Genomic DNA, 510737 nt, shown 5'->3' with positions numbered 1-510737 from the left:
GTGTGAACCTGCTGTTGCCAAAAACAAAAGAAGCAAACGAACAAAAACCAACCAAGAAAGCAAGGCAAGGGTTGGCCAAGCAGCAAGGGGGCAGGAGGCAGGATGCTGCCTTCTGCCCTTAGCTGTGTAAATATTATATATATATATATATACATATATAGATATGTATGGATACAGCACTTGTTTTGTAAGGGGTTTTTTAAGATGCAGTCAGGGAAAACTTTTATGCAGCCATGTAAATACCAGCACTGGGTTTTACCTCTGCCAGTGCCAGCAGCAGGGCGGGGAGAAGCAGAAGATTTTCCCATCAAAACAATACCCAATGCTTTAAGAGACTCTGAAATCCCTACCTGGGCTCCTGCTGGGGTTAGGAAGAGCAGTTCCTCTACCATACCCCAAGCTGCTTTCTTCCCATCGTTCCCTAAGACTGGAAGGCTGAAGGTTAAGGAGCTTGAGGGGCCAGGATGAAGCAGCAGCTCCGTGTCCAGCCCAATGCCCTACTCACTTTGCATCCCCTGAAGAGGGGCTGAGGAGCAGAGGCTGGAAGCATCACGCCTGAAGCAGAGGGAAAGGGCTGAATTTTGTCCGTTATTGCTGCAAACCCTCAGCTGTGGTCTCCAGAGCTCCTGCCACCCCAAGCCACAGCCCTCAGCTCCTGCCTGCTGTTTGCTTTGCCCGTCCAAAGACCTTCTGCCTGAGCTGGCAGCGCTGCGGCTCCTCCTGGATGAAAGTGGGGAAAGCACAGGAGCAGCTTTTCCCACCGGAGCATGAAGGAGCCAGGCACTGGGAAGGTGGAAGAGATTCGTGTGGGGGAACAGCAGCCCCAGCAGGTCCCATCGTGGGGAATGCACTCGGCTCTCGTGGCAGTGCCAGGAAAGGGGGAAGCAAACTGCTGGGCTCCATAGGACCACTCCTGGAGCTGAGAGGAGGACCTGTGCCCAGCGCGAAGAGCCTGGGGTGTGCGCCTAGTGGGGAGGATCTCGTGCCAAGCAGGACCATGTGCTCCCCTGGCCTTGTCCCATGGCTGATCTCTGCTGGAAATTCACCTGGAGACTTGGGAACAGCACCCAGCTCTTCTCACGCCTCTGGGTGAGGCCTGGTGGTGGCACCAAGCTGCCGAGATGGATGCTGGTAGGCAGCCAGGATGTGTAGGTTGTGGGTAGCGTGGGAGAGAGTGAACTTCTGCTGCTCCTCCTCGGCAAGGAGAGCAGCCAGTGCAGCGCTGCCATCTTCCTGCTGCTCTTCAAGGCCCGGGCATGCTTCTGTGCCCCCTCCCCAAGAGCAGCTTGTTGCATTGCATGGGCAGAATGAAGCCGCCGCTGCGGCTGACGGGCCCTGCTTTGTGCAGGCACATCCCTCCCTCCTTCCACCTGCTCCTCAGCCAACCTGGGAGCCGGAGGAGCTGTCCCCCTCCCCGCAGGACACGGGGTGGCTCAGGGGTGTGTCTCTTGGCTCATCCCCTGCATGCTTTATCAGCCGGCTCAAATGAGCAAGGAGAGAATTCCACCGCAGGCAGATGGAGGGCAGGGAGAAGAATCCTTTGTAGTGCTGGCTTGGCTGAAGAGCAAAGGCGCGGCCCAGCTCAGCGCCAAGGCCGGGGGGATTTGGAGAACCTGTCTGGGCTGCCTGGCACCTGTTCCCCATCACTTAACAGGCAGCAGAAGACAATCGCTGGCTCAGCAGTCCCGGGGATATACAGCCAACAGGTGATGGGCACCGCGGAAGGCAAAGACTTCTCCTGGCAGACTCCAGCCGGGCACCGCGGGGCCCCTCTGCCAGGCTGCGTGGGCTGAGGAGGGATGGAGGCTCCCTGCCCGAGCCCATGGAGCTGCTGCATTGGCTGGAGGAACTCCTCGTACCTCTGCCTGGGTTGACATGGCCACCTGAGACACCTCTCTTTGCCCTTCTCCCCTATGCCTGGGTTGGGTTTCGCTCTGGAAGGTCTCGGTGGTGTGCAGTGAGGGTGGAAGATTGACCTGGAGCCATTGCTCAGCAAAGCAAAGGAGCCACCACAGAACCACTTTTTTAATAGTTTATTTTACATTATTTAAAAAGAAAAGAGTCTTGCATCTGATGTCAACACTACTCTGTAGCTGCTCTCCAACACTTGGGCCATTCCTGCGTTGGTTGGTTGCTTGGTCGGGTTGGGCTCTTGTTGTCGTTGTTGCTGTCGTCGGTTTGGTTTGGTTTGGTTTGGTTTTGGACTCTCCTTTTATTTTTGTATTCCCTTGTACAGTCAACATTGTTCAACTGATTCTCCATGGGTTTGTTTTTGTATAAATTAAAACCTCTTTTTTGTCGTCGTTGTTGCTGTTTTGAACTGCCACTGGAAAGCTGCAGAAGCTGTCTTCTGTTTTCCTGTGGGCTGGGGATAAATAGGAGTTTTGCCCCAAAATGTTCACTAGTGGTTCAAGGCACCAGTCCAGGCTGGGTACAGAGGAGGTTGAGAATAGCCCTGAAGAAAGAGCAGTGGGAGTGTTGGGTGCTGAGCATCTCCCCAGGAGACAGCAGTGCCCTGATGCAGCCCAGCAGGAGGCTGTGTGCTGGGCAGCAACTGGAGGAGGATGGGCAGAGGGCAAGAGAGGGGATTGTGCCCCTGGACTCTGCTCTGCTCAGACCTCACCTCCAATCCTGCCTCAAGTGCTGCTGTCCCCAGCAGGAGGAGGACACAAAGGTGATGGAGTGAGGCCAGAGCAGACCACAAAGATGATCCCAGGGCTGGAGCAGCTCTGCTGTGAGCACAGGCTGAGGGAGCTGGGGGAGTGCAGCCTGGAGAGGAGAAGGCTCCAGGGGGGGCCCTCAGAGCTGCCTGCCAGTGCCTGCAGGGATCCTGCAGGAAAGCTACAGAGGACTTTTGCTGAGGGTGCCTGAGACCAAGTTTGGAGCTGAGGCAGAAGTTGAGTGTGAGGGTGCTGAGAGTCTGACACAGGCTGCCCAGGGAGGCTGTGGCTGCCTCTTCTCTAGGGCTGTTCAAGGCCAGGTTGAATGAGACCTTGTGCAGCCTGGGCTAGTTGAGAGGTGTCCCTGCCTGTGGGGGTTGCAGTAGATGCCTTGAACTGCCACTTTGTGTCCAGGTGGTCCTTGGGGAGTGAGGAGCGAGAGCTGCAGCAGTATTCACCCAGCCTGGAACAAGCTCATAGACAGCCTGAGATAGATGTGACTTTGACATGGAGAAGATCACAGAATGCCAGGGTGGAAGGGGCCCCAGGAACCACCTGGCCCAACCTCTCCAGGTCACAGTGCAGTTGAATAGAGCCTGCCCAGCAGCCTGCCAAACTGAGTCTTCACCCAATGCAGGGCACTCCTCTGCTGCTTCTGAGAGCTGATTCCAGTGTCTGGCTGTGCTTGTGAGGAAGCATTTTCTCCTGGAGTCCAATGGGAGTCTCCCCAGCAGGAACTTGTCCCCATCACCCCTTGTCTTTGCTACGGGACATCATACAAAGGGAGTCTCCATCCATAGCAGCCACTTTAGATGTCCTGGTCCATGCCATTCAGGAATGCCCTGAGCCTTCTCCAGGCTAAACAGACTCAGCTCTCCCAGCCTGTCCTGACACGGGCCGCAGGGAGCATCCCTGGCACTGAGATGGCATTTGGAGACACTGACTGGGGCTGGGAGCCCCAAAGAATGGGAGTTGGCTCCTGGGGTGTAGGGGAACTTCTTGCCTGACCTTTTTCTCTCCCGCTCCCAGCCCACCTCCCCATGACCTCCCTTTTCCCCTGCCTGCTGGCTTCCCTGGGATCAGATTTTCCACTTCGTACCAGACTGGCCACGCTTGTTTTAACAGCTTAAGGAGTAATTGGCAGGGCTGGGAGGGGGCAGGGGGGAAATGAGATAGTGTCTGCAGCCGGGAAAACCCTGGAGCTAAGGTGAAAGCCTGATCAGGGAAGAGTCACGGAGCCTTTTTATTTTTTTTTCCTTTTCAGGGGGGTTCTGGAAGTGTCTGGCCCGGCAGAGCCAAAACAAAGGCTGTGTGTGGTTTCAGGTGGGGTAGGGGCCAGCCAGAGCCCATCCTGCTGGAGCAGCCTGGTCTGCAGCTGTCTACTGCCAGCAGCAGGGCAGGAGAACACCCGGAGCGTCGGAGAGAGGCTGGGGGAGGTCCAGCGATCCCTGTTCCCTGGAGAAAGCAGAGGGAACAGGTTGCCCTGGGCTGCTTCAGGTCCTCCCTGGCTGAGTGCGTTTCTCTGAACCCCTGGGGGGTTGAACCACGCAGGCTGTGAAGAAACAGCGACCTTCATCCATTTGATGGCACCTGAGCTGCTTGTGAACGTAAGGATGCAGTCCCCTGTGAGTGCCCTGTGGAGGCAGGAGCCCTGCCAGGGTGCAGGGTAAGGGCTGCACGCTGCTGTGCCTGTCCCTGAGGTGTGGGGTGCTGAGCTGCTTCCTCTGCTCCCTGGGCTCAAGGGGAGGAAGGTTGGACCGTCGTGTCTGGAGCTTCACAAGTGACCCCCAAAAATGCCTGTTTTGGGGATTGGGGAGTTGCTTGGATGGGTGGAAGGGAGCAGTTTGGAGAGACTGAAGTTAGGGCTGCTTTGAGTCTTCGATGGTGGAAGGCTCTCATGGCCTTGGTCCGCTATAGGGTAGGTCACTTTTTCTTCAGCTGCTGCTAGTGAAGAAACACTGGAAGAGGCTCCAGGGCTGTCCCCAGGCATGGGTGAGGGTCTTCAGTTGTCAGGAGCTGCATTTCCAACCATGCTGCACCCAGGCAGGCTCCAGCACAGAGGTCAGCACTTGTCCCAGCCTCACCGCTTTTGATCTGGGTGACATGGGGATGAGACATCTCAGGCTCTGGTGTGAAACACGGGCCAGGGACAGCCCTCAGAGGCTGCTCCCCAGCTCCAGCGGCAGAAATGGGCCAGCTCCCAGCTCTGGAGAGCAGATACAGGGCAGGAACCCACCCAAACCCCAGTGCCAGCATCTTGGCATCTCCTCAGGCTTTGTTGCTGTGACCACGTGGAGCCTAGCGTGGGGTGGGACAACCTGAGCTCCAGGTTTTCTCTTCCCCCTCTTGCCTTCCCTCCTGCACCAGCACCCTTGGAAGGCCTTCTAGGGTGTCCCAAAGTGGCTCTATGCTCCGAGGCTGCCTCCCTAGGGAGCGAGGTGCCATGGCAGCCCACCACTCCCAGCCAGAGTGAGCTGGGTTTGGGGATCAAGGATCTCCATGTGCAGTGCTGCTGCTGGCAGCTGGTGTCTGGGATTGTCTGGGTGGGTCCAGGAGGCTTGGGCCTGCCAAGGCAGGCAGGGTACAGGCCCCGGCAGCTCCCGGGCTGGGTTGTCCTGATGCAATTCCCTGTTTGCAAAACACCTCATCGGCCTCCCCAGCCGGAGTCCCCGGGCGGCGTAACCTCCCCTCCGCCGCCAGGGCTGGCCAGCGCCTTGGGCGGCTGCTTAGCACCACGGGTGCAGCCCCGGGCCGAGCTCCATGCTTTCGAGGCGAGCTGATGTGAGCCTGACCGTGCCATGGGGCTTCACGGGCACGGAGCCCGTGTGCCAGCCCTGGGGGATGCTCAGGCAGGGCAGCGCCAGCGGCCGGAGGTTGCGGTGCTGTGCCAGCAGCACCGGTGGGAGGTCAGAGCGCTGGGGCACGGTGGCTGTGTCCTGCTCATGCCACCACGAAGGGTATCGCTCCCGGAATGCCTGGCCTGGTGCAGTGGGGATCCTCCCCCACCCCGGGAGCTGCGGGATGGGGAGAGCACCTTTTGGTGCCTGCAGCTCCCGGGGGGGAGGACCCCCACTGCACCAGGCCAAGGGGTGCAGGTGGGTTGGCTACCCCCAAAAGAAGTACTCGAGAAAGGCTCTCCACACTTTTTTGTCCCCTTCACCACCTGCCCCCGGACCTGGTTTGCAGCCCCACAGAGGGGAAGCTGGAGGTAACTGAGCTGTTACCCCCCACCCCCCTCCGGGACAAACCCCCCTCGGGTGCGTTTGCTGCTTCCCAGTAGCTGAGGCGGTGGGCGAGGAGGGCTCTGAGCAGGGCCCGAAGGGTTAACGCTCTCGCAGTGCCGTGAAATGCTCCTGCTGCAGGTCAGTCTCCAGCGGGGATTAGGGAAATCTGGCCGGGGAGTCCGGGCCGGCTCCTGGCAGCTTAGGGCCGGCTGCGGGACGTGCTCGGGGAGGCAGTGGCTGCAATGAAGCCCTGGCACAGTGTGCCTAAGCAGTGCCACCGGGAACGGCCAGGCGCTGTCCTCCAACCTAAGGAATGCCAGCCAGGCCCTACATCAGCGGGGAGGGAGGGCTGGGGGCTGCCAAGGTCTGGGTGAACCCCTCCGGGGTGACTGGGTGGCATCCACCCTTTCAGGCGAGCCAGAGTCCCGTGCTGGGCAGTGGCGTGTGGTACCGGTGGGCTGCCGGCTGGAGACTGGGATGAGCAGCAGGGACACAGACTCCTGGGCTGCTGGTGGGTGCCCAGAGGTGAGGTGCGGGGTGAGGGGCTCCCAGGCCAGCCCACTGCTCACATGCCCGCAGAGAGGGCTCCGCGGGTATCCCCATCAGTAGCTCTGCCCGAGTGGGCCACAGGCTCTGGCTGTTTTCTCATCCTGCTGGAATTCGTCTCCATGGGCCGGGCGGGTTCTTTTGTGTCCCCCCACACCCCTCCTTTCACTATCCCTCTTTGCAGGCTTTCCGCATTCTGCCTTTGATCTCCCCCCGTGTTTGCCCAGCCGATCGCCGGGCTCGCCGGGGTTAGAGGCTGAGGTCAGCGCCTTTCCCATTCCAAACACCCAGAAACATCAGTGGGAAGGGAGGGGATTCAGATTACAACCTTCCCGTCCTCCCCTTCCACCCCACTCCCTGAGCAGCGGGGAGCCGGGGATGGACTGAGCCCCCCTCACCAAGGGGACATCGCGGCCACCGCGTCCCCGGCACCCCGACAGCCGAGCGGCGACGATGGATAGAGGTGGCGGACGGCATCGCCGGTGGTCCAGCAGGCGCTGGGCGTGCTGAAGGGCAGAGGTTTGGTCCTCTCCTCCTCCTCTTTGTCCCCCTGCCCGCCCGCCTTCTCCCTCATCCCCTCCATCCTTGATGTGATTTATCCCGAGCGAGCCAGACTGGCGGCGTGGGGCGGCCAGATGCCTCCTCTTGGGAACTGCGACCACCCGGGCTGGGGCCAGCGAGCGGGTGGATGGCAGCGTGTCCCCATGGGCATCGCGCTCCTGCTCTTGCTGGCAGCGGCGGCAGCCGGGCTGAGCCTGCAATCGGGCAGGATGAGGCACCTGGGGGTCTGCCCCAACCAGCTGAACCCCAATCTGTGGGTGGACGCACAGAGCACCTGCGAGCGGGAGTGCCAGACCGACCAGGTGAGTGAAGCTGCGCAGGCTGGGAGGCTCTGGGGACCAGGATGGGTTCGGGACAGCATCCCAGATCCCCCACGGAGAGGCTTTGGGGTGCAGGTCCTGAGCACAGGAGTGCAGCTGGCTCAGTTATTTTGGTGCAAAGGGCTCATCCTGGCTGCATCTTTATCTCCCGGAGCCCCTGCTGTCAGATGGCATCAGGGGTTCCCAGGGGCTGCAGGCAAAGAATGCTCACTGCTCCCCTGCTCGGGCCATGCACACCCCCTCATTGCATCTCCAGGCTGCTCCCTGGAGCTGAGAGGGGCTGGGATCAGGGGAATGAACAGGGCACTGCCACGGAGCATGCACAGCCACCCCCATCCCCCCCCACCCCCCCCCATTTATTCCCTGGGGGCTGAAGCCCACCCACAAGCTATCTGCCCATCCTGGAGTGACCCAGATCCAGGTTTCACAGTAGTGAGCTGGAGCACCAGCAGCTCCCTGGGGTCAGTCAGGGTGGACGCAGAAGGAGACTACTCTCTGTGTCTTGAGCACTGCTTCCCCTTAGCCAGCAAAGGCTGAGGTGTGAGATGCTATCTGCTGGGGAGGGGAAGTGTCTCATCACTACAGTGCACCCCCGAGCATCCTTGGGGTGCCTGGGGGCTCCAAGGGTGGGCTGTTGCCACCCTGGGAGGTCTGGCTCTTGTCCGGAGCCCAGCAGTGCCAAGGGTGCACAAGGCTGGGAGACGGACACCCGAAACCCCACGGTGGGGGTGGGGGGCAACACCCACAGCTGGTTCACCTCCGTGTCATCGCCCCCCCCTCTCCAATCTCCTCTCTCCAACCGCGGGCAGGACTGCGAAGACTTTGAGAAATGCTGCACCAACGTGTGCGGGCTGCGGAGCTGCGTGGCCGCTCGCTTCGCCGACGGCAGCGCCCCGGCGCCGGCCCTGGCAGCGGCGGCATCCTGCGAGAGCTTCGTGTGCGCGCAGCAGGGCTCCGACTGCGACATCTGGGACGGGCAGCCCGTCTGCAAGTGCAAGGACCGCTGCGAGAAGGAGCCCAACTTCACCTGCGCCTCCGACGGCCTCACCTACTACAACAAGTGCTACATGGACGCCGAGGCCTGCCTGCGCGGCACCCGCCTCACCACCGTGCCCTGCAAGCACATCTTCACCTGGCCCGACACCAGCCCCGTGCCGCAGGAGACCACGGCTCAGCCCACGCCGGGGGCGGGCCCCGAGGTGCCGGTGCCCCCCGCCCTCTACAGCAACCCCTTCCACCAGTCGGTGCGCGCCGGCGGCACCGTCAGCTTCCGCTGCGACGTCAGCGGCCGTCCGCGGCCGGACATCACCTGGGAGAAGCAGAGCGAGCGGGAGGAGAACTTCATCATGCGGCCCGACCAGATGTACGGCAACGTGGTGGTCACCAACATCGGGCAGCTGGTCATCTACAACGCCCGCCACGAGGACGCCGGCATCTACACCTGCACGGCCAGGAACGCCGCCGGGCTGCTGCGGGCCGACTTCCCGCTGTCGGTGGTCAAGCGGGAGTCCGGGGGAACCCTGCGGGCTGGCAGCAACCAGCCCTTCCCCAGCGCCGACTGCCTGAAGGAGCCCGACCGGCGGCGCTGCGAGGCGCTGGAGGTGCGCTGGCACTTCGATGCCAAGCAAGCCGCCTGCCTCACCTTCCGCTACGGCGGCTGCGGGGCCAACAGGAACCACTTTGAGACCTACGAGGAGTGCCGGGCCGCCTGCCTAGGCAGCGCCCGCCCCACCTGCCTGCTGCCCATGGTGCAGGGCCCCTGCCAGAACTGGGAGCCCCGCTGGGCGTACAACCACCTGCTGAAGCAGTGCCACTCCTTCGTCTACGGGGGCTGCGAGGGCAACACCAACAACTTCGAGAGCAAGGAGACCTGCGAGGACGTCTGCCCCTTCCCCAAGAGCCTGCAGTGCAAGGCGTGCCGCCTGAAGAGCAAAATGGTGCTGAGCCTCTGCCGCAGCGACTTCGCCATCGTGGGCCGGCTGATGGAGATCGTGGAGGACCAGGACACCGGCATCGCCCGCTTCGCCCTGGAGGACGTCCTCAAGGATGAGAAGATGGGCCTCAAGTTCTTCAACATCAAGTACCTGGAGGTGACCTTGACCGACATGGACTGGAGCTGCCCGTGCCCCAACATGACGGCGGAGGACGGGCCGCTCATCATCATGGGCGAGGTGCACGACGGCATGGCCACGCTGGACCCCAGCAGCTACGTCCGGGCAGCCAACGACAAGAGGGTGAAGAAGATCTATGAGCTGATGGAGAAGAAAACCTGCGACCTCCTGAACCGCTTCCAGGACTAGGGGAGAGCTGGGACGTGCCGGGGGTGTGGGGAGGGAGGAGGGGCACAGACTCATCGTGGGGTGGGGCAGTCCCCACACCAGCGCCTGTATCTAGGAGATAACCACTGTTGGGCAGCTCTCTCCAAGCCCATGGTGAGCCGCAGCCCAGCTCCCACCTTCCCTGTAATTTATCTGCTGTGTGTCCCCCTCCTTGTACTCCTCACAGCCTGGCCAACAGCAATAAAACTCTGGGCTGGGTTGTCGGGCAGTGGGAGGACCCTCACCCACAAAAGCCTTCCCACTACCCCAAAGCCTCCAGGCCCAGTGTAGCACTCCTGTGCACTCCTGCTGCAGTATCTGACCCCTCACTGGCACTGCTGGAGGGGTAATGGGGATGTCTGTCCCCCAGTGTCAGTGCTGAAAGCATCAGGGATCCACTGGGAGTGTAGAGTGAAGGTCTGGAGTTTATTGGGGGGAGCAGCAGCACAGTCTTGGGGAAGGGCAATAGGTCCCCCAGCCATTGGCACAGTGTTGTTCAGGGAAACTGGCATCAAGTAAGAAGTGTCCCCCATGCCTGGGAATGCTGTACCCCCCACTGCCCACCCCCAAAGCCCACCCCCTGCCATGGCAGCTGTGGTGGATTCCCTGGGTCAGGCTGGGGCACCCCATTGCAAAGGGAGTCCTGAAGAGGCAGGGGCAGATGGAACTGCCCCCAGGCCACCAGTCAAGCCCAGTCCAGGCTGGAGCAAGTGGGGCACCATGCTGCCCCCAGGGTTCCTAGACCCGTCTGGCACTGGCATGGGGACAGTGTGGCCCCTCGAGGCGGCACAAATGGGGCAGGGGCTCCCGTGCTGGCAAGATGCTGGGAGGCTGCGGGAGGCACCAGCGGGGCGGGTTACAGCTTGCGGAAGATGAGACTCTTGTTGTTGGCTGGCATGTCCACCTGCAAGCAGAGAGCCGAGGGGCAGAGGCGTGCCCGCGGGGTGAGGGCTGACCCCCGCTGCAGCGCCCAGCACCTACCATCCTCTCCAGGCACAGCCCGTTGGCCTGGGCCAGCTGCCGCAGCAGCGCCGTGTCCCGGAGGCCCCACGTGGGATTTCTGCCGGGAAGGGAGGTCTGGGTCAGACACAGGACATCTCCCCAATGCTGCTTCCCCATGCCCCGGGGTCAGGGGCTCCCTGCCTGCCGTTTGACATCTTGTTGTGAAGGATCACACTGAGAGGGGGCTTCTCTGTGCCCCCCAACCTACCTCTGCCTCAGGCTGCAGTCGAAGTCCACATTGCTCTGGGGGCTGATGTGGCCCTCCACGGCGTAGGGCTGTGGGACACAGAGCCAGAGCTGTAGCTATGAGCCCCCTGTGTGACCCTCCCCAGTCCCCCCACCACACATAGAAGGCAAGCAAGAAGAAACATAGATCCCAAGAAGGACCACAGGTTCTGTCACCCACCACAGGCACCCCCTGACCTTGGCCTAGATGGGGCAAAAGAGAACAGGATCCCTCCCATCCTTAGGGTGAGCAGCCAGAGCCTTGGGGTGAGCATCCAGAGCTCAGCACATGTCCCCAAAGGCTGAGATGCCCTCAGATCCATGTCCCTTCCTTTCCCAGCCTCCCCACTCTCTGAGCCATGCCTGGAGCTGCCTATCCTTCTCTGACCCCCCGGCATCCCCAGACATCCCCAGCACGCACCCCATAGGTGAAGAGCACACCTCCGGGCTTCAGCAGCACCCCAGCACCCTTGAACAGGCCCTGGGGAGAAAGGGAGAAAGTGACATGGTCAGAGGGCTGGGGACACCTCCCCAGGAGCCCCTTCCTCGGTCCTGGGATCCCTGGAGCAGTGGGTAGGGGATGTGGATGTGGCTCTGGCCCTGCCCTGCTCACCTTGGTGCAGCACAGCTCGGTGATGTGCATCATGTTGATGCTGACAAGGAGGTCGAGGGTGGCAGGTTGGGCACCTCCCCAGGTCTCCCAACCCTGTGCCACGTCCAGCAGGATGGGGGGCAGCAAATTGGGCACACGTGTGGCCTCCACGTAGGCAGAGATGCTGCAGGTACCAAACCCCATGTCAACCCTGGCTGGGCCATTGCCAGTCTGCACTGCAGGCAGACCCCAAACCTGCCTCAGTAGCATGGCACTGGTAGAGTCTCTGGTGTCTGCTAACAGGGTTGTGCTTGTAACACAGCCTGAGGGGTCTGCAGAGGGCCAGGGCTCTGCTACTGCCAGGTCTTCGTTTGGTACCAGGCAGCTGGAGAAACAGCAGCAGGCAAACAATCAGTGGTACGTGGACCAAGAGGCACCTAAACTATCCCAGCTCAGCAGTGCCTCCCAGCAGGGCAGCTGGAGCATGCTGCCCTCCCAGCTGCCTGCCTGCATGCTGCCTGTACTCATGGGCCTGCTCAACCTGCCAGCTGCACTGCCAGTGCCCATGTGCCCAGGCTGCCCACATCCACACACTCAAAGCTGCAATTTGCCTGCAGTTCTGCCCTCATGCTGCCTGCACCCACGTGCCTGAACACTGCCCCGTGGCATCCACATGCCCACCCTGTCTGCAGCACTGCCTGCACCCATGTGCCAGCTCACCCTGTCTGCAGTACTGGCAGCACCCATGGGCCCAGGCTGCCTGCACTCACACACAGCCCCTGCCCACACACTGCCTGCACACACACACTTGTCTTGCCTGCAACACTGCCTGCATCCACACATTTGCCCTGACTAAAGTAATGCCTGTGCCCATGAGCTCAAGCTGCCTGTACCCACAGCCCTGTGCCACCCGCATGCTGTCTGCACTCACAAGCCTGAGCTGCCCACGGCCCTGCCTGCACCCCTGCTGCCCACACACTTCAGGTACTGCTACACTGAGTGATTTTGGTGTGGTTCACCTCCTTTTTGGCCCATCCACGGGCCAGGTCTTGGTGAACCAACCTCCTGGCATGGGGATTATTTTCAATCAGGCTGGTGCCATTGCCAGGGAGGCTACGGGTGGGCAGCACAGTAGCTGCCAGCCCCCTGGCTGGGCAGTGCTTTTGGCCCCTTCCCAGCAGGTTTGTTTCTCTTCTGGGGGGGGATTCCTCCCCATGTTGCAGGGCTGGGTTTATTTTTGTTTCCCGAGTGGAAGCTGAGCCTGCTAAGCAGGGCACTGCAATGTCTGGAATGGGCACCTGGCAACGGCCAGACCCGCGCATGCCAACACAGAGCAAACGAACATGATCCAGTGTGGGTCACTGGGGTGGCACGGTGCCGGGAGTGGGTGTGAGCCACCCGCCGCTGGCATCCTAGTGAGTTGGGCATCAGGCCTGGCATCGCTGTGGGTAATGGGTGCCATCAGCAGCTGGGCACTCTGCAGACAGGACCTGCTCTGCAGCGGGCACACAGGCGGGGAGCTGGATGCAGCAGACATGCTGAGTAGGGGAGTCTGAGGTGCTTGGGAGAGGAATTTGGGGGGGGTTTATGGAGAAAGAAAACCAGCAAGCATGGGCCTGGGGAGCCAGGGCTGTCTGGGAGTTGAATATTATGTTTTCCCTGGATAAAAAACCAAAGGATCCAGCTGGGAAGCCTGGGCCAACGGAGGGTGCGAGGTTGGGGCTTTGCTGGGCACAAAGAGAGCAGCAAGCTGGGGAGCCTGGGGCTGAGAGTTCAATATTGGGGCACTCCTGGCTGAAAACAAGCACTCAGCTGGGGACTCCAGGCTGTGTGAGAGCTGGATCCTGGGGCTGCCCAGCTGGGGAGCCCTGCCAGTATTGTCACTGCTCTGCTGGCCAGGGAGAGGTACAGGCTGTGGGAGAGGGCTCAGGCTTTGGGAAGGGGTGCAGGCTATGGGAAGGAGCTAAGGCTTTGGGAAGGGGTGCAGGCTATGGGAGGGGGCTCAGGCTTTGGGAAGGGGTGCAAGCTGTGGGAGGGGAGGGAGCTAAGGCTTTGGGAAGGGGTGCAGGCTATGGGAGGGAGCTAAGGCTTTGGGAAGGGGTACAGACTATGGGTGGGAGCTAAGGCTTTGGGAAGGGGTGCAGACTATGGGAGGGGGCTCAGGCTTTGCAGAGGGGTGCAAGCTGTGGGAGGGGAGGGAGCTAAGGCTTTGGGAAGGGGTGCAGGCTATGGGAGGGGGCTCAGGCTTTGCAGAGGGGTGCAGGCTATGGCAGGGAGCTAAGGCTTTGGGAAGGAGTGCAGGCTGTGGGAGGGAGCTAAGGCTTTGGGAAGGGGTGCAGACTATGGGAGGGGAGGGGGTACCGACCATGGGAAGGTGCTCAGTCCGTGGGAGGGGAAGGGGCTCAGGCAGTGGGGAGGGGTGAAGGCTAGGGGAGGGGAGTGAGCTCAGACTCTGGGGACAGGTGGAGCCTGTAGGAGCAGAGGGGGCACCGACTACGGGAAGGTGCTCAGTCCGTGGGAGGGCAGGGGGGTCAGGCCGTGGGGAGGGGGGGAGGCTATGGGAGGGGAGGAGCCTATGGGAGGGCAGGGGGCTCAGGCCGTGGGGAGGGGAGAGAACGCAGTCTGGGGCTCGGACCGTGCCCCAGCACGGCCCCGCTACCTGCTCACCTGCGGAGCGCCCGCGGGTCGACGTCGGAGGGCTGCCAGCGGGTCTGCGGCAGGGCCCGGGCGAAGTGCGCGGCGTGGAGCCCTGCGCCCGCCCCCACCTCTAGCACCCGCAGGCTGCCGGGCGCCGCCTGCGCTCCGCTCACCGCGTACTGCCGCAGCACCTCCAGGATCGGGCCCTTGTTGCGCTCCGCCGCCGCCGGCACTTGCATGGTTGCAGCGGGCCAAGAACGGGACTACAGCTCCCAGCCGGCCCCGCGGGGAGAGATCCGCCTGCCGTGACGCGAGTGGGGCCGCCCACGGGGAGGGGAACAAAAAAACCCCAATCAAGCAAAAAAAAAATCCCCAAATCAACCAACCAAAGAAAACCCAAACTCAAAACAGACACCTCTCCCCCCACTCCCGCGATGAAAAAAATCAAACGCAAAATGAACCCCAAACAAGCCAATTAGACCCCCCCCAAATACACCAAACCGCAAAGCAAACACGAAAATACCCCCAAACCAACTAAACAGTAAAAAATAAAGCAGAAACCAAGTTACAAAAAAAAGCCCACCCCAAACCAGAACAGCCAAAAACACCCCTGGGGAAAAAAAAATACCCACAAAAGCAACAACAGATAAAGCCCTCCCCAAAAATCCAAACCAAAAGAAGTGAAAAGAAGGAAGAAAATCCCCCCAAAAAAAAAAAAAAAAAGGAAAAGAAAAAAAAAAAGAAAGGAGGAAAAAGCTTCAAAACATCACCACCAGAAAAAAAGAAAAACGCCCCGCAAGAAAAGAGGCTGCGCCGCCCGGGAATCGAACCCGGGTCGCAAGAATGGGAATCTTGCATGATACCACTACACCAGCGGCGCTGTGACTGTTTGGTTTGCAAAGGCAGAGCATGAACCAATTCCTACACCGCCATGAAGCTTGCCTTACGTGTTACTGCTGCTCTGCAGACCGCAGGGTCGCGGACCACGGGCTCTTCGCCTCCCCATCCCCCCCAAGGCGCTGCAAGACGGTGAGCGATGCTGCTCCCCCGCCATGGGCCTTCCCCACCCTATTCTCAGCACTCCAAGCAGGAGCGGGTTAAGGGGCTGCAGGCACACCCGAGGATAGTGCATGCCCTGACTGCAGGGACCGGGCAGTAGGGTCACCCTGTGGTCTGGCTGTGACCCCACCTAGCTGCTCCCAGACCTCCGATCAGAGTGGCAACATGGAAGGGTCCAACTAGAGCCTGAGGACCTGAGGCTCAGGACTTCCCTAGATGCTGTACCCACCAGTGCTGTACAAACCCTGGGCAGGCCTCGAGTGGGAAAAGTGAGGCACAGCTTCTTGGGGGACAGCTGTGTGACAAGGCAGGGGACGGCTGTGTGACAAAGCAGTGGCAGGTACCTGTGCATCATAGTTGTGTTTAAAGCCACTAACAAACATCACATCCTGCAGGGCTGGAGGGACAATGGGGCTGACAGCTGCAGGTGCCCCCTGTGAGGTGCCCAGCATGCTGCAGGACCAGGCCCTCCTTTGCAGGATGCTAACCTGGCGGGGTCAGGCACCCCCAGCAGGGCTGTGCCACCATGGCCACATGGCATGCTCACGGTGCACGGCCAAGGTCACCCATGTGATATGACTTTGGTGCCCTCAGAGCAAGCCTGAAGTGTCTCCAAAGCTCTCACTGAGTTTGTCTCATGGCCTGTGCTCCACAGCCTGGGTGCCATCCATCTGTGGGTGATGCTGTGGGGTGACAGGGGATTGTCTCGGGGTCACCTCCCAGGGCTGAACGTCCCACCACGTGGGGACACCTCGGCGCACCTTCCCCACTCCAAAGGTCACCACAGTGGCTGGGACGTGGCTGCCTGCCCCAGCTTCATGCACTGCAGGGTGGCCTGTGGGTGAAAGAGAGGGCTCATGAGGTTTGTCCCAGCATTGTCCTCACGACGGTGGCACCTGAGTGTCTCCTCACAGCTCCCTGCATGTTGCTTGCCTATGTCCTACATGTCCCAGGAGTGACTCCTATGTGTCCCATGACTGCAGTATTCCATGTCCTGAATGTCACCGAGTCTGTCCCCTGACTGGGTTCTGTGTCCCCTGCGTGCATGTGCCATCTTGTGTCCCACGACTCCTGTGCCCTCTGTCCTATTTGACCTCTGCATGTCCCCACATCCCTTTATGTGTCCCGTGGGTGTCCTGAGCCTCCAGCATGTCCTACATGTACCCTGTGTCCTGAATATGTTCCCCTGTGTGTCCCACTCATGTTCCATGTGTGCTCCGTGTCTTCCATCCTGTGTGTGTCCCTAATGCATCCCACATGTGTCCCTATGTCCCCTGTGTCCCTGTGCATTTCCTGTGTGCCCTGTGGCTGTCTCAGGTGTTCCCTCAGATGTCCTTTGTGTGTCCCTTGTGCATGTGTCCTGTGTCTCCTACATGTCACATGTCTACTCTCGGTGTCCTAAGCATGTCTCCTGCACATGCTCCCCCAACCTGTGTACCCCTGAGGTGTCCTGCATCCTACGCATCTCCCTTTCCCACGTGCTCCAAATATGCCCCAGTGTCCCATGTGTGTCTCCATGTCCCGTGTGCATCCCCCTCCTGTATCCCCTTGTTTCCTGCATAGCTCCCCAATGTGCTCTGCATGTCCTGTGTCTGCCATATATCCCCTCTGAGTGTCCTACATGTGTCACATGTGTCCCCGTGGCCCATGCATGCTCCCCCTATGTGCCCCATGTGTGCCCCCGTGTCCTCTGTGTGCTCCCATGCTCCATGTGTCCCTTACGTGCTCTACATGCGCCCTGCCACACTTCCCACGTGTCCCCAATGTGCCTCACCAGTGTCTGCTGTGTGTCCCTACATCCCATGTACATTTCCCATGTTCCCTCTGCTTCCCAGGTGTCCCCACGTCCCATGCACTCCCCTGTGTGTCCCTATGTCCCATGCGCTCCCCTGTGTCCCCTGTGTGTCCTCATGTTCTAAGTGTATCCCTGTGTGTCCCTATGTCCCACGTACTCCTGTGTGTGTGCGTCCCGTGTTTCCCTGTCTGTCCCTAGCGTGTCCCGTGTGCCCCACTCTGTGTCCTGCATGTCCTTGTGTGTCCTGCGTGTGTCCTCATGTCCCATATGTTTCGCTGTGCCCCACGTTTACCCTTGCGTCCCGCATGTGTCCCTCTATGCGTTCCCACGTCCCCTCCGCGGCTCCCCTCCGCGTCCTGCGTGTCCCGCATGTGCCCCCCCGCGTGTCCCGCATGTGCCCCCCCGCGTGTCCCGCATGTGCCCCCCCGCGTGTCCCGCCTTGGTCGCTGCGTGTCCCCACGCGTCCGCCCGAGCGCGTCCCCGCGCCGGTGCCGGTGCCGCTGCCCCGCAGCCCGCGCACGTGCTCCTGCCGCTGTCGCCGCGGCCCCGCTCGGTCCCTTTAAGGGCGGGGGGGGGCGTGTCGCGGCCGCGGCCCCGGCCCCGGCCCGGCCCGTTAAAGGCCCGGCGAGGGGCACGCGCCGCACTCGGGAAGGGGCGGTGGGGCCGGTGGCGGGCCCGGGGCGGGCCCGGAGCCGCAGGGATGTACACGCTGACGCGAGGCCCCAGCAAACTGGCCACGCAGCGTCGCACAGGTACCGGGCACCGCGGGCTGGGGAGGACAGGCATGCTCGTAAGGGGAACTGGCACAGCGGGCACCGGCCCGTTCCGCTCCCCCCCTCCTCTCGGGGCCGTCCTGACGCCGCTCCCAACCCCCCTCCCCCGCAGGTCCGACGCAGCAGGCGGTGGAGAGCAGCAAACTGGGCGAGCTGCGGGGCCGGCTGCAGCCCGGTGCCTGGCCCCCCGCCAGGTGAGCCCCGCGCAGCCCGCCGTGACCTTGGGGAAAGGTTACCGGGCCTCGCCGCCGGGGGAGGGGCCCGCGTGGGGAGCGGGGAGGTGACCGGCAGCCGCCGCTCGGTGCCCGCAGGCCGGACAGTGGAGGGAGGTGCAGCCCTGCTGGTGTCCGCCCGCATCCCACCGGGACTGTGCCCCCGTGGTGCGGGGAGGACGGGAGGATGCACCGGAGCCGCTGTGTCCCACCCCCAGGGGGGCGGTTCGGGCAGAGGTTGCTTCGTAACAGCGCCGGGGAACGGGAGTTGTGAGCGGGGGAGCGGGCACGGTGTGGGCTGCAGGGGGCTGGCAGCCCCTGCTCGGCAGTCGGCTGGGGGATCCCCCGCTGCCCTGGGGGTCCCCGCTGCCAGAGGCGCCGCCCGGGACAGCCGGGCCAGGTCAAGCTTCTCGCTGCCCGAGGCCCCGCTGGTGCCGAGAGAAGCGGTGCGAGGACGGGGGCTCCGTTGCCCTGAGGCGTCCTGCAGCCGGTGCCGGGGAGAGTCCGGACCAGGCCGAGCGGGGATTGTGCAACGTCCCTGAGCCAGCCCCGGGGGAGGCACCGATTGCACAAACTCGTTACCGAACCGGCGCTGAGCCCCTGGTGCGCGACCTGGCAGGCCCGGCTGCAGCCCCGCACACCGCCAGGTGGCCCGCGGCAGGGCTTGGAGCTTGTCCCTTGTCCACAAAGCGGGGACAGTGCAGCTCCCCGCTTCCAGCAGAGCTAACAGGGGCTGCTGGGCAGCTGCGGGGGTTATGGTGGCCTCTGTCGAGGAGCTGCTTTCTCGGTCAGAGAGCTGGGTGCAAACCCAGCCTGCACAGTTGGCAGCTTCCTTCCGTAGGGGGCAGCTCTGCCCATCCCCTTCCAGACATGGGTGACAAAAGCTCTCCTTCCGGCCCCCCTGCAGCTCCCCTCCTTCCTGGGCTCTCATTGACTGCTGCTACTGCATCACTCGCTTCAGGGCCCGCTCCTGGCTTCTGCCCTACCCGGTGCCCCCCAGCCCCGTGGTGTTTGGGGTGTGCTGAGCTGCGGGCAGGGGCTGCCTATTGGCAGTCCTGCCTGCTCTCTAAACTGCAACCCATCCAGGTTCCCTGGGCCCCTTAGACTTTGTCCCCTGAGGAACGTGGCCGTTGCAGATGTGTCCTGCCCCGAAGCTGGGCAGAAAAGCCAAAATGCTGAAGTTCTGCATCAAACATGCCCAGGTCTCAGAGCCTTCTCCTTTTCTCTGCCTGCTTTTGCTGTTGCCAATCTGAGGCAGAAGTGCCCTGCACCCAGGAGGGGGTCCCGGCTCTGAGGAGGCCTGATGTGCTCCCAGTTTTGTTCCAGTCCAGTGACACCCTGGGCATGTGCTGGGGGGTCAGGACTGCTCCAGCAAGCCTTGGGTGCTTGACCACGGTGCATTCTCCTGCCCAGCGCCCAGCTGCATTTCACTCCATTTTCCTGACGCCAGCGGTTTCAGGGGAAGACCTTCTTGTAAGGACTCTGCTTGGGGCTGGGGCTGGAGGGTGGCCGGGAGCTGGGCAGCTCCTACTTTTCTCTTTTCTTGAGTGACTGGGTTCTTTTTGGTCCCCTCCCCTGGGGGCAGGGCTGAGCAGGTCTACAGCTCTGCCCCTGGCCTGACTGGGGTTATGGGTGAGCATGCATGCTGTGGGGCAACCTGGGGTAGCAGGGCAGCCCCTGGCCTCGCTTGGGACTGTGGTGGGAAGAGCCACCTGCCCCCTCCCTCACTCTCACTCTGCTTCTCTGGCCAGCCCAGCCCAGAAGCTCGTCTTCAACAGAGTGAATGGCAAGAGGCCGCAGGTGCTGCTGCCGCAGATCTCTGCCCCCGAGGAGTGCTACACATTGGCCCACGAGGAGAATGTTCGCTTCGTCTATGAGGGTGAGGGCAGGGGACCCTGGGCACAGGAGCCTGCTGCTTGCTGTCACATCCTGGGTGGGGAGGCTGGAACATGTGGGGCCCCTCTGAGACAGCTACATCATGCTGTGAGAACCTTGGTGGCAGGGATGGGGTCTCCAGACTGGGTGGTGGTGCCCTCCTTTGCACCACCTGCTCCTCTCCTGCAGCCTTCCTGGGCTGGGAAATTACCCTCCCAAACCCACTCACTGCCTGTTTCTGCCCCTTCTCCAGCCTGGCAGCAGGTAGAGCAGCAGTTGGACGGCATCCGGAGCGGAGAGAGCGCCTGTGGGCCTGTGCAGTATGTGGAGAAAACTCCCAACCCCGGACTGAAAAGTAAGTGGCAGCAGGCAGGGCACTCAGGTGTGCAATGAGTTGGTGTGGACTCAGCCGAGCACCTCAGCAGGGCTGCAGTGGGAGGAGGAGGAGCATTCCAGTGGGTTCAGCTGGGCACCTCAGCAGGGCTGCAATGGGAGGAGGAGGAGCATTCCAGTGGGTTCAGCTGGGCACCTGAGCAGGGCTGCAGTGGGAGGAGGAGGAGCATTCCAGTACTAGATGGGTCAGGTTGTGTCTGAGGCTGCTCAGGGGGTGCTGGTTCCCAGCACTGCAGTGGGGATATCCCACTGCTGAAGGAGACCAGATGAGAGGAGGACATCTTGTTGATGGCACTTGTGTTGATGGCACCAAGGTGGTGCCAACATGATGCTCTTCCCAGGTCCTGCCACGAGGACCTCCCTGTCCCCAGGCCAAGCAGGCCCAAGCTGGAGTGTATCAAGGATGGGGCCAAGGGACTTCTCAGCATCTGGAGCAAGGGCTGTGAATGCAGCCCTGGGGGATCCCACAGCAGCTGAGGTGGTCCCCAAGGACAGCAGGTCCCTGTTAAACCTTTCTGGGGACAGGGCACAGAGGTGGGTGGGGGAAACTTGGGGGTGTCTTTTCCTGCTTACAAATGGTGTGACTCAAGGGGAGCTCTCCTTGTTCTCCCAACTGCTCTGCCAGGCTCTTCTCCCTCCCTGCCCTCTCTTTCAGACTTTGTTCCCATTGACCTGGAGGAATGGTGGGCACAGCAATTCCTGGCCAAGATCCAAAACTCTTCATAAAAGGGAAGAAAGGTTTGGCTTTGGGTTTTGGTGAAGGAAGAAACAACACTGAGAGTGTTCTGGTCAGAACCCAGAATTGGTGGCATTTGTAGAACCACCTTTTGAAAAGGTGACTGAAATGAAGCAACCTCTGCGCTGCCAGCCCGGCCAGGTCAGCGGGCACCGGACCACAGCCATGCCTGGCATGGAGGAGCAGTGGGTGGCCCCAGCCAGGATTCCTTAAGTGCCAGTTCTCGGACTGCTGCAGCTCCTGCAGCCTCTCCAGCTCCCAGGGACACTGCAGTGCCGTGCTGGGGACAAGGGAGCGAATCCCCCACCCCCCTGTGGCTGTGCCCATGGGGAGAGGGCCCTGGGGTGCTGTAGCAGGACCCCCAGACAATAAAGAGCTGAAACTGCCTGTGGAGAGGTGCCCATGGGAGGGGCAAGATGTTTGCAGGAGGTGCAGCATTGTGCCCTGGGTTGCTATGGAGTGGGTGATGCTCATGGCGGAGTCCCTGGCAGAGTGGGTGCCATGCTCTGGGTGGGGGCAAAGAGCTTGGAATCCTTCCACACCTTCCTTGGATCTGCATCCTTGCCTTCAGTACTGCTTAGTCTCCCTGGGCTCAGCCAGGGGCTGATGTTGCCTTGGGTGTGTGCTTGTGATTGGAGTGGGGGCTGAGCATCTTGGCAGTGTTTTGGAGCGAGGCCTGCAGTGTGTTGGAGGGGCAGAGCAGCAGCAGTGAGGGTGCCAGGGCCAGCCCCTTGGCATTTCTCTGACAAATATCTTGTCAAAGATCAGGCATTTCTCTTTGAACCTCAAGGTCTTCTCTCCTATAGCGTGTGGGGTGAGGCTGAGAGGTGATGGTGGATGGGATGAGGATCTCCACTTCTGCTCTTGGAGGTACCTGGTACAGCAGAATTCCATGGCCTGTGGGCTCCTCGAGGCTGGGCTCAGCCTTTCCATGCCAGGTTTTGAAGGACAATTTCCATTTCTCCATGCCCCAGTGCAGGAGATCTGAGCAGCAGTCCAGGCTCATGAGGGCTGGAGCTGCTTTGACTCCCAAGGAAGCCAGGTGGGAAAATGCCCACTAAAAAAAATTCTCTCTTATTATCCCTCTGCTGGAACCAAATGGGGGGGAGCAGCAGCTGCCTGGCACCTGTGGTGCTTCTACCACACCTGGCCACTGCAGCATGGGTGGCCAGAAGGTTGCCACAGCAGCTGTGACCTTGCCAGTGCAAAACCTGGCTGAGCTGGAGAGGCAGTGCCCATCCTGTGAGCAGTCCTGGCTCTGGTGCTGACTGGGCACTGTGGTAGCTGAAATGGAGGGAGCAGCACCGCACCCAGCTGGCAGCTGCTCCTTCCAGGAGGGGAGGGGTGCTGCAGCACTGTGTGACCAAGAGGTTGCTTCACTAAGACTTTGCTTTGCCCAGGATGACCTGTGGGCTGGTGCCTGGAAATGCCATCCTCGCCAATGTCTCCTCTACCACCAGCTCTGCCAGAAAACACCATGGGTGCTGTGGGTTACACTGCCTCAGTGTCGCCTGCTCCAGGACCAAGCTTTGCAGGGGGTCACCAGCATGCCATGGTCTGGGATGGGCTGGGTGTGCATCTCAGCTGTCCTGCCTGTTGCTGCTGCGCTCAGGGTGCTGCCAGCCTATGGTAATTTGGCATCTTGCCCTCTTGCAGCTTCCCACTGCTCCCCATCCCAGGCAAAGCTTTGCAGGTCCTGCTGTGTCCTGCAGGAGCTGCCCTTCCCCAGTGACTAGCAGCCCCAGCAGGTTCCTGGTGGCTTCAGAGGGCTCTGAGGTGCTCCAGGGATGCTCCTGAGGAGCAAACCCTCCATGCTTGCACCTCCAGAGGGCCGTGAGGTACTCCTAGGGAGGATTATATTCATACCAGCAGCTCCAGAGAGCTCTGAGGTGCTCCAGGGATGCTCCTGAGGAGCAAACCCTCCATGCCTGCACCTCCAGAGGGCTGTGAGGTACTCCTAGGGAAGATTATATTCATACCAGCAGCTCCAGAGAGCTCTGAGGTGCTCCAGGGATGCTCCTGAGGAGCAAACCCTCCATGCCTGCACCTCCAGAGGGCTGTGAGGTATTCCTAGGGAGGAATATATTCATACCAGCAGCTCCAGAGAGCTCTGAGGTGCTCCAGGGATGCTCCTGAGGAGCAAACCTTCCATGTCAACAGCTCAAAGAGGGCTCTTTAAATGCTCCTAGGGAGCAAACCCTCCACACCAGCACCTCCAGAGAGCTCTGTGGTGCTCCATGGATGTTTCTAGGGCCATGCCAGCAGCTCAAGAGGGCTCTGAGGCACTTCAAGGATGCTCCTGGAGAGCAAACCCTCCATGCTAGCAGCTCGGGGGAGTGATGCTATTCACTTGGCTGCTTGCTAATCAAAAGCACACAGTGTTAGGATCCAGGGCAGTTCTTAGTAACGTGCTGCACCATCGTTCTGAACAACAACATGAGGCAAAGGCTGGGGGGAAGGGAGGGGGAAGAAAAACTGGATCAGGAAAGGATGAATCAGTCACAGGAACAAACGAAACCTCCCCACCCCCCCCCAAAAAAAATCACCCAACCCCTGCCATTGCAAATCACTGGGAGGGATCCAGCAACCCTCCCCATAAATAGTAATTAATTTTATGTGCAATTATGTGTTTGACTATAGTGCAAATTGCTCTGCATTGATCACAGGGCAGCCAGCCCCCAGGGGACTGCCCCAGGTGATACAGGGACCAGTTCAGGACAGACAAGAATCGACATGGATTTAAAACAAAGGAACAAAAAAGAACCACCACCACCACCCAAAAGACTCCAGAACCAACACAGCCACTGGGGAGCACCATCATAAAAGAGTCCCAGTTGGTACCTCCAGGTAGGCATGGGCCCGGATGGTCCTTAACATGCTGTGCAGCTGGGCCCAGGGCAAGACCCTGCCTTGGCTCCTGCCTGCTGCTGGAGCAGCCCAGTGTGGTGTGGAGGGGATGGGCACAAGGATGGGACACACACATGAGATTGGTGTGCTCTGCTCAGAGCAGTGTGGAGTGTAAGGGGAGAGTACCTCTGGCCTTCAGATCTGGTCCTGTCACTGCACAGCTGCTGGGTGAACTTATCATGCCCCTAACGGTGAGGCCAGCAGTGGTCCTAAGCACCCTGCAACACCTCTCACCCATCCCACTGTGCCTGGCTGTGGCCTCAATCCCTCTCTGATACCTCTTACCCATCCCACTGGCAGTCCCAAGCACCTCTGACCCATCACACTGTGCCCGTCTGCGGGCTCAAGCCCTCTCCAATCCCTCTCGCCCATCCCATCTGCAGTCCCAAGCATGCTGTGATACCTCTCACCTATCCCACTGTGCCTGTCAGTGACCCCAGGCCCCCTCTCATATCTCTCACCTATCCTGTCTGCAGTCCCAAGCATGCTGTGATGCCTCTCACCCATCTGTCTGATCCCAGCAGTGCCCCCTGGCACCGTGCCACACTTCTTGCCCATCTCAGCAGTGTCCCCAGCACCTTGTACCACCTCTCCCCACGCCACTGCCTCCAGCCCCGTGCTGGCTGTCCCCTGTGCTCATCACATGCTGTACCATGGGGCTGAGCTCTGGGCACTTCTCCATGAACATGTCCTTCCTCTCACCAGTGCCAGCTCCCTCTGCCCTGCTGGGGCTGGTGCCAGCTCTGCAGGCAGGGAGGCAGAGGGAACAATGTTTCGGGAGCGGTTAAAGGGGCTGGAGCCTCCTCTGTGCCAGGGACAGGAGGGAAGCTTTCTTGTGCCCTCCAGCTAGGCACAATCAGCAGCAAAGAGTCTGGCTCTGAGCCATCTGGCAGCCTCCTGCTAAACAGCACTGAACCACCCAACACATCCACAGAGGGGACAACAGCAAGCATGCAGCACTGTCCCAACGGGTGCAGGGATGAGGGGGCATGATGCCAACCCACCCCCACCACCCATCCAGGCTTCTCCCTTTTTTGGGGGGGCTGTTTGGGGTGGGGTTGTTTGGTTTTTTTGCTGTATGGATGGGATGAAGGCTGAAGGGCGGAGGTGCCCGGAGGGCTGCACAGCACCGTGTGCCCCTGACGGTGGCAGGTCGGTGGCCATCCTCTGTCCCCTCCCTGGTGAGCAGGTCCTTACACGTTGATACATGACTGAAGACACGCTGATATATAAATTACTGTCTCTATAGATACTATGTATAGGTGGCAGGGCCAGTCTGTGATGGAGGGCCACCAGCTGGGGCTCCTGCTCACTTCCCCCTGTCCTCTGTGTAGTGCTGGAAGCGAGTGAAGCTCATGAAGACCTGCTCCAGGGAGATCTGGCTCACCGAGTAGTCTTCCAAGTGGTACTTCTCTTTGGCTTTCTCCAAGGCCCCAAAGACCTGCATGGGATGGGATTGGGGGGGGGGGTGGTTACTGCAGGGACAACCCCTAGGTGGAAAGCAGAGGGAGCTTTGGGGAGGGCAGAGTTGGACAGAGAGAAGCCTTCCTGGGTAGGAGGGCAAGGAGAAGCCAGGGGGTGGACTGGCAGCAGAGAACCTGAGCCTTTTTGTGTATAGAGAGGCTTTACATCTAGATCTACATGGGATAGAGAGAGGCTTTACAGCTAGATGGGATAGAGAGAGGCTTTACATCTACATCTAGATGGGACAGAGAGAGGCTTTACATCTACATCTAGATGGGACAGAGAGAGGTTTTACATCTACATCTAGATGGGATAGAGAGAGGTTTTACACCTGGATCTAGATTGGATAGAGAGAGGCTTTACATCTAGATGGGATAGAGAGATTGGCTTTACATCTATGTGTTTTATACAGAGCTATATCCCTAGGCTGAATTTCCAGCCTAAGGTTTGATCTCAATACATGATCTGTATTTAAATCTATACAGAACACATATAAGTAAAACTCCACAGTGTATTATATGTGCTGTGCACAAGTGTCTGCATGTAGTCTGCAGAGTGTTTTTCTGTCTAGTTATGTAAGAGATACACTGTTAATATCACCTGTACACTCTGTAATACTCTGTAATATATACTGTATACTACACAGAGTGTATAGACCAGATACTGCAGTGTCTATAGACAGTACCTATGCAGACTACATGCTGTACCCTGTCTTTACAGACACCTATATTCTATATACAGTGATTATATAGACTCTACATACCAGATACAGTCTATATAGACAACATACTATGTACACTGTCTATACAGACATCTGCATACCATATACAGTGTCTACACAGACCAAATACAGTCCATAGAGACACTTATATGCTATATACACTGTCTACATAAACACCTGCACACTATTTACAGTGTCTACATAGACTATATACTAAGTATAGTCTGTGGAGACACTCTATACACAATATAGGGTCTACAGACTATATATTAGATACAGCCTATATAGACACCTATATACAGTCTATACAGACACTCTTTATGCTATATGCAGTGTCTACAGACTATATATTAGGAACAATCTATATAGACAGAGTCTGTATGGTATATACAGTCTATATAGACACCTATATGCTACATACAGGGTCCACAGAGTCTGTGTGGTATATACAGTCTATGTAGACACCTATATACTACATACAGTGTCCACAGAGTCTGTGTGGTATATACAGTCTATGTAGACACCTATATACAGTCTATATAGACACCTATATGCTACATACAGTGTCCACAGAGCCTGTGTGGTATATACAGTCTATGTGGACACCTATATACAGTCTATATAGACACCTATATGCTACATACAGGGTCCACAGAGTCTGTGTGGTATGTACAGTCTATGTGGACACCTATATACAGTCTATATAGACACCTATATGCTACATACAGGGTCCACAGAGTCTGTGTGGTATATACAGTCTATGTAGACACCTATATACAGTCTATATAGACACCTATATGCTACATACAGTGTCCACAGAGTCTATGTGGTATATACAGTGTATGTAGACACCTATATACAGTCTATATAGACACCTATATGCTACATACAGTGTCCACAGAGTCTATGTGGTATATACAGTGTATGTAGACACCTATATACAGTCTATATAGACACCTGTATGCTACATACAGTGTCCACAGAGTCTGTGTGGTATATACAGTGTATGTAGACACCTATATACAGTCTATATAGACACCTGTATGCTACATACAGTGTCCACAGAGTCTGTGTGGTATATACAGTCTATACAGACACCTATATACAGTCTATATAGACACCTGTATGCTACATACAGTGTCCACAGAGTCTGTGTGGTATATACAGTCTATACAGACACCTATATACAGTCTATATAGACACCTGTATGCTACATACAGTGTCCACAGAGTCTGTGTGGTATATACAGTCTATACAGACACCTATATACAGTCTATATAGACACCTATATGCTACATACAGTGTCCACAGAGTCTGTGTGGTATATACAGTCTATGTAGACACCTATATACAGTCTATATAGACACCTATATGCTACATACAGTGTCCACAGAGTCTGTGTGGTATATACAGTCTATACAGACACTCTATATGCTATATACGGTGTCTACAGAGTCTATCTGGTATGTACAGTCTACACAGACACATACATGCTATATGCAGTGCCTACAGAGTCTGTATGTTATACAGTGGCCATTCTATGGTTCTAATCATCTGCATTTTGGTCAGAGAGTGGCTCTGGGAGAAGAGGAAGATGAGGATGAAGGCAAAGCATTCAGAACACGTGAAGGGGCAGGAATGGGGCTGCCCCTCCAGCCTCCCCCCACGCAGGGGTGGGACATACTCCAGCACCCCCTTACCTGTGCCCAGCTGAGGTTCTTGTTGGTCAAGTGATAATGCACCATGCCCTGGTGCTCGTGTTTCAGGACACTGCCTGGGAGAGACCAGCAAGGAGAGGATCTGAGTTAGGAAACTGGTTGAAGGTCATGCCCAGCATCCTGCCCTCCCCACCCGGCTCCAGCCGCTCACAGTACCTGGGAAAGTCTTCTCCACAAAGGCCTTGAAGGCCTGCAGCTCTCCCTCCTCCTCGCTCCGTGTCTTGGCCAGCAAGGTGTAGCCACTGCCAAACTTGCTTTTGAGGTGCTGGGGGCTGCCCAGGCACTTGAACTGCCCGTTCACCATGATGGCCAGCCGTGTGCACAGGGCCTCGCACTCCTCCATGCTGCAGGACAGCAGAGGACTTGTTTAGCAGGGCAGGAGCACCAAGACAGAACAGGAGGAGCTTCTGGGAAAGGGTTGGAGGTGGATTCCCTCCTCTCTGTGGCTTTCGGAAGAGGGATATTTGGGTCAAGCCAGCTGCAGTGGGCTGCAGGAGTGCCCACTCACCAGTTTCTGGAGGTGGGTCCTATCCGTGTGACCACAACACCCCTCTACCCTCTCCCCAAGTGTCACCTGTGGGAGGTGAAGATGATGGATTTGCCACACTCCCGCGTCCGTGTCACTGCGTCCCAGAGCAAACGCCGGGCCACAGGGTCCATGCCAGTGGAGGGCTCATCCAGGAAGATCACAGGGGGACCACCAATGAGGGCAATGCCAGCGCTCAGCTTCCGCTTGTTCCCACCACTGTGGAAGGAGACGGAGGCAGAGAGCCAATAAAAGAGGATACAAAGAGACTTGATAGGAAGGTGATGGAACTGCTAGAGCAGGTCCAGTGGAGAGCCTCCCCTGTGGGGACAGGCTGGGAGAGCTGGGGCTGTTGAGCCTGGAGAAGAGAAGGCTCCAGGCAGACCTCAGAGCAGCCTTCCAGTAGCTGAAGGGGCTGCAGGAGAGCTGGGGAGGGACTTTGGACAAGGGCTGGGAGTGCCAGGGCAATGGTTCGAAACTGGAGCAAGGCAGATTTAGGTTGGACATCAGGAGGAAGTTCTGCAGCGTGAGGGTGGGGAGACACGGGCACAGGTTGCCCAGGGAGGTTGTGGTTCACAGAATCACAGAATGTGACACCTGGAGGTGTCCAAGTCCAGAGCTGGATGAGACCCTGAGCAACCCGGGCTGGTGAGAGATGTCCCCACCCAGGGCAGAGGCAGTTGGCACTGGATGATCTCGGCAGGCCCTTCCAACCCACCCCATTCCACAAGCCTCTGCCGTGAGCACAGCTGAGCCCCAGGAGGCCAGGTGTTCCGCAGCTCTCTCCTCGCTCACCTGTAGGTCCTGACCAGCTTGTCGGCGTGGGGCTCCAGCAGCAGCCCCCTCAGCATGTTCTCCACGCAGCTGCCGCTGTAGCGCTCGGGGATGCCGCGCAGCCGCGCGTACATGCTCAGCGTCTCCCGGCCCGTCATGTGCTCCAGCAGGGCATCGAACTGCGGGCAGTACCCGATCCGCTGCTGCACCTGCGGGGGCGGCGACAGCAACCCAGCGGGCATCAGCTCACCCGCAGGGCTCTGCAAGGCGTGCCCAAGCCAGGAGCAGCCCGCGGGGACGTGGGGGGTGTTTTACTGCACCTCTCAGGGGTCTCACAGAATCAACTAGCAGGGTTGGAAGGAGGTTGCCAGGCACCCAGCGACAGAACAAGAGGACACAGCCTCAAGCTGTGCCAGGACAGGTTCAGGCTGGATGTTAGCAAGAAATTCTTCACTGAAAGAGTGATTGGCATTGGAATGGGCTGCTGGGGAGGTGGTGGAGTCACCGTCCCTGGAGGTGTTTAAGAAGAGGCTGGATGAAACACTTAGTGCCATGGGTTAGCTAATTAGAAGGTGGTGTGGACTCGATGGACTTTAGAGGTCTTTTCCGACCCGGTTAATTCTGTGACTCTGTGACCTCGAGGATCATCCAGTTCCAACCCCCCTGCCATGGGCAGAGACACCTCACATTAGATCAGGTTGCTCACAGTCACATCCAGCCTAGCCTTAAAAACATCCAGGGATGAGGCTTCCACCACTCTGGGCAACCTGTGCCAGAGTTTCACCACCCTCATGGTGAAGAACTTCTTCCTAAGATCTAATCTAAATCTCTTCTCCTCTAGTTTTGCTCCATTCCCCCCAGTCCTATCACTACCCAACATCCTACAAAGTCCTTCAGCAGCTTTCTTGTAGCCCCCTTCAGATACTGGAAGGCCTCAGTGCCTTCTCCAAACTGAGTAGCCCCAACTCTCTCAGCCTCTCCTCACAGGAGATGAGCTCCATCCCTCTGCTCATCCTCATGGCCCTTCTCTGGGCACACTCCAGCATGTCTAGGTCTGCTCCAAGCCATGAGGACTGAGCTACAGCTCCACTGGGCTGGGGGAGATGAACACACACAGAATGTGCCTTGGGACAGCAGCTGCATGGGCTCCTGTTGTGTTCCCCAAGCTGGTTCCTCATTGTAAGGTGCCATTTCAGCTGGCTCAAGTTCTCAGAAGAAGGAAAGCACTGAAGGGGATGAGACCTTCCCCATATCCTGGTGTCTTCTGGGGAAAAGAGCCCAAGTGAAGGCCAAGTCCCAGGGGATGAAGCAAGCAGGGCCAGGCTCTCAGGGCACATTCTCCTTGCCTGGGGCTCAGAGTGGCAGAGGAACTGGTCCCTGCTGACCTCTTGCTTTTCCACAGGGAGTGGACAATTGCCAGCAAGGAGACCTCTAGCAAGGGGCTCAAAAGGTTTGACCTGCTTGTTTGAGAGTGACCATCACCCTGAACCCTTGGATGAAGGGTGTGCCACCCTCCCAAAGGTTGGCTTCCACTTGTTTCACATCTGCCATCCCGCTGGAGCGGGGATTGATTCCACCTGGCCAGATAACAGACAGCTGGGCCACAGGAGCACCAAGCATCCCCAAGATCCCACCTTCAACCCTGGCAACTGTGCCCTCTTTAGAGGCACTGGCATGGTGGCCCAGGCCAGCTGGACACAGGAGTGCTTGTAACACCACCATCTGCCCCTGCAGCCCTCGGTACCTTCTTGATGTTGGCCAGGATGCTGTGGCCATCCACAAAGGCGTCCCCTGAGGTGATGCTTTCGTCACCGGTCAGCATCTTGAAGGTGGTGGTTTTGCCTGCTCCGTTGAAGCCAAGGAGGCCAAAGCATTCCCCTTTGCTCACTGCCAAGGAGATCCTGTCCACTGCCAGCAGGGACTCCCTGCTGTCGTACACCTGGTGGGCACCAACATACAAACCATGCTGGGCACCACCCAAAGACACCCTAAGGCAAGTGGTGGCTTTCCCAGCCCTGTGAGGAGCACAGCAGAGCTGGCAGCAGGATGCTCAGGATGGGACACGCTTTCCTCACCTTGGTGAGCTCCTTGATGACCAGAGGGCTGCTGAGAGATGACAGCAGTTCAGGGGGTGACTCCAAAACCTTCTTCCTCTCATCTGCCACGTCCCGGTCCTCTGGCAGCACAGACACCCTGTTCAGCAGTGCCACCTAAACACGGGGCAGAAACAACACTGCCACCTTGCTGCTGTGGGCAAATGACTTCCTCCAGCACACCCAACCCAGGCAGGATCCAGCCCTTTGATCAGCCACCTCTGGGGGCAATCCTTTGCCAATCCATGTGCTCCACAGGATTGGCCCCTCCAAGCTACCTGCTCCAGAGGTGCTCCCTGAGAAGATGATTTAGGAGTCTCCATCCCAAAGGGACACCTGTTTTTGGAAGGCACCTTCCTTTTCCCCCTGACATGCTTCAGCTCACCCATTTCCACCTTCCTTCTCCCCTCCACATGCTTCAGCTCTCCATTTCCACCTTCCTTCTCCCCTCCACATGCTTCAGCTCTCCATTTCCACCTTCCTTCTCCCCTCCACGTGCTTCAGCTTACCCATTTCCGCCGCCTGCAGATGCCACAGACCAAAGTTCTCAGTCTCCAGAGCAGGTTTGTCTCAATGAGGAAAAGGAGGAAGAGGAAGCAGAAGCCCTGGATGGTCAAGGAGGTCAGGTAGCACCCGATCCCAGGCGTCTCCCAGGAGAAGTAGTTCATCTGATAACTGATATCTGAGCAGGGATGGAATAAAATCAAGATTTGGATGGATCCACACTCTGAGGTGGAAGCAGATGAGTTCACAGTATCACAGTATCAACAAGGTTGGAAAAGACCTCACAGATCATCAAGTCCAACCCTTTACCACAATTCTCAAGGCTAGACCATGGCACCAAGTGCCATGTCCAATCTTGCCGTGGCAGAGAAAGCTGTGAGCCCAAAGCTTTGCCAAGCTCATCTCCAGCCCATGCTGGCTCCCTGCCCGCAGCTCTATCCAATGCTTCCCACAGGAGGATTCAGCTCTGGAAGTGATCTGTCAGAAGATGCCAGCTGGGGATCCTCTCCCTGTTGGGACTGAGATTTCTTAACTTGTCTGTGAAACCCTGGCCCACATTTTCTTCCAGGTCATCCAGATCCTCATTCCTCCAGATCCTCCAGCAAGGAGAGGCTTCCTTAACTGGATCACCCAGAAGTGTCAACACTGCCCAGTTTTGCTTCAAATTGGTACCTGGGGCTACTGCTCAGGCTAGGAACAAGGCCTCATGGTACTGCCCAGCTCCACAGAGACACCCCCCGTTGTGGCTGTGGTGGGATGGGCAGGATGGGTAAGGTGAGGACCAACACAGGGACTCACTGAAAGCCTTGCAGATGAAGATGGCTTCAACGGAGGAGGTACAGAACTGAATGAACTCATAGTTCTGGTAGAAGTCACTGATGCATTGGCCCAAGCAGTAGTTGGGTAAGACAAGGAAGACCTTATCCAAGGTTTTGGAGAGGTCCACCAAGCCCAGCTCTGAAAGAGGACAGGAGGAGCAACAGGTGAGAGTTAGCTGGGCTTAGAGAAAGACCTTGAGACTTCCAGCTTGGGAAGGACACCCAAACAAAGTCATCACCTTTAGTGGGTAAGAAAGGATGGCATCTGGCTTGCCTGCCAGCATGGGGTGAAAGAGTGCCCTTGGGGTTGGACCTTCTTGGTGATGGCAGGCAGGGAGGGCAGCGACCCACCTGGGATGCTCATGATGGTGACGGCGAGGAAGGTGGCAGTGCCCGAGAGGATGTTGAAGATGGTGAGGCGGGTGTAGGCTGTGGCTGCCACCGAGAAGAAGAAGCTGAGGAGGTACATGAGGGGGATGATGGCCCAACCATAAAGGAGGAAGATCAGCATCACGTCAACCAGGTGGCTGTCTTGGGTGAAGGCCTGGACGTCAAAGGCTTGGAATATCACCTGGGGCACAGCAAGGTGAGGAGAATACAGGTTTGTCTCGCCCTAAAGCTGTGTCTCCTTGTGCCTGGGACCAGGGCAACACAGCACTGACCCAGCTAATGCCTCACAGATGGCTCCTACCAGCAGACTACCGCTGTCCCAGAGAGAAGACCTCTTTCTACAGACTTGGGATGAAGAAAGGCAGATCTGGAGAACTCCTCTGCATGCTCCCACGGTTTTGAGACTTTCTAGCACCCACCCAAGTGTTCAGGTGCCAAAGGCTGCAGTCAACTGCCCCAACTGGTTGCTCACAGACCAGCTCCCAGCAGGACCAAGGGACCTGTGCGACTTGTGCTGGTAGGAGGGCTCTGGCAGAGAGCTTGGGCTCGATGACCGACAGAGTCCCTTCCAACCCCTAACATCCTGTGAGCCTGTGACAGCTTTCTTGCTGCTCCTTTCTGAGGCAGTGCCAGTGGCCTCAGCATCTTCCCTGTGACCACACAGATCCCAGCTCTCTCAGAGTAGCAGAGCTGGAAGCCTCAAACCCAGGGGAGCCCAGAGTCGAGTCTCAAATCCAGGGGGACCCAGAGCCTCCTCAAACCCATGGGAGCCTAGAGTCAAGTCTCAAACCCACGGGAGCCTAGAATCAAGTCTCGAACCCATGGAAGCAAGAAGGGCATCAAGGTGGCACAGGTGACTCACCAGCATGAGAGCACAAGGGATGAGGAAGTTGATGATGTCCCAGAGCAGGGCAGAGAGCCAGAAGTTGGCCACGTAGACCCCACTGACGAACTGGACGTGCTTGGCCTTGGTGGCTCTCTCACCGACCAGCAGCAGCGCGAAGGTGCTGGCGAGCGAGGCCATGCCGTAGAGCAGGTTGATGGCGATGGCAAAGCCAGTCTGGCCTCTGTGGGCACAGTAGTGGGGCAGCTTAGCACAGGCACAGCTCAGCCAACCAGTGCCAAGGCTATGTGGGGATGGCACAGCCATGCCAAACTTCCCCTGGAGGCAGTGCTCACCCAGTGTGCCAGCGGGCAGAAGAGACCTCCCCACAACAAGAGGGCACCTCAGAAGCAGGAGCTCCTCCCACACACAGCCCACCCAGCACACATCAGACCTCCAGTCTGCCTTTGGCACTGGAGGTGGGGATGGAATTCCTTAGAGTGGGCATGGGGAGGCACTGGCACAGGTTGTGCAGGGAGGTTGTGCAGCACAGAATCACAGAATGTCACTGCAGATGCAGAGGGCCATGGCAGGGGAGTGGCAGGCCTGGCTGTTGAAGAGCTCAGTGACCACCCCCCAGAATGTGACTGCAGATCACATTCTGTGATTCTGTGCTCCACAACCTCCCTGGAGGTGTTCAAGGCCAGGCTGGATGAGGCCTTGAGCAACCTGGGCTGGTGGGAGGTGTCCCTGCCCATGGCAGGGGTTGGGACTGGATGATCTTGAAGGTCCCTCTCAACCTTTAAGATCCCTTCCAACCTTTAAGGTCCTTTCCAATCCTTAAGGTCCCTTCCAATCCTTAATATCTCTTCCAACCTTTAAGGTCCCTCCCAACCCTTGAGGTCCCTCCCAGGCCAGGCCATGCCACAATTTTATGACTGTTTGGAGTCTCTGCTCCGAGCTCCAACTCCAACCAGCATCTTGAGGGGCACATCCAACCACTGAGACGTGGGCACAGAGTGACAGGGATGCCAGGCTGGGGTAGGAAAGCCATCTACACAGCTTTGCTCTCCCGATCTCCTGAGTACAGCTACAGCTCTATTTGGGGCTGAGAAGCCACAGCCCGTTTCCTCCGGTGCCACCAGTGCCACCCAGCCCATCTGTGCCCGCGGACGTACTCCATCAGCTGGTCCTTGGCCTTCTCGGTGATGTTGCGGGGCTGAGGGTAGTTGGTGACGGTGATGGAGGCGTTGGGGCCCACCAGTGCCCTCAGGACAGCGTTGTCAGCCAGCATGAGGGCCGTGGCAGGGGAGTGGTAGGCCTGGTTGTTGAAGAGCGCAGTGACCACCGTGCGGTTGGCACCCCCCCGGAAGGAGGCGGCGGCGATGTAGTGCTCGTTGAAGGCTCCCCCTTCCTTGGAAGCTCTGGAGATGAGGTACTCCTCCAGCCCACCTGCCAAACACCACCGCTGCCATCACAGCAGGCCTGCCTGGCACCCAGCTGGCCCACCAAGCCCCCACGGCGGTCACGGAGAACGCAACTCTGCCCGGGTAAGGAGGGGTCCTGCCAACTGTGCAGCAGGGCACAGACAGGGGCATATCGGCTAGGCTGCAGCTGGCACCTGAGCCACCCGCACCAAGGGCTCCTGCAAACCCCGCCAGGGGTGGCCTGCTGCCTCACCCAGCACCTCCAGCGGCGACTGGCGCTGGGCGCCCAGCAGCTCCTCGTACTGCTCCGCCAGCTCCTGCACCAGCCCCGAGGCAGCCAAGGCGGAGAAAGGCACAACGGTCTGGCCGTAGGGCTCCAGGGTCAGCCGCAGCCGGGAGGAGTCCCTGGGGCCTGGGAAGGTCTTGGCCACGATGAGGGCAAAGGCGGTGAAGATGAGAGGCACGAGGAACTGCGCCGCCACCATCTTCCAGTTGCGCCAGCTGTACATGGCTCGCTTCATGAACATGGCGTAGAACTGCTGGCAGCACAGGTAGAACTGGCGGGGGAGAGGTCAGGTCAGTGCCAGCCATGCCAGCTGCAGGCAGCCCTACCAGCCACCCCACCCTGCGCAAGATGATGAGGGGCAATGACCCCCAAACCACTTCCCTGTCCTGCCCACAGCAGAGCCTGCTCTCCAGCCACACTGGTGAGGGTATGAGCAGAGCAGCTGCTCCAGGACAGCAGGGCACAGAATTCCAGACTGGTCAGGGTTGGAAGGGACCTTTAAAGCTCATCCAGCCCAACCCCTGCACTCAGCAGGGACATCTCCACCCAGAGCAGGCTGCTTACAGCCCCACACAACCTGAGCTGCAGTGCTGCCAGCCATGGGGCAGCTCCCACCTCTCTGGGCAGCCTGGGACAGGCTCTCCCCACCCTCAGTGCCAAACATTTCTCCCTTCTCTCCATTCTCAATCTCCCTCTTGCAGCTCAAACCATCCCCCCTTGGCCTGCCACCACAGGCCCTGCTCAAAACTCTGTCCCCATCTCTCTCCTGGCCCCTTGAAGACCTGCGAGGCCACCAGGAGGTCTCCCTGCAGCCTTCTCCTCTCCAGGCTGATCACCCTGAACTCTCCCAGCCTGGCCTGACAGCAGAGCTTCCACCCTGCCAGCACTGCTGTGGCCTCCTCTGGCCCTGCTGCAGCAGGTCCCTGTCTGTGCTGAGCACTGCAGAGCTGTCCCAGTTTCAGTCTTTCTCTGCCATTCCTGACCATGCTCCCACACAGCTCTCAGTCACTGAGGGAAGCAACTCTGGATTTTCCTGAAGTCCTGGGATGGGAAATACAGACAAGACAGGAAAGCAAGAGGAAAAAAACAGCTGACATCCCTAGTCTGTGGAAAACTAGCCCAAACTGACCCAGCTGGGGCAGCCCAGCACACTTCATGGCTTCCCAACAGGATGCAGTCACTGTGGGATCTCAGGTGTTAAAAGCAGCTTCAGCCACGACCTTTACCCCTTTACCTTCCTCCACCTCTCAGCATCTGAGGTCGACAAAGAGGATTACTGCAGCACAGCTGCCTGCCAACACCAGTGGGCTGAGACATCCAGGAGCTCCCAGCCCAGCTCTGCAAGCACCTGCTTGGCTTTTGAAACCCAGAACCATCCTTCTCTCCTCCTGCCCTGGAGCCATGCCCTTGGGAAGTGGAGGAATTCCACCCCAGGAGTGCAGGCAGCAGGCTGTGGAGGGCTGCCAGGGCTGTGGAAGACAAGGGCAGTGGGGGAAGGAAGATGGTTTTGCACATCTCCCTGCTGCAAATCTCAAGGGATACACCAAGACCTGCAAACCACTTTAGGTCATCTGGGATACAGTCAAGAGAAGCCTCATCCCTGGAGGCCAGGCTGGATGCGGCTCTGAGCAACCTGCTCTAGTGTGAGGTGTTCCTGCCCATGGCAGGGGGGTTGGAACTGGATGATCCTCGAGTTGCCTTCCATCCCTGGCAGTTCTGTGATTCAAGAGCACCTCTGCAGACCTCAAACTCAAGACTTGGAGGATGGCAACGACCAGCCCTAAACAGAACTTGCCCTGAAGATGTGGTTCCCAAATTGATCTTCCAGTTTGACCTTCCAAACCACATGCAATGGAAGCCACTGTGGGAGAGATTCCACCTGGCAGCCCTGCTCCCACAGTCCCCCTGCAGATGCCCTCTCCCTGCCCCTCCCTCCCCAGCACAAACCCCGGTGTTGAGCTTGATGCTGGAACAGTCCTCTGTGATGAGTGCCCCACTGTCATCTGTCATATCTGTCATGCCACTCAGGCTGCTGGAGTCATCCATGGCCCAGTCATTGGAGCGCCTCTCGTGCTGGTACTGGAGAGCAGGCAGCTGGATGGCCTGGATATCCATGCTGGAGTCCACCAGCTTCCCAACCCTGCCGCGGGAGGGAAAGGAGGTGATGAAGCACATCAATCTGGGTCAGGCCAACCCCAGGCATCAACCCAGGCTGGGTGCAGAGTGGGTTGAGAGCAGCCCTGAAGAAAGAGCCTGGCTGTCACCAGCTGTGACCCCAGCAAGGCCAGACTGCCTGCTGCCTACCTCAGGAAGACTTCCTCCATGGTGGTGACCGAGGCTCCATAGCTGGCGATGCCCAGCTCCTCGCGCCTCTGCTCCAGCTCTGTGAACAGGGCCTCGAACCTGGGTGCAGAGTGAGATGTTAGGCACTGCCACGCCTGAGATGGGCAGCCACAGGCAGAGGTACTGCCCCTGCAGCCAGCTCCGAGGCTGCCTGAAGCACTAAGCACTCCAACAGCAGCTTTTGTCTTCCATCCTCTCCATGCCACAGCTGTCAGCAGCTGTCAGCTAAGAGACCTTCCAAAGGCCTTTCAGGGAGCCTGCCAGAAAGCTGGGGACAGACTTCTGAGCAGGACCTGTGGTGGCAGGCCAAGGAGGGATGGTTTGAACTCACAGAGGGAGATTGAGAGTGGAGAGAAGGGAGAAATGTTTGACAGTGAGGGTGGGGAGAGCCTGGCCCAGGCTGCCCAGAGAGGTGGGACCTGCCCCATGGCTGGCAGCACTGCAGCTCAGGTTGTGTGGGGCTGTGAGCAGCCTGCTCTGGTTGGGGATGTCCCTGCTGAGTGCAGGGGTTGGACTGGATGAGCTTTGAAGGTCCTTTCAAACCCAACTCAGTCTGGAATTCTACAATCAGCAACAAGTGCTGAGCCATGCAGCTGCTAACAGGCAGGGCCACGGTGGGCATGGGGGCATGAGAGTGATGTGCCAACAGACGCAGGGGAGGACAGGGGTGACAGGAGGAACCAAATCCAACTTTCCAAAGCCATCACTCACACCGAGGGCAGCTCCACTTGTCTGATCCAGGTGTGCAAATGAGGGGACCCAGCTGGGGGGACAATGCTGTTACCTGTGAGTGCTCTCCTTGGGCAGGATGAAGGAGAGCTCTGCCCCTGCATTGCTCTCCATGGTGGCATTGGGCACGTAGTGACAGATGAGGCGAGAGATCTCCCCCAGGTTACAGTAGGGCTCCTTCACCATCACCATATGGTAGCCTGCCCCTGGGCACAGCCACAAGAGAAGAGACAGGAGGGTCAGTAGCAGCCCAGGCTGGGCAGAGCAGGGTGCTGGAGCTGAGAGGGATGGACTCTGAGGCACCACAGAAAGGTCAGAGGCAGCCCAGGCTGCCAGGGATGGATGCTGAGGCACCACAGAAGGGTCAGTGGCAGCTCAGGATGGACAGCCCTGGGGTGCTGGAGCAGAGGGTGGATGCTGAGCCACTGCAGAGCATCCACAGCTTTGCCTGGGCTCTGGCCAGGACCATCAGCAGAGGCAAACCAGTACGACAGCCCCTGCCAGGCGGCAGGCAAGGAGCAAGGGGTGCCCTTCCCTTCCCCGCACCCCTAGGCCACTGCTGCCTGGCACGGAGCGGGCAGGGAGGCTGCCTGCCCGCCGCTGCCTTACCGTACTTGCGCTTGAGGAAGAGCGAGGAGCCGCAGCACTGCAGCTCGCCCTTGGCCATGATGGCGATGCGGTCGCCCAGCAGGTCGGCCTCGTCCATGAAGTGCGTGGTCAGCAGGATGGTTCGGTGGCTCCTCTGCTGCTGCAGCAGGTCCCAGGTGGCCCTGCGGGAGGCTGGGTCCATCCCTGACGTTGGCTCATCCAGCATCACCACCTGCGGGCAGGCAGGGCCCCGGTCAGCAAGTGCTGGCAGAGCAGCACCGAAGAGGCCAAGCCCAGGGGTCAGAAGGAGCCTGGAGCTGGCAGCATGCAGGGGGAGCAGCTGCCAGGCAGCAGAGCTGCTCTGCAGCCTCACAGCATTGCCCTCATAGCTCTCTTGCTTTGTGGGGATGCTCCTGCCCCCTCCTTCACAGGCTTACAGGATGTTAGGGGTTGGAAGGGACCTCTGGAGATCTTCCAGCCCAACCTCTGCCAGAGCAGGACCAGAGAATCTAGCACAGGTCACACAGGAACACAGCCAGACAGGGCTGGAAAAGCTCTAGGAAATGAGACTCCACAGCCTCTCTGGGCAGCCTGTGCCAGGGCTCTGGGACCCTCACAGCAAAGAAGTTCTTCCTCATGTTGAGGTGAAGCGTCCTGTGCTGCAGCCTACACCCACTGCCCCTTGCCCTATCCCAGGGCACAAGTGATGCTGTCCCTGCATCTTGCACTGGTTCTCCACTGGTGAACCTCAGAGGCTCTAGAAGGACCTCTGCTACCCCAGGGAGAAAGGCTGAAGGTGAAGCCCATCAGGAGCTTGCCTTGGAGTCCCCTATGAGAGCAATGCCAATGGAGAGCTTGCGCTTCATGCCACCAGAGAGGGCCTTGGTCAGGGAGCGGCGCTTGTCCTCCAGGTTGAGGATCCTTAGGATGTGGTTGATCTCCTCGGGGCACTTGGAGGCTGGGTATCCCTTCAGCTGCCAGGCAGGGAGAAGGCAGAGTTAAGCCTGCCTGCAGGGCCTGGCAGAGATCCTTCCCAATGCATCAGCCACTGCCTGCTGAACCTCACTGTGCTCTCTCCTCCAAAGCCAGGCAGCAGCATGGGCAAGCACAGAGATGCACACCTGCCCAAGCCTGAAGGAGCTGGCACAGCTGGTGGAGGGGTTTCTACAGAGCCATGCTGCACACCACCCCTCCAGTCCTGCACCAGCCAAGCAGGGAGCTCCTGCTGCCCATGAGGTGGAATGCAGAGGCAAGGGCTGTGCTGCTTGTTATAGATCAGGCTGGACTGGAAGGGACCTTCAAAGCTCATCCAATCCAATCCCCTGCAGCCAGCAGGGACAGCTGCAGCCACATCAGGCTGCTCACAGCCCCATACAACCAGACCTACAGTGCTGCCAGCCATGGGGCAGCTCCCACCTCCCTGGGCAGCCTGGGACAGGCTCTCCCCACCCTCACTGTCAAACATTTCTCCCTTCTCCACTCTCAATCTCCCTGTTGCAGTTCAAACCATCCCCCCTCGGCCTGCCACCACAGGCCCTGCTCAAAACTCTGTGCCCAGCTCTCTTCTGGCCCCTGGAAGCACTGCAAGGCCACCAGGAGGTCTCTCTGGAGCCTTCTCCTATCCAGGCTGAGCACCCCCAGCTCTGCCAGCAGAGCTTCCACCCATCAGTTCATCGCTGGCTCCCACCACCCTCTCCCAGGCCCAGGAAGCCAGGGGGTGGCTGCAGGGTGCCTCCCCCTCCCTGTGCTCACCCCTGCATAGAAGTGGAGATGCTCTTCCACCGTCATGTTGTCGAAGAGGACATCGTGCTGGGGGCAGAGGCCCAGGCTGTGGCGGATCAGGACCATGTCCCGCGAGATCTCGTAGCCGTTGATGTAGGCTTGGCCGCTGCTCGGGGAGTGCAGCCCTGGCAGCAGCCAGACACAGCCTCCTCAGCACAGGGCTCACCACAAGCCCCGGGAGGGGGCAGAGGGGCTGCTGGCAGGCTGCGAGGAGGGGGTTCTGCCGAGCACCCCCACAGTGCGCAGCGTCTGGCCAAAAGCTGGAGCGAGCCAGCAAAGATGGGGCACAGCAGCTTTGTCCTTGCCAGCCCTGAAGGGAGGTAGCCCTGGCAGTGCTGCTGGAGTGGGCAGGCAAGCTTGGCATTCAGCCTGGCTCTCGCCTAGCAGAGGTTCCAGGGAGGCCAGGGCAGCCTGCCAGGGAAGGTCCCATGAGAACCCTGAGCTGGCAGGAGCAGCACAGTGGCAGAGAACCGGGCAGAAAGAACCAGCAAAGGTCATCCTCATGTCCACCATGCCAGAACAGGCTGCCTACAGCTCAGCAGCTCAAGAACCAAGGCCAGCCCTTGGTGCAAGCCCTCTCTGACTCACGACAAAGCCTACACAGACCCATCCTGTGTGGGCTTCTTTCTCTTCTGAGGGCTCTCCAGCTGCCATTTCTCCCACCAGCTCATTCTCTTGCACAGGGCCAAGTAGGGACCTCCACTCTCCCTCCACCTCCCCAACCAGCACCCCTGGCCAATGGCTTGGTGAACCCAAAGTGCTCCAGGGAAGAGAAAAACCCTTCCCAAAGCTCAGAGTTGGGGTTCAGCCCTTCCCCTCCACATGCCAGCCCCCACAGCTGGACTTGGCCTATACCTGTAAGCATGGAGAGAGTGGTGGTCTTCCCAGCACCGTTGTGGCCCAGCAGGACGGTGATCTGCCCCTCGTACATGTTCACTGTCAGGTCCTTGACTGCCTCTTTTGTCTTGTTGCCCACTTTGAAGACCTGTGGAGATCCCAGGGATGAGCTGATGCTGCACTCAAGACACTGTGCCCTCCACTTCACCTGGCAGTTGAAGCCCAGGGTGATCAAGTGGTGTGGGTGTCTAATTCGACTTCAGTTTGCATGTCAACAGGTTCAATACAGATGTGACCACATCTGTAAGTACCCAAAGCTTCAGCCCAGCTCTGGAGAAGAGCCTCAGGTGTCCCACACAGCCCTGGGCACAGAGGGCAGTGGGATGTTAAGGAAGGTGTTCGCAGGCAGCGGCTCTGTCCCCAACCAACCCTCTGCTGTGTTTGTGCTGGGCTGGGCTGTGGGTACCTTGGAAAGGTGCTTGATTTTGATCCCTGACACCAGGTCTGCAGGTTCCTCCTCAATGTATTGGCTTTTCAGAGCTTTCTCAGGGTCCTCCTCCTCTTCCTTCTCTTTCCCCACAACAGTCCTGGGGCGTCCACACCAGTACGAGGGCTGAGGGAAGAAGGGAGAGAGAATCTCAGACACAGCACCACTTTGCCTCTTCTCCCCAGCCTTGCCCGCTCTCCTCTCACAGAGAGGGATTCCCCCATGGCCTGGGAATTGTCAGCCAGCACATCTCCAACAGGCAGCTAGGTCACACAGGACAAAGCTGCTTCTCCTGCCTTGCTGCCTTCTCCCTCAGAGCAGGATTGCCTCCTGCAGTTTTCCCCACCTCTGTTCCCATGGAAAAGCTCAGTAACTGCTGAAGGTTGCTGCCCAGGAAAGCCCAAGCAGTGGTTGCCCACTGCTCCAAAAACCCACAGACAAAGAGCCTGAGGTCCAGCCTGTGCAATGTCCTGGCCCTCTGGGAATCACAGAGTGGCTCCAGTGGGAAAGATCATCCAGTTCCAACCCCCTGCCATGGGCAGGGACATCTCCCACTAGAACAGGCTGCTCAAGGCCTCATCCAGCCTGGCCTTCAACACCTCTAGGAAAGGGCATCCAAGCCCTCCCTGGGCAACCTGCCCTAGCGAGCACTCTTGTGCAGGAGCAGCCTCCCCAACCTGCCACCCAGAGCAGGATGGAAATAGAAGTTTGGGACCTCAAACAGCAATTGGAAACAGCAATTGAACCACTCCTGGACACAAGCCCAGCATCCTGCTGCAACGTTTGCCTTTTAGCTGGATTTCCATTTCCACCATTGTGGTCTAGCTGCAAGAGGGAACCACAGCAGGGGAAGGAGTTTAGAGGGGAGAAGGACAAAAAGCTCCTGATGAAACAGGGAGACACACATCAAAACCACGACTAAACAAACTCTCAGCAGCCAACTGAGCTGCAGCAAGCAGCTGCTGAAGATGGTGCCAAGCATCTGAGCTGGCAGAGCAAGGGCAGCTCAGCTGACAGGGCGACAGTTGTCACCCAGCTCCTGGCAGGAGCAAGGAAGTGGGGGGGGGTACAGATCCCCCAGGTCCACCTTGAGCAGGCAGCACTCAGGGAGTTTCAAATTACTGGATCTGGTTGCTGGGGCTCCTCTCAAGTGCCTTCACGTGGGCATGGAGACACCTAACAACAGCCTGTGTGCCAAGGAGGGCTGGGACAAAGATGTCAAAGCCAAGACGACCTCCACGCCCAGCTCAAAAATGCAGCTGCAGCAGACATGCTGCAGAGCCCTGGAGGTTGGAGGCCATATCCATGGATTCATAGGTTCCTAAGTTCACAGATTCATGGAACAGTCTGGGTTGGAAGGGACCTTGCAGGTCATCCAGTTCCAACCCTCCTGCCATGGGCACCTCCCACCAGACCAGCTTGCTCAAGGCCTCATCCAACCTGGCTTTGAACACCTCTAGGTTGGTGTTCCATGGCCTCCTGTCCCAGTTTACTTGAGGCAAGTCTCCAAAGTCACAGCAGACCAAATGTTATTGTACTAATCTCTAGGAGCAATACCCAGCATGGTTGGGTTGGTGGGTGAAGGAACCAAGGTCTGGAGAAAAATCAGGTCCAGGACAAGTCAATGTCCAAAATTCATGGATTCAGAGATCACATCAGGATGGAAGGGACCCTCAAAGCTCATCCTGTCCAGCCCCCCTGTACTCAGCACAGACACCTCCAGCTACATCAGGCTGCCCAGGGCCTCACTGAGTCTGATCTTGAGTGCCTCCAGGGAAGAAGCCCCAACCACTGCCCTGGGCATCCTGTGCCAGTGTCTCACCACTCTCATGCTGCCCTTTCCATTGGGCTCTGCTGCTTCTGGAGGTGGCCAGCAAAAACACACAGCAATATCACCCTGCCTGCCACTGCTGCCCTTCCCCCGGGGGGTACAAATGCCTTAAAACATCCCTAATTAAGGGTAGGTAACCCTGGGAGGGCTCAAGGCACAGCTCAGGAAGAGGCTGTCACCCTTATACGTTAGGTACAGAGGTGCACAGGCAGCACAGAAGTGAGGCAAGCCCCAGGCAATCCCAGAATAACAGAATGAGGGTTGTAAGGGACCTCGAAGATTATCCAACTCCCCTGCCAGAGCAGGATCACCCAGGGCAGGTCACACAGGAGCACAATCAGATGGGTTTGGAAAGTGTCCAGAGAAGGAGACTCCACAAACTCTCTGGGCAGCTCCAGGGCTCTGTCACCCTCCCAGTGAAAAAAATCTTTCCTCATGTTTCCAGGGAACTTCCTGTGCCTCAGCTTCTACTGCTGGCATTGGGCATCACCCAGCAGGGCCTGGCTCCATCCTCTTGGATATCTATAAACAGCCGGCAGAGCCTGGCTCCATCCTCCTGGCACTCTCCCTTTGCATACCTAGAAACATGAATGAGGGCAGCCCTCAGGCTCTTCCTCCCAAGCTCGCAGCTTCAGCTCCCGCAGGCTCTCCTCATAAGGAGATGCTCCACTGCCTGCAGCAGCTTTGGGGCTCTGGGCTGCACTCTCACAAGCAGTTCCCTGAGGTCCTTCTTGACCTGAGAGGCCCAGAACTGGACAGATGTGGCCCCAGCAGGGCAGAGTGAGAGGAGAACCTCTCTGACCTACTCACCACAGCCCTTCTAATCCACCCCAGGATGCCCTTAGCCTTTTTGGCCACAGGGGCACATTCTGGCCACCGGAACCCTCAGGTTCCCTCTCCTCTGTGATGCTCTCCTCATAAGAGCTGCTCTCCAAACCTCTCAACAGCATCACTGCCCTACAACTTTGCAGCCTTACTTTCCTCTTTCAAGCCTGTTCAATTGTGGCTGTGAAACTCCTAGCCCGTGGGCATCCTTCCAGCCACCAGGACCTCCAGGTCCTTTTCCCCTTCGCTGCTCTCCAGCAGGTACTGATCCCTGGGGCTGCTGCCCATGTCTCCCAGGGCCCCTGGCAGGGCTGTGCCTGCAGTGCTCACCGTCAGGAAGAAGTAGCAGGGCTGAGGCACTCCGTACTCCCCCGGGAACACAGCCTCCACGTACCAGGTCACCACCCCGTACAGCACCGAGTCCAGCAGCAGCATCCCCAGCACCTGGGCCAGGGTGAAGTTGTCATCCACGCTGATGGGCTTCATCAGGTCCCTCCACTGGATGCCAGTCCCTGCAACACACTGCCTACCTCAGCATCCCCAAGATTGTTAGATGGCATCCCCCATGCACGACTTGGTAGTGAGGAGCATGTAGAATCATGGAATTCCAGGTTGGAAGGGCCTCAAGGATCATCTGGTCCTACCTCTCTTGGCCAAAGCAAGGTCTGGGCAAGCTGGTCCAGCACCTGTCCAGCTGAACCTTAACAGTGTCCCATGATGGGGACTCCACCACTTCCCTGGCCAATGGCTGACTGGTCTCAGGGCAGAGAATTGTCCTCTTGTGTCTAATCAGAGTCTCTCCACCATCCCTCACCCTCTCCATGAGGTTCTTTGTCCAAAGGGAGTCTCCAGCTTCTTTGTAGCCACCCTTTGAATACTGGAACATGGGGCAGAAGATGTGCCCTGAGCCTTCTTTCACCCAGCCTGACCAAAGCCAGCTCTCAGCCTTTCCTCACATATCAGCTGCCAAGTCCTTGCATCATCCTGTTGCCCCTTCTCTGGACCTTCTCCAGCCTGTCCATGTCTGTTTTGGTACAGCAGGGACCAAAAGTACACACGGTATTCCAGAGGTGGCCTGACCAGTGCTGAGCAGGGTGGGATAATGACTCTTCATCCCTGCTGGGCATCTCTCAAACCAGAGCTGGTTTGGCAGCCACAGCAGTGATGGCATCTTGCACAGCCCAGGGGCAGAGGGTTGGAGGAGCAGAGCCCTGGTGCTGGTAGAAGCTGCATGAAGCACCAGCAATGAGCCTCTTGCTCTCAGCAGCAGCAGGAAAGGGCTTCTCCCGGCCTTCCTCCCACCCTTCACACCATGCAGGAGCCACTCCCAACCCACCACGCAAATGAAGCTGCCTCCTCCCCTGAGGAGGGACAGGAGCTGCTTGCTCACCTTTTCCTTCAAACATGCCTATCAGCTGTGCCCCCATGGCCATGGCCACGTTGGAGATGAGGCAAGAGGCCAGCTTCTGGCTGTGGGACATCAGGTCGTAGCGTGGCGAGATGAAGAAGTAAGGGATGTAGGAGAAGAAGTAGAGGAAGCCACCAGCAGCAGCTGCCACGTTTGCTGCCAGCACGGAGAGAAAGCAGGAGGCAAAACATCAACAGTGCAATGATGACACAAAGTCTGTCCCACCAGAATGCCACTCAGGTTGATCACAGAATGGGTTGGGTTGGAAGGGACCCTCAAGATCAGCCCATGCCAACTCCCTGCCATGGGCAGTGACACCTCCCACCAGCACAGGATGCTCAAGGCCTCATCCAGCCTGGCCTTCAACACCTCTGTGAGCAACCTATTCCAGTCTCTCCCCACCCTCACTGCAAACAATTTCTTCCTCATCTCCACCCTCAGTCTCCCCTCTCCCAGCCCAAAGCCATTGCCCCTTGTGCTGTCACTCCCAGCCCTTGTCCACAGTCCCTCCCCAGCTCTCCTGGAAGCCCTTCAGGTACCAGAAGGCTTCCCTGAGGTCTCCCTGAAGCCTTCTGTTCTCTGAACCTTCAACACAAAGCATGGCCACAGAGGAGCAGGACAAGTACATGTCCATGTCTCATGGTAAGGCAGGAGCAGGGCTGGCCCCTGAGAACCAAGGTGGGCAGCTGCGGGACTCTACCTACCCCATTCCACCCCAAGACTACCACATCCAGCTAAGTCCCTAACACAGGAGCTTGTCTGCTCATGCACCATGGAGGAAATGCAGCCAGAAGAGGGAAGAAAGCCCCAACTCTGCCTGGTGAAGCAACTTCTGCAACCCAGAGCTCTGTGCAGCCTCTGCAGCTGGCCCTGCTTTGAGCGGTATGAGATCAATGCCCTCCAGAGCTGCCTCCCAACCAAAAGACTTCCCAACACCAAACCCAAAACACCCCCTTCACCCTCCTGGGGTCAGCAAGGCAAGGAGGGACTCACCTCTGGAGAAGAAGGTGCTCACCATGAAGTTGAAGGAGATGGAGGAGATGGAGAAGATGGTGAGGAAGGTGAAGACCAGTGTGGGGTCACTGTTGGTGAGCACTGCTCCCTGCTCACTCACCTACCAAGAAAACCTGGTTACAGGCAGGGCTGTGTCTCTGGCCAGAGCTGCAGGGACACCTGATGTTCTCCACAGCTTGAGGACAAACTGATACATGACTGGCAATGACCAGACTCTCCTAGACCACTCTAGAGGTTGCCCATGCGTGACACAGAGTCACAGAACCTTAGAGGCTGGAAGGGACCTCCAGAGATCATCCAGTCCAACCCCCCTGCCAAGCAGGATCCCCCAGGGTAGTCTGCACAGGAATGCATCCAGATGGGTTTGGGAAGCCTCCAGAGAAGGAGACTCCACAACCTCTCTGGGCAGCCTGCTCCAGGTCTCTGTCACCCTCACAGTGAAGAAGTTTCTCCTCATATGGAGCTGAAACCTTCTCTGTTCCAGTTTGCAGCTGCTGCTCCTTGGCTTATTGCTGTGCACCACCCAAAGGAGCTTGGCCCCAGCCACTTGCCCCCCACCCCTCAGGTGTTTGTACACATGGATCAGATCTCCTCCCAGCCTTCTCTTCTCCGGACTAAGCAGCCCCAGGGCTCTCAGTCTCTCTCCATGGGGGAGATGCTCAAGTCCCCCACTCATCCTCCTGGCTCTCTGCTGGACTCTCACCAGCAGGTCTGTGTCTCTCCCTGAACTGGGGAGCCCCAAACTGGGCACAGTATTGCAGGTGTGGTCTCAGCAGGGCAGAGCAGAGGGGCAGGAGAATCTCCCTAGTCCTGCTGGACACACTTCTGATGCCCCCCAGGATGCCATCTGCTCTCTTGGCTATAGGACATGGTGTCTAAGAGGCAGGAGACACCTTGCTCAGCATCCCAGCAGCCATCTCCTGCTTCTCCTGCTGTGGAGACATGGGCAGAAGGGAGCAGGAGTCCCTTCAAGGGCACACATGGCTGAGGGAGCAGGGTGGTCCTGCTGTGCACAGAGTGTCTGTGGCTTCCCAGTAGTGCTCAAGTTGCCCCAGGGGAGGTTTAGGTTGGACACAAAACCCCAATTTCTTCTCCAAAGGAAAGCCTAGCCCAGGCTGCACAGGGCAGTGGTGGAGGCTCTGTCCCTGGAGGGGTTTAAAGTCCTTGTAGCTGTGGTGTTGAGGGCCATGGTTCAGTGGTGACCTGGCAGAGCTGGGTTAAGGGTTGGACTCCATGATCTGAAGGGTCTCCTCCAGGCAGAACCAGTCTGTGCCTCTATGCCAAGAAGCTGAGGCACAGCAAAGGCAATCATCACACCTCTCTGGCCATGCAGCAGCTCACAGCAGAGGACAGGTGGCCTCACCTGGTGTCCCCCCATCTGCAAACTTGGCCTCTCTGGGCCCAGGCAGCTGGGAGAGGGGGAAGAAGTAGCTGGTGTGCCAGTCCCGGTCCAGGTTGGGGTTCAGCCCTGTCTGCTTGCTCTGGGGTGTGTTCCTGGGGCTCCCCAGTAGTGCTCATGAGGCTCCCACCCCCAGCCTGCTCCTGTGCAGGTCAGCCTGGCCCTGAGATGTAGCTGTGGGCAGCAGTGTTTCCTGCTCAGCTCTGGAGAAGGCCAACTGCAGCCTCTGTTCCCCAGGTGGAGGAATGGTGAGATACCAGGATGGTCCAGCCCATGGCAGAAGGGCCTTGTCACTCCTGTGCCTTGCCACTGCCATGCCCTGGCAGCTGAGAGCTGCTGGCCTGCAGCAGGTGCTCACCTTGACACAGAAGAGCAGGGTGACGAAAAACACAGACACCAGGAGGAAGAGGAAGAACATCAGGAACCAGGCGCTCCAGTGCAGCCAGTTGCTGAGGCCCATCATGTGCATGTACTCCTGCAGGGAGGTCACACTGTCACCACGCTTCCCAGGGGGGAGCTGAAGGCTCTGGTCACGGTGGTGGTGGTGGCTTTGCCCCCAGGTGCTGCGAGGGAGGCAGCAAGCCCAGGTGCCGCCACTCGTGCGGCCAGCAGCATCACCCAGTGTCCCCCAGCACCTCCCCAGGGAGCTGAGCTGAGCCCCAACCCAAGCCCACAGCAGCTGAGGGCAGCAGGGGCACCATGGCCACCCAGCAGCAGGACAGCCCAAGGGGCAGCCAAGCCCTGGCACGCTCAACCCTGCTGCTGCAAGCAGGGCATGAGCCCAGCCCCGCCCGCCCCCGCGCCCAGCTCCGCCGCTCGGCTTTGCGCAGGGAGGTGACACACATCCCCACGGGATCAGCTGCTGAGCCCACGGACCTCCCGAACCCACAGCGCTGCCCTCTTCCCAACTGCCCTCCAGCCCAAGAGCAGCGCCTGGCAGCCTTGGCAGAGCCCCATCCCGGCGGCAGGATCGGCCACATTCCTGCCTGGGGCTCGCTAATCCGCTGCCATCCGCAGCTCCTGCTGCCTGGCTCCACACCCCACGGGGGGGTGTGCGTGGGCGTGGGCGTGTGGGGCGGTGTGAGGCTCACTGGAACAGTCTAACGAGCGACATGAGACCACTGGTTGTAGAAAGAAAACGACGACCACGTTTGCTAACAGGGATCAAAAGCCAAAGTGCAAACACTTTGTCCCTCTTTTGCCCTCCCAGCTCCTGAGCTCTGCTCTCTAATCTCTCCCACTAAGCCCAGGTAACAAAGCAAGCTTTGCAGCTCGGTTTGTTTCTTTCCTGTGTGGGAAAGGAGAGGGGGAGAGGGTATCAAAAGAGAGGGGGAGAGGGTATCAAAAGAGAGGGGGAGAGGATATCAAAAGAGAGGGAGAGAGGGAATCAAAAGAGAGGGGAGAGGGTATCAAAAGAGAGGGGGAGAGGGTATCAAAAGAGAGGGGAGAGGGTATCAAAAGAGAGGGGAGAGGGTATCAAAAGAGAGGGGAGAGGGTATCAAAAGAGAGGGGAGAGGGTATCAAAAGAGAGGGGGAGAGGGTATCAAAAGAGAGGGGGAGAGGGTATCTTTGAGCCCCTTCTGGGCAGTTTGTCTGCCCCAGAGGCAACCTGGATTTCTGTATCATTCCCAGCACGTCCCGTGCAGGTGCTGGCAAAGGGAGCTTTGCTGTACACACAGCTTTAGCTTACTCCCAGTAAGCTAAATTTCAATAGTGGAGGGTGGGGGCAAAGTTCCTCAACCCACCACAGCGTGTGGGGTGGGATCTGCTTCCCAACTGAAAGGCAGCATCCCTTGGGAAAGGCCACAGAGGGAGGGGAGCCGCAGGCTGTGCCTGAGCCGACCTTACCTTCAGCTTCTTCTCCTTCTCGTGCACCACGGCGCGGACGATGTTGAGGGAGGTGTAGGTGAAGCTGAGCATGAGCAGCAGGGGCAGCTGGTTCTGGATGGCCAGCAGGAAGAGGTCGTTGACGTAGGCCGGGTATGGGAAGCGCTGCACCAGCACGGTGATGTTGCTCAGCAGGCTGGCGCGGCTGGCACCGGCGTGGTACTGCACGATGGCTCTGTCCACAGCGTGCTGCACCGCCAGGAAGCCCTCTCGGATGTAGCCTGCGTGGCAAGAAGGACACAGGGGAGCAGAGGTGGGGCTGGGCTGCGAGGAGAGGTGCTGGAGTGGCTGGCCCCGGAACCGTGCGAGCAAAGCGTGGCCGTGGCACTTGGCTACCAGAGCAGCAGGGTTTAGTACAGTGAGGATGGTGCCCCTGTGCTGGGCACTGGGGAGGCCACAGCTTGAATCCTGGGGTCAAGTTTGGGCCTCTCTCTTGAAGAAGGACACTGAGGGGCTGGGGAAGGGTCTGGAGAAGTGGGCTGGGGAGGAGCAGCTGAGGGAGCTGGGGGTGTGCAGCCTGGAGAAGAGGAGGCTGAGGGCAGAGCTCATTGCTCTCTACAGCTCCCTGAGAGGAGGCTGCAGCCAGATGAGGTTGGGCTCTGCTCCCTAGGCTCAGGTGATAGGAGAAGCAATGTCCTGAAACTGTGCTAGGGGAGGGGTAGATTGGAGAGGAGGAAAAATGTCTTTGCTGCCAGAGTGGTCAGGGACTGTCCCAGGCTGCCCAGGGGGGTGGTGGAGTCCCCATCCCTGGAGGGGTTGAAGCAACCTGTAGTCATGGCACTTGGGAACAAGGTTTGATGGCCATGGTGGTGGCCATGGGAGAGAGAGGCCCAAACCTGACCCCAGGACTCAAGGTGTGGCCTCTCCAGTGCCCAGTCCCTGCTCCACCTGTTTCTTTCTGTGGGGGATTTCTGCCACGTGTCACTGCCATGGCCACTCAAACCCTGCTTGCAAAGCCCCAAAGGAGCAGCTGGAAAGTTTGCTGCTCAGTGTGGCCTTGAGAGAGAAGGAGAAAGTCAGAACCTGAGCTCATGAGCCCTGGTTTGTGCTAACTAATCTACTAAACAAACACAGTGCTGAGGGAACTGATCCCAGCTCCTGCTCAGCCTGCCCAGCAGAGCTTCTGCACCAGCAGACACCATCCCCTTGGGCAGAGGTCTACTTACACTGCCTGAGCAAAACCTGCTCACCTGTTTCTTCAGCCTCTCAGCCCCTGACATCGCTGTAGAATCCCAGAACAGCTTTGGGCTCACAACCCAGCATTGCTGCTCAGCCACTGCCACTGCACCACCTCCCTCAGCACCACATTACGATGGCTTTAAACACCTCCAGGGATGAGAACTGCACCACCTGGGCAGCCTGGGCCACTGCCTGAGAACCCCTGATGGGAAGAACTGTTCCTCATGTCCAATCTGAATCTGCCCTGGTGAATCTTGAGGCTGTCCCTTCTTCTCCTGTCACTTGGTGCACGTAAGTCCAACCCCCACCTGGCTGCAGCCTCCTTTCAGGGAGCTGTAGAGAGCAATGAGCTCTATCCTCAGCCTCCTTTCTCCAGCTTCAACACCCTCATCTCCTTCAGCTGCTCCTCCCCAGCCCTCTTCTCCAGACCCTTCCCCAGCTCTGTTGTCCTTCTCTAGTTGTGCTCCAGTCCCTCAATGTCCTTCCCAGAGTGAGTGGCCAAACCTGACCCCAGGATTCCAGATGTGGCCTCAGCAGTGCTGAGCACAGAGGCACAACCCCTACCCTGCTCCCCACACCATTGCTGCTCCAGATGAGGTTGCTGGTGCCCTTCTTGGCCACCCGAGCCCACTGCTGGCCATCAATCAACACCCTTCTGGGGTGGCAGAAGGAGAAACCCAACCCCCGAAGGGATTATCCCTTTGCAGCCAGAGGACACTCCCAGAAAGCAGATCCTGGGCCAGAGCCAGCCCCTTCCCTGCTGCCTCTGGCTCGCTGGGTGGGTTGGCATCTCCTCACAAACCACAGAGTGGCTCTGGTTAGCCTTCCAGCAGCACCACAAAAGCTGAGCACTTTGAGCCCTGAGAAAGATTTTCCATTAAAAAGCCTAGAAAAGGGCACGAAATTAATTGAGGTTTTAGAAGCTTGAAGGAAACAAAACTGATTCTTCTCCAAACCTGCCCAGAAGACCTGTCCAGAAGCCAGCAGTGCCCAGGAAGTCACATGGTGGAAATGGAATTATATGAGATAACTAATAAATAAATAGTAAGAAATAGCTGCACTTAATTGATTAATTAAAAAAGAATTGAATGAAATTCCTTTAGAAGAGTTAATTTAGTTACTAAACCTACAGTTTTTATTTGAAAGCTCAGTGAATCCCTTTTGGTCTGAATCAGGAGGACCAGGGCAAGGATTGTCCTCCTGTGCTTAGCACTGGTGAGGTCACATCTTGAATCCTGGCTCAGCTTTGGGAACCTCACTCCCAGAAGGACATTGAGGGGCTGGAGCAGGGACAGAGAAGGGCAACAGAGCTGGGGAAGGGTCTGGAGAAGAGGGCTGAGAAGGAGCAGCTGAGGGAGCTGGGGGTGTTGAGGCTGGAGGAGACTGAGGGCAGAGCTCATTGCTCTCTACAGCTCCCTGAGAGGAGGCTGGAGTGAGGTGGGCTTGGGCTCTTCTCCCAGGAAGTGGCAGGGTAACATGAAATGGCCACAAGTTGCCCCAGGGAAGGTTTAGGTTGGACATGAGGAGCAATTTCTTCCCCTTGAGGGTTGTCAAGGCCTGGCCCAGGCTGCCCAGGGCAGAGGCGGAGTCCCCATCCCTGGAGAGGTTTCAGAGGTGAGGGCCAGCCTCAGCTGGTGCTCAGGGCCATGGTTCAGTGGTGCCCTGGCAGTGCTGGGGTAATGTTGGACTCAGTGAGCTTCAAGGTCTCTTCCAACCCACAGGATCCTGTTGTGCCAGGATGCTGTGGGGGTTCACTCTGTGGGGGCAGAGTGCTCCATGGGCTTGCTCCTGTCTCACCCACGGCCATGTGTGTCTCACCAGCTCCTTCCCCAGCCACCAATCTGCCTGCTCTGGGTGGGCAGTGCCTCCTGGCCAATCCCCCAGCCTCCCACAGGAGCCACGGTTCAGTGGTGACCTGGCAGAGCTGGGTTAAGGGTTGGACTCCATGATCTGAAGGGTCTCTTCCAGGCAGAACCAGTCTGTATCTTTACGCTAAGAAGCTGAGGCACAGCAAAGGCAATCATCACACCTCTCTGGCCATGCAGCAGCTCACAGCAGAGGACAGGTGGCCTCACCTGGTGTCCCCCCATCTGCAAACTTGGCCTCTCTGGGCCCAGGCAGCTGGAAGAGGGGGAAGAGGTAGCTGGTGTGCCAGTCCCGGTCCAGGTTGGGGTTCAGCCCTGTCTGCTCGCTCCGGGGTGCGTTCCTGGGGCTGTACTTGAAGCGTAGCTCATAGTCAACCTGCAAGGAGAAGACACAGGGGGTGAGAGGACGGTGGTCCAGGCTGCCCAGGGATGTGATATTCGAGATCAGACCTGATGTGACCCTGAGCAGCCTGCTCTAGTTGGAGATGCTCACAGAGATGACCAAGTTGACACAGCATGCTATGGTTTGGAAGGGAACTCCAAAGCTCATCCAGCTTTCTTGTAGTCAGCAGGGACTTTGTCAGCTAAATCAGATTGCCCAGAGCCCTGTCTAGCCTCACCTTGAATATGTGAAGGCATGGGGCCTCAGCCACCTCCCTGGGCAACCTGCTGCAGTGTTCCAGCACCCTTCCTCCCATCCAATCTAAACCTGCTCCTCTCATGGTGCTGACTGCAGGGTTGTTGGACAAGATGACCTTGGAGGGTCCCTTCCAAGTCGATGCAATCTGTGAAGCTGTGAGGCGTGGGCAGGAGGGTGCTGTCTGTGCCTCCCTGCACCGTAGCCCTGCAGTCCTGCTCACCTGGAGGGGCAGAGGGGCTGAGCTCTGCTGGAAGTGGTGCCTGAAGACGACGGCCGCCAGCACGCTGCCCGAGCGGTTGTCTGTCCTGACGTACTCCTCAAAGTCCCGCTCCGAGGCGAAGCCCTGAGCTGCACAGAGGGGAAGGAAGGCAGATGTGGGCATGAGCATGGCAGCTCTCCAACCACCACCAAAACCAGCAGGACGAGGGAGGTTCTCCTCCCTCTCTCTTCTCCCACAGCTGGAGTCCTGGGATCCAGTCCTTGAACTAGGGTTCAAGACAGGGAAGTGCTGGAGAGAGTCCAGGGCAGGCTGCAGAGCTGCTGAGGGGCCTGGAGCAGCTCTGGGAGGAGCAAAGGCTGAGAGCCCTGGGGCTGAGAGCCTGCAGAAGAGCAGCCCCAGAGGGCATCTGAGCAATGCTCAGCAAGAGCTAAAGGAGCTGTGGGGGGCAAGAGGCTGCGGCCAGACTCTTGTCAGTGGTGCACAGGGACAGCACAAGGGGCAATGGGCACAAAGTGGCAGCCAGGAGATTCCAGCTGAGCAGCAGGATAAAGCTGCTTGTTGTGAGGGTGCTGGAGGCCTGGAGCAGGCTGCCCAGAGAGGCTGTGGAGTGTCCTTGTGTGGAGAGCTTCCAAGGCCAGCTGGGCACTGTGCTGCTGGGCAAGCTGCTGTGGGTGCCCTGCTTGAGCAGGCAGTTGGGCTGGATGATCTCCAGAGTCACTTTCAGCCCCTTCCTGCTGGGATTCTGGTGCAGGACATGAGGGAAGAGCTCCAGGCAGAGCTGGAAGATGCTGCTGCCAGACTCTGGGGATGTATTTGGATGCTGCTGCACCCATCACAGCACACACAGACGATTGCTTCTCCTAGAGTGCAGGAAGGAGCTCCCCTGCCAGAGAAAACCCTGGTGTCACTGGCAGTTTGGAGCATGAGGAGCTAAAATGTTCAGTGCAACAAGACCTCCAGACATATTTTCTGCTTGGGGAAATGACAACCAAGATCTTTAAAGTACTTTAAGGGACATTTTTCTAGAGGCAAACTGCAACAAAACAGGTCCAAAAAATCTGCAACCAAAAGCTGCAGTTTCAGGGGAACAAAATCATTGCCTGAAGTTCAGAAGAAAAGGAGAGGTGCCAGAAGCACAGCAGCAGGGTTTAGTACAGGAAGAATAGAGAAGTGATGATGCCCCTGTACTGGGCACTGGGCTCAGCTTTAGTCCTTTCTCTTGAAGAAGAAGGACACTGAGAGGCTGGAGCAGGGACAGAGAAGGGCAACAGAGCTGGGGAAGGGTCTGGAGAAGAGGGCTGAGGAGGAGCAGCTGAGGGAGCTGGGGGTGTGCAGCCTGGAGATGAGGAGGCTGAGGGCAGAGCTCATTGTTCTCTACAGCTCCCTTAGAGGAGGCTGCAGCCAGCTGAGGTTTGGCTCTGCTCCCAAGTCTCAGGTGATGGAAGGAGAGGAACTGGCCTGAAATTGTGCCAGGGGAGGCTTAGGTTAGAGAGAAGGACGAATTTCTTTGCTGCCAGAGTGGTCAGGGACTGTCCCAGGCTGCCCAGGGGGTGGTGGAGTGCCCATGCCTGGAGGTGCTCAAGAAACCTGTGGCCACAGTATGTGGGGATAGGGTTTGGTGGCCACGGTGGTGCTGGTGGATGGTTGGACTGGGTGATCTCAGAGGGTTCTTCCAACCCAAAGAATTCCATGGCTCCACAATTCCCTAACAACTGGAATTGGTTCCTCCGGTGCAGTGGCAGCCCTGGCCCCGGCTCACCTCGGATGTTGATGGGCAAAGCCCTCTCCACCGCCTCGGCGATGCTCCTGACGGCGCTGCTGTTGGACGGGACATAAGCCAGCTCCCAGGGATTGCCGGGGGGGCGGCGGTAGAAGAAGCCTGGGAGATCATCCAGGGCCTGGGGCGGGTAGCTGGTGCCGTTGGGGTGGCTGACAGAGTGCACTCGGTGCCGCAGGGCGATCAGGATGGCGGCGAACAGCAGCGGCAAGCAGAGCTCAATCAGCGTCACCAGGATCTGTCGCTTCTGCAGGGAGGAGAAAGGAGCCCAAGGTGAGATGGAAACACTGGAGCTGGAGCAAACCCAGCCCGGGGCTTCGGCAGGGCAGACCTCGAGCAGCAGAAGCTTTGCTGCAGTTCAGAAGGTTTCACAACCTGAGCTTTTCGGCAGCCCGGGAATGATGCTGCCTCCTGCACTGCCCCAGGGAGGCCACACCTGCACTGCTGGGTCCAGTTCTGAGCTCCCTAGTTCAAGATAGGGAACTGCTGGAGAGAGTCCAGGGCAGGCTCCAGAGATGCTGAGGGGCCTGGAGCAGCTCTGGGAGCAGCAAAGGCTGAGAGCCTGCAGAACAGCAGCCCCAGAAGGCATCTGAGCAGTGCTCAGCAAGAGATAAAGGAACTGCAGGGAGCAAGAGGCTGGGGCCAGGTTCTTGTCAGTGGTGCCCAGGGACAGCACAAGGGGCAGAAAGTGGCAGCCAGGAGGTTGCATCTGAGCAGGAGGAGAAAGTTGTTTGTTGTGAGGGTGCTGGAGGCCTGGAGCAGGCTGCCCAGAGAGGCTGTGGAGTGTCCTTGTGTGGAGAGCTTCCAAGGCCAGCTGGGCACTGTGCTGCTGGGCAAGCTGCTGTGGGTGCCCTGCTTGAGCAGGCAGTTGGGCTGGATGATCTCCAGAGGTCCCTTCCAACCCCACTCTGATGGGATTTTGAGATGCTCCATTGGTTCCTGCATCCTGCAGGACTCTCCAGCCATCCATCCCTGGCCCTATTCCAACCTGGTTGATTCTATGATTCTATGATTCCTTCAGAACCTTCCCTGTGCAGTGCTGGGTTTGAATGAGCTCAGCTGGTCCCTGGCCCTTTCCCAATGCCCTGCCTGGCAGCAGGCATTGAGGTGGGACCAGGCAGTAAGATGGGGACAGCCACAAGAACAGACCTCACCAAAGCAGGTCAACTTTGTCCAGGGCTCACAAGGCTGGGAGCTGGAGATACTGTCACTTGAAGGCACAGCTGGGATGGGCATGCAGCAGGAACACAGCTGCTACACCCCAGTCTGGGATGGGACCTGGCAGCCTCCAGCTGCTCCCACTGCTGTCCTTGCACAGCAGTGAGAATGCAGGCACCAGCTCAGCCTCCACCCCAAGCCCTGCCCACACTGCATGTGGAGGTTCTTTGGCTTTTTTAATTGAGGATCAAGCAGCTGGGCAATGGATTTGAGGCTGGGAATGCTCTGGTCCTGATCCCCTGTAGCCATACTTTGTGCTGAAGGCCTGGAGAGAAAAAGGCTGCAGGGAGATCTCAGAGCATCCTTCCAGTAGCTGAAGGGGCTGCAGGAGAGCTGGAGAGGAACTTTGGACAAGGGCTGGGAAGTGCCAGGACGAGGGACAATGGCTTTGAGCTGGGAGAGGGGAGACTGAGAGTGGAGAGGAGGAGGAAATTGTTTGCAGCAAGGATGGGGAGAGACTGGCACAGGTTGCCCAGGGAGGCTGTGGATCACAGAATGTGATCACATTTGGTGGTTCTGTGCTCCACAACCTCCCTGGAGGTATTGAAGGCCAGGCTGGATGAGGCCCAGAGCAACCTGTGCTGGTCAGAGGTGTTGCTGCCCCATGGCAGGGCGTTGGAGCTTAATGACCTTTGAGGTCCCTTCCAACCCAACCCAGTCTATTTTACCCTCCAGCCCACAGTGGTTTCCCCCAGGGCTGCCTTTCCTGCAAACCTCTCACCAGCAGGGAGCAGCTCTGGGTGCAAGGATTCAGGATGCCAGATGCCCATCCCTGCAGTGACAGCTCCTGAGGTGCCCTTAGCAGCAGGGAGCAGCTCTGGGAGCAGGGATGTAGGGCTGCTCTCTCAGAAGTTAGCAGCATTAACCTCTGGTGAGGGCTCTAAGACAGGGGGCTTGCCACCCTCCCCTCTGCCAGGCTGGAAAGAGGAAGAACACCAGGCAGGAGAAGCACCAAGAGGTTTATTGCCACCATTTTTCCAACTCAGCAGCTGGATTGGATCTGCCAGCACAGCCCCTCCCTGGCATCTCTGCAGACTCAGTGTGACTACAGCACCGCTTGCCCAGCTGGAGGTGCTGTAGACGTCTGGCACCCATCCAAGATAAGCATGCTGCAGGCAGGGCATGGCATGGGCCTCTGGCCACCAGGGTTCCTCGCTGCTCTGCTATCCTGCCTGCACCAGCCAAGAGCTGCAGGCAGCTGCCACCAAAGCCCCTTCTGCTCTCAAATGCCACCTGTGGAGCTGTGCTGACCCTGGAGCTGCATCTCTCACCCCTTTGCAGAGTGGAATCATAAACCTGTCAGGAATTCTAAGTGGGAAGGGACCTTTTAAACTCATCAAGTCCAGCAACCAGAGCAGGTTGCTCACAGCCCCAAACACCCTGATCTGCAGTGGTGCCAGCCGTGGGGCAGCTCCCACCTCTCTGAGCAGCCTGGGCCAGGCTCTCCCCACCCTCAGTGTCAAACGTTTCTCCCTTCTCTCCACTCTCAATCTCCCTCTTTGAGCTCAAACTATCAGCCCTTCTCTTGTCACCACAGGCCCTGCTCAAAAGTCCTTCTCCCTCAGGTTTTGTTCTGTGAATGGAGGGGGGAGAAGCAGCAAGTGTGGTCACACCAAGGTGGGCAGAGTCTCAGTGGGGTAAGACCAGAGCCCTGAGTACAGAGCAGCTCAGCCCTCAGGCAGGGAGTCAGGCTGCTTAGTCAGGAGGGGGCACAGGGGTTGTGTGCAGGCACTCCCCACATCACCCCAGCTCTCAGCACCCACTGCCAAAGCCAAACTCCCCTCTTTGGGCTTGCCTGAGAGGAGCTGCCCACTCCGTCCCTGCCACCAGGGCTGGTAGCGTGGCTGGGAGGTGGCAGCTGCAGGGAGGGGCAGGGCAAGGGGAACCTTTCCAAAGGCCACCCTCATAAAAGCCAAGGCTGCAGATGTCTGATGGGGTTTTTAATGCAGCTCTGGAGGAGCAGCTGCCTGCTGCTGATTTACTACCGAGCTCCCCCCCGGCAGCCTGCTGGGCTGTCTCCAGAGCGGCTGCCTGGCTCCCTGAAGGCTGCTGCAGAAGCCATTTAAGCTGCCCTGCTGCAGAGGTGACAGGGACACTCATCCATAATCGCCACCTCCGCCTGGCCAGGGCTGCCCCAGCGTGGAGCCAGCCACGTGTGCCACATCCATCCCCACTGCGGAGGGGGACCATGGCCTGGGAGCTCTGCGGCTTCAGCGGCAGCCTGGGCCTGGGGGAGGGTTACAGCAGGGAGGTTGTGTTCCTCGAGAGGAAATGGGAGTCAGCTTGTGTCCTTGGAAAACACAGTGAGAGGGGTGTCTGGCCCCAGAGCACACCCAGACAAGGATGCTGCTGTCCCTGCAGAGAATCAGAACTAATCAGCTTGGAAAAGACCTCTAAGATCATCGAGTCCAACCTGTCACCTAACCCTTCTAATCAACTAGCCCATGGCACCAAGTGCCTCATCCAGCCTCCCTTTAAACACCTCCAGGGGTAGGGACTCCAGCACCTCCCCGGGCAGCCCTTTCCAGTGCCAATCACTCTTGCTGTGAAGAGCTTCTTCCTAATATCCAGTCTGAACCTGCCCTGGCACAGCTTGAGGCTGTGTCCTCTTGTCCTGTCACTGGGTGCCTTGCAGAAGAGCCCAATCCCACCTGGCTACAACCTCCCTTCAAGTAGTTGTAGACAGCAATGAGCTCTGCCCTGAGCCTCCTCTGCTGCAGGCTGCACACCCCCAGCTCCCTCAGCCTCTCCTCACAGGGCTGTGCTCCAGGGCAACAGAGCTGGGGAGAGTCTGGAGACCAGAGATGGGGAGGAGCAGCTGAGGGAGCTGGGGGTGTGCAGCCTGGAGAAGAGGAGGCTGAGGGCAGAGCTCATTGCTCTCTACAGCTCCCTGATGGGAAGGACACCAAGAGAGCAGGCAGCCCAGGCAGCAGCCAGCCCTCTTCCTTTTGTTTATTTTTAAAGCAAAGATCAGCAGCAGGGTGACTGAAAGTGCCAAGCCAGGCTGCGGTGAGCTCTGCTCCCTCCTCTTCCGCCAGCCTCTGCCAGGGCTGGCTCCAGATCCCAGCAGAGCCGCAGTGGCCGCCCACAGGCTGCCCAGAGGTGTAAAAGCCTCATCCAGCAGCAGCCAGACGCTGCCAGGCAGAAGGCAAGGAGCCCCTTGAGGACTCAAAATCCTTCAGCATTAGCCCAGCTGCCAGACGGGGCCTGGGAGAGATGCCAGGATGAGGGCAGTTTGATTTTGTTAAGCCCCCCAAAAGGTGCTTTAGTGGGAGGTGGAAAGTGATGTAGGATAGAAAAACCTGGGCCCTGTGGGTTTGGAGGCACTGTGCAGAGAACCATCCACTGGGCTGGGGTTGGAATGGACCTTCAAGATCATCTAGTTGCAACCCCTTGTCACAGGCATGGACCCCCTACTAAACCAGGATGCTCAAGGCCCCATCTGACCTCACTCTGAGGTGCAGCAGAGGAGCTGAAGAACCCCTCCGTGGCCCAGGAGGTTGCCTGGCTTCATGCTGCCCTGCGAGAAGGGGCAGCTGAGCTCACAGCTGGGTTGCAAAAGCAGGGAACGGCACAGTGTGTGCCAGAGGGGACAGCAGAACACACAGCCTTGCCCGCCTCTCCCTGGCACGAGAGACAGCAGGGTGACAACACAGGCACAAATAAACCAGCTTGCCTCCAGGAGAAGCCCAGGGCCCTGGTGAAGGTTTGCTGAAGAATCAAGCTGTGCTGTGCCCAGGCAGCCCCGCAAGCGTTCAGTGCCAGCCTACCTGCAGGATGTAGTTCTTCCAGAGCAGCAGCCCAAACTGCCTGAGAACAACCATTCTCCCATCAGAAGGGGACCAACGCTGCTCCTCAGGACCCTGGAAGAGAGGAGAGTGGTGAATGCCAGGTGCTCAGAGGAGGGCAGCATCCCACCTCCCAGCCCCAGCAACCCCTGGGCAGCTCTCTGCCTCCAGCCTCGCGTTGCAACAGCTGCCTCGGCCCCAAAAGGGAGAACAAAACCTGTTGTGTTCGCTCCCCAAGTGTCACTGCTCACCCGCGGGGGCCTGAGCTTGCAGTTTCTGCTGCAAGCCACCAGAGTGACCGCAGCTGCAGGAGGGAGGCTGCTGCTCAGGGCCCAGCCTGCCCGGCTCGGGGATCCTCCCACCCAGCCCCAGCAGCAGGCAGGCTACAGCTCTCCTTACACATGTGGGAGCACAGCATCGCAGAACAGCAGACACCATCCTGGAGAAGCCACCAAAGCCCTTGCAGGTCAGGAGTTTGGGCCTGGGGAAGATGTCAAGCTGTGCCTCCTTCTGCAGCACAAAGGGTGGGTCTTGAAATGCTGAGAGCACTTTGCAAGCAGAAACCCTCCTCGGACGAGCAAAGGGCAGGGAAGGTTGGTGCTGGAGGCGACGCGCTGGCGTCCTCCCCCCTTTGGGACGCATCTGCCAGCCCTCCAAGCTAGCTTTTGTCTCCATTTGCAGTAACGTCCTGACAAAGCACTGCTGTCCTACCAGGAGACAGGGCTGTGACTGCACACTCACACTGACTCACCCAGCAGAGTGGCACAGAGTCAGAGCAGCCCTGGCACAAGCAGAGCCACCTGCCCGCACTGCCCAGCCGAGCAGCCCCCCGAGGGCAAACCCTCTCTTCCCGCAGCGGCGGGGCCAAACTGGGTCACAGCAGCACCCAGCAGCCTGGCTGCACCCTCCCTGAGTGGGCAGCTACCAGGCTCATCCTGAGAACCTGTGCTCCAAAGCCTGGCAGCACCAAAATAGTTGGAATTGATCTCCAGAGGTCTTCTCCAGACTAAATGAGTTCATGGTTCCATGAAAGCTCTTGCAGAGACAAGGATGGACACATCATGGACCAGCAACGCTCCATAGAAGCTCAAGAGCATCTTTGACAGCCTCAGTCAGGATGGTCATCAGCTCCTTAGACCCAGGCAGGTCCCAGGGAGCTGAGGGTGCCCCAGCAAGACGAGAAGGGAGGCTGACAACCCAACCTGCCCCAGTTTGGCTGCCAGCAGGCTGTGGGCAGAGCACCAGCAGCTGGGAGCGACCCAGCTGCAGCCACAGCAAGCTACAAGCCACATAGGTCTGCGTACAAAGCAGCCATCATCCATCCACCCATCCTGCCCTATTCCACCAGCTCCTCATGCCCTCCAGAAGCCTTCTTCTGGCTCGGTGAGCACTTCATCCCCAACTCAAACCGCGGGTGTGTTCTCAGACCCAAGACCCCCCTTCCGTCTGTCTCTGCACGCACGGGAGGCAGATTGCCACAACAGCAAGGGCTGCCTGTGCTGGGCAGCAGGACAGGTCCACTCCTGCAGCCCAGAAGAGCCTGTCAGACACCCAGCGAGCCGGGAAGGGACAGCAAAGGGGGGGCCTTGCAGAGGCAGCTGCTGCTAGATCCCAGCTTAAACACCTCCAAGCTCAGCACAAAGCACTGTGTCTCCAGCAAGTTCACACATGCCCCGGGGCAGAAATGCCACTGGGACCCCTGCAGCAGGTCCCCCAGCCCCACACCCCCAACATACCACACCCAGTAGGATCTGACACACCTCCCAGTGAATCCCCAGGAACAGAAACCTTCCTTCTGTGCTCGCTCAAAGGGAATCCACAGAAAATCAAGGGGATTAAGACTTTTCCGCTCCTTTCAAAGAGGACAAACGGGACAGGACTGGCTGGCAAAGGCTGCTGTCCCCACAGAGATCCCTCCTCCTGCCCCCACATCTCTCCTGGCTGCATGCCCCACCACACCCTCAAACACGAAGCTGACCCCTCCCTCCCCCCCAAATGCCTGCCCCGGGGCATTCATCGCTGAGAAAATGTCAAGCAGCTCTTGGCTAACACAAGCACTATACAAATACTACTCAGATGCTACACAAACACTACACAAACACTACGCAAAGGCAGCAAACTTCATTAATGCCAGTAAATTGCTTGCAAGCGTCTAAGTGCTCCAAGAAAACCTGGGCTGGACCTTGCACTGGAAGAGAAGGAAGAGGCTCCGTTGCAACAGAGCTACTCTCACCAGATTTGGAGAGCGAAAATGGCTTTCCAGGCCCTGGGCAGCCACAGAAATGATTTGTTTTTCAACCCAAAGGGGAAAACACTTTTTGGAAGGTGTCGTTTGGATCAGCCCTGAGATGCCTGTGACCACAGGCAGGGTCTTCAGCCACCCCTCTGCCTGCATCCAGGACCAGCGTCTGGCAAGAAGGGAGAGCTGGGCACAGATGGCCTCAGAGGTGCTGCTCACACCTTGCAGGACAGCTCATGATGAACAGCTCTGCTCATGCAGCAGCAGGTCGCGTTGCCCCCTCCGGGCATGCTCTCCTGTTTTGACCTCACCATTATGTGCTGCGAGATAGGAGTGACCTTCTCAGCAAGAGGCACATGGAGCAATGCATTTCCTTCTCCTCCCTGCTGGAAACATCCTGCTCTCCAAGCCAGAGAATGCCGGGGGAAGATCATCAAGAAACAGAGGATTTTTAAGGTTCCTTCCAACCCAAACAGAACGGTTTGCGTTGGAAGAGGGACCTTAAAGATCATCTAGTTCCAGACCCCCAGCCACGGGCAGGGACATCCTCCTGAACAGACAAGGGTGGGTTTGCCTTCACTGTCCCCAGGGGGCCAGCGAGGAAGGAAAACTCCTGCCTGCCTATCTGCCCACAACCTGGGCAGGTGGAAGCCAGATTTGTCCTCGCTGCTTGTGGCAGCACCACAAGCCTCTGCCACAGGACCACAGGATCACAAGATGTTGGGGGTTGGAAGGAACCTCTAGAGATCATTGAGCCCAACCCCCCTGCCACGGCAGGACCATAATCTAGTGCAGGTGACAGAGGAGCACATCCAGATGTTGCAGAGTCTCCTTCTCTGGAGACTCTCAAGACCCATCTCTGTGGAGCCTGTTCCAGTGCTCTGTGGTCCTTACAGTAAAGAAGTTCCTCCTCATGTTGAGGCAGAGGAATTCTCTCAGCCCGCCCTCAAAGGAGAGGTGTCCTGGCCCTTCAATAATTTTTATGTCTCTCCTCTGGACCTGGTCCAACAGGTCCATATCCTTCTTGTACTGAAGGCTCCAGAGTTCCACTGAAGGGATTCATCCAGCTCCTTCAGGTGCACCCTCCCTCAGCTGCACAGAGCCACGCTGTGCCAGCTGCCAGCTTGGGCAGGAGCTCTCCTGCCGAGGGGTTGAGACGAGGATGGGGCAGGGATCGAGACCACAGCATCCCAGGTGTGGGCAGCGAGGGCCAGGCGAGGCGAGCGGAGGCCACGTGCCGCTGGCAGCTATTTTGGAGCCCTCGCTGCAGCTCTGCTCCTCTGCTGTCCTGTTCCCATAGAAACCAGGCCTGCGAATGGCAGACACTGCTGCTTTTTCTTTTTTTTTTTTGATCTAAAATCAGCATTTCTCCCCACCGACTGGCACAGGCACCGTGCCAGCCCTACGAGACCGACTGCGGACCTCGCCGGGTGCCTCCAGCCCCGCCGGCACGGCGGCCCCTACAGCTGGTACCCCAGCGCTCTGCACGCTGCGGCTGAAGCAGGAAACCTCTCCCTGCAGGGCCTGAGCTGGAAACTCAAAGCCCCCGCGGCAGGAGGAAGGATTTGGCTTGGCCAGCATCGTCAGGAAGAGCGAGGGACTTCCCACGCCTGCACGCCCTCGAGGTCCCACCTCCTGCCGCCAGGTCCTGCAAAAAGCCACCAGGGCTGGTGGCCACTTGGACCAGCCACAGGTGTCCACTGACAGGCAGCTCTCTCCGCTGCTGTTTTCTTCCCCCTTGCTGAGAGTCACAACACAGACCATAAAAACCACCTCCTGCGGTGCGGGAGGTTGTGCAAACAGCCATAAAACTTTCCGGGCACCAGCGAGCAGGGTGGGGTGAGAGCTGGGTGGGTAAGCTGGCATCCCCCTGCCAAACCAGGTGGTTCCCCACTGCGTCTGTTTGCTTCCCAGACAGGAACTTCAGACCTCGAAACAGAGAACCAAACACAAACAGCACTGGCGCTGAGCCCTCTGTCCAGAACTGGGGGCAGGTTAAGTCTGGGGGGTTCAGCTGTGCCCCAGAGCAAGGTGAGGAGGGGGCTGGTGGGCCTGGGGAGCTGGGCAGGCTCCTGGGTGATTGGATTATGTCCAGAATCCCACGCACGGACAGCAGCAGGAGAGGAGGGAAGAAGCTGCTGCATGACCACCATCACTGGTGCACCCAGGGCCAGGTGAAGAGCCGAGCTCTGCGAATCCGGTGCTTTCCTGCATCCCACAAAGGAACGAGGTCTGGAGCCCAGATCGGATTTCTTGCAAGCCAACCCCCGCTCGCAGCCGCCCAGGACATGCCATCCGGGCATGCTGCAAGCCCACGGCAAACCCACCCGGGCAAGCTGCCCTTCGCCGCGGCTGCCGGTGTCCGGACCGTGTTTGCCGTGGGCTAAGCGGAGCAGAAACAGCCTCCTGGAGCAGGGGCTCGGACCTCCGAGCCGCGAGTGCGGCCGGGCTGGACCCGTGGGAAGAGCCGGCGGTGCCCGACGGCGGCACCCCCGCGGTGCGGCGGCTGCGCTCGGTCACCGGCAGCCGCACGGAGCGGCGGGGAGCGGTGGCACGGGCAGGTGCGGGTGCCGGCCGGGCCACCGCCAGCCCGCGGCCCTTCTCCCGGCTGGCAGGGGCTGCGCAGGCCGGGCGGGCATCCCCGGCGGGGGCCAGCCGGGGCGCGGCGCTGCCCGCCGGGGAGCCGAGCGTGCGGACACCTCCTGCCCCCGCTCCATCGCGCTCCCGGCCCAGCATCCCAGGCCCGCGCCGCTCCTCCGGGGCTGGGGGACACTCACTGGGGCCCGAGCCGGAGCGCGGCGCCCGCAGCGGGCGGAGCCGGGCGAAGGGCCCCGGCGGATGCCGCAGCCCCGGGCGGGGCCGCCCCGAAGCGACCGCCGAAAAGCCGCCGCCCCCCGCGAAGGGCCCAGCCGGTACTCACCCGCCGCTCCCGCTCCTCGCTCAGCCGCTGACCGGGCCGGGAGGCTCCGGCTGCGGACCCGGTCCCGGCTCCGGCCCCGGATCGGTCCCGCGGCCCCGCCCGCCCCGCAGCGGGACCCGCCCCGCACGCGCAGGCGCCGCACGGCGGGAGGGGCCCGGGGGAGCCGGGCGGGTGCGTCACGGCGGCGGGCGGCGGCGCCGGGTCGGTGGCGGTGAGGGTGGCACTGCCAGCGTGCGTGAGCGCCAGGGTCACTGACTGCAGCAGCGGCAGTGACAGACAGTGTGAGTGACAGAGTGACAGGGCTAGTGACAGTGTGACAGTGACAGTGTGACAGTGACAGTGTGACAGTGATAGTGTGACAGGGCTAGTGACAGTGCCAGAGTGGCAGTGTGACAGTGTGACAGGGCTAGTGACAGTGCCAGAGTGGCAGTGTGACAGTGACAGTGTGAGTGACAGAGTGACAGGGCTAGTGACAGTGTGACAGTGACAGTGTGACAGTGACAGTGTGACAGTGATAGTGTGACAGGGCTAGTGACAGTGCCAGAGTGGCAGTGTGACAGTGTGACAGGGCTAGTGACAGTGTGACAGTGACAGTGTGACAGTGATAGTGTGACAGGGCTAGTGACAGTGCCAGAGTGGCAGTGTGACAGTGTGACAGGGCTAGTGACAGTGTGACAGTGACAGTGTGACAGGCCTAGTGACAGTGCCAGAGTGGCAGTGTGACAGTGACAGTGCGAGTGACAGTGTAACAGGGCTAGTGACAGTGTGACAGTGTGACAGTGACAGTGTGAGTGACAGTGTGACATGGTGAGTGACAGTGCCAGAGTGACAGTGTGACAGGTGTGACAGTGTGAAAGGGTTAGTGACAGTGCCAGAGTGACAGTGTGACAGTGACAGTGTGAGTGACAGTGTGACAGGGTTAGTGACAGTGCCAGAGTGACAGTGTGACAGTGGCAGTGTGACAGTGTGCTCCAGTGTGAGTGTGAGTGGCAGTGGCGGTGCCAGTGAGTGTGGCAGAGTGTGTGTGTGTGTGAGTGACACGGTGTGGGAGTGAGGGGTAAGTGTGTGTGTGTGGAGAGTGTGCCAGGGGCCGTGTGTGTGCCCATGGCAAGGACTCACAGCTGCATTCCAAGGGCTGCTGGGCTGAACCCTGCCCGCTGCTCGCTGCAGGGCCTATGCCAGTGTGTCTGTCCGTCCATCCCAGTGTTGCACACCATGGCCCGCCCTGGTTTTAGGTGCCCACTCCAGGTCCATGCCTGTCCCAGCTGGGCAGTGTGTGTGGGAACGCTGCTCTCCCTGCCTGCTCCATCTGGGCAGCCTGGATGGGAGCCCCACACTTGTGCCCACTCTGCTTACTGCCGAGTGCCACCTTCCAGATAAGGATGAAAGTGCCGGCAGAGGAGCTTGGTGGACTCCAGCCCTGCCTGCTCCTGCTGCCAGCTGCCAAGTTGGCAGGCATAGGGGCTGGAAGAGCCAGGCTGGCTGCTCCTGCCAGGAACACCAACATGGGGAAAGTTTACAGAAGAAGAGGGTGGGGAGGTAGGACTGGGACAAGGACAACCAGGACTTGGCACAGTGCTGCTACATGGCCAGGGGCATGATGTCCCCCTTGGGCAGCTGCTTTGAGTGTATGGGGCTATTTGGGGTGCCACAGTGACCCTCACCCTGCCTGGGTGATGGCAGGCAAAGGGGAAGGGCAGCCTCAAGCCACTGTCTGTCTCCACATGACAAAGGAGCAATTCTGGGAGGTCTCCATTTAGATGAATGCTACAGTGCCCACTGTGGAGATGGTGTTCCCCTACCACCTGTTAGTCTGGAGGGTCTGTGCCCATCTGCTGTGCCCCAAAGAGGAAAAAAAAAGCCAGGAGCAAAGTCAGGCTGTAAAACCAGCCATGGGTGGATGGAGGGGCACCAGTGACTGCACTGTTGGAGACTGCAGAGCTGGGACCATAGGATTGTTTAGGTTGGAAAAGACCTCCAAGCTCAGCCAGCCCAGCCAGCAACCCAGCACCACCATGGCCACCAAACCCTGGCCCCAGTGCCATGGCCACAGGTTTCTCAAACCTCTCCAGGGGTGTGGACTCCACCACCTCCCTGGGCAGCCTGGGACAGTCCCTGACCACTCTTGAAGCAAAGACATTTTTCCTCCTCTCCAACCTAACCCTCCCCTGGCACAATTTCAGGCCAGTTCCTCTCCTCCTATCACCTGAGACTAGGGAGCAGAGTCCAACTTCCACTTGGCTCCAGCCTCCTCTGAGGGAGCTGCAGAGAGCAATGAGCTCTGCCCTCAGCCTCCTCTTCTCCAGGCTAAACAACCTCAGTTGCCAGTTCAGTCACTTTGCTCCTGTCGCTGGCATAAGCCATTGTGGCTTCCTAGGGCACCCAGAGTGAGCCACAACCACGGGACTGGACCCACAGCATTCACCTGAAGGGCTTCTCCCTGCTGGCTCTGCTCTGCTGGGAGGCTGCTTCCATAGGCACCAGTGGAGCTGAAGCTGTCTGGCAGGGACAACTGAGAGAGCACTGCTGCTGGCACACATCTGCTCAGCAGCATCCAGCACAGCTCACTGCAGAGCTTGGGGCCAGGAAGGAGCTGGCCTGGCTCAGGAGTTGATGCCTCTCAGCAAGGCACAAGAGCTTGTGTTCTGCAAGGTGACCAAGGCAGCTTGGCTGGGTCTTCCCACCCACTGTGGCCTGCCTGTGTGCGTTTGTCACCTCTGTTTGCATTCCCCAGGGGCTTCCCTATGTTGCTTCCTGCAACCTTCAGCAAAGGCAAGTGTGGAGTCCTGCAGCTGAGGAGGACCAACCCCCTGCATCAGTACAAGTGAGAGGGGACCTGCTGGGAAGCAGCTCCATGGAGAAGGACCTGGGAGTGCTGGGGGACAAGTTTCCCAGGAGCCAGCAGTGTGCCTTTGGAGCCCAGAAAGCAAGTGGTGTGAGCAAGAGTGTTGCCAGCAGGTTGAGGGAGGTTCTCTTGCCCCTCTACTCTGCCCTAGCAAGTCCTGGGTCCAGCTCTGGGCTCCCCAGTTCAGGAGAGACAGGAAACTGCTGGAGAGAGTCCAAAGCAGGCTGCAAAGCTGCTGAGGGGCCTGGAGCAGCTCTGGCAGGAGCAAAGGCTGAGAGCCCTGGGGCTGAGAGCCTGCAGAAGAGCAGCCCCAGAGGGGAGCTGAGCCATGCTCAGCAAGAGCTAAAGGAGCTGTGGGGAGCAAGAGGCTGAGGCCAGGCTCTTGTCAGTGGTGCCCAGGGACAGGAAAAAGGGCAATGGGCACAAAGTGGCAGCCAGGAGGTTCCATCTGAGCAGGAGGAGAAAGTTGTTTGTTGTGAGGGTGCTGGAGGCCTGGAGCAGGCTGCCCAGAGAGGCTGTGGAGTGTCCTTGTGTGAGGAGCTTCCAAGGGCAGCTGGGCACTGTGCTTCTGGGCAAGCTTCTGTGGGTGCCCTGTTTGAGCAGGCAGTTGGGCTGGATGATCTCCAGAGGTCCCTTCCAACCCCACCCTGCTGGCATTCTGGGGTGAAGGTCTCACCCTGGGTCTTCACCCCAGCATGTACCACAGTCTGGGGACTCTGTCCCTGTCTCAGCTGGCACCTGCAGCCTATTGCTTTGTCACAGGTGATTCTGATCCTGGGGAGGATCTAGGGCAGGCAGTGCCCGTGGTGACACGCTGGAGCCTCACGTTGGCTCGGGCTGAGCCACTCATCCACACCCTTGCTTGAGCCTGAACGTGATCCTCCCCAATTAGAGCCACCTCACCTCTCTTCTTGACCTTCCCTGTTGCCTAACACAGTTCCTCTCTGTGTCCTCCTTTGAAGGAAGCTGAGTGATGAGATCCAAGCAAAGCCTTGCCAAAGAAAGTATTGACATGCTCCTCATGGCTCCTGCAGCCAGAGGCAGGAGATGTAAGGACGCTCTGGCATCGCTGTGACTCAGCTCACACCTGGGCCAGGGACACGGATTGAGCAGAGACTGATCCACAAGACACTGCCAGGAAAGGGCTGAGGGGCATCAGGCAGCTGGGGACGGCTTGTGTGGGGGCTGTTTCTCACCAAGATATTCCATCAGCATCTGGAAGGAGAATCAGCCCCTCTAAGCCTGCCAACCTGCTCCTGCTTCCCAATCCCTGCTCTCCTGGAAGGCTAATTCTCCTGGCAGTGCTCTGTCCCTGTCCACACCAGTGTCTCCAGGGAATTCCTGCCCTATCCCTGTGTCCCCACTGGGGTTACAGACCTCAGTGCCCAGCATGGAGATGTGGCTGCAAACATCTGCGGCCGCTGCTCTTGGGCGAGGCTCTGACTGTGAGCAGAGAGGTGGTGGACAGAGCTGGGGAGGCAGCACAGCCTGGGACATGTGTGGGCAGGTTCTGCCTGCAATGCCCACTGCCCCCAGGGCAAGCAGGTTGCTTCTCAGCCCAGAGAAGCAGCTGGTGTCCTCATGGCCACCTCCCATGGGTGTGCAGTCAGCCCTCCTGTGCCAACAGCCAGGACCTCTTGGGGCTGCTGGATTGCAACTGGCAGCTTGGAGCTGAGAAGCTCTCAAAGGCTCTCCAGCCCTGCACAAGTGGCATCGCTGCACTGTGGGATCAAAGGGGTGTGTAAATGCAAGGGAACGGCCTCGCTGCATCAAGAGCCACTGAAGAACTGGCACTTTGGCACTCTGCAAGCTCAGAGCTCTCTGCCAGCACCTACACTCCATAAGTCATGTGCCCAGGCTGCTGGCAGCCCTGCTGAGAAGCCAGGGTTGAGATGAAGGAGGCACAACCCCATGGATCAGCACAGGCTGGGGACTGAGCTGTTGCAAAGTAGCTCTGGGGAAAAGGACCTGGGAGTGCAGGCAGACAGCAGGATGCCTGCGAGTCGGCAGTGTGCCCTCATGGCCAAGAAGGCCAATGGCATCCTGGGGTGCATGAGGAGGAGTGTGGCCAGCAGGGCAAAGGAGGTTCTCTTCCCCCTCTACTCTACCCTAGGGAGGCCACAGCTGGAGCCCTGGGTCCAGTTCTGGGCTCCTCAGCTCAAAAAGGACAAAGAACTACAGCACAGGGCCACTGAGGTGCTGAGGGCACTGCAACAGCTCTCACCTGAAGAGAGGCTGAGGGAGCTGGGGCTGGGCAGCCTGGAGAAGAGGAGGCTGAGGGGGGGTCTTGTGAATGCTTAGAAATACCTAAGGGGTGGGTGTTAGGAGGGTAGGGGCAGACTCTTCTCAGTGCTCCCCAGTGACAGGACGAGAGTCAATGAGCACAAACTTGACCACAGGAAGTTCCATCTGAACACGAGGAGGAACTTCTGTAGTGTGAGGGTGGCAGAGCCCTGGAGCAGGCTGCCCAGAGAGGTTGTGGAGCCTTCTTCTCTGGAGACTTTCAAGCCCCACCTGGATGTGTTCCTGTGTGAGCTGCCCTGGGTGCCTCTGCTCTGGCAGGGGGGTTGGACTGGATGATTTTAGGAGGTCCTTTCCAACCCCTCCCACGCTGTGATTCTGAGAGCCCTGAAGAGTCCTCACAGGTGGTTTACCTGTGTGCTGTGTGTTGATAACCCAGGGAAAAGGGCACCAGGGAGCAACTGCTGGGATGTGTGAGCATGGGTTGCAGGGGACAGGCAGAGGAGCAGCAGAGCAGGGAGATGGAACAGCTCCCACCCACGGAGAGAACTGGTGCAAGATGCAGCCTGGCAGGGCCACAGGAAAGAATCTGATAAGGATCACTGAGTATTTTGATCATCCTGTGATGGTCAGGAGCAAGGAACTGGGGTTGTCTGACCTGCAGAAAAAGAGGTTCAGGGGAGACCTTCTGAGTGTCTACAACTCCCTGAAAGGAGGCTGGAGGCAGGTGGGGTTTGGGCTCTGCTCCCAAAGAATAGCTGACAGGGTTAGAAGATATGGCCTCAAATTGTGCCCTAGGAGAGGTTTGGGTTGGACACGAGGAACAATTTCTTCCCCCAAAAGGTTGTCAAGGCCTGGCCCAGGCTGCCCAGGGCCATGGTGGAGCCCCCATCCCTGGAGGGGTTTCAGAGCTGTGTAGTTGTGGTGATGAGGGCCATGGCTCAGTGGTGACCTGGCAGGGCCAGGTTAAGGGCTGGACTGGATGGTCTGAAAGGTCTTGTGGCTCTGGGGAAGCATTTCCCAAGCTGTGCACATCCATGCTGAGGGAGGCTGCCTCTGCCATGGACGTCAGATGTGCCAATGGATTCTGAAGGGACCTGAAGAGTGCAAGAGGGATGGACCACCAGGGCTGCAGCAAGTCCAGGATGCTCCCAAGCCACCCCTGGCTGATGAGGACAAGGAGCACATCCCTGTTGCTTGCTCTGCCTCACCCTTTGAACGTTCCCAGGTCTCCCCACCACAACCAGTGACACTTTGCCAGTATTCAGAGCCTGGCACCTCTCAGCCCCAGGCGCCCCCCAGATCCTCTTCCCACTCCTGTGTGCCCTTTGGGTCACCAGCAGCACCTCTAGGCTGGGGTCTCCCTTACTCATCCACGGTGCTTGAGAGCCTGAAAATTCAAAGCAGCAAAGCTCAACCTCAGAGCTTTGCCCTGCTCTCCAAAGACTCTCCCTCTCTGCAGCCCCAAATCCAGGCTGGTTTCCAGTGTCCAAAGCAGGAAGGAGGGAAGCCAATTGCTGCTGAGCTCAGGCAGAAGGTGCAATGCCCAGGGACACCATCCCCTGCTGCAGGCTCTCAGCTCACTCTGCCATTCAAAGCACCAGTGAGGAAGTGGGGAAAATGACTCTTCCTGCTTTCAGTCGTTAATTAGAGCTTTCTTTTTACTGCTAATTATTCCTTTCAACACATGAGTGCAGGGGGGCGGGGACTCTTCTCTGAGCTGCAAGCTTTGGGTAATATGATGTGGCTCCTGTGATGGCGGCTCTTGGAAATAAACCTTCAAGAATTGCCCTTTCCCCCATGTTCTTTCCTTCTTTCTCTCTGGCTTTAACATGTCTTGGTGGAATTTGACCCTTTACATCACCAGGTCTTTTAGTTTCCTGCATGTTTCCTTCTCCTTCAGCCAAAGTGAACACAAGCTGGTGGTGGTCGTTGTTTCCCAGGCAACCAGCAATGAAATCCCAAGGCTGTAGTCATCAGCAATTAGCACTGCTTTAAAAAGTTGAGACAAACCCAGAACTGCTCACTGGGAGGTTTAATCAATTATTGCTGGAATCAGACTCACACAATTCCAGCATGGCTGGGGTTGGAAGTGACCTCCAGAGACCACCCAGTCTAGCTCTTCTGCTCAAGCAGGGCACACACAGCAGCTTGCCCAGCAGCACAGTGCCCAGCTGCCCTTGGAAGCTCTCCACACAAGGACACTCCACAGCCTCTCTGGGCAGCCTGCCCCAGGCCTCCAGCACCCTCACAGTGGCAAAATCCCAGCAACAAGCTGCATCTGAACATGTCAAGCTCCCCAGTGTCATTTGCTGGGACTCTTCCCTTTGCTTACTGAACATTAGGAGCACATTTTGGGGTTTGGAGGCATTGGAAAGGGGCAACTGGCAGGGTGAGGGCTGTGCAGAATACAGACCTTGTTTGGAGATGCCTCTCCAAGCCCCAAAACTCTGTGCTGGGTTCAGCAAGGGCACTGCTGCTCTTTTGTTGCACTTTTCCACTGCTGCTCCCCTCATCAGCCACACCCCAAGCTCACACCTCCATTCCCACTAAGCCTTCACAAGAGCCTCTGGGCTCTTCATCACTTCAGCTGTCCCCTTCCAGTCCCCTTTGCTCCTCTGTATGCCATGGTGTTTAAGTGACTCCCTGGGACAGGGTTTTAACAGCCACATCATGACCTAGGGGATGTTCTGTGGAACAAGAATCACCGGCTCCTTACTCACCCTTTTCTCCCCTGAGCCACCAGGCTGGCGTGCAGGACACCTTCCCCAGACAAACCGAGGGACTCACCTTGCCAGGAGGCAAAGCTCAAGGCGCACCAAGCTTTTCTTAGGGTAAATCTTGGTGCGTGCCCGTGGTCTGTAGGTGCCCAATGCATGCCACTGTATTCACATGCAACATGGTTACTCGTCCCTGCCCTATGCCGCTGGTTAGCACTCGCTGACTTGCAAGAACCTCTTCTGCAATCCTAAGGTCTTTTTTTAAGCAGTCGGCTTAAGTAACTCCAGAGGCAAGCACAGGAGGCACCACTTGCTCCAGCCGAGGGGATGCCCCGAGGGGAGCCCCGAGGTGGCCGCGGCACCCACAGGGGCAGCTCCATCCCCTTGCACCAGCCTGGGCTCCCGCACAGCAGCCTGCCCCTGCTGCGGCCCGGGCTCCCCGAGGGCAGCCCGCCCCTTCTGCCGCCCGGGCTCCCCGCACGGCAGCCCGCCCCCCCTGCCGCCCGGGCTCCCCGCACGGCAGCCCGCCCCTCCTGCCGCCCGAGCTCCCCGCACGGCAGCCCGCCCCTTCTGCCGCCCGGGCTCCCCGCACGGCAGCCCGCCCCCCCTGCCGCCCGGGCTCCCCGCACGGCAGCCCGCCCCTCCTGCCGCCCGAGCTCCCCGCACGGCAGCCTGCCCCTTCTGCCGCCCGGGCTCCCCGCACGGCAGCCCGCCCCTCCTGCCGCCCGAGCTCCCCGCACGGCAGCCCGCCCCTCCTGCCGCCCGAGCTCCCCGCACGGCAGCCTGCCCCAGCAGCGTCTCTTGCCGCTTCCCCGCCGCCGTTTCCGGTTGCGGTCCCGGCGCATGCGCGGCCGCCCCGGGCAGGCGGGGCCGGCGCAGGGTAACGGCTGGCAGGGCAATGCGCGGCCGTGGCCGCGGTCGGCGAGGCCGTGGCCGGCCGGGGCCGGCGGGAGCAGCGGGGGAGCAGCAGCCGCCGCCAGAGCCCGAGGTGGCCTGCACCTCGCCGAGGTGGTGGAGGTGGCAGTGGCGGGGCGGGGGAGCGGAGCGGGGCGGGGGAACGGGGCGGACGGGCGAGCGCTGACGGCTGTCCGCCTGTGCCCGCAGGGTGAACCGGTTCTGCCCGCAGTGCGGGTGCAGCGTGGAGCCTGCCTTCCGCTTCTGCCCGAGCTGCGGAGAGAGGCTGCCCCCGCCGCCGCAGCAGGAGGACGCGGAGCGGGCAGCGCCAGCCCCGCCGCCGCCGCCGCCGCAGCCCCGGTCCCCCGCCGCCTCCCCGCGGGCTTCCCCGGCCCGGTCCCCGGTGGCAGGGGGGCCCAGTTGCCGCTCACCCCGCAAGGCGCGACCCGGCCTGGCGGTGCCGCTCCCGGCCGAGGCCGTCCTAACCGATCAGAGCGGGCGGCAGTGGAGGCTGCTCCGGCTCCTGGAGCAGGGCGGCTGCGGGCTGCTGTACGAAGGTGCTGCGGGAGGGCGAGGGTCCTGGGTGGGCAGCGGGAGGGCAGGGGCAGGCTGCGGGCAGGGGGCAGGAGGGGACCCTGCGGTAGGCTGTCGGTGCTCGGTGAAGGCTGTCCGGATGTCCCTGAGCCGCTGTGGTCCGGCGGTGCGTGGGCGATGATGGCCTGCGGGAATCCTCCAGGGTCCCGTTCCCCCCCCATTACCCACCCTGCCAGCAGCGTGAGGCGAGCAGAGGCTGGGCCGCACTGATGGGTGTCATGCAGGGCGTTCAGGGCATCGTTTCCTCTTGCTGGTCCTTAGGTTCGGAACCTAAAAGCTGGCAGCACCGTGCAGGAGTTCCAGGTTGTTGGTGGTCTCAGTATCGACTGAATGTTAATTCTGGGTTCTCAGCCTAGCTCGGGGCCAAAAGGAAGCAGCCAAATCATCTGGGCTGCTTCTCTGCTGCTCAGTGACTGCTGATGTGTGCTCTCCAGTCCAGATGTAAACGTTCCTAGGAAAGGTTTCAGTCTGAGTTCCTGTTTTTAACTTGAAACACTATTCAGGAGGGTTGTTTTTTTTCCTCCATTCCTAAACTTTGGCTGATGCTTGGCGTTAGTTTCTTTTTCATTACTTATGGCGTTGTATAATAAAGTCATAGGTTCATAGAATGGTTTAGGTTGGAAGGGACCTTCAAGATCACTCAGTTCCAACCCCCTGCCATGGGCAGCAGCACCTGCTGCCAGCCCAGGCTGCTCAAAGGCCTCATCCAGCCTGGCCTTGAACACCTCCAGGCTGGGCCATCCATCTTTAAAGAGATGTGCTGTTAGAAAAAGAGATAATAAATGGCATGTTCCAGTGGAGGCTGCTTTTACAGAGGCACTTTCTGGATGATCAGCACCAGATAACCTGTGTCTGAGAGCAGGAGAAGAGGAACTACCCAAGGCCACGTAATGGTGCAAAGCTCTCTGGAGAGGGAAGGCTACCTGCAGTTCTGACATCTGTGCAGAGCAGAAGGGCATCTCTCCTGCTGGCATCTCCTACAGGCCTGAAAAAGTACCAAGGGAGCTGGAGAGAATGCTCAGCAAATTAAATGAGGGGTTGGCTTTGAGGTTCTGCTGCTACTGATGTGTTCTTTGCATGCCACCTCCAAAGCACCTCACTCCTGCAGCCGTGCCTGTGCGCTTCTGTGACTTCAGCAGAGCTGCACTTGGGTGCGTGGGCAGAGTGCAGTGCTTGGAGGTCTCTTCCAACCTGGTTGATTCTATGATTCTGGAGCAGGTAAGGATGATGATTCTGTAGTGGTCTGGGAAGAGGCCAGGAGAAAGCAGCAGGGGAAGAGTTATAATGAGGTTTTGATGCTGTGTTTGCATTGCAGCTGATGCTGAGGTGCCTCTTTCCTGTGCTCCTGTAACATCTCTGCCTCCTCCTTCCACAGCGCAGTCAGCATCTGGAGCCTGTCCTCAAAAGCAAAGATACATCCTCAAACTTGTGAGTTTTGATCTGCTTGGGTAAGGAATAGTGCATAGTGTGCTGCATCCAGGGCCTGGCTCCTGTGGCTTGCATGGCTAAAAATGTCCAAGGAGTCCAGAAGAAGTGGTCCTAGGGGCCCCTTCTCGCTGGGGAGATGGATGCCACTCCCTGAGAGTCATGCTTGGCTTTAGTAGAAGTTGGCCCTTTCACTAAAGGTGTGAAGAAAATAGATGTTAAGAGTCACACTGAATGGCAGGGGTTGGAAGGGACCTCTGGAGATCAGCCAGTCCAACTCCCCTGCCAAGGCAGCTTTGCCTAGAGAAGGATCACACAGAAACATGTCCCCAGGCAGGCTGGAATCTCTAGAGATAGAGACTCCACAGCCTCTCTGGGCAGCCTGCTCCAGGGCTCCAGCACCCTTAAATTAAAGAAGTTCCTCTTCACGTTCAGGGAGAGCTTCTGATGTTTAAGTTTGCACCTGTAACTTGCCCCTTGTCCTGTCACTGGGCACCACTGAACAAAGCCTGGTCCCATCCTCCTGATGCTACTTGAAGTATTGCTGAGCATTGGTGAGATCCCCCTCAGTCTGCCCTTTTCCAGACTAAAAGGACCTAGTCCTCTCAGCCTTTACCCTTTACTAGAGAGATGTTCCAGTGCCCCCAGCATCATAAGGAGTAAAACACCAGAAGGCCTCCATCACAGATGGTTCCCACTTTGGTCCACCAGACTCAGTAACTCTGCAGAACTGAATGTTGTGGAATCACTTTCTGACAGCTGGACTGAAATGTGACAGCTCTTAGACTCTGGCCTGTTGGCAGGAGTTCTCTATGGAGAGAACAGCTTTTGGAGCTTGCTCTGGACAGGGACACCTCCCACCAGCCCAGGATGCTCAAGGCCTCATGCAACCTGGCCTTCAACACCTCCAGTGAGGTTGTGGATCACAGAATGTGATGCCTACATGGGCAGCCTGTGCCAGTCTCTCCCTACCCTCACTGCAAACAATTTCTTCCTCCACTCTCAGTCTTCCCTCTCCCAGCTCATAGCCATTGCCTCTTGTGCTGTCACCCCTAGCCCTTGTCAGAAGGCCCTCTCTAGCTTTTTCATGTCCAGGGTGAGGCAGCCACTGCCTCTTTCTGTGCTGATGCTCAGACTTTGTGTGGTTGTTAGATGCAGCATTAAATAAAACCCAGAGACCTGAGCAATCTTCTCAGCTCTGTTATTTTTGGGGTGTTTATTTCATAGAATCACAGAATGCTGTGGCTTGGAAGTGACCTCCAAAGCTCATCCAGTCCAACCCCCTCTGCAGTCACTGGGACATCCTCCACTAGATCAGATTGCCCAAAGCCCTGTGCAGCCTCACCTTGAGTATCTTCATGGATGGGGCCTCAGCCACCTCCCTGGGCAGCCTGTTGCAATGTTCCATTACCCTCTGAAGTGAGTGAAGTAGGATTGGAGCAGTCTTGGGCATGTTTCCCTCTCTCTGAGGTGCTGTTTGTCCTTCCTGTTGCCTCTAGGATGTCAAGGAGGGCAGGATCTACAACGAGCAGAACTTCTTCCAGCGAGCTGCCAAGACAGCCACAGGTTGGTGCTTTTCTGGGAGGGCAGGGGGTAGGTTTCTTTTTAGGAAAACCAGCAGCCCTCTCTCATCACTTCTGGGAGGCTTTTGGGGGGCCAGGCTAGCAAACTAAGGCGCTGCTTGTTTGGTGTCACAGTGCTGTGAGAGGTTTCAGCCAGGAGCTCCTTAGGGGACCTCGGTATTGGCACTTTGAAGCTTTCTGGCTTTACCCAGTGCTTTGTCTTGATCTCACGGCCTGACCTGCTGTGGCTCCCTCTCTCTTCTCTTTCCCTTCTGTGGGTGTTTGTCAGCTGCTGGTTGATATTTACTCCACTGGCCCCAAAAACCCGAGCAAAAACGGAGAGCATGGCGGGGAGGCGATGGATGAGTTCCTGTCATACCTGCACTGCTTGGAGAGCTGTCAAGGTCTCCTTCTCCATCCCTCCCTCTCTCCCCTCTTCCTGTTTCACTGAGCCCTGTCACAACCTACCCTGCTCTGTGCTCCCAGCACCCCTCCTGCTCACTCTTGCTCTGTGGTGCTCTGGACATGGATACCAATCTGGTGCCAACACCCCGGCTCATCAGGCTGGCATTTCTGCTGAGGAATCGCTATGAGAGAGGCCTCCAGCTGCCCAGGGCAGAGCAGGCAGCCCTGACTGAGCTCCTTAGCAGAGTCTGTTGCATCCTGTCCTCTTCTCTCCCCTTCTAGTGGAGAAGTGGAAGAAGGGGCACTCAGTGCCCTTGCTGGGAATCCCCACCTGTGTTGGCTTTGGACTGCATGCAGATAGCTACAGGTGAGCTGCCTGCAAAGGCCACAGCTGAGCTCTTCTGTCCCACAGCTGCCACCTTCTTGGGCTTTTCCTCCTCTCCTTGCTGTCTGCTGTGCCTTGGCTTGTTGTCCTCTGGGCTCCTAACCTTGTGCACTGCTCCCGACTCCCTCCACTGCCAATGGCTTGCCTCTCTTCAGCCCTCTTGTCGCTGCTGAAGTCACTGCTTGTGCTGCCTCTGCCCCCCAGCTCAGGGGACAGCTTATTCCTGCCTTTAAAAGGGCAGGCTCAGGCTGTGTATCTGCAGCATGCCTCTTCCTTTTCAAGAAGCTTTCTCTATCCAAAAGTTGAGGAAGCCTTTTTTGAGGTCAACCTGGACCTGGAAGAGGGCTCTAATCCAGGTGAATGGCTTTGTGGAGTGTCTGTTGCAGGGCTTCCAAACCAGGTAGGTGCTGCTAGGTGCTTAGCCTTCATCTCTTCTAGGTTTTTGGTGTTCTCTGACTTGGGGAGGACCCTTCAGTCAGTGCTGAGTGATGGCTTACACCTCCTGAAGGAGAAGGCAGCTTTCCAGCTTGCAGTCCGTCTGGTATGTACACAACCAGTGCTTCCACAGGCTCCTGCTAGGAGAGGCCTTTAAGGCCATCCAGCCCAACTCTTAACCCAGCACTGCCAGCTCACCTCTGAACCATGGCCCTCACCTCCACATCTCTGTGGCTTTATATCCTCTCCAGTGATGGGGACTGCCCTGGGCAGCCTGGGCCAGGCCTGGGCAACCCTTCTGGGGAAGAAATTGTTCTTCGTGTCCAACCTGAACCTCTTCTGAGGCAACTTGAGGCCATTTCCTCTTGTCCTTTCTAAAAGACTTTGCCACAGAAGATCTAAAACCCTCTCCTAGATTTTTCAGGGGTGTTCTAAAGGTGATACAGGGTGTGGCTGGGGTCTCTTCAGTAGCACCTCAAGCCTGTTGTAAAATTGAGCAGTGTCTTTGGAGAATAATGTCACCATGAAGGAATTTGACAGAATCACAGCATGTCTGGGGCTCAGCCAGTCCATCCCCCCTGCCAGAGCAGGTCACACTGGAACACATCCAGGTGGGTTTTGAGTATCTTCAGGGTTCTGTCACCCCCACAGGTTAAAAACTTCTCCTCATGTTTAAATGAAAGTCCCTATGCCTCAGCTTCCACCATTGCCCCTTGTTCTGGCATTGGGCATCACCCAGCAGAGCTGGCTCCAGCCTCCTGGCACTCACCTTTACATACTTGTAACCACTGATGAGGTCACCTCTCAGTCTCCTCTCCTCTCCTCCAAGCAGCACAGCCCCAGCTCCCTCAGGCTCTCCTTGTAACAGAGATGTTCCATTCCCTTCATCATCTTTGTGGGTCTGAGCTGCATTTGGGGTCAGGAGAATGAGAGAAACCTGACCCCTGAAAACTGGAGGCTGTGAGAGGTGCTGCTTTTTGTGCTTCCCCCCCCCCACAGCTGTGTGGAGCTGGGGAAGGTCCAGCTCAGCAATAGGCAGGGTGCTGTAGGGGAATCTGCATGGCTCTGATAAGCTCTTCTGCTCTGCCCACTGCTAGCTAGACTGCCTGGAGTACATTCATGAGAAGGAGTATGTGCATGGGGACATCACTGCTGACAACATCTACCTGAACCCAGCTGACCTGGCACAGGTGGGGAGCAGCAGCAGTGCTGGCAGGAGGTGGCAGTGAAGCGGGGGTTGGTGACATGGGAGAGAGCAACACCCCAGCTCCAGCTGCTGGGCAGGAAGCAGTGCAGCCCAGGCTACACTGCAGGATCACAGAACTGTTTGGGTTGGAAAAGGCCTCCAAGCTCAGCCAGTCCAACCAGCAACCCAGCACCACCATGGCCACCAAACCATGGCCCCTTGTGCCATGGCCACACCGTTCCTGAACACCTCCAGGTGTGGACACTCCACCATCTCCCTGGGCAGCCTGTGCCAGTCTCTGACCACTCTGGCAGCAAAGAATTTTTTCCTCCCCTCCATCCTAACACTCCCCTGGCACAATTTCAGGCCAGTTCCTCTCCTCCTATCCCCTGAGCCTAGGGAGCAGAACCCAATGCCACCCTGGCTGCAGCCTCCTCTCAGGGAGCTGTAGAGAGCAATGAGCTCTGCCCTCAGCCTCCTCTTCTCCAGGCTGCACACCCCCAGCTCCCTCAGCTGCCCCTGCAAGCAGAGGTGAGTGCAGAGGGGCTCAGCTGTGTGGTGGATGTCTCTTAGGTGACCCTGGCAGGCTACCACTCCGCCTTCCGCTACTGCCCGGGAGGGAAGCATGTGGCACAGCGGGAAGGCAGCAGGACCCCCCATGAGGGCACGCTGGAGTTCATCAGCTTGGACAGCCACAAGGGAGCAGGTGAGGCTCACCTCAGAGCTCAGCTGCAGCTCAGGCTTTGGCTGCATCTCCTTGCTCGTGTTTTTGCTGTTGCCGCTCTCCAGGCATTTGTCAGCCCTGGCCCCAAGCAGCAGCCCAAGGAGAGGAGGTTGAGGCCAGCTGCATGCAGATTGGGCTGCTGTGGTGAGGCTTGTTCAGGTCACTTAGGGGCTGCAGCAGGAGGTGCAGGGATGTTGCTGCTCCATCTGGAGCCTTGGCTGCTGCAGGGCTGTGATGGATAGCAAATGGAGCTGCTTCCTGCTGGCTTAGCAGGGATCTGTTTGGAGCCAGGCTGGATCCCTGCCTGAAACTGATTTGCATCAGGCTCTGCTCTGACCTTGAAGCAATGAGAGCTGGAAAGGCATTTAAATTAGCCAGTTCTGCTCCTGGTTGGAGTGTGACTGTTCTTTCCCAGTGTTCACACTGGCCAAATCTTCTCTCAGCAGCTGGGAGGTGATTCCTCAGCCATGTGAGTTAGCAGCCTGCTGGGAGGGTTGATGTCCTAGAGCACATCCTTATGAAGCCCTTTTAACTCTGCTCTTCAGAGCTGCCTGTTTCCCAGGAGGGGCACTTCAATTAGAGACTTGCAAGGTTGTGCAGAGTGCTGGAGTCCTTTGAAGGAGAGGCAGGGTCCTGGGTGCCTTGTGACTCTTTTCTCAGGTGTGGTTGTCTCTTCCTTCCCATCAGGACCATCTCGCCGGAGCGACTTGGAATCCCTGGGCTACTGCCTTCTGAAATGGCTCTGTGGCTTCTTGCCTTGGTCTGATGAGCTGGACAAAGTACAAAGTGTGGTGGAGAAGAAGGAAAAGTAGGAGAAATCATCTTAGTCTTTTGGGAACTGCTCAGCAGGAAGCAGTGAGGGAGGTTTTGTGACTGAAGAGTAGTTGCTGGCTCACAGCTGGGATGTGGGCAGGCCCCACTGTAAAGGCTGAGCCTGGCCTGAGGGGGTTTGGTGGACCTCCCATTTCTGCTCCATCCAGAAGGTAGCCTTCTCAGTGCAACCTGCTTGGTCAAAGGCAGGCTGCTGAGTGCCTGCTCCATTGCTGCTCACCTGACAGCACTCTGCACTGGTTGTTCCAGGTACAGAAAGGATGTGAGAGGCCTTCTCCAGCTGTGCTTCAGGCAGAGAGCAATTCCAGGTATGGATGTGGGACCTGGGGAAGGAGGAGCTCCAGCTCTGGAGCCCTCAGTACGAGAAGGATGGGGACCTGCTGCAGCAGGACCAGAGGAGGCCACAGCAGTGCTGGCAGGGTGGAAGCTCTGCTGTCAGGCCAGGCTGGGAGAGTTGGGTGTGTTCAGCCTGGAGAGGAGAAGGCTCCAAGGAGAAGGCTCCAAGGAGAACTCCTGGTGGCCTTGCAGTGCTTCAAGGTGCTAGAAGACAGCTGGGGACAGAGTTTTGTTCAAGGTCTGTTGTGGCAGGCCGAGGGGGGTTGGTTTGAACTGCAAGAAGGAGATTGAGAGTGGGAAGAAGGGAGAAATGTTTGGCATTGAGGGTGGGGAGAGCCTGTCCCAGGCTGCCCAGAGAGGTGGGAGCTGCCCCATGGCTGGCAGCACTGCAGGTCAGGCTGTGTGGGGCTGTGAGCAGCCTGCTCTGGTTGGGGATTTCCCTGCTGAGTGCAGGGGGTTGGACTGGATGAGCTTTGGTGGTCCCTTCCAACCCAAACCAGTCTGGGATTCTGTGATTGACTGTACCTGGAGCTAGAACCTTCTTTGCTTTCAGATGCCCTGCAGGGCTACCTGCAGCAGGTCATGGCCCTAGAGTATGAGGAGAAGCCTGACTATGAGCCCCTGAGGCAGCTCTTCAAGAAAGCACTGGAAAAGATGAAAGCTTCTGCTTATGACTCTGTGGATCTCAAAATGGTGCCCTAAGTAAGTGCCCCTATCACAAAACATAAGCAGGGTTGGAGAGGACCTCTGGAGACAGAGTCCAGCTGCCTGCCAGGGCAGGGTCACCCAGGGCAGGTCACACAGGAGCACATCCAGGTGGGGCTTGAAAGTCTGCAGAGAAGGAGACTCCACAGCTTCTCTGGGCAGCCTGCACCAGGGCTTTGCCACCCTCATACCAAACATTTTTCTCCTCATGTTGAGGTGGAACTTCCTGAGTTGCAGTTTGTGTCCATTGCTCCTTGTCCCATCAGAGGACACCACTGGAAAGAGCCTGGCCCCTCAGATGGAACCTGCAGAGCTCAGTCATTGGAAGTGCAGCAGCAGAAAGCCCTTGAGGAGAGCAGCTGGTGCCTGCAGAGCTGTGGCAGGAGATGGTCCCTGTGCAGAGCAAAGGCAGGCTGAGCCTGTGAGACCCCCACACATGCTAAAGATCTGGCCCTGGAGGAGCACAGGGCTTAAAGTGAAGGCTGGAGAGGGTCTGCAGGGGCCTGTGTGTGTTAACAAAATGCAGACTGCTGGAAGCTGCTCATTTGCCAGTGTTTTAAAGAGAGATGAAGCTCTGGACTGTAGCTTTGGTTTGTCCTCCGCAGAAAGCAGCCTGTGGAGATGGCTTTAGTGCCTCAGGGCCTGTGGCTCAGCAGGCCTAGCTGCTGTTTTAGCCCTGAGGCACCTCCAAGACTGAGGCTTGCTGCAGACACAGAGTTGGCTGTACTGCAAGGCTGCTGCATGAAGCTGCAAGCCTCTGGAACATGGAGCTGGCTCCTCCTCACCTGTGTGAGAGCAGAGCTGGAGAACGATGCCCAGTGCTGGGATCCCCAGTTCAACAGGGACAGGGATACAGCAGAGAGTGTCCAAGGGAGGCTGTGGGCATGATGGAGGGACTGGAAGAGCAAAGGCTGAGAGCCTTGGGGCTGGTTAGCCTGGAGAAGAGCAGCCCCAGAGGGGATCTGAGCAGTGATCTAAAGGAGCTGTTGGGGGGCAAGAGGCTGGGGCCAAACTCTTGTCAGTGGTGTCCAGGGCTGGGACAAGGAGCACAAAGTGGCACCCAGGAGGTCCAGCTGAGCAGGAGGAGAAAGTTGTTTGTTGTGAGGGTGTTGGAGGCCTGGAACAAGCTGCCCAGAGAGGTTGTGGAGTCTCTGGAGACTTTCAAGCTCCACCTGGGTGCGTTCCTGTGTGATCCACTCTGGCAAGGGGTTGAACTGGATGATCTCCAGAGGACCCTTCCACCTATTCTGTGCTTCTGCTTTCCTCTTGCTGGGAAGGAATGGATCTGCTCAGTGGTTCCCATTTTGTGCCTTTCAGGTCAAGAGAACTTGCACTGGAAGAGTCAGAAGCTTTCTGCAGCCTGAGGCCTTTCCCACAGCTGTTTCACTTTCCCCCGTGTGTTTTTAGAAGTGGGTTTCCCCCTCCCCCCCAGGTTTTAATGTGACACCACTGCTGAATTTTGGTGCAGCTTCTGTTACAACTTAATGTGAAGACAGCTCCTGCATGGAGAGGCTTCAGCATAGCCTCCAGCAGAAGGGTGAAGCTTGGCAGGGAAAAACTAAATCAGGAATTTATTTTTTTTACCTAGTTGGCAAGACCTAGTTTTGTAATAAACTTTGTGGACAAGCATCAAGGCTGCTGCTGCCTCTTGGATATTTGGGGTCTTCAAGGCTTTTCTGAAGGCTTTCTTGAGCTGCTGTGAAGTTGTATCACAGTATCCTCAGGGTTGGAAGAGACCTCACAGATCATCAAGTCCAACCCTTTACCACAGAGCTCAAGGCTAAACCTTGTGGTGTGAGCCCCATGTTAACCTTGAGCCAGCTCCCAGCTGCTCAGGACTCTGCACATTGAGGGGCTGCAGTGGGTTCTGAGAAGGGCAGTGAAGCTGGTGAAGGGACTGAAGAGCAGCTGAGGGACTTGAGGTTGGTTCAGGCTGGAAAAGAGGAGGCTGAGGGGAGACCTCATTGCTCTCTACAGCTCCTTCAGAGGAGGCTGCAGCCAGGGGCGGTTGGGCTCTGCACTCAAGGAATAAGTGACAGGATGAGGGGAAATGTCCTCAGGTTGCCCCAGGGGAGGTTTGGGTTGGACATGAACAATTTCTCCCTTAAAAGCATTATCATGGCCTGGAACAGGCTGCCCAGGGCCGTGGTGGAGTCCCCATCCCCGGAGGGGTTTTAAAGCTGTGGTGCTGTGTGCCATGGGTCAGTGGTGGTCTGGCAGTGCTGGGGTAAGGCTTGGGCTGGATGATGTTAAAGGTCTCTTCCAACCAAATCGACCACAAAAGATTCTGTGTCAGGAAGCTAAATCCCCTCCAGGCAGGCCCAGCCCTAACTTCATCATCGGAGCTTGGCTCAGAGAGCTAAGCTCTGCCCAGTCACCTAGGCTGGTGGCTGCCAGTGGCTGCAGCAACACATGGAGGCAGCTGTGTTACAAAACCTGCTTTTAGAAAGACTTCACCTGCCACAGGAGCTCCAGGGCAGTCCAGTTCCAGTGTTCCAGGCAGTGCTGGGGTGGAGTTGAGGATTTGGAGTTGGGTGTGTTGGGGTGAGTTTGGAGTTGGGTTTGTTGGGTTTTGCAGTGGGGTTAGGTTTGTTTGGGTTAGGGTAGTGAGGTTGAGGTAGGGGTTTGTTGGGGTTGAGGCATTTGGTGGTGTGGTTGGGGTTTGGTGGGGTTGTGTTTGTTGAAGAGTTTTAAGGTTGTCTTTTTCCCTTTTCTATCACTTCTCTACCTGCTAACTCTGAGGGTTTGTGAAGTTCTTTCAGAGCTTTGTGGACACTGTTTTGACTTTTGTCCCCTGCTCTGCTTTCCTTCCTGCATGGCTCTAGGTTGGTGACCAGCTCAGGTGTGACCCTGCTCTGCTGTGCACAGGCAGTGTAGGCAGTAGTCACAAGTTGGTTGGTGCTGGTCAGGTAGGAACAGTCTGGTGGGGCACAGGATGGCAGCAGCTGGCAACCTGAGCTTCTGCCTGGGGCAGCAGCCTGAGAAGGGCTGGAATCTACATGGGGAAAGTCAGGGAAGAGCTGGGATCTGAACTGGGCAGCTGGCCAGGGGTGGCCAGGAGGATGGAGGTGTTGGGAATGTGCTGCCAAGCCTCTGGAGAAAGGGGATGCAGGAGGAAGGTGAGAGAAGAGCTTGGAACTGCCAGGGCACAGCTTCACAGAGAAGTTTATTGGGCATGCAGAGGGCTCAGGGCCAGCACTCGGGGCCAGCACAGCTCAGCTCCCTGGGTGCTGTCCGGGCTGGCTGTAAGGATCTGAGCTCTGACGCCACAAGCCACAGTTTGGAGCTGCTGCTCCATGTCTGAGCACTGCAGAGCACCACAGGAGCTGTGCCCCCTCCACTTGGCACCCACTCCTCAGCTATTCATAGACACTGGTGAGATCTCCTCTCAGCCTTCTCTTCTGCAGGCTGAACAGCCCCAGGGCTCTCAGTCTCCCTCCAGAGGGGAGATGCTCGAGTCCTGCTTGAGCTGCTGCTTGGTGTCACTTGCAGAGCATCAACTTGGTGCAAGCAGGTTCAGTAAGAAGAGCAAATCTCTTCTGCAGGGGCACCTGAGGGGCTTCAGTGGCTCTTGGGGTGCCAGGCCTGCCACCCTGGGGAGGAATTTGTCTGCGCTGCTCTCCAGCTCCTGAGTCCTGCTTGGGAAGCTGGCAGGAGGACAGGCAGCTCTCAGCGTCCTGCCTTGTGCAAGGCTGAGGGGACTGGTCGAGGGACAGAGCAGTCTGATGGCAGCAGTCTGGCTGCCTCTGGCACTGCCTGGTGGTCTGCAGCCTTCGACTCCCTCCCTCAGCTCAGCCCCTGGGCCGAGAAGGACCTTGAGCTGCTGGCAGCAGACTCAGGCGCAGTCCCTGCAGGCTGTGCTGAGAAGAGAGAGGCTGCAGCACTGCCCAGAGCCAGGACCCTGCAGCCCTGCCTGTGTGTGTTGGAGCCCTGCCCAGGTGGGCACAGCTCTGCTGGAGACAGCTCCAGGCCACGCTGCAGCCACCGCTGGAAAGGCTTTGTCCCTGCACAGCATGCACTGGGAGGCTGAGGAGCCTGCACACAGAGTGTGGCCCTGCAGGACAAAGAGCAGCAGCATGAGGGAGGCCCTGGCCCTGCTAAGCCAGCCTGGGCACTGAGGGCCAGGAGAGCAGCCCAGGGGCACCCGAGGGCTGTGCTTCTTACCAGTGCTGGAGCCAGCACAGCCTTGGCACTCCCAGCTCTTTGTGCTGCTGATGGTGCTGGAGCAGCTCCTGTGGGTGCCTTTGGCTGGAGCTACCCTTCCTCCTCTGCCTGCTCCCTGCCTGCTGGGCACAGGCACTCGGTGGCATCACAGCGCCCGTGCCATGCCATCAGGCCTTCTAAGTCCTCCAGGGTATCCCACGCTGGTGGTCTGATGGAGAAGGGAAAGTTGCTGAGCCTTTGCTGCCGCAGCATGGGGCAGGTGCAGGGTGTCTGTCCCTGCCTCCCCCCTGCCCTCTTTCCCTCTGCCCCCTGCAGCTGAAGCCCAGGCTCAGGGGACAGCAGAGGGCCAGGAGTGCAGAGACAGCCTCTGTCCTGGCACAGCCCTGGCACCCTGCTGTCTTGTGAGCTGTCAAGAAAAGCTACCAACCTAGCGGGGATGTGGATGCCCATCTTTGTCCCTGCACAGCATGTGCTGGAAGGCTGAGGAGCCTGCACGCAGAGCGTGGCCCTGCAGGACAAAGAGCAGCAGCATGAGGGAGGCTCTGGTGCTGCTGAGCCCCTGCCGTGCCCCTGGCCTCAGGCAACAGCTCCTACCTGGATGCAGCTCCTGCAGAACCAGGCATGCTGGCAGGGTGGGCACCCTATGGTCCTAAGGGACCTCCTCTTGCCTACAGGCTCCAGGCAGAGCAGGCACTCGGTGATGGGCTCCGAGTCCCTGCGCACTGCCTGCCGCGGGTGGTGCTGAGAGCAGAATGCCCTGCGGGGAAGAGCAAAGGCATGGGCGAGGTGTGTGGTGCTGTGCCCTGCCCTGCTGCTGAGCAGGTGCCAGGGAAGGAGGAGGGAAGGCGCTGGAGAGCTCCCCCGGCCCTGCCTGTGCCTGTGCCCGGTCGGGGCAGAGTCACAGCGCCCGGGGGCAGCCTCAGCCCTCCCAGAGGAGCTCTGCCCCCACCTCGTTTCTGCGGCTGGCAGCAGGGGACGGCAGGTGAGGAGCAGCCCCGGGCAGGGGCATCTGCCCTTACCTCTAGCAGCCGGAGCGGTGCGTGAGGCATCGCCGCCGCAGGGCGCAGGGCAGCTGCAGGCTGCGCTCACTGCCGGCTCGCAGCAGGCGCTGGAGCTGCAGGCCGAGCTGCAGCCGGGGCTGCTCCTGCCCCCGCTCTAGCGGCGCCTCCGCGCCCGGCTGTAGGGGCTCTGCTCGGCGCGGCGCTGCAGGCGGGAGCCCACCCGCTGCCAGACGGGCCCGGGGGCAGCCGCTGGGCTGCTGCCCTCGGGCTCTGCGGAGCCCTGCTCAGGCCCCGCTGCTGCCTGCCTGGCACTGGCAGCTGCCGAGAGAAAGAGGAGGGTGAGGGCTGCGGCAGCAGCACAGGCCCCGGCAGTGCCCCGGCAGTGCCTCCTGGAGCAGAGGGGCTCTGCCAAGCCAGCCTGGGCACTCGGGGCCAGGGGGGCAGCCCAGGGGCACCCGAGGGCTGTGCTTCTTACCAGCGCCGGGGCCGGCACAGCCTTGGCACTCCCAGCTAGCTGCGCTGTCGCTGAGGCTGGAGCAGCTCCTGTGGGTGCCTTCGGCTGCACAGGAGCTGCACAGCAGCAGCTGCCAGGGGCTGGGGAAGCAAAGGGGGTGCTGCCTGTGAGGGCACCGTGGCAGCAGCAGGGCACTGCCCAGCAGAGATCTCCGTCGGGGACCTTCTGCTTTCAGCCCTCGGCCAGGCACAGCCCCGAGGGGCAGCTTTGCCAACTCACCCTTCCTCCTCTGCCTGCTCCCTGCCTGCTGGGCACAGGCACTCGGTGGCATCACAGCGCCCGTGCCGTGCCATCAGGCCTTCTAAGTCCTCCAGGGTATCCCACGCTGGTGGTCTGATGGAGAAGGGAAAGTTGCTGAGCCTTTGCTGCCGCAGCATGGGGCAGGTGCAGGGTGTGTGTCCCTGCCTCCCCCCTGCAGCTGAAGCCCAGGCTCAGGGGACAGCGCAGGTCCAGGGACAGCTCCTGTCGTGGCACAGCCCTGGCACCCTGCTGTCTGTGAGCTGCGAGGAAAAGCCACCAACCTAGCGGGGATGCGGATGCCCATGTAGAGCATTTCCGCCTGGAAATCCTCCTTGTCCCTGCACAGCATGCACTGGAATGCTGAGGAGCCTGCACGCAGAGCGTGGCCCTGCAGGACAAAGAGCAGCAGCATGAGGGAGGCTCTGGTGCCGCTGAGCCCCTGCCGTGCCCCTGGCGTCAGGCAACAGCTCCTACCTGGATGCAGCTCCTGTGGAACCAGGCATGCTGGCAGGTTGGGCATCCCATGGTCCTGAAGGACTTTCTCCGGCCCACCTCCTCCAGGCACAGCAGGCATTCAGTGCCGGGCTCCGGGTCCCTGCCCATCGCCTGCCGCGGGCGGTGGCGTGAGCAGTATGCCCTGCGGGGAAGAGCAAAGGCATGGGCGAGGTGTGTGGTGCTGTGCCCTGCCCTGCTGCTGAGCAGGTGCCAGGGGAGGAGGAGGGAAGGCGCTGGAGAGCTCCCCCGGCCCTGCCTCTGCCTCTGCCTCTGCCCCTGCCTCTGCCTGGCTTCTGCGGCTGGCAGCAGGGGGCGGCAGGTGAGGAGCAGCCCCGGGCAGGGGCATCTGCCCTCACCTGTAGCTGCCGTAGTACTGCGTGAGGCAGCGCCCCCGCACGGCACAGGGCAGGTGGAACCTCCGCTCACACCTGCGTTCGCGGCAGACGATGGCAGCTCCTCGCCGGCCGCAGACGTGGCATCTCTGCAGAGAGCACAGCAGCCTCCTTCGGCACCTGCTCGGCACCTCCGCTGCCAGCCCTGCGCCCCGTGGCAGGGGGCAGGATGTGCCCCCCGCTGCGGGCACCCCCACAGCTCGGCCTGGCAGATGAGGCTCCTGTGCTGGGGCCTCTGTCTGTGCAGCTGCCGCCAGCAGCACCTCTGCCCCAGGGCTGCTTGCCAGGGCTGGGCTTGCTTTGCCGGGGGCTCGGCTAAGCTGCTGCAAGCCTCCCCCGGCACAAAGCCGCCTGTGCTTGCCAGCTCCTCACCTTCTCTGCCGCCTCCTCGATGACTCTTCGGACATCAGACGGGGAGTAGCTCACCCAGTCTGATGCGGAGGCGACAGGAGAAATGCCACTGGCAAAGAACTGCAGGAGAGAGAGCAGGGAAGGAGCTGCTGAGCAGAGGGCGGCAGGGCCAGGCTGTGGGGAAGCAGGAGGGACCCCCCGGGGCACTCACCACGCAGAAGTTGTGCACGCACATCCCGTCTTGCTCCAGCCTGACCCCATAGATGTCTGGGTCCAGCTGCACCTTACGGCACAGCTGGCAGGCTGCAGGGGCAGAGTGGAAGGCAGTGCGGTGAGCTCCTGCGTGGGGCCGGGGAAAGGCTCCCGAGGGCTGCCCCCAGGCGGCTCTCTGCCGGGCTGCGGGAGGGCAGCTTTGCTCCCACCTGGCTCCACGGGGGCGCTGCCCATCTCGCTGATTCGGCTCGCAGAGCTCTGGAGGTTGTCTCCCACCACGGCGCTGGGGTTCTCCAAAGCTCTCTGATGCTGAGGGAGAAGCAGCACAGGGCTGAGGGAGCAGCAGCACACGGCGGGGCCGCAGCACAGGCCCCCAGCTCCCAGCCCTGCTGCCCACTCCTCCCTCGGCACCCCCACGCCAGCCCCCGGCACTCTGCTGCCCTCTCCTCACCTCGCCAGGTTCAGTGGACCAACGCCCCTAGCCCAGCGCCCCCTTTTATAGGGCAGCTGCCCTGTGCCCACTGTGACATCGGCACCGTTGCCATGCACACAGCCCAGCTCCGGGCACCGACGCCCTCGCCCAGTGCCCCTCAGCTGGTCCTGCATCCAGGAGTGCAAGAGAAAGGACCAAGGGCCCTTGCTGGGCTCAGGTGCCAGGGAAAAGTGGCCATGGCACAGCCCTGCCTGCCCCTGCTGGGCTCAGGTGCCAGGGAAAAGTGGCCATGGCACAGCCCTGCCTGCCACTGCTGGGCTCACTCCTTAGTGCAGCACTGCTCAGGTCTCTTCAGCTTTCCCTTCTGGGTCACCTCTGGGCACTGCAGGCCTCTGCCTCTCACACATCAGAGACTCCTGAATGGTTTAGCTTGGCAGGGACCACAGACATCATCCAGTGCCAACCCCCTGCCATGGGCAGGGACCTCTCCCACCAGCACAGCTTGCTCAAGGCCTCATTCCACCTGGCCTTCAACACCTCCAGGCAGGGGGCATCCACAGCCTCCCTGGGCAACCTGTGCCAGTGTCTCCTCACCCTCACTGCAAAGAGTTTCTTGCTTGTACCCATGCCAGCTCTACCCTCCTGGGTCAGTCTGGGCACTAAATTCATCAATGCATTTCAGGTGGCTCCTGTGGCCTTTCTGTGTCTCAGTGTTTAGGATTGCATCTGGCCACACAGAGGCCCTGGGCAGTGCCCTCCTTAGCAGCCCAGTGCAGTGTGCCCAGCTCTAACTCCAGCACCTTAAAGCAACTCCTTTAAGACTCTGCTGGTGTGAGGCTAATTGGAACATCCTAATAAGAGAAACCTGATTCTTGGCTGTAAAAGCAGAAGAGTGACAAAGTCTGGATCAGCCTTTGGGTTGCTAACAGGGATCAAACGCCAAAGCACAACCAATTTGTCCCTCTTTGCTCCTAAGCACTGCAGCTCTTCACCTCTGTCTGCTCTCTTCCACTGACCTTGGCTAACAGAGAACTCCTGATGCTTGCTGCTTGGTGCTGTCTGGGAGAGGCAGAGGCTGGCGTTGGCCCCTCCTGGCCTTCCCTCTTTGCCAGGAGGGCAGTTTGGATGCCTGCATTATGGCTAAACTGTCTCTAGTGCTGAACAGATGTGGATGTTTTGTGTGCAGGTGTTTGTCAGTGTAGCTTTGCTGCCAACACAGATTTCTCTCCTTTCCCAGCCCTCTGAGCTGGGCTGGTAAATTTCAGCTGTGGCAGGGGGGAGCTTCCCAACCCATAGCAAAGGCTTGTCCGAGGCTCCTAGGTACCACTGCTAGTCCCAGCACCGTTCACTTCCTCTTCACCCTCATGCTTGGGGCAGGGAAGCAGGAGGCTAACCAAGGGTCTGCTGCAAACTCCCCCACCTGTGCCTCTGACCCTCCTGCAGTGTCTTTGTTAGCTCCCACAGCATGTTCAGAGCAGCAGACACTGCCTTGCTCTGCTGCACAGCCTCCCCTGGGCATGCACCCCGCTGCCTTTGGCGAGGATCCCATAGCCAGCACCACCTTCTTCTGCAAAGCCTTCCTCCCTCCCTGCAGAACCTCTCCCTGTCCCCTCTGGGCTGCATCCATGGCTGCATTTTCAGCGATTCCCAGAGGAGCAGATACATCCCCTGCAGCCTTCTCTAACTGCCCCTTAGCTGTGGTAGGAACTGTCAGGGAGCTCTGTGGCCTCCAGCTGGCCTGGCTAGGAAAGGCTTTCCCCACTTCTGCCTCCTCATCGAGGCCTTCACCCAAACACAGTCCCTGCCCAGGCCACTCCTGACTGCACTGCTGGGCTCTCCCCAGCCCTGCTGCTCCGCTCAGGCAAGCCACTGCCCCTGCTGCTGTTGGGAGAGCTCCTCTGCCACAGGCTCAGCCTGGCTCCCTTTCTCTGACCATTTTCTCATCCCATGCTGCCTGTCCTGCCGAAAAGGCAGCTGAGGCCCACAGGTGCTCCCAGGGCATCTCGCTGGAGCGGGCACTGCTGTCAGGGGCATTCCCTGAGCAGTGTGCTGAGGGAGATGGGCACAGAACAGACTCTTGAGGGCAAGAGTGGCAGCTGGCCAGGGGCGGCCAGGCACAGGCAGGAGGTGCTGGGAAGGTGCTGCCAGGCCCTGAGAGAAGAGGAACGTGGCAGTGTGAGGGGTCCCAGGTCCCCCTCAAACAAAGCCACAGGGACAGAGGCCCATGCCAGGGGAAGGACCTGCTTGTCCCAGGGTACTGTAATATCCTCCTGCTGTTCCCTTTGCAGTGTCACGGCTGAAAAGATGGTGCCTGGCTGCACTTGTGCCCCTTCTGCTCCATGCCTCTCTCCCCTCCTCCTCTCCGAGCAGCTCGCTCGGGTCGCATGCCCCTGGCAGCCTGCAGGCCCAGCTGGGGGGGCTCAGCCAGCCGTACAGGCCGCCTGGGGGGCGGAAGGTTCCAGAAGCCCAGCTTGGGCGCAGCGGGTTTGGCAGCAATGCCAGCCGAGTGCCCCCCACACACACATGCTCTCATGAACAGAGTTCCTCCCTCAGCCCGGCCGGGGGGCAGCGCCCTCGGCCCCTGCCACGGGCAGCAGCGGGCTCCGAGCTGCAGGGCAGGGCGAGCTGGGGGCGCAGCCCGGAGCCCAGGCGGGGCCGAGGCCTCAGGCACAGCTCTGGACTCGCTGTCTTCTGGGCACGCAGCTCGGTGCCCCCCGCGGAGCGAGCGGGCAGAGCGCTGCTCCTTCCCCGGGGCGCTCCGGGGCGGCTGCCGCCTCCCGCTGCGGCTGAGGCCACCACGGAGCGCAAGGCTCCCCCGCTCCTCCCGAGGCCAAGGCCCCGCTCTCGGCTGCCCGGGCAGCGGCGGGGCCCCCGTGCCCGGAGGGCTGCCAAAGCTGCGCAGATGCGGTGCTGCGGGGCGCGGCTTGCTGGCAGCTGGCAGCGCAGGGGGCACGGTTGGACCCCAAGATCTCAAAGGTCTCTTCCAGCCACACCGACTCCACGAGTCTGTCACAAATAACAGGCATAAACTGGTGCTCATGCAAGTTAAGGCTTTAATAGTGTGAGAAATATATATTGGATCCGATCAATTCGCGGCAGGAGGCCCAGGACAGGGAGGAAGGGGAGGGTTTGAATGGAGCTGCACTCCTCCTTGCACAGCCCTCACAAAAGCATACACTTGGCTTAAGATAACAGCAATAAATCATTAGAAGCTAGAAAGCTTGGTGGAGGAGTGGGGCAGGTGGAAGAGACAGCCTTTGTGCATGAGCAAACAGAGGACTACTTTGGAGTTCACGGAGCGGACACTTGAAGAAGACCCCTTACTTCATCCCTGAAGATCCCTTACTTAATCCCTGAAGACCCCTTACTTCATCCCTGAAGATCCCTTACTTCATCCCTGAAGACCCCTTATTTCATCCCTGAAGATCCCTTACTTCAACCCTGAAGACCCCTTACTTCATCCCTTACTTCATCCCTGAAGATCCCTTACTTCATCCCTTACCTCATCCCTGAAGATCCCTTACTTCATCCCTGAAGACCCCTTATTTCATCCCTGAAGATCCCTTACTTCATCCCTTACTTCATCCCTGAAGACCCCTTACTTCATCCCTTACTTCATCCCTGAAGATCCCTTACTTCATCCCTTACTTCATCCCTGAAGACCCCTTACTTCATCCCTGAAGATCCCTTACTTCATCCCTGAAGACCCCTTACTTCATCCCTGAAGACCCCTTACTTCATCCCTTACTTCATCCCTGAAGATCCCTTACTTCATCCCTGAAGACCCCTTACTTCATCCCTGAAGATCCCTTACTTCATCCCTGAAGATCCCTTACTTCATCCCTGAAGATCCCTTACTTCAACCCTGAAGACCCCTTACTTCATCCCTGAAGACCCCTTACTTCATCCCTGAAGACCTCTTACTTCATCCCTGAAGACCCCTTACTTCATCCCTGAAGATCCCTTACTTCATCCCTGAAGACCCCTGATTTCATCCCTGAAGATCCCTTACTTCATCCCTGAAGACCCCTTACTTCATCCCTGAAGATCCCTTACTTCATCCTTGAAGATCCCTTGCTTCATCCCTGAAGATCCCTTACTTCATCCCTGAAGACCCCTTACTTCATCCCTGAAGATCCCTTACTTCATCCCTGAAGACCCCTTATTTCATCCCTGAAGATCCCTTACTTCATCCCTTACTTCATCCCTGAAGACCCCTTACTTCATCCCTTATTTCATCCCTGAAGATCCCTTACTTCATCCCTTACTTCATCCCTGAAGACCCCTTACTTCATCCCTTACTTCATCCCTGAAGATCCCTTACTTCATCCCTTACTTCATCCCTGAAGACCCCTTACTTCATCCCTGAAGATCCCTTACTTCATCCCTGAAGACCCCTTACTTCATCCCTGAAGATCCCTTACTTCATCCCTTACTTCATCCCTGAAGATCCCTTACTTCATCCCTGAAGACCCCTTACTTCATCCCTGAAGATCCCTTACTTCATCCCTGAAGATCCCTTACTTCATCCCTGAAGATCCCTTACTTCAACCCTGAAGACCCCTTACTTCATCCCTGAAGATCCCTTACTTCATCCCTGAAGACCTCTTACTTCATCCCTGAAGACCCCTTACTTCATCCCTGAAGATCCCTTACTTCATCCCTGAAGACCCCTGATTTCATCCCTGAAGATCCCTTACTTCATCCCTGAAGACCCCTTACTTCATCCCTGAAGATCCCTTACTTCATCCTTGAAGATCCCTTGCTTCATCCCTGAAGATCCCTTACTTCATCCCTGAAGACCCCTTACTTCATCCCTGAAGATCCCTTACTTCATCCCTGAAGACCCCTTACTTCATCCCTTACTTCATCCCTGAAGATCCCTTACTTCATCCCTTACTTCATCCCTGAAGACCCCTTACTTCATCCCTTACTTCATCCCTGAAGATCCCTTACTTCATCCCTTACTTCATCCCTGAAGACCCCTTACTTCATCCCTGAAGATCCCTTACTTCATCCCTTACTTCATCCCTGAAGACCCCTTACTTCATCCCTTACTTCATCCCTGAAGATCCCTTACTTCATCCCTTACTTCATCCCTGAAGACCCCTTACTTCATCCCTGAAGATCCCTTACTTCATCCCTGAAGACCCCTTACTTCATCCCTGAAGATCCCTTACTTCATCCCTTACTTCATCCCTGAAGACCCCTTACTTCATCCCTGAAGATCCCTTACTTCATCCCTGAAGATCCCTTACTTCATCCCTGAAGATCCCTTACTTCAACCCTGAAGACCCCTTACTTCATCCCTGAAGATCCCTTACTTCATCCCTGAAGACCTCTTACTTCATCCCTGAAGATCCCTTACTTCATCCCTGAAGACCCCTTACTTCATCCCTGAAGATCCCTTACTTCATCCCTGAAGATCCCTTACTTCATCCCTGAAGACCCCTTACTTCATCCCTGAAGATCCCTTACTTCATCCCTGAAGACCTCTTACTTCATCCCTGAAGATCCCTTACTTCATCCCTGAAGACCCCTTACTTCATCCCTGAAGATCCCTTACTTCATCCCTTACTTCATCCCTGAAGACCCCTTACTTCATCCCTGAAGATCCCTTACTTCATCCCTGAAGATCCCTTACTTCATCCCTGAAGATCCCTTACTTCAACCCTGAAGACCCCTTACTTCATCCCTGAAGATCCCTTACTTCAACCCTGAAGACCCCTTACTTCATCCCTGAAGATCCCTTACTTCATCCCTGAAGACCCCTTACTTCATCCCTGAAGATCCCTTACTTCATCCCTGAAGACCCCTGATTTCATCCCTGAAGATCCCTTACTTCATCCCTGAAGACCCCTTACTTCATCCCTGAAGATCCCTTACTTCATCCTTGAAGATCCCTTGCTTCATCCCTGAAGATCCCTTACTTCATCCCTGAAGACCCCTTACTTCATCCCTGAAGATCCCTTCATCCCTGAAGATCCCTTACTTCATCCCTTACTTCATCCCTGAAGACCCCTTACTTCATCCCTGAAGATCCCTTACTTCATCCCTTACTTCATCCCTGAAGACCCCTTACTTCATCCCTGAAGACCACCAGAGGGACCACCGAGTAAAAAGAGACGCGCGTGGAAGAGACACCTCCCATTCTTAGAGCTGATAAGCAAACCCCAACCTTTTGTTAGAACTAGTAACGAATCTGTAATAGAAGAGGCTATAAAAAGGGAACACTAAACCCAAAAGGTGTGCGTTAGGGCAGAGCAGAGCCTCCCTGTGCATTGCTTGATTCCTACGACTCTGTTAAAGCCTTATTTTGCATGAACGCCAGTTTAATGCCTGGTACTTATAACAACAGAGTTGCAGGAATCAAGCAATCAGGCTCGGGTGCGAGGGGAGACTCTGATCCACCCCCAACGCACCCCCTTTGCCTCCAGTTTTCTCTTTTTATACCCTGTTCTATTACATATTCATTGCTAAGTTCTAAGGAAAGGTTGGGTTTTCTCTGTCAGTTCTTAGGAATGTGAGATGTCCCTTCCACACAGGTCTCCTTTTTATCTGGTGGTCCCTCTGGTAATTTTGGATGAAGTAAGGGGTCTTGCTTAAGTGTCCTCATGAACGTCAAAGTCTTGGTTCTTCTGTTTGCTCATGCACAAAAAAAAAGGTGGCACCAGGAGGAATGCATTTCCATTTAAATAGGCAAAAGACTATCCCTTCCACGTGCCTCCCTCCTTCGCCAGTCTAATTACTCTTATCTTTAAGCTTATTGAGATGGTGGTGCAAGCAGGAATGCAGTTTCATTCAACCCCCCCCTTCCTCCTTGTCTGTGACCTCTTGCCACGAATGGATCGGATCAAACATATGATTCTATCTATTTCTCACACGTCTATGACTCCGTGCCTGGAGAAGAGCCACAGCTGCAGGGTGGCTGCCTCTCGCCTTCAGCTCCTGCTAAAGCTGCGGTCGCCTGGCGGAGAGAGAACTCAAGAGCTCGGCGGCTGCGGGTGGCCGCCAGCCGCGGCGGGGCGCAGGCATCGCCGCCTCCCCGGGCGAGCTGCGCCGGCCGCTCCCCGCTCCGTCCCTGCGGACCGTCCCCGCCCTGCCCGCGGCGCAGGAGCCGCAGGAGCAGCCCCGGTAGATGGCACTCGACCCTCAGCGGTCACCGGTCGGGACCGCGCGGGTCCGGTAGCGCCGTGGCTCCGGAGGAAACGCGTCCGCGGCTCTCCGCGGGCAGCCAACCGGCGCAAGAGGACTCTATCCGCAGAGACCAGCAGATGTGTTTCTTTAGCGGGAAGCTCCTGCCAGCTGTGCCACAGAGTTGTCCGACGGTGACCCCCTGGCCCTGCGCCAGGAGCTGCTGGAGGAGCCTCCTGCCAGGGATCCTCTGGCCCTGGCACACCCTGTGGTGCTGGGACAGTCCTGCCCTTGTCGCCCCGGGGCCAGCCCAGCCTCTGCTTCCTGCTGCAGCTCGGGGGCGTGCCGGGAAGCCTGAGCCCCCTCCCCACCCCCAGCATCCCTGCGAGACAGCAGAGCTGCAGAGTGGGGGGCCTGAGCTGGGCCACGAGAGAGAGCTGCCTAGCAGAGAAAGACCTGCAGGTCCTGGAGGTGAGCCAGGGGGTGCCCAGGCGGCCACCAGCACCCTGGCATGGATCAGCAGTGGTGTGGCCAGCAGGAGCAGGGCAGTGATGGGGACTCCACCACCTCCCTGGGCAGCCTGTGCCAATCCCTGCAGCAAAGACTTTTTTGCTCATTTCCAACCTAAGCCTCCCCTGGCACAATTTCAGGTCATTTCCTCCCCTGGAGCTGGAACAGGTTCAGAGAAAAGAAAGCAGCAGAAGGGTCTGGAGAACAGGGCTGGGGAGGAGCAGCTGAGGGAGCTGGGGGTGTGCTGAGGGAGACCTCATTGCTCTCTACAGCTCCCTGAGAGGAGGCTGCAGCCAGCTGGGGGCTGGGTTCTGCCCCCGAGGAACAAGTGACAGGAGGAGAGGAAATGGCCTCAAGTTGACCCAGGGTAGGTTCATGTTGGATATGAGAAGAAACTTCTTCCCTGAAAGGGTGCTCAAGCCCTGGACCAGGCTGCCCAGGGAGGTGGTTGAATGTTCATCCTTGGAGGTGTTTCCGAGAGGCAGAGCTGTGGTGCTGAGTGCCATAGAATCATAGAACCAACCAGGTTGGAAGAGACCTCCAGCCCTGAGCCCCAGCCTGGACAGAGGTAGGGAGTAGTTGGCCTGGATGAGCTGAGAGGGCTTGTGCAGCCTGAGTCACTTCATGACTAGTGCTGCTGACCTGGGGAGGTTAGCTCTTAGCCAGAGTGAGTTGTCCATGTCTTCTGCAGGCTTAGTCTTAGCTGGCACTCAACACTCACTGCAAGTCTTTCATACAAGAGATGAAAATCAGTATCCTCTGCTCTGGCTTTTGTTTTTTCATCCCATTGCACTGGAGTTCAGTTCTTGCAGCTGCTGTTTGGCTTCCCGGGGAGCTTTCAGGCAGAGCAGGGGTTGGGTTCATGATAGAATTACGGAGTAGCTCAGGTTGAAAGGCACCTCAGAGAGCACCTGCTCCAACTCCCCTGCCACGGGCAGGAGCACCTCTCAACTAGACTCATCCAGCCTGGCCTTCAACACCTCCAGGCAGGAGGCATCCAAACCCTCTCTGACCAGCCTGTGCCAGACTCTCAGCAGCCTCACACTCAACAAGTTCTTCCTCAGCTCCACTCTAACCCTGCTCTGCCTCAGTTCCAAACCATTCCCCCTTGGCCTGGCTCAGACACCCTCAGCAAAAGTCCTCTGCAGCCTTCCTGCAGGATCCCTTCAGGCACTGGCAGGCAGCTCTGAGGTCCCCCTGGAGCCTTCTCGTCTCCAGACTGCACACCCCCAGCTCCCTCAGCCTGTGCTCACAGCAGAGCTGCTGCAGCCCTGGGATCATCTTTGTGGTCTGCTCTGGCCTCACTCCATCACCTTTGTGTCCTCCTTCTGCTGGGGACAGCAGCACTGGAGGCAGGATTGGAGGTGAGGTCTGAGCAGAGCAGAGTCCAGGGGCACAATCCCCTCTCTTGCCCTCTGCCCACCCTGCTCTGGCTGCAGCCAGCACACAGCTGCCTGCTGGGCTGCATGAGGGCACTGCTGGCTCCTGGGGAGCTGCTCAGCAACCAGCACCCCCACGGCTCTTTCTTCGGGGCTGTTCTCAACCTACTCTGCACCCAGCCTGGATCTGTGCTGGGGACTGGCCTGACCCAGCTGCAGGACCTTGCACTGTGACTTGTAACCACATCCAGTGACCTACCTCACTGCAGCATGCAGGGGATTCCTGTGCTCAACAGCACTGGAGGCTGCTCTCAGGAGCAGATGCTGCCTCCTAAGTGGACCTGGTGATATGGCATGGGCATGAACATCTGCAGGTTTGGGTGGCAGGGCTGGCATTTGGGGTTGTTAATTATCCCAGTGTTATGGATCATTTGTGCCTGCCAGCCCTGCCTGACTCATGGAGCATCTGCTTCTTGCTGCAGAGCCCTTCAGTGCACCATGGCACTGACTCCACTGCCACAGCAAGGACAGCAGCAGAGGTGGGAGAGGACTGAAAAGGAACTTGAGCCAAAAAAATGGGTTGTCAGGGGCTGGCAGAGGGGTCTGGAGAGAGTCCAGTGGAGGGCTACAAGGGTGACTACAAGGATGGACCTGAACATCTGTGAGGAAAGGCTGAGAGCCCTGGGGCTGGTTAGTCTGGAGAAGAGCAGGCTGAGAGGGGACCTGATCAATGTCTATAAATATCTGAGGGGTGGGGGGCAAGATGAGGTGCCAGTCTCTGAGGTGGGGCCCAGGACAATGAACAAATGGCACAAAGTGGCAGCCAGGAGGTTCCATCTGAGCAGGAGGAGAAAGTTGTTTGATGTGAGGGTGCTGGAGGCCTGGAGCAGGCTTCCCAGAGAGGCTGTGGAGTGTCCTTGTGTGGAGAGCTTCCAAGACCTGTCTGGAAATGTTCCTGTGTGCCCTGCCATGGGTGCCCCTGCTCTGTCAGGAGGTTTGGACTGGATGACCTCTGGAGGTCCCTTCCAAGCCCTCCCATTCTGTGACTGTGTGATTGAGGGGTGCAGAGGTGGGCACAGCTGGCAGCAGGGTGAGTGCAGGTAGCTGGGCTGGTTCGTGCCCGGGAGTGCAGCTTGGCATTATTGCTCTTCCTACACCCTGCGAGGGATGTTGTATCATTTCCATCACCCTGGAAGGCTCTAAATCACTGCTATGACTCACTCGTTCAGATGACTCCTGTGCTTCAGCAGGGAGAAAGATCCAACAGCAACTGATCTAGGTGGGTGGGGGGGATCTTTGTCAGCATGAAATCACAGCATCACAGAATGGCAGGGGCTGGAAGGGACCTCCAAAGCTCATCCAGTCCAGCCCCCCTGCCAGAGCAGGATCACTCAGAGCAGGTCACACAGGAACACATCCAGGTGGGTTTTGAATATCTCCAGAGAGGGAGACTCCACAGCCCCCCTGGGCAGCCTTCTCCAGGGCTCTGTCACCCTCACAGGGAAAAAATTCCTCTTCATGTTTAAATGAAAGTTCCTGTGCCTCAGCTTCCAGCATTGCCCCTTGTGCTGCCACTGGGCATCACCCAGCAGAGCTGGCTCCTGCCTCCTGGCACTCACCCAGCACATACTGATAAACACTGATGAGGTCACCTCTCAGTCTCCTCCTCTCCAAGCCTCAAGCCCCAGCTCCCTCAGGCTCTCCTCATAACAGAGATGTTCCATTCCCTTCAGCATCTCTGTGGCTCTGTGCTGGACACTCTCAAGCAGTTCCATGTCCCTCTTGAACTGGGGAGCCCAGAACTGAACACAGTACTTCAGATGCAGCCTCAGCAGGGCCGAGCAGAGAGGCAGGAGAAACTCTACCTACCTACTAACCACAGCCCTTCTAAGGCACCCCAGAATGGCACTGGCCCTCCTGGCCACCTGAGCACACTGCTGGCTCATGGTCACCCTCCCAGTTGACATGTGGCATTCCTCTGGAAGGGGCTTGTGCTGGCCCCTCAGACTGAGCTGGGGAGCAGAGAAAGGCAGAGGAGTGTGTGTGATGGCAGGGGCTGGCACTGCAAACAGGCAGGAGGAGAGCAGTGCCTTTGGGCCAGGGAGAAGTGCTAGCAGTGTGGTGAGGACATGAGGTGAGCCAAAGCCCAGAGGGCATCAGCAGCTCTCCTTCCTTCCTTGTCTCCTGCAGTAGAGTCTCAAGGTTTGTGTTTTTTTCACTGCTGATGGATATGAAGCTGGATGCCTGGGAGAATCCCAGAGGAAGTGACCTCTGGAGGTCAACCAGTCCCACCCCCCCACCAGAGCAGGATCACCCAGGGCAGGTCACCTAGGAACACATCCAGGTGGGTTTGGAAAGGCTCCAGAGAAGAAACAAGGTATCCCAAGGAACAAGTGGCAGGATGAAAGGAAATGGCCTCAGATTGCCTCAGGGAAGGTTTAGGTTGGACATGGGAAGACATTTCTTCACTGCAAGGGTTCTCAAGCCCTGGCCCAGGCTGCCCAGGGAGGTGGCTGAATGCCTATCCTGGCCATGGGTTGGCACCAGACTTGGCAGAGCTAGAGAATGCTTGAACTTGATGATCTGAAAGGTCTTTTCCAGCCTAAACAAGTCAATGATGCTATGAGGCTAAAACAGAAAGAAGCTGAGCCTTGGTTAGAAGGAAGGAAAATGTCACCAGGAGCAGTGCAAGGACAGGTCCTGCCATTTCCAGCCTCCTGGAGAGGCCTGGCAGTGCCTGGGCAGTGCTGGAGCACCACTGCCTGTGTTCTGCTGAAGTGACTGCACACAGAGCATGAGCTGCAGGACACAGCCCTGGGGTCAGGGCAGCCACAACTCCCCGGGGGCCTGGGCCAGGGGCACAGCTTGCAGTCTGGAGAGGCCAAGCCCAGAAGAACTCTGAGGGATGAGAGAATGCCATGAAGAGGCAGCTGGAGGTGGTAACAGTTGAACTGGGAAGAAAGCTCTGAGCCCTTGCTGGGGATGACAAATCTGTTGTTCTGCTAATGAGCCTTCTGTGAGCTCTAGAGAGGATCTTAATTAAAACATTCTCCTTAGTCAAGTCTGAAGCACTAACACCTGATTCAGCAACTGGTGGTGTGTGCATTCCATTGCACCCCTACAGATCTGGGCAGACCCCTGCAGACCGCTGGAGAAGTCTGCAGACCTCTACTACCCCTACAGACCTCCCCAGACCCCTCCAGATACAGGCAGACCTCTACAGACCTCTGCAGAAGTCTGCAGACCCCAACAGAGCCCTACAGACCTTAATCAGGCACCTCCAGACCCCTCTAGATTCCTGTAGACCTTTTTGAGACCCCTGCAGATGTCTACAAACCCCTACTGACACATACAGACCTGCACAGACTTCTGCAGACCCCTGGAGCCCTCTGTAGAACCCTGCAGATGTCTGCAGACCCCTACTGACACATACAGACCTGCACAGACTTCTGCAGACCCCTGGAGCCCTCTGTGGAACCCTGCAGATGTCTGCAGACCCCTACTGACACATACAGACCTGCACAGACTTCTGCAGACCCCTGGAGCCCTCTGTAGAACCCTTCAAACACCTACAGGCTACCCCTGAAGAACCTTATAGACCTCTACAGACCTTTAATAGAACCCTAATGACATCTACAGACCCCCACAGACCTGTACAGACTGCTACAGACCCATGCAGACCACTACAGACCTCCACAGGACCCCTCTAGACTGCTACAGACCCATGCAGATGGCTTTGGACACCTACGGAGCCCTACAGACCCCTGCAGATGTTTAAGAGGCCCCTGCAGACCCCAACAGACGCACAGAGACCTGTTTAGTGTGGAGGAGGGGAGGCTGGCCACTCTGGCAGCAAAGACATTTGTCCTTCTCACCAACCTAACCCTCTCCTGGCACAATTTCAGGCCAGTTCCTCTCCTTCTATCACCTTCTATCTGCCTAGGGAGCAGAGCCCAACCCCTGCTTGGCTGCAGCCTCCTCTCAGAGAGCTGTAGAGAGCAATGAGCTCTGCCCTCAGCTGTTCCTCCCCAGCCCTGTTGTCCAGAGCCTTCCCCAACTCTGTTGCCTTTCTCTGGCCCTGCTCAATCTCCTCAGTGTCCTTCTGGGAGTGAGTGGCACAAAAGTGAATACAGAATTCAAGCTGTGGCCTCCCCAGTGCCCAATTCAGAGGCACAATCCCTGCCCTGCTCCTGATGGCCTCAGCAGTGCTGATCCAGGCCAAGCTGCTGGTTCTATCTGGTGAGGTGTTTAAAAGCTTAGTGGATGTGATGCTGAGGGATGTGGTTCAGTGGCAGTGGCTCAGCAGCAGGGGTGGGGTGGCAAGCAGGTGGAGATGATGGTCCTAATGGTCTCTTCCAACCTCAACAGTTCCATGGTTCTATTCTGAAGACTGTGTCAAGGATCTGCTGTGGTAATCTGCTGAGGGTGACAGGGGAGGGGCAGCAGAAGATGTGAAGTGAGGTCCTGTAGGTGCTTATCCTGCACCAGCATTGCCCAGCGTAGGGGGAGGGACATGCCCAGCAGCACACAGGTGACAGGATGACTCTCTTCAGATGATTCATCTGCTCCAGGCTGTATTTGAGCCCCCAGGAAAGTGTCCTTCTTGCAATACTTGTGAAGCTCTGGTTTCAGAAGCCCTTCCTGGTTCGGAAGTGCCTTTGGCAGGCTGCTGCTGCTGCTCCCCACCTGTGCCGAGCAGTTGGTGCCTGCAGTGCTGTGCCCAGGAAGGACAGGGACCTGCTAGAGAGATCTGGAGGAGGCCACCAAGATGATCCAAGGGCTACAGCACCTCTGCTGTGAGCTGGAGTTGTTCAGCCTGGAGAGAAGGCTCCAGGGGGCCCTCAGAGCTGCCTGCCAGTGCCTGAAGGGATCCTGCAGGAAGGCTGCAGAGGACTTTTGCTGAGGGTGTCTGAGCCAGGCCAAGGGGCAATGGTTTGGAGCTGAGGCAGAGCAGGGTTAGAGTGGAACATAGAATGAAGCTCATCAGTGTGAGGGTGGTGAGAATCTGGACTGGCAGAGCTCTGTGGCTGCCTCCTCCCTGGGAGTGTTCAAGGCCAGGTTGGATGAGACCTTTGAGCTGCATTTCAGTATCTGAAGAGGACCTCCAGGCAGGCTGGGAAGGGACTGTTCAGAAGGGTCTGTGGAGATAGGACGAGAGGCAATGGCTTGGAAATGGAGCAGGGCAGAGTTAGGTTGGACACCAGGAGGAAGCTCTGCACAGTGAGGGTGGGGAGGCACTGGCACAGGCTGCCCAGTTCAGGGGAGACAGAGACCTGCTGGAGAGAGTGCAGGGGAGGCTGCAGAGCTGCTGAGGGGCCTGGAGCAGCTCTGGGAGGAGCAAAGGCTGAGAGCACTGGGGCTGAGAGCCTGCAGAAGTGCAGCCCCAGAGGGCATCTGAGCAATGCTCAGCAAGAACTAAAGGAGCTGTGGGGGGCAAAAGTGACACCCAGGAGGTTGCAGCTGAGCAGGAGGATGGGCTGGATGAGGCTGTGGCCAGCCTGATCTAGGGTACGGTGTCCCTGCCCATGGCAGGGGGTTGGAACTAGATGTTCTTTGTGATCCATTCCAACCCTGACTAATTGTATCATTCTGTGAGGGTGCTGGAGGCCTGGAGCAGGCTGTCCAGGGAGGCTGTGGAGTGTCCTTGTGTGGAGAGCTTCCAAGGCCAGCTGGGCACTGTGCTGCTGGGCAAGCTGCTGTGGGTGCCTTGCTGGAGCAGGTCAGACACTGGAACAAGTTGCCCAGTAGGTGGTTGAGGCCCAATCCTCAGAGACATTCAAGGTCAGATTGGATGTGACTCTGGGCAGCCTGCTCTAGTTGGAGGTGTCCCTGCTGCCTGCAGGGGGTTTGGTCGAGATGCCCTTGGAGGGTCCCTTCCAAGCTGATGCAATCTGTGAAGCTGAGATGCTCTGGCCTGGCCAGCCCAGAATAGCAGGGCGATGTCACCTAGCAACTCCTCACTGCCACAGAAGGCTTTGTTGGGGTGGATCAAGGTGACACTTTGCTGCTATTTCCAGACCCACACTTCCTGGTGGCTCTTTCCATTTTTTCCCCACACACCCTGCCCCACCCCCCCCCATCCCAGCTTTGTTTCTTTGTTTATTTATTTGGTTTCCTTCTGCTGAATCATCCACCTGGAAAATACTTCTGAGGTCACTTAAAGCCAGGATTTGGCTTCCTGAATTCTTTTGCTGCTTGGCTTCCAGTTTTAGGTGGCCTACAGCAACCTGAACCATCAGAAGCCAACTGCTCCTCCTCATTGAAGCTTTGCTGCTGCCTGAGCAAGTTTCTTCCCTGCTTTTGATTTGGAAATAACTGGAGAAGCTCAAAGCCTTGGCCAGGGTTGGTTCCAAAGCCATGGTGTGCTGGCAGGGGCTCAGCCAGCGTGTGCCCACGTGGGCAAGAAGGGCACCAGAGTCATGGCCTGGATCAGGAATAGTGTGGCCAGCACAGCAGGGATTGTCCTCTTGTATTCAACACTGGGGAGCTCACAGCTCAAATTCTGGCATCAGTTTTGGGCCCTTCAGCCCAAGGGGGACACTGAGGGGCAGGAGCACTTGTCTGGACTGGATGCTCTTGTTTCCAAGCCCAAACACTTCCATGATTGTATAATCCCATGAGTGTGACAGGGCTCAGATTCTACACCTTGCACTGCTGCTGCTTCCACCAAATGCAGATCTCACCACCTCATCTCCTATGTCCTTCCCCCCTCCATCTGGCTTTGCAGCACTCAAGAGCCACCCTCCTGTGCTTGGGCAGTTTCTGCAGCCCCTGGAATGGGTAAGTCAATGGCTGCATGTAATGGTTGCATTAAAACACTTGGAGCTGCAGTGGAGAGCTCTGACAAAGCTCAGCCCCGGGGTGTAGCTGCTGTTTGGACCTTCTGTGGCCACATGTGGTTGAGAGCTGATGCCATGTTCTTATTCTCTCCTTTTGCTGTCATTTCTCATTGCAGTTTGGGTTTCATGGGGAATAGCTGTGCAATGAACAGTTACCAAGCTTCCACCTTGTGAGGCCACAGCTGGGGGCCTGGGTCCAGTCTTGGGCTCCCCAGCTCAGGAGAGACAGAGACCTGCTGGAGAGAGTCCAGGGGAGGCTGCAAAGCTGCTGAGGGGCCTGGAGCAGCTCTGGGAGGAGCAAAGGCTGAGAGCCCTGGGGCTGAGAGCCTGCAGAAGAGCAGCCTCAGAGGGCATCTGAGCAATGCCCAGCAAGAGCTAAAGGATCTGGAGGAGGGGCAAGGGCTGGGGCCAGGCTCTTGTCAGTGGTGCCCAGGCTCAGGCCAAGGGGCAATGGGCACAAAGTGGCAGCCAGGGTGTTCATCTGAGCAGGAGGAGAAAGTTGTTTGTTGTGAGGGTGCTGGAGGCCTGGAGCAGGCTGCCCAGAGAGGCTGTGGAGTGTCCTTGTGTGGAGAGCTTCCAAGGGCAGCTGGGCACTGTGCTGCTGGGCAAGCTGCTGTGGGTGCCTTGCTGGTGCAGGTCAGACACTGGCACAGGCTGCCCAGGATGTGGTTCAGGCCCCATTCCTGGAGACATTCAAGATCTGCCTTGATGTGGCCCTGGGCAGCCTGCTCTAGTCGGAGGTGTCCCTGCAGCCTGCAGGGGGTTGGACGAGATGCCTTTGGAGGCTTCCTTCCAAGCACATGCAAGCTGTGAAGCTGTGGTGGTGGTGGAGCTGCAAGCAGAGCACTCGGGAGTGGGTGGCTGCATCCTGACCTTGCCTCCTTTGTTTCCTCACTTCCTGATGGTCTCCAAATCATTTCAGCTCCAAGTTCTCCTTTGAGAAGTCGATGCTGGTGTCTCTGGTTTCCTATCTAATTATAAACCTCCACCTCCAAACTCCTTCCTCCCATCCCAGCACTGGGCACCATGCATGGGAGTATTTGGGTTGCCTCCCACACCTTGCTCCTCCTGGTTGTGGTCAGCACCGTCGTTGGGCTTCCTTACAGCAAAAATGGAGTTGTTCATCTGGTTTAGGGGGACCCTGGGCTCTCCATCCCTTCTCACTTCTATTCCCCTCCAAGGTCACTTAGTCCAAACACAACTTTTCCATTGCCCACCAAAGCCATCAGCTGGTCAGGCACTGGCACAGGCTGCCCAAGGAGGTGGTGGAGTCCCCAGCCCTGGAGGTGTTCAAGAAACACCGAGGGGCTGGAGCAGTTCCAGAGAAGGGCAACAGAGCTGGGGAGGGGTCTGGAGAATAGGCTGGAGAGGAGCAGCTGAGGGAGCTAAGGGTGTTTGAGCTGGAGAAGATGAGGCTGAGGCAGAGCTCATTGCTCTCTGCAGCTCCCTGAGAGGAGGCTGCAGCCAGGTGGGGGTTGGGCTCTGCTCCCTAGTCTCAGGCGCTAGAAGGAGAGGAATTGGCCTGAAATTGTGCCAGGGGAGGGTTAGGTTGGAGAGGAGGAAATATTTCTTTGCTGCCAGAGTGGTCAGGGACTGGCACAGGCTGCCCAGGGAGGTGGTGGAGTCCCCATCCCCAGAGGTGTTCAGGAATGGTGTGGCCATGGCACTGGGGCCAGAGTTTGGTGGCCATGGCAGTGCTGGGTTGCTGGCTGGACTGGGTGACCTCAGAAGGCTTTTCCAACCCAAACAATTACATGATTAACCCTCTGTCAGTATTCTCTTCTTTATCTTCAATGAAGCTCTCTTCCCAGGTTTTCCTTCCCCTGCCCCCAGGCTCCCTGCTGCAGCCCTGAGAGCCAGACCCCAGAGCCTCTCTCTGTTGCCTCCAGGGATGGCTTCTGCTGTCCATCCATCACCTGGAGAGGGCTGCAGAGTCATGCTGGATGGGTTTGAGGCTGTGTGTAGGGGGCTGCCATTCATCTCAGCTCCTGCAACGTGACTCATCCCAGTCCCAGCTGCACTCTTCCCTCCTCCTGTGGAAGGAGGGAGGAGGACACAAATGAGTCTCTATTTCTGCTGTGGAAATTACACCACAGCAGGAGGGTGGAGGAACTCCTCAGCCTCACCAAGGAGGCAAGATTTGGTGCCCCCAGAAACGAGGTGACAGTGAGCAGCCCAATCTGGAGCCTCTTCCTCTGTCTCTTACCACATTTGTGAGTCTACAGAAACCCACTGCAAGAGCAGAGAGAGGTTTGCCTGACTTCAGGCCTCTCTGAATGGAGGGGAAGTGTCCAGCTGCTTTCTCCACAGAGTTACAGAACCACAAAATGGGCTGGAAGGCACCTCCAAGATCATCCAGTTCCAACCCTGTGTGCCCTGGGCTGGGGCAGCTCCCACCAGTCCAGGCTGCTCAACCTCATCTCTGGAGGTTTAGAGGCTCCTCGGTCAGACATGGAGACAGCAGTGCCAGCTGCTGCTTTGGAAACAAGGAGCCACGTCCCAGTGCTGGTGTGGAGGAGCTGGATGTGTGCACTCACACACAGCTGGACCTGTGCAGACAGACATTTCACTCCTGCCTCGCTTGAAGCAGCTGCCAAGGCTGGCGTGGGTGCCCTCATTTGTCTCCTCCCCTGCAAGGAGATGCACAGGGCTGCTCCAGCAGGGTCACCTCAGCCCTGCTGACTCAGACATTCAAGTTCCTCACGGCTCAGGCCTCGAGAGGCACGAGAACATCTTTTCCTCACCAGCTGGAGATCTTTTCTGTCAACTGCTGCTTTGTCAGGGCCAGGCACTGCTCTTCAGCTCAGCTGCCAGTCCACTAAAGCTTCCATCCTCGCTTTCAGGGGAAGCCATGAGTCCCTGGAGAGCAGTCCAGTGGGGGTGGGAGGTGTGGGGATGCTGTGGTGGGGGTAGGACCAGGCAGAGGTGGCAGCAGCATCCTTTTGAGGGGCTAGAGCTGTACTGAGGGATGTCACCTCATCTGCCTTCACAGAGGGCATTGGCCCAGAAGGGACCCTGCAAGGTCATCTTGTCCAAACCCCCTGCAGTCAGCAAGGACACCTCCAACTTAATCAGTCTCAAGCACATCCCTGGGCAACCTGTTCCAGTATCCCCTGACCCTCATTGTGCAGAACTTCCTCCTGATGCCCACCCTTCTCCAGTTTCAAAATGTTGCCTCTTGTCCTATCATCACAGCCCCTTCCAAACAGTCCCTTCCTATAGGTCTTCTGCAGGCACTGGAAGGCTGCTCTGATCTCCCTGGAGCCTTCTCTTCCTCAGGCTCAAGAGCCCCAACTCCCAGCCTGTCCTCATAACAGAGATTCTCCAGCCCTATGATCATCTTTGTGACCTCTTCTGGACCCTCTCCATCATCTCCAGGCCCATCTTGTGCTGAGGGTCACACAGCTGGCCTCAGCCCTGCAGGTGAGGCATCCCCAGAGCAGAGCAAGGGGGCAGGATCCCCTCTCTCCATCTCTGCCCTGGATGCCCTTCACCTTCTGTGCTGCCAGTGTCGTTTGCTGGCTCCTGTCCAGCTCCTTCCCCACCAGCACCTCCAAGCCCTTCTCTGCAGGGCTCTGCTCTCCATCTCCTCACTTCCCAGCCTGTATTGGTATGGAGGGTTGCAGGACCTTGCACTTGGCCTTGCTGAACCTCAGGCATGCCGTCCAGGTCCCTCTGGATGCTCTCATCCCATCCTTCAGCCTTGAGAAGCGGTTTGGGAAGTGGCGCATGGCCAGCCTTGTTGCCAGGAGCTTTTCTTGCTGACCTTGCTCTGCTGAACTATTCCAGCTGAGCTTTTCCTGAAGGGTTCAGCTCAGGGGAACCACTCAGCACAGAAGTTTTAAGCCCGAGCAGTTTCATGTTTGAGAAAGCTTCATGAAGCTGAAGCTGGAGCTTTTAATGGGAAGATGCAGCAGGGTCTGGGCCCCCCTGCTCAGAGGGCTTTGACTGATAGGGTTGTGCCGCTGCACTTCCCCTCCAACGAGCCATCAGGAGAATAAACAAGACAGCTCCCCAGCCTGCAGCCAGCCTGTTCTGCACAGCTGACCCAGCTGGGGTTATTTCCCCACTGCTGCTTGTTTGTACATCCAGAGCCTTCGTGCTCAGCTCCCCTGAGTCCTTCTGCTGGCAGCACTGGAAGCTGAGAGATCAGCTGACACCTGAGTCCCCTCCACTAGAAACTAGAGGTGAGGAGAGACCCCCTAGGCTCCTACGGACCCAGCCACTTCCCTTTTCATGTTGACAGGTCTCACACAGCTTTCCAGAGCAAGCCTGGAGAGGGGCAAAGGCTGATTCAGACCAACCCTGGTCTCTCCCTCCCCTGGAGTGAGGGGACTCCTCCAGAGATGATGTGGGCAAGAGTAATGCCCGCAAAAAAAGGGAGGAGATTGTGTACCATCTCCAGACCAGTGCCCAAACTTCCCTTCTCCTGAGTCAGTCCCATCTGCTTCTCTATTTTCTCCCCTCCCTTCAAAGCTGCTCTCTCTGCACAACTCCCTTCTTGCTCCAGTTTGAATTCTCTTCCTTCTTTTTGGCTTCCTCTCAGCTGATGCAGAAAAACAGCTGGGCCCCATCAGCTTGGGGGAAGCTCTGACCTGGGAAAGGCTCCAGGTCCCTTGGTCTGCTGTAACAGCTCATTCCTTTCCTCTCTCCTCCAGGAAAACCAACTTAGAAAAATAATAATTAAAAAAATGAGTGCAGGAGAAGTGAGCAGGGATGGGAATGGTTGGAGTCAGCTCCACCCTCCTCGTTTCCCCGACCCACTCATGGAAGAGATGGTACAAAAAGGGTTTGTGCACAAAAATAAGTCTCTTCTCATTCTCAGGGCTGGGCATGAGGACTTGAGAGCTCAAGTTCAACCTTCTCCAGGCTGTTTGTCTCTCCATGCCTTCCTCCTCCTTCCTGCCCAGGAGCCCCAGACAGCATCGATGGGCTGGGCTGTGCTGTGCTTTGCCACGGGCTGACGGGGTAGCTGCTGGGGTATGATGTGATGCTGCACTGGGGCAAGCTGCAGAGGCAGATTTGGGTGCTGCAGGGAAAGGCAGCAGAGAGCATTGGACCTGAGGGGCACTTGTGGGTCCAGTGCTGGTTCCCAAAGCCTCAGCAGGAAGGAATCCCACTGTGGCTTTGCTGGTTCCCTACTGCTGGTCCCTTCAGTGTCCTGCTCTGCCAGATCCTGCCCTGCCTCGCCTCGGCAGTGATCATTCCAAACTCCTCAGCTCCAACCCCCTTCCTTCCAGCTCCCTGTCTATGTCCCACCTTTTGTCACCCCCAGCAGTGTCCCACCCCTGCAGTGAGTCTCAGCCTTGAGCCTTCTCCAGTCCAACCAACAGCAACCAGTCCATGGACTCTCAGTGAGGGTCCTGTGCCAGAGGATGAAGTTGGCAGAGGGTGACACAGGGAAAAGAGCAGCTTGGAAGAGGTGATGGCATTTACAGGAGCAAGGAAGAGGCAAGTAGGCTCTGAGGAGGTTGCTTTGGGGTTTCGCTGCCCTCGGGGCTGCCTGAAGTAGTGTCTTCAGCAATGTGGCCCCGGATGGGCTGTGGGGGGTGCTGGGGACGGTGGGCAGCTGGGGGCTGGGCTGGCAAAACCCCCATGAGAACTGCAAAACCAGATCCGAGAGCGCTCTCAGCTGGGCTGCAGGCAGCTGCCTGGTCAGAGCCCGAAACGGTTAACAGCGAGGACCTGCCTGGTCCTCCCCCAGCATGAGATCACTGCTGCCACCACCAATCCCCGACCCAGCCCCGGCTCTGGCTGGCAGCAAAAGAGCGGAGAGCCAAAGCTGGGAGCGGAGCAGCAGCAGGGCGATCGCAGCCCAGACCCCAGCCCGCGCCGAGGACCCCCGCACAGCCGCCCGGACGAAGCCAACCATGTAGGGATCATCTTCCCTCCATCGGCAGCAGCTCCTGGCGGGACGGCGACCTGCGCCGGCGCTGGAGCACCCCCGGGCTTTGTCGCCAACATGATGGGCTGCAAGTCCAACTCACTCACTTGCCTGCAGGGGGGCAAACCGGGCTTGCCGCTGGCCGCGACCACCGACTCCACCGCCACGCTCAACAAGCTGGCGCTGGCCACCGGCGGCACCGAGAAATCCTGGTACCGCTGCATCTTCCCCTTCGGCATAGTCTCGGTGGTCATCGGCGTGGCGGCGACCTGCATCACCTTCACCATCAATGGCCCGCAAATGGACATCGCTAAGGTGGTCTCGGTGGCCACCTTGATCTTCGGGGTGGGCCTGCTGGTGGCCGCCTACGTCTGCTGGAGAGCGAAGAGGGAGAGGCAGCGCAAGAGGCAGCGCCAGGAGCCTGTGGCCGTGGAGCAGGGAGCCCAATGACCCGGGCTGGGGCAGAAGCTCAGCTCCGCCCGGAGCCCCCCTGCTCGCACCCCCCTGCCCGGCGGCAGAGCGGGCACAGCACCGGCTTCGTCGCACCCGAGGAGGTCCGGACCCTGCCCGAGGTCAGCTTGCCACCGTCCTCCGCCACGCCAGCGCCTGGCCATCCCCTCTCCCATCGCGGGCTACTGGCAGCCCCCGGCCACACGGGAGGCTCCAGCCACCTGCCTGCTCGGGACCGGCATGGAAAGACCCCGGAGAGTGGCCCGAGGAGTGCCACCAGGCATGGACCCGCTGCCCATCCCACCACGCAGCACCCTAGCGCTGGCGGCCGCTGCCAGTCCTGCTCTGTGGCAGGGGTGCCAGGACAGCCCAGCAGCCCTGCCGGGGTTCAGGAGAGACCGGTGTCACTCCGGTGCTCTTGTGGCTTCTCCCAGCTGCAAGGGGCCTCGTGGCTCAGGACAAAAGGAGTTTGGGAAGAAGCTCGCCGGGTGCTGGGAGTGCCTGGAGAAATGTGGGGCAGGCTGGGCATGGGGGCAGGGGCAGAGGAGGGCTGGCGGCGAGCACCGGTGTGTGAGAGTGGCTGGTTCGGCACTCGAGCCTCTGGGGACAGCGTGGGTGTCACGGGGAAGTCGGGACCCGAGCGCAGTGGGGAGCGACAGACCTTGGCACCGGCTGGGGGGACATGGAGAGCGAGTGCCCGAGGCTGGGTGGCTCCCCATGGGCAGCAGCTGTTGGGTATTTGCTGCTCGTGGCGTGGCAAGCAGAGGAGGAAGCCAGGCGCTTTCCACGGTGAGGCAGCCTGGTGACATCCAGGGCGTAAGTCCCCTCTGCAGGGGCGGGGGAGGGTCCATCTGCCTGGGACTCCTGAGAAGGGCTTTGTGCTGTGAGCTCCCAGCAACATCTCCCAGCTGTGGGAGCCTGAAGCCGTTCTGTGGCTGGAGGAGGAACTGGAGTTGCATTAAAAAGCAGCAAATACATTTTTATCACTTTTTTGGGTAACCAAGTGCCTGTTCCCCTTCTCTGAACTCCAGCTTGCAGCTCTTTACCCTGACAAACAAGCATGAGACGTGGGCACAGGAGCCCCTCTCCTGGAAGTTCTCAGGGCAGCAACTCTGCTCCGTGCCTGGCATGGAGGCTGCAGCAGAGCCAGGGCTGCGTCCCTGCCCCAGGCTGGCCCTGCATCCAGAAAGGCCTCCCAAAACCAGCCCTTCTCTGGGCTCAGGCACGGCAGGAAGCTGTGCCAAGAGCTACAGAGAGCAGGCAGGCTGCTGGCTGCTGCGTGGCTGGAGGCTGCCCCTGCACAGCAGAAGGGACTCAGTAAGGCCAAAAGCTGCAAGCAGGGACAGGCGGAGGCAATGCCAAGCTCACAGTGAGCACATGTGAGGAGCTGGAGGCCTGGCACCCTCCTGAGCATGCTGTGCCACACAGAGTCACACAATGGTTTCAGTTGGAAGGGGCCCTCAAGATCAGCCAGTTCCAACCCCCTAGCATGGCCAGGGGCACCTCCCACCAGCACAGGTTGCTCAAGGCCTCTTCCAGCCTGGCCTCAAATACCTCCCTGGGCAACCTGTGCCAGTCTCTCCCCACCCTCACTGTAAACAATTTCTTCCTCATCTCCACTCTCAGTCTCTCCTCTCCCATCTCAAAGCCATTGTCCCTTGTCCTGGCACTCCCAGCCTTCTCCAGGATGAACATCTCCAGGTCTCCTGCCCTGTCCCCACAGGTGAGGTTCTCCAGCCTCTGATAATCCTCACAGCCTCCTCTGGACCCTCTCCATCAGCTCCAGGTTCTTCTTATGCTGGAGACACCAGAGCCAGTGGCAGGGGTGCAGGTGAGGTCTGAGCAGAGCAGAGGGGCAGAATCTCCTCACCTGTCCTGCTGGTCTCATGCCATCCCAGCAGCTCTGCCCCCAGGACTCAATCCTGCTGCACAGCCCTGAGAAAGCCTCAGATGCTGCTGCCTGCTGCAGCGTGCACGGCCTGGAGCTGCCGTGGCCAGGACACTGTGGTACCAGGACTCACAGTCCCAGTCCTGCAAAGCCACGTTCAGACCTCCACGGAATTGGGGTGCTTTGGAGACAATTCCAGCCCCAGCTCTGGCCAAAGCTTTGCTCTCACTTGTGGTGAGGAGCCAGGCAGTGGCAGAGGGGCCAGCCCTGCTCGCAGCGGGTGAGCAGTGGGCAGGTGTCCAGCTCAGGCTGCTCCTCAGAAGCCTGAGGGTTGCTTCAAGATGCATCTGAAACTCAGTTTCAACCTGTCTCAGGGTAACTGAGCCAGTGGCCTGTGCCTGGCTGGGGGGGATGCTCAGCAGAGCTCTCAGTGTTGAGAGCTTGGGGTGCTGACTCAGTTTTGGTAGCTTTATTGCATCCTAATTTTAATTTCCTTCTCCTTGCTGTGATACTTCAGCAAACAGGCTTGCAGCTGCCTGCAGATTCCTCTGCTCTCACCTTGCTCATCACCAGTGCCTGATGCTTGGCTGGGGCCAGCAGCTTACCCCCCCACACCCGCCAAGCCCTGCCTGTCAAAGCGCTCAGATCCTCCTCCCCCGCCTCAGCACTGCAAAGCAAAAACCCGAGGAGGACGCGGGGAGGGCTTGTTTGGGTGCAACTAAGGAAAGCTCTGCCAGCCAGCCTGGCATCACTGGCATCAGGCCATGGCATCGCAGTTGTCTTGATCTTCAGATCTCCTCTGCCAGAGCTGAATTGCTCCTCTCTTCCCACTCCCACAGTTTGCTTGGGGCAGCTCTTGGCAGGGTGGGGTGAAGCCCGTGGCAGAGGCGAGCTGGAGCACTGACCCTGCCCAGCCCTGGGCTGAAATGTCACCCACGGACTGCTGCTTGCCAGAAGCTCCGCTGAGGTTATTTCTGCAGTCAGATGCACACAGACGCAGATTCCTGCTGCTGCCTGCAAGGGTTTGGCTTCCCCGGGCAGGCTCCAGGCAGCTCCCCGCGGGACCGTGGCCGCTGCAAGCCCTGGCTGAAGGGCAGCTCCTGCAGGAATCCTGCTGCTGAAGCAGCCCCACGCGGTGGGGGTTCGGCTGCAGGGATAGGTGGGTGGGAAAGTTACACCTTGCGCAGCGGAGGGAGCGGGAGGGAGGACATTAGAGGACCCACATGGGTCAGACCTCGCTCACAGAGCACCCAGGGAGCCCAGGTTTGCTGGCACCAGCCCGTGTTGGTCACCGTCCCTGGAGCTGTTCAAGGCAAGGTTGGACGTGGCACTTGGTGCCATGGTCTGGCCTTGAGCTCTGTGGTAAAGGGTTGGACTTGATGATCTGTGAGGTCTCTTCCAACCCTGATGATACTGTGATACTGTGATACTGTGGGTGCAGCTGGTTTGCTGACAGACCCCCACCTCTCCTCAGGGCCCCACGTGTGGAATTGCAGGCGTGTGGGACCCTCCTAGCCAGAGCCATTCCCTTCTCTGGGCAAGCTGGAGAGGCTCCAGAGGGAATCCCACCCGAGCATCCCACCCGTACCTCCCACCCGGGCACCCCACTGCACACCGTGATGCTGCTCCATGCCCAGCAGTCACCCTCCTCCTGGCTCCTTGGCCCTGGGCACTCATGGCAGAGCAGAAGGGCAGGTCTCCCACCCAAGCTCTGTGGGCATGGGAAGGTTGCTCCCTTGGACGCCTTACTGTCCAAATTACCCACTGCATGCAGGGGGTTGGGGGTGGCTCTGCACCACAGGGTGGGCACAGCACACTCAGGTGGGGCAGCCATCTGCTGGCTCAACACAGCCTCCCTGCCCTCCTTTTTTTTTTGCAAAGCAGGGACTTGCAAGGTGAGATCCCACCTGAAATCTTGTGTCCAGAACTGTTAGACCTGGTCTAGAGTGGGGCATGAAGATAATCAGAGGGCTGGAGAACCTCCCCTGTGGGGACAGGCTTGGGGAATTGGAGCTGTTCAGTTTGAAGAAGAGAAGGCTCCAGGAAGACCTGAGAGCAGCCTTCCAGGTTGCCCAGGGAGGTTTGTGATCTTTGATCACATTCTGTGATTCTGTGCTTCACAGCCTCCCTGGAGGTGTTCAGGGCCAGGGTGGATGAGGCCCTGAGCGACCTGGGCTGGTGGGAGGAGTCCCTGCCCATGGCAGGGGGGTTGGCACTGGCTGATCTTGAGGGTCCCTTCCAACCCAAGCCATTCTGTGATTCTGTGAGATGTTGGTGCAGTAGCCCTTGGTGCAGAGCTGTGCCATGGCTACTACAACACATCTGTGCCCTGGAGGAGGGAAGCACCCTGGCAAGGCACCTCCGTGGCTGTGTGGCCACAAGAGCACCTCCTTTACCTCTTCTAGGTGAACAGAAATGGACCTCTGTGGCTCACCCCAGCATCAGTCTCCTCCTGCATTGCTCCCACCATGCCAACCAGGAGCTCAGCCTGGCCCGGCCATGCCATCCCCACGCAGCTCTGCATGCTGCACTCTTGCCAAGCCCTCTGCTCCCCTGGCAGACGTAATCTGGGGAGGAAAGATGGCACAAAGCCTGTGCCAAGGCGCCTGCTTCCCCACGTCATGCCTCAATATAACCTGCCCTTCCTGTTGCACCAGCACCCCCGTCACAGGCTGCTTTTCCAGCGCCATGGGAACCCCAAAACCTGCCCCCCCGCCCCGGGAACAGCCTTCCCTGCCCTTTCTCCATAGCACTTCCCCCCCCACACCCGTTAATGTATTCAGCTCATGCCCTATTTCTGCCAGAGCCACCCAAAGCCCCTTTCAACCCTAAGCAGGCTTCAAAAAAGGGGAAGCTGAAGGTTTGCTGCATGGAAGTTGAGGAGCTGGGAAGGGGAACGGCTCCGGAGCGGAAACTTAAAGCTAAAGCTCCCCACCCGACACGACATGAGCTCCTCCTCCCGGCTGGCACCTGGGGGGTCCTGCCGCCGCCCCCGGCTGCGCCCGCCCCAGCCGCAGCTCCCAGCCCCCTCCCGGGCCACCCCGGCTCCGGTCCTCACTGGGCTGCTGCAAACCCTCCTCTCCCACGCCCTGTCGAAGGGACCGGAGTCCTGAGCCTGCCAGAGGTGCGGCGACAGCAGGGCAGGCAGAGAGGGATGTTTCTCCTGGCTGCTGGAGCACCCCGACGCGTCTGGTGGAGGAATGAAGCCACAACGTCGGAGGTGTCCCTGGTGACAAGATGACCTTTGAGGGTCCCTTCCAACCCGATGCAAGCTGTGAATGGCACCGTGGTGGCTGGTGGCAGAGCTGGGCTGGGGCCTGTGATGGGACATTCCCTGCCTTCATGTGGCAGCTGTGGGTGCTGGGGTGACATTCCCTTTGCCCATGGGGAACAGGACCTGCAGCTCTGCCCCATCTGCTGTCCCACCCGGCTGGCATAGCCAGGAAGAACCTGGCCAGGTGGCTCTCAGATAGATAAAGGGACAAGATTTGGGGCTGAGGCATGCACCAGAGCTCCCCACACATGGCACTGCTCGGGGATGTGCTCTGACCTTTGGTCCTGCTGAGCCGTGGTGCTGGGGACCCAGAGGAAGAGGTGACCCTGCCCATGTGTGGCTGTGCTGCACCTGGGCACCTGAACAAATCCCTCCAGCCCAGACTCCTGACCCCAGAACACCTCCATTTGTGCTGCTGGGCTTGGACATTGCTGGCTAGAAGTGAAGCTGCCATCCCAGTTGGAAGTGGAGGTTCAGGCAAGCCACAGTCCTGCTCCAGCCCAGGCTGACACACGGGTGAGGGTCTGGCTGCCCCAGCAAGGAGCAGAGAAGCCTCCATCCCCAACCTGAGGCACTCATCCCTACCAAACCCAGCACGGCCAAACAGTGCCTGGCTCCACTCCCTGCGCTTCTCAAACAGGGCCAAGGGAGGACTAAGCTCAGCTCCCTGGCTCCAGGCCAGAGCTGCCCGCAGGAGGATGAGTAAGTGGCAGGCAGCTGGGCTGCAGCCAGGGCTCACAGACTGGTTTCTTGACCCCCCCTGCAGTGATGGCTCCTGCAGGGGTGCAGATTGTTCCCTGGCTGTGTGTGTGGAAAGCTCTGTCTTCCCGGGGTGAGGACGTGGGGCTGAGTGCCAGGCACCTTCTGAGGAGCAGCTGAGGGCTTGTTCAGCCTGGAGAACACCTCATTGCTCTCTACAGCTCCCTGAGAGGAGCCTGGAGCCAGGTGGAGGTTGGACTCTTCTCCCTAGTCCCAGGGGATATGAGAGGAAGTGGCCTGAAATTGTGCCAGAGGAGGGTTAGGTTGGAGAGCAGGAAACATTTCTTTGCTGGGGAAGGGTCTGGAGAACAGGGCTGGGGAGGAGCAGCTGAGGGTGTTGAGCCTGGAGAAAAGGAGGTTGAAGGGAGACCTCCTTGCTCTCTGCAGCTCCCTGAGAGGAAGCTGGAGCCAGGTGGGGGGTGGAGAGGAGCGGTCAGGGACTGGCACAGGCTACCCAAGGAGATGGCAGAGGTGTTCCAGAAACCTGTGGCCATGGCACTTGGAGACAGGGTTTGATGGCCATGGTGGTGGAAGGTGTCCCTGCCCATGGCAAGGGAGTTGGAACTTTGTCACCTTAAGCCATCCCATGATGACTGTGTCGAATTTAGTTTCTCCTTGACACCTCCCACTGCTCCCTGGGCAGTCCCTGCCATAGGTGTCCGACACCCAGGTGAAGTGGTGGCAGAATCATGGGATGGTGGCAGCCCCATGGAGTAGTGGCAGTCTCACGGAGTGGTGGCAGCCCCATGGGATGGTGGCAGCCCCATGGAGTAGTGGCAGTCTCACGGAGTGGTGGCAGCCCCATGGGATGGTGGCAGCCCCATGGAGTGGTGGCAGCCCCATGCTGCTCAGCCCTGCTGCAGTCTCCAGCAGGCCCAGCTTTGCTGTGTGCCTCTGTGAGCCCCCTCTGCCTGGACTGGACAACCCTTGACTACCTTCTCCTGCCCTCTGGGTGCTTGGATGGCAATCTGAGAGCTTCCTCATTCTCCTTTCCATCCCTTGGGTGAAGCTGCTGCTTAGGAAGGCCTGAGGGCAACTGCAGGTCACCAGCAGAGCCACCACTGCTCCATTTCATGCCCCCACTTCGGGTACTGGGCTGTCCCAGCAGATGTGCCAGCAATGCCCCACTACCCCGGTTCATGTTCAAGGTGCCCTGACCATCTGGGCTCCAACTGAAGTTCATCTGCCAATGCTGATCTCTCCCTGTATCAGGGCTGGGGGAGAGCAGCTTCTGCCTGTGCCACCCTGTGCAAGAGGCTGCTGCAGAGACATGGCAAGGGCCAGTGTGCAGCTGGCTCCAGGAGAGCTCCTCTACCAGCCTGGTCTCTAATAACCTTGTTTGTCTCCATGACATCAGAGCACATCTTAAATGAGAGACTGAAAAGGAGCAGCTGAGGGAGCTGGGAGCATTCAGCCTTCAGAAAGGAGGCTGAGAGGAGGCCTCAGTGATCTCTACAGCTCCCTAAGAGGAGGCTGCAGCCACGTGGGGGTTGGGCTCTTCTCACATGCAGCAAGTGACAGCACAAGAGGAAACAGCCTCAAGCTGTGCCAGGGGAAGTTCAGGCTGGACATGAGGAAGAATTTCTGCCCCTTGAGGGTTGTCAAGGCCTGTCCCAGGCTGCCCAGGGAGGTGGTGCAGTTCCTTTCCCTGGAGGTGTTTAAAGCCACCTGGATGTGGTGCTGAGGGAGGTGGTGCAGTAGCAGTGGCTCAGCAGCAGTGGCTGGGGCTGTGAGCAGTGGGTGAGTGCTTGGGCTTGATGAGCTCCAAGGCCTCTTCCAGCCTCATCAGTTTTCTGGTTCTACAATTATCCTTCTTTCAAAGCACTGTGACAACACTTGGCATCTTCTGTCAGCTCTCACCTGTGCTGGCACTGCCTGGCAGGTGCCCTAAACAGGGATTCAGAGTAATGTAGGTTCTAGGCCAGTGCTGACAACCCCCACTACAAATGTCCCTGCTGGCAGCCAGGTCACTGGGCCTGTGCCCAGGGCCTCAGTCAGCCTTGGGCATCCCTTGTGCAAGGTTCCCATGCAAAGAAGGGCACAAGGGGGGACATTTGGGCATTTTCTTCCCTTGGCAGAAGGGAGATGAGCCACAGAAGCCTGACGATTTGGTGACCCTCTCAGTGTGCTGTTTGCCAAGCTGTGAGCTACAGATTCACCAAATACATCAGGTTGGAGGGGACCCTCCAAGGGCATCCTGTCCAACCCCCCTGCAGCCAGCAGACATCTCCAACTAGAGCAGGCTGCCCAGGGCCACAGCAAGGCTGACCCTGAGTATCTCCAGGGACTCCACCACATCCCTGGGCAACCTGTTCCAGGATTTTACTACTCTGACTGCAAAGAACTTCCCCCCCCGATGTCCAACCTCCACCTGCCCTGATGGGGGCCAGCAGAGGAGCAGAGAGGCCAAGTGCTGTCCATGCAGGTGGTGGATGTGAGTGTATCTGTCCCTGGGGTGTGCTGGAAGCTGGCCTGAGTCAAGGCAGAGAGTGTGGGCAGAGGGCTTGCAGTGTTTGGCAGCTACAGCTCCCACCTGGCAGCATCCCCACAGCGATGCCCAGACAGAGCCCCCCTGCTTGTAGGAGACAGGGGGGGCAAACTTCTCCCTCCTTTAGTGGGGCTGGAGGAGAGGGCAGCCCTCACCATACTGTGATGGCCTCAGTCCTGCCAGCAGCCAGGAGCAGATGGGCTGGAGTGGGCAGCAGCGTGTGTGCCAGCAGGGCATGGCCCTTAGACCAGGTGGCTCCTTAGACCAGGCTGGGATCTGCTCCTGCAAGAGCCTGGGAGGTGGCCAGGAGGCACTGCCCACCCAGAGCAGGCAGATTGGTGGCTGGGGAAGGAGCTGGTGAGACACACATGGCCGTGGGTGAGACATGGCCTGAGAGGAGGCTGCAGCCAGCTGGGGTTTGGGCTCTGCTCCCACTGACAGACAGGAGGAGAGGAAATGGCCTCAAGCTGCACCAGGAGAGGGTTAGGTTGGAGAGGAGGAAAAATTTCTTTGCTGCCAGAGTGGTCAGGGACTGGCACAGGCTGCCCAGGGAGGTGGTGGAGTCCCCATGCCTGGAGGTGTTCCAGAAATGAGCAGATGTGGCACTTCAGGACATGGTCTGGCAGTCCTGGAGGCTCTGGGTAGAAGATTGGATGGGATGAGCTCAGAGGTCTGTTCCAGCCTTAACGATTCCATCATTCTGTGACTCACCTGAGGGTTCCATAGCTCCAGCTCCTGCACGTGGGTCAGATTTTGCTGCCTGCTTTGGCTCTTGATTATTTTTCATCTGCTTCTGGTGGGCTTCCAGAAGAGCCCAGCCGAGGCAGAGCTTGCAGGCTGCAGGGCATGGCTGCTGCTGGTGCCCCAGCCTGGCAAAGCCCTGCAGTGGGGTTTATTTTCAGCTTGTGTTCGAGACCATCTGCTGAGCTGTTCTGCAGCAGCTAAGAATGGAGCTGGAGCTGTTGAGAGTTTTACACCTTCTGAAGCCGTTCCCTGAACCAACCCTCAACTGAGTTAGCTCTCAGCCTCCTCCGCCCTGGAGCCAGGCTCAGACCCTGCTGGGGTGGAGGAGACAAGAAATGTAGCAAGGTCCATTCTTCTTTACCCCGGAGTGGTGACTGCTCAGAATTCCAAACTGCTCAGGGTCACCAAAACTTTCCACTTCCAGTTTGGCCAAAACTGGTGAGCATGCAGCAGGGGAGCAGAGAGAGAGAGGAGCAGAAAGTCCACAGCATCAGCTCATCACACCGCTGCTGTCCCTGTGTCCAGCCTCTCCCAGAGAGCTGGGCTGGGCTGGCTGCTGGGATTGCATCTGCCCTGATGCTTCACACAAGCTACACTGGCCTGAGCTGCAGGACTCTGCCCCTTCTGCCTTTGGTTCTGACCCAGGAGCTCCTGAATCCAGTCCCTGAATCCAGCTCCTGCTGATTAAGGTACTGGAGCAGCTCTGGGAGGAGCAAAGGCTGAGAGCCCTGGGGCTGAGAGCCTGCAGAAAAGCAGCCCCAGAGGGCATCTGAGCAGTGCTCAGCAAGAGCTAAAGGAGCTGTGGGGGGCAAGAGGCTGGGGCCAGGCTCTTGTCAGTGGTGCCCAGGGCCAGGCCAAGAGGCAAGGGGCACAAAGTGGCATCCAGGAGGTTGCATCTGCACGGGAGGAGAAAGCTGTTCGTTGTGAGGTGCTGGAGTCTGGAGCAGGCTGCCCAGAGAGGCTGCGGAGCCCCCCCGGAGGCTGTGAGGGTGGCAGCGAGCTCTGCGCTGCCTGCCCTGCGCGCTGCCCCCGCGGCGCCTGCAGTCCGGAGCAGGTTGCAGACTCCTCAGCCAGCCCCGGCTGTGGCCTGGGGCCCGTAAGGAGGAGCAGAGCTTCCCCTCCCCGCCCTCAGCCATACTGCCCGGCCCTGGCCTCGTCTCACGGCTGCCTGCCCCCGCCCGGCTCTGGTCCGTGCCCCCGGGCCGGCAGGCAGGAGCTGCTCGTAAGCTGTGAGCCGTGCCCGTGGCCCGGCAGTGCTGGCTGCAGAGCCCTCTGCACGGCCCGGCCGGGCTGCGGCTGCGGCTGTGTCACACGCAGCTGAGTCACTCCAGGTGCTGTGACTCACCGCCGTGCCCGGCTCAGCCGCCCGCTGCTGCCCGGCGCCCCGCAGCGCTGCAGCTGCCCTCGCAGCCCCGGGCACACAGACGCCACCTCTTGGTGCCTGTCCTTGCAGCTGGCTTCAGCTTGCAGCTGGGGAGACGCTGGGCTGCACTCAGCACCCACATGCACAGGATCACAGCTCACAGCATGTCAGGGCTTGGAAGGGACTCAAAGAGATCATCGAGTCCAACCCCCTGCCAGAGCAGGACCATGCAGTTCAGCTCAGGTTGCACAGGAACACATCCACACAGGCCTTGAAAGTCCCCAGAGAAGGAGACTCCACAGCCTCTCTGGGGAGCCTGTTCAGTGCTCTGGGACTCTTACAGTAAAGAAGTTCCCCCTTGTGTTCAGGTGGAACCTCCTGTGCTGCAGCTTCCATCCACTGCTCCTTGTCCTGTCCCAGGAGCAAGTGAGCAGAGCCTGTCCCCCCTCCTGACCCCCAGCCCTCAGATATTTATAGACATTTATTAGATCCCCTCTCAGTCTTCTCCTCTCCAGACTCAACAGCCCCAGGGCCCTCAGCCTCTCCTCATCAGGCAGTTCCAGTCCCCTCATCATCCTCCTAGCCCTCTGCTGGACCCTCTCCAGCAGATCCCTGTCCCTCTTCAACTGGGGAGTCCAAAACTGAAGGCAGTACTCAGGATGAGGTCTCACCAGGGCAGAGTAGAGGCGGAGGAGAACCTCCCTTGATCTGCTGGACACACTCCTCCTAATGCACCCCAGGGTCCCGTTGGCCTTCTTGGCCACAAGGGCACATTGCTGTCCCATGGATGTTATCCACCAGCACTCCCAGGTCCCTCTCCACAGAGCTGCTCTCCAGCAGATCATCTCCCAGGGCAGCCCTGCCCATGACTGACAGTTCTGTGCTCAGCAGCCTCAGCACCACCAGTGATGCTCTTCTGTTCCCCAACAATTTTTCTTTCTGTTCCTCCACCACTGACACAGAATTTCAGATCTGCAGGAATCCAGCAGGGTGGAGATAAAGGGACCTCTGGAGATCATCCAACCCAAGCCCCTGCCAAAGCAGGGCAGCCACAGCAGCCTGCCCAGCAGCACAGTGCCCAGCTGCCCTTGGAAGCTCTCCACACAAGGACACTCCACAGCCTCTCTGGGCAGCCTGCTCCAGGCCTCCAGCACCCTCACAACAAACAACTTTCTCCTCCTGCTCAGCTGTAACCTCCTGGCTGCCACTCTGTGCTCATTGCCCCTTGGCCTGGCCCGGGGCACCACTGACAAGAGTCTGGCCACAGCCTCTTGCTCCCCACAGCTCCTTTATCTCTTGCTGAGCACTGCTCAGATGCCCTCTGGGGCTGCTCTTCTGCAGGCTCTCAGCCTTAACTTCTCCTAGAGCTGCTCCAGGCCCCTCAGCAGCTCTGCAGCCTGCCCTGGGCTCTCTGGAGTAGTTCCTGGCTGAAGCTTTTCCTGTCAAACCTCTTCTGCTAAGAACAGCCCTGGGTGAGGCTGCCGTGCCCGCAGGGACTGGAGGAGGTGCTGACCAGGAATGCTTTAAGCTCATTAGCAGCCACTGGAATGGGTTATTAGGTTGATCTGTGCAGGAGGCACGGTGGGAGCAGGATTTCTTCCGTAGGCAACACCAAGAGAGAAGGGAGGACTCCTCTCACATCCCTAGAGCTGAATTAAAGAGAAGGATTGAGGAAGAGGAATCATCTGGATGCCAGGTCTGCTGAGGAGAGCACAGGCACACTCCAGAGCTTTCCATGAGATAGGAAGGGGCAGAAGAGAAGCACAAAAGCCTGGCTCTGAGTGGTTTCCAGGTCCACACCAGGAGGGTAGGTGAACAAGAACAATATTCAGCAGGAGTTGGATGGGGATTGTGCCTCTATTCTGGGCACTGGTGAGGCTACAGCTTGAATCCTGGGTTCAGTTCTGGGCCACTCACTCCCAGAAGCACATTGAGGGGCTGGAGCAGGGCCAGAGAAGAGCAAGGAAGCTGGGGAAGGGTTTGGAGAACAGAGCTGGGGAGCAGCAGCTGAGGGAGCTGGAAGTGTGCAGCCTGGAGAAGAGGAGGCTGAGGGCAGAGCTCATTGCTCTCTGCAGCTCCCTGAGAGGAGGCTGCAGCCAGCTGGGGATAGGACTCTCAGCATCTGCTTTCTAACAGGCACTTAGTGGTCTCTGAGCCTCCCCAGATGGGACCAGACCCTAAACCCCATCCTCTGCTCTCTCCAAGTCTCCCCTGGTAGGACCAGACCCCAAACCCTACCCTCTGCTGTGCCTGAGTCTCCCAGGTGGTACCAGACCCCAGCCCTTGCTTTTCTCTCCAGTGAAGATCATGCAACTGGTTCAGCCAAAGCTGGACTCAGAAAGTGGACCTCTGGAACTGCTCCGTGGTTCCGTGGCTGCTTTCCTGCCTCTGACGGGCTGCTTCCCTCCCTCTGTCGGGCTGCTTCCCTCCCTGCCTCTGTCGGGCTGCTTCCCTGCCTCCCTCTGACGGGATGCTTCCCTGCCTCCCTCTGACGGGCTGCTTCCCTGCCTCTGACGGGCTGTTTCCCTGCCTCTGTCGGGATGCTTCCCTGCCTCTGTCGGGATGCTTCCCTGCCTCTGACGGGATGCTTCCCTGCCGCTGTCGGGATGCTTCCCTGCCTCTGACGGGGCGCGACACGCCGCGGCGCTGGGAGCTGCTAGCGAGGGCTGGCGAGGGAGGGCTGTCTCCTGCCTTCTGACCACCGCTGCGACTGTGCCCCTGCCTGGGTGGGTGCCCCCGGGCTGAGTCTCGGTAGCGTTTGTCCAGCAGTGCCCGCAGGCAGGCAGGGGCTGAGCAGCCCGCGCAGGGAATGCTGCCCCGGGCTGAGTCTCGGCAGCGTTTGTTAACTTTCCTCCCCTAGGCGCCCCAGGCAGGCGCTGGGAGCTGTTAGCGAGGGCTGCAAGGGAACAGGGTGCAGTAATTGGGAGAGATGAGGCTCGTCTGCTGGGTCCCTTGCGGAAGGGGAGTGAAGAAGAGGAGAGAAGATGTGCTGCTAAATTGGCCATCAGGGCTGCTATAGTAACACGGCTTCAAAAATTGCCTGCTCGGCCTCCCCGGGGCTGTATCCAGCTCTTCAGATTGTTCTGTAGTTTTCCACTTTCTCCCGGCGCAGCCTGCCCAGGGCTGTCTCCTGCTTTCTGACCACCGCCGTGACCGTGGCCCTGCCCGCGTGGGTGCCCACCAGTGCCTGCAGCCGGGCACAGGCTGAGCTTCTCGCTGCTCCTGGGCTGCCTCAGGAGTGTTTAACTCTCCTCCCGTACAAGCCCTCGGATAGCTCCAGGGTAGCAGCTCTGCTCGCACACAACCAGAGAATTGTTTGTGCTGGGAAAGCTCTCCAAGCTCAGCCAGGCCAGCCAGCAACCCAGCACCACCATGGACACCAAACCCTGGTCCCAGGCGCCAGTCACAGGTTGCTTCAACACCTCCAGGGATGGGGACTCCATCACCTCCCTCGGCAGCCTGTGCCAGTCCCTGACCCACTCTGGCAGCAAAGAAATTTGTTCTCTCTAACCTAAGCCTCCCCTAGCACAATTCCAGGCCAGTTCCTCACCTTCTCTCACCTGAGACTAGGGAGCAGAGCTCAAGCCCCAGCTGGCTGCAGCCTCCTCTCAGGGAGCTGCAGAGAGCAATGAGCTCTGCCCTCAGCCTCCTCTTCTCCAGGCTGCACACCCCCAGCTCCCTCAGCTGCTGCTCCCTAGCCCTGTTGTCCAGACCCTTCCCCAGCTCTGTTGCCCTTCTCTGGCCCTGCTCCAGCCCCTCAATGTGCTTCTGGGAGTGAGGGGCCCAGAACTGAACCCAGAATTCAAGCTGTGTTCTCATCAGTGCCCAGTGTAGGGGGGACAACCCCTGCCCTTCTCCTGCTGCCCACACCATTGCTGCTCCAGGCCAGGCTCCCTACCCTCCAGCAGATCAACACTGCCACCCAGTTTGGTGCCATCTGCACACTGCCTGAGGGAGCCTCCATTCCCTCACCCCGATTTTTGATAAAGACATTAAAGTGAACTGGGCCCAGTGCTGAGCCCTGGGGAACACCACTGGAGAGTGGCCATCAAACCCCTCTTAGCTGAGAGGCTCTGAAGAAACAAAACTGGTGAAGTTGTTCACTTCTTAGCATAAGCTCCAGAACAGTTCTGAGCTGTTCTCTGAAGGTGGCCATGCTGGAACTAAGCAGCCTCTGCAGGTGGGGCCCTGCTGGCAGCTGTGCCCCAAGATGGCCCAGATCTGCTTTTGGGAACACACACACAAATCTGCTGTGGTCTGCAGCCTGGGAAAGCAAGGAGCTGGGAAACTGGGAGGAGAGCTCCATTTACACCTTTCCTGTGCTGCTGGTGTTGAGTGCTGCAACACACCAGAATAAAAACATCACCTGGTGTTTGTCAGACCCAGATGGCCCAGCCTCATCCAGGACAACACCATCACTGAGGGATGGCTCCAGAATGCATCAAACCCAAGCACAGCATCATGGCAGTGAGTCTGGGGAACATCAACTCTACCCCTGCCCAGTCCAGCACTCATCCTGGACTACAGCATCACAGTGGGATGGCTCCAGAAGGCATCAAACCCAAGCACAGCATCATGGCAACGAGTATGGAGAATATCAACTCTACCCCATCTCTGGGATGGCTCCAGTGCCTTGGACTGTTCATACAGTCACAGACTGCCAAGGGTCATCTGGTCCAGCCTTTCCAGGTCATAGCCTAGCTGAAATGAGCTGGCCCAGCACTCTGGCCAGCTGTGTCTGAAGAGAATCCTCTTTGGAGTGGAGCCTTGCCCAGCCTGGGTTCCCGAGGACATGGCTTCTCCTCGGGGTGCAGACCACGAGCAGGACAGACAGGCCTCAGAAAGAGGACATTCCTACCCCTAGCACACTGCACTGTTGCTTCCCTTCATGTTTTCATGAGAGGATGCAGTGCTCAGAAGGTTCCTCTGCACCCGCTGTGAAGTGGCTTGGAGTTCAGCAGGACGTGGCCATCACTCACTCGATGCAGGCACATGGGCTGAAGGGCAAACTGTTTGTTATTCATGGCCTCTCAGATGGAAGGGCTCAGCCTTGGGGTGCCCTAGGCATTTCACACTCCATGCTCGACTTGCAGAGATGCTCCTCTGGATGTTTCATTTGCTTTCTCTGTGAGAACAGGAATCTTCCTATCCTCTTGCTTAAGCATTGTGCAATACTTCAGTGAATGCCATGTGGAAAAGCAGCCTTTGGCTAAGAGAAGGAGAGAGCTGAGGACCTGACGTGGAAGTCTTGCTCTAACAAACTAGGCTGCTGTCCCTTAGCAGCTTGTGAAGGGTCCAATTTCTCCATAGTCATCAGGAATTGTTCCTATTGGAGGCAAAAGATAGCCTGAAAGGTTGCTGCTTTGCCTCCAGAACTGGACATCTGAAACTGGTTCCCATTTTCCCTCTAGGTCCTATATGTGACCTAGCCAAAGGCTCTGCTTTCATCCCACCACTCCTTGCTGAAGCTCTGAGCTCTGGGGCAGCATCTGGACTGCCTGGTGTCAGCAGATGATGACTTAAAAGGCACAGCAGCCCTTTCAGAAGCTCTTCTGCTCTCCCAGCCTCTGCAGGGAGCCAGGCAGGAGTGGCACAGAGCAGGCTTTTGTGGCACGACCCTCCCTGGCAATTTGGGAAGCTTCTCAGTGGGCTGGGAAAGGCTAAAAATAGCTCTCTAAAAGCTTCCCACTGTTGCTTTATCACTCTTCCTTGTGGTGCTCTTCAGCTGGAGGAAGGACAGGGCAGCTAGATCAGGCTGGCCAGAGCCTCATCCTCCTGCTCAGCTGCAACCTCCTGGGTGTCGCTTTGTGCCCCTTGTCCCTTGTGCTGTCCTTGGGCACCACTGACAAGAGTCTGGCTCCAGCCTTTTGCCCTCCACAGCTCCTTTAGCTCTTGTTGAGCACTGCTCAGATGCCCTCTGGGGCTGCTCTTCTGCAGGCTCTCAGCCCCAGGGCTCTCAGCCTTTGCTCCTCCCAGAGCTGCTCCAGGCCCTTGCAGCCTCTCTGGACTCTCTCCAGCAGTTCTCTGTCTCCTGAACCAGACAGCCCAGGACTGACCCCAGTGGCCTTGCTAGGGCAGAGTAGAGGGGAGGAGAACTTCCCCTGGTCTGCTGGCCACACTTCTCTTCATGCCTCCCAGCACCCCGTTGGCCTTCTTGGCCACAAGGGCACATTGGTGGCTCCTGGAGGACTTGAGGTGAGGGCATCAAAACTGGAGAAGTGAAGCTCCCTCTGCTTGAGCCATTCCTGGGATCTTCTAATGAGCTGCTGGGCTCCCATGTGCCAAGGCACCTCTGGACTCCTGCCTCTTCCCAGCTCCTTGGGCTCCACTTGCACTGAAACCCAAATCCTGAAACACTCTTAAGGAAAATTATGTGCTGAGCACCTGGCAACAATCCCGGGAAGTCAATCTGTGCCCTTCACCCCAGTGCCATCCATGGCTTTGTCCTTCTCCTTCCACACAGGTCCTGTGCTCATCCATGGCACTGTGCCTACTTCTGCCCTACTTTAATGGCATGTAGGAATCCTTCCTAGGAGAGGAGAGCTGTGGAAATGGAGCAGCTTGCTGCAGCAATTGGAGCAGGGATCCTCTGGGATGGGGCTGATCTGATTACAGAAAGCCTTGAAGTGTAAGACAGCATCAGCAAGGAGCCTGGCTGAGGAAGGATGAGGCAGGAGAAAAACAATCTGTCTGCTGTCTGGGAAAACAAAGCTCTGCTGGGGCTGGGAAGATGCAGAGCACTGCAGAGAGCTTAGGAAGGACCAAATCAAGCCTCATCTCCTCATGGAAACACACAAACACATGCAAAGACCTTGTGGTCTTCAGCAGGGAAGAGTGGCAGGGTCTGAGCAGATACTGCTCCTGTATAACAGGTTCCTGAGAACGACAGTATGGGTTGGTTTGGAAGGGATCTTGAAGGTCAGCCAGTTCCAACCCCCTGCCATGGGCAGGGACACCTCCCACCAGCCCAGGTTGCTCAAGGCCTCATCCAACCTGGCCTGGAACACCTCCAGGGAGGTTGTGGATCACAGAATCACATTCACAGAGTCACACTCATAAATGTTATTCTGTGATTCTGTGATCCACAACCTCCCTGGGCAACTTGTGCCAGTCTCTCCCCACCCTCTTGCAAACAACTCTTTTGCTTGCAAGAAGTTGCAAACAATTTCTTCCTCCTCTCCACTCTCAGTCTCCCCTCTCCCAGCTCAAAGCCATTGTCCCTCAGCCTGGCACTCCCAGACCCTTGTCCAAAGTCCCTCCCCAGCTCTTCTGCAGCCCCTTTAGGCACTGGAAGGCTGCTCTGAGGTCTCCCTGGAGCCTTCTCTTCTCCAGGCTCAACTCTGCCAGCCTGTCCCCATAGGGAAGGTTCTGGCTCTAAAGCTGAGGGACCCCTGGGGACTGCAGCTCCTCACAACCACTTTGGCCAGCCAAGGAGATGTGAACTGCAGCTGGGACAGTCAACCAAGGGAGAGCCAAGGGTGTCTCCTGTGGGTGGGAGCTCAGGTGGGGCCTAGAGGAGAGCAGATGCCAGTTTGCATTTCTGCATGGGTTTAGAAAGACAGAATCACAGAGTCATGGACTGGCTTGGGTTGGAAGGGACCTTTCAAGCTCATCCAGTCCAAGCCCCTGCAGCCGGCAGGGACAGCTGCAGGCACAGCAGGCTGGTCACAGCCCCACACAACCTGAACTGCAGTGCTGCCAGCCATGGGGCAGCTCCCACCTCTCTGGGCAGCCCGGGACAGGCTCTCCCCACCCCCACAGGGGAGGTTCTCCAGCCCTTTGATCATCTTTGTGGCCTCCTCTGGACCCTCTCCAGCAGCTCCAGGTCCTTCTTGCGCTGGGTGCCCCAGAGCTGGAGGCAGTGCTGCAGGTGAGGTCTGAGCAGAGCAGAGGGGCAGAATCCCCTCCCTGTGCTGCTGCTCTCCCTGCTCTGGCTGCAGCCAGCACACAGCTGGCTCTGGGCCGCAAGAAGGGAAAAGCAGAGGATGAAATCAGTTCCTCACAACTGCAGGAGCAGACAAATTTCTTGACAGCAAATTGAAGCCCTTCCTGCATGCTCTGCGGGCACACAGCCTGCACGGTCCACCAAGTCTGACAGAGTGCAGTGCTGGGCACTGATGGAGAGGAAATTGCTGGTTAACCACCAAGGGATGGGTAACTTCCTCACCCAATCTTCTGCTGATGACTTTAACAAGCTCCTCCGAATGCTGAGGTGATCGTGGAGAGAGTGCTCAGCCGAGCAAAAAGCTGCTTAATAGAGTTGCTGCTCCCTGTGTGTATCCAAACGAGGTTTGGAAGCACTTTGCAGGAGGTCCAAGCCACTGAAGCCAACTTGTTTGGGTACTATGTCATGGCCAGGTGAAGGCTCCTGTGGTGTTCCTGGCTGGCTGGTCCTTGCAGCCTGGGATGGAGGCCAGCGCTGCTGTACCAGGCTGCTACACCACAGCTGTACCACTGCTGCATCCACTGCAAACTCTGCTTCCAGCAACACCTCCTCCAATTCTGGGCCCCCCAGCACAAGAAGGACCTGGAGCTGTTGGAGAGGGTCCAGAGGAAGCCACAAAGAGGGGATTGAGACTATCCACTGTGGGGACAGGTTGGGAGAGTTGAGGCTGTTGAGCCTGGAGCAGAGAAAGCTTCAGGGAGACCTCAGAGCAGCCTTCCAGTGCCTAAAGGGGCTGCAGGAGAGCTGGAGAGGGACTGTGGACAAGGGCTGGAGTGCCAGGCTGAGGGACAGTGGCTTTGAGCTGGGAGAGAGGAGACTGAGAGTGGAGAGGAGGAAGTAGTAGGGAGATTCTGGCACAGGTTGCCCGGGGAGGTTGTGGATCACAGAATCCTATGATTCTATGAATGGCACAGAAGCATATTCAGAGGTTTTGGCTGACTCTTCACCCTCCTTGGTGCCATCAGGGTCTAGGCTCTGAGAAGAACTCTGAGTCACAGATTCTTAGATTCATAGAAGGGTTTGGGTTGGAAGGGTCCTTCAATATCATTTGGTTCCAATCCCTCTGCCACTAGCAGGGACACCTCACATTGAAAAATGAGCTTGAGCTTATTTTCTATCTCCTTCCCACTCTGCTCCTGCCTCTTCCTCCAAAGAATCACAGCATGGTAGAGGTTGAAGGGACCTCTGTAGATCATCCAGTCCAGGTCCCCTGCCCACACAGGTCACACAGGAAGGCATCCAGGCAGGTTTGGAAAGTCTCCAGAGACGGGGACTCCACAGCCTCTCTGGGCAGCCTGCTCCAGGGCTCTCACACCTCAAAGTAAAGAATTTTCTCCTCACGTTGAGGCAGAACATTCTTGGTTCCAGCTTGTACCTACTGCCCCTTGTCTTATCACTGGGCACTACTTCAGAGCCTAGCACCCCACCCCTGGGCTATTTATGGCTATTGATAAGGTCCCCTCTCAGCTTCCTCCTCTCTAGACTGAACAGCCCCAGGTCATCTCTGCCTTTTTCCTCAGGAGAGCTGTTCAGGTTCCCCAAGCCATCCTTGTAGCTTCCGTTGGGCTCTCTCCAGCTGATCCCTGTCTCTCCTGAATGGGGGACCCCCAAAACTCTCTCACTTCCTTTGCTGTCCTTCAGCTGCCCCTTCTCCACCCTGTGGGCCACTCATCCCCTATCTTGCCAAGCCCTCCACTAACTTCTTCACTTCCACAACCACGTTCATTGCTCTTCTCTTCCTTCCTCTTCCAGATGCACTCCCCTTCCTCCCCAGCCACCTCCTGGCTCTGCTGGTGTTGGGCTGCAGGTTCCTTGGCAGAGGCAGGGAGCTGGCAGTGTGCTCAGCGTGCACTGCCCAGCTGCCTGTGACATGTTACACAGGCTGAGCCCAAGGCAGCTCCTGGACTGCATTCCCATGCCTGTCTGCTTGGCTCTGCTTACCCAAGCTGCTTCCGCTGCACCCTCGCCCCCCTGCAGCAGTCACTTCTCATTTAGTTCTTTATAAAGCCAGAAAGCACAGAATGGCACAGCTTGGAAGAGACCTCAGAGATCATCCAGCTCCACCCCCTGCCGTGGGCAGGGACAGCTCCCACCAGCCCAGGTTGCTCAAGGCTTCATCCAACCTGGCCTGGCACACCTCACAGAAAGTGATTCTATGATCCACAACCTCCCTGGGCAACCTGTGCCAGTCTCTCCCCACCCTCACTGCAAACAATTTCCTCCTCCTCTCCACTCTCAGTCTCCTCTCTCCCAGCTATTTCTCAGATTTGTCACCAATGCTCAGTGAGAATTAAAGGGTGAAGGACAAGAGGACAGGGACAGACTGTTGTCAGTGGTGCCCAGGGACACGCCAATGAGGACAAAGTGGCAGCCAGGAGGTTACAGCTAGGCAGGAGGAGAAAGTTGTTTGTTGTGAGGGTGCTGGAGGCCTGGAGCAGGCTGCCCAGAGAGGCTGTGGAGTGTCCTTGTGTGGAGAGCTTCCAAGGGCAGCTGGGCACTGTGCTGCTGGGCAAGCTGCTGTGGATGCCCTGCTTTGGCAGGGGTTTGGGCTGGATGATCTCCAGAGGTCACTTCCAACCCCATCCTGCTGGGATTCTGAATGATATCAACCATCAGCTACACCAGCTGAGGGCTGAGCTGCTTAAGTACTGCCCCAGTAGGACCACGGAGCTGTTCCTAAGAGCAAGAATGTGCTGGAAACGCCAGAGCAGCAGCCAGACATCCTCAGTGCCTTTTCCTTTGCAGCTGAGCATTCATCTGCTCCTAAAGATCCTGCCTGTGCTGGAAGGAACCTGGAGTTGTGCCAGGTCTTCAGAGGGCAGGGAAGCAGCCCAGCTCCCCAGGGAGTGCCACTGGCAGCCGGAACTCACACACAGCCACTTCAGCCCTCAAGGCATGCACCCTCTGCAGAGAGGTTACTCATGTGTCAGGCTGAGAGGCTGGTGCCTGTGCCAGGCAGGAACTTCCAAGCACATTCCACTTCTGGTCGTGGTTTTGATTTGCTGCAAAGAGAAGGCTCAGGGCAGACCTCATTGCTGTCTGCAACTACATGAAGGGAGGCTGTAGCCAGATGGGGTTGAGCTCTTCTGCCAGGCAACCAGGGACAGAACAAGAGGACACAGCATCAAGCTGTGCCAGGGCAGGTTCAGGCTGGATGTTAGGAAGAAGCTCTCACAGCAAGAGTGATTGGCATTGGAATGGGCTGCCTGGGGAGGTGGTGGAGTCCCCATCCCTGGAGGTGTTTAAAAGGAAGCTGGATGAGGCACTCAGTGCCAGGGTTTAGTTAATTAGAAGGGTTAGGTGATAGGTTGGGCTCTGTGATCTCAGAGGTCTTTTCCAACCTGGTGAATTCTGTGATTCTGTGATTCACTCAGGCAGGATGGATCCAGAGCTTCCTCTGTGACTAGGCAGGCACCAAAGAGATGGAGTGAAAGAGATGCCATCACAGCAGGCAGCTCAGCACTTCATGTGCCAACAAGCCCACAAGGCACAAGTACATAGGGCTCCTGCTGCACCTCTTGGCATGGAGGGTAGTTGTAGTAGTAAGGTGGCTGCCAGGAGGATGCAGACTCCCTTTGCCCAAGGAGTGCCGTGGAGAAGACAAATTACTGCTGAGGAGATTTCCACTGGACTCCAGAAGGAAATGTTTCCCCATGGGCACAGCCAAACACTGAAATCCTCTGCCAGGGGCAGAAGGGAAGTGCCCTGCACTGGGCAGCTGGAAGACTCAGCTTGGCAGGCTGCTGGGCAGGCTCATTTCAACTGCACTGTGACCTGGAGAGGCTGGAGCAGGCGCTCCTTGGGGGCCCTTCTGTGTGATTCTGCAGGTGAAATCGTCAGCCCTGCAGCCCCCTCCTCAGCTGATGGAGCTCAGCATCCGTACGGAAGGCTGGGCAAACGTTGGTGGGCATATGCCACGTGGGAAGCTTGGGAAGCTTCCACTGCAGAAGCCTAAGAAATGCCAACTGAAGAAGGAACCAGCTCCAGGCAGGCTGAGAGTTGTCAGGGGGAAAGTGAATGAAAGCCAGCAAGGGCAAGGGGAGCGGCTGGCATGTGGGGAAGAACAACCCCATGGAGCAGTACAGGCTGGGGATGACCTGTTGGAGAGCAGCTCTGGGGAATAGCACCCATGGGTCCTGCTGGCCAGCAGGATGCCCATGAGCCAGCAGGGTGCCCTTGTGGCCAAGGAGGCCAGAGGCATCCCGGGGTGGATTAGAAAGGCTGTGCTGAGTAGGTCCGAGAGGTTCTCCTCCCCTCTGCTCTGCCCTGCTGAGGCCAGTTCTGGGCTCCCCCTCAGGTCAAGCAGGAGCTCAGGGAACTGCATGAGAGAGTCCATCCCAGAGGCTGAGGGAGCTGGGAACAGAGGAGCCTGAGGGCTGCCCTCATTGCTGTGACAAAGATGTGCAGGGCTGGAGCAGGCTCTGCTCAGGAATGGCCAAAGACAGCACGAGGGGCACTGAGTGCCAGCTGGAGAAGAGGAGTTGCCACAGGAACAGGAGGGGAAACTTTGTCACTGAACCAAATACTCAGCATGTGCCCAGTCCAGGGGCACACTGCCTGCCCTGCTCCTGCTGCCCACACCATTGCTGATCCAGGCCAGGCTGCTGGTGCCCTTCTTGCCCACCTGGGCACACCCTGGCTCATTTTCAGCTGCTACCAACCAGCACCTCCAGGCCCTTTTCTGCTGGGCACTTTCCAGCCACTCTGCCCCAAGCCTGGAGACTTCCTGGGGTTGCTGTGCCTCAAGGGCAGGGCCCAGCAGTTGGCCTTGTTGAATCTCATCTCATTGACCTCAGCCCATGCTGCAGCCTGGCCAGAGCCCTCTGCAGAGCCTCCAGCAGATCTTCACTGCCACACAACCTAGTGCCATCTTCAAACTGCCTGAGGCAGCCTCCACCCCCTTACCCAGATCATTGATGAAGACACCAAAGAGAACTGGCCCAGTGCTGAGCCTTGGGAACACCACGGGTCAGTTGTCACCAGCTGGAGCTAACTCCATTCCCCACCACTCTTTGGGAACAGCCATCAGCCAGTACTGGTGGCCTTACAGCTTGCTTCTGTTTGTTGTCCTTGTTAGAAATGCACTAATGATTTGTTCCCCTTGCAGCCAAAGGCCTCAGCTGGGCTCCTTGCTTCACTCCTGCAAAGTCTGCTGTGAAGAAGGGCGAAGCAAACCCAGAAGAGAGAAGCATCCTGAGATCCACAGAGGAAATCAATGGCAGTTAGCTGGCAACATGCATCTGGGGGTGAAGAGCTGTGGTTAATGTATGTCATTATCCACTGCAGGGGACAAAAGGGCACAAGGGAAAAGCAGCTCCCTTCCGTCTGCAAAGAGCTCAGAAGATCTCCTTCAGCCTTTCATCCTCCACTTCTCTTTGGCAGTAAAGTTCCAGGTCTCTAAAGATCCACCTGGGGAAATTGCCTCTGAAGCACAATGGGAGGCACCACAAAATCTGGGTTCTATTAGATGCAGGGAAATTAACTTCCTTTGTGCCTGAAAGGAGTTGGGGTGAGGCTGGTGTTTGTCTCGGCTCTCAAGTAGCTGGCAACAGGACAAGAGGGAATGGCCTCAAGCTGCACCAGGGGAGGGTGAGGTTGGATATTAGGAAGGCTTTCTTCATTGCAAGAGTGGTCAGGGATAGGAGGTCACCAGGGATGGGGAGAAGCAGCTGAGGGAGCTGGGGACATTCAGCCCAGAGAAGAGGAGGCTGAGGGCAGAGCTCATTGCTCTGTACAGCCAGGTGAGGGTTGGGCTCTGCTCCCTAGTCCCTAGGGATAGAAGGAGAGCAAATGTCCTGAAATTGTACCAGGGGAGGGTTAGGTTAGAGAGAATAAAAATATTCAGTGCTGCCAGAGTGGTCAGGGACTGGCACAGGCTGCCCAGGGAGGTGGTGGAGTCTCCAGCCCAGGAGGTGCTCAAAAGATGAGTAAACCTGGCACTCTAGAACAAGATCTAGTGGTCATGGAGGTGTTTGGTAGAAGGTTGGACTGGATGATCTCAGAAGGCTTTTACAGCTTTAATGACTGGTGGAACACTGGAATTGGCTGCCCAGGGAGGTGGCTGAGGCTCCATCCCTGGAGATACTCAAGATGAGGCTCAAGAGGGCTGTGGGCAACCTGGTCTAGTGGTGGATGTCCTGGCTGGCTGCAGATGGATTTGGACTGGATAAGCTTTGGAGGTCCCTTCCAACCCAAACCATTCTCTGAGCATGGTTGGAAATAAATTTGTGTTTGCTGTAGTGGATCCTGAGAAGTGGCTGATGTTTGTCTGCCTTGTGTTTGCCAGGCTTTGGGGTTTGTGTTTCACAAGAGGTGCAGAGGCACCGCTCATAGCTCCTTGGGAGCTGCTGTGGTTACAAGGCTCAGGCTGCCCAGGCTGTGTTCAATCCAAGTACAGCCACAGAAGATTGAGTTCCAGCCTTCTCAGCACTGCCCAAATGATATTCTGACATATGCTTCTGCAGAGAAAACATTTCCTCTTTGGGAGGGAAGGGCACAGCAGCTTTAATCCAGCAGGACTGGGGCTGAGGGCAAGCCAAGAAGTCAAGTCAGCAGGTCCTGGTGCAGCCCAGAGAGGGATGTGTTCCTGCAAGGCCATTGCTAAAATGTAGCTTCTGCAGTAGCCTCAGGAACAGTAGTCTAAGCTTAAAGGCAGCTCTGGAGAACCCTTCTCACTTCTCTGTCCCACACAGCACCCTGCCCAGGGCCTCTGTGTGGCCAGATGCAATCCTAAACACTGAGGTACAGCAAGGCCACAGGAGCCACCTGAAATGCACTGATGCATTCAGGGCCCAGACTGACCCAGGAGGGTAGAGCTGGCATGGGTACAAGCAAGAAACTCTTTGCAGTGAGGGTGAGGAGGCACTGGCACTTGCACTCCTGGATGCAGGACCAGCTGAGGGGCACTGGGCGAGCCCGGAGCTGGGCTGTGTGCTTGGCAACGGTGCCGATGTCACAGTGGGCACAGGGCAGCTGCCCTATAAAAGGGGGCGCTGGGCTAGGGGCGTTGGTCCACTGAACCTGGCGAGGTGAGGAGAGGGCAGCAGAGTGCCGGGGGCTGGCGTGGGGGTGCCGAGGGAGGAGTGGGCAGCAGGGCTGGGAGCTGGGGGCCTGTGCTGCGGCCCCGCCGTGTGCTGCTGCTCCCTCAGCCCTGTGCTGCTTCTCCCTCAGCATCAGAGAGCTTTGGAGAACCCCAGCGCCGTGGTGGGAGACAACCTCCAGAGCTCTGCGAGCCGAATCAGCGAGATGGGCAGCGCCCCCGTGGAGCCAGGTGGGAGCAAAGCTGCCCTCCCGCAGCCCGGCAGAGAGCCGCCTGGGGGCAGCCCTCGGGAGCCTTTCCCCGGCCCCACGCAGGAGCTCACCGCACTGCCTTCCACTCTGCCCCTGCAGCCTGCCAGCTGTGCCGTAAGGTGCAGCTGGACCCAGACATCTATGGGGTCAGGCTGGAGCAAGACGGGATGTGCGTGCACAACTTCTGCGTGGTGAGTGCCCCGGGGGGTCCCTCCTGCTTCCCCACAGCCTGGCCCTGCCGCCCTCTGCTCAGCAGCTCCTTCCCTGCTCTCTCTCCTGCAGTTCTTTGCCAGTGGCATTTCTCCTGTCGCCTCCGCATCAGACTGGGTGAGCTACTCCCCGTCTGATGTCCGAAGAGTCATCGAGGAGGCGGCAGAGAAGGTGAGGAGCTGGCAAGCACAGGCGGCTTTGTGCCGGGGGAGGCTTGCAGCAGCTTAGCCGAGCCCCCGGCAAAGCAAGCCCAGCCCTGGCAAGCAGCCCTGGGGCAGAGGTGCTGCTGGCGGCAGCTGCACAGACAGAGGCCCCAGCACAGGAGCCTCATCTGCCAGGCCGAGCTGTGGGGGTGCCCGCGGCGGGGGGGCACATCCTGCCCCCTGCCACGGGGCGCGGGGCTGGCAGCGGAGGTGCCGAGCAGGTGCCGAAGGAGGCTGCTGTGCTCTCTGCAGAGATGCCACGTCTGCGGCCGGCGAGGAGCTGCCATCGTCTGCCGCGAACGCAGGTGTGAGCGGAGGTTCCACCTGCCCTGTGCCGTGCGGGGGCGCTGCCTCACGCAGTACTACGGCAGCTACAGGTGAGGGCAGATGCCCCTGCCCGGGGCTGCTCCTCACCTGCCGCCCCCTGCTGCCAGCCGCAGAAGCCAGGCAGAGGCAGGGGCAGAGGCAGAGGCAGAGGCAGGGCCGGGGGAGCTCTCCAGCGCCTTCCCTCCTCCTCCCCTGGCACCTGCTCAGCAGCAGGGCAGGGCACAGCACCACACACCTCGCCCATGCCTTTGCTCTTCCCCGCAGGGCATACTGCTCACGCCACCGCCCGCGGCAGGCGATGGGCAGGGACCCGGAGCCCGGCACTGAATGCCTGCTGTGCCTGGAGGAGGTGGGCCGGAGAAAGTCCTTCAGGACCATGGGATGCCCAACCTGCCAGCATGCCTGGTTCCACAGGAGCTGCATCCAGGTAGGAGCTGTTGCCAGAGGCCAGGGGCACGGCAGGGGCTCAGCGGCACCAGAGCCTCCCTCATGCTGCTGCTCTTTGTCCTGCAGGGCCACGCTCTGCGTGCAGGCTCCTCAGCATTCCAGTGCATGCTGTGCAGGGACAAGGAGGATTTCCAGGCGGAAATGCTCTACATGGGCATCCGCATCCCCGCTAGGTTGGTGGCTTTTCCTCGCAGCTCACAGACAGCAGGGTGCCAGGGCTGTGCCAAGACAGGAGCTGTCCCTGGACCTGCGCTGTCCCCTGAGCCTGGGCTTCAGCTGCAGGGGGGAGGCAGGGACACACACCCTGCACCTGCCCCATGCTGGGGCGGCAAAGGCTCAGCAACTTTCCCTTCTCCATCAGACCACCAGCGTGGGATACCCTGGAGGACTTAGAAGGCCTGATGGCACGGCACGGGCGCTGTGATGCCACCGAGTGCCTGTGCCCAGCAGGCAGGGAGCAGGCAGAGGAGGAAGGGTGAGTTGGCAAAGCTGCCCCTCGGGGCTGTGCCTGGCCGAGGGCTGAAAGCAGAAGGTCCCCGACGGAGATCTCTGCTGGGCAGTGCCCTGCTGCTGCCACGGTGCCCTCACAGGCAGCAACCCCTTTGCTTCCCCAGCCCCTGGCAGCTGCTGCTGTGCAGCTCCTGTGCAGCCGAAGGCACCCACAGGAGCTGCTCCAGCCTCAGCGACAGCGCAGCTAGCTGGGAGTGCCAAGGCTGTGCCGGCCCCGGCGCTGGTAAGAAGCACAGCCCTCGGGTGCCCCTGGGCTGCCCCCCTGGCCCCGAGTGCCCAGGCTGGCTTGGCAGAGCCCCTCTGCTCCAGGAGGCACTGCCGGGGCACTGCCGGGGCCTGTGCTGCTGCCGCAGCCCTCACCCTCCTCTTTCTCTCGGCAGCTGCCAGTGCCAGGCAGGCAGCAGCGGGGCCTGAGCAGGGCTCCGCAGAGCCCGAGGGCAGCAGCCCAGCGGCTGCCCCCGGGCCCGTCTGGCAGCGGGTGGGCTCCCGCCTGCAGCGCCGCGCCGAGCAGAGCCCCTACAGCCGGGCGCGGAGGCGCCGCTAGAGCGGGGGCAGGAGCAGCCCCGGCTGCAGCTCGGCCTGCAGCTCCAGCGCCTGCTGCGAGCCGGCAGTGAGCGCAGCCTGCAGCTGCCCTGCGCCCTGCGGCGGCGATGCCTCACGCACCGCTCCGGCTGCTAGAGGTAAGGGCAGATGCCCCTGCCCGGGGCTGCTCCTCACCTGCCGTCCCCTGCTGCCAGCCGCAGAAACGAGGTGGGGGCAGAGCTCCTCGGGGAGGGCTGAGGCTGCCCCCGGGCGCTGTGACTCTGCCCCGACCGGGCACAGGCACAGGCAGGGCCGGGGGAGCTCTCCAGCGCCTTCCCTCCTCCTCCCCTGGCACCTGCTCAGCAGCAGGGCAGGGCACAGCACCACACACCTCGCCCATGCCTTTGCTCTTCCCCGCAGGGCATTCTGCTCTCAGCACCACCCGCGGCAGGCAGTGCGCAGGGACTCGGAGCCCATCACCGAGTGCCTGCTCTGCCTGGAGCCTGTAGGCAAGAGGAGGTCCCTTAGGACCATAGGGTGCCCACCCTGCCAGCATGCCTGGTTCTGCAGGAGCTGCATCCAGGTAGGAGCTGTTGCCTGAGGCCAGGGGCACGGCAGGGGCTCAGCAGCACCAGAGCCTCCCTCATGCTGCTGCTCTTTGTCCTGCAGGGCCACGCTCTGCGTGCAGGCTCCTCAGCCTTCCAGCACATGCTGTGCAGGGACAAAGATGGGCATCCACATCCCCGCTAGGTTGGTAGCTTTTCTTGGCAGCTCACAAGACAGCAGGGTGCCAGGGCTGTGCCAGGACAGAGGCTGTCTCTGCACTCCTGGCCCTCTGCTGTCCCCTGAGCCTGGGCTTCAGCTGCAGGGGGCAGTGGGAAAGAGGGCAGGGGGGAGGCAGGAACAGACACCCTGCACCTGCCCATGCTGGGGCAGCAAAGGCTCAGCAACTTTCCCTTCTCCATCAGACCACCAGCGTGGGATACCCTGGAGGACTTAGAAGGCCTGATGGCACGGCACGGGTGCTGTGATGCCACTGAGTGCCTGTGCCCAGCAGGCAGGGAGCAGGCAGAGGAGGAAGGGTAGCCCCAGCCAAAGGCACCCACAGGAGCTGCTCCAGCACCATCAGCAGCACAGAGAGCTGGGAGTGCCAAGGCTGTGCTGGCTCCAGCACTGGTAAGAAGCACAGCCCTCGGGTGCCCCTGGGCTGCCCTCCTGGCCCTCAGTGCCCAGGCTGGCTTGGCAGGGCCAGGGCCTCCCTCATGCTGCTGCTGTTTGTCCTGCAGGGCCACACTCTGCGTGCAGGCTCCTCAGCCTCCCAGTGCATGCTGTGCAGGGACAAAGCCTTTCCAGCGGTGGCTGCAGCATGGCCTGGAGCTGTCTCTAGCAGTGCTGTGCCCACCCGGGCAGGGCTCCAACACACAGAGGCAGGGCTGCAGGCTCCTGGCTCTGGGCAGTGCTGCAGCCTCTCTCTTCTCAGCACAGCCTGCAGGGACTGCGCCTGAGTCTGTTGCCAGCAGCTCAAGGTCCTTCTCGGCCCAGGGGCTGAGCTGAGGGAGGGAGTCGAAGGCTGCAGACCACCAGGCAGTGCCAGAGGCAGCCAGACTGCTGCCATCAGACTGCACTGTCCCTCGAGCAGTCCCCTCAGCCTTGCACAAGGCAGGACGCTGAGAGCTGCCTGCCCTCCTGCCAGCTTCCCAAGCAGGAGGACTCAGGAGCTGGAGAGCAGCGCAGACAAATTCCTCCCCAGGGTGGCAGGCCTGGCACCCCAAGAGCCACTGAAGCCCCTCAGGTGCCCCTGCAGAAGAGATTTGCTCTTCTTACTGAACCTGCTTGCACCAAGTTGATGCTCTGCAAGTGACACCAAGCAGCAGCTCAAGCAGGACTCGAGCATCTCCCCTCTGGAGGGAGACTGAGAGCCCTGGGGCTGTTCAGCCTGCAGAAGAGAAGGCCGAGAGGAGATCTCACCAGTGTCTATGAATAGCTGAGGAGTTGGTGCCAAATGGAGGGGGCACAGCTCCTGTGGTGCTCTGCAGTGCTCAGACAAGGAGCAGCAGCTCCAAACTGTGCCTTGTGGCATCAGAGCTCAGATCCTTACAGCCAGCCCGGACAGCACCCAGGGAGCTGAGCTGTGCTGGCCCCGAGTGCTGGCCCTGAGCCCTCTGCATGCCCAATAAACTTCTCTGTGAAGCTGTACCCTGGCAGTTCCAAGCTCTTCTCTCACCTTCCTCCTGCATCCCCTTTCTCCAGGGGCAGTGGCACAGTTTGGGCCCAGAGTGTCCTCTTCTCCCAGGGCTTGGCAGCACCTTCCCAACACCTCCATCCTCCTGGCCAGCCCTGGCCAGCTGCCCAGTGCAGATCCCCACCCTTCCCAGGCTGCTGCCCCAGGCACAAGCAGCAGCTAGGGTGGGGTGGCAGAAATGTGACACTTTTAGGACAGCTCCATGTTCTTACAAGGAGCCTGGTAGGTGGAGAAGCTGCCTGAAGAGGCCCTGAGCTGAGCAGTGCTGGCACTGACAGAGGGAATGAGCCCTATGAGGCGAGGCTGAGACAGTTGGGCTTGTTCAGCCTGGAGAAGAGAATGCTCCAGAAAGACCTTCTGGTGGCCTTCCAGGACCTAAAGTGGCCAGCAGATGAAAGCTGGGGATAGACTTCTGAGCAGAGCCTGTTGGGATAGGCCAAGTGAGGATGGTTTGAACTCAAAGAGTGAGATTCATAGTGGAGGGAAGGGAGAAAGGTCTGACATCGAGGCTGGGAGAGCACCAGAGAGGTGGGAGATGACTCATGCCTGCCCCATGCCCCACCAGACTGTGCCTACCTGACCAGCACCAACCAACCTTTATCTGCTGGCTGCACTGCCTGTGCACAGCAGAGCAGGGTCACACCTGAGCTGGTCACCAGCCAAGAGCCATGCAGGGAGGGAGACAGAGCAGGGGACAAAAGTCAAAACAGTGTCCAGGAAGCTCTGAAAGAGCTTCACAAACCCTCAGAGTTAGCAGGTAGAGAAGTGATACAAAAGGGAAAAATACAACCTTAAAACTCTTCAACAAACACAACCCCACCAAACCCCAACCACACCACCAAAAGCCCCAACCCCAACCTCAACCTCACTACCAAAATGCCCTAACCTCAAAACCCTGCAACCCTAAACAAACCCCAACCTCAAAGATCCCCAACACCACCACCAAGACCCCTCAAGCCCAACAAACCCAGCCTCAACAAAACCCAATACCAGCTCCGAACCCCAGCCCACCCCAGACCCAGAACTAACCCCTCAGGAAAGAATCATAGAAGGCTCTGGCTTGGAAGGCACCTCCAAAGCTCATCCAATCCAACCCCTCTGCACTCAGCAGGGACATCCTCCACTAGAGCAGGTTGCCCAGAGCCCTGCCAGCCTCACCTTGAGTATCTCCAGGCATGAGGTCTCAACCACCTCCCTGGGCAACCTGCTGCAGTGTTCTAGCAGCTTCCTGCTGCAGAACTTGTTCCTCACATCCAATCTTTATCTGCTTTGCTCTAGTTTGAAGCCATTGCCCCTGGTCCTGACCCTGCATGCCTTTGGGAGCAGTCCCTCTGCAGCCTTTTAGTAGCCCCTTCGGATACTGGTCCCTTTAGGGAGCTCTAAGGTCCTCCTGGGCCTCCTCTTCTCCAGGCTGAACATCCTCAGCTCCCTCAGCCTGTCCTAGCAGAGCTGTTCCAGCCCCCTGATCATTTTTGTGGCCCTTCTGTGGCCCCCCTCCGTCAGGTCCATGTCCTTCCTGTGTTGAGGGCTCCATAGCTGGATACAGCATAGCAGGGGAGGTCTCAGCAGAGCACAGAGAAGTGCTCACACAGACAGGAGCCTCCTCGCTGCTCACCTTCTCCAGTCACAGCAGTGCCCTCAGCTGTCCTGGGGCCTGTGCCACAGCCTCACCCTGGCACCTCAACCTCCTCAGGCTGAGGAGCTGCAGAAACAGATATTCTGGTCATGAGAAGGGCCTTTGCCTTACTGCCAGGACACCAAAGCTTGTCTGGCAGATAAAGCCCTGCTCTGTCTGCCTGCCTTGGGCAATGGCTTCTTCTGGCTCCACTCCAGCACTTCCCTGCCTTCCTCCCACACAAGGATGCTCGTGCAAGACATGATCCTCCCCAGGGCTTTCAAAGGCCATCAACCATTGCTCAAGAAGAGCTTGGCCAAGTGCCCTGCTTGCTGCTGGGCTGCTGAGAAGTCCTGGTTGGAATGGTGTGGGGGTAAAAGCTGTCCCACTGAGGGTCCTCAAAGGGAATTTCTGCAATCAGCCAGGGGGTGGGAAAGGCATAGGCTGACTCTGAGCCTGTCCCTGGAACCTCGGGAGATCCATCACAGCTGTGTGGCCTTTCCTGAGGCTGAGCAGCATGGGAGAGGGCTGGTTACAGGACCCTAGCTGAGCCAGTGCACTCCCTTCACACACACTCCCACGGGACACAGAGCTGTCAGCTCCCAGGAGCCATGAGCAGCACTCCTGGTGGCTTCCTTTTCCATGGATTCCCTGCAGCACCACTGTGCCTTTCCCACCCCATGGGGCCCACCACTGCTCGTGGCTGCTGAGAGTCTCTGTGCTGAACAGTGTGGCCCCTGGCTTCTGCAGCCCTTCAGGAACCCCTCCTAAATTCATAGAATGGTGCAGGTTGAAAGAGACCTTCAGGATCTTCCAGTGCCAACCCCCAGACATGGGCAGGGACACCTCCCACCAGCCCAGGTTGCTCAAGGCCTCATCCAACCTGGCCTGGAACACCTCCAGGGTGGTGGTGGATCACAGAATTGCATTATGTGATTCTGTGATCCACCACCTCCCTGGGCAACCTGTTGCAATCTCTCTCCACCCTCACTGCAAGCTCTCAGGAAGGGATGTGCAGCTCTGGGATCACAGGATGTGGGCATCATCTGGCTGCAGTGTGCCAGATCCCACCCTCACCCCCTTGTGCCACCCTCTCCCTGGAGGGGACACGGCAGAGGTGATTAGTTGCCATCCTGGATGTGGCTTCAGTGCCCTCAACCCCACACTGCCTTTACTGCCTTTACTTGGGCAGCCACTGGGAGATGTTGAGGTTGTTGATCTCAAAGATGATCTTCCTGCGCCTCAGCTTGGTGACATTAATGGACATCAGGTCTTGGGGCAGAGAAGGAGGTCGGTGCCACTCTGCCTCCCTCACTGTGGCAGTGGCCAGCCCCACAAAAGGGTTCTCAGGCACTGTCCCGGAGGTGTTTAAAGCCAGCTGGATGTGGTGCTGAGGGAGGTGGTGCAGTGGCAGTGGCTCAGCAGCAGTGCTGGGGTAGTGAGCTCTGGGTGAGTACTCGAACCTGATGAGCTCAATGGTCTCTTCCAACCTCAGCACTTCCAGGATTCTCTGGTTCTGTTTCATGTTCATCTACTACCTACTACTCGTAGAAGGGTGAGAAATTACACACAGCAGTACTAAGCATGAAGATTGACGAAGTCAGACCTTTTGCTTCCAAATATCAGTGCACTCCGTCTGGGCGAGGACTTCTGCCCTGAGGTGTCCTCAGCATGGCAGGCAAACCCCCAAGGTTGAAGGTTTGATGCCACCTCGTGGTACCTTCCTGTGCTGCTTTGCAAGGGAAGGTTTCCTCTGAGGATGTTCCCCAACGCTGTTCTTTATGACAGAGGAAGAGAACTTGGAGAAAAGGATCACAGAACCACAGAAGGGACCTCTGGAGATCATCCAGTCCAAACCCCCTGCCAGGGCAGGGCACACAGGAACACATCCAAGGGGGTTTGGAAAGTCTCCAGAGAAGGAGACTCCACAGCCTCTCTCACCAGCCTGCTCCAGGCTCCAGCACCCTCACAGGGATAAAGTTTCCCCTCCTGTTCCTGTGGCAACTCCTCTGCTCCAGCTGGCACTCAGTGCCCCTCTTCTTGTCCTTGCCCACCCCTGAGCAGAGCCTGCTCCAGCCCTGCACATCTTTGTCACAGCACTGATGGCAGCCCTCAGGCTCCTCTGCTCCCAGCTCCCTCAGCCTCTGGGATGGACTCCCTCACGCAGTTCCCTGAGCTCCTGCTTGACCTGAGGGGGAGCCCAGAACAGGACACAATCTTCCAGAGGTGGCCTCAGCAGGGCAGAGCAGAGGGGAGGAGAACCTCTCGGACCTACTCAGCACAGCCTTTCTAATCCACCCCAGGATGCCTCTGGCCTCCTTGGCCACAAGGGCACCCTGCTGGCTCATGGGCATCCTGCTGGCCAGCAGGACCCATGGGTGCTGTTCCCCAGAGCTGCTCTCCAACAGGTCATCCCCAGCCTGTACTGCTCCATGTGGTTGTTCTTCCCCACATGCCAGCCGCTCCCCCTGCCCTTGCTGGCTTTCATTCACTTTCCCCCTGCCAACTCTCAGCCTGCCTGGAGCTGGTTCCTTCTTCAGTTGGCATTTCTTAGGCTTCTGCAGTGGAAGCTTCCCAAGCTTCCCACGTGGCACATGCAGAGCAGCAGTGGCTATGCCCACCAACATTTGCCCAGCCTTCCGTAAGGATGCTGAGCTCCATCAGCTGAGGAGGGGGCTGCAGGGCTGACGATTTCACCTGCAGAATCACACAGAAGGGCCCCCAAGGAGCGCCTGCTCCAGCCTCTCCAGGTCACAGTGCAGTTGAAATGAGCCTGCCCAGCAGCCTGCCAAGCTGAGTCTTCCAACTGCCCAGTGCAGGGCACTCCCCTGCTGCCCCTGGCAGAGGATTTCAGTGTGATGGACTCTTTCAAGCAGTTCCCTGATGTCCTTCCTGAGCTGAGGGGCCCAGAACTGGACATAATATTCCAGATGTGGCCTCAGCATGGCAGAGTAGAGGGAAATGAAAGTGTTAAAGATGTAGTAAGAGACTGAGTGTTGACAGCATAATGAAGGGTTTAGTTATATCAGACTTTCAACAGTGGGACAGGAGAAGATACAAAGATTGGAACCCCACTGCTTCAGTGGAGAACTGCCAGGACAAGCTTTGCTTTTCTGCACTCTCACTATTTTGGCTTTATGAGAGCAGAGGATATTTGTACCCTGCACTCCAGGGACATTGAAGGGCTGGAGCAGGGCCAGGGAAGGGCAACAGAGCTGAGGAAGGGTCTGGAGAACAGGGCTGGGGAGGAGCAGCTGAGGGAGCTGGCGGTGTGCAGCCTGGACAAGGCTGAGGGCAGAGCTCATTGCTCTCTACAGCTCCCTGAGAGGAGGCTGCAGCCAAGTGGGGGTTGGACTCTGCTCCCTAGGCTCAGGTGATAGGAGAGGAGCTGGCCTGAAATTGTGCCAGGGGAGGCTTAGATTGGAATGAAGGAAAAAATTCTTTGCTGCCAGAGTGGTCAGGGACTGCCCAGGGAGGTGGTGGAGTCCCCATACCTGGAACTGTTGAAGAAACCTATGGCTGTGGCACCTGGGGCCAGGGTTTGGTGGCCATGGTGGTGCTGGGTTGGTGGTTAGACTGGTGGTTGGACAGAATTGTCTTGGAGGGCTTTTCCAACCCAAACAGCTCCATGACTTTGTGATTTGGCAGGAAAACTCAGCGTGTTTCAGCTTTTCATCCAGTAATCTCCCTGGATTGCTTTTGTTTGCCCTTTGAACTGTGGCAAAGAGATGACTTTAGAACTGCCTGGAGGCCTTCCTCATCTCTCTCAACATAAAAGCCTAATTTTTGGATTGAATAACCCCAGAGTTTGTAAAAATGGCAGCAAAACTGCTCCCTGCTGAATGCTCTTTTTCTAGCCTCAGGCATTCTCATATTGGCCGTGGCAAGGATCAGACCCTCCAGGCAGCTGAGGAGGCAGCAGAGCTGGGAGGTTGCTGCAGCTGAGCTAATTACTGCTGGGTTCCAGCCTGGCAAATTAACCTCCCTGTAGCTCTACAATATCACAGGCTTTGGGTTTCAGTTTTGGAGCTGGCTTGGGCAGTGCCTGCAAACCACACTGCAGGCATCAGCTGGCAGGTTAGCAGCTGACACCAAGCTGAGTGGTGTGTTTGGTGTGCCAGAAGGATGAAGGATAGCATCCAAAAGGACATGGACTGGCTGGAAATGTGATCCCAGGGGAACAAGGTCAAATAAGCCCAGGAACAATGAGGTGCAATATGACCTGCACCTGCCTCAGGGCAAGCCCTCAGCACAAGAGAGACCTGGACCTGGTCCAGAGGAGGCCACAAAGATGGTCAGAGGGCTGGAGAACCTCCTCTAAGTGGACAGGCTGGGAGAGTTGGGGCTGTTGAGCTTGGAGAAGAGAAGGCTCCAGGCAGACCTCAGAGCAGCCCTCCAGTGCCTGAAGGGGCTGCAGGAGAGCTGGGGAGGGACTTTGGACAAGGGCTGGGAATGCCAGGCCGAGGGACAATGGCTTTGAGCTGGGAGAGGAGAGACTGAGAGTGGAGAGGAGGAAGAAATTGATTGCAGAAAAGGTGGGGAGAGACTGGCACAGGTTGCCCAGGGAAGCTGAGGATGTTGCCTCCCTGGAGGTGCTGAAGGCCAGGCTGGAAGAGGCCTTCAGCAACCTGTGCTGGTGGGAGGTGTCTGTGCCCATGGCAGGGGGCTGGAGTAGATGATCTTGAGGTCCCTTCCAACCTGAGCCATTCTATGACTCAAGGAGCATCTCCTGCTGCTATTTTAGCTTGCCTGGAGCTGATTCTCAGTGTTCTGTTTGCTGCTTAATCTTATTTTTAGTTGACAGAAACAGCTGTGAGGGGGAGAAGGAATCAGGGACAAAAGCTGACAGCAGGATTGCAACTTCCTAACTCCAAACACGTCTGGGCTTAAAGAGCAACTAAATATCCCCTGGCTCCTGCTGCTCTTCCATGCCAGCAGCTGCTGTGCCCCCCAGGAACACTTTGGTGGATGGAGGTGCTGCTGGAGCTGCCTGTCCACAGCAGCTTGTCCCCTGTGCTCATTGCACAGCACTGAGGGCCACCCATGGAACTCAACCCCAGAATGGCTCAGGTTGGAAGGGACTTCAGAGATCATCTACTCCAACCTCCCCAGCACGGGCAAGGACACCTCTCGGCCAGACTTGCCTGCTCCAGACCTCATCCAGCCTGTCCTTGAGCACCCCCAGGGAGGACGCAGCCACAGCCCCCTCAGGTGACCTGTCCCAGAGTCTCAGCACGGCGGGAGGCTGCCAGCCCCGGCACAACCAGCGTGGTGTCAGCTCAGAAAAGCCACTCAGCCAGCCGAGCTCAGCCTCCCAGCCATCCCCGGTGAGGTTCTCAAGCAGTCCCAACCCTTTCTGCAGCAGAGAAGGAGCAGAGGAGCACCCAGAAGTCCATGTTCTACCCAGACAAAGCTGGGCCGTGCCCCAACACAACTCTTACACACACTACCAGGAGGCAGCCTCGACTCTCTTGTGTCTGCTGATGTTTGCTGAGGGTAACACAACGCTGGGGCAGCTTCCAGCCAGCACAGTCTGTGACACAGCCACCTGACCTCCTGCGAGCGGAGCAGAGCCCAGCTGCAGCCCTGGAGCTAGTGGTGCTCCCCAGGGGTCACCGCTGGGGCCAGTCGTGCTCCATGTGCTCATCACGGGCCTAGATGAAGGCTGAGTGTCCTCGGCCAGATTGCTGACAGTCCCAAATGGGGAGGGGTGGCTGAAGCCCCCCAGGCTGTGCTGCCTCCCAGTGAGCCCTGGGCAGGCTGCAGAGCTGGGCAGAGATCAACCCAATGAAGCTCAAGACGGGTACTGTAGAGTCCTGCAGCTGGAGAGGAGCAACCTCCTGCACCGGGACAGGTGAGGGGCCCCTGCTGGAGAGCAGCTCTGCAGAGGAGGATCTTGGGGTGCTGGTGACAGTAAATCATCCATGGGACAGAAATGTGCCCTGGAGGCCAATGGCATCCTGAGGTGTGTGAAGAAGAGTGTGGCCAGCAGGGCAAGGGAGGTTCTCCTGCCCCTCTACTCTGCCCTAGGAAGGCTACATCTGGAGTGTTGTGTCCAGGTCTGGGCTCCCCAGTTAAAGAGGGACAGGAAATTGCTACAGAGAGTCCAACGGGGACTATGAGGATGATGAGGGGACAGAACAGCTGTGTGATGAGGAAAGGCTGAGAGCCCTGGGGCTGTTTAGAAGGCTGAGAGGGGACCTGATCAATGCCTGCAAACCCCTTCAGGGTGGCTGTCAGCAGGATGGGACCAGGCTCGTGGCAGTGATACCAGGGACAGGACAAGGGGTAGCAGATCTGAACTTAATCACAGGAGGTTCCATCTGAACAGGAGAAGCTTGCTTGGTGTGAGGGTGCTGGAGGTCTGGAGCAGGCTGCCCAGAGAGGTTGTGGGGTCTCTTTCTCTGGAGACTTTCAAGCCCCACCTGGATGTGTTCCTGTGTGAGCTGCCCTGGGTCACCCTGCTTTGCAGGGGGGGTTGGAATGGGTGATCTCTGGAGGTCCCTTCCAACACCTAACACTCTGCAATGCTGTGAAACAACAACAGCTCCTCTCCTTGCTGCTCTTTTCTAAGAGGCTCACAGAAGCCTTCAGGTGAGCTAAAGCAGTCACTGATCTTCCCTGCACTGCTTTGTTTGCCACCCGTTTTGATGGCTCCCTGCCCTCTGAGGGTCAGAGCTTCCCTCTGAATCCTTGACTCAGCATTGAACTTTGACTCCAAATTGTCTTCCTAATTCCCTCTGACCTTCACACAAGGCCATGAAGGGGCCAGAGCAGGGCTCTGTGCTGTGGGGGGATAGAGATGCTGTTCAGGATGAGGCCTTCCTGCTCCTCTTACTCCAGCGCTGATACAGTCAGGCTCTGGCTACTCAGGGTGGCACTAAATAAGGTGGCAATCAGGTGTTCAGAAAGCTGGAAGCCTTCTGCTGTGAGACCAGCTGGCAGAGTTGGGGGTGTTCAGCCTGGAGAGGGCTCCAGGGAGACCTTCTGGAGGCCTTGCAGTGCTTCAAGGGGCCAGAAGAGAGTGGGGACAGACTTCGGAGCACGGCCCAAAGTTACTGTGCCAGGACAAAGGGGTGATGGTTTGAGCTCAAAGAGGGAGATTCAGAACAGAGAGAAGGGAGAAATGTTTGGCACTGAGGGTGAGGAGAGCCTGTCCCAGGCTGCCCAGAGAGGGGGGAGCTGCCCCGTGGCTGGTACCACTGCAGCTCAGGTTGTGTGGGGCTGTGAGCAGCCTGCTTGAGTTGCACATGCCCCTGCTGGACGAGCTTTGAAGGCTCCTTCCAACACACCCCAGTCTGTGATTCTATGATTAAACAAGCCCGAAGCACTCCCTCGGCAGCTGCCTGGAGCCACTCCTACGGCCGGCCAAGCTGGTGGGTGGCAGTGCCAGCGCAGGTGGCCGCGGGTGAGCAGCACGGCAGAGGCCGGCCAGGCTGCAGCCATGGGGTCTACAGTCACTGGCCACGGCGGTATCCGGGCCACGCCGTGCCCGAGCCGCCGCCGCCGCCGCCGCGGGGCTCCGCTCAGCGCCGGATGGAGGCGACCCCGGCGGGGGCAGGGCGGCGGGCGGGGCCGGGCCGGGGCGGGCTGGCTGCGCGCATGCGCCGTGCCCCGGCAGCCGCCAACTGCCCCGATTCGAATTCGCATCTTGGGCGGCCAATCGCAGCTCGCGGTTCCAAAAGGGCTCCCGCCCCCCCTCGCCCGTCCCGGCCAATCAGAGCGCAGGCTGGGTTTAAAAAAAAAGTGCGCGCGGCGGGGGGGCGTGGCCCGGGCGCGCCTGGCCAATGGCGAGCGGGGGGCGTGCCCGCGGGTGGGCGGGCCTTGGGCGGGGGCGCGCGGCCTGCGCCTTCCCTGTGACCCGCGCCGGGCGCCGCGGGGGCGTGGTCGGCGCAGGGGGCGTGCCCAGCGTGCCAAGCCACGCCCCGCGCCGGCCGGTGCGGGCCCACCCCCTGGCGGTGCCGCTCATTCAGAGCCGCTGCGGGCGCGGTGCGGGTCGCTCTCGCTGGCTGGCTGCTGCGCGCCGCGATGAAAGCGGGAGGTGAGTGCGGGCTTGTCCACGGGGCTCTATGGGGGCCTGCTCCTTTTTTTGGCTTCCTCCCTCCCCTCAGCCCTAAGGAGTGCCAGCGGCTTCTAGGCGGCCTCTGCCCTCAGCCCCACTCCGAAACCCTCCTGACTAGGCTTTGGCGGTGTCATGGAGCCTCGCACCGGTGGAGCGAGACTCTGCCGGGCTAGCCCCGACGGGGACATCTCAGCTGCGGGACTCTGCGGCTTCTTGGCGGGGCGCTGGCGGCTGCGCGCCGAAATTCAAACGGCGGCGGCCGCGGGTGGCGGTGGAGCCGCGGCCTGAGCCGAGGTAGGGGCTGCCTGGGGAGGAGGTACGGGGAGTCGGAGTGGAGGCTTCCTGGGGCTTCCCAACCGCCCGCGGGGTGCTGCCTGCAGCCCCGGCGGCGGTCGGTGCCTCGGTGCCATGCTTCTAGGCCGTGCTTTACCTTTTCTCTGCCCTGACGATCCATGGCTGGGTCTGGGCACTCCTTGCTTCTCCCTTGGAAGCCAGGCGTTAGTAATCCTCGCCTGTGGCCACAGCAACCCCTTGCAGCGCTGCAGGCTAGGGACAGAGTGGCTGAAGAGCAGCCAGGCAGAGAGGGACCTGGGGGGTCAACAGGCGACTGAAGATGAGGCAGCAGTGTGCCCAGGTGGCAAAAGGCCAACGGCAGCCTGGCCTGTATCAGGAATAGTGTGGCCAGCAGGACCAGGGCAGTCCTTCTGCCCTTGTACTCAGCACTGGTTAGGCCACACTTTGAGCCCTGTGTCCAGTTCTGGGCCCCTCAGTTTAAGAAAGATGTTGAGGTGCTTGAATATGCCCAGAGAAGGGCAGCAAGGCTGGGGAGGGGGCTGGGGCACAGCCCTGTGAGGAGAGGCTGAGGCAGCTGGGGGTGTGCAGCCTGCAGAAGAGGATGCTCAGGGCAGACCTCATTGCTCTCTACAGCTACCTGAAAGGAGGTTGTGGCCAGGTGGGGTTGGGCTCTTCTGCCAGGAATTCAGTGACAGAAGAAGAGAACACAGCTTCAAGCTGTGCCAGGGCAGGTTTAGGTTGGACACTAGGAAGAAATTCTTCATGGAAAGAGTGATTGCCATTGGAATGGGCTGCCCAGAGAGGTGGTGGAGTCCCCATCCCTGGAGGTGTTTAAAGGGAGGCTGGATGAGGCACTTAGTGCTATGGGTTAGTTAATTAGAAGGGTTAGGTGATAGGTTGGATTCAGTCTTAGAGGCCTTTTCCAACATGGTTAATTCTGTGATTAACCTTTAGGCCACCTTCACTTTCTCTAGGTGCACACTGATGTATGGGAGACTCCTTTCAACAGGAGAAGTGGATTTGGCTCTAAGGATGGCTGGCACAGGTTGCTCAGAGCAGCTGTGGGCTCTCCATCCTCACAGACCCAAACCGACTGGACGTGGTCCTGCTGCAGCTGTCCCCACTGGGGCCGCTGAGGAGGGTGGCCTGGCTGATCTCCTGAGGTCTCTTCCAGCCCAAACCACTCTGCTTTTGTGAAGCATCGAATTGCTTCACAACTGTGATTTCCTGTCTTCTAAAGTTGGATTTTCCCTTCCCTGTGCTGCTAGGTCAGTCAGGTCTTCATACTGGTTTAACTGGTGTGCCAGCACAGGAGGCTGCTGCTATCTTTTTGATGGCAATGCTAATGCTGAAGAGCTCCAGAAGTGCCCATGGTGGGGAGGAGGATGCAGAGGACAGCTGTGTTCTGCTCTGTGCATGACAAAAAGGTTTTACTTTTGTGGGGATAGGGTTTCTCCTGGGATAGGTAGCAGGTAGATGCTACTGGCGAGATGCTGATTGCTGTTAGCTTGTGATGAGGATAATGAAGGGACTGCAACATCTGATAAGGAAAGGCCGAGAGCCTTGGAGCAGGATAATGAAGGGACTGTAACATCTGATAAGGAAAGGCTGAGAGCCTTGGAGCTATGTAGTCTGGAGAAGACAAGGCTGAGGGGGGAACCTGGAAAAAGCTGAGGGGTGGAGGGCAAGAAGCAGGGGCCAGTCTCTTTCTGGTGATGCCCAGTGGCAGGACAAGGAGAAGTGGATACAAATTGGAACCCAGGAAGCACCATCTCAACAGGAGGAGAAAGTTGCTTGGTGTGAGTGCTGGAGGCCTGGAGCAGGCTGCCCAGAAAGGTTGTGGAGTCTCCATCTCTGGAGAACTTCCAAGCTCCATCTGGATGTGTTCCTGTAGGACCTGCTCTGGTGTGGGGTTGGACTGGATGATCACTGGAGGCGCCTCCCAAGCCCAGCATTCCAGGATTCTGTGATCTTGTACCAGGCTGGTGGTTCTCTTCAGCAAACCTGAAGTGCTAACAATATTAATAGCTGATATGAACAAGAAAAGAGGTGTTGAGACATGGCTTACAGACCCCTTAGGAATCTGCTGGCTTCTCTTGAGGAGCCTGCCAAAAATCTAGACCACTGCTAACAGAAGAGCCTGCAGTGAGTGAGTCTGGTGCAGCAGCTCTGCTTTCAATAAGTCTGTGAGCTTCACATTGGCTCTACAGGTCTGTACACTCCTGAGGGTAAAGAAGCTCAGAGAGGTGAGAAGTTTCAACTGGCTGCAGCAGCTAAGAGCTGTGGCTCTTCTCTGCTCCAAGAGAAATGTACTAAGTTGCTTCACTGCTCTGACTGAAGCTGTGTGTGAAGAGCTGGAGGTGAATATGAGCTCTTGGGGTTCCCCTAAGGAAGGTTTAGACCCCGGAGATGTTAAGCAGCTAAAGGAGAGGAGCAGGTGAAAGGGGAGAAATATTCATGGGGAAAAATACTTAATCCTCTTAAAGTTCTCTGTCTTCACCTTGACCTTCCAGCTTTGGGGGAGAAAAGCTCTCTTGAGAGCTGCTTCATTTGTAGTTAAGGGACACGGATGAGCAATGGACTTGGCAGTGTTGAATTCCTGCTTGGCCTCAAGGATCTTGAAGATCTTTTCCAGCCTGAAGCAGAAGGACTCAGAACCGTTGGAGAGAGTCCAGAGGAGGCCATAAAGATGATCCAATGGCTGCAGCAGCTCTGCTGTGAGGACAGGCTGAGGGAGCTGGGGGTGTGCAGCCTGCAGAGAAGAAGGCTCCAGGGGGACCTTAATTTGCCTACCAGTAGCTGAAGGGGCTGCAGGAGAGCTGGGGAGGGACTTTGGACAAGGGCTGGGAGTGCCAGGCCGAGGGACAATGGCTTTGAGCTGGGAGAGGGGAGACTGAGAGTGGAGAGGAAGGAGAGACTGTTTGCAGTGAGGATGAGGAGACACTGGCACAGGTTGCCCAGGGAGGCTGTGGATGCCCCTTGCCTGGAGGTGTGTAAGGCCAGGCTGGATGATACCTCAAGCAACCTGGGCTGGTGGGAGCTGCCCCTGTCCAGGGCACAGGGTTGGAACTGGATCATCTTGAAGGTCTCTTCCAACCTATTCTATGAAGAAGACTTGAGCAGGAGCCTTCCCTTGTGAGCCTCTTGGCTTAACTGACTCAAGGGACTGAGTCACTCCTTACACTGTGGCTTCACCTTACAACATTACCTGCCCTCGGCTGCATTTCTCCACCCTTAATGTGCCTGAAGTGTCCCAGGCTGCAGTGAGGAGCTGCTCAAGTTCAGACACGTTTCTGTGTCCCCTCTGTGGGACTGCTCCATCCCTAACTGAGTTGTCCCCTGTTTTTCTTCCCCAGTGATTCACTGCAGGTGTTCCAGGTGCTTTTCTTTCCCCTCCAAGCGAAGGATCAGGAAGAGACCTCGTGTCCTGACGCTGCTAAGCCTGCCTGAGGACGTCCTGTTCCATGTTCTGAAAGGCCTCCCAGCTGAGGACATCCTTTCAGTCAGAGCTGTGAGTCTGATGCTGCTTCTCCTGCCACACACCATGCCTCATCTTTGCCGTGTGAGAGGGTTGGGTGCTCCTGTCAGGATAAAGCTGAAAGCCTCAAGTTGTGCCGGGGGAGGTTCAGGGCTGCTATTGGGAAAGCTGGTGGAGGGCCTTGAACACAAGTACAAAGGATGGTGGTCAACAGCTTGATGACAAGAGAGGTCCCTCAGGTGTCCCTGCTGGGACCAGTGCAGTTCAGTATCTTCATCAGTGATACAGAGAGCTGAGTGCTGTGGTTGATGAGACTGCAGGATGGGATGGAAGCATCCAGAGGGATCTGGACAGGCTGCAGAGTTGGCTAAGTCCTGCAAGGTCCTGCACCTGGGTCAGGGCAACCCTTGATGTCAATCCAGGCTGGGGGCTGATGAGGTTGAGAGCAGCCCTGCAGTGAAGGACTTGGGGGTGCTGGTGGGGGAGAAGCTGGACAGGAGCCAGCAATGGGCACTGGCAGCACAGAAGGCCAAGGGCAGCCTGGGCTGCATCCAAAGCAATGTGGGCAGAGATGGAGAGAGGGGATCCTGCCCCTGTGCTCTGCTCTGGGGAGACCTCACTGCAGAGCTGGAGGCAGCTATGGGGCCCTGAGCACAGAGAGTCCAGAGGAGGCCACAAAGATGATCAGAGGCTGGAGAAGCTCTGCTGTGGGGGCAGGCTGGGAGAGTTGGGGCTGTTGAGCCTGGAGAAGGCTCCAGGGAGATCTTAGAGTAGCCTTCAGGTAGCTGAAGTGGCTCTAGAAGAGCTGGGGAGCTACTGTGGAGAAGAGCTGGAAGTGCCAGGCTGAGGGACAGTGGTTTGAAACCAGAGCAGGGGAGATTAAGGTTGGACATCAGGAGGAAGTTGTGCACAGTGAGGATGGGGAGACACTGGCACAGGCTGCCCAGAGATGTGGCTGAGGCCCCATCCCTGGAGACATTCAAGGTCAAACTTGCTGTGCCCCTGGTTATCCTGCTCTAGTTGGAGGTGTCCCTGCTGCCTGCAAGGGGCTTGGACAACATGCCCTTGGAGAGTCCCTTCCATCCTGAATGCATTCTTGTGGTTCTGTGAAAGCAGACAGAGGCAGCCCTTCAGATTTTTGTGTCCCCCAACTCCAGAAGATCAGCAGCAGTGCAGGAGAGCTCCCTGCACATTCTCTGCAGTAGCTGTGCTCAAAAAATTAGTTTGATTAGGGAGGTAATGAACTGTGATCAACTTGTGATTAATTAGCTAACTGTCTAAAATTAGATCAGAACTATTTTTCTGTTGGTCTCTTTTATTTCAGTCCTCCTTTATCCACCTTGCAGGTGCACTCCCATCTGAAATACCTTGTGGACAACCATGCCAGCGTGTGGGCCTGTGCAAGCTTCCAGGAAATTTGGCCTTCTCCAAACAACCTGAGGATGTTTGAAAGGTGAGCTGCAAGAACTGGGGGCCTCTGAGCTTGTAGAAGAGGGTGTTTGAAGGCAGAGGTCTGCCTGGAGGCCTCTATCTAAGGGAGTGTCTCAAGGGATCAGTATATTCATCCTCACCCTGGATGAGGGCACTGGCACCCAGTTTGCTGATGGCATCAAACTGGGAGCAGAGCTGACACCCCCTCAGGCTGTGCTGCCTTTCAGCCAGACCTGTGGACAGGCTGAGAGTTGGGTGGGGAGGAATTGGGTGAGATCCAGCAAGGGCAAGGGGAGAGGCTGGCACCTGGGGAAGAACAACCACATGGAGCAGTACAGGCTCTGGGGAACAGCACCCACGGGTCCTGCTGGCCAGCAGGATGCCCATGAGCCAGCAGGGTGCCCTTATGGCCAAGGAGGCCAGAGGCATCCTGGGGTGGATTAGAAAGGCTGTGCTGAGTAGGTCCGAGAGGTTCTCCTCCCCTCTGCTCTGCCCTGCTGAGGCCAGTTCTGGGCTCCCCCTCAGGTCAAGCAGGAGCTCAGGAAACTGAGAGAGTTCATCCCAGAGCCCAAAAGCTGCTGCAGGCAGTGAACATCTCCTCTGAGGCTGAGGGAGCTGGGGCTGGGAGCAGAGGAGCCTGAGGGCTGCCCTCATTGCTGTGACAAAGATGTGCAGGGCTGGAGCAGGCTCTGCTCAGGGATGGGCAAGGACAGCACAAGGGGCACTGAGTGCCAGCTGGAGCAGAGGAGGTGCTGCAGGAACAGGAGGGGAAACTTCATCCCTGTGAGGGTGCTGGAGCCTGGAGCAGGCTGCCCAGACAGGCTGTGGAGTCTCCTTCTCTGGAGACTTTCCAAACCCACCTGGATGTGTTCCTGTGTGCCCTGCCCTGGCAGGGGGTTTGGACTGGATGATCTCCAGAGGTCCCTTCCCGTGTATCACTGTGATTCTGGGGTTGGTGAACACTGTCCACAGCTGGCCTCTGCTGAGCTGTCTTTGTTTGAAGATGTGAGATCGGAAGCTCCTACAGATTTCATCCTCAAAGTATCTTCTGTTTCCCACTCAGGGCTGCTGAAAGGGGCAACTTTGAAGCTGCTGTGAAACTGGGCATTGCCTACCTGTACAACGAAGGCTGTAAGTGGGGAAGCTTCTGCTTGGATCTGCTGTCTCCTCCCTCTCAAACACCGATGATTTTGTACCCAGGTTCCAGAGCAGGGAAGTGCAGAGCCAACCTGCTGCCTTCAGTGGGTGCTCAGGTTTCATTTACTATGAAAATAAGGCTGAGGGGAGACCTTCTAGGACTCTACAATTCTCTGGCAGAAGGCTGGAGCCAGCTGGGGGTCACACTTTCTCCTGAGGAACAAGTGACAGGATAAGAGGCAATGGACTCCAGTTGCCCCAAGGGAGGTTTAAGTTGGCCATGAGGAAAAAGTGTTCCTCCTCTCTTGCCATCTCCCTCATTTTGAAGGCTCTTGAGAGAAGATTTGAAATTAGGGAGGAGCAGATTTAGATTGGATGTGAGGAACAAGTTCTGCACCATGAGGCTGCTGGAACACTGGAACAGGTTGCCCAGGGAGGTAGTTGAGGTCCCATCCCTGGAGATATTCAAAGTGAGGCTCAACAGGGCTCTGGGCAACCTCATCTGGTGAGTGATTTGTACTGGATGAGCTTTGGAGGTCCCTTTCAACCCAAACCACTCAATGTTCAGTCTCTCCCTGGCTGTATCCTGCTGTCTCTAACTGAATGCCAAGCTGGCATTGTCACCTGTCAAGCTGGCATTGTCACCTGTCAAGCTGGCATTGTCACCTGTCAAGCTGGCATTGTCACCTGTCAAGCGGGCTGACTTCTGCCCCTCTCTCTCTCCTGCTCAGTGTCCATCTCTGATGAGGGGCGTGCAGAAGTGAATGGACTGAAGGCATCTCACTTCTTCAGCCTGGCAGAGAGGTTGAATATGTCTGCAGCCCCCTTCATCTGGCTCTTCATCCGTCCTCCCTGGTCCTTGAGTGGAAGCTGCTGTAAAGCTGTGGTCTATGAGAGCCTGAAGGCAGAATGCCAGCTGCAGAATGTAAGATTTGCTTCTGCCCTTCACTGGAACCAAGGCTAGAAGCTGCAGCTCCTTGTTCTTGAAAGTTTTTCTTCTCCCCAAGGAGCTCCTGTGCTGGATCTTGCTTCAATGAGTGTGGATCAATCCTTGTAATGAATTTCTTCCCACTCTCCAGTTCATCTCTCATGAGAGCCAGGGGCTTCTGCTGACCCTGCTGAGAGATTCAGCTCTGTCTCAGCTGAGAAAAGGGGGTGGGGGTGACCTGCTGGGAAGCAGCTCCAAGGAGAAGGACCTGACAATGCTGGGGGGCAACAAGTTCCCCAGCAGCTACCAATATGCACTTGGGGCCAAGAAGGGCAATGGTGTCCTGGGGGGCATTCAGAACAGTTGGGCAGCAGGGCAAGGGAGGTTCTCCCTCTACTCTGCCCTGTGATTAAGAGAGGCCACAGCTGGAGCCCTGGGCCCAGTCCTGGGCTCTCCAGTTCAGGAGAGACAGAGACCTGCTGGAGAGAGTCCAGGGCAGGCTGCAAAGCTGCTGAGGGGCCTGGAGCAGCTCTGGGAGGAGCAAAGGCTGAGAGCCCTGGGGCTGAGAGCCTGCAGAAGAGCAGCCCCAGAGAGTATCTCAGCAGTGCTCAGTAAGAGCTAAAGGAGCTGTGGGAGGCAAGAGGCTGGGTCCAGACTCTTGTCAGTGGTGCCCAGGGCCAGGACAAGGAGCAATGGGCACAAAGTGTCAGGCAGGAGGTTCCTGCTGAGCAGGAGGAGAAAGTTGTTTGTTGTGAGGGTGCTGGAGGCCTGGAGCAGGCTGCCCAGAGAAGCTGTGCAGTGTCCTTGTGTGGAGAGCTTCCAAGGGCAACTGGGCACTGTGCTGCTGTGGGTGCCCTGCTTTGGCAGGAGTTTGGACTGGGTGATCTCCAGAGGCCCCTTCCAATCCCACCCTGCTGAGATTCAGATTCTGACCAAGCTTGGCTACATACCTGATGAGCTGAGTGTAACAAAGGGAACTTAGGATTGCCAGAGGAGAAACACAAGGGTGAGGGAAGCTTGGAAAACAACCCAAATGCTAGTCTGAGTTAGCAGCACAATTTGCTCCTGTTCTGTGTCTTTAACCATGCTCTATCTTGATACTCTCTACAGGCTCAGAAAGGATCCATCCTCCACTGCCTGGCTAAGGTCTTGAGTCTCTTTGAGGTGAGCAGTGATGTGCTGGGCTCCTTGCTCTGGTGATGCTAAGGCTGCCTACCTTGATGTCATCAACGCCAGCCCAATGCTCTCCTGTTCCTTGGGTCCCCAGCAGCTCCACTCTGCTTAGTTTGTTGAATTTTTCCCAACTGAAACGGGTCTTGGCTTGCAGTGTTGTGTGTTCAGCTCTCAAAGGGAGCCTTCCACTCATTATCCACCTCAAAAGTCCATTACTTCAGTGGCCACCAAGCCACAAAGCTTTTCTGTGGCTGCTTCCTGAAGCTCGGATCTTCAAACAGCAGCCCTGAGTGGATGTGGGAGCACCTCTGAGAGTCCTCAGGGGATTCCCAGCTGCTTTGATTCTGCTCTGTGGCTTTCAGGACAGAGCTGTTGTGCAGCTTCCAAAAGGCTGGTGGGAGCTGGCATCCAGCTGGCCAGGCAGCAACCAACACCACCATGGCTTTTCTTCACAGGATGAAGAGAAAAGAAGAGAGTCCCTTGAAATGCTTGAAGAGTCTTCAAAGCTGGGTTGTTTAAACAGCTCCTACCTCCTCTGGGAAAGTAACAGAAAGGCTGCTGTAAGTAGGACTTTTCTTTGCCTCAAAACAGTTTCACTCTAAACTCTGGAGCTCTCTTACCTGTGGTGAATGTGCACCAAGACATAGCTGCTCCTCAGGGCTCAGCTTCAAAGAGAGCACTGAGCATTGGCTGCTCTTCAGAGCCAAGGAGAGCACTAAGAACTCCCTCAGATAACAGCCAGGCAGACACCAAAGCTTAAAAGTGAGTCTCCAAGCAGTTGTAGCCATAGTGCCAGCAGAAGCTCCTGCTGCAGGCATGGGCACTGCTGGCTGCAGGCACCCTGTGGCAGCAGGAGGAGGCTGTCAGTAATTCACTAGAATCATAGAATCAACCAGGTTGGAAAAGACCTCCAAGATCACCCAGTCCAACCTAGCACCCAGCCCTGTCCAATCAACCAGACCATGGCACTAAGTGCCTCATCCAGTCTTTTTTTGAACACCTCCACACAGCTTGCTTTGGGTTGGAAAGGACCCTCCAAGGTCATCTTGTCCATCCAGCCTGCAAGCAGCAGGAATGCCTCCAACTAGAGCAGGCTGCCCAGGGCCATATCAAGTCTGATCTTGCACATCTTCAGGGGATGGGGCCTCAACCACATCTTTGGGCAACCTGTTCTAGTCTCTTCCTACCCTCACTGGGAAAAATTTCTTTCTCATCTCCACTCTGTCTCCCCTCTCCCAGCTCAAAGCCATTGTCCCTTTTCCTGGCACTCCCAGCCCTTGTGCAAAGTCCCTCAGCTCTCCTGCAGCCCCTTTGGATGTTGAAATGCAGCTCTGAGGTCTTCTCCAGGCTTAACAGCCCCAACTCTCCTGGCCTGTCCCCACAGCAGAGGTTCTTCAGCCTCTGATCATTGTGGCCGCCTCTGGACCCTCTCCAGCATCTCCAGGTCTCCTGCATGGTGGGAGCCCCAGAGCTGGAGCAGACAATAAATCTGCCAGAGCTCTCTGGTGGAGTCCCAGGTGTCCTCTCTCATCTCCTGAGAGACCTTGGACAGAAACTGAGGGAAGTTTCTTAAACAGAGCATTGTTGTCTTAATGAGACAAGGGGCACAAAGTGGCAGCCAGGAGGTTCCATCTGATCAGGAGGAGAAAGTTGTTTGTTGTGAGGGTGCTGGAGCCCTGGAGCAGGCTGCCCAGAGAGGCTGTGGAGTGTCCTTGTGTGGAGAGCTTCCAAGGGCAGCTGGGCACTGTGCTGCTGGGCAAGCTGCTGTGGGTGCCCTGCTTGGGCTGGATGATCCCCAGAGGTCCCTTCCAACTCCTTCCATCCTATGTGAAGCTGCCTGGTTGCTGTGCTGCTGGTTGTACCCCCAGGCAGGGCTGTCTCTGGCACTCCAGACCTGCTGCTGCTGAAGTAAATCTTGTTTGCACTCCTCTTTAGATGTCAGATCCTGGCAGATACCTCCAAAGCCTCAGGAAGCTACGAGACTATGCAGCAAAGGGCTGCTGGGATGCACAGGTAAGGCTGACTTTTTTTTTTCCCAGGGAAAGAGTCTTTTTGGTCATTTCTGTGCTGCCTTTGGAGGTTTAGCCTCCTGCCTTTAGAAGCAGAACCCAAAATGCTGAGGTCTATCTCCATATGCATGTGTGTGCTGGTCTGCACCTCTATGCTACAGTCATCTGCTGTGGGTGCCCCTGATTCAGCAGGGGGGAGTTGGCCTAGGTGATCCCCAGAGGTTCCTTCTGACCCCATCTGTGTTGGAGGCTGTGTGTAAAGATGCATCTCTGGCTGGGATCAGAAGCCTGCCCCCAAAGAATGTCTGTGCTCAGCATTTCAGCTGAGCCAAGAGGCACTGCTGGAGGCAGTTCCTGTTCGCTTTGTTGCATAGAGTGGTTTGGGCTGGAAGGGACTTCAGAGAGCACCTCTCTATGGGCAGAGATACCTCTCAGCTACACTTGGTTGCACTCACCCAATCTGGCCTTGAACACCTCCAAGGAGAAGGCATCCATAGCCTCCCTGGGCAGCCTGTGCCAGACTCCCACCACCCTCACACTCAACAAGTTCTTCCTCAGCCCCACTCTAACCCTGCTCTGCCTCAGCTCCAAACCATTACCCCTTGGCCTGGCTCAGACACCCTCAGTAAAAGTCCTCTGCAGTCTTCCTGCAGGATCCCTTCAGGCACTGGCAGGCAGCTCTGAGGTCCTACTGGAGCCTTCTCCTCTCCAGGCTGCACACCCCCAGCCCCCTCAGCCTGTGCTCACAGCAGAGCTGCTGTGGCACTTGGATCATCTTTGTGGCCTCCTCTGGCCTCACTCCAGCAGCTCTGTGTCCTCCTTCTGCTGGGGACAGCAGCACTGGAGGCAGGACTGGAGGTGAGGTCTGAGCAGAGTCCAGGGCTACATTCCCCTCTTGCCCCCTACCCACACTGCTGTGGCTGCAGCCAGCACACAGCTGCCTGCTGGTTCTCTGCTACCCTGGTTTGAGTCTGCTAACAAATTCCACACTTCTGTGTTTTCTCTACTACAGATTGCTTTAGCCAAAGCCTGTGGGAATGGAAACCAGCTAGGATTAGAAGCCAAATCTTCCAGTGAAATGGTCTCTCAGATCTTTCAAGCTTCCCTTCCCATCAGCAAGCAAAGCATCTTCACTGTGCAGAAAGGAATGAATGAAACCATGAGGTAAAAACTTGGAGCCAGGAGTGAAGGCACAGAACAGAAACCTTTTGCCTGTTCCCTTTACAGAGATTCATAGAATCACAGAATGGGTTGGGTTGGAAGGGACCTTAAAGGTCATCCAGCTCCCATCAGCTCAGGTTGCTCAAGGCCTCATCCAGCCTGAGCCTGAACACCTCCAGGGAAGTTATGGATCACAGATCCATAGATCATTCTGTGATCCACAACCTCCCTGGACAACCTGTGCCAGTCTCTAACCATCCTCACTGCAAACAATTTCTTCCTCCTCTCCACTCTCAGTCTCCCCTCTCCCAGCTCAAAGCCATTGTCCCTCGGCCTGGCACTCCCAGCCCTTCTCCAAAGTCCCTCCCCAGCTCTCCTGCAGCCCCTTCAGATACTGGAAGGCTGCTCTGAGGTCTCCCTGGAGCCTTCTCCCGGCTGAGCAGTCCCAACTGTCCCAGCCTCAATTACATCTGTAGAGGAGGGGAAAAAAAATCCAGAATGAGGTCTGCTGGAAGATGGAAAGTTTTGCTTTCTCCTCCTGTGAGAGGTTCTATGTAGCCATATAAGCAGAGGGCTTCTCAGAGAGGAGGCATCAGAGCTGTTATCTCAAGCCTTGATGAATTGAAAAGGGTTTTATGTCCATTTTAAGTCCTGGACTCCATCAAGACTAACAAATTGTTAGGGAACTGTAGGCCTTGTTTGACTGTTTGGAGCTGTAGTTATTCTCCGGTTAGCTTAGGTGGCCTTTACCCTCCCATTTAATCCCAGAAGGGTTTGGATTGGATGGGACCTTTCAAACTCATCCTGTAGCCAGCAGGGACATCCCCAACGAGAGCAGGCTGTTCACAGCCCCACACAACCTGAGCTGCAGTGCTGCCAGCCATGGGGCAGCTCTCACCTCTCTGGCAGCCTGGGACAGGCTCTCCCCACCCTCACTGTCAAACATTTCTCCCTTCTCTCCACTCTCAATCTCTTCCAGTTCAAACCATCCCCCCTTGGCCTGCCACAACAGGCCCTTGTGAAGAGTCCCCCCACAGCTTTCTGATTGTGCCCTTGAAGCACTGCAAGGCCACCAGGAGGTCTCCCTGGAGCCTTCTCCCCTCCAGGCTGAACACCCCCAGCTCTGCCAGCCTGGCCTCACAGCAGAGCTTCCACCCTGCCAGCACTGCTGTGGCCTGGTCCTGCTGCAGAGGTCCCTGTCCGTGCTGAGCACTCCAGAGCTGCCCCAGCACTGCAGGGTGGGTCTCAGCAGGGATCCTCTCCTTATGCCAAGTGCCTGTTCCAGGGTAGCTTCTGCTGCCGTTTCTCAGCTAACTGAAGGACACTTCACCCTTTAGGGATCAAAGGCCTTTGTTTGCCAGCCCTCTTCTCAGTGCAGCAGGACTTTCTGGCGTGTCTTGGGGTGAAACCTCTTGGCCTGAACTTTGGAGTGCAGAAGGGATTTGGTCTGCAGGCATGGGGAGGATGCTCAGCAGGGGGCTGCCTGTGTCCTGACTGCACAGCCTCTGTCTGTTTCTTGCCCAGGTATATCCTGATCGACTGGCTGGTAGAAGTGGCTACCATGAAGGACTTCTCCAGCCTGTGCCTGCACATGACCGTGGGCTGTGTGGATCGGTACCTGAAGCTCAGACCTGTGCCCCGGGCTCAGCTCCAGCTGCTGGGCATCGCCTGCATGGTCATCTGCACACGGTAGGAGCTCTGCCTGCTGCCCCTCGCCCTGCCAACCCAGCGCTGCACAGCAACCTTTGGTTTCCCCTCCCTGCTAAGAATACTGGAAAGCATCTTTGTCCTCCCTCATCTGCCTCTTGCCTTCCTCTCCCCCTCCTTGCCCTCTTCTTTTCACCCCTCTTCCTCTCCCCCTCCTTGCCCTCTTCTTTCCACCCCTCTTCCTCTCCCCCTCCTTGCCCTCGTCTTTCCACCCCTCTTCCTCTCCCCCTCCTTGCCCTCTTCTTTCCACCCCTCTTCCTCTCCCCCTCCTTGCCCTCTTCTTTCCACCCCTCTTCCTCTCCCCCTCCTTGCCCTCTTCTTTCCACCCCTCTTCCTCTCCCCCTCCTTGCCCTCTTCTTTCCACCCCTCTTCCTCTCCCCCTCCCTTCCCCCTCCCCCTTCAACTATGCTCCCATGCAGTCACAGTCTCTGCAAACAAGACACAAAATAGGATCCCTTGAGCATGCTTCTCAATGTTCAGATGCTCCCCAGTGCCTCACTGGTCTCAATGCTTTCCATCAGCCATGGAAAGGTCCCACCCCATGGGCAGCATGAGAAACCCTGGAAGGAACACCTGCAATGGTGGTGCCACACACTTCAGTGTTGCCAACAGAATGGTGCTGAGGGATATCATTCTCCTGAGTCGGCTTCCTGAGTAGCTTGCATCTGAGAATGGAAGAGGTTTCCTATATGGGGAACTGGGAGGGTTCTGTTGCATGTAGAGTGGATTTAGAGCAACCTTGAAGAAAGACCTTTGGGGATGTTGGGTGCTGAGCAGCTCCCCAGAAGCCAGCACTGCCCTCATGCAGCCCAGCAGGCAGCTGTGTGCTGCAGCTAGAACAGTGTGGGCAGAGGGTAAGAGAGAGGATTGTGCCCCCTGGACTCTGCTCAGACCTCACCTCCAATCCTGCCTCCAGTGCTGCTGTCCCCAGCAGGAGGAGGACACAAAGCTGCTGGAGTGAGGCCAGAGAAGACCACAAAGATGATCCAAGTGCCACAGCAGCTCTACTGTGAGCACAGGCTGGGGTGTGCAGCCTGGAGAGGAGAAGGCTCCAGGGGGCCCTCAGAGCTGCCTGCCAGTGCCTGAAGGGATCCTGCAGGAAGGCTGCAGAGGACTTTTGCTGAGGGTGCCTGAGCCAGGCCAAGGGGGAATGGTTTGGAGCTGAGGCAGCAGGGTTAGAGTGGAGCTGAGGAAGAAGTTGTTGAGTGTGAGGGTGGTGAGAGTCTGGCAGAGGCTGCGCAGGGAGGCTGTGGAACACAGAATCACAGACTCTGTGATCACATTCTGTGATCCGCAACCTCCCTGGAGGTGCTGAAGGCCAGGTTGGATGAGGCCTTGAGCAACCTGGGCTAGTTGAGAGGCATCCCAGCCAATGACAGGGGGACTGCAGGAGATGCTCTTTGAGGGCTTTTCCAACCTGAACTATTCTGTCATCCTAGCAGATGGTTCCATCTTAAAGGAGAAATGAACGAGGAGCTCCTGGTCTATAGCTGGGGCAGTCTCTTCTGGAGCTGTTTAACCCTTTGCTCACCTTGGGTGCATTTTTCTGCCACAGAAACCTTAGTGCACAGGAGCACAAATTCTCTCTTCTGAGGCTGTTTGTTCCTGTTTAGCAGGGGCCTTGGCAGCGTTGGGTTGGTAGTTGGACTCTGTGAGCTTGAAAGGGTTTTCCATCCCGAGGAGGTCTAAAATCATCTCCTCTTTGGTGTTCCAGCTTCATCAGCAAGGAGATCCTGACGATCCGGGAAGCTGTGTGGCTGACAGACAACACCTACAAGTATGAAGACTTGGTGAGAATGATGGGGGAGATCATCTCTGCCCTGGAAGGAAGGATAAGGGTGAGTTTGGAATGGATTATTTCACCCCTTGGCCTCCCTGGAGGTGCTGAAGGCCAGGATGGATGAGGCCTTGAGCAACCTGGACTGGTGGGAGGTGTCCCTGCCCATGGCAGGAGGATTGGAGCTGCATGTTCTCTAAGGTCCTTTCCAACCCATTCCACGAGTCTGTTGGGATGAGCACTTGTCCTTCCCTAAGATGCTGAGGTTTTGTGCAGGAGGATATTTGTACTCCAGGGCATGCAGACACCAATCCCTCTGCCTGTCCTCAGGGGCTAACACTTAGGTTTTCCGAGGCTGCTTTGTACTTTCACTGGAGAATGTTTCAGGGTCAGTGCAGCAGTGAAAAACCCAAATCAGCACAGCTGCCCAATGGAATGAAAACTTCCTGCTCCTCTGCTGGCTCCAGACATGCTGAGGGATCTAGGGCAGCTCTGGGAGGAGTAAAGGCTGAGAGCCCTGGGGCTGAGAGCCTGCAGAAGAGCAGCCCCAGAGGGCATCTGAGCAATGCTCAGCAAGAGCTAAAGCTGTGGGGGGCAAGAGACTGGAGTCAGGCTCTTGTCAGTGGTGCCCAGGACCAGGCCAAGGGGCAGTGGGCACAAAGTGGCAGCCAGGAGGTTCCAGCTGAGCAGAAGGAGAAAGTTGTTTGTTGTGAGGGTGCTGGAGGCCTGGAGCAGGGAGTTGGGCTGGATGATCTCCAGAGGTCCCTTCCAGCCCCACCCTGCTGGGCCTTTGTTGAAGCAGCCTTTGCTCAAAATGACTGCTCTACACCCTTGGTGCTTGCCTTGTGTTTCCAACCTTGGGTCTTCTCTGCACTAGATCCCTACCATTGTGGACTACAAAGAAGTTCTGTCCAACATAGTCTCTCTGGAGAGAAGAACTCTTCACCTTTACAGCTTCATCTGTGAACTCTCAGTCTTGAACACCAGCCTCTGTGTGTACTCTCCAGCTCAGCTGGCTGCTGCAGCACTGCTGCTGGCTAAGATCCTGCACAGGCAAGGTGAGAAACCCTTCCTTAGGTGGAGCTGCAGCAGGGTTGGTTGATGCTTGGGTCTTGCAGGCAGCCTTTGGAGTGGAGTTTTGGTTTGTGTCAAGATATTAAGAGTTGAGCTCAAGTCAACCTCATGAAGTTCAACAAGGCCAAGTGCAAGGTCCTGCAGCTGGGCCAGGGCAATCCCAAGCACAAATTCAGGCTGGGGCTGAAGGGTTGGAGAGCAGCCCTGAGGAGAAGGCCTTAGGGTGCTGGGGGGTGCAGAGCTGAACAGGAGCTGGCACCCAGCACTGCCAGCCCAGCCTCAGCCTGTCCTGGGCTTATCCCCAGCAGCAGGGGCAGGGAGGGGATTCTACTCCTCTGCTGTGCCTGCTGAAACTTCCTGCTGTGGTGCTGGGGCAGCTCCTGAGTGCTCAGCACAGACAGGGACCTGCTGCAGCAGGGCCAGAGGAGGCCACAGCAGTGCTGGCAGGGTGGAAGCTCTGCTGTGAGGCCAGGCTGGGAGAGTTGGGCTTGGTCAGTCTGGAGAAGAGAAGGCTTCATTGAGACCTTAGAGCAGCCTGCCAGTGCCTGAAGAGAGGTACAGAGAGCTGGAGAGTCAAAGGCATGAAGTGACAGAGTGAGAGGCAATAACTTTGAGCTGGAGGAAGCTGGATTTAGATGAGACATTAGGAAGAAAATCTTCACCGTAAGGATGCTGAGACACTGGAACAGGTTGACCAGAGAAGATACAGAGGCTCCAAGCCTGGAGGTGTTCAAGGCCAGGTTGGATGAGGCCTTGAGCAACCTGGGCTAGTGGGAGGTGTCCCTACCCCTGGCAGGAGGTTGGAGCTGGATGATCTTTGAGGTCCTGCCCAGCCCAGTCTGATTCTATGGCTCTGGCTTGGCTGGGGGATTGGAACTGAAGAGGGAGGTAGGACAGGTGTGAGACTTCAGAAGGAGCTGTGGAGTTAAGGCTCTCCTACCTCTCAGTAGTGACGATGAACAACAACATTAGCATCAGTCTGGGCAAGCTTTGTGTTGAAGGAGACTGAAGACTTCAGTGCTGAGCTCTGACCTCAGCTGGGCAGTGAAAGCCATCCCTGAAGCCACCTCTGAACCAGCCCTGTACAAGCTTAAGCTTGTGAAAATCAGGATCTACACTCCACAAAAACAACCACCACCACCTGTCTGATTACAGAACTGGCAAGCTTGGTGAGGTGGTGCCCATCTCTTGTCTTCTCACCCTTCTGGAGTGTGTCCAGAGAAGGGCCACGAGGGTGAGCAGGGGGCTGGAGCTGCTCTGCTCTGAGGACAGGCTGAGAGAGGTGGGGCTGTTTGGTCTCTAGAGGAGGAGGCTTCAGGGAGACTTTATTGTGGCCTTCCAGTATCTGAAGTGGGCTACAAGAAAGCTGCTGAGGGACATTGTAGGGTGTTGGGTAGTGATAGGACTGAGGGAAATAGAGCAAAACTAGAAGTGAGTAGGTTCAGATTGGATGTTGGGAAGAAGTTCTTCACCATGAGGGTGCTGAGGCACTGGCACAGGTTGCCCAGGGAGGTGTTTGAAGCCTCATCCCTGGAAACTTTTAAGATCAGGCTGGATGTGGTTCTAGGCAAACAGGGTTAGTGTGAGATGTCCCTGCCCATGTCAGGGGAGTGGGAACTGGATGATCCTGGAGGTCTCTTGTGGCCCTAACAGTTCTGTGATCTCCTGCCCTGCAGCACACCCCTGGAGCAGCCAGCTGGCTGACTGCACTGGCTTCTCCCTCGAAGACCTCTTGCCCTGTGTGCTGAGCCTCTACCAAAAGTGGTAAGAGTTCTGGGAGCCTCTTGGGGAGGACAGAGGAGTGTCTGGATTCCAGCTCTGGCAGATCTGCCCTGTCTGTACACTCAGCCCTTGCCAGGGAAGGGGGTGGTGGCTCTGGAAGCTGCCTTGCTCCCCCTCTACGGGCACTGAGGTGCCAGCTGAGGGCCAGCTTGGTCTGCTTCTCTCTGCTGCTGGTGGTCCTCAAAGGCTGGCATGGTTCAGCTTGTCAAACACCTCATCTCAGAGGAGTGCAGCTGGTTTGGTGGGGAGCTTCAGAAAGACTTCCAGCAGCAGAAGTAGCTCATTTCATAAAGAGCGTTAAGGCTTTAGCTTGAGAACCATGAATGGAACTAGATGCTCACAAGCTGAGAAACTTGAGTGTCCTGGCCAGCTGCTGAGCAGCTCTGCTGGCACCAACCTGCTTCAACTGGAGCTGAGAGGGAGGGGCAGAGGGCGTCGAGAAAGAGGGGCAGGGGGAGCTCAGAGCAGGGGAGGGAGAGGGGCAGGGGGAGCTCAGAGCCAGGGCGCCAGGAATAGGGGCAGGAGGAGCTGAGGGGCAGGGAGGGAGCCGAGTGGCAGAGGGCCTCTTCCCCCAGGGGCCAGGGTCTGTTGGGGTCTCTCCTCACCCTGCCAGACTGAGCTGCTCCTCTCTCTCCAGCTTCCACGACGACATCCCCAAGGACTACCGGCAGGTGTCCCTGACCGCTGTCAAGCAGCGCTTCGAGGACGAGCGCTACGAGGAGATAGGCAAAGAAAAGGTGGGGGCAGCTCTGAGCCTACTCTGGCACCCAGGGCACAGCTGCCACGGGGCCAGGGATGGCTTCCAGCAATGGGCAGAGAAGTCTCACTGCAGGCTTGTGGAGGAGAGAGTCCCTAAATGCAGTGGGAGCTGGGGACTTCGGAGGGACTGGAGCTGCTCTGTGGAAGGGCTCACAAGGGGAGGTGAATCCTAGGGAAGAAACAACAGAGGGTGAGGTTTCTGCTCCCAGAGTCACAGATTGCACTGGGTTAGAAGGGACACTTAAAGTGCATCTTGTCCAACCCCCTACAGTCAGCAGGGAGACTTCCAACTAGAGCAGGCTGCCCAGGGCCTCTCCTCCTACTCTGTGCTGCAAGGCCACATTCAGAGCCCTGGGTCCAGTTCTGGGCTTCCAAGTTCAGGAGAGACAGAGACCTGCTGGAGAGAGTCCAGGGCAGGCTGCAAAGCTGCTGAGGGGCCTGGAGCAGCTCTGGGAAGAGCAAAGGCTGAGAGCCCTGGGGCTGAGAGCCTGCAGAAGAGCAGCCCCAGAGGGTATCTGAGCAATGCTCAGCAAGAGCTAAAGGAGCTGTGGGGGGCAAGAGGCTGTGGCCAGGCTCTTGTCAGTGGTGCCCAGGGCCGGGGCAAGTGGCAGCCAGAAGGTTCCAGCTGAGCAGGAGGAGAAAGTTGTTTGTTGTGAGGGTGCTGGAGGCCTGGAGCAGTCTGCCCAGAGAGGCTGTGGAGTGTCCTTGTGTGGAGAGCTTCCAAGGGCAGCTGGGCACTGTGCTGCTGGGCAAGCTGCTGTGGGTGCCCTGTTTTGGCAGGGTGTTAGGCTGGATGATCTCCAGAGGTCACTTCCAGCCCCACCCTGCTGGGACTGTAGGACTCTGGTGCTGTGACAGCCTCCACCTGGGCACCTCTCTAACTGCCCATGGCTCTCTTTGCTTTGCAGATGATGAGCTACAGCCAGCTCTGCTCCTTGCTGGGTGTGAAGCAGGAGGACCCAGAGCCCAGTCCCTTGCACACAACCATGGTGGAAATTCAGCCTTTCCTCAGCTCTCCCTGTGGCAAGAGAACTAAAAGGTCAGTATCAGGCATCCCTGGCAGTGCTGCTGAGCATCAGCATGAGCTCTGCCTCCTCTCTGCCACCTTGAGGCTTCAGCCTCTCAGTGTGATCAGTTTTCCTGCCATGACCTTGAACATAGCTGTTTTAAGAGTTGGGGGTGAAGAACTTGGCTTCTAACAGATGCCTTCTTCTGGATGCTTTTCCTGCAGGAGGAGGGAAGATAGCATTCAGGATGACAGAGGCAGCTTTGTGACTACCCCCACAGCAGAGCTCTCTACCCAGGAAGAAAGCCTCCTGGATAACTTCCTAGACTGGAGCCTGGATACCTGCTCTGGCTACGAGGGGGATCAGGAAAGTGAAGGCGAGAGAGATGGAGATGGTGAGGGTTTGGTTCTCCTTGCAACAAGAGAATTCCATCTGTCAGGTCTTCTTTGCTTGAAGCTCTTTCTCAGGCTACTGAAGGCTCAACATTGAGCTGTAGACCAGCTGGAGAGAAGCTTTTCTGTGTGGCTGTAGCTCTTACAGGATTGCAGAGCTTCTGTTCTGTTCTGTGCTGCTGCAGGGCTCCAGAGACTCATGGAATAGGTTGGGTTGGAAGGGACCTTCAAGGTGATCCAGCTCCAACTCCCTGCCATGGGCAGGGACACCTCCCACCAGCACAGGTTGCTCAAGGCCTCATTCAGCCTGACCTCCAGCACCTCCAGGGAGGTTGAGGATCTACCATCACATTCTGTGACTCTGTGATCCACAACCTCCTTGGGCAACCTGTGCCAGTCTCTCCTCACCCTCACTGCAAACAATTTCTTCCTCACCTCCACTCTGTCTCCCCTCTCCCAGCTCAAAGCCAATGTCTCTCAGCCTGGCACTGCCAGCTCTTGTCAAAAATCCCTCCCCAGCTCTCTTGGAGCTTCTTCAGCTACTGGAAGGCTTCTCTGAGGTCTCCCTGGAGCCTTCTCCAGGCTCAGCAGCCACAGATCTCTGTCTAGCTCCCTGCTGCGGGGAGGTTGGAGTAGATGATCTCTGAAGTCCCTTCCAACCTGAGCCATTCTGGGGTTGAGTTCCATGGGTGGCCCTCAGTGCTGTGCAGTGAGCACAGGGGACAAGCTGCTGTGCACAGGCAGCTCCAGCAGCACCTCCATCCACCAAAGTGTTCCTGGGGGGCACAGCAGCTGCTGGCATGGAAGAGCAGCAGGAGCCAGGGGATATTTAGTTGCTCTTTAAGCCCAGACGTGTTTGGAGTTAGGAAGTTGCAATCCTGCTGTCAGCTTTTGTCCCTGATTCCTTCTCCCCCTCACAGCTGTTTCTGTCAACTAACAATAAGATTAAGCAGCAAACAGAACACTGAGAATCAGCTCCAGGCAAGCTAAAATAGCAGCAGGAGATGCTCCTTGAGTCATAGAATGGCTCAGGTTGGAAGGGACCTCAAGATCATCTACTCCAGCCCCCTGCCATGGGCACAGACACCTCCCACCAGCACAGGTTGCTGAAGGCCTCCTCCAGGCTGGCCTTCAGCACCTCCAGGGAGGCAACATCCACAACTTCCCTGGGCAACCTGTGCCAGTCTCTCCCCACCTTTTCTGCAATCAATTTCTTCCTCCTCTCCACTCTCAGTCTCCCCTCTCCCAGCTCAAAGCCATTGTCCCTCGGCCTGGCACTCCCAGCCCTTGTCCAAAGTCCCTCCCCAGCTCTCCTGCAGCCCCTTCAGCTACTGGAAGGCTGCTGTGAGGTCTCCCTGTAGCATTCTCCAGGCTGAACTCTCTCAGCCTAGGGTTTGTGGTTGCTTTTTGGTTCAAAGTGCCTGTGCTTTCAGATGCTACTGACAGTGGGCTAAAGGTGCTGAGTCAGCAGCACAGCTGACCTGCTGGTTCTGGGGCTGGCTGTTTTCTGAACACCTCTTGGAACCCATCAAAACTGTTTGAGGTGGGGAAAAGTTCTTGCTTTAAAGGAGGGTTAGATCTCAGTGCTCTGCCCTCTCCTCCAAGCATAAGGAGATGTAAGTTTTGTGCTCTCGCTTGGTTCTGTGCTAAAGCATGGAGTGGAATCATAGAATGGTTTAGGTTGGAAGGGACCTCAAGGATCATCCAGCTCCAACCCCCAGCCATAGGCAGGGACACCTCCCACTACAGCAGGTTGTTCAAGGCCTCATCCAACCTGGCCTTAAACACCTCTGGTAAGGAAGCAGCCACAACCTCCCTGGGCAGCCTGTGCCAGTGTCTCACCACCCTCACTGTAAAGAACTTCCTCCTAACATCTAATCTAAATGTCCCCTCTGCCAGTTGAAAGCCTTTACCCCTCGTCCTGCCATTACAAGACCTTGTAAATAGTCCCTCCTCAGCCATAGAATCAGAATGGTTTGGGTTGGGAGGGACCTTCTAGATCAGCCAGTTCCAACCCCTATGCCATGGGCAGGGATGTTCCTGGTTGCTCAAGGCCATGCCATGAAATCACAGGTATTTTTGGGTTGGAAAAGATCTCCAAGGTCAAGTCCAACCAGCAATCCAACACCACCATGTCCCCAAGTGTCATGTACACCTCCAGGGATGGAAGTTTGAGAGACCTGTTCTAATGGGAGGGGTCCCTGCCTATGGCAGGGGGTTGGAACTGGATGAACTTTGAGGTCCCTTGCAACCCAAACCGTTCCATGATGGGGACTCCACCACCTCCTGTGGCAAACTATTTTAAGCCCTTCCATGCTTGCAGCCTCCACAACTTGTGTGGACAGCCTGTTCCCAGAGCCTCACCATCTTCCTCACTGCCCAAAGCCAAAGTAACCTTTTCCTTCTCCCCCCCTGCAGTGACTGGTCCCAGTGGGATCCTGGACGTGACGGTGGTGTATGTGGACCCTGCCGAGCACTGCTGCCAGGACTCCAGCGACGAGGACAGCCTGGCTGGGGAGTGGGCCCCCCACAGCCCCTCGGCCTCTCTCAGCCCCACCAACCCTCAGCTGGAGGCCAGCTCAGGCTACTCTTCTGTCCACAGTGCCAGCCCTGCCTCTCCTGGAGGAGGCAGGCTGGGAGCACCTCTCACATCTACCTCAGCGCTGGCTCTGAGCAGGGGGCCCTGCCTGCCCCCCTCCCTGCAGCCCTGTTTACAGCCCAGCCAGGCCAAGTGTGACAGAAGGCAAGTCAAGAGAAAAAATGTGGCAGGCCACAGTGAAGAAAGGCTCACCTTGGGCTTCCTGAGCCTCTGATTGCTTCCTCCTCTTTCCCTGGGAGCAGGCTTCCTGTGCCAGGGGTACAGGGGTGAGAGTGAATCCTTGTCAATACCTCCAAGAAGAGTCCTTCCCCTCAGCTCTGCCTGACCCTGGCCTCTAACTCTGTAGCTTCTGGACCCTTTCCTTCTTCCATAGCTGCCTTTTGAAAGTACTCCCTCTTGGCTGATTCTCTGCAAGCTAATCCTCCTCCTCCTCTGGAATGTTAGAGCTCCTCTTTGCCCTGGTGAGAGAGAAAAGAACCTGTCCTGTCCCTTGCCTTGCTCTGAGGCCCTGGCACCCTAAAAGAACAAGGAACTATGCTTGAATTCCTCCACTTGAAAAGACCTTCCTGCGGTGCTGCCCCCTTCTGGCCAGGTCCCATCTCCCTCCTCCTGTCTATCGTTTGCTGCACTGACACAAGGTTTTTAATGGATACAAGCAAGGGGTAAATGAAGGCTCCCTGCAGGCCTGAGCTGCTCTCCTACCTACCTCTCAGCTGTGATTTTAAAGCCCATCTGCTTCTGGCTCTAGTTGCCATGAGAAATCCTCCTGTGCCTTACCTGCCTCACTGCCCACTCCTCCAGGACCTCTGGGAACTTTGGGTCTCTGCTGGAACCGCAGCTGAGTGGCCACCTCCAACCTGTGGCCCCCTTCCGCTTCCTGTCCTGCAGAGCCTTCCTTGCTCTTGCTCTTCCTGCCCTCAAGGCAGGCATCATTCAACTGAACACTAGCAGCAGTGCAGCCAGGGCAGGCAGTTGGTCCTGCTAAGAGCCATCAGCTCAGCCTTGCTGCTGCCTCCTGAGCTCCAAGGGCAAGCAGCTGCTTCTCTGAGCACAAGTCAAAGCTGTGCTGCTTCAGTAAGAGTTTGAAGGACCCAACTCCACTGACCTCAGCCTAGCAAGCCTGGGCTACAGCTCCTTCAAGAGCCAACCCTTCTCCTCACTGAAAGTACCAAGGTACCAGGCTGCCAGCAGCCAGCACTGCCTGGAACACTGGGACTGGGCTGCCTGGGAGCTCCTGTGGCAGGGGGCAGCAGCTCAGCCACAGGCAGTGGAGTGAAGTTTTTATAAAAGAAGGTTTTGTAATACAGCTGCCTCCCTCTCTTGCTGCAGCCACCAGCTTGGGGAAGTGGGGGGGTGCTCGGGGGGGAAGGATGAGCTTCGCTCTCTGAGCCAAGCTCTGGCCATGATGTTAGAGCTGGGCCTGCCTGCAGGGGATTTAGCTTCCTCTCACAGAGTCTTTTTTTGGTCGTTTGGGGTGGAAGAAACCTCTAAAATAATCCAGTTCAAGCCTTGCCCCAGCACTACCCCACCACTGCTGACCCATGGCCCTCAGCACCACAGCTCCATGACTCTGAAACCCCTCCAGGGACAGGGGCTCCACCGTGGCCCTGAGCAGCTTCTTCCAGGCCATCACAACTCTTAGAAGAGAGAAATTGGTCCTCATGGCCAACCTAAATGGCCTCCAGTTGCCTCAGGGGAGGTTTATCTCATCCTGTCACTTGTTCCTTAGGAGTGGAGTCCAACTCGCACCTGGCTGCAGCTCAGGGAGCTGTAGAGAGCAGTGAGGTCTCCCCTCAGCTGCCTCTTCAGCCTGAACCACCTCCAAGTCCCTCAGCTGCTCCACAGACCCTGAGCAGTGCTGGCACTGACAGAGGGACTGAGCTCTGTGAGGCCAGCCAGGCTGGGACAGTTTGAGTTGTTCAATCTGGAGAAGAGAAGGCTTCAGGAAGAACTTATGGTGGCCCTTCAGGATGTAAAGGGACTCTGGTCCCCAGAAAGCTGGGGACAGAGTTCTGAGCAGGGGCTGTTGGGACAGGCAAGGGGAGGATGGTTTGAACGCAGAGATTCAGAGTGGAGGGAAGGGAGAAGTGTTTGATACTATAGAGGGAGAGAATGTGTCTCAGGTTGCCCAGAGGTGGGAGCTGCCCCATGGCTGGCACCGCTGTAGGTCAGGTGGGGCTGTGAGCAACTCACCCCAACACACACACCCCCAACACCAACTCCAAGCCCCTGACTAATCCCCCAAAAGCCCCAGCCCCACAAAAGCTCAACCTCACCACCCACCCAACCCCACCAGATGTATCTGGACAAAGAGGCAGAGTCAAAAAGCCAATCCAAAGATTTATTGCTTACAAGTGCCCCTGGGGCTCAGCTCCAGCAGGTTGCCACCAGCTCACTCTGCCAGCTCATCTCACAATCACTGGGAACCTCCTTCCCCCTTGGCACAGCTGCTGTAGATGGCTCTGGAGACCTGAGCTGCAGAGGCCTCCAGGCACAGCCTGCACTCCAGCACAGGCAGCACAAGAGCTCTGGGACCGAGAGCAGAGGAGCAGCCCCAGAGGACATCTGAGCAATGCTCAGCAAGAGCTAAAGGAGTGGTGGGGGGCAAGAGGCTGCAGCCAGGCTCTTGTCAGTGGTGCCCAGGGACAGGGCAAGGGGCACAAAGTGGCAGCCAGGAGGTTGGAGCTGAGCAGGAGGAGAAAGTTGTTTGGTTTGAGGATGATGGAGGCCTGGAGCAGGCTGCCCAGAGAGGCTGTGGAGTGTCCTAGTGTGGAGAGCTTCTAAGGCCAGCTGGGCACTGTGCTCCTGGTGGGGAGCTGTCAAATACTGGAGTTAGAGCTGGGCATACTGCACTGGGCTGCTAAGGAGGGCACTGCCCAGGGCCTCTGTGTGGCCAGATGCAATCCTAAACACTGAGGTACAGCAAGGCCACAGGAGCCACCTGAAATGCACTGATGCATTTAGTGCCCAGACTGACCCAGGAGGGTAGAGCTGGCATGGGTACAAGCAAGAAACTCTTTGCAGTGAGGGTGAGGAGACACTGGCACAGGTTGCCCAGGGAGGCTGTGGATGCCCCCTGCCTGGAGGTGTTGAAGGCCAGGTCGAATGAGGCCTTGAGCAAACTGTGCTGGTGAGAGGGGTCCCTGCCCATGGCAGGGGGTTGGCACTGGATGATGTCTGTGGTCCCTGCCAAGCTAAACCATTCAGGAGTCTCTGATATGTGAGAGGCAGAGGCCTGCAGTGCCCAGAGGTGACCCAGAAGGGAAAGCTGAAGAGACCTGAGCAGTGCTGCACTAAGGAGTGAGCCCAGCAGGGGCAGGCAGGGCTGTGCCATGGCCACTTTTCCCTGGCACCTGAGCCCAGCAGGGGCAGGCAGGGCTGTGCCATGGCCACTTTTCCCTGGCACCTGAGCCCAGCAGTAGCAGGCAGGGCTGTGCCATGGCCACTTTTCCCTGGCACCTGAGCCCAGCAGGGGCAGGCAGGGCTGTGCCATGGCCACTTTTCCCTGGCACCTGAGCCCAGCAGGGGCCCTTGGTCCTTTCTCTTGCACTCCTGGATGCAGGACCAGCTGAGGGGCACTGGGCGAGGGCATCGGTGCCCGGAGCTGGGCTGTGTGCATGGCAACGGTGCCGATGTCACAGTGGGCACAGGGCAGCTGCCCTATAAAAGGGGGCGCTGGGCTAGGGGCGTTGGTCCACTGAACCTGGCGAGGTGAGGAGAGGGCAGCAGAGTGCCGGGGGCTGGCGTGGGGGTGCCGAGGGAGGAGTGGGCAGCAGGGCTGGGAGCTGGGGGCCTGTGCTGCGGCCCCGCCGTGTGCTGCTGCTCCCTCAGCCCTGTGCTGCTTCTCCCTCAGCATCAGAGAGCTTTGGAGAACCCCAGCGCCGTGGTGGGAGACAACCTCCAGAGCTCTGCGAGCCGAATCAGCGAGATGGGCAGCGCCCCCGTGGAGCCAGGTGGGAGCAAAGCTGCCCTCCCGCAGCCCGGCAGAGAGCCGCCTGGGGGCAGCCCTCGGGAGCCTTTCCCCGGCCCCACGCAGGAGCTCACCGCACTGCCTTCCACTCTGCCCCTGCAGCCTGCCAGCTGTGCCGTAAGGTGCAGCTGGACCCAGACATCTATGGGGTCAGGCTGGAGCAAGACGGGATGTGCGTGCACAACTTCTGCGTGGTGAGTGCCCCGGGGGGGTCCCTCCTGCTTCCCCACAGCCTGGCCCTGCCGCCCTCTGCTCAGCAGCTCCTTCCCTGCTCTCTCTCCTGCAGTTCTTTGCCAGTGGCATTTCTCCTGTCGCCTCCGCATCAGACTGGGTGAGCTACTCCCCGTCTGATGTCCGAAGAGTCATCGAGGAGGCGGCAGAGAAGGTGAGGAGCTGGCAAGCACAGGCGGCTTTGTGCCGGGGGAGGCTTGCAGCAGCTTAGCCGAGCCCCCGGCAAAGCAAGCCCAGCCCTGGCAAGCAGCCCTGGGGCAGAGGTGCTGCTGGCGGCAGCTGCACAGACAGAGGCCCCAGCACAGGAGCCTCATCTGCCAGGCCGAGCTGTGGGGGTGCCCGCGGCGGGGGGCACATCCTGCCCCCTGCCACGGGGCGCGGGGCTGGCAGCGGAGGTGCCGAGCAGGTGCCGAAGGAGGCTGCTGTGCTCTCTGCAGAGATGCCACGTCTGCGGCCGGCGAGGAGCTGCCATCGTCTGCCGCGAACGCAGGTGTGAGCGGAGGTTCCACCTGCCCTGTGCCGTGCGGGGGCGCTGCCTCACGCAGTACTACGGCAGCTACAGGTGAGGGCAGATGCCCCTGCCCGGGGCTGCTCCTCACCTGCCGCCCCCTGCTGCCAGCCGCAGAAGCCAGGCAGAGGCAGAGGCAGGGGCAGAGGCAGGGCCGGGGGAGCTCTCCAGCGCCTTCCCTCCTCCTCCCCTGGCACCTGCTCAGCAGCAGGGCAGGGCACAGCACCACACACCTCGCCCATGCCTTTGCTCTTCCCCGCAGGGCATACTGCTCACGCCACCGCCCGCGGCAGGCGATGGGCAGGGACCCGGAGCCCGGCACTGAATGCCTGCTGTGCCTGGAGGAGGTGGGCCGGAGAAAGTCCTTCAGGACCATGGGATGCCCAACCTGCCAGCATGCCTGGTTCCACAGGAGCTGCATCCAGGTAGGAGCTGTTGCCTGAGGCCAGGGGCACGGCAGGGGCTCAGCGGCACCAGAGCCTCCCTCATGCTGCTGCTCTTTGTCCTGCAGGGCCACGCTCTGCGTGCAGGCTCCTCAGCATTCCAGTGCATGCTGTGCAGGGACAAGGAGGATTTCCAGGCGGAAATGCTCTACATGGGCATCCGCATCCCCGCTAGGTTGGTGGCTTTTCCTCGCAGCTCACAGACAGCAGGGTGCCAGGGCTGTGCCAAGACAGGAGCTGTCCCTGGACCTGCGCTGTCCCCTGAGCCTGGGCTTCAGCTGCAGGGGGGAGGCAGGGACACACACCCTGCACCTGCCCCATGCTGCGGCAGCAAAGGCTCAGCAACTTTCCCTTCTCCATCAGACCACCAGCGTGGGATACCCTGGAGGACTTAGAAGGCCTGATGGCACGGCACGGGCGCTGTGATGCCACCGAGTGCCTGTGCCCAGCAGGCAGGGAGCAGGCAGAGGAGGAAGGGTGAGTTGGCACAGCTGCCCCTCGGGGCTGTGCCTGGCCGAGGGCTGAAAGCAGAAGGTCCCCGACGGAGATCTCTGCTGGGCAGTGCCCTGCTGCTGCCACGGTGCCCTCACAGGCAGCAACCCCTTTGCTTCCCCAGCCCCTGGCAGCTGCTGCTGTGCAGCTCCTGTGCAGCCGAAGGCACCCACAGGAGCTGCTCCAGCCTCAGCGACAGCGCAGCTAGCTGGGAGTGCCAAGGCTGTGCCGGCCCCGGCGCTGGTAAGAAGCACAGCCCTCGGGTGCCCCTGGGCTGCCCCCCTGGCCCCGAGTGCCCAGGCTGGCTTGGCAGAGCCCCTCTGCTCCAGGAGGCACTGCCGGGGCACTGCCGGGGCCTGTGCTGCTGCCGCAGCCCTCACCCTCCTCTTTCTCTCGGCAGCTGCCAGTGCCAGGCAGGCAGCAGCGGGGCCTGAGCAGGGCTCCGCAGAGCCCGAGGGCAGCAGCCCAGCGGCTGCCCCCGGGCCCGTCTGGCAGCGGGTGGGCTCCCGCCTGCAGCGCCGCGCCGAGCAGAGCCCCTACAGCCGGGCGCGGAGGCGCCGCTAGAGCGGGGGCAGGAGCAGCCCCGGCTGCAGCTCGGCCTGCAGCTCCAGCGCCTGCTGCGAGCCGGCAGTGAGCGCAGCCTGCAGCTGCCCTGCGCCCTGCGGCGGCGATGCCTCACGCACCGCTCCGGCTGCTAGAGGTAAGGGCAGATGCCCCTGCCCGGGGCTGCTCCTCACCTGCCGTCCCCTGCTGCCAGCCGCAGAAACGAGGTGGGGGCAGAGCTCCTCTGGGAGGGCTGAGGCTGCCCCCGGGCGCTCTGACTCTGCCCCGACCGGGCACAGGCACAGGCAGGGCCGGGGGAGCTCTCCAGCGCCTTCCCTCCTCCTCCCCTGGCACCTGCTCAGCAGCAGGGCAGGGCACAGCACCACACACCTCGCCCATGCCTTTGCTCTTCCCCGCAGGGCATTCTGCTCTCAGCACCACCCGCGGCAGGCAGTGCGCAGGGACTCGGAGCCCATCACCGAGTGCCTGCTCTGCCTGGAGCCTGTAGGCAAGAGGAGGTCCCTTAGGACCATAGGGTGCCCACCCTGCCAGCATGCCTGGTTCTGCAGGAGCTGCATCCAGGTAGGAGCTGTTGCCTGAGGCCAGGGGCACGTCAGGGGCTCAGCAGCACCAGAGCCTCCCTCATGCTGCTGCTGTTTGTCCTGCAGGGCCACGCTCTGCGTGCAGGCTCCTCAGCCTTCCAGCACATGCTGTGCAGGGACAAAGATGGGCATCCACATCCCCGCTAGGTTGGTAGCTTTTCTTGACAGCTCACAAGACAGCAGGGTGCCAGGGCTGTGCCAGGACAGAGGCTGTCTCTGCACTCCTGGCCCTCTGCTGTCCCCTGAGCCTGGGCTTCAGCTGCAGGGGGCAGTGGGAAAGAGGGCAGGGGGAAGGCAGGGACAGACACCCTGCACCTGCCCCATGCTGGGGCAGCAAAGGCTCAGCAACTTTCCCTTCTCCATCAGACCACCAGCGTGGGATACCCTGGAGGACTTAGAAGGCCTGATGGCACAGCACGGGCACTGTGATGCCACCGAGTGCCTGTGCCCAGCAGGCAGGGAGCAGGCAGAGGAGGAAGGGTAGCTCCAGCCAAAGGCACCCACAGGAGCTGCTCCAGCACCATCAGCAGCACAGAGAGCTGGGAGTGCCAAGGCTGTGCTGGCTCCAGCACTGGTAAGAAGCACAGCCCTCGGGTGCCCCTGGGCTGCCCTCCTGGCCCTCAGTGCCCAGGCTGGCTTGGCAGGGCCAGGGCCTCCCTCATGCTGCTGCTCTTTGTCCTGCAGGGCCACGCTCTGCGTGCAGGCTCCTCAGCCTCCCAGTGCATGCTGTGCAGGGACAAAGCCTTTCCAGCAGTGGCTGCAGCGTGGCCTGGAGCCGTCTCCAGCAGAGCTGTGCCCACCTGGGCAGGGCTCCAACACACACAGGCAGGGCTGCAGGGTCCTGACTCTGGGCAGTGCTGCAGCCTCTCTCTTCTCAGCACAGCCTGCAGGGACTGCGCCTGAGTCTGCTGCCAGCAGCTCAAGGTCCTTCTCGGCCCAGGGGCTGAGCTGAGGGAGGGAGTCGAAGGCTGCAGACCACCAGGCAGTGCCAGAGGCAGCCAGACTGCTGCCATCAGACTGCTCTGTCCCTCGACCAGTCCCCTCAGCCTTGCACAAGGCAGGACGCTGAGAGCTGCCTGCCCTCCTGCCAGCTTCCCAAGCAGGACTCAGGAGCTGGAGAGCAGCGCAGACAAATTCCTCCCCAGGGTGGCAGGCCTGGCACCCCAAGAGCCACTGAAGCCCCTCAGGTGCCCCTGCAGAAGAGATTTGCTCTTCTTACTGAACCTGCTTGCACCAAGTTGATGCTCTGCAAGTGACACCAAGCAGCAGCTCAAGCAGGACTCGAGCATCTCCCCTCTGGAGGGAGACTGAGAGCCCTGGGGCTGTTCAGCCTGCAGAAGAGAAGGCCGAGAGGAGATCTCACCAGTGTCTATGAATAGCTGAGGAGTGGGTGCCAAGTGGAGGGGGCACAGCTCCTGTGGTGCTCTGCAGTGCTCAGACATGGAGCAGCAGCTCCAAACTGTGGCTTGTGGCGTCAGAGCTCAGATCCTTACAGCCGGCCCGGACAGCACCCAGGGAGCTGAGCTGTGCTGGCCCCGAGTGCTGGCCCTGAGCCCTCTGCATGCCCAATAAACTTCTCTGTGAAGCTGTGCCCTGGCAGTTCCAAGCTCTTCTCTCACCTTCCTCCTGCATCCCCTTTCTCCAGGGGCAGTGGCACAGGTTGGGCCCAGGGTGTCCTCTTCTCCCAGGGCTTGGTAGCACCTTCCCAACACCTCCATCCTCCTGGCCAGCCCTGGCCAGCTGCCCAGTGCAGATCCCAGCCCTTTCCAGGCTGCTGCCCCAGGCACAAGCAGCAGCTAGGGTGGGGTGGCAGAAATGTGCCACTTTTAGGACAGCTCCATGTTCTTACAAGGAGCCTGGTAGGTGGAGAAGCTGCCTGAAGAGGCCCTGAGTGCTGGCACTGACAGAGGGAATGAGCCCTTCGAAGCCAGGGACTTAGGCTTTCAGGACCTAAAGGGGACAGAAGAAAGCTAAAGACACAATTTTGAGGAGGGTCTGCTCTGGCAGGACGAGGGGGGATAGTTTGTACTCAAAGAGGGAGATTGAGAGTGTAGAGAAGGAAGAAATGTTTGACATGGAGGGTACTGAGAGCCTGTTCTAGGTTGCCCAGAGAGGTGGGAGCTGCCTCATGGCTGGCACCACTGCTGGTCAGGTTGTTCTGGGCTGTGAGCAGCCTGCTCGAGTTGCAGCTGTCCCTGCTAGATGCAGAGTGCCCTCTGCCACTGCCACTCCTTGCTGTCCTCTGCCCCCTTCCTTGCTTTCAAACCACTCCGTTTGGGCAGCCGTTGCCAGCTCAGAAGCACATCTGCCTGGGCCTTTCCTCCGCACCACTTTCACATCTGGCTCACTCCTATAAGGTGCTCTTAACTGCTGTGGAGAAGGCTTCTTCCAACAGGCAGCTTCTGCTGACAGCTTTCACCTCTGCGTTCTCAGCAACACCCCCAGGAGGAGCAGGCACTTGCTGCTCTTTGGCGCTCTTGGCAGCAGCTCCCTCGGCTGCACGTTTCTCTGCTGCACATTTCTCTGCTGCAGCTCCCTGGCCCTCTAACAGACTTCCCACGATGCTTCTCCTGACTTTCAGTGCCTCTCTAAGGCCTTCTTCAGCAGTTCCAGCTCCTCGGGTGAAGGCTTCCTCTCTGCCAGAGGAAGAGATGGATCAGAGGGGCCAAATCTGGCCGGTCCCCAGCTCTACACTGACTTGCTCTGCCAGCTCCCACAGGAGAAACCAAAGCCAAGGAGTGGTGCCAGGGGTACCACTGTGGCTAAACCCGCAGCCACTGAGCAGAGAACGCAGGCAGCCTCACAAAAACCCTCCAGATGGCCCAGCATGGATGTCACAGAATCACAGAGTGATCTGAGTTGGAAGGGACCTTCACCACCACCCCATTCCAACCCCTGCCATGGGCAGGGACACCTCTCGCCAGCCCAGGTTGCTCAAGGCCTCATCCGGCCTGGGGCACCTCCAGACAGTGGGCATCCACAGCGTCCCTGGGCAGCCTGTGCCAGCCTGCGTGCCATGAGGGGACAGCAGGCAGGGGGAAGCTCTCGCCGTGGTCACGGCTGGGCTGCTGCTCCTTCTCACTGCCCCTGCGGGTCAGAAACACAGCGCCGAGGGCCACCGGTGCCGCCAGCCGCCGGGGCTAGCCCCCCACGGCCCGCGGAGCCCCCGACCAGAGCGCAGGGCAGCGCCCCCGGGCAGCCCGGACCGCGGCCTCCCGGGCCACAACGGCCGCCTGGGGGCCTGCGGGCGGGGGTCGGGCCCAGCCCGGGGCCGCTGCCGCACCCCCCAGCGCCGCCGCCACCTGCCGAGGCTCAGCGCCGGCAGCGACCCGCCGGGGGCCAACGCGCGGGAGGGCGCTGAGGGGCAGGGCGGCGGCGGCGGCGGCGGCAGTCCCGGGCACACTGCGTACCGACAGGCCCCGGGCACACTGCGTACCGGCAGTCCCGGGCACACTGCGTACCGGCAGCCCCGGGCGCACTGCGTACCGGCAGGCCCCGGGCGCACTGCGTGCCGGCAGCCCCGGGCACACTGCGTACCGGCAGCCCCGGGCACACTGCGTACCGGCAGGCCCCGGGCGCACTGCGTACCGACAGGCCCCGGGCGCACTGCGTACCGGCAGCCCCGGGCACACTGCGTGCCGGCAGCCCCGGGCACACTGCGTACCGGCAGCCCCGGGCACACTGCGTACCGACAGGCCCCGGGCGCACTGCGTACCGACAGGCCCCGGGCGCACTGCGTACCGACAGGCCCCGGGCACACTGCGTACCGACAGGCCCCGGGCACACTGCGTACCGGCAGACCCGGGCACACTGCGTACCGGCAGACCCGGGCACACTGCGTACCGGCAGACCCGGGCACACTGCGTACCGGCAGCCCCGGGCACACTGCGTACCGACAGGCCCCGGGCACACTGCGTACCGGCAGCCCCGGGCACACTGCGTACCGGCAGCCCCGGGCACACTGCGTACCGGCAGACCCGGGCACACTGCGTACCGGCAGCCCCGGGCACACTGCGTACCGGCAGCCCCGGGCACACTGCGTACCGGCAGACCCGGGCTCGCCGAGGCCTTCGGTGCCGAGCCCGCGGGCCCCAGGCCCGGGGCAACTGCTGCTGCCTCAGGCGGGGCCAGCGGCGCTCGAACGGGCTCCTGTAGGCCTCGGCGGGCTCCGAGGGCCCTCGCCGGGCAGAGCTGCACCACCAGCACCTTGTGCCGGAGGGCAGCGTGGAGAGGGTTGGAAGGCACCTCTGATATCGCTCAGCCCGACCCCTGCCGAAGCAGGGCACCCACAGCAGCTTGCCCAGCAGCACAGTGCCCAGCTGCCCTTGGAAGCTCTCCACACAAGGACACTCCACAGCCTCTCTGGGCAGCCTGCTCCAGGCCTCCAGCACCCTCACGACAAACTTTCTCCTCCTGCTCAGATGGAACCTCCTGGCTGCCACTTTGTGCCCATTGCCCCTTGTGCTGGGGCAGTTGTCAGCAGTTGCCTGGAGAAAAGGAGGCTGAGAGGAGACCTTCTGGCTCTCTACAACTCGCGGAATGGAGGCTGGAGCCAGGTGAGTGTTGCTCTCCTCTCCTCTGCTCTCCCACATATCAAGTGATAGGACAGGAGAAAATGGCCTCAAGTTGCATCAGGGGAGGTTTAGGTTGGATATGGGGAAGAATTTCTTCACCAAAAGGTTCATTGGGCCCTGGGACAGACTGCCCAGGGAGGTGGGGGAGTGCCCAGCCCTGGAGGGCTTTAAAAGGCATTTGGATGAAGAGCCTGGGGCATGGCCTAAGAGCTGTGTACAGGGAGATGTTGGGGTATGGCTGGACTTGGTGATCTGAAGGTGCTTTCCAAGCACACAACTCATTCTGTGCTTCTGTGCCTGTCCTCTCCTGAAGGTATTTTGTTTCCCTTGGCCTTGGCTGTGGCTGAGGTGCAGGCAAACCCCAGTGCCCATGGCAGCTGCAGCAACTTGGACCTGCTGCACCAGGCACAGAGGGGCTGTGTCCTGGAGTGTGCCATGTCCAGCTCACAAATGAGCTCCTTTCAGGGTCTCCAGGTGAGCTGGGCCAGCACAGGAACAGTTCAGCAGCCCAGCAGACACCACACAGCAAACTGCTCTGCTGCCTTTGGTTTGCACTAGCAAAGAGGCACATTGGTGGGGAGCTGCTGGAGAGGCCCCTACCTTGTCTGTGCCTGTGGAGGCAGCCTAGGTGAGAAGGGGATCACTGCTGTAGCCAAACACTGCTGGGCTCCTGTCAGGAGTGCAGCTGTGGCTCTGCAGTGCAGGTGTCCAAAAGTGCCCATAGCTGGCACTCAGCAGTGCTTGAGCCAGGCAGCTGAGGAGCAGGAATCCAGTTCTGCCCTTGCACGGCAGAATAAAACAGGCCAAGAGCATAGGAGGTAGGGAAGAAGTGATGCTTTGCCTTGGAGGGCTGAAGCTTCAGGGTGACTTCTCTCTGGCTGTGTGACCACAGGCTTTGCTGAAGAGAAGATGATGAATCCCAGGTGATGTGTGGAGACAGGGCTTTAAAATCATAGAGTCACAAACTGCACCAGGTGAAAGGATCCCTCCAAGGTCATCTTGTCCAACCCACTTGCAGGCAGCAGGAACATCTCCAACTAGAGCAGACTGCTCAGGGTTTTATCAGATTTGACCTTGAGTGTCTCCAGGGATGGGGCCTCAACCACCTCCCTGGGCAGCCTGTGCCAGTGTCTCCCCATCTTCAATGTGCAGAACTTCCTCCTGGTGTCCAACCTAAATTTCCCCTGCTCCAGTTTCAAACCATTCCCCCTGATCCATTCCCTCCCTGCCCATGCCCAGAGTTCCTCCCCAGCTCTTTGGCAGCTCCTTCAGCTACTGGGAGGCTGCTCTAAGGTCTCCTTGGAGCCTTCTCTTCCCCAGGCTCAACAGCCCCAACTCTCCCAACCTGTCCCCACAGCAGAGCTTCTCCAGCCTCTGGTCATTTGCATGGCCTCTTCTGGACCCTCTCCAACAGTTCCATGTTCTTGTGTTGAGGGTCCCACAGCTGGCCCCAGCGCTGCAGGTGAGGCCTCCCCAGAGCTGAGGGGCAGGATCCCCTCTCTCCATCTCTGCCCATGCTGCTTTGGATGCAGCCCAGGCTGCCCTTGGCCTTCTGTGCTGCCAGTGCCCATTGCCAGCTCCTGTCCAGTTTCTCCTCCAGCAGCATCCCCAGGCCCTTCTCTGCAGACTGTACAAGAGAATCTGAAAACTCTTCTGGCCCCTTCCTGCCTCCTATCTTGTAAATCTCTCTAAGTTCACTGTCAAAACCCTGCCAGCTCTTCTGCTTCTGAGCAGCAGCTGAGGCAGAGCCCAGCCTGCTCTTCTGTGCCTAAGTGGGCTCAGCAGGGCTAACACCAACATCAACACTAGGAGAAGACTTTAATCAGCAAAGTCAACAGTTATAATGCCCTGAGCCCCCAGGAGCACAGCAGAGGGACAAGAAGGGCTCACAGTCAGGCAGCTGCTCTCTAACCTTCTCCAAGGCTCCTGCTGGATTTGCTTGGACAAACAGGAGCTTGGCTCAAAACATCTGGATTTGCTCTGGAGCATGCAGTAAGTGTCCTTGAGATGATTCTGGCTTGAGACGTTTTGGCTTGAGATCAGCCTTGAGGAGAAGGCCTTGGGGGTGTCAGTTGGTGCCAAAGTGCCCAGGAGCCAGCACTGGTCACTGGCAGCCCAGAGCCAGCTGTGTGCTGGCTGCAGCCAGAGCAGGGAGAGCAGCAGCACAGGGAGGGGATTCTGCCCCTCTGCTCTGCTCAGACCTCACCTGCAGCACTGCCTCCAGCTCTGGGGCACCCAAAACAAGAAGGACCTGGAGCTGCTGGAGGAGGTCCAGAGGAGGCCAGGAAGGTGATCATAGGGCTGAAGAACCTCTGCTGTGAGGACAGACTAGGAGAATTGGGGCTGCTTGTCCCAGAGAAGAGAAGGCTCCAGGGAGACCTCAGAGCAGCCTTCCAGTGCCTGAAGGGGCTGCAGGAGAGCGGGGGAGGGACTTTGGACAAGGGCTGGGAGTGCCAGGCCGAGGGACAATGTCTTTGAGCTGGGAGAGGGGAGACTGAGAGTGGAGATGAGGAAGAAATTGTTTGCAGTGAGGGTGTGGAGAGACTGGCACAGGTTGCCCAGGGAGGCTGTGAATCACAGAATAACATAATCACAAAATGTGATCACATTCTGTGATTCTGTGATTCACATCCTCCCTGGAGGTGTTCAGGGCCAGGCTGGATGAGGTCTTGAGCAACCTGGTCTAGTGGGAGGTGTCCCTGCCCATTGCAGGAGGTTGGAGCTGGATGATCTTGAAGGTCCCTTCCGACCTAACCCAGTTTGTGTTTCCGTAGCCAGATGGTGTCACCTCGACTCGAGGTGCATGGAGCTCTCCTCTGTTTGCTCCTTTTGGCACAGTGATCACGGTGGTTTAGTCCTGGTAAGGTTCACAAGGCGGGCTGGGTTGGGGCAGCAAGAGGTTGGTGTCTGTGCCCGGGATGGCTGCTGCTGAGCGGGGATGGTCTGGCAGATGCAGTTTTAACTGAGCTCAGCAGAGGGCCGAGCTGTGCCGCATGGCTCCGAAGCTGCAGATCGCGACAGCCACCTGGATGCAGTTGGCATTCCAGCAGTTAAAACTAACCAAAACCTGGATCAGCCACACTGCTGTCATCCAGCAGAGTCACCTGAGGCCTGGAGCCCGCAGAACCCCAGGAGGGTGGGGTTGGAAGGGAGCTCTGGGGATCATCGAGTCCAATCCCCTGCTCAAGCAGGGCACCCACAGCAGCTTGCCCAGCAGCACAGTGCCCAGCTGCCCTTGGAAGCTCTCCACACAAGGGTGCTCCACAGCCTCTCTGGGCAGCCTGTTCCAGGTCTCCAGCACCCTCACAACAAGCAACTTTCTCCTCCTGCTCAGCAGGAACCTCCTGGCTGCCACTTTGTGCCCCTTGCCCCAAGGCCTGTCCCTGGGCACCACTGAAAAGAGCCTGACCCCTTCTTATCCCTTACCCCTCAGATACTCGTAGACATTGATAAGGTCCCCTCTCAGCCTTCCCCAGGCTAACCAACCCCAGAACTCTCAGCTTTTTCTTCTCACACAGCTGTTCCAGCCCCTTCAGCATCCTCATTTGAACTCTCTCCAGTAGTTCCCTGTCCCTCTTGAACTGGGGAGCCCAGCACTGGACCCAAGGCTCCAGATGTGGTCTCAGCAGGGCAGAGTAGAGGAGGAGAACCTTAGAACCTTGGAGTTTAGGTCAGGGGAAGGTTCAGTGTGGGCAGTGCAGGCTCTGGCAGCAGGTTTCTCCCCTCCAGCTCCAGCAGTGCTTGCACTGTCTGAGGCCATGAAGTGGGCTGTGGCTCCCTTTCCAGGACCACGTTCAGAGGAGCTGGTGGGATGGACTTGCTCCAGAGGCTCTGCCTGCAGTGCTGGGGCACAGAACAGGCAGCGAGCAGGGAGGGAGGATCTTCTGTCCCACCAACAGCAGAGGCTTGATCTCTGATTCTCCTCAGGGTCCACAGATCTTGTCCAGCTCTCTGGAGGTCTTCTTTGGCCATGTGTCTGGAAGGAAGTGAGGTGGTTTAGGGGCAAAACCAGTGTTGGAGCAAGGAGAGCTGTGCTGCACAGTGAGACCTGGGGGCAGGTGGACGTTCTGGTGTGCAGCAGGCACAGCAGGAGCTTTTCTCACATGTCCCAGGAGAACACGGAGTGTTTAGCACAGGCAGCTCTCCAGAAAAGAACCAGAGCAGTGTTTAGTAGGCCACAAGGGAATCGGTGGATTGATCCTCTGCCTGGTGTATGCACTTGTTAAAGATCATCACATTAACACATCCTCAAAATCCTGGGCTCCAGGAGAGATGGGGAGAGACTTTTGACAAGGGCTGGGAGTGCCAGGACTAGGAACAATGGCTTTGAGCTGGGAGAGGGGAGGCTGAGAGTGGAGAGGAGGAAGAAATTCCTTGCAGTGAGGGTGGTTAGAGACTGGCACAAGTTGCCCAGGGAGGTAGTGGCTCACAGAATCACAGCATATGATCATAGATCACATGATTCTTTGATCCACAACCTCCCTGGAGGTGTTGAAGGCCAGGTTGGATGAGGCCTTGAGCAACCTGGGCTGATGGGAGGTGTCTCTGCCCATGTCAGGAGGCTGGAACTGAATGATCTGGAAGGTCCCTTCCAACCCAAATCTGCCAGGGAGAGGAAAGATCTCTACAAAGAAATCTGCTTCAGCACTTGCTGAAATGGAACCTTCTGAGAAAGAAACCCCAAACCCTCCTGTAGCCATGCCCTCACCACTAACAGAATCCCAGAATGGCTCAGGCTGGAAGGGACCTCAGAGCTCATCTGCTTCAACCCCGCTGCGATGGGCAGCAACACCTCTCACCGAGACTTGGTTGCCCAAGGCCTCATCCAAAGTCCACTGGGCTGTTCTGGTAGCCAAGACAGGATGATAAGCCATAGATTAATGAATTGATTCTCCTAATTGCTCTTTTATTGCTTCTCCTAATTACTCTTTTATTATTTCCCCTACTTAGTTAATAAGTAGGAGATAGAGGAGCAGGGAGGTGCCAGGTCTGAGTCTGTACTGCAGTGGCCACTGCTAGGAGAGGCTGCAGCCACAGGTTCAGATTTTCATGGAGCATTTGATGCTGTCTCTCCAAATCTCTGCACAGAATTGATTAAGGCAAGGCTGGATGTGGGACCTAACAACTACAGCAGGTGGAGGAAGGTATTTTGGGCTCTGCAAACATCACTGCCTCGTTAGGATCTGATTAATCAGTTCACAATAACATCAGATTGGCAGCATCTTCATCTCTGCTGCCTTCAGCTGCAGGCCATCCCATCAGCTATTGCATAGGTAAGAGCCCTTGATGAACTCCATCATGTCCCTGTGGGCAGCAATCATGTTCACAGACCAGCTGCTTGTTTGCCTTTATTCCATTTCAGCTTCCTCTTCTGCAGCTCCAAAATCAATGCAAGTCCCTAGGTGCTGGAAGTCTTTTCCTTACTCCTGAACTTGACTGAAGACAAAGAACCACAGAATTGTTTGGGGTAAAAATGCCCTCCAAAAGTATCCAGTCCAACCAGCACCCCCACATCCCCATGGCCACCAAACCCTGTCCCCAAGTGCCATGGCCACAGGTTTCTTGATCATCTCCAGGCATGGGGACTCCACCACCCCGCTGGGGAGCCTGTTCCAATCTCTGCAGCAAAGAAAGTTTTGCTCATCTCCAACCTAAGCCTCCCCTGGGGCAATTTCAGGTCATTTCCTCTCCTACTAGCATCTGGGGCTGGAGCATGTCTGGAGAAGGGCAACAGAGATAGGGAAAGGTCTGGAAAACAGGGCTGGGGAGGAGCAGCTGAGGGAGCTGGGGGTATGCAGCCTGGAGAAGAGGAGGCTGAGGGCAGAGCTCATTGCTCTCTACAGCTCCCTGAAAGGAGACTGGAGTCAAGTGAGGGTTGGGCTCTGCTCCCAGAGAACAAGTGACAGGAGAAGAGGAAATGGCCCCAAGTTGCCCCAGGGTAGGTTCATGTTGGACATGAGAAGAAACTTCTTCCCTGAAAGGGTTCTCAAGCCCTGGCCCAGGCTGCCCAGGGAGGTGGTGGAGTCACCATCCCTGGAGGAGTTTCCAAGAGGCAGAGCTGTGGTGCTGAGGGTCATGGGTTAGGCTCAGCCTTGGTAGAGTTACAGAATGGTTGGGCTCCATGATCTTAGAGAGGTTTTTCCAACCACCTTCCCAAATTCTCCACCTCTTGAACATCTTCACACTCCTGTGGAATTTCCACTGTGAGAGACACAAACTGTAGTCTTCAGCAGAAGCAGTCATTAGCTCTTGGTGGGGAGGCAGAGCAGTTTGTAGATGAAAATCTTGCTTCAGTTCCCTGTTGTCCTTTAAAGTAAGCTCTGATTAAGAGCCATCAGAGGTTCTTCCTCACAATCAGCAGCCGGGGCTTTCAGGAAGAAGCTTTTGTAAGATGGACCAGCCCCAAGATACCTTCTTTCATCATCTTCTGGTTCCCACAGGCAAGTTGATTGTGCCCCACAGCCTGGAATACCACAGCAACCTGTTCATAGCACATTCAATCAGTACCTCATTCCAACAGGCATCACCAGACCTCTGCCACCAGAAGACACCAGGTCAATCCCTGGGAATTCAGAGTTTGTCTGTCTTAGGCTGAACCCAGCCCTGACCTGAATGAATGGTTTAAGTTGGAAGGGACCTTCAAGATCACCCAGTTCCACCCCTCTGCCATGGGCAGGGACACCTCCCACCAGTCCAGGTTGCTGAAGGCTTCATCCAGCCTGGCTCCAGGCAACTCCTCCAGGAAGGGGACATCCATGACCTGCTTTAGCAGCCCGTGCCAGTCTCTCCACACCCTCACTGCAAAGAATCTTGCCCTCATCTCCACTCTCAGTCTCCCCTCTCCCAGCTCAAAGCCATTGTCCCTCGGCCTGACACTCCCAGCCCTTGTCCACAGTCCCTCCACCAGCTCTCCTGCAGCCCCTTCAGGCACTGGAAGGCTGCTCTGAGGTCTCCCTGGAGCCTTTTCTTCTCCAGGCTCAACAGCCCCAACTCTCCCAGCCTGTCCCCACAGCAGAAGTTCTCTAGCCCTATGATCACCTTCGTGGCCTCCTCTGGACCTTCTCCAGCAGCTCCAGGTCCTTCTTGTTTTGGGTGCCCCAGAGCTGGAGGCAGTGCTGCAGGTGAGGTCTCACAGAGCAGAGCAGAGGGTCAGAATCCCCTCCCTGTGCTGCTGCTCTCCCTGCTCTGGCTGCAGCCAGCACACAGCTGGCTCTGGGCTGCCAGTGACCAGTGCTGGCTCCTGGGCACTTTGGCACCAACTGATATCCCCAAGGCCTTCTCCTCCAGGCTGCTCTCAGCCACTCCTCACCCAGTCTGGATTTGTGCTTGGGATTGCCCTGACTAAGCTGCAGGACCTTGCACTTGGCCTTACTGAACTTCATGAGGTTGCCCTGTGCCCACCTCTCCAGCCTGTCCAGGTGCTTCTGGATGGATCCTTCCCTCCAGATGTCAACCAGGCCACACAGATTGGTGTCAGCTGCAGGTCTGCTGAGGAGGGGTCTGGTTCAGCTCCTCAGATGGAGGGGAGGGCAGACACTTGTGGAGAGCTGCTGATGGGCTGTCTGAGAAAGTCTGCAAGCCCTTGCCTTCCCCGGGGATCAGCCTGTGCTTTACCTTCTCTGTTCTCAGCCTTTATCTTTAGACTGAGCTGCCAAAGCAGTGGTGGCCTTACAATAGGAAGGCTTTGGGTGGCCATGGCCTCTGTTTCAAGTCAGAAGCCCCAGACAAGTGGCTAATTCTGATTGTGGTTTGTCTGGGAAGATGTTTCCCTGACAATTAAATCACCTGGACAAAGGTTGTGCTCTCCTGCAAGTTGGGGCAGTGTGGAAGGACTGAATGAGCTGGAAACCCTCTTTTTATTTTCTCTCTGTTAGGTGACTTCAGCTTTAGAAGGGAGCTGAAGGCAAGAGGGACCCACCCTGAAGGGAACCACCTCTTCAGGTACGAAGACAGACACTGAAACAGGCAGGTTGTGGTTGTCCCCTCCCTGAAGGTGCTGAAGGCCAGGCTGGAGGAGGCCTTAAGCAACCTGGGCTGGTGGGAGGTGTTCCTGCCTTTGGCAGGGGGGGGTGGCGCTGGATGAGCTTTGAGGTCCCTTCCAACCCAACCTACTCCATGATTCTGTGGCTGTCAGCAGATGTTGTCACTGCAGCATCTCCCTCTGCTGGATTCCATGGCTGACTTTGTCTGCTCCTCCTCGGCCAGACATAAAGCATGAGGAGAATGCTGCTTTGGAGATGGACTGATGAGGCTCTGCTGTTGCCAGCCCAGAGGTTAATGCTAATGGAGGGTTTCAGTGCCCATTTGCCTCAGGTGCTTCTCCAGTTGGGCTGGTCAATGGCAGAACTCTTCATCTGCAAAGCCCCAGGCAAAGCCTGGTGTCAGGGGCATTGCTAATGCAAGGCAGCCATGGGCAGCTGCTGGGCTGGCAGCAGAGGCTGCTCACACAAACCATTGCTGTCTGAGCCTTCTGAGCAGAGCTCAGCTTGGACTCAGAGTCTGTGGCCCTGCAGCCTGGCAGGTGGATGGGCACAAAACACCAGTGGGCACAGTGCTGCCCATTTCCTGCCAGCTCAGTGGATAAAGAACTGGCTGGATGATTGCATCCAAATTGCAGTGCTCCGTGACTCGATGTCCAGATGGAGATGGGTGACAAGTGGGGTCCCTCAGGGGTCTGCACTGAGTCCAGTGCAGTTCAGAGTCTTCATCAGTGATACAGGCAGTGAGACTCATGCACCTTCAGCAAATCTGCAGATAATACCAAGCTGAGTGCTGTGGTTGACAAGGGATGAAGGGTGGGATGGGAGCCATCCAGAGGGACTTGGACAGGCTGGAGAGTTGGCTGAGGAGAACTTCATGGGGTTCAGCAAGCCCAAGTGCAGTCTCCTGCATCCAGGTCAGGACAATCCTTGATGTCAATACAGGCTGAGGGCTGATGAGATTGAGAAGCACTTGAAGCTGCTGCTGGAAGAGAAGCTGGGCAGGGACCAGCAGTGGGCACTGGCAGCCCAAAAGGCCAAGGGCAGCCTGGGCTGCACCCAAAGCAGCGTGGGCAGAGATGGAGAGAGGGGATCCTGCCCCTCTGCTCTACTCTGGGGAGGGACTTTTGACATGGGCTTGTGATAGGATGAGGAACAACGGTTTGATACTGGAGAAGGAGAGATTTAGATTGGTCATCAGGAGGAAGTTCTGCACAATGAGCTTGAGCAGACACAGGCACAGGTTGCCCAGGGAGGTGGTGGAGGCTCCATCCCTGGACACATTCAGGATCAAACTTGATGTGGCCCTGGGCAACCTGCTCTAGTTGGAGGTGTCTCTGATGCCTGCAGAAGGGTTGGACAAGATGACCTGGGAAGGTCCAACCCAATGCGTTCTGTGATTCCCTGTCTGAATTCAATAGAGGTGGACACAGAATGTTCTGGACCATTCTTGCTGGCCAAGAAGGATCTGTGTGGATGAATTCCAGCACCTCCATGTCTATTTTATATATACTGTGGTGTGTATAACTAGGGAGGGAGGAGGAAGAATGTTCATCAGGGACTAACAGCAGCCCTCAAAGAGGAGTTTGTAGTGATGGAAAAGAAACACCCTGGCTCTTTGTTCTTGCTGGCTTCATGGTAGGAGGTTTCCTTTGATGCACATGAGACCTCACACCTCTGCATGTGAGGTGGCTGAGGTCCTGCCCACAGTCACAGAATCACAGAATCACCAAATGGCAGGGGTTGGGAAGGGCCTCTGGAGATGCATCGAGTCCAGCCACATCTCAGCATCCTACAGCATCCTGCCTCTTGTGCTGTGCTCGCCAGCAGGGCCCCTGTTTGAAGGGTGCATCGCTGTGCTGCTCCCAGCCCCCCAGCTGTAGCAGATGGCTCCTCACACGGAGCTTGTCAGTGCAGATACCCAGAGGCTGCACCAGGGGCTGTAAGGTGCTCACACGGAGCCTGTCAGTGCAGTCACTCAGAGGGTGAGACCCACACCAGGGGCTGTAAGGTGCTCACACGGAGCCTGTCAGTGCAGTCACTCAGGGGCTGAGACCCACACCAGGGGCTGTAAGGTCCCCCCCAACCCATCCCGTCCCCTGATTCCGTGGGTGCGTGGAGTACCATCCCTGTGCTCCCCCCGTCCCGGTGCCCTGCCCGCAGCAGGCCGGGCCCGGCGGGACGGGCAGGGGGTGCGGGGAGCGCGGTCGCGGCTCGGGTTCCGCCGCTCCGGTTCCGCCGCTCCGGTTCCGCCGCTCCGGTCGCGGCTGCAGCGCGATGCGGGCAGGTCCGAGCCGGGTTCGGTAAACCGGGAGCGTGAATGGCAGCGGAGCTGCGGCACTGCAGCAGAGTTCGCGGCACGGCCGAGCCTCGGTAAGCGCCGCCGCGCTCGCTGCTCGCGGGGCAGGAGCCCTCCGGGGGCTTCCCCGGGTGCTCACCCCGGACACCCTCTGCGGGCGGGCCGTAGCTCTTCCCGGGCCGGCAGAGCGGGTCTGAGAGACCCCGTTCCGTTCCGTCCCGTCCCGTCCCCCCCCCCCAGGCCCTCCCGGCGGTCGAGCATCCCGGGGCGGGGCGGGCTGGGCTGGCCGGAGGACGGGGGTGGCTCCCGGGGCCGCCCCTCTGCCCGCTTCCTCCGCCGCCTGCCCCGGGCCACGACCGGAGCTTGCTGCCCACCGCCGGCGGCGGTAGCAGGGCCGTGCCGGGTTCCTCGGCTTCATCCCCGGCGTGCGGCAGGAGGGGCCCGAGGGACGGCGGAGTAAGTGAGCGGGCTGCGGCGGGAGCGCTCCCCTCTCCACACCCCCTCCCCCTTCCTCCCTCCCTTCTTCTTGCCTCCTTCCCCCCCCTATTTCCCTTCCTTTGCCCCTTCCTTTCCCGCTCTGCCCTATCCGCAGGGCTCCCTCACCTCGGCCGGGGCCGTGGGTCGCTCGGGGCCGCGCCGCAGGACCCGGCAGTTGCAAAACATCTCCTGGCTCTGCAGCGCGCCCGGGATTTGTTTTTCCCTTCCCTCGTTCCCCTTCCACCGGGAGCAGCTGACGGCTCGGCGGTACTGGCTGCGGGGCGGGATTACTTCATGCTCCTGCAATGCTGCCGCTCCTGCTGCTCGATGTTTGGGTGGTAGGAACCGACCCGGTGCAATTAGGGGTGGCTCACGGTGCCTCTTGCCCTCCCCAGGTCCCACTTCGCTCACTAGGGCTGTTCTTTTCCTCTGCTTTTTTAGTTTCAGTGAGGAGTTCGCATCCCAGCTTGCTGCTGGTGCCCTGGCTCCTGCAGCCACCAGTCGTACCAGTGTGAATCCCATCATGGTGGGGGATGGAGGGTACCTCTCGTGATCATGATCAAGAACTTCACCGTGAGCCAGCAGCGTGCACTGAGCAGCCCAGAGCCAGCTGTGTGCTGGCTGCAGCCAGAGCAGGGAGAGCAGAAGCACAGGGAGGAGATTCTGCCCCTCTGCTCTGCTCTGCCCTCACCTGCAGCACTGCCTCCAGCTCTGGGGCTCCCAGCACAAGAAGTACCTGGAGCTGCTGGAGAGGGTCCAGAGCAGGCAACAAAGATGATCATAGTCTGGAGAACCTCTGTTGTGGGGACAGGCTGGGAGAGTTGGGGCTGTTGAGCCTGGAACAGAGAAGGCTCCAGGGAGACCTCAGAGCAGCCTTCCAGTAACTGAAAGGTCTGCAAGAGAGCTGGGGAGGGACTTTGGAGAAGGGCTGAGAGTGCCAGGCTGAGGGACAGTGGCTTTGAGCTGGGAGAGGGGAGACTGAGAGTGGAGATGAAGAAGAAATTGTTTGCAGTGAGCGTGAGGAGAGAATGACAGAGGTTGCTCAGGGAGGCTGTGTATGCCCCCTGCCTGGAGGTGTTGAAGGCCAGGTTGGATGAAGCCTTGAGCAACCTGTGCTGGTGGGAGGTGTCCCTGCCTATGGCAGGGGGTTGGAATTGGATGATCTTTAAGTTCCCTTACAACCCAAACCATTTTATGAATGCATGATCCTCTAGTCCATCCCCCAGCTGCAGTAGGATCACCTAGAGAAATCACACAGGAATATGTCCAGATGGATTTGGAAGCTCTCCAGAGCATGAGGCTCCACAACCTTTCTGGGCATCCTGCTCCAGGGCTCTGCCATCCTCAAAGTCAGCTGCTCCTTATGATTTGTAGCAGCTCTGAGGTCTGCCTTGCTTCTCCCAAGATTGCTTTCCTCTTCTGATGGTGAAAGTTTGGTTTCCTCAGGCCTTTCTGAGAATGAGGGGACAGGAAAAGTTGTTCTATAGGTGGCACTGAAATTCAGGCAGCCAAAGCTGCAGCAGAGGAGCAGAGGCTCTTCCAGGAATTTAGTATGTCTGGGTGTGCTCCTTGGGAAGCCTGTTAATGAGGAGGAGGAAATTAAGTGTCTCTTTAAAGCAGAAAGACCAAGGAGGTGAGTCCTGGACACTGAGTCCTTTAGGCTGGGAGACAACAGCATGCTTAAACTTGGGGATGAGCAGCCTGGGACTGGTCCTTGGCTGGCCTGGATGCATGAAGAATGTGCAGGTGAAGGGCTAGTTTGTGTCTGTTTCACACTGAGCTTGCCTGTGTGTTCCACTTCAAAGGGAGAAGCAAACCTGCTGGAAAGCAGCTCCATGCAGAAGCACCTTAGAGTCCTGCTGGACACGAAGTTATCCATGGCACAGTAATGTGCCCCTTGTGGCCAAGAGGGCTGGTTGCCTCCTGGGGTGCAGAGTGTCGCCAGCCAGGCAAGGGAGGTTCTCCTGACCTTCTGCTCTACCCTGCTGGGGCTACATCTGCAGTCCTGGGTCCAGTTCTGAGCTCCCCAGTTCAGGAGAGACAGAGAACTGCTGGAGAGAGTCCAGGGCAGGCTGCAAAGCTGCTGAGGGGCCTGGAGCAGCTCTGGGAGGAGCAAAGGCTGAGAGCCCTGGGGCTGAGAGCCTGCAGAAGAGCAGCCCCAGAGGGCATCTGAGCAATGCTCAGCAAGAGATAAGGGAACTGTGGGGAGCAAGAGGCTGGAGCCAGACTCTTGTCAGTGGTACCCAGGTCCAGGCCAAGGGGCACTGGGCACAAAGTGGCAGCCAGGAGGTTCCATCCGAGCAGGAGGAGAAAGTTGTTTGTTGTGAGGGTGCTGGAGGCCTGGAGCAGTCTGCCCAGAGAGGCTGTGGAGTGTCCTTGTGTGGAGAGCTTCCAAGGGCAGCTGGGCACTGTGCTGCTGGGCAAGCTGCTGTGGGTGCCCTGCTTTGGCAGGGGTTTGGGCTGGATGATCTGCAGAAGTCCCTTCCAGCCCCTGCTGTTCTGTGATTCTCTGAAGATAGTGCTGAGGAGCACCATGCTTCCCTTCCTCAGCTGGTACCTTTTGCTTGCTCCTCACTGCCAATTGCAGCAGTAAAAGAGGGAGGCAGCTGTTTATCTTCCTCCTGCACTGTAAATATTGTGCCTGTCAAACAGTAACCCTAGAGATAATTAAAACCAGGGGATGGTGCTTCGTGCATCTCCACCTTGGGCTTCCCCTCAGGGTAGCATCCTCTGGGCTGCTGCTTTGCTTTTCTTGCCTGAATAATTAATTATCCACTGCAATTAGTGGTGCTGAGAGCTCCTGGGTAGTCCCTGGAAGCTGTACTGTGTTTTGGGGAGTTTAGAACTTGCTGAGCAGAGTGTTCCTTCCCTAGAAGGTAGGGCTGCTAGGTGGGAAACTTCCCATCCCAGCCTGCCCTGGGCACCTGGAAGTTGACCTTTGCAGCTTTCACCCCACCAGAGGTGGTTTTAGTTGGTAGATTTATTTAGAGTTGGTTGTGTCACAGAATCACAGCATGGTAGGTGTTGGGAGGGACCTCTGAAAGTCATCCAGTCAAACCCCCCTGCCAGGGCAGGTCACACAGGAACACATCCAGATGGTTCTTGAAAGTCTCCAGAGAAGGAGACTCCACAGCCTCTCAGGGCAGCCTGCTCCAGGACTCTGCCACCCTCACAGTACAGAAGTTGCTCCTCACGTTTAGATGGAACTCCCTATGGTCAAGTTTGTCTTCATTGCCTCTTGCCCTGTCACTGGGGAGCACTGAGAAGAGTCTGGCCCCATCCTCCTGACACTCATCCCATAGATATTTGTAAGCACTGATCAGTCCCTCTCAGCCTCCTCTTCCCCATGCTGCCCAGCCCCAGCTCCCTCAGCCTCTCCTCAGGTGAGAGCTGTTGCAGTGCTCTCAGCATCTCAGTGGCCCTGTGCTGGACTCTCCCCAGTAGTTCTTTGTCCTTTTTGAGCTGAGGAGACCAGAACTGGACCTAGATCTCAAGGTGAGGTCTCACCAGGGCAGAGTAGAAAGGGAGGAGAACCTCCCTCACCCTGCTGGCCACACTCCTTTTAATGCACCCCAGGATGCCAGTAGCCACCTTGGCCACGAGGGCACACTGCTGACTCATGGGCATGGCCTCAGCCAGAGTTAGAACTGCTACTTCCCGTAGTGGTTGCATGACTTAGCTTATGCCTTCCTGCTCTCCTGCTAAGCAAGAATCCACATCTCTTGTGATCTAACAACCATCCCTCAAGTGCTCCTCAGATCCAGGGCACTTGGAGCACACTGGAGCTCAGATGCTCTTCTGCAGTGCAAGGAGAGGGGGCTGGAAGAGTAGGCAAGGCAAATGGTTTGGTGTAGCTGCTCTGGGCAGCAGAAGAGCCAGAGCTGCTGCTAGGACAGTGAGGTAACCTTAGTTCCTCTTCCAGAGAACCTCTTCTGTTGGGCTGAGGCATCTCCTGCCCTGTGTAGGTCAAGGAGCTGCTGTAGCTGTCTGGAAGTGACCCCTGCTGTGATGTGAGTGGGAAGCAAATTGTGCTGCCACCGTTCTTCTGGGTGCAAACTCAGACAAGGCTTTGTGTGTTCCTCTGGGGAGTGACATCAGTGGCCAGTAGGGGCTGAGATGTTATCCGCAGGGTGGCAATCGTGGTGCCAATGGGTCAGCATTTCATTATCAGCCCCTACCTCCGAAGGAGGTATAGAATCAGAGAGCAAACACTGCCCTTGTTAGCTTAAATGATTTAATTGTTTTAGGAGGGCAGATGATGGGCATTGTGCTGAGCTCAGCTGCGGTGATTCTCCTTTCCTCCTCCACTTCCTTAGCCCCGGGGCTTGCAGCAGGGCCAGGAGGGAGGAACCTGTGTCTGAAGCCAGCAGCAGACTGGGGAAATCCTAGGCAGAGCTAGGAAAGGTGACTGCCAAAGATGTCACCTGTGGCAGAGAGCTGAGCCAGGCTGTAACTGAGAGCCCTGCCAGCCCTGGCTTCTGGCAGCCAGAACTGCAGATAGCATTGAGGTGCCCTTCGGTGTGCCAGCAGCAGTGCCTGGCTGCTCCCTGTCTGCCACAGTGCTGGGGGCATGGCCACTGCCCGAGGGGCTTAGAGAATCCTTGAGGTTGGAGGAGACCTCTGGGAGAACTTGATGATCTCAGAGCTCACAGCCCCACTGCTGCTGCCGAGCCACTGCCACAGCACCACAGCCATGAGGCTTTTAAACACCTCCAGGGATGGGGACTCCACCACCTCCTTGGGCAGTCTGTTCCAATCCATGACCACTCTTGCAGCAAAGAAATTGTTCCTCCTCTCCAACCTAACCCCCTTCTGGCACAAATTTAGGCCAGTTCCTCTCCAACTATCACCTGAGACTAGGGAGCAGAGCCTAACCCCCACCTGGCTGCAGCCTCCTCTCAGGGAGCTGTAGCAATGAGGTCTCCCTCAGCCTCCTCTTCTCCAGGCTGCACACCCCCAGCTCCCTCAGCTGCTCCTCCCCAGCCCTCTTCTCCAGACCCTTCCCCAGCTCTGTTGCCCTTCTCTGCCCCTGCTCTAGCTTCTCAATGTCCTTCTCAGAGTGATGGGCACAAAATTTATGCCAGGATTCAAGGTGTGGCCTCCCCAGTGTCCAGTCCAGGGGCAAAATCCCTGCCCTGTTCCTGCTGCCCACACCATTGCTGATCCAGACCAGGCTGCTGGTGCCCTTCTTGCCCCCCTGGGCACCCCCTGGCTCATCCTCAGCTGCTGTCACCCAGCACCACCAGGAGCTTTTCTACTGGGCAATTTCCAGTCATTTCCAAGCTTGGAGACTTCCTGGGGTTGTTGTGCCCCAAGGGCAGGACCCAGCAGTTGGCCTTGTTGAACCTCAGCCCATGGCTGCAGCCTGGCCAGAGCCCTCTGCAGAGCCTCTCTACTCTGCAGCAGATCAACACTGCCACCTGCAAGCTGCCTGAGGGTTCCTTCATCCCTTCACCCAGGTCATTGCTAAAGACACTGAAGAGAACTGGCTCAGTGCTGAGCCCTAGGGAACACCACTGGTGAGTGGCCACCAGCTGGAGCTTGGTTGTCCTGAGGTGGTGGAGGTGTTCCAGAAAGGTGTGGCCGTGGCAGCAGGGGACACGGTGGCCATGGTGGTGCTGGGTTGCTGGTTGGACTGGATGCTCTTGGAAGGCTTTTCCTGCCTTAATGATTCTGTGACTCTCTGCTACAACCTGCTTCCTAGTCTGCCTGCTGCATCCCATTGGGACCTCAGCCTCCCCCTTCCTGAGCACCAGGATCCATGTCCCACCCCTTTGGGGGAATCTTCCTTCTGCTTTTGCCCTTGTAACCTACCAGGTTGTGTCTCCTTCCCAGGTGTGCTGCTGCTTGCCCAGGCTGTGGAGCTGGTGGTGCTAATTGGAGGAGGTGTTCCCCCATCTGGAGTCGTGGTGGTGTCCCTGCTGTGCTGAGGCAGAGGTGAGACTGGCATGTTAGATGCACTAATGGTCCCACAGGGCAGAGGGGAAATGCCAGCTGGGGAGGGGGCTCTGTGAGGAAGCCCTTGGCAGGGTGCTGGTCCCTCAAGTGGGAGGTCAGGACTTGACTTGAGGGCTGATGTCTTTGTGCAGTGGCTGATGCCAAGAGGGAAGGTGTGGGAGAGCTTCAGTTGGACAGCAAAGCAAGGTGTTTCCTGGGGTTAATAGCTGTGATTGGACCTGGGAAGAAGAAGGAAGTGGAAGAAGAACTTGGGAATGCTGGTGGGCAAGTTAACAGCAGAGTGCCCTCATGGCCAAGAAGGGCAATGGTCTCCTGCAGTACCTTCAGAAGAGTGTGGGCAGCAGGGCAAAGGAAGTTCTCCTGCCCCTCTACTCTGTCCTAGGGAGTCCACAGTTGGAATCCTGGGTTCAAGTTCTGGGCTCCCCAGTTCAGGAGAGACAGAGAACTGCTGGAGAGATTCCAGGGCAGGCTGCAAAGCTGCTGAGGGGCCTGGAGCAGCTCTGGGAGGAGCAAAGGCTGAGAGCCCTGGGGCTGAGAGCCTGCAGAAGAGCAGCCCCAGAGGGCATCTGAGCAATGCTCAGCAAGAGCTAAAGGAGCTGTGGGGGGCAAGAGGCTGTGGCCAGACTCTTGTCAGTGGTGCCCAAGGCCAGCACAAGAGGCAAGGGGCACAAAGTGGCATCCAGGAGGTTGCATCTGAGCAGGAGGAGAAAGTTGTTTGTTGTGAGGGTGCTGGAGGCCTGGAGCAGTCTGCCCAGAGAGGCTGTGGAGTGTCCTTGTGTGGAGAGCTTCCAAGGGCAGCTGAGCACTGTGCTGCTGGGCAAGCTGCTGTGGGTGCCCTGCTTGAGCAGGGGGTTGGGCTGGGTGATCTCGAGAGGTCCCTTCCAACCCCCAGCATCCTGAGGTCTGTGGCTCTGGCTGTCCAAAGTGTTTTCTTGGTTCAAACAGGAGAGATGAGATGTGAGTTTGTGTCTGAGGAGGAGGAAACCTGCTGTGCAGGTCTGGCAGGGATCTGCCTTTGCTAGGGTGGATGTGCTTGTCCTGGTGCCTGCTTTGGAGAGGCCCAGAGGGAGGCTGCTGTACCCAGCACCACAGGCTGTTGTTTCTGTCTGGGCTGGGGCTGTCTCCATGCTGGCTCACAGCATCAGATGCCGGAGGCTTTCCAGGAAGCAGCCCTCTGGGTTTCTGCTGGCCTGGTTCTCCTCCTGTGCAGGGTGGCTTTGGAGGGATGGACTGAGCCCCAGAGCAGCTCAAGATGTGATGGACAGCAAGACTGTGTCAGAGCAGAACATCCTCAGTGAGTTACTAATGAGGCCAGGTCCTTGTCTTGCAGCAGGATCAGTTTGTTTGGGTCAGCTTTAGTAGCTTCCAGTGCTCAGGCACTCAGGGAATCCTGGAGTGGTTTGGGTTGCAGGGGAGCTTAAAGGTCAGCCAGTTCCAGCCTCCTGCCATGGGCAGGGACACCTCCCACCAGTCCGGGTTGCTCAAGGCCTCATCCAACACAGCCTTGAACATCTCCAGGGAGGTTGTGGATCACATTCTGTGATTCTGTGATCCACAGCCTCCCTGGGCAACCTGTGTCAGTCCCTCCCCACTCTCACCCTTCCTCATCTCCACTCTCAGTCTCCCCTCTCCCAGTTCAAAGCCGTTGTCCCCCATCCTGGCACTCTCAGCCCTTCTCCAAAGTCCCTCCCCAGCTCTCCTGGAGCCCCTTCAGGTACTAAAAGCCTGCTCTGAGGTCTGCCTGGAGCCTTCTCTTCTCCAGGCTGAGCATCCCCAACTCTCTCAGCCTGCCCCACAGTAGAGGTTCTCCATCCCTCTGATCATCTTCATGGCCTCCTTTGGCCCTTCTCCAGCAGCTCCATGCACCTCTTGTGCTCCAGAACTGGAGACAGTGCTGCAGGTGAGGCCTCAGCAGAACAGAGTAGAAGGGCAATGCTCCAACCCTGGGCCTTGAGCTCTGAACTGGCTCTTTGCTTGTCCTCAGGTTGTCATTCCCTGTGCTCCTTCTCACAGTCACCCCCCCATGCCCATCCATCAGAGCACTTGGCCACCTCAGCTGTCCCATTATGTTCTCTGCTCCAGCCTGCAGGCAGTGGAGGCACACGGGCAGTGCAGTGCCATAGGATCACAGGATGTTAGGGGTGGGAAGGGCCCCGATGAGAGGGAGTCCAACCCTGCTGCCAGAGCAGGACCATATCATGGAATCCTTCATCTGAAAAAGAGCCTTGAGATCACTGAGGCCAACCAGCAGTTCTCTTGTACCAAGTCCACTGCCAAGCCACATCCCCAAGCACCACATCTCCATGGCTTTTAAGCTCCTCCAGGGAGGGGGACTCCACCACCTTTTTGGGCAGCCTGCCAACCCTTGCTGTGGAAAAACCTTTCCCTAATGTCCAGCTTGGTGCAGCCTGAGGCCATTCCCTCAGCGTCCCATCCTATGAAGCGTCCTGGTAGCAGGTGCTGGAGCCAGGCTGCTGCTGCTGCCCTGGGGGCCTCTCTCTGTCTCTCCTTTAAGGACTTTTGAATTTCCCCCCTTTGAATTCCATTGCAGGCTCTTAGTTCTCCAGTCCCAGAGCCAGGGGAGCTCTGTGCTGAAAAGCTGCTGGAGAGGACTCTTTGGGCAAGTCTAAAAATACACCTGTCTGGCTGCGGTTGTGTGGGGGTAACCATGGCAACACGGCTGGGGAGCAGGGGTTAAAGACAATTGCACCAATTAAGGGGAAATGGAGCTGCTCAAGCACCTCAGACCTCAACAGTGAAGAGAGAAGCTGCAAAGCCTTTGTGTGGTACTCTTCTCTGCCCCACACCTTGGCTTGGGTCGATGGAAATTGTTCCCCTGAGGAGCATCCTGGGATCACAGAGTGCTTTAGGTTGGAAGAGACCTTAAAGATCAGCAAGTTTCAAGCCCCTTACCTTGGGCAAGGACACTTCCCACTAGAGCAGGTTGCTCAAGGCCCCATCCAACCTGCTGGAGCTCCAGTAGATGCAGGTTTGGCTCAGAGCCTCCGTGGGGACAGAGTGGCTGGAGAGCAGCCAGGCAGAGAGGGACCTGGGGGTACTGTTTGGCACCAACTGAAGATGAGCCAGCAGCGTGCCCAGGTGGCCAAGCAGGCCAATGGCATCCTGGCCTGTATCAGGAGTGGTGTGGCCAGCAGGACCAGGGCAGTCCTTCTGCCCTGTGCTCAGCACTGGTTAGATCACCCCTTGAGTCCTGCATCCAGTTCTGGGCCTCCAATTTAATAAAGATGTTGAGGTGCTTGAATGTGTCCAGAGAAGGGCAGCAAGGCTGGGGAGGGGGCTGGGGCACAGCCCTGTGAGGAGGGGCTGAGGTCAGCCCCAAGCCGTGCTGGCAGCAGAGCTGGGCAGGCAGGAAGGAAGCGGAGGCTGTGCAGCTGCGCTCGGAGGATGCTGCGCCCACTGGAAAGCTGCACTGGGGGTCTCCTGAGACGATTTAAGTGAAGGAAGCCACAATGAGGTCACCAGTTCAGTTCATGCAGGGATGGCAGGAGGTGTTGCTTAGCAGTTCTGAGGTGAGAAGTTCAGAAGGAAAGCAGTAAGAGAGGTCTGCAGCGGCTGAAGGGGGCTGCAGGAGAGTCTACATGGGCTAGTGGAGGTGTCCCTGCCTGTGGCTCTGCTGAGACCACACCTGCAGCACTGCCTTCAGTTTTGGAGCTCCCAGCACAAGAAGGACATGGAGCTGCTGGAGAGGGTCCATAGGACGCCAGGTAGATGATCATAGGGCTGGAGAACCTCCCCTGAGGGGACAGGTTGGGAGAGTTGAAGCTGCTCAGCCAGAAGAGAAGGCTCCAGGGAGACCTCAGAGCAGCCTTTTAGTGCCTGAAGGGGCTCCAGGAGAGCTGGGGAGGGACTGTGGAGAAGGGCTGAGAGTGCCAGGATGGGGGACAATGGCTTTGAGCTGGGAGAGGGGAGACTGAGAGTGAAGGAAGAAACTGTTTACAGTGAGGGCGGGGAGAGACTGGCACAGGCTGCCCAGGCAGGTTGTGGATCACATTCTGTGATTCTGTGATCCATAACCTCCCTGGAGGTGTTGAAGGCCAGGCTGGATGAGGCCTTGAGCAGTCTGTGATGGTGAGAGGTGTCCCTGCCCATGGCAGAGGGGTTGGCACTGGCAGATCTTGAAGGTTCCTTCCCACCCAAACCATTCCATGACTCTGAATAAGAGGGCCCTGGGACACCTCTCTCTGTGTGCAGGTGTGGATGCCCCTGCAGCTCCCAGGGATAGTTGCTTTGCCAGGCTGGGGGGCTCTTTGGGGTGGCATTGGCACAGGGTAGTTAGAAGCACAGCTCCCTGGGAGCATGCAGCAAAGTAGGCACTTGCAGGGGAGCTCCAGAGGAGGGTTGGACTCTTTAGTGTGGGCAAATGTGAAAGCAATGAGGGTGGTATCTGTGGCTGCCTTTGGATTTGCATCCCCTTGGGTTAGTCACACCATGATAGGGGTTGGGAAGGACCTCTGAAGATCACCCAGTCCAGTCCCTCTGCCAGAGCAGGGTCACCCGGGGCAGGTTGCAGAGGAACACATCCAGGTGGGTTTGGAAAGTCTGCAGAGACTCCACAGCCTCTCTGGGCAGCCTGCTCCAGGCCTCTGCCACCCTTCAATTAAAGAGGTTCCTCCTCGTATATAGGTGGCAGTGGAGCTGGAGGCCATCCTGGAGCTTGGGCTTCTTTGCATAGGATAAACAAGAGTGTGGAGGAGTCTGTGCTGGAAATGAGCCAGGCTGGGAAGGGGCAGAGCTGGCTGCAGGGTGTAGGGCAAGGCTGGGCTGTGCCTGGTGGCAAAGCTGCAGGCACACAAAGAGCCAGGAGCCTTCCCAGGCTCCAGCTCAGGTCCTTGGCTCCTGGCTGGGGCTGGTTGGGTGGGTGAGGCAGGAAAGCTGGTGTGGTGGGGATGTGACAGGGAGCAGAGAAGAGAGCTGTGGGGTCACAGAATTGCTGGCAGGCTGCTGGTGGAGCTAGGGGAGGATTTGTGCTGCAGCAGGAGCTGACCACTCCCAGAGCTGCTGGAGCTTCACTTGCTGCAGATTGGCATCAAAGCCTGTGTGAATGGGAGGCAGGGAGGGCACTAGGACTGCACCCTGCTCCACAGCTGGCTTGGGAGGGGCTGTCCCAAGGCTGCTTCTTGCCCTGGCCTTCATAGATTCGTGGAATGGTTTGGCTTGGAAGAGACCTTCGAGATCAGCCAGTGCCAGCTCCCTGCCATGGGGGAGGGAGCCTGTGCCTCCCACCAGCACAGGTTGCTCAAGGCCTTGTCCAGCCTGGCCTTCAACACCTCCTTGGGCAACCTGTGCCAGTGTCTCTCCACCCTCACTGCAAACAGTTTCTTCTTCCTCTCCACTCAGTCTCCCCTCTCCCAGCTCAATGCCATTGTCCCTCATTCTGGCATTCCCAACACTTGTTCAAAGTCCCTCCCCAGATCTCCTGGAGCCCCTTCAGCTACTGGAAGTCTGCTCTGAGGTCTCACTTCTCTTCTCCACGCTGAGCAGCCCCAACTCTCCCAGCCTGTCCCCACAGGGGAGGTTCTCCAGCCTCTGAGCATCTTGGTGGTCTCTGGAGCTGCTCTGCTCTCTGGCTGTCATGTTTTGCACGGTTCAGAATGGCTTCTCCTGCCTCACTTTGCAGGCACACTGGGGCCCAACTGGTGGAGCAGCTCCCTGTGGCCCTCCCCGCTGGTGTTTGTTTGGTGGCTGTGTGGCTTCCCATTCCCCTCGGCAGGAGTGCTGTGGCAGTGCGACCAAAGCCTTTTCCCACTGCCACCACTTCCTCAGTGGGAGAAGCTCCCACTCCTCCAGCTGGCACTCGATGTTCTCCAGAGCTCTCTTCCAACCCTCTGTGATGATTCTGGGGGCTGCAGAGTGGGGGTGGGGTGCAGGTGGGGAGCAGGGAAGAGGCAGCATGAAGAGTTCCTGTGCCCTTCCTGGCAGGAGGGAGAATGTGAAGAGGGTTTGTTCTGAAATGTGCTGGCCCTGTTCCTGCAGAACTGAAATTAGCTGTAATGAAGTGGAGGTTAACCTCCCCTGTGCCTGCTGCTAATTAATGGAGTGTGCCATTAACTCCTCTCGGAGTGCTAGAGGGGAGGGAAGGGCTTGAAAGTGCCTTGGAAGGGACCCCAGCTGGGTGTGTGGCTTGAATCTTTCATTTGTGTTAATCACTCAGGTTTGAAGGGACACAACTTTGATCTTCTGCTGCTTTGAACCACTCCAGCTTCTGCAGCTTCACTGTGTCCTTCCAGCTCTCCTCCCTTTGCGTGGGAAGGAGCTGGACCAGTGCTGGGAGAGACACCCCTGCTTAGTGCTCTTGTCAGCAAGGAGGCTGGAGTGAGGTTGGTGTTGGACTCTTCTAGTGACAGGACAAGAGGAAGTGGCCTCAAACTGCACCAAGGGAGGGTTAGGTTGGAGATGGGGAAAGATTTCTTCCTTGAAAGAGTGGTCAGGGACAGGCACAGGCTGCTCAGAGAAGTGGTGGAGTCCCCATGCCTGGAGGTGTTCAGGAAGTGTGTGGCCATGGCACTTGGGGGCAGGGTTTGGTGGCCATGGTGGTGTTGGGTTGCTGGTTGGACTGGATGAGCTTGGAGGCCTTTTCCAGACTTAACGATTGTAAATGCAGCCCAAAGCACCTGGTGGCAAAGCATTTGCTGCCTCCATGGTGTGGGTGTGTGCTGGGGAGGGCTGCAGCAGGAGCCAGGGGTTAGGGGGATAAAAGAGAGAGAGGTTAGAGCATTGTGGTGTAAGTTGTGGGGCTGTAAACCCTATCCTCTGGAGGTAAAAAGCCTATCAATCACCTAGGGGTGTAAACCCTATCTTCCATCCTTCTGGAAGTGGTTACTTGACTTTCCAGTTGTTTTGAGCATGGCATTGCCTTTCCTGGAGAGTCATCTCTTCCTGTATGCCTCTTCTCATTGCAGTGCCCAGGTGGCAGCAGATCCCAGATCCCAGGATCTTAGGGATTGGAAGGGACCTCTGGAAATCTTCCAGTCCAATCCCTTGCCAGAGCATGACCACACAATCTAGCTCAGGTCACACAGGGACACATCCAGATAGGGCTGGAAAGGCTCCAGAGAAGGAGACTCCACAACCTCTCTGAGTAGTCTGTGCCAGGGCTCTGGGACCCTTACAGTCAAGAAGTTCTTCCTCATGTTGAGGTGCAACTTCCTGTGCTGCAGTTTCCATCCACTGCCCTTGTCCTATGCCAGGGCACAAGCAGCAGAGGCTGTCCCTGTCCCTTCCTTCCTGACCCTCAGCCCTAAGATATTGACAGACATTGTGATCAGCTGAGTGTGTCTGGTGATGCTGCTGCTGTCTTCTCTCCCTCCCTGTCTCCTGACTGAGCTGCTGAGCCCTGAGCTGTCACTTGTGAGCCATGTGAGATGGATCTGCTGTGACCTCCCAGTCAGAGCCCAAGTGGCCCAAGGGTTCCCAGCTGAGCTGTGCTGGCAGAAACCTTCCTAAGCAGTGCTTGTTGGAGACCCAGCTGGAAAGAGAGAGAGCAGAACTCTGGAGCTGTCTGATTCCTCTCTTGCCCTTGTGAAGTTGAGGGCATTGCCATGTGACAAAGCTCTCCAAAGCTGCCAGCTGGGTGGCCCAGGTGACACAGAGGCATGGTCACCACAAACAGGCTTTGCTGAGGTCCTGGCTCAGGCCATCTCCACCATTGGGCTCCTGCTGGGGCTCGTCCAAGCTGCTTTGGTGGCCTCTGGAGTTGTGATCATAGAATGGTTTGGGTTGGAAGGGCCTTCAAGATCATCCAGTGCCAACCCCATGCCATAGGCAGGGGCAGCTCCCAAAAGCCCAGGTTGCTCAAGGCCTCATCCAGCCTGGCCTAGAACACCTCCCTGGGCAACCTGTGCCAGGGTCTCCCCACTCACTGCAAACAATTTCACCCTCTTTTCCACTCTCAGTCTCTCCTCTCCCAGCTCAGAGCCATTGTCTCTTGTCTTGGCACTCCCAGCCCTTGTCCAAAGTCCCTCCCCAGCTCTCCTGCAGCCTCTTCAGCTACTGGAAGGCTGCTCTGAGGTCTCCCTGGAGCCTTCTCTTCTTCAGACTGGGCAGCCCCCAGTCCCCCAGCCTGTCCCCACAGCAGAGGTTCTCCAGCCTCTGATCACCTTCATGGCCTCCTCTGGACCCTCTCCAGCAGCTCCAGGTCCTTCTTGTGCTGGGGGCACCAGAACTGGTGGCAGTGCTGCAGGTGGGGTCTCAGCAGAGCTATGGGCAGGGACATCTCCCACTAGCCTATGTAAACTTGAATGGAGTTCAGTGTCCATCCACTTCCAGGCTTGGAGCCTCCACACTTTGTCTGACCAACCTGTTCCATTCTCTCACCATCCTCATGGGGGAGAATTTCTTCCCTGTATCAAGCTTAAACCTCCCCTCTTCAGCTTGAAACCCCTTTGGGACTGCTGCTCCAGCAGTTGGTGTCCCCTGGGTTTAAAATCCAATGTCTGCTTTGAGTGGGATCTGGTCAGGCCAGAAGACCTCACAGGCTCTCAGCAATTATCTCTGGAAAAGGTCCAGGTTTTATTTGGTTTGTATTTTGGTGTTTTTTTTTTTCCTCTTGCCTTTTTCTTTGGCTTTCTCCCAGGCTGAGAGCTTTGGGCTTTGGCAGATGTGGAGGAGGAAAGCTGGGATCATAGAGTGGTTAAGCAAAGCCCTTCTGCTGAGGCCACTGCTCCAGCAGGGGCTGGGGGTGGTTTTGTTTGCTGCTTTCCTCCCCTGCTGGGCTGAGCCATGGCTGCCAGCATGAGCTGTGGTGGTTGTGTTGTCAGTCAGCAGCAGGAGCTGGCAGCTCTGCACCCAAGGATGCTCTGCTCTTGGCACAGAAGAATTTGTGGCTTCTGTGGCTGAGGAGCTTTGGAGGGATGGGACTTTATGTTGTGGGCATGCACCTTGCAGTCCTCAGCTAAGGCTGAGACCCAGCTTGATATGCAGCAATGATGCACTGAGGACACCAGCAGCCTGGCCTGGATCAGCAATGGTGTGGCCAGCAGGAGCATGGCAGGGACTGGCACTCAGTGCTCAGCGTTGGGCAGGCCACAGCTTGAATCTTGGGATGAGGTTCAACAAGGCCAAATGCTGGGTCCTGCCCTTGGGGCACAACAACCCAGGAAGGCTCCAGGCTTGGGGATGGAAACTGCCCAGTGGAAAAGGTCCTGGGGGTGCTTGTTGGCAGCAGCTGAAGATGAGCCAGGGGGTGCCCAGGTGGGCAAGAAGGGCACCAGCAGCCTGGCCTGGATCAGCAGTGGTGTAGGCAGCAGGAGCAGGGCAGGGATTGTGTCTCTGTACTGGGCACTGGTGAGGCCACAGCTCAAATCCTGGATTCAGTTTTGTGCCTTTCACTCTGAGAAGGACATTGAGGGGCTGGAGCACATCCAGAGAAGGGCAACCAAGCTGGGGAAGGGTCTGGAGAAGAGGGCTGAGGAGGAGCAGCTGAGGGAGCTAGGGGTGTTGAGGCTGGAGAAGAGGAGGCTGAGGGCAGAGCTCATTGCTCTCTACAGCTCCCTGAGAGGAGGCTGCAGCCAGCTGGGGCTTGGGCTCTGCTCCCAAGGAACAAGTGACAATACAAGAAAATGGCCTAAAGTTGCCTCAGGGGAGGTTTAGGTTGGACATGGGAAGAAACTTCTTCCCTGGAAGGGTTCTCAAGCACTGGGACATGCTGGGAGGCAGTAGGATCCTTATCCCTGAAGGTGTTTCCAAGAGGCAGAGCTGTGGTGCTGAGGGCCACGGTTTAGCCTCAGCCTTGGATGGATTCCAGGATTTTAGAGTTCTCTGCCAACCAAAATGATTCTGTGATCCTGAACCAGCCAGCACTGGGCTCCTGGCAGGTTCCCACATGTGCATCACCCCCTTCAGCTCCACCAGCTGGGTTTGCCCTGGAGCCTGCTGTGTGCCCACAGGGCCAGGGGCTGCCTGGGTGCTGGGCTGCTCCTTGGGTGGCATTTAGAGCTGCAAAGCTCCTGGGAGAGCAGCACCTTTGGTCCCATGTGCTGGGCTTCAGCTCTGCTGTTTCTTACCAGTGGCACTGGAGGAAAAGTCCTTTAGATGGTGGCAAGAGGTGGGGGCTGGTGGGAAGCTGTGTGGTCACCTCTGGACTCTTCAGGATGGGGGAGGCAGTGGTGGGGCCAGCTAAGGACTGTGCTGGAGGCAACATCAGCCGTCCCAAACCAGATCTCAGCCTGCTCTTTGCCTGTGCAGTGATGATGACAGTGGTGAGTCAGATGAAGTTGCAGCTGTTGGTCACCTCCTCTCTCACTGTTCTGATCAGAAGGTGCAGTGAACCCGGTGGGCAGCTGATGGAAAGGTGTGGAAGGAAGCTTCCCCCAGCAGGTAGCTCACAGAATCTAGAATGGTTTAGGTTGGAAGGGACCTCAAAGCCCATCCAGCTCCACCCCCCCACCATGGGCAGGGTCACCTCCTACTAGAACAGGTCACTCAAGGCCTCAGCCAGCCTGGTCCTGAGCACCTTCCTGGGCAACCTGTGCCAGTCTCACCACCCTCACTGCAAAGAACTTCTTCCTAACATCCAGCTTGAATCTCCCCTCTGCCAGTGTAAACCCATTCCTCCTCATCCTGTCATCACAAGACCTTGTCAATAGTTCCTCTCCAGCCCTCCTGTAGCCCCTTCAGATAGTGGAAGGTCACTCCAAGGTCTCCTTGAAGCCTTCTCCAGGCTGCAGAGCTCAAACTCTCTCAGCCTGTCCTCATAGCAGAGCTGCTGCAGCCCTCTGAGCATCTTGGTGGCCTCCTCTGGACTTGCTCCAACAGTTCCATGTTCTGCTTGTGCTGGGGGTCCAGAGCTGCACACAGGACTCCAGGTGGGGTCTCAGGAGAGCAGAGCAAAGGGGCAGAGTCTCCTCCCTTGCACATGCCTGCAGCTGGGTGCTGCAGCAGGGTGGTGGAGGCAGATGGCTTGTTTGAAAGGCACTGGGCAGGTTCTTGACCAGCAGGTCTATGGACTTGTGTGGGCTATACCCACTGGCACACCTCATCCCCTGGCTGTGGATGTTGGAGGGAGTGGCCCATGGGGTGCCAAGGCTCCTGTGCTCTTCTCTTTGGAGAAGGACAGGGCAGAAGAGCAGCAAATCCAGGCACTTCTGATAGTCTGCTTGGGGTGCTGGAGTCTGGCAGGGCACATCCCAAAGGTCAGGACAAGTATGCCATGGCAGGAGCTTGCATGGTCTTCCTTGAGCTCTGCCCAGCTATAAGATGTGTCTGTGGGCACTGCCAGGCTGAACTTCCTCTGGTCAGGGCAGAGTTTGCCTGCTAAAAGGGCGCTTTGCTTACCACTGAGCTGCAGCAGCTTTCACTTGAGGTGTGCAAAGGAGTTCTGGGAGCTTCAAAACCTCCAGAGAGGGCAACTTTTACCCCAAAGCCAAGGCAACCTGTGCAGGAGGCCACTGGTGGACAGAGTCACAGATTGCATGGGGTTAAAGGAACCCTCACAGGTCAACTTCTCCAATCTCCCTGCAGGCATCAGGGACCCCTCCAAATAAAGCAAGTTGCTCAAGGCCTCATCCAACCTGGCCTGGAACACCTCCAGGGAGGTCATGGATCACATTTAAACAACCACAACCACATTCTGCGGTTCTGTGATCCACAGCCTCCCTGGGTAACCTGTGCCAGTCTCTTCCCACCTTCAGTGCAAACAATTTCTTCCTTCTCTCCACTCTCAGTCTCCCCTCTCCCAGCTCAAAGCCATTGTCCCTCAGCCTGGCACTCCCAACCCTTACCAGAAGTCCCTCCTCAGCTCTCCTGGAGCCTCTTCAGGTACTGGAAGGTTGCTTCTGTGTCTCCCTGGAGCCTTCTCCTCTCCAGGCTGAGCAGCTCCAACTCTTCCAGCCTGTCCACATAGAGGAGGTTCTCCTGCCCTCTGGTCATCTTGGTGGCCTTCTTTGGACCCTCTGCAACAGTTCCATAGTCTTGTGTTGAGGGAGACAGCCCTGCAGGTGAGGTTTCCCCTGAGCAGAGCAGAGGGGCAGGATCCCCTCTTTCCATCTCTGCCCACACTTCTTTGGGTGCAGCCCAGGACCCAGGTAGTTCTTTACCTCATCCCAGGACTGTGGTTGTTGTAGCATCAAAATGCAGCAGAGGGAGAAGGTCAGAGGAGGAGGAGGAGACTGGTCAGGAGGAAGGCTGCTGTGTACACTGGTTGTGTTGCAAGCTGTGCTAGTGGAGCTCAGGGTGTTTACTCAGCTTGTTTGGCCAGCTAGCAACTGCTGGATGAGAAACTGTCAGATGGGAATCCATGAGAAGCTTCAGCTCCTGAATGAAGGATGGGATCTGACATCTGATGCCCTGTGAAACCGAGCAAGGACAATGCTGCTATTTATAAGGCTCTGCTCTGGCTCCTTCCCTTCCTCCCCATCATCATCTTGGCTCTAATATTAGAGCCTGGACCCTCTCCGGGTTGCTCCCAAAGGCAGCGCTGACACCAAGCCTTTCACGTGGCTGCTGTGAAGAGATCTTTGTGTTTGTGGGGCTGGGTGGAGCATCTCTCATCCCTGCCCTCGCCAGGGAGCAGGCTGTGGCTGCAGAATGCTGCCAGGCAGAGTCCAAGCCGGGTACTGCCAGAATGCCCTGCAAGAGGCTGTGGCTGGGCTTTGAGTGGCAGCTGCAGCCTGGGCCCCACCAGGCAGCAGGGTCAGAGGGGTGGTGCCAGGGGCTGGCTGCTGTTTTGGCTCTGGGTTTGCTGCCTTGGGTGGCATTGTGGCCTTCTGATCTACTCCACTTGACTGCTTGGCTTGTTGAGTGGTGGCCATGACTTCTCTTGTGGGGTTTATGGAGACATTTAGGCTAAGGAGAGATGAGCTGAGAGAAAGCAGCCATGTGCAAAAGGACTTGGGGGTGCTGATGGATGAGAAGCTGGACATGAGTAGGCAGTGTGAACTTGCAGCCCAGGAAGCCAGTGGCAGCCTGGGCTGCATCCAAAGCTGAGTTGCCAGCAGATCCATAGAGGGGATTCTGCTACTTGGCTCTGCTCTGCTGAGACCTCACCTGCAGTGCTGCAGCCAGCTCTGGAGCCCTCAACACAGGGAGGGCATGGACTGTGAAATGGTCAGGAGGCTGCAGCAGCTCTGCTAGGAGAACAGGCTGAGGGAGCTGGGGGTGTTCAGCCTGGGGAAAAGAAGGCTCCAGGCAGCCCTAATACAGACCTTCCAGTACCTGAGGGGGCTACAAGAAGGCTGCAGAGGGACTGTTCCCAAAGGCCTGCATGGACAGGATAAGGGCAGTGGCTTCAAAGTAGAGCAGAGCAGATTGAGATTGGATGTGAGGAACAATTTCTGCAGCAGGAGGCTGCTGGAACACTGCAGCAGGTTGCCCAGACAGGTGGTTGAGGCCTCATGCCTGGAGATATTCAAGGTGAGGCTGGACAGGGCTGTGGGCAAGCTGCTCTAGTGGAGGATGTCCCTGCTGAGTACAGGGAGGTTGGACTGGATGAGCTTTAGAAGTCCCTTCCAACTCAGACCATTCTGTGGTCCTGTGCTGCAGAGAGCTGTCCTGTCCCCAGAGCAGATGGAGTCACCTTGCGTGGTGGTGATGGTGAGGAGGTGGCAGAGGGTGCAGAGGAGCAGAGGGAGGTAGTAGCTGTCACAAACAGAGAGCTGCTTCTGCCCAGGAGGTCCTTCGAGGCTCCTGTGTCAGGGGCCAGCCTCTGTGAGTCCCTGTCACCATGACAGCTCCTTGCCTACGGCTCAACGACTCAAGGGCTGCCCAAGCTGCCAGTGAATGAGTCAGCAGGCAGTGACTCAGGGAGGTCACCAGACCCTGTTTACCCTCCAGGCAGAGACATTCCTGCCTGCATTTGTGATCCAACTGGCTCCAAAACCTTTTGGCTAAGTGGTGACACTGACAGCCTTGCCCCAGGAGCTCTGAACTGTGCCTGGGGAGCCCACGTTCAGCTGGGTCCCAGGGGCTGCAGCCCTTGGAAAGAAAAGCAGAAGTGAAGGCTTCTCTGGCCTGCAGAAACAGCCCAGCTGAAACTGGGAGCATCCCTGCAGAAGCATGGAGGTGCTGTGGAGGACAGGTCTGCTGTGGGCTGGGCTCTGCCCCACCTTGGCATGTGTTGAAGAGCATTTCCCTTGCTCCTGAGCAGGGGCAGTGGGTGGAGGAAAAGCTTTCCAGTGAGGTCAATGAATCCATTGGCTCTTCTTACCTCAGAAGGCTGGCTCCAGGCTCACAGGACATGCCTTTCATCTTATCTTGCCTTCTTTAGCTCACTTTCTTCCCTTTCATGATGATGCAAAATAGGTTTTCAACTTCTTCTGACTGTTGTCTTTCCGGGTGTGCTTCAGCAGAGCAGCAAAGGGCAGCAGAAGCTCCTTAGGTATGTGGGTTACTCTGTTACATGTGTGCAGCTGTTCCCTCTGTTCCCTCTGGACAACCCAAGGACATGGAACTGTTGGAATCAATCCAGAGGAGGCCACAAAGATGATCCAAGGGCTGTGGCAGCTCTGCTGTGAGCACAGGCTGAGGGAGCTGGGAGGGCTGGTTGGGAGGCCAGGAGAGCTGCCTGCCAGTGTCTGAAGGGATCCTGCAGGAAGGCTGCAGAGGACTTTTGCTGAGGGTGCCAGGCCAAGGGGGAATGTTTTGGAGCTGAGGCAGAGCAGGGTTAGAGTGGAACTGAGGAAGAAGTTGTGTAGTGTGAAAGTGATGAGAGTCTGGCACAGGCTGCCCAGGGAGGCTGTGGATCATAGGATCACATTCTGTGATCCACAACCTCTCTGGAGATGTTCAAGGGAAGTGGTGAGGCTGGTTGGGAGGCAGTGAGGCTGGTTGGGAAGTGGGGAGGCTGGTTGGGAAGTGGGGAGGCTGACTGGGAGGCAGTGAGGTAGGTTAGGAAGTGGTGAGGCTGGTTGGGAGGCAGTGAGGCTGGTTGGGAAGTGGTGAGGCTGGTTGGAAGGCAGTGAGGCAGGTTGGGAAGTGGTGAGGCTGGTTGGGAGGCAGTGAGGTAGGCTGGCAGGTTGTGAAGGAGGTTGGGAAGACATGAGGTTGGCCCTCTCTAGGAGGCAGGCTGGTGGCAGCAGCAGACTGTTGGTTGGCAGGACACCACCTGCCTTGGCAGCACTGCCAACACCCAGCCCTGCCCCGGGGGTGCTGTCCTGCCTGCCCATAGCCTGCTGGGAGGTGCTGGCTTTGGCAAGGTTCTGCCTCTGATGCCAGCATCAGGAAGCAGACTGAAATGAATGTCAAGGATGGCTGGAGGAGAGCCAGAGCCTCTCCATGGCTCCTGTCAGAGTCACTCCCATCAGAGTGTGGAGTGTCATAGAACCATGGAATGGGTTGGGTTGGGAGGGACCTTTAAGATCAGCCAGTGCCAACTCCCTGCCCTGTGTAGGGACACTTCCCACCAGCACAGGTTGCTCAAGGCCTCATGCAGCCTGGCCTCAAACACCTCCAGGGAGGCTGTGGATCACAGAATCACAGAATGTGATCATATTCTGTGATCCACAACCTCCTGGGCAAACCTGGACCCCCACTGCAAAGGACTCCTTCCTAGTCTCCACTCTCAGTCTCCCTTGCTGAGGATCAGCAGCTGGCTCCCAGGGCCATGCCTTGAGGAAATCAATCCCTGTGCCCCCTGCCCAGCTGCACGATGATGCCCTGTAGGTATTGCCCTTGCCCATTCAGGATGTAAGGGTGGTGCAGAGCCCTGCAGCCGTGGCAAATGTGTGCTCCTGTAAGAACTGTGGTGCCCTCTGCCATGCCTGCTGGTGGGCATTAAGAATTGGGGGGGGGGGGATGCAGCAAAGGTTGAATTCAGCTCCTGGTGGGCAAAGCTCTGCTGCTGCCATCTTTCAGCCTGGCCCTGCCTGCCAGCACTTCCCATGCAGGCTGGCAGAGCTCTGAGCAGTGCCAGCGCTGCCAGGTCACACCCCTGTGTCAGTCCCACCATGCCATGGCTGCTGCTTGGCTCAGCCCCAGCTCTGTGCCCAGCATCTCTGTTGTGGGCTGTGCTGGGCAGGAGCAGTTTGGGAGACTCTGGGCACACAGGGCTTGTGCCCTGCCTGGACCTCAGCCTCTGCTCAGCCTTGGGCCCTGCTGCCTGTTGCCCATGGATTGTGTTGCTGGGGCTTGGCTTTCTGCTCCGAGATGAACTTCTCAGCACAGCTCTTGTGAGGAGTAGCTGAGGGACCTGGAGTGGTTCAGCCTAGGGGACAGAAGGCTGTGGGGAGACCTCATCTCCCTCTACAGCTGCTTCACAAGAGTCTGGAGCCAGGTGGGGGTTGGATTCTTCTCACGTGCAGCAAGTGACAGCACAAGAGGAAAGAGCCTCAAGTTGAGCTGCAGGAGGTTCAGGTTGGGCATGAGGAAGAATTTCTTTCCAGCAAGGGTTGCCAGGCACTGTCCCAGGCTGCCCAGGAGTGGGCAGTGGAGTGCCCATCCCTGGAGGTGTTTAAAAGCCGCCTGCATGTGGTGCTGAGGGAGGTGGTGCAGTGGCAGTGGCTCAGCAGTAGTGGTGGGGGCTGTGAGTTCTGGGTGGATTGATGATCTCAGAAGTCTCTTCCAACCTCAACAGTTCTGTGAGTGGCAAAGTTATTTTCTGTCTTTTCTTGGTGTGTGTAAAGTTGCTTCATGGGCTTGATTAGTGGGCAGCAAGTTCCCCAGAAGCCAGCAGTGTGCCCTCATGGCCAAGAAGGGCAATGGTCTCCTGCAGTGCATTCTGAAATACGTGGGCAGCAGGGCAAGGGAGGTTCTCCTGCCCCTCTAGGCTGCCCTAGGGATGCCACAGTTGGAATCCTGGGTCGAATCCTGGGCTCCCCAGTTCGGAAGAGACAGAGAGCTGCTGGAGAGGGTCCAGGGGAGGCTGCAAAGCTGCTGAGGGGCCTGGAGCAGCTCTGGGAGGAGCAAAGTCTGAGAGCCCTGGGGCTGAGAGCCTGCAGTAAGAGCTAAAGGAGCTGTAGGGGACAAGGGGCTGAGGCCAGACTCTTGTCAGTGGTGCCCAGGGCCAGGCCAAGGGGCAGAAAGTGGCAGCCAGGAGGTTGCATCTGAGCAGGAGGAGAAAGTTGTTTGTTGTGAGGGTGCTGGAGGCCTTGTGTGGAGCAGCCTTCCAGTACCTGAAGAGGCACCAGGAGGGCTGAGGAATCAAAGGCATGGAGTGACAGGATGAGGAGTGATGGCTTTGAGTTGGAGGAAGCTGGGTTTAGATTAGATGTTAGGAGGGTAGGAAGACACTGGCACAGGTTGCCCAGGGATGCTGTGGATGTCCCCTCCCTGGAGGTGTTCAGGGCCAGGTTGGATGAGACCTTGAGCAACCTGGGCTGGTGGGAAGTGTCCCTGCCCATGCTAGGGGTTGGAGCTTTAAGGTCCTTTCCAACCCAGCCCATTCCAGCATTCTATGATTTGTTTCTCTGGTGCTGGTTGTTGCTCTTTGCTCCTCTCCAGGGGACAATGAGGCCTGGGGCAGGCTGTTGGCAAAGAGCCCTCTTCTCTGGACCTCTGCCACCCCTGCTGTCCCTTAAGCCATTTTTCCCCGTGGGATGTGGAGGGCTGGGACCCATCCCACAGCTGTCCCATGGCAGAGCACAGAGCTGAGGACCCCTTGCTGTGTTAAGAAGAGTGCATCCAGCAGATCAAGGGAGGTTCTCCTCTGCCTCTGCTCAGCCCTGGTGGGACCTCATCTTGAGTACTGCCTTCAGTTTTGGGCTCCCCAGTTGAAGAGGGACAGGGATCTGCTGGAGAGGGTCCAGTGGAGGGCTATGAGGATGATTAGGGGACTGGAACTGCCTGATGAGGAGAGGCTGAGGGCCCTGGGGCTGCTTAGTCTGGAGAGGAGAAGACTGAGAGGGGATCTAATGTCTATAAATATCTGAGGGCTGGGGGTCAGGAGGGGGGACAGGCTCTGCTCACTTGCTCCTGGGATAGGACAAGGAGCAGTGGATGGAAGCTGCAGCACAGGAGGTTCCACCTGAACACAAGGGGGAACTTCTTTACTGTAAGGGTCCCAGAGCACTGAACAGGCTCCCCAGAGAGGCTGTGGAGTCTCCTTCTCTGGGGACTTTCAAGGCCTGTGTGGATGTGTTCCTGTGCAACCTGAGCTGAATTGCATGGTCCTGCTCTGGCAGGGGGATGGGACTCAATGATCTCTTTGGGTCCCTTCCAAGCCCTGACATGCTGTGAGCTGTGATCCTGTGCTGGCTGCAGCAGGCTGATGGCCATGGCCCTGCTTGTATCTCCTGTCCCTCCAAGCTCCCCTTGGTATGGATAGATGCTGCTCCCCAGGAGCCCAGCTGCCCTTTGCAGTGCCATTGCTAGGGAGGAGGTGTCCCTAGCAGCCTGTTGAGCTGTCCCCTGGTGCTTTCCTCGGGAAGGGGCTGGAGCATCCCAACGGGGAAGGCAAATGGCTTTGTTTTATGCCCTGTTTTTTGGGGCTGGCAGAGGAAAGGAGCAGGGTCAGTGAGGGTGTAGGAGCAGAGCTGTGACCGGGGCAGCTGGGCTGGGCCCTGCAGCGTTTTGCTTTGCTAAGGAGCTCCATGGAAATCAGGGAGGACGCCTGGAGCTGTGAGCTGTGCATGCTGGAGAGCTGCTCCTGGCGCAACAGAGAGAGCTCTGCCTCTCGTCTCCTTGCCCTGCAGCTCTGTCCAGCAGCTCCACCGCAGAGGAAGAGCCTGAACAAACAAGGAGCAGAGCAGCAAGACGCTTAGATTAGGGCAGCTGCCTGCTGAGGAAGTTTGTGCTGTCTTTTCATCGTTGCTGGGGGCTGTGTGGGGCCCTTCGGGGTTGGCTACCTCCTGGTGCTTGCTGCTGGGCTTGGCAGGAACTGCCAAGAGCTTGGGGAGGTACAAGAGCTGAGGTAGATCTATGTGGCTATCTCAGTCTTGCCTTTCTGCTTTGGATTTTCTGTGTTAAAGAAGACCTCTGCCTTGCCCTTCCTCATGCCTTAGTGCTTCCTTCGTTCACAAGAAGGACCTGGAGCTGCTGGAGAAGGTCCAGAAGAGGCCACCAAAATGCTCAGGGGCTGGAGAACCTCCCCTGTGGGGACAGGCTGGGAGAGTTGGGGCTGTTGAGCCTGGAGAAGAGAAGGCTCCAGGGAGACCTCAGAGCAGCCTTCCAGTAGCTGAAGGGGCTCCAGGAGAGCTGGGGAGAGACTTTGGACAAGGGCTGGGAGTGCCAGGCTGAGGGACAGTGGCTTTGAGCTGGGAGAGGAGAGACTGAGAGTGGAGAGGAGGAGGAAGTTGTTTGCAATGAGGGTGAGGAGACACTGGCACAGGTTGTAATTCTGTGATCCACAAGCTCCTTGGAGGTGTTGAAGGCCAGGCTGGATGAGTCCTTGAGCAGTCTGTGCTGGTGGGAGGAGTCCCTGCTCATGGCAGGTTTTGGGAACAGGATGATCTCTAAGCTCCCTTCCAGCCCAACCCATTTTAGGAGTCATTAAGGGGATGTGATGGTTTCTTGCATCGTGGGCAGTGGCCTCCTTCTCTGACCTGCAGCAGAGGGGGAAGGATGGGAAGGTACCCAGCACAGGTGGGTACCCTGGGCAGGTAGTCCTCTGCCTTGCCAGCATAAGCAGCCAAGGGGTGGAGGGAAGAGAGGGCAAACCCTCCTTGCCTGCTGCTCCCTGGGGTTGCTTCTTGCTTTGGGAGCACTCTGCTGTCAGGAGAAGCTCCTAGAGGTTGGGGGAAGAGGTTCCACCACTTGTTCCCGCAGGAGGAATGCCTCTGGGCCCGGCAGAGGCAACAACAAAGAGGTCTTCTGGGGTGTTTACTTTTATTTCTGGAAGACAATGCGGGAGAGGCCGGAGCTGCAGGCGGAAACGGTGGCTCTGAAGCTGCGGCTCCCCCTCCAGCCTGGCCAGGAAGCTCAGCCACACGTGCTGAGCCTGGCAGCTCTGCAGACAAAGACTTTCTTGATGCTTTTCCCCCTTCTCTTCCCCCCCCCCCCCCCCCCGCAATTCCCCTGCCCATAGGCAAAGAGGATTTGCTGGCTGACAGGCTGCAGGCTCACAGCGAGCCGGGCTGGGGGAGCAGAGCTGTGCCAGGCTGTGCCTCCCAGCAGCCTCCTTTAGCATCCAGCTTCCCGATTTGCTGCCTGCTTGGACTGGGGAATGAATCCACTGCTGCTGTGCTGGTGAGAATGGGGGGCAGGGGTAGCTCACCGGTCCCTCCGCTCGGCTCTGCCTCTTCTCTCTCTGACCGGCTTGGATGGAGCTTGGGCTTCCCAGCACTGCCACAGCCTGGCCTGGTGGCCTGCAGGTCTCCTGGTGCACAATGAGTAGGTAGCCCCTGTTTATCTTGCTCCTTGAGGGGTGCTGGGCTGACCCCCCCCACACTCTGAGCCTCAGGGCTGTGTGGCAGCATGGTGTGGTGCTGGGTGTCTGTGTGGCAGCTGCTGCCTGCCAGCTCTGGCCAGAAAGCTCTGCCTGCCACTCAGGTGTCTCTTTGCACCGAGCTGAAGGCTCTGGGATGTGCTTGTCCTGGTCGTGCCAGGGAGGGGGGTGTGGCTGGCTCTGCCAGGACCATGTGCTCTGCCCTGGCACACACGACGGCCCCGGAGCCCCCTTCAGGGCTGTGTGAGGCTCTTGGGGTTGTCTCTTCCTCCTGGTGTCGTTTCCCCCGTGTCCCTGGTGTCCCCTCCTCCTGGTGTCCCTTTCCCCGTGTCCCTGGTGTCTCTTCCTCCTGGTGTCCCTTCCCTGGTGTCCCCTCCTCCTGGTGTCCCTTTCCCCGCGTCCTTGGTGTCCCTTCCTCCTGGTGTCCCTTCCCCCGTGTCCCCGGTATCCCTTCTGTTCCCGTGGCAGAGGAACCCGATTTGGGGCAGACCCAGGCTGTGGGCGGCTCTCTGGTGCCAGGTGCCATAGCAATGGGCAGATGTCCCTCTCAGCAGCCATGCCCAGGGGCCACATCCTGCCGTGCTGCTGGGCGCAGGGCAGGTGCTGGAGCCGCGGCTAGGAAATGGACAGAGAGAGGATTCCTCCTTGTGCGGAAAGCAGCATGCAAAGGCTCTTTCACGGGCTGTGGCTGTCGGAGTGTGGCACAGTCCCTGCTCCCCTGTGCTCCTGCCCCCTGCGGACCTCCTCTGCCTGGGCTCTGCAGGCTGCGGAGCCAGGGATGGAAAGCAGAGGGCTGCCTGCCTTCGGGCAAAGGAGCTGGGCATGGATGCTGGCTGGCTCCCTGGAGGAGCTGCTGGTGTTTGGGGAGGTGGTGATGCCACCCAGCCTGCCCATACATGCCCAGGGTGCAGCTGGCAGCACAGCTCCCCGTCCTGACGTGGTGCTGGGTGCTGGGCTGGCTGCTGTTGCCCTGCTCGGCTCTGGCTTCCTTCTCATCCCATCTCGCTGGCAGGGCAGGGAGCAGCTTGTTCCCGAGTGCCTGCCAGTCCCGACGGAGTGTTTAGCATGGGCTCCGAGGCAGCCCCAGCTCCTGCTGGGCAGCAGTGTGGAGTGGAGACCAGCAGGGCTGTGTGCTGCCTACCCTGGCAGGGCAGGAGGGTGGCTGCAGACCCTGCCCACGGGCTTCTGCTTTTGAGCTCCCCCCAAGCCTTTCCCTCCGAGGAGGGATGTGGAGTTAATTCCTCCTCTTGGGTGTCTGAAACTGGTGTGTCTAGAGAAGGGCTTCAAAATGCAGAGGAATGAAAAATGCTGGAGTTGTAGAGTCCTGGGATGGGTTGGGTTGGAAGGAACCTTAAGGATCATTCAGTTCCAACCTCCCTGCCATGGGCATGGACACCTCCCACCAGCCCAGGTTGCTCAAGGTCCCATCCAAGGTGGTCTGGAACACCTCTAGGGAGGTTGTGGATCACAGAATCACAGAATGTGATCTCTGGGCAACCTTTGAGGTCTCTTCTTCCTAGTCTCAGGGAATAGAAGGAGAAGCAATGGCCTGAATTTGTGTCAGGGGAGGCTTAGGTTGGAGAGGAGGAAAAACTTCTTTTCTGCCAGAGTGGTCAGGGACTGTCCCAGGCTGCCCAGGGAGGTGGTGGAGTCTCCATCTCTGGAGGTGTTGAAGAAACCTGTGGCCATGGCAGTTGGGGCCAGGGTTTGGTGGTATTGGGTTGCTGGTTGGCCTGGATGCTCTTGGAGGCCTTTGCCAACCACAATGATTCTGTGATTCTGTGATTCCCCTCATGCCAGGTGTGATGTGAAGCTTTCCCTTAACACCATCCATGTGCTTGCACCAGCAAAGACAGGGGCAGCTGGGAGGGGAGTGAGGAGAGCTGGGCCAGCAGACTGCTGGGGGTGGCCTGCCCTGCCTGTGCCAGCTCCTGCCAGCTGGCCGGGGGCAGGCTGGCTGCAGAGGTTGGCAGGGATCTTTGGGCATGCAAGCGCCTGAGCAGTGCCTGCAGCTCTCCAGTTTCCTTCTCATTAAGGTGCTGAGTTTGTGGCCAATTCACTTGTGGGCAGCACAAAACTCTTTCAGTGACTGAATTAAAAGCAAGAGCAGGCAAACAAAACCAAGGCCAGCTCCCAGGGACTCCTGAATGGTCTCTATTTGTCCTTGGCAGGGGGGGATTTTCTTTCCCTTTCTCTGAAGGCACCTCCTGAAGTTCTTTCTTTCCCTGCTCTTTTTGGCTGGGACCATTTCATGCAAAGGAGTCAAAGCTGCTCATGTACAAACCAGCAGCTGCCAGGTCACTGATCCTCAAACACTGCACAGGGTTTGGACTGAAAGTGGAATGGGCTGGAACTGTGTGAGGTGAGGGCTCTTTGGAGAACAGAGGGCTTGTCTGGAAGGGGGCCTGGGTGGGCTGCTGGGTGGGTTGTGCTACTGGGCATCACTGCTGATGCCCTGCTCACAACAACCCCATGAATGCTCCAGGCTTGGGGCAGAGTGTCTGGAAAGTGCCCAGCAGAAAAGAGCCTGGTGGGTGCTGGGTGACAGCAGCTGAAGATGAGCCAGGAAGTGCCCAGGTGGGCAAGAAGGGCACCAGCAGCCTGGCCTGGATCAGCAGTGGTGTAGCCAGCAGGAGCAGGGCAGGGATCTATCCAGTGTCTCCCCACCCTCACTGTGCACAGCTTCCTCCTGATGTCCAACCTAAACCTCCCCTGCTCCAGTTTCAAACCATTGTCCCTCCTGTCACCGCAGGCCTTTCTGAACAGTCCCTCCCAGCTCTCCACAGCCCTTTCAGGTACTGGAAGGCTGCTTTGAGGTCTCCCTGGAGACTTCTCTCCTCCAGGCTCAACAGCCCCAACTCTCCCAGCCTGTCCCCACAAGGGAGATTCTCCAGCCTCTGGTCATCTTCATGGCCTCCTCTGGACCCTCTCCAGCATTTTGGTGTCCTTCTTGTGCTGGGGGCACCAGAGCTGAAGGCAGTGCTGCAGGTGAGGTCTCTCCAGAGCAGAGCAGAGGGGCAGGATCCCCTCTCTCCAGCTCTGCCCACACTGCTTTGGATGCAGCCCAGGCTGCCCTTGGCCTCCTGTGCTGCCAGTGCCCATTGCCTGCTCCTGTCCAGCTTCTTCTCCACCAGCACCCCCAAGTCCTTCTCTGCAGGGCTGCTCTCACCTCATCCCCCCCAAGCCTGGACTGATATCCAGGGTTGCCCTGACCCAGCTGCAGGAGCCTGCACTTGGCCTTGCTGAACCCCGTGAGGTTCTCCTGAGCTAACTTCCCAGTGCTGCTGTGTGGGGAAGGGGATCAGGAGGGTCAGGTGTGACATTTTCTTCCTTTAAGGTATGATCTGAAGTGAAGTCAAAGAGCTGCCCTCCCAGCTTGGCTTTCCAACGCCTGGTTTGTGCAGGGGATCCTCACTGTTGGGTAATGAGCTGGCAGATAGGTCCCGTGCTTGAGGGCAAGCCCCATTAGCTGTGTCATAAATAACTTCTGCCTGGCATCTGTCTGCAGGCCAGGCAGTGATTAGAGCCTTCACCACTTGGCTGAGGCTGCAGGCTCCAATTTTCAGGCAAAAAAGGCAATTCTTGGCTGAATGTGAGCTTTGCAGGCTGCCACCTGCCAGCACTCCTGGATTTCACAAGAGATTTTCTGAGGGCAGAGAGGTTTTGGGCAGCTGTTTCAGCAGGCACAGCTGGAGCAGCAGCAATGCAGAGCAGCTCCCTGGGTGTGGTGAGCACTGGTAGAAAGTCAGAGGTGCAGTCAGAGAATCACAGAGTGCTGTGGGTTGGAAGGGACCTCTGGAAATCATCCAGTCCAACCCCTGTCCAACATTCTGTGCTTCTATGATCCACACCTCCCTGGAGGTGGTGAAGGCCAGGATGGGTAAGGCCTTGAGCAACCTGTGCTGGTGAGAGGTGTCCCTGCCTGTGGCACAGGGTTGCAAGCAGATGATCACCAGTGTGCCCAGCTGGCCCAGAAGGCTACCAACAGCCTTGGCTTGGATCAGCAGCAGTTTGACCAGCAGGACCAGGGGAGTGATGCTGCAGCTGTGTTGGGCACTGGTGAGGCCACACCTCGAATCCTGGGGTCAGTTTTGATCCCCTGACTCCAAGAAGGACATTGAGAGGCTGGAGTAGATCCAGAGAAGGGCAACAGAGATGGGGAAGGGTCTGGAGATCAGGGATTTGCACTCTGTGGATGGGAAGCAGAACCCTGCTAGACGTGTGGTGCTCCTGGAATCATAAAGGCTGGGGAAGGCCTCTAAGTCCAACCTAATACCCAACACCTCCCTGACCACGAGGCCATGTCCCTAAGACATTCTTTGAACACCTCCAGGCATGGCAACTCCATCAGCTCCCTGGGCAGCCTGTTCCAATGCCTCACCATTCTCTCAGCCTTTATCTGGACCCACTCTAGCCCCTCAAGTTCCTTCTTGGAGCAATGGCCTCCAAAACTGAGTCCAGTGTTCAAGATGTGGCCTCACCCATGTCAGACACTGCACTGGTCCTGCTGGCCACAGCAAGCCAGGCTGTCAGTGGCCTTCTTGGCCACATTCTCTCCAGCAGAGCTCAGAGGCTGGCTGGGCTCTGTCTGTGCCACTAACAGGCTGGGTCTCCATCTCTCTTCCCTTCCAGCAGCACAGGGTGGCTAAGGATGGTGGAGTGTGGAGGTCTGCATCGCTGCTGGGAGCCTGGGAGTTGCTGCTGGAGAGCCTGAGGCGAGGGGATGGACCTTGTCAGAGGGTGAGTCAGGGCTGTGCCACCTTCTGTCTCTTACTCACTTTAAGGTTGGCAGAGGAGTGCTCCTGCTGGGAGCAGCCTTTCATAGAATCACAGCATTGTTTGGGTTGCCAAAGGCCTCTGAGATGATTGAGTCCCACCAGCACGGCCACCAAACCACCTCATACCATGCAGCAAAGCTCTGCCTGCAGGGAGAGGCCTTGCCTCACCACACAGGTGAGCAGGAGCAGCTGCCACAGCCTCTCCTTGTGGTTCTCTGTCCTCACAGAATCACAGAATCAATCAGGGTTGGAGGCACCCCAAGAATCATGTAGTTCCAACCCCCCTGCCATGGGCAGGGACACCTCACATGAGATCAGGCTGTCTGAGCCTCATCCAGCCTGGCCTTAAACACCTCCAGGGATGAGGCTTCCACCACCTCCCTGAGCAGCCTGTTCTGGTGTCTCACCACCCTCACGGTGAAGAACTTCTTCCTAACATTCAGTCTGAATCTACCCATTTCTAGCTTTGTTCTGTTTCCCTCAGTACCATCACTACTGACAGTCTAAAATAGTCTGACAGACACCTTCTGGTGATACAGCACTGGGGTGTGGTGGTGCCAGCTGTGGGCAGTGCTTGGCAGTGTCAAACTGGAGTAGTGCAGAGCTGGTGAAGTGCAGTGTGGAATAGCTGCGACTAAAACAAGACCAAGGACACATCCAGGCTGAAGAGCAGCCCTAAGGAGAAGGCCTTGGGGGTGTCAGTTGGTGCCACAGTGCCCAGGAGCCAGCACTGGTCACAGGCAGCCCGGAGCCAGCTGTGTGCTGGCTGCAGCCAGAGCAGGGAGAGCAGCAGCACAGGGAGGGGATTCTGCCCCTCTGCTCTGCTCAGACCTCACCTGCAGCACTGCCTCCAGCTCTGAGGACCCAGCACAAGAAGGACCTGGAGCTGCTGGACAGGGGCCAGAGGAAGCCATGAGGATGATCAGAGGCTGAAGAACTTCTACTGTGGGGACAGGCTGGGAGAGTTGGGGCTGTTGAGCCTCAGGACAGCCTTCCAGGAGCTGAAAGGGCTGCAGGATTGCTGGGGAGGAACTTTTGGCAAGAGATGAGGGACAATGGCTTTGAGCTGGGAGAGGAGAGGCTGAGAGTGGAGATGAGGAACAAATTGTTTGAAGTGAGTGGGGAGAGTGGTTCTGTGATCCAGAACCTCCCTGGAGGTGTTGAAGGCCAGCCTGGATGAGGCCTTGAGCAACCTGTGCTGGTGGGAGGTTGGCACTGGCTGATCTTGAAGGTCCCTTCCAACTCAACCACTTCTGTGCTAAGCTGAATGCCAGGGCTGGTTCTGGGAGTTCCAGCCTGGTAGGTGCCATCACACACTGCAGCAGTGCTCAGCTGTGGGTGTTTCCTCTCAGCCCTTGTGTCAGCTTTCCAGCACAAGTGCTTTGGGAAGGAAAAACTCTTCCTGATTCCCTTTCTCTCTGGTTTTGTTTATCCCATCAAGCTGCAGGCAGGATTTGCCTTTTCAGTGAGGCTCCCCTGGGAAGTGTGGGCTGGGCTGTCCTGGCCGTGCAGCAGCTGTTGGTGACCACTGTTCAGTGCTTGCCACCTGTCAGATCTGTGCTGAGATCACCTGAGAAGGGTCTCATGGCCTGGAGGTGCCCACAGGGCACCCGTGGGCATGAGCCATGATGGGTGGCTGCTGGCTGGCTGCAGGCAGGGGGCAGCTCTTGACCCGGAGCTGGGGAGGAAATGGGACCAGACCTCCTGTCCTTGGAGCTTTGTGTTTCTGCATCTGGAAATCATCGCTGGCAGGGATGTGAAGTTCGAGTGCTGGGAAGGGACAGGATGGGCCAGGCAGGAGTGCAGAAGTGCAGCCCCTGCTTGGCTGACCCCTAGGGAGGGAGGGGTTTTGAGCCCCCAGCTCTCTGCTGCTCTGAGGGCAAAAGGAGAGCTTGGGCAAGGACTTGGATTGAAGCTGGGATGGGTCGAGTCCCACTTGGCTGAGTCGTGCTGCTGCTCCCAGGCTGCGTTTGTGCAGCAGTGCTGGATGTCCTGGGATGAGGAAAGAACTGTGGTGGGACTCTCAGCTCCTCTGGGGCAGGCAGGAGAAAGGCAGCACTGGGGACTGCTGCTGTCATCTGCACGGGGCTCAGAAACCTGTGAGGGAGGAGCAGCCAAGGCAGAGGCTGCAGGCACTGAGCTGTGGAGGCTGCTCCCCGAAGCTGCCCCTGCCCGTGCAGGCACAAAGCCTGGTTTGTCTCCCTGCCTTGGCAGGCTTCACCATCTCCAGCGTTGGCTTTGTCTGCCACAGCCCCGTGGAGCTGCAGATGGGCTGGGGTGAGCAGCTTCTCAGTGCTGGGATTGTCTGTGTGTGCCCCCACCTCTCTCGGGGGCACAGGCAGGGTGTGCTTGCTGTGGCCCCCCACCCCCTCACCACCTTGCCATGCCTTGGGCTGCCCAACACCCCCATGAGCATCAGAGCTGTGGTGCTGGTGCCAGTCCTGCAGGCTCCACCCCTGGGTTACAGCATTGGGAAGAGGGAAAAAACCCTCGATGGGAGATGGCAGTGAAGCTGTTGGAGTCATTGGGGTGGGAGGGATGGAACCAGTGTAGCTGTCATGAGTGCTTTCTGCTCTTAGAAACAGAACTGTGTGAGGTGGAGAGAGGCCTGGCACAAAACCTTGCCCTTTGGCTGTGTCAGAAGGCAGCTGTGGGGTCAGCCCTCCTCAGGAGGAGGTGGGGGTGAGTCTCATCCAAGCTCTGCCTCTGGAACTGCTGTCTCTGACTGGGCAAGGCAGAGCAGGCTGCTAATGCCTTCCACATGAACCTCAGACAGAGCCCTAATGCTCCTCCTTCTTTGCCCCCCCCCCCTCCTTCTTTGCCTCCCCCCTTCCTCCTCCTTTGCCCCCCCCCCCCCATTCCTCCTCCTTTGCTCCTCTCTTCCTCTTCCTTTGCCCCCTTCCCACCCCATTTTTTCCTCCCCACTATGGCTCTGACCTAGAAATTCCTCCCTCTGTGCTGAGCTGGCTTAGTTAAAGACTTGCCTAATTTCTGGAGGATTAATTATTTAGCAGGGATGGAAGGGAGGGCAATGTCTGCTCCCAGCTCTGCAGGCAAGCTGGGTGCCCCCTGCGTTGCTGGTCCTTCCCCACGGAGCCTCTGCCACAGCCCTGACCCTGGCCGGGGCACCTCTGCTGTGGGCAGCATCAGGGAGCCTTTGTGTGTGCTGCTCTGGTCCTCTCCTTGTTCTCAATCCAATTCAGCAGGAAACCAAATTCTAGGCTTCCATGGCCCCCCGTGCTGGGCTGCTCGCTCCCTGGCACCGCTGTGGGCAGCAAGACCCAGTGAGGAGGCATCAGAGGGGTGCCCTGCTGCCCCCAGCCCGGGGCTCTTTGCCCTGCTTCGAGCCCCGGCGGGCAGCGGGCGGCGGCGAGCGCTGCTCCTGGGGCTTTGTTTCGCCGCTTCCCTCGCAGGCAGGCAGGGAATGGCTGTAGGCGGGCAGGGCACGGCTGTGCCCGCACATTTGCTTCCCCGCTAATGGAGCTGCTGCGCTGCCCATTGGTTCCTCTGCCCAGAAAGGGCTCACCAGAGGCTCCGCAGCCTCCCCCTTTGCCGCTTCGCTCGGCACAAGGCTGCCGCGGCGCTCGCTGGCTCTCAGCAGAGAGGAGAGGAGCAGCTCCCTTAACAGCCGCTGTAATTCCTGCCGGAGGGACACATTGCGGGAGAGCTCTCATCCAGCCAGCTGCTGAGGGAGCAGGCTGCGGCTCCCAGCCTTTGCTGCTCGCCTCTTACGCAGCCCTGACGGTACCCCGGGGCAGGGACCCCGGCAGAGCCGGGGCTGGGCAGGCAGAGCCTCTGCAGGGGTGGCAAAAGGCTGCATCGCTCCTCTGCTTCCCCCGGGCCTTTGCAAGCAGCTGTGCCTCACCATCCTCTGCAGAGGGCTGTGCTGTTCCTCTTCTTCATCTTTGTCCTTCACCAAGGGCTGTGCTGCTCCTCTCCTTCCGCCCTGCCCTTTGCTGTGATGCCACCTCCTTTGTGTGCCAGGAGGCCCAGGGGCACAGCAGCTGGGGCCTGTGTGCTGTGAAGCTGTGCAGGGATGGAGGTGCAGTGTGGCAGTGGTGCTGCTGTCAGCCCTGCACCAGCAGCTGCTCTACCTTTCACTGCTTTGCTTCCCACCCTCCCAAGTCTTTTCTGGCCTCCTTTCCTGCAGCGTTTCAGAGCTGCTGGCTCTGGGCTTGGGTGGATTTTATCAGAAGAAGGCTTTCTGACAGGCAGCTGCTGCATGGCTGAGCCCACTGCTGCCTGGGGCTTGGGCAGGAGCTGGGCTGGGGCAGGGGCTGTGCCCAGCTGTGCTGGGGCAGTGCTAGTGCTGGGGCAGGGGCAGTGCTGGGGCAAGAGCTGTGCCCAGCTGTGCCAGGGCAGGGGCTGTGCCGCTCCAGCTTCTGCTGCCCCATCCTGCTTTTGCTGAGTCGCCTCTTCTGCCTCGTTCTGCCGCATGCCCTCCTTGCTCTGTCCTTTTCCTCTTCCTCTTCCGCGCCTGCTGCCCTGGCAGTCTTTCCTCTGAGGCAGGAGTGATGTGGGAGGAGAGCCACCTTTATTTGTCATGCCCAACAACCAGTGCAGCTGTTGGCAGTGCTGGCAATTGCCTTTGATCCCCATTTCCAGAGACAGTGACCTGTGAAAGAGGAAATCAAAGCCTTGCAGCTAGTGCCTGGGATGTCTCTTAATAGGGGATAATGTCCCCTTCTGTTCCTCTGCAAAGAGCAGGCAGATGACAAAGAGATACCGGCAAAGCTGGCAGCGTTCAGCCCCGGGGTGCAGCTCACCCAAGGAGGGGGCTGAGAGTGTTTGGGGCATGTTGGACATCTTGAACTGGGACATCTGGAACTAGGAAGGCTGCTCTGAAAGCAGCTGTGGCTGCTTCCTGCAGGGGTGGTTGGACAAGATGACATTGAAAGGCTCCTTCCAGCCCAAAGCAATCTGTGATCTTCAGGCTTGGGAGGCTGGGAAAAGATCTCTTAAGAATGGAGCTGCAGGTCTGAGAATCCTGGAATGGGTTGGGTTGGAAGGGACCTTCAGGATCAGCCAGTGCCAACCCCCTGCCATGGGCAGGAACACCTCCCACCAGCCCAGGTTGCTCAAGGCCTCATCCAGCCTGGTCTTCAACACCTCCAGGGAAGTTCTGGATCACAGATCATGTTCTGTGATTCTGTGATCCACAATTTCCCTGGGCAACCTGTGCCAGTGACTCCTCATCCTCACTGCATACAACTTCTCCTTAACCTCCACTCTCAGTCTCTCCTCTCCCAGCTCAAAGCCGTTGACCCTCAGCCTGGCACTCCCAGCCCTTGTCCAAAGTCCCTCCCCAGCTCTCCTGCTGCCCCTTCAGCTATTGGAAGGCTCTCTGAGGTCTCCCCGGAGCCTTCTCTTCTCCAGGCTAAACAGCCCCAACTTTCCCAGCCTGTCCCCACAGGGGTGGTTCTCCAACCTTCTGAGCATGTTGATGGCCTCCTGTGGACCCTTTCTATCAGTTCCATGTCCTGGGGCCCTTTCAGGTACTGGAGCACTTTTCATGTAGCTGTTGCTCATCATCTGGTGAGTGCTGGGGACAGGTTCAGATATCCATGCCCCTGGCCTGGACCACTTTGTGTCAGGTCCAGTGGTGTCATGGCCATGGGATGAGTCAGCTCACACTGTGCCAGTGTGGGTGGACTGGGCTGGATTTGGGCTCAGACCAGCTCAGGTGACTCATGCTGGGGCTGCAGGGCAGGTTTCTGCTGATGCTGCTTGGAGTTTTCTCCTCCAAAGGTTACAGTTTCTGTTCCCAGGTGAGGAACAGCTATGGCAAGCCCCACAGTGGGACACAGCTGTCTGTCCTCATCAGCCTGCCCAGACACCTCCCCAGCTTTCCTTTCTCTCTGACAGCAGCATGGCAGCGTCCCCTGAGGGCAGCAGCAGAGCATGGAGCTGGGAAGAGCTGCTCTGGGCTGAGGGCACTGCAGGGTCTCCCCATCTCTCCTCTTCATCCTTCCTCAGCAGTAGAAACCTTGGGCATGTTTGCACAGTTGGCCTTGGACTGTTGGTTGACAGCAGGACTGTGACAGGAGGTTGTGGGAGAGGGGTCTGGAAGCAGTGAGGTACCTCAGGGCCTTCCCACAGTGCAGCAGCTTCTGCTGGAAGATAGAGAACTTCCCAGGAGCTTCCCATGTGGCTGCCCCACGAGGCCACAGCTAACCCCACCAGCATCCAGGGACTGCAGGCATCACTGAGGCCCAGGGCTTAAAGAGCTGACAGCTGCCCAGAGGTTCAAGGTGTAACCAGGTGGTGAAGATCTGAGCAGGTAAAGATGACATGAAACTGGTGAGGCTGGACCTTGAATCCTGGGGTCAGTTTTGGGCCCCTTACACTGAGAAGGACATTGAGGGGCTGGAGCAGATCAGAGAAGGGCAACCAAACTGGGGAAGGGTCTGGAGAAGAGGGCTGGGGAGGAGCAGCTGAGGGAGCTGGGGGTGTGCAGCCTGGAGAAGAGGAGGCTGAGGGCAGAGCTCATTGCTCTCTACAGCTCCCTGAGAGGAGGCTGCAGCCAGGTAGGGGTTGGGCTCTGCTCCCTACTCTCAGGTGAGAGAAGGAGAGGAACTGGCCTGAAATCGTGGCAGGGGAGGATTTGGTTGGAGAGTTGGAAAAATTTCCTTGCTGCCAGAGTGGTCAGGGACTGGCCTGTACTGCCCAGGGAGGTGGTGGATTCTCCATGACTGCAGGTGTTGAAGAAACCTGTGGCCATGACACTTGGGGACAGGGTTTGGTGGCCATGGTAGTGTTGGGCTGCTGCTTGGCCTGGATGCTCTTGGAGGCCTTTTCCAACACAAACAATTCCATGCTTCTGTGATTCTATGATTTGGAGCTGTACATCAGTGGCAAGAGATCAACTCAGGAGAGGAGCCTCAGTGTTTGCAGCCTCCCACCTGGGTGGTGCTGCCCCTCTGGGTCTTTGCTCTTGCCCTGTGGTGGCTTTAGATGGTTTTTCTGATGGATATCTCAGGATCTGCTTTGCCACCTCTTGGTGTTCCTGAGCTCAGGGGAAGAGTTTGCTTTCCCCTGGCTGCTGTTGGGGCTCTGGAGCTGCTTGCAGGTTTTCACTTTCCAACGAAGTGTTCTGCAGTTTCAGAGCTTTTGGTTTTGTTCTGCTTTAATGAAGTTGCTACAACCTGGGGGAAAGGTTGTTGGGTTGAGTTCTTTGGTTTTTTGCTTCATTTAAAGGGGAAGCCTTCTGCTGGATAAATCCAACATTCCTGGCTGGCTGCTGCTGCTGGAGCTGGGCAGGGTAGGGTTTGGACATGGGGAGTTAAAATCTTGGCTCCAGGCTGGAAAGTTTGCAATCATTGCCTGCAGCAGGCAGGGCCAGCTGGGTCAGGGAGAGGATTAGGTTAATCCATTGTCTGGGAGAGAAGCTGAGATGTTAATGGACTTGGTTTGATGCAGCAATGAGATAATTACTGTGTGAGAGGAGAGGCTAAAAAGGTTAGGAGGAGAAATGTCCTTCCCTGGTCAGCAGAGGTGCCAGCTGCTGAGGATGCCTGTGCCCATCTGGGATCACGCAGACACAGCTGCACTGGCTCGGAAGGCAGCCTCCAAGGGCATCTTGTTCACCGCCCTGCAGGCAGCAGGGACACCTCCAGCTAGAGCAGGCTGCCCACAGACTCATCTCCAGTGTCTTTAGGCTTGGGTTCTCATCCACCTCCCTGGGCAGCCTGTGCCAGTCTCTCCCCACCCTCACCGTGCAGAACTTCCTCCTGATGTCCAACCTAGCCCTGTCCTGCTCCTGTTCCAATCCATCAGCCCAGGTTGCTCAAGGCCTCATCCAGCCTGGCCTTCAACGTCTCCAGGGAGGTTATGGATCACAGAGTCACAGAATGTGATCAATACGCTCCCTGGGCAACCTGTGCCAGTCTCTCCCCACCCTCACTGCAAACAATTTCCTCCTCCTCTCCACTCTGTCTCCCCTCTCCCAGCTCAAAGCCATTGTCCCTTGTCCTGGCACTCCCAGCCCTTGTCCAAAGTCCTTCCACCGCCCTCATGGAGCCCCTTCAGGCTGAACCCAGTCCTGACGTGAATGAATGGTTTAAGTTGGAAGGGGCCTTCAAGGTCATCCAGTGCCACTCCCCTGCCACGGGCACGGACACGTCCCACCAGTCCAGGTTGCTCCAGGCCTCATCCAAGCCTGGCTTTCAACACCTTCGGGCAGGGGACATCCATGACCTCCTTTGGCAGCCTGTGCCAGTCTCTCCCCACCCTCACTGCAAACAATTTCTTCCTCATTTCCACTCTCAGTCTCCCCTCTCCCAGCTCAAAGCCATTGTCCCTCGGCCTGGCACTCCCATTCCTTGTCCAAAGTCCCTCCCCAGCTCTCCTGCAGCCTCTTCAGCTACTGGAAGGCTGCTCTGAGGTCTCCCTGGAGCCTTTTCTTCTGCAGGCCAGGGTTTGGTGGACATGGTGGTGTTGGGCTGCTGCTTGGACTGGATGCTCTTGGAGGTCTTTTGCAGCCTAAAGCATTCTCTGGCTCTAAATGCCCTCTGCTTATTCTGCCTTTCTTTCTCCATTTGCTGTCTCCTGTCACATCTCTCTTGACATTTTTAGACTTCCTTCAGTCCTTTAGAACTCCTCAAACCATTTTGGAGGGGGGACAGACCAATTTTCTCTCTCTTTTATGTTTATTTTTGCCCTCTCTTAGCAAGCACACAGAAGCTCCATGGCCTCCCCTCGGCTGCTTGTGCTGCTGGCTGCTTTTATCCTGCCCTTATCTTTCCCCAGCAAGCCCAAGGCTGATCTGGGAGCTGCTGGCATGGAGCAGGCAGCAGGACCTGTCTCTGCTCGGGGAGGTCAATATCTCTGCCTGTGCTCTGATTTCTCTGCATGGTGTCACAGGCAGGGAGAAGCTTTTGAAGTGGGATGAAATCGCTTGGCAATTCCCATCCATGCGGGGGGTTAAAAGGGAATCGGATTTCATCAGCCTGAGCATCCCACACTGGTCCGAGCAGAGCTGGATGCTGATGAGCTGCTGCCAAGGGGGGGTGACCAGATCAGCACCGGTGTCTCTGTGGTGGTGGGGGAGCTGTGGCTGCCCCATGCTGCTGGGTTTAGGGGAGGAAGGTAAATTTAGAGGCAAACTCTAGGAGATGCTCACTTGTAGTGGAGAAGTTTGGGACCTAGGAGCTTAGTGCTGAGGAGTGAGGAGTTGGGTGCTGTGCCCCCTGCTTCTTCAGGGCAAAAGGAGTGATTCTGGCAGGCTGGAAGCAAAGTGGCACCAGCCAGGTTCCCAGCACTGCCTTTAGATGGTAGAGCCAGAGAGCTGTTGAGGTTGGAAGAGAGCTTGGAGCAGGGAGGTCATTCTGCCCCTGTACTCTGCACTGGTCAGACCACACCTCGAGTACTGCGTTCAGTTCTGGGCCCCCCAGTTTAGGAAGGACACTGAGATGCTTGAGCGTGTCCAGAGAAGGGCGACGAGGCTGGTGAGAGGCCTCGAGCACAAGCCCTACGAGGAGAGGCTGAGGGAGCTGGGGTTGTTTAGCCTGGAGAAGAGGAGGCTCAGGGGTGACCTTATTGCTGTCTACAACTACCTGAGGGGTGGTTGTGGCCAGGAGGAGGTTGCTCTCTTCTCTCAGGTGGCCAGCTCCAGAACAAGAGGACACAGCCTCAGGCTGCGCCAGGGGAAATTTCGGCTCGAGGTGAGGAGAAAGTTCTTCACTGAGAGAGTCATTGGGCACTGGAATGGGCTGCCCGGGGAGGTGGTGGAGTCGTCGTCCCTGGGGCAGTTCAAGGCAAGGTTGGATGTGGCACTTGGTGCCATGGTCTAGCCTTGGGCACTGTGGTAAAGGGTTGGACTTGATGATCTGTGAGGTCTCTTCCAACCTTGGTGATACTGTGATACTGTAACCCCAATCACTGCTGCTCAGCCACTGCCACTGCACCACCTCCCTCAGCACCACAGCCAGGTGGCTTTAAACACCTCCAGGCAGGAGGCATCTGCAGCCTCCCTGGACAGCCTGTGCCAGTTTCTCCCTACCCTCACTGCAGACAATTTCTTCCTTCTCTCTACTCTCAGTCTCCCCTCTCCCAGCTCAAAGCCACTGTCCCAGCCCTTGTCTCTTCCCAGCTCTCTTGGAGCCCCTTCAGATATTGAAATGCAGCTGTGAGGTCTCCCTGGAGCCTTCTCTTCTCCAGGCTCAACAGTCCCAACTCTCCCAGCCTGTGCCCACAGGGGAGGTTCTCCAGCCCTCTGATCATCCTCGTGGCCTCCTCTGGCCCCTCTGCAGCAGCTCCAGGTCCTTCTTCTGCTGGAGGCCCCAGAGCTGGAGGCAGTGCTGCAGGTGAGGTCTGAGCAGAGGGACAGAATCCCCTCCCTGTGCTGCTGCACTCCATGCTCTGGATCCATCAGCCACTCTGGGCTGGATCTCAGGCAGCAGTGGTTGCTGACTTCTCTTCTTCTCACTGCCTGTGTCTTAGATGGACGCTGTTGGGCAGGGAGTGCCTCACACAGTGGTGTGGTGGAAGTGGCTGTGACTTCTACCCAGTGCTAGGAAGAGGAACAATGGCTTTGAGCTGGGAGAGGGGAGGCTGAGAGTGGAGATGCAGAAGAAATTGATCACAGTGAGGGTGGGGAGAGACTGGCACAGGTTGCCCAGGGAGGCTGGGGATGACAGAATCACAGAATGTGATCTGGAGATGTTGAAGTCCAGGCTGGATGAGACCTTGAGCAACCTGTGGGAGGAGTCCTTGCCCATGCCCATGTGTTAACACCTTGAACGGATTTCCTTGGGTGCCCATGGTGGTGCCTAATGGTTGTGCTCAGCCTGTGAAAGGAGGCCTTCCATTTCTGTTCTGATCCCCCTTCTGCAAGGTCTGATGGTGCTCTGGGGTGCTGTGGTTAACTGCTTGTGACAAACAGGGGCTCAGTTCCTCTGGGTGTGTTTGAAACAGCCTGGAAGGGTTTTACTTCTCGAACACAAAGTGCTCAGAATCACAGAATCGTTGAATTGTTTGGGTTGGAAAAGGCCTCCAGGAGCATCCAGGCCAAGCAGCAACCCAGCACCACCATGGCCACCAAACCCTGGCCCCAAGTGCCATGGCCACAGGTTTCTTCAACGCCTGCAGTCATGGAGACTCCACCACCTCCCAGGCCAGTCCCTGACCACTCTGGCAGCAAGGAAATTTTTCCAACTCTCCAACCAAATCCTCCCCTGGCACAATTTCAGGCCAGTTCCTCTCCTTCTCTCACCTGAGAGTAGGGAGCAGAGCCCAACCCCTACCTGGCTGCAGCCTCCTCTCAGGGAGCTGCAGAGAGCAATGAGCTCTGCCCTCAGCCTCCTCTTCTCCAGGCTGCACACCCCCAGCTCCCTCAGCTGCTCCTCCCCAGCCCTGTTCTCCAGACCCTTCCCCAGTTTGGTTGCCCTTCTTTGGCCCTGCTCCAGTCCCTCAATGTCCTTCTGGGAGTGAGAAGCCCAAAACTGACCCCAGGATTCAGGTTGTGGCTTCTCCAGTGGCAAGTCCAGAGGGGCAATCCCTGTCCTGGTCCATGCTTGGCCACACCATTGCTAAGCGAGGATGAGCTGCTAGAAGTGGTGCTGAAGGAGGAGGAGAGATGTGCTCAGCATTAACAGCTGGGTGGCTATTTGGGATGCAGCTCCTCAGAGGAGCCAGGGCCTGGCAGAGGGTGTTTGGTTTGTGTTGAGCTGTCTTGGTGTGGAGCTTGGTGAAGCCCTAGAGAAAACAGGGCTGGAATCCTCTGGCTGTGTGTGAGTGGATAGAGAAGCTGTCAGTTTTCAGCCTGGAGAAGAAGAGGCTCTGGGGAGGCCTTAGAGAAGCATTTCAATGTCTGAAGACCTACAGGCAGGCTGGGGAGGGACTGTTCAGAAGGGTATGTGGTGACAGGGTGGAGGGGCAATGGCTTGAAACTGGAGCAGGGGAGGAAGTGCTGCACAATGAGGGTGAGAAGACACTGCATAGATCGCTGCCCTGCTCCTGCTGGCCACACTACTGCTGATCCAAGCCAGGCTGCTGGTGCCCTTCTTGCCCACCTGGGCACACCTGAGGGTGGTGGAACACCGGAACAGGTTGCCCAGGGATGTGGTTGAGGCTCTGTCCTTGGAGGCATTCAGAGTCAGCTTTAATGGGGTCCTGAGCAACCTGCTCTAGTTAGAGGTGTCCCTGCTGCCTGCAGGGGGCTGGACAGGATGAGTTTGTGGGGTCCCTTCCAAACTGTGAAGCTGTGCTGCACACAGGTGCTGCAGGCAGCTGCGGAGGGGTGGTGATGGCTGCAGCAGTGCTCCTCTGGCCACAGCCTCACTGCTTTGGAGTTCTCTTTCAGCTGTCTCCTCCACAGTGCCTCTTACAAACCACTTTATGCCTCCTGCAAATTCACTTGCTGCTTCACATAAAGAGTGTTTCATGTGGCTTGGCTTTCATCTTGTAGGTGTTTAAGGCCAGGCTGGATGAGGCCTTGGGTAACCAGGTCTAGTTAAGAGGTGTCCTTGCCCATAGCAGTGGGGTTGGAGTGAATGAGCTCTGAGATCCCTTCCAACCTGAGCCATTCCATGAGATGATTCTCTGTCTCTGACATGGAAGTGGGAAGCTGCCTTGCTCATCACTGAGCCCATGGCTGCAGAGGACCTCTGAGATCATCACATCCAACCTCTCACCCAGAGCTCACAACCCCAACGCTGCTGCTCAGCCACTGCCACTGCAGCACTTCCCTCAGCACCACATCCAGGTGGCTTTTAAACACCTCCAGGAATGGGCATCCACAGCCTCCCTGGGCAACCTGTGCCAGTGACTCCTCATCCTCACTGCAAACAATTTCTTCCTCCCTTCTACTCTCAATCTCCCCTCTCCCAGCTCAAAGCCATTGTCCCTCAGCCTGGCACTATCAGCTCTTGTCCAAAGTCCCTCCCCAGCTCTCCTGGAGCCCCTTCAGGTGCTGGATATCCCTAAGCTCCTCGTCCTTTTGAACACCTCCAGGGATTATAACTCCACCAGCTCCATGGGCAGCCTGTTCCAGTGCCCAGTGACTGTTCCAGTAAATGAATCGCTCTTCGTATCCAACCTGAACCTCCCCTGGTGCAACCTGAGGCTGTTTTCCCTTGTCCTGTCAGTTGTTATCTGGGGTAAGAGGCTCTGACCTGGCTCCAACCTCCTTTCATTTCAGGAAGCTGTGGAGGGAAGTCCCTGGTAAGGGGACTGGGATGCACTGAGGCAGCTGTGAGGCAGCAGTCCCCTCTGGAGTGTCACTTTTTAATCACAGAGGTTTTTATGGAGCTGTCTGAGCTTTCTGATATTGGTACTTTGAATCCCCCCCAGCTACTCAGATGTGGTCTTTGTTGGATTGTAGAGTTGTTTTGTTTGGAGAAGCCCTTAGAGATCATCCAGTCCAACCATTCTCTAACTCTGCCAAGGCTGTTGGCCCTCAGCACTGCGTCTTTCAGATCTCTTTTACACACCTCTAGTGAAGGCAAAGGTTTCTCCCCTTGGTTTTCCAGGTGCCAGCACTTCGGGGCTCACAAAGCTTCAGACTCTCCTGCGAGGAGCTGTGGCTCCCAGGATGAGGATTGATGAAAGATGGGGTGGCTCTGGACATAGAAGTGTCCCCCACGCTGGTGGGGTGCTGGGCAGGGCTGGCTGGCTCCCTGAAGTGTCCTGTCTGTCCAATCCTCCTGCTGCTTTTCCTGCAGTCTTCCAAATGGCCCTTTCGTCCCCAAACCATTCTGTTTTGCAAATGCCAGAGGAGGATCCCTGGGGCAGCATCAGCCTTGCTGCTCCTCTGCCCTCCCAGTAGGTGGTGGGAGGAAGAGGAGCAGGATGCAAATTAACCCTCTGCTCCTCTCCACTGCTGCTCTCCTGTTGCCTGTGCCCAGCTCTGGAGCAGATAACATCACGGCTCCGCCAGGGAACCGCAGCTGGCCTCCTCTGAAGGCATCTCTGGCTGTCACCCAGCTGCCTCCCCAAGAGCTGCTATTGTGCCTTTCTCCTACAGTAGGGAAAGGAGAACTGCCCCACTCTGCCCCCTGCTTCTCTGTATCCCCTCCTCGGCTGCTTCCCCACCGCCTCCCGAGCCCCCTCCGCTCTGCGCCGCTCCCCTGACCTTGCCCGGGTTGCGTTTCAGCGGTGCTGGGGAGATAAGAGGGGTGACTGTTACCGGCTCCCGCTGCGCCTGCCAGAGCCTCAGCCCTCCCTCTGCCCACAATTCGCTGCTTGGAAGCCTCCTGGGCCCTTCCTCAGCCCCCAGCAGAAGGTGGGAGATGAAGGGGGTAGCCGTGCGGAGCGGCGGGAGCTCGGTGTGCCCCGGCCCGGGGAGCGAGCCTGCGCTTTCCCGTGCCGCCGTGTGACAGCAGGCAGAAGGCGTTGGGGAGCCACAGAGCTGCCCCAGGGGAGGGGCTGGCAGGGTCCCCGTGGGCCAGGAGACCCCCTTTTATCCCCATTGCATGCCAGCCCCCACCCCCCCGCGGTTCCGCTGGGATGAATGAATGGCAGTGGCCGGGGCGGGCAGGCAGGGAGCAAATAGGTTCAAATCCTCCCCCCGGCGGCGCGGGCAGGGACGGGGACGGTGGCTCCGGGAGGCACAAGAGGCTAGCGTGGGCGGGTGGCCACCCGGGTGACCGTGGGCTGTGGGGCTGCTCCGGAGCGCTTCACTGGGAGCCAGAAGCTGAAGCTTGGAGGATCAGAGCCCGGCGGAGAAGGAAGAAAAGCAGGGGAGGAGGGGGAGCAGGATTTCGGTGGCGGGCGGCCGCCCCTCGGCGCAAGCAGGCTGCGTGCGGTGGATGCTCGGAGCAGGGAGATGGCAGCGAAGGGGGGGGGGGGTGTTGTTTATTTTGTAACATGGCATCCACCACGGAGGGACCGAGAAGATGTGGAGGCAGCTTCGCCGGGCTGCCCGAGGAGTTAACGTCGCTTTTCTCTGCTGTCTCCTCCAAGGGTCTCTCGGCGTGGCTGTGAGTTGTCATCGCCTGCCCCCCCCCCCCCCGCCTTGCCCCCTGGACGCGCTCTGCTGACTCAATCTGGCTTTGCTCGGAGGGGCTGGAGCGAGGGGGTTTGGTGAAGCCCTTGTTTTTTCCTCCGCCCAGCTGGCGTCAGGCACTGAGGATGCGGAGAGAAGTGCTCCTGACTAGGGGAGGCTTGGCAGGAGGATTTCCTGTCAGGCTCGCAGCATCCCTTTATCTGCTGCCTGCCAGAGACAGGCTTTGTGCTGGAGCGTGGGGAGCGGAGCCCGCAGGTGAACTCTGACTGGATCAGACTTGCTTGTTTTAAACGTCTGTCCCTCTCCTGGCGCTGAGGTGTTGGGTGACAGGCTGGAAAATCCTGTTAGGTGCTGCTGGAGGCTGTGGGGTGCCTTCTGCTTTGGAAAACTGGGGAAGTCTGAGTAGCCACGAGAAGAGCAAGTGAGGAATCTTTCACCAGTAGAGCAAGTGGGGAATTTTCACTGCAAGAGCAACAGGGGATCCTGTGCCAGAAGAGCAAGTTGAGATCCTTCAGCAGAAGAGCAGGTGGGGATCCTTTGCCAGAAGAGCAGGTGGGGATCTTTGCCAAAAGACCATGTGGGGATCCTTCACCAGAAGATCATTTGCCAGACAAGCAGGTGGGGATCTTTCACCAGAAGATCCTTTTCTAGAAGAGCAAGTGGGGATCCTCTCCCCATCTTGTGCTGCTCTCTACACACCATAAGAAGAGACCCGTGGGAAATTGCTCTGAGCAGCTGACTTCTTGGGGCTTCTCATCATCTTCTCGTTCAGACAGCATCCCCTCGCCTGGCAAGGGCCGCCACAGGCACCCTGGGGGGCCACTGCCTCACCTGCCAAGCATCCGCTCGCAGTGCCATCGCTACTGAGCAACCCTCCCCAGTGGGTGTTGCTATATATTTATTCCATCCCCCCCTCCTCAATTCCCCCCTGCAGCATCGCACTACATCAGGCACCAGCCGCTCTCCTGCAGCCCAGCACGGCTGCTCGGCTTGGGAACACAGAGCTTCCCACCCCCCGGAACCGGAGAGATCACCCTGCAGCACGCCCCGGGCCGTCCAACAAGTAATTCCCGGCCGAACTCTCGGTGCCGTCGCTCGCTCTGACTCCCCGGGCGGCCCCCGTGGGCTGCGGGAGGGCGCGGGGCGGGCAGCGCCGCGGGGCTGTAGCATGCCCCAGCCTGGCGTGGGACCGGTGCCCAGGGACGCCGGCGGGCAGGCTTGGGGCCGCCGCGGGAGCCATGGCTTCCTTCGGCAAGCTGACCGAGTACTTCAGCCTGAGGAAGTCCAGGATGGAGCTGCACTCGGGGCGGAGGAGCCGGCGCAGTGGCAGCTGCTGCTGTAGTGTCACCGAGTGCAGGTACGGGGTGGCCGCCGCCTGTTCTTGTCCCCGTTCCTCCCGGTGCGTCCGCGGGGCTGTGGGTGGGAGACGCAGTGCCTGGCGGTTTGCTTTCCCTTTACCTCTCCTGGGGCCGGGAAGGGGACTAGGAGCAAGTGGAGAGCTCTGGAAGCGTCGCCTTGCTTCTATCCGGGGTTGCTGAGCAGCTCAGCGCTGCAGGACATCTCCGGCAGGCTCCATGTCCTGTCACCCTGCCCGGGGCACGTCCCTGGTGTCAGTGTCACATCTCGGATGTCTGCTGGCTGAGCGCCTGCACGTGTCCCGGCTTGCCTCTGCCTCTTGCTCTCTGTGCTGTGCCGGCAGCCAGGATTTTTGTGCCACCGTTGCCCCCCCATCCCCCTGCCTCTGAGGGTCCTCGGCTGCACAAGCAGCAAGAAGTGGCTTCATGGATAGAGTTGAACGTGGAGCTGGTGGAGCCTCCTGGCACACAGCACCAGAAGGGGAGCGTTGGAGGGCAGGGGGAAGGGTCTTGGTCGTGCCTTGGGGACAGAGTGCAACGTTGAGGGAACTCCTGTGGACAGAGTTCGTGGTCGACTCGTTTGGGTGTGAATTGATAAGGGGAAGGGGATGGGGAGGGGTGGCACTGGGCTGACTGGAAATGCCCTGGGAGCCACCACTGAGTGCTCAGGGTTACAGTGGGAAGCAGCAAGGCCAGCCCCAGCTGCGGGGTGCCCACGGCCTTGTGCTGGGTGTAAACACAGTTCCTGCAGTTCAAGGAGCAGCTCTGTCCCTGGGCGGATCACCTCTCCTTGGGCAGTATGAACAGCTTGTAGGACCTGGTGGTGCTTCATGCTGCTCTGAGCCTTCTGTCCCCCTCCGTGGTGGGACAGAGGTTACCAGCCTGAACCTTTGTGTGCCCCCAGATCCTCCCCTGCTGACCTGCCCGTGGAGTGCCTCCATGCTTCTGGAGGGCTCAGGTCTGTCAGGGGAGAGGTGGGAGACAAACCAGCACCGAGTGATCCCTCACCACTTTGCCCTGGTTGCTGAGCACCTCGTCCTGGGCACAGGTTATCAAAGTGTCTGCAGATTAAAAAAGAAGTTGGAGGTTTTGGGCCCCTCCTGCTGCTCTCCACGTTGCTCCCAGAGCTGCCTGCTGTGCTGTGCTGTTGCTGTCTCCTCTCTTCAGTCAGCAGCTCCAGGAGCCCCTCGCCTCTTCTCCGCTGGCTCCAAGCACGGCGCCGTTTCTCCGGAAACCAGCAAACATCCCTGGCTGAGCCAGGAGCTTTGTTCTGCTCTGCTTTGGCATCGTGGACACAAGCCCTGGTTTCTGCCCTCAGGTTGCTGCTGTGCTGCTGCAGAGCTGGAGCTGAGGAAGGTTGGCTCCACAGGTGCTGTCAAGCTTGGCCTGTCATAGACTTGTAGAATGGCTTGGGTTGGAAGGGGCCTCAGAGATCAGCTACTCCAAGCCCCCTGCCATGGGCAGGGATGCCTCTAAACTAGGCTTGATTGCCCAAGGTCTTGTCCAGCTGGGCCTTGGACAGCTCCAGGGAGGTTGTGGATCACAGACTCACAGAATGTGATCCACAGCCTCCCTGGGCAGCCTGTGCTAGACTCTCACCACCCTCACACTGCAGAACTTCTTTCTCAGCTCCACTCTAACCCTGCTCTGTCTCAGCTCCAAACCATTTCCTCTTGGCCTTGTTCAGACACCTTCAGCAAAAGTCCTCTGCAGCCTTCCTGCAGGATCCCTTCAGGCACTGGCAGGCAGCTCTGAGGTCCTGCTGGGGCCTTCTCCCCAGGCTGCACACCCCCAGCTCCCTCAGCCTGTGCAGAGCTGCTGCAGCCCTAGGATCATCTTTGTGGCCTCCTCTGGCCTCACTCCAGCAGCTCTGTGTCCTCCTTCTGCTGGGGACAGCAGAACTGGAGGTGAGGCCTCAGCAAAGCAGGATAATTAGTTCAGGGGAGAAGCTCTATCCACATCTTAGGCTTGAGGAAGGTGAGGAGGTGTTCTTGAGGCTCCGCACTGTATCCATTCCCCACGCACAGGGTGCTGCAGCCTTGTGTTTTGGGCTGAGTTGGGTGGCTTCCCAGGCCCTGGGACATGTTACGGTGCCTTCCTGGCCCTGAGGCCTCAGCCACAGAAGCAGTGACCTTGCTGGTGTGTGTGTGTTCATCTGTTAACGTTTTCCAGGGGCAGAGTGGGCATGGATAGGTTGAGTGATTCCCCTGTGCAGGAGCATGTCTCACCAGGCATCAGTCATGGCTGTCAAGCCCTGGCCAAGCTCAGCTCCATCAGGAAGGCTGAGGAGGGGCTATTTAGAAGGGCTTGTAGCATAGGGACAGGCTGGGAGAGCTGAGGCTGTTCAGCCTGGGGAAGAGAAGGCTCCAGGGAGACCTTAGAGCAGTATTCCTGCACCTTAAGTGGCTCCAGGAGAGGGCCTTTTGACAAGGGCTTCTGATAGGATGAGGGGCAGTGGTTTCAAACTGGAGTAGGGCAGTGCTAGGTTGGACACCAGAGGAAGTTCTGCATGAGGAGAGTGAGGAAGACACTGGCACAGACTGCCCAGAGAGGTGGTTGAGACCCCTCCCTGGATACATTCAAGACCAGGTTTGGTGTGTCCCTGGACAGCCTGCTCTAGTTGGAGGTGTCCCTGCTGCCTGCAGGGAGGTTGGACAAGATGCCCTTGGAGTGTCCCTTCCAGCCCAGTGCAATCTGTGGCTCTGTGACCTGCTTCCCCCAGCAGAAGTTCCTCCATTTGCCTGCTGGTTCAGTGTAGCCAAGCTGGAGATGGAGGAAGCTGAGCTCTCCCTGCTCCTTGCCATGCTTTGCCCCCTGTGCCATGCAGCTGCTCCAGAGCTGCTCCTGTAGGATGGCTCAGCACACTGGCAGTGTACTGTTGCACTCAACCCCCCCAGCCCTGGCAGGGCTTGAGTGCAGCTGCAGGTACTGAGTCTGATCTCTTGATTGCAGAGGGCTGATTATGTAAGAGAAGTGTGTGATGGTTGGAGCAGGAGAGGCTGTGGAAATCAGTGTCACTTCTCACCCAGCCTACTTGAGCCTCCACCTGGTTCTTTCTCCTCAGTGCCTGTACCTTGAGAAACCACCACGGAGACCTCTCAGTTAAGCCCCTTGACCCAAGCTGAACCAGCTGCTGGCCTCCAGACAGCTGAAGGCTTCAGGGCTGGGATCTGAAGGTAAAGGCAAGGCAGCTGCTGCCATGTCTGGCCCTGTCCTTACTCTGGGCAGGAGATGTTCTAGCCCTGTAGAGCAACCTTCTGCTTTGCTTTCATTTCTCCACGCTCGTGTGGATGAGTTGAACAAGATGCTCAGACCCACATTTCTGTGTGCAGGGAGGCACTGGAGGTCCTGCATCCCAGACACAGCAGTGTGATGCCCAACAGACCCCAGCAAAGGCCTGCCCTGCCCTTCATATGGGTAGAGCCCAGCAGTCCCCTGGCCCACAGCAAACCAAGGTAGGCAGGTCCCCAGCAAAGAGGATGCAATTTGAAGTTCCTTGTGAGCAAGCAACCTGCACTGACAGACAAGAAGGCAAATAGTCTCCTGGGCTGCATTAATGAGAGTGTGGTCAGCAGGGCTAGGGAGGTTTTTTTCCACATCTGGAGTCTTGGGTCCTGTTCTGGGCTCCCCAGTTCAAGAGGAACAGGGAACTGCTGGAGAGAGCCCAGGGCAGGCTGCAAAGCTGCTGAGGGGCCTGGAGCAGCTCTGGGAAGAGCAAAGGCTGAGAGCCCTGGGGCTGAGAGCCTGCAGAAGAGCAGCCCCAGAGGGCATCTGAGCAGTGCTCAGCAAGAGCTGAACGAGCTGTGGGGGGCAAGAGGCTGGGGCCAGGCTCTTGTCAGTGGTGCCCAGGGACAGGACAAGGGGCAATGGGCACAAAGTGGCAGCCAGGAGGTTGCAGCTGAGCAGGAGGATAAAGTTGCTGTGAGGGTTCTGGAGGCCTGGAGCAGGCTGCCCAGAGACATTCTGGAGTCTCCTTGTGTGGAGACATCCAAGGCCCATCTGGATGTGTCCCTGTGTGACCTGCCCAGAGTGATCCTGCTTGAGCAGGAGGGCTGCACTGGATCATCTCCAGAGGACCCTTCCAACCCCTACCATTCCGTGGTTCTGTGCCCAGCTCTCTGCATGTTGGCAGGAAGGGAGGAGAGAATCTGCTGCTGGCACCGAGTAGTGAGGAGAGGAACAGGCAGGTTGTGCAGAAGAGCTCAGCTATGTAGGGAGCTATTTTTAAACTGATAGGTTTGGACAACTAATTTTGGGTTCCTTCAGCTTCTGAAAGTGGACCAGAAAATCAAGGCAGGCTGTTGTCTTCTCACTAGGCTGAGCAAAAGGCTGTGCCCCGCTGTGACTGTGTCCGGGAGCTTTTAGAACAGGCTGGTCCCAGGCCAGGCTGCTGCCTTCAGCCAAGGCTTCCTAGCAGTGAGTTGGCCTGGCCCAGGGCAGAGGTCCTGGGCATTGGCAGGCCTTCTGGAAAGGAAGGGATCCAGTGCCATCTGACAGAGGTACCAGGGTTTGGGGAGTGTCTCTTGCAGGTGGTCTCAGCCTGAAATGAACCTCAGGAGGAGGTCAGCCTGGTGAGGAGAGGCTGAGGCTATTCAGTCTGGAGAAGGCTGAAGTGAAGTTGCTGTCCCTGGAGGTGTTCAAGGAAAGCCTGGATGAGGCACTTAGTGCCTTAGTCTAGTTGACTGGACAGGGCTGGGTGCTAGATTGGACTGGATGAGCTTGGAGGTCTCTTCCAACCTGGTTGATTCTATGATTCTGTGATTCATCAGTGCTGATCATGACTTCCAGAGAGGGTATCAGGAGGATGGGACCAGGCTTTGTTCAGTGGTGCCCAGTGGCAGGACAAGGGGCAATGGGCACAGACAAGAACATCACAAGTTCCATCTAAACATGAGGAGGAACTTCTTTAATGGAAAGGTGCTGGAGCCCTGGAGCAGGATGCCCAGAGAGGTGGTGGAGTCTCCCACTCAGAAGAGATTCAAAACCCACCTGGATGTGTTCCTGTGTGCACTCTCCTAGGTGCTGCTGCTCTGGCAGGGAGGTTGGGCTGGGTCATCTCCAGAGGTCCCTTCCAGCCCCTCCCATTCTGCAATGCTTGTGTGACAGCAGAAGCCCCTAAGAACACCATCCTGGCCTGGGAGCCGTGATCCACAGCAGCAACAAATGGCACCAGTAGAAGTCCCAAGGGCTCTCCAGGGATGGTTTCTGGGAGCCTTTTTGTCCTCTAGGCAGGAACTTGGAGGCCATTGGTTTTAGTGGCTCCCTCTCTTGGCCCAGGACAGACCTGCTCACCATGCTTCAGGGGGTTGATGCCTTTTCCCTCTGAGAGCTGCTACCCTTCTCCTCCATGGTTTCCAGAGCCCTGTGTGCTCGCTGCAAAAGGACTTGGATGTGCTCAGCTGCATGTGCTGCCTAGTTATGGAAAAGCAGATCTTCAGCACAGGGAGTGGGACAGAGAGATTTGTGCCTGCCTTTGAATCTTGCATCCTCCTCCTGGGGGACACCTCTGACCTTGGAGGCAGCAGACCTGAAGACCCTTAAAGAGCAGGGGAGCGAAGAGCTGATGGCCTGGGATGGTCCAGGAGAGGAGCTTGAGGGGAGGCAGAGGGGTGAGCTGCTGTGATACCCAGGCAAGCTGAGCTTGGGATCAGGGCAGGAGAGGTGACTGGGTTGTGCTGAGCTGGCAGGCAGTTTGCAGCAGGGTTGCAGGGCCTGTTTCCCTCAGTGCACTCCCTCTGCACTGCTGTCAGAGGGCAATGTTAATTAGCCAGGAATTGAGTTATCTGGGGATTGCATTACAGAGCCATCCTGACCTGCCTGGCCTGCTTGCCAGTGGAGCTGGAGCTGCTTTCCAGCTGCAGGAATGGTGCTGCAGGTGATGCTGCTCCACTTTGCACTTGTAGTTGAAGCAGAGGTGGGATCTGAGTGTCCTTGCTGCTGGTTTCTCTCCTGACGGGAAGCTGGAGCATGGAGCTGCCCTGGGCAGCAGGGAGCTGTCACCTCCCCTCCTTTGGGGGTCTTTTCCACACTAATGTCCTGATGCATGTCACAGAGTCCTAGAATGGGTTGGGTTGGAAGAGACTTTCAAGATCATCCAGGACAGGGCAGGGACACCTCCCACCAGCCCTGGTTGCTCAAGACCTCATCCATCCTGTCCTTCAACACCTCCAGGGTGTTTGTGGATCACAGAAGCACACAATGTGATCATAGATCACAGGTCACATTGTGTGATTCTGTGATCCACAACCTCCCTGGGCAACCTGTGCCAGTCTTTCCCCACCTTTATTGCAAACAATTTCTTCCTCCTCTCCACTCTCAGTCTCCCCTCTCCCAGCTCAAAGGCATTGTCCTTCATCCTGGCGCTCCCAGCCCTTGTCCAAAGTTCCTCCCCAGCTCTCCTGCAGCCCCTTCAGGTGCTGGAAGGCTGCTCTAAGGTCTCCCTGGAGCCTTCTCTTCTGCAGGCTCAACAGCCCAAACTCTCCCAGTCTGTCCCCACAGGGGAGGTCCTTGCTGTGTGGCTTGTTGGGCTTCGAGGCTGCAGCCTGGTGGGGCTTGGGCACTTCTCATATGCAAGAAGTGACAGGACAAGAGGAAACAGCCTCAAGATGTGCCAGGGGAAGTTCAGGTTGGATATGAGGAACAATTTCTTCTCATTAAGGGTTCTCAGGCACTGTCCCGGGCTGCCCAGGGAGGCAGTGGAGTCCCCAGCCTTGGAGGTGCTCAAGAAACTTGTGGCCATGGCAGCTGGGGACAGGATTTGGTGGCCAAGGTGGTGTTGGGTTGCTGGTTGGACTGGATGCTCTTGGAGGCCTTTTGCAGCCCAATTCTGTGGTTGTGTCTGCTGCTGTCTCCTTGAGCTTCTGCCCAGAAGCAGCTTCTAAGGCTCTTGTGGCTCCCTCTGCTTCACCTCTCCTGCTGCTGCTTCTTTCTCCTGTGAAAGGAGATGTTGTCTCATCTCCTGCCATGGTCTGGATGAGGATGAGGAGAGGATCTCAGCAGTCCCTGCTCACCTCCTGTGCCCACACAGCCTGGACCACTAAATGCTGTGCCCTGCACCTTGACCTGGTTGAGAGGCTTTAACACATGGCAAACTTGGTCCCCATAGGAGCCTCTCTCAGGGGGCCTGAGCATCTCTCAGACATGATTCCTCCCACTTTGTTTTTGGGGTGTTTTGAACACGATCTTTCAGCTTCCCAATAGCAGGCCAATATGGAAAGACATCTACATGCTGCAAGTCTTTTGGGATAAGGGAGAAGCTTCCAGCTAAAATTAGTCAAGAAGATGTTTGTGGCACTTGTGTTTCAAAGTTCCCAGCATTGCCACCTTAGAATCAAAGACTGGAATTATAGAGCTGCATCTACATGAGCAGAAAAAACTGATTCAGTGTGAGCAGGAAGTGATTTGGTGTGCAGGTGGCAGAGCCCTGGAGCAGGCTGCCCAGAGAGGTTGTGGAGTCTCCTTCTTGGCAAGCTTCAAGCCCCAACTGGGTGTGCTCCTGTGTGACTTGCTCTGGCAGAGGAGTTGGAATGGATGATCTCCAGAGGTCCCTTCCAACCCCTGCCATGCTGTGACTCTGTGACACAAGCAACTCTATGAACTAAAATCACTTCTGATGGGGTGAAGGCTGCAAAGGTCAAATTCCAGGTGCCCAGGCCAGGCACAAAGTGGCACTCAGGAGGCTCCTGCTAAGCAAGAGGAGAAAGTTGTTTGTTGTGAAGGTGCTGGAGGCCTGGAGCAGGCTGCCCAGAAAGGTTGTAGAGTATCCTTGTGAGGGTAGTTTCCAGGGGCAGCTGGGCATTGTGCTGCTGGGCAAGCTGCTGTGGGTGCCCTGCTTTGGCAGGGACGTTGGACTCGATGATCTCCAGAGGTCAATTCCAACCCCTACCATGCTGTGATTCTGTGACCTGTTTTCCAACCCCTACCATGCTGTGATTCTGTGACCTGTTTTCCAACCCCTACCATGCTGTGATTCTGTGACCTGTTGAGCTTGAAAGAGACTTTGGAGATCATCCAGTTCTACCTCTCACCCACGACACACAACCCCACCCCTGCTGCACAGCTGCTGCCACTAAACCGCCTCCTGCAGCACCACATCCGTGTGGCTTTGAAATGTCTCCAGGGATGGGGACTCCACCACCTCCTTGAGCATCCCAATGTAATTGCCTGCCGAGGGGCCAGCAGGAAAATGCCTGTGGGTCTGTGGATTTGCTTTATTTTTTTCTGCAACAGATCACAGAACCACAGTAATGTTTGGGTTGGAAAAGGCTTTCAAGCTCATCCTGTCCAAACAGCAACCCACCCTGGCCATCAAACCCTGTCCCTAAGTGCTGTGAAAGATTGCTTCAACACCTCCAAGCCTGGGGACTCCACCACCTCCCTGGGCAGCCTAGGACAGTCCCTGACCACTCTGGCAGCAAAGAATTTTTTTTTCTCATCCCCAGCCTAACCCTCCCCTGGCATAATTTCAGGCCATTGCCTCTCCTCTCACCTGAGACAAGGGAGCAGAGCCCAAGCCCTACCTGGCTGCAGCCTCCTCTCAGGAAGCTGTAGAGCAATGAGGTCTGCCCCCAGCCTCCTCTTCTCCAGGCTGCACACCCCCAGCTCCCTCAGCTGCACTTCTTAAGATCATTGGTGCTTATTAAAATAGCCAAAAATCAACTCCAGCCTTGCTGTCCATTGCTGCTGTGTGCTGGTGCTGCGGCAGGCTGAGCTGGAAATAAGAGTCCTAAATCCAGTGGCAGTGACTCAGCCCAGGGCCTGCTTTGCAGAAGTGCTGAGCACCCTTAATCCCATGAGCTGGAGCAGGCAGCAGGAACTCAGCATCACCACGGCTGAGCCCAGCTCTTCCTCATAGCAGTGTCAGAAGGAGCCTGAGGAGCTGGAGCTGAAAGCTTCAGCCTCTTTCAGGTGGAGTGGTGCTGGCAGTCAGCAGGGAGACCTGCAACTAGAGCAGGATGCTCAGGGCTCCCTTAGGTCTGACCTTGAATGTCTGCAGGGAGGGAGCCTCTGGCACCACTCTGGGCAGCCTGTTTCAGTGTCTCCTCACCCTTCTTGTGCAGTTTCCTCCTGATGTCCAACCTAAATCTGCCCTGCTGCAGTTTGGGGGTGGGTCACAGGGTGCTCAGGGCTTGTGTGGCTGGATGGAGCACAGTCACAGAACCCTTTAAGAACTTTAGATCTTATGTTGGCCCAACCATTAATCCAGTACTACCAAAGCCACTGCTAGACCATGTTCCTCAGCACCATGTCTACAGGTCCTTCAGATCCCCCCAGGGATGAGGATTGAACCACTTCCCTGCGCAGCCTGTGCCAGGGCTTGTCAACCCTTTCAGTGTTCAACCTAAACCTCCCTTTGTACAGCTTGGGGCTGCTTCCTCTCATCCTGTCACTGGTGAATGGGTGGATGGACGGATGGATGGATGGGTGAATGGGTGGATGGATAGAAGGAAGGATGGGTGGATGGATGGAAGGATAGGTGCATGGATGGATGGATGGGTGGAATGGTGGCTGGAAGGATGGGTGGGTGGGTGGGTGGGTGGATGGATGAAGTTTGCAGATGACACTAGGTTGGGTGAAGTGTTGTTCACTGCAGGGCAAGAAGGCTCTGCAGAGGGCTCTGGCCAGGCTGGAGCCATGGGCTGCGACCAATGGGATGAGGTTCAACAAGGCCAAGTGCTGGGTCCTGCACTTGAATTAAAACAACCCCATGAAGGCTGCAAGCCTGGGGCTGGCAACTGCCCAGTGGAAAAGGACCTGGGGGTGCTGGTCGAGGGCAGCAGAAGATGAGCCAGTGGGTGCTCAGATGGGAAAGGAGGGCACCAGCAGCCTGGCCAGGATCAGCACTGGTGAGGCCATAGCTTGAATCCTAGGTTCAGTTTTGTGCCTCTCACTCCAAGAAGGACATTGAGGGGCTGGAGCAGGTCCAGAGAAGGGCAGCAGAACTGGGGAAGGGACTGGAGATCAGGGCTGGGAAGGAGCAGCTCAACCAGCTGTTGAGCCTGGAGAAGAGGAGGCTGAGGCAGAGCATATTGTTCTCTACAGCTCACTGAGAGGAGGCTGCAGCCAGGTAGGGTTTGGGCTCTGCTCCCTAGTCTCAGGTGATAGAAGGAGAGGAACTGGCCTGGAATTGTGGCAAGGGAGGGTTAGGTTGGAGAGAAGGAAAAACTTCTTTTCTGCCAGAGTGGTCAGGGACTGTCCCAGGCTGCCCAGGGAAGTGGTGGAGTCCCCATGCCTGGAGGTGTTCCAGAAATGTGTGGCCATGGTGGCAATGGGCTGCTGGTTGGACTGGATGAGCTTGGAGGGCTTCTGCAACCCAAACAGCTCTGTGATTCTATAGGGATGGGTGGATGGCTGGGTGGATGGATGGGTGCATAGGTGGGTGTCCTCAAGCACAGTTGTGTGCTGTGTGTGAGTGCTGTCGCTGCACTTCCCCAGCAGGACAGGCACTGTGGCTGTGTGATTGTGGCTTCTGTCTGCCCAGTGCTGTTCAGCTCTTGCATTTCACCGCTGCCTGTTGCCCCCTTGGTGCTGGTGGTGCACAGTGAGGTGCAGGACCAAGCCTTGCTCCCCTGTCCTCTGCATCAGGCTCTCCCCAGGCTGTGTGAGGGCTCATCCCTGCTGTCTCAGGCAGCTGACAAGCCGTCAGACGTCAGCGCTGCTGTGCTGTGAGCAGAGTGGCAGTGCCACGGGAGGAAATGACATTTAGCTTTTGTTGCTTGATTGAGCTGCCTGGGCTTTGCATATCAAACCTAAAGAGGCTTTTTAGCTCTGCTTTCCCCTGTTGTTTGCATCATCGTGGCTGGGATCTGTCAAAAAAGGGGCATGGAGGAGAAATCACAGATCAGTGGAGTGAGTTGGGTTGGAAGGGACCTTCAGGATCAGCCAGTTCCAACCCACAGGCAGGGACAAATTCCACCAGCCCAGGTTGCTCAAGACCTCATCCTACCTGGCCTTCAACACCTCCAAGGAGGTTGTGGATCACAGAATCATGGATCCACAACCTCCCTGGGCAACCCATGCCAGTCTCTCCCCACCCTCACAGCCAACAATTTCTTCCTCATCTCCACTCTCAGTCTCCCCTCTCCCAGCTCAAAGCCATTGTTCCTTGTCCTAGCACTCACAGTCCTTGTCAAAAGTCCCTCCCCAGCTCTCTTAGAGCCTCTCCAGGTACTAGAATCTCTCTTCCCCATTAAACCTGTCCTTGCAAGGAGCTTTTCCACCAGAATCATACTGGTTCTCCATGAAGGTTTCTGTGCACTGGAGGTTGCTGGGTGTGTTTCTACTTCCAGCCCCAGTAACCTGGACACAGCTCTACACCAGAAGCTGGATTCATCCTCTCTTGCATTGTCATAGTGCTGGGCACCAACACAGCTGCAAGTGGAATCAATGTGTGTGGAGTCAGCCCTGCTTCCCCTGTCCTCTCATCCTCTTGGTGCTTCTCAAGTCCTGCTTTCATGGGTGTAGGTAGAGGTTTTGTTGAGTGTTACTCCCATGGGAGTGTGCAAGCTGGCAGGGAAACTCTAACCTGCTGGGTCTGACAGGCTGCAAAAGCACATCTGAGCTCTTGGTGCCATTGTTTTGGCTTTTGGGGCCACGTTGTGTCTAAAGCTGAGTGGTTTGCACCCACTGTTCCACCTGTATGCCCAGCTTCTGCCCTCCTTCTGCAGCTAAGAGTGGTCAGGCATTTGAACAGGCTGCCCAGGGAGGTGGTGGAGTCCCCATGCCTGGAGGTGCTCAGGAAGTGCGTGGCCATGGCACGTGAGGCTAGGGTGTAGTGGCCATGGTTGGGTTGCTGGCTGGACTGGATGAGCTTGGAGAGCTTTTCCAACCCAGGCAATTCTCCGATTCTATGATGCTAAGTGTGGGTGGGTGATCTCCTCCCCCCTTCAGGGGACTAGGCACTCCAGAAGGAAAGGGCTGCTCAGGGGAGAGCATCCAACTGATGTTCTCCTGAAGCAATTGGGCTGAGATAGGTCTCCTAAAGAGCTGGAGATAAAGGGGAGGGCAGGATGACTTTTTCTGGTCCCAGGAAGAAACATTTCAAAGACAAAAGAAATTGCTGGGGGCTTGATCTGCACCTTCCAACTTCCGCTCCAGAGGTTTTTAGTTTACACAACTTGAGATGTTGAGAGAAGGTAGGATGGAGCTAGAAGACTGAGACATTGAGGAGTTGGAGAATGTCCAGGGAAGGGCAGTGAAACTGGGGAAGGGTCTGGAGAAGAAGGCTGAGGGAGCTAGGGGTGTTTCGTCTGGAGAAGAGGTGGTTAAAGGGAGACCTCATTGCTCTTTACAGCTCCCTGGGAAGAGGCTGTAGCCAGGCAGGGGTTGGGCTCTGCTCCCTAGTCGCAGGTGCTAGGAGAGGCAATAGCCTGAAATTGTGCCGTGGAGGTGGTGGAATCTCCATGCCTGGAGGTCATGCCTGGGGCCATGGTTTGGTGGCCATGGTGGTGCTGGGCTGGTGGTTGGCCTGAATGCTCTTGGAGGCCTTTTCCAGCCCAAGCAATTCTGTGATTCCATGGTTCCATGACTCTAGTGAGGTCGGGAGCTGCCCCTTTGCCGCACAGCAAGCTGCTCTGCCTGGCTCGGGCACAAGGCTGTGGCCAGGTCACGCTTTATCTCCGAGTGATGGCTGTGACCGCGGGAGGAAGGGGAAGCAGTGCGGTGTGGGGCAGGACTGCCGCGGAGTTCTCCTCCGGCAGGGAGCCCTGGCCTGTGAGTCAGGGTTGCTCGAAAGCCTGCTTGATGGCTGTGTTGTGGCACTGAGTCAGAGCCGGGTGGGTGTGCAGGTAGGAAACACAAGCGGCAGCGATGCGCGCAGGGACCGGTGCGGAGCCGCGAAGGGAGCGGCAAAAGCGGCAACGACAAAAGCGGCAGCGATGAGCAATGGGAGCGGGGAAGGCAGCGGCACAAGCGTCAGAGATGAGCAATGGGACCGGTGCGGAGCGGGGAGGGCAGCGGCAGGAGCTCAGAGGGGCCGGTGCGGAGCGGGGAGGGCAGCGGCAGGAGCTCAGAGGGGCCGGTGCGGAGCGGGGAGGGCGGCGGCAGGAGCTCAGAGGGGCCGGTGCGGAGCGGGGAGGGCAGCGGCAGGAGCTCAGAGGGGCCGGTGCGGAGCGGGGAGGGCAGCGGCAGGAGCTCAGAGGGGCCGGTGCGGAGCGGGGAGGGCAGCGGCAGGAGCTCAGAGGGGCCGGTGCGGAGCGGGGAGGGCAGCGGCAGGAGCTCAGAGGGGCCGGTGCGGAGCGGGGAGGGCAGCGGCAGGAGCTCAGAGGGGCCGGTGCGGAGCGGGGAGGGCAGCGGCAGGAGCTCAGAGGGGCCGGTGCGGAGCGGGGAGGGCAGCGGCAGGAGCTCAGAGGGGCCGGTGCGGAGCGGGGAGGGCAGCGGCAGGAGCTCAGAGGGGCCGGTGCGGAGCGGGGAAGGCAGCGGCAGGAGCTCAGAGGGGCCGGTGCGGAGCGGGGAGGGCAGCGGCAGGAGCTCAGAGGGGCCGGTGCGGAGCGGGGAGGGCAGCGGCAGGAGCTCAGAGGGGGCCGGTGCGGAGCGGGGAAGGCGGCGGCAGGAGCTCAGAGGGGCCGGTGCGGAGCGGGGAGGGCAGCGGCAGGAGCTCAGAGGGGCCGGTGCGGAGCGGGGAGGGCAGCGGCAGGAGCTCAGAGGGGCCGGTGCGGAGCGGGGAGGGCAGCGGCAGGAGCTCAGAGGGGCCGGTGCGGAGCGGGGAGGGCAGCGGCAGGAGCTCAGAGGGGCCGGTGCGGAGCGGGGAGGGCAGCGGCAGGAGCTCAGAGGGGCCGGTGCGGAGCGGGGAGGGCAGCGGCAGGAGCTCAGAGGGGCCGGTGCGGAGCGGGGAAGGCAACGACCGCAGGCAGCTGGTGTGACCCTGGGCAGCCTCTCAGCAGCGTTGAGGCTGCCAGGGAGAAGCTTTCTGAGCTGAGCCTGTCCCTAGGTGCCCTTCTCTGCCCAGCACGGGGCAGCCCCTGGGCTGTGTGGTGATGCCGAGGAGCCCAGTGCTGGGCTGGTGAGGCACAGTGGGGCTGTGCTTGCTCTGCTTGTGGAGCAAATCATAGAACTGTTGAGGTTGGAAGAGACCTTGGGATCAGCAAGTCCAACCATTGCCCAGAGCTCACAACCCCACCACTGCTGCTAAGCCACTGCCACTAAACCACCTCCCTCAGCACCACATCCACAAGTCTCCTGAACCCTTCCAGGCGTGGGGACTCCACCACCTCCCTGAGCATCCCATTTCAATGCCTGAGAACCTTTGCTGGGAAGACTTTTTTCCTCATGTCCAACCCAGGCCTCCCCTGGCATAACCTGGGGCCTTTTCCTCTTGTCCTGTCACTTGTTGCATGTGAGAAAAAGTGCTGGGAGTGGGTTTTGAGAGGACCCTGTCAGGCCCAGAGGAGATATTGGAGTGTTGGGTGCCCTGCTGACAGGGTGTTGGCATCATTCACCTTTGGAGGTGAAGGGAAGAGGCTTTGTGCCCTTGTGTCTTAGGGAGATGTTGAGAGCCTCAGAGATGTTGAGCTGAACACCATGGGATGGTGGTGTTGGAGCCCATGAGTGCCCATGGGAGCAAGAGGCAAGCCCCAGGAGTAGGGAGGAGCTCATGAGAATGGCAGTACTTGAGCCCATGAAAGTCCATGGGAGCAGTGAGCAAGCCCTAGGAGCAGGGAGAAGCCCATAAGAATGATGGTGTTGGAGCCCAGGAGTGCCCATGGGAGCCTTGGGAGCAGGAGAAGACACTGCTGTGGTTTGGAGGGGGCTGAGAACACAGCATCACCTTTCCATCACCCCTCTGGCATGCTCAGCACCATGGTGCAGAGGCTCAGGCTGAGAGGACCTGTCCTTGTCCTGCAACCAGCCACCAGTTCTTGGGTGCTGAAGGACTTCCTAAAAGTGACCAGCCCTGACCTGGCTCTCACATGAGGGTGGGAATCCGAGGCAGAGCACTGATGTGGGGTGCTGGAGAATGAGAAGCTCAGTGTGAGTTGTCAGTGTGCTCTTGCAGCCCAGAGAGCAAGCAGACCCTGAGCTGCAGCAAGAGAAATGTGGGAAGCAGGGTGAGGGAAGTGATTCTCCCCCTCTGCTCCACACTGGTGAGACCCCACCTGGAGTACCGTGTCCAGTTCTGGAGCCCCTGTGACAAGAGGGATGTGGAGGTGCTGTCTACAACTACCTGAGGGGTGGTTGTGGCCAGGAGGAGGTTGCTCTCTTCTCTCAGGTGGCCAGCACCAGAACAAGAGGACACAGCCTCAGGCTGCGCCAGGGGAGATTTAGGCTGGAGGTGAGGAGAAAGTTCTTCACTGAGAGAGTCATTGGACACTGGAATGGGCTGCCCGGGGAGGTGGTGGAGTCACCGTCCCTGGGGCACTTCAAGGCAAGGTTGTACGTGGCACTTGGTGCCATGATCTAGCCTTGAGCTCTGTGGTAAAGGGTTGGACTTGATGATCTGTGAGGTCTCTTCCAATCCTAATAATACTGTGATACTGTGAAGGTATCCAGAGAAGGGCCATGAGGATGCTCAGAGGGCTGGAGCTGCTCTGCTGTGAGGAGAGACTGAGGGAGTTGGGGCTGTTCAGTCTGGAGAGGAGAAGGCTTTCAGGTGACCTTATTGTGGCCTTTCAGTATCTGAAGTGGACTACAGAAAAGCTGGGGAGGGACTTTTTAGGCTGTCAGGCAGTGATAGGACTGGGGGGAATGGAATGAAGCTGGGAATGGGTAGATTCAGACTGGATGTAGGAAGAAGTTCTTCAGCATGAGGGTGGTGAGAGCCTGGAAGAGGTTGCCCAGGGAGGTGGTGGAAGCCTCATCCGTGGAGGTGTTTCAGGCCAGGCTGGATGAAGCTGTGTGCAGCCTGCTCTAGTGTGAGGTGTCCCTGCCCATGGCAAGGGGGTTGGAACTGGATGGTCCTTGTGGTTCCTTCCAACCCTGACTGATTCTGTGGTTCTATGATTCTGTGCCCAGCCCAGAACCCTCCTGCAGGGAAGCCCCAGGGGCTGTGACTTCACTACTGCCCTGGGTGACCTTCAGATGTTGAAGTCACCATCCCTGGAGGTGGTTAGGGAATATGTGGTCATGGCACTTTGGGCCATGGAGCTGCTGAGTTGATGGTTAGGCTCAGTGATCTGTACAACTCTCTGTTCCTACGATGCTAAGTCTGGGTGGGTCATCTTCTCCAAACCCCTTGCAGGGGACCAGGCACCCCAGAAGGAAAGAGCTGCCTGGGGGAGAGCATCCAAGTGCTGAAGGAAGTGGGCTGAGCTGGATCACCTGAAGAGCTGGAGAGGAAGAGTTGTGTTGACAAAGGAGACTTTTTTAGAGCCAGGAAGAAACACTTCAAAGAGAAATGAGGGGAGAGTTGTGGTTGGAGTCTCCTGGGTGGGAAGCCCAGAACAGATTCTTTAATAATGCAGAAGTGATTTCTGGTTTTTTCCAAACTCTGTCTTTGCTCCTGTAGGGATAGTTGGCAATTATGCAAATGTATGCAAAGTATTTTTAGTTTGCTTCTTTGTTTGGTCTACTTTTTAAATGGGAAGGAATGCAGGTGGGAATAAACAGCTCCTGGATTGCTGGCTGCAGGAGTCACTTTGGCAATAGGCACAGGCTGGAACCCAGGAGGTTCCACCTCAATGTGAAGAGAAACTTCCTGGGTCCAGTTCTGGGTTCCGCCACTCAGAACTGCTGGAGAGAGCCCAGGGCAGGCTGCAAAGCTGCTGAGGGGCCTGGAGCAGCTCTGGGAGCAGCAAAGGCTGAGAGCCCTGGGGCTGAGAGCCTGCAGAAGAGCAGCCCCAGAGGGCATCTGAGCCATGCTCAGCAAGAGCTAAAGGAACTGTGGGGGAAAAGAAGCTGTGGCCAGGCTCTTGTCAGTGGTGCCCAGGGACAGGACAAGAGGCAAGGGGCACAAAGTGGCATCCAGGAGCTACATCTGAGCAGGAGGAGAAAGTTGTTTGTTGTGAGGGTGCTGGAGGCCTGGAGCAGGCTGCCCAGAGAGGCTGTGGAGTGTCCTTGTGTGGAGAGCTTCCAAGGGCAGCTGGGCACTGTGCTGCTGGGCAAGCTGCTGTGGGTGCCCCTGCTTGAGCAGGAGGGTCAGACTGGATGATCTCCAGAGGTCCTTTCCAACCCCACTCTGCTGGGATTCAGTGGCTTGAAAACAAGGTGCAAACACCAGTGGCAGACCTCACTGTTAGTGGTGCCCAGGGACAGGACAAGGGGCAGGAACTGGAACCGAGCAGTGTTCCACCTCAATGTGAGGCAAAAGTTGTTTGTTGTGAGGGTGCTGGAGGCCTGGAGCAGGCTGCCCAGAGAGGCTGTGGAGTGTCCTTGTGTGGAGAGCTTCCAAGGGCAGCTGGGCACTGTGCTGCTGGGCAAGCTGCTGTGGGTGCCCCTGCTTGAGCAGGAGGGTCAGACTGGATGATCTCCAGAGGTCCTTTCCAACCCCACTCTGCTGGGATTCAGTGGCTTGAAAACAAGGTGCAAACACCAGTGGCAGACCTCACTGTTAGTGGTGCCCAGGGACAGGACAAGGGGCAGGAACTGGAACCGAGCAGTGTTCCACCTCAATGTGAGGCAAAAGTTGTTTGTTGTGAGGGTGCTGGAGGCCTGGGGCAGGCTGCCCAGAGAGGCTGTGGAGTGTCCTTGCGTGGAGACTTTCAAGATCCACCTGGATGCATTCCTGTGTGCCCTGCCCTGGGTGCCCCTGCTCTGGCAGGGGGGGTTGGACTGGATGATCTCTAGAGGTCACTTCCAACCCCTCCCATTCTGTGATTCCATGGGGGAAGCAGAGCCCTGACCCCCGCTCCACACCCGAGGCAGCCCCATCCCAGAGCATTCACTTGCTTCCAGAGGTGCTTAGTGCTCAGAAGCCACCAGAGCTGCTCCAGGCTTGCTGCTGCCTGCCCTGTGCACAGAATTCAGGTGACCACCTCTGGGATTTGGCTGCAAATCTCCAGGTCTGTGGAAAAACTGGAAAGCTTCAGTGCATTTTTTTTTCACAGCACCAAGGAATGTAGTGGGTTGGAAGGGACTCTCCAAGCTCATCTTGGTTATAGTGGCCTTGGTGGTGTTGTTGTAAAGGTTGGTCTTGGAGCTGTCTTGCATCCCAAACATTTCTGTGTTTCTGAGTGCTGGAAAATTTGTGGAGGTTGCAAAAAGTCGTGGATTTAAAGCCAAAGGAGCAGCCCCAGCAGGTGTCCCAAGTGCTTCCTGCTGGAGCACTGCAAGTTTGCATCACCTCTCCCCCGTGTTTGTCAGGAGCAGCAGAGCCCTTTCCAAGATCATCTCAGCAGCTTTTTGTCTCCTCTGTCCTGTGACTGGGATTTGGAAGCCCCGAGGGGATGCCAGCTCTGTGTCATGAGACTGGGATCAGCATCAGGAGTTTGTCCCTGCAGCTGGTGACTGTCCCCAGCAGGGGCTGTGCTCTGTGGGAGGGAGGCAGAAGTGGATGAGCATTGTGGCTCTGGTCCTGCCTCAAGGATTTAGTGAGAGGAGGATGAGGGTGCTGGAGCTGGCTGCAGTTCCTGTCCTCCAGGAAAGATGTCTGCAATAGCTTAGTCCCGTGAATGCCATGGAAAAAGGCAAGGGCTGCTGGGGACAAGTTGCTGCTGGAGAGATTCCCATTGGACTCCAGAAGAAAATGTTTCCATGAGAACAGCCAGGCTCTGGAGTCGTCTCCCAAGGGAATCACAGAGTGGGAGGAGTTTGGAAGGGACCACCAGAGATCATCCAGTTCAGCCCTGCTGCCAAAGCAGGGGCAGCCAGGGCAGGCCACACAGGACACATCCAGACAGGGCTGGAAAGGCTCCAGAGAAGGAGACTCCACAGCCTCTCTGGGCAGCCTGTGCCAGGGCTCTGGGACCCTTACAGTCAAGAACTTCTTCCTCATGTTGAGGTGGAACTTCCTGTGCTGCAGTTTCCATCCATTGCCTCTTGTCCTGTGCCAGGGCACAAGTGAGCAGAGGCTGTCCCTGTCCCTTCCTTCCTGACCCTCAGCCCTCAGCTATTGACAGTCACTGCTCAGATCCCCTCTCAGCCTTCTCCTCTCCACATTAACCAATCTCAGGACTCTCAGCCTCTCCTCACCAGGCAGTGCTCCAGTCCCTTCAGCATCCTTGCAGCCCTCCCTTGGACTCTCTTCAGCAGATCTCTGTCCCTCCTGAACTGGGGAGCTGGATGCAGGTGAGATCTCATCAGAGCAGAGCTGAGGGGGAGGAGAACCTCCCTGGATCTGCTGGCCACGCTCCTCTCAATGCCCCCCAGGACCCCATTGGCCTTCTTGGCCAGCAGGGCACACTGCTGCCCATGGAGAGCTTGGTGCCCACCAGCACTCCCAGGTCCTTCTCCACAGGGCTGCTCTCCAGCAGGTCACCTCCTAAGCTGTACTGGTGCAGTTTATTGCTCCTTCCTAGGAGCAGGACTCTGCCCTCACCCTTACCTCAGGTTCCTCTCTGCCCAGCTCTGCAGTCTGCCCAAGCCTCCCTGAACAGCCACCTGGCTGCAGGTTTGCAGGGCCAGGAGCAGTCCTCACCCTGCTGCCAGGTGATGTTGTGTTGGGCGCTTGGGCCACAGCCCCTGCTGGGGAGAGGCTCTGGAAGGTTTTGCAAAGCAGCTGCTGGAAGTGCTGCTATTTACCAGCTGACAGCTGAGCCTGGGGAGGGTTTTTTATAGCTTCACACAGTTTGGGGTGTTTTGGGCTGGGTTTTTGGTTGTTTTTTTTTTTTCCTTTTCTTTTTTCCTCTTTTCTGAGCTTGCAATCTGAATGCTGCTTTGGTTTTTATTTTGCTTTGAAACTGTTTCCCAGGCAGATAAAAGATGCTCTGGTTTAGCTGTCATCTTCTGCTCTTCAGATACCTTAGTGAAGGCTTGGCCTGAACTGAGGAGAGAGATGAGAGAATCAGAGAATGGTAGGGGGTGCAAGGGACCTCCAGAGGTCATCCAGTCCAACCCCCCTGCCACAGCAGGGGCACCCACAGTAGGTCACACAGGAACACATCCAGGTGGGGCTTGGAAGTCTCCACACAAGGACACTCCACAGCCTCTCTGGGCCTTCAGCACCCTCACAACAAACAACTTTCTCCTTCTGCTCAGATGCAACCTCCTGGCTGCCACTTTGTGCCCCTTGCCCCTTATCCTGTCCCTGGGCACCACTGACAAGAGTCTGGCCCCAGCCTCTTGCCCCCCACAGTTCCTTTAGCTCTTGCTGAGCACTGCTCAGATGCTCTCTGGGGCTGCTCTTCTGCAGGCTCTCAGCCCCAGGGCTCTCAGGCTTTCCTCACCAGACATGTTGCAGTCCCTTCACCATCTTCATAGCCTCCATTGGACAGACTTCAGCAGTTTCCTGTTTCTCTTGAACTGGGGAGCCCAGAACTTGACCCAGGACTCCAGCTATGATCTCACCAGGGCAGAGTAGAGTCCCTTGACCTCCTTTGACCTGAGATGCCTCAGGTCTGAGCTGCTCCTTCGTGAGGGGCAGCAGCAGTGCTTGGTGCAGGCAGTAGAAGGGGTTGCTGCTGCCTCCTCTCTGGTCCCAAGGGGTTAAAAAGTGACTGATCCTGGGTGTGTGGTTCCCAGCACAGGGCTGTCTGAACTTGCTGTGATGCAGGGATGTCAGTGGGAACAGGGGAGGAGACGACAGCAGCACCTTGCAGGTGATGGTGAGGAGCTGCCCAGCAGGGCACTGGGCTCAGCTCTCCTGTGCAGAGATGCTCTGGCATCACCGAGGCCATCAGCAGCAGAGATGAAGTCAGCATTGTCCCACTCTCTTCAGTGCTGGTCAGCCCATACCTGGGGCTCTACATTCAGTTTTGGTCCCTGCTGTAGAAAAAAGTCACAGGCAGGGTGGAAAGTGCCCAGGCTGGGTGAGGAGTGGCTCAGGAGCAGTCTGGAGGAGAAGTGTCTTGAGAGTGTCAGTTGGTGCCAAAGTGCCCAGCAGCAAGCACTGGTCACTGGCAGCCCAGAGCCAGCTGTGTGCTGGCTGCAGCCAGAGCAGGGAGAGCAGCAGCACAGGGAGGGGATTCTGCCCCTCTGCTCTGCTCTGTGAGACCTCACCTGCAGCACTGCCTCCAGCTCTGGGGCACCCAAAACAAGGAGTACCTGGAGCTACTGGAGAGGGGCCAGAGGAGGCCATGTAGGTGATCAGAGGGCTGGCGAACCTCTGCTGTGGGGACAGGCTGGGAGAGTTTGGGCTGTTGAGCCTGGAGAAGAGAAGGCTCCAGGGAGACCTTAGAGCAGCCTTCCAGTAGCTGAAGGGGCTGCAGGGGAACTGGGGAGGGACTTTGGACAAGGGCTTTGAGCTGGGAGAGGGGAAACTGAGAGTGGAGAGGAGGAAGAAATTGTTTGCAGTGAGGGTGGGGAGACACTGGCACATTTTGTGATTCTGTGATCATCCTGGAGGTGTTCAAGGTCAGGCTGGATGAGGCCTTGAGCACCCTGGGCTGGTGGGAGGTGTCCCTGCCCATGGCAGGGGCTTGGCACTGGCTGATCCCTAAGGACCCTTCCAACCCAAACCATTCTGTGATTCAAAATGAAGGGACAGAGCAGCCAAACAGCTGCTGCAGGACCACACAGCAGCACACAGGTGACTGTGGGTGGCTCCTCTGCACTCTCAGACAGTTAGTGTATTGCATCTGCCAAGCAGGAGACGCTGATGGAGCTGAAGATTTGGGGAAGAACAACCAAATGAGGTCCTGAGCTCAGCCCTGGCCTGATGCAGGATGGCAGGGATGTGGGCCAGGAGAGCCTGGGTTATTGCAAAGGGACACCACTCCCAGATCTTCCCAGCCAGTGCCTGTAACATGCTGCTCAGGCTGCTCCTCCAAGGAGGTGTAACTTAGCAACCTGACCTTAAAAACTCTGCAAGGGTTCCAGCTGGGTCCTGGAAAACGAGAGATGCTAAAAGCCAGCAGGAGCAATTACCTGCCCCAACCTTCTCCTGGGCTAGGAGGCACAGCTGTGCCTGGGGAGAAGGGGAAGGAGATCACAGCATCACAGAATTGGAGCTCCCTTCCAGCCACTGCCAAGCTCATCCAGTCCACCCAGAGCAGATCACACAGGAACACATCCAGGTGGGTTTTGCATATCTCCAGAGAGGGAGACTCCACAGCCCCCCTGGGCAGCCTGCTCCAGGGCTCTGTCACCCTCACAGGGAAAAAATTCCTCCTCATGTTTCCATGGCACTTCCTGTGCCTCAGCTTCCACCATTGCCCCTTGTGCTGTCACTGGGCACCACCCAGCAGAGCTGGCTCCTGCCTCCTGGCACTCACCTTTACATACTGATAGACACTGAAGAGGTCACCTCTCAGTCTCCTCCAAGCTCCAAGCCCCAGCTCCTCAGTCTCTCCTCATAACAGAGGTGTTCCATTCCCATGGGCACCAGTCTGAACCTCTCAGACTCTCCCCTCCAGCAATGGCTGCCAAACTTGGGGACCACACAAAATAAACACTCACACACACACCCCATCACAGCCCCTAGATGTCCCCTGCCCCAGCCTTTGGGCTGTGGCTTGGCTGGGGGGATGCTGGAGAAGTCAGCTGGGCTTGCACCCTGCCTAGCAAAGGCAGCTTGTCCCCAGGGCTGGTGGCAGGGGACCTTGGCCATTGTCACTTCTCTCCAGCTGGCTGCAGACTGGGAGTGATGGAGCTGTCACTTGGGCTCCTGCCTGCAGCCAGAAGGATATTTCCACTCTTGTCAAAAGTTGATGATGAGCCATGGGGATGATTGATGATTGATGAGTGGGGGACTTGAACGTCTTCCCTGTGGAGAGAGACTGAGAGCCCTGGGGCTGCTTAGTCTGGAGAAGAGAAGGCTGAGAGGAGATCTGATCCATGTGTACAGACACCTGAGGGGTGGGGGGCAAGTGGCTGGGGCCAAGCTCCTTTGGGTGGTGCACAGCAATAAGCCAAGGAGCAGCAGCTGCAAACTGGAACAGAGAAGGTTTGAGCTCCACAAGAGGAGAAACTTCTTCACTGTGAGGATGACAGAGACCTGGAGCAGGCTGCCCAGAGAGGTTGTGGATTCTCCTTCTCTGGAGGCTTCCCAAACCCACCTGGATGCATTCCTGTGCAGGCTACCCTGGGGGATCCTGCTTGGCAGGGGGGGTTGGACTGGGTGACCTCTGGAGGTGCCCTCCAGCCTCTAAGGTTCTGTGACTCTGTGATGTTCTCTGCTGCCTACCAAGCCCACCAAAGGGCAGCTAAAGATAGGCTGGCACAGGGTTGGCAATGGCTTCTCTGGGTGAGCTTTAGCACTCCAGCAGGGATCTTTGCTGCTGGGATGTGACATCCTTGAGAACCTCCTGGCTGTGGAGCCTGCTAGGTACAGTGTGACTGCCCCATGGGGCCAGGTAGGTCCTGGCTGGCAGTTGCTGCTGGAGGCTGCTTGGAGTTGTGCATGAGATCACAGAATCATGGAACTGTTTGGGCTGGAAAGGCCTTTGAAAGTCTTCAATCCCAACTGTTGACCCAGCACTACTGAGGACACTGCTGTACCCAGGCCTTCATCACCACATCTCTGTGGCTTTGGAACCCCTTGAGGCATGGGGACTCCACCACCTCCCTGGGCAGCGGTCAGGGCAGCAGTCCCTGACCACTCTGGCAGCAAAGACATTTTTCCTTTTCTTCAACCTAACCCTCTCCTGGCACAGTTTCAGGCCATTGCCTCTGCTTCTCTAACCTGAGACTGGGGAGCAGAGCCCAACCCCAGCTGGCTGCAGCCTTCTCAGGGAGCTGTAGAGAGCAATGAGCTCTGCCCTCAGCCTCCTCTTCTCCAGGCTGCACACCCCCAGCTCCCTCAGCTGCTCCTCCCCAGCCCTCTTCTCCAGACTCTTCCCCAGATTTGTTGCCCTTCTCTGAGCTCACTCTGGCCTCTCAATATCCTTCCTGGAGTGAAGGGCTCAGAACTGATGCCAGAATTTGAGGGATGGCTCCATGGAGCCAGAATGTTCAGATCTCACATCTATACAGGCCTCTGGTTGCTTTGCTTTATCTGATGAAACTCATTGCCTGCAGCTTTGCAACTCGGAAATTGCTCCTCTGAGGGTGTGAATTCTTCCCTTTTACCCCCTGTGATTTGTGTGAGTGGCTCTGTAGGCACCAAGGGGTTGGTAGCACTTAAGATGCTAATGGGGATCTGTGGAGATGGAGCTATAGGCAGGTGAGTTAAAAGCACTGAGATTTACAAGGGAGGGGGAGAAAAAAGCAGCATTTTGAGGTCCCAGCAGAGCCCAGGATTCATTTATGCAGTAGAAGGATGTGCTGAGTTACATCCCTCTCGCCTTGTGCCAGGGAAATGTGTTACAACCCCAGCTACAGCCCTGCTGCTGGGATGGAAAGGTCTCAGGATGCTAATCCTGGATTTGCCTCACTTGTTTGCACCTTGCTGCAAGGCAAACATGGGCCTTGGGGAGGGGAGGGTGGTGCTGGCACCTGCTGCAGCCATGGTGATGCCTGTGCAGGGCTGGGGTACTTCTGTGCCAGCTTCCCCCCCTGTCCTGCAGCCATCCCTGTCCCTGGGTGCTCAGTGACAGGAGTGCTGCAGCAGGACCTGGGAGCCAAGGGTGGACACAATTAATGCAGGAGGTAATCAGTTTATGAACTCAGAGGCCTGCAGATGGGTGCCCATCCCTGCTGCAGGCCAGGGGCTGCCTGGCTGCCAGCTCCTGGGGCTCCAGCCCTCTAGCCAAGCATGGCTTGGGCCAGCACTGTGTGTCTGGTGTCATACAATCATGGAGTTGTTTGGGGTGGAAAAGGCCTCCAAGGGCATCCAGTCCAAATAGCAACCCAACACCACCATGGCCACCAAACCCTGGCCCCAGGTGCCATGGCCACACCTTTCTGGAACACCTCCAGGCATGGGGACTCCACCACCTCCCTGGGCAGCCTGGGACAGTCCCTGACCACTCTGGCAGCATGGAAATCTTTCCTCCTCTCCAAGCTAAGCCTCCCCTGACACAAATTCAGGCCATTGCCTCTCCTTCTATTCCCTGAGACTAGGAAGAAGAGATCTCAAAGGTTGCCCTGAGATCACATTCTGTGATCTACAACCTCCCTAGAGGTGTTCCAGGCCATCTTGGATGGGACCTTGAGCAACCTGGGCTGGTGGGTGGTGTCCATGCCCACAGCAGGGTGATTGGAACTGGCTGCTCTTTGAGCTCCTTCCAAGCCAAGTCCTCCCCTGGAGCGCTGCAGGAGGCAGAAGCCATCCAGGCTGCTCAGAGGGTTTTTTCCCCCTCTCTTCCCCCCTCTGCAGGTCCCTGGACAGAAAGCTGCAGCGGCCACTGCTGGGGAAGTCTCGGACGCTGCCCAGCATCCCGCAGTCGCCGGTGCTGAGCAGGCTGCCCCTGCTGGACTCCAAGACCCGCAGGGACGAGATGCCAGAGCAAAAGCCCTACCAAATGCACCCCAATGGCTCTGAGCACCAGAAAGGCTGCACCGTCCCTTCCACCGGTGAGTGCTGGGCTGCTGGGGGGAGGGGGCCTGCAAAACCTCACCCAGCCTTTGCCTGGATGAGGGCTGGGAGTGCCAGGAGAAGGGAGAATGGTTTTGAGTTGGGAGAGAGGAGATTGGCAGTGGAGAGGAGGAAGAAATTGTTTGCAGTAAGGGTGGGGAGAGACTGGCACAGGTTACCCAGGGAGGCTGTGGAGTCCCCAGCCCTAGAGGGGTTTCAAAGCCATAGACATCACAGAATGAACCAGGTTGGAAAAGACCTTTGAGATCATCGAGTCCAACCTTTCACCTAACACCTTCTAATTAACTAGCCCATGGCACTAAGTGCCTCATCCAGTCTCCTTTTTAACACCTCCAGGGATGGGAACTCTGCCACCTCCCTGGACAGCCCATTCCAATGCCAATCACTCTTGTTGTGAAGAGCTTCTTCCCAACATCCAGCCTGAACCTGCCCTGGCACAGCTTAAGGCTGTGTCCTCTTGTCCTGTGACTGCTAAACAAAACAAAGCACCTCCAATTGGTATGTGTGAGGTTTATTCTGCCCCAGAACCAGCCCTTCTTGATGAGGTTTGAAGGGGAGGTTGTCCCTCTCTGAGCCTGGTACTTAAAACCTTCCCAGTATTTGAGGAAGGGATCATGCCCCTGTGCTGGCACTGCTGAGGCTGTACCTCGAGTCCTAGAGTCAGTTTTGGGCACTGAAGTATAAGAAGGACATTGAAGGGCTGGAGCAGGGCCAGAGAAGGGCAACAGAGCTGGGAAAGGGTCTGGAGAAGAGGTCTGGGGAAGAGCAGCTGAGGGAGCTGGGGGTGTGCAGCCTGGAGAAGAGGAGGCTGAGGGCAGAGCTCAATGCTCTCTGCAGCTCCTTGAGAGGAGGCTGGACTAAGGTGGGAGTTGAGCTCTTCCCCCAAGGAGCAAGTGACAGGACAAGAGGAATTTGGTTGGAGATTGGGATAAATTTCTTTTCTGCCAGAGTGGTCAGGGACTGTCCCAGGCTGCCCAGGGAGGTGGTGGAGTCTCCATGCCTGGAGGGGTTCCAGAAAGGTGTGGCCATGGCACTTGGGGACAGGATTTGGTGGCCATGGTGGTGCTGGGTGGAAGGTTGGACTGGATGAGCTTGGAGGCCTTTTGCAGCCTTAATGATTCCATGATGCCATGATCCCGTGGTGCCATGATTCCACCATCTTGTGTTCTGCATCGTGGTTTGCAAGGACAGTCCTGACTGAGTGGTGGAACTCTACCTGCTGGTAGAGAGCAAACCAAAGTACCCTGCAGGACTTGTAGCTGAGGGAGCATCCACCATGAAGGACCCAGCACCTAGAGCAGTCTTCTGCACCTCCCAGGGCCCTGGATGGTGGTGGTGCTTCAGGGAGCTGTGCTGGGCAGAGGAGATGGGAGGCTGCTATAAGACAGTGGGATGAAGTCCTAGCAGGAGTCAGAGCTGCTGTCAACCTCCTCCTGCTGCAGACATCTCCTCAGAAGGGTGCAGATGTGCTCCTGTGCCATGGTCCCTCTCTGCCTGGCTGCTCTCCAGCCACTCTGCCCCCAGCCTGTAGTGCTGCTTGGGTTGTTGTGGCCAGAGTGTAGAGCCCTGCACTTGGCCTTGTTCAGTCTCATCCCATTGTCCTCTGCCCACCCATCCAGCCTGGCAAGGTCCCTCTCCAGGCCTCTCCTACCCTCTAACAGATCCACACCTGCTCCTAGCTTGGTGTCATCTGCATTTGGTGTTTAGGTTGGAAAGGACCTCAAAGCTCATCCAGTTCCAACCCTCTGCCACAGGCAGGAACACCTCCCACTAGAACAGGTCGCTCAAGCCCTACTCCAGCCTAGCCTTGAGCACCTCCAGGGAGGGAGCAGCCACAACCTCCCTGAGCAACCTGTTCCACCTCTGGATCCGCTCCAGCAGTTTGGCGTCCCCAGAGCAGGACACAGCACTGCAGGAGGAGTGTCAGCAGAGCAGAGCAGAGCAGAGCAGAGCAGAGGGGCAGAAGCTCCATGCCCAGGCCGCTGCGGGGGCTGCTGCGGGGCTGGGCGGCTGGCTCGCTGCGTTCCTCCGCTCGCCGGCGCAGCGCTCCCTGCCGCGGCCCCGCGGCGCTGCGAGCTGCCGCTGCCAGCCCGGAGCTGGGCTGCGATTGACGTGTTTGTGCCTGCGATAATCACAGCTTTCAAACAGCGGCTTCTCTGTTGTACGAGGTGACATTTGGAGAGGAGCAGCAGCAGCTTATTAAAGTGAAAGGAGGGGAGGGAAGAAAAGGGATGGCGATGGCAGGTGGAGCCGTGCTCCAGGGATGCCTTTTTGTTGGGATTTTTAAGCTCTCTACCTTTCTCTTCCTGCCTTTTGTCCTCTTGATTTCTGCTGGCTTCCATTCAGGGCCTTCAGATCCACTGGCAGCACTTGGCACACGCTGAACTGTCCCCACACCTGAAAGATGTTGAGAAATAGGCACTTATTTTGGGGCCACTCACTCCAAGAAGGACATTGAGGGGCTGGAGCAGGGCCAAAGAAGGGCAGCAAAGCTGGGGAAGGGTCTCTCCTGACGGCTTTGGTGAGGTCTCAATCGATAAGCAGTTGAAATTGAGCCAGGGAGGTGCCCAGGTGGGCAAGAAGGTCACCAACAGCCTGGCCTGGATCAGCACTGGTGTGGCCAGAAGGAGCAGGGCAGGGATTGTGCCTCTGTGCTCAGCACTAGGGAGGCCACAGTTTGACTACTGGAACCAGTTTTGTGCCACTCACTCCCAGAGTGACACTGAGGGGCTGGAGCAGATCAGAGAAGGACAAGAAAGCTGAGGAAGGGTCTGGAGAAGAGGGCTGGGGAGGAGCAGCTGAGGGAGCTGGGGGTGTGCAGCCTGGAGAAGAGGAGGCTGAGGGCAGAGCTCATTGCTCTCTGCAGCTCCCTGAGAGGAGGCTGGACTGAGGTGGGAGTTGAGCTGTTCCCCAAGGAGCAAGTGACAGGACAAGAGGAAAGGGCCTCAAGTTGCCCCAGGAGAGGTTTATGCTGGCTATGAGGGACAGTTTCTTCCCCAAAAGGGTTGTCAAGGCCTGGCCCAGGCTGCTCAGGGCCGTGGTGGAGTCCCCATGCCTGGAGGGGTTTCAAGGCCATGGACATGTGGAGCTCAAGGGCATGGCTCAGTGGTGCCCTGACTGTGCTGGCTTGGTCATGCTTGGACTGGAGGAGCTGCAGAGGTCTTTTCCAACGGACTCCTTTCTGTGGCCCCCCAGGGGATGCCTGGCGGCTGGAGGACGACTGTGCAGAGCCTCCGAGCGCCCCCCGGCTGGGCACGGCGGTGGAGGATGCCCCCTTCAGCTACTTCCGCACCCGCTCCTTCTACATGAGGAAGAGCCTGTCGGTGGACAACCACCTGGGGGCCCTCAGCTACGCTGTGCACCCGGCAGAGACCAAGGCCGAGCGGGTCAGGACCAAGCTGCGGCGGCAGTTCGTGAGTACCTGGGCGCCGTCCCCCCCGCGCCGCCCCCTGCGCCGCCCCCTGCCACCCGCCCCTTCCAGGCAGCTTCTGTGCCAGGCAGTGCCAGCATGGGCTGCCCCAGCCCGCTGGAGGAGCGTGGTGGCAGCAGCCCCACTTTGCCCCCGTGGTGGTAGAGCCCCATCCTGCCTGCCCGGGCAGAGTTTCCTCCCGTTGCCCTTGGGTTGTCAGCGGCTCGCAAGTGGCTGTTGCTCAGGGGGGTGATGCATGCAGTGAAGTGGAGCTCCCTGAGTGCTGCTGTCCAAAGTGTGGCACAAGGTTGGAAGGAGGAACTGAGTTTTCCTGTCCTCTGCCTCACCTGCAGAAGCAGCTGGGGCCTTTGGAGATGGGCACAGTGAGGGGCTGGGGTGAGACATGAGCTGACACTGAGACCATAGGGCAGCTCAGCCCCTTCTGGCCCTTGGGAGCATCCTGGTGATGGGACAGGGGGACACACATCGGGGCTGCCCTGCAGCTGTGAGTGACTCTGATCAATGTTTCATGGGCTTTGTCTCTTCTCTTTCCTGGAGACACCTGATCCAGGGTTTCATCTGCCCTTCCTCCTGCCTCCTTACCGGCCCCGGGCTTGTAATGAGGGCTCAGGTGTCCTGGTGCTGAAAAGCCCTCGGTGTTGGTTGGAGATGGCTGAGAGCCTGGGCACAATGGGAGCAGGGCAGGGGTGAACCCACAGCCACACAGCCCAAAGTGCTGCCAAGAGCTGCTGGCCGAGGCCGTGGTGCTCACCTGCTGCAGGGTTTGGACAGACACCACTTTGGAGACCTCCTGTCCCTAGAGCTAACTCTCTGCTAGCACAGAGCCTGGGTCGCACAGCCTGGAGCTGCTGCTGCTGTCCCTGGGCTGCTCTGCAGTGGTCTGGGAGGGGGCTTGTCCCCTCTGCTGGTGCTTGGGTGATGAACCTGTGAATAGAGCTGCTCCCTTCCTCCTCGGGGGGACACTTCTGACCTCAGCAGTGTGGTGACAGCCACGGTGGATGCTTGAGAGGGTGAGTCTGGGGGAGCTGGTCACCATCCTGGTGCCTCCTGGTGCTTGTGAACTGCCTCTGTGTGAGCTGCTGCCCTGGGCTCGGGGAGCAGGTGAAGGCCCCAGGGGTGGTGACGAGCAGAAGTGGGACAGAGCATCCCATGGGCATCTGGAAGCTGGTGGAGGGTTGTGCGATGAGATGGACCTGCCGTGGGGTAAGAGGTGCACAGCCACTCCTGTCTCCCAGCCTGCATCTGCTGCCCCAGGCTGCACCCAGGAGGTCACTGAGGTGCTGGGACTGTTTCTCCTGCAGACATGGTCTTTCAGTCTCCCTGTGAGACCTGCCACCCTTCCACAGTGAAGCTGGGTGCAAAAGGCACAGGAGGAATTGAGCCTTCAGCCCAAGCAGTGTCCTGCTGCCTGCACAGAGAAGGGCTATGCCCCTGCGGTGGGACAACCTTCTGTCCCTGCACCTCTGTACTGTCTGCAGCTGGTTTACTCTGGCCTTTGATCTCCTGAGGTTTTGGGGACCTTTAGCTTTCCTTGGTGTCACCAGGCAGCTGCAGCATCTTTGCAGGGTGGGGTTTTGTCTTGCTGTGTCATTTCTGGTCTGTTTCAATAGCTGAAAGATGGTGTTGGTGTGGGCTCAGCTGCGGGACTGTGACCTGCTGCCCACACCACTGCTGATCCAGGCCAGGCTGTTGGCATCCTTCTTGCCCACCTGGGCACCCCCTGGTTCATCTGGCAGCTGATCACCAGCAAAGGAGAATGTGTTGCAGCCCACGTGGAAACACTGAGCCTTGCCCCCTGGCCCCCGGGGTCTGCCAGGCTGTAGAGGAGTCTGGGATGCTGGGTTGCTGCTGAGGCCTCCTTCTGCTTCCTGGCTGGTGTGCAGGGAGCACCTCCAAACGCTGCCCCAGGCTGTCCCCTGCCCACCCTGTGTGTGCCTGCTGAGGGTGGATTTGCCCCAGTCTTGCAGCTGGTGGCAGGTAGCTGCTGTCCCACTGCAGGCATCTGCAGGATCTTCAGGGAGGGATTGCTGGGATTTGCATAATTGGAATTGCAAATGAAGCCCAGAGCCGGTGGCTGTCAGAAGAGCTCTGCCTCTAATGAACCTCCCCGAGGGCTGGCAGTGCTGGTGACATCTCCTCCTCTGAGGCAGGAGCCTTTGGTTGCATTGGCATCTGCCTGTCACACATCTGCCTTGCCCCTCTGGGTCCAGCGTGGCCATGCTGTGACCGTGGACAGTGGTGGGTGGCCATGGCCAGGGCTGGGAGTGTGCTCTGAGACCTCTCACATGGGTTGGTTTTTTTGTGTCGCTTGATGATGGACTAGGAACTGTATCACAGTATTATTAGGATTGGAAGAGACCTCACAGATCATCAAGTCCAACCCTTTACCACAGAGCTCAAACTGGTTTGGGGTTTGTGCTCAGGAGCAGGAATGGCACCTTCCATAGTGTCCCTCGCCTGGGAGGAGGAAGTGAGTGGTGATGGCTGTGGTGAAGCATCTGGTTGTCAGAGGCAGAATGAACCCTGTTAGGCTCAGTGTTAGCTCTGTGGAGCCCTGGGGGAGTTCACCCAGGGCTGAGCCACCATCTGTGGTGGCTGCTGGGAGACAGACAGTGCAGGTTACAGCAGGACTCAGAGAGAATTGCTGCTCTTTCTTCTCCCCTCTGGGTTCTGGGGTGGTTTGTGTCTAGCAGTCATCCTGGTGTTGCTCACAGCTGCTGAGCTGTTGTAAAGAACCCAGCTGAGCAAGTACTGCAAGTCCTGCTGCTCCCTGAAGAGGAATCATGGAATCATGGAATGGTAGGGGTTGGAAGTGATCTTCAAGTCCAACCCCTCTGCCAGGTCAGGGTCACCCAGGGCAGGTCACACAGGAACACACCCGGATGGAGCTTGAAACATCTCCAGAGAAGGACACTCCACAACCTCTCTGGGCAGCCTGCTCCATGCCTCCAGCACCCTCACACCAAAGAAGTTTCTCTGTACAAGTCCTGATCAGCTCTGGGGCTCACTGAAGCTGCCAGCAGTGCCTGGGCTGTTGAAGAAGACAGGCACCAGCTGTTGTGTGTCCGTTCAGGCTTTCTCACTGCTGTGGATAATGGCCAGTGCAGTAGCTCCTCCTGGTCCTGGTGGACACTGCAGTGATGCTGGGGAGCTGGGACACATAAGTCTGTGCAGGAACTGCTTCATCTCAGTGTAGCACCAGGAATATCCCAGATGGGGCTCTTGGTGCCAGGTGAGCCAGGTAGAACCCAGAACCACTTCTGCTTAGTGGGACCAACCTCTCTGCTGTCCCTACTCTCTGGCGGTGCTCCTAAGTGTGCACCAAGTGCCAGCTCTCCTTCCTAAGTGTCCAGTAAGTCTGTGGGGTGCAGTCCATCATCTCCTGGGTGCTGGAGGCTCTGGTGTGATGCTCCTGCTGGCAGCAAAATCAGGCTCAGCCATGCTGTGATCCCAGCAAAGGCAAGCAAATGTTGATGAAGGCTCCGTCATCTGCTGTCATCATTACTCACACTGCACCTTGATAAGAAGTCATCTGCTGTCATCATTACTCACAGTGTACCTTGGTAAGGAGTTAGAGTGCACCCTTAGTAAGTTTGCATATGACAGAAAGTTAGGTGGCAGTGTTGATCTTCTTGAGGGCAGGGATGCTCTGCAGAGAGACCTTAGACAGATTGAATCTATGGGCTGAGGCCAGTGGGATGAGGTTCAACAAGGCCAAGTGCTGGGTCCTGCCCTTGGGTCACAACCCCAGGAAGGCTCCAGGCTTAGGGCAGAGTAGATGGACAGTGCCCAGCAGAAAAAAAGATGTGTAGGTTCTAACTGATAAGCATCTGAAGATAGCCAGGGGTGCCCAAGTGGGCAAGAAGGGCACCAGCAGCCTGGCCTGGATCAGCACTGGTGTGGCCAGCAGAAACAGAGCAAGAATTGTCACTGGTGAAGCCACACCTTCAGATCTGGCTTCAGTTTTGTGCCACTCACTCTGAGAAGGACATTGAGAGGCTGGAGCAAGTCCAGGGAAGGGCAACCAGGATGGGGAAGGGTCTGGAGAAAGGTTGGAAAAGACCTCTGAGATCAAGTCCAACCTATCACCTAACCCTTCTAATCAACTAGCCCATGGCACTAAGTGCCTCATCCAGCCTCCTTTTAAACCCCTCCAGGGATGGGGACTCCACCACCTCCCCGGGCAGCCCATTCCAATGCCAATCACTCTTGCTGTGAAGAACTTCCTAACATCCAGCCTGAACCTGCCCTGGCACAGCTTGAGGCTGTGTCCTCTTGTCCTGTCACTGGGTGCCTTGCAGAAGAGCCCAACCTCACCTGGCTACAACCTCCCTTCAGGGAGCTGTAGAGAGCAATGAGGTCTGCCCTGAGCCTCTTCTTCTCCAGGCTGCACACCCCCAGCTGCCTCAGCCTCTCCTCACAGGGCTGTGCTCCAGCCCCCTCACCTGCCTCGGTGCCCTTCTCTGGGCACGTTCCAGCACCTCAACATCTTTTCAAGCACCTCAGCATCTTTCTTAAAGTGCTTCTCCTTCCCCTGGGGACGCAGGCGGCTGCGGTCGGTGCTGGGTGCAGTAGCAGCTGCGAGCTGCAAGAGGTCTCTGCAGCACTGCGCTCCGGCAGCCTGCCTGGTACCCAGCGCCGAGCAGCGGCTCCCGGGGCTCCTGCTCACACTTTCCTGCCCCCTCTGCAAGAAGGACTTCGCCTTTCCCGTCCTTGCTCTCCCTGCAGAGCTCTGATCTTTCCTCAGCCTCCAAATCCTCACACGCTCTCCCTGCTTTCCTCTCAGTCTGGGCAGCATTGCCAGAGCTCCCCAAAGCACTTTAGGGGTCACCACATCCAAGTGAGGTGCCCGCATCTGATCATCCACCGTGACTGAGCTCTGTGCTCTCTCCTACGCTTGGCTGCCCTCCGGTGTGAGCTGTGATGGTGAGGAAAGTGCAGGGACATCACCCTGGTGCCACCAACAGCCTGCTCATTCTGCTACAGGCACTTAGGGTGGGGTTTGCTGCCTGCTTGGCTTTGCTGCACCTCAGAGAGGAGCAAGTGACTCTGGAGGACCTTGTTCCAGACCAGGACCTGCATGTAACAGAGCTTTTCTCCCTGCCTTACCTGCTGCCTGCAGCAGCAACTCCCACAGGAGCTTGGCAGTGGCAGGACTGATCCTCAGCCCCAGCCCTCCTGTGCATGAGCAGCTTCCCTAGCAGTGCCATCTGGCAGGATTGGTGCCCCCCTGCTGCACTGGCACACAGAGGGAGAGGTGCCATGTCTAACTTGTGTTGCCCTGTGTCTTCTTTCCCACTCTGTGCATGTCCATTGGTGCCCATCACGTGGCTACAAACTGGGCACTGTGAGGACTCTCTGGGCACAGACTGGAGCTGGCACAGCTCCTTGGGCAAGGGTGACAGTGGAAGTCAGAAGGGTGGACATGAAAGTGGAGGCTGAGGGCAGAGCTCATTGCTCTCTGCAGCTCCCTGCAAGGGAGGCTGGGGTGAGGAGGGGGCAGCCTCTGCTTCTTGGTGGCAAGAGACAGAAGCAGAGGAAATGGTTCCAAGCTGCCCCAGGGGAGGCTCAGGCTGGATCTCAGGAAATATTTCTTCACTGAAAGGCTTCTCAGACATTGGCATGGTCTGCCCAGGGCAGTGCTGGAATCACCATCCCTGGGAGTGTTTAAGCAGCTGGGTTTGGTGGTGACCCTGCAGTGCTGGATCAGAGGTTGGACTGGGTGAGCTTGGGGAGCTCTGCCAACCAGAGATGTTCTGTGGTTCTGTCTGGTGGAGACATGTTTCAGATTATGTCAGGATGGGACTTTCCAAGGGCATCTTGTCCAAGCCCCCTGCAGGCAACAGGGGCACTTCCAACCAGAGCAGGCTGCCCAGGGCCGCAGCAAGGCTGATCTTGAATGTCTCCAGGGATGGCTTCAACCATCTCCCTGGGCAGCCTGTGCCAGTGTCTCCCCATTCTCACTGTGCACTTCCTTCTGGTGCCCAACCTAACTTTGCCCTGCTCCAGTTTCAAACCAATGCCTCTCATCCTACTCCCACAGGCCTTTCTGAACTGTCTCTCCCCAGCCTGCCTGGAGGTCCCCTTCGGACACTGAAATGCAACTCCAAGTCCTTCTACAGCAGGCCTGGGGCTGGGGAGAGCTCTGTGCCATGGCCAGAGCCCTTGGCAGGCTCTCTGTAGGTGCTGTTGTGCTCACTGAGAGTTCTGTGGTGAGATCTGAAAGCCACCAAGGAGCACAGTGAAGAGGCTTGGGGAAAGAGCTGGCAGCGCCCTGGGAGCGGAGGTTGGTTGGAGGCTGAAGATGAAAGTGGAGCATTTCCGGTGGGAAAGAGATGCTGCCTGAGGTCGGGTGGCACCTGGCACTGACAGCAAAGTGGAGGGAGAGGGAGGGGGGGACAAAGATGGAAAAAGAAAGGATCCTGAAACCCAAGACCTGTTTTGCTATTTACTTTGGGTCTGTTTCTCCTCCAAGAATAGAAACAAAGCCGCTGGATTTGCATCACCAGGAGCAACTTGAGGAGGGAGTAGGAAGCAGTGGGGCCTCATTAGTGGCAGGAATGTGCTGGCAAGAGGAGGGCCTGGGGAAAGTGGAGGTGGTTTGACCTGAAGGGGTCCTATTAGCATTTGGGTCATCTGGCTTCTCCCTCCTTGTGATCTCTTTATTTTGCTGCCTGGTTTGGGAGCCTCAGCTCTGCGCAGGAGCTGCAGCAAGGTGCCTCTGGAGCCTGCCCCACCTGCAGAGGCAGGTCTTGGTCTGCCGAAGGCAAAGCAGATTTGTCTCTTTGTGCAGCGCCTGTCCAGGGGGTCTCTGCCTGTCCTATGCAGGAAGCTGTTCTCATTCCCTCCTGCTGCATCTCCAGTCTGAACCTGATCACAGCAAGGGACTAAGAATAGCCACAGAGGGCTGCTGATGGAGGAGCTGCATGGCCCACAGCTGTGACACCTTCAGCCCGGCTGATCCTCACGCTGGCGGAGGGAGAGGGGGAGGGCCCGGCTGAGGCGGGGTGGGATGGATGCTTTGGCTGGGAGCTCTTGATGCCTCATTCCATGACAAAGAGTGTCATGGAATCTCTCCTTGCTGGAGCCCCCCAGCAGCTCAGAGGGTGGACTGGAATGCGGGACCCACTGGCAAGGGAGTACAAAGAAGTCACAGAGTCACAGAATGCATCAGGTTGGAAGGGACCCTCCAAGGCATCTTGTCCAGCCACCCTGCAGGCAGCAGGGACACTTCCAATGAGGTCAGGTTGTCAGGGCCACATCAAGTTTGACTTTGAATGTCCCCAGGGGTGGAGCCTCCACCACCTCCCTGGGCAGCCTGTGCCAGTGTCTCGCCACCCTCACTGTGCGCAGCTTCCTCCTGGTGTCCAACCTGAATCTCCCCTGCTCCAGTTTCAAACCATTGTCCCTTGTGTCATCACTACAAGCCTCTGTAAACAGTCCCTCCCCAGCTCTCCTCCAGTCCCTTCAGCTACTGGGAGGCTGCTCTGAAGTCTCCCCGGAGCCTTCTCTTCTCCAGGCTGAACAGCCCCAACTCTCCCAGCCTGTCTCCACAGCAGAGCTTCTCCAGCCTCTGATCATCTTTGTGGCCTCCTCTGGACCCTTTCCATAAGGTCCATGTCCCTCTTATGCTGGGGGGTCTCACAGCTGGCCCTAGCCCTGCAGGTGAGGTCTTCCCAGAGCAGAGGGGCAGGATCCCCTCTCTCCAGCTCTGCCCACACTGATTTGGATGCAGCCCAGGCTGCCCTTGGCCTTCTGTGCTGCCAGTGCCCATTGCTGCCTCCTGTCCAGCTTCTCCTCCAGCAGCATCCCCAAGTCCTTCTCTGCAGGGCTGCTCTCACCTCATCTCCCCCCCAGCCTGGATTGATATCCAGGGTTGCCCTGACCCAGCTGCAGGAGCCTGCTTGCTGAACCTCATGGGACTCTCCTGAGCTCATCTCTCCAGCCTGCCCAAGTCCTTTTGGATGGTGATTGTGCATTGCCTGGTACATCAGCAAGCTGCCAAGTGGGGAAGCCCAAATTCTCCAGCTTGTTTGTTGCTGATGAGTGAATTAACCCACTGGAAGATCTTTGGCCTGTCCCAGGCCTGTTCAGTAGGGTGGAGCTGAGCTGGAGCTGCAGCTGAGCACCATGCTGGTGGGAGCCTGGTTGCTTGGCCGTGCTCTCCAAGGCTTGCTCACTGATTTAACACCCACAGGGTCAAACGAGCTGCTTTGAGTTCCTGACACGTACAGCAGATCAAAGTGTTTTCCTTTCCTCCACGTGGCCACAGGCATCCCCAGATGATTTGACTGAGCTTAGCAGTCAGCAGTGCCTGACCTTCCTCTGCACTCCTCCTGAAGCACTGCTGGGATGGAGCTGAGTGTTAACCACAGACCTGTGCTAAGGTATGGCTGTGGAAATGCCTACACTGAGACAGATGTCAGAGATCTGTCAGAGAAGGCTCCAGGGAGAGCTCAGAGCAGCCTTCCAGCAGCCAAAGGGGCTGCAGGAGAGCTGGGGAGGGACTCTGGACAAGGGCTGGGAGTGCCAGGCTGAGGGACAATGGCTTTGAGCTGGGAGAGGGGAGACTGAGAGTGGAGAGGAGGAAGAAATTGTTCGCAGTGAGGGTGGGGAGAGACGGCACAGGTTGCCCAAGGATGTTGTGGATCACAGAATCACAAGATCAGTTCTGTGATTCTGTGATCCACAACCTCCCTAGAGGTGTTCCAGGCCATCTTGGATGGGATCTTGAGCAACCTGGGCTGGTGGGAGGTGTCCATGCCCATGGCAGGGAGGTTGGAACTGAATGATCCTTAAGGTTCCTTCCAACCCAACCCATTCTAGGACTCTACAATTCCAGCATTTTTCATTCCTCTGCATTTTGAAGCCCTTCTCTAGGCACACCAGCCACAGGCCACCTCTTTTTCTCTGCCTGCCAAGGCCTGTGCAGATGATATTTAGCTCAACAGCCAAGGCAAATCATCCACGGGTTGCATTAGGTCAGAGGGGACCCTCCAAGCTCATCTTGTCCGACCCTCCTGCAGTGTCAGCAGGGACAACCTCCAACCAGATCGGGCTGCCCAAGGCCACATCTTGCGCTGGGCTTGTCCCTTCTGCAGGTTCTTTCAGCCCAGGTTGGATTTTCTTTGTTTCCTTGGTTTTGTTGAGCAGTTGCCCTCAGACAGAAGCTCAGACTCTGCTCAGACACGGCCTGGGTCTCCTTTCTGCGGGAGCATCCCAGCTACCCCCACCCCGAGCATCGCTCCCCCCTTCCCCACACCTCATTGTTCCTGGAAAGCGGAGCTGTGCCGCTGGAATGTTAATTGGGGAAGTGAATGAGCACCGCTCCCCTCCCCACCCCCCCTCCACCCAGCCTCCCCCTAAAGAGCAAGGGAATTGATTTAGGCGCTGAGGGTCTCCTCTCCTCCTCCCCAGGGTAGCCTCAAGTGGCCATTGTGCAGCTGCCCCTGGGGATTTGCTGCCATTTGTTCGAGGACTCTTTTTTGTGTGTGTGGGTTTGGGTTTTTTTTGATTAAAGAAAGGCAATTTGTAAAGGGAGGGGAGGGCAGAGCAGCCCCTCCTCCATCCCGGCCTGCCCTCCGGCCTGACGTGCAGTGGGCAGGGGAGAGGCTTTGCCAGTTGCCATGCCCAGGGTGGCACAAAGCTTAGAATCGTTGAATTGTTGAGGTTGGAAGAGACCTCTGAGCTCAAGTCCGCCCGGAGCTCACAGCCCCAAGCGTTGCTGCTGAGCCACTGCCGCTGCACCACCGCCCTCAGCACCGCAGCCCTGAGGCTTTTAAACACCTCCAGGGCTGGGCACTCCACCACCTACCTCCCTGGCCAGCCTGGCACAGTGCCTGGCAACCCTTGCTGGGAAGAATTATGTTCCTAACCTCCAACTTGAATCTCCCCTGGCACGACTTGAGGCTGTTTCCTTGCATCCTGTCATTGTCGCATGTGAGCAGAGCCCAACCCCCAGCTGGCTGCAGCCTCCTCTCAGGGAGCTGTAGAGAGCAATGAGCTCTGCTCTCAGCCTCCTCTTCTCCAGGCTGCACACCCCCAGCTCCTTCAGCTGCTCCTCTCCATTCCTGTTTTCCAGACCCTTCCCCAGCTCTGTTGCCCTTCTCAGGCCCTGCTCCAGCCCCTCAATGTCCTTCTGAGAGTGAGTGGCACAAAACTGAACCCAAGCACATCCATGCTTCATGCCTGAGAGGGGATGTGTGTGTCAAGCCCATGGAGGAGCTGAGGAACAGCCAGTCCAGCCTGTGCCTGCACCTTTTGCATGCCTCTGTGGGTGCCCACGGTACTTCACCTTGCCCACCCTGGCGCCTCTCATCCCCATTCCACCTCCTGCCCATGGCAGTGGTGGAGAGAAGGGCTGTCCTGGGGCTGTGCTGGTGGGAGGAGGTTTTGCTGGTGGGGGAAAGGCTTGGAGGCCACCTGGGCAAACCTGCTGGGGCTGTGGCAGCCAGCACTGGGTGGGGGGGATGCAGGTTTGGATCTGCCAGTCCCAGCTGTGAGCACTTCATGGAGCTCTGCCCTGACAGCCTGTTCCTGCCCCAAGCTGTGGTCTTACGGCAGAGATTATGGCAGCCCCAGATGTGCACAGCTGGCTGGGGAGCTTTGGTTGTGTGGCTAGGGGCAGTGTCCCCTGGCTTGGGCTGGGCCAGCTCAGGTTTGCCTGCAGGCTTCTGCATGGGTTTGTCCCTGGGAGCAGGGAGAGCTGTGTTTTGAGTTTGCCAGCTGGATGGGTGTTCCTGCTGGCTGGAGAGATGGGGGTGTCCTGGCATCACCCAGTGAGCCTGGGCTCCTGGCCCTCTGCCATGGCAGCTCACAGGTGGTGCAGACACTTGGCTTGAGTTAGAACCTTGTAGTTTAGGCACAAGTGAGGCTGGGGAAGTGTCCCCAGTGCTTTCGGATACACCCCAACCATGCACTAACTCTACCAAGGCTGGTCCTAAGCCATGGCCCTCAGCACCACATCTCTGCCTCTTGGAAACAGCTCCAGGGATGGAGATTCATCCCTCTTCTCCAGACCCTTCCCCAGCTCTGTTGCCCTTCTCTGCCCACCCTCCCTTGCTTCTCTTCCCTCTCCTCTCTCTTTGCTCTCCTCCATGCTGTTCCTGCTCCTGGGAAGGCTGTGCAGAGGAGGGAGAGGTCCAGGCTGGCACTCCTCTGCCCAGGAGTAAATGGGATAGCCATAGCTTGGCTACCTGGGCAGGTGGTGGCAGAAGGAGGTGGCAGGTCCTGGCTGTACCCATTCCCTCTTCCCTTTCAGAGCAGAGCTGAGAGAGAGGAGCAGGCAAAGCAGAGGCAGCTGTGGGTCTCCATGTGTTGAGTTTGGAGCTGCCTTTGTTGTTCAGTGGTTGCTGAGTTGTGCACTGCTGATGAGACTTGCAGCTGCCCAGTGCCTGCAGGAGGGGCAGTGAATGAGAGTGACAAGGGCCATGGGCCTGACCAATGAAGTGATCATTTCCCCCTCAGCTCAGCAGCCCCTCCTGGTTCAGAGGTTCTCCGAGTGCCGCGGAGGGGATGCTGGGGAGAGGTCTGGATCCTGCACTCCTCTTTCTTCCCGTGGGGGTGATGATGTGGGAGGAAGAGGCTGAGTGTTAAGAGCTCAGGGAGTTCTTAACGTTGTCAAAGGCTGCCGTTTAAATTGGGACCTTCATGCCAGAGCAGAACTGAAAGGGGAAGATGGGCGTGAAAATCGATGCCGTGGGCCTCAGCTCCTCCCAACCTCCCTCCCCCTGCTCCTGCTTCCCCTCCTGCTGCAGCTTAATCCTCTGCTGATGGCACCCCAGCATTGCCATGCAAATTGCCATCCAGCTGGTGGGGAGCTGGGGCTGCTGGTGGTGACCTGATGGCAGAGCTGGAGCTGCCGGTGGTGACCCAGCTGGAGAAGTGGCACCCTTCCTGGTGGGTCTTTGGTTGGCATCCTGGTGGCTGGAGGTCAGCATATGCCCTACAGCAGCATAGCTGGGACGTGGGTGGCATCAGCAGTGGCCCCAGTTGTGGCTTTGACTTGTTCTTGCATGTCCCAAGCTCATCAGCTGTGAGAAGTGGTGGTCTGTGCTACAGGCAGGAGTGTGAGTGCTCAGCCACCTGGTGGTACCTCCATAACCACTGGGTCCTGCCTTCCATGGCCAGCTGGTCCTGCTGGGTTATGCCCCTGGAGCTGTACCCCTCAGTCCCTGCTGCCATTGCCTTGGTGTGAGGCTCTTCAGGGAAATAATCCCACAACTCACCAGAAAACCTTCCTGAGGTGATTACAGCCTTGGTTCCTCAGCTTGTCAGAGTCCTAGGATGGGCTAGGTTGAAAAGGGACCTTCAAGATCAGCCAGTGCCAACCCCGCTACTATGGGCAGGGACACCTCCCACCAGCACAGACTGCTCAAGGCCTCATCCAGCCTGGCCTTCAACACCTCCAGGGAGGTTGAGGATCACAGAATCACAGAATGTGATCCACAGCCTCCCTGGGCAACCTGTGCCAGTCTCTCTGCACCCTCCCTGTGAACAATTTCTTCCTCCTCTCCACTCTCAGTCTCCCCTCTCCCAGCTCAAAGCCACTGGCCCTTGTCCTGGTGAGACCAGCCCTTGTCCAAAGTCCCTCTCCAGCTCCCCTCAAACCCCTTCAGGCACTGGACTGCTGCTCTAAGATCTCCTTGGAGCCTTCTCTTCTCCAGGCTGAGCAGCCCCAGCTCTAAAATAGGCTTCCAGAACAGTTAGCAGAGAGAGTGTCTCCTTCCCCAGGCAGGGCTGATTCTGCCCTCCCTTAGTCCTCCCTCAGCCCAAGCTGGGGATGTAGAGAGGAGAGGTGTCCGTGGAATGGGTTTGTGCCCTGAGGTCGTCCCAGCTCCCTCCTTGCTGTCCACCAGTACAGCAGAGTGCAGCAGCCTGGCCCTGTAAGCTCCTGCCTTTCCCACCCATGCTTCGTGTCCCTGCGAGCACTCAGCACAAGGACCTGCCTTGGTTCTTGCCCACAGCTGGGCTGTTCGAGGGGGATTGCTGAGCCTCTCCTCTCTCATCAGGCTGTGTGGAACAGGAGAGAGCTGGCAAGGGAGGAGACCAGCATGGGAGCTTCTCTGTGTTTGCCCCATTGACAAGCTCAGCATTTGAGTAGTTCCCCAAGTGCAGAGCAGATGCAGAAGTCACTGAGCCACAGAATGGCAGGGGTTGGAAGGGACCTTTGGAGATCAGTTGGTCCAGCCCTGTGCCAAGGCAGGGTCACCTAGAGAAGGGCACACAGGGACATGTCCAGGCAGGTTTTGAATGACTCCAGAGATGCTGCCACCTCTCTGGACAGCCTGCTCCAGTGCTCTGGCACCCTTCAACTGCAGAAGCTCCTCCTCATGTTCAGATGGAACTTCTGATGTTCAAGTTTGTGCCCATCGCCCCTTGTCCTGTCACTGAGCACCACTGAACAAAGCCTGGTGCCATCCTCCTGGCACTACCCTTGGAGTCTTGATCAGCACTGCTGAGATCCCCCTCAGGCTGCTCTTCTCCAGACTAAAAGTGATGCAGATGGACTCCATTGCCACGGAGCTGTGTTCCCAGCCTCTGACACAGCTGTGTTCTCACCACCCCTCCCTGCACCATTTCATCCTTATGCTCCTGCTTAGTGCCTCTGGAACCACCTTCTTCCTCTCCTGAACTTCTTGGGCAACCAAAAGCAGCAGCTGGAGCTCCAGGCTCTGAGGTGCCCAAACTGGGACACTGATTTTGCATCACATCGTTGCTGCAGGGAGGGGTTTGCTTGGACTGGGGCTGACCCTCCTGCACCTGCTGCCTACCCAGGACACATTTTCTGCTGGCTTCCCACCAGCTCTCTACCTGGAGAGACTTCTCCCTTCTCCCTGGCACCATTCTGCTCTTTGCTTGCTGGCCTGCTGCAGGAGGGGTGGTTGCCTTTGCTTTGCAAGGTGGCTGAGGCAGCTTCAGTTTTCTTCTTCCCCAGCCAGGCACAAGAGCAATCTGAGAACTTTTCTCCCTGCAGCTTTTGAGCCTACTCTCACTTGGTGGTCTACAAAGCTGCCAGGAGGTGGAAGGAGCCTTTGCAGGAGCAGGATTTGGCAGTGCAGGGGTATGGAATGGAGTCACTGCCTCTGGGGCAGGGCTGGGTTGGGATGCTCTGCACCAGGGGACAGGCTAGTGTCCAGCTGGGCATGGGCTGAGGGAGGTCACAGGACCACAGAATTGCTTGGGTTGGAAAAGCCCTGTGAGAGCATCCAGTCCAACCCTGCTCTGACTCTGCCAAGGCTGGGGCTAACCCACGGCCTCTTGGAAACACCTGCAGGGGCAGCTGCTGCCTGAGGGGAGAAGCTCCTCCTGATGCAGGGCTTCGAGGGGGCAGCTGGGACCCAGGCATGGCAGGGTGGATGGAGATGGGTCAGAGCTTTGCATCCTGTGCTGTGCAGCTGCTTCACATCCATCTGAGCAGACTTCATGTAGATCATGGGCATGGGATGGAATCATGGAAGGGCTTGGGTTGGAAAAACCCTTTAGGATCACTGAGTCCAGCCATTCTCTAAAACTCTACCAAGTGCTAACCCATGGCCCTCAGCACCACAGCTCTGCCTCTTTGAAGCCCCTCCAGGGATGGGGAGTCAGCCCCCTCCCTGGGCAGCTAGTGCCAGTGGGTGAGAACCCTTTCAAGTCAGGAAGTTTCTTCTGTCTTCTTTAGACAGCTGCTAAACCCCTGGCCCTCAGCAGCACATCTCTGCATCACCTCATAGCCCAGATGCAGGAGCTGGAAAGGCCCCATGGCAGCAGCTGACGCTGTCTTGGCTCTCTGCTTGGCCTGTGGGAGGATTCTCTCTCCCTGCAGCCAGCCTGGCTTGTCTGGAAGGCTTCCTATCTGCTGGTGGCTTCTGAGGCTTCTGTGCCTGGCCAGGAACATGTGCTGCTGCTGCTGCTAGTGGTGGTGGTGGTTTGCTGCTCTCCTGTTGTCACAGCTTCCTTCAGTGGTGGCAGAAACATTCATCCCACGGCCACGCTGCCTGCTCTGCCTTACCACCCCCACCCCAGGCTGCTTGGCAGCATCCCCCCCAGCTGAAGACAAACAGCCAGGCACAAACCAGTCTCTCTGGATGTGGCAGGGCTGACCAGCAAATCTGCATTTCATGGTCTCAAACCTGCTGGCAGAGCCAAAGGGAGGGAGAGCTGCAGAAGGCTTTGCTGCTGGACACAGGAGGAGAAGCAAGGAGGAAAGGGGGGGGCAAGAGTGGTGGGGAATGGACTGGCTGGCTCCCAGTCATCAGTGGTGTCCCCCAGGGGTCAGTCCTGGGCCTTGTCCTCTTAAATGTCTTTGTGAATGATCTGGATGAGGGGATGAGCCTGAAGGAGCTGGGGCTTGGGGCTTGGAACGGAGAAGCCTGAGAGGTGACCTCATCAGTGTTTATCAATATGCAAAGGTGAGTGCCAGGAGGCAGGAGCCAGCTCTGCTGGGTGGTGCCCAGTGGCAGCACAAGGGGCAATGGTGGAAGCTGAGGCACAGGAAGTGCCATGGAAACAAGAGGAGGAATTTTTTCCCTGTGAGGGTGACAGAGCCCTGGAGCAGGCTGCCCACGGGGGTTGTGGAGTCTCCCTCTCTGGAGATATTCAACCCCCCCCGATGTGTTCCTGTGTGACCTGCTCTGGGTGACCCTGCTCTGGCAGGGGGGCTGGACTGGATGAGCTTTGGAGGTCACTTCCAGCCCCTGACATTCTGTGATGCTGTGACTGCAAGAAGCATGGGTTTGGGAAGCTGAAGGCTCCTTTGAGAGTAGTAGCACAGATTTTGACAGGGTTAGGTTGATGAGATGAGGTTCAACAAGGCCAAGTGCTGGTCTTTGATTAGATCACAAACACTCCATAAACTCCCCAGGACTGGGACAGAGCATCTGGACACTATCTGGTGAAAGAGGACCTGGGTATGAGCCTGTGTGTGTCCAGGTGGCCACAGGCAGCCTGGCTTGGATCAGCATTGGTGTGGCCAGCAGGAGCAGGGCAGGGATTGTACTGCTACACTGAGCACTGCTGAGGGCCACAGCTTCAATACTGGGTTCAGTTTTGGGACCCTCACGCCAGGAAGGACATTGAAGGGTTGCAGCATGTCCAGAGAGGGGCAACACAGCTGGGAAAGGGTCTGGAGCACCTGGGCTATGAAGAGGGGCTGAGGGAGGATGGGACAAGGCTTTGTGCAGTGATGCCCAGCAACAGGACAAGGGGTTCTGGGTTCAGACTTAAACACAGGGAGTTCCATTTAGCCATGAGGAGGAACTTCTCCAAGGCCAATGGGCTGAGGTTCAACAAGGCCCAGTGCTGGGTCCTGCACCTGGGGCACAACAACCCCATGGAGGCTCCAGGCTTGGGGCAGAGTGGTTGGAAAGTGCCCAGCAGAAAAGGACCTAGGGGTGCTGGTTGGCAGCAGCTAAAGATGAGCCAGGAGGTGCCCATGTGGGCAAGAAGGGCACCAGCAGCCTGGCCCAGAGCAGCAATGGTGTGGGCAGCAGAAGCAGGGCAGAGATTGTGCCCCTGGACTGGGCACTGGTGAGGCCACAGCTTGAATTCTGGCATCAGCTTTGAGCCCCTCACTGCAAAAAGGACATTGAAGGGCTGGAGCAGGACCAGAGAAGGGCAAACAGAGCTGGGGAAGGGCCTGAGGGAGCTGGGAGCATTCAGCCTGGAGAAAGGGAGGCTGAGGGCAGAGCTCATTGCTCTCTGCAGCTCCCTGCAAGGGAGGCTGGGGTGTGGAGGGGGCAGCCTCTGCTCCTTGGTGGCAAGAGACAGGAGCAGAGGAAGTGTTTCCAAGCTGCCCCAGGGGAGGCTCAGGCTGGATCTCAGGAAATATTTCTTCACTGAAAGGCTTCTCAGACATTGGCATGGTCTGCCCAGGGCAGTGCTGGAATCACCATCCCTGGGGGAGTTTAAGCACCCCTTCCTGTGCCCAGTTTTGGGGGAGAGGCAGAGACCTGCTGGAGAGAGTCCAGCAGAGAGCCAGGAGGATGAGTGGGGGACTTGATCATCTCCCCTCTGGAGAGAGACTGAGAGCCCTGAGGCTGCTTAGTCTGGAGAAGAGAAGGCTGAGAGGAGATCTGATCCATGTGTACAAACACCTGAGGGGTGGGGGGCAAGTGGCTGGGGCCAAGCTCCTTTGGGTGGTGCACAGCAATAAGCCAAGGAGCAGCAGCTGCAAACTGGAACAGAGAAGGTTTCAGCTCCATGTGAGGAGAAACTTCTTCACTGTGAGGGTGACAGAGACCTGGAGCAGGCTGCCCAGAGAGGTTGTGGAGTCTCCTCTGGAGGCTTCCCAAACCCACCTGGATGCATTCCTGTGCAGACTACCCTGGGGGATCCTGCTTGGCAGGGGGGTTGGACTGGGTGACCTCTGGAGGTCCCTTCCAGCCTCTAAGGTTCTGTGACTCTGTGATGTTCTCTGCTGCCTACCAAACCCACCAAAGGGCAGCTAAAGATTGGCTGGCACAGGGTTGGCAATGGCTTCTCTGGGTGAGCTTTAGCACTCCAGCAGGGATCTTTGCTGCTGGGATGTGACATCCTTGAGAACCTCCTGGCTGTGGAGCCTGCTAGGTGCAGTGTGACTGCCCCATGGGTCCAGGTAGGTCCTGGCTGGCAGTTGCTGCTGGAGTTGGGCTGGATGATCTCTGGAGGTCCTTCCAACCTTTAAGGTTCTGTGATTCTACAAGGGGCAGATATGGGCTGCAAGGTCAGCCCCAGCCATGCAGATGTATCTGAGATGAGGGCTGGCAGCAGCCAGCTCTGCATTTGGCCTGCTGGGTACAAGTGCCAGAGAGCAGAGCTCCCCGTGCAGCCCTTCCCGGTGGGCTTGGCAGCCGCAGCGCCCTCCCTGCCCGCTGAGATTCTGCAGGCGTCCACCCTGATGATTATCTCCTGGTGCTTGGAAGGATTTTGTCATCCCAGGCCAACAAGGATCCTGTGTTGGCCCCGCTGGGCAGGGGAGGCTGGGGCAAGGCTGGTTTCCAGCAGCTTCCAAGGGGCAGAGAGCAGAGGCAGAGCATGGAGCTGGCATCTCCCGCTTCTCCCTTGGTCTCCTGGCACAGTGCTAATGTGGAGCAATTATTTTTGCTTCAGCAGATTCCCACCCCCTCCACTGCTTCCCCTCCAAGAAAAACAGGGTGAGCTGGCTCACCAGTTCCACCAGCCTGGTCCCAGGGAGCACGACTCGCCTGGTGGCTTCGTGCAGGCAGTGTTTTTGTGCGTGTCAGAAGATGAGTCACCAGCGGTTGCTTGGTCAACAGCAGCTCTGTGTTTTCCTTCTCTGCTTTGAGGCAGTTTGAATGAGGGATTCCAGCTCCAGCAGCTCTTCAGATGAAAGGAAAAAAAAATGAGGTGGGGAACCCACACTTGATCAAATGAAAGGAATGAGCACAGATCCGAGCTGGGCGAGGAGGGGCTGAAGAGCAGTCTGGAGGAGAGATGTCTCAGGTCTGAGCTGCTCCTTCCTGAGGGGCAGCAGCAGTGCTTGGTGCAGGCAGTAGAAGGGGTTGCTGCTGCCTCCCCTCTGGTCCCAGGGGGTTAAAAAGTGACTGGTCCTGGGTGTGTGGTTCCCAGCGCAGGGCTGTCTGAACTTGCTGTGCTCCAGGGATGTCAGTGGGAACAGGGGAGGAGACGACAGCAGCACCTTGCAGGTGATGGTGAGGAGCTGCCCAGCAGGGCACTGGGCTCAGCTCTCCTGTGCAGAGATGCTCTGGCATCACCGAGGGCATCAGCAGCAGAGATGAAGTCAGCATTGTACCACTTCCCAACCACTCTGCCCCAAGCCTGGAGCCTCCATGGGGTTGTTGTGCCCCAGGTGCAGGACCCAGCACTTGGCCTTTTTGAACCTCAGCCCATTGGCCTTGGGGAAGTTCCTCCTCATGGCTAAATGGAGCTTCTTGTGTTTAAGTCTGAACCCATAACCCCTTGTCCTATTGCTGGGCACCACTGAACAAAGCCTGGTCCCATCCTCCTGATGCCCACCCTGTCAGTATTTATCTTCATTGAGAAGATCTCTTCTCTGGACTAAAAAATACCTTCTGAAGATCAGCAGAGTGCTGACACTTGTGTCGTGTCCACACATGGCAGTGGGTGTCTGGTGCAACAGAGGCAGTGTGGAGAGGCAAGGACAAGAGAGAGCTCCCTGAAACCACCAAAGTCTGCTTATATACCCATGGAAGAGCAATGATGGCCTCTGTGGGAGAGGTCTCTTTGGGAAAGGCCACTTTGGGTGGTGTCCTCGGTCCCCTGCATGTCCCAAGCTCTGGCAGTCCATCACTCTTCACCAGCTGCTCCATTTGATTCTGTCTCTTCTTCAACCCATACCTTTGGGGAGCATCTAAGGGCAGCAGGGGCTTTTGGTAGGACCAGAGGCTGAGGGCAGATGGCAGCCTGTAGGACTTGGTGCCATGTTGAGTGTGGATGCAGGGGACACAAAACATGCTGGAAGCCCTGGAGAGCTCCAGTAGCAATATTTGGAGCTGTCACCACCTGCCCAGGCAACCCAGCTGTGCCTCTCCCATTTACTCCTGGGCAGGGGAATACCAGCCTGGACCTCTTAATTCTCTGCATAGCCTTCCCAGGAGCAGGAATAGCATGGAGGAGAGGAAAGGGAGAGGAGAGGGAGAAGCAAGGGAGGGTGGGCAGAGAAGGGCGACGGAGCTAGGGAAGGGTCTGGAGAAGAGGGCTGGGGAGGAGCAGCTGAGGGAGCTGAGGGTGTGCAGCCTGGAGAAGAGGAGGCTGAGGGCAGAGCTCATTGCTCTCTGCAGCTCCCTGAGAGGAGGCTGCAGCCAGCTGGGGGTTGGGCTCTGCTCCCTAGTCTCAGGTGATAAGAGGAGAGGCAGTGGCCTGAAATTGTGCCAGGGGAGGGTTAGGTTGGAGAGAGGAAAAATGTCTTTGCTGCCAGAGTGGTCAGAGAGTGTCCCAGGCTGCCCAGGGAGGTGGTAGAGTCCCCATGCCTGGAGGTGTTGAAGAAGGGTGTGGCCATGGCACTTGGGGACAGGATTTGGTGGCCATGATGGTGCTGGGTTGCAGCTTGGACTGGATGAGCTTAGAGGCCTTTTCCAACTCCAACAATTCCATGATTCTATAAAAGCAGATTATCTGCACCCACCAGGTACCTGGAATCACAGAATCAGTCAGGGTTGGAAGGGACCACAAGGATCAGCCAGTTCCAACCCCCCTGCCATGGGCAGGGACACCTCACACTAGAACAGGCTGTCCACAGCCTCATCCAGCCTGGCCTGAAACACCTCCATGGATGGGGCCTCAAACACCTCCTTGGCCAATCCACTCCAGTCTCTCACCACCCTCATGCTGAAGAACTTCTTCCTAACATCCAGTCTGAACCTACCCATTTCCAGCTTTGTTCCATGCCCCCCAGTCCTATCACTGCCTGACAGCCTAAGAAGTCCCTCCCCAGCTTTTTTGTAGGCCCCTTTGAGATACTGGAAGGCCACAATAAGGTCCCCTCAGAAGGGTCCTTCTCCCTTCTAGGGACATCATTTTGAGGCTGTGCCTGCCAGGTCCTCCTCTGATCTGGGAGGAGGTAGCTGTGAGCTGGAAGGAGCCATGGGGAAAGCCCTGGTGGTCCCATGCAGAGCTGCTGCTGGGAGGTGTTCCCAGGGCCTGGGGGTGTTAAATATCATTTTAATGTGGGCAGCATCCCCCTAAATGAAGCAGAACGCAACATGAGCTGGAGCCAAACTCTGCTAATGGTGCAAAATGGCTTTTAAAAGCTGCTGGCACTGTGGGACCTCAGCCTGTGTGTCACAGGAGACCTCCAGAGGTTGGCCCTTGGTGCAGCTGAGGGAGGCAGGAGAGAGAAAAAAAAACAAACCCCAAACCTCCTGGCTGCTAAAATGTTCCCTGATGAACATTAAAGAGTGGTGGAGCAGAAGAGGGAGGGAGAAGTTTGCCTGAGGAGCTTCCAACCCTCTGGGCAGCAAGGATGGAGATGGGGAAAGGGGGGAGGGGAGAGGGGAGGGAGAAGTCTTCCATGCCTGTGGTTGTGTGGGGTGAAGGCAAAGTGAGACCTTCCCTCTCCTCCTTCAGAGTCCTCCCTGCCTTTCAAAGGAGCATGAGTAGCAACCAGGAGCTGGTTCCTTTTTATCTCTACAGCTGAGGAGAGCAATGTGACATTAATTATGGGACACAGCTTTGAACACCCTCAGATAGCTCTGGGTTTGGAAAAGGGAGGCTCAGATTTCTGCCTGGGACTAATAAAAGAGGACAGTTTAAAAAGGGAAAAAAAACCCCAACTTCCAAGCTGATGTGTAGGGAGAGTTTGGCTGTTTGGTGCTCTCCCCTGGAGATGAAGGGAAGCTCTGCTCTGGCTTGTTTGAAGGAGATGCTGAGTGAGGCAAAACCAGGGCAGCTTGTGGAGCTTCATAGGTGAAGATGGCTTTGGAGAGGCTTGGGGGGTGGGGAGGTGAGGTGGGGCCATGACAGGGGGGAAGCATTGAACTCTGCACCACTCTGCCCCAAGGAGAGGGGGAATGAGAAGAATGAACATCTTGGAGTAAGCATCTTGCATGGCTTTGTGGTGGTCTGCTGGGAGAAGGGAGATGGAGAGTGGAGAGGAAGGAGGCAAGGTGATGGAACAGGTCATCTTGAATGCCATCACAAAGCACCTACAGGGTGGCCAAGGGATCAGGCCCAGCCAGCATGGCTTGAGGAAGAGCAGGTCCTGCCTGACCAACCTGATCTCCTTTTATGATCAGGCTCCCTGCCCCGTGAATGCAGGGCAGGCTGTGGATGGAGTCTACCTGGACTTCAGCAAAGCCTTTGACACTGCCTGCCACAACAAGCTCCTGGCCAAGCTGGCAGCTCATGGCTTGGACAGATTCACTCTGATATGGGTCAAAAACTGGCTGGAGGGCCAGGCCCAGAGAGTGATGGTGAATGGTGCCACATCATGCTGGCAGCTGGCACTGGTGGTGTGCCCCAGGGATCAGTGCTGGGCACAGTCCTGTTCAGTGTCTTTATTGATGATCTGGACCAGGGGATTGAGTCCTGCATCAGTAAGTTTGCAGATGACACCAAGCTAGGAGCAGCTGTGGATCTGTTGGAGGGTAGGAGAGCCCTGCAGAGGGACCTGGACAGGCTGGATGGGTGGGCAGAGACCAATGGGATGAGACTGAACAAGGCCAAGTGCAGAGTTCTATACTTGGGCCACAACAACCCCGAGCAGTGCTACAGGCACTACAGGGGACAGAGTGGCTGAGAGCAGCCAGGCAGAGAGGGACCTGGGGGTGCTGGTAGAGAGTAGCTGAAGATGAGCCAGCAGTGAGCCCAGGTGGGCAGGAGAGCCAATGGCATCCTGGCCTGCATCAGGAACAGTGTGGCCAGCAGGACAAGGGAGGTTATTCTGCCCCTGTACTCAGCATTGTTCAGGCCACACCTTAAGTGCTGTGTCCAGTTCTGAGCTCCTCAAGTGAAGAGAGATGTTGAGGTGCTGGAAGGTGTCCAGAGAAGGGCAGCAAGGCAGGTGAGGGGCCTGGAGCACAGCCCTGTGAGGAGAGGCTGAGGGAGCTGAGGGAGTGCAGCCTGGAGAAGAGGAGGCTCAGGGCAGACCTCATTGCTGTCTACAACTACCTGAAGGGAGGCTGCAGCCAGGTGGGGTTGGGCTCTTCTGCCAGGCAACCAGCAACAGAACAAGGGGACACAGTCTCAAGCTGTGCTGGGGGAGATCTAGGCTGGATGTTAGGAGGAAGTTGTTGGCAGAGAGAGTGATTGGCATTGGAATGGGCTGCCCAGGGAGGTGGTGGAGTTGTTGTCCCTGGAGGTGTTGAAGCAAAGCCTGGATGAGGCACTTAGTGCCATGGTCTAGTTGGATAGGGCTGGGTGAGAAGTTGGGCTGGATGAGCTTGGAGGTCTCTTCCAACCTGGCTGATTCTGTGATTTTGTGATTCTATGACTGGCACAGGTTGCCCAGGGAGGTTGTGGGTCACAGAATCACAGAATGAAAACTAAATGATCACATTCTGAAATTCTGTGATCTGCAACCTCCCTGGAGGTGTTGAAGGTCAGGCTGCATGAGTCCTTGAGCAACCTGGGCTGGTGGGAGGTGTCCCTGCCCACAGCAGGGGACTGGCACTAGATGATCCTGGAAGTCCCTTCCAACCCAACATTAATGGGATGAACAAGGCCAAGTGCCAGGTCCTGCACTTGGGCCACAACAACCTCAAGCAATGCTGCAGGCTTGGGACAGCATGGCTGGAGAGCTGCTGGCAGAAAGGGACCTGGAGGTGGTAATATACAGCTGAATATGAGCCAGCAGTGTGCCCAGGTGGCACAGAAAGCCAAAGGCATCCTGGCTGGCATCAGAAATACTGTGCCCAGCAGGAGCAGGGAGGGGATTGTCCCCTTGGACTCTGCTCTGGTGAAGTCACACCTCAAGTGCTGTGTTCAGTTTTGGGCAGTCAGTAGAAGAGGAATGTGGAGGTGCTGGAGCCAGTGCAGAGCAGGGCAAGGGACCTGGGAAGGGCCTGGAGAGTAAATCTGATGAGGAGAGACTGAAGGAGCTGGGCATGGTTAGTGTGAAACGGAGGGGGCTGAGGGCAGACCTCATGGCTGAAAGGAGGCTGTGGAGAGGCTGCTGCTGGGCTCTGCTCACAGCTTAACAGTGACAGAACAGGAGGGAATGGCCTCAGGCTGCCACTGGGGAGGCTTAGGCTGGACACGGGAAAACTTTTCCCAGCAAGAGTGGTCAGGCACTGGGATGTGCTGCCCAGGGAGGTGGTGCAGTGAGTGAAAGTCGTTTGGGCTGTGGCTCAGGCTGCACCTTGCCGAGCAGGGATCTGGGTTGGGCCTGGGGGTCCTGAGGGGCTTTGCCAGCTGGAATGTTTCTGTGCCTGTGTGATTCTGTGGTGGGCAGGAGCCTGACACAGCCCTCGTCTGTCAGCACCTGGTGCCTCTTGGCGCCTACCCAAGGTGAGGTGATGCTGCGCTCCTCCTCCTCCTCCCCCCTGATGGATGGCTGGCAGGGGCAGGCTGAAGGAGCTGCCTGTGGCAGAGCAGGATTAGGTCACCCTCGGCGGTGGCTCCTGCTGAGCGGTGGCCGCGCTCGGCAGGGGTGGCCCTGCCTCCCCTCCAGCGTGGGTCCTTGCTAATATTTGCTTTATGACATCTTTGGTAGCCTTCCCTGCGTGCCCAGCACGGCCCTGGGCCGCCCCAGCCGCTCAGCTGCCGCCCAACCATAACACGAATAAATCACTCCGCGCCTCCAGCCCCCGGGGGCTGTTTGGGCACCGCCGCCGGCAGAGGAGGCGGCCCCGGGGCCGCGCCCGGCCCCTCCCAGCGCCTGCCCCACGCCGCCGCCGGCTCCCGCGGGGCTGCGGAGCCCCGGGGCTGCCCCCGCTGCCTGGCGGCGGCTCGGCAAAGCCTGCCGAGCCCTGAGCTCTCACCCGGCGGGGGCTTGAGCTTGCCCTTGGAGGCGGGGGCACAGCCGACATCGGCAGAGCCCACCCAGAAGGGTTTGGCGAAGGGGCGAGGAGGAGGTGGGGGGAGACGCCCCCTGCGTGCAGCCAGCTGGCATTCGGAGGGCATCGACCTCTGCCACCGCCTTCCAGCTCCACAGGCTGCTGAGAAGGTGAAGTGAGCCTGGGGTGGCTCCTCCCCGCTGCTCTGGGGAAGAGCTACACCTGCCCAGCCTCAGCTTGAGGCCATTCCTCTTTCTTCTGTCCCAATTACCTGTGAGAGAAACCAGCAGCAGCCTCTCCACAGCATCCCTTCAGGTAGCTGTAGACAGCAGTGAGGTCTCCCCTCAGCCTCCTCTGTTTCAGACTAACCCTCCCCAGCTCCCTCAGTTGCTCCTCATGTGATTTATTCTCCAGGCCCTTCACCAGCTAGCCAGCACTGCTGCTAAATGATGGACAGTGCCTTGCTGAGGCTTCCTACCTGCCCTCAGAGGTCTGTGAAGGATCAGTGCTGGCCCATCTGGCAGCACCACAGGGTGGGTGGGCAGGTGATGTGTGAATGCAGATGCAGACAGGTAGCCTCACCTCTCTTGACTTGCCTGAGCAGAAGAGCTGTTTGCAGTCTGACCAGCATCTGGTTGTGGTTTGCTTCTTGAGAGCAGAGCCCAATCCCCAGCTGGCTGCAGCCTCCTCTCAGGGAGCTGTAGAGAGCAATGAGCTCTGCCCTCAGCCTCCTCTTCTCCAGCCTCAACACCTCCAGCTCCCTCAGGTGCTCTTCCCCAGCCCTCTTCTCCAGACCCTTCCCTAGCTTGGCTGCCCTTCTCCGGCCCTGCCAGTGAAGGAGGTCATGGTTCTGGCCTCCAGAGCACCCAGGAGCAGCTGGTTCCTTGAAAACCCCAGCACTTATGGCCTCAGCTGGGCCCCTCTGGGGGATGAGTGATCTTTAAGGTCTCTTCCAACCCAAACCGTTCTATGATTCTATGACTCCTTTTAGCCTTCTCTTCTCCAGGCTGCACACCCCCAGCTCCCTCAGCTGCTCCTCCCCAGCCCTGTTCTCCAGACCCTTCCCCAGCTCTGTTGCCCTTCTCAGGCCCTGCTCCAGCCCCTCAGTGTCCTTCTCAGATTGAGGGGCCCAAAACTAATGCCAGGATTCAAGCTGTGTTCTCCTCAGTGCCCAGTCCAGGGGCACAATCCCTGCCCTGCTCCTGCTGGCCATGCCACTGCTGATCCAGGCCAGGCTGCTGATGCCCTTCTTGCCCACCTGCACGGCCCTACTTGCTGCCAATTAGCACCCCCAGGCCCTTTTCTGCTGGGCACTTTCCAGTCCCTCAATGTCCATCTTGGAGTGAGTGGCCCCAAACTGACCCCAGGATTCAAGGTGTGGTGAAGGACCAAACCCTCCAGCTCCCTTCCCACCTGCTGAGCCCAGGGCAGAGGCTGCATGCTCCAGGCCAGCACTGCTGAAGGAGCCAGCATTGAGCGTGCAGAGCCCTGGGCAGGCTGGTGTCTGCTCTGCTTTGGGAAGCATCCCCGTTGAGCTCCACTCCCATCTCCTCTTGGGAGAGGAATTTATTCCTGATGTGCGAGGAAATGAGTTGAGCACTTTGCTTCCTCCCCCTCGTTTATTTGCCTGTGGCAATGACAAGTGGGAAGGTTTGGTTCCCTCGGGAGGAGAGATCCTTTCAGCTGCTGCAGGAGCTGCTCAAGCAGCAGGGAGGGCAGAAGTTGCTGTGATTCTGCCTCTCTATAGGAGGACACAAATTAATTTCTGCCCCTGATGTGACCATGTAACCCCCAAACCTCCAGGGATGCCCTCATGCTGCTGCTGCACCTCCACAGGCAGTGGTGTGGATCAGAGGTGCACTGGTGCGTGGAGATCTGCACCCCCCAACTTTTACCCTACAAACATCACTTCTTAAGCTCCTTTAGATTTTGACAGGCAGAGAAAGAGACAGAGGAGTCTTCTGGGCTGAGTGCTGGGGGCCCTTCTCTTTGGCATCTTTAACACCAGATGGGTGAGGGCACCCTCAGTCACTTCACAGATGACACCAAATTGGGTGGCAGTGTTGATTTGCTAGAGGGTAGGAGGCTCTGCAGAGGTCTCTGGCCAGGTTGGATCCATGGGCTGAGGCCAATGGGATGAGGTTCATCAAGGCCAAGTGCTGGGTCCTGCCCTTGGGGCACAACAAGCCCATGGAGGCTCCAGGCTTGGGGCAGAGTGGCTGGAAAGTGCTCAGCAGAAAAGGGCCTGGGGGTGCTGGTTGGCAACTTGGGGCTGGTTTAGGGTGACCCCTGCAGAGTGGTGATATGGGTTGGGCTTGGGGATCCTGAGGGGCTTTGCCAACAGGAATGTTTCTGTGATTCTGTGAACCTCCCCCTGCTGCACCCAGAGGTGGGCTCAGCTCCCCTCTCCCTGCTGACTGGTAAGGACTCTTCCTGCCTTTGCACCCTCCTTAGTCTTGCAGAAGATTGGTTGCTCAGGTTCTGTGTTGCTGCAGCTCTTGTTCTTGACGACAGGGGAAGGCTATGCTCAGGGCAAGAAGTGTCAGCAGCTTTGCTGTAGCTCCTGTGGCCCAGGAGAGGCAGCACTGATGGGAGGCAGCCTGTTTCCACTTCCCTTTGCTGCTCAGTGCCAAGTGTAAGGAGGTCCCATGTCCTCCAGGCTCCCTTGGATCTGGCTCATCCCGTCCTGCCCCCCTGCCAGAGCAGGATCACCTAGAGTAGATCACACAGGAACTCATCCAGGCAGGTCTGGGATATCTCCAGAGAGGGACACCCCACGACCCCCCTGGGCAGCCTGCTCCAGTGCTCTGTCACCCTCACAGGGTAGCAAACTCTGTCTCATTGTTTCCGTGGCACTTCCCGTGCCAGCCATCGCTTGGCTGCTCTTTGACAGGCACAGAACCGAGGGCTGGGTGGCTGCAGGGCTGCTCTTTGGCAGGCACAGAACCGAGGGCTGGGTGGCTGCAGGGCTGCTCTTTGGCAGCTGCAGAACCGAGGGCTGGGTGGCTGCAGGGCTGCTCTTTGGCAGGCACAGAACCGAGGGCTGGGTGGCTGCAGGGCTGCTCTTTGGCAGGCACAGAACCGAGGGCTGGGTGGCTGCAGGGCTGCTCTTTGGCAGGCACAGAACCGAGGGCTGGGTGGCTGCAGGGCTGCTCTTTGGCAGGCACAGAACCGAGGGCTGGGTGACTGCAGGGCTGCTCTTTGGCAGGCACAGAACTGAGGGCTGGGTGGCTGCAGGCTACAGGGCAGCCTTTGGAGGTGGTGCAATGCACCAGTGGACTTGGCCTCCTCCCTCACAGATCTCAGAGCCCTTCTCTGCCTCGGGCACTGCTGTCTGTGCAGGGTAGCTGCCAAGGTCCCAGGCTGATGTTGGCTTGACAGCTGTCAAAGGGGCATGGCTGCGAGATCTCTCTGACTCCAGGTGCACTCCCAGGTTTGGAGAGCTCCTCCACTGCCTCTCCCAGGCTTGCAGGTGCTGCTTGCCCTCTCCACAGCCCTGCAGACATGCAAGGTGCAGATGAGGCTGGGAGATGTCTTCTTCAGGAGTCCCTGTCCTGAGTTCTCCTCTCTAGGCTGTTTCTGCAGAATTTGGGTCTGTGGCTCTGCAGGGAAAATAGCAAAGGCCAAGGGAGTGGTGGGAATAGATGGTCCATGAGAGCCCACTGGCTGCTGGGCCCCAGCCAAGCTTCAGCTCTGCTCCTGCTGTTATTTTGAGAGGGTGCCTTGTACACTTAATAGGTGTGTGATTAATCCTGGTGCCCAGGAGGTTGCCTGTTTGATCAGGTCACTCTTTATTTATAACCTAAAGCAGCTGAAGTTTCCTCCTGAGGGGAGCAGAGGTCCTGAGGCTGATGGCAGGGACAGATCCTTCTCTTCCATCTCCAACCAGCTGTGAGCTGGCATCAGAGTGACTCTCAAGAGCTACAGTGGGTCCCGGCACAGGGGTGAAGCAGAGGAGAGCCTGGGGCAGCTTTGTGTGGTCTCCAGCAGAGCATCAGTGGAGCAGGACCTCCAGCTCCTCCCAGCCCATGGCTTCTCTGGCAAGGAGAGGCTATGCTAGGAAAGACAGCTCTGGGGATGGCTCCTGCTGCCTCGGAGGGACCCTCCTCCCTGGCTCAGCCAGCCCCTTCTCCACTCATCCAGCAGGTTAAAAAATAGCTGTTGGGGTCTTTTCAAGCTGTGTGCTGGGAGGGGGCACACAGGACAGCTCGGGAGAGGGATAGGGCACACAGGACAGCTCAGCAGCACTGCTGGGAGAGGGATAGGGCACACAGGACAGCTCAGCAGACCAGGAGCAGGCTCTTGGTGCCCCTTGCCCATACTCAAATCAGCGCTCCCTTTAATGAGGACCTGCCTCCCACTTCAGCCAGCTAATTACAGAGCCCATGCCAGGAAGCCCTGGCACCAGGCTGACGGTGGGGAGCTTTTCTGAGCAGGATGTGAAGGGAAGAGGGATCAGGCTGGCAGCAGCTGCTTGGCTGGGGGCCCTGTGAATTGAGCTGCCCCCCCAGTGAGCTACTGGAAAAGGCACAAGGGGTGTTCAAAGGCAGCTCTAAATAGGAGCCCAGGAGCTGATGCAACCCCAGCAGAGCAAATAGAAGTGTTTGGAAAGGGGAGCCTGCTGCTGGTGGTGAGGGGAGGCAGAGCTGCCTGCTCCCTGCCACCGTGAAACCCGAGTGGCCTCCTGCTGTGCAGGGGCTCCCTGCCACCTTCCACACCCTCCCCACCACGTAAGGGGCAACTTCGGGCTTCAGGGAGTGAATTAAGCCATGCCATCAGCAGGCCAGATTAACTCCTGCTGCTCTAGGAACTAGGGGACTGCCCCTTGCCAGCACACGGAGGGAGCTGGAGGTGTGCAGCCTTCAGAAGAGGAGGGTGAGGGGAGGCCTTTATCCCATTTCAGCTTCCTCTTCTACAGCTCCCAAATCACTGCAGGTCCCCACATGCTGGAAGCCTTTTCCTAGCTCCTGAACTTGACTGAAGACAAAGAACCACAGAATTGTTTGGGGTGGAAAAGGCCTCCAAGCTCATCCAGTCCAACCTTCAACCCAGCACCACCGTGGCCACCAAACCCTGTCCTCAGGTGCCGTGGCCACAGGTATCAGGAATACCCTGACCAAGAGGGTGGAGAGAGGTGGGGGTTGGTCTCTTCTCATGTGCAATGAATCACCTCAAGTTGCACCAAGGGAGGTTCAGGTCAGATGTTAGGAACAATTTCTCTCCGTCAGAGGTTCTCAGGCACTGTCCCAGGCTGCCCAGGGAGGTGGTGGAGTGCCTGTCCCTGGCGGTGTTTAAAGGCAGCCCAGTGCTGAGGGAGGTGGTGCAGTGGCAGTGCCTGGGCAGCAGTGGTGAGGTTGTGAGCTCCGGGCAAGAGGTGGGACTTGATGATCTCCAAAGTCTCTTCTAACCTCAACAGCTCTGTCATTCCATGGTTCTATATCTGTGTTAACATTCCTCTGAGCCATCTCTCAGCAGCTGGGTGCCCACCCAATCTGTTGGATTCTGCTTGTTTCATCCCCAGATGCCACTGCCAGGCTCAGCCCTGCTCAGCTCCTCTGAAGGAGCAGAGCCCAGCTAAGGAATCCAGCAAGGCACAAAAGCTGCTCCTCTGCTAAGCTGTGACCTGAACATTGCCCTTGCTGAGGGTACTGGTCTCCAAGTTGCAGGAAGATTCAAGGGGCATCCAGGTTACCCTGTTCTGTGGTTGCTCTGCAAGAAGTTGCCAGCTCTATTGTGCTTGGGTGGGGGCTCATCCATTGGATTTGTGCTACATCTGGGCTCCCAGTTAAAGAGGGACAGGAAACTGCTGCAGAGAGTCCAACAGCGGCTGTGAGGATGATGAGGGGACAGAACAGCTGTGTGATGAGGAAAGGCTGAGAGCCCTGGGGCTGTTTAGAAGGCTGAGAGGGGACCTGATCAATGCCTGCAAACCCCTTCAGGGTGGCTGTCAGCAGGATGGGACCAGGCTCATGGCAGTGATACGGGGACAGGACAAGGGGTAGCAGATCTGAACTTAATCACAGGAGGTTCCATCTGAACAGGAGAAGCTTGCTTGGTGTGAGGGTGCTGGAGGTCTGGAGCAGGCTGCCCAGAGAGGTTGTGGGGTCTCCTATAGATGTCTTCAAAACCCACCTGGATGTGTTCCCTGTGTGACCTGCCCTGAGTGATCCTGCTTTGCAGGGGAGGTTGACCTGGATGATCTTTGGAGGTCCCTTCCAACACCTAACACTCTGTGAGTCTGTGTTCTGTGATCTGCTCATCACTTTCAGTGGTGGAAGCACCCACAACAGACCACCTCTGCCCCTGGAGCCTGCAGCTGCTCCAAAAGTCTTGTTGCTTTCAACAGAAATAATGTCCTGGTCTGCCTGGGGCAAATGGAGGTCTCAGTGGATTTAGATGGGACCAGGTCTCCACACTGCAACCTCTCTCAGTTGGCTCCCTGTGACCACTGTCATCCATTGGGATTAATTTTTTCCCTCTATTACCTTTTTTTCCCTCTTTTACTTTCCCCCCTCCTTTCTTGATTCCCATTCTGCCCCTTTTCACACCAGCACATGTGGGCTGACCAGAAAGGAGGTGAAGGTGACCACTCTGTGAGCTCAGCCCTCATAGGGGGACATTGTTTAGACTTAGAGTTAGATCCTGGTTGAACTTGATTATCTTGGAACTTAAGGGAATTAAGTTGTGGACAGGTCATCCCTGTAAGTGTTTAAGACCAGGCTGGATGAGGCCTTGAGCAACCTGTTCTGGTTGGAGGTGTCTGTGCCCATGGCAGGGGGTTGGAGATAGATTATCTTGAAGATCCCTTCCAATCCAAACAATTTTTTTATTCCATTCTATACTCCTAAAGGTCTTTTCCAACCAAAATAACTCTGTGACTGACTCTGTGGCAGGACTTGAGCTTTGTTTGGAGTTCAGCAGAGAAATTTCCACCTGCCAAAGAATCTTTCAGGCAAAAGCTCTTGAGAATAATAAACTCTGTATGTGCCCAAAGAGCCTGTGGAGCAGCAGAATGGTTTGATACCTGTGAGCTTCCTTGCACAGCTTTCCCACCAGGCATTTAGCAGTGGGTGGAGAAGCCACATGTTGAGTAAAGGGGGAAGAAATAGGAGCATGGGGGGCTGCTGACTCTTGGCTCTGTGCCCTCTGTGCTCTGCACCTCTCCATCTCTCCTATTATCCTCTCCAGCACATGGCTTTGTTCCTTTACAGCAGCTACTCCTTGAAAAGTGAGCGTGGCAGCAGCCCAGCAGCCTGTGTGTGGTGAAATGCAAACCCTGCCCTGGCTGCTGCAGCCCAGACCCTGCCCTGGCAGAGGCAGCTCAGACCCTGCTCCTCCAGCTAGCAGAGCCTGGTGTGACTTCGTCCATAAGGGGCTGCTCTGGGTCACTTTGGCCAGGAAGGCTGCAGTGCTGCTCTTTCTGCAGCCCTGAGGGAGGGCAAACTGCAGAACTGCCCAGATTGGAAAAGACCTTTAAGGTCAGAGTGCAATCATCAGCCTAACACTGACGAGTCTTTGACTGAACCATGACCCTCAGCACCACATCTACGCAGCTCTTAAATACCTCCAGGAATTATGGGGACTCCACCAGCTCCCTGGGCAGCCTGCTCCAGCCCCTGAGCACTCCTGCAGGAAAGACATTTTTCCTGAACCCCAACCTAGCCCTCCCCTGGTGCAGCTTCAGGCCATGCCTCTCATCCTCTCATTAGAGGCTGGGGAGAAGAGGCCAACACTGACCTCTCTCCAACCTCCTTTCAAGTAGCTGCAGACAGCAGAGGTGCAGACACCTGATGCTGTCTAAGGTGCTCCCAGGACCCCTACAGGCCTTCTCTCTACTGGGTGCACAAAGCAGCACCAGCAGCTGGGACCAGTGTGAAACAGAGAGGCCATTCCTGTCCCGTTCCAACAGGCTGCAGGAGCAGAAAGGAGCAGGTTGGGTGCTGGGATGTGGCACTGCAGGCTCCTTTCCCCCACATCACCTCTGGGGACAGGCTGGGAGAGTTTGGGCTGTTGAGCCTGGAGCAGAGAAGGCTCCAGGGAGAGCTCAGAGCAGCCTTTCAGTACAGCAAGGGGCTGCAGGAGAGCTGGGGAGGGACTTGTGACAAGGACTTGGAGTGCCAGGCTGAGGGACAATGGCTTTGAGCTGGGAGAGGGGAGACTGAGAGTGGAGATGAGGAAGAAGATGTTTGCATTGAGGATGGGAAGAGACTGGCACAGGTTGCTCAGGGAGGCCAGTCTGGGTGAGGCCTTGAGCAACCTGAGCTGGTGGGAGGTGTCCCTGCCTATGGCAGGGGATTGGAACTGGCTGAGCTTGAAGGTCCCTTCCAACCTAAACCATTCCATGGTACTATGCTTCCTGTCCTCCTGACTTCACCACAATGTAGGAGGCCAAGCAGGTTCCCCAGCACCCCTCTGCCTGTTGGGTGAGGGAGTGAGGGGGAGGCTGCGTGGGAGTGGGCTCTGGGAAGCTGTGCAACGCTGCATCGGTGGGAAACGAGGGGCAGTGGTGAGGGAGGGGAAGGGCAAAGGAGGAGGAGGCGGAGAATTAAGAGAAACAGGAGGAACAGCAGGAGGAGGAGGAGGAGGAAGAGGAGAAGGGCGGGGGAGGAGGAGGGTGTCCCCCTGGGTCCCCCCGTCCCGCTGGGATGCGGTGGAGTGCTGGCGGCTGTGCTCCTCGCCGCCGGGATGAGCTCATGCGGGAAGCCCGCAGGGTATCCGTGCGATGCCGGCTGCGGGGGGCTCGGCGGCGCTTCCCCGGAGCTGCGGCCCTTGCCATTTCCATGCATTCCTGGGCTAAGAGCGGATCGAGTTTCCCGGTTCACAGCCCCGCTGAGCGCTCGGGGCCACGGCTCCCGGTGCGAGACGCGGAGCGAAATCCCTCGGCTGTCTGGCTCCTGCTTTCCCAAAGCTTTCCGTCCCCCTGCCCCGTCCCTGAGCTGCTCCCGCCCCTCTCTCTGCTCTGCCATGGAGTCAGGAATTACAGAGTGCCCTGGGCTGGGAAGAATTCAGTCACAGATCGCATCAGTCGGAAGGGACCCTCCGAGGTCATCTTGTTCAAGCCCCCTGCAGTCAGCAAGGGACCTCCCACTACAGCAGGCTGCCCAGGGCCGCAGCAAGTCTGATGTGTCTTGAAGGTCGGTTAGTCCAACCCCCCTGAGGTGGGCAGGCACACACCTCCCGCTAGCCCAGGCTGCTCGATGTCCTGTCCAGCCTGGCCTTGAACACCTCCAGGCGTGGGGCAGTCATGCCATTAACGTCCAGCTTCTCTGGACAACCTGTTCCAGTGAAGAGTTTCTTCCTGATCCCTAACCTAATCCTCCCCTCTTCCAGTCTGAAGCCATCACCCCTTATTCTCTCACCACACTCCCTGATCATGAGTCCCTCCCCAGCTTTCCTGTTGGTCCCAGAGCTCCAGCTGCTTGGCTACCAAATCAGATGCATATTGCTGCTTTGGCTTCACCACTCTGGGGATGCACCCCCAGATCTTCCCGAGGCTCCACGGAGTGACCACTCTAGCTGGCATGGCAAGGTGTGGGCTGGGATACAGCTCAGCCTGGTGCTGGCCAAGAACTTCCCCAGCACATGGGCACCTGCCAGACCTGAAAGAGCTCATTTCATGGAAGTCATGGCCTTGATGCTTCCCCTGCCCTTTCCTCACAGGGAAAAGAGCTAAGAGCTGAGCAAGCCCAGCACTGAAGAGGACGTGCTTGGTTGAGAAGGAGAAGGGAGATGCTTGGTTGGTAGGAGAAGGGAGATGCTTGGCTGGTAGGAGAAAGGACATCTCCCACCAGCCTAGGTTGCTCAAGGCCTCATCCAGCCTGGCCTTCAACGCCTTTAGGGAGGGGGCACCCACAGCCTCCCTGGGCAACCTGTTCCAGTCTCTCCTCACCCTCACTGCCAAGAATTTCTCAGAATCATAGAATGGCTTAGGTTGAAAGAGACCTCAAAGATCATCTAGTTCCAACTGCCCACCATAGGCAGGGACAGCTCTTCATCTCCTCATCTCTTCTTCCTCATTTCCAGTCTCAGTGTCTCCTCTCCCAGCTCAGAGCCACTGTCCCTTGTCCTTTCTCTACAAGCCTTTGTAAGAAATCCCTCCCCAGCTCTCCTGGAGCCCCTTCAGGTACTGGAAGGCTGCTCTCTGGTCTCCCTGGAGGCTTCTCCTCTCCAGGCTCAACAGCCCCAGATCTCTCAGCCTGTCCCCATATGGGAGGCTCTCCAGTCCTCTGATCATCTTCTGTGCATCCTTTAAGCCCTGCAAGGCCACCAGAAGGTCTCCTTGCAGCTTTCTCTTCTCCAGGCTCAACAGCCCCAACTTTCTTAGCCTGACCCCACAGCGGAGAGGTTCCAGGTCCGTGTCCTTCTTATGTTTTAGCTCCCAAGGATGCTTCCAGCTCCCTTCCTTGCATGCCCCTTTTGGTCCAGTGACTGCATGACCTGGGGTTAGACTGAGGAGTGTCACCGCTTGGACAATCCATTGCTCTGGTCTGCTCCAGCCTTTGCTGGCATCTCTGCATCGTCCTCTGCCTTTTCACAGAATCACTGATTGCTGTGGGTTGGAAGAGGCCTTTCCCCCTTCCTCCTCTGCTTCCCTTTCGTGGGAATGGCTTTGCTGAGGTGACAGCCTGCACATCAGGCTGTGACTTCACAGCTGTCACCCTACATGTGACAGTGATGCCGCAGAGTGGGAGGAGGAACAACAACCTCGTGGCAGGTGTGAACACGCAGGGGAGGGGCTGTGCTGGGGGAAACCAGGGAACTGCATCCGGAGAGAGCAGCGTCAAAGCTGGGGCTGGCGTTGAGGGTGAGCTGCTGTGGATGTCATGGTTTGGTGCCTGCTTTGATGTGCCAGCTGCTCTGGGAGGCTGGCAGCTCTCCAGGCAGCCCCGGCCATGCTGGCCCTCGGTAGCGCTGCGTGCCCTTCAGACAGCCAGGCTCTGGCTGCGGGCGAGAGGCATTGCTGCGGTTCTTGTGGCTCCCGCTGGGTTCCGGCAGAAGGGCAGGGGTGGCTGGAGCACAGGGCCGTGGCTCGGGTGTGCTCCGCAGCAGGCCCCCGGCACCGGCAGGGTTAGTGCCTCCTGTCCCGGCGCGGTGCGCGCAGCGGTGGGTGCTGCTGCGGGCGCGGCCGCAGCCCCTCTCTGCCACGCTCCCTAAGGTGATGCTGCTTGGCTCCTGTGCCCCCTTCCAGCCGGGCCCCCAGGGGCCATGGCGCAGGAGCCCCCATTCCTTTCCCCTCCGCAGGGCTGGGGGTAGCCCAGGCCACGGCAGGGGTTTCACGTCTGCCGCTTTGGCAGGGGGCTGCGGGGAAGGCATCTTTTACCCTGACAGCAAACCCATGGTGACAGCTACCGCCAGGGGCCAGATGAGAACCAGATGCCCCCCGCTTCCCCGAGCGCTGCCTGAGCCAGGAACAGCCCCCCGGGGACACGTCGTTTGGGAAGGCTTTGGCCGCGCTCCTTCGCCCGCGGGCTCCGCGGCTGAGGCTGGGCAGCGCCGATGCGGCTGGCCCCGGGCAGCGGCGGGCAGTGCCCCGCAGGCAGCGCGGCCCGCAGCCGAGCGCCGCCCGGAGCCCAGCGGAGCAGGGCTCTAATTGGAACAAGGCAGCGCAGGGGGTTGCGTGGCGCCTGCTGCCAGAGGGCTTTGCGTGTCGTCTTCCTCACGGGTGTGAGAATGCAGCTCGCTGGCGTTTTCCTTTCCCCAGCAAATTAAGGACACATTTCACCCATCAGGGGATGAAATAAAACACGAGCAGGCAGCCAGCGTGCCTGGCCAGCTCCTGCTCCCAGCCCAGCCCCATCCCTTCTGCCGCCTCCTCCTCCCGTGCCGCAGGTGTGGACCCTCTGGAGGTTTCCGTGGTGGGCAGGTGCTGCCGGGCTCCTGCCTGATGCAGGATGCTCTCCCCTGCCTGCCACCGTCTGGGCTGCTCCAGCACCTGGGTTGTGCCAACGCAGGATGTAGAATCGTGGCATTGGTTGGATTGGAAAAGCCCTCTAAGGTCGTCCCCGGGCGCCCAACCCAACACCACCGTGGCCGTCAGACATGCTGCAGTTTGAGGCTGACCTCACTGGAGGTGTCCACAGCTGGAGCAGCTGTTGGAGTCTGACTCCCTCTATGGAGCTTTGCTGGGATGCAAACAGCTTGTGGCAGCCCAAGGTCTGCAACACGATGGGATTCTCCATGAAACCACTTCATGGGCACCTTTAAATTGTTTTAGCTTTCCTGCTGCTGGGTCTGAGCTCCCCAGAGAGCCCTGAGTGGAGGGACAGCTGTGGGTTGGAGGAAGGGACAGGGACTAAATCTGTTCCTCTGAACAGTTTTGATGCTGGAGCTCTGCAGAGGATGGTTGTGACTTGGTGCAGATGGTGCCCAGCCTTGGCTCTGTGAGAACCATGGTGACTGGAGCCAGGAGAGGTGTGTTCAGCAGTGTGGGCAGGCTGTGCCAGGCTGTGCTGTGCCGTGCCACCAGGGCTAGGCAGAGGTGCTGTAGCCAGAGAGCTGGTGGGGTGAGTGCTTGGGGGGATCCTGCTGCAGGGTAGCAGAGGCCTGGCAAAGCATCACAGAATCATGGAATGGGTTGAGGTGGAAGTGACCTTCAAGATCAGCCAGTTCCACCCCCCTTGCCCTGGGCAGGGACACCTTCCACCAGCACAGGTTGCTCAAGGACTCATCCAACCTGGCCTTTAACACCTCAAGGGAGGTTGTGGATCACAGAATGTGATTCTATGATTCTGTGATGCACAGCCTTCCTGGGCAGCCTGTTCCAGTGTCTCCCCACCCTCATCTCCACTCTCAATCTCCCCTTTTCCAGCTCCAACCATCCCAGTCCTCATCCCAAGCATCAGGGCTGTGACAGCTCTGAGAAAGAAGCCCTGCAGCAGCCATCCCTCCCCCTGCCCTCCAGTAAATCCTTTCTGGGAGCTGGATTTAGGGATTCACTCTGGCATTAAATGCAAAAAACAAAGGAGGGGCTTCAGCAGGGGACAAGGAGGGGTGGGGGTGGGGGCAGGGGAGTCTGGGAACGGAGGCTGCTCGCAAGGGGCCCAGGGCTCCTGGGTGTGTGTCTCTCCCTGCGTGCCTCTGGTTTCCTCTTAATACTCGTGGACTGCTGGCTTGTAACGTGACGAGTTCCCAACGTCAGGAATGGATTGAATGTCGGCTCCAGGAGCTGGGCCAGCCTTAACTCTTTCCTCAGCCTCAGTTCTGGAGCCACAGCTCTGCTTATGGTGTGGTGCCGAGGCTTGTCCCCGGGATGGTGCATGCTGGGAGGTGATCTGCTGGAGAGCAGCTTTCTGTGATCCACAGCCTCCTTGGGTAACCTGTGTCAGTGTCTCCCCAGCCCTCACTCCCAGCCCTTGTCACAAGTCCCTCCCCAGCTCTTCTGCAGCCCCTTCCTGTACTGAAAGGCTGCTCTGAGCTCTCCCTGGAGCCTCCTCTGCTCCAGGCTCAACAGCCCCAACTCTCCCAGCCTGTTCCCATAGGTGATGTGGGGGAAAGGAGCCTGCACTGCCACATCCCAGCACCCAGCCTGCTCCTTTCTGCTCCTGCAGCCTGTTGGAATGGGACAGGAATGGCCTCTCTGTTTCACACTGGTCCCAGCTGCTGGTGCTGCTTTGTGCACCCAGTAGAGAGAAGGCTTGTAGGGGTCCTGGGAGCACCTTAGACAGCATCAGGTGTCTGCACCTCTGCTGTCTGCAGCTACTTGAAAGGAGGTTGGAGAGAGGTCAGTGTTGGCCTCTTCTCCCCAGCCTCTAATGACAGGATGAGAGGCATGGCCTGAAGCTGCACCAGGGGAGGGCTAGGTTGGGGTTCAGGAAAAATGTCTTTCCTGCAGGAGTGCTCAGGGGCTGGAGCAGGCTGCCCAGGGAGCTGGTGGAAAGCTGCTCTAAGGTCTCCCTGGAGCCTTCTCCTCTCCAGATGCAGTGGCACTTGTCCAGCTCCACTCAGAACAGCACCAGGTCAGGTGAGGCAAGAGCAGAGAGCCTGTTCCTGCGTGCCTGCTGCGTGCCCTGACCCCCACAGTGTCACCCCACACCATCACCTCATGCACCCTGCTCTCCTGGGTGCTGCTGTGAGGAGGAGGCTGCAGCTGGGGACGATGCCAGGAACTGGTTGATGTTTGCTGGTGTCCAAACACTGTGACTTAGGTGTTTAGAAGGAGTCTGAAGGAGACTGGCTGAGGCACTTGGTGCCATGGTTTAGTTAATTAGAAGGTGTTAGGTGATAGGTTGGGCTCAGTTATCTCAGAGGTCTTTTCCAACCTGGTTAATTCTGCCGTTCTGTGACTTCAGTAAGTCAAGGAGACACCACTCCCCGTCTCCCACCCCTCCTCCTTCGGTTTGGCCTCAAAGAGAGGAACAAAAAAAGAAACCAACCCCCAAAAAAGGAAAATGTTGGTTTTGTTTTGGCTGGGGAGCTGGAGCCACAAGGAATGTTGGGCAGCCACAGCTCTGGCTTCCAGCACGGCGTGGTGCCGAGGCGGCAGAAGGGATTTCACCCCAGGACAGTGCAGGCTGGGAGGTGACCTGCTGGAGAGCAGCCCTGTGGAGAAGGACCTGGGAGTGCTGGTGGGCACCAAGCTCTCCATGGGCAGCAATGTGCCCTGCTGGCCAAGAAGGCCAATGGGGTCCTGGGGGGCATTGAGAGGAGTGTGGCCAGCAGATGGAGGGAGGTTCTCCTCCCCCTCAGCTCTGCCCTGCTGAGACCTCACCTGCAATACTGCATCCAGCTCTGAGCTCCCCAGTTCAGGGGGACAGTGATCTGCTGGAGAGAGTCCAAGGGAGGGCTGCAAGGATGCTGGAGGGACTGGAGCACTGCCTGGTGAGGAGAGGCTGAGAGTCCTGGGGCTGATTGGTCTGGTGAAGAGAAGACTTAGAGGGGATCTGATCAATGTTTGTAAATATCTGAGGACTGGGGGTCAAGAGGGAAGGGACAAACTCTGCTCAGTTGTGTCCAGAGATAGCACAAGAGGCAATGGCTATAAGCTGCAACACATTAGGTTCTACCTCAACATGAGGAGGAACTCCTTGACTGTAGGGGTCCCAGAGCCCTGGCACAGGCTGCTCTGGGACCCTTACAGCTCCCTGGCTGTGGAGTCTCCTTCCCTGGAGACTTTCCAGCCCTGTCTGGATGTGTTCCTGTGTGACCTGAGCTAGACTGTGTGGTCCTGCTCTGGCAGAGGGGTTGGACTGGAAGATCTCCAGAGATGCCTTCCAACCCCTAACATCCTGTGCTCCTGTGCCTCTGTGATCCCTGCTTGCCCTCTGGCAGAGTGTGGAGCATGGAGCACAGAGCATGAAGCACAGAGCACACAGCAAAGCCCAGCCCTGGCCCACAGAAGCTCTCAGAAAGAGGGCTTGCTCCTGAGAAGTGGCAGCCCACGGCAGGGTGGAGGCTGCTCCCTCCAGAGGCTTTGCTGCCTCCAGAGGCAATTGGAGCTCTCCCGGAGCAGGAACCAGTAGGGATGAGACTGGGAGAGCAGTGCTCCCCCAGCTCCCTGCTGTCACCTGCTCCACAAACCTTCTGGGGCTCCCTCTGGGCTCTGCATTTGGAGGGATTTGCTTGTGCTTGAAAGCTCCCCAGGAAACTGGAGCGACAGGCAGAGGGAGATGTTCTCCTACAATGGACACAAGTGGGCTCTGAACCTCCACGGAGTGACCCTGGAGTCAGCTGCTCCTAGAGGGAGCTGCTGGGTGCACTTCTGGGCACTCTGTGCCAGGCATCCTGGGCACTGCCACAGCTTGTGCTTGTCAGGACTGCTGGAGATAGTGCAGGTGGGCACTGGTGTCACAGGGGATGGGAACTTCACCTTTGTATGTGGCTCCTCACGATGCAGGAGACCTCTCCAGGCCAGATCTGTAAGATCAGTGAAAGCTGTTGCAGAGCCTCAGATAACTCTCTCAGTCTTTTCTGTCTGAGTGCCACTGCTGTAGAATAGGATCATGGACTGGGCTAGGGGGAAGGGACCTTCAAAACTCCTCCAGTCCAACCCCTGCACTCAGCAGGGACATCCCCAACCAGAGCAGGCTGCTCACAGCCCCACACACCCTGAGCTGCAGTGCTGCCAGCCATGGGGCAGCTCCCACCTCCCTGGGCAGCCTGGGCCAGGCTCTCCTCACCCTCACTGTCAAACCTTTCTCCCTTCTCTCCACTCTCAATCTCCCTCTTGCAGTTCAGACCATCCCCCCTTGGCCTGCCAACACAGGCCCTGCTCAAAAGTCAGTCCCCAGCTTTCTTCTGGCCCTTTTAAGCCCTGAAAGGCCACCAGGAGGTCTCCTTGGAGCCTTCTCCTCTCCAGGCTGAACACCCCCAACTCTCTCAGCCTATCCTCACAGGGGAGGTTCTCCAGCCCTCTGGTCATCTTCATGGCCTCCTTTGGACCCTCTCCAAGAGTTCCATGTCCTTTTTGTGTTGGGGCTTCAGAGCTGGCCCCAGCACTGCAGGTGGGGTCCCATCAGAGCCCTGCTGCCCAGCCTGCTGAGGCCTTTGGCCAGACCTTGTTTCTAGAGCATTTGCTAAAAGGAGACAGTGGCTACTGGGGTAGGGAACTGGGACAGGACTTCTCCTGGGCTGGGGGCCCAGGAGATCAGCTGAGACCCCTTCACTCACCTGTGGGGCAGCCTGGGGCACACAAGGCTCTAGGGCTGCAGGAGCTGTACCACCCAGTGCAGGAGAAGCACCAAATCCTTCTCCTGGTGTAGGATATGTCCACACAGGCAGGCTGCAATGTGGAGAGGGAGGTCTCAGCTGGCAGCTGCAGGCTGTCTCCTAGGCAATGCTTGGCTCTCCATGGTGGGACATGTTGGGTGACAGCAAGGACATTCTGTGGGATAGCTCTTCCACTCATTGCTAGAGGGGAAGAAGGTCTTGCAGAGGGGAACAGGACCTCACCTGCTGCTGGGCTGTTGTGGGGGAGAAAGCAGGAGAGAGACAGGAGCATAGGCAGGGGCTGAGAAAGGTCCAAGCCACAGGAGATAGGATGTGACACCCACCTTGGCAATGTCCTTCCTCCCCTGCCCCTTGAGGAACCTGAAAGCTCCTTGTTTTAGCAACGGAGATGCACACTGGGTTGTTCCTTGCAGTCCACAGCCAGCGGGCTCAGAGGAGGCAGCTTGAGAGGAAGGAAGGAAGAGCTGAAACCGGAGCAGGACGTTCCTGAAAGATGAGAGCCCCTTCAGCCCGATGTGCTGAGCCTCTCCTCTCCTCTCCTCTCCTCTCCTCTCCTCTCCTCTCCTCTCCTCTCCTCTCCTCTCCTCTCCTCTCCTCTCCTCTCCTCTCCTCTCCTCTCCTCTCCTCTCCTCTCCTCTCCTCTCCTCTCCTCTCCTCTCCTCTCCTCTCCTCTCCTCTCCTCTCCTCTCCTCTCCTCTCCTCTCCTCTCCTCTCCTCTCCTCTCCTCTCCTCTCCTCTCCTCTCCTCTCCTCTCCTCTCCTCTCCTCTCCTCTCCTCTCCTCTCCTCTCCTCTCCTCTCCTCTCCTCTCCTCTCCTCTCCTCTCCTCTCCTCTCCTCTCCTCTCCTCTCTGTATGCTCAACAAGGTATAAAGGCTGGGGAGCAAGAGGATGGGGTCAGTCTTGTCAGTGGTGTCCTGTGGTAGGACCTGTAGCAATGGATGCAAACTGGAGCCCGGGAAGTTCCACCTCAATAGAGGGAAAAGCCTACTCCAGGCCTCCAGCACCCTCACAACAAACAACTTTCTCCTCCTGCTCAGATGAACACCCTGGCTGCCATTTTGTGTCCATTGCCCCTTGGTCTGAGCCTGGGCACCACTGACAATAGCCTGGCCCGAGCCCTTGCCCCTCCTCCAGCTCCTTTAGCTCTTGCTGAGCATTGCTCAGATGCCCTCTGGAGCTGCTCTTCTGCAGGCTCTCAGCCCCTTGGCTCTCAGCCCCTTGGCTCTCAGCCTTTGCTCCTCCCAGAGCTGCCCCAGGCCCCTCCACTGAACTGGGGAGCCCAGGACTGGACCCAGGACTCCAAAGGTGGCCTTGATGGGGCAGAACAGAAGGGCAGGAGAGCTTTCCTGGCCCTGGTGGGCACACTGTCCCACCAGCACAAGCTGGCACCAGGGCTGGCTGATGCCTCCCAGTGTTTTCTGCTGATTCAAGGGCGGGCAGATGGGGACAAGTTGTCAGGGCTGGACCCTCTGGTAATGCCAGCCTGGTTTCCATCCCGCTGGATTAGACTGGATGTGCTCCATCTGAGTGCTCCCAGGCATGCTCCTTTCCCAGTATTTCCCATGGCCAGAGCCACTGAGGCATTAAAGTATCATTTCCAGCCCCTGCATTCCCCAGCGGTGTCAGGTTTTGGGCTGTGCCTGTCAGCTCCCCTCTGCCCCTGAACATCTCAAAGGCCACACATGACACTGTTGTCCTTGCAAGCTCCTGCTCCTCTGAGCCCACTCTGGGGGGGGCAAGGAGGGAGCCCAAGCTCCTGGCTGGTTGGTTGGGTGCCAGTTGCTTCCTTCACCCTAGTCTAAGACTTGTTTCTGAAGCATAAATTTCACCCCAGGAGGATATCTTCATTATCATAGAATCCTAGAATGGGTTGGGTTGGAAGGGATCATAAAGATGAGCCAATGCCAACCCCCTGCCATGGGCAGGGACAGCTCCCACTAGACCTGGCTACTCAAGGCCTCATCCAGCCTGGCCTTCAACACTTCCAGGGAGGTTGTGGATCACAGAATCACAAATCACAGGTTGGACAACCTGTGCCAGTCTCTCCCCACCTTCACTGCAAACAATTTCTTCCTCCTCTCCACTCTCAGTCTCCCCTCTTCCAGCAAAAAGCCATTGTCCATCTTCCTGTCTCTCCCAGCCCTTGTCAGAATTCCCTCCCTAGCTCTCCTGGAGCTCCTTCAGCTACTGGAAGGATACTTTGAGATCTCCTTGCAGTGTTCTCTTCTCCAAACTCAACAGCCTCAACTCTCCCAGCCTGTCCCCATAGAATCCTAGAATCAACCAGGTTGGAAGAGATCTCCAAGATTATCCAGTTCAACCTATCCAACCAAGGTCATCCAGTCCAGCCCTGTGTAATCAACCAGACCATGGCACTAAGTGCCTCATCCAGTCTTTTCTTGAACACCTCCAGGGACAGTGACTCCACCACCTCCCTGGGCAGCCCATTCCAATGTGAAGAGCTTCCTCCTAATATCAGAACAGAGCAGAGGTTCTTCTGTGGTTCTGTGATCCACAACCTCCCAGGAGGTGTTGAAGTCCAGGCTCGATAAGGCCTTGAGCAACCTGGGCTGGTGGGAGTTGCCCATGGCAGGAGGGTTGGAACTGGATGATCTTGAAGGTCCTTTCCAACCCAGCCCATTCCCTGAGTATCCTAAGTCATTGTTGATGGGCACCAAGGGGTTGCAAGGACACAAAGAAGAGGTCTGAAGCAGGCAAACCTTTGTCCTTGTGCTGGAGCAGCTCCTGAGGCCTCCCACACCCAGTGGCAGTCATTTGGAGATCCCAAAGGCCAGTACAAGGTTGGAGGGCTCTTGTGTCTCTATGACAAGAGATGAAAGCCTGAGATGGACTTGCTCTAGGACAAGCAAAGGTTTGTGGGTGAGCACAGGGAGGGAGCGAATCCAGCACTGTCCAGTTAGAGTGGGTGCACAAGGGGCAGGTGCCTCTCCTTCATCTCTAGTGATGTCCTAGGAGACATCTTCTCCTCTAGAGATGTCCTAGGAGGCATCTCTAGAGGCCTTTTCCTGATTCTTCACACCCACTGATTTCTCCTGCATGAGAAAGGGCACAGCAGCTGTTGATCTCCTTCCCGTGGCAGTGCAGGGCAGTAGTCAATATTCCAGCAAGGTCTCCGAGGCTGATTCTGAGATGGAGACATCCTTCATCACCATATTCCTCAGACAGACACCTCTGCTATTTTCTTAATCAGCTGCATGGCTTTCAAACAACTCAGATGGTATCTCCTGGGGACTACTTAACCATTGTGGTGTGGCCAGTTCCCGGGAGGCAGGTTGGGAAGAGCAGTTGGCTGGGTTGGGCATTTGGATATCCACATCTGCGTACACAGCAGTGCCTGGAGGAGGAAATCACAGGAGCACAGGATGTTAGAGGTTGGAAGGCATCTCTGGAGATCTTCCAGTTCAACCCCTCTGCCAGAGCAGGACCACACAATCTAGCTCAGGTCACACAGGAACACATCCAGACAGGGCTGGAAAGTCTCCAGGGAAGGAGACTCCACAGCCTTTCTGGGCAGCCTGTGCCTGGGACCCTTACAGTCAAGAAGTTTCTCCTTGTGTTGAGCTGGAACCTCCTGTGCTGTAGCTTACACTCCTCTCAACGCCTCCCAGGACCCCATCGACCTTCTTGGCCAGCAGGGCACATTGCTGCCCATGGAGAGCTTGGTGCCCACCAGCACTCCCAGGTCCTTCTCCACAGGGCTGCTCTCCAGCAGGTCACCTCCCAGTCTGTATTGGTCTGGGAGGTGAGAGAGGTTCCTGGCTGATGTGCTTATTCCACTAGTGGCCTCCCAGAGAGATCTTTCTCGTTCCTGCCCTCTCCTCGGAGCATCACTGGAGGCAGCTTCTCTGTAACCTCCCCACAAGGCAGAGAGGCACCCAGGGCTGCTCTGAAACGCTTCCCTCTGCTGAAGCGCCCTCAAGGGCTCCTGTTTCCAGAAACCCTGGAATCCTGCAAGGCTGCTTGCTCAGGGTGGATATTCAGGACCCCCCTGACTCATGCATAGCACAGTGCCTGGTCAGGCCCTGGGAATGTTTTCTTATCCCTTTGATATGCATTGGTGGCAGGATGATGATGACGATGGTGCTGATTCACTCCTACAGCACAGCTTTCCGGGGTAGAGCTTTGGTTATCTCCAAGTCCCTCCAGCCAGCCAGCTGGAGAGAGCAGCTCTGTTGTGAGGCTTCCTCAGCATTAGAGCCCCCACCAAGCCAAGGTCTGCCACACCAAGGCTCCTCTGAGTGAGGTCACACCAAGGTTGCCACCAGCTTTACCCAGTGCCAAGCAAGCATTGCAGGCTCTTGACTCATCTCCTAGGACCCAGGCTCTCAGCCTGCTCTCTAACCCCAGTTTCCACAGCCTGCCTGAGATTGGGAGGGGAACAACAGAAGCAAAGGACCCTGCTGGATTCCTTCTCTTCGTGTTTTCCCTGCCCTGATGGTGGTTCTCCCTGCTGCAGGTTAAAAGTTGCTCTCTCTCTTGTGCAGTCTGCACTGCTCTGCCTGGCTCTGGTTCGTGCTCTGCTGCTGTCAGATTTGGCTTACAAAACGAAACCAACAAAAAGAAATCCTCTCCTGAGAGGTGGAATGGCTTTATCCCAACTCCTGGCATGCTTTGGCCTTCTCCCTGCTCCCTCTTCAAGCTTGTCTGCCCCTTGCCAAGAGGGGAGACATAGATGGAGATGGGAGAGTCAGACAGAGATGGGAGACTCAGGAGCTTGTCCCTATCGGCTGTCCCCATGCCCATTGATGAAGATGAGGGGTGGGATGTGGTGCTCTGGGTGCTTGACCATGAGTGTGCAGGGCTGGGCAGCTGAGTGACTTCCATTTTGCCTGTTGTGAAGAGCACAGAGGGTGCTTGTGCAGGGCACATCTATCCTTGGTCTTGCAGGACTTGTGCATGCAGGCTCCTGGATTTTGGGAGCTCCTTAGTCAGAGAATCAGAGAATGGTAGGGGTTGGAAGGGACCTTCAAGATCATGGCAGGAACACCTCCCACCAGCCCAGGTTGCTCAAGGCCTCATCCAGCCTGGCCTTCAGCACCTCCAGGGGGGCCTCTGTGACTCCCTGGGCAACCCTCTCCAGTCTCTCCCACCCTCACTGCAAACAATTTCTTCCTCCTCTCCATTCTCAGTCTCCCCTCTCCCAGTTCAAAGCCACTGTCCCTCATCCTGGCACTCCCAACCCTTGTCAAAAGTCTGGACTGGTCATCCAAACCAATCCAATCCAATCCAATCCAATCCAATCCAATCCAATCCAATCCAATCCCCGTGCACAAAACAGAAGCATCCTCCACTAGAGCAGGTTGCTCAGAGCCCTGTTGAGCCCTGACCTCCAGTATCTGCAGACATGGGGCCTCAGCCACCTCCCTGGGCAAACCTATTCCAGCAGCCTCCTGCTGCAGAACTTCTTCCTCACATCCAATCTAAGCCTGCTCTGCTCTCATTTCAAACCATTGCCCTTGTCCTGTCACTGCAGCACTTTGTAAACAGTCCCTCTGCAGCCTGCTTGTAGCCCCTTCAGCTGCTGGAATTTCTTCCTCCTCTCCACTCTCAGTCTCTCCTCTCCCAGCTCAAAGCCACTGTCCCTCATCCTGCCACTCCCAGCCCTTGTCAAAAGTCCCTCCCCGGCTCTCCTGGAGCCCCTTCCCGTACTGGAAGGCTGTTCTAGGTTCCTCCTGGAGCCTTCTCTTCTCCAGGCTGAACAGCCCCACAGCAGAGAGTCTCCAGCCCTCTGCTCACCTTGCTGCCCACACTCCTGCCTTCCCCGTGCAGCTCCAGGGTGGCTGCCACCCTCCACCGCATCGCTCCAGAACCTGCTGTGTTGTGCTCTGAGCTGTTCTGCAGGAGCAAAGGCTCCCACTGCTCCCTTTTATTTTTTCCCAGCCAGGCTGTGCAAAGCAGCAGAATTGTTTGCAGAAGCAAAACCACTTTGCTTCGTGTGTCCCCCCCCCCTCCCCTCCCCAAATGGGCTCAGCTTCCTCTTTCCATCCGCTCCCAGTAGGACAGCGACCATGTGCTAAATCCCAATTAATCATTAAGGAGATGGTTGAGGTTTAGCAGCTGTGTTACAAGCTCCATTTTTTTCACTGGGGGGTTTGACCTCAGTGAAATATGTTTTTAATAGGGGCTGGGAGTTAATTAAACATCAAATAGCAGAGGCTTATTAAAGCTGGAGAGCCCTCGCTCGGCGCTGAGGATGTGAAGTCAATAGCAGTTGGTCATCAGGGAGCTCCTTCAGGGGGGTTTCACAGCTCTGGAGCAGGCAGGTGTCTGCTTCCCCAGCTGCCCACTGCCCATGAATAAGCTCTTAATAATCAATTGCCACTCGTTGAAAGGAGGACCCTAATGAGTGTCCTATTAGGGCTCCTGTTAGGAGCAGTCAATGTGCTGCTCGCTGGGGGTTTAGAATCATAGAGTGGTTTAGGTTGGAAGGGTTATCAAAGCTTATCCAATTCCAAACCCCTGTCATAGGCAGGGACACCTCCCACTAGAGCAGGTCACTCAAGGCCTCATCCAACCTAACCCTGAGCACCTCCAGGGAGGGAGCAGCCACAACCTCCCTGGGCAACCTGTGCCAATGTCTCACCACCCTCACGGTAAAGAACTTCTTCCTAACATCCAGTTTAAATCTCCCCTCTTCAAATTTACACCCAGTTCTCCTCATCCTGGCATTACCAGACCTTGTTAATAATCCCTCCCCAGCCCTCCTGTAGGTCCCCTTCAGATACTGGAAGGCCACTCCAAGGTCTCCTCGAAGCCTTCTCTTCTCCAGGCTGCAGAGCCCCAATTCCTGTAGCCTGTCCTCATAGCAGAGCTGCTGCAGCCCTCTGAGCATCTTGGTGGCCTCCTCTGTATTCATTCCAACAGTTCCATGTCCTGCTTGTGCTGGGGGTCCAGAGCTGCACACAGGACTCCAGGTGGGGTCTGAGGAGAGCAGAGCAAAGGGGCAGAATCCCTTCCCTTGCCCTGCTGCCCACACTGCTCTTGCTGCAGCCTAGCACACAGTTGCTGTCTGGGCTGCACTCACACTGCAGGCTCATATTGAGCTTTTCATCAGCCCAGACCCCCAGATCCTGCTCCTCAGGGCTGCTCTCAGCCATTCCTCACCCAGCCTGGAGTTGTGCTTGGGACTGCACCCACCCAGGTGCAGGACTTTACACTTGGCCTTGTTGAATGCCCTGAGGTTGGCCTGGGCACACCTCTGCAGCCTGCCCAGGTCCCTTTGGGTGGATCCCTGCCCTCTAGTAAGTCAACTGTGCCACACAGCTTGGTGCCAGCTGCAAACCTGCTGAGGGTGCACTGATTCCTCTGTCCATGTCAGTGACAAAGATGTCAAACAGCACTGGTGCCAGCACTGACCCCTGAGGGAGCCACTTGGCACTAGTCTGCAGGTAGGCATTGTGCCCTAGATCACCATTCTCTGTGTGCCACTGCCCAGCAAGTCTGTGTGTTTCCAGTTTGGTGACCAGGATGTCATGTGGGACAGAGTCAAATGCCTTACTCAGGTCCAGGAGGCTTCAGGTTTTAGAGCCTTTCTTCTTTTGGTTCAAGCTGGTGTGTCACTGAGATTAGCACTGGCTAGGGTTGGTGTGGGTTTGGTGGCACTGGCTTGGCTGATGGACATGCTGGGCTGAGGTCAGCTGGATGAGGCTCAGCTAGGCCAAGTGCTGGACAGTAGGAGCAGGGCAGGGGTTGTGCCCCTGTGCTGGGCACTGAGGAGGCTGCATCCTGAATCCTGGGGCCAGTGTTGGGCCCCTCACTCCCAGAAGGACACTGAGGGGCTGGAGCAGGTCCAGAGAAGGGCAACAAAGCTGGGGAAGGGTCTGGAGAAGAGGGCTGGGGAGGAGCAGCTGAGGGAGCTGGGGGTGTTGAGGCTGGAGAAGAGGAGGCTGAGGGCAGAGCTCATTGCTCTCTGCAGCTCCCTGAGAGGAGGCTGCAGCCAAGTGGGGGTTGGGCTCTGCTTCCTAGACTCAGGTGATAGGAGAGGAACTGGCCTGAAATTGTGTCAGGAGAGGGTTAGGTTGGAGAGGAGGAAAAATGTCTTTGCTGCCAGAGTGGTCAGGGCCTGGCACAGGCTGCCCAGGGAGGTGGTGGAGTCTCCATCCCTGGAGGTGTTGAAGAAACCTGTGGCCATGGCACTTGGGGACAGGACCCCAGCACCATGGGGTGGTGTTGGGTTGCTGCTTGGACTGGATGCCCTTTTCCAGCCCAAACAATTCCATGATCCTATGGAGAAGTAGGTTTCACATCAAACCTGCCAGAGCCACCAGCATCACCCTGGTCAGCAGGAGCCTGGTGGCAGAGAGTGGCTGGTGGCAGTGCTCAGGGCTTCGACCACCCCTCCAGGCTGCAGGGGCTAACCCAGGAGTCTGGGCACGGCGTGGTGGGTGGCTGTGGGGTGACGCCATGAGTCACAGTGTCTTTTGAGTGCTGCTTGGTCTTTCAGGCAGAAACACATCAGAGAAGGCTGCAGGGAGGGAGGTGAAGCCCTGCTGTGAGGCAGCCCCACCTTATCTGGGAGGTGACAACCTGCAGAACCTGCTGCCACACACCAGCTTCAAAGGCAACTCATTAGCTGGAGGATGAGACTCATTTGTAGGTGATACGATCAGAAAGAGTTGCCTAGGGCACAACAGAAGTTCCTAATTCACGCTCACACTTAAGGGCAGGCCAGCAGCTGTCCCCATTTCCCAAGCCCCTTCTCCTCTCGGCTCCGTGGAGCCAGGATCTGGGCACCTGCTTCTCCAGCTTTTATGCTCTGGGTTTGTGTGTCAGCTCAGTACTTCGCAGGCTGTGATGTGTGCAGGTTGGGCAGGGAGCAAGGACCTTCAGGAGACTTGAGCTGCTTACAAAGCAGCAGTCTGAGTGCAAGGAGCCTTCTGTTTTGTTTCGAGGCTTATCTGGCAAGGTCCAGCTTGTAGCTGCTGTTTACAGGGTGAGGCACTGCTGGATGCCAGGAGCTGGTTTGGAGTGGGAATTAGGGGCTGAGATGCTTGGGAAGGTGAGACAGGGCTTTCTCCTTGCCAGGGAGACATGGAGAACCTGGCAGCTTGGCAGCAGAAGGCTCTAAGTTCAGCAAGGGCAAGTGTAGGATCCTGCACCTGGGGAGGAACAACTTCTGCAGCAGGACAGGTGAGGGGAGACCTGCTGGGAAGCAGCGCTGTGGAGAAGGACCTGAGAGTGCTGGTGGACAAGAAGTTCCAGGAGCCAGCAGTGTGCCTTTGTGGCCAAGAAGGCCAATGGCAACCTGGGTGCATTGAGACCAGTGGGCAGCAGGGCAAGGGAGGCTGTCCTGCCCCTCTACTCTGCCCTGCTGAGGCCACAGCTGGAGTATTGTGCCCAGTGCTGGGCTCCCCACTTCAACAGGGGCAGGGACAGACTAGGGAGTGTCCAAGGGAGGCTTATAAGGACGCTGAAGGGACTGGAGCAGTAGAGGCTGAGAGCCCTGGGGCTGGTTAGCCTGGAGAAGAGAAGGCTGAGAGGGGACCTTAGCGATGTCTGTAAATACCTGAGAGGTAGGGGGCGAGAAGCAGGGGCCAGGCTTTTGTCAGTGGTGCCAGGGACAGGACAAGGGGCAGTGGACACAAACTGGAGCCCAAGAAATTCCATCTCAACAGGAGGGGAAACTCGTTTGGTGTTACGGTGCTGGAGGCTTGCAGCAGGCTGCCCAGAGAGGTTGTGGAGTCTCTGAAGACTTTCCATACCCACCTGGATGTGTTCCTGTGTGACCTGCCCCGGGTGACCCTGCCCTGGCAGGGGGGTTGGACTGGATGATCACTGCAGGTCCCTCCCAGCCCCTACCGAGCTGCGATTCTGTGATCTGCTGCTCTCCAGGCAGTAAGCCTTGGGCGAGGGCATCGCAGCCTGACCCCGTGGGGCTTCACTGTGGCTTCTTCCCTTTTTGTTCTCTGTGCAGAGAGCCCAAAGCCCTCCCCCCTACCCCCCGTCTGCCTCGGCAGGCCCCCAGCTGCTGCCGTGGGGCCAGCTCTGCGTGTGGCTGCAGCCAGCGCAGAGCCTTCTCCCCCGGGACACCGCTCACTTGTTGCTCACTCCTGGGCTCTGCTCCGTGAGAGCATCCAGCTTCGCCCTGCTTGCAGAAGGGCCTTTTGGCGGGGGGCGTGGGGGGAACGGACCTTCACTGGACATCTCAATTAGGAAAACACCCTCAGGAATTTCCTTTCTGACGCTGCCTGGCTCTGCAAGCAGCCTCTGTCTCCGCGCCTGCCGGCTCCGCGCAGCCTGTGCCGCCAGCGGGCTGGGCTCCGCGGGCCGCTGCAGCCCCTGTCGCGGAGCGCAGCCGCCGGTACGGCCGTGCCGCCGGTGCCGCCAGCGCCGCCGGTGCTGCCGCTGGCTCCAGCCTCGTTAGGCGCTTCCTGCCGCCGCCCCGCGCCTGGCCCGGCGCCGCCGCCCGCCGCTGCGCCGCTCCCCCGGGCTCCGCTCGGCTCCTCCTCCCGGCACACGCCCCGCACCCCGGCTGGCACGGCTGGCACGGCAGCGCTGCCTTCCCTCTTGCGCTTGCTTTGCTTGCATTTCCTCCTCTTCTCCCCTCCGAAACAGGCCCTTGTGCCCCGGCGCGGCCTCGCCCGGTTTGCGCTGTGCCCGGTGCCGCTGCCGGTTACCCCATGCCGCCGGCGTGCTCCTGGCTGATTGATTCCCAAGGGCACAGAGAGCCCAAGGCATGGTGAGCGGGGCACCGTGGCTGTGTGCCCGTGGGTGGCACTCGGGCAGAGTATGGGCTGTGGAGGGTGATGCTTGCGGTGCCGGCAGCCAGCTCAGGCTGCCTCTGCCCTCTCCTCCCCCAGCTCATCCACAGCTTTACCCTGCCAAGTCAGCACCCAGCACTGCCAGCCCAGCCTCAGCCTGTCCCGGGCTGATCCCCAGCAGAGTGGGCAGCAGGGGCAGGGAGGGGATGCTGCCCCTCTGCTGTGCCTGCTGAGACCCCCCCCGGGGGTGCTGGGGCAGCTCTGGAGTGCTCAGCACAGACAGGCACAGGACGGGAAGGTGCAAATCCTTTGCTGTGAGGCCAGGCTGAGACAGTTGGGGTTGTTCAGCCTGGAGAAGAAAAGGCTCCAGGGAGAACTTGTGGTAGCCTTTCAGGACATGCATAAAAGAAAACGGGACAGAGTTTTGAGCAGGATCTGTTGTGCCAGGACAAGGGGGAATGGTTTGAACTCAAAGAGGGAGATTGAGAGTGGAGGGAAGGGAGAAATGTTTGACATTGAGGGAGGGGAGAGCCCAGAGAGTTGGGAGCTGCCCCATGGCTGGTACCACTGCAGGTCAGGTTGTTTGGGGCTGTGAGCAGCCTGCTCTAGTTGTAGCTGTCCCTGCCGAGTGCAGGGGGTTGGACTGGATGAGCTTGGAAGGTCCCTTCCAACCCAAACCAGTCTGGGATCCTATGGTTGTATCTGTCCCTATATCCTATGGTCATATCTGTCCCTCTGTCCCTACATCTCAGCTAAGCCACCTGTTGCTTTCATATCCCTGCTTTGGATTCCAGCAGCACCCATCCTGTTCCCACCATGAGTACCCACATCCCTGTGTCAGCCCAGGGCCCCAGGTCCACCTTGGGAGCAGCCTGTGCTGACCAGCCCAGCTGTGTCCTGCACTGGCTTGGGAAGCACAAATGGCAGGTTGAGTGATGACCTGGTGGGTGTGTGCTGAGCAGGATTTCTTTCCTTCATTTCTTCCCCACCTGCAAAGCTGCTGAGGGGCCTGGAGCAGCTCTGGGAGGAGCAAAGGCTGAGAGCCCTGGGGCTGAGAGCCTGCCGAAGAGCAGCCCCAGAGGGCATCTGAGCCCAGAGAGGTTGTGGAGTGTCCTTGTGTGGAGAGCTTCCAAGGGCAGCTGGGCATTGTGCTCCTGGGCAAGCTGCTGTGGGTGCCCTGCTTTGGCATGGGGGTTGGGCTGGGTGATCTCCAGAGGTCCCTTCCAGCCCCAGTCTGCTGGGGTTGTGGCATCCTGTGTGAGTGCCAGGTGGGTGGTGTGGTCACACCACTGCCAGTTTGCCATCCTCATTGTGCTGTGGCTCCAGGTCATTTAATCCCCTGAGGGTCTTTTTCCTGTGGCTTGGATCCAGACTGGTCATGGGCAGTGGCTGTCTCCTCGTGTGTGAGTGTGCACATGGGTGGTGAACCCCAGCAGTGATGAGAAGCTTTAATGCAGACTCCTTGTCAAGTTTTGGCTGGTGCTGGGGTGCAGAGGGTCTGGCTGCAGGAGCCTCTTGACCTCAGTTCATTCTGCTCTTCCTCTGACTTTGAATTCACCACCCTGCACATACTCCTTCCAAAGCCACTCTCTTCATCACTGGATGGTGTTTGGTGAGCTTTTAGAATCACAGAACTGAATCATTCTGGTCAGAAAGGACCTTTAAGCTCCTGGAGTCTAACTGTTAAGCCAGCATGACCAGGTCACCACTAAACCATCTCCATCAGCACCACATCTATCACAAGGTCTTCTGGGGCTCTGGCCTGGCAGGTCTACTGGGAAGGAATCAGTGGGAGTGGGCAGTGAGGCCACTGGGGAGACACAGGGTCCCGGGGGGATGCCCCTGCCCTTGTTTTCTAGGTCAGGCTGAGGTTGTTCTTGCTGCTCTCGGCCTGGCCGTTTGGGATGGCTGCGCCGCAGAGCGTGCAGGATGCTCTTGTGCAGGCAGCAGAAAGCAGGGGCAGATAAACCTGCCTCTGAAGAGAGACATTTCCATGGAAGGTGCCTCCAGGTCTGTCACTGCCACTCAGCCTGGGACAGCCACGGAGGCCTGTAATTGTGGGGAGAGGCTGGAGGTGGCTGGATAGGGATCTCGGGACAGGCTGCTGCCCTCCTGGCAGGCAGAACCCAGCCACCCCGGGAGGGAGGGGAGGAGGATGAGGAGGAGAAGGGGAAGGAAGAGGAGGAGAAGGCAGGAGCAGGGACTAGTGTGCAGCTCTGAGCCTTGCAGCGATGGTGAGTGATTGAATACCAGGACTGGGGCAGGGAGGATAAGGGAGATTTGCTGGGACAAAGCTGGACTGGATTCAGTGGTCCTCGGGTGGTTCCTGAAGACGCTGTGCACCTGGCTGTGCTGAAGGCCAGCAGGGTGGATGGTCTCAGCTAGCAGCCAGGGGTGTTGCCGGCTTGTGTACCCAGTGCCCAGTGCCCTGTGAGTGCAGCAGGGACTGTGCCAGAGCAGGACCACCCTACCGCAGCAGGCATCGTGGCCTCCGTCCCCAGGCCACTGTGGCTCCCCTCTGAGCAGCAGCTGTCGGCTTGGCCAGCGCTGCCCCAGTGCTGCAGGCTCCCCCATGCCCCCCGCTCCGGAGGCGGGCAGGAGCTGGCAGGATGGGGTGAGCCCGAGCCCAGGGGCAGCAGCTGCAGGGCGGGGAGCAGGGAGCGGTGCGGCGGGGAAGGGCCGCGGGGGGCGGCGGAGCCCTGCCCGGCGCTGGCAGCCCAGCAGCCGGCAGAGGTGTGCGCTGTGCACGCAGCCTGTGGCACCCACCGTGTGGCACCCACCGTGTGGCACCCACCGCCGTCCCCAGCTGCTGCTGGGCCTCCACACAGCCCTCCCAGCGAGCTCCGCCTGCCAGGGCGCCGTGCCCAGGCTGAGCCTAAGAGTCTCGTTCTTGCTGCTGGGCTCACCTGTGGCTGGCAAGAGCTGCCCCGGGGCCAAGCGGAGTCGGTAGAAAACTTTGCTCCCTGCTCTGCCTGCCCTGGCAGCCTGAGCACCATCGCTCTGCTCCCTTCTGCTCAGCCTTAGGGAGGCCACAGCTGCAGTACTGTGTCCAGTTCTGGGCTCCCCACTTCAGGAGGGGTGGGAAGCTGCTGGAGAGAGTGAGGATGCTGAAGGGACAGGAATATCTGTGAGGCAGAAGGCTGAGGGCTTGGGGGCTGGTTAGGCTGGAGAAGAGGAGGCTGTTCAATATCTACAAACCCCTGCAGGGTGGCTGCCAGGAGCATGGGGCCAGGCTCTTGGAAGTGATACCCAGGGAGACAAGGGGCAGTGGGCATGACCTCAGCTGCAGGAGAGTTGTTTGGTGTGAGGGTGACAGAGCCCTGGAGCAGGCTGCCCAGAGAGGTTGTGGAGTCTCCCTCTCTGGAGATTTTCCAAAACCACCTGGATGTGTTGCTGTGTGACCTGCCCTGGGTGACCCTGCTCTGGCAGGGGGGTGGAACTGGATGACCTCTGCAGGTCCCTTCCAGCCCAACACCTGGTTGTGTTCCTGTGTGACCTGCCCTAGGTAGTCCTGCTTTGCAGGGGAGGTTGGACTGGGTGATATCCAAAGGTCACTTCCAACCTCTGTTGTTCTGTGACTTTATGATGCCGTGATTACTATGCTGTCCCTCAAGAGATTGCACACTAGCATGAAGGACTTCCAAGCCAGGGCTGAGGTCTCCCTGGGCATTTTCATCACCCTGCTTCCCAGAGGTTATCTCTTAAGCTGGCTGGATGATGCATTAAGCTGGTCCCCAGTTCCCAAGTGGTGCAGGTGGAGGGAGCAAGGGGGGTTCCAGAAGGGCCGAGGCAGCAGCAGGGTGTGCGAGGTCTCGTGCTGAGTGGTGGAAGGGAGGTGGATTTCCAGCTCTGAGGGTCTGCAGAAGAGGGATGCTGGCTGGGTCTGCCCTGCTGTGAGGAAGCAGGGCATTTGGATCAGAGGAGATGCTGGTGCTGCATCGTCTGTGTTCTTTGCAAGGAGCTGGGAGTGTTCAGCCTGGAGAAAGGGAGGCTGAGGGCAGAGCTCATTGCTCTCTACAACTCCCTGAAGGGAGGCTGGAGTGAGGAGGGGGCAGCCTCTGCTCTTTGCTGGCAAGAGACAGGAGCAGAGGAAGTGTTTCCAAGCTGCCCCAGGGGAGGCTCAGGCTGGATCTCAGGAAATATTTCTTCACTGAAAGGCTTCTCAGACATTGGCATGGTCTGCCCAGGGCAGTGCTGGAATCACCATCCCTGGGGGTGTTTAAGCAGCCTGTGGAGCTGGCACTTAGGGACATCGTTTAGTGGTGACTCTGCAGTGCTGGGTGGAGGGATGGACTGGGTGAGCTTGAAGAGCTCTTCCAACCAGAGATATTCTGGGATTTCCCCAGGCTGCATCGTGTCATGAGTGGATGTTTTGGGCTCAGTGTCCTGCAGCTGGTGTTCAGGTGAAGCCAGATCCCTGTGGCAGCACATGTGGTTTGGGGTGAAATCTCCTCTGCCTGCAGGCATTAGATGCACAGCAGTGTCACAGAGCACTCAGGGACCCTGCAGTGCCCCAAGCTCTGCAGCCTCAGCCCCGAGGGCTGGAGAGCAGCAGCACCAGAAGGGCTGGGGATGACTCCCATGTGTATGACTCCCACGTGCACGGCTTGCAACTCGGTGGCTCCTTCTGTGGTGGTGTACCTGAGTCCTGCCAGGATGTCAGGTGGGCCCTTGAAAACACGAGTTTCTGGAGGCCCAAAGAGGAGAAAACAAATCAAGAGGCTGTTGTTGTGACAGCTGTTGGTGGTACCCCCCAGCCTCTGTTGGGGTGGCTGAGGCTGCTGCCACATCATCTGCCCATGCTGGTCCCTGCATCCTGGCAGGGAGCTGCTGCCCTTTCCCTGGGGACTGTCCAAACCAGACAGTGCAAGAGTCAGAGAAATCTGGAAGGGCTTCCAAGCATGAAAGACTTCCTCCAATTGTGTTTCTTAGTCTCACAACCCTGGCTGAAACTCACCTGTGCCTTTAGGTTGGATCCAGAAAGGGGTGGAGGTGAATGCTCCCTTGCCCACACTCTTTTGTTCTCTCTGCTGACAGCAGTGATGCCAATAAAACAACTTAACAGCCAAAGAAGCCAAGGCAATCCTGGGGTGGATTAGAAGGGCTGTGCTGAGTAGGTCAGAGAAGTTCCCCTCCCCTCTGCTCTGCCCTGCTGAGGCCACCTCTGGAATATTTTATCCAGTTCTGGGCCACTCAGGTCAAGCAGAACCTCAGGGAACTGCGTGAGAGAGTCCATCCCAGAGCCCCAAAGCTGCTGCAGGCAGTGAACATCTGTGAGGCTGAGGGAGCTGGGGGCAGAAGAGCCTGAGGGCTGCCCTCATTGTTGTGTTAAAGATGTTCAGGGCTGGAGCAGGCTCAGGGATGGTCAAGGACAGTACAAGGAGCACTGGGTGCCAGCTGGAGCAGAGGAGGTGCCACAGGATCAGGAGGGTAAACTTTGTCCCTGTGAGGATGACAGAGCCCTGGAGCAGGCTGCCCAGAGAGGCTGTGGAGTCTCCCTCTCTTGAGACTTTCCAAACCCCTCTGGATGTGTTCCTGTGTGACCTGCCCTGGGTGCCCCTACTGTGGCAGGAAGGTTTGGACTGGTTGACCTCTGCAGGTCCTGGCACAGGTTGCCTAAGGAGGTTGTGGATCCACAACCTCCCTGGAGGTGTTGAAGGCCAGGCTGGATGAGACCTTGAGCAGCCTGTGCTGGTGGGAGGTGTCCCTGCCCATGGCAGGGGCTTGGGACTGGCCGATTCTGAAAGACCCTTCCAACCCAAACCATTCCATGCTTCTCTGCTCCTGTGCTGGTTTCTCAGCTGTATTAGCAGCATGTGGAGCTCTGCAGCCCTCCACCATCCCAGGGAGCTTTGTGGACAGGCCACACATCTTCACACCAGTGAATGGCATTTGGGCAGTGCAAAGGCCATCAGGTGCTTAGTTTGTTGCTCTCAATGACATCAAAGAGCTGTGAGCCCCATCCTGCAATCCTGAATGTCCCAGAGTCTTCCTGGGACAGGGCAAAGGAATGCATCCTTCAGGAGGGTTTTCTGCACTTGGAACAGCCACTTGGTTCTTCTGGGCCTGAAAAGTTGAACTGTGGCTAAGTAACAAACTGCTGCCATCTCTTAGTCACTGTCTGGCTTGGCTGGAGACACTTTGCTGACCTGGTTTGTCTCTGCTTCTATCCCCATGGCTTGGACAGGTCACTGCTGGCTGCCAGCTGTCTTCCAGCTACTGCTGGTGCTCATCATGATCTCAGCATAGGAGCAGAGGAGGTTTCTGGAAGGTTGCTATTAAAGGCTGGGGAAGCTGAGGCTGTTTGGACTGGTGAAGAGAAGGCTGAGAGGAGACCTCATTGCTCTCCACAGCTCCCTGGAAGGAGCTGGAGTGAGGTGGAAGTTGGACTCTGCTCCCTAGTCTCAGGTGACAGAAGGAGTGACAAAGGCCTGAAATTGTGCCAAGGGAGGGTTAGGTTGGAGAGGAAGAGAAGTGTCTTTGCTGTCAGAGTGGTCAGGGACTGGCACAGGCTGCCCAGGGAGGCGATGGAGTCCTCATCCCTGGAGGTGTTCAACTGGGGCCATGGTTTAGTGGCCACGGTGGTGTTGGGTTGCTGGTTGGACTGGATCATCTTGGAGAGCTTTTCCAACCCAAACAATTCCATGATTCTATGAATCATAGGACTGAAGCAGGATAAGAGAAGCCTGCATCAAGCCTTGGGCTCCTGAAGAGCTGCCTCTAAACCATCAGAGAGTCATAGAACAGAGGGGCTTGGAAGGGACCTCCAAAGGTCATTTAGTCCAACCCTGCTCCTTGGCCAACTGGAAGGAAACCTCATGCAGAAAATCCCTGGTTTGCTAGCTCCAGCCAAGGAACATGAGCCTGAACAAACAGCAGGACAGAAACCAAACCCTAAACTTGACGCTGAGGTCCTGAGGTGGCTTTTTCCCCTGCAGAATCTGCCATGTCTGCACACAGAGATCTTCCTCCCACCTCTTGTTGCTCTGGGTGAAGGGCCTGGAGAGCAAATCTGATGAGGAGCAACTGAGGGAGCTGGGGATGGTTAATTTGAGGAAGAGGAGGCTGAGGGGAGACCTCACTGCTGTCCACAGCTGCCTGGAGGGGTGTTGTGGAGAGGCTGCTGCTGGTCTCTTCTGACAGGTAATTGGGACAGAAGAAGAGGAAATGGCCTGGAACCGATGCTGGGGAGATTGGACACTAGGAAGAAGTTTGGCAGGGAGAGAGTGGTCAGGGCCTGGGTGAGCTGCCCAGGGAGGTGTTGGAGGCACCAACCCTGGCTGTGTTTAAGGGTCATTTGGATGTGGTGCTGAGGGCTGTGGTTTAAGGTGAGTCTTATAGAGCAGGGTGCTAGGTTGGAGTTGGTGATCCTGAGGGGCTTTGCCAACCTGGCTGCTTCGGTGATTGTGTGAGCTCAACTGTCCCTGCGGGCAGAGCCTCCCTCAGGCACCTCCTGGTGCCTCCTGCCGTGGGGCTTGTGGCTCTCGTCACAGCATCACAGAATGCCAGGGGCTGGAGGGGACCTCCAAAGCTCATCCAGTCCAACCCCCTCTGACAGAGCAGGGTCACCCAGAGCAGGTCACACAGGAACACATCCAGGTGGGTTTTGAGTATCTCCAGAGAGGGAGACTCCACACCTGCCCTGGGCAGCCTGCTCCAGGGCTCTGTCACTCTCACAGGGAAAAAATTCCTCCTCACATTTACATGGAGCTTTCTATGCCTCAACTTCCACCCCTTGTCCTTTGTCCTGGCATATGGCATCACCCAGCAGAGCTGGCTCCTGCCTGCTGGCACTCACCTGTGCATCTTTATCAACACGAATGAGGACACCTCTCAGTCTCCTCTTCTAGCTCTGCAGCTCCAGCTTCCTCAGGCTCTCCTCACAAGAGAGATGTTCCATGAGGTGCACATGGCTCTGTGCTGGGCTCTCTCAAGCAGTTCACTCAGTTCCTTCTTGAACTGGGGGCACAGAGCTGGACGCAGGTCTTGACTATCTCCAGAGCAGGAGGCTGCACAACCCACCCCGCGCAGCCTGCTCCAGCCTTGTTGTCTCCCCGCTCCTCGCTAGCACATTCTGCTCTCATTTCCTAGCCCCATACATGAGCTGGAGGGCTTGGTGGGTTCTGGCTGCTTCCAAGAGGAGCTGGGTGGAGTTCCCCCCTGTCTCCACGGCCATGCTGGTATGAAGTGAATTCGGATTTGGCGCGGGGGAGAGCGGGAAAATTTGGAACAGATAACTGTCTGCTATCTTTGTATGGGAACATCACTGCTCCTAGCTTGCTGCTGGGGCTCTTGCCATTCCAAATATAATTTATTCTTTTATATAACTGCTTTCATATGATACACTCTGACGAGGGAGGGAGTAATGACTCGGGGAGGACTAGAAGCATTCCCCCCCTCCCCCCCCTTTCCAAGGCTGTCTTCCCAATTAATGAGGTTGAGAACACGTTCCAAAAAAAAAAAAAAAATCTATTTTTCCCCTCTGGGCTTTTTCTGATGGACTCAATTTGTACTGCAGTGTGTCTTGGACTTGCTCTGTGGAGCCTGAGGCCTCGACATTCAGTGCTGGTTGGCTGGCTGGAGCCCCTGTGAATACTCAGCATACTGATGCGGTCTCTCGGCAGGGTCTGGCTGTCCCTGTGCCTTTCCCCCTTTTCTACCCAGGCAGGTGGGCTCAGGGACGTGACAAAGGCCATGGGCATGCACTCACAGATTGCCTTGGGCAGTGTGGTAGTAGGGACCCTCAGAGGGCATCTTGCCCAGCTCCCCTGCAGGCAGCAGGGACATCTCTCCCTCCAGAGCAGGTTGCTCAGGGACCCATCCAGTTTAACCCTGAATGTCTCCAGGGCTGAGGCCTCCTCCACATCTCCACGAAGCCTCCCCCAGTGTTGCCTTCCACAGGTCAGCAAACCTCAAGCATTTGGGGTGGAGGATCCTGCTGTGGGGACCCTCATGCCGTGGTCCACATGCACCTGGTGGCTTGTCCCTACCAAGGGGACAAGGCTACTGGAAGGGAGGGAGATGTCCTCAGGCATCTTTTATTTGTCAGACTGAGCAGAGGGGAAACCCTAGACCCTGTACTGGAGGGCAGGTGAAAGCAGAGTGAGATAATAAGACATAGAATCCCAGAATCCCAGACTGGTTTGAGTGGGAAGAGACCTTCTAAGCTCACCCAGTCCAACCTCCCTGCAGCCAGCAGGGACGGCTACAGCTAGAGCAGGTTGCTCACAGCCCCACACAACCTGACCTGCAACAGTGCCAGCCATGGGGCAGCTCCAACCTCTCTGGGCAACCTGGGGCAGGCTCTCAGCACCCTCAGTATCAAATATTTCTCCCTTCTCTCTACTCTGAACCTCCCTCTTTGAGCTCAGACCATCAACCCTTGCAGAGTTGTGTCCAAGGAGAGGTGGACTAGCTGGCCAGGCAGCAGCCCAGCTCCAGCTGGCACCAGTTATGCTCAGCCTGTTCCAGTAAGGCAGGTTGAAGTGTGGGGTGGTGGGTGGCAAACCTGCTCCGTGCCACGCTGCTCTTGGTGGATCAGAGTCTGTGAACACAAGGCGAAGTTCTCTGCTGGGGCCCCTCACCTTTGTGGTGCCCAGCAGGATGCCCCCAGGGGGGTGGTGTTTTTGCCAGCCCTGGCTGCTGGGTGTGCTGGGAAGCTGCAGCTGCCTAAGTGGAGCATGCAATGGGGATGGAGCAAGCCCTGTGCTCCCTGCTCTGTAATTAGCTGGGTTGAAGGGCAGAGCTGCTGTGTCAGGGGCTGGCACTGCAGCCTGTCCACTCCACGCTGGAGGACAGGGTGGAATTGGCGGGGGAGCTCAGAGATGACTGCTCCACTTCCAACCTTTTTCTTCCTGGCCTTTTTTCTCTTCTCCCAGTGATGAAACACAGACCAGTATGGACCTGTAGGAGCTGATGTGCCCAAAGATTCCAGCCCTGCACACTGCTCGAGAACACAGGGCAGGGCCTGAGGGAGGCATTGAGAAGAGGCAGCTGACAGCCCCTTGGAGGAGCCATGATCCAACCCCCCCTGGGTTCTCTCAGCAGCTCAAACTCAGCTCCCCTGTGCTCAGGGCTCCAGGCTATAAATAGCAGCATGTCCAGGTCCTGCTTCTGCAGCCACTTCAGCTCCTTCCCAAAGTGCTTTGAGCTGAAGTGGTGGCTTGCAGGCTGCAATCCAGAGAGAGGAATCATAGAGTCATAGAAGGCACTGATTTGGAAGGGACCTCTAGAGGTCATCTTGTCCAAGCCTCCTGCAGGCAGCAGGGACATCCTCAACTCAGAGCTTCATCAAGACTGACCTCGAATGTCTTCAGGGATGGGTCCTCCACCACATCCAGTTTGGTCTTGAATACCACCAGGGAGGTTGTGGAGCACAGAATCACATTCTGTGCTCCATAGCCTCCCTGGGCAACCTGTGCCAGTCTCTCCCCACCCTCACTGCAAACAGTTTCTTCCTCATCTCCACTCTCAGTCTCCCCTCTCCCAGCTCAAAGCCATTGTCCTTCATCCTGGCACTCCCAGCCCTCGTCAGAAGTCCCTCCCCAACCTGCGTGGGGCCCCTTCAGTTACTGGAAGGCTGCTCTAAGGTTTCCGTGGAGCCTTCTCCTCTCCAGGCTCAACAGACCCAACTCTCCCAGCCTGTGCCCACAGCAGAGATTCTCCATCCCTCTGATCACCTTCATTACCTCCTCTGGACCCTCCCCATCAGGTCCAGGTCTCTCTTGTGCTCTCTCACACTGCTTTAGATGCAGCCCAGGCTGCCCTTGGCCTTCTGTGCTGCCAGTGCCCATTGCTGGCCCCTGCCCAGCTTCTCCTCCACCAGCACCCCCAAGCCCCAGGCCTTTCCCCACAGGGCTGCTCTCCGGGTTCCACCTCTCTCTAAGCTCTCCCAGAGCTGTACAGCCCTGTCTGCTGCTCCTCCCATGCAGCTCCCAGCCCTTACCTGCCTAATGAAGGGTGTGATTAATGGCCACGCAGGGAGAAGGTGCCCACGCCCCTGCGTGCCTGTGTCCCTGGGAGCTGCTGTGCAGCTGGCAGGGTTCACAAGGTTTTGCTAGCCATGTGATGAGTTCTGTCACCCAGAGGAGCTGGGCTGAGCAGCTCAGGGCTCAGCCTGTGCCAGCCCTCAGCATGGGGTGGGGAGGGTTGTCCGCAGCCAGGACCTGCTCGCCAGCGGGGCTGTGCCTGCACGCCTGGCTCTATATAAGCAGGGATTTGTCTTTGCAGGGCAACAGGAGACAAAACCCTTCCCGGATGAGCTCTTGAAGTTGGGGCACCTTGGTGTTGAGCTGCATGGGCTTTGGGGTGAGCAGCACCCCCCTGGGAGCATGGACTGGGCAGAGGCTTGGCTGGGGAAAGCTGGGCTGAGAGATGCTGAAGAAGGTGTTGGGGGTCGGGGGGGAAGGTGAGGGAAGGCAGAGCGGCGCCAGGGGAGTGAGAGGTGAGTGCAGGTGGATTTGTCTGTAGAGGGGTGTTGGCAGATGCTCATTAGCAGCCTTGCTTTTCCTCCTGGTAGGAGCCTGTCCTCATTACCCTGGCTGAGGAGGCTGTGAGGGTTCCTTCTGCTGCCAGCTCAGTGGTGTGTGTTTGATTTGTTAAGATCTCGGGAAGAGTGGAGTCACTGAGTGCTGCTGGGCAGCAGGGCTGGCACTGGGGCATGGCACTGGGGCTTAGCCCCCTTCCCCTGTGGTCCTGCAGCCACAGGTGCACAGATCCCTGCTCCTCTGTGCGATGCACCTGCAAGGATGTGCTGCAGGGAGGAGGAGGAAGCAGAATGTGATGATTCTGGGGGGAGTTTGGCCCTGAGAGCCAAGCTGCTGCCCAGGAGAACCCATGAGATGGCTTTCCTGGGGGTCCTGGCTGACTGAGGATGAGGCCTGTGGTTTCATTTCAGCCCCTAGGAAACACCAGTAGCTTCCCTCCTGAGTGCTGGAGGTGAGGGTGGAGGAGCAACCAGGGAAGAGCATCCAGCCTCTTGTAAGCTGAGCTGGTGGCACAGGGGTGTCCAGCTGCTCACACAAGGCTGGCCTGGCCTGCTGAGGTGGGGGGGTCAGGCTGGCATCTGAGCAAGGCTGAGGTGTCAGGATGACACCAGGGAAGCTTCTGAAATGTGGGACCCTGTGCTGGGCAGGTTCATGGTGTCTCCAGTGGGGAGAGCTGCTGGAGCACACCACGAGCTCCTCCAGTTCCAAAGGGTGTGCCGAGCTGCCCTGCTGGAGGGTGGCTGCAGGGCTCCATCCCTGCCCTCCCTCAGTGCACCTCCTCTGCACAGCTCCTGTGCTTCTGTGCCCCTGTGCTCAGCACTGGTCAGGCCACACCTTGAGTCCTGTGTCCAGTTCTGGGCCCACTCAGTTTCAGAAAGGTGTTGAGGTGCCCAAATGTGTCCAGAGAAGGGCACTGAGGCAGGTGAGGGGCCTGGAGCACAGCCCTGTGAGGAGAGGCTGAGGCAGCTGGGGGTGTGCAGCCTGCAGAAGAGGAGGCTCAGGGCAGAGCTCATTGCTCTCTACAGCTACCTGAAAGGAGGTTGTGGCCAGGTGGGGTTGGGCTCTTCTGCCAGGCACCCAGTGACAGGATGAGAGGACACAGCCTCAAGCTGTGCCAGGGCAGGTTTAGGCTGGACATTAAGAAGAAGTTCTCACAGAGAGATTGGCATTGGAATGGTCTGTCTGGGGAGGTGGTGGAGTCACTGTCTCTGGAGGTGTTTAAGAGGATACTGAATGAGGCACTTAGTGCTGTGGTCTAGTTGATTAGAGGGTGTTAGGTGACAGGTTGGACTCGATGATCTCAGAGGTCTTTTCCATCCTGGTTAGTTCTGTCATTCTGAGATTCTCCTTCCCCCCCCCCCAGCATGGCCCCCCCAGTGTGCTCTTGTGGCCAAGAAGGCAAATGCCTGTGGTGAGTAGGTCAGAGAGGTTCTCCTCCTTCTCTGCTCTGCCCTGCTGAGGCTGCATCTGGCATACTGTGTCCAGTTCTGGGCTGCCCAGTTCAAGGATCTCAAGGAACTGCTTGAGAAAGTCCATCAGAGAGCCACAAAGATGATGAAGGGAATGGAATATCTCTGTTATGAGGAGAGTCTGAGGGAACTGGGGTTTGGAGCTTGGAGAGGAGGAGACTGAGAGGTGACCTCGCTAATGCTGATAAAGAGTAAAGGTGAGTGCCAGGAGGCAGGAGCCAGCTCTGCTGGGTGATGCCCAGTGACAGCACAAGGGGCAATGGTGGAAGCCGAGGCATAGGAAGTGCCATGGAAATATGAGGAGGAGTTTCCTCACTGTCAGGGTGACAGAGCCCTGGAGCAGGCTGCCCAGGGGGGCTGTGGAGTCTCCCTCTCTGGAGATACTCAAAACCCACCTGGATGTGTTCCTGTGTGACCTGCTCTGGGTGATCCTGCTCTGGCAGGGGTGCTGGACTGGATGAGCTTTGGAGGTCCCTTCCAGCCCCTGACATGCTGTGATTCTGTGAAAAGCACTTTTCTCTGCCTTTCTGCTTGGTTTTTCACCTTCCATCAGCCTGAGAGACCAGCTTGGATGCACATCACTGCCCCGTGTGCGTGCCCAGGGTCTGTGCTGCTTGCAGGCGAGCGTGATATCTGGGTCAGGCTCCAGAGCTGGGCTGGGATGAGCTAGCTGCTGAAGAATGAACATGTTGGAGCCATTGGCATCCTCTCCTAGCTGGGTCAGGTCTGCAGGGAATTGCCCACCCCCTCCTCGCAGCCTTTGTAGCTGAGGCAGGATGAGGCAGGATGCTGCTGGTGAGAGGCTGGGGCTGGCGCCTGCAGGAAGGCTGGTGGCTCACCCCCCCACGTCCACCAGTGCCTCAGCTGTGCCAAATGGTCTCTGAGAGACCAAGGCCTTTGCTGCTTCCCACTGGCATGTGTCTTCCTCCCTCCTTCCCTTGAGCAGAGGGCTCTCCATGGAGCAGAGCCAGAGAAGGGCAACCTTCTCCTCAAGCTGGAGAAGGTGCTGGGGAGAAGCAGCTGAGGGAGCTGGGGGTGTGCAGCCTGGAGAAGAGGAGGCTGAGGGCAGAGCTCATTGCTCTCTACAGCTCCCTGAGAGGAGGCTGCAGCCAGCTGGGGGTTGAGCTCTGCTCCCTAGTCTCAGGTGATAAGAGGAGAGGAACTGGCTTGAAATTGTGTCAGGGGAGGGTTAGGTTGGGGAGGAGGAAAAATGTCTTTTCTGGCAGAGTGGTCAGAGCTGCCCAGAGTGGCACAGGCTGCCCAGGGAGGTGATGGAGTCCCCATGCCTGGAGGTGTTGAAGAATCCTGTGGCCATGGCACTTGGGGCCAGGGTTTGGTGGCCATGGTGGCATTGGGTTGCTGGCTGGACTGGATGCTCCTAGAGGCCTTTTCCAACACAAATAATTCCATGTCTCTATGATTCTGCCTGGGCTGGAAGTGCTGCTGCCTCCCCTGCCACCAGATGTTGTTGTGCCATGTCACCTCACCTTGGTCAAGCACCCCTGCTGGGAATGTTCTCTGATGCCCCCCTGCTCCAGCTGGCAGGCAGGGCTCTGCTCCTCGGCCAGGCTGGGCTTTGGAGGCACAGAGCTGGGTGGCCTGGAGCTCCCTCCTGGGCGTGAGCTGCTTTGCAGCTCTGCCACATCCCAGGCAGGAGCTATCATGATGATTTCAGCTGAACAATCTGGTTCAGCCAGCCTGAAATTCAGGTTTGGGGATTTGAGGTCTGATCTGGCCTCACATTCTTGTCTGGGGCAGACTCGGGGCTGCATTAGCCCAGGGAGCTGGCAGTGCCATGGCAGGGCTGCTCTCAGGGGTACAGTGCTAGGGCCAGGGCACCGTGGCAGGCAGCAGGGCTGCTGGTGTCTGAAGGGGGAGGCAGGTCTGCCACAGCCCCTTGCACCCTGGGCCAAACCCGTGCCTGGAGCAGGGGGCTGGAGAGTGACTGGGCTGAAGTGAGTTGATTTGTACTCAGAAAGATGCTGCTGGCTGGAGCTGGGGGTGACATCTCCTTCCTCCTCCTCCTCTTCCCAGGCAGCCCTCTCACATGCCAGGCTGAGTTTCATTCCCCTCCTGACAGCCAAGCATCAACTCTGATTACTCATAAATGCAGCACGCTGCAGATCTGCCGAGCCTGATGAGAGGCTGCTCCTGACAGCACCAACCAGCAGCAGCCAGGGGCCAGAAGCTGAGATGAGTGGGGACAGGCTCGGCACCCTTGGTACTTCCACTCCATCCTGCCCTGAGGGACAGGCACCTGCTGCCTGCACCCAAATCACAGCATCACAGCATGTCAGGGGCTGGAAGGGACCTCCAAAGCTCATCCAGTCCAGCCCCCCTGCCAGAGCAGGATCACCCAGAGCAGGTCACACAGGAACACATCCAGGTGGGTTTTGAGTATCTCCAGAGAGGGAGACTCCACAACCCCCCTGGGCAGCCTGCTCCAGGGCTCTGTCACCCTGACAGTGAGGAAACTCCTCCTCATATTTCCATGGCACTTCCTGTGCCTCGGCTTCCACCATTGCCCCTTGTGCTGTCACTGGGCACCACCCAGCAGAGCTGGCTCCTGCCTCCTGGCACTCACCCTGCACATCTTTATAAACATTAATGAGGTCATCCCTCAGACTCCTTTTCTCCAGGCCCCAAGCCCCAGCTCCCTCAGGCTCTCCTCAGAACAGAGATGTTCCATTCCTTTCATCCACTTTGTGGCTCTGCACTGGACACTCTCAAGCAGTTCCATGTCCTTCTTGAACTGGGGAGCGCAGAACTGGACACAGTACTCCAGATGCAGCCTCAGCAGGGCAGAGCAGAGAAGGAGGAGAACCTCTCTTGACCTACTCACCACACCCCCTGGAACCTACCCAGCTTGGCTTGGCAACCTGGCTCAGGGGCACTGTGGCCATTTGGGCAGGCACAGAGATCCCACAGAATGGCTTGGGGTGGAAAGGACCTCAAAGATCATCTAGTTCCAACCCCCTGCCATGGGCAGGTTGCTCAGGGACAGTGCAAGAAGGCAATGCCCTGAGAGCTTGGATTGCAGCATCCTTTTATCTGGCATGGGAAAAAAAATACCTCATCCCTCCTCGTTTTTGTTCTCCTCTCTTTGTGTGGGCATTGATTAAGCTGGGAGTCACCCAGCCAGATTTTACTGGGCTGACTTAGAAAGCTGCCACCTGCAGCAGCCGCTTGTCTCTGGGGGATTATTTTTGGTGGAGCCTCTAAATAATTGCACAGAGCTTCTTCAGCCATGCTGATCACTTCATTCTCCCAGGGACACTGCCCAGAGAAAGATGAGCTGAGATGATGCTTGGAACACTTAGGGGAGGGAAAAGAACAACAGGATTGATGTTTGCTGGAGGGAAGAAGTAAATAATACAACACCTCTGCCTCAGGCTCTCTGTCAAGCAGCCTTGTTCCCAACCCCCTGCCTGTTATCTGCTTGGCTTGGCTGAATTTGGGATTCCAGAACAGCCCTGAGAATAGGTCTCAGCATTTCTGTGGTGCTAAAGCTGCTCAGGGAGCAGCAGGGCTGGCTCTGAGGAGGAGCCTGGCTGATAGCATCCAGGAATCATTAAGGTTCTAAGATCATCAAGTCCAACCTTCTATCCAACATCTTCACGGCCATTAGACCATGTCCCAGAGTGCTCCATCTCCTTGAGTTTTTGAGCACCTGGCAGCCTGTAGGGCTTGGGTAAATTTGGCTTCTTAGAGCTGTGATTGGAATAACTTGCAGAAGAGTTTTCATTAGTGCCTGAGAGGTGAAGCTGAGGAGGGACTTCAGGCACTCCTGGTGGCTCAGCTCCTCCCAGCTTGGCAAAGACTAAGTGAAGATCATAAACTGTGGTTCATAGCATCACAGCGTGGAAGGGGTTGGAAGGGAGCTCTGGAGATCATCCAGTCCAGCCTCCTGCCACAGCAGGGGCACCCAGGGCAGCTCACACAGGAACACATCCAGGTGGGGCTTGAAAGTCTCCAGAGAAGCAGACTCCACAACCCCTCTGGGCAGCCTGCTCCAGGCTCCAGCACCCCGATTGGATATTAGGAAGAGTTTCTCTGCTGCCAGAGTGGTCAGGGACTGGCACAGGCTGCCCAGGGAGGTGGTGAAGTCCCCATGTCTGGAGGTGTTGAAGAAAGGTGTGGCCATGGCACTTGGGGACAGGGTTTAGTGGCCATGGTGGTGTCAGGCTGATGGTTGGACTGGATGAGTTTGGAGGCCTTTTCCATCAGAAAAAAAAAAACCCTGATTTTGTGTTTCTATGATTATAACAAACAAGTTTCTCCTCCTGTTGAGGTGGAACTTCCCTGGGGTCCAGTTTGTGCCCATAGCCCCTTGTCCTGTTGCAGGACACCACCACAAAGGGCCTGGCCCTGCTTCTTGCCCTCCACCCTGCAGATCTTTACAGACATCAGTAAGGTCCCCTATGGGGCTGCTATTCTCCAGGCTCAGCAGCCCCAGGGCTCCCATCCTCTCCTCACCTCACAGATGTTGCAGTCCCTTCAGCATCCTCATAGTCTTTGTTGGACTCTCCCCTGTCTCTCTTGAACTGAGGAGCCCAGAAGGGCAGGAAGTTCCAGCTTGAAGGGCACTAACCAAGGTAGTGAGGTGCTGGGGGCACTGCTAGGCTCTGAGGATGGCTTCCTGATGTCTCATCTTCACCTGCTGGCCCTGCTGGCCCTGCTGGCAGCAGGAGCCTGGAGACTGGGGGGATGGATGGGGGAAGCTGCTCCTGCCCCTCCAGATGCCCCCCACAGCTGCTTGGCTGTGAGTGTCATCAGGAGAGGGAGGGTGGAGATGGGCACAAGGCTGGCTTGGGGGATTTGTTTCAAGGATCCAGGCAGATGGAGATGACTCTCTGCATTATTTCATTAAGGGATTTAGGATGTGCTGCCTAAACCCTGAGTCATCAATGAAATGAGCAAGCGAGAAGCAGCACAGCAGGGCCGCTGGAGGCTGACTCACGCTGCAGGGGGGGGCTGAGGGCTCACAGGGCACTCTTTGAACGGGAGGATGCTACACTCCCTCCCTCCAGGCACGGCCAGGGCCTCCGCAGCATCTTCAGCAGCGGGGTGGGAGCCTGTGGGGCTTTGGGATTGATCTGGGGGAGCTGAGCCATTGTATTTTAGCTGCACCCCCAGCCTCGATGCAGTGGAGCCACCAGCGTACAGCTCTGCTTGAAGCTCATCCACCAGCCACCAGCAGCTGGGCACACAGGAGGGCACTGGGATTGCTATGCTTAGAATCTGCCCCTCTGCTCTGCTGAAACCTCACCTGAGTTCCCCTGTGGGGCTCTCAAAACAAGAGAGACATGGACCCAAAGGAGAGGGTCCAGAGGAGGCCACAAAGATGATCAGAGGTTCGCAGGACACAGGATAGGAAGGGACCCAAGGAGATCATCGAGTCCAACCCCCCTGCTAGAGCAGGATGATGCTATCTGACACAGATCACAGAGGAACACATCCAGACAGGCCTTGAAAGTCTCCAGAGAAGGAGGCTCCACAGCCTCTCTGGGGAGCCTATTCAGTGCTCTGGGACCCTTACAGTAAAGAAGTTCCCCCTTGTGTTGAGACAGAACCTCTTTTGCTGCAACTTACATCTCTTGCTCTTTGTCCTAGCCCAGGGAGCAGTGAGCAGAGCCTGTCCCCTTACTCCTGGCAGCCCTCAGATACTTAGAAACATTTATCAAATGCCCTCTAAGTCGTCTTCTCTCCAGACTAAGCAGCCCCAGGTCCCTCAGCCTCTCCTTATAAGCCATGCCTTCCAGTCCCCTCATCATCCTTGTAGCCCTCCACTGGACCCTCTCCAGCAGATCCCTGTCCCTCTTCAACTGGGGAGCCCAAAACTGAAGGCAGTACTCAGGATGAGGTCTCAGCAGGACAGAATAGAGGGGGAGGAGAACCTCCCTTGATCTGCTGGACACACTCTTCCTAATGCACCCCAGGATCCCATTGGCATTCTGGCCACAAGGGCACATTGCTGTGCCATGGGTAACTTGTTAGCCACCAGAACCCCCAGGGCCCTCTCCACAGGACTGCTCTCCAGCAGATCACCTCCCAGCCTGTCCCGGTGCAGTTTTTTATTCCTCCCCAGGTGCAGGACTCTGCACTTGTCCTTGTTGAACTTCACCTGGTTCCTCTGTGCCCAGCTCTGTCTGTCCAGGTCTCTCTGGATTGCCTCACAGCCTGCAGCTGGATCAGCCAAGCCTCCCAGCTTGGTGTCATCAGCAGACTTGCTGAGCAGGCACTCTGTGCCCTCATCAGTGTCACTGATGAAGATGCTGCACAGGACCAGCTCCCAGCTTGGAGCATCTCTGCTATGGGGACAGGCTGGGAGAGTTGGAGCTACTGAGCCTGGAGATGAGAAGGCTCCAGGGAGACTTTAGAGCTGCATTTCAGTATCTGAAGGGAAGCTACAGCAAGGCTGAGGAGGGACTGTTCAGAAGGGCCTGTAGGGACAGGATGAGGGAGGGCAATGGTTTGAGACTGGAGCAGGGCAGAGTTAGGTTGGACACCAGAGGAAAGTTGTACGCAGTGAGGGTGGGGAGAGACTGGCACAGGCTGCCCAGGGAGGTGGTTGAGGCCACCCTGGAGATATTCAAGATCATCTTTGCTGTGTCCCTGGGCAGCCTGTGTTGGTTGGAGGTGCCCCTGCTGCCTGCAGGGGGGTGGACAGGATGACCTTTGATGGTCCCTTCCAAGGCAGTGCAATCTGTGAAACTATGACTCATAGAATCATAGAATGGTGGGGGTTGGAAGAATGAGTCCAAGGGGAAGATTGAGTGAAGGGCTGTGGTGAGCATGTTGACAGAGATTCTCCCCTTCTACTCTGCCCTGCTGAGGCCACCTCTGGAATATTGTGTCCAGTTCTGGGCCCCTCAGTTTGGAAGAGGTCCTGCATGAGAGAGTCCATCCCAGAGCCCCAAAGCTGCTGCAAGCAGTGAGCATCTCCTGTGAGGCTGAGGGAGCTGGAGCTGGGAGCAGAGGAGCCTGAGGGCTGCCCTCATTGCTGTGATAAAGATGTGCAGGGCTGGAGCAGGCTCTGCTCAGGGGTGGCCAAGGACAGCACAAGGGGCACTGAGTGCCAGCTGGAGCAGAGGAAGTGCTGCAGGATCAGGAGGGGAAACTTCCTCTCTGTGAGGATGACGGAGCCCTGGAGCAGGCTGCCCAAATGTTGTGGAGTCTCCCTCTCTGGAGACTTTCCAAACCCCCCTGGATGTGTTCCTGTGTGCCCTGCCCTGGGTGGCCCTGCTCTGGCAGGAAGGTTGGACTGGATGATCTTTCCAGGTCCCTTCCAGCCTTAACATTCTGTGATGCTGTGGTTGTGTGGAGGCTCTGGCTGCATGGCTGCATGTTTGCCATGTGCTGTTTCTGCAGTGTTGAGAAAGCTGTTTTCAGGGAGTCCTCCTTCCATCCCCACAGTTCTCCATCATCTCTGCTAGCACAGGTTGCAGAAGGAACTGAAGTTGTTGTGGCTTGTGAACCTCATTGCAAACAGTCCTTGGTTTGGGAACCAGCTCCTTGGGCTTTAGGTGTCAAGCTTAAAGAAGCAAGGAAATACTGTTGAGCTAAACAGCTGGGGCTGAGGAGGCTGAGGGCAGACCTCGTTGCTGTCTACAGCTACCTGAAAGGAGGTTGTGGAGAGGCTGCTGCTGGTCTCTGCTCACAGGTAAATAATGACAGAACAAGAGGCAATGGCCCCAAGCTGCCAGGTTTAGACTGGACATTGGGAAACATCTTTCTTAGCGAGCCTGATCAGGCACTGGAATGAGCTGCCCAGGCAGGTGGTGGAGTCACCAACCCTGGGTGTGGTTAAAAGTCATTTGGATGTGGTGCTTGAGGGCATGGTTTAAGGGTGAACTTCATAAAGCAGGGGTATGGGTTGGATGTGGTGATCCTGGGGGACTTTTCCAGGCAGAATGTTTCTGTGATTCTGTGTGAATGCTGTGCCCCAGGGAGTGGAGGTGTTGGCAGAGCTGCTGGGGGCTTGGAGGACAGGTCCCATGGCTCAGGGTGTTCACTCTGGGCACTGCCTGCTGGAGTTGTGTCTCTGCTGCTTCGGGAATGCACGGAGTGGTTGAGGAGATCTGGAGATCCCAGCCCAAGGGAGGATGCTCAAGGCAGGATCACCTACACTGGGCGTGATCCTGGGTTGTCCTGGAAACCCAAGACCATGTCCAGATGGGGGTTGGATGTCTCCAAGCCTGGAGACTCCACCACCCTTCTGAGGCAGTGCTGGACTGCTCCATTCTGGTTTCTGGCCACTGGCCCCACGGGGCTTTGTTGTAGGTTCTTGCTTTGCTGTGATGAGCAACTCTGGGAGCAGAGCAGGTCTCCTTCCCAGGTACATCAGCCCCATCTTCAAGACCTTCCAAGCTCCCTGCTTCTTCCTCGTCCCCTCAGAGGAGAAGAAGCATTGGGGGGAGCCAGAGGATGCTTCCATCTCTGGCTGGTGGGGCTTGCTTGGAGCTTCTGCACACTGACTTGGTCATCAGTCCATGGGAGAGGAGATCTTCCCACCCCAAAAGGGCTGCTCACTGTTCACTGCCAGCTGTACACGAAGCCAAGGCTCAGACATTTTTCAGAGGGACGTGGACAGGCTTAGATCTATCTACCAACATTAATGGGACGAGTTTCAACAAGGCCAAGTGCCAGGTCCTGCAACTGGGGCACAACAACACCAAGAAACACTACAGGCTTGGGGCAGTGTGGCTGGAGAGCTGCTGGCAGAAGGGGACCTGGGGGTTGTAATAGACAGGAGCTGAATGTGAGCCAGCAGTGTGCCCAGGCAGCCAAGAAGGCCAGTGGCATCCTGGCTTGGATTAAAAATGCTGTGTCCAGCAGGAGCAGGGAGGGGATTGTGCCCTTGGACTCGGCTCTGGTGAGGCCACACCTTGAGGGCTGTGTTCAGTTTGGGGCACCGCAATACAAGAGAGATGTGGAGGTGCTGGGGTGGGTCCAGAGGAGGGCAACGAAGCTGGGGAAGGGCCTGGAGAGTAAATCTGATGAGGAACAACTGAGGGGAAGGAGCTGGGGATGGTTAGTGTGAGGGGAGATCTCACTGCTGTCTGCAGCTACCTGAAGGGGCATTGTGGAGAGGCTGCTGCTGGGCTCCTGTCACGGGGAATTGGAGACAGAAGAAGGGGGAATGGCCTCGAGCTGAGGCTGGGGAGGCTTAGATTGGGCACTAGGAAAAGGTTTTTCACGGAGAGAGTGGTCAGGGCCTGGATGAGCTGCCCGGGGAGGTGTTGGAGGCACCAAGCCTGGCTGTGTTTAAGGGTCATTTGGATGTGGTGCTGAGGGCTGTGGTTTAAGGTGAATCTTGTTGAGTAGGGTTCTAGGTTGGAGTTGGTGATCCTGAGGGGCTTTGCCAACCTGTGTGTTTCTGTGATGGAGTGATTCATGTGCCCATGGGATGCACGGGAGGGCAGGAGGCATCCAGACCCATGTACTCCTCATACTGGTGTCACAGGAGGAAAAGCTGGGAGAGCTGAGGTTGTGCCTGGAGGAGGGAAGGCTCGGGGGAGACCTCAGCACCATGGGCCAGGGCATCAAGGGTTGCTGCCAGGAGGATGGAGTCTCCCTTTGTCCAAGGAGTCCCATGGGAAAGACAAGAGGTGATGGGAACAAGTCACTGCTGGGGAGATTCCCATTGCACTCCAGAAGGAAGTGGTTCCCCATGGGCACAGCCAGACACTGGAATCCTCTGCCAGGGGCAGCAGGGGAGTGCCCTGCACTGGGCAGTCAGAAGACAGCTTGGCAGGCTGGGGCAGGCTCATTTCAACTGCACCGTGACCTGGAGAGGTTGGAGCAGGTGCTCCCTGGGGGTCCTTCCAGCCTGGCATTGTGTCGTTCTGTGCCCAGCCACCGCCTCCACGCTGCCCAGAGGGTCAGCCACGGCTGTGCACGGCCTGGGGGCCGCTCTGGTGGCAGCGGATCCCTGCTGCTCAGGAGCCAGGGCGCTCCTCTCCCGTCTTGCTTCCCGTGCCAGGCTGGCAGCACTGGGTGGGCTCGGGGGGGCGCTTGGTGGGGAGCAGCAGCCCTGAGAGCTCCTGCACCCCTGATTAGCATTCGGCCCCGCTGCTCGGCGTCGGCTCTGCCATTGCCTGGCAACCACGGAGCCAAACTACAACAGCGGCCCCGGGGCCCCGGCGCGATTCCCGCGGGCACCGCCTGCTGCCGCCGCGGGCACGGCCACGCTGCTGGGGCGGCCCCGCACCGCTGCCCACCCGGGGTACCCCCGCACCGCTGCCCGCCCGGGGTGCCCCCGCACCGCTGCCCGCCCGGGGTGCCCCCGCACCGCTGCCCTCCCGGGGTGCCCCCGCACCGCTGCCCGCCCGGGGTGCCCCCGCACCGCTGCCCACCCGGGGTACCCCCGCACCGCTGCCCGCCCGGGGTGCCCCCGCGCCGCTGCCCTCCCGGGGTGCCCCCGCACCGCTGCCCGCCCGGGGTGCCTCCGCACCGCTGCCCGCCCGGGGTGCCCCCGCGCCGCTGCCCGCCCGGGGTGCCCCCGCACCTCTGCCCGCCCGGGGTGCCCCCGCACCGCTGCCCGCCGGCCCGCAGCCCAGCCAGCCGCAAGGGCCGGGACCATCCCCAGCAGCAGGAGGAGGAGGAAGAGAGGGCTCTGGCGATGCGGCTGCTGTGCTGACACCCAGGTTTGGAGTGTCTGTCTGTCTCTCTGTCTGTCTGCCCCGGTGCTGCCCCCAGCTGTGACGATCGCAGCGTGTCCCTCTGCCGCCCTTGGTGCCCATGAAGCGGGGCCTCGGAGCAGGGCAAGGCGCCAGGCTCTGCCAGGGAGGCTCTGCCAGGGATGGCTCCAGGATGGGATGTGTGTGGATGTAGCTGACCCTGTGCTCCTGCCTGTGCCCTGCCTGGCACCCGGAGCCGGGTCCGTGGGATGCCCACCAGCCCCAGGCTCCCCGCGGGGAGGCTCAGCCTGGCTGGGGGCTTTCAGGAGCCGCCGGAGCTCCGTCAGCCCGGGCCGGGTCGCTCTCAGCCTCCTGCTAGACTCTGCCGTCGGCGGAGCTGGCAGCACTCCCACTCCGGGAAGCGCTGGCTCCTGGCACTGCCTCTGCTTCCCAGGCCTCCACATGCCTGGGGGCTGATAGCTTCTTGGCAGGAGAATGTCATGGTCCTGCTGCCAGGGAGTGGCTGTGGGCCTGGGCTCTGCCCCCTGCCCTGCCAGGAGGTCTCTGCAAGCTGTGGTGGCTCAGTCTCTCTGCCAAGAGGCTCCCTCCTGACACAAGAGACCACACTTCTGCAAGGGAAGGGAGAACCTCAGACCTAAGGCATCCCCACACCTCTGCCTCGAGTCCAGTTTTCCATCTCTGGCTGCTGGGGGCTCTGCCTGTGGCGTGTTCAGTGGCTGGAGGTCCAGAGCTGCCTGCCCTGTCCTTTCAACCCTGGGGAAGGGGCTGGGGAACAGGGCTGGGGAGCAGCAGCTGAGGGAGCTGGAGGTGTGCAGCCTGGAGAAGAGGAGGCTGAGGGCAGAGCTCATTGCTCTCTACAGCTCCCTGAGAGGAGGCTGCAGCCAGCTGGGGGTTGGGCTCTGCTCCTTAGTCTCAGGTGATAAGAGGAGAGGAACTGGCTTGAAATTGTGTCAGGGGAGGGTTAGGTTGGGGAGGAGGAAAAATGTCTTTTCTGCTGGAGTGGTCAGGGCTGCCCAGAGTGGCACAGGCTGGCCAGGGAGGTGGTGGAGTCCCCATGGCTGGAGATGTTGAAGAATCCTGTGGCCATGGCACTTGGGGCCAGGGTTTGGTGGCCATGGTGGCATTGGGTTGCTGGGATGCTCTTGGGAGTGATTTCCATCCCAAACAGCTCCGCGGTGCCGTGATTGCAGGCAGCCACCAGGCAGGAGGAGGCGCAGGCTGGAGCCTTTTCCTGCTGGCCCCTGGCAGTCACAGCTCTTCATTAACCACACTTGCACAAGGGGTTAAAGCCATTCCTGTCCTTTGTGTCTTGCAGAGCCTGGGGTCAGCAGACAAGAAGGACTTCTACCAGCCCAAGTAAGTGGCAGCAGCCGTGGTGAGTAAGTGCGTGGCGGCTCTGAGGCTTGCTAAGCTTAGACACTTCAGTGTCCCAGAATAGCTGCTGCAATTACACAAGTGAGGGTGACAGTGGAAGGGCTGCCAGGCGTGTGGGCTCCAGGGCATATGCAAATCATCTCATCAGCTCAGCAGGCATCACTGACAGCTTGGCTGAGCCTGAGGGACAGGGCTGGGACCTGGTGGCTGAAAGCTTGCTACAGCAGGGGTGACCTTTCCCACCTTTCCCACCTGATCCGGGCTAGATGAGCTGCTGTGGAGGGTGGAAGGGTTTAGTTGTGTGAGGCAAAGGGACTGCTCCTGGAGCACATCTCCCAGATCCTGTGCTTGGACACTGACCTCTGTCCCCCTGCACCTATGAGCCGCAGGGGTGAGAGGAGGGGAAGAGGCTCTCTGGAGCCACCATGTTGGTGACTGGGAGCAAAGGGGCTGCCCAGCAGCCCACCCTCAGGAGCAACTGGTTACTGAGCACCAGGCTCTGAGCCGGCTGGGTTGGTCACCAGGAGATCTGGTGAGAGCAGAGGGCTCAGAGCTGCTGACCTCTGAGACCCACCTGGAGACATGAGCGGAGCTTGCTGTGCCCACAGCCCAGGCATGTGGTGGTGGTTGCACCCATGGCTGGCAGAACCTTGCTGCAGCATGGCAGGAAGATTGTCTCTTGGCTGGAAGGATGTGTCTGATGCCATCATGGTGCTCACATAGGACTGCAGGTGGAATCTCACCCGTGCTGAACCCCTGTATTGGGCACTGGTGGGACCATACATCAAGTGCTGTGTCCAGTTTGGGGCACTGCAGCATAAGAAAGACATTGAGGGGCTGGAGTAAGTCCAGAGAAGGGCAACCAAGCTGGGGAAGGGTTTTGAGAACAGGGCTGATGAGGAACAGATGAGCAACTGGAGCTGTGCAGCCTGGAGAAGAGGCCGCCGAGGTAGACCTCATTGCTCTCTGCAGCTCCTTGGAAAGGAGGTTGGAGTGAGGCTGGTATTGGCCTTGTCTCCCAGGTAGCTAATGACAGGACAAGAGCAAATGGCCTCAAGCTGTGCTTGGGGAGGTTTAGACTGGGGATTAGGAGGAATTTCTTTACTGAAGGAGTGGTGGGGCACTGGAACAGGCTGCCTAGGGAGGTGGTGGAGACCCCGTCCCTGGAGGAGTTAAAAAGGTGAGTAGATGCTGAGCTTCGGGACATGGTCTGGTGGTCAGGGAGCTGCTAGGTAGAAGCCTGGAATGCTGTAGGTCTTTTCCAGCTGTAACAGTTCTATGAGTCTATGATCATTGTCTGGATAATGGCAAACTCTCTTAAAAGCCATGCTGAGAGGTCTAGCCCTGGACCTGACCATGAGCAGTGGTCAACTGTGCTGAGCAGGCTGCATGAGTGACCTTGTGCTGCTCAGCTCTGTGTGGGAAAGTGCAATGTCTTTACAGTCTTGCCTTTTTTGACTCAGAGAAAGCCACCACAGGGAGTTTTGAGGTTGTAGGACAGTGCTCTGGTGTGCAGGGTTCTCAGAGGTGCATCTTTCTGTAGGATTCAGAAGAAACTGGGTTGAGGAAACTCCAAAACTCACCATCCTGCTGGACTTGTTCTCTCATTGCTGCTTTCTGAAGCATTCCTGCAGAGCTGCTTCACAGAATCATGGAACTGTTTGGAGTGAAAAAGGCCTCCAAGATCATCCAGTCCAACCCTCAATCCAAACCACCATGGCCACAAAACCCTATCCTCAAGTGCCATGGCCACAGGTTTCTTCAACACCTTCAGGCTTGGGGACTCCACCACCTCCCTGGGCAGCCCAGGCCAGTCCCTGACCACTCTTGTAAAGACATTTTTCCTCCTCTCCAGCCTTACCCTCTCCTGGCACAGTTTCAGGCCACTGCCTCTCCTCTCACCTGAGACAAGGGAGCAGAGCCCAACTCCCACCTGGCTGCAGCCTCCTCTGAGGGAGCTGCAGAGAGCAATGAGCTCTGCCCTCAGCCTCCTCTTCTCCAGGCTGCACACCCCCACCTCCCTCAGCTGCTCCTCCCCAGTCCTCTTCTCCAGACTCTTCCCCAGTTTTGTTACCCTTCTTTGGACCTGCTCCAGCCCCTCAATGTCCTTCTTGGAGTGAGAGGCACAAAACTGAACCCAGGGCTCAAGGTGTGGCCTCACCAGTGCCCAGTGTGGCCATGGCACTTGGGGACAGGGTTTGGTGGCCGTGGTGGTGTTGGGTTGCTGGTTGGACTGAATGAGCTTGGAGGCCTTCTCCAACCCAAACAATTCTGTGACTCAGTAATTCCAAATTCCTGACAGAGGGCCCTTGCCTGCTTTCCCAAGGCAGTTTCCTGATCAAAGACCTGCTGGCTGGAGCCCCAGTGCCACCATGCTCAGAGACAGAAATGGACTCCCCTGGGACAGATGCTTCTGCCTAATAACTGTCCTGGCAGGGCTGGCTGGAAGTGTCTTGAAAGGAGCTGAGAGGCTGCTGTGCCTGCTGATTCCCCCTGGCAGGGATCTGCTCCTCAGTGTCAGACACTGCCTGCAACTCATCTTCTTCAAACCCAGGAGGAAGCTTTGGCAGCAAGAGCAATCATAACCCCTCAGTAGAGCAGGACTCAGATCCCTGCCTTTAATTAAGGTGTCCCTGGTTTGCTGCTGCTGCTCCCTCTGGACGCTGTCTCCTCTGCTGAGAGCTGTGCTCCTGTCAAGAGAGCCTGGGGGAGCAGCTGGTATTTGCCAGGCACTTTGAGATGTCAGGAGAGACACTGCTGTAGTGACACAGAATGCTCAGCAAGACCAAGTGCAGGCTCCTGCAGTGGAGTTGGGGCAACACTTGATATTGGTTCCAGGCTGGGGGCTGATGAGGTTGAGAGCAGGCCTGCAGAGAAGGACTTGGGGGTGCTGGTGGAGAAGAAGCTGGACAGGAGCCAGCAATGGGCACTGGCAGCACAGAAGGCCAAAGGCAGCCTGGGCTGCATCCAAAGCAGGGTGGGCAGAGATGGAGAGAGGGGATCCTGCCCCTCTGCTCTGCTCTGGGGAGAGCTCACCTGCAGGTCTGGGGCCAGCTGTGGGACCCAAACACAAGAGAGACCTGGACCAGATGGAGAAGGTCCAGAAGAGGCCATGAAGATGATCAGAGGGCTGGAGAACCTGCTATGGGAACAGGTTGGGAGAGTTGGAGCTGTTGAGCCTGTAGGCTCCAGGGAGGTTTTGGAGCTGCATTTCAATATCTGAAGGAAACCTCCGGGCAGACTGGGGAGGGACTGTTCAGAAGGGCCTGTGGGGATAGGATGAGAGGCAATGGTTTGGAACCAGGGCAGGGCAGAGTTAGGTTGGACACCAGGAGGAAGTTGTGCACAGTGAGGGTGGGGAGAGACTGGCACAGGCTGCCCAGGGAGGTAGTTGATGCTCCCTCCCTGGAGACATTCAAGGTCAGTCCCCTGGGCAGCCTGCCCTACTTGTAGGTGTCCCTGCTGCCTGCAGGGGAGTTTGGATATGATGACCCTGATGCAATCTGTGACCTTTCAGTCCTTTCCTTCAGCCCCTTGGGATGCTGTGGCCACGGTGAAGAACCTTAGTGCCTGGGAGCCTGTTGTTGCTTCAGTAGAACCCCACAGCCCTTGCACAGAGGCATCTTGTGGCTCTGCCTCCACCTCAGATGAAAGACTGCTCCCCACCTCCCACCTGTAAGCACCCAGGGAGCCTTTGAAACCACCTCCCCTGAAGCTGCAGCTCCTGTTTGTTTTGCCTTGCAGCCTTCCACAGGCCGAGATGTCTCTGCAGCTAATTTGGTGGCACACAGCTCTTAAGGCAGAACTTTCCACCTCTCAGCCTCAAACCTTTCCTTGCCAGCACCTCAGATGAAAGCAAGTGGGTCCTGTTGCTGAGTCATTCTCTTGTAAAGCCCTGGTGGTTGGAAGGCTCTGGAAAGCAGTGCTTACAGCTGGGGAGCTTTGAGTGCCATCATCATAGGCTAGATGGGCTCCTGAGCTGGGTGCTCATTTCCTTGCCTCCTTAACTCAGCCCCCGTTGCTGCAGCAGTGATGCTAATGCCATGGATGTGCTGTGTGTGGCTTCTCCTGGGGAGCCTGTGAGTCATGCAGCTGGGATGCTCCTCAGGTGCCTCAGGTTCAGGCATCCGTGGAATGGGTTGGCTTGGAAGGGACATTCAAGATCATCCAGTTCCAGCCTCCCTGCCATGGGCAGGGACACCTCCCACCAGCACAGGTTGCTCAAGGCCTTATCCAGCTTGGACTTCAACATCTCCCTGGGCAACCTGTGCCAGTGTCTCCTCACCCTCACTGCAAGCCATTTCTTCCTCCTCTCCACTCTCACTCTCCCCTCTCCCAGCTCAAAGCTAGGCACTCCCTCATCCTGGCACTCCCAGCCCTTGTCTAAAGTCCCTTCCCAGGTTTCCTGCAGCCCCTTCAGGCACAGGAAGGCTGCTTTGAGGTCTCCCTGAAGCCTTCACTTCTCCAGGCTGAACATCCCCACCTCTCTCAGCCTGTCCTCACAGGAGAGGTCCTCCACCCCTCTGATCACCTTTGTGGCCTCTTCTGGCCCCTCTCCAGCAGCTCCAGGTCCTGCTTGTGCTGAAGACACCATAACTGGAGGCATTGCTGCAGGAGGGGTCTCAGCAGAGCGGAGGCGAAGTGCCCAGGAAGTGGGAGGAGGATGCCTTGGGAAAAGGAGTAAGAGAGAGTGCAGGTGATGCAAGGGGGGTGGTGGGGTAGGAGAAGCAATGCTGAGGCTACCTTTCAGTACTAAACCCATTGGATACTCAGTGCTGCAAGAAATTGGTCCCCAAAACCCTTCACAGCTTGCCCTGCAGCACAGTGCCCAGCTGGCCTTGGAAGCTCTCCACACAAGGACACTCCACAGCCTCTCTGGGCAGCCTGCTCCAGGCCTCCAGCACCCTCACAACAAACAACTTTCTCCTCCTGCTCAGATGCAACCTCCTGGCTGCCACTTTGTGCCACTTGTCCCTGGGCACCACTGACAAGAGTCTGGCCACAGCCTCTTGCCCCCCACAGCTCCTTTAGCTCTTGCTGAGCATTGCTCAGATGCCCTCTGGGGCTGCTCTTCTGCAGGCTCTCAGCCCCAGGGCTCTCAGCCTTTGCTCCTCCCAGAGCTGCTCCAGGCCCCTCAGCAGCTCTGCAACCTCCTCTGCACTCTCTCCAGCACTTCTCTGTCTCCACTGAACTGGGGAGCCCAGGACTGGACCCAGGGCTCCAGAGGTAGCCCCAGCAGGGCAGAGCAGAGGGTCAGAAGAGCCTCCCTTGCTCTGCTGCCCACACTCTTATGAATGATTCTTCTTATTCCTGTTCTTTTCCTTGCTCATTGTGTGGGAGTGCTCACTTAGGACCTGGTGGGGCTGAAGGAGCATTGTGGGATGCTCTACATGGAGATTTATTTGGGCAGAGATACCCTGGGTGTCACCAGGACCCTCAATAACCACAGTTAAACACCTTGGCCTGAGGGAAGCGAGGACAATGCAGCTGCTTTCAGAGAGCTTAAGAGACAGGAGAAGCTGTTAGGATTGGTTGAACCCTGCTGCCCTGCTCTGGGTGCCCAGGCCAGGGGACACTGCACCCTCCCCCATACCCCCCCATTGCAGCATGCTGGGTCTCAGGCTGGGAACAGCCCTCCTGGACCTGGTGAAAGGAGAAAGTTTTGGGTTTCATTGTCTCTGTGCAGCTGTGAATGTGTTAAGTGAGGTTGTGGTGCAGGCTCTCTCTGTGTGGTTGTCATAGAAACTCAAAGGGCTTTTTGCTTCGATCCCCCCCAGCCCCTTTCTTTAAACCAAAGCAGAGTTGGGTTTGTTGGTTGGGTTTTTCCAGCCCCCCTCTCCCTGTAATTTTAGTTGCAGCCCAATTAAAAAGCTGCCAGGCCCTGAGCCCTGCCTTGGACTCAGTGCCCTGGCATTGTGCTTCCCTTCATTCCACCTGAAGGGTGTTGGAGGGTTCCCACCAGCTGGGCACCTTTTTGGTAGCTCTGTGTGGGTTTCTGTCTTCGTGGAGTCCCCACTGGGATTGGGGCTGATCCCTATAGCTCTGATTCCCTCTCTCATCATGAGCTGCCTCCCCTTTGGTGCTTCTGTACCCAGGGAACAGAGTAGGCATGGCCACTTGGTGCCTGGTTACTGGAGGCTGCTGGACCATTACTGGAGACACTGAAATGGCATCTGCCTGCTCCACTGCTCTGAAACCAGGGCTGCCTCTCCTCCCGTGGGCTGGGAGAACACCACTGCCCACTCAGAGCTGAGACCAGCACAGAAGCCACCAGCTTCTGCCCTTCCACGCTTAGTGTGCTTGGCATTCATCAGGGGAAGGGGCCAAGCTTGGGAAAGTGGGCAGCAAAATCACCACAGCTGCCTTCTGCCCCGAGCCAGGGGGCAAAGTGATGGCTGCAGTGAGTCAGCAGAGAGCAGCTCTGGGCATGAGAGGTGAGGCTCCCACCCACAGCAGCCAGCAGCCCCATGCTGGCTACCATCAGGCAGAAGAGGGCTGTGGTGCCTGAGCTTTTTGGGCAGCTCTCCCTAATGGTGTTAGAGTCTCCAGGAGTTGCAAGAGATCCTTTCTAGCAGGATCTTTGCTGCTGGCATGAGGCTGGAGGAGGAGGACTCACAGCTGGCTGGACATCCAGCTAGGTGCCCAGACAGAGAGGTGGCAGAGCCTCTCTCTCTCTAGAGATCTTCCAAACCCACCTGGATGTGTTCCTGGATGTCCTGCTGTGGTTGGCTCTGCTTTGCAGGGTGCGTTGGGCTCAGTGATCTCTGGAGGTCCTTTCCAACCCCTAAGCCATTCTGTGGCTTGTGCCTCCAAACCCTGAGGAGCCAATGCCCATCTCTGATGCCTGCTGCCTCCCCAGCTCTCACTGCTCCTGGTGGTTGCTGCTGTCCCAGCTTCACTGTGGCGAGTGGCAGGGGTCAGCCTTGGAGCCCCAGTTAGCCACTGGGATGCGCTGGTGTGGGATTTAGGTACAAAAGGGTCTATGAAATCATCCTGCTCAGCTTTTCCTGTGCTGCCCACACACTCCTTGGCAAGCTGAAGAGGCTGTGGTTGCCCTCTGAGAGGTATCTCAAGCTCTGGGCACCTCCAAGAGGTTTCTAATCCTGACCCAAAGTGTATCTGAACTTGCTGAGCTGCATCTCCTAGGCCCTGGCTCTCTGCTTGGCTGGCTGGAGAAGAGCAGTTGGCACAGCTCTGGTCTGGGGAAGGGGGTGGCAGGATTTCTGTCAGTGAACTAAGATAGCTCAAGTCTCTTGCAGCAGGAGGATTTCTCCAGCTCTCAGATTGATTTTGTGAGTCATCTCTCCAGCCTCGCTGCTTTTTAGGTGTTCTCTTTTAATTGTGGGCATCTTAATGGGCATCAGTGGCAGCCTGGGCTGCATCCAAAGCAGTGTGGGCAGAGATGGAGAGAGGGGATCCTGCCCCTCTGCTCTGCTCTGGGAAGACCTCATCTGCAGGGCTGGGACCAACTCTGGGACTGTCAACAGAGGGAGGACATGAAACTGTTGGAGGGAGTCCAGAGGAGGCCATCAAGATGATCAGAGAGCTGGAGAACTGCTGTGGGGACAGGCTGGGAGACTTGGGGCTGTTCAGCCTGGAGAAGAGACAGCTCCAGGGAGACCTCAGAGCAGCCTTCCAGTACCTGGCACCAGGTGTGGGGATGCAGGAGAGTTGGGGAGAGACTTTGGACAAGGGCTGGGAGTGACAGGATGAGAGACAGTGGTTTGGAGCTGGAACAGGGCAGAGTTGGGTTGGACACCAGGAGGAAGTTTTGCACAGTGAGAGTGGGGAGACACTGGCACAGGCTGCCCAGGGAGGTGGAGACATTCAAGCTCAGCCTCGCTGTGGCCCTGAGCAGCCTGCTCTAGTTGGAGGTGTCCCTGCTGCCTGCAGGGGGGTTGGACAAGATGCCCTTGGGGGTCTCTTCTGACCTGATGCAGTCTGTGAAGCTGTGATTGCTGCAGAGTTCCAGTGTCAGGCTCAGCAGAGTGATGCTACAACTCTCCCAGGAACTGCACCAGCTCTTTTCATCCCAGCATCACATTAGAGCCTTGTGTTGGCTTGGTCACCCGTAGTGACCCTTTGGGCTTTTCTGGAGGCTCTCTCTTGTCTGGGATGCAGTCTCTAGCCATAAATCCTGCCCAAAGCCCTCCTCTCTAAGTGTGTCCTGGGCTGCTGTAACAGGCAGAGGCTTTGAATGGGCTCAGCACTACCAAGCAACCCACATTTTCCTCTCTCCTCATCAATATTTACCCTCACATCAATCTTCTTGTCATCTGCTAATGTTTTTGGGGGCGAGGATTTGGTACTTTTTCTCCTGGATCATCGATGGAAATATTGCCTGGAGCTGGCTCCCCACAGAGCCTGGAGAACCATCCCCATCCCCATGCCCAGCTCCTGCTGGAGAGCTCTCAGCCAGCGCCTCCTCTGCTGCACCTGCTCTGTGGAGAGACAGAGGCACAGTTTGGGTGGGAAGGCATCCTCAAAGGTCATCTTGTCCAACTGAACTCCAGCAGGCTGCTCACAGCCCCACACAACCTGAGCTGCAGTGCTGCCAGCCATGGGGCAGCTCCCACCTCTCTGGGCAGCCTGGGACAGGCTCTCCCCACCCTCACTGTCAAACATTTCTCCCTTCTCTCCACTCTCAATCTTCCTCTTTGAGTTCAACCATCCCTGCCTTGGCCTGCCACAACAAGCCTTGCTCAGAAGTCTGTCCCCAGCTTTCTAATCAGCCCCTTCACAGAGTCTCCAAATGTGTCAGGTTGGAAGGGACCCTCCAAGGGCATCTTGTCCAACCCCCCTGCAGTCAGACATCTCCAACCAGAGCAGGCTGCCCAGGGCCACAGCAAGGCTGATTTTGAATGTCTCCAGGAAGGGAGTCTCCACCACCTCCCTGGGCAACCTGTTCCAGTCTCTCCCCACCCTCACTGTGCAGAACTTCCTCCTCATCTCCAGCCTGCTCCAGTTTCAAACCCTTGCCCTTGTCCAGTCACCACAGGCCCTTCCTAAACCTTTGCTCCCCAGGTCTCCTGGAGCCCCTTCAGGTACTGGAAGGCTGCTCTGAGGTCTCCCTGGAGCCTTCTCTTCTGCAGGCTGAGCAGCCTCGATTCTTTCAGCCTGGCTTCATTTCAGAGGTGCTCCACAGGAGCCTGTGCAGTTCTGTCTCCTGAGCTCCCAAGCTTTGTGCTCTGTCCACCCAGCCACAGCCTGCACGATGCCTCCCTCAGCTCAGGCTGAGGAGTGCCACCAGGCTCACCCTTCCCACAGAGACACAGTGGCTGACTTTAATAACAACTTGCAGCCTTTAATTGGGTCTCAGTTTCATCCCAGATGAGTCCTGGCTTCCCAGCCTGACATCAGGCTGACCACTTTGCAGTTAACTGGGTCACCTTCACTCTGAAGGAGCCATTTGCCACTTGGAGGTGACAGCCCTGAGCCTCCTCTGCTGCAGGCTGCACTCCCTCAGCTCCCTCAGCCTCTCCTCACAGGGCTGTGCTCCAGGCCCCTCCCCAGCCTTGCTGCCCTTCTCTGGATACCTTCCAGGGCCTCAACATCTCTCTTGAATTGAGGAGCTGAGAACTGGACACAGGACTCAAGGAAGAAACCTGTGGCCATGGCACTTGGGGACAAGGTTTGGTGGCTGTGGTGGTGCCGGGTTGCTGGTTGGACTGCATGCTCTTGGAGGCCTTTTCCAGCCCAAACAGCTCATGATTCCATGATTTTTCATCCCTCAGCATGCACAGTGCTGCCTGCACTCCTCTCCTGCTTAGTCTGGAGAAGAGAAGGCTGAGAGGAGATCTGATCCATGTGTACAGACACCTGAGGGGTGGGGGGCAGGTGGCTGGGGCCAAGCTCCTTTGGGTGGTGCACAGCAATAAGCCAAGGAGCAGCAGCTGCAAACTGGAACAGAGAAGGTTTGAGCTCCACAAGAGGAGAAACTTCTTCACAGTGAGTCTGACAGAGGCCTGGAGCAGGCTGCCCAGAGAGGTTGTGGAGTCTCCTTCTCTGGAGGCTTCCCAAACCCACCTGAGACTACCCTTGGGGGATCCTCTTGGCAGGGGGATTGGACTGGATGATCTCTGGAGGTCCCCTCCAGCCTCTATGGTTCTGTGACCCTGTGACTCTCCTTACCCTGTGGAAGCCTTCCAAGGCCTGTCTGGATGTGTTCCTCTGTGATCTGTGCTAGATTGTGTGGTCCTGCTCTGGCAGGGGGGTTGGACTGGATGATCTCTTTGGGTCCCTTCTGTCTTGGGTTCAAATGCAAGTTCCCAGAGACTCTTATAAATTTGGTAGACCCAATGACAATTTATAGAATTTATAGAATTTATAGAGTGCCCTCCCCTCCTCCCCCTCCTTTCCCCAAAAGACAGGGAGAGAGATAAAAGGTAGGGACACCCCAATAAATCAATCTCACTCGATTTGGAAGTTAAAAAGGAAAAGTTTAACAATAACTTAGAAAAAAGGGATTGGAGGTAGGGGAGTTTACAAAGGATGAGGAAGGGAAAACAGCAAAATACAAAACAGGGATGGATACAACCCGAGTAGTGTGATGGTGTCTCTGCCTCGTGGCTGGTATACAGTATCAGTGTGTGTGTGCGGTCATGAACGCAGGTAGTGAGCAAGAGGGCGAAAAGAGGAAGAGACAGGAGAACTCCTGTCTTTTATACCACAGGAAGTGGGGGGAGTGGGCTAACCATCACCTGGAGTGTGGCCCACCCCTGAGGAGGGGCCGAGACCCCTAGGGTCAGGTTCAGGGTCACTCCCCCAGGAGTGTTAACCCTATACATTCCACCCCTTGGTTAGACCACTTCCACCTTCCTAAGAACAGTCTTCTTCTCCAAAGATGGGAAAAGTGTCCATGGGTTAAGAGTTCGTGAAGTCCTTCTTGGTCCCCGGCTGTATCCCAAGGCGATGTGCTCCTCTGGTCCGGTGCAGGTTGCTGAGATGTGAGCAGGGCAGGAACGGAAGAAAAGTCAGTGAATCAGGAACAGTTCTTGTTGGTACTCAGGAAAAAGTCTTTTCCCTCTGCGAAGAAAACATCAGGAACAGTCTCTTCATGTCTGGCATCAGGGGAACAGGTGTGGATGAGATGGCTGTAGACATCCTCTGGAGGGAAATCAGGAACAGTCTCTCACTGCAGGGCATCAGTGACGAATCAGATGCAGGGTTCTGGTTGGACGCCGTGGTGTGATGCGATGTTGTAGGACTCTGGATAGCTGCTGCTGTCATGTAGGTTCTGTTGGACGCCGTGTAGTGGTGAGGGTATAACTACAAAAACAACTTGTAACCCCTTATGAACTATAATACAAGTATTGCACAACTATGATACAAGTATTGCACAACTATGATACAACTATTATACAACTATAATACAAGATAACCTGAAAGTATCTGGAACACATGGAATCAACTCTGAGATTTCAAAACCTTTTCAGCTAAAGAGAGGTTTCTCTGAGGGACACACTCGATAACACCAGTTTCCATCATCACCCAGTATGTGTGACCAGGACCCTCTGCAGATACCACCCCTTTGATAGGTTTTCCCCCACCAGAGGCAGGAGCAACCCACACAGTCTTTCCCAGTAGATTCCTTTCACAGACTACAGGAACTCCATCTCCCTCAACTGTGGGCAGTAGGGCAGACTGAGCAGGACCAGCTCTGTTAACTGATCCCCTGCTGTTCACCAGCCAAGTGGCTTCTGCAAGGTGCTTCTCCCAGTTTCTGAGAGTTCCACCTCCCATAGCCTTCAGGGTGGTTTTCAGCAGGCCATTGTGTCGCTCAATCTTTCCTGCAGCTTGTGGGTAGTATGGGATGTGATAAACCCATTCTATCCCATGCTCTTTTGCCCAGTTGCTTACAAGGTGGTTCTTGAAATGGGTCCCATTGTCTGACTCAATTCTCTCTGGGGTACCGTGTCTCCACAGGATGTGGCTCTGCAGGCCCAGAATGGTGTTACAGGCAGTAGCATGAGGTACTGGGTAGGTTTCCAGCCACCCCGTGCTTCCCTCCACCATGGTTAACACATACTGCTTGCCACTACGAGACCGAGGCAGAGTGATGTAATCAATCTGCCAGGCCTCCCCATACCTGTACTTTGACCACCTTCCCCCATACCACAAAGGCTTCATGCGCTTGGCTTGCTTTATGGTGGCACAGATGTCACATTCATGGATAACCTGAGTTATGGCCTCCATGGATATGTCCACGGATCTGTCTCGGGCCCATTGGTATGTGGCATCTCTTCCTTGGTGACCAGAAGAGTCATGTGCCCACCGAGCTAAGAACAGTTCACCTTTGTGCTTCCAGTCCAGGTCAATCTGGCAGATGTGGGCAGCCTGGTCAGCTTGGTGGTTATGCTGCTGCTCTTCAGTGGCTCTGCTCTTTGGGATGTGAGCACTGATGTGTCGGATTTTAACTGGTAGTTTGTCCAGGCGTGCAGAAATGTCTTGCCAGAGATCAGCAGCCCAAATAGGCTTCCCTTTTCTCTGCCAATCATTTCTCTTCCACTCCTTCAGCCACCCCCATAAGGCATTTGCTACCATCCATGAGTCGGTGTAGATGTATAGCATTGGCCACTGCTCTCGTTCTGCAATGTCCAGGGCCAGCTGGATGGCTTTCACCTCAGCATACTGGCTGGATTCACCTTCTCCATCTCTTGCCTCTGCAACCCTGCGTGTGGGGTTCCAGACGGCAGCCTTCCATCTCCGCTTGCTGCCTACCAGGCGGCAGGATCCATCTGTGAAGAGAGCATATGCCTTTTCCTCCTCAGGAAGGTCACTGTATGGGGGGGCTTCCTCAGCCCGGGTCACTGCCTTCTCTTCTGCTGGCTTTCCAAAGTCAGTGCCCTCTGGCCAGTTGGTGATGACCTCCACAATGCCTGGACGCTCGAGAGTCCCCATCCTAGCCCTCTGAGTTATCAGAGCCATCCACTTACTCCAAGTGGCATCTGTGGCATGGTGCGGAGTCGAACCCTTCCCTTTAAACATCCAAGTCAGGACTGGAAGCCTTGGAGCTAAAAGGAGTGGTGACTCCGTCCCAATCACCTCAGAGGCAGCTCTGACTCCCTCATAGGCAGCTAGGATTTCTTTCTCTGTGGGGGTATACTTGGTCTCTGAGCCTTTGTACGCCTTGCTCCAGAACCCGAGTGGGCGGCCTCTTGTCTCATCAGGAGCTTTCTGCCATAGGCTCCAGCTAGGACCATTCTCACCGGCTGCTGTGTAGAGAATGTTCTTAATCTCTGGGCCGGTTCGAACTGGTCCCAAGGCCATGGCATGGACCACCTCTCGTTTGATCTGGTCAAATGCCACCTGCTGCTCAGGTCCCCACTCAAAGTTATTCCTCTTTCTTGTAACGTCAAAGAGGGGTTTCACAATTTGACTGTACCCGGGAATGTGCATCTTCCAAAAGCCCACAAACCCCAGGAAGGATTGTGTCTCCTTCCGGTTAGTGGGTTCCACCATAGTGGCCACTTTATTCACCACATCCATAGGGATGTGGCGTCGGCCATCCTGCCATCGAACTCCCAGGAACTGGATCTCTCTGGCAGGCCCTTTCACTTTGCTTCTCTTAATGGCAAAACCTGCATCCAACAGGATATTAATGATCTTCTCACCCTTCTGGAAGACCTCCTCTGCTGTCTCACCCCATACAATGATGTCATCGATGTACTGCAGATGTTCCGGAGCTCCACCCTTCTCCAGTGCAGTCTGGATGATGCTGTGGCAGATTGTAGGGCTGTGCTTCCACCCTTGAGGCAGTCTGTTCCAGTGGTACTGGACTCCTCTCCAGGTGAAGGCAAACTGCGGCCTACATTCTTCTGCAATGGGGATGGAGAAGAAAGCATTAGCAATGTCAATTGTGGCATACCATTTGGCCTCCTTCGTTTCCAGTTCATACTGTAGCTCCAACATGTCAGGCACGGCTGCGCTGATTGGAGGAGTCACTTCATTCAGGCCTCGGAAATCCACCGTGAGTCTCCACTCCCCTGTCTCCTTTCGCACTGGCCATATCGGGCTGTTGAAGGGCGAGTGGCTCTTGCTGATGACAAGCTGCTGCTCCAGGCGGCGAATCAGCTGCTGTATGGGTAGCAGGGAGTCTCTGTTGGTGCGGTATTGCCTGCGATGAACTACACGAGAAGCAATAGGTAACTTGACATCTTCCACCTTGTGGGTACCAACCACGGAAGGGTCATCTGACAAGCCAGGCATGATAGACAGCTGCTCTTTGTCTGCAGTCTCTACAGCTGCTATGCCAAAAGCCCACTTGTTCCCCTTTGGATCTTTAAAGTACCCTTCCCGGAGAAAGTCGATCCCCAGGATGCAAGGTGCATCAGGGCCAGTTACTATGGAGTGCTTCTCCCACACATTCCCGGTGAGGCTTATCTCAGCCTGCAGCACAGTCAACTCCCGAGACCCCCCTGTGACTCCTGCAATTGTAACAGTATCTGTCCCCCTGTGGCTGGAGGGGATCAGAGTGCATTGGGCACCGGTGTCTACCAACGCTCTGTACTTCTCGGCTTCAGAAGTGCCAGGCCATTTCACAAACACGTCCCAATATACTCTGTTATCCCTGGCCTCCGCCTGGCTGGAGACAGGGCACCTCTAATTCTGAGCAGTGTGACTGCATGAGGCACATGGACCTGAGTTACTGGCTTCACCACCCCTTGAGCGTGAGCGCTGCCTGCGGGACACTGGGGCAACCCCTCTTCTGGAGGAGTTATTCCCTGTGTTTGTCCCCTGCAGTTCCCTTACCCTGGCCGATAGAGCTGAGGTGGGCTGGCCATGCCATCTATCCATGTTTTCCCCATGGTCACACAGTGTTCTCCAGAGTGACCCCCTGTGTGTACCCTGTCTGCTCTGGGCTGGTCTCCTGCGGGGAGGAGGAGGAGCACGGCGGCGTGTGTTCCTTACAGCTGAGACTTGCACCCATTCTGAAGGTGAGGAGCAGTCATCCTCTGCCTTCTGCATTTCAGAGAAAGAGGCTTTCAGCTCGTTCATTTCTTGGGTGAGGGTCTCTACAGTGGCAATTAAGGTTTTCCTCGACAAACTGTCTTCAAACTGTCTTAGGTCATTCACAAACTCCCTGATTGTGGGAAGGTTGTTGGGGTCTCTGCCCAGCAGCAGTGCTCCCAATGTGGGGGCATATGTGGAAGGGGCACACTGAGTCAGTTTCTTTAAGAGTGCTGGCTTCATGCGGACATCATCAGGGTCCGAGGGCCTCTGGTCGGCTCCATAAATTATCTCTTGAACCGCCATTTGCCTCAGGTATGAGATACCCTGTTCCATATCTGTCCATCTAAGGGGATGGAAAATCATGTCATCCTTAGTCGGGTACCTGTACCTCACAGCTATCAGAAGCCTGGCCCAAAGTGAGTGGGTACCATCGAGCCTTCCCAGCTCCTTATCCACACCTCCATCCCTCGACAAGGATCCCAGCTGTTTCGCCTCCCTGTGATCTAGGTCCACTGTTTCTGCTCCTGCATCCCAGCATTTCAAAAGCCAGGCTAAAAGGGACTGTCCGTTTGCCCTTGCATACTCCTGCCTTATGTGCCTGATTTCCTTTCTGGGCGTGGAGCTGATAAGGATCACTCCATTATCAGGTCCATTTCCAGCTGGTTGCTGTTGCTGGGGGGTGCTGGTTCCCGAAGAGGTCCCTTGCCCTGGATCGGCATCTGCGGGAGGGTTTTGATTTGATCTTGCTGGCCGCGTCGTAATTGGCGCCAGGTGAAGGGGGCTGGGCTGAGGGGGCAGGGTCCGGGGGGCTGCCCTGGGCGGGACCGGAGGCGGAGTTCGGGGCGGAGCCGCGCTAGGGGCGGTCTGCCCTGTCGCCCATCCCCCGCAGTTGCAGCTGGGGCAGTGAGGACCACCCCTCCCCCTAAGCACCCTAATGGCGGCGCCCACTCGATATTTCCACGTGTCCCAGTTCACCGCTATCTTATTAATTCCCAAACCCACATTTACACACAGTGAAATAACAGCTATCCAGTACCATTTCTCGCCCAAAATATCTGGAGCTTCTGTGCTCCAATGCATATACTCAGATTGATTCCATGTTCCAGAAACATTTCTAAACACAGTGATATTACTAACAGAATTCAGGAAATAGGCATAGACTCGGGCAGGCAAATGCTTAGAATATTCCCAGAGCATATCAATGACAATCCAGAAGACATGGTAACTTATAAACTTTAACAGCCAGCCCCACAACAGCCATGCAAAAGCGTTAATGATTAAGACTTTCAGAATATCCATTTTTTAACTTCCAAATCTTCTCTGAAAGAATTCTTTCTACCTAGCCCCACGTTGGGCGCCAAATAAATTGTCTTGGGTTCAAATGCAAGTTCCCAGAGACTCTTATAAATTTGGTAGACCCAATGACAATTTATAGAATTTATAGAATTTATAGAGTGCCCTCCCCTCCTCCCCCTCCTTTCCCCAAAAGACAGGGAGAGAGATAAAAGGTAGGGACACCCCAATAAATCAATCTCACTCGATTTGGAAGTTAAAAAGGAAAAGTTTAACAATAACTTAGAAAAAAGGGATTGGAGGTAGGGGAGTTTACAAAGGATGAGGAAGGGAAAACAGCAAAATACAAAACAGGGATGGATACAACCCGAGTAGTGTGATGGTGTCTCTGCCTCGTGGCTGGTATACAGTATCAGTGTGTGTGTGCGGTCATGAACGCAGGTAGTGAGCAAGAGGGCGAAAAGAGGAAGAGACAGGAGAACTCCTGTCTTTTATACCACAGGAAGTGGGGGGAGTGGGCTAACCATCACCTGGAGTGTGGCCCACCCCTGAGGAGGGGCCGAGACCCCTAGGGTCAGGTTCAGGGTCACTCCCCCAGGAGTGTTAACCCTATACACCTTCCAACCCCTAACACCCTGTGAGCCTGGGTGAGCCTGGGTGAGATTGCTGCCAGCCTGGGCCACTCCTGCCTCTTTTGTCACCTGCTCTGCCTCGCGAAGTTGCCAGCTGCAGCGTTTGGAGAGGCTTGTGGCACTGCTGCTGGCTCTGTGACTCTTTCCCTGCGTGACTCACAAGCCCAAAGCCGTTATTAGCTCTCGTTGCTCTCCATCCATTCAGACGATCTATTTAAGCTGAGCTCCCGCGGTCCTGCGCTGCCTGAGGTATGATGTGCCTGTGCTGTTTGCCAGGCTCTGGGGGGAAAGCAAATCCATTTTTTCAAGCCCTGCTCTATAATTCTAAAGCAAACAATCCAAGAGCTTGTATTGTAAGCACAAATTGCCCTCCCTCTCCCCTCCCCACCACCCCTCCTACGCAGGGACTTCTGCTCGCCTCAAGCCTGGTAGCAAGTTGCAGCGGTGTCAACTGCGGTGAAGTGCTGCTTGGGAGTGAAAACTTCTCCTTCCTCCTGCTCCTTTCCCAACCTTGCTGCCTTGCTTCATCTCAAGAGCTCACTGCTTTGCCCAGCAGCACAGCATGAGGCAGGTCACTGAGCCTCTACCCTGGATCAGCTACAGATGAATGAGGAGGAGGTTAGGAGATCTTGAGCTGGGCAGCCTGGAGAAGAGGAGGCTGAGGGGGGCTTATGAATGCTTGCAAATACCTAAGGGGTGGGCGTCATGGGGGATGGGGACAGACTCTTCTCAGTGCTCTCCAGTGACAGGGCAAGAGGCAATGAGCACCAACTTGACCACAGGAAGTTCCATCTCAACAGGAGGAGGAACTTCTGTACTGTGAGGGTGGCAGAGCCCTGGAACAGGCTGCCCTGAGAGGCTGTGGAGTCTGCTTCTCTGGAGACTTTCCAAACCCACCCAGACATGCTCCTGTGTGACCTCTCAGCCTTCTCTTCTCCAGACTAAATAGAAGAGGAGGGCAGGCAGCACTGTGCACACTCAGTGATGAAAAATCATGGAATCATAGAGCTGTTTGGGTTGGAAAAGGCCTCCAAGCTCATTCAGTCCAACCATCAGCCTGACACCACCATGGCCACTAAACCCTGTCCCCAAGTGCCATGGCCACACCTTTCTTCAACACTTCCAGGGGTTGGGACTCCTCCACGTCCCTGGGCAGCCTGTGCCAGTCCCTGACCACTCTTGCAGCAAAGAAACTCTTCCTAATATCCAATCGGGGTGCTGGAGCCTGGAGCAGCCTGCCCAGAGGGGTTGTGGAGTCTGCTTCTCTGGAGACTTTCAAGCCCCACCTGGATGTGTTCCTGTGTGAGCTGCCCTGGGTGCCCCTGCTGTGGCAGGAGGCTGGACTGGATGATCTCTATAGTCTTTGTTTTTTTCTGGGTTTTTTTTTTTTTTGGTATTTTCTCTCCATGCTTTCAGCTTCAGTGCCAGATAGGCAGCTGGGCCACAGCACCATCAACCCCTGCCCTCTTCAGGAGCTCATCCTCACCTGAAACCACTCTCACCCTCAAGTGGCCACATGTCTGAGCACTTGGTTGTGTGGAGCAGCAGAGGCTGCTGGATGCTCACTTGTTCTGTACAAGGGAAGCAATCTGCTTCCTTCTCTTGAGGTGTTCCAAGCCTGCCTGGACACACTCCTGGACGGCCTGCTCTGGGTGGTCCTGCTTCATTCAGCATGCTAATTGGACAAGATGATCTCCAAAGGTCCCTTCCAGTTCCCATCATGCTGGCATCATTCTGTGATTTTGCTGTTCCTGAGCCCACTGGCAGCAGCATCTCTGGATGCACCTTCCCTGGAGGTGTTCAGGGCCAGGTCAGATGAGGCTTTGAGCAACCTGGGTTAGGGTTAGTTCCTGCCCATGTCCAGGGCTTGGAACTGGATGGTCTTGAAGGTCCCTTCCAATCCAGCTCATTCTTAGAATCTATGACTCTATGACTCTGTGATCTCCACGGAAATTCCAGCCATTCACAAGGTCCTTCCAAACCAGTCTGTGCTCTTCCCAGCTTCCCATTCCCTCAGGCACCGTTGTCTTCTGCCTTGCCCCAGCACTGACCACACCAAACTCACAGCATATGCTGTGGGTGGGAGCTCTGCAACCCCTCTTTGTGCTCCAAGAATTGCTGGTGGTGATGGAAGTGGCAGCATCATCCGGGAGAGCACTCAGCTGGGGCTTTGTGAGCTGCCTCCTTGGTGTTTCTCCTCTGGCTGCTAGCTTGGGGAGGGGATAACGAGGCTGAGCAACCTGCTCTCCTTGGGCTGTGCCGAGCACACATGCAGATTGTGCTCATTTGCTGAGGGAGCAGTGTGCCTGAGGACATTAGAGGAGGAGGAACAGGAGGAGGAGGAGGATACCTTTGTCCTGACAAAGCTGTGCCTGCAGAGGTGAGATCTCAGGCTCTCAGCATCCCTGCAGGTTGCTGCCATCGACGGAGGCAGGAATGGGAGCAGCAGGGTGATGTCCAGCAGGGCTAGGGAGGTTCTTCTCCCCCTCTACTCTGCCCTGCTGAGACCACACTTGTAATACTGTGTCCAGTTTGGGGGTCCTCAGTTAGGAGAGACAGAGACCTGCTGGAGAGAGTCCAGCAGAGAGCCAGGAGGATGAGTGGGGGACTTGAGCATCTCCCCTACAAGGAGAGACTGAGAGCCCTGGGGCTGCTTAGTCTGGAGAAGAGAAGGCTGAGAGGAGATCTGATCCATGCATACAGACACCTGAGGGGTGGGGGGGAAGTGGCTGGGGCCAAGCTCTTTTTGGTGTTCAAGGAGCAGCAGCTGCAAACTGGAACAGAGAAGGTTTGAGCTCCACATGAGGAGAAAACTTCCTTAAAGTGAGGGTAGCAGAGGCCTGGAGCAGGCTGCCCAGAGAGGTTGTGGAGTCTCCTTCTCTGGAGGCTTTCCAAATCCACCTGGATGCATTCCTGTGCAGACCACCCTGGGGGATCCTGCTTGCCAGAGGGGTTAGACTGGATGATCTCTGGAGGTCCCTTTCAACCTGTAAGGTTCTGTGACTCTGTGACTCTCTTTGCCCTGCGGCAGATTGCTGCCAGCCTGGGCCACTCCTGTGGCAGCGACTGCCTGCCTCTTTTGTCACCTGCTCTGCCTTGAGAAGTTCTCAACTGCAGCGTTTGGAGAGGCTTGTGGCAGTCTGCTGCTGGCTCTGTGGGTGCTTGGTCGTCTCTTCAGGCTTGGGTCATCCTGTAAAAGGTCCTCACCTCCAGCATTGTTGACTGATTGTCAGGGAAATGAATTCCTCCTCCAGAAGTGCCTCACCTCTCCGTGGACTGCACAGGGAGCTCGGGCAGCTGTAGCTCACATCTCTGCCATCAGTCAGGGTGGCTGCTGACAGCTTCCTTAAGATGCAGCTGAAGGTAGGATGAGCCCTGAATAATTGCTGAGGGAACACTGGAGGGTGGCCTTTATGCCTAATTAAAGGCTTGGCTGAATCAAGCTGTGGACAGCTTGGCCAGGTTGACTTTGAAGAGTCTCTGGGGCACTTTGATGAGGGGCTGGGGGAGATGTGCCAAACTCCCAGCCACCAGAAAACACCTTCCTGCCCCTCAGGCGATGGAAATGCCTTCAATGCTTGGAGGGCATGGGCAAAAGGAGCAATCAGGTCCACAAATGTACATCCTGAGATTGAAAACCAGAAGAATAGAAACAAAAAGAAGCCTTCCAGAGAGCTGGAATGCCTCAGCAGAGCTCTGGAGCTGACAGCACTCAAGCTGGGGCCGTTGCAGATTTTCCTCTGTGGTGTGAGGTAGGAAGGAAAAGCACAGAGAGAGAGAGGGAGGGAGGGAGGGAAAGCTCAGCTGCATTCATGCTCCCCCTCAGATGTCAGAGGTGCTTTTATGTTCCACGAGTGCTGATTATTCATACAGCTTTCTCATTAGACAGCTGAAATGCAGCTCCAGCCTGGGACTCAGCACAGCCTGGGCCTTGCCCTGTGGTGTGCCAGCTTTGCACCACCTGGGACATCTCACCAGAGGTGGATGGCAGGGTGCTAGCTGGAGCCTGCCTTCAGGCTCCTAGTGCTGGTAGGACTTTGCTCATCTTTCCCCACTACTTTCCTCTTTTGGCCATCTTCAAATCAGAGGGTTAGCCCTGAATCCTGGGCACTGCCTGACAGCTGTAAGGGCTTAGCATTGCTTATCCTGGGCATCGCTTGGCTCTCAGCAGCAACCTTCCTGAAGAAGGTACAGCACAAGGGCTGCTGTCTCCAGGTGTCTCCCTTGTTCCCAGGTGTCTCCTTGTAAGCCTTCTGCCTGCACACAGCATCTTGGATCATCTATGTCACTGTCAGGTTGGCAAGCTCGGTTGTGCCATGGTGCAATGGGGCCACTCGGCTTTGCCACTTCCAGAGCAACTGAGCAGCTCTGAGGATGAGGAGAACTTCTTCTGGGCTTGCAGGGAATTGCAGCATGGTGAGGTTGGAAGTGATCTCTGGGGGATCAGCCAGTCCAATCCCCCTGCTAAAGCAGGGCACCCACAGCAGCTTGCCCAGGATCAAAATGGCCAGGGGGGGCTGGAAACTCTCCAGAGGAGGAGACTCCACAACCTCTCTGGGCAGCCTGCTCCAGGGCTACAGCAACCTCACACTCCAGAACTTTCTGCTCCTGTTGAGGTGGAACTTCCTGGGCTCCAGTCTGTGCCCACTGCCCCTTGTCCTGTCACAGGGCACTACAAAAAAGAGCCTGGCACCTTCACTCTGACAGCCACCCCTTGGATACTGGTAGATGTTTACCAGATCCCCGCTCAGCCTTCTCCCCTGCAGACTAACCAGCCCCAGGGCTCTCAGCCTTTCTTCACAGCAGAGATGTTTCAATCCCTTCATCATCCTCATAGCCTCCATTGGACTGTCCAGCAGGTCTCTGTCTGTATTGAACTGGGGAGCCCAAAACTGAACACAGTATTGCAGGTGTGGGAAGGGGAATCTCCCTAGGAGACTCTTACCTGTGAGCTTTTGTTGGCTGACCAGGACCAGCAGGGCTGTCACCAGAAGGTGCCACACCCCCCACAGTGTCCTTCATGGCAGTCAGCTCTGAGTCTGGCTTCTGACACCCAGCCCCACCACCCTGCTGGCTACTATAGGTAGGACTAACAGAGGTGCTCCAGGCTGAGTCCAGCCTGATGGATCCCAGCTCCTCCCACTAGTGCTCAGTGTGGTCCTGGGGGGACTGCTAACCACAGGGGTCTTCTAACCACAAGCTCCATGCTTCTGGCACCCAACCCCACCATGCTGCTGGCTACAATAGGTAGGACTAACAGAGAGGGTCCAGAAAAAGTTCAGTCTGATGGATCCATCCTTGTCCCACCAGTGCTGAGCATGGTCCTGGGGGTGGTCTTCTAGCCACAAGCTCTGCCACCCAACTCCCCCACACTGCTGGGACCAACCACATCTTCTGGTTGTCCAGCAGCAGGGACGCTGCAGGGGGTGTGAGCCACAGGCAGTGTGAAACCCTAACTCTTTGTAGACACAGAGAGCAGGCTGAAATCCCCATGGCAGGCCAGAGCTCAGAGGTGTCATTGCTGATTTCCCGGACACAGAGAGAGCCCTTTCAGCCCCGGTCCTGCTCAGACACTGCAGCTTTAATGTCCCAGCACCCAGCGTGTTTCCACTCCCTTCCAATGCATCAATCAGGCCTCGGTGAGGGGCTGAAAGAGGCAGTTTGTTAAAAAAACACACTTAGTGTAAAAAGTTGATTCCAGTTAATTAGGGCTTCATTGCAATGGAAACAAATTACCCAGCTGGCATCTGCCAAGGCAAACAGCGGCGGGGGAGAGGGGTCCCGGCCAGGCAGGAGACAAACAACCATCTCAGGCAGCCTTATTTATGGCCTTTTTATGCATTTCTCTATTTATTTGGACATTCCTGAGCTGGAGAGCTGGGTTCTTGCCCAGCTGCCTGCCCCAGCACTTGCATGGCCTCGCCTGTCACCGGCAGCAGGTTCTCGGGGCTCCCGGTGCTGGCCCAAGAGGCTCCTGCACATGGGGACCTGGGCTGGTGCCTGGTGTCCCTGAGCACCTCTCTCCAGACTTGTCCAAGGCTCTTGCTTCAGAAACAGAGGTCAGCAGTTGGATGTGGAAGCTATGGGCAGGCCAGGGTAGGCTGTTGGTTGCTGCTCACCAGTGGAGGTGAGGATGTGGAAGTCATAGAATCATTGAATCATTGAATCATGGAGTCAGAGAATTGTTTGGGTTGGAAAAGGCCTCCAAGGGCATCCAGTCCAACCAGCAACCCATCCCCACCATGGCCACAAAACCTGTCCCCAGTGCCATGGCCACAGGTTTCTTCAACACCTCCAGGGATGGGGACTCCACCACCTCCCTGGGCAGCCTGTGCCAGTCCCTGACCACTCTGGCAGCAAAGACATTTTTCCTCCTCTCCAACCTAACCCTCCCTGGTACAACTTCAGGCCAGTTCCTCTCCTTCTCTCACCTGAGTCTAGGGAGCAGAGCTGAACCCCCACCTGGCTGCAGCCTCCTCTCAGGAGGCTGTAGAGAACAATGAGCTCTGCCCTCAGCCTCCTCTTCTCCAGGCTGCACACCCCCAGCTCCTTCAGCTGCTCCTCCTCAGCCCTCTTCTCCAGACCAGCTTGGTTGCCCTTCTCTGGCCCTGCTCCAGCCTCTCAGTGTCCTTCTGGGAGTGAGGGGCCCAGAACTGAACCCAGCACTGGAGGTGCAGCCTTGCCAGCACCTGATGCAAGGGGACAATCCCTTCCCCGCTCCTGCTGATACCATTGCTGGTACTGGTGCTGGTCCCTGGATGGGGAAGAAAGGCTGAGAGCCCTGGGGCTGGTTAGTCTGCAGGGGAGAAGGCTGGGAGGGAATGTGGTAAACATCTACCAGTACCCAAGGGGTGGCTGTCAGAGTGAAGGTGCCAGGCTCCTTTTAGTGGTGCCCTGTGACAGGACAAGGGGCAGTGGGCACAGACTGGAGCCCAGGAAGTTCCACCTCAACAGGAGCAGAAAGTTCTGGAGTGTGAGGTTGCTGTAGCCCTGGAGCAGGCTGCCCGGAGAGGTTGTGGAGTCTCCTCTGGAGACTTTCAAGCCCCTCCTGGATGTGTTCCTGTGTGACCTGCCCTGATGCTCCTGCTCTGGTAAGGGGCCTGGACTTAACGCCCTGCAGAGGTCCCTGGAGAATCTTTGCTCCTTTGATTCCGTGGCGTTATTTAATCCAACACCTCGTCGAGATTTGCGGCTTTGCTTTTTTGCCTCGGAGAGGGCGGCAGCAAGGGGCTGCGCTGGGGGCTGGAGCAGCAGGAGGAGCTGGGTGGGGGCCGGAGGGATTCCCGGAGGAGGCAGGCAGGATGGTGCCGCGGAAGCGGCGGCTAAAGCCCGGGGATTAGCAGCGGGTCCCGTTGCAGGAGGGCAGCCGCAGCCCCTTCCTGCAGCCGCCGTCACCCGAGCCTGCCGCCGGGGCGGGCGAAGCAAGTGCGAGTCATCAGCTTCCCTCCTGCTGCCTCTGCCCCGGCCCCGGCCTGCCCCCTGCTCCCAGCTGCCCTGCCCTTGCTTCTTGCGCTCCGGCTCTGCCCTGCCTCGCCAGGCTGCGCCAGGGCTCTGTGCCCGGGCTGGGGCCGAGAAGGTGTTGGGTCTGGAAGGGGGCACACGGCAGCTCTCTTGGTCCTCCCTCCCTATTGTAGCCAGCAGCACGGTGGGATGGGGTGGCAGAAGCGTGGGGTCCTCTTCTGCCTGCTCTCTGGAGGACAAGAGCAGGTTTCTGCCCTTGCATGGGGACTTCCCAGCAGGCTCTTACGTGACAGAGGCTCTTCCACTCATCTACCCTGATCGTGTCTGGGCCAGACTCTTCTTCTGGTCCTGTGAAGTCCTGAAGTTGACATCTGAGTTTCCCATCGGGAGCAAGTTGCCATCCAGAGCCTTTGATACACTTTGCAGGGATGTGTCTGCTGCCTTGCATGTGTGAGATCACAGATCACAGGAGGTCAGGGGTTGGCAGGTACACAAAGAGACCTAGTCCAAGACCCCTGCTGGAGCAGGACCTCACAGTGTAGCTCAGGCCACTGTGAGCCGCTCTCTGAGCCCTCTGTCTGTGATGGCACACAAGGGTGGAAAGCCTGGACTGGGGCACACGTCCTTGGAGGGGTGAACATCAGAGCTGAGCATTGATAGCTGCAGAGGTGAGTCCTGAGGCTGGCCATGAGGTCAGGATGAACAGCCTGGTTGAGTAGGTGTCCCCAGCCATGGCAAAGGGCTTGGAACTGCATGACCTTGAAGGTCCCTTCCAACCCAAACCATTCTGTGATCTCATCTGAGGCATATGGCAAAGGTGGTGACCAGCACTGGAAAGTGGCTTGAAAGGGAGCAGAGGAGAGATTAGGGAGTTTGGTGCAAGCATCCTGGTTCCCTGGAGTCTGCTGGGCCATCTTGACAGGTCATTTGAAAACCCCAAGCTGAAAAGCAGTGAGGAACCTCAGCACCACCTTTCCCTGCCCCAGAGCTGGGCTCCGTTGGAGCTTCAGAGGCAACAATGTCCCCTCAGTCCCACAGCGACCTGTCCCTGTGCCCCCACTCTCCACAGGCAGAGTGCAGAGTGCCAGGCACCTCCTTCCTCCTCTGCTCTCAGGGATTTGAGCTTTCTCTTCCTAGATTGACTTGTTGTCAGGGTTTATTTTTAGCTCCTCCAGTGCCATGCAGATTTCCTTGAGGGATTCTTTCTTCCCTTCCTCCTCCTCCAGGTTTGTTTGTAACACAGCCACGGGCAGGAGCTCTGTGGAGCACATCAGCTTTGTGGGTTCATCTCAGATCCTTGGGGTCTGCGTGCCCAAGGGTCCTGGGAGGGAATATTGCTCCCACCAGCAGCTGGTCACAGAATGCCAGCTTGGAAAGGACCCCAGGGATCATCTGGTGGCTCCTTCAGCCTGAGGTCATCACTAAAAAAATCAAAGGATGCTCTTGGTGTAGTTGGAGTTGTCCCTGCTCACTACAGGGGGCTTGGACTTTCCAGGGTGTCCTTTCCAGCCTGGTGGCTTTTTTCCCCAAGCCCTTCTCAGTGCTGCCCTCCCCAGGATCAGAAACTTGGAGTAGAATCATGGACTATGGTGGGGAGAGACTGGCAAAGGTTGCCCAGGGAGAATCACAGAATGTGAACCTCCCTGGAGATGTTCCAGGCCAGGTTGGATGAGGCCTTGAGCATCCTGTCCTGGTGGGAGTTGTCCCTGCCCATGGCAGATGGGGGTTGGAACTGGATGATCTTTGAGGTCTCTTCCATCCCAAACCAGTCTGGGATTCTATGAATATCAGGTTGGAAGGGACCTCAAGGATCTTCTGGTCCATCTTTGAGCTTCCTCTGGTTTCACTAGCCAGGGGAAGAGGTTCAGACCAGCCTCACCAGACTGCCTGGGTGGGAGGGGAACACCAGCAGGGTCCTCCTGCAGCTTCCCAGCCAGGTTGGGTGGAAAGTTTTCAGCGTCCTGTTTTGGAGGCCTGCAGAAGGTCATTCAAAACAACTCGGGAGTGTATTTTGGACTCAGGCAGGGCTGTCGTCGTCACCTCCCTTCTCCTGCTGCCTGTCCCAGACAAGGGCTCACTTTCAGAGCACCTTTCTGCAGAGCAAGGTGGGTTTGGGCAGGGGGGGGGGAATGTTTGCCTTCCTAATTTAGAGCATCCGTCCCACCAGGGGCCAGCCCCTGGCCCCTGCAGTCAGGGGACCTGTCACCACCAGCTCCAGGGCTCTCTGCTAACGTCTTCACCAGAAAATGTGACTCTGCTTGGACTTAGCCTCCTTCTTCTCCCCGCTCCAGGCTGGCTCTGGGTGGGGGATGTGTGAAGGTACAGCCTGTGCTCTGGGTTTTTTCCAGGGTTTCTGTTATTTTGGAGAGGAGGGGAAGTTTTGCTTATTTTTAAACACCTCAAATATAGGTTGGAATTCAGTATAGGTTTGATGGGTTTATTTTCTCCTAGGGAGAGACAGCACTGGGAGGTCCCAGTCTGATGTGGTGGTGGTGACTCCTGGGTTCAGGGAGGTGCCTTCTTCTGAAGCATTGATCTCCACAGGCTGCTCTCACCCTGGGGTATGAGCACATAGAATAATGGAACTCCAGACTGGTTTGGGTTGGAAAGGACCTTTCAAGCTCATCCTGCACTCAGCAGGGACAGCTGCAACCAGAGCAGGCTGCTCACAGCCCCACACAACCTCATCTGCAGTGCTGCCAGCCATGGGGCAGCTCCCACCTCTCTGGGCAGCTTGAGCCAGGCTCTCCCCAACCTCACTGTCAAACACTCCTCCCTTCTCTCCACTCTCAAGCTCTCTCTTTTAGTTCAAACTATCCCAGTCTCAGCCTGCCACAACAGGCCCTGCTCCAGACTCTGTCCCCAGATTTCTTCTATGCATCCTTTAAGCCCCAAAAGGCCACCAGAAGGTCTCTGCGGAGGTGACGCCAAGGTCTCATCACCCTCAGTGTCACACATTTCTTCCTTCTCTCAGGTCTGAGTTTCTCTTTTCTACTTTAAACCATCACCCCTTGCTCAGAATCCTGTCCCCAGCTTTCTTCTGGCCCCTTGAAGCACTGTGTCTCGGTTCTAATTTACATTTCCCAGGGACTCAAACATAGCTGATGGAACCAGTAACAGTTTCTAGGATGCCCTTCCCTCTTCCCCTTTCTATCCCAAAGAAAAGGAATTAGGTGGAGAGAGAGGAAAGGTAAGCAGGCCCAAATAAATGATCTCACTGCGATTTAGAAGTTAAAAGAGGAAAGGTTTAACAATAAATTAAAGGTATATGAGGTAGGGAAGGTACAGAGGTGCAGGGAAGGCAAAACAAGATACAAAATGTGTCAGTACAACCAGATTTGATGGCAGTGGGTTTGTCTGCCTCGTGGGTGATGGCCCCGGGGTGAAACAAAGGGAAACGAGGATGGTGATGCTGGTAAGCAGAGAGGCAGGGCAAGAGAGCAAGGAACAAGAAGTCCCCCTGCTTTTATGGGTCTTAGACAGGAAGGGGGAGTGGGCTAACCACCAGCCTGGCAGTGTTCAGACCCACCGCTGGGGAGGGGTCAAGACCACCTGGGGTCAGGTTCAAAGACCACTCTCCCAGATGGGTTAACCCTTTACACACTGAAAGACCACCAGAAGGTCTCCTTGCAGCCTCCTCTTCTCCAGGCTGAACAAGCCCAGCTCTCTCAGCCTGGCCTCCCATCAGAGAGCTTCCATCATTAAGTGCTCTGTGGGACCTGGTTCTGGAAGACCTGAGTCCCTTCAGCAGCTGAGGGAACCAAAGTCAATGATTCAAACCACTGACAGCCACTCACAAGGCCACAAGAGTGGGGCCAAAGCCTGAGCATCAAAAAATGGCAGCTCCTGGTCCTCTCCATGGATCTGCCAGCTGTAAGGAGGAGCAAGGAGAGCAGGCACCACAGCCACATATCCCCATGGAAGGATGAGATATGCTGAAGCAGAAAACAGGGGAAAGTGGTACTCTTGGTGTCTACTATGTCACAAAGCCATGAATAAGTCATGACCTCACAGTGATTTCTACCCCATGGGGTTATGGCTGGCTGACATCATGGCCAGGGCTGGCACGGGGGCCTGAGGGTGCCTCTGTGATGAGCCTAATGTCAGACAATGCTTTGATGAAGCTCCCTGGTGCTGGAGGTGAGAGGTTCTGAACATGGGCCCTGATGCTGTGAGCTGAGATGTTCTGAACATGGGCCCTGGTGCTGGAGATGAGAGGTTCTGGACATGGTCCCTGGTGCTGGAGCTGAGAGGTTTTGGACCTGGTCCCTGGTGCTGATGTGAGCTGAGAAGTTCTGGACATGGTTCCTTGTGCTGATGTGAGCTGAGAGGTTCTGGTTGTGGTCTTTGGTGCTGGAGATGAGAGGTTCTGGACACTGTCCCTGGTGTTGCGAGGTGCTGGGTCCAAGGTGGTCTCAGGCCTCTCCTCTCTTGGCTCTGAGGTCTGTCTGCAGCCTTTCTGGAGCTGAAGCTGTCACTGAGGCCCTTCTGATCTTTCTTTTCACAACGTTCATTAGCAAAGCTGCTGCCAGAGCACAGCAGTTCCCTCCCTGCCCTCCTTCTCTCTCTGCTTAACAGCCCTGTGCTGGGGAGGCTTATTTGGACAGAGAGAACAAGAGCTCTGGGAGCCACTCCTGGCACAAAGGGCAGAGCTCAGCACTCCCAGGCAGAGCTGAAGAGTAGCCTTAATTCAAAGAGAGGGCTGCCTGAACCCCCACACAAGGCTCACCCTCTGCTCAGCCTTGAGCCAACCTGTACCAACCCATGGCAGTGTGCCTGTGTGCCCTCCGAGCTGCTGAGAGGGCAGGGCACCTGCAACCAGGAGTTGCTTTCCCTGTCAGAAATGGCCACAGCAGCCTCCTGCTCCTCCCTTCCCTCCCTGAAGCTCTGCTTACCATCACTGAGGCTCATAGTCCAATGAAAACCCTTATAACGGGAGCAGGAGAAGGCCTAAGGTGGAGATGACACAGCAAAAGCTGAGCTGTTGCAAGCACCATTGGTGTTGGAGGGACATGCTGGGGAGCTGTGTTTTGGCTGGGTTTGGCTGGTGGTTATGGTTTCTGAGCCTCTGCTCTGCTCCTGCACATTCTCAGCTGGGCTTTATCAGTACTGAGGACCAACCTGAGGACACCAGGATGAGGTCTGAAGCAAGCAGGGACAGCCAATTGCAAGACCGTGCTCCAAACCTGCTGCCTTGTGGGGTAGTGGGGCAGGTGCCAGCATGGCAGCCCAGGCACTGAACCCGTGGGCATTAGCAGCGCAGTCCCATCCTGAGGACCTGCAGGTAGAACCCAGAGATGGGGTGGAAGCCAAATCTGTGGAGACATTCAGAGTCAGAGCTGAGCCCTGAGCAACCTGTTCTTGTTGGAGGTGTCCCTGCTTACTGCAGGGGGGTTGGGCAAGATGCTCTTTGAGGCTCCCTTCCAACCCAGTGCATTCTATCACCCTCCTACAGGTGGTAGGGAGCCTGCTGCTGGTCTGGAAACAGTCAGACTCAGGTGGGACCTTTCCTTGTGGAGAAGGGGTGCAGACCATGCAGGGCTGAGTCATCCTGGAGTAGGGAGAAGGCTTTGTCCAATGACTGGCATCTAGTTCAGGGAAGGTCAGGATCACTGTGGGAGTTTGACAGCCAAGGAGAGGGAAGCAAGAGGCACCAGCATGATGCCCTAAATCTCAGAGACAAGGTCTCACCTTACCTGCTGTGGCCCTGACCATTTCAAGGTCCCTTTTCCACTGTCTGCACAACAGAAACATCTCCAACTGCTGTTCTCCTCCAGAGCAGAAATCCCAGCTCTGCAAGAAAACCCAAACCAAACCCCCAGGGGACATCTTTCGGCAGAGCCTCCAGAAACTCAGCTCTTGGCTGCGGTGCCCTGCGGGGGACCTGCTGCCCTGCTCTCCTCAAAAGGTGGTTTGTTCAGAGAGGTTGGAAAGCAGCTGCCCTGGGGCAGGCTGGATGCAGCTGCAGGCAGGTGGGGATGGTGCTGTGCCGTGGGGGACCTGCCTCCCGCCGAGTCCCCACCCCGTGGGCAGTGTTTGCTCTGCACCACCAGGCGGTTTTGGCAGCGCTCACTGTTGTGACCCGTGCTGGGGGATGGAGGCACCTGGAAAGCCTCCACGCAGCGCTTGCCAGTGTGAACAGTGCACCTCTTCTGGATCCTTCAGGCCCGCAGGTTCTCCCCTCCCATGGTTTTCTCTTTCGTCTCTGGCTGTCTGCTTTCTGAGTGTCTGAAACCACTTGTGAAGGCTCTGGGCTGCTGGCAGCCAGCGCTGCAGACCACACCAGCCCGGGGGCTGGAGGTCAGCTGCTGCAGAGTCTGACCTCGTGGGGCTGCTGCCACTCAGCATCTGCACCGAGCCTGTGCACAGCCACGCAGCACTCTGGTGCTCTGATGTGTGCAGCCCAAGGCCACCTGGAGTACTGCATCCAGTTCTGGAGCCCCTCTGACAAGAGGGATATGGAGGTGCTGGAAGGTGTCCAGAGAAGGGCCATGAGGATGCTCAGAGGGCTGGAGCTGCTCTGCTGTGAGGAGAGACTGAGGGAGTTGGGGCTGTTCAGTCTGGAGAGGAGAAGGCTCTGAGGTGACCTTATTGTGGCCTTTCAGTATCTGAAGTGGACTACAGGAAAGCTGGGGAGGGACTTTTTAGGCTGTCAGGCAGTGATAGGACTGGGGAGAATGGAACAAAGCTGGAAATGGGTAGATTCAGACTGGATGTAGGAAGAAGTTCTTCAGCATGAGGGTGGTGAGAGCCTGGAAGGGATTGCCCAGGGAGGTGGTGGAAGCCTCATCTCTGGAGGTGTTTCAGGCCAGGCTGGATGAGGCTCTGGACAGCCTGATTTAGTGTGAGGTGTCCCTGCCCATGGCAGGGGGGTTGGAACTGGCTGATCCTTGTGGTCCCTTCCAACCCTGACTGATTCTGTGATTCTATGAGGAGGTGCTGGAGCCAGGGCAAGGAAGCTGTGAAGGGCCTGGAGAATAAGTCTGATGAGGAGCGACTGAAGGAGCTGGGGATGGTTAGTGTGAGGAGGAGGAGGCTGAGGGCAGACCTCACTGCTGTCTACAGCTACCTGAAAGGAAGTTGTGGAGGGGCTGCTGCTGGTCTCTGCTCAGAGGTAATTAGTGGCAGAAGAAGAGGGGGTGGCCTCAAGCTGCCACCTGGCAGGTTTAGCCTGGACATGAGGACACTTTTCCCAGGGAGAGCAGCCAGGCGCTGGGATGTGCTGCCCAGGGGCTGGTGCAGGGACTGAGAGTCATTGGGATGTGGTGATTCGGGCTGTGGCTCAGGCTGCACCTTGCAGGGCTCCTGAAGGGCTTTGCCAGCTGGGATGGTTCTGTGCCTGTGTGATTTCCCCGAGGGCAGCGAGTGCCTCTCGCTGCGCTGCAGTCCCGCACGCCCCAGGCGCCGAGGAGCTGCGCTCCGCCTTGGCTGCAGGAGCAGGCTCAGCATCCCAGAAATCCCAGGCTTTCATGTAGGAGCCAATAGTCACACAACTTTCCATCCAGAAACCCTCAGCACCGGCCCCGCTCGCTTTTGCTGGACGGCTTTGAACTACAGCTCCCAAGATGCCCGAAGCTATGCAGACACGCCGAAGACAGTGGTTTCCCAGAAACTGGTGGGGGTTTCATGCTCTTGCAGGCAGGAATGTTTTGATTGCATCCCAAAGCCCTTCCAGTCCCTCAAATCTCCCAGGCGCTTCCCTATTGTGGGGCAGCCGCCGAGGCTGGAGGCGGCCGGGCAGGAGCCTCTCCTCTCCTCTCCTCTCCTCTCCTCTCCTCTCCTCTCCTCTCCTCTCCTCTCCTCTCCTCTCCTCTCCTCTCCTCTCCTCTCCTCTCCTCTCCTCTCCTCTCCTCTCCTCTCCTCTCCTCTCCTCTCCTCTCCTCTCCTCTCCTCTCCTCTCCTCTCCTCTCCTCTCCTCTCCTCTCCTCTCCTCTCCTCTCCTCTCCTCTCCTCTCCTCTCCTCTCCTCTCCTCTCCTCTCCTCTCCGCTCCTCTCCTCTCCTCTCCTCTCCTCTCCTCTCCTCTCCTCTCCTCTCCTCTCCTCTCCTCTCCTCTCCTCTCCCTTCCCTGGAGCACAGCCCTGTGAGGAGAGGCTGAGGCAGCTGGGGGTGTGCAGCCTGGAGAAGAGGAGGCTGAGGGCAGAGCTCATTGCTCTCTACAGCTACCTGAAAGGAGGTTGTAGCCAGGTGGGGTTGAGCTCTTTTGCCAGGCACTCAGAGACAGGACAAGAGGACACAGCCTCAAGCTGTGCCAGGGCAGGTTCAGGCTGGATGTTAGGAAGTTCTTCACAGCAAGAGTGATTGGCATTGGAATGGGCTGCCCGGGGAGGTGGTGGAGTCACCGTCCCTGGAGGTGTTTAAAAGGAGGCTGGATGAGGCACTTAGTGCCATGGGCTAGTTAATTAGAAGGGTTAGGTGACAGGTTGGACTCTGTGATCTTAAAGGTCTTTCCCAAGCTGGTTCATTCCGTGATCCCGTGGGAGGGAGGGAGGGAGGGATGTCTTGACAGCCCCTCAGGCTGTGCTGCCCTCCAGTGAGACTGCAGAGCTGGTTGGAGGGGAACCTCATGAGGTTCAGCACGGACAGGTGTAGAGTCTCCACTTCAAGAGGGACAAGCACAGGCTAGAGAGTGTCCAGCAGAAGCTATCAGGATGCTGAAGGGACTGGAACAGCTGTGTGAGGAGCAAAGGCTGAGAGCCCTGGGGCCGTTAAGCCTGGGGAAGAGAAGGCTGAGAGGGGACCTTATGAATGTTTATGTACTTGAGGGGTGGGGAACAAGAAGCAGGGGCCAGGCTCTTGTCAGTGGTGACAAGGGGCAATGAGCACAAACCAGAACCCAGGAGGTTCCATCTCAATGTGAAGAACCACTTTAGTGTGAAGGTGCTGGAGGCCTGGAGCAGTGCCCAGAGAGGCTGTGGAGTCTCCTTCTCTGGACATTTTCAAGCCCCACCTAAATGTGCTCCTTTGTGACCTGCCCTGAGTGCCCCTGCTCTGGCAGGGGCTTGAGCTGGATGATCCCCAGAGGTTCTGTGAGTCTGTGGTTCTATGATGTGCTGCAGCCCCTCTGCTGTCCTTCCCTGCAGCCCCCAGTGTGCACAAGAATGCCCCTGTGCACACACAACCCCTGGCACCTGCCAGCCTGGCCCAGTAGTGCACTGCTGACAGCTGGTGTGGTCTGCTGGGGGAGGTAGATGCCAGTTCAGAAAGGAAACCCATGGAGGCTCTGTGGCCATCTGGCCTTAACCACAGCACTGCTGTCCCACACTGGGACAGCCTGGCCAGCTCAGCATAACCCTGAGCTGTGCCAGTCCTGCCCAGCCTTGGCTGTGAGGCCATTGCACACCAGAGCCAGCTGCAGCACTCAGACCAAGCAACAGCTTGTCCCTGGCAAAGGAGGGTCAGGCTGGAGTCACCACCCCTGGGGCAGGTGGTGATGGCACTGTGGGGATGGTGTTATGGTGCCTCACTGCATGTGGGCTCAGCCTGAGCTGGAGGAGGATGATGAAGGTCCCAAGAGGGACCTCCTCACCCAGCCGTGCTACTGTGCGTGGGCTCAGCCTGAGCTGGTGGAGGATGATGAAGGTCCCAGGAGGGACCTCCTCACCCAGCTGTGCTGATGGCTCTCAAAGAAAGAGTTTTGCTGAGTTTTATCCTCTTTTAATTTGAGTAACAACAAGAGTTTCCTGGTGGGGAAAGCTGAGTGCCAGGGCCGTATGTGGAGATCTCAGGCAAGATCATGGGATGAGTTGGATTAGGAAGGACCTTCATCAGCCAGTTACAAACCCCTGCCAGGGGCAGGGACACCTCCCACCAGCCCAGGTTGCTCAAGGCCTCATCCAGCCTGGCCTTCAACACCTCCCTGGGCAACCTGTTCCAGTGTCTCCCCACCCTCACTGCAAGGAATTTCTTCCTCCTCTCCACTCTCAGCCTCCCCTCTCCCAGCCCAAAGCCATTGTCCCTGGTTCCTGTCCCTCCCCAGCTCTCCTGTAACCCCCTTCAGGTACTGGAAGGCTGTTCTAAGGTCTTCCTGGAGCCTGCTCTTCTTCAGCCAGAACAACCCTGACTCAGAGAATGGGTTGAGTTGGAAGCGACCTCCGAAGCTTATCCAGTCCAACCCCCTGCACTCAGCAGGGACATCCTCTGCTAGATCAGGTTGCCCAGAGCCCTGTCCAGCCTCACCTCGAGTATCTCCAGGCACGGGGCCTCAACCACCTCCCTGGGCAACCTGTTGCAGTGTTCCAGCAGCCTCCTGCTGCAGAATTTGTTCCTCACATCCAATCTCAGTCTGCTCTGCTCTCATCTCAAACCGTTGCCCTTGTCCTGTCCCTGCAGGGCTTTGGGAATAGTCCCTCTGCAGCCTGCTCGTAGCCTCTTCAGGTGCTGGAATTTCTTCCTCCTCTCCACTCTCAATCTCCCCTCTCCCAGCTCAAAGCCACTGTCCCTTGTCTTGGCACTCCCAGCTCTCTTGGCCCCTCAGCAGCATTGCAGCCTGCCCTGGACTCTGTCCCATAGTCCCCTGTCTCTCTGGAACTGGGGAGCCCAGAGCTGGACACAGAACTGGACACATGTCCCACGACCTCCTCGCTGTGCTCACCCCCGGGCTGCTTCCTGGCTCACACCCCTGGCTGGATGGGTTCACACCAGGATAACTTGGGCCCATGAGTGATTGTGGTGCCCAGGAAGCAGGATGGTGCCGGTGCAGATCCATGGTGTGTGTGTGCAGAGCCCAGTGTGACTCACCACGCTGCGGGCACACGTGCCCAGCATCTCTGGTGGCTGTGTGGACAGCTGTGGGTCAGAGGGGGGACAGCTGTTATTGTTGGGATGCAAATGAAGGCAGTAATTGTTGTGGCAGAGAATTCTGAAGGGGAAGGACATGCAAATTCACCTTCCTCCCAGAGAACATTGCTATTAACACACACAATGTTTGGAGGCCAAAAACAAAGGAACATTTTAATTTGGGGCTCGTCAGATGGTCCTTTCTGCTTGGATTAGCATCAAATTCTTTGCAGCACATGCTCTAAGTTTGGCAGAACTCTGCTTTCCCAAACCAAACAACAGAAAACTTCTGCAGATGCCACCCACTGCCAGGCCTTGTTGCTGCACTCAGCTGTCTCCACTGTTGGGAGGCAGCTGGCACGGTGCCCAGCGATGGACAGGCCAAGAGGGACAGGCTTTGGGGAAGTGGAGCTCAATGTGAGGCTGTTTCTGCCTTCTGTATAGCTCAGAGAAACCAACCTGGGGATCTCTTTGGAGACACAGACCGTGGGAGGTCTGGTGGGACCTGAGAGAACACCTGCGGGGTGCTGGCAGGCCTCCTATAATAGGCTCCTAGAATGGGTTGGGCTGGAGGGGACCTGCAAGACCAGCCAGTGCCAGCCCTCCTGCCATGGGCAGGGACACTCCTTGCAAACTGCTCCTCTGAGCCCACCAGGAAGCACAAGGAGGGGGGCAAGGAGGGAGCCCAAGCTCCTGGCTGGTTGGTTGGATGCCAGTTGCTTCCTTCACCCTAGTCTAAGATTTGATTCTGAAGCACAAATCTCACCTCAGGAGGATATCTTCATTGTCACAAAATCCTAGAATGGGTTGGGTTGGAAGAGATCATAAAGATCAGCCAGTGCCCACCCCCTGCCATGGGCAAGGACACCTCCCACCAGCCCAGGCTGCTCAAGGCCTCATCCAGCCTGGTCTTCAGCACCTCCAGGGAGGTTGTGAACCTCCCTGGGCAACCTGTGCTAGTCTCTCCACACCCTCACTGCAAACAGTTTCTTCCTCCTCTCCACTCTCAGTCTCCCCTCTCCCAGCTCAAAGGCATTGTCCTTCATCCTGGCACTCCCAGCCCTTGACAAAAGTTCCTCCCCAGCTCTCCTGCAGCCCCTTCAGCTACTGGAACATTGCTTTGAGGTCTCCCTGAAGCCTTTTCTCCAGGCTGAACAGCCCAAACTCTCTCAGCCTGTCCCCACATGGGAAGTTTTCCAGGCTGTGATCACCTTCATAGCTTCTTCTGGAGCCTCTCCAGCAGCTCCAGGTCCTTCTTCTGCTGGGGGCCCCAGAGCTGGAGGCAGTGCTACAGGTGAGGTCTGAGCAGAGCAGAGGGGCAGAATCCCCTCCCTGTGCTGCTGCTCTCCCTGCTCTGGCTGCAGCCAGCACACAGCTGCCTGCTGGGCTGCGAGGGCATCAAGGTGGGATGTGGTGGGCATCAGGGCCCCAAGGCTGCCCAGACTGCTGCTGGGAACTGTGCTGAAGGCCTGGGCTGTGTTTCTTTCATTGGCCTTTAGAAACAGCCTCCAAATACATCCTGCTTTTCCCCCGGCTCGGAAACAGCTGCGTTGCTTATTTAAAGCCATCCATGAGGTATCTCTGCCCTTCTGCCCCTGCTTCCTCCTCCTCCTCCTCTCATCCTTGGTGCACCTACTCGCCTTGTGTTGCAGGTCAGAAATAGAGACTGGTCACCAACTTGCTAATTGTAACCCAGCCTGATGGTGGCAGTTATAATTAGCTGGGGCTGTCCAAGTGGCTTTGCTGGCAGAAGCTCTTTGTGACCCCTCTAAATAGAGGATCCTGCCTGCCTGGTTCCTCCTGCAGATTCCAACAAGATCCTTCCCAAGGGAGTCAGCCCAGCAGCAGGAGAGGTGCTTACATCTGCCAAGCTTCTACAGAACCAGGCTGAACAAAGAAGTGTTCACTGACAATCTGAAAGTGCTGCTTATGCCTCTCATAGAGAATTGTTTGGGCTAGAAAAGGCCTCCAAGAGCATCCAGGCCAACCAGCAACCCAGCACCACCATGGCCACCAAACCCTGTGCCCGTGTGCCATGGCCACAGGTTTCCAGAATCCCTCCAGGGATGAGGACTCCACCACCTCCCTGGGCAGCCTGTGCCTGCTGGGCATTTTCCAGCCATTCTGCCCCAAGCCTGGAGCCTTCCTGGGGTTGTTGTGCCCCAGGTGCAGGACTCAGCATGTGGCCTTGTTGAACCTCATCCCACTGGGCTCAGCCCATGGTTCTACTCTGCTGAGACCCCTCCTGCAACACTGCCTCCAGTTCTGGAGCCCCCAGCACATAGAAAGACCTGGAGCTGCTGGAGAGGGTTCAGAGGAGGCCACCAACATGATCACAATCTGGAGAACCTCTGCTATGGGGACAGGCTGGGAGAGTTGGGGCTACTGAGCCTGGAGAAGAAAAGGCTCCAGGGAGAGCTCAGAGCAGCCTTCCAGTAGCTGGAGGAGCTCCAGGAGAGCTGGGGAGGGACTTTTGGTGAGGGCTGGGAGTGCTAGGCTGAGGGACAATGGCTTTGAGCTGGGAGAGGGAAGACTGAGAGTGGAGAGGAGGAAGGAATTGTTTGCAGTGAGGATGGGGAGAGACTGGCACAGGCTCCCCAGGGAGGTTGTGGAGGCCTGGGAGACATTCAAAATCAAACTCTGTGTCCTTGGGCAGCCTACTCTAGTTGGAGATGTCCCTGCTGACTGCAGGTGGTTGGAAAAGATGACCTTTGAGGGTGCCTTCTAAGCCAATGCAATCTGTGATTCTGTTGAAAGGTTTGGTTGGGTCAATACAGCTAAATTTGTCACTTGGAGTCATAGAATCATTTAGGCTGGAGAGGACCTTTAAGGTCATTTGGTCCAACATTACCCCAGCACTGCCAGAGCACCACTAAACCATGGCCCTCAGCATCGCATCTACACAGCTTTGAAATCCTTCCAGGCATGGGGACTCCAGCACTGCCTTGGGCAGCCTGGACCAGGCCTTGACAACCCTTTTGAGCAAGAAATCTTTTCTCATGTTCAATCTAAACCTCTCCTGGTGCATCTTGAGGCCATCTCCTCTCCTTCTCTCACTTGTTCCTTGGGAGCAGAGACCAATCCCCACCCGGCTCCAGCCTCCTTTCAAGGAGTTGTAGAGAGCAATGAAGTCTGCCCTGGGACTTGCTCACACTGTGGCTGTCTGCAGCTGTTCTGTTCCACTGTTTTATTTGTCCTGAGGTTGTCAGGGATGTCTAGGAGCACCTGTCCCATGGATGTGCTGTTTGGCACTGAGGTTCTCAGCATGGCAGAGCTTTCCTAATGCTGTAGCCCGAGGGCAGACACTGGGCATCAGACCTCACAGCTAGTAACAGCTGAGCCAGCCTGAGAAGTGGGACAGTGAAGTCCCAGAGGAAGCCCAGGGACCTGGAGAAACTATTGATGAGTTCCTCTCCCTGTGCAGAGACAGTGTCCTGCCCTTCGGGTGAGGAACCAAACCTCCTGAGTTCCATCCTGCTGCCCTGCTGAGCTCCTGTGCTGCTGCTTGCAGGAGGGCACCTCACTGCCCTTTGGGTCAGACTGTTGTGTCCTGGCAGAAGATCACCCAAGCTTCCCATTTCCAGCCTTGAGCAGCACCTAGGGAGCCCCCATAGTGCAGCAGAATGACAATGTCCAGTGCAGGTGTGGGAGTTCATCAGCAGAAGCCTTGAGTGGGCAACCTTGGCAAGCAGCAGTGGCTCCATGCAGTCAGTGTCTGTGCTTGAGCTAAGGGCACCCACTGAGGGCAGGCTCCTCACCACTTCCCATCCATCCCTCTCCTGGAGCTAAGGTATGAAGCAACCATTTGGGCTTGGGAAGTCTCTCTGGGCAGTGTCCTGTGCTGGTCACTCAATGACCCAAAACAGTGGTGCAAAAGCTTGATCGGTGGTTTGTGTGTCCTAGCCCCAGACATTGCTGCTGGATTGAGGAGATTGAGGAGGAGGAGGAAGGTGAGGAGAGTGGGCAATGTGGCTGTCTGCCCACCACCAGAGTCCCTGTGCTGCCATCCACAAGCCAACAGTGGCCAAATCCACTTTCCTGAGTAGTGAGGCAGGCAGAGGTGGCCTGGTGGTCCTCCCACAGCTGAGCCTGGACCGTTCATCTGCGCTTGGGTCTTCTCATCTGAGACCACACACCAGTCCAAGCCTGGTCCTGAACTGAGCCTGATCTCCTCACTCAAGGACTTGGCTGAGCCTGGTCCCACTTGTCTCAGTCCAGGCTCTCTCATCTGAGCCTGCTCTCCCCATCCAAGCTTGGCCTCTTCCTCTGAGCCTGGTTTCCTTGGCCAAGCCTGGTCCCCCTATCTCAGCTGGGTCCCCCTATCTCAGCCTGGTCTTCTTGGCCAAACCTGATCCTCCCATCTGAGCCTGGCCTCCTTGGCCAAGCTTGGTGCCCCATCTGAGCCTGGTCCCCTCATGTGAGCCTGGCCTCCTTGGCCAAGCTTGGTGCCCCACCTGAGCCTGGTCCCCTCATGTGAGCCTGGCCTCCTTGGCCAAGCTTGGTGCCCCATCTGAGCCTGGTCCCCTGTGTGAGCCTGGCCTCCTTGGCCAAGGTTGGTGCCCCACCTGAGCCTGGTCCCCTCATGTGAGCCTGGCCTCCTTGGCCAAGCTTGGTGCCCCATCTGAGCCTGGTCCCCTGTGTGAGCCTGGCTTCTTTGGCCAAGCTTGGTGCCCCATCTGAGCCTGGTCCCCTGTGTGAGCCTGGCTTCTTTGGCCAAGCTTGGTGCCCCATCTGAGCCTGGTCCCCTGTGTGAGCCTGGCCTCCTTGGCCAAGCTTGGTGCCCCATCTGAGCCTGGTCCCCTGTGTGAGCCTGGCTTCTTTGGCCAAGCTTGGTGCCCCATCTGAGCCTGGTCCCCTGTGTGAGCCTGGCCTCCTTGGCCAAGCTTGGTGCCCCATCTGAGCCTGGTCCCCTGTGTGAGCCTGGCTTCTTTGGCCAAGCTTGGTGCCCCATCTGAGCCTGGTCCCCTCGTGTGAGTCTGGCCTCCTTGGCCAAGCTTGGTGCCCCATCTGAGCCTGGTCCCCTGTGTGAGCCTGGCTTCTTTGGCCAAGCTTGGTGCCCCATCTGAGCCTGGTCCCCTGTGTGAGCCTGGCCTCCTTGGCCAAGCTTGGTGCCCCATCTGAGCCTGGTCCCCTGTGTGAGCCTGGCCTCCTTGGCCAAGCTTGGTGCCCCATCTGAGCCTGGTCCCCTGTGTGAGCCTGGCTTCTTTGGCCAAGCTTGGTGCCCCACCTGAGCCTGGTCCCCTCATGTGAGCCTGGCCTCCTTGGCCAAGCTTGGTGCCCCATCTGAGCCTGGTCCCCTGTGTGAGCCTGGCCTCCTTGGCCAAGCTTGGTGCCCCATCTGAGCCTGGTCCCCTGTGTGAGCCTGGCCTCCTTGGCCAAGGTTGGTGCCCCACCTGAGCCTGGTCCCCTCATGTGAGCCTGGCCTCCTTGGCCAAGCTTGGTGCCCCATCTGAGCCTGGTCCCCTGTGTGAGCCTGGCTTCTTTGGCCAAGCTTGGTGCCCCATCTGAGCCTGGTCCCCTGTGTGAGCCTGGCTTCTTTGGCCAAGCTTGGTGCCCCATCTGAGCCTGGTCCCCTGTGTGAGCCTGGCTTCTTTGGCCAAGCTTGGTGCCCCATCTGAGCCTGGTCCCCTGTGTGAGCCTGGCCTCCTTGGCCAAGCTTGGTGCCCCATCTGAGCCTGGTCCCCTGTGTGAGCCTGGCTTCTTTGGCCAAGCTTGGTGCCCCATCTGAGCCTGGTCCCCTCGTGTGAGTCTGGCCTCCTTGGCCAAGCTTGGTGCCCCATCTGAGCCTGGTCCCCTGTGTGAGCCTGGCTTCTTTGGCCAAGCTTGGTGCCCCATCTGAGCCTGGTCCCCTGTGTGAGCCTGGCCTCCTTGGCCAAGCTTGGTGCCCCATCTGAGCCTGGTCCCCTGTGTGAGCCTGGCCTCCTTGGCCAAGCTTGGTGCCCCATCTGAGCCTGGTCCCCTGTGTGAGCCTGGCTTCTTTGGCCAAGCTTGGTGCCCCACCTGAGCCTGGTCCCCTCATGTGAGCCTGGCCTCCTTGGCCAAGCTTGGTGCCCCACCTGAGCCTGGTCCCCTGTGTGAGCCTGGCCTCCTTGGCCAAGCTTGGTGCCCCATCTGAGCCTGGTCCCCTGTGTGAGCCTGGCCTCCTTGGCCAAGGTTGGTGCCCCACCTGAGCCTGGTCCCCTCATGTGAGCCTGGCCTCCTTGGCCAAGCTTGGTGCCCCATCTGAGCCTGGTCCCCTCGTGTGAGTCTGGCCTCCTTGGCCAAGCTTGGTGCCCCATCTGAGCCTGGTCCCCTGTGTGAGCCTGGCTTCTTTGGCCAAGCTTGGTGCCCCATCTGAGCCTGGTCCCCTCGTGTGAGTCTGGCTTTCTTGGCCAAGCTTGGTGCCCCACCTGAGCCTGGCCTCCTTGGCCAAGCGTAGTGACCCCCATCTGAGCCTGGTCCCCTTACCCTTGGCCAAGTCTCGTCCTCCCAGCTGAGCCTGGCGCCCTTGGCCACGCCGGTGCCCCCCGGTGCCCTGCGCCGAGCGGGCGCAGACTCATGGTTATGTAAAGCGGCGTCCAGCACGCCCGGGAGATTCTTCAGTGTCGGAATCTGAGTCACATGGGGCTGTTTTATTTCCCCCTCTGCTAATCTGGTTTCTATAGAAACAAGATTGGGAGGAAAAAAAGAGAGAGAGAGAGAAAGGAAAAGGGGAGAAAAAAACCCCAAAGCCAAAGCAAAAGAAGGAGGCAAGCAGAGAGCGAGTGAGCAGCCCGAGGTGATGGCTGAGGGAAGCGGAGGTGGTGCGTGAGGAGGTCGCTGATGCGGGTGCGAGCTGGGGATCCCGGCCGGGATGGGAGCCTGGCTGCGTGCGTGGAGGGGCCGGGGACTGTCCCGCAGAGCCGCTCGCAGCTGAGTCGCTCCTCCAGCAGCGGGGGACCGGCGGAGCCCGGGGGAAGGGGAGCGGCGGCTGTGCAGGTGAGCGGGCATCGCTGGCGAGGCTGCCGGGCATCCTGCCGTGGCGTGGCACGGCGCGGCACGGCTCGGCACGGCACGGCTCGCCGGGGGCCTGGCCCTTCCTGCCGCTTCGGGGACCTGCTCGCAGCCGGAGCCGCGGGCGGTGGGCACCGTGCCCGACGCGTGCCGCTGCGGCGGGCGGTGAGCGGGCTTTGCCCGGGCAGCCCTGGCTCGCCCCGGGGGCTGCCTGTGTGCGTGTGGCCGGGCACGGTCCCTTGCCACAGCCTCTCCTGAAGGCTGCTGCCAGCTCGGGAGGCACCTTGCCGGCTCCCATTCTTTCCCCTTTGGTTTGTTCTGCCTGCACCTGAGCAAACCCGAGGCTCCCGGAGCACCTGCAGGGAGCGCAGCTCACCCCCAGCCAGCGCCCAGCCAGCTCCCAACTCCCCGAGTGCAGGCTGCAGGGCACGGGGGTGAGCCCAACTCGGAAGCTGGTTTTACAGCGACTGCTCCTGAAGGTAGGAGCAGCTGGAAACGCTGCTGGCTTGCCAGGTGCCTGGGCTTGCCCCAGGACTCCTGCTTGCCTGTGCTGGAGGCTGGCAGCTGCCAGCCAGGAGCTGCCTCAGTTCAGAGCCACGCAGGAGCACGTGCGGGCTTGGCAGTGCAACAGGTGGCACTTGTTCTGCCTGGGCTGGGACAGCTCTGAGGGGTGGGAGGATGGTGCCCATGCCGTGGTGACAGTTTCAGCTGGGTATCTTGGAGGAGCAGGAGCATTGCCAGTGCTGCGCCAGTGCATGGCTGGCACTGACTTGTGACCTCAGTCATCCTGCAGGCACGGCATGGTGTGGCCATGCCTGGGCAGACCATAGTGTGCTCTGCAGCTCTGGCCGTGGCATGGCCAGCATCTAGGTGAGGTGCCACATGAGCACCAGGGCTCCTGCAGGCACACGCACGCCCTGATGGCTGCAGGCTGCTGAGGTGCCCTGTTTTTGCAGAGGCAGCTCACAGTGTCCCTCCACAGGCCACCACAGGGCAGATGCCATGGGGAGAGTGGGCAGGGATTGTAGTGGTCACTGCTCTCCAGTTGTGGTGTGGGGGTCCTGCCATGGAGGTATCACAAGCCCCCAGCTGGACCCGGTGCAGCTGTAGGGCTGAATGGAGCCCTGGTGTGTTTCCGTACCAGGTCAGCCCTGGCAGATGTCACTGCTGTCACCCCTGGCCAGCGAGGGCACCACTGCAGACCCTTCACCCCAAGCAGCAGCCCAGCAGCTGCTTGTGCCAGGCTGGCTTAGCCATGGGCAAGATGTGGCCCAGCTGCCATCTGACTATGTCCCTGCTCTGCCTGCCATCTCAGCAGGCTGGAGGCTTCAGCTGACCCATGCTGGGGTTACCCCCACGCTCCAGAAAATGTGCCTAGTGAAGGGGTGGCAGCAGGCTTTGAACAACGTGCTTAGGCAGAGCAGTTGGCATGGGAGCTGTGCCCAGCACCAAGCCAGAGGCTCACCAGGTTGGGCTGTGACAGCAGTGAAGGTCCAAGCTCATCTGGCTTGGACACGCCAGGTCCATCAGCACATGCCAGGCTGGGGACAGCACTGTCCCCATCTGCCTTCAGCAGCAGCCTCTGCTGCTGCCTGGGGTGAGGGTTGCAGCCTTTGGTCAAGGCTGGAGGCTGTGGTGAGGCTGGGGGCTGTGATGAGGCTGTAGGCTGTGGTGAGTCTGGAGGCTGTGGTTAGAGCTAAGGGTCATGGTGAGTCTGGGGGCTGTGGTGAGCCTGGAGACTGTGGTTAGAGCTAGGGATCGTGGTGAGTCTGGGGGCTGTGGTTAGAGCTAAGGGTCATGGTGAGTCTGGTGGCTGTGGTGCTGGGGGCTGTGGTGAGTCTGGAGGCTGTGGTTAGAACTAGGGATCGTGGTGAGTCTGGGGGCTGTGGTTAGAGCTAGGGGGTCGTGGTGAGTCTGGGGGCTGTGGTTAGAGCTAGGGGGTCGTGGTGAGTCTGGGGGCTGTGGTTAGAGCTAGGGGGTCGTGGTGAGTCTGGGGGCTGTGGTTAGAACTAGGGATTGTGGAGAGTCTGGGGGCTGTGGTGAGCCTCGGGGCTGTGGCTGGTGCTGCAGTGGGTGTTTGCCATGCCAGGTCCTGCCACCCCCCGGCGTGCAGGGAGCGGTGGCTGTGTGGGGAAGGGGGGAAGCCACAGGCAGGCTTTGCAGCCCCTGCCCCGTCCCTGTCTCCCTGCCGCCGCCAGCTCTGCCGGGCCGGGGAGGCTGGGCAGGGCGGGCAGGGCATGGATGCCGCTGCAAGGGGCTCCAGCAGCCGCTGGCGGGGGGCAGGTGCCGTGCGTGAGAGCGGCTCCCCAGGGGCTGCCGAGCGGGTGTGATGTGGCTGACAGATGGCGAGGCAGAGAGGTGTGATTGATGAGGCAGCAGGAGCTGCACAGCCTCCTCTGGTTGTCAGGAGACAATTCTGCCCGGCGCATCCTCGAGGTTTCGGCTGCTGGCCCGTCCTGCCCGTCCCCTCGGCTCCTTGGCACCGTGTGAGGCCACCAGGGAGCCTTGGGAGGTGCCACCCTACGCAGGCTCTGGCAGCACCTATGCTGCTGCTTCTCATGGTGGGATGGGCAGGTCACCCCAGATCCTGCCTGCGCTGGACCATGAGATCTCCTGTGCAGGAGGCAGGGCTGGGAGAGCGATGCTGGCCTGGTCCCCATGGCATGGCTGGGGTGGAGCTGAATGGTCTAGTCTGAGCTGAGTGAGAGTGGCCCTCTGGGGCTTCTTCCTCAGGCTGGCATTGGTGGTGCTGATCATGCTGGCACAGGTGGGAGAGGGAAAATCAAGTGCCAGGACAAGAGGAAATGGGTTCAAGTTGTGCCAGGGGAGGTGCAGGTTGGACATGGGGAACAATTTCTTCCCAGCAGAGGCTGTCAGGGAGGTGGTGCTGTCCCCATCCCTGGAGGTGTCTAAAAGCCTCATGGCTGTGATGCTGAGGGAGGTGGTGCAGTGGCAGTGGCTCAGCAGCAGTGGTGAGGTTGTGAGCTCTGAGTGAGAGGTCGGACTTGATGATCTCCAAGGTCTCTTCCAACCTCAGCAGTTGTGTGGTTCTATGAAATCTTTCCCAGCAGTGACACAAGAGCTCAGATGCCCATGAGCTCAGATGTCCATAGCCACGTTAAACCTACAGCACTCACACATCCTCTCTGTGACTCAGCTTCCCTGCCTTAAGACCTCTCACAAGGGCATCTTTTAGAAGCTCACCACCACTGCCACCCACACAGTGCCCAGCATGGCTGTTGCAGCATGAAATCATGGAATCCTAGAATGGGTTGGGTTGGAAAGGACCTTCAAGGTCAGCCAGTTCCAACCCCCTGCCGTGGGCAGAGACATCTCCCACTAGATCAGGTCGCTCAGGGCCTCATCCAGCCTGAACTTCAACACCTCCAGGGAGGTTGTGGACCACAGAATCACAGAATGTAATGACATTCTGTGATTCTGTGATCCACAACCTCCCTGGGCAACCTGTGTCAGTGTCTCTCCACCCTCACTGCAAACAATTTCTTCCTCATCTCCTCTCTCAATCTCCCCGCTCCCAGCTCAAAGCCATTGTCCCTCCTCCTGCCCTTGTACAAAGTCCCTCCTCAGCTCTTCTGCAGCTCCTTCAGCAGCTGGAAGGCTGCTCTAAGATCTCCCTGGAGCCTTCTCCAGGCTGAACAGCCCCAACTCTCCCAGCCTGTCCCCACAGGGGAGGTTCTCCATCCCTCTGATCATCTTGGTGGCCTACTCTGACCCCTCTCCAGCAGCTCCAGGTCCTTCTTGTGCAGGGGCCCCCAGAACTTGGGGTTAGACTCGATGATCTCTTTGTGTCTCTTCCAACCCCTGACATCCTGTGAACTATAGGCAGTGTTGCAGGTGTGGTGTCAGCAGAGCAGAGCAGAGCGGGGGTGGGGGTGAGGGCAGAATCATTCACATCCTGACCTCGGGAGCATCCCAGCCCTGGGGGTCCAGAGCAGCTCCATCAGAGGAGCTGAGGGAAGCTGCCGCAGGGGCAGGACCTCGGTGGGGCTGGGGGAGCAGGCAGGGGAGCAGGGCTGCGTGCACAGCAGGTGTGATTCATCCCCCTGCTGCAGCTCAGTTTATGTAAAGCAGTGCTGTAAATAGCCAGCTGAGGCCCCAGTGTGCTCCTGGCTCTCTAATTAGTGACGCCCCTGCTCCTGCTGGAGCTCTGGTGGAGGTGAGAGGAGGTTGCTTGGCTGTGGAGGGCTGGAGGAGCTGCTGACAGCATTCAGGTGGGGAGGTGGAGACCCCTCGCAGTGGTCACAGCCATCTCCTTTAACCTGAGCAGACGGAGGTCGAGGCTGGGATGTTGGTCAGTTTTGGGGGGTGTGTGTGAAAGCAGCACCTCGGGACTGTTGGTCAGCCTCTGCCCAAGCATGGCCTTGCTTGTCCACCCCGAGTCGGACAGGCCTGGGCAGCACCTGCCCTGAACTGGGGACCAGCTTCTTTCTCCCTGCCCCTGCCATGGCGCGGTGGGGAGGCACGGTGAGGTGACACAGCCCTGAGCACCCAGGTGGCTTCTCCAGCCCCACCAGTACACCTTGGCTCCTCCAACCCTGTTGGCACATTCCCTCACCCCGAGCCCTGCTTCCCTCCTGCCAGCTCTTCTGCTCGGGTGCTGCTGGCTCTATCCAGCGGCTGCTCCCTCCTTGTTCAGGTCGACCTCCTGGGTGTGGAGCTGCTCTAGTGGTGCTGAGCACACCTAGTGGTGCTGAGCACACCTAGTGGTGCTGGCTGGGCTGGATGAGGCCTTGAGCAACCTGGGCTGATGGGAGGTGTCCCTGCTTATGGCTGCGGGTTGGAACTGGTTGATCTTGACGGTCCTTTGCAACCCAAGCCATGGGCATGTACCATACTGGCAGACACCCGTTTGTCACAGTGGAGGCACCTTCCTGCAGCTGTGCAGATGGTTTGGGCTTTCCCAGGTCCCAACCCCTGCTGGGGACCAGTTTGGAAGGGGTGGCTGTAATGGTATGGGGAGCAGGGTGGGGATGGGGTGAGCACAGGGGGTCTCCAAAGCTCATGAGATCAACATCCCCAGCATCCTGGCAGCTGGAGGTGGGTGGGGTGGCAGGGAGCTGGAAGGTTGGAAGCAGTGTTAGAACTGCTGCAGTGGGAACAGTCAAATGCTGCTGAGGAAGTGCTATGGGAAGCCAGCAGGTACCTGTTCCCCCCACCCAGCCCCAGCCCTAGGGCATCCCAGGTTGTGCCTATATCTCCCTGAACTGGGATGTTAGCCATCGAGATCAAAGGGCAGGCAAGGTGCTGGGGGTGGTGTCAGTGTCAGGCTCTGCTCCAGGAGCTGTCAGGAGTTGCCTGCATCACTCCTCCTTGAATGCCTCTTCCTCTGGTTGAGAGCTGGAGAGAGCTGGGCTTTGGGTTTCTTGTTGGGTTTCTTTTAAGGCAAACCTCAGCCTTTACATCAAAGTAATATTTCTTTGCAAGAATGTAAAGAATGGCCCTGGAAGGTCTGAGCAGCTCTTTCCCAGCAGTGATTGGAGAGACCCAGAGCCTTCTCCAGCAAGCTGTCTCCACCCCGTCCCCGGCAACAGCAACTCATAAGCTGCAAAATAAATCAATAGCCAGAGTTAATGAATTGAAGATGTCTGTGTTTAAGATGCAGCAGGCAAAAAAACTGTGAGCTGCTCGTGGTTGCCTTAATTATTGTGAAGAGAGGCAGGGAGAGCTCATGTCTGAGAAATGCCTTTTCCTGGCCTGTTTTAGGAGGAATTTTGTTTGGGAGAGGAGAGGATCTGCTTTAGCAATGTGTGTAGGTTCCAAGTCTCCCTCCAGGTCTGTCCCTCATCTCCCAGGACCTCTGTGGAATCTCTGCTGACCCCTTCCCTGCCCAGACCAGGGCCAGCTGAGCAGCAGAGCAGGTCATGCTGGCACAGGACCAAAGGAGGAGGAAAGGCAGTGGCTGTGCCAGCATGTGTGGCAGGGCTGGCAGACAGCAGCAGTGCCAGCAGCCTGGTTGTGTGCCCAAGCTGGGGTGTCTCAGCTCCCTGGGCTGCTCCTTCCTTGCTTGCACTTCTGCTCCTGGTTAATTGGCAGCACAGACAGGTTGTGAAGCTATGTTTGGCTGCAAGCTGGGGATGCCAGCCCTTGGCACTGGGGTTTCCATGTGCTGCTGGGGAAAGCAGAGGGCTGTGGGACTCTGCAAGACAGGAGCCTTGCACACAGGTCTTTACATCAGCCTTCTCCAGCCCTTGGGCATGGAGATGCTGTGGTTGTGCCTCTGGAGAGAGCTGCAGGGGGACATGCATGGCCTACTTTGCTTCTCATCCAGCTCCAAGGAAATGGGAGTGAGCCTGGAGCATCCTACCTGGGCATGCTTCTGCTCCAGGTTCAAGGGATTGGGCCTGACACTGAGACATCTTTCTTCCAGATCCAAGGGACTGGGACTGGGGATGGAGCATCCCACCTGGGCATTCTTCTCCTCCAGGTCTAAAGGACTAGGGATGACACTGGAGCATCTCTCCTCCAGGTCCAAGGGATTGGGCCAAGTGAGGCTGCAGCTTCACACCTGGTGGAAAGGAGCTTTGTCAGCACAGAAGGGTCTTGAGGCTGAACTCATTTGCTTGCACACACTTCTGTTCCTTCCTCCAAAACATTTCCCAGCACAGGCTGTTCCCTCATCAGGAAAGCTGTCCTGGTACCTGAGAGCAGTGGGGGGGAGGCCGCAGTGGCCGTGGCAGAGATCTGCTTTGCTGCTGTCTGCCAGTGCTTCCCTGGCTGCCCAGGGAAGAAGCAGCAGCTGCAGGTGACACTTCTCTAGGGTTGGCCATCGCCTGCTGGGGTTTGGGCAGAGCTTGTGACTTATGGAGGTGATTTTGCTGTAGCAGGGAGCAGGTCCCAGTGCTAACTCATCCTTGCCAGGCTTGCAGCTTCAGTTTAACTAACAGCACCCCACGGACCTCTGCTGCTGTGGCTTTCTGAGGCGATGCTAGAGCTGCTGCTGCTGCTCTGCTGGTGCATGCCGGCACCGCTGCCAGCTCTGAGCGGCCCCTGGCTTCGTGCCCTGCATCCTGGCTCCTGGGAGCTGGATTCAGTGACATTAATGCCTCTCCTCTCCCCTTCCCCAGGTCGGAAAGCAGCCTCTCTAGGTTTGCCCACCGCTTGTCGGTGAAGCAGAAGCAGGAGAAGAGAAGGAAAGCTGAGTATGGCTCAGCCGAGCTGTCTGCCTTCCGGCCCAGGTCCCTGAGCATTGAATGGTAAGAGCTGCAGCACAGGGCTGAGGGAGAGGAGCTCCTGCCTCTCCAGTCCCCCTCCTGCCCCCTGTCCTCACCACTGACACCCTTTCAATGCCTTCCATCTGCTGCAGAAGCTCTCCTAGGGGATCAAGCCAGATCATCTTCCCTCATCCCAGTGCAGGGAGCAGCAGGGAGCCCCAGGTGGCTTCTACTTTAGGGGGCTGCAGGAGATCCCCCAGATGGAGCCCTGGGGGCTTTCAGGGTCAAGTGTAGATATGTGTGTGTCTGCAAGGCACACATGGCTGCAGGACCTGCAGCAGATTCATAGACTCATAGAATCTCAGAATGGGTTGGGTTGGAAATGACCTTTAAGATCAGCCAGTTCCAGCCCCCCTGCCATGAGCAGGGATACCTCCCACCAGCACAGGGTGTTCAGGGCCTCATCCAGCCTGGCCTTCAGCACCTCTAGGGAGGTTGTGCATCAGAATCACAGAATGTGATCCAAGATTCTGTGATTCTGCCATCCACAGCCTCCCTGGGCAACCTGTGCCAGTCTCTCCCCACTCTCACTGCAATCAATTTCTTCCTCCACTCTCAGTCTCCCCTCTCCCAGCTCAAAGTCATTGTCCCTCATCCTGGCATTCCCAGCCTTTCTCCAGAGTCCCTCCCCAGCTCTCCTGGAGCCTCCTGCAGGTACTGGAAGGCTGCTGCAAGATGCTCCTTTTCTCTCTTCTTCGCTCTCCATGCTCCTTACAGGAGCTGCCAGAGGAGGCATCCTACAGCCTCTCACTGCCCAGCACAGCTCCATTGGATAAGCAGAGCTGAGCGCCACGATGGGATGGCTGCAGCTGGTGCAAGGGCACCAGGAGTTGCACCACGACCCACAGGGGAACAAGGCAGTACCTCAAGTACTGTGTTCACTTTTGTGCCACTCATTCCAAGAAGGACCTCGAGGGGCTGGAGCAGGTCCAGAGAAAGGCAACCAAGCTGGGGAAGGGTCTGGAGAAGAGGGCTGGGGAGGAGCAGCTGAGGGAGCTGGGGGTGTGCAGCCTGGAGAAGAGGAGGCTGAAGGCAGAGCTCATTGTTCTCTACAACTCCCTGAGAGGAGGCTGCAGCCAGGCAGGAGTTGGGCTCTGCTTCCAAGGTGAAAGTGACAGATCAAGAAGAAATGTCCTCAAGTTGTGCCAGGGAAGGTTCAGGTTGGCCATGAGGAACAATTTCTTCCCATCACGGGTGCTCAGGCACTGTCCCAGCCTGCCCGGGAAAGTGGTGTTTAAAAGCTGCCTGGCTGTGGTGTTGAGAGAGGTGGTGCAGTGGCAGTGGCTCAGCAGCAGTGGTGAGGTTGTGAGCTCTGGGTGAGAAGTTGGACTTGATGATCTCTAAGGTCTCTTCTGTCCTCAACGGGTCTATGGTTCTGTGACTCTAAGGAGCGGCAGGGGCACAGGGAGCCACACGGGCAGCAGGAATTACTTGGGCATCAGGAGCCACACGGTTGCCAGAAGGTACAGGGGTACCAGGACCCACAGACACTCCCCCCTGGCATCACACCCAATCTGAGTGAGGGTTGTGAGTGTACAAGGCTGCCCCAACACAAACCACCCTCTGGGCCATCCCCCTTTGTCCACCCCAGGGTGGGATGCTGTGCTGCCTCCTTCCCTGCTGCTGCTCTGGCACTCACGGGGCCCCTCCTCGGGTCTCACGTTGGAGTCCCTGCTCCAGCAGGGAGTCCCTTACACTGGGTTGCTAAGCTGTGATGCGACAGCCTTGGAAGCAGATCACAGTCAGCCTTCGAGGTGACCTGCTAAGGATAGTTAAAAGAACTGGAAGCTGCGTGGCTTTCTGCTTCCTTAGATGGAGAACCCAGCGTCAAACTTCAAAAGGAAAAGGGGAAAGAGGGAAAAAAGCAATGATTAGAAATGGCAGGAATGTGGAGTTTGGTTTGTGCTTCCCCTGCTGCTCTTGGAGCTCCTTCTGGCATTGATTGTATGTTCTAACACTTCGGCGTGAGCTTGTGGAGTCCTCCTCAAAGGCTTCTTCTGTCGGTGAGGTTCGTTAGGCATCAAAGCTTAACGAGGTATTAATGAGGCCAGACAAAGGAGTGGAGCTGCTTGGTGGCAAATTGCTTTCTTCTCCCCCTTGCAAACTTTGCTTCCCCTTGCTGCCACCCTGTCGTCGGACAAGTGGTGCTGCAGACTTCCAGGCAGACAAATCGGTGGATTTGTGATGCAGCAAAGAGGAAAAGAAGCAAGGAACTCGTTAGAACGCACCAGTGAGAGCAGGCAGCAAACCTTTTTGCTCCATTTGCAGTGTCTCTTTGAAGCCCACAGATGCCATCTGAGCCCTTCTAAAGGTGTCTTTGAGCGACCTCCTCACTGGCTCCTGGGTGTTTGCCTGGGGCAAACCATCTGCCTGGGCTCGTTGTGCAAAGGAGCCTGCACAGCAGTGCTGGGGGATGCTCTTGGATAGGGGGTTGTAAACCAGCTTGGAAATGAGCTCACCTTTGCCTCTCCTTGGCCACACACCATCGTGCTGGAGATGCAGGCTGCACGGAGAAGGACTTGTGCTGTGTCCAGCTCAGCTGCCCTCAGCATAAGAGGGGCATGCAACTACTTGGCAGGGTCTAGAGGAGGCCATGGAGATGAACAGAGGGCTGGAGAACCTCCCCTGTGGGGACAGGCTGGGAGAGCCATCCCATGAGCCTGTGGCAGGGCTAACAAAGTTCTACCCAGGGCTGTTGGTCTCCTTTCTAGAGCCAAGGTCGTGCCCAAGGACACCCCAGCCAGAGGCTCAGTTCAGCATCACTGACTTCCCATCATGAGCAGCTTTAGGCAGGAGCAGAACTCTTCCCCACTGCAGGAAGTCCCTCGGGATGTTCCCAGCAGCCACTCCCCAGTGAGGGTCTCTGATGTTCTGCACCAGTGCAGTGGCCCCTGTGCCAGCTGACAAACTGCCCAGGAGCCAGCACTGGTCAGTGGCAGCCCAGAGCCAGCTGTGTGCTGGCTGCAGCCAGAGCAGGGAGAGCAGCAGCACAGGGAGGGGGATTCTGCCCCTCTGCTCTGCTCTGTGAGACCTCACCTGCAGCACTGCCTCCAGCTCTGGGGAACCCAGCAGAAGAAGCACCTGGAGCTGCTGGAGAGGGGCCAGAGGAGGCCATGAAGGTGATCAGAGGGATGGCGAACCTCTGCTGTGAGGACAGGCTGAGAGTTGGGGCTGTTGAGCCTGGAGAAGAGAAGGCTCCAGGCAGACCTTAGAGCACCCTTCCAGTACCTGCAGGAGAGCTGGGGAGGGACTTTGGAGAAGGGCTGGGAGTGCCAGTACCAGGGACAATGACTTTGAGCTGGGAGAGGGGAGACTGAGAGTGGAGAGGAAGAAGAAATTGATTGCAGTGAGAGTGGGGAGAGACTGGCACAGGTTGCCCAGGGAGGCTGTGGATGGCAGAATCACAGAATCTTGGATCACATTCTGTGATTCTGTGATCCACAACCTCCCTGGAGGTGCTGAAGGCCAGGCTGGATGAGGCCCTGAGCACCCTGTGCTGGTGGGAGGTGTCCCTGCCCATAGCAGGGGGTTGGCACTGGATGACCTTGCATGCAGCCTACCCCTAAGCAGCGGGAGGCTCCTAGCACACAGCTCACTGCCCATCCCCTTCTGGCTAGGTGGGACCAGCTGGCAGGTTACATTGCTCCCTGGGTACAAGGCTGGCATTATTGACAGGGCACATGCTTGTGAGCTGCACTGGGTGAGTGGAGCATCGTCCTGCTCCCAGCCTGGCCCTGGCCCTCATTAGTTCCACTTGCTAATGAGCAAGGCTGTGACTCCATGCAAAGGGCTGCAATCTGTGCCTCAGGCTTGCAATACAGAGCCTGAAAGCTTCTGTTTCCCTCTTGCACCCTTCTAGCTCTGGTGCTCCTCAGCAGTTCCAGCCCTGGCAGGTTTGCCCTCTTGGCACCCATTCCTCTCCTCTTTTCTCCCTTCCTTTCCTCTGAATCTGGTTTTCCTTCTTCCATTTGTTCCTCTGCTAATGTTACATGCTCCTTTTCCAATCCTCACCCCTTCTTCACCCTGATTTTCCCCTCTTGTTTTTGCCTTCTTGCCTGTTTTCTTCTGGCTGCCTTTCCTATTTGTGCTCCTCCAGTGTTCCAGGTCGGGCAGCCTCCCTACCACCCCAGCTCAGGAATTGCCTATTCCCTCTGGTGGCCCAGGAAAAATGCAGCACATTCCTCACTCTCCCCCATCTCCTTATCTCGGTTCTGCTCCTTGGCTGCCCACCACGGGCTGTGAGAGCCCTGCTGGCAGCAGCTTGTCCCCCGGTGGTTAGAGGCAGCTGGACAGCTCAGCTCAGCCCTGCCTGCCTGACCCCGGGCACGCTGCTGAAGCTCAGCTCCTCGCTTGCCTTCTGCCCGAGAGGGGGGACGCCCAGAGACCCACCTGCCCGGGAGCTCCCATGCCACCCTGTGCCCACCCAGCTGGGAAGATGCAGAGTGGCTTCCCCATCTCTGCAATGGGACTCTCATGTCCTGAAGGCAGGAGTCGCAGCTGCCAGGCGCAGGAGTGGTGCTGGCAGAGGTGGCACGCGTGGTTCAGATTTGGTTATAGGCAAATTGGGTTTTAGTGGGAGTGATTGGATGGAGTTATTTAGAACCTCATAATCCAATGGGAATTCCTCTCTGGGGTTTGAGGGTCTCACAGTATGGAAGTTCTCCCAGAATCGCTGTGCCAGGGCGTGAAAAAACATGCCATGCTGGTGCTTGGCACTGCTCAGCATCCTTCCGTAGCTGCTGTCAGCTGGGAGCCACCTGATGGAGCCAGAGGTGCCCCTGCTCACTGCAGCGGGGCTGGACGAGATGACCTTTGAGGGTCCCTTCCAACCTGCTGCACTCTGTGGCTCTGCGATGACCTGACCCCGTGGGCTGGCACCTCACCGGCTGGCACCTGAGCCCCTGGGGCTGCGGAGCCCGTGGGAGGTGCTGAGCTGCAGGCTGCTCCCGCACAGCTTGCCGAGTGCCCAGGACTCTTGGCAGTTGTTGGCTGCTCAGGAGGAGGCAGCACGAAGTGAGGCGCCAGCAGCGTTCTGGGAGGTGGGGAGGGGCAGCACCCGAAGCGAACTGCCTCACTCACTCCTAAGTCCTGAACAGGAGGTTTGGACTCCTCCTTCCAACCCAGGAGGTCTGTGGGCACCGGGATGGCCTTGGGCAGGCAGGCTCGGGGGCGCAGCAGCCTGAGGCAGGGGTGGGGGCGGCGGTGGGCTGTGCCAGCCGTCTGGCCGGGCTGGCGTGGTGCGGACAGGGGACACGAGGCACTTTGTCTGCGCTGGGAGCGCTCTGAGGCCTCGCCGAGGAACAATGCCCAAGCTGTGGGGTCATTTGTTCTGCTATTTCAGCAGCTCCTCATGATTTATGGAATGTTTTGTTCTGCTGCCGCTTGTCTTAGCTTCCCCCTCTCTACCCTCCCTGTCTCCATCCCTTCTCCATTTCAGCTCCTCCTCCGCCCCCCCCCCCCCCCCCCTCCCAGTTCCCCCTAATAGCTGTGGAGCCTCTCTGCCTCATGAAGTCATGGGAGCTGGGGCTTAGGAATTAGCTATCTGGGAGCTGGACTTGCACACCCTGCCGTGGTCTGCTGGGGTGTCCTGGCTGCCCACGGAGCTGGCCCACAGCAAAGCTCCTTGCCCGAGGGTTCCAGGCAGCCTGAGCTTCCCTGTGGTGTGGCAGAAGGACTTTGCCATTGGGAGGCTGACAGAAAGTTGTTTTTCAGGTGCTAAATGTGCTCAAGAGGAGCTGTGGCCCTGGTGAGCAAGGGCAGTTCTGCCTGGAGATGCTCAGTTCTAGGCAGGACAGGACTTGGCTGCCTGCTCCCGGTGCTGCCATCCCCACCCACCCAGGACAGCTCTCTATGGTGAGGTGGTAACCACTTAGAGATTTTGGTATTGGGTTCATGGTTCCAGAGCATGGCTTCACCCCCAGCACCCCTGGGAATGGCCAGGGTTGGGCAATTAGAAGAGTCAGCTTGACAGGGTGCTGGGCCAGCTCATTTCAACTCAACTGTGACCTAGAGAGGTAGGGCCAGGTGGTCCTTGAGGTCTCTTCCAACCTGCCATCCTGTCACTCTGTGATCCTGTGCTGTAAGGGGAGGGGGGAGTGTTGGAGTAGGAGTTCACCCACCCAGAGCTGGTGGGACAGTGATTCACCAGTGACTGTGAGTGACTTGCTGATGGGGATGGAGAGAAGCAAGCCCTCAAAATGTCTCCAGTAGTTACATTTGCCTTTAGGAAAGGATCTGAAAGCAGTAATTTGTTTGTGGGAAAATCACCTTTTATCCTCCCTGCCTCTGAGTCATCTGCAAATAGAAAGAGGCTCAAGGGTAACTGCTGCCTGCTGCTCAGGGAGGTGATCTGCTGCAGGGCAGGAAGCTCTGCAGAGGGCTCTGACCAGGCTGGATCCATGGGCTGAGGCCAGTGGGCTGAGGTTCAACAAGGCCAAGTGCTGGGTCCTGCCCTTGGGGCACAGCAACCCCAGGAAGGCTCCAGGCTTGGGGCAGAGTGGCTGGAAAGTGCCCAGCAGAAAAAGACCTGGAGGTGCTGGTTGGTAGCAGCTGAAGATGAGCCAAGGGGTGCCCAGGTGGGCAAGAAGGGCACCAGCAGCCTGGCCTGGATCAGCAGTGGTGTGGGCAGCAGGAGCAGGGCAGGGATTGACCTCCTAGAGTGGGCACTGGGGAGGCCACAGCTTGAATCTTGTTAGGAACAAGTTCTGCACTGTGAGGGAGGTGGTGGAGCCCCCATCCCTGGAGGTGTTGAAGGGCTGCATGGATGTGGTGCCAAGGGAGGTGGTGCAGTGGCAGTGTCTCAGCAGCAGTGGTTGAAGTGAGCTCTGGGTGAGTGCTTGGACTTGATGAGCTCAAAGGTCTCTTCCAACCCCAACAGTTCTATGTCTGTGATTCTGTGGTTCAGTGACACTGATGTGCCTGCCACAGCCAGTCCTGGGCCTGGAAAGAGGCCCAATGCATTGGCAGAGCAGTCATCGTCCATGCAGCTCTGCTGGCAGGCAGCTGGCAGCACCCATCCTATGGGCACGGGTAGGGAAGGAGGGCAGCATGGAGGCATCCAAACCTGCAGGCTCTCTGTGCATCTCTCCTGATGCCCCAAGCCTCCATTAGCCCAGGTTTCCTCCTTGTCTGGACAGAGGCAGCTCAGCTGAGGCTGCAGAGCCTGGGAGAAGCCCAAGAGCCAGATCCTGGCACTGGCTCCAGCAGGGCCAGAGGTCTCCTCTGCTTTTGTTCCTCGTGTCTCTGCAACAGGACAAATACAGCCCTTTGGGAAAGTGACAGAGGAAAATGTTCAGAGGAGACTGGAAGCAGAGCCCTCAGCCAGATCCCTTCCTCTCTGACAGCCCAGGAAGCAAATCTCATTTATTTAAAAGACAAATAGCAAAGATACTGCTGCTGAGTTGTTCTGGGCAGTTCCCTCTGTGGGTAGCTGACACCTCCAAGGCCCAAGGAGATCATTTCCCAGAGCAGCACACCCAGGCTGGGATTTCTCTCAAGCAGCCTATTTGCCTGATGGGTTCATTCTCATCATCTCCCTGCCATTTCCCATGGTCTGGATCTGCAAAGCAGGATGAATGCTTTGGTCCCTGATGAGACACCTGCAGGATCTTCACTGGTTCTTCTCCATGGTTGTGTCCATGTCCAGAAGGTGCCAGCTGCCTGGATTTGCACAGCAGGCAGCCCTCACCCACCTGGATATGCTTGGGGGGAAGTGCAGAGATGCCTCCCCCTTGGTATGGGAGGAAAACCTCACCCCAAGGATGGATGTCTGCATCTTAGTGTGAGTCATGGAATCATGGAAGGGACCTTCAAGATCAGCCAGTGCCAACTCCCTGCCAAGGGTAGGAACATGTCCCACCAGCACAGGTTGCTCAAGGCCTCATCCAACCTGGCCTTCAACACCTCCATTCTGTGATTCTGTCATCCACAACCTCCCTGGGCAACCTGTGCCAGTCTCTGCCCACCCTCACTGCAACCAATTTCTTCCTCCCCTCCAATCTCAGGCTCCTCTCTCCCAGCTCAAAGCCATTGTCCTAGCACTCCCAGCCCTTCCTGATGGATGCTCCCCTCCTGCTGGTGTTTCCGTAGTGTCAGGGGAGCTTGGCTCTCCCAGTCCCCTTAGCCAGCAAATGAAAAGCATCTCAATACATTTCTGCCAGGAGCAACACCATAATAGTCCTGGTTTCTTACTAGTGCCCAGGCCTTCAGACCTGCTGGTTTTGAACCTGGCTCCTTCATGAGCTAAGCTGCACACAGGGAAGGGCCAAGATTCAAGCTGTGGCCTCCCCAGTGCCATCCCACAGATGGCCTTTGTGGCCATCTGGGCACACACTGGTTCAGGTTCAGCTGCTGTGGATCAGCACCCTCCAGGTCTTTCTCCCTTTCAAGGGATTCAGGGACTCTTAACCCTTAACTTCAGCAGTGGCTTTCCCTCTTGTGCAGAGTTTGTCTGCTCTTAGTTTATTTCTGGCTCAGACACTTTTGCTGCTCAGAGCTCCAGGAGCCTCCTGTTTATCTTCCTGGAGAGCATCTCTCAGTGCCAGGTCAGTATTGGACCTACTGGCTCGGATGCTGGCAGGACGAGCAGCACTCAGCAGGAAGGCCAAACCGGAGGTGGAAGTCAGCCCAGGACACTTGGGAAAGTCAGGAGCAGATCCTCCAATGTTTTGGGATCTTGCTGCACCTTGGCTTGAGTCTTTCCTGCTGGTGCATGCTCTCTCTTCCCCATTGCTCAGTTTCATGCCCATCCCTCCTTCCCACCTGTCTTCTGCTGGCTACTTGCTCCTCCAAGGAGGTTTGTGAGCTCCACATCTGCCCAGTGGAAGTCAGAGGGAAGCAGTTACACTCCCCTCTGCCTCTCTCTCCTAGATGCTTCTTCTCCTCACTGATATATTCATCCATCTACCTCTGGTTTCTTCCATCCAGCCCCTGGCTCCACCTCGAAGTGCTAAAGTGTCCAGGACCCAAAGTGATTCATCAGAGCTCCTGAGCTTCACCCATCACTGCCTTGGGTGGGGGCCAGGGGTGAAGCCCTGGCCTGGTGCATAGGGCACCTCTCTTCTCATGGCTTGCTGAGTGACTGAGGGCAAGAACTTTGTGCCTTGATGTCTGAGAGCAGCAGAGCAGGGATGACTTTTCTCGGGCTCTTTGAGACATGCTGAGGAAGGAGCTGTCTGGCTGCAGCAGGGCACTTGGTCACTGAGGTCTTCTGTCAGCAGGCTCCAGCCCCAGGGGCTCGACATGGGCTGCTTCCATGCTTGGAGCTGTCAGGTCAAGCTTTGCTGCTAGGCTTTGTATTTGTTTGGGTTCAGCACGTGGAGCTGCTCACTGGTGGCACCACGAGCACCCAGGTCAAGGTGTCTGGGGGGGTCCTGTGTGGCTGGAATGTCCACTGCCTGCAGCAGGCACTACAAAAGGGAGTCATCTTTGTGCCCCAGGTGACATTCTCCTCAGCACCATCTTCACTGGGGAAGAGAAGGCAGCTGTGGCCAGAGGAGGTGGCAGGAGTGGAGGAGGGCAGAGCCTATTCTTTAGGTCTGGGGAGATCCAAACAGGTCCAGTCTTGAATTTGTCTGGGTTTAAATGTCCCTGCACTGAGCTCCTGTTCTGATGGAGCCTTCCTGCAGGCCTGGCCTGCATCAGAAGACACAGGTTTGGAGGACTCAGCAAGGGGTCAGCCCAGGCTGTCTTGTGCCAGAGAGCAGCCTGGAGGTCAGGGACAGCCTGGTGAGGCTCAGCTGGATTTCTGGTGCTGGGTGGGAGCCAGGCAGAACATGGCAGTGGGTGAGGGCAAGCCTGGTGAGCAAGGAGGTCATCTGAGCTCTGACACATGCCAAGTGCTGCCAGGGTGCCTTGTCACTGCCCATGCCACTCCTGAGCAGCCTGTCCACCTCCCACTCCATCATCCTTGCTGTCAGCACTGTTGGGCTTCAGGGCCAGGTCCTCCCATGGCCCGGGTGGGTTCTCATGGTCAGGAGGGCTGGGTTGGGTTTCCCTCTGCAGCGAAATGCCAGGCCAATGCCAGGAAGCAAGGAGGCTGCTTCTGGCCACTGATCAGCTGGTGTGACATTAGCTGAAAGCTTCTGCTCTCCCTGCCCGGTGTCTGGCTGGCTGTCCAAGGGGTGGCTGAGGGAACCTCAGCTCTGAGAGTGTTCTTGGAGGTGGCCTGGCAGCCTGGAGGAGCACTTTCTTGCTCTGTGTGCAAGTGGAAGGCTGCTGCTGCCAAGAGGTCCCATCCTCCCAGTGCTCTCCTGGCCTCGCTCTGCCCTGCTCTGAAAGGTTCATGGCAAGCAGCAAAGCAGTTTTGCTTGTGGAGCAGAGCTCCATTTGGGTGACCTTCACATGACCCCCTGAAGTTTCTCTGGCGGTTTTCTTCCCCCAGTGCTGCAGGCAGGTCAGGAGGAGAGCACTGCGTTGCATGGGGACCCAAGGCTGCCTTCCCCATGCACCAGCATGGTCACCTCACCCTCCTGCTGTGCATCACAGGATGTTAGGGGTTGAAAGGGACCTCCACAGATCATCAAGTCCAACCCCCCTGCCAGAGCAGGACCCTCAGGTCACACAGGAACACATCCAGACAAGGCTGGAAAGTCTGCAGGGAAGGAGACTCCACAGCCTCTCTGGGCAGCCTGTGCCAGGGCTCTGGGACCCTCACAGTCAAGAAGTTCTTCATCATGCTGAGGTGGAACCTCCTGTACTGTGGTTTGTATCCATTGCCCTTTGTCCTGTCACAGGGCACAAGTGAGAAGAATTTGTCCTCTCCCTCCTGAGCAGGTATCTGCTGCTCTTCTCCCCAGCTGGAAACAGCAGCAGATAGGCAGACCTGTGCCTGGGCTACCCTGGGACCCTGCTGCCATAGCTGTGGCTCTCTCTGATCCTGGGGAGGGTGGTGGGCACCCCTTTGCATTGCCAGGGTTTTAGGGACCTGCTCCAGCTCACCCAGGTGGCCTGTGGGAGAGGTGAGAGTTAAATCCCTCCACCCTGCCCTGCTTCTGCACTGTACCTGGAGATGGCATTTTCAAGCTTCCAGGTCTGCCTTCACATCACATTGTTTGCTCTGTCACCAGAGAGAAATGGGGCAACAGAGGCAGAAGGACCCCTGTCCTGGGGACAGTAAACCAGGAAAAGTGACTGCAGCCTGGGCCAGCCCATGGCAACATGGGGACAAGGTCATCACAGGCCAGCAGGTACTCAGTGGGCACCTAAAGGGGCATTGCAGAGCCATGGACATCTTGGATTTGAGGAAGCTGCCTTGCAGTGCACAGCCAGGACAAGCAGAGTGCGACGAGCAGGGTGTCTGAGGAGCAGAAGGATGTCTGAGGAGCAGAAGGGTGTCTCAGGAGGATGAGGATGCCTGGGGAGCAGAAGGATGTCTCAGGAGCAGAAGGAGTCTCAGGAGCAGGAGATTGTCTCAGGAGCATGAGGGTGTCTCAGGAGCAGGAGATTGTCTCAGGAGCATGAGGGTGTCTGAGGAACATGAGAGTAGCTGAGGAGCATAAGAGTGTCTGAGGAACATAAAAGTGTCTCCATCCCCCCTCTTTCTGTTGAGGAGATGGCGAGGGGAGGAAGGAGGCGATAGGTTGGACTGGACAATCTCGGAGGTCTCCTCCAACCTGGTGGATTCTGTGATTCAGTGAGATGGCAGTGCCCACCATGGCTTGGGTCCAGCTCTTTGCCAGCCTCTCGGTGATGTAGCAGCCCTTGAAGCTCCAGCTCAAGGATGAACAAGGATCTTCCAAGTACCCTGAGATACCTCTGAGGAGCTGGGGTGGCAGCGAGCTCCTCTCATCCCATGCCACCACCTCCAAACTCCAGGGCCAGCTGCAGCCAGCTCCTGCCACCCTTGCTCTGAAGTCACCCCTGTGTGCTGCTGTGGAGGGGCGAGCAGGACACCTCTGGCCTGACAGGGTGGTGGGAGCTGGAGCCAGCAGAAGTCCTTTGTTCAGGCCGGAGGACATTTGCCAGGGGAAGTTTGCTTGTTGCTACCTTTGCCAGACTTTAACTGTTTGAGCTGAATTTTTTCCATCCTCTCCTCTGCCTCGGGCTGAACTTTCTCCTTTTCTTCTTCTTTTTCCTTTTTCTGTTGTTGTTTTGTTTGGTTTGGTTTGGTTTTGTTGAGTAGTTTCAGCAGAAGGATGGAGGGAAATGGCAGCTTGGCCAAATTCTTTTCTTTCTCTGCTGTCTCTTTGTTTGAGGACTTTTGGTGCCTCTGCGTTTTGGGAAGGAGACTTGGAAATTTGGCAGCCTCGGTGCATTCCTGGTGGAAATCAACACAGATTTGGTCAAGTTGTTGCCTCTGGAAGGCTGGGCTGTGCACGCCCAGAGGAGCTCCTCAGAGGGTAGCAGCTAAAGAGGGATGCGGAGGTGCTGGAGCCAGGGCAAGGAAGTTGTGGAGGGCCTGGAGAGTAAACCTGATGAGGAGAGACTGGGGGAGCTGAGGATGGTTAGAGTGAAAAAGAGGAGGCTGAGGGCAGACCTCATTGCTATCCACAGCTACCTGAAAGGAGGCTGTGGAGAGGTTGGTGCTGGTCTCTGCTCACAGGTAATTAGTGACAGAACAAGAGGGGATGGCCTTAAGCTGCCACTGGGGAGGCTTAGGCTGGACATGAGGTGAACTTTTCACCCATCAAGAGTGATCAGGCACTGGAAAGTGCTGCCCACGGGGGGGTCACCAACCCTGGCTGTGTTTAAAGGTCGTTTGGCTGTGGTGCTTGGGGCTATGGTTTAGGGTGACCCTGGGAGAGCTGGGATCTGGGTTGGGCTTGTGCCATGGGCTACGATGCCACAGGCAATTTCCAAGAGCTGTACCATTCCAACAGGCTTGGGGATCCCGAGGGACTGAATGCTTCTGTGTGTAAAGTCCCCTTCTGCAGTGTGCAGCTCTGGCCACTGCTCTCCAGCTGCACCCAGCATCTCCTGCTCCCATCTCTAGAGGCCACTTCAACTGGGGCCAGGAGTAGTGACTTCAGGAAGCCCAAGTGAATCTCAAGGTGACTCTTGAAGAGTAAGGGTTATAGGTTGGACTTGGTGACCCTGAGGGTCTTTCCCAACTGGGATGGTTCTCTGGTTCTGTGATTCTGTGAAGTGGTTCTTTGGAGCTCCTCATGAGCAAGTCTCAAAGCACTCTGCAGCTGGCAACATTGTCTTCATGCCCACTTCCCACCCATGGACACTGAGGCATGGGCATCACCCACCTCTTGTCCTCAGTGGCAGAGCAAGGAACAGAGCTCAGGTCATAGAATCACAAAGTGCTCTGGGTTGGAAGGGACTTCCAAAGCTCATCCAGTCCAACCCCACTGCAATCAGCAGCGACATCTGCAACTAGAGCAGGTTGCCCAAGGCCCTGTCTAGCCTCACCTTGAATATCTCTAGGGATGGGGCCTCAGCCATCTCCCTGGGCAGCATCTTGTCTGTGGACCAGAGGAAGCTGAGAGAGTGCTCAAGGAGAGCAGAGAGCATTCTGCCGTGCTCCTGTGCCCTGTAAGAGCTGAGGAGAGGGCATTTGCAGCCCTGCCTCTGCCACGGGTGTGCCTAGCAGCACTGCTTGCATCAGTGCATGGAGGGATGAGCATGTTCTGGTGGTCAGAGGTTTGACCTGGGGATTGCCATGGTTTGACCTGGTGGTTCCCATGATTCCTAAGCAGTGTTTGCTGGGTTTTTGATGTGTTTTATGGACATCACTGTGGGTTTTTGCTCTCTCATATTAGGGTGGAAATGTTGTCTACTTGCAGCTAGAGGGGGAACGAGGTGGGAAAGCTGTGGTCTGGTGGAGGCAGCAGGAAGGAGGCCTGGCTGGTGCTGAGGTCTGCCTATCTTGTGCCATTACAAGAGCATTTGTGAGGTGTTCTCTAGCAAAATGGTCAAACCAAACGAGTTGAATCTCTTCCTGGACCACCATCCATGGGACTCTGACACCACTGGAGATCTGTCTGCTCTGGCATACAGGAGTGCTTTTGTAGCTGGGTGGCAGTGAAGCAGCTCCTCTGGCACTGCATGAGATAGCAGCGCTACAGGGTAGGGCTGGTCCCTCCTGCCAGAGGACAGGAGCCCAGTGGGCACTGGGCAGGGAGCAAACCCTGGCATTCAGCTGTGCCAAACGGGGAGCCAGTGTAGGACACACCACCAGAGCTCCCTGGTGGGGGAGTGGCTGTTCTTGGTAGCAGTGCCAGGGACATCCCATGGGCAGTGGCCAGCATGCCTGGCACTGCTGGGCGCCTTCCAGCAGGATAGGGCTTCTCTGACTCCGGCAGCATTCAGCAGCTGGGCAGCAGCAGTGGAGCCTTTGTCTCTGCTTCCATTGTGTCTTGGCCCTGTCTCCTCCTCCCCCCCGAGATCAATGCCTGTGGCCTGCCTTTTATAAGCCCCTTGGGTGCAGCTCTGGAAGCCTCCAGCCAGCGCTGCTGGTTCCCAGCCTGCAGCTTCAGTTGGCTTCAGCAAGCTCCTTGCTTCCCGGCTCTCTGAATGGCTTGGGCAGGACAATGGGCTGGAGGGAGGTGGATTTCCATCAGAAGGGACATCTCAGGGGTGGACTGGGGATTTCTCCTGGAGACTGGTGGAGCGCAAGTGGGATGCCGTTGGCTGAGGATGAAGGCCAGGCAGAGGTGGTGCAGGAATGAGCTCAGATGACCTCCACAAGTCCTTTCTTGGGCCAGTTTTCTCCCGTGCCATGGTGTTGGAGGTGAGGTGGCTCCTGGTGAGGGCCGGGCCTCACCAGTGTATTCTTCTTGGTGGCACCAGGTGGCGCAGGAGGGCAAAGGATTTGCTCCTCACTGGCCAGTCCGGGGTCCGAACTGGTTACCTCTCACTGCTGCGATGAGTCTCTGAGGTCTCAGTCCCCATGGCATGAGGCTGTCAGGAGGATTTGCTCCTCATCAGCCATTTGGAGTCCAAAGTGGTTGCCTCTCACTGCTGTGATGAGTTTCTAAGGTCTCAGCCCCCATGGCATGAGGCATGAGGCATGAGGCATGAGGTGGATTTGCTCCTCAACAGTCAGTCAGGGGCCCAAACTGGTTGCTCCAGGCAAGCTGGGGCTGTCAGAGCAGCTTTGCTAGCAGCCTGCTCCTCTCCCTTCCAAGAAGTGGGTGTCAGGACCCAAACGAGGAGACAGGAACAAGTCTGGATCAGAGAGAAAGAATTAAGAAGAAATTGTTTTCAGTGAGGGTGGGGACAAACTGGCACAGGTTGCCCAGGGAGGTTGTGGATCACAACCTCCTTGGAGGTGTTCAAGGCCAGGCTGGATGAGGCATTGAGCAACCTGGGCTGGTGAGAGGTGTCCCTGCCTATGGCAGGGGGTTTGGCTGATCTTGAAGATCCCTCCCAACCTGACCCACTCTGGCATTCTGGGATGAGGTGGGCTCACATCCCTTCCCACACCTCCCAGCACGGCAGCCAAAGCTGAGCATTCCCACACTGAGCATCCACCTCCTGCTCCAGCTGGGCCCAAGCTGGGGCCCAGCAACCCCTCAGCGATATTTCCCCCCCGCCTTTGCCTTCAGTGATCTTTGAGCCCAGGCATCGTATGACTCAGCTTCTGCATTTGATACCCCCGGGTCTGTGGCACAGAGCAGGGCTCGTTCCTGGCAGGCCACGCCAGGGTAGGGTTTCTCTCTGCCAGAGGAGCAGTGAGTCCCACTTTTCATCTGCGGAAGTCTTGATTTAGCCAGGATGGTGCCAGCAGGTCGGGAGGTGTCTTCCAGAGCACCACTGACCTGCTCCTGCATCTGATCTTGTGAGAGAGATCCTGGCAGGATGGGAGGAAGCAGCACTGCAATGCAGAGCAGGTGCTCAGCAGTGCCTGCTGTGCTTCGGAAATCTCTTTACCCTCCCATGCCGACCTGCAAGGGTCCAGCTGGTTGTGGGTGCCAGGGGCACCGGGCACATTTTGGGTGCTAGGGTTGAACTGCTTGTTCTGGCAGTTGGCACAGGGCACGGTCAGCAGAAGTTGACACCGATGTAGATCCTGTGAAGGGCAGTTTGAGCTCTGACCTTTAGGTCCTGTCCATTTCTGCTGTCCAGTCCCTGCGATTAGTTTGGGTCTGGAGGCAACTCCCAGCTGGAGCAAGGAGCCCTCGGCCAGCCCCTGGACTGAGCAGCCTGGGTGGTGGTGCCAAGCTCCTTACCCAGGGTGCTGGGCGAACACAAGGTCACAGACTCTTGAGCCAGACCCACAGATACAGAGCAGAGGTTTGCAGGGGGCTTGCAGACTACAGAGGTTGGAAGGGGACAGAGGTTTGTAGGGGCAAGGGGTTTGCAGGGGCTAGGGCTTTACTGGGCACAGAGGTGTGCAGGGTTTAGAGGTTTTGCAGGGCTGGGCACATGGGTACGCAGTAGGCAGAGGTTTGGAGAGTACAGGAGTTGGAAGAGCACAGGGGTTGGAAGGGAGAAAGGGTGTGCAGGGGGCAAGTGTTTGCAAGGTGTAAGGATCTGCAGCGGGCAGGGGTTTAGGGCGCAGGGTTTGCAGGGCACAGAATGTTTCAGAAGGCAGGGGTTTAGGGCACAGGGTTTGCAGGGCACAGAATGTTTCAGAAGGCAGGGGTTTAGGGCACAGGGTTTGCAGGGCATGGAGGGTTTCAGAAGGCAGGGGTTTAGGGCACAGGGTTTGCAGGGCATGGAGGGTTTCAGAAGGCAGGGGATTAGGGCACAGGGTTTGCAGGGTACAGAGGGTTTCAGAAGGCAGGGGCTTAGGGCACAGGGTTTGCAGGGCACGGAGGGTTTCAGAAGGCAGGGGCTTAGGGCACAGGGTTTGCAGGGCATGGAGGGTTTCAGAAGGCAGGGGCTTAGGGCACAGGGTTTGCAGGGCACGGAGGGTTTCAGAAGGCAGGGGCTTAGGGCACAGGGTTTGCAGGGCACGGAGGGTTTCAGAAGGCAGGGGCTTAGGGCACAGGGTTTGCAGGGCACGGAGGGTTGCAAGGGGCAGGGGATTAGGGCACAGGGTTTGCAGGGCACAGAGGGTTTCAGAAGGCAGGGGCTTAGGGCACAGGGTTTGCAGGGCACGGAGGGTTGCAAGGGGCAGGGGATTAGGGCGCAGGGAGCAGGGGTTTAGGGCAGGGCGGCTGCAAGCCCCAGCTGAGGCAGGCTCCGGCGCTCGTCTCTTGGCACCCAGGGCTGGTGCCGTCCGCCTCCTGCCTGCCAGCCGCGGGGTTTGTCGGGCGGCCACGGGGCTGCGGTCGCAGGCGGTGCCGCCCGTGGCTGCCGTGGGTACCTGGCAGCGGGGCTGGCCGCGCAGGGCTTCCCCAGCAGCTGCAGGCGCAGCTCGGGGCAGGCATTCCTGCTGGGTCCTGTCTCCATCGGGTTCCAGTTAAAACCAAATGCGTTCCCCAGCCGCAGCCGCGCTGCCGCTCCAGCCCTTCCCAAAACCAAACAAATACCCACGGACTGCAATTCCAATTGCAGCTCAATTAGGGCTCGTTCCCAGGGCGGTCGTAAAACCTCCAGTACGAAAACAAACAACTCAACCAAACCACATCCAAGCCTGACAGCGTCCTCTGGAATGCCTTTAAAATAACAAAGAGGAGGGCAGAGGGAGATGAAAGCGGTGCGGGGCCGGTGTGAAGAGGGCTCCTGGGCCCCGAGGGGCAGCCCAGAGGTGGGCTCAGCAGGTGTGGGGCACAGCACCTTGGGATGGGCAGTAGCATAGAGGTGATGGGGGTGGTGGAAATGGGATGGAGACCAGTGAGGAGGGGGGTGGGTATGAGGGAGATGCGATGTGGACCAGTGTGGAAGGGATATGGGTAGGATGGAGATGGGATGGGGGCCAGTGTGGAAGGGGATGTGTATGAGGGAGATGGGATGGGGGCCAGTGTGGAAGGGGATGTGTATGAGGGAGATGAGATGGGGACCAGTGTGGAAGGGGATGTGTATGAGGGAGATGGGATGGGGACCAGTGTGGAAGGGATGTGTATGATGGAGCTAGGATGGAGACCAGTGTGGAAGGGATGGGTATGATGGCAGTGGGCCAACTTGGGGTCACAGATTCACAGCATGCGTTGGCTTGGAAGAGACTCTCAAAGCTCATTTTGCTGCACTCAGCAGGGCCACCTCCAACTAGAGCAGGCTGCCCAGGGCCACATCCAGTCTGACCTTGGCTGTCTGCAGGGCTGGGGCCGGCGGAGTCACGGATGTGTTGCCAGCAGGGTTTGGTGGGGCGAGGAGGAGCTTGTGTGGGTGGTTCGGAGCGTGGCGGTGGTGCCGTGAGCCGCTTTGGTGGTGGGTGCAGGAGCAGGCAGCGACCGGGGGGTGGGACTGCAGAGACCGCAGGGCTGGAATGTGTCCCCCACGTAAGCCTGGCTTGCGCTGAGTCCAGCCAGTCTGGTGCCGCGGTTCGGGTTTCAGGCCGGACTTTCAACCCAGCCATATTTAGCGTGAGCCTCGCTGGGCTGTCAGGGAGGGGAAGCCGCAGCACAACGCAGGGAAAAAAAGGCAAACAAAAACAATGTCATTAAAGCGGCTCGGCACTGCCTGTTCCCACAGCCCCAGCCTCTCCGGGCTGCTCGCTCAGATACTTGCCGGCAAGCGGCAATGAAAGGCTGGCGCTGCGGGGAGTGTGGCACCCAGAGGTTACCCTGCCTGCGGGGTGGCAGCCCCGCACCTGGGGCAGCCCCCGTGGCAGATCCGCCAGCCCCACTGCTGCTGCCTGCCATCAGGGGCTTCTGGCACTGGGAGGCGTCTCAGGGGTGACAGGGGCATGTTGTGCCCACAGCAGCAGCTCCTGAGCCCCTCCAGGCAGGGACACTCTCGGTCTGCAGTGCACCAAGCCTACTTGGCACAGCCACAGAGTGCTCTGGCTTGGAAGGAACCTCCAAAGCTCATCCAGTCCAACCTCCTCTGCACTCAGCAGGGACATCCTCCACTAGAGCAGGTCACTCAAAGCTCTGTCCAGCTTCACCAAGGCTCTTTTCCAGCCTGAATGATTCTGTGACATCTGTGACATCTGTGACCTTGAGTATCTGCAGGGACTGGGACTCAGCCACCTCCCTGGGCAACCTGCTGCAGTGTTCCAGCAGCCTCCTGGTAAAGAACTGGTTCCTCACATCCAGTCTTCACCTGATCCCCAACAGACATTTGGTGGCATACAAGCCAAAATGGGCACTTTCTTGACATGATCTCTTGGCAGGGCAGGCCAGGAGCTCTCCTGGGGTAAATCCTTGTGGAAGAGGTGAAGCCAGCAGCGCTGGGCTGGGGTGCACAGCCAAGAGCCTGACCTAGGCATTGTATCTTCCCTCCAGTATCACCATCCTGACCCAGGTCCATGCATGGAGCCCATTATGAGCCTCTGAGATGTTTTATTTCCCTTCATTCAAAGGATGTCTTGGGGTGCATGATGCCAGGCTGTGCCAGCTGGTTCCCACTTCAGAGCAGCTCGAGGCTGGTGCTCACAGACTGATGGCACTGTTAGCATTGTCTGCCTTGGCTAGAGAGCCAGCCTTTGTGCACCATCCCTTAGCACAGGCCACAAGAAGAAGTGTCCTGGTGGCCATGGCAATCCAGGAGCTGCCCAGGAGGGACCTGTGTGTGTGAGCAGGGCCAGGACGGTGCCACTTTGTGACTGCAGGATGTACAGGACAGCAGCCCCAACCCTGATGGCAGAGTGTCAGTGGGGACTGAGGAACAGAAAGCTTGATTTTGGTCATATTTGAATAGGGGTTGAGCCAGAGGCTCCTTCAGAGCTGCTCTGAGAGCAGTGATCAGGATGCTTAATTAGAAAAAAAAATAGAGAAGGAGCAGCAACTTGCTTGTGTAGCAGCAGAACTGTTCCAGTGTCTCTGCTCCCTTTGCCTCCCCCCAGCAGCACTTCTGGGCCTGCAGCAAAGGGGAGTTTGTGGGAGGCCTCCATGGACTGTCAGCAAGTGATCTACTTGGTTGGCTCCAAAGCTCTGCTGGAGCCTTGAAGTCTCCTTCCCTCCTGAATTCAGAGCCTGTGATTTAGGAGGGAGGTGAGGTGGAGGAGAGAGCTGCAGGGCAGGCTCTTCCCCGCTGTGCTGCACCAGGGACACAGCCTACCTTGGGAGGACACCACTGACTGAGCAGCCCCCTGGGGTGGGACATGCTGCTGGAATGAGTCCAGAGGAGGCCACGACGATGCTCAGAGGGCTGGAGTACCTCTCCTACAAGGACAGGCTACAAGAGTTGGGACTCTTCAGCCTGGAGAAGAGAAGGCTTCGAAGAGACCTTGGAGTGGCTTTCCAGTATCTGAAGGGGGCTACGGGAAGGCTGGGGAGGGACATCCTGTCTTGTGATGACAAGATGAGGAGTAATGGGTTTAAACTTGCAGAGGGGAGATTTAAACTGGATGTTAGGAAGAAGTTCTTTACAGTGAGGGTGGTGAGATACTGGCACAGGTTGCCCAGGGAGACTGTGGCTGCTCCCTCCCTGGAGGTGTTCAGGCCAGGTTGGATGAGACCTTGAGTAACCTGTTCTAGTGTGATGTGTCCCTGCCAATGGTGAGAGGTTGGAACTGGATGATCTTTGAGATCCCTTCCAACCTAAACCATTCTATGATTCTATGATCCTGTTCAGTCTCCAGCCCCTTGCTTCCCTGCAGCCATGGCCCCTCCAGCAGTAGGCTAAGGGCTGGTCCAAGGGGTCCTCACCAATCTGCAGCTCCTGAACTCCCAGCAGAAGCATTCCTCAACGGATGCAAAGTCCTCCTGATCCAGGTAACAGTGAGCCATGCTGCTGCCAACATCCTCCCTCTGTGGGGGTATCCTCCACCTCTTCCCATGCAGAGGTGCAAGATGCTGAGCGCTAGTGGGATGCTGCAGGTATCACCTAGGTTGTGCCTATCTTCTCCAGCTTCTTTGGGTGCTGAGCTGCTGGAAGTCCAAATCCAGTGCCATGGCCATGATGTGTCTGTGTGCCCATGATGTGCTGTGTGCTCACAATGTGGCTGTGTGCCTGTGATGTGTCTGTGTGCTCATGATGTGCTATATGCCCGTGATGTGCAGTGTGCCCGTGGTGTGCAGTGTGTCTATCATGTGCTGTGTGCCCATGATGTGTCTGTGTGCCCATGATGTGACTGTGCACCCATGATGTGTCTATGTGCCCATAATGTGCTGTGTGGCCATGGATCCATTCTCTGCTGCCTCAGGTGTATGAGCTCCTCGTGTGGCACCTACATGTACCACGATGTGCCTGGTATGGAGACAGCAGAGATAGCTGCTGCCTGGCACTTCGGAAGTCCTGCACCAACTTGTGTGCAGCATCTCCTGGCCTGGCACCACGAGGAGCTGCTCTGAGCACTGGGCTAACAGCATCAGGCTCCTGGAGCTCCAACAAAAATGTCCTGGCAGCAGCAGGATCTATACGAGCGAGCTGTTATTGCTAAACAGAACAGGGCTGCTCGCTTCAGCTCCACTCCAAACAAAGCCCAGTGGCTCTGCCAAGTGGGGGAAAAGAAAATCTGTAGGAAGCACACAAAACAAGCCCTGGATCTCCTTTGGTGCCTTTCCCCTGTCCCAGGTTCCCATAAGCAAATGCATTCTGCAGGCAGGCAGATATTTCTGCGGAGCAGGAGAGCTTAGCTGCATCTCCCTTTGCATGCCTGCATCTCCACACAGGGCTGAAACACCTCTGAGCACTGCACACCTCAGGATGTGCAGCTGCCTCAAGACGTGTCCTGTTGCCTCACAGGGCAATGCCCTGAGCTCTGGGTGAGCAGTAGGGCTTGGTGATCTCAGAGGTCTCTTCCAACCTCAGCAGCTCTATGGTCCTGGGCCTCCCATCATGCTCCATTTAGATTGGATGGGAGGAACAAGCCATGAGGGAGGTGGAACACTGAAGCAGGTTGCCCAGGGAGGTGGTTGAGGCCCTATCCCTGGAGATACTCAAAGTGAGGCTCAACGGGGCTCTGGCAATGTGATCTAGTGGAGGATGTCCCTGTTGAGGGCAGAGGGACTGGATGAGCTTTGGAGGTCCCTTCCAACCCAGACCATTCCATGATTCTGTGATTTCATCCTAGCCTTGAGCTGCCTTTTGGTGGGTTATGAAATCCTCTCCTTTGGTGTGCTCCCCTGCTTGTGCTCCATTTTGGATCCTGTCTCTATTGCCCCAGTCCTGAAACGTTGCCTCTACTCCAGCAGGAAGCGTAGGAAATGTGGGTGCAGCACTAGCTCCTCTTTGTGCTGGGTGCTGCACTCCTGGTCCCTGTCCCCATGAGCTGGAGGAGCTCCTCTGTGTGTTAGGGGCTGGAAAGGTCTTGCCAGAGAGTAGTTGGTGCAAGAGTGCTTGTGGCTGGCCATGGTTTGCTGTGTGTGCCAAGGGTGAGCATGGCTGAGTGTGCTCAGGAGAGGAAGGACCCCCCTGGGCTCAGACGGTGCTGGAAACAGCTCTTCTTTGGAGGTGATCTCCTGATGGAAGCTGCCTGTTTGGGGTGCAGTTGGCTAGGCTGGAGTGGCTTTCACTGGTCTCTTGTTCTCAGGCGTCTCCTGTCCATCAGTTGTTTATTTTGTGGATAACCCTGTGACTGAACTGTCATTCAGGAAAGCACCCCTGGTGCTGAGGTACCACTGACATCCACAATGCTACAACGAGCTCCGAAGGACTCAGGCCTTCTGCATTGAGCTGGGAGAGGAGAGATTGAGACTAGAGATGAGGAAGAAATTGTTTGCAGTGAGGGTGGGAAGACGCTGGCACAGGCTGCCCAGAGACATTGTGGATGCCTCCTGCCTGGAGGTGTTGAAGGCCAGGCTGGATGAGGCCTTGAGCAATCAGGGCTGGTGGGAGGTGTCCCTGCCCATGGCAGGGGGCATGGAATTGAATGAACTTTAAGGTCCTTTCCAACCCAAACCATTCTGTGATTATCCTGTTCCCCCACCCTAAGCCTCACCCTTTCAAAGCCTCAACAGTTTTCACCCTCCCTTTTTCTTGTACATGGAGCCCTGTGATTTCTATCTCTGCTGCATGAGGCTGCAGGCAGAGGGGAGCAGCTTTATGAGGTGCCAGCTGCCAAAGCTGCCCCCAGGAGCATGGTGCCTGTGAAACTCATCCCTTCCAGGGCTGGTACAGGGGACAGCAGGGACCAGCCAGTCATAGGGTATGGCTGGAGGAAGGTCACTGCCATCACCAACAGCTTTGCTGGCAAATGAGGCTTGCCACAGAACAGGCTGACACTGGTGGAAGGTTGTGTGGGATGATTGCTGTGATCCCCAGCAACCTCCCTAGGACCAGGTGATAGGAAAGGAAATGGCCTGAAACTGTGCCAGGGGAGGGTTAGTCTGGAGAGGAGAAAAAGGTTCTTTGCTGCAAGAGTGGTCAGGGACTGGCACAAGCTGCCCAGGGAGGTGATGGAGTCCCCATCCTTGGAGGTGGTCTAGAAAGGTGTGGCCATGGCCCCTGGGGACATGCTTTGATGGCCATGGTGGTGCTGGTTTGCTGGTTGGACTGGATAAGCTCAGAGGGCTTCTCCAACCCAGACAGGTCTGTGATTCTCTGATTCTATAACCAGATCTGGACAGGGTGCTCAGCCTGCCCGTATACCTCCAGCCTGTCTCTGCTTAGGGGAGGAGGCACTTGCAGATCTGGTGCAGCAGGCATTGAGTACAGGCCATCCCTGTGGGCACCCTGCCCTGATGAGGCTGTGTCTGGAGTATTGGCTCCAGTTCTGTGCTCCCCAGTTGAAGAAGGGTGAAAAACTCCTCGAGAGAGTCCACTGGAGGCTTGCAAAGCTGCTGAAGGGCCTGGAGTAACTCTGTGAGGAGCAAAGGCTGAGACCCCTGGGGCTGAGAGCCTGCAGAAGAGCAGCCCCAGAGGGCATCTGAGCCATGCTCAGCAAGAGCTAAAGCAGCTATGGGAGGCAAGAGGCTGTGGCCAGACTCTTGTCAGTGGTGCCCAGGGCCAGGCCAAGAGGCAGTGGGCACAACGTGGCAGCCAGGAGGTTGCATCTGAGCAGGAGGAGAAAGTTGTTTGTTGTGAGGGTGCTGGAAGCCTGGAGCAGTCTGCCCAGAGAGGCTGTGGAGTGTCCTTGTGTGGAGAGCTTCCAAGGGCAGCTGGGCACTGTGCTGCTGGGCAAGCTGCTGTGGGTGCCCTGCTTCAGCAGGGGCTTGGGCTGGGTGATCCTTAGAGATCCCTTCCAACCCCACCCTCCTGGGGTTCTGTGCCTGGGGAAGGACTGCTGGGTCCCGCTGGGCTCAGGGTGGGCAGGGCTCCTTGCTGCTCAGCTGGTGGGACTGGGCAGCCCTGTCTGCCATGGACTGGTTCTCTGCTGGAGGCTTGGAGAGGCCACACCCTTAAGGAAAATGCACTTAAAACCCTCTAATGACAACAACTCTTAACGCTGTTCTCTGGGCCAAGATCCGCAGCGCTGGGAACACTGAAGCCCAGAATGCGGAGGAGCCCCGGCGTGATGAACGGCCCCACGGCCCCGCTTCTGTCCGCGGCAGGAGGGGGAGGATGGAGCTGTCTTGTGCACATCCATCCTCGTCTGCTTTTAGAAACAAATCTTCCTTGCACTGCTTCCACGAGCTGGGGCTGGCCAGCCCTGACACATCCTTTCGCAGAACCTCAGCTTTTCCATGGAGAGGGAGCCGGAGTTTGCCGCGGTGTGGATTTATGGCACTGCAGACGTGATGTCCGCACCACCTCCCCGACGGTCACAAACACATGCGCGGCCAGGAGGCTGAACTGCTGGGGTCAAGGCAAAGCTCCCCTGCCCCGCTGCAGTGTTTGCAGGGAGGGAGGTAAACAATCAGGAACAAGAAGCGATTGTGGCTGAGGTACACTGAGCTCAGCGGCGCTGGGGCCGGGGAGGCAGGGGAGATAGGACCTCCCTGCAGGATGGGGCTTTGCCATGGTGGTGAGCTGGTGTTGGCTGGTCCTGCCTTAAGGGCATGACATCTGTGGGTGTTATTTTGAGCTATCAGTTGCTCCACCACGAGGTTTAGCTCCAGATAAATCAAGCTGATTTCCCCAGGTCCAGATGAGTCATAACCACAGGGCAGGAAACCCTTTTATCCCTGGGGCAGCCAGGCTGATGGAGATCGATGTTCGCTCCTCGTCTCGGAATTATTTCTGTCTCTTTGCCTCCCATTAAAAGCAAATCAGAAAAGGGGAAAAAATAATGAGCAAGTTCTCTGTGTCGCCTCTGTTTCTACCATCTCTGAGAGATCATCCTCCAAGCTGTGCTGTCTGCCTGGGCTGGGGCATTTGCCACATATTTTAACTGGCAGAGAAAAGGGCTTCTGCTCCAAAGCACCCTCCCTCGCTTGAATCTTGAGTCTGAAGGCATGGATCGAACAGAGATCTCTTAGAGCAGGGTCTACAGCAGCTTTCAGAGAGATACTTTTGGGGTCTTCCTTCCTTTCCTGATGTGGGGGAGCATTGCTGCCTCCTTGGATGAAGGACAACCACAGCAATATTAGTGATCTTGTTAACAAGCCTGCTTAAAAGAGTTGTCTTCAGTTCCAAGAGGAAGCTGGAGTTGGAAAGAGAAGAACTTGGGCAGCAGGGAGATCTTAAACACAAGAGGGAGGGCAAAGTTTTACTGGAGGGTCTCTCAAGATGGTTATTTCTCTTTCCTAAGTGACCCTGGCCTGGATCACCAATAGGGTGGTCAGCAGGAGTAAGAAAGTGATGGTGTCCCTGTACTGGGCACTGGTGATGCTGCACCTCGAATACTGAGGTTGGGTTTGGGTGCTTCACTCCAAGGAGCACATTGAGGGGCTGGAGTGTGTCTAGAGAAGGGCAACAAAGGTGGGGAAGGGTCTGGAGAGGAGCAGCTGAGGGAGCTGGGGTTGCTTAGTCTGGAGAAGAGGAGGCTGAGGGCAGAGCTCATTGCTCTCTACAGCTCCCTGAGAGGAGGCTGCAGCCAGTCGGCTCTGCTCCCTAGTCTCAGGTGATAGAAGGAGAGGCAATGGCCTGAAATTGTGGCAGGGGAGGGGTAGGTTGGAGAGGAGGAAAAATGTCTTTGCTGCAAGAGTGGTCAGGGACTGGCACAGGTCACCCAGGGAGGTGGTGGAGTCCCCATTCTTGGAGGTGTTGAAGAAGGGTTTGGCCATGGCACTTGGGGCCATGGCACTTGGGGCCATAGTGGTGCTGGGCTGCTGACTGGCCTGGATGCTCTTGGAGGCCTTCTCCAACCCAAGTTATTCTATGAGCCTCTTTGCCCTTCTCCCTTTACAGCACATCCTCCACTCCTGGCTTCCCCACACCTCCTTGTCTTTTCCCAGGTCATCGTCCCCTAAGATGACGCAGCAGATGCGGGACCTGCAGCTGGCGCAGGCCAGGAAGCCTCCAGGCCCTTCCTCACCCAACGCAGCCAAGAGGCTCTACCGCAACCTGTCCGGGAAGTTCCGCGTCAACTACACCTCCTTCGACGAGGGCAGCCTGGCCGGGCGCGGCGACAAGGACAAGCTCCGCAAGTCCTACCTGGTCAGTGCCTGCTGGCTCCATCCCGCCCTGCTGCTGGCAGTGGGGACCGGGGCTCCTCCCGGGGGTCATGCTGTCAGCTGGGCGCAGCTCCGGGAATGGGAAGCCAGCCTGAAGCAAGCTCAGCTGGAGCTGCTCTGAGGGGTTTCCTCGGCATCCTCTGGTTGTGTCTGCAAGGAGCTGGTGCTCTGCAGCACATGGGGCTGCATCGCTTGGGTTTGTGGGGTGCTGGGGTGGGGCTGGGGTGTTTGGTAGGATGGGATAGGGTGCTGGGGTGGGGCCGGGGTGTTCGGTGGGATGGGATAGGGTGCTGGGGTGGGGCTGGAGTGTTCGGTGGGATGGGATAGGGTGCTGGGGTGGGGCTGGAGTGTTTGGTGGGATGGGATAGGGTGCTGGGGTGGGGCTGGAGTGTTCGGTGGGATGGGATAGGGTGCTGGGGTGGGGCTGGAGTGTTCGGTGGGATGGGATAGGGTGCTGGGGTGGGGCTGGAGTGTTCGGTGGGATGGGATAGGGTGCTGGGGTGGGGCTGGAGTGTTCGGTGGGATGGGATAGGGTGCTGGGGTGGGGCTGGAGTGTTCGGTGGGATGGGATAGGGTGCTGGGGTGGGGCTGGAGTGTTTGGTGGGATGGGATAGGGTGCTGGGGTGGGGCCGGGGTGTTCGGTGGGATGGGATAGGGTGCTGGGGTGGGGCTGGGGTGTTCGGTGGGATGGGATAGGGTACTCCATGCTCAGCCAATCTGTGTTTCTACTTGCACCTAGTTCCAGAGCAATGCTGCCCTTTTCGAGGCTGTGGAGCTGCAGGACCTAGACAGGGTCCAGGAGCTGCTGAAGCAGTACAGCCCGGAGGAGCTGGACCTCAACACTCCCAACAGCGAGGGGCTACTGCCCCTGGACATCGCCATCATGACCAACAACGCTCCCATCGCCAGGGCTCTGCTGCAGGCAGGAGCAAAGGAGAGCCCACACTGTGAGTTGGTGTGGAGACCCAGGTGATGGAACCTGGTGGAACAGAGCACTGAAGAGTCTGGGTGGGGAGGTGGCCATTGGCCTCTGGGAAGCTGCCAGGGCTGTGCTGCAGGCAGGAGCAAAGGAGAGCCCACACTGTGAGTTGGTGTGGAGACCCAGGTGATGGAACGTGGGGGAACAGAGCGCTGTAGGCAGCAGGGTCTGGGTGGAGAGGTGGTCCCTGGGCTCTAGGAAGCGGCTGCAGGCTGTCGCGGAGCAGCCATGCCTTGAGAGCAGGAGCATGCCTGGGAGCAGGGCACGGAGGGAAGGGCGGGGTTTTAGGGAGAGAACTCGGTGCTTGTGAGAGGCTGGACTCGCTCTCACCAGCTCCCTTCCGTCCCTGCCGGCCGTCCCCGCGGCGGGCTCGGCAGTCGTGAGCCTGGAGAGCCGCTCGCTGCACGTCTCGACGCTGGTGCGGGAAGCGGAGCTGCGCGTCAACGAGCTGACGGCGCAGGTGGTGAACGAGGCGCCCGGCGCCGACTGCTCCGACAAGGAGAAGCAGCTGAAGGCCTGGGAGTGGCGCTATCGGCTCTACAAGCGCATGAAGGCAGGCTTTGAGCACGCCCGTGAGTGCCCGCAGCAGGCCCGGGGGGGATCGGGGCAGTCCCCGCGCAGGAGGCTGTGCGGTACAGGCACGGGGCCGCGGCCGGTCCCTGCCCCCTGCGGGCAGCGCTCCGGGAATCATAGAACGGCCCGGGTGGGAAGCGACCTCCAAGCCCCTCTGCACTCAGCAGGGACATCCTCCACTAGGTCAGGTTGGCAGAGCCCTGTTGAGCCTCACCTTGAATATCTGCAGGCATGGGGCCTCAACCACCTCCCTGGACAGCCTGCTGCAGTGTTTCAGCAGCCTCATAGTAAAGATCTTGTTCCTCATGTCCGATCTAAGTCCACTCCCTTGAGCATGATGGGAGGGGCCCAGGACCATAGAGCTGCTGAGTTTGGAAGAGACCTCTGAGATTACCAAGCCCAAATGCTCACCCAGGGCTCACAGCCCCACCACTGCTGCTGAGCCACTGCCCCTGAACCACGACCCTCAGCACCACATCCACGCAGCTTTTAAACACCTTCAGGGATGAGGACTGCACCACCTCCCTGGGCAGCCTCATCCAGTGCCTGAGAACCGCTGCTGGAAAGAAACAGTTCCTAATATCCAACCTAAACCTCACTTGGCACGTGTGAGGTTTAGGTTGTTGCATGTGAGCAGAAACCAACCCCCACCTGGCTCCTACCTCCTTTGAGGGAGTTTTGAGTTCCTCTCCTGAAGCCTAAACAGCCCCAGTTCCCTCAGCTGCTCCTCATAAGACATGTATTAAGGCCCTTCACCAGCTTCACCAGGAGGGGCATGGAGTGACCATTCTTGCTGTAGTGGTCCCTGCTCTCTGTCTCCAGGAGTGCCAGATGCCCCTACCAACGTCCACCTCTCTGTGGCCAGCAGCTCCTCGGTGCAGGTGACCTTCTGGGAGCCCCTGAGCGTCAACTCTGCTGTTGTCACCAAGTACAAAGGTAAGGACCAAGGTCCCCATAGCAGTGCAGAGGACATGTGGCTGTGGCAAGCAATTTGGCTGTGCTGAGGGTGGACACGCTCAGCCCATGCTCAGCCATACCCATGCTTTGCCAGGGGTGTGGGTAGTGCTGCTGAGCCCTCTTTGAGCTGCCTTTGCACCTAAATGTGGGGTAACCAGGGCTGCAGACTGTGACATCTGCACCACAGCAGTGTCCTGCACCGTGGCAAAACTCAGGCAGCTTCTTTCCCCAGTGCCTTATCCTGCACACTGGTGAGACTTTGCCATCCTGAAGCTCCTGTGCCTCTCACCCTCTTAAACCAGACATTTTTGCCTTCTGAGGCAGTTTCATAGAATCAATCACAGAATAGTAGGGGTTGGAAGGGACCCCTGAAGATCATCGAGTCCAACCTCCCCTGCCAGAGCAGGATCACCTAGGACAAGTCACACATGAATGCATCCATTCCTCCATCCCCATCTCCTGACCCATTGCTTAAGGGTGCTGACCCTGCCTGGCATGGCTTGGTGAGGAGGACCATAGCTCCCTGTATTGTCCCTGCCATTGCATCTCTCTCCCCTGCCTTCACGCCACTCCCCCCAGCTCTGGTGCTGCCCTCATCCCTCTGCAGCTGCTGGCCCAAACATGCATCAGCCAGCACTGGTGCCCTGTCCCTGCTCAGGGGCTACCTGACACCCTGGGGTCTCTCCTTCCAGTGGAGTGGAGTTGCTCATCCACCTTCTCACCTGTGCTGGGGGAGGCTGTGGTCGACAAGCTGAAGAACCTGCACTACACCATCCAGGGGCTGACATCGGTGAGCTTTTGGGCTGCCCCACGGGGGTCCGGCCTGCCAGGGGAGAGCCCAGGACTGGGAGAAGCCTCTGGGCACAGCATTCCCCATGGGGTACTGTAGGGAGGGGATGAGGCATCATCTCCATCAGGACAGGATTGTGCCAAGGTGCATATGGTGTTCCCTACAGCCCATGGGTGTCCTGAGAGGCTCCTTGCAGCAGGAAGCCTCTGCACTGGGTGCGTGGGGGCTCACCAGTGAAAGGCAGAAGGGACTTGTTCAGTGTCTGATGTATCCTCTGCCCCCACCTCTCCTCGTCCTTTCACCAAGTGCTCCTCCCGGGCAATAAATCAGCAGCTGGTTCCTCTGCCACCTGCACTGACCCAGCTTTTGCTCGCTGGAGGAGGGGGACTAGCCCCATCTCCATCTCCAGGAGCTCGGTGGGGCCATGGGCTGGGGCTCCATGCAGTTTAATCTCCCGGAGAACCACGGGAGCCACCCTGCCTGACAGCTGTCCTCCCCCCATGGGCTGCCGTCTAGCTGCAGGCACCGGCCCCGTGGAGAAAGACGGAGCAGGGTGGGGACCAGGGGGATGTAGAGCTTGGAATGGGAACGTGAGGGATTGCCCTCATGCTGCTCCTCCTGGTCAGCAGTCACCGGCACCAGAGCTCCAGGACAGGCAGGCAGGGACCGCTGGCTCCGGGAGCAGGCAGAGCCGCTGGTGCAGGCAGAGGGGCTGGGCCAGGGCAGCGGTGGCAGAGCACTGCAGCCGCTCTCAGGGCAGGAGAGCTGCAGGGGCACACGGCGGGATGGGGCTGCCCTGGCACACGGCGGGATGGGGCTGGAGCGGCGCCCGCAGCGGTACTACTGCAAGGAGCTGGCCCGACCCCATCCATCATGCTCTGAGAGCTGTTTTGCAGGCTCCCCTCTGCCTTCATGAGAGCCTGGAGGCCTTGCAACATCTGGCAGCTTGACTGGGGGCCTTCAATCACTGTCACTGTGCCACCAGCTCTCCACAGTGTTTAGCCAGCTCCAAGTCTCCAGGGGCTGGATCCGCACACATCCCGGTGGGAAAGCAGCACCTCTGCAGGCTGCAGAATCCCCATGTCTCTAAGGCTGGAGCATCTCCCAGCAATGGGCTCTTACTATGGCCCTCCTTCCCCTGCCTCCCTCCAGACCCACCGCACACGTGGGGATTCTGTAGTGTCTGATAACAAGAGCTTTGTACTGTGGGGGAGGTCAAAGCAGGTGACCCAGGCTGCAGGCTCCCAGTTTGGTGCTCCTGGTGGTATAGTGGGTGTGCTGGGCTAGGGGAGATGCTCCTTCTCTTTCACACTGAGCCAGGAGAGGTGCCAGGTGCCAGTGTGTGCTGAGTGTGGTTCCCTCCTTGCAGGGCACAGCTTACTACGTCCGGGTGTCTGCCTACAACATGAAGGGCTGGGGCCCCCCGCAAGCCTCCGTGCCCCCTTTCGCCATCCCTTCCAGTAAGTACCACTGGGCATGGCCATGGGAACTGGCAGCAGCTGTGGGATGGATGGTTAGGAGGAAGTGGCAGTTCCCTGTGCAATCCAGGAGTCCCTCTTGCTGCTGGGATGGGGTCTGTTGGACCCAGAAGCAGATTCAACACTTGGGGTCTTGAAGCAGGCAAGGAGGCTAAGCCTGGGATGGTGCCTCCAGCCAGCAGGAGCTTTGGCCAATCTTCCTTTTGTGACCTGAACTTCTCCTGGCTGCCTGGTAAAGGCTGAGCCATTCTGGACCACCTGCATCAGCTCATCCTAAGATGGAAGCTAGAGAGAGGATGTTTTGCTTTGTCAGAGTGGCCAAGCTTGTGCAAAACTGTGCTGATGGGTGACAATGGTGGGATGTCCCACCAGTGCCTGGAGCCATCCCGGTCCTGGATGCTAATGGCTCTGGAACTCTCCCTGTGACACTCTGTGCTTTCACCCACTCAGCACAGCCCCAGTGACCTGCATTCCCTGGCACTGAGCTCCCTGGGGAGCCACCCAGGAGTGCACGAAGCACCCCAAGATGTTGAGGGAGACATACCAGGAGGATCAGACTGGGGAGAGGTGGAGTCCCCATGCCTGAAGTGGCTTCAAAGCTGTGTAGATGTGGTGCTGAGGGACATGGTTTAGCGGTGACCTGGCAGTGCTAGGTCATCTTAAAGGTCTCTTCCAACCCATTCTGTGATTTCATGACTGTTCTGGAAGGAACAGTCCCACAGCGTGAACTTGAGAGCTGACCAGGCTCTGAGGTGGCCTCTGCCCCTTGCTGCTGCTCCCAAGATGGGTCTCCACTACATGCTGATCCCATGGGATCAGTACTGTCAGATGTGTGAGAAGCAGCCCCATGTGCAGGTGGGGAGGCTAAGCCCACCCTGACGAGGCAGGAAGGTGGTGGGTACACGGTCAGTGCCAGCATTGTGGCTGGCAGTGAGGGAGCAGGCACGGTGCTGCGTGTGACCAGTGAACACCCTGAGGTGCCCAGGAGCAGGCACCGTGTGGAGCTCTGCTTGCATGTGCACAAACACCACAGCAGCAGTGTGTAATGGTGAAAAGATAGAGCTATTCTAGAGTCATGGAAAAGGCTGGCTTGGAAAGCACCTTAGGGGTCATCCAGTTCCAAACCCTCTGCCACATGAGCAGGTTGCTCAAGGCCTCATCCAGCCTGGCCTTCAACAACATCCAGGGAGGAGAAATTCACAACCTCCCTGGGCAACCTGCACCAGTCTCTGCCCACCCTCATTGCAAACAATTTCTCCCTCATCTCCACTCGCAGTCTCCCCTCTCCCACCTTGTCTTGGCACTCTCAGCCAACGTCTGAAGTCCCTTCCCAGCTCTCCTGCAGGCACTGGAAATCTGCTCTAAGGTCTCCCTGGAGTCCTCTCTAGGCTGCACAGTCCCAGCTCTCCCAGCCTGTCCCCACAGGGAAGGTTCTCCACCCTCTGATCATCTTCATAGTCTCCTCTGGCACCTCTCCAGCAGCTCCAGGTCCTGCTTGTGCTGGGGGTCCCAGAGCTGGAGGCAGTGCTGCAGGTGAGGTCTGAGCAGAGCAGAGGGGCAGAATCCCCTCCCTGTGCTGCTGCTCTCCCTGCTCTGGCTGCAGCCAGCACACAGCTGGCTCTGGGCTGCCAGGCTCGAAGTATACGAGCGCCTATAGTGAGCCTGTGCATGCACTGCATTGCCCTGACTTTACCCTGTGCTGGCAGCTGGTGCCAGTGGTGTTTGCACCCACTTTGTATCCTGTTTGCCATCCTGGGTCGTGTTCCCCATGGCCGAGATCCAGGCAGCACACACAGTGTGGCTGAAGTGAATCAGGCACGAGTGGGCTTCAGTTATTTTTGTCTCCATTAATATTTCTCCCTTCAGCGAAGATCACCTCCCTGGCCCAGCAGAATACAGTCTGGCACCTCCCTGGGTGTTTTGGAAGCTCCTAAAAATAGTGGTGAGCCCCAGCCAAAGGCAACAGAGCTGCACTTTCCATGGAAAACAGCGGCGGGCAGGACGCGGGGGGTGTTGGGAGCAATTAACCTAAAGCTGAGGCTGTCCTGCTCTGGGCCCTGCCGCTGGCAGAGCAGCTGAGCTCTGTGTGTGTGCCGAGCTGATCCGCAGCTCCCAGCACTCACCTGCAGCAGGCTGCAGCTGCAGGGGAGGCCTGGAGGAAGACGCTGGAAGGAGTTGTGGATTTTAAGGCCACGGAAGTGCAGCGGCAGCAGACAGGACCTCGTTCACCTTGTTCCTGCTCTCTGCTGCAGGCTGGCTGATGGCTGTGGGGTGCCGTGCAGGGCTGGGGTGCTCCTGAGTGTTCCCAGTGGCACAACGCTGGGCATGTGCCCAAAGCTCAGTGTGCCCAGAGGCGCCCAGCAGCCAACAGCTGCTGCTGTGCCGTGCTGCGTCGTGCTGTGCCTGTGGGACAGCCAGGTGGGGTGCCAGGAGGTGCCGTGCCCTGGGCAGAAGGGGATGAGAAGCCCTTTCTGGCACAGGTCAAGGGGTGCTGGGGGTGATGCTGGTGTGTCCCTCCCCTAGACTGGCGGGAGTACGACGGCCGTGCCCCGCGGCGACGGGGCCAAGCTGAAGCTCTGGACCATCTGCTGAGCCAGGTGAAGACTGTCCACCAGCACTGCGTCTGCCATGGTGAGTGCAGGGCACTGTGGGGAGGCTGGCCTCATGGGGGTTCACCTGGTGTGTGTGTCCCCCCAGGTTTGTGGCACGGTCACAGGGCTGTGGTGGAACCAAGAATAGGATGGGCACAGCAAGGAGGCAGCTCAGGCAGTGGAGACCTCCACAGAGCTCTGTCACCAGGCTGCCATCCCACCAGGGCAGCTCTGCGTCTCCTGCAGCTGCTTCCTCTGCTCTCTGCTCCCCAGAGCCCTGCAAGAACCAGCCCCAGAGCAGAAAACACTCGGTCTCCAAAAGCCTCAAGCACCTCTTCCACCCTGGCAGCAAGTTCCTCAAGACACTGAAGCGGTGAGAGGCTGGCATGGGGATGGGGGGAGCTTGGCTGCCAGCAGGGGCACAGGGCTGCCCATCATGGGCACAGCTGGGAGCTATGCCAGCAAGCCAGGTGCTATGGGGTGGATCCTTGCCTAGAGTGAGCTGGTGGTGTCAGTGGAGATGGGTCCCATTGCCTACAACTCACCTTTCTTCTTGGTGTTTCTATTTGGCTTAGCCAAGTCATGTCCATAGCAAGATCCCTGCACCATCTGCAAGCATCACCCAGCACCCCACCTTCCTCCAGACCCCACCATCCCACTAGTCACACACTTGGCCCCCAGGCACCACAGCCTGGCCCCTGGCATCCTGCACATGCCTGGCACCATCCACCTCCCTTGCCTTAAGAGCAGTGTGGCCAGCAGATGGAGGTTCTCCTCCTGCTGTCCTCTGCCCTGCTGAGGCCTCACCTGCAATATTGCATCCAGCTCTGGGCTCCCCGGTTCAGGAGGAACAGGGATCTGCTGGAGACTGTCCAAGGGAGGGCTACGAAGATGATGAAGGGGCTGGAGCACTGTGACGAGAGGCTGAGGAGAGTTGTTTGGTCGGGTGAAGGGAAGACTTAGAGGGGATTTAGTCAATGTTCATAAGTATCTGAGGGATGGGGGTCAAGAGGGAAGGGACAAACTCTGCTCAGTTGTGTCCTGGGATAGGACCAGGGGCAATGGATGGAAACTACGGCACAGGAGGTTCCACCTCAACATGAGGAAGAACTTCTTGACTGTGAGACTCACAGAGCACTGGCATAGGCTGCCCAGAGAGGTTGTGGAGCTTCCCCTGGACACTTTCAAGACCTGTGCAACCTGAGCTAGATTCTATGGTTCTGCTCTGACAAGGCTGTTGAACTCCTAACATCCTGTGGCATCAGCCAGGCTCACCTTGCTGGCGGCTCTGGACTCCTGTTCCTGCTCCTGTGCTGGCCATGTGCTGCTTCTGCCATGGGCTGCTGGAGAGGAGCTGAGATCTGGGCCAGGGGCCCCTTGGGAGAGAAACCCTTTGGGAAATGCAGCTCGGGGTGACCCTGAAGTCTGTCTTCCCTCCCGTGCAGGGGTCTCTACCTGACAGCCATCTTCTACAAGGATGACAACATCTTGGTGACCCATGAAGACCAGATCCCTGTGGTGGAGATCGATGACACCTACTCCTGCCTGCTCATGCAGGATTTTCTCTGGTTCACCAAGGTGGGGGTGCTCAGGGACCCTGTGCTGTATGCTGGGCCATGGCAGCAGTGTGTCTCCTGGCACATCTCTGTCTTCTTGGCCACCAGCCTGCACACTGCTGAGATGATGGCCACCACCCTGTGGGTGTCACAATCTGCAGAGCACCTTCATGGGCATTGGTGCCTGTCATATGTGGGGCACTGAGGGCTGCCATAGGGTTGGTTGGCTCAGAATTTGGGCTGGGAGCAGCATCAGGGGACACCCCACATGCACCATGGGCATGAGCTAGTCCAGCTACTCCCACCAAGCAACATAAGATCTGGTGGCTTCCTGACATCTCTGCTGTGTGGTCTGTGGAGCAGAGTGATGTTGAGAGATGATTGTAGTCCAGGAGTGCCAAGGCCAACCAAGAGGGCATCACTCATCTCCTCCATCCAGGCACCAGGGCTTGGCTGACACTTGCTGGGGCTCAGGATGGACCAAGAAGTGCACAGGTTGCTCTGGGCAACCTGCTCCAGCTACAGATGTCCCTGCTAACTGTAGGAGTTGGACTGGAAAGGCTTAGAAGGTCTCTTCCAACCCACTCTGGGATGCTCTGAAAATCTTTGGCTGGATGGTCCTTATCTATCAAGGGAGAAATCTGTCTTCTCCCTTCTTCTTTCGGCTGCTATCTACCCAAATTTAAGAAGGTCTCAGCCCTAGGGGAAGACAAATAGCTGGGGGGCATGGCATGGTGCTTCCCTTGGGTACAGGCTCTGGAGGCATCTTGGGGTGCCTGTGATGTGTTGAAAGAGTACTGAAAAGCTGCCCAAGGAGGTGGTGGAGTCCCCATGCCTGGAAGTGATCAAGAAGCGTGTGGCCATGGCATGTGGAGGGCACGGTTTAATGGCCTTGGTGGTGTTGGGTGGATGGTTGATGACCTTGGAGGGCTTTTCCTACAAGACCAATCCTGTGACTGTGTGAAATGCCAGCTGAGAGAGGAGCTGTGCCCATGCCCCTTCCTAAGCCAGCTGACCCAAACGGGCTGCCGCAGAGCGCCTCTGTGTGAGAAGCCGCAGGCCAGGGCGGCTGCTGGTGACAGCCCTGTGGTGCCCTGCAGGTGTCGTGCATGTGGGAGGAGATCCTGTGGCTGCGGCAGTGCGTCACCGTCTCCCAGTCCTCCTGCTCCTGCGTCCTGCAGACGCGCTTCAAGATGCTGCTGGCCATCTCTCAGATGCAGGTGGCGTGGGGCCTGGGCAGGGATCGGGCAGGTGTGGGGAGGCACTGTAGGCTGGGCACCCTCGGGAGAAGAAGGCAGATGTACCACAGCCAGGAAGAGCCCAGGCTGTGCCAGCTTGGCCAGTGTCAGATCAGGGTGCTCCTACCTTGTCCTCCCTGGCAGGACTTCAGTGTGGTGATGGAGTGTCAGGATCTGTGGCAAGTCTCATGCTGAGGGGTTGGCAGTTGCCAGGTGGGTCTTTGCTGGGCAGAGTTGGACTCGATGATCTGTGAGGTCTCTTCCAACCCTGATGATACTATGATACTATGAGTGGCTTCCAGCTGGCAGAGAGGACACCCTCAGACACATCCCGACTGCCCAGACCTGCAGAGCACTGTGCCTCGAGGGTGTCCCCTGACACTCTGCTTTCTCCTGCCTGAGGATGAGTGGGGAACTTGAGCATCTCCCCTGTGGAGAGAGACTGAGAGTCCTGGGGCTGCTTAGTCTGGAGAAGAGAAGGCTGAGAGGAGATCTGATCCATGTGTACAAACACCTGAGGGGTGGGGGGCAGGTGGCTGGGGCCAAGCTCTTTTGGGTGGTGCACAGCAATAAGCCAAGGAGCAGCAGCTGCAAACTGGAGCAGAGAAGGTTTCAGCTCCACATGAGGAGAAACTTCTTCACTGTGAGGGTGACAGAGGCCTGGAGCAGGCTGCCCAGAGAGGTTGTGGAGTCTCCTTCTCTGGAGGCTTCCCAAACCCACCTGGATGCATTCCTGTGCAGACCACCCTGTGGGGGGGGATCCTGCTTGGCAGGGAGTTAGACCTCTCTGGAGGTCCCTTCCAACCTCTAAAGTTCTGTGATTGTGTGATCATGCAGGGGCTGCTGGGTATCCAGGATCTGGGGCAGGTCTTCTTCGAGCCTGTCAAAGATAAACAGGGCAACATCCTCATCGTCACCCTGAAGGAGGTGAAGACCAACCAGACCTTCGAGAGCGTCCGCTGGGTGCCGGTCTGCAAGCTGCAGAGCAGCCGCAAGTCAGTGTCCTCCCCAGAGGAGCCTACTGCTCTGGACACGCTGCTCATCTCCATCCAGGTGCTGCACCAGTGCTCTGGGCACAGGGAGTCGTGGTGTGCTCCACTTCGGGGCTTCCTGCTTCCCCTTGGGGTGGAAAGGCCCAGGGCAAAGCCCAGACCCCCAAGGGTTGGGTCCTGGCTGCAGGCAGCAGGGCAGCAAAGCCCACCCAGGCTGCAAAGTCCTGTTGCTTTGTGAGGGGAGGCACCAGGCTGGAGCTGGGTTCATCCCAGCAGCTCTGGATTGTATTTGCTCTGCCCTTTCCCTTCTGTTGGTTGGGCTGGCAGCCAGCACGAGGGCAAGAGAGATGTCCACTGCCAGGGCTTGCTCACCCCAGTGCCTCTCTCCTCAGGACAAGCTGGCTTACCACCAGCGGAGCAGCCATGCCCTCTCCCCAGGCCTCTACCTGGGCTACCTGAAGCTCTGCAGTGCCGTGGATCAGATCCGAGTGCTGGTGCCCGAGCAGCTCCCCAACATCCTGTGCCACGTCAAGATTCGCTCCAACCCCAACGTCTCCAGGTGGGGCTTGCAGGGCAGCCAGGCTCCTCTGACCCACCCAGCCTCTGAGCACCCTCACAGAATCATGGAATGGGTTGGATTGGAAAGGACCTTTAAAGGTCCAAGCCCCTGGCAGCAAACAGGGACATCTTCAGTTGCAGTAGGCTGCTCAAAATCCCATCCAAGCTGACCTCCTGCTTTTGCTCTAGTGCTCCTGGCAGCATCAGAATATTCCCTCACAGTCCTGCTGCCTGGAGCTGGAGTGAACCAAGGTCCTCCTCTACCCCCACAGCGTCACTTGTGATGCAGCACCATCTGAGGGAGGAACAGCCAAGCAAACAGCTCTGGTAGCAGTTGTACAGTTAGTTCCACCCTGAGCTTCTCCTTCCTTCATGTCTCTCTCCTTCTCCAGGGAGGAGTGGGAATGGCTGCAGAAGATGGCCAGCATGGATGAGCCTGTTCCTGTGGAGCCAGAGGCTGAGACTTCCCAGAACCACTTGTTTCAGGAGCTCCAAGTGGCCATCAAGGAGCTGATAACCCTGGTCAACATCCCATTGCAAGAGGTACAGACAGGTGCAGAGGTCTGGGAAGGGGCTGTGCAACACCATGCTGGTCAGTGTGGCAGGAGGGGTACCCCAGCCCTTGGTACCTCTCTGGGGGCCTGAGGCATCACTGGGACCCTGTGCAAAGAGAAGGCTGGTGGTGTACAGCCAGCATCTGAAGTGTCTGCCTGCCCAGGGGGGCTGTCTGGAGGAGCTGACGCCTGTAGTTCTGAAGCAAGAGTGGTGAATCTGGGTTTGCATTGCTGCCTGCTGCATGTTCTGCTCCTGGGCTCAGCTCCTGCAGCACAGGACCGGCCCAACTCTGCCCCTCCAAAGCAGGATGGTCCCTGGCCAGTGGTGGGATGGAGCCAGATTGCATGGTGGGAAATCTCTTCTCCACCATGCTCAGTATTCCCTGGGAAGGTGCCCACTGGCCTAAGTCCAGGCATGTGAGGCATGGCAAGCAACTATGGGGGCACCTCTTTGAGCAGCACTCTGAGCTGGTGGAAATTCTTCTCTGAGACCCTGTTGTAGTGGCTTGGACCAGTAGTTAGAGACGTTGAGGAGAATGAGAGAGACAGGGAGGCTTGCAGGAACTTCTGTTTGTGTGCTGAAACAGAAGTGTCCCCTGGCTGCAGGTAGTCCCTGGGGACTCCTCTGTGGCTGAAAGCTTGGTGGAGGCCCTAGCAGGTCACGTTTGCAGCTGCTACCTGCAGTGTCTCCTTGCAGGCCAAAGATTTCCGTCTGTACAGTCAAGAGGTGCTGGACTTTGGGGACCAGGTCTCCTTCCTGCTGCTGCTGCCTCCCTCAGATGATGTCTGCACTGCTCCAGGCCAGAACAACCCCTACACCCCTCGCTCCGGCTTCCTCACGCTGCCGCTGCAGATATTCGAGCTAGGTGAGGACAGGGAACGCTGCCACGAGGATGAGGAGGGGGCTGGAGCACCTCTGCTGTGAGGACAGGCTGAGGGAGCTGGGCTCGTTCAGTTTGGAGGAGAGAAGGCTCTGAGGAAACCTTACTGTGGCCTTCCAATATCTGAAGGGAAGCTAGAGGAAAGCTGTTGAGGAACTTTTTAGGGCGTCAGGTAGTGACAGGACTGGGGGAAATGGATCCAAGCTAGCCGAGGGGAGAGATACATTAGACCTTAGGAAAAAGCTCTTCACCCTGAGGGTGGTGAGACACTGGCATAGGTTGCCCAGGGAGGTGCTGGAAGCCTCATCCCTGGAAGTTTTTGAGGCCAGGCTGGATGTGGCTCTGGGCAACCTGATCTAGTGCAAAGCAGGGAGGTTGGAACAGGATGATCCTTGGGGTTTCTTCCAACCCTGACAGTGCTGTGATTCTGTGAAAGCCAACCTTGATGGTCTCCTTGTCCTCTGAGACCTGCAGAGAGATGGGACAGGCAGTGAAGTGGGCTAGAACTATCCCATCTTCCTTCCCTGAGAGAAAAGGGGTGGAGGGGAATGCTGTGGGCTGTCAGGGTGGGCTAGGAGGACAATGTTGTCTCCTCCCTGTGCTGAGGGAGGGGGAGAAGCCTGTAGGACACCCACATCATTTTCATTTCTCCCATCTCCTTTCCCCCTTCCCCCAGTCCACTTCTTCACCTATGACCGGGAGTTCATCACCCAGTACTGCCAGGTGTCTGCCCTCCTGGAGCTGGAGTCACTCCTGTCTCAGCAGAGCCTCAGGGAGGCCTTCTCCGACGTTGAGCTCTCCACTGCCAAGCAGAGGCACCAGCAGATCCAGGACTACATGCAGGTATGGAGCAGAAGTGCTCAGGGAGGAAGCCGGGCTTGATGGTGTCCACGGGACAGGAGCAGGGCAGTTGTGTCTTGGCTGAGATCCAGGAGCATCTGCACTGGGGCTTTTCACTGCTCTTGGTGGCTGTCACCTTGTGGCAGCTGCAACTTCTCACTGCAAAGGTCCCCACCCTGCTAGCAAGGATCCTGGAAGTGCATTTTGGGATAGATGTTCCCCATGCTACCTTCTCCCAGCACCCCTGCCTGTGGCAGGCAGGTCCTCCTGATCCAGCAGCTGCTGGTGGTTGAGCACTGTCTGTACAGGTTGTCTTGGGTTGGAAGGCACCCTGAAAGGTCATCTTGCCCACCCCCCTGCAGTCAGCAGGGACACCTCCAACTAGAGCAGGCTGCCCAGGGCCCCACGGAGGCTGTTCTGGAATATCTCCAGGGACAGGACCTCCACCACCTCTCTGGGCAGCCTGTCTTGGGTTCTCCTGACTCAGGGATTCCCCAGAGCTTCCTCCTCTTGGGCAGGGTGTTCGAGCAGAGCCCGCCTTCTGCTGGGGGGCTTTCTTGGTGCTGGTGGTTGCTTTCTGAAGGGTCTCCTTGCTTCTGTTGGCAGCAAATGGAGGAGATCTGGCGTGAGATGCGCTGGATCATGGATGCCCTGCAGCACGCCCGCTACAAGCAGCCCTCGGGCGGGGTGTCTCTCGGTGGCTTCCTCGGCGAGGCTGGTGGTGCAGCCAAGGAGAAACCCCGATCCAGCTCCTCCCACCTCGACTACCTTCCCTCCCCAGCAGCCTCGCCGGAGACCAGCCGTAAGCTCAACTCCGGTAAGGACCCAGCTCCACAAAGCTCCTGCCGCTGGGCTCACTGGGGCTGGGAGGGCTGCTCTGGCTGGTTGCACTGCCGGTGGCAGGAGTGTGGTCAGGGTACAGCTGCACTGGGTTGGGGCAGGACCTGTGTGTCCAGCAGGTCTAGAGAGGTTCTTCTCCCCCTCTACTCTGCCCTGCTGAGACCACACCTGCAATACTGTGTCCAGTTTTGGGCCTTCCAGTTCAGGAAAGAGAGAGACCTGCTGGAGAGAGTCCAGCAGAGAGCCATGAGGATGAGTGGGGGACTTGAGCATCTCCCCTGTGGAGAGAGACTGAGAGCCCTGGGGCTGCTTAGTCTGGAGAAGAGAGGCTGAGAGGAGATCTGATCCATGTGTACAAACACCTGAGGGGTGGGGGCCAAGTGGAGAGGACCAATCTCTTTTGGGTGGTGCACAGCAATAAGCCAAGGAGCAATGGATGTAAACCGGAACAGAGAAGATTTCACCTCCACACGAGAAGAAACTTCTTTACAGTGAGGGTGACAGAGACCTGGAGCAGGCTGCCCAGAGAGGTTGTGGAGTCTCCTTCTCTGGAGGCTTCCCAAACCCACCTGGATGCATTCCTGTGCAGACTACCCTGGGGGATCCTACTTTTGGCAGTGGGTTTGGACCCCATGATCTCCGGAGGTCCCTTCCAGCCTCTAATACCCTGTGGTTCTGCCTGTGCCTTGTTAGGTGTAGAGTAAGGGGGTAAATGCTCAGAGGCTTTGTTGGACTCTACCTGGTGCAAACAAAGCACAAGCTGGAGGACTGAGCACATGTGAAAGTCATGGGGCTCAACAAGGCCAAGGGCAAGGTCCTGCAGCTGAGTCAGTACAACTCCCAGTACCAACCCAGGCTGGGGCTGAAGGGGTGGAGAGCAATCCTGACGAGAAGGACTTGTGGGTGCTGGGGGTGCAAAGCTGGACAGGAGCTGGCACCCAGCACTGCCAGCCCAGCCCCAGACTGTCCTGGGCTGATCTGATCCCCAGCAGCATGGGCAGGGAGGGGATTCTGCCCCTCTGCTTCACTCTGCTGAGGCCCACCCTGCAGTGCTGGGGCAGCTCTGCAGTGCTCAGCACAGCACAGACAGGGAGCTGTTGCAGCAGGGCCAGAGGAGGCCACAGAAGTGCTGGCAGGGTGGAAGCTCTGCTGTGAGGCCAGGCTGGGAGAGTTGGGCTTGGTCAGCCTGGAGAAGAGAAGGCTCCAGGGAGACCTTCTGGTGGCTTTTCAGTGCTTTGAGGGGCCAAAAGAAAGCTGGGGATGGACTTTTGAGCAGGGCTTGTTGGGACAGGCCAAGGAGGGATGGTTTGAACTGGAAGAGGGAGATTGAGAGTGGAGAGGAGGGAGAAATGTTTGACAGTGAGGGTGGGGAGAGCCTGTCCCAGGCTGCCCAGAGAGGTGGGAGCTGCCCCATGGCTGGCAGCACTGCAGGTCAGGTTGTGTGGGGCTGTGAGCAGCCTGCTCTGGCTGCAGCTGTCCCTGCTGACTGCAGGGGAATTGGACTGGATGAGCTGTAAAGTTCCTTTCTAACCCAGATTATTCTCTGCTTCTGTGAGAACTGGAAGGTTGCTGGCAGAAGGCTGAGCCCCTCTTTTCTTCCTGCACCCTTCCAGACTCTCACGGGCTGTCAGATGAGGAGGGCTCCTCGGAGGTGTTCCTGGCCACTGACAGCGACTACGACTCCAGCAGGGCACAGAGCCCGAAGGAGCTCGACCTGCTCTACTCCTCCGCGGGGCCCGAGTGCTGCAGCAGGAGAGCCGCCCGCAGCCTGCGGGACAGTGCTCCGGACGTCCTGCAGACCCACGAGCTAAAGACACCACCGCCACCACCTCCAGCTCCCGCGGGGGAGCCGCAGCCCCACGCCGAGCTCTACGACAGCGACTTTGTGCTGCCCAGCCGGCAGATCGAGCTGCTGCGCATCACGGAGAAGCGGCACGCTTACTGCGTCCGCACCAGCAGCCTGGACTTCCCCAAGCCCCACTGCCAGGCGGCCAGAAAGTCCTGCCCCGGCTCCGTCGACAGCTCCCCGACGGAGAGCAGGACCGCGGGGCAGCAGTGCGGCCAGCTCAGGCCGGGGACTGGCACCGCGCCCAGCCCCGAGCGTGGCCGGGGCGGGCAGGGCTCGGAGCCTGTCTTCCGGACGCGCTCGGCCGAGTGGACTCAGAACTTGCAGGAGCAGCTGGAGCAGCCCGGGGGCTGCTCGGGCGACCGAGGGAAGAAGCCAGGCTCTGTCACCCTGCGGGTCTGTCCTCAGTACGAAACTGGACTCTCCAAAGACACCAGCGTCAAGGTACCGCAGCCTGCAGCAGGCAGTGGAGCAGCTCTTCTGTGCCCGGACGGAAAGGGCTGGCAGGATGGGGGATGTGGGCAGTGGGAGCTCACCTGTTCCTCCCCTAGCGCTACCCTCTCCATTCTCCACCATCCTGGGGGAAGCTTTTGTGCCACAGTACTCGTGCCCTGCAGCCCTTTGCCCCTGCAGTAGTGACAAGGCTCCAGCAGCACAGGATGTGGCACCTGGATCTGCGAGACCAATAGCTACTGATGCAGAGGGGGCAAGCCAGGGCCATGGGTAGGGTGTTCTGGGGGGATCAGGCAGTGGAGCTGTGCTTCAGCTCCTGGCCTGTGGTTCAGCAGCTGACAATGGGTTATTGACATTCATTATGGGCAGGCAGTCAGCAGAGAGTCTCCTTCTCTAGATACTTTCAAGAGCCATCTAGAAGTGTTCCTGTGTGACCTGCCCTAAGTGGTCCTGATTTGGCAAAGGGGTTGGACTCAGTGATCTTCAGAGGTCCCTTCCAACCCCTGCCATTCTATGGTTCTGTGAAAGGTCACTTTGATGAGTTTCCCTCACCCATCCTGGTGTTCAAACAAAATGAGCTCCCAAGCCAAAATCCACCTGTCACCTCCCTGCCCTGTCCCAGCCCTCCCACAGCCTCCTCTCCCTGGGGGTCTGTGCTTCCCACTCCAGCCCTGTGTGCTTTTGGGGAAGGAAGGGCAGGAGCTGCTTGTGTCCAGCCTGTGAAGAAGAGCAGGCAAAGCTGTCTCCTTACTGCAAGGACTGAGGTCCATCAGAGCAGCTCTGCCACCTACATTATGGCTTCACTGCTGAACTGACCCCCACCTGTGATCCCCAGCATCTGCTTTGGGTGGGATCTCCTACAGAGGGGGTCTTATAGGGAAGACAGCTCAAGCAGGTGCCCCTTTGGCTCTGCTGCCTCCTTTGCTCACAGACATGAATCCTAGACTCATAGAATTGTTTGGGCTGGAAAAGACCTCCAAGGTGATCAACCCAACACTACTGTGGCCATTAAATTATGTCCCGCATGTTTCTGGAACACCTCCAGGCATGGGGACTCCACCACCTCCCTGGGCAGCCTGGGACAGTCCCTGGCCACTCTTGCAGCAAAGACATTTTTCCTCCTTTCCAGCCTAACCCTCCCCTGGCACAGTTTCAGGACATGTCCTTTCCTTCTGTCACCTGAGATTAGGGAGCACCCCCTACCTGGCTGCAGCCTCCTGTCAGGGAGCTGTAGAGAGCAATGAGGTCTCCCCTCAGCCTCCTCCAGGCTCAACATCCCCAGCTCCCTCAGCTGCTCCTCCCAAGCCCTGTTACCCAGACTCTTTGCCATCTTTGTTGCACTTCGCTGGACCAGCTTGAGCCCCTCAACGTCCTCCTTGAAGAGAGGGACCTTGGAAGCTCCTTCCCTTCCAACATTCCCAGTGCCCAGAGCAGAAGCTGGTGGAGCAGCCCAGCCATAAAACGGCAGAGGGAGGAGAGAACTGCTGGGCTGCTGGGGAGATTTGACAGCCAGGTTCTCCGTGCCCAGGAAGGAGGCAGGCAGCAGAGGGGAGCCTGCCTAGTGGGGTTTATTTTCCCTCTGAGCACAGATGACAAACCTCTGTGTGGCTGCAGGCAGCCCTTGGAGTGCTGGCAGGCTGCCTGCCTGGCTTCTGGACACGCCTGCTTGCAAGCCTCTGACCATCTTGTTCTGCAAGGAGGCTGAGTGCAAAGGCTCCTCCACGGTGTAAATCAGCTGAGCCTTGCTGGGAGCTGGCAGGGTTCACGTGGGCCCAGGGCTCAGACCACCCTGCCAGGGCACTGCTCGTGGTGCTCTGAATAGAGTCTGAATGGAGGTGCCAAAGGAAACCGTCGCCTTGCCCGGGCTGGGATGGATGTCCCACTCCAGGGCCTTTGAAGTCAAGTAGCAGGCTCCCAGTGGTCATTAGCAGGCGGAGCCCAGACGAGCTCATTTTCTTGGCCACGTTTGGGATCCAGAGGGCGGTCCCCAAAGCAGCACAGAGGGAGAGCAAGGGCTGGAAGAACCCTGAGCTCATGAAGGGATGAAATTCAGTGCCACTTCCCACAGAGGCTTCTGCTCAGCACTAGTTTGCCAGAGCTGTTGTGGTTCAGCTGCTCTGATGGTCTGGATCCTGCCCGTGAGAGGGACTTGACGCAAATGTCTCCGTGGTGCCAGGATGAGGGCTGGCACTGTCCCCGTGTGGTGCAGGGAGGGGGGCGGTGGCGCAGCCTGCACGGAGCTGGCGAGCCGTAGGTGACAGCTACAAGAGCTGAGCTGTTAAGGAAGGACGCAGAGAGTGCAGTGAGGGCAAGGAAGTGGTGTGCGAGTTGGGGTCCCAGGTGTCTCTGGGCATGGTGTGCTCACGGCCCCATGCCAGGCTGCTGCCCCTGGCTCGCTGGGCACCACCGGGGCGGCTGTTCCTCCACTCTAACGTTCACCGCTGTAGGCCACACCGTGTGCTGCCTACCCGCCCCTGGGTCCTCCTCCTTCCTCCCCCTCACCATCCGTCTCTCCCACCTTTCTCTTTCCCAGCTGCACATCACCAGCCAGACGTCCGCTGGGGAGGTGGTGAAGCTGGTGGTGCTGGAGATGAACGCCATCTCCCGCGCCGTGCTGGGCACCTCGGCCGCCTTCTGCTACAGCGAGGAGCAGCTGGAGCACTTCGGACTGCTGTTCGCCTCCGACGAGGGCGAGCGGTGGCTTCCCGATGACTTCCTGCCGCTGTCCCTCCAGAGCAGCCAGCCCGAGGGGCGGTTCTACGTCCGCATCAAGGAGACCTCCCCTCTGGTGCTCCAGTACGGGCCAGCGACCACCGTATAAGAGCAGGAGAGCCGGCGGGGCGGTGCGGGACCTCAGCTTCCAGAGAGCAGACAGCTCGTCTCTGATGCTTCCTTCTTCCACAGACACCCTCTCATCAGGCGTCCGCGGGGTGGAATGGGCTCACACCGGGCTGTGTCTTAGTTGTTTGTGTTCTTCTCCTTGCTTTTTTTTTTCCCCCCTTCCCCCCCCTCCCCTTTTTCTTTCTTTTTTTTTAACCAAAGAGACACCAAGACTCAGTTTTTCTGACTGCAGAAGAGGAGGGTGGAGTGCAGAGACCTCAGAGTTTGGGAGGAATCTCTGCAGGAATGGAATTTTTGAAAGTAAACAGTTTTCAAAGGGGAAGTGAGGGGAAGAAAGAGAGGAAAAAAATTAGAAGAAGAAGGAGCAGCAATACCTTTTTTTTTTTTCCTTCTGTAAAGCCTTGTTTGGGATTCACTGAAGGCAAAGCCACAGAGGACTGCTGGGGTGGGTTGTGGTGTTCACCAGGAGAGAACATGAGTCACAAAGGCAGCACTGAGAGGGTGTTTTCCTGCCTGCACTCCTTGCACTGTACCTGGAGAAACGATTCTTGCACATAGATCCTGTAGAATCCTAGGTCAGGTTGGAAGGGAGCTCAAGGATCATCCAGTTCCAACCCCCCTGCTGCGGGCAGAGACACCTTCTACCAGCCCAGGTTGCTCAAGGCTGGAGCTGCTGTGGTCTTCTGGGCAGCCAGCTCCAGCCTGGGGCTTCCCAAGGGCCGAGGCAGGTGCAGAGGGGGTCCCAGGTAGCTGCTTCCCAGCAAGGGGCTGCAAGCTGTGCACAGCTCTGTGCTGCTCCGAGCCAGAGGCTTTTGATCCTGCTGCCCATCAACCCATTTGCAGCAGGCGCATGGAAATCCCAGCATGGTGGGGATTGGAGGGGACCTCTGGGCATCATCCAGTCCAACCCCCCCTGCTAAAGCAGGGCATCCACAGTCGCTTGCTCAGTTTCATAGAGTCACAGAATGGTAAGGGTTGGGAGGGAGCTCTGGAGATCATCCAGTTCAGCCCCCCTGCCAGAGTAGGATCATCGAGGGCAGGTGGCACAGGAACACATCCTAGATGGGTTTCAAAAGCCTCCAGAGAGGGAGACTCCATAACCTCTCTGGGAAAATGATACCTTGGAGCAAATTTTGTTCCAAACCTTGGGACAAACTGATAGGATTATTTAGTGGTTGGGTGTTTTTTTTTCTTCCCCTGATGAAAACAAAAACCCATCATAATTGTGCTGGGGACCCTGGAGTTGTGCAAGAGATGAAGCCCCTCTGACTTGTTTTAGAGACAAAAGGAGTGGCACAGCCAACCTCACATGCCAGCTGGGTTGGTACCACCACCAGAGGTTTGCTATAGGGCACCCACTGCAACCCTCCCACCCATCCCCCTGGGATCTTCTTTCCTCTTTGGTTGCTGTTTTGTTCTGGTGATTGTGCTTGGCCTCTCTTGTACGTCCTACAGCATGATGTTTTGTTAGCCTCTAGGGCTCTTGTTAGCAAGGTTCTTTTTCTGATCTCCTGTGGTCCATAGTAAAGATGACTGCTGCTGACCGTGTAGAGCTCTTCTCCTTCTTGTGCCTTGGTGAGTTGTGGTCCTTCAGCCCTTCCCAAGTCACCCTTCCCTCGAATCACCCCCGTTTTCAAGGGCTGGGCTCATCTTTAATGGGATGCTTTCCACCCAGGGGAAGTTTACCCACCCAGTGGAGGTTTACTTACCACTCAAGGTTTGCCCACCCCTGAAGGTTTGCCCACCCGGTAGAGGTTGAGCTGCCACTGGAGGTTTGCTCACTACTAAAGGTTTGCCCACCCACTAGAAGTTGAGCCACCCCTGGAGGTTTACCCACTCAGTAGAGGTTGAGCCACCACTGAAGTTTTGCCCACCACTAAAGGTTGAGCTGCCACTGGAGGTTTGCCCACCTCTAAGGTTTGCCCACCCAGTAGAGGCTGAGCTGCCATTGGAGGTTTGCCCACCACTAAAGGTTGAGTTGCCACTGGAGGTTTGCCCACTCTAAATGTTTGCCCACTCTAAAGGTTTGCCCACCCAGTAGAGGCTGAGCTGCTACTGGAGGTTTGCCCACTCTAAAGGTTTGCCCACCCAGTGGAGGCTGAGCTGCCACTGGAGGTTTGCCCACTCTAAAGGTTTGCCCACCCAGTGGAGGCTGAGCTGCCACTGGGGCTTTGCCACCTGCCAGAGGTTTATGTCAATGCACAAATCCTAACTGTGGGAGCACAGCACAAGTTTGAAATGTTTTTTTTTTTTCCTGGGCTTCCTAGCTGTGAGTGGCAATAAAATCAGCATGGGGAGGAGGTCACATCCACATGGTGTTGGCAGCCAGATGGTTGCAGGGTCTGAGTGTCTGCAGCTAAGTGCACTAAGCTGGTCCTGCAGCCTCCTCCACGGAGGAACTCCAGGAGAGGAGCATGGAAGGCAGCAAGGGGCTCACAGCTGTGTTGCAACTGGCACGGACACGTCCAAGCAAGCAGCAGCAAGCAAGGCTCAGGGTTGGCAGTCCCTCACAAGGTAAGGCTCATGTCACTGATGCCCCTGTAGGAGCTACCTCACTCCTTTCTGCCAGGAGGGCTTGGACTGGACAGCAAAGCCCTGTCCCTGAGTGTTCAGAGGCTCACAGGATGTTAGGAGTTGGAAAGGACCTCTATAGATTATCGAGTCCAACCCCCTGCCAAAGCAGGACCATAGAATCCATCTCAGGTGGCACAGGAATGCATCCAGATGGGGCTTGAAAGTCTCCAGAGAAGGAGACTCCCTCTCAGGGCAGCCTGTGCCTGTGATCTGTGACCCTTACAGTCAAGAAGTTCTTCCCTATGTTGAGGTAGAACTTCGTGTGCTGTAGTTTATAGCCATTGCCTCTTGTCCTGTCCCAGGGCACATCCCCTCCCTCTTGACCCCCAGCCCTCAGATATTTACAAACATTGATCAGATCTCTTCTAAGTCTTCTCTTCACCAGACCAAACAGCCCCAGGTCCCTCAGCCTCTCCTCACTGGGCAGTGCTCCAGCCCTTTCATCATCTTCATAGCCTTCCTTTGGACTCTGACAGAATCAGAGCTGTGTTGGGATGGAAGCAGAAGTGGCAGGAGCAGCTGAGGATGGAGGTGAATCATGGAATGACAGAACTGTTTGTGTTGGGAAAGACCTCCAAGAGTGAGACCAACTGTTGGCCCAACGCCACCGTGGCCATCAAACTGTGTTCCCAGCTGCCATGGCCACAGTTTTCCTGAACACCTCCAGGGATGGGGACTCCACTGTCTCCCTCTTTCAATCCCTGACCATCTTGCAGCAAAGATATCTTTCCTAATCTCCAACCTGAACACAATTTCAGGTTAGTTTCTCTCCTTCTATCACCTGAGACTAGGAGGAGGAGACCAATCTCCAGCTCACCACAGGCTCCTCTCAGGGAGCTGTAGAGAGTAATGAGGTCTCCCCTCAGCCAGCTCTTCTCCAGGCTGAACATCCTCGGGTCCCTCAGCTACTCCTCACCAGCTCTATTCTCCAGACCCTTCCCCAACTTCTGTGCCCTTCTCTTGACACACTCCTGTCCCTCGATGTCTTTACTGGACCAAGGGGCTCAAAACTGAACACAGCACTCAACATGCAGCACCTGGCTCCTGTCTTTGGCTTTGGAGGGAAGAGGATGGAGAGGAGAAACACTGATCAACATTGGAACAGGCTGCTCAGGGAGGTTGTGGAGCCTCCTGCTCTGAAGACATTCAAAACCTGCCACCAACCCCCAGCTCAACAGTGCCACGTTGATGTCAGTGCTGACAGCATCCCAGGACACAGAGCTGAGTGGCAAAGGAAGGTTTTAAAAGGCTCCTCTCTCATTTCATGCCCTTTTCACTCATCTCCTGCTGCAAGGTAAAACTAGTTCCACTTTCCCAGGTGCTGGCAGTTGGAGTTGATGATCTGAAAGGTCTCTTCCAACCAAAACAATTCTGTGGTTCTGTGAACTTTTCTGCCCTGTTATTTGACCCTAGCGGGGAAAAGGCCTTCCCCCTTTTTGAAGCAATTGTTCTTCCTACCTAGAAGACCTGCTCCATCAAGACAGAAGATGTGACCCAAAGCCAGGTGCTGTCTCTTCTGCTGGAGTGGCCATGGGCAAGCTCTGCAGCTAGACCCTGCTGGGATCTGCTACCTTCATTTCCCAGGGCAGAGCCCCTGCCCATGGGAGGACCTTGCTGGCTGTGCTGTCCCTTCCTGCAGGAATTTCTCTGGTGGCGTAGCAGGGTGTAGGGAACACAATCTGCTCATGGCTTCTGGCAGCTCCTCCCCTTGCCTGGAAGTGAAAGGGAGAAATAGCAGGGGCCAGAGTGGGCAAGGTGGGTGCTGCACAGCACTCATGCAGGAAACCCTTCTAGCAGGAACAGTGGAACTTGTGATACCCCAATGGAAGCTTCGCTCCTGCCCCAAACACATCTTCAGCCTCATGAAATGGATTTTGCAGCACCTCTGTCCTGCCCTGGCAAATGCTGTGTGATTTACACAGCCTCCTACAGTAGCCTCCTGGAGAATTTGGCTGCTCTTGGCTTGGAGAGGTGAAGGTTTCCCTGGGTTGAGAACTGGCTGATGGCTGGGCACAAAGAGTGGTGGGGAGTGGAGTTAGCTCCAGCTGGTGGCCACTCACCAGTGGTGTTCCCCAAGGCACAGTGCTGGGCCAGTTCTCTTCAGCATCTTCACCAATGATCTATTTGAGAGGGTGGAGGAATCCTCAGAGAGTTTGCAGATGGCACTAAGTTGGGTGGCAGTGTTGATCTGCTGCAGGGTAGGAGGCTCTGCGGAGGGCTCTGACCAGGCTGGATCCATGGGCTGAGGCCAATAGGATGAGGTTCAACAAGGCCCAGTGCTGGGTCCTGCTCTTGGGGCACAGCAACCCCAGGAGGGCTCCAGGCTTGGGGCAGAGTGGCTGGAAAGTGCCCAGCAGAAAAGGGCCGGGGGGTGCTGGGTGAGAGCAGCTGAAGATGAGCCAAGGGGTGCCCAGGTGGGCGAGAAGGTCACAGGCATCTTGGCCTGGATCAGCAATGGTGTGGGCAGCAGGAGCCGGGCAGGGATTGGGCATAATCACTAGGGAGAAGAGCCCAACCCCCAGCCTGCTTCCAAGGAGCTGTAGAGAGCAATGAGCTCTGCCCTCAGCCTCCTCTTCTCCAGACTGCACACCCCCAGCTCCCTCAGCTGCTCCTCCTCAGCCCTCTTCTCCAGACCCTTCCCCAGCTCTGTTGCCCTTCTCTGGCCCTGCTGCAGCCCCTCAGTGTCCTTCTTGGAGTGAGAGGCACAGAACTTTTGCTGTTGGGGTTTTTTTTCCCTTTTTTGCCTTTCCCTTGGTTGTTGGTTTTTTTTTTTTTTTCCCTTCTATTTGGTTGGTTCTTGCTGGTGGTGGTTTTGTTCCTGCTTGGTTTTGCCCCTTGCCTTTGGGTTCTTCTTCTTTCCGTGGTTCTGGTCACGGTGGGAAGCTGAGCAGATACTCTTCCCGTAAAGCAGCTGCCATGTGAGCAGAGCAGAGCCGTCTGAACCTGCTCTGTCCGTGTCAGAGGAGGTGAGAATGTGCAGGAGCCGTGGCTGCCATCCCAAACTGAGGGGGAGTGCCAGGGCATGCAATTAGTGCCTCAATTATCCCCCTCCCATCTGTAGGAACTCTGTGCAGTGACACGAGCTGCTTCCCCACCCAGCTTATAAATAGAGCTGTCAGGTAATTGCCATGGGGTGTGATCAGATTTATGGGGGGGTTGCAGGGTGCCCACACTTTCCATGCCTGGCACCGATGCCCACTGAGGATGCAGCTTCGCCAGGCAGCCACAGAGCAAAACACTGTTGGCCTGAGGTTGGCTGTCCAGGAGCCTTTACTCATCTGACCCAGCAACCACACACTGGTCTGCTCTGTAGGCTGTGGGCAAAGCCACTTCCCATGTGGAACTGGGTTGGACAAGGCAGATTTGAGCCTGAGCTTGCAATTTGCCAACCACAAAGACACTTGGGTTGGAGAAGATGAGAGCCCTGGTGATGTTAGCACCCTTGGAAAGCTCCAGATGACTTTGGTGTGTCTAGGATTTTTTGGCTTGAGATTCTCCAAAGCCACCTAGAGACCAGGAAGAAACCAGTTCTTTCCACCCCCCCTGAACATTTCCCAGCACACAGGAAAGTCTTCTGCTCTTCTGTTCCCAAAGAGGCCTGAAAAAGAAAGCATGGGCAAAACAGGAGCTGGAAAGACAAAGGTGGAAATTCATGGGGAAGCAACAAAAAAAACCCACTCCAAAACCTCCTTCCAGTACCTGAAGGAGAGCTGGGGAGGGACTTTGGAAAAGGGCTGGGAGGGACAGACAGAGGGACAATGATTTTGAGCTGGGAGAGGGGAGACTGAGAGTGGAGGTGAAAAAGAAATGAGTGGAGGTGAAAAAGAAATTCGTGGCAGTGAGGGTGGGGAGAGACTGGCACAGGGAGGCTGTGGATCACAGGATCACAGAATCACAGAGTCACAGCCTCCCTGGAGGTGCTCAAGGCCAGGCTGGATCAGGGCTTGAGCAACCTGGGCTGGTGGGAGGTTTCCATGCCCATGGCAGGAGGTTGGCACTGGGTGATCCTGAAGATCCTTTCCAACTCAAACCCTCCTGCTATGATTCTACAAAGAACAAACAAAACCAAATCAACAACAACAAACCCTGAAACAAAGAAACAAACAAACAGAACCCCAAACCCAACCTCACAAAGTTGATTTTTTTTCTTTTCTAAACCAACTCCTTTTCCCTTGAAAACTCCAAACCACCCCAGGGAGCCACTGACTTACCTCTGAATTTGTTCCACCTCAAGGATTTTGGAGGTTGAACCCAACAAACCTTTCTGACCGTCTGTATCATGGCTAAGGTTTGGATTTGGGTGGAAGAAGAATCCAACAGATTAAAAACTGGTTAGCCCTGGTGGCTCCGTGAAGCCTCAGCTGACGCTGGGAGATCACAAAGCATGCAGCTGAAGGCTGAGCTGTGCTGTGCTGACTCAGCTTTCAAAGACGCTTTGGAGCTGCAAATGTATTTGGCCTGAAGGGGTTGTTTGAGCTGTAAATTAAGGCAGCAGCAAGTCATCAGCTTGCTCCTCTTCCTCTTGCCATTTGCTGTGGGCTCCCCACTTCAAGAGGGACAGGGATAGGCTAGAGAGTGTCCAGCAGAGGCTATGAGGATGCTGAAGGGACTGGAGCAGCTGTGTGAGGAGCAAGGGCTGAGAGCCCTGGGGCCGTTGAGCCTGGGGAAGAGAAGGCTGAGAGGGGACCTTCTCGATGTCTGTCTGTTGGGTGTCAAGGAGCAGGGGCCAGGCTCTGCTCCGTGGTGCCCTGTGACAAGACAAGGAGCAATGGACACAAACGGGACCCCAGGAAGTTCCACCTCAACATGAGGAGAAACTCGTTTGGTGTGAGGGTGCTGGAGGCCTGGAGCAGGCTGCCCAGAGAGGTTGTGGAGTCTCCTTCTCTGGAGACTTTCCTGCCACATCTGGGTGTGTTCTTTGTGACCTACCCTGTCAGGGGGCTAGACTGGATGATCTCCAGGGGTCCCTTCCAACCCTGCCATTCTGCATTCTGTATCTTCTTTTTTTTTTTGCTGGTATTTTGTTGTTGTTGTTGTTGTTGTTTTTGTTTTCTCTCCATGCTTTCAGCTTCAGTGCCAGATAGGCAGCTGGGCCACAGCACCATCAACCTGTGCCCTCTTTGGGAGCTCATCCTCACCTGAGACCATCCTCACCACGCCCAAGTCTGAGCACTTGGCTGTCTGGAGCAGCAGAGGTTGCTGGATGCTCACTTGCCAGGAATGTTGTCCTGTAGAAGGGCAACAATCTCCTTCCTTCTCTTGGGATATTCCAAAGCTGCCCCATCTGGATGGACTTGCCCTGGGTGAACCTGCTCTGGCAGCGGGGTTGGACTCTACAACCTGATCTACAACTGATCTAGGGTAGGGTGTCCCTACCCATGGTGGGGGGGGGGGGGGGGGGTGTGGAACTAGATGATCCCTGTGTTCCCTTCCAACCCTGACTGATTCTATGATTCTAACCTCCACAGATCCACCCCAACCCCTACCATTCCATCATTAAACTCAAAAAGCCAAACCTCGTGGTGAGACCTTGCAGTGCTGGCTCCCACTGCTGAGGCAGGCCACCCACCTCCCTCCTCCCACCTTCAGTCCTGGGGCACCACCACCCTGTGATTTCTCTCTTGGTGCTTGTGTCAGGCAGGCTGGCAGGGCCATGCAGCCACTGTTGGGCCAGGGTTTTTCCACCAGCCTGGTGGAGCAATCTGTGCTTGTGTTCTACCGACGCTGGCTGCAGGGCACAGAAGTGGGACCCTGGCATACTTGTCCCTGCCTTGCTTCTGTGCCCAAGCACACATGGCCTTTGAGGCTGCTCCACCAAACACCACCCAAGGGAAGGCTGGTTTAAGGATTTATGGATCTGCCTCAGCTACTTTTAAGTTGCAGTTTTGGAGCATTGCTGGAAGCTCACTGTCTTAAGGGAAAAGGCTGGGGGAAAGGTCAACTGATACCACCACAGTGACAAGCCCTCTGCAGCTGGCAGCAGGAGCAGTGCCATCTGCTTGTGCAGAGGGCTCTGTTGTGGCTTGGCTGTGGCTGATGCCACACTGGGGGTTAGGGGGAAGAGAGGAATGTGGCTGGCTCAGGAGCAGCGCCTGCCGAAAATGACTCCTCAGCAACAGAGCTGCTGTGGTCTTCTGGGCAGCCAGCTCCAGCCTGGGGCTTCCCAAGGGCTGAGGCAGGTGAAAAGAGAGTCCCAAGCAGCTGCTTCCCAGCAAGGGAAGCTGTGCACAGCTCTGTGCTGCAGTGAGCCAGAGGCTTTTGATCCTGCTGCTCATCAACCCACTTCCAGCAGGGGCATGAAAATCCCAGCATGATGGGAGTTGGAAGGAAGCTCTGGAGATTGTCCAGTCCAACCCTCCTGCTAAAGCAGGGCACAGCAGCTTGCCCAGGGTCACGGTGCCCAGCTGGGTTTTGAATGTCTCTAGAGAAGGGGACTCCACAATCTCTCTAGGCAGATTGTCCCAGGGCTCCAACACCCTCACACCAAACAAATCTCTCCTCCTCATGTTCAGATGGAAATTCCTGGGTGCCAGTTTGTGCCCATTGCCCCTTGTTCAGTCCCTGGACTCCACTGATACAAGTCTGGCCCCATCCTCTTGCTCCTCACCCTGTAACTCTCACTGAGTATTGATTAGATCCCCTCTGGGATTGCTCTGCTCCAGGCTGAGCAGCCCCAGGGTTCTCAGCCTTTGCTTACCAGACAGATGTCCCAGTCCCTTCATCACCCTCATAGCCTCCCTTGGACACTCTCTGGTCTATCCCTGTCCTTCATGAACTGGAGAGCCCAGACTGGCCACAATACTCCAGATGTGGACTCATCAGGGCAGTGTAGAGGGGCAGGAGAACCCTGCTGGCCATACTCTTCTGAATGCACCCCGGGAGCCCCTTGGCTCTCTTGGCCACAAGGACACATTGCTGTGCCATGGATAACTTCTTGTTTGCCAGTACTCCAAGGAGCTTCTGCATGGAGCTGCTTCCTAACAGGTCAGCCCCTCACCTGTACTGGTGTGATGGAGAGCTCTGCAAGAGGAAGCCCCTGTGATATGGTCTGCAGTCACTCTGGTCTAGGCTAAGCACTGAGCAGGGATCAGTGCCACATCCAAGGTGCCATAGGGGTTAAAATGCCAGGTTTTGTAGTTTGTAGGTAAAGATGCACTTCTTTGCACCAGGCTGGGCCACAAATTCTTCTACTGAGTCTAGGTGCAGGCCTGACTGGCCCAGGGCCTGCTGGCCCAGGTGCTGCCATGGCAAGCAGAGGGGAAGCCATGCTGGCAGAAGCTGTGGCCCCTTGCTGCTCAGGCCTGATGACACAAGCATGTGCTTGGTGCTGGTGCAGACAGGCAGCTTGTGTGCTGCCAGGGGTTGGGGTCCTGGATGCCCACAAGGTGAGTGCAATAGAGGCAGAAGATGCATTAGAGAGCCTCTGGGAAACACCCATCTGGGTAATTTTGCAGTGCTGTTTCCTTCCAGATGACTTTCCCAGCCCTCCTGCTTTGCTGGGTTAACTCAAGGTCAAATCTCAATGAACTCAACTGGCGAGCTGCCCTGGGCACTGCTGGGGCCAGACATCTGGGCTGGGAGCAGGGCAAGGGCTGGCAATACCCCACTGCAGGGAGTGCCTCCCTCCAGCAAGCTCATGTGCCCCAGGTCCCTCATCCGTTGGCCACGGCTTGGGTCTTGTTTGCTGGTGCAGGTTGTGCTGGGGAGCCAAGGGGGAACATTCCCTCCCTCCATTGGCAGTGGTCTCCCATTTCCATGTGTGGCTGGTCCAGGGCAACCCAGGACCTTTTTGGTTTGTCACCAGTTGTGGGTGACTTCACCAAGCCAAGCTCTGCTGCGCCGTCATGCTCTGGCTGGGAGCGGCTTTGATCTGGGTGTTTAATGAAGACGTTAATTAATAGCACGTGGGGAGGAATTTGAGCTGCTCTGAGCTGTCTCCAAGTCCTTCAGATCCCAGAGCCATCATCCCCCTTCAAAACAGAACAGAAGAAGAGTTATTACAAAACAAATCATGTTTGTATAGGGGCTTAAAAAAGAAGTCCTCTCCGGCTCGCCTAAGCTCAGATTCCTGGCAGGGCTGAGCTGGAGTCTCTGTGTGCACCATGGAGCTCCTTCAGCAAACTAAAGCTGCACCAAGGAGAGGAGAAACGAGGCACTGCTGTCCAGACCCTGCCCAGCCTGCAGCAAGGCATTAGGTGGCCACGGGTCCATCTCTGCTTGGAGAAGTGCCCATGGCATGGCTCCGCTCCTGGCAGCGCTGTCCCTCTTGGGAGGAGGGGAAACTCCTGCCGAGGAATCCTCAGCCCCGGCGCTTTGGAGAGTTGGAGGTTGCTCAGTGCTCTGTTCCTCATGCTCTGGCAGCCATGGCTTGCACCAGGCTCTGTCCCTCTCTGCCCAGGCTCTGCGTAGCTGGAGCTCACACCCTTCCAGGCAGGTTTCTTCTAGCTGATGGTGCAGCGGTCACTGCTGGTGAGGTTCTCTTCCCAACAGGGCTGTGGACTACCCACTGGAAGCCAGCTCTGTCCTTGCTGCTCTTCTCCATGGCTCTGGGGAGAAGGTGCTTCCAGTCCCCACCTTGTCCAAGTGACCTGTCCCCTCAGCTAGCCACCCAGCCTGTTGCTGGGAGACCTGGGAGGATGCAAGATCTTGAGACCTCTCCTCCTGCATCCTATTGGATTGGAATTGGCCGGTGGACTGAGGAGTGATTAGGAACAGACACCCCCAGACAATGTGATTGCACAAGCTTCATTTCCTCAGCAAAGCAGGGCCAGCAGAGCAGGAGCCTGTCAGTAAATATGTTGACTCCAGGGTCTTCTCCATTCTGCTCACAGGAAGGAGCTCACTGGCGCCTGGCCCTCCCCAGAGCACTTCAGCAGAGGGTTGCATTGCCCTTGGCTCTTGTTGATTGCCAACAGCCTGAGGTTCTCCCAAGGCTGGCAGAATGGGTGATGTGGGTTGAGCTGCTGACTGCTCCTGCAGTGTGCAGAGCATAGGATGGGCACTGGGGGACTCGGGCTTAGCCCTGCCTGGCAGCTGTGTCAGACTCCACCACTGCTCAGAGGTGAGCTGAGAGCAGGACATGATGGGGCTCGTGTCCAGAGCTGTCCATCCTCCACCCCAGGAAGGTGCAGAAAGCCCAGGTTTTCCCAGGGTTCCTGCAGCCCAGCCTCTATGCTTTCCAGTTTGTATTCCAGCTGGGACTCAGAAGTGGGAATCTTGGGGCATTTTCTCCTTTTCCTTCCCCCAGATGCTTCTCCCTGCTCTTCCTGGCCTCCGGAGCCACAGGCTCCCCACAGCCAGGCTGCAGGAAGATCTCTTGCAACACTGGAATGCTCTGCAGTCATTACCTCCCTCCCTAGAAATTTTTGGGGTCAGAGGACATAAGTCTCAGCAATCGTCCAACAACGTCAGTGGAGCTCCACTGATTTACACCAGCTGAGGATCAGACCCCTCCCTTTCCTCTCCTGTATTTAAGATACTTTCCAGACTTCAGATGCACACACAGGAGGGACTTGGTGGCTTCTGAGGTTGCTGAAGAGGTTCCAGCTTTGGCCTTTGGTCCTGGCCTGGCATAACATGAATATGGTGGCTCCCCTGGCTCTGCTCCCGTGGGGAAGATCCATGCTCCTGCAGGGAAGATCCATGCTCCTGCAGTTTGCTGGCCATCGAGTGGCTGGGGCAGGCATGCTGAAGGTCTCCTCGGTCTGAGCCGTGGCCACACCAGCATTTCTCCAGTGACCACCAGAAGCACACCCCCACGCACGCCACGGCCGCCCCGCAGCACCCACCACCACCTCGGCTCTTTGTCCCTCCAGCCACGACCAAGCCCAGCTCGCCGAAACCTGGCCCGGTCCACCTCGGGGCTCACCACAGCCCTCCTCAAGCCTTTGCCGAGCAGATTATCGCTGCCTGGGGGCCGCCGGCATTAGCGGCGGCACTGCCGAGCGCGGAGGGCAGCCCCCGGGGAGCGGAGAGCGGAGCCGCCCGGAGCGCTGAGCTGGCTGGCTGCAGGGAGACACTCCCAAGCCTGCAGGCAATGAGGCTTGCGGCGGTCGGCAGCGAAAGTCTACCCTGAGCCCAGCGTTGGAGTCCGGGCGGCCGGGCCGGTCCTGAGGGAAAGGCGGCAAAGGGCTGCTGATAGCTGGATCCAATTTATAAGGCGCTCAGCAGAGACAATCATCAGGGAAGGAGACAAATAATCTTCAGGCAATTAAATTTAATTGTTCCATCTGAAGATTATTTATCTCCTTGCCTGATGAATGTCTCCTCCAAGCGCCTAATAAATTGGATCCAGCCACGGCTGATAGTGGCTGCTTTCCCCTGGCAGCAGGGAAGGGTGTGGAGAGCAGAGCAGCGCTCGGCTCTCTGTGTTGCTTAAGATCTGTCACCTCCAAACATCTTTTTAGCAGACTTGAAAGTGTCCACAGGCTTTATCCAGGCACTGCTTGGCAGCCCCGGGGCTAGATCGTGCAAAAGCTCCCAGACCAAGGTGCTGGGTGGAACAAGATCCCACATATTAGGTTATAATGTCAGGCACCAGTGAAGATTTGGAAAGATCTCGGTCTGTTTGTCTGTCTGTCTCCACTTCATTAGCTTTTGATCTGGCTGCTTGTGCTAAGGGCTGAGGAGGAGGAACTGCAGGGCTGGAGTTGGCTGAGAGTAGATCTGTCAAAGCACGGGAGCGTGGAGAAGGGTTTCCCATGGGATTATCACAGATCTGTGGAGTTGTTTGGGTGGGAAAAGCCTTCCAAAAGCATCCAGTCCAGCCAGCAACCCAACACCACCGCGGCCACCAAACCATGGCTCCAAGTGCCATGGCCACACTTTCCTTCAACACCTCCCTGGGCAGCCTGTGCCAGTCCCTGACCACTCTGGCAGCAAAGGAATTTTTCCTAATCTCCAACCTAACCCTGCTCTGTCCCAGTTTCAGGGCAGTTCCTCTTTTCCCATCCCCTGATACTAGGAAGAAGAGACCAACCCCCAGTACACATGCTTCCAGAAAGCAACACAAGGTTGGGCCAGGTGAAGTGGAAAATGCTTCAGAAAGCTGTGCAGTCAGATCATCCTGGAAAGGGGAAGAGGCATCACTGAGGAGTGTGGCCAGAGGAGGCCACCAAGATGATCAGAGGCTGCAGAACCTCCCCTCTGGGGACAGGCTGGGAGAGTTGGGGTTGTTGAGCCTGGAGAAGGCTCCAGGGAGGCCTTAGAGCAGCCTTCCAGCACCTGAAGGGGCTCCAGGAGAGCTGAAGAGGGACTTTTTACAAGGGATGGGAGTGGCAGGATGAAGGACAATGGCTTTGAGCTGGGAAGGGGAGACTGAGAGTGGAGAGGAGGAAGAATGCTTCTGGATGTGTTCCTGTGTGATCTACTCAAGGTGATCCTGCTCTGGCAGGGAGTTGGACTGAATGACCTTTCAAGTTCCCTTACTACCCCAAACTTTCTGTGAGTCTGTGATTCTATGAAGAAATTATTTGCAGTGAGGATGGGGAGACACTGGAACAGGTTGCCCAGGAAGGCTGTAGATGACCCCTCCCTGGAGGTGTTGAAGGCCAGGTTGGATAATGCCTTGAGCAACCTGAGCTAATGGGAGGTGTCTCTGCCCATGGCAGGGGGTTGGAACTGGATGACCTTGAAGGTCCCTTCCAGCCCAACCCATTCTGCAATTCTCTGGGGTGTGTTGAGGTCTTCTCCCTAGTGAAAGAGAGTAACTGCAGACCAAGCTATGCTGTGGCTGGTCTGATTTCCAGAAGATGGGAGGTTCAGTGCTCTCTGGAGGTCACTCACCCAGGCAGAGAGTGGATGGTAGCTGTATTTATGTTCCCAGAGCTCCTGAGGGTCAGGTCCCTTGCCCTGTGAATGGCCTCCCCTGCCTGCCCACAGCCTGTGGATAAAGCTGGTTGCCGACTGGAGACAGCAGCCGTGGGAGTCTGTGGGTGTTCTGAGGGCCTCGTGTGGCTTTCTCCAAGCCAGCCTCTCTTCACCACCCGGCCCTTGGAGCAGCTCAGTAGTATTTAATTAGCATACAATAACTGTCCCATTGAATTTGAGGGAAGACATCATTCTGGAATGCTCTTTACAGCGCTGCTTTTCTTACAGCACTCCATGTGTCGGAGCTTTACCCGATTGGAGTCTTTTAAGACAGGCAGATGTGCCTCGCCTGGCCAGCTGCATGTCTGTTAATGGGCTAGAACTATCAGATGTGTTGGAAATCACAGGACTGAGCCACCACTCTGCTGCTGCTCTCCCCCACAGTCCCAAGGCAAGTGAGCTGCATCGCCTGGAAGAGCCTGCAAGGAGCCACGGGGCGCTTGCTGGATGCTCTGCTCCAACAGCAGCTTCTCTCAAGCCCTGGTGGTCCTCTCTGCACTGCCATCACTGCTTGACCTCTTCTACTGCACCTTCACCTCCATCTGGAACATGCCAACCTTCACAACCTGGATGCAGATAATACAATGACTGTGGGCTGGCTCTGCTCCCACAGCTCTCTCTTCTTCCTCTTGTGGTTCACCTTTCACCTGTTCTTCTCACATAGCGAGTTGGCCTGATTGACCTTTCAAGTTCCCTTACAACCCCTAACTTTCTGTGAGTCTGTGAGTCTATGAAGAAATTCTTTGCAGTGAGGGTGGGGAGAGACTGGCACAGGCTGCCCAGGAAGGCTGTGGATGCTCCCTCCCTGGAGGTGTTGAAGGCCAGGTTGGCTGGGACCTTGAGCAACCTGTGCTAGTGGGAAGTGTCCCTGTGCATGGCAGGGGGTTGGAACAGGATGACCTTGAAGGTCTCTTCCAGCACAAACCATTCTATCAATCTATGAAGCACCAGTGGAGATCCCAGACCCTCTCCTGCAGATAATCTTGTCAGGTTTTACACCTGCCTGTGGGCAGAAATCCCCTGTGGCTGCTAACATGGAGCACAGGCAGTGACCAGGGTCACTAAGGAGAGCTTTTGGAGGGCACCTGTGGTGAGCTCAAGTCAGCTGCAGCACTGCACAAGTAGTTCTTGGGATGATGGTTTGATTAGAAGATCACAGAATCACAGAACCTCAGAATGGTTTAGGTTGGAAGAGACCTCCAAAGCTCAGCCAGTCCAACCTCCTGCAGTCAGCAGGGACATCCTCCACTAGATCAGGCTGCCCAGAGCCCTGTCCAGCCTCACTTTGAATATCTATAGGGGTGAGACCTCAATGATCTTTGGGGTCTCTTCCAACTGGATAGATTTTGTGGCTCTGTGATTCTGTGGCTCTGTGATGCTGTGTGCAAGGACATCTTATCTGAGGCAGCCTGCAGCCTTCTGAGGGCTGCTCCTGGAAGATGTTTGGAGACCTCTATCTGCAAAAAGAGATGTTTTCCATGGCTGGCTTCATAGAGTTGTGAAGGACCAGCCTTTGGCCCAGGCATGCTCCTGTCTGCTGCTCAAGTGCTGCTCCCCAGCAGCATCAATACACAGGAGAAGAGATGGAAGAAGGCCAGAAGGAGAGCATCATGGTTAGAAAGCACTCCAAGATCTGGAAACAGCAGGAGAAGCTGATGTGATGTAACTGTGCCCCTGTTCTGGCACTGAGGAGGCATCACCTCAACCCCTGTGTGCAGCTCTGGGCCCTCACTGCAAGAGAGAGATTGAGAGGTTGGAGTGGGGCCAGAGGAGAGAGACAAGACTGGGGAGGGAGCTGGAGGGAAAGGATGGTGAGAAGAGGCTGAGGGAGCTGGGGGTGTTCAGCCTGGAAAAGAGGAGACTTAAAGGGGACCTTATCACTCTCCACAACTACCTGAAGAGAAGTTGTAGTCAGGTGGGGATCAGGCTTTGCTCCTAGGCAACTTGTGACAGGACCAGAGGGCATGCCTGAAGCTGTGCCAGGGGAGGTTTAGGTTGGATGTCAGGAAGCACTTCCTCATGGAAAGGGTCATTAGGCACTGGGATGGCCTGCCCAGGGAGGTGGTGGAGTCACCATCCCTGGAGGTCTTCAGAGAAAGGTTGGATGTGGCACTTAGTGCCATGGTCTGGTCAGTGTGGTGGTGTTAGGTCATAGGTTGGGCTTGATGACCTCAGAGGTCACTCCAGCCTCAATAGTTCTGTGATTCTGTGATGTGCAAAGGGAGCCATGGCAGGCTGCAGGCAGGAAAGGCAGGGAGGAGGAGGGAGTGCAGGGCTGTGCCTCAGCATCCCAGCTCTGGACGTGAGCACAATGCTAAAATGCTGGCTCCCTGCACAATCCTCCACTGGGGACAGATGTCCTCTCTTGTTTTCTACACTCTACATACAACATCAGTCCCAAACCCAAACGACTCCCCCATCCAGCACTGTCCTTTCCACCCACCATCCTCCTCCTGCCCCCCCTCCCCCCAGCATCAGCTGCAAATGGCACAGATGGCTGGAAAAGAAGAATAGCTATTTTTAAAAAACAACCCCAAAAAATCCCATCCCAACCCTGTGATTTCTGCATTTTTTCTGCGTGAGGACACTTCCTTCCTTCCAGGAGAAATCAATCTAGCACCAAAGTGTTAACCGCTTCCCAGCCGTCTCCTCCACGCAAGGTGAAGCTCTGCTGGTCCCGGGCTCACCTCCCACCTCGCCGCCTCTCTTGGCCCCTTTGGTCCCCAGGGAGAAGGACAGAGAAGGCTGGTGGCATGGCCGAAGTCACGGTGAGCCTTCAGGAGGGCTGTGCTGGTTGCTGGAGCTGCTGGACAGAGAAGGCTCCAGTTGCAGAGCAGAGCAGGAGAGGACGAAGGAGCTCAGCCTGGCTGGCTGGGCGGTTGGCTTCCCAGCAGATGAATGAGGAGCAGGATGAGTCCTTGGCAAGGACATCCCGCAGCAGCTCGGAGGGGCTGGATGGGCTGGACAGCAGAGAACGTCCTCCTGGGACGCCAGAGAGCTGGCAGGACACAGCCTCCCAGCAGTGTCAGGGACAGCTCCTGCACCGCACCTTCTCGCACTTCCTCCTCACCCAGGTCAGCAGACCCTGCTGGACACTTTGGGGTGTCCTGTCGGAGGTGCTTAGGAGTGTGAGAAGGGCCACAAGCTGCATGGATGCTTTGGTGAGCCTTCAGTGCTTGCTGGTGCAAGCTAAGGGTTCTGTTTATCACCATGAGCAAGCTCCTCTGTCCCCCAAGCAATTCCTACCTTCCTCTAGAGGTTGAGTCCATTGCCTGGAGCAGAGCCGCTGCCAAGGTCTTCCTCTTGCCACAGCGAATGAAGCTTCCTTGCAGGCAGGATGGAGGAAGCCCAGAGGTCCAGACTTGTTCTGGTTCTTCTGCAGCTGAAGCAGCTGAAGCCACCAGCTGGAGAAACTGTGTGGGAGGTAGAAGCTGCCATGATGCCACAGGTAAGCAAAGTCGAGAGGCAGTCAGGGGAACTTGGCTGTTCTAGCAACCAAGGAAGAGAGTTGCATTGGAACAGGTCAGGCATTGGCACAGGCTGCCCAGGGAGGTGGTGGAGTCCCCATCCCTGGAGGTGTTCAAGAAACACATGGCCATGGCACTTGGGGACATGGTTTGATGGCCATGGTGGTGCTGGGTTGAAGGTTGGAGTGGATGATCTTACAGGTCTCTTCCAACTGAAACAACTCTGTGGTTCCATGATTCTGTGTGTGGGCAGTGCCCAACACTGCTGTGCTGAGAGGTCTCCTGCCCCCGTGCAGGATGGTGTGGGGAGATGCCTGTGAAGGTCCAGCAATGCACAAACCAAAGCACCACATTCAGACTCCTCCATTTAAATAACAGTGGTGAAAATGAGGTTGTCCCCCAGGTTTTCAGCCCCATCTGATGACTTAGGGGAGGAAAAGGAGATCCCTTTGTGATCTTAGAGCCACGGGGAAATGGGGAGAAGCTCTCAGCCCTTGAGTCCCCCCTTGGATGTCCTACAGTGAGGATGGGGTCTCTTGGCACCTGAATTGCAAACACCTTCCTTCTGTGGCACTCTGAAGGACACTTGGTGAGCAAGATCTCCAGCAATGGAGTGACTCTGAGGTGCCTGGTGGCAACAGCTGGGGTGGCCCTGGTTTGCAGGAGTCACACCTCACTCACATGTCCTCCAGATACCATTCCACAAGGAACTCCAGGAAAAGGCCCAAGTGCTTGGATTTTACTGGTGGAGGAGCAGTTGGCAAAGGACTGCTGCCTGCAGGAGGTTGCACACAGAGACCCCATGGTGGCACAGACCTGAGTGGGGATGAAATCCCTGTTAAGAGTCTACTGATGTCAAGAGACGGCATCAGTGCCAGGGATGCTGGACAGCGCAGGGGATGACCAAGGCAGAGGGGGATGGTGTGGGGAGTTCTGCAGGACTCCAGCAATGGCCATTCTGTTTGGAGCATGAGCACATTTCTCCACGCAAGGAGGACTTCCTCACTGGCATCCTCCATGCAGGGACAGCTACCTCACTGGGACCTTCCACATATTAGAAGATACCGTACCATTGAAGGAAAGCTCCCCCAAAAGGACCCTGTCCTATCCCTTCTCAGGGTTCAGCTGCCCATGGGGCACTGTCTTGGCCAAAGGGTTGGCACCTCTGCCTCACTACCCCCATGCTGAGAGGGTGCATGAGGTGGGTGAAGATGGGGAGGGTGTGAGAAAGGGCAGGGATCAGGAAGGATCCATCCAGGTTGAGCGGCTCGGGAGGGTTGGGAGCAGCAGAGGCAGGGGGGCTGAGTGATTAAGGCTGAGCTGGGGTTGTAGCCCGTGGGGCAGAGGTAAAGGGGTCAGGAGCTGGATCTGCCAGAGGGCTGCGTGGGGGCTGGCGGGGGACAGGGCGAGGTGCAGGCGGGGGCTTTGTGTGCACAGCCCTCACAACAGCTGCTGGCAGTATGGTTGGCTCCAAAGCTGGTGTTGACAGTCCTTCACTTTTATGGGAACTAAATTTACCCAGACACACGCAAAATCAAAAAAAAAAGGGGGGGAGGGGGGCGAGGGAAGAAGAAGATGGGGGAGCTGGGACTGAAATAAATCCCAGCAGCGCCGGCATCTGCTGCTTTGTGGCTCAGTCTGGGTTACGGAGAGGGGAGGAGAAGTCCCCAAAAGGGAGTAGCTCTGCTGTTTACTGCAGCCCCCAACATCCCCCTTTTGCCAGTTGGATGTGTTTTCACTCTGCTGCCTCAGGAATGCCTGACAGCCAGGGTGCCAAAGGCCTGTGCCCGCTTGCTCGCTGTGCACTGAGTGCCCAACCATGCCCCATGGGCAAGCCTGGAGAGTCACAGAAACATAGAAGGGTGAGGGCTGGAAGGGACCTCTGGAGATCAACCAGTCCAACCCCCTGCTAAAGCAGGGTCACCCAGGGCAGGTCACACAGGAACACATCACACATCCAGATGGGGTTTGAAAGTCTCCACAGAAGGAAACTTCACAACCTCTCTGGGCAGACTGCTCCAGGCCTCCAGCTCCCTCACACCAAAGAAGTTTCTCCTTCTGTTGAGGTGGAACTTCCTGGGTTCCTGCTTATGTCCATTGCTCCTTGTCCTATCAGAGGACACCACTGAGCAGAGCCTGGCCCCTGCTTTTTGACACCCGCCATGCAGATATTTATAGACATTGATAAGGTCTCCTCTCAGCCTTCTCTTCTCCAGGCTCAACAGCCCCAGGACTCTCAGACTTTCCTAATCAGATGCTCCAGTTCCTTCAGCATCCTCATAGCCTCCAATGGACTGTCTCCAGTAGCTCCCTGTCCCTCTTGAACTGGGAGCCCGGAACTGGACACAGATGTGGTCTCAGCAGGGCAGAGGGGCAGGAAAACCTCCTAGCCACACTCTTCCAAATGCACCCCAGGAGACTCTTTCTGGGAAGAAATTGTTCCTCATGTCCACACTGAACCTCCCCTGGCACAACCTGAGGTCATTTCATGCCCTGTCACTTGTTGCAGGTGAGAAGAGACCACCCCCCTCCTCTGCACCAGCCCAGGCTGAGCCGGGACTTCGATTCAGAAGATGAAGAACCATCCCCGTTTTGAAGTACCACCACCACTGCCAGGGACATTGTTGGTGGTACCCAGGGAGAGAAAAGGCACAATAGGTACAAAGTGAAACCCAGGAGGTTCCACCTGAAGAGGAGGAGAAACTTGTTTGGTGTAAGGGTGCTGGAGACTTGGAGAGGTTGTGGAGTCTCCTTCTCTGGAGAGCTTCCAAATCACAGTATCACAGTATCACAGTATCATCAAGGTTGGAAGAGACCTCATAGATCAAGTCCAACCCTTTACCACAGAGCTCAAGGCTAGACCATGGCACCAAGTGCCACGTCCAATCCTGCCTTGAACAGCCCCAGGGACGGCGACTCCACCACCTCCCCAGGCAGCCCATTCCAGTGTCCAATGACTCTCTCAGTGAAGAACTTTCTCCTCACCTCCAGCCTAAATCTCCCCTGGCACAGCCTGAGGCTGTGTCCTCTTGTTCTGGAGCTGGCCACCTGAGAGAAGAGAGCAACCTCCTCCTGGCCACAACCACCCCTCAGGTAGTTGTAGACAGCAATAAGGTTTGGACAAACGTTCCTGTGTGACCTGCCCTGGGTGGCCCTGCTCTGGCAGGGGGTTTGGACTCGATGACCTCCAGAGGTCCCTTCCACCCCCTGCCATTCTGTGGTTCTTTCATGTGTGGCATGCTCAGCAAAGGAAGTGACCTGAGGGCAAACCCAGCTGCTGATACCTCCTGTCCATGGCATGTCCACAGACAGCTCTTCTGCTTCACAGGTTCCTGCAGCCTGGGCAGGCTCTGGGTTGGGTGCTGCCAGCGCATGTGGCATTGGTCTGGGTGCTTTCCCATCAGAGCCCCAGCTCCTGGAGCCATGCAAGGCAGCAGAGGGTTTCCGTTTGTGCTGGATAATCTCCCAGGCCTCCCGGCTGTGGAGCAAACTGGTCCATCAGGAAAGAAATGCAAAGAATCCAAATAGGTTTAATTGCTGCCTGGAATTGGAGCTCTGGTTCTGGGTGGCCAAGCAAATCCCTGTCACTGCTGGTAGCACTGCCAGCTCCAAACTCGGAGCGTGGATCTGAGGAACCTGGGAACTTTCTCTGCCATGTAGCTGGCATGGTTAGTGTGAGGGTGAATTTTTGGGTGGAAAAGCCCTTTGAGATTGTCCAGTCCAACCATTCCCTAACTCTAGCAAGGCTGGTGCTAAGCCATGGCCTTCAGCACTACATCTCTGCAGCTTTGAAACACCTCGAGGGATGAGGATTCAATCACTTCCCTGGGCAGCCTGGAGCAGGGCTTGAGAACCCTTTCAGTGAAGAAGTTTCTTCTAATGTCCAACCTAAACTTCTCTTGTTGCAACTTGTGACCACTATCATTTGTTTCTAGGGAGCAGAGCCCAATCTCCAGCTGGCTGCAGCCTCCTCTCAGGGAGCTGTAGAGAGCAATGAGCTCTGCCCTCAGCCTCCTCTTCTCCAGACTAAACACCCCCAGCTCCCTCAGCTGCTCCTCTCCAGCCTTGTTCTCTAGATCCTTCTCCAGCTTTGCTGCCCTTCTCTGGCCCTGCTCCAGCCCCTCAATGTCCTTCTGGGAGCGAGTGGCACAGAACTGAACCCAGGACTCAAGGTGTGGCTTCACCAGTGCTCCATACGGGGTGACAACCCCTGCCCTGCTCCTGCTGGCCACATTCACTGCTGATCCAGGCTAGAATGCTGTTAGCCTCCTTGGCTGTCTGGGCACACACTGCCAACATCATCCTCTCTCTGGGCACCGCAAGGCCATCTTGGCATCACAGCCCCTGGGAAGTCTGTGGCATTGCCTAAGCTGGGGTCAAGCTCCTGTGTGAGCTGGGCTGTGCAGGTGGAGGACGCCAAAGCCCTTAGCATCAAACTTGGACATAGAAGGTTTCACCTCAACATGAAGAGAAACTTTAGAGTGAGGATGCTGGAGCCCCGGAGCCCAGAGAGGCTGTGGCGTGTCCTTCTCGGGACTTTCAAGACCTGCCTGGACGCATTCCTGTGCGGACTACCCCGGTGGGGGATCCTGCTTTTGGCAGGCGGTTTGGAGTGGCTGATCCCCGGAGGTGCCTCCCAGCCTCTCCGCCTCGGTTGACGCGGCGGTGCCGGGAGCGGGGCCGGTGGCCGCGCAGGGCTCGGTGCCGCTGCAGCGCGGCGGCGGCAGGCACGCTCCTGCGCGGGACTTCAAAGCGGAGCCCTTTGTGTGCGTGGCGTTTGTCCCCCTCCCCTCGGTGCGGCTGCTCTGATCGATGTGACATCACCTAGAGAGCATGTGGGGGGGACCAGGCCCCGCCATTGTCCCCGGGCTGGGAGGCGATGTCCGTCTCCTAGGAGGTGGGAGCCGGCGCTGGCAGGCATGCTTTCATCTGCCTGACCTGCCCCGCCGCCGAGAGGGCTCTTCCCAAGGCAGCGGCCCCGGGGAGAGGCGTCCCCACGGCACACAGCAGCAGGGACACGAGTGAGAGACAGACACCCTCCCTGGCTCTAATGGCACGGTTAAAGGGCCCGCCCGGCACGCCTGCGCTGGCCAGCTCGGCACAGCTGCTGCTTTTCATGCGGACAGGCAGAGAATGGCTGGGGTTGAAAGGGGCCGCAAAGATCATCCTGCTCCAGCGCCGCTGCCGTGGGCAGGGACAGCTCCCACCGGCACAGGTTGCTCCAGGCTTCATCCAACCTGGGCTTCAGCACCTCCTGGGAGGCTGTGGATCGCAGAATCACGTTTTGTAATTCTATGATTCTGCGATCCACAGCCTCCCTGGGCAGCCTGTGCCAGTCTCTCCCCATCCTCACTGCAAACACTTTCTTCCTCCTCTCCACTCTCAGCCTCCCCTCTCCCAGCTCAAAGCCATTGTCCCTCAGCCTGCCACGCCCGGACGTCGTCAAAATTCCCTCCCCAGCCCTCCTGGAGCGCCTTCAGCTACTGGAGGGCTGCTCTCAGTTCTCCCTGGAGCCTTCTCTTCTCCAGGCCGAACAGCTCAAGTCTCTCAACCTGCCCCCACCGGAGAGGTGTTCCAACCTCTAATCATCTTGGTGGCCTCCTCTGGACCCACTCCAACAGATCCATGTCCTCTGTCCCCCCTAAGGAGACTCTGCTCCTTTCAGAGGAGTGTGTGTGTGCTCAGCACCCCCGCAGCACCATCCATCTCTGCCCCCAAGAAGGAGGTGGGTGGGAGGCAGCCTCCTGCTTACTGGGACCTGCTGGGTTGAGCTGGAAGCAATGTCAGGGACATGGGGACAGCCATCTGGGAGCTTCTGAGTTCGGGGAGGGTGGCAGGGAGGAGGCAGAAGGTAGACTTGTGTCTTCCCACACTGCCAGAGAGGAAGTGTTCCAAGGCTGGATGGCAGAGGAGGAAGACTCCACCTTGGCAGAGCTTGGAGGAAGACTGAGGAACATCTCTCTTTCTGCAAGAGCCAAAACTTTGTAGCTGTTCTTCTTTTAGCTTTAGGAGGACAGCAGACTGGTGTTTCACCTTAGGCAGTGACCAGAGAGCCTTGGACTTGGCTGTGCTGTAGCAGCGGCAGAAGGGACACCAATGGACAGCTCCCCACACCACCTGCATCCCTTTCCTGCCTGCCGTGAGGGAAATCCTCCAAATCATCCTCTGAGTGCAGGATCCCCTCATCTTCCGCCTTGTGGCAGGACTGGAGAGAGAAAAGGACTTCCAGTAGCTGGCTGGAAAGAAGGAGCAAGCAACTGCCTGCCCCATGGGCAAGAGGAGAGCACACAGATGTGATGCATCCACCTTGACCACTGCCATTGTGGTGGAGGCAAAGAGGCAATTCAGTGCCTGGTCCTTCACAGAACTATAGAATGGTTTGGGATGGAAGGGACCTTAAAGATCATCCAGGTCCAGGGGGGCCCTGCCATGTTGTTGCAGATACCAGCAAGCTCTCTGGAAAGATGAGAGACAGGCAGGTGTGCTCCACCCAGCAGCAGCAGCTGAGCAGGCTGGCACACATCTCCATTGTCACAGGCCTTCACCTCTTCTTCTGTGCTCCAGCTCCAGGGCCACCACTCCAGGGAGAGGGACAACACCAGCAAGGAAATCAAGAGTCCTCCCCAGGCTGGACCTCCTGGCTCTGCACAACACACCCTTGGTCCCACAGCCCAAGGCACCTCTGTGCCGACTGCATTTGATATGACCTTGGAAGGTGTCTCAGAGAGGACATTTGTCACCTAAGCTGGAGCCAGGCAAGAATGATTCCCGGTGAAGGGTCCCCACTGCCAGGGCAGGCTGGCAGAGCTGGATGCACTCCATTTCCCCCACCAAGTGTACCACAGCAGCTTAACTGTGAGCAGGAAGGTGGGTGCTGGGCTTTGGCAGTCTGTAAGTCAAAGCTCCTCTTGACCCTCCCCATAAACATGGGATGCTCTCAGCAGAATGTTGGACTGAATGATAGTGATTGAGGCCATCCTGCCAGCACAAAGGCCTGACCAGAGGAGAACACTTCATTCTTCCACCCCATGGTCTCTCTCTCAAGAACTGATGCCAAGGGCTGGCATAGTTCAGGCTCTCACCAGAAGTAGAAAGCTCTTCTCTGCCAGCCAGAATTTTTCCCAGGTCATCTCTGCAGGAGATCCAGCAAGCCTTGCCATGTGGGCAGCCTACCCAGGAGGGCTTCATACAGCTGCCTCATTTTACAGTGGCTTGGAGCACTCTGGGTTTGCCCCACTTGCTGAAGTGCTTTATCTGCAGAGCTGCACAAGGAGAAGGGCCCCCAGGAGAGGTGGGCCATGGCCAAGTGCCCACATTCCCTCAAGTCCCTGGGTCATGTAAGTCAATAATCAGAGCACCTGTGCACCATGCTCTGCTTGCTGTGTGATGGTGGAAACAGTGGTGAGCTGCCCATGCTGAGCAGTGCCAGGGCTCTTCAGGCAGAGACCTCATTGCTCTCTACAGCTCCCTGAGAGGAGGTTGCAGTGTGGTGGGGATTGGTTTCTTCTCCCTAGCCTCAGGTGATAGAAGGAGAGGAACTGGCCTGAAACTGTGCCAGAGGAGGGTTAGGTTGGAGAGGAGGAAAAATTTCTTTGCTGCAAGAGTGGTCAGGGATTGGAACAGGCTGCCCAGGGAGGTGGTGGAGTCCCCATCCCTGGAGGTGTTGAAGAAAGGTGTGGCCATGGCACCTGGGACATGGTTTAGTGGCCATGGTGGTATTGGGCTGCTGGTTGGACTGGATGCTCTCGGAGGCCTTTTCCAAACCAAACAATTCCATGATTCTATGATCTCCACCTTGCACAGTGCTGGGGAAAGCTCAGAGGCTGCCATTCTCTACCTCTTGGAGGCACAGGACATACTTTCCTTGCAGGAAGAAGAACACTGAGAAGAGGAATTGCTCAGTGAATGCTCTTGCATCACTCCTCACACCTATGTATGATGCCCAGAGCTGGTGTCAGTGGGAGGTTCCAGGAGGGAAAGAGCCTCATGCATGGTCCTTGGGAAGGATGTCTGGAAAGCCAGAGTGATGTCTCCAACCACCACAACTTGTATAGCTCAGCTCCAGGATGGAGCTGACATGCAGGGAGAGTTTTCATCTAGACCTGACCTTGCCAATCCAACGCTGGCACATGCCACTGTCTGGGACAGGCCTGCCTGGCAGACCAGCACCAGAATGCCCATGGCTTGCCCCTTCCCCAGTATCTGAAGGGGGCCTACAGGAGGACTGGAGAGGGACTATTTACAAGGTCTTGTAATGACAGTGTGAGGAGTAACTGGATGGTAGGAAGAAGTTCTTTACAGTGAGGGTGGTGAGACACTGGAGCAGGTTTGTCGATGCTCCTGCCCTGGAGGTGTTCAAGGCCAGGTTGGATGAGGGCTTGAGCAAGCTGGGATAGTGGGAGATGTCCCTGCCTATGGCAGAGGGTTGGAACTGAATGATCTTTGAGGTCACTTCCAACCTAAAGCATTCTGTGATTCTATGATTCTGCCTCCATGGTGCAGCAGTTCTCGGTGCTTCATGTGCAGGAGGAGCAGGGCAGGGTGGCAGGAGCTGAACTGCTCCTCTGGACAGCCTGTCCCACTCAGTCCATGCTGCCCTACCCAGCCCAGGCCTCCCCACGGAGTGTGGGACACAGTTTAGGGACTCTCTGATCTTCCTTCTGGCACCCTAGGTCTACCTTCCTGGACCACCAGGACTGCACCCGCACTTCACACCCACATGGCGAGCTGGGGCTGTCCCCACACCTACAGCTTGTGAGGGGGTTACCAGCACCCCAGCTGAGCTTGCACCTCACCGAGGCATTTTGCACCTCCTCCTCACCCAGTCAGCCCCTGGGGTGCAGTGGGGACCAGTCCGTACTGGAGAGTAGAGAGCTCTTGGGATAGAGCCGTCAGGGCCCTGCATTTACAGCCCAGGACAAAGTCAATCTCCATTATTTGCTGTGGGGATTAGGTGGCAGGAAAAGCTCTTCTTGGAAAGCACTGCACTTAATTATCAGCACATCGTTAGCTAGCAGGCTATCTCCTAAGGTGAGAAGCTCTGAGCTGATGCCATCAGCCACTTCTGAGGATGTGGGCTGTAGTTTGCCTGGCAGATTTAGAGAGTCTGATAGGCAGAGCAATTCTCTATGGCATGAAGGAATTGAGTAACTGCTGCTACGTGATGTCCTCTGCAGCTGGTGAGAGAAAGAACCAGCACCAGAACGTGGTGCTGGAGAAACTGCAGCCATGGTAGAATCATAAAATCATTAGGGTTGGAGAAGCCTTCCCAGAGCATCCAGTCCAACTAGCAACACAACACCACCATGGCCACCAAACCCTGTCCCCAAGTGCCATGACCACACCTTTCTGGAACACCTCCAGGCATGGGGAATCCACCACCTCCCTGGGCAGCCAGTGACCTGAGACAGGATGAGGATCAATGGACACAAACTGGAACACAGGAGATTCCACCCCAACATGAGGAAAACCCCCTTAGCTGTGAGGTTGATGCAGCCTTGGAGCAGGCTGCCCAGGAAGGCTGTGGAGTCTCTCCTGGAGACACTCAAGGCATTCCAATTTGTGCCCATTGCCCCTTGTCCTGGCCCTGGGCACCACTAACAAGAGTCTGGCTGCAGCATCTTGGCCCACACAGGTCCTTTAGCTGTTGCTGAGCATTGCTCAGATGCCCTCTGGGGCTGCTCTTCTACAGGCTCTCGGCCCTTGCTCCTCACAGAGGTGGTCCAGGCCCCTTGGCAACTTCATAGCCTTTTCTGGTCTCTCTCCAGCAGTCTCCTGCCTCTCTCGAGCTGGGGAGCACAAAACTGCATCCAGGACTCCAGAGGTGACCTCCCTAGGGCACAATAGAGGGGAAGGAAACCCTCCCTCAACTTGCTGGTGGTAAGGTTTTCCTAATGAACCACACTGACAAGTTTGCCCCAGTCAGCATGAGCTAGGACAGAGTTTTGTAGGTCACTGGACCAGCAGCAGGTGACCACAGAATCATAGAATGGTAGGAGATGGAAGGGTCCTCTGAAGATGATTGAGTTCAATTCCCCTGCCAAAGCAGGATCACCTGGGGCAGGTCACACAGGGACACATCCAGATGAGTCTTGAAATTCTCTAGATGTAAAAGAATACCACAGGGCCTTGGGCTCTCCTAACCCTGTCAACCAGCCCTCCCATGACACACCACCTCACCTGGGCAACTGGCATGGCCATCTGATGTTGCAAAGTTGCCAGGATAATGAGCCTCACCCTCAGGTGTCTGTCTAGAGCAGTGTACCCTTCTGGCACAGCTGCTGTGCCAAAGCTGTAACAGGTGGTTGGTGTGTGAGCAGCTTCTCTGCTTTGCTTTTTCTTTCAAGCCAAGAAAACCTCCAGGAGATTCAGGCTCTGGGGAGCACCTCAGCACCCTGGGGCACCCCCGTGGCACAAACGTGTGTGCTGGGATCTGTTGTTCCCCTTTTTCTGTGCACTGGGAGCACATTAGCAGGACAGGCATTGGGAAAGGTCCTGTGTTCTGCTCAGTTTGAAGGTGGAACCCTTGTGGTGGAGTCCCCATCCCTGCTGAGCGTTTTGAGGCATGGATGTGGTGCTGAGGGAGTGGTTTAGTCGCAGCGGTTTATCAGCAGCGGTGGCATTGTGAGTTCTGGGAACGTGGTTGGACCTGATGATATCCAAGGTCCTTTCCAATCTCAACAGCTCTGTGGTTCTATGAAATAGAGGCAGTAAAAACGACTGCTTGGGCAGGGAGGGAAGCACACGGGCCAAGAAGCTGATGTCAAGTCATCAGAGGCAGTGGGAGTCTTCCCCCAGCTTGGCCGAGCCGTGCTGGAGGACGAGATGGCACTGGCAGAGCCCAGGGGACCGCTCTGGCAGCGCTGAAGACGCTGCCCTTGGAGGTGATGATGTCTCCGGGCTGCGCTTCCCAGCAGGATGAGGAGCCCTGGCCCCTGCGGCAGCAGCAGGCTCTCTCCTCCCCTCCTCTCCATCTGCTCTCTCCTGAGCTTCTGTTTTGGCCCCTCTGCCTTTGCCTGCCCCTTGCCCTGCCCTCTCTTGCCCCAGCCGCGGGGGCAGACGGCGAGCGGGCGTTCGGCGTGGGGCAGCCTGAACGCGATCCAGCGGCTGGATCTGAGGGCTCCGGCACCAACCGGTGCTGCTACCACAGCGAGCCGAGAGCTACGGGGAGGAGAAAAATCCATCACATCACCCCCCCCCCCCCCACCCCACCCCAACACCCCCTCCTCACATACACCCCCTCCACCCCCATCCCGTGCCTGTCTCTAGAAGGATTACACATCAATACCAACCACCCTGCTCACCCCCACCCCGGCCACCATTGTTCTTCGCAGGGCGCTGCTCTGCCTTTGATGCTGATCACTGGCAGGAGTTCAAAACGATGTTTTATAAAATCCTCAAAAAAAAAAAAATCCAAAATAATAATAAAAAAAGAAGCCCCAAACCCTCCCCAAGCCCTGCAGTTGCCATAACGTAATGCAGATTTTTGTCACCGCTCCACCGCTTCTGCTTTCAATTTCCAGTGAGGGGGAGAGACTCGGTCGCAGTCAGATGGAGACCAGCTCACATCCCCGCTCCCTGGGCCCCCAGGCAAAATCCCTGGAATTTGTTCCTTACTGTTTGAAGGCAAAGCTGAGGGAGGAGAGTGAAGAGAGGAGAGAGGAGGCAGAAAGCGAGGTGCCAGTCCCGTCCCTCCTCCCCCTCGCCCCAGGCGGATGGGCACCAGCGCAGGCTGTGGAAGTAGCCAAGTGTCCCAAAGGAGGCTGGAGTGAGGTGGGGATCGGTGTCTTCTCAGATGCAACAAGTGACAGGACAAGAGGAAATGGCCTCGGATTGCTCCCTAACCTCAGGTTAGGTATTGGGAACAATTTCTTCCCATCAAGGATTCCCAGGCACTGTCTCAGGCTGCCCCGGGAGGTGGTGGAATCCCTATCCCTAGAGGGGTTTAAAAGCTGCACTGAAGTGGTGCTGAGGGACGAGGTGCAGTGACAGTGGTGGGACTGTGAGGTCTGGGTGAGTGGTTGGATTTGGTGCTCTCAAAAGCCTCTTCCAGCCTCAACAGTTCGATGGCTCTGTGGTTCTCTGGAGCTCACCCTGAGCTCTGCAGGACAGGAGAGGTTGGGCAGAACATCCCACAAGGCTTGGAGCAGTGACATGGGGTCTCAGCCTGGCTTAGGCTTTGGATGCAGCCTGTCTGTCTGCCTTGTCCCTCACCAAGCATCTGACCAAGGGACTGTGCTCTGCTCCCACTGATCACCTGTCACTGCAAGCAGGCCAGCATGTGCCAGGCTGTAGCCCTCCAGCTGGGGCCTGGGGGATCTCTGGCCTCTGGAAAGGCTGCAGCCTTTGAATTCCAGTGGGACTCACAGCCAGCAGCTCTGCCCACAGACACTTGTGTCTTCTGCTGGGTGATGGGGTTCTGGCTGCCCATGAGAGCCCAGTTTCCCCATCACTGCTGCTCCTGCAAGCCCTGAGCCGGCTGCAGGCAGGTGAAAAGGGCCAAAGCAATCTCTGCCAGGTAGAGCTCTATCTCTGCCACCCAGAACTGCTGCCACCTGTCCTGCTGGGATCAATGTGAAGAACAATCCAGGTACCCCAGTGTGTGGCACCATGACTTTAACTGCCCAGTTTAGAATCAGAGAATCATTCCAGTTGGGAAAGTCCTCTCAAGACCTCGAGTCCAGCTGCCAACCCAACGCCACCACAGCCATTGACCCACAGCCCCAAGTGCCATGGCCACACCTTTCCTGAACACCTCCAGGGATGGGGACTCCACCACCTTCCTGGGCAGCCTAACTCTCCATCCTCTTGGCCTTTACTCTCCACCTGCTGTTTCAGAAGAAGGTTTCTCAGCTGCAGTGGTCTGGAGGGTACTGAGATATCATTCCTGAGCATCAAAAGACCTGGGACGTTTCTGGGAAAGCAGTGACACTTGGGCTATAACCCTCCCACTGCAGTCTCCCCCCTCAGAGCTGGAAAGTGAGGTGGGCTTTCCCCAGGCTTGCAGCCTGAGTGTGAGGTCGCTCCAGGCTGTCACTGCTGTGGTGGGAGGAATAGTATTGGAGCTCTCCAAGCCAGGCATGCCGCACATTTTTGGAGCAAAGAGGCTGTTTCTGAATAGTTGAGAGCTTTCCAGGATTCATATCGCAGCACGAGGAGAGCCAGGCAGACAGGGTCAGCCCTTGCCACAGAGCAAAGGGACTCGGTGGTGGCCATGGCTCTGCCACAAGCAGGGTGGATTTGGAGTTGGTCCATTAGGGGCCTCTTGGGCTTCAGAGGTTTCCTGGCCACCAAAAGCAATGTGTGCAGCCTCTCTGTGGCACCCTGCACCTGAATGGGGTGAGCCTGGGAAAGCCCCTGAAGCTTCAGAGTGTCCTGAGGGACCCTCTCTGCTCCCATCTCCAGCACAGACCTAGCTGGGCTTGCAGCTTCCCATGTGGGAAGTGCATCCACTAACTGGAACACCTGAGCAGAATGGGGGGGAAGGGCACACCATTCTGGCATCACTCTTGGGAAGCAGCCATGAGTGTTGCAGAGGCTTTAGTTTTGGAAAGGTTAATCACCTTCCCCTGAGAAATGGTAATGCAGCCTGCAGAGTGTGAAACATCCAACACAGGAGGCACCTCCAAGCCCAGCATCTTCACAGGTGGAAATCTTCCACAGATTTTCCTGGAGACAGCAGCACTTATCAGCTTCCTTCAGGAGCATTTGGTCATCCCATGGCTGACCAAGCTGTGGATAACATAGCAGGTATCAGAACATAAAACATAAAATGACCTCTCCATTCGTTCCTGGTGTTCAGCAGTCCTGACTGGGGCTGTCACTGCTTCCTTTGATCCATCACAGTGCTTAACCTGTCCTCTATGGCTGTCACCTCATGGATGGTGGCTGAAATCTCCAAATGGTAGCTTGGGGAAGAGAGGCTGGAGAGCTGCTCAGCAGAGACAGACCTGGGGGTGATGATTAATGGCCAGGCGAAGGTGAGCCAGCAGTGTGTCCAGCTGGCCAAAAAGACCAGCAGCATCCTGGCCTGGGTCAGCAATGGTGTGGCCAGGAGGTCTAGGGATGTGACTGTCAGCCTGTACTGAGCACTGGTGAGGCCACATCTTGAGTCCTGGGGTCAGTTTTGGGCACTCACTCCGTGAAGGACATTGAGGAGCTGGAAGCAGGTCCAGAGAAGGGCAACAGAGCTGGGGAAGGGTTTGGAAAACAGGGCTGGGGAGGAGCAGCTGAGGGAGCTGGGGGTGTGCAGCCTGGAGAAGAGGAGGCTGAGTGGAGTTGTGTCAGGGGAGATTCAGGAGGAGCAGTTTCTTCCCAGCAAGGATTCCCAGGCTCTGGAAAAGGCTGCCCAGGGAGGTGATGGAAACCCCATCCCCAGAGGTGTTTAAAAGCTGCACGGATGTGGTGTTGAGGGAGGTGGTGCTGTGGCAGTGGCTTAGCAGCAGTGATTGGAGTTGTGAGCTCTGGGTGAGTGGTTGGACTTGATGATCTCCAAGGTCTCTTCCAACCTGAACAGCTCTCTGGTGCTATGAATCTAAGACCTGGAGGGTCAATCTGTGCTCCTGTCTGCTGAGTCTCCACCAAGGACCACAGAGCTGTCCATAGCTGCTCTTCTCCCCACACTAGCCCTCCTCTGCCTCTTGCACATCCTCCAGCTCATCCTTTCCCCTAGTGCCGACCTGGGTGGGTGCAAGGAATGCTGCTGGGAGGTGACTCGGCGGAACGCAGGGACTTCCGAGCAGCACTAGAGCTCCTAGCGCCATCCCTGCTGGCTGCTCCTAAAAGGCAGCATTTTGAGGCCAGCCCTGAGCTGTGCAAACAGAGCTTTATAAGGCAGCGGCACTAACGCGGAGCGTAACCTCCCCTGCCCACAGACGTCCTGGTAGCCTCTGCCGGTGTGAGTTTGGCTTTGTAAGTCCAGCCAGATCTGATCAGGAAAATCCTGGGGAGAAAACAAACAAGGAGCCCCAGGAGGAAGCTGGAAGTAGCTTTCCAGAGTCAGAGCAGATGTTGCTCAGTAGACAATGATGCCACAGATGTGCCTTGGCTGGCCGATCTGCAAGGGACGAGGCAGCCTGGCCGCGGGGCAGCGGAGGCTTTGTCCCCGCGTTCCTGGCTGCCCTGGCCCTTCCCTCAGGACAGGCTCCAGGAGCATCAAGGACCCTTCCGTGTCACCCTCGGTCATCCCTCCTTCCCCCTCCCGGGGGCCATGAGACGACATTTCAGGGTCAGCTGCTTTTGTGGCGGCGCTGATGCCAAAGGCTGCGGCGAGCGCTTTTACCGGGCTCGGCAGTGCCCTGCTCCTCCCAGCCACCGCGTCTGCGGCTCTAGGCGGGGGGGAAGAGGCCGAAGGCCCAGGGGAAGGGCTCCTTCTTTAAGAGTTTTATTTCCCTTCCACTTCTCGGCACTGCTGCAGCCGTGTCCGTCCCGTCCCCGTCCTCCGTCGTCGTCCGTTCCCCCCCCCCGCCCCCCGCCCCCCGATAATGAGCTGTTGTCTTGTGCAGCATTGAGAGCTAAGTAAGCATGAAAAATTGGAACAATAAAGAAGTAGTTCTGGGACAGCAAAGCCCCTTGTTTGACAAGGCTAATTCCACACCCCCCAGCCTCATTTTCTTTCAGCCACCTTCCCCCTCCTCGCTCCTCCTTTATTAGATGAACTGGCTTTTATTGGGGTGGAAGCTGGGTTTCCTTTTCCCCTCTCGCCTCCCCCTCTGTTCACATGTAATTTGGAGAGTTAATCTCCTCAGGCAGGAAATGTTGTTTCTTTCACTCTTTCTCTCCTGCCCTTTCCATTTGGCTCTTTTAATTGGGGCCCAGACCAAGGAAATGGCCACACCACAGAGCCCAAGCAGGGAGAGGGTTTGTTTCTGTTGAGGGGCCCTGACCAGCCCTTTCCACCACCCCAGCTCAGGTGTTCCCCTGTACAGATGCACCCTCCAGCCAGGGATGGTGGTACCTGGATGCCCTTGTCTGGGAGCACACCCACCCCAGCTCAGGTGTTCCCCTGTGTAGATGCACCTTTCAGCCAGGGATGATGGTACCTTGATGCCCTTGTCTGGGTGAACACCCATCCCACCTCAAGTACTTCACTTTGCAGATGCACCCTTCAGCCAGGGATGGTGGTACCTGGATGCCCTTGTCTGGGAGCACACCCACCCCAGCTCAGGTGTTCCCCTGTGCAGATGCACCTTTCAGCCAGGGATGATGGTACCTTGATGCCCTTGTCTGGGTGAACACCCATCCCACCTCAAGTACTTCACTTTGCAGATGCACCCTTCAGCCAGGGATGGTGGTACCTGGGTGCCCTTGGCTGGTTGGACACCTTGAATAGCCTGGAGATGTTGGTTGGCATTTCTGCTTCTCTGAATTGCTCTTCCTGCATCAGGCCAAGTCACCCAAAAGAGTTCAAGACTGAGGCCTTGAGCAACCTGGGCTGCTGGGAGGTGTCCCTGCCCGTGGCAGGAGGGTTGGAACTGGGCAACCTTTAAGGTGCCTTCCAACCCAAACCATTCTTTGAAGACCTAACATCACCCAGAGCCATCCTCTCCAGCTCTCCAGCAGTATGAAGGCACTTGGCTGCTCATATTTTCCCATGGCACCTCTCTCAGAGTCAAGACGCCATAAACCCTGATGGAAGTTCTCCAGGTTTTTATTGATCCTCTTCAAGAGAATAATTCCATTTTAATGAAAAGTATGGAGCTGGGGCTCGCCCCCAGCCTCTGCCTGTCTTGTCTCCTTAGGCTGCAGGAGATTTACACCAGGTTCTCCTGCTGGCTGTATGAGAGGCAGCAGCCCAGTGTGGGCACTGCCATGGGTGGTGCTGGTGAATCCAACTCGCAGTACAAGAAGCTATGAGCCCTGATCGCTCAGCACTCACCAGGTGAGGGCTTCCTTCAGAAAAGGCAGGCAGAGCTACAACCCATGTCTCACCTGGAGGCAGAGCAAGACCACGGTGAGCTGTTGGGTTTTTTTAACACACCACCCCAGGAAAGCTCTTGGAAACTCGTGGGAGAAACCTTTCCTAGAGCAGAGCAATGCTGGCCAGGAGCAGGCACTCGGAGCCTGCAGCAGCCTCTGAAGATGCTGGCTTGGTGTGCACCAGCGTCTGCAGGGAAGCGTGGGGAGGTCTGAAAGGTTTGTGATGGGAACAGCCATCAGAGCCTGGTCAGCTGCTCAGATCAGTCCTGCTTCCACCGTGCCCTTCAGATGATGAGGCTGCTGGGGACAAGGCTCTGGGACACCTTCACAGTTGCTGCACCAGCCCTTGGCTGCTTCCAGCTCCTCCAGAGATGCAGACAGGGCAGAGGAAGCTGGAGAGGGAGAGGCTGGTCAGCTGCCGACAGGCTGGGAAGCTCTGGAGCCTCCAGTCTGCTCCTAACCACAGCTTGGCCTGAACGCTCCCAGCTCTCTGGCAGCCAAAAGCTTTTGGCTCGCTCTCTGGCACCGTTCAGTGCTCCCAACAGGGCAATGATTCATGCTGGGAGGCTGATTGTTGTTGGAGTCACTCAGCCCTCTGCAGATAACCCCTGGAGGAGGGGACGGGCTGGGGCTGCACCTTTGTCACCTCCCAGGGGACTCGGTGTCCGTGCAGATGGCATCAATGTCCTGCAGCAGTGGAGGGCCTTGTCTGTTCTTCCCGGCTCCAGTCAGTGCTTGGGAAGCAGAGGCTGCGTGGGCAGCCTCTGGTCCTGCTGCAGGAGATAAGCCACCCTGCTGCAACATGCACCATGCCCAGGGTGGTGGCCACAGGCTGCTCTCCTTGAGCATCTGCTGAGAAAAACGGAGGTGATGAGAGGGCTGCAGAGCAGAAGGGTGCTGGGAGAAGCAGCTGGAGTTCAGAACTTGATAACCAGACCCCTGGCATTAATTGATGCCATCCTGGAGAGGGCAAAGCCTTGCTGGTCCATGCTGGGTCCAGCCTCTGGAGTGAGAGGACAGGTAGCTGAAGGCAGGGATGCCTGGAAAGGAGAAACCCACCCTTAGATGAGAACCCTGAAGAATCTGGGAGGAGCTGGAGGGAGGGAAGTGAGATGTTACTGCAAGCTGAAGTAGCTGTGACCCACAGGCTATCTACTGACTTCTCCCTCACCTGTTTGGGGACAATCTTAGTCCAGTAAGGACCTCAGTCTCCAGGCAGCTCAGCTCCTACAGAGTCGTGCCAGCCATGGGGCAGCTCCCACCTCTCTGAGCAACCTGGGCCAGGCTCTCCCCACCCTCAGTGCCAAACATTTCTCCCTTTCCTCCACACTCAGTCTCTCTCTTTGAGTTCAAACCATTACCCCCCCCACCTCCTGCCCCCCTTTGTCCTGGCTCTGCACCAAAAGTCTGGACCTAGCTTTCTTTTGACCCCTTTAAATCCTGAATGGTATCCCCAAAGCCTTCTCCTCTCCAGGATGAACACCCCTGCTTCTCCCCCAGTCCTGTGCCCCTGTGTGGAGACTCAGGAGCAATCTCCAGGCTTTGCTGCTGCTGCCTGTGGAGCACTCAGGGGCTGTGCATCGGCTGCCCTGCCCCAGGCTTTCCAGGGACAGGTTGATCTGTGCTTGCAGAAGATGAAGGGCCATATCCTGCCTGCAGTGACCCTCATGTAAAGAGAGGTGTAGCGCTGCTCAACTCGGGTGCTGAGCAGGACTGCACCTCTCTTTGTGCACCTCAGTATCTCCTGGATGCTTGTGGGTCCTTTTATTGAAGGAGAAGCAAATAAAATCTTAAAAGAGGAGACCTCAGAGCAGCCTTCTTGTACCGAAGGGGCTGCAGGAGAGCTGGAGAGGGACTTCTGACAATGGCTGGGAGCACCAGGATGAGGGACAAAGGCTTTGAGTTGGGAGAGGGGAGACTGAGAGTAGAGATGAGGATGAGATTATTTGCAGTGAGAGTGGAGAGAGACTGGCACATGTTGCCCAGGGAGGCTGTGGATGTCCCCTGCCTGGAGGTGTTCAAGGCCAGGTCAGATGGGGTCTTGAGCAAGATCTATGGCAGGGGGCTGGAACCAGATGGCCTTTAATGTGCCACTCCAAACCCTTCTATTCCTCTCTGAAATCCTAGCAGCATCCTCTTGGGCAATCCTGGCTCTGCTTTCAGGGCAGCCTGGCCCTCCAGCTGCCTCCACCTTCACTTTCCTAAAACTTGGCCACCTGGAGCCAGCTAAGAACACTTGTGTTGGGCTCAGGTGGTGCTGTGCAAGCAGAAGGCAGCAGCAGCATGCCCTACCTGGTGCCAGGGGCCATCAGGAGCCACCATGGGCAGGCCTGGAGTGGAAAGGCAGCTGTGCTCCCCCGGTGGCACCGCAGTATCACATGGGGATGTGTTGTAGGATTCAGACATAAGCAGGAGGCTGAGTTCCTTCGGGCCTCCCCCAGCTGCCTCAGGAAGCTGCTCACAGCTCAAGGCTCGGAGCAGAGACTGGCAGCAGTGGTCTCAGGACGTCAGCAGTGGGACAGAGGGGCTGTGCAGGGGCTCACAAGGGTGACATGGTGCTGCTGGGTATAAGTACAATTATAGACACCCTTGAAGGTCATCTTGTCCAGCCCCCTGCAGTGAGCAGGGACAGCTCCAACTCGAGCAGGCTGCTCAGAGCCACATCAGGTTTTACCTTGAATGTCTCCAGGGATGGGGTCTCCACCACATCTATGGGTGGCAACCTGTCCCAGCCCTTTTGATGCTGTGCAGTAGAAGAGGGATAGAATGAGAATAAATGGCCTGAAATTGTGCCAGGGGAGGGTTAGGTTGGAGAGGAGGAAAAAATTATTTGCTGCCAGAGTGGTCAGGGATTGGAAAAGGCTGCCCAGGGAGGTGGTGGAGTCTCCATCCCTGGAGGTGTTGAAGAAAGGTGTGGCTGTGGCACCCGGGGACAGGGTTTGGTGACCATGGTGGTGTCGAGTTGCTGGCTGGACTGGATGAGCTTGAAGGCATTTTCCAACCCAAACAATGCCATGATTCTATGCAGTCAGCAGGGACATCTCCTGCTGGAGCAGGTTGCTCAGGGCCACATCAAGTTCAACCTTGAATGCCCCCAAGGATGGGGCCTCCATCACATCCCTGGGCAGCCTGTTCTACTGTCTACCACCCTCAAGTGAGGTTTCTGGGGCTTTGGGGGCTTCTGGGGGCTTTTTGGTGCTACCTGGGTGTGGTGGGGGGAGGGGGTGGAGATGATCGGGATGGAAAACCTGCAGTGGAAAACTTGCAGCAGAAGCTGCTCCTTGCAGAACTTGGTTGAGACGGAGCCAGCCCTGGGTAGGAACAGTACTGCTGGGCAGGAGGTGAGCATCACTGCTGCAGGGGGACCCCAGGAGCCTGATGGACACGGGTGACAGGGCTGGGAGGGCAGGAAGGAGAGGGTTAACCCACTCCCCAGGGCCCGGGCTGTCCCAAAGCTGGTGCCACGCTCTGCAGCCCACCGCCTGCTGCCTTCCACCCCCCTCCCCACTGCCCGGCAGAGCCCTGAATAGGGAATTGGTTTTGCCTGCGTGTAGACCTCTTAATTAGCCATTCTTCTGGCTGGGCTGGGGGAGAGGAGGGGCGGGGGCAGCCCCTGCCCCCCCCAGCTGAGCCCTGGCCCCGCTCCTGCAGCAGCACAAAGGAGCGCAGCGGGCAGAGTCATCGGAGGGCGTTGGGGACGCCAGGACCTGTCAAAGCTTGTTTCCCACCTTCCAGAGCCAACCTTTTCTGTCCCGACCAGGAGACAGCCTGCCTTAATTGGGCTGAAAATCTAATCATTTGTACCTCCGGGCCTGGGAAGGGGGCAGGGGAGGGGTGCGGAGCCCGCAGTGGGGCTGGGAGGAGGGATGGAGGACGAGGGGGAAGCATGTAATGAGAAAAGGCAGGATGGAGATGAGGCAGGAGAGGGGGAGAGAGTCCCAGAAAGTGCTTCTGGAGGAGCTGAGAGGACAGAAAAAGAAATCTCTTTTTAAGAAGTAAATTAACAAGAGTCTCTTTGGTAAGAGAAGAAAACAAAACAAGTGAGAAGCTGAAGGCTGGAAAAGCAAACCAGCAGCAAAACACACGTGAGCCACTCCTGAGCTCCATCTGCTATCTTCACGGGTCCCACCGACATCCAGAGCTGAGACACTCCTGCACTGTGAGCACTGTGTCCACACAGCCTCACTCCCACCTCAGCATCTGCTTCACAGAATGACAGAACTGTTTGGGTTGGGAAAGGCCTCCAAGAGCATCCAGTTCAACCAGCAACACAACACAACCATGGCCACTAAACCCTGGCCCCAAGTGCCATGGCCACACCTTTCCTCAACACCTCCACCACCTCCCTGAGCAGCCTGGGACAGTCCCTGACCACTCTGGCAGCAAAGAAATTTTTCCTCCTCTCCAACCTAACCCTCCCCGGGCACAATTCCAGGCCAGTTCCTCTCCTTCTATCACCTGAGACTAGGGAGCAGAGCCCAACCCCAGCTGGCTGCAGCCTCCTCTCAGGGAGCTGAAGAGAGCAATGAGGTCTCCCCTCAGCCTCCTCTTCTCCAGTGCAACCCAACCCATTCCCTCAGCTGCTCCTCACAAGCTTTGCTCTCTAAGCTCTGTCCAGCTCAGCCCCCACATCTTTCCCACCTACCTGCTACGTTCAAGCCAGGTCTGCACAGTGAGGTCCAGCCCCAGGTCCCTTGCAGAGAGGCTCCCCTGCTTACCCCACGTACACCTTCACACCTGAGGCCTCCTCCTACCAAACCTGGCTGGTCTGGGGCAGTGTCAAAGTGGCAGCAGCAGAGGACAAGCCTGTGAGTAGTGCCAGCACATGCAGGGCATGACACTGCTCATGTCTTCTAGCACAGTTTCCTCAGGACTGGAAGTTTTCACCACCACTACTCTCAAACCACACCTGTTGAACAGGAGAACATTTGGTGTATCCAAAATGATGGACACACATCAGGGTTCCACCTGCACATCTTCCCTCTCCTGGGTTTTATATAAAGAAGCAATGCCCTCCTCACAGTTCTCTTTCTTCTTCCATTGAGGGCCCCAGATTTTCTTCCTTCTGCCTCCATAAGTGATCCAGAATTGTCTTCCTTTTCCCTCCATAAAGGATGCAGGATTTCTTCATTTTTCCTCCATAAAGGATCTGGAATTTCTTCCTTTTCCCTCCACAAAGGATTCAGATTTTTCTTCTTTTTCCCTCCATAAGGAATACAGAATTTTGCTCCTTTTTCCTCCACAAAGGGCCCAGAATTTTCTTCCTTTTCCCTCTATAAGGGATCTGGAATTTTCTTCCTTCCCCCAGAGATCCAGACTTTTCTTCTTTCTCCTTCCCAGGGAAAGGCAAAGCAAAGGCAATGCCCCAGCAAGGAGACTGCACATCCTGGCTTTGGCCCGTCCCACACACCAGCCTGCACATGGCACCATGGCCAACCCAGCAGCAGGATGGCAGCTGGGCAGACTGGCTTGAGCTACAACCAGGAGTCACCTGCAGTCACAGGCAACTAAGTCCAGTCTGCACTGTGACTGCTCCCACACTCTCTGCCCAGCAGCCCAGCCCAAAGGAGAGGTCTTGAAGTCCAGCAGTAGTTGTGCAACTGGACGAGCAGGGCAGATGGAGGCACCAGAGCAGTCTCAAACCATGGTGTGATGGACACACTGAGCAGAAGCTGGTCTGACACAGCAAGTGGATTCTGCCAGGGAATGCTGTAGGGATCCAGAGTAAAAGGGGTCAGAGGTGGAGACTCCAGCCAAGGGGACCCAGGGCAGAGAGAGACTCCTGAAACTGAGCCCACTGTGGTTCAGTGGGCAAGAAAAACCTCTGGAGTGCAGAAAACAGGGCAGATTGCCAGGGAAGAAAAAGGTTGAGAGAGCCTAGTTAAAAGCCTTGGTTGTGCAGGGAGAGTGGAGAGGAGGAAGAAATTGTTTGCAGTGAGGGTAGGGAGACACTGGTACAGGTTGCCCAGGGAGGTTGTGGATATCCCCTCGCTGGAGGGGTCCAAGGCCAGGCTGGATGAGGCTTTGAGCAACCTGGGCTGGTGGGACCTGTCCCCGCCCATGGCAGGAGGGTGGGACTGGATAAGCTTTAAGGTCCCTTTCAACCCAGCCTGTGATTGTATGTTGCTTTGCACAAGTCACCTGTGTTTGCAGCTGCAGGGAGCAGCAGAGCAGGCTGTGGTGGCTCCTGGGCCAGCTGAGGTAGCTCTGTCCCAGCCAGGCAGGATGGCACAGCGCAGGCAGTTGGAACAGGAGATCTGCCCTTGCAATACCCTTCCATTTGCTAGCAATTGGCTCCTTAGCAACTTCCTGAGCCAGGAGCAGTCCCAGCCTCCATGGAGACTGCCCAGGGTGAGTTTGTCTAATCCCTTTTCAAAGCCTTGTGTGGCATCCTGTGGAGGTGAGGTCTCACAGTGTAATTACAGTTTGTGTAGGACAGCAATGCCCTGGCACTGAGCAGAGCCCAGCGCAGGCTCCTTTCATTCATAACTTCTCTCTCTGACCTCAGCTTCCTGATTCCAGTGGAAATGAGTCAGCAAAATGCTGGGGCTCTCGTGTCTGGTGTCCTTTTATCTGGAGGTGTCTTTGGAGGCAAGCAGCCAGGGCTGACCTCGGTGGAAAGTCCTAAGACAAGCAGGATGCCTGTGCCCGGTGGGGACGGAGGAGGTGGGCTGGGTGGTGCTCCTCACCAGTGGGGAAAGGATCTGGGAGACCCTTAGGAGGCCAAGGAGAGAGACCTCAGGGGTTTGTAGTCATTAGGGTTCCTTGGTCAGCTCATGCCACCAGCTGGCAGCATGAAGCTTGGGGCAGGGAGTTGGTGGTTGCATGTGAGGTCACAAAGCAAAGCACGGTCATGAGAAGTGAAGTGGAAAGGCTGTGGTGGCGCTGGAGCCTGCCCCAGGGCTGTGGCAGGGGAAACCCAGAGCATCTCTTACCACGTTGCCCCATAGTGGGGCTGCCTTGAAGAGTGCAGCACTGGAGACCCTCAGGGGTTGGCCAGTGCTGGTGTAGACTCTCCTCTCTAACACTGCTACCTCAAGTGTCTGGGTTCAATCTCCTGTGAGTCAGGGGCCCATGCCAAGACATGAAAAGTGCTGCTTGAATAACCAGTGGCCAAATCTTTGCAGGCAAGCTGGAGTTACAAAACATCTCAGATAAGGTGATGAGCTCCAGAACAAGCCCCTGGAGTTTAGTGTTTATCCCACAGAGCATGTCCCCAGAGCCTGGCTCCAGCGAGGCTCCGGCAGGGCCAGTCTCCAGCCTGGTCCCAGTCAGGGCTTCAGAGCTGCTGGCACAGGTGCAAGAGTCAGGTTGATGTTGTCTCCGATTCCTGCTCTTATTGCTTCTGGCTTTGTGCAGGAGTCAAGAGTGCAAGAACACAGCAGGAGCCCTGGTGGGGAGATCAGGAGGGGACAGGGCAGGGACTGTGGCTGTCTGATGGCACTGAGAAGCAGGACTGTGAGTTCGCTTGGATAAATCAAGTTAACCAGAACAATGAGGAAGGTCCTTTGGCTCAGAAGGTCAATAAATCACTCACTCATTGGACAAAAACTGCCAACCCCCTGCTGCAACCTGGAGCAGCTTAGCTCTGGGCTTCTCATCAGTGCAGAGGGAAGGGCTGGAAGCTCTTGTGCAGCAAGTGCTGCCTCCCTGCCTCTTCTCCAGCAAGGACCTCATGATCCTCTCTGCCTCAAGATTCCTGCCTCCACATGCTGGGTGCTGCAAGTGGTCACCTCCTCACATCCCTGCTTCACCTTTACTCTCCAAACCAGTCATGTGCTGGAGCAGGAAGATCTGAAGGGTGCTAAGTGACATTTTAAGATTAATATTGTATTGCTTATTCTGTTAAATGCAGGTTCAGGGCAAGCAAGACTTGTCCTGCATTTAGCTCAGATAAAGCAAGCCATTTCCTCTGTAGAAAAGGAAAAGGATGGAGAAGTTTCTCTCAGACATCAGAAGATGAGATGACTCCTCTGGATGTTTCTGTCCAGTGGGTGAAGAGGAGATGCCTGCCCCATGCTGATGCTGAGGGAAAGCTCAGTGACGAAGCTGCAGGTACATTTCCCCCTCCCCAGTGCCCTCCCAGCCTCTCACAACTGGTGCTTGTGTCCCCTCTCTCCTGGTGCATATCCTGGCCCCCACATCACCCTGCAGCAGCCAGCTCCATAGGCAGAGGCTGCAGGAGAGTCACCTCCCCTGCTCACTGAAACCTGAGGTGTGAGAGGACCCTTGTTTGCTGAGGAACCAGGAGCAGGCAGCCTGCTGGGACTTCCTCCCCTCTGCCCACCACACAGGTCCTGCCAGGGTCTGTCCCTGCATGAGATCCTTGGTTCACAGGGCTCTGAGGGTGATGACCCAAGGTTTGTGGTTTCCTTACCACTTTGTGATCACTGTTTCTCCTGGTGTAGCCCATAGGCTGCAGAGGCATGAACAGGGGGGACTGTGGCAAGAAGGTGCCAGTCTCTGCCCAGTGATGTCCTGTGATGGCAACAGACACAAACTGGAACCTGGGAAGTTCCACCTTCACATGAGGGGGGAATTCTTTACTGTAAGAGTGCTGGAGCCCTGCAGCAGGCTCCCTGAGAGGTTGTGGAGAATTTCAAGACCAACCTGGATGTGTTCCTGTGTGACCTACCCTAGGTGACTCTGCCTAGGCAGGAGGTTTGGACTGGATGATCTCCAAAGGTCCTTTCCAACCCCAACCATTCTGTGATTTCTCACCTGGGAGGAGAGGCACTCAAGAGCCCAAACTCACACTGGAACAGACATTTCCCACCTCTCCCTGGCTCAGCGTTTCTCTTTCCCTCTTGCCTCCTCTTTGCTGCTGCACTCCGACATGTCCCTCAGGACAAAGGCCACGTCAAAGTGTCAGCTGTACCAAGGGCGTTTCTCTCGCTCCCTTTGTGGTCCCCTCCAGGGCTGATCAAAGCCCCACAGAAAGCCTCTGGATGGGGATCCTCTTGGTGCTGCATCTTCTGCAAGCGTGAGGATGGAGTGAGCAGGAGCCAAACACCCCAGGGCAGAGCAGCAGCTCCTTGCACCCACGAAGGGCAGCACGGGAGGAGAGGAGGAGCGTGAGGCAGGCTGAGCTCCGCCGCTCCTGTGTGTGAACCCCCTTGCCGCTAAGGTTCCGGCCGCTGGGGATGACTGACAGAGCCTGCTGGTGGCTCTGCTGCTGTGTAATCCTAGAGCCCGCTGGATTTGGGAAATCTCTTTCATTGCTTTAAAAAAATAAGCAAGTGACTAGACTGAAGGGTCCCGATTAACTGGGAAAATCCGGGCAAAATGCAAACACCTTCTCAGGTTCTCGCCCCTGAACCGTGCTGCACGTCCCGGGGGAGAGAGGCGAAGCCCCCGCTCAGCCTGCAGCCCGGGAGGCACGGCCCCAGCCCCACCGGCCACACCGCAGCCATGTGAACGGGTCCTGAACGCAGAGCCGGAGCTTTCCCCTCCAAGCGGCCCAGCCCTGGAGAAGTCTTTGCGTGAGGAGCACTTTGCAGGCACTGGGATGTGCTGCTGCTGGTGCTGCGAGCCCTCCCCTGCCCCGGCCGGGCTGTGCTGCGGGATGCTCGCACCCTCCGCCCCGCAACAGCTGCCTTCCTCCTGGGCTTTGTGTTCTTGGGGTCTGAAGGGAGAGCCACAACTGGTCAGGGATGACGTTATGACGTTGAGTTATTATCCACAGACAGGCTTTTTCAAACAGGAATTTAGGGAGGATTTGGCACCCACCCCCTGCTTCTGCCTGCTCCCTTCCCACGGGGTCCCTGAGTCACCCGGCCCCATGTTTATCTCTATGGGATGTGTCTCTTAGGGACAAGTGAAGCTGGAACTGAATCAAGAGAAAACAAATGCACTGGCAGAGCACAGCTGAGAGAAAGCTGCATGGGTGCAATATAAAATCCCCTGAGGGCTGACCAAAGCCTGTGGAAAGCTGGAAAAGTGCAGTTCCCACCAGTTTGGATCCAGGTAGCAGCAGCCTCTGCAGCCCGCTCTCTGGAAAGCTGTGGTGCTGCCGGGTGTGTTCTGCTAGAAGGACCTTTTTCAAACCTGTCACCTTGGCTCCCACAGCTGCAGTGCATGGAGTGTGCAGCCTGCAGTGAGCAATGGCAGGTGGAGCACCTGCAGCTGCACCTTTCCCAGCTGCCTGGGACCAAGGCTGTGAAAGAAAACCAGAGGCAGGACACCCAAGCTGTGTGTACTCAGTTGAGGAGCTGCAGCTCGGAGCTGCTGCGGCCTCACTACAAGAAGGTGCTGGACTGTGTCCAGAGAAGGGCAACCAAGCTGGGGAAGGGTCTGGAGAACAGGGCTGGGGATGAGCAGCTGAGGGATCTGGGAGTGTTTAGTCTGGAGAAGAGGAGGCTGAGGAGAGACCTCATTGCTCTCTACAGCTCCCTGAAAGGAGGATGGAGCCAGGTGGGGGTTGAGCTCTGCTCCAAAGTAACAAGTGACAGGATGAGAGGAAACTACCTCAAGTTGCACCAGAGAAGGTTTATGGGACATGAAGAACAATTTCTTCCCCTTGAGGGCTGTCAAGCCCTGCCCCAGGCTGCCCAGGACAGTGATGGAGTCCCTGACCCTGGAGGGATTTAAAAGCCATGTAGAGGTGGTGCTGAGAGATGTGCTTTAGTGGTCGCCTGGCAGTGCTGAGTTGATGGTTGGGTTCAATGATCTTACAGGTCCCATCCTACCAGACCAATTTTGTGACCTCCAGCACTCAGCCACTGAGGATGCTCCAAGCCCACACTAGGGTCCCTTGTTGGTCTGTGCACGAAGTGTCCATGCCATGAGGAGAGCCACCTGGTGACCAGCAGCCCTGCTCTGCGCCTCCTGGCTCCAGAACAGGCTCTGCCACAGTACGAAGTGGCTCAGAGCTGATCACACCCAGGGCCAGGCTCAGACCAGCCACTGGCTCCTCTGGTGTTAGGAACTTGCCCCTGCCACAGCCACTGCAGAGCTGACTCTGCTGGTGAGGTGAGACAGGAGGTAAGGATCACAGGGAGACCTTCACAGCTGAAGTATTTTCCTCAGGGTAAGCACAAGGCCATGTGCCAGCACAGGATCCCATTTTCCATCCCATGTCAGACTGTGCCTCCTGCTGCCTTCCATTAACTTCCCTTGGGCAGGGGCCCACGTCACTGCAGTGAGAAATGTCCCTCCTGGAGCTACATGAAACAGGAGGCAGCAAGCCCGTGGACAATCTCTCTGGCTGCCCTTTGCCCCTTGCTATACAGAAGGACCAGGCTTTGGCAGTATTCAGCCTTGACACATACTCTTAGGACTGCTCTGGCCACTGTTACCTCAGCTTGGTGGCTGATGGGCTCCTCAAAGATACAGAGGTTCCCTGTCTCCTGGTAATTTAAGCTACCCAGCCCCCGCTAGCCCTGCTCTCCTCTGATGCCCAAATCCTGCTAGGGTGAGCAGTGCTGGCAGGAAGAGATAGTTTTCCTTGGGAGAATCTCTGGGATGTAGCTCCCTAAAGCTGGTGAACAGATCAGAGTGTCTCTCTAGGCAGTCATCAAGCCTGCGCAGAGGGGCGAGCTAGGAGGCAGTACTCCAAGACCCCACAGTGTGCTGAAGAGAAAAGCAAGAGCCACTCCACTGCCAGGAGTCTCATGGGCAGGGCATCATCACAGCACTACAGGAGCAGATCTCTGCACCCTGAGCCACTCACTGGGGTAACCCATGAGGATGAAAAACTCAAAGAAGATGAAAAATCCTTGAAGATGGGGAAAAAATGAGAAGAACAAATTTTGCCCTGGCATTTTTGCTGTGGGTACAGCTCCCAGAGACACAACCCCCTTGCCAGAGGAGTGTGCTTAAGCTGCCAGGCTGGGGAGGAGAGTTGGGCTGCAGAGTGGCAGTTCACCCTTGGAAATGCAACATGGAATTCTCCTGAAGTAGTGGAACGTGGCCTCTTCTCCCAGGCAACCAGCAATAGAACAAGGGGACACAGTCTCAAGTTGTGCCGGGGGAAGTATAGGCTGGATGTTAGGAGGAAGTTCTTCACAGAGAGAGTGATTGGCATTGGAATGGGCTGCCCAGGGAGGTGGTGGAGGCACCATTCCTGGAGGTGTTCAAGAAAAGACTGGATGAGGCACTTAGTGCCATGGTCTAGTTGACTGGCTAGGGCTGGGGGATAGGTTGGACTGGATGATCTTTGAGGTCTCTTCCAACCTGGTTGATTCTATGATTCTATGATTTACTGGTGCAGCAGCAACTCAGCCTTTGTGGAGCTGAGGGCAGGAGTACTGCCTGTGTATCTCAGCAGGGTTAGCAGACAGCACTGGCCCTATCCTGACTGTCACCTGAGCTGGAGCTGCTTTAGGTGTCTCTCTCACATGGCAGTTACAGCCACAACTTGGTGTTCCTGGGAATATCATCATTGTGGTGCTGCCTTTGGCCTCAAGCCCATGGTGCTTGGCCATGAGCTTGCACCTGGACAAGCAGGCTGGCTTGAGGAGGGAGCTGCTGGAAGCCAGCGTGCCAGGGCTCTACAGGAAGGAGAGCCTGGGCCAGTGCTTGAGGCAGCAAAAGGCAAGTGCAAAGAAAAGACAAAGAGACGTGTGGGAAGTGAGCTGGTGATGATGGGCTGTAGCTGGATCTTTGGTCCGGCTGCAGGTGGAGGAAATTCCTCCCCGGGCAAAGGCTGGGTGCACTGGGCAGGGCAGCATGGCAAGGGTCCCCTTCACTGGCTGCCAGGTGGTGCCAGCTGCACTTCAAGGTGGTACAATGTTTCTCAGAGCAGAAAGGAAGGGGTGGCAAATTTGACACAGCCTTGTGTCACCAGGTTAGCCTGGGGCTCGTTGTCGGGGTTTGGTTTACCCTGGCAGCAAACGCTCTGCCTGGAGGGTGGCTCCGGGACTCCCTGAGCCACTGCTGCTCCCCAGCGTGGTGGGTCATGTCCCCAGGGCATGCTCCAGCCTTCTGATTCAGGACTCCCTGAGCCACTGCTGCTCCCCAGCGTGGTGGGTCGTGTCCCCAGGGCATGCTCCAGCCTTCTGATTCAGGACTCCCTGAGCCACTGCTGCTCCCCAGCGTGGTGGGTCGTGTCCCCAGGGCATGCTCCAGCCTTCTGATTCGGGACTCCCTGAGCCACTGCTGCTCCCCAGCGTGGTGGGTCGTGTCCCCAGGGCATGCTCCAGCCTTCTGATTCAGGACTCCCTGAGCCACTGCTGCTCCCCAGCGTGGTGGGTCATGTCCCCAGGGCATGCTCCAGCCTTCTGATTCAGGACTCCCTGAGCCACTGCTGCTCCCCAGCATGGTGGGTCATGTCCCCAGGGCATGCTCCAGCCTTCTGATTCGGGACTCCCTGAGCCACTGCTGCTCCCCAGCATGGTAGGTCATGTCCCCAGGGCATGCTCCAGCCCTTTGATCCGGGACCTTTTCAAAAAATAGCTGCCCTGAGCACTTCTCTCTGCCTCACACTGGTGTTGACAGCCACTGCCACGTACAGCATGACGTGGCAGCATTGCTCTGTGTCAACACATGTGGTGACAGATGTATGCCAAGCGGGCAGAGCTCTCAGAGCTCCATGTTGTTGTTTTTTAATGTTGGCAGTTGTCCAGGGATCATTCCTGGTCTCTTTGCTGAGGAGCATTGCCTTTGCCAAGCCCCCGGGGCTGTGCGGCGGGCACTTTGGTCTGGAGGGAGGTCAGGAAGATCAAACTGCTGGAGGGAGCTCAAGAACTGTTCCACTGGGGACTTTTCTTCCCCTTGCTGGAGGGTGAAGTCTCCTGCCCATGAGTGCTGGGCCACAGCAACTGATTGGCAGGGTGAATGTCACCAAAACCGATGGCTGCAGTGAACCAACCCTGCTTCTTCCTTCCTGTCCAGAGGAGCTGTGCAGAGAACACCAGCCTAGTCAACACAGTTCATCAGGTGGTAAGAGTTATAGTCACCAAGAATGTGTTGAGAACAACCAAACCTCTGGTTCAGTGCAACCTTTTACACCTCTGCAGCCTGCTGCACCTCCTACGACCTTCAACACCACCAGCCAAGCCTCTTGCTCAGTGCAAACTTCTACACCATCCTGGGCATCACCTTTGCTCTAGGCTTTAGGCTGCAGCAAACCAGATGTAATCAACACCAGGCTGTGAGGGAAGAAGGGAAGAAACCCTGCCTTTGGACTTCTTATATCATGGTGATGGGGTAGGTTTTTCTGAAGTGTTTGGGACATCTGGCACTACTGGAAGCATGCCAGGATTTGGGCAGATTGCTAACTGGAACCAGTAGAGCAATTGCTGGGCTCTCAGGGACACAAGGGAAATAGGAGGCCAGAGGCAGTGCTACTGGTATGGGAGACCAAGGGGCTGCAGCCAGCACACAGCACGGGGCACCCACAGAGTGAACATCAAAAGACCAGGTCCAGGCAGCTGATGACGACTCAGATGCAAGAAAATAGGGAGACATGGGGCCAGGAGTAGGGCAGGAAACCAGCCTGGATCAAAAATGAGCAAAGCAGCAAGGGATGGGGCACAATGTTCTGATGCCAAGAGGACAAAAGTCAAAGGAGCTTGAAAGGCAGAAAAATACCTCATGATGAGGGCAAAAAAAGGACACCAGGAAGCTCAGAATAGCAAAACACCCTACTTGGTATAGAGAAAATGTCTTTCTGAGGCACAAGTAATCCCCTCCCTGGGGCTACAGGGGTGTTTTTTCATTCCCATCAGCTCTCTGGCACATCTGAACTTGGTGCAGGGTAAGCACCAGGGCAGTGCTGGGCCCTCAGGAGCATGGCTCTGAGGTTTCACTGGCTTCTCAGAGGAGACCTTTGCCAAGATGCTCTCCATAACCCCAGTGGGGAAGGGCAGCTCTGGGAAGCTGAGGGGGTTTTGTTTGGCCTGGTGGCTCACAACTGTTGAGAAGGGAGCTGAGGGTGAAGAGGGAGATCCCAGATCTAGACAGATTTGAGCACCTGAAAGCAGAAAAAGGTGGCTGGAGCCACCTTTCTTCCCATCCTATTTATCTTCCCAGTCCCACTCCTGAAGAGAAACCTGTGAGCTGCTGAATAGCTTCATTCATATTTGGCCTACTGAACGAAGTAGAGATGAAGAAGACCTTTGATGAAAATGAGGAACACTGTGTGTGTTTGTGTGTCCCTGTGTCCGGCTTGTTTGACCCCTACAGTGACATTTTTGCCCCAGGAAATTCAGCTGAGTCCTGCCCTGAGCTCTGCAGTGCAGAAGTGCTTGCTGAGACACAGGCCAGCCCCAGGTCTCCTTCACTTTCTGCAGGTCCTGGGGCCAGGTGGCAGGAGGAGGGAAGGTGTTTGGGTGCATACAACTGCTCAGTCCACACATGCAACCCTAAACAGGATTTTACCATAGCACCTCTGGTCCTGAAAAGAACAGCAAAGAATTGGGGAAGGAGCCTTTGGACCCCATGGGCATAATTAAACCTTAAACTTCCTGCCTGGGGGCCTGTCTTTGTATTTTTTCCCTCCTTGCAAAATTCAGAAGAACATCAAGTGAAGAGCCTCATGCTGGCTAGCACAAGAACACAGCAGTTAGCCCTCCACAAGCTGCCCACTAGAAAGGCTGTGAGGGTCTCCCAAGCCTCTTGCAGACCTTGATGCCTTCCCCCTGGGACATTCCAAGCACCATTTCCCAAAGGATCTTGCCTCCAAAAGGGGAAACCTTCTGCAGCCCACCCTGGAGAGCCACTCCTCTCCCACGTGGGACGTGTTGAAGGGGGCATGATTGTGCCCAGAGCAAAGCCATCATCACCTGGCATGGGATAGTTCAGAAGCATGTTATAAAGCGCAAGAGTTAAGTTACTTGAGTTGGTTTGGGATCCTTCAGGATGAAAAACGCTGGCTACACGTCGGGTTGGATTATTGCAGTCACAGGCAGATGTTAATCTCCTCACCCAGGCTCACTGGGGCAGCAGTGCCAGCAGCAGCACACCTCACTGAGAGCTTGCCCCCTGCCCTGCGCTGTTTCTGCCCGGAGCTGCTTCTCTTGCCTGGGTTTGCTGTGTGGGTTGGGTTCATTCCCACGCTGCTGAGAGCCCCACCTTTGCCCACCCGGCAGCGAGGGAACGCTGCTCGAGTAACCAGGATGACTTCTGCCCAAACACTGCGCGTGTCCTGGGGGGTCAGGAGATCCGTAAGGAGAACGTTTGGCTGATAACAGGGAGCATCGAAGGATAACGATACCCACAGCTCCAGCAAATTGCTTTGAGAGCTAACGATCAAAGAGCTGGGGAGCAGAAGTGTGTCACGAGTAACTGCAGGGCGTGTGTGATCCAAACGAGGGAAGGAGATCTCGGAGCTCAGCAAACCAAGCTGGGATCGTGACAGCAGAATCCCAGAGCTACAGAACAAAGGCTGGATGCATTTAACCTGTGAGCTTTCACCCTGCAACTGGAATGGGCTGTGAGCAGCTCCTGAGCTGGTGCACAGCATCTTTGTGTCTCTGACATCCCAGAGATGCTCCAGCTTGATGCAGGCTCACAGCTGGATCTTTAATATCTCCATTTTTTGAGGTTTTGTTTTCTCTTTTTCCTTCCTGAATCCAACATTTGGCATGTCTGGGATGATGAAGAGACATAAAGCTGGGGAGCTGCTCTGTTCATTAGTTTGCCAAGCAGGCACAGCTTCGCATGCACTTTGGTCAGTGGTGCTCGGGTGGCTTGCTCCTTGCAGCCGTTTGCTCTGCCTGGTGGGTCCTGAGCACATCACGGTGAGAAACTGGTCCCACGATCTGTCTCACTCCCTCGTTGCCCTGCCTTGGCCCCAGTGGGTAGCTGGTTATCTCATGCCTTTGGGAGGGAGTGACTGGCATGGGCAGGAATGTTCTTACATACTGTCAGCCTGGAGGAACCAGCTGTGTGTCCAATTTCTGGACATGGTTCAAGTGTGAGCTCAGTGCTGAGCAATGTGGAGGTAAAGGAGGTGAGAAGGATTTGGGGTTTCGTTGTACTGATAACACACCAGGCTCTCACCTCCCCTGCTGGTGGGTCCAGCTCTCCACCAGGTGATCCCTGCAAAGGGATGAAGAGCGAGCCACTGAGTTAACCCAGGTTGCTATCATGCCACATCATGCTGAAGGATGCAAGGACACTTTCCCTCGGGACAGAGGGATGTTTCTGGAATGATGTAGCCTCCCTTGCAGAGGGGACCAAGGTGGTGATGCTGGAGCCTGACCAGTGATCATATTCTCACGGGTTTTGCCCAGGACAGGCTTTTGGGATGTGGCCATAGAATCATAGAATGGTTCGGGTTGGAAGGAACCTTAAAGAGCTCGTAGTTCCAACCATGGGCAGTCACCTTCTACTAGATCACATTGCTCAAGGTCCCTGCTCATCTCACCAGCTCCTCATGAAGCTGGAAGAGGTCTCTCGGAGGCATCGTGGGGTTCTGCGGCGGAGCAGAAGTGGAGGAAAGCAGGGGCAGAACGAGAGCCCAGCCACCCAGGAGGGCCGTGCCTGGGTGGGCGCAGCCACCGGACACCCCCTGGACTGAGGGTCGTTGGTAGGAGCCCAGAGCCCTGCCCATCTCCAGGGGCCAGGCCCCATCCCGGGCCGGTGCGGCTCGGTCCCGGAGGCGGCGGCGGCAGGACCCGGCGGGCGCGGCTGTCACTCAGCGCGCGGAGAAAGTGACAGCGGGGGCGGGGCGGCCGCGCGCGGGGCGCGTATTTAACTTGGGGCGGCGGGCGGCGGCGCGGCAGAGCGCGGCGGGCGGCGGCGGCGGCGGCTGCGGGGTGTTGCGTACAGCACCAATCCCAGCCGAGCTCACTCGAACCGAGCCGCACCACCCGAGCCCACGCGGACCCACCCGAACCTAGCCTAGCCGAGCCCAGCCCGACCCAGCAGCGGAACCGCGGCTGGATGCGCTGAACGCGGCGGGGACGCCCGGGCGCCCAGAGCATCGGCGGCGGCGGCAGCAGCAGCAGCAGCAGCAGCAGCAGCAGCAGCAGCAGCAGCAGCAATGGGTCGCCGGGGCTGTTGAGCGACGCCGAACCCGCCCCTGCCCGCCCCCCGACGAAAAGCCGCACGGACCAGCGGGCGCCGCCAGGGACCGCGCCGGGAGCTTCGCAGCGCCGGTGCCGGGGACACCCCCCACAACGCTTACACACACGCCGAGGATGCCCCGGGGGGCCGCGGGCCGCCCCAGCCGCTCGCCATGAGGAGGATCCCGGCCGGGCCGCGGGCGCTGCCGGCGCCGCCCGCCGCCGCCGCCGCCTGAGCCCCGCGCTCCGGCGGTGCCCGCGCAAGGGGCCGCTCGGACCGCCGCGCCGTGACCCTCCTCCCCGCCCCCTCGCCCGGGTTCGCCCGGCTATAAAGGAGGGTTTTATTCTCGGGCTCCGGTCTCACGCCAAACCCTGTCACACCGTCTAGACGAGCTGTCGTGGGGCTCGGCCCAGCTGTCACCATGGCGATGGAGACGACTCCGCTGTGAATTTTGGGGGGGAGCGAGCGAGAGCGGCGGCAGAGGAGGAGGAGGAGGAGGAAGGCTCGGTCGCCGCCGTACCCTGCCCTGTCCCGCCGCCGCCCGCGGGGGAGGCTCGGACCCCCCGGCGCTCTCGGCCGCGGCTGGAGCCGGCCCGGCGGGGAGCCCCGGGGAGCCAGCGGCCGCGGGGCGAGCCTCAGATGCGTCTGTCACACAAGCCCGGCCGAGCTATTTAAAGTAACGGGCCTCGCCGGACTTTTGTCTCTGCCTATTTATGAGTCCCCGAGAGCTGGCAGGCGCCGCCGGGCAGCGCTAGGAGCCGATCCCGCAGCACCGAGCCGGGGCCGCCGGGTCCCGCCCGGAGCATGACGGCGATCCGGGCGCTCCTGCTCTGCTCCTGCCTGGGACTGCTGCTACGCACGGGGGGCGGGCAACCCTTCCTGCGCCTGCGACCCTCGCCCAGCGACAACCTGCCCGTCAAAGACATCGTGGAGCACCCGGACCCCGAGTACGACCCTAAGGAGCAGGACTTGGACGAGAGGACTCTGAGGAAGAAGCTGGGCAGCCATTTCGACCCCGGTTTCATGGCCGTGGCCGTGCCGGGGCCGGCTAACGCCTCGGGCACCGAGGCCGAGGCGGCGGTGGCGGCAGCGGCGGGGCGGGGGCGGGCGGCGCTGCCCGCCGAGCTGCGGCGGCTGGAGCTGGGTCCGCCCCGGGGACCGCGCCTCAGGGTGGGCAAGAAGGCGCGGCGGAAGGTGCTGCAGTGGCTCTGGGCATACACCTACTGCCCCGTCCTCTACACCTGGAAGGACCTGGGCATCCGCTTCTGGCCCCGTTATATCAAGGAGGGCAACTGCTTCGCCGAGAAGTCCTGCTCGCTGCCCGAGGGCATGTTCTGCAAGCCCGTCAAGTCGGTCACCAAGACCTTCCTGCGCTGGCACTGCCAGGGCTGGTCCAGCCAGAAGTACTGTACCTGGATCCCGGTGCAGTACCCGCTCATCTCCGAGTGCAAGTGCTCCTGCTAGCCTCCCCCGGCCTTGCACTGCCGCCTCGACTCCTTTGGATGGCTCTTCTGGAGGAGCAGGGGGTTGTTGGGATGTTGTTTCTTTTATTGTTTTCCACCCCTCCTCGCCTCCCAGTGCAGACTCGGGGGGAGAGGAACCTGGTTTATTAATTTTTTTTTGGGGGGGGGGGAGGGGGAACGGACACACGACTTATTTTAATGTTATTTTATTTGAAAGGGGAAAAGCAAACCCAGGAACTGCAGGGCAGGCCAAAGGCACAGTAAAGCACTACAATCAGATGTCTATTTTTATACATATATAGCCTTCTAACAAAAGGAAAAGAAAAAAAAAACCTTAAAAAATAATTAAAAATAAAAATAAAAACAAAAAAAATTACCAGCCGTGTAAATAGAGAGATTTTAAAGGGGGAGGGAAAAAAAAAAGGAGGGAGGGGGGAGGAGGGAAATTGCAGCTGTTGTTTTTCTTTTCTTTTTTTTTTTTTATATTATTATAATTATTATTGTTATTATTATAATAATTATTATTTTAAAGACATAGGACCACATTTTAAACCCATCCTCACAGAAAGCTGACCACTTCCCTGCTGGTGGAAGGAAAGGCAAGAAATTTCCTTGTAAAAAGATGATTTGATCAAAAAGAGCAAGGGAGTGGGGTAGAAAAGAAGCAAAGGCAAGAAGAGCAGCATCTCTGAAGACGCTTATTTCTCTGTGCTGTGTTTTTTTTTATTTGTCTTCAGCCCTTGTCACTGACCTTTGAATTAATTTGCCAGGCTCTTTAGGGTTGGTTTGGGGGTTTTGTTTGTTTGTTTGTTTGTTTTGGGGTTTTTTGTATGTTTGTTTGTTTGTTTCTATGTGGCGCTTCCCCCCCACCCCCCCCCCTTTTTTTTTTTGAAGCGTATCGTGGTTCATTAAGGAGGAAATTCTAAAAGAGAAGTACAAATCTATGAAGAGTGGGATCGTTCTGTTGTGTGGGAATTACACATATAGTGGTGTAGAGATGTTAAAAGGAAATTTTCTGTGTACAGTTTATTTATTTTTAACGTTTGTGTATAGGAGAAAAAAAAAACCAAACAAAGAAGAAGAACAACAACAACAACAAAAAAAAAAGCTAGAGATTATGCCAGAAACTATTGGAAATGTTTACTTGAATATTCCTTTTAAAAACATATCAATGTAAATATGAGCTATCACTGATCAAAACATTTTTAGCAATAAACTCTTATCTTTGAAGGAAAAAAATACCCCTAAACCGTGCTGTGCTGCACCCCAGCTCCCTGGGAGACCAGCGGAGACCTGGATTCTTGCTGGGAGCAGGTGATGAGTTAGAGAGTGCTTTGGCTGGGCCACACTGGTGTAAATCACGAGTTGGTAGAGCTCCTCTGGACTGCCCCCTCTCCGGGACCCTGCTCTGGGAATTGGGGTTTTTTTTGTGCATAGAACCTGCTGGGGAGAAAAACAAAATCCAGGCTGGAGAGAGCTGGCTGCTAACGTATGAAAGAGCTGCGATGTCCCGGACAGGAGGTGTCATCTCAAGTCCTTGGGAGATTTCTGCTTCGCGTCGCTCGTCCTGAGCTCCCGCATGCTCCGTGGCTCTTGGATTCGGCTCTCCCGCTGGCAGAGGAAGCAGTCGAGGTTACCGCCCCAGCCATCAAAGCAACTGACACAGTTTGGCAGCCCCGTCTGTGTCAGAACAAATGTTTTTTTCTCGGCTGCCGCCACTAGCACAGGAGGGAAGGATGGAGACGAGCCCCGTGCCCAGCCCCGCTGCAGCGACGGAGCTCCGGGCCTGGCATCTGTCCCCTGCAGTGCGGCCAGGAGCGTGCTGGGGTCAGGAGGAAGGGCTCAGCCCACACTGCTACTGCGTGCCCTCAGCTTGCCACTCTCGTGTGCCAGGGCCGGTGGGATCCCGCTCTCCCGCTGGAGCCCATGGAGCCAGGGCGAAGCAGAGACAGGCTGGCTCCGCACGGGCAAGCTGCCTGCCGCCGGCTGGGGAGGAGCCCGGCATGGTGAGCGGGGGCACTGGCAGTGCGAGCCCACTCCCAACGGAGATCTGTCTGTTTGTCTGTCTGTCAGAGGGCTTGGAGCGGGGCCCTGACGGGCTGCCAGGCCGTCCCCCTGCATGCTCCGCGTGGGCTGCTGGTGCTGGAGGGGAAGGTCTGGCCGTTCCCTCCGGTGTCTGAAACGCGCCCGGCATCCCCGAGGAACAAACTGCTGCCCAAGGTCCTTGCCAGCGAGGAGCCAGGCTCCGCCAAGCTGTCTGCAGAGTGCTGGGGAGACCCGGTCCCGCTCCAGCTGGGCTCCCAGCGGAGAGTGACATGACACTGAGCCCATGGGAAGGCGCCAGGACCCTTTGAGGGGCTTGGCTCACATCCCTCTATCTTTCTCCGAGTGAACCATGGTCACACGAGCTCCTCTGGAGCAGGCTGGCAGAGCCTGGAGGTCACACATAGTCTGTGGCCAGAACAGGGAGAAAGCTTTTCTGGTGGGCACTGCGGGGAAGAGGCGTGAGGGATGGTGACATCCAGCAGCCAATGTCCCCACAGAGCCTTGTGGCCATCAACTTGGCCCCACATGAAGAGGCAGGTTGGCCTTACCATGAGTTCATCAGCAAGGGACTGGGAAGGGGGAGATGCGGAGGGCAGGGTAGAAAAGAGACCTTGGCGAAGGCAATGTGCAAAACATCAGGGGCATTTGGGAGAGGAAGGGGAAAGCTCATTTTGCAAGAGGAACAACATCTGTGGTGTGGGGGCCGAACATCTGTAGGAGGGAGCATGGGGGGAGGGCATTCTGGGAAAATATTTCTGACATAATCCCAACAGTATCTGGTGTGTTGGGATTTGGTTACAAATGGCCCTCTAAACGTCTTTGTGCGTTTTGTTCTGCTGGTTCCAGGGGCACACAGAGACCCCTGCTTTGTGCTAACCTGGGAAATAAACCACTGGCTGGGCTCAATGGCTGAGCTCAGTTGCGTGGGGGAGGCGGGGGGGGTGGGGGGGATTGGTGGGAAAAGGGGACAGCGAGATTTGTGTGAACTCCAGCGCAAACCAGCCTGAAAGCCGCCGTGCCATGTGCTGCAGGGAGGAGCGGGGCTGCCTCTGTCCTCCCCGAGGAGAACTCAGTGGTCCCGCTTGAGCCGACAGCTTGTCTGGAGGAGAATGAGAGCCGAGCGTTGAGGTGCTCAGCGCAGGCAGGGCCCGGGGAGCAGAGGGCTGCCCTGCGAGCTGTGTGCCAGGTTTGCCGGGCCCTGCTGTGCCAACCTGCCGCAGCACTCGGCACGCAGTCTCCCAGGTCACCCCGTGTCGAGGGGGCCTCTTGCTCAGCTGTCCCCCCGGGGAGGCGAAGAGTCGGACGTGTGACAGCGGGGCCGTGGGTGTGATGGGCTCGCCTCCTCTGCTGAGTCTCAAAGGAGCCAGAGACAAAGGGGAAGAAGCCTGCTCCTTTGGTGCGGTTGTTTCATTGTCTCCCCAAGCTGCTTGTGATTAAGGGACACACTGGGGAGGGGGGGGGGGGGGGCAGAATAGGGAGAACCAAAGGAACCCCAAAATGTGGTGGTGGGTGTCATTATCTGAAGATACAGGCCTTGCCCCTGTGCTCTGGGATGGTGGCCCAAGAGGATGGGCCCGAGGGTGGGTGGCATCCTCTAGGTTGGGTCACGCTTGTCATCGCGTTGGTGAGAGACGTGCAGGGCTGCGGCCACATGCTGACAGGCACACGGCACACGCCTGTCACATGCGCCTTGCATGGCTCCCCTGCCGATGCCAGGTGAGTGGAGGGACTGCTCGGCCCCTTCGCTCACCTGATGTCAGCAGGGGAACCATGCCCGTACCCTGCGAAGCCATCGCCAGCCACATGCTTTGCAGTCTTCCTTCTCTGCCCTGTGCCCTCTGTCTCTCAATGCTCTGTGTCCTCTTGTCTCCAGGTTTAGAAGTTTTAACCCCTTCTCACTTCCTCCCTTCTCTCTTGGCTGGATCATGTCCAGATCTCTTCCTTGTAACCCCTACAAATCCTGGCTTGCAGCAAAAAGCTCCTCTCTTGGGTCCACACAGGTCTCTTTCTCTTCCTTCTGCATGTCAAGGCCCTTTTGTCATCCAGTGAATCACTCCCCCGCACCCAAATCCCAGGTTTAGATGATTTCGTTTGTGTTGTGAGCTCAGAGTGGCTTCTGACATTTGACTCCTTGGGACACTCTTCCTTCTTCTTCCTTCCTGTGGCCTTTCACAGCCCAGGTTGGTTTTGGCACCAGGAGCAGGCTAACTCTTGTGCCTCCCTTGCCATGGGTATTTCACCCCCGCCTTGCTCTGTGTAGCTCAGGTCCCCTCAGTCTCCAGGAATGCAGCTCCTGTTGGCACACCAGCTCTGCCAGGGTGACCCAGATTCACAGGGCCAGAGCTCACAGACGTCTAATGCCAGCTCTGGGGATATCTGACTCAGGCCTGGGTGATGACCTAAGCCCATCACTCATCATTCCTAGAAAGACAGATGAACGGTCTGGAGGCAGTAACTGGCCTCCTCAAACTTTCAAGTCCAGGCTAAACTTGGACTTTTTTCAACATGCAAAATTGTGTTTGCCTCCTCCCCTGGCATGAGCATTTGCTGTCACTCACCTTCACAGCCTGGCATGACCACCAGGAGCTGTCAGAGGAAGCCATCCTCCTTGTCCACTCACAGGTCCCTGGTGAGCCTGTCTTGGTGAGTGCTGCCGGCCAAGGGCTCCAGGTGAGCTGTACCTGCTTCCTCCAGGCACCCCCAGCATCTTGTTCATTACTACAGTGAAAAACAGGCAACAACACTGATCTTAACAGCAGCAGTACAGCCCAGCTGACCACAGATGTGCCCCATGGGATGGGCAGAAGGGGGTGGTCTGCTTTTGTCACCTCTCCAGGGCTGCCAGGTGCAAGAGTGGGAGGTCTGCTTCCTCTCTGCAAGACCCACCTCAGGCTGCTTTTCTCTCTGCTCCTTTGCAGTTCTCCTCAGCCATGTTTCCACGCACAGTAAACCTAACCACATGCCCAGTCAATCCCTGGCAGAGCTGGGCCCTGACCCCTCACCAGCACACATGTGAGGAGATGCAAGGAGTATCCAGGGCTTTACTCCCCATCACTTCAGGATGTCAGAAGGACTGCTGGTTCACCTGCTGAAAACATATGCCTAAGCCTCCCTTCCCCCTCCATGATTAAAACCAATCATTGACAGCAGCATCATCCATAGGTACTCCTTGGCCTTAGCTGTTTGATGTTCTCCTGAACGCTGTCAGACACCCAGCTGAGGAGAAGGGACCGGATCATGTGGTGCCTGGGAGCCCAATCAGCGAGGCAGAGCCACAGAGAGCAAATCAGGACTAGCTGGGAGGCAGCACTTGTGAGCCAGCCATTGGCTGAGGTGGCTCTTTCAGGCAGCTGTTGAATGAAATGAATACATTCACAAAACAGTCTACATAGTTTAATTATTCCCTCTCCCCCAGGATGAGTCTGCCAGGGAGATACGCAAGGCCTGAAGCAGCTAGGTGGGGTGTAGGTGGTGCAGCCCTGCCCAAACCCACCATAGGAGCAGTGAATTCAGGGAGCGACTCTGCCTCTCTCCATTCACAGCTCCTGCTGCTCCCCCCGAGGAGAGGTTCAGTGGGTCACTCTGGCAACCTCAGCCTTCTCTCAACTCCCTCCAGCATAGCACGGACCACCACTGGGGTGAGGCAGGGCACCCTGCTCTCCAGCATCACACAGATGCCCTGAAAATAGAGAATAGTCTTCGCAGAAGCCCACGGTCCCAGGGATAAAAAGCATATGATGGGAAAGGCTTCTCCTTGCATCTGGAAGCTGGGAGTTGACACCATTAGTTGGGTAACTGCCAGATCTCGGGCACGGTTGCTGAGAGAGGGCCTGACTAGGTCAGCCACGTCGTGTACCTTGTCACTCACAAACATGGTGCTTGGAAACCAATTATCTCTGCACGATGGACAGCAGAGAGCAAGGTGATCAGCCAAACTCAGTGGCTACCTCCATTAGTTAAGATCTGGACTCTTCACCTCAAGGAAACCTTACAAGCCACTACAAAAAGCCAGAGCTTTGGAGCCAGTGCTGCCAGAGCTGCTGGGGGGCCCACAGTGAGGCCCCTGGAGCTTCCAGGATGGCAGTGCCACCCACAGAGCAGCAATGTGCCCACCACGCATTGTGCTGCAGCTCCTCTCTCTCAGCACTGGCTGTTGAGGAGGCAGCCTTTGGAGAGGTAGCAGGAGGCAGAGCTAAGCAGCAGGACTGCTGAGAAGGGCAGTGAGGACTGCATCTCTAACTACTAGGGCAAAGCAACAGCATTTGGAGGGCAGGCTCTGGGTCTGTGCTGGAGAAAGAGGATTGCTTGTCACGGGTGCTGACTCACTCTGAGGAGTCACGTACAGGTGTTCAAGTCCATAGACTTCTTGAAACGTTGTGCAAGAGTCATCAGATCCCCTCTGAGGCTGGCTGTTTCCTCAAGCATTGTTTGGTCTGCTTCCATCCCATTTACTGCCAAAAGACACTTTCTCTCCAGGAGATGGTACTAACAAAAGACTGGGCCTCCAGCCTTGGCTCTGTTTATCTACTTTATTGAGACAGGGACCATATTTCATCCTGGAGCTGAGATTAAGCACTGAGCTGGACTTGGTGTTCTGCTCTTTGACCGTATTTTAGGAAAGAGCCTTTTTTTGCCTCCTCCCTTCCCATCAGGAACTGCAGCTCTTGGACACTTCTTTGAGACAGAGAAGGCAGTGTGCAGGTCAGTGGCTAGCCAGGAAGCTGGGCTTTGCCACTAGTGATGAAGGACGTTGGTGAAGGTGTGTGCAGTGATGTGGTACCCAACAGGAGCCCTAGCCTGAGCTTCTACGCAGAGATGCCTTCATCCCTGGCTGCCCACCAGCTGCTGAAATGGACTGTGGTGCAGTCTGTCACCAGGAGCACAGTGGCTCTGCCTCCTCCCAGACATTGCTCTGGAGCTTGCCCAACAGCAAGCGGGTGACCCCAAAGCGGGCAGAAGTACCCCCAGCCAGGCACGGCCAGCAATTCCGAGGCTGGTCCTGCCCCTAGGGCTGTGCCATAGAGTGAGTGCCCCCATGCTGGGGTGTCCTTGGGCAGCAGCTGCGGCAGCTTGGCTCTGCGGCAGAGGGGTTTGTGGCAGACAGAGCCCTCGGCAAGGGGCTGAGCCGAGGCGGCGGGCAGCAGGCGGCGAGCCTACCCCGGGAGCCGAGCGGCTTCTTCTTCCCATGGCGACTCCGCAGGAAGCACGCCGGGCAGAACCTGGAAAGAAGGACGCTCTCCCCGGGGCGGTGCTGTCTGCCATCTATCCCAGCTCCAGGGCCGTGCCCCTGCCCCGCAGGAGCCCGATTCCCTGCCCCGTATCCTCGGCACCGGGGCTGGGAAAGGCAGGGTCGGGCAAGGCCGGGTAGAGCAGAGCAGACAGGGGAGGGCAGGGCAGAGCAGGCAAGGTCGGGCAGTGCTGGACAGGCCGGGCAGAGTAGGGCTGGGCAGCACCGGGCAGATCAGGGCAAGGCAGGGCAGTGTGTCCCCGGTACCCGCCGCAGGCGCTATCAACCGGGAGGAGGGCGCCACCTGGCGGCCGCGTCGGGCCAGGCGGCTGCTTCCCCCCCACCTCCCGCCGGGTTCTGCCCGCGGGGTCTTTCTCGCCCGGACCTTCGCACAGACCCTCTCCCCATCCGCACTACACCGAGCCCCGCCGGCTCCTGCAGCCTGGCACCCACTGTCCACTACGCCTCCCAGACGTGTCTTGGGTTGCCCTGGACCACGGCTGTGCCCGGACAGAGACCCGTGTGGAGACCCACGAGATGCCCCTGGGGCCTCTCGGCTCATCCCGCTCTTGCCCCAGGGCTCACGGTCTCGGGGAGCAGGAAGCTGCCGGCAGTGGCCCCGCTCTTTTGAAGGGAATCTGGCCATGGTGAGGAGGAAACAGAAGCATGGGCAAGGGAGCTGTGCCCTCCCGGAGAGCCTCAGGGCCTGAGGTCTGAGCTCAGGTGGGATGGACACACAGCAGCTCTCCGTGTCCAGCTTCTCACAGCCACTGCTGACGACGGAGGTCCCCTTAGACCACCCCAGCGTGGCAGGAGCCTCCTTTTCCTCCTTTTCCTCTGGACCACTGCAGCAGCAGTGCCTGCACTGGTCAACAAACAGACCCAAAGCCCTCTCCACAGCTTTCCTCTGGGCTGACATGATTTTTTGCTTCATGAGGGACTGTAGCATGTCTTGGATATAATAAAAGCTTCCCATGGGGACTGACTAAGCAGTTCTCCATCCTCCCGAAGGGAGTGGTGGATGAGGCACAACCAAAGATACCCTGCATAGAAGAAAGGAGATATCCTCCATGGATCCTCTGAGTGAAGTGGGATTCATCCGGGCCACTCCATCTCTGTTGCCCATACACCGCCTGTCTGTACACAGTTGTTGTCCTGGTCCAAGTCCAGCCCTGTTGTCCAGCACAGTTACTTCAATAAGCCTTCAAATTGCTTAACAAATGCCACACAAATGTTTAAACCCTGAGAATTTGTACTCTGGGCTCGCAATGTGATTTATCTTCATCTGCGCCTGCAAGATTTATCATCAGCCCCAATTAAGGGAACGGCTCTGCTCTTTAAAGTGTGGTTCCAGTCAAGAAAAACCCAAGTGGAGTCTCTTCTCAGGGAGCAGGACACATGGCCAAACCAGAAGGGAAAAACTGAGAAAAGGGGGTTTTTTTCTGGTTATTAAAAAAAAAAAGAAAGAAAGAAATCCTCCTGGTTTTTGGTCAAAAAATTGGAAGCGTGGCTGAGTTTAGAAACATTTGACCAAGCCAGGAGTCAGGAAAGGAGCTGTGAAAATTCAGTCAGATTTCTTTTTCCCCCTCTGTTCTTCAGCAGAATTTCATCTTTTGATGGCATTTTCTGGAAAAAACAAAAGTGCAGTGCATCTGCCTGAGAAGCCTCCACCTCTGGAGGTGTGGGTGTCTGATACACAGATGGCATTGCGTTGGAGGGAACCCTCCAAGGGCACCTTGTCCATCTTTCCCTGCTGCCTGCAGGGACACCTCCAACTACAGCAGGCTGCCCAGGGCTGCCGTGTAGTTGACCTCCTTCAGGGATGGGGCCTCAACCACCTCTCCGGGCAGCCTGTGCCAGTGTCTCCCCACCCTCACTGTGCACAGCTTCCTCCTGATGTCCACCTTAAGTCTCCCCTGCTCCAGTTTCGAACCATTGTCCCTCGTCCTACCCCCACAGGCCCTTCTAAACAGTCCCTCCACGGCCTTCCTGTAGGTCCCCTTCAGATATAGAGATCCTACTCTAAGGTCTCCCCAGAGCCTTCTCAGTGCTGAACAGCCCCAACTCTCCCAGCCTGTCCCCACAGGGGAGGTGCTCCAGCCCTCTGATTATCTTCGTGGCCCTCCTTTGGAGCTTCTCCAGCAGGTCCATGTCTCTCCTGTGCTGGGGAGGACACAGATGTCTCTGGGTGCTTACAGACAGGAGAACAAGAGCACTTGTTCATGTGCCAGAGCACGAGACGTGAGGACTTCATCCTGGGCATGGCAG

At 57.4% G+C, this 510737-nt stretch overlaps 10 protein-coding genes, 2 long non-coding RNA genes and 1 other non-coding gene across 25 annotated transcripts; 8 read left to right on the top strand and 5 right to left on the bottom strand.

Annotated features, from left to right (window-relative positions):
• The first annotated feature begins 7065 nt into the window (after positions 1–7065).
• WFIKKN1 (WAP, follistatin/kazal, immunoglobulin, kunitz and netrin domain containing 1) lies at positions 7066–9906 on the top strand. The gene is made up of 2 exons (XM_064152641.1): positions 7066–7293; positions 7980–9906. Exons 1-2 carry the CDS (start codon positions 7066–7068, stop codon positions 9609–9611), a joined length of 1860 nt encoding a protein of 619 aa, XP_064008711.1. The 3' UTR covers positions 9612–9906.
• Positions 9907–10034: 128 nt separating this feature from the next.
• METTL26 (methyltransferase like 26) lies at positions 10035–14384 on the bottom strand. Of its 2 annotated transcripts, XM_064153143.1 has the most exons (6): positions 14116–14384; positions 11470–11632; positions 11278–11337; positions 10840–10907; positions 10611–10689; positions 10389–10533 (listed from the first exon to the last, which is right to left on the bottom strand). In XM_064153143.1, exons 1-6 carry the CDS (start codon positions 14322–14324, stop codon positions 10486–10488), a joined length of 627 nt encoding a protein of 208 aa, XP_064009213.1. In that variant the 5' UTR covers positions 14325–14384; the 3' UTR covers positions 10389–10485. The 2 variants fall into 2 exon arrangements, with proteins under 2 accessions (XP_064009212.1, XP_064009213.1); XM_064153142.1 differs by lacking the exon at positions 10840–10907 and having other exon boundaries at positions 10035–10533; positions 14116–14382.
• Positions 14385–14894: 510 nt separating this feature from the next.
• Positions 14895–14965, bottom strand: TRNAG-CCC (transfer RNA glycine (anticodon CCC)). Its single transcript has one exon. It is a non-coding gene; the product is annotated as a tRNA-Gly (tRNA).
• A 651-nt stretch (positions 14966–15616) lies between these two features.
• LOC135180587 (uncharacterized) lies at positions 15617–17461 on the bottom strand. The gene is made up of 2 exons (XR_010304495.1): positions 17378–17461; positions 15617–15979 (listed from the first exon to the last, which is right to left on the bottom strand). It is a non-coding gene; the product is annotated as an uncharacterized LOC135180587 (long non-coding RNA).
• A 95-nt stretch (positions 17462–17556) lies between these two features.
• On the top strand, positions 17557–21315 carry MCRIP2 (MAPK regulated corepressor interacting protein 2). The gene is made up of 5 exons (XM_064153140.1): positions 17557–17691; positions 17825–17906; positions 19676–19803; positions 20053–20154; positions 20848–21315. Exons 1-5 carry the CDS (start codon positions 17640–17642, stop codon positions 20916–20918), a joined length of 435 nt encoding a protein of 144 aa, XP_064009210.1. The 5' UTR covers positions 17557–17639; the 3' UTR covers positions 20919–21315.
• A 1994-nt stretch (positions 21316–23309) lies between these two features.
• Positions 23310–66464, bottom strand: ABCA3 (ATP binding cassette subfamily A member 3). 2 transcript variants are annotated; one of them, XM_064153138.1, is made up of 31 exons: positions 66356–66464; positions 61179–61271; positions 56173–56437; positions 54414–54541; positions 53764–53929; positions 50471–50730; positions 48981–49097; positions 47203–47323; positions 46192–46365; positions 45132–45313; positions 42125–42271; positions 41677–41806; positions 40792–40946; positions 39858–40013; positions 39061–39271; positions 38507–38657; positions 37684–37782; positions 37327–37519; positions 35347–35650; positions 34845–35118; positions 33706–33910; positions 32805–33024; positions 32434–32592; positions 31641–31813; positions 31114–31248; positions 30783–30977; positions 29060–29247; positions 28313–28483; positions 27895–28082; positions 27721–27794; positions 23310–25276 (listed from the first exon to the last, which is right to left on the bottom strand). In XM_064153138.1, exons 2-31 carry the CDS (start codon positions 61230–61232, stop codon positions 25145–25147), a joined length of 5127 nt encoding a protein of 1708 aa, XP_064009208.1. In that variant the 5' UTR covers positions 61233–61271; positions 66356–66464; the 3' UTR covers positions 23310–25144. The 2 variants fall into 2 exon arrangements, with proteins under 2 accessions (XP_064009208.1, XP_064009209.1); XM_064153139.1 differs by lacking the exons at positions 23310–25276; positions 27721–27794; positions 27895–28082; positions 29060–29247 and having other exon boundaries at positions 28319–28483; positions 66356–66439.
• An 8560-nt stretch (positions 66465–75024) lies between these two features.
• On the top strand, positions 75025–85272 carry VRK3 (VRK serine/threonine kinase 3). Of its 4 annotated transcripts, none has more exons than XM_064153135.1 (12): positions 75025–75169; positions 75266–75612; positions 76965–77077; positions 78574–78640; positions 79324–79408; positions 79865–79967; positions 80959–81051; positions 81621–81753; positions 82459–82579; positions 82852–82910; positions 83492–83640; positions 84961–85272. In XM_064153135.1, exons 1-11 carry the CDS (start codon positions 75060–75062, stop codon positions 83638–83640), a joined length of 1380 nt encoding a protein of 459 aa, XP_064009205.1. In that variant the 5' UTR covers positions 75025–75059; the 3' UTR covers positions 84961–85272. The 4 variants fall into 4 exon arrangements, with proteins under 4 accessions (XP_064009205.1, XP_064009206.1, XP_064009204.1 ...); XM_064153136.1 differs by having other exon boundaries at positions 75025–75178; positions 77025–77077; XM_064153134.1 differs by having other exon boundaries at positions 75025–75178.
• Positions 85273–88962: 3690 nt separating this feature from the next.
• Positions 88963–92073, bottom strand: LOC135180266 (PHD finger protein 7-like). The gene is made up of 10 exons (XM_064152640.1): positions 92041–92073; positions 91223–91322; positions 91012–91103; positions 90822–90920; positions 90414–90538; positions 90037–90199; positions 89844–89950; positions 89542–89655; positions 89284–89402; positions 88963–89126 (listed from the first exon to the last, which is right to left on the bottom strand). Exons 1-10 carry the CDS (start codon positions 92071–92073, stop codon positions 88963–88965), a joined length of 1116 nt encoding a protein of 371 aa, XP_064008710.1.
• A 61366-nt stretch (positions 92074–153439) lies between these two features.
• On the top strand, positions 153440–176767 carry CCNF (cyclin F). The gene is made up of 17 exons (XM_064153133.1): positions 153440–153510; positions 157182–157336; positions 158650–158756; positions 159798–159865; positions 160603–160796; positions 161910–161963; positions 162428–162532; positions 163908–163985; positions 164994–165145; positions 166667–166831; positions 168564–168687; positions 169504–169684; positions 171377–171464; positions 172120–172219; positions 173150–173280; positions 173473–173642; positions 176059–176767. Exons 1-17 carry the CDS (start codon positions 153498–153500, stop codon positions 176451–176453), a joined length of 2280 nt encoding a protein of 759 aa, XP_064009203.1. The 5' UTR covers positions 153440–153497; the 3' UTR covers positions 176454–176767.
• Positions 176768–180099: 3332 nt separating this feature from the next.
• Positions 180100–182447, top strand: LOC135180265 (PHD finger protein 7-like). The gene is made up of 9 exons (XM_064152639.1): positions 180100–180192; positions 180312–180403; positions 180496–180594; positions 180878–181002; positions 181211–181373; positions 181460–181566; positions 181755–181868; positions 182008–182126; positions 182284–182447. Exons 1-9 carry the CDS (start codon positions 180168–180170, stop codon positions 182445–182447), a joined length of 1008 nt encoding a protein of 335 aa, XP_064008709.1. The 5' UTR covers positions 180100–180167.
• A 15704-nt stretch (positions 182448–198151) lies between these two features.
• LOC135180580 (ankyrin repeat and fibronectin type-III domain-containing protein 1-like) lies at positions 198152–448505 on the top strand. 8 transcript variants are annotated; one of them, XM_064153127.1, is made up of 25 exons: positions 198152–198336; positions 204193–204294; positions 229223–229327; positions 270890–271086; positions 274304–274521; positions 351233–351273; positions 400464–400592; positions 426770–426971; positions 427728–427935; positions 428345–428539; positions 429363–429476; positions 430190–430287; positions 431657–431747; positions 434289–434396; positions 434630–434729; positions 435802–435934; positions 437013–437132; positions 437988–438203; positions 438535–438701; positions 439093–439243; positions 439952–440120; positions 440812–440978; positions 441582–441792; positions 443429–444105; positions 446648–448505. In XM_064153127.1, exons 3-25 carry the CDS (start codon positions 229311–229313, stop codon positions 446933–446935), a joined length of 4017 nt encoding a protein of 1338 aa, XP_064009197.1. In that variant the 5' UTR covers positions 198152–198336; positions 204193–204294; positions 229223–229310; the 3' UTR covers positions 446936–448505. The 8 variants fall into 8 exon arrangements, with proteins under 8 accessions (XP_064009197.1, XP_064009196.1, XP_064009199.1 ...); XM_064153126.1 differs by having other exon boundaries at positions 229220–229327; XM_064153129.1 differs by lacking the exons at positions 198152–198336; positions 204193–204294 and adding an exon at positions 224325–224388.
• LOC135180581 (uncharacterized) lies at positions 244313–245123 on the top strand. Its single transcript, XR_010304494.1, has 2 exons — positions 244313–244861; positions 244928–245123. It is a non-coding gene; the product is annotated as an uncharacterized LOC135180581 (long non-coding RNA).
• Positions 448506–499954: 51449 nt separating the features above from the next.
• Positions 499955–502063, top strand: LOC135180315 (noggin-2-like). The gene has a single exon (XM_064152682.1). It carries the CDS (start codon positions 500538–500540, stop codon positions 501195–501197), a length of 660 nt encoding a protein of 219 aa, XP_064008752.1. The 5' UTR covers positions 499955–500537; the 3' UTR covers positions 501198–502063.
• The last annotated feature ends 8674 nt before the right edge of the window (positions 502064–510737 follow it).

Source organism: Pogoniulus pusillus, chromosome 13 (genome assembly GCF_015220805.1).
Source record: "Pogoniulus pusillus isolate bPogPus1 chromosome 13, bPogPus1.pri, whole genome shotgun sequence".
In the NCBI taxonomy this organism is placed as follows: domain Eukaryota; kingdom Metazoa; phylum Chordata; class Aves; order Piciformes; family Lybiidae; genus Pogoniulus; species Pogoniulus pusillus.
This window is presented reverse-complemented; position numbering and strand designations above follow the sequence as displayed.

Bases quoted from the DNA above. Each gene is read 5' to 3' on its own strand.
- METTL26 (XM_064153142.1), bottom strand. From the start codon at position 14,324: ATGCAAGTGCCGGCGGCGGCGGAGCGCAACAAGGGCCCGATCCTGGAG. The intron at 11,338-11,469 runs GTGAGCAGGGCA...CTTTCTCCCCAG, and splicing joins CCGAGCTGTGCTGCACCAAG to GGCCTGTTCAAGGGTGCTGG. The intron at 10,690-11,277 runs GTGCGTGCTGGG...CCTTCCCGGCAG, and splicing joins GTGTGCTCTTCACCTATGGG to AAATCCCACGTGGGGCCTCC.
- LOC135180265 (XM_064152639.1), top strand. From the start codon at position 180,168: ATGGGCAGCGCCCCCGTGGAGCCAG. The intron at 180,193-180,311 runs GTGGGAGCAAAG...CTGCCCCTGCAG, and splicing joins CAGCGCCCCCGTGGAGCCAG to CCTGCCAGCTGTGCCGTAAG. The intron at 181,374-181,459 runs GTAGGAGCTGTT...TTTGTCCTGCAG, and splicing joins TCCACAGGAGCTGCATCCAG to GGCCACGCTCTGCGTGCAGG.
- LOC135180266 (XM_064152640.1), bottom strand. From the start codon at position 92,073: ATGGGTACAAGCAAGAAACTCTTTGCAGTGAGG. The intron at 91,104-91,222 runs GTGGGAGCAAAG...CTGCCCCTGCAG, and splicing joins CAGCGCCCCCGTGGAGCCAG to CCTGCCAGCTGTGCCGTAAG. The intron at 90,539-90,821 runs GTGAGGAGCTGG...TGCTCTCTGCAG, and splicing joins TCGAGGAGGCGGCAGAGAAG to AGATGCCACGTCTGCGGCCG.
- WFIKKN1 (XM_064152641.1), top strand. From the start codon at position 7,066: ATGCCTCCTCTTGGGAACTGCGACCACCCGGGCTGGGGCCAGCGAGCG. The intron at 7,294-7,979 runs GTGAGTGAAGCT...TCTTGTCCGGAG, and splicing joins GGGAGTGCCAGACCGACCAG to CCCAGCAGTGCCAAGGGTGC.
- ABCA3 (XM_064153138.1), bottom strand. From the start codon at position 61,232: ATGGTTGTTCTCAGGCAGTTTGGGCTGCTGCTCTGGAAGAACTACATC. The intron at 56,438-61,178 runs GTAGGCTGGCAC...TCCTCCCTGCAG, and splicing joins GGAAGAACTACATCCTGCAG to AAGCGACAGATCCTGGTGAC. The intron at 50,731-53,763 runs GTGAGGCCACCT...CTTGCCACGCAG, and splicing joins TGCAGATGGGGGGACACCAG to GCTACATCCGAGAGGGCTTC.
- MCRIP2 (XM_064153140.1), top strand. From the start codon at position 17,640: ATGTACACGCTGACGCGAGGCCCCAGCAAACTGGCCACGCAGCGTCGC. The intron at 17,907-19,675 runs GTGAGCCCCGCG...TTCTCTGGCCAG, and splicing joins GGTGCCTGGCCCCCCGCCAG to CCCAGCCCAGAAGCTCGTCT. The intron at 20,155-20,847 runs GTAAGTGGCAGC...CCTCTCTTTCAG, and splicing joins TCCCAACCCCGGACTGAAAA to ACTTTGTTCCCATTGACCTG.
- CCNF (XM_064153133.1), top strand. The intron at 158,757-159,797 runs GTGAGCTGCAAG...TTTCCCACTCAG, and splicing joins AACCTGAGGATGTTTGAAAG to GGCTGCTGAAAGGGGCAACT. The intron at 159,866-160,602 runs GTAAGTGGGGAA...TCTCCTGCTCAG, and splicing joins CTACCTGTACAACGAAGGCT to TGTCCATCTCTGATGAGGGG.
- VRK3 (XM_064153134.1), top strand. From the start codon at position 75,060: ATGCGCGGCCGTGGCCGCGGTCGGCGAGGCCGTGGCCGGCCGGGGCCG. The intron at 75,179-75,265 runs GTGGCAGTGGCG...CTGTGCCCGCAG, and splicing joins ACCTCGCCGAGGTGGTGGAG to GGTGAACCGGTTCTGCCCGC. The intron at 75,613-76,964 runs GTGCTGCGGGAG...TTTGCATTGCAG, and splicing joins CTGCGGGCTGCTGTACGAAG to CTGATGCTGAGGTGCCTCTT.
- LOC135180315 (XM_064152682.1), top strand. From the start codon at position 500,538: ATGACGGCGATCCGGGCGCTCCTGCTCTGCTCCTGCCTGGGACTGCTG.
- LOC135180580 (XM_064153124.1), top strand. From the start codon at position 245,548: ATGGCTTCCTTCGGCAAGCTGACCGAGTACTTCAGCCTGAGGAAGTCC. The intron at 427,936-428,344 runs GTGAGTTGGTGT...CGGGCTCGGCAG, and splicing joins AGCAAAGGAGAGCCCACACT to TCGTGAGCCTGGAGAGCCGC. The intron at 437,133-437,987 runs GTGGCGTGGGGC...GTGATCATGCAG, and splicing joins TGGCCATCTCTCAGATGCAG to GGGCTGCTGGGTATCCAGGA.